Source organism: Buteo buteo, chromosome 19 (assembly GCF_964188355.1).
Source record: "Buteo buteo chromosome 19, bButBut1.hap1.1, whole genome shotgun sequence".
In the NCBI taxonomy this organism is placed as follows: Eukaryota; Metazoa; Chordata; class Aves; order Accipitriformes; family Accipitridae; genus Buteo; species Buteo buteo.
In genome coordinates, this window is record NC_134189.1 from 12,479,760 (window position 1) to 12,923,943 (window position 444,184).

Consider the following 444,184-nt stretch of genomic DNA (forward strand, 5'->3'; position numbering starts at 1 on the left):
CAAATGTTTGCTCTTTCTGCTGTAAATCCTCCATTCCAGTAGGTTAATTATGTATCAGTATTCCTTTACAAAGTGATTGGAATACTCCTTAAGGTAGTAAGCAAAGGAAAAATAAATATATGTTATTTTTCAGTCCACCATCCCATGCTTAGTTTTAAGTGAATTTCATGTCTTGAAAAGCGTCAGGTTGATGGCCCAGGCACAAGCATTCTCCTTTCATCTACAAACACTTACTCCAGCAGCAGAACAAAAGCCTTCTCCATACTGATCCCTGACAGTACATCTTCAAACCGAAGACTTCAAATGGCAGGGCCTCTAAGTCCTTGATCTGTCTGGCAGCCTCTGTAACAAAGGGGCAAATTTGTGATGGTGCTTTTTATGATATGCTTCTCTAGCAGGAACTCGACTGGGAGTCTCAAATTGTCTCAAAGATCAGTGCTGTCTAATATTATTATTCACTGGTGTTCTAAAAATAGTTCTGATTAGATTATAATAGATAGAAACCCACAGAAATGGCTTAGAATGCTAACAGTTTATTTTGGAATAAACAGATTTTTTTTCCTAGTGAAATCTATCATTATAGTAGAAAAAAATTACTCCCAAAGGAAAATATTTTTATTTTTTTATATGCCCATTAACTAATATGAAGTGTGGTTTGTTTTGTTTTGTTATATTTTTTACAAAAAAGCCTGGACTGTGGAAGCCAAGAAATACGATAACAAAAGCATTTCTCACAAACATCACCAGTCTTGTAGAAATGCTGACCATGATACCTGATTATATCAGGCATCTGTGACTGCCCATCATGTAGGAGTTACAAGGTCACCGTGACCTAAACAGGCAAAGGAGAATCATAGTCTTTCCCAGTATATAATCCATAGCAAATGCAAAATGTATTGGGGATTATGAGTTAGCATGATAAGGTAACCTTCTTGCTTATAGATGCCTGAAACAGGACTTCCAAAATCCACTATTTATAACTATCAAACTGCATCCTGACTCACTTCTTTTCCTCTCTTTATAGTAGAATTACTGTTTCAGGAGCAGTTCTTCCTTGAAAACTGGCTTAGAAATTTTTCCTGTCAGACAGCACCAGCCATCTGAATTAAAACAGCATCCTTAGAAACTGGTATTTTATGCTGGTCACCTGCAGACAGAGGCTCTGAGGCTTCATTACCTCTTCCCTGATTTGAAACATCACAACCAGATGTTTTCCCTCATCACTGAGGGCTGCTGGCAGCATGCATCCCTCAGTCAGGAAGGACAAAAGGGAGGGAAGAAAGTGGAATAACTCTACAGGCAGCTTGGATGGAGTGATGCTGATAGAGGAAAGTTCCTGCTCTTTACCATCACAGGACAGTCTTGCCTCCTGCCAGCTTATGATAATGAACACCACAGGCACTCGCCTGAAAGCGTCTCAATTTAAGCTTTTTTCCCCATAATGAATCAAAGGAAAGCAACAATTCAACCCATCAAATAGGAAAAATCCCTGTCATGCTTCTGCCCAGGCAGAACTGACTGTCGGATACCCTAGGGGAAGGGCTGCCTTTGTGTTGGACTGTTGGACAGGTGTCTGTGTCCATCCCCTACCAAAGCATTGCATCTACTCCTCCTTATTTGCATGTCTCATCTGGGACCCATGCCCTTGGGCAAATTCCCAGCACCTGTGCATTTTTCATTACAGAGCTGGACCAGCTGCTTCTGCCGCCTTCTCAGAGGGCCAGCATGCCCAGCTATGAGCAGCAGCAGGGGGAGAAGGACAGTGTGTCCTTCTGCCAGCCCCTACCTGAAAAAGAAAGTTTCGATTTACCTTTCAATAGCCCTAAAGTAGACATGAAGGGGGACTTCGTACCCAGAGGGAGATGGTGCTACCAGCAGCACTGGGAGATGGAGGAGCATCTTTGTTGGTATGGGCAGCCTGCTGTGTGCTGTCTCGTGTGTGGAGCGGGGTGTGACAACAATTAGCTTTTTTTTTGGAAGCAATGGGGAGGAAAAGAGGAATTCTATTCACATCACAAGATTTTATTCTGAGGTTTTTTTTGTCCCTGCCTAAATGTATCTGTCTATATGAGGTGCTCCTGTATTCTAGCATAACAGAGATCCAATGGATAATAAAAAGAATTAAAAAATTGAACTGCAGAAAAGGAATGTAAGGAAAGAAAATAGAGCACAACTAAAAAAACAAATCATATTTTACACTTACAAATTTCCTCTCAGACTAAATGCTAGCCAGAAGTACTTTCAAGGAATAAGCAGAAGGAAAAGAAATTAATTGCTACAACCCACAAGCACACACCATGTTGTACTTTAAAGGTGAATAAAGACTGGCCAACAGCACAGGGACAACCTAATTTTCTAAGGAAACTATACAGTAGTGATACCTTTGGTTTTGAAAATGCCTTTTCAGAGTTCTCTGCCCAGTGACCTGTGTGGATTTACTTCAGAGGGTTACACAAGCCTGAAAGCCTCTTGAGCTTTGGACTATCTGTACCACAGTTCTGAAAACTTCTGATTGTTTCAAAGATCCATTTGTTCAAAATTTTTTATACACTTTAACTGTTTTCTACCTGTATAAAATTTCTACTCTCTCCTCAGTTCTTTTAGAACAACTTAGGAGCAACTCCAAAGAAGTCAGTGGTGCTTGTTGTAAAACCTGCCTCACTGAAACACTGGAGTTTTTTTAAAAAAATATTTTTCCAGCAGCATCGGCATTTCCTCCTCCTCCCCAAACCACCTCACCTTTTTCCACTCATCTATTCTTCTGACTATTATTTTAAGTACACCAATAACAATATTGATGTAAGTTCAGTCCAGAGTGCTTAAAATAATAGAAAACCGCAGGCAAACCCTTTGGCTTCTTTTTTGTACTCAATGTGGAACTGTTAGCACAAAAGGTGATAGCTGACAATGAGCAACCCTATCGTGAAGGATGCTGGAACACTAAGCTGTTTTTGCGGGCTAATGCAAAGTATAAGGAAGTTAATGGATGGCTTTATAGTTTGGGGTCCAAGATGATGGACTGGTATCAGGTTTTAAGAGGATAATAGGCTAATTGTTCTGAACAGATAACAGCAATTTGCAGCTGGATGCGTATAAGGCGGTATTCATTCTAGAATGTTTCTACATGCAGTGAAGCAATTTTTTTACTCTTTAGAAACCTTTTTACCAATGAATTTAATACAAGAGAAGATTAATAATTTTGGAAGGTCTGGATTCCTTAACTGGGATATCCTACCTTCACACCTGACAGCAAATTTATGTTCTGATTGGAAAAGTAGTTATACTCAAAATGGTTGCAGGATGTACTGTGGAGTGTTGTATGCTGCCTACGTTACCTGCAGAATTACCAGAAAAGGCAAATACAAATATAATCAGAATGGCATGACAATGAGAAAAAACCCCACACAACACGACAAAAAGAACAAAACTATTCTCAGTGACATATCCGCAGTCCAACTGATCTCTGTGTGGATTGCATAGATCTAGTGCACAAGAGTGATGTTTGCCTCAAAAGTTCTAAAATAAAAGCGGAAGGGAATAGCTGATGACTAATAGGGAAGTTCAAGGGAAAGACCCCTCTTATAATAAGAAGCATCTGTGGTCGTTATACTTGGAAAACATAGAATGACCGAAAATGAAAGTAATTTGATAACTTTATGGAGAGAAGAAGCTCAGATGTTTAAGTCATCACTGAAGCTGAAATGGCAAGCCTGAGCCCTGGCACTAGCTGCTGCCTGTGCTACACTGCAGACAGCCAAAAGGGGAGCTCCAGCTGCAAGCCCAAGAGGCCAAGATAACAATCGTTTGGAAACATTTGTGCCAAGAAGTGTGGCTCCATTACTGCTCTCCCACTAATGCAAATGATAATAGAATCAGAAAGATGCAGGTCTGGAAGGGCCCTCAGTAGGTCCTTTAATCTGTTTCCTGCCCGAAGGCAGAATGAACTGTACTTATGCTATTTCTGGTAAGTGTGTGTCTAACCTGTTCTTAAAGGGCTCCGCTGACGAGGCTTTGCAGGCTCAGAGGAGAGGGCAGGTGGTGATGACACCCAAGGTGGGATGGCAGGATGGAAAGGCAGACAGAGGTGGAGAACCAGTTAACCGGGAGGAGCTGGTTGCAAGAGCAAGGGAATGTGATAAAAAGAAGCAAAAAAGTGAAAAATCTCAGCCATAACGTCTACAGGAAAAATCCAAAGAAAGTGGGGCATAGGATACAAAAGCCAGAGCAAGGTGGTTTGTCAGGAATTAGTTGAGGAAAACTGGAGTTCACGCAGGAGGAAGCTAGGCAAGAGAAGGAGGACTTGTATAGCAGGAAAGGTGGACTAGTGCTGGATTCCCTGCACATTTTGTTATTTGATTTTTTTAAACCATTATTCTTCTTGTTGCTTACCCAATGATCCTATGAACATTCATGCAATTGTTACCTTGAAGTCTGTGTAGAAACCCAGAGCACACTTTATGAATTGTTGTAATCTGGAGGTGGTTGTTGTAACTGGTAGGTCCACGAGTAAGGGTCTCATGATCAGCAGTTAAGTGTTTCTGTATAAAGGCAAGAGCACATTACAGTCAAGTGTGAAAGCTTAGCTAGTGACATGAAGTTCTTTCCTGGACATCTGCCAAATAATGCTGCCACTGAGAGGCTGCTAGACCATTAGGGAGAACTTATTTCTAAGATAACCATTTTGATATATACATTTTTACAAGCAATTTGTGTCTACTGAAAACAGTAGACCCGTACCAGATGAGGAGAGGAATGTAAGAGAAAGAAGGAGAAAATGGAGGCTGAGCACTTCACCTGATATAAATTAGCTTGCTCCTGTACTAGCTGACTTGACAACACCCATGGAGGGTTGGAGACAAATCGCAGAAGGGCATCCTCAGGACTTTGTTTAGATACTGATCACCTCTGTGATTCCAACGTGGTTCCGCCAGTTGGGCTTATCATATGGGAGTGAAGGCACAGGTGTCATTCTAAAGCTTGGGTTAAATAGGGTGTCCAGTCAGACTGTGGTGATGATCCCTTCTGGCCTTCAAGTTCATGTATCCTAGAAGCGTCCACAACCAGTTGGTAATCCTGTTCTCAGCCTATACCTGAAATGGAAATTTCCTCAGAACAGTGCTACTTCAAACACTCGCATCTCACCTAACCAGTGCATAGGTGGCTCTGAAGAGCTGTATGGCCTTTCTTAGAACAGGAGGCAGATGGAAATCAGGAAGAAATTAAAAATCCCTAAAAGGAGCTTGAGTTATAGCACACAGTATGCAGCTATTCATTATCACCAGACATATTGTCTTGACACTGATTGCACACAGGGATGAAAATCCGTACAAGATGGGGTAAATTAAACAGGGTTTTACTTAGTAATATGCTTTTCAAACACACATCTTGGCAGAAACAGAGAAGCTGCATTTTAGAGAAACCCCCTCTGTCTGTCTCATAGGGACTGCATCATTAATCTAACTGTGCAGGAGTATGTATTAAAGGTGCCCCAGGTGAGACAGTCATGACAGAAGCTTGATAATAACGCTTATCTTACTTCTAAGTAAAGAACAGTACTATACTACATCAGCAGCTCTGGGCCAAATCCCAGCTTCTTTGATGGTCAGATGATGTAATGGCTCAAGCCTGGAATGACGCTGAGGAACAATAAGCAAGAAAGGATGCTCTGGAGTATCGCTGTGCTGGGCCTTGCTGCCCCACACGCAAGAGCTTTCCTATAAAAAAGCTGTGCTCTGCATAGACAGCATAATAATGGTTGCTTTGTGGGGGTCAGGTTATGCTATAGAAAGCCACCCTCTGGCTCAAGTGTCGGGTGTTGAATACATTATACGAGTGCAGCAGAATTACGTGATTGCTCAGGAGAACATCCCTGAAGTAACAGAAAGCTTTAAGAGTGAGGCAGGATCTCTAACAGCTCTGATGATAGAAGTATTGCTTTCCTGCCTCTTCTCCATGCAATGGTGAAATGTCACAGCACACTGGCCAGCAGGCAGCTACACCAGCACAGTTCAAGACCTTCTGGCCCTTTCTTTCCTAGAAAGTTTTAAATTAGCCAGCTGAAGAGTATAATGCCTGGACTCTCATGAACTCAACCTAGCATGAAAACAGACAAAAGTGGTCATTCTGGCCACCACAAACAAGGGCAATATCTGTTTGCATAGCAGCCAGGGTGAACCTGCAGTCCCTGCTGATGAAACCCTGCCTGGATTCCACCCACGTGACTTCACTTGTGAGACGAGTAATGGTTGCATATATTGCTCCGAGGCCAAGTTTGAGGCAAGAGATTCCTCCTCTGTCTCCAGTGTTATTTTGGTATATTTTATTTGGCCCAGAATTCGGAAAAACAAGAGGGAGGTTTTCCGTAGGGAGTGGAATGAGGAGGCAGGAAGGGCTACCATATTTCTCCAGACGGAAACTCCTACAGCGTTAGAGTCCAGCACTGCTGCAAGTGTCAACAGATCAAATGTGATACAGAAGGCCCTCTGCCAACTCTTTGCTACTGCAGCAGCAAACTGGGAGGAAAGCAGAAACTAATATCCAGTACCACTGAGCGAGGTTCAGTCTCTGCTGCAGAGGGATGGAGCAGGAAGAAACTAGTAACCACCTTCTCCTTTCCATGCGGTACGACATGGGCTGGTCCAGGGCCCCCAGCAAGACGGGGCTGACCCGGAGAGGCTCAGAGCCAGGGTGTTCAGGCCATCTGCTGAGTCAGATACGGTGGCAGCGGCCTCTGTAGTAGGATCTTAATATGTGGGGTCATTGTCCCAGTTGCTGTCTCCCAAGGGAGACCCTGAAAATTAAGTTGCCTCCAGAGCACTGCACTGCAAACTGTGCCCCTCGATGCCAGCAGGTGTGATTCAGACCAATAACTGCTGAGGGCAACAGATTGAGCAGTAATTAGCTGCTGTTAGTCATCCTCTTCCCAGGTACAAGTGGTATAGCATTTGATTATTTCAACACAGTTGGATGTGGGAGGGAAGGTAGGCCTGGAAACATTTTCCTGACAGCATACTTCTCAGCTCTTTTAAAACACCTCTCATGTTGACACTCAGCACAGCATTTCAAATAAAATGCTATTTCCTCTTGTAGAGCAGCGAGGAAAAAATGCTGTCACAGGTTTTATAACAAACATCGGGTAAGCAGTAATCATGCCCATTGTGCAATCTGGGATTCAGGTAGGAAAACAGTCCATAGATGACTGAGAGAGAGGTACTGGGTGTCTCAACGATCTGAATAAGAGGTGAACTGCTTGAGGACCACAGAGAAGGGACAGGGTTGAATGAGTTAGTGGGACAACTTTATGCTGGTAAGTGTGAAGAACAAAAAGGCATAGTTTTTAGACTGGAAGCTAAAAATTGACACTGCTGGAGGAAATGTGGGTTACTTGTTCTCAGCTAAGCTCTTCTTGTTCCTTTCTCAAGACATCATGAAAATATGCAGTGGTCTGCCTTCCGCAATCTTCTGTCCTTCTGACAGAAAGCTCATCAACCATGTAGTGTCAGTAGTGACGTTTATTTGTTCTATGAAAACCACATTCTATAAATAGAAAAAATACAAAACCTTTTGTAAAGGTTTCACTAAACTTTTTTTTTTTCCCACCTGCTGCCTCAGTATTTCATCCTCCTCCTGAATTCACAATGCCCCAGAAATTTGAGAGCTGCCTTTCTCCTACTTTCTTTTGGGCAGACATGTTTGAACTTCCTACTCATCTCTTGCTGCAGCACCCGGAACACTGTATCTCTCTCTGAAGGGCTTTGTGTTGGTCCTCTCAAAATCCTGGATGTACATAAGCCCCTTTGGAGGGAAGCATTTAGGGATATGGGACATCTACAGATCCTGAGCAAGTATAATGTTCTCAAAATCCCCAGAGTAAATTTCTGAGTGGTAACAGAGGAATTAACAAGGAGAGTTCCCATATATAATTTTTGGCTTACTTTGGGAGGGCTTAATGAAACTGAAGCAGAAAGTAGTTAGGATTATGTTAGGATTCTAGCATTCCCAATATCATGTGTCCAGACTAAGAGCGTCCTCTGCACAAGGAGAGCCTGCATTGTGTACTACAGGTTTAGATGAATACTGTCTGTCTATGAACAGCTTTTTTAAGGCAAAATTTTTCATTCTCATCAAGCAAACTTGAAAGAAAAAGGAATCAAGACAGTAAGCTAAATATGCACTCTGAAATTGCTTAGTCCAACATTTAGAGCATGTTGCTGTCAGCTTGCATTTTTAAAAACTCTGAACCAGCCAGCTGAGTTAGCTGAGCTGCTAACAAGCAGGTCAGAAACCACACCACAGTGGTGGTTACTTCTCTCTCCTGTACAAAGATCTCAACAGCATTGATAAAATGATATGAACAGCTTAATATCCTGGCATTGTGTACAGGTGTTACCAGTTTTACAGGCACTAAAGAGGGTGTATGTCTTGGTTTTGAAACAGGAGGGGTGGATGACCAAGAAAGTGTCCATATTCAGGGTGTGAAAATTAAGACATGTAAACCAATGTGTTGGGTTTTTTTTTTTCTCAACCAAATAATTCCAACTATACCATTTACTGACAATGATGAACTCACTAGTCTTAGTATCAGGGTGACGGACTCTGTTTATAGCAGTTTGCACAAGAAATGAGTTTCATGTTCTAATGTGTCTCTCATCTTACATGTTTTAACTCAGTAGATTCTGAGTGCTTTTTTGGGATCGTCACTGAAACAATGTCAAGTAATGCAGTATAATCTCTGTCTTATTGGGAGATTATTCCACATTCAAATATATTCAAACTTTTCCATTTTTTCATTCCACAATTCACCCTAGTAGTTCTAATGTTACTTTCCTATATTACATTAACCCTTTCTGGGGTTTAATGCTTTAAATATTTATAGACTGTTACAATGCCCAAATAATGACATTTCTAGTCCTCAATAATAACTGTATGGTAATAATACCTAGTTTTTAACAGAACTTCAGGCCCTTTAAGGATGTAAATAATGGCTTCATAATAAAGAAATCATCACAGCATTGTAATTGTCCTCCTTTTTGTTGGTTCTATGTTGCAATTGACTGTCAATACATGATCTATCATGTGCTATGTTACATATCCAGTGCAGTGAGGGGACACAAAAGATTCAGATTCAAGGAATAACCATAATTTGTCTGATGTGTCTGATAACATATATGATGTTTGAATTTTAGGCAAAGAAACAAAGCATCAGCTAGGATTTTTTTAGAGTTAGGAAGAAAGCTCGTGCAGATGCTGAGCACAGAATTTACACAAACTCAGACATTTGTGTTATTTGTGCCTCATGGTATCTTGGGCTGCGGCCAAAAGTGTAAGCTGCTCAGAGATTGGTTCCCCTGAGATTATATATTCCCTGTAATGCAAGATGTTTTTAAAAAGTAATTTACTCATTGTGATGTTAGAAGTCCTAATGAGTGGATCTATATTTCCTTCTGGGTCTTTTCTGCTTGAAAATCCTGGCAAACCTTGTAATGAATGTTGTGTAATCTCTGTCACTTGACTGTGGATCTAATTTTAGGTACTGATATTTGATTTGGGGATTTTTAGTACTTTAGGAGAGACCAGAATGATTTGCATTTCCATGACCTGCATTGTTTTGATTCTTAACTGCTGTACCTGTAATAACATAATCACTGAGTCTGCTCCTTCAGACACTTACTGCTGTGTGCAATGTAAAATGTCAATAGGACTGTTCATAGGACTAAGTACTGTTTGGCAGCTGAAATGTTTGCAGATTTCGGTCCTGACAATGCACATTTGTGTGCCTGTCTCCAGCCACAGTGGAGAGGCTACTGGTGGGGGTACAAGGTGCGGGGAGTAAACAGCTCATGGTTCAGGTTGCAGGCACCAGGAGAAGTTAAGAACTGCATCCCCAAAAGGGTGGAGCAAACTACAGGAAATGAGTTTCATTCATCAAAAATTTTTAATAATTTATCCTTTATACTGATGTTGCTGTAGAAAATATCTGTCTACTTAATCTTTGTGTAGCTGAAAGTTTTGAAGCCATGGCCGTATCTAAACATAACTGCTTCCCGAGGCTTTGTCCTACCTACCTAAGGCAGTTGAGGAGTTGTCTGAGCAGAAAGACATCGCTCCTACTATACTTCATAGTCTGGTCTTTAGTGTGATGTTGCTTGTGTCCCCACAAGACAACATCTTTGCTTTCCAGCTGTCTGTGGCAGTTAATAGTTTGTGGAGGGACGTATAAGAAGGGGAAGTTGTTTTCAAAGAACAAGAATACGAAACAGAAATATTTTAAGAGACTGATGTTTCAGGACTGAAACAGCAGAATCACTGTGTTGGAATTGGGCAAGCTGTTTCTCAGAGAAAGACATTAAAATAGAGGTGTCTCATATATATATATATTTGAAATACTTCTAAAAACATTTTTGTCACATCTCAAGGACAATTGAACTACTAATTTCCATTCTGCTTTATTTGAGGCTACTTGATGAGTCCTTGTGTACCTCATTAGTTTTGAGAGGCTGGTGTTTTGTGATGGAGTTATTCATCAACAATTTCTGACAGTCCTATCAGGGTTGTCCGCATTTAGGTAGCATCACATGGATGCAAAGGAAACTGAGACCTTGTCTAGTTTCTATCAGTTTTCAAATACGCTTGGATCTCCCATCCCTTCTCACCTGGAGCTTTAAGACACTCATCAGCCTCCTGAGATCTCTGATAAACATGAAGTAGATTCCCTGGAGTGTTTCACTTAAGATCAAGCGCAGCAAAAGATCCAGCGCTATCTGCGAGGCAGCTACAGCTCCCTGATCCTCTGCCCAGCCTTGTACATGGATTTGAGTGACATGAGAGCTGCTCTGACCTGTGTCATCTGGCAGTGGTCCCCAAGAGCTTGTTTACGCTGGATATTTTTTCATTAGATTGTAATTACACCACTGAAACTACATGAGTGTAATAGCTTTGCACCTGTGTAGCAGAGGTCATCCAGGTAAGGAGGTTTAAGTCACTTTTAATACCAGTGTGCTTATATCATCAATAAACACTTTCACTACTAACAAACCACTATGGTAGGCCATGCATCAGCTGCGAATTGCCACAATGCGTTGGTTACATTTCAACTTTGTGCCTTTGCTCCTGGTCCCCACAGACTGCAAGAGGAGCCAGCTGAGTCCGCAAGCGGAGAGCTCTTTAACGTGCACAGCGTGCCAATCACTCCTCGCGCTAAGTATTTTGCAAGGAGAGAAGAGATCTGAGGAAGTTACTCCAGATTTATATTGCTCCCTTCAGCCAAATGATCACATGCTCCTTTTTTCTTCAGGACTCCTGCCTTATCAAGGGCTCGATTCTGCAAGGTGTTGAGCCCCACCATGAGGGGCTGAGTGCTCTCACTTTCCCTGCCATCAGTGGCCATGGAGAGCACTCATTATCCTTCAGGAATGCTCAAAAACACCTTTCAGAAATGACAAGCACCTTCCAGTACTGGAGCCAGGATAAACAACACAGGGACAGACTAATGCTTTGCATTTGGATCAGACTCTGCTTTTGAAGGACATAAGGAAGTTCTTCATGCTGGACTATAAGCCTGCTCCTGTTTTGACTGAAGTGAGTAGTATTTTATTGTTGTACTTTGATGTAGAGAGGAGCAGAACTGGACCTGCTGTGAGAGTGACTGATTTTCATCAGCTTGTGAGCAGTGAACAGCAAGCAGGGCAAGTTGACTGCTGCACAGCATCACTAACAGATTCAGTCGCAAACTGTCTTTTTTCACACTTCCCTCTACCCACCTTCATCAAACAGCTCCTCTTGATTAAAGCAGTGTCCCTGCTTTTGTGCTTGCTTTAGAAGTGTTATGACACTGCTGTGAAGCGCAGAATTCCCTAAAGCCTTAGAGAGAAAAAAGATAAATGAGGCATCCTGAGCAATGACTAAAGACACAGAAAAAGGAAGAATGCAATGCTGATTTCAGCAAATATCCGTGCTTCCACAACACTTAGTCACTGTTAGACTACTTCACAAACTTTTGTAAAGAAACGTGGCAAGAATAGCCATGAAGATGACATAAAGAATGAAGTGAACAGTGATTTTCCTCTGTCCCCAATAGGAGTGACATTGAATTTGGCCACAGCACCTGCCATTATGGCTTGATATAGTTTGAAATAGTGCATGAACAATAACTAAGTCTCATCTCTGATAAAATTCAGTGTTTGAGTTATTTTAAATGTCCTTTTCTCACATTCCTGTTTGACTTTATCTGAATGGATTATGTTTGGAGAATGTAAATAGATAAACAGATGTGCTAATAATAAATACAATAGTTGATTAGATACAAAAAACCAGGGAGCCAGCAGCATAGCCTACAATGAGCTCTAGGCTAAAAATGGTTACTAATATAACTGAAAATAGTACTTTGGTCATTAAAAAACACAGGTAACAAACCAGTGATATATCTTTCTACTGGTTCTCTCACTGGCTTACTTTCATGTAGCTAGAATATGTTTGTTAATGTAGCTCAAGAGAATGGTGAAAGAAGGGAAAGAAAAAGAGTTATGCTTTTTATTCAAGTAGCTAGGATGGGGGTGGATGGGTGGGTGAAAGGGAAATGTAGGTTTCAATCTGATGAAGAAGCACATGCTATGCTCCAGTTTTATGGTGCAGGGTTGTTGAGATTTTCTCAAGCAATAAATAAGAAATGTCACATAAATTCATCATCTCTGGATTCAGTCCTTCTTATACAGTCTGGCTGCCTCTTTCACTAGTCCTTTAGTTAGAGTTCATACTTTGCTCAGGTGTCCTGGCCATAGTGTGGACCTGTCCTCCTGCAGAACTAGCAGACTCTGTAAACCAGGAGAGCACAAAGAGGGATGTTTAGTTTTGAGCCCTGTAAGACTTGTAGTTCTTGCTCTTTTTCAATTCCCATGGTCCCTGCTTGTGGAAAGACTACCCACGTTCAGAGGTTTTGGCAGGACTCACCGTCCAACATCATCTGATGGATCACCTACTACAGAGTCTGAAGACTTAAACTGCCCATAGATCCTAGAGATGGTTACAATGATTTCATAATTGACCTGACTTCCAGAGCTACTTGCAAGTACAAAACCTCACTAAAGATAAAAGAATAAAAGAAATGTAAGGTTTTAGAAGAAGTTTGTAATTAAATTTGATTTGCTGGGGGGAAAACTAAAGCAAAACAGAATATCTGGAAAGTTAAATACTCTCATTTCTCAAGCATGCAGTCTTGAAACACTTTGTTTCACTAACTTCCAGCATTAAGAAACAAAAACGAACACTGTGGCAGAAGCCTAGATTCGAGAAATGTCAAGGAAAAAGAAGAAACTGTGGTAGAAAAATTTGGATTGTCACTTGTTATATGGCACTGTAGCTGCAGCCTGGTAATGTGCAATAAAACTGAGACAAACAGTTTGCTTTGAAAAGCACTTAGGTTATGGAATAAAATCACATGCATCAAAATTATGGCATAGCCTTCCGTATTGCATAATGTATTGCATAAGAGAAAATAGAGAATAGCTGTTTCACATTAATACTTTGTCACATGGGCAGGTCATGAATGCCAACAGTGAATGAAATTTCACTGGAGAAAGCAAAACAGAAAAAAAGTTTCTGATTCCGTCAACTTCAAAATCACACTTCATTCAGAGTAATTTTTTAAACTATTACTGTTCCAAGCAAGATGACTGAAACTAAAAGAGGCTTGACAGAAGGAGGATATTTTTACTATGTCAAGTGGCAGCCCTTTGGATTTAATCAAAAGATCGTTTAAGTCTCTTTGCCTGTAATTTCTCAGATATAGTCAGGCTCCTTATTTCTGTGGATCTTTCTTACAGCAATGGGTGAAAGAAATATTTTTAATTGGCTGAGGAACTCTGGCACCAAAACTATTTTAATTACTTGTTTCTAAACATAGAATACATATAGAATTTACTTTAATGCTTTATTAAATCTTTCTGCAATACTGAAATTTTCCATTTAGCCTAAACACAGTTTGACAGATTAAAAGAAATAAAATTGAAGGGAAAGCAAGCCCACACTCTTTATTAAATTCATCTTTTTTTAGAATGACAAAATTAAAACAACACCCACATAAAATATAATTGCCAATATCATTCCACTTCATTTTTCAGAGCCAAAGAAGACAAAATCCATCATTCCCACCTCCAGGTCAGCTGCTCAGTTGTTTTTTTTTTCCACCGGGGTAACTGCTAAACCTATCTCTGCCCAGAAGAGGAGCCAGTGAGAAGAGCTGGGTGTTAGGGACCTCGCACTGAACACGCTGGACTCAGACTAACCTTCTTAAATTTCAAGTATACTAAGGAATGTGCTGGATCAGACACTGGGGAGGTGCTTTTTTACATAATTACCACAATTTTTTTAGTAGAAGACTGCCTCAGGCCCCTTGTGGCTATACACTGCTGGGCTGCAGGTCTCTTTTGCAAGGCTTTTACTTAATTAACTAAAGGAAAATATATTTAAGAACAATGGGTGAAAGGCACTTGAGTAAGAGAGGGGCTACACCTGAGGTCTCATTTAAACTACATGTGTAGGCCACAGGGCGGTGGTTCCCCAGCTGCAGCCCATCTACCTTTTGCAGCAGATCATACCGTACGTGGCTGGGCACGGACCTTGGAGCTGCTTGCCAAAGACTACTGATGATGCAAGTGGAATTCACCTAACAGCTCTGTAGGCTTACGCCACAAGGAATGATTTATCCCTGTATTATTTTAGGTGTAAGCTCATGAAGTTACATTAGGCATCAAGCTGGAGCAAGGTTTGCTATCTACTCCTACTTATCCCATCCAAAGGGTCAGTAAAAATGCAGTGGGCAGTGGAGCAAAGCAGATCTCTGCTTTAATGTAGCTCCAGAAGGCAACAACAGTGGTGAAGATGGAGTGGCACAGACCAGGGTAGGTAATAGGGTGTTGGTTGCCAGCCCTTGCTGGAGCCCTGCTATTGTGTCCTACTACTCTTAACAGTATAAAGCTAGCATGGATACGCCTGCTGATACTACAAATGAATCTTTGCTCTGGTGGCTAGAGAGATGCACAAATACCTGTAGTCAAGCATTGAGTGAAGCTGAACCACGCTTGGTATTGGAGGAGATGTTGATGGTCAATGGCTGGTGCCGCTGGTCCTGGCAGTGCAGTGGGGATGTGGCAGGTTGAATTATGAGTTAATCAGTTTTGATCCCGTCACTCTTTGCTGCTAATCAAAATACTCTGTTCAGCTCAGTGTTGTTTTGGAGAGTGTCTACTCTTGTGCCAATGCAGTTCAAGTGGCACACTAACAAATATACTAACTAAATTAACTTTTTCAGTGAAGGCAAGCTCTAGAGCGTTTAAGCCACGCAGAGGCCTTTACTGATATGTCGTACAACGAAGTGTGTTTTGTCCTTTTTGTGAAGAATGTATCATTATCTTGTTTGTCGTTACAAAGAGAAGTAGTATGGAAAGATGTATAGAAAATAACAGTATTCCAATTAGTGTGTGGTATTAGATTTTATATGTGAGGAATACAAGTATGTGAGAATTGCTCGGGTTGGTATTTTGTGGCTGGGGACCATGGAGGTGTGAAAGGCCCATTTGTGTTACGTTGTGCAGAGGGAGTTAAGGCCTCACATCAGCAACACACAACTTCCTCTAAACTGCTAGTTTAAAAGTAACTTTTAAAAAAAGTATTTGAAATGCCAGTGTGTTTGCTGGGAACGTGTTATCTGCCCAGGGAAATTTCCTAACTTATTTTTTTTTCTCAACAAAACTTTTGATTTGTAGTTGCCTGAAAGGCAATGGTACCAAATCGTTTGCTCCTCCTTCAGTACGTTCCTGCTGACTTCAAGAGACTGGTCTCACAAGAAGGAAAGTGCCTGGCTTTAGTTTATTAATACGAAAGAGGAACATGGTATAAATAAACTAGATGACTCGTGTATGCCAATGCTTTGTTAACCTGAAAGTTCCTGATTTGTGTCACTGTTGGCATGGGCTGTCACTGCTCCTCTGGCGGCTGTACAGCCTTGATTCAACTGCACCAGCTGCACTCATGACTGAAATGGCCATAGGGTAACGATCATTTTCAGGGCAAAGGCTGCAAATCCTGTTTCTTTTAAATAATGTAGAGCACTCATCTACATGGCAGTTATTTGTGTTTTAGGTTGCCTGGCCAATTAATGTCTCTTCAGGTGACCTAAACTGAGGAAAAACCCAAACCCTCCCTCGTCCGAACAGTACTCATCTATACGGAGTTACCGTTGCCCACAGTTTTAAATAAATTTAAAGGCTGTTTGAAAACACGAAGCTAAATATTTAATATATTAAATAGGTGTAACAGAGGACTTGAAGAAACAAGCAACGGCAGCAGACTCGGCGCCTCTCGAACCTCCTGCGGCCCAGCCCGCCCCGGCCGGCGGCTCCCGCCCAGGCCGCCCTGAGGGCCGGGCGGGCGGAGGAGGGGGCGGCAGCGCGCCCCGCCGCCGCCCCGCTTTAGGAAGAGCAGGAGTTGGGGTGCAGCCTCGCTCCCCCGCACCACATCGGTTCCCCCGGCGCTACCGGGCACGCCGAGAGCCTCCTTCCTTCCTTCCTTCCCCGGTGGGAAGCCACAGGCTGCTGCCCCCGGCCAAGCGCCCGTCCGCCGGCGGAAACTACAACTCCCGTGATGCTCCGCGGGCGGCGCGGTGCACGACGGGAGCTGCCACCTCTCCGAAGCTGGGCGGGGGAGGGGGTGGGGGGAGAAGGCGAGCCGCTTCCCCAGCGCGGGCGTGCGCGCGTGCGCGCGCAGGGCGGGCGCGGAAGGGGGTGTGGCCGCGGCGCTGGCCCTCCCCCCTCCCCCCTCCTCCTGTGTGTCGGTTTCGGGCTCCCGTCGCCATTTAGCGCGGAGACGTCCCCGGGGCGGCCGCGGCGGCTCCCGCTCCCTCCTCCCCGCCGCGGCGCGGGGCGCCACCCGGACTCGGCTCACCTGTGGCGGTGGCGGGCGGCCCCCGGTGAGGAGAGGCTGCGAGCCGCGGGCGGGGGGCAGGAGGAGGGTTTCCGGCTCCGTGCGAGGCGGCGGCGGCGGCGGCGGCGGCCGCGGCCGCTGTTGGAGAGGAGCGCGGCCCGGCCCGGCCGCGCGCGGGCGGTGGCTGCCTGCCGGGAGGTGGAGGCCGCGGCCGCCATGGGCGCCCCTGTGAGGCGGGGCTGAGCCCCCGGGCCCCTTTTCCTTGCCCCCTCAGCGGGGTGAGAGCGCTGGGCCTGCCCAGGCCTCCGCCGCCCGGTGCGAGTGACTGAGCGCGGCAGTTTCCTCCGCGGCCGGCGTGCGGGGCCTGCCCCCCTCGCCCTACCTCGCCTCCCGGCCCCTTCCCTCCCCGTCGGCCCTCGCTCCGGGGGGCACCCGGACCTGCCCCGCTTTCTCTCCATCGCCGGGGAATAATTGCAGCGCGCTCCCCTCGCCTTAAAGCAGCCGGGCGAGGCACCGGCTTCTCCCCAGTCGGGGGCCTGCCTCGGGGCGCTTCCCTCCCCGGCCGGGCCCGGTGCTCGGGTTTTTCCGCCCCTCGCCGTCCCCATCCCCGCGCCCCGTCTCCGCTCCTGGTGCTCCATGTCGGCCCCGCTGCCCGGCTCCTTGCTGCAGGATGGATGCAGACACTGACCGGGGACCCACCCCGCCGGCCCAGCCTCCCCAGCAGCCGCCTCCCAGCTCCGCCGTAAGGAGCCCTTGGGACCCTCCTCTGTTGCAGCTGCAACGGCAGCCGCGGACAGGCGCGCTCCCCGCTCAGTGACCGGCCCCTTCCCTCGCCTCCCCCCCACCCCCCGCCGTCGCCGCCTCGCCCTAGCAGCGCTCCCCCGGGGCATGATGTCGGGGGGCGCCGCAGACAGCGGCACCCCGGCCCCTCGCTTCTTGGCTCCCCCGCCGCCGCCGCCCAAGAACGGTTCCAGCTCGGACAGCTCCATCGGGGGGAAGCTGGGAGCCGCCGCCGACCACGGAGCCTCCGGGACCGGTGGAGCAGGCGGCGGAGCAGGGAGCGGAGGCCGTAGCGAGGAGTACCGGCGCCGCCGCCACACCATGGACAAGGACAGCCGAGGGGCGGCAGCCACAGAGCACCGCTTCTTCCGCCGTAGCGTGATCTGCGACTCCAACGCTACGGCCTTGGAGCTACCCAGTCTGCAGCCCGCAGCGCCCTCGGCCCCTGTCTCGGGAGGCAGCGCCGCTCCGCTGGTCTCTCCTCCCGAGTGTGTCAGCCGGACCTCTTGCATCGCTGTCAGCGCCGCCCAGGCTCCCTCGCTGCTGCAGCAGCCGCCGCCGCCTGCCCCGCTTCCCCTCGAAGGACAGTCTGCTCAGGAGCCCCCTGCCGCGAAGGATGCCGCCCCGCTGCTGCCCAAGGAGGAGGAGGACGAGACAACCGCGCTACCCCCCACCAGTGCCGCTGGCAGCGCGTCAACTGCCAGCCGGGAATTTGAGGAGCGGAGAACACAGCAGGAGGACATCGAAGAGCTTGAGACGAAGGCAGTGGGCATCTCCCCGGATGGCCGCTTCCTGAAGTTTGACATCGAGATTGGAAGAGGCTCTTTCAAAACTGTGTATAAAGGACTGGATACGGATACCACTGTGGAAGTCGCCTGGTGCGAGCTGCAGGTAAAGTAAATAAATAAAAATGGTGAATTACCAAAGCATAGTCACTCCCCCAGGTGCTAGGCTGTTGTGCCTGAAGGAGGTAAAATCCATCAACTCGAGGTCTGCTTTTTTCAGGCAGGGAACTGCAGACCTTACCTGAGGCACTCCTTTGGAAGAAAGGTGCAGCCTTTCCGTGGAGTCACTTTGCCTTTTAATTCTTTTAAATACTCTGCTCTCTGAAGAATTTTTTAGCTTTATCATCAGGAAATGTACTACAGTTCTGTTTCTTGTAGCGTCTTGCATTTTACACCTCCAAAAGGTAGCTTGGAGGATTGTAAGAATACTTGCACACAGCTTCAGGGAGGCTGAGGGAAAATGTGTAAGTGAATGTCAACTTGAACTAGCCTTAATTTTTTAAAATACGTTTATGTGTTTTTCTTAGAAAAAAATACTGAAATTCATAGACATTTCATATGTTTGTGGCAGTGGATTCTTGTAGGAGATAACTAAAATATACATGAAGTTATGCAGTGCATCACATCATTTAGTTTTTTGCAAAGCTGTTTTTGTCATTCTAAGTTGTAGGGTTCACATTTGACACAGGCACAAGTAAAGGAAGAAAGTAATTGTCTCCTTTCTGAAGCTTCAAAAAAACCCCCTGAAGTTTAACCTTTCCAAATGACTGGTGGATTAAACTGGACTAAGACACTACTCTTCTCCCAGGTTTCTAGCCTGAGCAGCACCAGAGTTTTGTAGAAGCCCAGTCTAATGATGGCAAGAACACCCGTAGTTCCACACAAGTCGGAGCTTGTATAACCGAGGCGCAGGTTGCTGTGCAACAACATTAAAAGAAGTGGGAAGAGATTGGAGTACCAGGAACAAATACCTGGTGTACTAGTTTGTTTTCAAAGCCTCAGCGTGAAATTAAAAGGGTAGTGCTTGTTTTTTAGTGTTGGGTTTTGGTGCAATTCGTAGAGGGGTTCATGTAGTATGGCTTTATTATTGTGTGTGTTCCCATCCAATTTCAGGCAGACAAAAGAGCATTGGGTCAACATCCCAGAAGTCTTTGTGGGGTTTTTAAGCAGTTAGCTGCTCACAAATGACTGATTGCAGTAACTGCACCAAAACTTTCTTTCCCTCAAAAAGAAATTTTACATCTATTCCAGTCAAACTGAGAGAATTTATTAAGAGATTTGTTGATTTGTATTCATATTTGGTTTTGGATGATTGCTCAAGCATTCTACCAGTATCTTGGTTCATTATGTTAGTGCCATTATTCAGTGTTTACTGACTGTGGAAGTAAGCTTCCTATTTTCTTTGTGACCCTTAAGCATGACCCGTTCCTCTGTGCTAGCTATGTACTTGCTGTGGTGGTCTTTTGAGCATTAATTTTAAATTAAAAAAGTGAAATGATCTAGTATTGGGCTCTGCTTAAGCTTCTTATGTGCAGTTTGAACTGAGAGGAGATTAATAATCCACAAAATTATATGACTTTTATTTGAAATTTTAATCTTTGTGATTTTGGAGTTACTTGACTTTTAACCCCTGAAGTATGTTTTAATCTTCACACTTTACTTACTGATCAGAAACTAATGTTAGCTTGGCATTAGACACTTTTCGCTAACGTTGCCTCTGATGAAGTGTCTTAATCGTCATCAGTACCATGTGGACAAACTGTCTAAAGCAGCACCTTCTTTGAATTAATTTAATAAAGAAGCTTATTTATAAAGGGCATGTTTCTGAGCTTTCAATGATTGAAGAGTTGAATGAGTAGTATTTAAAATGACATATTGCAAAGAGCATGAATGAAAATATTTCTAAGGGGGAAATATTTGATGTTTTGCTTGGAGGCTAGCTACATTACATGAGTGCCTTGTGGGTTAAATTATTCTGAAGGCTGTAGTTTTCTTCTCATAAGGAGACTGTGTACAAAATGACAAGTTTGAAACAACAATATAAATTTTATAGTTGTTAAAAGTATTTGCTAAAGGAACTAGACTCTACAGCTAGTAGAATATTTTAAGATTAAGTCCTGTTTTATTGTTTGTGTCTAGAAATAAAAGGAGGAACTTGGTATTTATTGGTATCATGGCTACATCCTCTTCTTTCTCTAGGAAAATATAATTGTTGACAGGTTAGTGGTATTCGTTACGCATGATTTGTATCAAAATACTATCTGGATGCACAAAGATGGACTGAAATGTAGATGTCATTGGTTTTCCAGAATGCCATGGTTTGAGGATTGGTGAACCTTCAAAGCATAATTATTTTATTAGGGAAACATGAATGATTTTCTTCCATGCTATATTACATTAACCATGACTAAGGGATGGTTACTTTTAACTGTCTTGAAATAATGTTCCTTAGCAATAGCAGAGCTTTTCTTCTCTGTATTCATGTTAGCAAGCATAGGTATCCTAGGTGTCCCACCTCTCTAGAGTCTTCTAAACAGTGCTACTGTAGTGCTGCTGGAATGAGGCTGCTTAGCATGATTACGCAAAGTTGTTCCTCTCATGGCTTGTCCGGAGTTGATAAAGGTGTATCACAGTTCGTCATTGCAAATTGTGTAATAGAATGGGGCGAGAACAGTTCATACTTTTGCAGAGTCTTCGGGTGTATGTTCTTTTAAGGCTTTTCTAGCATACCTAGAATGCTTCAGTTTCTTTAAAATCTCTGCTGTTTGGAAGAAAGCTTTTTTTGCCGGCTGCTTTCAGCTCAGTTAAACTACAGTGTTTCAATATTGGAGCAAATTCTGTAGTAGGAATCTTGTGGATCAAGACCATCACAGAAGACTTTGTGATGATCTCTGGCAGAATGACTTTTTAATGTTGAATAAGGCAACTATACCTAATTTTTATATATATGCTCTGTAGTGATAAAGTGTAAAATCCGAGAATATCAGCATGCTTCCTTTCAAAGGGAGTTTGGATGCTGCTTATCACATGCAGCTTGGGTTCCTAAGTTGCTGATGATACTATGGAGAATATTGCTCCATATCCTTAAGAAGGCTCTTGAACTGCCTTGTAATGCCCCTTATGCTTGATATACTGAACTGTGGAGGAAATAGAAGGAGAAAGAGCTGAAATTCTGTGGATGACCTAATGGTGTTCTTAGTATCTCCAGCAAGGGAGGTCCTGGCCAAGACTCTAGTTTTCTTGATCTGTGGAAGATGGGAAGATTTGATTTGAAGGAATTGAGTGTTTCAAGGTTGCTTATAGATGTGTAACAAAATCCTAACAAAAGTGTGACTGATGGACTATCCTAGTTTACTTTGTGGCCTGTCTATATGAAGCAAATTGTAACTTAACGTAGTTTAAATATTGGATGCAGGTATTTAAATGTGAAATATTTGCCCTGCTGTCAGCATAGTGGGGCTGTGAATAGCTCAGCAGCAACTGCTTGGGGCCAGTGCTCAGCTTCAATAACTGCAAGAAAATTGTTAGTGTAGTGTTAGTCTTCAAATACTTTTATTCCCATTGCATATATATTCATCTCGACTCTAGTTACTCTGAGTCAAGTGTGCCTCCTACTGTTGTCATTAGCACATCTCATAAATCGAGTGCAGTAGTAGTTAGGGTTACTGCTTTAATGGTTTTAAATAGGTCTAAGTTGGCAAAAGTGGTTACTGTTGCTGCTTTCTATTTTAATTTAAAAGAGCTTCCTGTACAATCATGTTACTGCTTAGTCTTTTTAAATTATATTTCTGAGCAGTGAGGCTTTTGTCACCGCTGTAGAGTTCAGGTAACATTGTGGCTAAAATGTGATGCCTTTTCCTGTTGCATTAAGTTTATCTATGTGAAGTAATGTTCTTATGCCGAAGGTAGCAAGAATCACATAGTTGACTGTAGAAGCCAAATCTCAGGGATAACGTGTCATCCTCAGAGTCCCTGTTTCAGTTTGAGTTGGTTTTAAATCAAGACTGCCATTTAATTTCTGCTTTACAGAACAATACAGGCTGGTGCAGTCACTTGTTGGACTGCAAAATCTTGTATCTAGAATTATTGCTGTGGGTTCTGTCATTCAAATTAGTAACTTTTCAAATATGAAACTGTGCTTGATGATATGGAGGTCACTTGGGCTCTTTTTTGAACTGTGTGTTTGTCAGGCATTTGAAGACTTATCTTCTTTCATTTGGACAGTGTCTTCTCTTAAAGGAAGCATGATTTAGAAACTCATTGGAAAGATATTTGCATTAGTTGAAAACGCATTCCTGGTAAACTGCATGCATTGGAGAACAGCACTGCTTGTCTGGTACATGCTGCATCACTCCTGTCCTTTGTATTTCTTTGACAGAAAGGGTAGGTTGGTCAGTCAGCAGTTACAGTTCATGAACGCATCTTCTTGCTGATACGTCACTTTGCCATTCTTACTCTGGCTTCAGTGCAATGTTAGGCAGGTTATTGTGCTTAACATGTGAGCTGCTGAAGGGGAAAAAGAGGTTATGGGCAGCCTGTAAGCGAACTAGAGTTTCTGGGGATAAGGAATGAGTTTGAGAGGTGAAAGTTGTGCAAGAAGAGTATGTTGTACTCATTACTACTTTGAGGGGAAGCTGAATGTGAATTTGGTTACCTTTAGTTATAAATCATCTGAGTAATAAATTAACGTAGGTTACATGTGTACAATTCTGTTGCAGACTGTTAACTATAGGCCAAGTGTCTATAGTATATAGACTATACTCCAACTTAGAAATGGATTTTTCTTTACATAGGCAGTAGCAATGAAAAAACAGTTGAGAACAAACATAATGCTGTAACCAAATGTGAACCATGAGGTTCTGTAGTGCACGCTGGTAAAAATAATGCAACTGATCGTCACTTTATTACAGGAAGTAGTGAAGTGCTAAATAATATTTCCATATGTCAGAATTTTTCTGAGTGTAACAATGTATAGAAGTTAACTTAAAACTCACAGTACAGGAAGTTGCTTGGATATGCTGTATATTTTCACTTTTAGTGACACTTCAGATTTAACTATACCTATCTCTATCTTGTAGACTTAAAGCTATATTTAATACTGATTTTTAGGTCAGCAGACAACAATGGAATGTAGTTTCTATACTCGAGTATAGAGTCCACTGCAGGCTCACCATGATAAGTAACAGCTTACTGAAGTCAAAGTATAATCCTTAAAACTCTCTTTGCTTTCTGGACTGACTGAGCTGGGAACGTTTCAGAAACTGCATGTTCAAGTCTGACAACCAAAAAAGGTCTTGTATCACATAACTGTGGCATCCTGTAGTCTTTTTTTTTAAAGCTGGTTGCATATTGCTCACTGGGAGGCCTGACTGCAAAGGTGCTAGCTCTGATGTACAATTGTATAGCTACATTAAAGCAAAATGGAAAACCAGATGAAAACCTTTGTGCAGTGAGAGGAAGCTGAGGAGTGTGGACCTGGAATGCATGTCAAGTGCTTTTGGAAAAATGATTACATCCTGCTAGTTCTGGAGGAATAGTCAACATCTTGAAACAAACATACATTCTTTGAAAGCTCTAACTGTGGTTTAATCCTGAATATTTAAGATATGCTTTATAAAACTTTTACTGAAAGATCAAGCTCAAGTCTGATGCAGTATGGTGACTCCCATGCCTACCCTGTACTTCACATCAGTGTTTAAAATACTCCACTAGTCTGTGAGCATAACTATATGTGGCTACAGCCACTGTAACAGCAGCAGTGTGCCTCCTGTTCATGACTTCTTCTGGGTCAGATGCATAATTGTCACAAATGTAGATTAATAAAGCCATGTGACAATATCTGTGAACATCATTCTATCCTTATTCGCTCTATTCCTGTTCTCAGCTCTACAAATTCCAAAATACTGTAAGCAAAAAGCTGTAAAGCTGTAAGTGTGTAATTGGTTTATAGAACTTTGAGGTTACACTGCATTTCCAGGTGTCTTCAAGTGTGCACACATAGGGCGCTTGAAATTCTGTGCAGTGAAGTCTAAATTTTCTGTTGGTTTTCCATGTCATAGGGTAGAACAAGTTACTGGTACTCCCTGGCTTCAAATCTCTTATGTGAAAATTGCTCCTTTGGCTAAGGAACAAAAACCAGCCATATTCCTGTTTGTGCTGTAATTGATACAATTGACAACTTGATAAATGACATGGGAAAGGAGCCAGACTAATTACCTGCAGAAGTATAAACAGTGGTCAGGTTCTCTCAGACTTTACAAAGGTGACCCTGAAAGAGAGAAGGGAGCTTTAAAGTACATTCTGGAGCTGCAGCTGTTAGGCGACCTCTACTTAGGAAAATAATCTTACCTCAAAGGGATATCACTTTTGGAGATAGCTGTGGTTCAATTTGTAACTGGCCGGTTATGAGGCAATAAATATAATCGGATAAGTACATTCTGAAAATGCAGCATTTCTTATGGAAATAAACAGGTTCTTATTTGTCAGTTTGGGTGGTTTGAGAGCTGCAGAATTAAATCTCTTAAATGAGATTTGTTTTGGGCTGTTGTGGTTTAAAATAAAAACACTTAGCTTCATAGCTAAACTTTTGAGGGCTAAGGAAAAGTATCAGGACTATAATCTTTCTTTGAAAGGGGAGAAAAACCCCACCTGATAAAACTCCATGGAGACATCCTGTATAAAGTCGTTTGAGAGCTGTCTAGCAGAGTAATAAATAAAACAAGCAGTAATAGATCCGTGGTAGTCTCCATGGATGCAGTGCATGGGGCAGTGTAGATTCAGTACCTGTTGGTTAGCATTATGCCTCAGGATCACATGTTCTTTTCCTTATTTTGTTGTCTTTTTGTTTGTTTGTATCGTACTAGCAGCTTGTTAAACAGCACAGCTCCTACCATCACCAGGTACTTCATACTGCATGTGACAGTTGTGCTAAGCAGTGGCAGCCTTGATGCTTCCTGTCACACCTCTCTTCAGAAACACTAATTTCCTGTGAAGATTAGCAACCTTTCTTTTGAGATCGCTAGTTGGTTCTTCCAAATAATGGTTGAGTTGAAAGAAAAGTTCAGTATTTCTCTGTTTCAATCTTTAAGTTCACATTTTCAAGCATGTCTTAGTCTACATAATTGCTGTAACATTTGGGCTATAAGAAAAATAATAAGTATCATGCAAGTTTGCAGTGCTTCTGCAGCTGGGCATAGGACTTTCTGTTGGCAGAGCATGTGTGGTTTGTGTTTTTTTTCTTTTTTTTTTTAAATAGCAGATGGTAGAAAGTTACTGGTTTTGACTCTTAAAACTTTGGATAATGATTCCATGGTTTTAACTTGATCATGACATGCGTATACCATGTCTGGAAAAATACTCTTCCAGTATACTTGAAACAATTCCTGTTCTAAATAGCAGGATTTGTAGTGCTGCTTGAAAATCGATTTCTCAGAGTAATTGAAGGCTTTTATCTAACATGAGCCATCTGAAGATCTTTTCAAGTACGGTGTTAAAATTCTTGTCCTAACGAATGAGACTCAAATTTTATACTGGCTTCATAAGTATTTTTGTGGAAGCTGCTTACAGTCCTCAGGACTTTCTTGTAGCTGATTTTGAGAATCATTTGGGCTAAATACTGAACCTTAAACAGTGTTAGAATGTATCTGGTCAAGATTCTACAGATGTCCTTCTTTCTACCTTATTTCCAGCTTCCTCAGCATATTTAGAAATTGTCCTACCAGCGCTTTTCAATGCGTGGTTTTGGTTGTCCTCATTACTCCCCTTGGGAGAGCTGGGGGAATTGAAGAAGTGACTAGGATTGAATCTGTGGCTTACCTGAAGTCATCTTTGAGAGGGGGAGCTTGCTCCCTACTTGTCTTATGGGCATAACCTGCAGAATACTCCTTAACTCCATGCTGCAAAGGATAAACTTTGTGTTAATAATGTCCTGTGCTATGTGATGCTATCCCCTTAACCCAAAAGGAGATCCTTCCAACAAGGAGATCACCGCAGATGTTGCCAAATCTTTTTTTCTAATAAGCCAGAGTAAAACTGGGATACGATAAAGTGACCAGAAGAATTCAGATTCAGTTCTCAAACATACTTCTGAACTTTATCCCAGTTATCTTTTTCACCTGGTGATGACAGGTGCATTCCACATACCCGGATTATTCTAAAGCGCTTCCAGATTTGCCTGGGTAATTCCATGCAGCACTGTGTGTTACTTTGCCTGGATCACAAGGAATTTAAAATGCTCTCGGTTTTCAGCAAAGGAAACTGCAACCTGCTAAAAATTGGACTGGTGTTGGTATTTTTTTTTGTCTTCCATAAGCTATTTAAGTATTAATATATATCTAAAGCAATACACAGTTTTTATAAGGATAAGTTATTTTAAATTACTCAGAGGGACAAACTTGCTAGTTTAGATTTATCATTTTAGGTCAACGCAGAATCTTTGGGAATGCTACCTATATACTTAGAATCTAGAAATCCTCCAAAAAGTATGTTTATACTTGATGGCCATGTACCTTGTAACTAAAATATCTGTGAGCTTTTAAGTGATGTGTCAATGACACTGGAATGAATGCCTTGCTCAGGGCTGTGTGTTTTAGTGTAGGGGATGCTGTTTCTTTTTGTACTTGGCATGCCTGAGAACATGATTCTGAAATCATGTGGTTCATCTATTGGCAATAGTCTGGGTACTGATTCTCTGGTGTATCTGTTCTCAGGACAGGATCACTATGGTGCTTTTCAAGTCTTCTAATTTCGCAAGTGGTTACTAGGACTCCTAGTACATTACCAGTAAGATTAAAACAAAGAGGAAGCTTTGGCAGCTCTGATAACTTGTGATGCGGATTTTATGTTTTGAGCCGTAGTCCAGAATGGTTCTGATCCTATCGCCTCTGTTAATAAGCAGTCGTTGACAGAAACTTTTAATAGCTATCCACTGAACTGCTATTTTTCTGCTGTGGGATAGCAGATGGTGTGGAAAATAAGCTTTATTAGACCCCTTATATGAGGGAGAAGCTTTGTTGTTTCTGTTTAGCTGTTCTGGATCATCTTTTTTCATCTGGATGGTTGAATATAGTGGGTTCTGATAGCAGATTTGGGGTTAGCAACAGAAAGCAAAAAGCTACAAATGGAAAAACTCATTTAAGTGATAGAGATTTTATTACCAACACTTCGAAGGATTTGAAAAGGATAGGAATACTGATCTCTTTGGGTTCAATCTGAAACAACTGTAGGAATGCTGAGCTAAATGGAAGGTAGAACTAAGCAGATACCAACAATTATATGCATTTTATTTGGCCAATTAATATCGTCTCATGATAGCTTAAGACTATCCAACTGATGGTGTTAACCAGTTTTCCTTTGACATTTTCCTCTCTTAGAGTAACCCTGTGACTTTTTTTTTGCTTTGCTGACCGTTGCTGGCAAGTTTATGACCCCAATCTGAATGTATTTTGACTGCTTCTATCCTGGCAAAGACTAATGACATACAAACAATAACCCACAAATATTGCTATTAAAAGCTTCAGCAATCCAGGCTGATTATCTTAAGGATCTGCAAATCTGTATACACTTACATAATATGCATCTGTTAATGGCAATTTCTGAACTGTTAGCAGGTTTTGCTTAAATGTTGCAAAATGTTACCATGTCTGTTTACAAATCTGCTTCTTTTAAGTGAGGCTTTTATTCTTACAGATATTTTCCAACATAAAACTATTTTTGGTTTGTCTCTATTCAGCTGCTTACAGTATGGTTTCATTTGGGAAATGTGTTTCTGTATAAAAATGCAAGATACTGACTTAATGTGCTCTGTTTTGCTGTAGCTGGTTTGAACTCAAGAATCTTTGAGTCTTTCCTAAAGAAAAAATATAAGTGAGACTAAACTTGAATTGGAGAGTTCTTGGGAAGCAGTCCATTCGGACAAGTACCCTACAGTAAGAAATACTGTCTGAGAAGCAATTGAAATTTTTTTTTTTATATTGCCCTCTCTGGATATAGACAAGTAAAGATTGACAGTATGTAGAATGGCCTTTGAGGGCATGATAGTTATTTGCATTTAACATGATTTGGGGCTTAGTGAGTTGTTAGGTTTGCCAGGAACAGTGTGCTGAAAATGGAGAAACTGCAGGAATGTCTGATACAAAAATAAGACTTAAAGTTTAGTTTTAGCATGTTTTTTCTGTGGTTTGCTCTACTTCCTTTACATGCAGCTTGAGCTTTTTTCTGCAGACAAGCGGCTCAAAAGCAGAATGCATTTCAGGTTATCTGTACCTGGGGGGAAGAAAAAAATTACACGGGGCACTTGAATTGGAATTTTTTTGCCTCTTGATGGCAACTGTGAGCCAGTTCAGGTGGTGCTATGATTTCTTTTGCTGATCTCATTATACAAGCCTGAACGTATCTGAGAGGTTCAGTATTTACCCTCAGGAACAACAACAAAAAAAGTGTGAAGAGGTTCTAGGTTGCTGCTGAAGACTTAAATGCTGTAGTACATTAATAGATTGTGCGTGGTCTATACCTGAAGATCTATCATAAAAAGCTGTCTTTAATACTCAAGCTTCCTGTAGGAAAACATGCATATGTTTCCTGTGGACTCCCTTTGGTTTTGTAGACTGCCAGCTTGAACGTTCAGTGCTTTTCAGTGGTTGTGGCAACAAAAAAAAAATTGTGAGAAATCTGAGGAGGAAGAACAAGGAATTTTGGCCTTTCAAGTTGTAGTCATCTCGTGTTTGCAGCAAGTGAAAAGATCCCAGAGAATTCTGGTTCAAGTTGCATTTGTGCTTGAAGTAAGTTTCATGTACAGAACAAATATAAGTAGTTAACATCCTGTTGTTTAGGGACTGCATTTTTTTCTGTCTATGTAGGAGGACAAATCTTTCCAGTTGCTTTAGACTGTAATGCAACTATTTAAGAATGGTCCTATAGTTTGTAATTTGTCCCTTCTATTTGGGTGTTAGTAATGAAAACATTTTGTCCAAATGAGTTTCTTGATTTATTCAGGTAGTATGCCTGTAAAGCAAAACTTGCTACAGTCAGGTTAGACTATATATAGCTTAATATCTTATACTGTTCACTTCCTTTTTTGACAGACTGGTGATTTTTCTTATAGTTGGTGTCTCTAGAGTTTCCAAGGTGTTTGCATAGATGCATCAAATGGGATATAGGGCTTGTTGTGGAAGGGTTAAAAAAAAAAAAAAAAAGGCCAGCACACTAATACAGCACAAACTACAGTGTATCAGTGCAACTGAACATGACTGAATGCATATGGTAACACTGTGAATAGGAAAAATAGCCAGTTGTCTTGTCTATATCTTGGGACTATTGTTCAGAACAAGTGGTTTTTTTCCTCCCATCCAGTATGAAATCTTCTCAAATTTGGGTGAATCCCAGAAAACTAAGCAGAATTGAAGTTTGATTCATTGCTGTTGGAGACTCTTAAATCTGTTGTCATTACTGTTGACTTGAGTGGTTTCTTCTAAGGAACTTTGAGACTTGAAAAGGCATCTACCAGACAAAGGTGAGGAATAGCAAAAAACTTGTTTCTTAGGATGTACGTGACATGAATTTTAAAGCTTTAGGACCAGGCAGGTTTAAAACAATGAACTGATTCTGAAAATTCCCATTGCTATGAGTGGCTAGTTCATGAAAGTATCATTAATATAATACTTGTACTGAAGTTTGTGGATTTCTTCACTGCTTTTTGCCAAAATACCTCCCTTTGTATTCTTCGTTTAGTAATATCTTATTGAATAAGCTACCTACTGTTGACATGCCTCAGTTTTTTACAGACTTGTGGATTAAATATTTGTGTAATTTACGTGAACATGTAAAGTAATTTTACGTATGTATTCAGACTTTGAGCTGTATAAGGGCAGCAGCCAGTAATGATGAACATTTTGTTGCTATTCGTTCTGGGGTTTTTAGTATTTTGTAGTAGATTGTGAGCTTGCACATTTAATCTCTAAGGTAAAACTTTGTGACCATAATTTAGGTGTTTGATAGAGGTTTTTTTGGAACTGGAAAGACATCGATCCCAAACCAGCATCTGTGGCCTAGTTAGTGGTAGATGACTAGCTGTTCCAGAAGGTTTTCTGGATCTGTTTTCTAAGATATATATAGATGAAAAGCTGTCAGGTGTTGAGTTGAACAAGAGTGAGAACAACTTTGCAGAGTATTGCTGTCCCAAGTGTAGAGATGTTGGGAAAATTCCTGATGTACCTGTGCTATAAATGGTTTCTGCTTGATAAACGCATACTGTAAAATCCTGTTATTCCTTGGCATCTAGGAGAAAGCATCCTTAGATTCTAAACCATGTTAAGTGATAGGGTTTTGAATTGGAGGTTGCTGATAAACTGATTCAGAAGAATCCGCAAGAACTCTAGTAGTCCTTTTTTCACATATGAAAACTAACACTAGTGCAAACAGTAATTATTGCAAATGGCGAAGCAAAGAAATGGTTCAGTTTTGTGAAGAAAGCTTAGGTAGCTTTAGATTAGGTCAGGCTAACCAAAGGAAGTGAGCCAGGATCTGCTGTGCTAAAGCAGCTAGCTGTACTTTCAACATCAGCAAAATAATTCCCAAAATTCTTTTTGTGGTAGCCTCTGTTATTTACTATTATTGCAAATTGCTGGTTGGTGTTCTGAATTGTTTAACTGAAGGTTTGTTTCACTACAGTTCTTCAGTGGTTTAACCTCTGTCAGAAAACAGTTGTGGCTTCTAATGTGGCAGCTTATAAGATAATACTGAATTTCTAAAGTATGCTTGTATTGTGTGATTTTACTGTTGTATCGCATCCAAGACTATGTGTTGCTCAACTTCTGATCTTGATAACTTTTTGCAACAAACCACGTGGTTTGGGTAAACTTGTAAAATTTGAAGGAGAGCAACTACTTTATCTAAAATCACTGATAAATACCAGGTAATGACGCAACTGATAGGCATGTTAACTAAGTTGGTGTGGATGAGTGCAGTTAAAAAGCAGCAGGCTGTAAGCGTAGTGATGTTTTAAGTATATTTCACTTAAGAGGATTATGAAATCTGAGGAAGTTGGCATTGGAATTTAGAATGGAAAGAATGAGTTGGTTGATGATGTAGAAAACTATTTTCCACTTTCCCTTTGACTTCTGTCCTTATCTTCTCTGGCAATAATATGCAGGGAAATGGTATCTTTTGTTTTTCTTGTTCCTGTGTGGGAATGGTCATTGTTCTTGCTTCTTACCTGTTCCGGAAGTATTCTCATTCCTACCCCCCCAACAAAACACTGTATCAGTCATTGCCAATGTTGGGGGTTTTTTGCTTTATTTTCTAACTTTGGCCTTCCTGAATCCTCCTGTGGTTCCTGTATAAGCCATCTGGCAAAGCAAGGATTCCTTCCCCCACCCCTCCCCGCCGGCCTCTTTGCATTCTGGAACGAAGCAGAATTTGTATCTGTGTCTGTGTTCGGCTACCCTGTGTAAAAGAATAATGAGCATGCCTAAAACCTGCATCTAAATTTTGACTCCTGGAGCTGCCTTCTTCCAAACTTAGATTTTCCAGCTGGTAAATCAATCTTATCCATGGAAATGTGCTTACGGTTCTCTTGGGGAATTTGCCTTATATTCTTGCCTTCTCCCTTCCCCCTTCTCAAGCCAAATCTCTTTCCAGGAAGGGAAAAAAATCCGTGGACTAGATTGAGCTTCAGCTGAATAGGGTGTCTCATTTCAGATACACTTTCTGCTGCTTCTCAAATGACCAAAACATAAGTGACAGCTGAGTTGTCTGTTTGTTGTGGGTCAAGGGCAGTCCAACTCAGCAGTTTCCCTTTCCTCTTCCCTGAGTTTTGTTTGGAAGCACTAGTGATTTGCCATTCTCTATAGTCATCGTCTTGTCCTGAAGACCAGATGGAAATACGTCAGTTGTTTCATGTATAAATACTCAGTCCAACAGCTGTGAGTTTATCAGGAGTCACTGGGATCACAAGTTGGTGACCAAATTGTTAGTTTAGAGGGCCTTAAGCATTACTCTAACTTGAAATAAAGCTGTACTATGAAACTGTTGGAAACAGTCTAAGACTCACTGAAAGAAGGAGGAATAAAGTTGAACCACTTGAAAGCAAATTCCTTTTTCAGGTGAAGTTAAAATTATTTTTCTAGAGTATTGCAGAAGTCCTCTTATACTGATGATAATGTTTCAGCCACTGATGCTGGATTTTACTGATGCTGTTCCTAAAGTAGCTAAAAGGATTGCTCTGAAATCTTCTAATTGTCTCTTTTCCTTTTGTAGTTTTATTAGGTAAGAACATTTATCCAGACAATTAGGCAGTGGTCTTTTGGCCAGTTGATAATCCTCAGTCTGTGTTTCAATATGGATTTCTAGCAAAAAAGCTGAGATACCTGATGTGATCCTAGCTAACAATGAATCAAATGTAATGAGATTCATAATAAATCTACTTGACAGTGATAATTAAGGGGGTTAACTTGACTTTGCAGGTTGCAGAGGGCTTTTGCTGCCATCCATGTGCAAATAAGCCTTGATTTATTCCAGTAATAATGAGAAAGGGGGGGTGGAAGTCTGCCAGTGGCCATTGGCTATTTGGTTGCAAAATGCGATGTGTTGCATGGGCTGCTGAGCATAATGTGAAACAAAGTGCCATAAAAAAAACTTGAGTGCTAAGTACATGACTGAAAAAACACTTTAATGGGAGAATGGGCATGGTCATTAACTTAAAATAGCTTCTCTGCAGAAAACTATCGTAAAGCAAGATTGTAGTTCATGACTAGTGAAGACAGCGGTGTATGGGAGAAACTGAATTGGAAATAAAACAAAAATTTGCAATACCTACAGACTTATGCTTAAAAAAATAATCCCAAACCACAGGGAAATTGGCCATGTGTTAGTTGAACCACCTGCTTCTCAAACCTTGAGAGGAGTTGTGCCTGTTCCTCTAAAAAGCTTTCTAGTTCGAAGGTGTACATGAGGTATTTTAAACATCTGTGGTTAACAATTCTAGACAATGGAACAATAAATGCAATTGACCACACTGTTAGCTCCTAGTTTCTGTAGGCCTCAAAAAAACCCACCCCCCCCCCCAACCCCCCCCCCAACCGACCCCCCAAAACCCAAACCAAACAACCCCAAACCTCAAAATAAAACCCCCAGACATTGTCTGGTTGAGTTGCTTTGTCTGCATAGATCTCACTTTTGCTTCCAGGTACGTTGTGTTTCAGAAATGGTTTTCTTCTGGCTTGCAGAATTCACTAATGGAGTGCCTGTATGACAGAAGCCCTTGCAACCAATATGAAAGAGGTGATTCTAGTGGGAGTTAGGGAGGCTGAAGCTGTTCTGGAGTCCTTTAATGAGGATTTTGTGGCCTTTGAATTGCATGTGTCCTTCAGGGAAGAGTTCTGTTGTGTTTGAATCCATGCAGTTGGTCTAGATAATGGGAACTGAGAGCATGCTTTTCATTGATGTATTGATGGTGTTTATGGATATATATTTTTTAAAAAGTTAGCAACTTCCTTGCTTGAGAATCATGATGGACTTCAGTTCTCCCTGTGCTCTGACTTACTATAAAATGTGTTGTCTGGGATAAGTCATATTCTGAGAAATATTGGTGGTTTTTCTGCTGTATATTGGTGTGTGATCTCTTGCTTTGGTGTCAAAGCACTAGGAAGTCTTTCATCTGGAACCTCATCTGAATCGCCATTTTCTAGTTTAGTGTCAGGTTTACGGTTTGAGGGTCTGGGAGTCATGAGTGTGTGCTCTTGGAAATAGCAAGTATAGCTGTTAGCCTGGCTGTCTTTGTGGGTTTTGAACAGTCTGTTAGACATGGTAGGATAACAAAATATCTTGAGCCTTGAATGACAACTTCTGTCAAGCAGAGATCAAGAGTTGTGGTGCTATGCACTTTATCACATCTTGGGACACATTAATTAAAGATAAGAGGGGTTGACTGTATTATTGGGGAAACTGAGCTGAATTAATTTGCCTTTTTATCAGTTTAGTTTCACTTTTTTGTAAGCATCCGTGGCTATTACTTTTGGTTTTTAGTTCTTCCTGAATGGTGGAAATGCAGAGGCTATTTGTGTCTAGCCACATGCCCACATTACCCCAGAGTATCTAATAGGACTATGACTGGTGATGGTATAATTTGGAGACTCCAAATAATAGCACATTTTTGTTTGGTTGTTTTTTTCCTGTTCCTCTTGAAATACTTACCGTGATTTTTTTTTTTTCTTAAGTGTCCCTACATGATTCCTGCTGTAGTGTCTATGGAAAAAAAGTTTGATTGGATGAGGAGTCTTCGTTTCATCTGTCTTGTATCTTGGCTTCTAATTCAATGTCTGACCAGCACTAACGATATTGTATAAGCTAACTATAGGGACCCAGATGGTTATTGCATGACAAGTATGCCACTTTCCCTGAAAAAAGTGGTACAGAAGAAACTTAAGAACAGAAGGTGGCTTACCGGTAGACTTGAGTGGCACTTCAGCTCCTTTCCATAGTTGTTACTGATGTGGGGCAATATTAGGTTATTGTGCCTTATAGGTTGTGGATGTCAGGTGTGGTTTTCTTTGATCCTGAGGGTCAAGAAGTGTATTGTCTAGTCTCCTATCTTGCTGTTTCTTCTTACCTTCTCCAAAGGAGTGAACTTTTCTGAAATCCATACTGGATTACTTGTGGATCTAATTTGGATATTGCAGCTGTGGAGCTTTGGATAGAAAACACCTTCTGAAGTTACTAAACAGTAGTTTAAAGGACTGAGCTTTATGTGTTATGTTTGGAGTGGTGCTGCAGAAAACACAACCTGTAGAGCATTAATAGTTTTCTGATTTTATTCAGAAAAGGATCTTGTCATGAAATGGAGTGGTTTGGACTGCTTAAGGAATCACCTTCAAGGGTATCGGCAAAAAAATATTGAATGGTAATTTATAGAAATGCGCGACTTCACAGAATTCGATGGCAAGGTTCACTCTATTACTTAATACATGGATGAAATGTACAAAGGAAAATTAAGTTAGAGTCAAACTAAAACTATGAAACTGATGATGCAAAAGGTTAAGAGAGAAACATACAGAGGAAAATAGGGTTAGAATTGATTTAACATGATTGGTACAGAGATCGGGAAGGTAAAAAGGTAGGGGAGACCCTCCCATTGAGTCATGAGGTTCAGAGAAGACCCCCTTGCTTTCTAAACTCCTATCGGAGTCTAGGTGCGGCTGGACCAACTCCTAGTCCCAGACTTGGTCAGCGGTTTATATCTAAATCGTGAGTATAATAGCGGCCTGAGATTCATTCACAGTTCAGTGAAGTTCACAACAGTAACTTATGTATAGATTTGAAAAGCAGTATTTGTAATATTCTTGCTATAGAATATTCAGGTTAGTACACACACATGCACAAAGGCACTAAGAGAGAGAGAGAGAGATAGATATATATATAAAAGCAAGTAAAAGAGGTATACCTGTTAAAAATTCCCCTCGAGTTCAGTGAAAATATTCACATTGAATGCTTTGGCATCTTTCTTAGTGGGTGAAGGGTTGAGCCTCAAGGAATGAAGAGTATCAGCCCAAGTCTTGTTGGCTTTTGGCGACGGACCTCCAATCTTCGCAAACTGAAGATTTTGTGAGCTTTGAGAGGTGTCCAACTCAGAGGGGGATGCTTGTCGCAGCCCGCTGTGTCCAAGAGAGCTCAAAGGGTCTCAGTACTGCTGTTTATAGGTTTGTGAGATGTTTGGCTTTACTCATCAGCAAGTTACTGGGATTTCAGTAGCACTGGTACTGTTTCACATGAGTTATGATTCAGATAAGGAAGGCTCCAAGGCTGTTGGAGAATGAGTTAAGATTCAGATATGGGATGCTCCAAGGCTGTCAGGAGAAGACTGAGATGTGTCCCAAGGTTGTCAGGAAATGACTAATTATCCCTACTCCTGTCCCCAGCCTCAGCCAGGCAACAGGAGTCCTTGGTATGGTCAGTGCAGGTCTCTGTCTTAGCCATGCAAGAATATCTGGCATGGTCAAGGGATGCTTAACTGTCCAACTCATTACACTCATGCTAAGGCCTAGCAAGACTTCCTGAGTTTGTAGATCAGCCGAGAGAGGGGGAAGAGCTGCACCACCACAGATCTGCAAATGGAGCAATAGTTGCTGTTAGCTCTTTTCAGTAACTCTATTCTAAAAGCATTAGAGGAGTATGCTCTTGTGCCGAGTAAGTAAAAATCCAAGCATTATAGTAGCAGTGAGATGAAGTTGCAAAAGAGAAGTTGTTTTGGGGACTTACTTGGGTGAAGTGACATGAAGAGACATCTTGCTTACTTTTGCAGCCCCTCTGGGTGTTGCTGGCAAAAATCCTACCCCAACAACTTAATATTTGAACATTCAGTGCACGATTTGGTAACAATGCTTAAAGTGATGGTTAAAATTATCATTAAGCTGTATATAACTGAATGTTTTTTTCATTACCGTCCATCAGTTGGCATAACGTGCAAGCTGATACCTGTTTTGCTTCTTCCGAAAGTGTGGAAATTCACGTATTTGTCTTTCATGTTCTTGATGGGCTGGATTCCTTCAGTAGAACTGCTGACCTTAATCTAAGGGACAACATGTATCTCTTTCCATAGGAGCTCTATCCTTGTCAGTCACTGGCAATACTCTTAAAATAAATTTTGTCTAATGCCATGAAACCTTTTGGTTTTAACCTGGACTGTAGTGAAATGAAAAGAGTCTGTGTGTCAGAGTCCAGAACTGAGAAATCGGTTGTATATATTGTTGTAATACTCTGAGTAAGTGTAGCGCAGGTGATGCATGTGCTTAACGTGAACGTACATCAGGTGTTTTTTCCTCTTGGCAGCATGAATACAGTTCACTCATCCAGTGTTGAGATGTGGTTTCCTGAACTCAGTTACTGTACTTTTTGGACTGCACAGTCAATCAAGCAGATTGAGATCAACTTTATAGCATAAGTATGTAACTTTCCTGGAGTTTGCATCTGTAATGGTCTGCAATTTTGCAAGTTGATAATGCTTATATTTACATAGTGGTCATCTACTTCTTAAATTCTTTACCAGGACACATGGGACTAATACATTAGGTAGCAGCACTTAAGTTTGATTCCTGTCATAAGATCCTGCTTTCAGTGGGTGTGTACCTTAACCAGCTGGGCTGCAAGTTTTCAAGCCAAGTGTCTGTCTTGAGCTTAATTTTTTAAGAAGCTTTGGCCAGGATGGTACAGATGCTTCAGAGAAAAGCACTTGCTTTGTTGCATCCATTGGCGCCTTAAGCTTTTGTACTTCAGAGTTGTGAAGCAGGGACCTAAAAGCAGTGTTGAGACAGGTAGGTTGTCTTTAGGCTGAGGAAGTATTTCCAAGTAAATAGTTTTCAGATAACAAAGCTTTAAAATAAGTGACACTTTCCAGATTAGACTTACTTGGAAACTATCTTTTTTAAACTCTAAAGACTTGATCCATGTTCTAGCCTGCCAGTAGTCCGTGTTAGCATCCATATGATGCCATATGAAGCAGTTTGTTCAACTTACAATGTGTGTTGGCTTTATGTTTTAGAAATGTATAATTACTTTTTGTACAGCAAGTCAAACCTTCAGGATGGGAAATGCAAGATAAAAAGCTATACAGTCAGTTCCCTTGTTTATGTTGCAACTGTTTAAGCTAATAAAGTTTAATATCCTCAGAAATGGCTTGCTTTATCAGGACATAAGTTTCTCTGGAGGAATATGAATTGAAGTTTTCAAGTAGAAAATCTTTTGTGGAACAGCAGCCTCTATTTTTACAGGAGCAGCAGACTTTACAGCTATCAACCTCAGTGTTCAGATGGTGGAGAACTAGCTTTGATACAATCAGTATGTTGTAGTTGGTCTGATGCAAACATCTATGAAGATATACTGCTCAAATGGCTTTAGTTATAGTAAATTCAGATCTTGCAAAGTGAATTTTTTCATTATTTTAAAGGCAAATGCCTTTGCCAAAATCCATCTGCTTTCACACAAGCTTTGAGGGGAAAAATGATACACATAGAATGGAATATATATATATATTTCTTTTTTTACTAGATTTGGCAATTATCTATACTTTCCTGTCTAATGTATTTTAAAATACAGGAGTTTGTATGTTTACAGTTTGGCCTTTTAAATACCTTTTGGATTTTTCACATCAAATTGGATTCTTGATGTTCAGGGTTTAAGTGAAATAGGGTCACCAGCGAACACTGTTGCTACACAGACTGCAGAGTTAAAGAAATGTTTGTGGTGTGGGTTGGGTTTTTTTGGTTTGTTCTTTTTTGTTGTTTTTTTTTTTTTTTTTTTTTTTAGTTATAGTAGTCATGATTGTGCAGGGGGAGGGGAAAAATAAAAGTCCAAAGAAATGTATGTAAATGAAACAAGTGCAAAAAATCTAAACAGTCTAAACATAGCTATAATCAGAGTAGTACTTGACTACTTTTACTTTTGTTCTAGTGTTTAGTATCTAGCATGCTGTATGGGAATTCCTTTTTAATTAGCTCAGAGCCAGGTCTGAGGTACATCTAATGTTGTTTGCCCCTCCTGGGAAATGGAAACTTGAAAGCACTTTGGAAGGAAGGGTTGGCAGGAGTTTATAATAGGAAAAGGCAGTTATCCCTTGGATTACATGGAAATTGTTCCCTCTGATTTTCAAAATGAAATTCTGGGTACTTGTAGCCATAGTCTTTTCTGTGGTCTTAAGATTTCACTATGTTCTTAAGACGCCATCCAATTTCACTGTCTGTCTTTGGAAAGAACATGAATTTTAGAGAAGAGGATCCTATTTCTACGAAGCTGATCACTGCCAATAGGTCTCTTGTGAAGTCCTTTATTTAGACACAAGCATACTGAAGTTGGTTGAGATAAGAAGAGTTAATAGTGGCAGAAATTTCAGTTTCCACCTTACAGCCATATATGCGTGACTAATTCTGAAATCGAGTCGTTTGGACTGAGTCAGCAATTTAGTACGTTGAAAGTGCTCAGGCTATCTCGGTTTGGTTTGTAATTGAGCATTAATTTGTTCTGCAGATGTAGAGCCAAACTGATTGGTTATGTGAACCTTCAACAGAAGGTGACTAAGTATGGACCAGGTCTATCTGAGAAAGCATACTTTGAAATAGGAAATTACAAGAAAGTTTCTGTAAGATTCTACATGTGTTAGAAGCGTAGGAAAGATTAAAATAGCATCAAAAAACTAGCAGCCTCTGTAGCCAAAGTGCTCAGGGCAAGAGCAAGTGGGGGGGAACTGCAGTTCTTTGTTTGCAATGCAGTCTGGATTTTATTACTTGCAAAGTGAAATCACAAGGGGGAATGTCTGTTTCTGATGGACAGATATGTTGCAACTCATTCTGAAGAAGTTTGTTAATAAATTTTTCAGTCTAACAGCTTTGAAGATGCGACTGTAACTCTGAGACTGATTCATCTGTCCAGCTCCTGCTTATTGGACAGCCTGTTTGTCTCGTCCCTCTTTCAGAACTGCAGGCTGTTAAGCATTGATGCTGGTGCAGTTAATCATAAAGTTTGAGTATTAAAACTTGCTACCCTGTACTCTAATATTATTGCTGGCTACTGAAGCCTATTTCCAATTTTTCTGAGGTGCTGCAGCAGCAGTTTCTTATGCTTGGCCCTCATTTTTGGTAACAATTAGAAAATGAGGAGTGGATAAAGTACTTATCTTCCCTCTCTGCCTTTTTTGTAATAATTCAATTTTGTGGCCAAAACTAAGAAACTTGAAATTCTAAGCACAAAACCCTGTGGTGGTAACAAGAAAACTGTCTAAAGATTTATCTCCTGTTTTGAGGATTTAAAACTATCTAATGACACTTCCACCTTTTGATCCCCTAGCAAAAGAGGTCTTAGAATTGGACTCCCAAGAGACCATTTCACACAGCTGTCCATTGAAAGTACTGAGGTCTCTGTTTGGATCATAGCCATCCTGTGGAAAAATTATTTTTTATTGTAGTGGTAGGGTTTTAAGGATCAAAAATTACAAAGCTACCTGAAACTCTTCAGAAGAAATTGGTGAGGTTCTCATCAATATCTCTATAGATACTAAACATTCAAACATTAGAATTTTGATGGGAGAGTTTATCTTGGCACTTGGATTGTTTCTGAGTTAATTGAAGAAAATGTGGGAGTGGCAACAGAGGATGGGCAAAGGAACTGGTTCTCAGGTGCTTCCAGACTGCTGCTTATATGGACTTCGTCCTGCTTCTACTCACATCCTGTTGCCTGGTAGTTGCACAGAAGGCTCTTATTCTGAAAACAAATATGGCTGCTCTATGAGATATCTGTCCAAAGACCTGTCTGGGTCCTGTCTCTGCCTGGTGAAAAAGGGGTCTTGTGCAGCCTTGGTTGTCTGAAGAGTGGGGAAAGATAATTCTTGACTGACTTTTCTAGCAAGAGTAAGCCTGTGTACCTGTTAAAGTAGTAGTAACTAGTAGATTTGAGACTAAAACCAGGTACGAGTGTCTATTACCTTTATGATACTGTGTTTACCTTAATTAAAATTGTTTTACTGGGATGTTGTTTGGGGTTGTGTTTAGGAATTCAGTTTAAACAGAAATACAGAATGTCTCAAACCTACTTACCCACTCTTAACTCCGCAGAAATGTAGTTTTTGCCACTGAAGCAAGGGATGTAGTACCAGAACACTTGTGCAGCTTTTCTGACAAACCACTTTCATATGAATTCCAGTTTCCATGGCTTCTTGTGTATGCAGACTTGCTGAACATGTAAGAGTGTGTTTCAAACTGAGCCACGGTGCTAAAAATGCTTTCAGATAACTTTTTGGCTAAGGAAACTTTTTCAATGTTAAATGTGATTAATAATTTTGGTATATGATGCACAGAACATGGGATATTTTGCTGTATGGAAAGAGTATTTGAATCTTTTAAACTTTTTTTTTGGATGATGCTCTTTAGTTCACAACTAAAATTAATTTTAAACTGCAGGTAGAGTTCTTCAGTGTGACAAAGTAGGTAAATTGAAAACAAGGAAGCCTGTTCACAGGTCGTGATGACCCATTTAAGGTAGGCCCTTTGGATCATGACATCCTCAGGCATTACAGTTTGTCTTCAAGAAATTCCTTCACTGTTCCTGTTCAAACAATTGAAATAAAGTGGCACCAGACCAAGGACAGACAACTACGTGACTGAAGCACAATGTAATGAGAAAGACTTTTTGGATAAGCTGTAACAGTTTGAATAGTTGATTCATAGTAGGTTGTGGTGAGTATCTGAGGTCTTCTAGGTCATGGTTGGTCTTCTGGCAGTGCAAAATATTCCCAGTAGTATTCTTCAGAAAACAAACTTACTTTAATACAGAATAGCCTTGCCAATGACAGTACTACCATATGTAGTCCCCAGATTCCAAGAAGAAAATCCTGAATATTCATCTTAAGCTTCCTCTAGCACTTTTTCCTATCTGTCTGCTTTGAATCACCTTGGAGATTACTCTGTTGATAATCTTTCATCTCAGCTGTTTTACAACACTAAATTTTAGTTGTCAAAGCCTTTTCTTGCAGGTCAATCCAACACTTAAGGGTTTGGGGTTTTTTTTCAGCTTCTATAAAGATAGTACTTTTATGTCCAAAGTGTGCATATTACTACCTTGATTTACCATACAGCAAAACATTTGCTGTTTTTATGTATTGTATCCTGTGTTGCTTTAGGTAATAGGAGCTGACTGGTCCCTTCATCTGCATTTCAATTACACTGTGTTTTCTCTTACATTTTAACTCATTTTAAAATTATTTAGGGTTGAACTGTAAAGACAATTTTGCTTCTGGATGCAGAGTATGCTTCATCATACCAGTATTCTTAGTTGTTCATCCTACCACTTGCCTACTGTTAAATATTTGTTTTCTTTCTCCTGACTCAACTATGCTCAATTTCCTTGCTCTGTGAAAGATAATGTGCATATTTCTAAATTTACATATTAGTGGTACATTTGATACTGTCTGAAATGTTTCTGACTTTGTGAGTAACTTTTTAGATATACATCTTGTATGGTGTTTGCCAAGGAAGATGTACATAGTGTGTTGTAAACATAGGTGTCTCGAATGTATGTGGTTATCATTAAGGAAGTCTACATTCAAGGGATGCAAGAACCTGATTTCGTAAGTCAACCTGTCAGGTAAGCATGGAAAAATTATTACTGTTTCCCTTTATGAGAAGCCTGAGATGAAGATGGGCATTCTGGTAGATCACAGGAAGACTGCATCATTGATGCAGTGAGGCTTAAAAAAGGTCAAGTGCTCTTCCATTGTGTTTTAGGACTTTCATGTTTGTAAAATGCTAGTACTAATACTAGTATTTATGCAAGGTATTCTTGAGACCTCATCTAGAACGCAAAATTTGGTCACCCCCTAAAAATCACTGTTTATGGAACTCTTTAGTCTTTCCCTACAGGAGATCCCTTTTTGATTTTGTCTGTCTTGCAAGAACATGCAGAACACCTGGCAATTATTTGAGGGGTTTATTATGAATCCCTAAAAGATCACTGAGTGAGAGATATGCCTCTGAATGAGAGATGTCTGGCATAGAGTTCTCTAGTGATTATTGTAAGGATTTTCTGCCAGTACTTGGCCTACACTTCTTATGTCATCCTGTTATAACTGATAGTAATCCACAATTTTGTAAATTAAATGAAGTAGTTTTTTCAGATGTGTTTGCAGAAAAAGAAGCAAAGCTGGAAAGGGTAACTCCTCTAGTGTAATCAGGCTGCATATGCAATATGTGTACCAATGTTGTATGTAAACTTGAAACTAACGTGTACTATAGGCTGATGCGAGTTCATTTTGCAACTGGAGGAGTGCAGGGGGTAACCTTGCAGGGACTGCTGCTTAAATAATTGTGTAGGCAATTTGAGTTTATTGGCTCTAGGCTTTATGCTGGGATTTTTGCAAGGGAACTAGTCAGAGGCACAGGAATATTACTAGTTATTGTGTACCTCCTACTTTGATCATTATTAGTAAATATTTGGAGTCATCTTGACACTTCTGCATGGTTTCCAACCAGCATATCGATGCAACTTTTCAGCATACTGAAAAGTGGATATAGCTAACTCTTCCCCTTTGCCAGTAGCTTTGTGAAGTATATAGGATGAAGAATTGTGATATGATTTTGATTCTTTAAATTGATTTGCCTTTTATCAGAATTGGTTAAGGGTTCACCTTAATGTTCTAGACACCTTAAGGTACCTACTCATAAAAGGACTCTTAGAGTCATACAGAAATATGTGAGACAAAAAGAGCTACCGTTGTTCTTTTGATGCAATGAGTTAATAAATCTATAAGGTAACCAGAATGTATTGTGGAGGAGGCTTTTTTCCTGCAGTATTGTCATCTCCTGAATGGAGAATTGGATTTTCATAGTAAAATTAAACTGAGATGATTGGATGTACCTTTTCCCTCTCGCTGACAAAGCAATCAATTCAGTACAAAATGAGAATTGACATGAGCTTCAAAACTTTTAATGAGACATCTGAGCCAAGTGATGAGATGGTCCAGCTGGTTAATAGCTCATCAAGAATTCAGTTCAGCTAACACTTCAATTCTGTAATAAGCTGTATGTAATAAACATAAGCCTTATTGTGAACTGGTATCAGAAAGCAAACTTATCCATTTGTCTTCCATGGATCAAATAGCAATTTTAAAGTGAAAATAAATAGATGAGCTCTGTGTTCTAATACTGATTATTTTTGTACAGCCCAGCATTTTTATTACTCTCCCTTATGTTCAGCCTCTCAGGATGCATAAATCGAATAAAACTTTTAGCCATCTTTTTTTCCAGACTTCTGTGTAAGGAAACAGAAATGCTGCTTAAAGCAACCCTAGAATAGAAATGACTGAAGCCTAAACAGTTGCTTGCCATTCTTAGGCCAGATTCCTGAGGACATGAGAGATTCCAGAGGAGGTCATGTCTAAGCTGTAGGTTTCTTATCTACTGTTTAAAATTTTTCTCTTACTGGTTGTGTGGAGAGCAAAGAAAAATATATAATTGATTTGATAAAGTATGAGTATAGTTCTTAATTTACTCTGAAACTGCTATGTAGTTTTCATGGCTGTATGCCGAAGACTGCAAGTTTCCCAAAGGAAGTTGTGGTATTAGGCAATGTACTGATTAGTCTTAGTCATTGTTTTCTTCGGAAGTGGAATTTGGTTCAGTTCTTCAGTTTGGCCTACTTGCGTTGCCTATGAATATTTGTGCTGATGTGAGAGAGTGGGGAGAGGAGCAGTAGTACAGGCTTGTATTAATGTGTATATTCACCCACAGCCCAGCTCTGGAAGACAAGCTAGTAATCCAGTAGAGACTCAGGTGGTACAATTTTGCTGATGTTTGATTTTCATGGGAAAAGTGAGGTGCTTTACTGCCAGGTATGTCATATTCCTGCTTCTTAAAATTTAAGTGAAAAAACTAAAAATCTATACTGGCTGAATTCTTTGGAAGCCTGTCAACAGACAGACTTTTTTAGCCCTTTTGGAGGCGTACAGGTTCTCTTCTCTTTCATTATCTTTTCAAGAGGGACTTGAGGTGCAGCTGGCTGCCCCAGTCTTTAAGCAGCATGCTTGCATCTGTCTGTCTCTGGTAAGTACTGGGCATGAGCCTTCTATCTAGTATTGCGCAGGGTATTGAAGTGCATTAGTGTAGCAGTGTAGTCATCTTTGGCATTGCTGAAAATAAAAATTCCCGCAGTGCTACTGTGACAAAAGATAAACTTTGTTATTGGGAGTTGTACTTTAAGATTTCTTGTTACCTTACATAAAGAAGAAACTTCCTGATCTACTGTTGTCCTGCAGAGAAACAAAAGTGTTTTTCTGCTGTTGTGTTCATGATGCACATTGTATTTGCATGCCCCTTACACTTCTGATCCCACTTCTGCCATTTCTTCAGTGTGAGGAAGTGAGGCAGAATGGCTTTGTATCTCACCAAGTTAGTGAGCTCATCTTTGATGCAGTGTTCCCAACTTCCTTTTTTTTTTTTTTTAATAAAAGTATCTTTGGTTTTGTGTGTTCTAGCTATTCCTTACTGCCTGCTTCCTGTAAGCAATAACAATATTAGCAGTAGGCTTGTTCTGAATGATCTTGTGAATTATGGGATACTGGAAACTTCAGGATTTAGCCAACTTTCTTTTTTCTAGCTGAAGACCTGAAAGGACTGTGTAATTGTAACTAGTTACAGGTCAGTTGTGTTTAGTGATGCTAGAACTTGGTGCAAGCAAGCACAAACTTCAGTTCTGATGCCTTTTCTGTTAATCAGGAGACTCTCACTGAGGATGTCTCTTCAAGCATAAGTCTATGACATTGCTGCCACCAGGTGTCTTAGATGCTGCTACTACTACTGCTGGCACAGGTGCTACTGCATATTTAAAAGTGGGAAGTGACCACATCAGAGGAATATAATTATTGGTTGTGTTCTCCCCCCTTCCCCTGTGGTGATGAATCATAGCTTCATCAAAAGTGACAAAACAATTGCAGGATAAAATGGGGAGCGGTGCTAGTATCCTTCAGTCACATAAAGCGGGTTTAGTTGCAGATACTCCCCCTTCATTGTTAAGACAAAGTTGTATTTCTTATTTTCTGAAGCTTACTTGAGTATCGATTGTTTCAGGGTATGTATAATTGACTTATTCAGACAAAATCCTGACTGATGAAGGCTTCTGTCTGTTACCCTTCCGTCTAATCATTGAGAGTTTCATTTGCCTCCTGTTCCTCCTCCTCCCATCAGTTTACCCAAATATCATCTTTGTCAATATATGTGTAATTTGTTTCTTTAATTCTAACCTTTGAGCAGCAGCAATAAACTTGCATACATTTGCTGTATCACTTATCTATATCGATAGAGAAGGAGAAGTAATAGGAGTAAGAGAAAGGACAAGAAGCAATTTTATTTTTTGGTGTGTTTTTAACAGCCTAACTGCATCTTCTGATGAATTTTGTGCTATGCTACTATTGTTGTGCACTGAAATGCCAGAAATGAAAATACAGAAGAGAATGTACAGGTAGATGCTTTTCACTGTGAAACTGTACAACTAATGTGAGTAATCCCTCAACTTTTCACTTAAGTTGACTACTTCTGTACTTTCCTGAAAATTAAAGCATTTTTAATATCTTGTGTAAGAGGAAGCCCACAAAAAAATACGCACCCTGAATCAGGAACTTTAAAAAGCATAATAAATAACTGTTTTAAGCCTAGTCTTTTCCATTGTGTTAGATATGTATACTTTAGTGTTATCTGTTTCAAGGTTGTTTGCATACTCCATGAAGACTGTCTGTAGCTTATATAAAATTGATTCTTCTTGTGGACACTTGCCAAGCAGCAATGTGAAATTGTGGTTTCAGTAAGTAGGTTTTAACTTGGCATTGTGTTTCATTCCATTACCCATCCTCAGGAACTTTTGTCTTCCATCTTCAAACTAAGATGAGGAGGAAAGGGGCTGATCCTTGACCAATTTTCATATTTGTTGCTATACAAGGATGCATTTTGAACAGTCTCTTCCCCCTCCCTTCCTTTTTACTCTGTCTAGTGTTTAACACTGGGAAGTCTGAAGTGGTTTATGTGTTGACATGGATAGATGCAGTTCTTATGCACTCAGACTTGCATTTCTAGGTACCAACTGTGTAATGCTGGATGATTTTTAAGCTCAGTGGATTCTTTGTCGGTATTTTGTTAATCTAGCTCAATGGTCACTGTGCTCTTTTTTTCCTCTTAACTGCTAAATTTTTTCAGGATGAGAACACTGCAGCCCACAAAGCCTCAGTTCCATTAACAGTGTTGAATATCAGAGCGCAGTCTTGCTAGCTTCTCCTCTGATGACCCCTCATTAACCTTGCCTAAAAGGCTTGCAAAGCCTTTCTCATATGCTGCAGAAATGCACACAGAAGAACATTTGTCTCTTCTGTATACTACTTCTTCCTCTGAATAATAGGCTGGGAGCAGCAGTGTCTTCCCCTCAAATTTTCAGACATTTGGAAAGCTTGATGAAATGCTACTTGATGTAACCTCAGCACAGATAGATAATTTACTTTGGTTGTGATTCAGACTACCTATAATTCAGCAGCACTTTGAAGTCTTGTCATGGCTGTACATTTTCAGATCACACCACTTGAAGACAGTTCATTTCTACTAGTTTTTCTAGTGTGCTTTCTAGTGCATTTCTTTGGATAAAAGCTATATAATGTTGCTCTAGTGTAGTTCAAAAAAACCAAACAATGACCCACTAACTATCCCTGCAATATAGCTATGTAGAATTTATGGATCTAGTGGTAGGACATGCAGAAATCTAGTAAACCTGTCTGTAGTATGTAAAATGTCCAGTCTTTCTCTGTTTCCTCTTTACTGGTTATCTTCCTAATTTTGTGGAAGAGGTAACAGCTCTCTAAGTTGTGTAACAGCTCATGCATTGAGCTCTTTTTTTTTTTTGTGTGTGTGTGTAAAATGATCCAGTTTAAAGTTGACCTCTATCACCTGGGAGTCTGCTTATTTGTAGAAGAGGGAGACTGTGGGAAGATTTCTGAGTCAGGTTTGTTTGATTGTGTATAAAGTTTCCCTGACACTTTGGCTATGTTAATTATACTTGATATTAAGAAACAGAAAATCACCTTTGAGGATGTATGGCATGGGTTAGCAGAACTAGTTCCTTCAGTGTAGGCTTTTCTCTTGTTATCCACTTGCTTGGTATCCTGTAGCATGTGTTTGAGAGTGAAGTGCAGTGTGTCTCTTCTGCATAACTGTGTCCATTTAATGCCAGCTGAGTTTTCCTAGAATTTAGCTCAGGCCATTTGGTATTGGTTAGTAAAAATGGACAGAGGAGGCGAGACCCTTAATTGAGCTCGGTCTGAATGAAGATCAGACTCAAATGGCCTGAGCAGAGTATGATGCTTTGCTAAGGCGTCTCTCCTGCTTCAGGTGTCTGAACTAGGCTCTGCAACTGCTTGTGGTAGTGTGATGTGCTTTGCAGATGTGTGGTTTCTTGTCACGACGTTAATAGGACAGAACTCAGGAGGACTGTGGGAAGTTAGAAAGAAAAATGTATGAGAAATTACTCAGTAGACTCAATGGCTATGTGAACAACCTAGTTGAAATTTAAGATTATTTTAGGTGCCAGAAATGTATTTTCTTTCCTCATTAAGGCTGCTGAATAGATATTAAGCCTTGGCTGAAAAAAATCACCAAAGGAATATAGGCATTTTTTGCTGATGAGCTTTTTTTTTTTGTGGCTTGGTACAATAGCTAATCTTGGGGGCGGGGGGTTGTTTTGGTTTTGGGATGGGTTTCTTTGCATTTATATAAGGCACCTAGGTACAGGGATTGAAAGAGGGTTGTAACAGTTCTGTGTGTAATTCGTACTCCTGTAAATGAACTCCATTAGTGAAAGAGTAAGCCTCTACCTGGTTTATCATGAATGACCAGGATCCCTGTTTTACATTGAATAATGTAAACACCTCCGATAGGTCTTTCCTGACCAAAAGAAATCAGAGGGGAAGTACACAGATAAATGGAAGCGACCAAGAAAAGCTTATTGAATTGTTCTGAGCTGAACAATTGTTTCACTTGCTGCCTGTCTCTGTTCAGGCTCCTGGCACTGCAGAACTACAGGTCACGTGCTGGAAGGCCTTGCTGTTTGTCCTGGCTTGTCAAAACAATTTAGTGTAGGTGGAAAGGAATGAATGAAATGAACGGAGTGGGCTTGATGCATCTGTTTCAGTTTGTTCGACGGGCAGCCAGTGATTGGGATGTGACACTTAAGTCCTCTAGGGAAGCTATCAGTTCAGGAAGAACAATGCTGGCCATTTTATAGGATAGTTAAATCCATTTTAGGAAGCAAGCTTTCCTACAGTTTAACAGCTTTGTATATTTTCAAATATTTGGGCTGTATCTGCTCAGCATGTGCTGCTAACTGAGATACAAGAATGTGATTTGCAAACTTCTAGACTTAGGACTCTGTCTTGTCTGCCTAAGGTTGCTTCATTATGGTAAAAAAAAGACTGGGGGAGGAGACAGGGTGTCCATTTTTTAATTTTATTAGTAGCAATTCCAAAACAAATTGGTCTTTGAAGGATAGGATATCAAGCTGTATATTATTAACTGTTCTTAAAGTGGTGGCTTCTTTATAAAATTATTCAAGTTTTCCAGGTTTACAAAAAAGCATCTTATGTGTCTTTCTATTTTGTTTAGTTTCTGGCTGTTTGATTTACAAATATAAAATAAAAATCAAAGAAAACATTAAACTTGTTTAACCAATCTTATACTTTGTGATACTGGAATGTTAAGTTACGAAATCTCTATTTTTGCTTCCAGATGAAAACAGCAAATAAATGCTGAAATGATCCATCTATATACCTATTTAGACTGTGAGTTACAGGAAAAAGGCTGCAGGGGATAGAACTGCTTATTTGATTCACCCTCGAGATAATTTAATCAAATGGAGTGCATATTTTGAATGATAGGCCACAAACTCTTTGCTACCTCTTTAGAGGTGGAGATGGAGCCTGAGGGTCTTACATTCCTGCAGACTCCTGCTCAAAAGGCCACTGTGGAATCTCAGTATTGCCCCAAGTAGCTGCATTGTTGGGAAGACACATCTGGGGTTTTGAGTCTCTTGGGGTATATACTTATAACTGAGGATTTTGAAAGCTGCCCCCTTCCCAAATTCTTGAAAAATGCTCTTATAAATTCTCATGAAGTGATGATGACTTCTTTCTCTCTGCTACAGCTCTGCTGTACAGCAACTTTCTGTGTGGATTTCATGTGTTATGAAGATGTTCTCATTCCCCTGCCTTTCCCCAAGTATTCATACCTAATGTGGCTGGTAGCACCATTTCTCAGTCTCCCAAATTACATAGGGTGCTCTATTTTCTTGCTTATCTCAATATTGTAGTAGCTGCAGCTGCTTAAATTGCATCTTTGTACAAGAAAGAGCATGAAGTTGTCACATTTGCCCATACTAACAGCTCAAAGGATGCCAAAATATATTATTTGGGATGGGCTTTGTTCTAGTTCATCTCTATGCAGTCTGGGAGATCTTACTGTCTAACATGTTTTAAGGTTCTGGTGTATGGAATACTGAAGTTTTGAAAGTGTACTTGTCACTTTTAAATCACATGTTACCTTGTAGGCTAACTCTTTGCACGTTGCATTAGAATGTAGTTTGTACAAGTATAACCAGTCATTGTGTATACAGATTCACTTTCCTGGTATAATTGTACATGAGATCTAATATTTTCCTAAATGGTAGGGTTGTAGGTTTTTTTTTTTAAAATTATATTCACCCTTTTCTATTACCTAGCATTAGTGTTCTTTTAGGGAAAGAATATAAAAAAAACTTACAGATGAGTGTATGGGTTGTGTATCCAAGAAAATGAAGGTAGTTAAAGGTAGCATGCATCGCTAGTCTTAGGAAACAAGTGGCCTCTCTGTCTTTATCTTACAGCTCTGTTTAATGTTCACTTTTGCTGCTGCAGTATGCTACTGAAGGGTGTGATGTTTCCTTGGTTGCAAAAACGTAGCTGTCTTCTCTGGGTGAAATTTGTTGGCCTGTGTTTGTGTCCAAACTTGTCCCACATCATTAGGGCACTGTGACTTTCAAAGAAGTGTTGAATTACTTAGTATATTGTCACTGTCTTGGTGTTTTGTTTTGTTTTTTTTTAACGGCAGCATTGAAGTGTTGAGTGTCCTTTTTAAACGTCACAGATATGTTTGCAGGAACACCATGCTACCATTGATGTGACCAGAAAGAGAAATGAGTCAAAATACGCATGCATGGCCGTTAAGAGTCTGTTCATTGATAAGAGTGATTAGCACTTGTTAGTTTCTATTTGGGGCTGGTAGGCTGGTAGGGAAAACAGAGTAAGGCCCTTAAGGGAGATTAGGTTTACACAGATTAAGATGAGACCTTAATGTCAAGTATAGTCTAAAACTGGTTAGTAATGTTTGTGGTGGATAACTTGTTAGAATGCACAAAATAAAGGGAATTTAATCCAAATGTGTAGCTAAAATCTAGGTTTTGGACAAAAATGAATGTAGGTGTTTATATTATGTAGCTAAATTTAGAAGTGGTATAAAAGTAGTTGTTGCAGCCTTGTTTTTATAACGACCATATATAATAATTGGATTTACAGCTATACACTAGTTTTAAAATGTGTATTGTATGGATCAAATGCAGAGGCTGAGAAGGCTCTGCTTTATTTTTACTCTAAGAATGATTATATTATTGTGATTTTTTTCTATTGCTTGAAGCATTGAGTGTTTCTTAGAAGCATGTATGTATGGTCTGTTGACTGATGTACCTATTGCAGCTCACTGCTGTTCTGCATCACAGCTGTTTGTAGCAGTCAAGATTAACTGGTTTTGAACAGAACTTGTGCTGCCATTTTTATTGTAATGGAAAGAAAGCGATTAGATGGGTAAGACAGCTCAAATGGAAGTATTACTTCCATATTTAAAAAAAAAAAACAACCAACCACCTAAAGAGACATGAATGCTTAATGTTTGCAGAGTGTTTCTGCAGACATGTTATATTGAATTTTGTTTGTGCAAGTATGCTTATGAAGGAGTGAGAAGAGGTGGTAGTGCTAATTTCTGCAGAGTGAAATAGCTGCAGGGTTGAATGCTTTTGATGTCTATAGACTAAATTTGCGAGGATTAAGAATTTAGTATCTTCCTAAGAACTGTAAAAGTATGTGTGTGATTGACATTCGTAGGCACTGGTAATATAGTGATCCCTGAGGTAATTTCAAACCTGTTTTCAAACTTTCAGACTTTTACACTTCTGATAATTGGAGCTTCATCTGGAAATGAAGTTTGTCCATGCCCAAAGATACTCTGTGAACCTCTTAGAAAGGTTTAATGATATAAGTGAATATAGGGTTGTTTAGATACCAGCATGGCTGAATGGTGTTGAGAAAACACATTACCTGTAAACAAATGAAGAGGAATTACTGCCTGGAGGACAGTAGGGAGGTTGTGAGCAGTATAAGTAAACCCTGCATGTTTTTACTACCTCCTTTTAATTGAAAAGGAAATACAAAATTAAGTGACTTAAAATTATTATTCAGATTTCACAAAGAGGTCACTGGTTATTCCTAAATAAATGTCAGAAACAATGATTCTAAAATTCTGGGCTTTAAGTATATCCTGATTTTTTTTTTTTTAAATACAAATTGCATATGGATCCAATTTATGTCAGTTGATCAATCTGACTTGTGTACCAGTGCATTGGTAATGCATTGGTAAGCTGAGAACACTGAGTGGCACAAAGAGGCTGTTTTCTCTTGAGATGTGCAGCTTATTCTGGTAATAGTTGCTCAGAGTCTTGACGATGTCTGATAGCCAGTTGTTGGTAGATAATACAACAGTATTGTCCAAGAATGCTTTTTCATGATCTGTTTCTGGCCAAAAGCTTGCTGTCTCTAGTGTGAGTTATGTTTTTATTTTCCTTGATGCTAGATTACAGGAAACTTGCTCAATCATGAGGTCATGCTTTTAATCAAAGAAAATCCAACTCACTGACTTGTTCTACAGTTACAAGTACATACTATATGTTAGAGAGGTTTGATGCTCTACCCCTATACAAAGGGTTAATCCCATCTGTTACCAGTGGTCTGGATGTTATACACATAGGAATAACTAAAGATTTTTATGTACAACATGAGGGATGCTTTAAATGATCCAATTTAGTCTACTCTTGAACACTTAAATATTTGAAGACATTATATCTCCCTTCCACCTCAGGTCAGGCAATGACTGAATTTATTAGAGAAGGGGAGGAGGAAACAGGAAGAGGAGATAATCTACAGACTTAAAATTTTTACCTCTGAGAGCAATCAGATTGTAAGGAAAAATATATGATAAAAAAGACTGTAATAGAATGTCTTCTAAATAGAGTATTTAAGGGTAATTGCAAACCAAATGGTGTTTAAGGCTGATGATTCTTAGTTGTTCTCTGACTGTACCCAACTGTTTTTCAAGTTGCTGCTTCTCTGAGTAAGAAATAAAGCAAAGTGTTCTGATGTACCTTTTCTTTTTCATTAGGATCGGAAGCTGTCCAAGTCAGAGCGACAAAGATTTAAAGAGGAAGCTGGGATGCTGAAAGGGCTTCAGCATCCCAATATTGTCAGGTTCTATGATTCCTGGGAGTCTACAGTCAAAGGAAAAAAGTGTATTGTTCTTGTGACGGAACTCATGACATCTGGAACATTGAAAACGTAAGTAAATTAAGGCATGTCAAAGCATATAAGAATCATTAACACAAAATCAGAGGACTAGAAATAGATCATATTTCAGAATAGATAAGAACAGAGCCCTTTGCTGAGGGCTAACCTTCTGTAGGGAAATTCTTGTTTAAGAGGAGTCTTACTAGCACTGCAAGGTAGGTATGGTAGAACATCCTTTAAGTTGGCAAGGTTGTCAGATTCTTCCTTGTGATGTCCTAGTAAGCACATGCATAAAACTTTCAGATTTTCAGGGCTCAGGAAGACAATGCCCTATTTTCACTTCTCAGAATTTTTCATTTTCCTCTCCAGCTGCTTTCCATTTAGCATGAGCTGGTTTGCAAAGTTCAAAGCACAAATGAATTCACCTCTTGTGGGAGGTTTTGGGCGTTACTACAGCACAAATAATATGTAAAAATAAAAAAAACCTCTACCACCTACTTGTTTAGCTGAAACTTCACAAAGTAGTACCTAACAAAAATCTGAAAGTATGCAGATGCCTGCAATTTCAACTTGTGAAGTAGTTGAGTGAAACGAGGTCTATTTTTTAAGCCAGAGTTAAAAGTAGACACCGGCAGATCAGACTGCTGCGAGGGCCCTCTAGTGGTGTGCGGAACCTGCGGGGAGTTACACTGAAATCACGGTTTTGCCTTGCACAGTAGAAACTTGCAGAGCTGTGAGCCTGTTCCTGAGCATCCAGTCGCCGTTAATCTACTGGAAATAGAACTGCCAGCCTTTGAAATTCAGGGATTGTGGGTCTTTGTCTTAATTCAGTGCCCATTTAAGTCTTGGAGAGTCATTCAAATCCTAAATGTGTAAGCAGGCTGTAGGAGCTGGAAACAATTTGCAATCTGTTTGGTTAAATAGCCTGTGAACGTCCTCTGTTTTTACGATGCTTATTGATAGCCACAAATGGACATACTTAAAGAAGGAAAAAATGGCTCTTTTGGAGTCTGGACTGCAATTACAGGGAAATATTTGTCTCTTGAAATAGTACAGGAGGGCTAAAGGTACTGTTTTAGCCCTATGTCTAGGGAAGACTTTTCTGAGGTTGTTTAAGGTATTTCAGATAAAATAATAGATCTGTTGTTTCATGTTCTCTTTTTAAGAGCAGTATTAAAGTAAAGGTTTTACAGTTCTGTACAGATACCTTGGAATAAAGTTACCTAATTTTATGCTAGAGTATGTAGTGTTAGATTTAACTTCTTTCTCCCTTTCTTATGCTCCCCCCCCCCCCCCCATTTTAATATTTGGATTGGCTTGTTATGTGGTGGCATAAGCAAGATGATAAAGTAATAATAGACAACTATAAAATAGCGTGTTGGTAGGAGAAATACCCCAGATTTGCTGGCTATAGGATTATTTTGTACTCTGAAGTATGAAGGTCTTTTTATTTTATCCAGAAAGAACTGATAGGTTCTTTAATTGAGAATCTTTTAAACTGTAGACTTCTGTGTAGGTTTTTTCCCCACTATTGTATAGATTGTGTTATAATTGTGATGTAGTTTATTCTTACCCGCTTTACTTGCGACTTGACAGGTAAACTCTATGGGAAATTTCTGATGTGCCAAATTTAATATCGTTAAATAGTTCATGTGCCTGTGTCATATTCCTAGATTTAGACTGCACACTTGTGTTTGCTTATGATATTTGGCTGACTATTACTTCCATATCTTTTTTCAGTATGTTTATATTATCTCCATTTATGCAAGTGTTACCTTCCTTGTTTTGAGACTTGGGACATAGACATTGTTGTCACTTGATGTAAAAAAAGTGAACAGAAGAAAAGTGTGGTGATATCTTAAAGTTCTTCCTCATGTTTTTTCATATTTGTATACATTTAGATATATATGAACATAAAAATAATGTTGAAATATTGTGGACTTAGTCTTTTCAAATGCTGTCTAGGCAAACTGCTAATTTTGCACAAAGAAAAGTCCCTGAACTTCTGCACACCAATGGAAAAGTTTTACAACTCAATTGTTGTAAAGAATTAAACTGCTTTCTGATATTGTATGCTATCATGGAATTAAAATATTGGAACAAAAAAATGAAGTTGTGTATTTTAAATCTTAATTATACTATTAATGAAAACAGCAATTTTTAATCTGACCTAGGTCTCAGCCACTAGTTTTGTCTAAGGCTGTTGTAGTATGTATTCCTGATCCACTTCAAATGAATGTGTCAGCTATCTGGTAAGACACATAACCTTCATAAGTACCTCTGCTAACTTAGTAGGGTTTCTATAGCTCCTCGAGCTGAGATGCTATAGGTCAGCAGCCTTCCTGCTTAAAAAAACCAAACAACAAACCCAACCTTGAGACAGAAAGCCAAACTCTAGTTCCTGTTTCTCTCTGTTCATTGAAGCTAACTGTTAAGATAGCCTCGTGTGCAAAGGTCAAATATATGTCTTTTTTAAAATTGACTACTACCCTGTAAAATAGATAAGAACGATGTTGATTTAAGCAGGAACAAGTTCAGTGGAGGGCCACCAAGATGGTCAGGTGCTGGAGTACCCGCTCTGTGAGGAGGGGCTGAGGGAACTGGACTTGGGCATCCTGAAGAAGAGGATCTTTGGTGGAGACCTAACAGCAGCCTTCCAGGGCATATGAGGGAGTCAGTCAGGCTCTTTGCAGTGGTGTATGGTGGGAGAGTTAGAGACAACAGGCATAAATTGAAACCAAAGAGGTTCTGACTGATGTAAGAAGAAGCTATTTCAGCAGTGATAGTCAGGCAGTGGAGCAGGTTACCTCAAGATGTTGTGCAGGCTCCATCCTTGGAGATACTAAAAGCCTGGCTGGATACAGCCCAGAGTAACCATGTCTGACTTCATGGCTGACCCTACCTTGAGCAGAAACTTAGACTAGAAACCTCCTGAGGTCTCTTCAAGCCTGAGTTATCCTATGATACGAGGAAAATTGAAAACATACTAGCTAGTAGGGTTGTCTGTGTATTTTTATGTATTTATATATGCTTCCATTTTAAAATGGTTTCTGCCTTAAGTGCTATGTGACTTAGTTCATGACAGTGTTACGGGAAAAATGACAGCAACATTGCAGGATGCTGGGTGGTGGTTGGACCCAGGTCCTTTAACAGTGAGAAGCTGGCAGTAGACTAGCATATTTGAAACCAAGAATGTAATTAGGGATTCCAGATGCTGAACTGAAGTGCCCCTACCATGTGATCTTTGGAACAGGCTCAAGAGAGATGAATGAGGGTTGTGTCAATAGCAAGAATTCAAGTGGTAGCTGATGTGATTCAGAACCTCCTTCGGTTTGTCTCCTTTGTTGGCTTGGCTTTTTCACTGCCTGTCTTTACATTTTGTTTTGAGACTTGATTTCCTTCTGGAACTGGGTCCCGATTGCTTTTACAGATCTGTTTTCACAGCAGGATTATTGCTAGCAACTTGATTTTTCCAGATCTTCTTTTGAACTGCAGAAATTAAAGTAAAAGGGATTAATATACTGCATTTTTATGTTGGCATTGATTCAAGTGATTTCATCAAGACTCTTTCTCCTGATTAAGTGGATATGCAGAAGAGACTGAATACTACCACGGAGTAATTGAACAAGACTTGGTTTTATTTTATTATTTTAGTTGCTAGACTCCGTGCTGGTTGTAGAATTTACTACCAGTATTGCAGTAGTGTGAAACTGGTCTTTATCTGAGACTTTAACTGAGTAACATTAGTTGAATAAGAATAAAGTCCTTGCTCTACACAGCATGCTAGTTCCTTTCTCTAATTGTATTTCAGCCCATGCTTTTTCAAAAGGAAGAAAACAACAACTGTTTACTTCAAATTGTTTTACCCAAAGAGAGATTGTGAGAATAGACTGCTGGAAAACATGAGAATACACTGCTGTAAAGCACTTGAATACTGTCATAAGTTATTCACTTTGTGGCATCTCTAATCTGTTGAAGTTAAGGAGTAGAAGACCACCATAGTCTTAGGCCACAAGCATTGGAGAGTATTTTTGGGATGAAATTTGACTCTTCTGACATGAGATTTTAAAAAGCAGCAATGTTAGAACAATTAAGGTTGGGTCACATTCTACCTGCAAAGGGATACTGACTTCAAGTATGAACTCTTCCTTGTCAATTATTTAGCAGACCCTTTTTAAAGATTTCCCAGCCCTGTCCGTATCTATCCATAGTTCTGAAGTAGTGAGTAGTGCCAGTCAGGTTTAGGTGATCAAACCCTGTCCTGCACCAAGGAAGGGGTCTTTAAGAATTTCTAATTTGCTTGAGAACTCAACAAGTAAATTTGAAGCAGATTTGAAGTGTAACCTGGAAACCTTGACCAGAGTGCTTGGACTAATATTGTAACTAAGGTATAACAACTTCAGAGGTCTTGCATAGTTTGCAACAGCTCTGCACTTAGTTGGTTGTTATTAGTGTTTTGGCTCCAGTGCCCCACCTTCCCCCCACCCAGTTATATTTAATCAAGGAAAATGTTTTAACTGTTTAAGCAGTTTCAGGATAAAAGGGAAGAAAAAACCCTCATAAATGAATAGATAAAGAATTGTTATAAAGCATAAGCCTTTAACTCTTTGTCAAGGAAGCAGTTTCTTGAAACTTAGCAAGCCAACTCTCTAATTACCATAGGTAATTACCATAGGGTGACTTTGTATGCAAAAGAATTATTAGCTATAGATCAAGCATTTCATGTTTATCTTTCAGCATTATAGTCCCCTGGCTAGAAGAAAGGGGGTAGGTTTTAGGATTTTAGGAGGGGGTATTATCTTTAGCTTCTCTGAAGTCTTGAAATGCCCGGGTAGATTTTTAAAATAGAAGGTGAAGTTGAAATTTGTGCATCTCTAATTACTGTTTTTTTTGGGTGTTTTTTTTTTTTTTTTTTTACTTCAGAACAGCAAATGATACAGCATAATCTACTACTTGTTAGCAGAACCTGTTTAACCTACTGTTACTTTTTTCATTAGGTATTTGAAAAGATTTAAAGTGATGAAAATTAAAGTACTACGAAGCTGGTGCCGTCAGATACTGAAAGGCTTACAATTTCTACACACGCGCACTCCTCCCATTATTCACAGAGACTTAAAATGTGACAACATCTTCATTACTGGCCCCACTGGATCAGTCAAGATTGGAGACCTTGGTCTGGCAACCCTGAAAAGAGCTTCTTTTGCCAAAAGTGTGATAGGTAAGCCTCTCCTGTTTTGGAGACTGGTGAGCCAGTCTACCTATTCGGAAACTTGAGTCTTTTAAGAGCTTTCCTTAAAAATATGGTTTCAAAGGTACATTGTCAAAGCCTGAAAATGCATCAGCTTTCTTTCTTGGCTGTTGAGGTCATTCTGTGTTCCTGATGAGATTACATGTTGAAATTTTGGTTGTGCTTTTGATACCTGTATATTATCATTAAGCATTTTGGAATATAGATTCATTGCCCTGCCCAACAGTTTAGTGCAACATTGTTGATAAAACCACTCTTGACTACGTATAAATCTCAGCTTTAATATGATGCTTCTTCATGAACTGTACAAGTGCATTTTGGTGACCAAACAACATTTTAATATTTAGTGTAGCATTAATTATACAGCCAATTTTTTTTGATTGTCACCAGGGGTTAATATTAAATCTCTTATACTTTGTGAGTAATCAGAAACTAAGGTATATCAAAGAAAGTCAATATATTTATATTATGTCACAGTCAGACTGTGAAATAATGCCTTACTTGGGGAGTCTATAGAATGTGGATTCATGTAAGTTAGGAGGATACGTTGGGGAAGTATTGCCTTATATTGGCTCTGTTCTTGTGTATCCACTAATAACCTTTTTCAGAAATTGATTTGATGAAACTAGTATAGTCTTTCTTGTGAATTTGTGAAAGAACTGGTTTTATCAGCTTTGTTTTTACAGTTGGGTAAATAGGCTGCAGGGAATGAAGTTGCTCTCACTCTCAGTATTTAGAGCTTGCTAAAATGCAGTATTACTCAACAGTCCTATACTAGATTCCTAGATGGGATCAATGGTGTATACCTGTAAACTGTCTTGCAAGCTGTCGCTGAAATATTTCCTGCTTCTTAACCAGGTCAAAGTATTAATAGGAAAGAAAATTATACAATGTCAAAAAGAAATTATTTTCTTAAGCATAAGAAAATAAACATTAATAAGCATTTCATAAGCATTATTTTCTTAAGTCTTATCCTCAAATTTATCATTGGAAAATGATCACTTCATATCTAGCTATCTGTTAACGGTTAACTTTTGGATAAACGACTGCAATCACATTCTCTTGTTTTGGTTTAGTGTGGTGAAAACAAGCAACGTGGCTATAGAATGATCTGTAAACTGTCTCGAATCTGGTGTCTGCAGGAAATAATTCTGTGCTTAAATTTACAAAAAGCAAACTTGCATCTCTGGCTTAAAGTAAATCTGATCATACAATGCAGTCCCTTGGCTTACAGAGGGGACACCGTGATGCTTCACTGGGCAATAATTTTCTGCACACTATTTAAATGGGACTTGTTGAATCTCACGCTCTATGCCTGTAACTCAATCTCTCTGTATTTCTGAGTATTTTTGACTGTAGGATGTCCCTCACTAATGCCTGTATCTGCAGTAGGCCTATAAATATACTGCAGGTGGGAAGGTAAGTATATGAAGAAAAGGGCTCTGGTGAGTGGCCTTTGCAGAAAATTACTTTTTATCCTTTTTTCATGAAGATTTATATTTGTAACAACAGAGTTTTTCATTGCAAGGCCTTTCCCGAACCATTCTACTTCAAAAAGTAGACAGAGAGCACCAGGTCAGAGACTAGCTGTGGGCTCTTACCAGTACTACTTCTTTTGCAGCAGAGGGCAGTCAGGTAATTTTTGAAACAAGTTTTAATGTGCCTCCTTTCTTACAGGGAGAAAAGGTAAGTGTCTTAACTCTCCTTAGTATTTGGTTTGTAGCCTATGGCTAGTCTACAGTTTTCCCCTCTTCTTATCCCCTTCCCTCCGTTTGACTCCAGCCTGATCCAGTCTGTTTTGATACTTATATTAACTAACACGCATAAACCAGGAATTGCATCAGTCCTTTCATGCCATTCTTACTCCATAAGGCCTTGCAATGGAAGACTCACGAAATATGTTGATGCAACAGAGTGACTGAGGGTTTCCTCCCTCTTCTTTTTGCCTCCACTTTCTCTTGTCTCACAGGTCTGCCCATCTGCTTCCTCCTGCGGTGAGTAACGCCAGCAGCCTCTGCTCGCTTTGAGACATTTAGAGTCTGAATCGTTCTTTTAATTTAAGGTACCCCAGAGTTCATGGCCCCCGAGATGTATGAGGAGAAATATGATGAATCCGTTGATGTATATGCTTTTGGGATGTGTATGCTAGAGATGGCTACGTCTGAGTATCCTTATTCCGAGTGCCAAAATGCTGCGCAGATCTACCGTCGAGTGACCAGTGTAAGTCCCTCCCCACTACTGATTCTGAAGCTACTACTATTAACAGTAAAGGAGTACAGCTGGGTAGCATGGTATTGTGCAAGTGTGTGTGGAAAAAGAGAAGCTGACAAGAGGTTTTTAGGGTATGTGCGGAAAGGTATAGGATGGTTCAACTTGTCAGTCAGAAGCCTGTAAAATATGTGAATGGAAAGAAAATTTCGCATGTGTTCATACTTTTCCTTCAGTATATAAGAAAGTATTCCATAGGGTTTAAAAAAAAAATCAAAACGAAGCAACAAAACACATTAGAATAATAACAGATTATTTTCTAAGCCACTGGGGGGTTGGTGGAAATATTTCAGTCTCGAAGATTAGCTGATAACTTTGTTCTCTGAATGAAGCTGGATCACAAATTCGGAGCACTTTGGCTTAGCTGCCTGCCAAGGCAAATCATAAATTGTTACCTAGAGTGAATGTAATAGTTCCAAATGGCCCTTAGCTACTGTGTGTCAGGTGCACTTCTTACCATTATGCAGTAGAAATACTCGATAAATGGCAGCAAGGTATTCCACCCTGAAAAGTGCTGGTAAGTGTAGTGGTGGTGATGGAGGCATTGTGAGTGAAACCAAATAAGGCTGAGAAGGCAAGCAAGAGATTTGAGTTTGCCCATCTGACTAGACTAAGTGGAACCTACAGACCTTGAATGTAGGAAGCAGAACTGTAGTGCTAGAAATGTTCAGAATGGTTGTGGCTAGATTTACTTTGTGATCGCTAAAACAGTGTTGTGAAGACTATACCAGTGCAGTAGAACAAACCGCACATGTTCAACCCTGTGATCTAAGCATTCAGAAAGAATAGAGAGGTGGCCACGGGGGGAAGTAAAAACTTGCATTGGATTTTTCAGAATACCTGTGCAGATGTGCAAAGGGTGGAAAGAAAACTTACCTCTTTTTCCGATCTGTAGACAAATTAATTCCTCTTAATCTTTTTGTGCATATTATCTTGGAGAAGTTGAGGATTTAATAAACAATTTACTTAGCTTTGGAAAAATAAAATGCTCTCTTATTCCTGATGTCTCACACTATAAAAGGCAGGTATAATTATTGACTTACAAATGTGGAAGGAAGGGTCCTCATGTCAGATGTAATGAATTCTGAAGGAAGGCTTGGTGAAATAAAAGACTATCCCTTGTTGGAAGGGGAATATTGGAGAGGCACAGGACGAGGAAGAAGGAAGGGATAAATGGCCGTTTGGGGTTTTTTGAACAGATGTTAGAGTAAGTTTTTATAGAGATATAGGCAGAGTCTTTTTTTTTTTTTTTTTTTTTTTTTTTTGCATGTTGGTGGACTTATCTGTAATTTTCTAAATAGAGGAAAAACAAGGGTAAACTCTAGCCTTTACTCTGCTTACAGCATAATCTGATCTGCAAGCTGTTTGGATCAGTGAAAGAAAACTAAGTATCTTACCAAAACAGTCTTAGTGGTGCCTTTTGGTATGCTTATGTATGTGTCTTGGCTAGAGCAAAAGGAGCATAATTTGGATGGGCACTTTTTCTCAGAACAGACACTTGATGTAACTGCCCTGCCCATTCCTTAAAAAGTGCTAGGAACAGGGCTGTGGTATGAATCAGCTTTTGAGACAGTCTCAGGCTTGGAAATCCCCAGGTCTTAGAGAGCTGTCTTTTCCCTGGTCTGTGAAGTACTTAGGAAAGCCTTGTATAGGGGCTTGTAGCAGACGCACTTATCTAGAGACTTAGGAAGGTTCAATTTACCGCTTGTTTATTGTGCTTGAAGCTTTTTCTCCCCATTGTTTTTGGCTGACTGTTGAACTTCTAAGTGGATGAGAAACACTGGTAATTTTTTGGTTTGTCCAACACTACCACCTACTCTGCTGCTGATGGTTCACAGATTGAATTTAATTGTTGAACTTTTTTTCCTGCTGTTTCATCTACTGCTTGAGAGCTCTAAAATGTACTTTGACATGGAATCAAGGAAATCTTGTTTTCTTTCAGAAGGAGCAGAGGACAGGAAGGTAAATAAAATGAAGTGTACATTATCTGCTTCTAGGCAGAAAATGAAAGGCTGTGTGCTTCGGTATATTTCGGTTTGTTTATTTCATTGTAATTGCAAAGCAAGGGTTTTTTTTTAAAAAAAACAAAAACCAAAACAAAAAACCCAAAAAAACCTAACCAAAACAACCACAAACAAAACTTGAATAACTTTTAAGGAAGACTTTCAATGAAGAAAAGGCAGTATTAACTGGAAATAAAACACAAACCTGTCTTAATGGAGAATTCAGTGCTTCTTCTATAATGTGGAAAGCAGAACCGTGTTATGAAAGTGAAATAAAATACTCTTTGTATTTTTACCACTCTGTGAAAGCTCTGTGAACCAATGTGATAGAGCCATACGGTTTTCTGCCCTTGTCCTTTGCTTCTTGTTAAAGAAAATAAGATATTCTTTCATTTCAAAAGAGACTTCAGAAGTTTAGACAATGTTTGCAGTTGTGGGCGAGGGGTGAACCAGTTGAGAAATTCAGTACTTAAAAGGACAGTGCATGAACCATCAATAGCAGAGTCAGAAAGCTTCCTGTGTAGGTGACTCCAACAGTACTTACCAACACATTTCCTTCTAATGTATGTTGGAAGGCGAACGGGGTTTGTGGAAGATGTTTAACATTTCCATTTCAACCTCTTGCTTTGCTACTTTCCTAGGCATGTTTAGGAATATTTTGAGGTAGCAGCTGTATTCCTGCTGTGCCTTAAATGAAAGGATTATTTTATCTAGATGCATACACAGAGCCAGAAAGACAATAATACTGGTCTGCTATTGACAGTCATGAAAGATCATGCCATGCGGGAGCTTAAAAACCACTGAAACCCCAAAGGCAATAAGATCAAAATGTGTAGCCACTCAGTGCAGGTGATACATATTTAAATTAATTGATTTCCCTCACCCCCTTTGCAGTAACTATTAGAGTTGCCCCATTAGCTTAAATCCGTACTATTGCTTAGGACAGAAGCCTTTAAAAGGTATCCTAATGCCCAGGGTGTCTTTTCAGGACCACACTTGGTATTACCAGCTAACATTATTTTCTCCCATTTTGGCTGTGCATTGGTCTCTCTTAGGTTGGCCTTCACCTGCCCTGCGTTTTGACCTTACACATTTTGTCTAGCTGATGCCCTGATGCTGCAGCGTTGGGTTGGGGCATTTGCCAGGATTGCTCAGAGTACTCTGTTATGTGTTCTACCTCTTCTGTTTAGGGTCTTCCCTCATGGTTGGAAGCAGTTTTCCGATTAAATGATACAGTTAGGTAAGCAAAGATCTAGATATCCGATCTAAAGGCTGAATTTCTTCCTAGAGATGAGACATTTTTTGGCCCAGGCAGTTATTGTTGCTTCACCTCTTGGATGATAGCACTGCTGCATGAGTCTGCTGTTTGCAAGATGCTTGTCTATATTGTCTACATTATCTCACTGGGAAGTTCCTGTTTTTCCTTAAAGCAGTGCTGGGGTAAAGTTCCCAAATTTTCTCTGATCCAAGAAATAGAAGTGCAATTAAATTGGTTTTCTGGCTCACTTCAACTAGAAGAATACTTCTTTCAATAGAATAATCTGGGTAAATGTCTGACTTAAAAAAACAATGATCTACAATTTGTAGGGCTCAAGGTGTTATGCTGAACTTTGTTTTCTGGTTTTGGTGAGGAAGTCAGCAGGAGTTTGACACAGAGTATTGACCTCTGTTTGTACTTGCATCCTCTAGCATACTCAGTCCAGACCCTTTCACTAGCAGTTTCTTCAGAAAGGAAAATTGGGATCTGCATGTCTTGTCACTCAAGCATAAAGGAACCTACCCTTCCACTTTGTTTTCTTTAAATCATAATGTTGCAATTTTGTCTCAAAACCCCCTGTTTTCTTCATTGACGCTATCCTTTGTTCTTTGGAAATGGTTCAAAATAAATTAGCAGTTAGCGCTTAAAGGAATTGAAACTCCTGGGATTTTTACCTTTTTGGGGGGTGGGTGGGTGTGGGGAAATTGTGGGGAAATGAGGCTTAAGTAGCATGTCTCTTCAGCTGGGACTGAATGTATCCAGTGGGCACTTATTGCTGCCTACTTGGCCTAGGAAAAAAAATCTAAGCCTGTAATTAATTGAAAATAAGCTGCACTATTAAGGTAATCTTGCCTGCTCCTGTGACTTATTTTTTTTGTCCTTTGCCTTCTTGTGCAGACACAACTGTCTGTGAGATATACTACTAGATTAAGGAATGGGTCGCCTCTTTTTCTTTTTTTTTCAATTTTGTTCCATAGCAAAGCAGTGCAGACAGATCCAATACAAAATGTAATCAAGATACTTAATTCTGCTACATACTCACTTGCACAAAAAAGGAGTGTAAGATCTTGATAAAATTCAGGAAGGTTTCCCTGTCTGACTTCATTCCTCTCTGGAGACTGGTATTCTATTTTTGACCTGTTCCATGCATATTTCAATTAAACACTTTGTTACAGTAGATATTTGAAGTGGGCTACATGTGCATTTAAATGAAAACAGAGATATTTATAGAACAGACATCTTAAGTATGATTTCTTAATTTAGTCTGTTTGTGAAGCAATGCAGTGAAGGTATAACTAACAGCAATAGTTTCAGCTGCTTTGTCTCGGCCTCAGGTTAGACGGATGTAACCCATGCAGTTGCCTCAAAAGCTAGCTTTTTTTTTTCTTGCTCATGTTGCACTTACCACTCACAGATGTAGTATAGACCTTGATTACTTCTACACTGTATTTCTTTCAAGCTTTCTTTTTGCAGCACAGAGATTATTTTTATGAGCATGTAAAGGTACTGATTACTCAATCTCTATTACTTGGATGTCCCAAGTCTTAAATTTTCTAGGTGATTGACTAGTCCCAAGACTAGTAAAAGACAATTAATGAGTTTATTACGCAGATTTGTCTCATTCTTGCGTATCTACTACTAACATAAAAATCCAAACATTGTCATTGCAAAAAAGTTAACACCACCCTCAGTTTCAAATGTACTAATCAGCTGAGTAGGAGCAGAAAACTCCCTTTTCTCTTTTGCCCCCTCCCATCATATAAACTTACCTTTTAAGTTCTCCTGATGGACTTGTGCTCTATACTTAATTTTCTCCACGCTTACTTTGACAAAGTGAAGTTTTGCACTTGTCCTTGCTTTCACCGAACGTCCAATCTCTTCTCTGTAAACAAATGTCTGCCTTCTGAGCTGGCCTTGAGATGAGAAGGAAATAAAAAAAAAAAAATACTGCATTTTGACTTAAAAAAAAAAAAGTTGTTGTATTGAAATGTTCCACAGAGTGGGCACATTTTTCTTCTCTGTTCTACAGAGCTTAAAAAAAGGCCCAAGGGAACAAGGTACATAATGAGTAACCTGACCAGGCAGTGTCTAACTGGTTTAAAAATCCTTAATATCCCTAACTGGTGGGAACTGAAGCTCACTGGTTTTAGTGAAGGTCATTCTCTTGGCTGGAAATGAGTCAGTTACAAAGTGCTGCAGTTTGATCAATTGAGTGAAATTAATCTCTTAAAAGTTAGGCATCATAATTCTCTAGACTAGTCAACTACTTCATTTTCACTAGAGGTGCAATGGGCAAAGTATCCCAGCTCTTTCTTATTTCTTCTTCCTGAGGGGTCCTAGGCAGCAAAAATAAATGTTTAACCCTTAGACTTATGATTAATTTTACTTGCAGTGCTTAATGAATGTTGATGAATGTCCTCTTTTGCTTTCTGGAAGCAATGTGTGACTTTTTTTAGGCATACATAAAACTCGGTTTCTTTACCTTGAATAACTTGGTTTCTTGGCCTGGTTCAGGTAGATACAGACACACTCCTCCTATCAAGTTTTAAAGTGGAAAAAACATTGGAAAAAAATCAATGGAAAAGTAGGGGGAGGTAACCTTCAAACAGAGCAAGTAGTCTTCTGTTAAAGTAGATACTGAAAGGCCATAAACCTTCAACCAAGCACAGGAAATAGATTAATTGTAAGAAAGGGCAAACTCTTCTAACTGTATTTGTTGAAAGAAGAAACTTCAGGTACTTAAGTATCAAATGGAAAAAAATTGCACATCAGATGCAATTCCTCTGCATCACACTGAATGGACTAAATATTACTTAAGCTTCTATCATGTGCATCTTGTAGCTGTTCAACTCAGTTGCAAGCATTTTGCTGGAACGTCTTTAAGAGTGAAGAATCTTCCTGGGTGGAGGTTCAGTCACTGACTCATGAATTCAGAAATATATAGACTTAAAAATGGAAGATAGGAATTCAAGGTTTTGAAGCATTAATATCTTAAGAAGCTTTACGTGTTAGATTAGAAGTCCTGTTTAAGAAATTACATTGATCTAAGTAAAGAAAAGCAGGGATCAGCTTAAACACTGAGATAAAACATGCTATATGGTTTGCACAGCCAGGACAGATGATATCTGAAGTTGGAAGGAAAAAGGCTCATTCAACTGAATTCCTTTCTAAAAGTAGCTCACTTCTACAAGTTGATCTTAGAGGCATTTGTACTATTCAGCATCAAAAGCTTCTAGATTACAGCTAAAACTGTTTTGTCAATATTGGTGTTGTAAAACAAACTTGGTTTGAAGTGAAAGGAGGTATTTCTTATTTATCTTACTGCTGAGTCTGGAATGTGTCTGTTAGCAATTTTGAATTGGATATGATTTCAAAATGATTAGGAATTAAAAGGAGGGGAGGGGTGTGAGCTTCAGTTGAGTTACATAAAATCGAGATCTAATGTATTTTTAAAATCTGAAATTCTAAAATTTGGTTGTATTGCAGTTTCCGAATGTGTTTTTTAGAAACCTAAGTAAGTTCACAGAATAGTGAGTAAACAATGTATGTTTAAAAATTAAAAAAGTTCATTATCTGTTAAGGATCAGGCCTCTTAAAACTGTGATACCAAATCTATTTAGCTCTTACATTAACTGAGTTTAATTTAACTTAACAAGAGATGGGAAGGTGGCTCTTCTTAGGAACAGGGAGGTGGTGAGTGTTTTTAAAATGCCTGGCTTTGCAGCATGATGAGAACCATTAATGAATCACTGAAGTGTTACTGTGGGGAGACCAATAGCTCAATGTTATTTGTCAGTATAGCGCTGCTAGTCAAAAATACTGACACTAAGAATGCATGGATTACAATTTCTTGTCCTGCCAACTGTACTGGTATAGTTGCACAGGGGTAGGAATGGGGTAAGTCCGGGAAAGTTTTAGTCTTGTGGAAGCTCACAGGGGTCTTGAGCAACAATAAGTTATTTTGAGATTATTACGTGATTCATAAGCCAGAACTCCACCAGAATTTTACATAAACCCTTTATAGTTACCTCCTGGTTACTCAGAGCTATTGCCAGAGTAGCCAGTGATGTGGGGTACGTATGCCTGTTTGAATGCTTTTGCTTGTTCCTGTATTAAAAGAGTGGAAGTCACCAAAGTTGAATGTGATTTTGCAGATACAGTTTACTCCCAAAAATAGAGACACACAACATGCTAAAATGTATATATAAGAAACTCTGTTGCTTATTGTGCATAATGTTTCTATGCTAAAGAGAAAAAAGGCTGTTCCTTCTCTGTCCAGTATAAGTATTTAGAAGCTTCCTAACACTATGAGCTTGTGACTCTGTTTTAAGGTAAACCTCTTTGAGATATATTTCTACCTTACCATTACCACTATCATAAAGTTCTCTGCATAGCAGGGATACTTTTTAAGACCACCCTCTGAAACTGTTGAATCTTTTGGTACACAAATAGATGTCCTTCGCTCCTATTAGAATAGGTCATAAAATAAGAGACGATGACTTTTGGTGCATTGTCTGAATTGTGCACTATTTTTGGTGTTTGCAACATTATCCTAGGCCTTTTAGTAGGTATCTTCTTCGAAGGGCTTGTTCTGGTACCAAATGTGTTTTGTGGCCTGTGTTGGATCATTCTTTTAAATTCAGTTCAAAGTCTCCTGGAACTAATCTGTGGCTTTTACATTACTGTTGCTGTACTTGAATTTAAAAATGAGTACTAGATGATGTTTTTCTATTGGAATGGTAGCTGATTAAAGCAGAGAATGCAACTAATATAATTTGATTTTTCAAAAATGTATTTTCCATACTGAAAATAGAAGAAAGACACTTTTAGTATTGTGTCACTGTGGCATTTCTAAATTTATAGCACTGAAATGTGTGTCTAGGCACGTCTGTATTTTTTTGAAAGCCATTTCTAAGCTGAAGTCCCAGTAAAGCAAAGGGTCATTCAGCTAGCTCAAAATGTTCACCACTGCATATTCTTGTTTGGATGATAAAGGCAACATCCCTGCTTCCAAATGTGAGGTTAAAGAACTGTGCACGATAGATTAAACTGATCTTACCTTTACACTCTTGTGCAAAATAAAAACTGAAAAGTTAGCGCCCAGTCTACTTGTCCAATCAGACTTTACTGTTTCAGAAGAACTTCTGTCCTCATACTGTGTGTTTCTAAACAAGGCCCTTTTCACTGTTATATGCACCAATATCCTAATTGTTTGCCAGCGATACACTAAGGAACTGTGTCCTGCCTTGTAGTTATAAAATCTCCTGTTCTAGAGTTTGAGTAATTTCTTCTATTCATTAGAATTGCTGCAGTTTCCATAGGTGCTATGATTAATTAATCTACTTTTTAACTAAAACCATCTGCTTAGCTAGTCATAAGGGCTTCAGATTCTTAGGACTTTTGAAATAGGTTGATATTTTTATTTACCTGGAGGTGCTGAAGTACTTAAAAAGCCTTGTGTGCTGGGCTAGATAATTAGTCAGTGGGGTAGTTGTAAGGCGTGGTGTATACTCAGCAGTAGCGCATAGCATAAGTTGCACTTCAGTATTATCACAAATACAGTAGTTTTTTGCTTTGTTACAGCCTTTTACTTGAGAGTGCTGGAAAGGATCGCAGCCAACGATTTCTAGGAAGAGTTATGACTAGTTCTTGTTCAACCTTAACTGTGTGGAAACAAAGCAACAGAACTGTAGCCTACTATATTGATCTTGTAAGGCTTTTAATGCTGTAAATTCTCTGGCTCTAATAAGTAAAAATACAGTATGGAAACACTGGCAAAGAAGTTGGTTAAGCAGGCAATGTAGTGTCCTGTGGCTCCTGGGCTTGGATATCAGTTGTAGAATACAGATGTGGAGCTGATAGTGAGCAGTGATGGCTAGTCAAATAAGGAGTCTGTTTTATTCTTTTCACCAAAGATTATCTCATACAAATGACTAGCTGCTTCTTTTAAGCAACCTCACAAACTAGGAATAAGCAGTTAGTATGGGTGTGTCAATCAAAATACAAATATACTTTGTGTGCAACAACTTTAATCATGTGTGTTTGGGAATTTTTTTTTTTTTTACTGTTGTGACTGGCCTCTTATTTTTTATTAATGCCTCAGAAATTGTTTGAGAGTAGGTGGTAAATTGAGGAGGAAAAGAGTTTCTAAATTGTGGCCAGTCATGTTGCAGCAAGCAGGCCTGTATAAATACTATAGTGCCTCTATTGTCTTTACAATGTGTTTGTGAAGTCTGGGCATACATGGTTATCTGTTGCAAGTCATGAAGACAGCTGGTCTGGAGAAATTTAAGAAATATGGGACTTAGATTACTTACCTTCATCGCAGAGGGTGAAGACCAACTGGTTAAGCTATTTCAGTGACATAGAGCTCTCGAATAGCTGAGATATGAATCTTTATCTGGATGATGGCAGATCAGTCAAGCTCAAAATGTGCAATCATTTTTGATCATAAGAGAACTAGGCCTGTTCTAGTCTAAATAGTGCCTCATGAGCTAACTAGCTTATTGGAAGCTTTCATCTGCTCCTACTGCTTGTATTGCAGTAATGCTATTTACTCTGTTAGAATACTGATCTGGTGCAGAGCTTATTCTGCAGGATCTACTGATTTAATTCTTGGCAGAATTATCAATTGTCCAGAATTAATTGCTATGAAAATACTGAAATCAGAGAAGCTAAATTTTCACTTCTGTTAAATGCATTCCATTGTTTTAAAATTTTTCCCCTGCGGTCTCAATTACTCTACCTTGCTTTTTAACAAGAACAATAAAATCTATCTTCTGTAGGCAACCCATATCTCTTTTGAACTAAGTAGATCTTAAGCTGAAGTCTTCCTTTTCACAGTAGGTATTCGATTGGACTGGGATGAGAGCTATCACATAGTTTTAGGTGTACCGTGTGTGAAATAGGGAAAGAACTAAATCTGAAAGTTTGTTTCTAGAACAGACAACAGGATTAAGATGAAGGATTAGAGGAAAAGGTGGTGAAATGGTTAAACATGTTGGTTTTGAGGGCTGGGTAAGTAACTAATAGCAGGTGGTGAAATTTAGAAGATCATGGGGTAAACCAATTTAAATGCCATATATACCATTGCCTGGAGGCTTCTTTGAGACTATGGGGAGAGAGGTAGGATCATTGGCTTGTTTTCCACTGGAATCATATGCTCTGTCTAAATTCCTGGAATTAATGGTTTGTGGCAGCTTGGGACTGGCTCAAACTAGAATGGTAATAACTTAGCAAAAAGAAAATATAGAGACTTTAATTACTTTGTTTGTGTGATTTGACTTTGCTGCTGATTCTATTAGCCTCTGCAACATTAGAACATTTTGTTTGAGATTAATCAGTTACGGTAGAATTCCTTTTAAGCTTTGTAGTTATAGCACCTTTGAAAAGAGCCAAGCAAGAATTGTGGTTAGACTGGGACAGGTAGACTGTGTTTATTAAAAGCTGAAACATTTAATGTTCTTTGCAGGTCATGCAGTGTACCCCAGAAAAGTGTAGCCTTAATTAGGCATGCAAAATGTTTGATTTTTATTCCAGTGGAGTAGAGTTGCTTTGACTGCAGAGTGTCTGTTTGGTTTGAGTTCAACTGTAACAACAAAAAAATTTATAAGCAATGGGAAGCAAAATTCCAACATGCTGTATTCATGATACCAGTAAGCACTGTTAAAACGGAGATGATAATCAACAGCTTTAGCAGTTGATTTTTGGGAGGTTATAAAAATGTCTAGCTAAGCAGTTGGAAAGCCAATCAACATAGCAGGATCTTCAATGATCCCTTTTCCCTTGACCCCTCTAAAATTCCACAGCAGCTGGTGGAGAGAGTTTCTAAAATGCTCAGTAAAGGATGAAAAAGTGTTGGTTTTGCAACATTGTCATTGTATAGTATAACAACAACACTGGTATAATTGTGGTATACTTGAGGAACTAAGTATGCTATTTTGGGGTGAAAAGTGATCTTGATAATGTGAAGTTGAATTTTATCACAGTTTATCATCACTAGATGGTCAAAATCCATTTGCTCACTTCACACTTCAAAATAGTGCACGCGATCTTTCTTAGCATTGCTTCTCGTGTCCTTCCAAAAAAACTCCAAAAGCCCTGAAGCTGTGGACAACTCATTAGTAAACAAATTTTACAATGGCTGTTTGAAACTAGATACTGGGGGGGGGGGAGATGTCAGACTTAAGGTTTAGGTTTGGACTCTAGCAAGAGTTATTACAAAATATAACTCTGTGGATTATTTGTGTGCATGTGCCGTAAAACAAGCAACAGTGCGCTTTCTGACTTTGTCCAACGGTTCAAAAATCACCCTCAAATCCTTATTCCCTTACATTAAGCACCCAGTAAAAGGAAAGCAGACTCTGTTGCCAATGGTAGCAGAATGCGATTGTCAGGAAGGAGGGAGGTGGAATATATTATATTGTCCTAGTGCTGACTTGTGTTTTGTTAGGATTAAATTGTAGTCAGCTGTATATATACTTCTGTAGCTTCATGGAAAGAAGAGGAGAAAGAGCAGCTGCCTTCATCCCCCCTGTACAAAACTAGTGCCAGCAACCCTGGGTCAGAACAATATGCTGACTGACCTGTTCCCCTCTGTTTAACAGTGTCCTTCTGCAACAGCAGGAATGAACTGGGTGATGATCCTACATGCAGCCTTAAACTATTGCAGAAAACCTGGGTGGAGAATAGGCAGAGCAGCCAAGGGGGGGGGCGGGGACATGCAGGAAGTAAAGGATCCCTGCGCTGCCTCTTCTTCCTCCTCCTTACAGCTAGCTGGGCAGGCAGAAAAGGACATGCTTACCTCTTGCTTACATTGATTCTTTCTATTCAGCATTTGAGTGGCAAAAGCAGATACTAAGCTCAAATCTCTGCAGCCTCATGTACTGGACTTCGAAAAGTACAAGAGGTGTCAAACAGAAAACAATGCTCCCTTTGAACTTTGATGTCTGCTTTCCTTCCGCTGTGCGTTAAGTCCACTGCCTAGTGGATTCCCATCGGAAACTAGCACCTAACTAACTCTTTGGTGTGTGCGGCTCTCTCTTCCTGATGGATTTGACAAAAAGAGAGCTCTGTTCCGTGTTTGTAATTGTTAATTCCCACTGCTGCTGCTCTCACAAGGATTGTGCTAAAGAGGTAAGTAAGAATTTCAGCTCTGTAAAGTGTGTGTGTAGTCACAGGAAAGGATTTTGGGGGCAAATCAGAATTCTTGACAAATCTGCTGAACTGCTTTACGTTTGCATAGCTTGGGTCTTCAGCTTTTAAACTTGACTGTACTTTTTTTCCCTGTAAATTTTAAATGTAGATTAAAATCCTGAACAGCAAGGCTGGAACGCTTATTGCTTCTGCTATTTTCTACCTGTGTTGTTATTCCAAATTTAACTTTTTTTAAATTTAGGACTGCTGCGGGTATGTAACACTTCCTCTGTCTTCGTTTTGGTTTGGTGTGAAAGTTATACAGCACTGATTGTATCTTCTCTTACGAAGTAAATGATATTTTCAGTATCTCTTGCATTAGAACAAGATGCTAAACCACTGACCCAGTAATGTAGTGATCTAACTAATGCAAAATACTATATGTTTCTATGCAAAAATTGTGAAGAGGAATTCTGAGTAGCTTATACTTTGGTGTTTAAAGTATCTTGAAAATCCAGTGGTTTTAAGAGTACCTAACTTGCCTTTAATGGACCAAATAACTATATAAATGTGGATGTTGAATTTTGGAACACACTCTTTTTGCCTGATTAAAATCTGATAAAATCACAAACTTTACCACATCTAAGATAAGTGAAACATGCAATCTCTCCGCATGCCTAACATGAAGACTGTAAGTATTTAGTTTTGCTTCAGTTGCGCTTTGTGCTACCTACATATATGCCTATATTTTAGAGGTGCTCTCAAAACGTAAGTGTTCAGTGGGTTTTATTTTAAGCTGACGCTTCTTTCAAAAGAAGCAGTTCTGCCCTTTTTAGCTATTGCACTATCACTTTCCTTGTGTAAGCCTGAGAGTGCAGCAGTGTAGGGAACCAGGCTGGGGAGCTTCATCTCACTAGAAACCGCTGCAGGCTTTTTTGTTTGGATTTGTTTCAAGTCTGATAAACACTGATCTGGTTCATTATGCATCTGTATAAGTGTGTGTGCTGGCAAAAGGGAGGAAATGACATGGGTGTAGGAATGGGAGATGGCAAATAGGAGGCTGTTGCTTTCAGCAGCACTGCCAGTTTATGCTATTTTAGATAGTAGCTTGAGAAAATGTTGATGACTTCCATGAATGCCTGTTATACCTATCTGCACTTTTTTTTTTTCCTCTGCAAGAGCTCTTCCTTCTATTTCTTTAGCAAACTCAGAAAAAATGCTAGGGGGATTTGGGTGTTTAGTTCTTATTAAACTGCCACTGGGGAATAGGACTAGTAGATTAAAAGATTTGAGTTGTCCTGTGATTCTTCTAAGGAGTTTGGGGACCAGGAGAGGCATATAAGAACGTGACCGTCTTGCAATATATGTGGTGAAACCCAGGAAATGCTGAATGGCTTAGTATGTACTTGAGTGCCTTTGGGTTGAGGAACTAATGAATGTATGCTTGGCTGCACAGCTCGTGCTTTTAGGGACACATCAAGGTTATGTCTTTGCAGGGCCTGGCCTCCCTTTGGTTTCTCTGTGATGGCAGATTAAGGTCTATAGGCAGCTCTGGGTAGAAAAGGGTTCACTGATTTATTGATTTTTATCATTCATAGTATCTTCTGCCTTGTTACATAAAATAGTTTGACACTTCTGTAGTGCTTAGAGGAGGAAAAAAAAAAGTTTTTAAAAGCTGACAGTAGTTAAGTGACCTGAGCTTCAGTGCAAGGGGTGTTTGGCCAGCACTGTATACTAGGCTTAGGCAACCTTTCTCATGGACTGTGGAACAAACTGAGAAATAGGTAGCTGCTTCAACACAGAATCCTCTGTTGGTTTTAGGCTCTAGTGTGAGGTTCTCCCAGATTTTCTGAGGAGCAGTTAGGAACATAGAAGCTATGCTGGAGGAGGCTCGCAGGAGCTTCTCTTTTTAACTGAACTCTTGGTTTGAAATTCACAAAATGGTGTATTGTAAAATGGCCCTCATGGAAGGGCCTGAAGATTTTTGATAGGTATTTTAATCTCTTTCAGGGTAGAGAAACACAGTGTAGCAGACTGATTCACTGATTTTAGCTTTACCTTTTCAGGCTTCGTGCAGGAGCAGAGCATGTGGTAAAATAGTTAACAAGAAAACTCATGCTCTGGCTTTGTTATGTTAATATGTTAAGTTGTTTTACCTTAGCTTTAGTTTTTCTGAAATGAGATTGTCACAGATCTGACACCTTCCTTCTGCTGCCACGGTGTAAATGAACATACGTGCAGGCTGCTGCTATGTCTGGGCTTGCAGCTATTTAGGAGACTTAGATGTGTTAAACTTTTGCAAATTTAGATACAAATATGTACAATAAGCAGTTTAATTCTAACTATTGCATAGGTTATGTATGTATGTGTATATAGGAGAGCATTTAATTATGTACAGAAACATCTATCTCTACATATATGAACCTGATGTCCTGCGACCATGTTAAGCTTGGTCATAGTTAAAAGGTGGGTGTCTCTGACTAGCCTGCTATATGAGCAGAGACACATGTAAACAGGTACTTGATGCCAGTAGTAAACACTAGAACTAGTTTTATAAATCCCTATGGGAGCGTAGGTCTCTGCTCCTGCTAGGAAGCTGATATGACCTGGTTACAATATTAAACTTACCCATCCAAACTTCAGTCTGGTGTCTTATCAGCTGAGGCATTGATCTCCAAAAGTCTTAATGTTCAGTGAAGCTTTAAAAAGCATTAAGCTAATGTTCAGTGACAGACTGTGTTTTGGGGCTTATTCTAGTCACAATATACTCTTCAGTTCTGTGAATGTCAATTACTAGAATTTCATAAGAGCAAATTTTAGACCAAAGAAATAAATAACCAGAATGCTGTTGTAACAAGTTTTTATAAACTGAAAAACTGTCTTTCTATAGTTTTTGTTTGTTTGTTTTCTTTTTGGTTTTGGGGTTGTTTTTTCCTTTGAAAAATTCCAGATCCAACAACTTTGTAAAACATAGTAACAAATAGCACTGTTGTCCACTGAAAGACTGGACTCTTGTGCTTCTCCCAGTTTTGTGTTTGCATCTGTTAAAGTTGATGTTGACCGTGCCCTCTCCTGGAAGAGTGCAGTAGAGAATATTTTAGGTAGTGAACATAAGTCAATAATATACTGCCATGTCTGGCCAAGGGGGAAAAAAAAAAAGTATCTCAATGTAGATGAGAATCATTATCGTAAGTCTCCTATGTTCAGTTAAATGAAGGTCTGTATTTGCAAAGGCTCTGGTTCAGAGTCTTGAACCTTTCTGTTTCAAGACTTGTTTGGGGCTGATGATAGAGGAAGGGGGAAGGGTCATGTCTTGATGTCCCCATTGGGTGAGCAGCAGTATCATATAGGATATTGGGAGAAGTACTCACTGGTTAGGACATGTATTATGATGCTTATACTACTACTTCATTTATGTCTTTATTTCAGATTCTATAGTTTTCACTTTTTGTTTAGTTGTGATTTACTAGTGACACAGGGTCAGATGTATCAAGTGTATGATTTCAGGATTGTTCTGCTTGAAAACATGGACTCTTCATATGACAGAACTTGAACAGGATGTATTCATCCTCTCTTAGTCTGCTGTCTTACATACAGAGTTTGCAGCTAAAAGCTGAATAAAGTAAAATTGAATGCCAGATTTTGCTGTTGTAGACAATTGTCCCCGACATAGAGCTTCTGGCCATGATTAAGTGATGAAGTTTGGTGCTCTGCCTGCAATGTTTTGCAGAATTCCCAGATGGTCATATCTCATGGCTTATTTGCTTTACTGATTTGAGTAGCTGATCATACTTAGATTTTGTTTTTCTCTTCCTGTAATGGCTTTAACATGTATTGGAGAAAGAATTGCTGTGTGTTGTTGAAGGTCTGTATTGCTAAGCTCATTTTCCTCAACTTGCAACAGCAGTGATGCAGGAGTGTGGTTTGAGTATAGTAGATCTTCTGGGGAGAGCTAAGATACAGGGAAGTCTTTTTTTTTTTTTTTTTTTTTTTAAATTTCCTCTCTTTTTTTTCTCTTTTTTTTTTAATTTTTATTTTTTAAAAAAACCCCAAACATTGGACAAGTTACTTAATGATCCAGTCAGATCATTCTGGGCTAATGTTTTTCCTGTAAAATCAATCTATGCCAAAATTACTTCATATAAAGGCATGTTGGAGACATTTTGGGAAGCACCAGCATCCTTTGAAGACTGTTAAATTAACCATGTGGGTTTGTGCACTAGTGTTACGTAGGAAACGTTTCCTTCCATTCTCAGTCCAGTCTGCATACTTGCCTCTAACCAGCATAACTTCCATGGAAACTAGACAGTTCTCCTATCTTAACTGAGAACCTAAATGCCAAAACCTTCTGTTATGGAAGTGTAGCTGAGAAATAGTGGGGGGAAAAAATGCTTGCAAAAGTCACTGACAAACAGATGAACAATAAGATTGGGGTCAGATTTCTCTATAATTTGCACTAGTGGGGAATTCAGGCCAGTTATCTATTGAGTAAAAATAGTTGGTCTGTAAACACAATCAAAACTTATATCAAATGGGCTTTCCAGTTTCTCTGTTGTTACTTGTATGTTCCAGGGTGTCAAGCCAGCCAGCTTTGATAAAGTAGCAATCCCTGAAGTGAAGGAGATTATTGAGGGATGCATTCGGCAAAACAAAGGCGAAAGGTAAGTACTGTCTTTTCACATAGAGATATTACTTGCTGTCTGAGTCTCTTTGCTGTCTGAGTCTCTTATCTGTGATGATACCAGATCCAGTTAGTTCCTGGGGTCTTCTGTGTTCTGATGAGAGTTGGGAAGCCAGTATTACTTCTGCAGCTTCTATTCTCTGGTAGATTCTTATTCAGTGACTGCTTTAGAGAAGTAACAGTGTCAAGAAAAGGGCAAATGCTATAGTAACCATCCATGTGCGTTTATTCAGAAATTCTACTGTTTTATTAAAAACTTTGACCTAGTCAGCAAAATAGTGGAGGACATCCTTCCGGGTTCCCAGGTATTTGCATTGTTTGGTTGGTTTGTTATTCTGTAATCCTTTGTTTTTCCTGTCCCCTTGATTTTGTCAGCATTTTATGGCTGATTATTTTCAGGGCTCTTATTTTTTAAATTCTTGCTGTTCATTTTGATCCACATTTTCTGCAAGATGACTTCTACTTGAAGTGACTAACTTATACCATTACAGGAAATCTGTAACTGCTCTGATGGCTTATTTGTGGGGTTTGTTTTGTTTTCTGCTTTTACATAGTTGTTGCTTACTGAATGTCTGATTTGAGAGTGCTTCAGCCTTTGCCCCTCCTCTAGCCTCCTGCTATTCTGTTCAGAGCTAGTTTTGTCAGTTTATGGATATTTATTCATCCCCTTCTATTAACTCGAAGTTTTATATCTGATGGCATTGCTATGTATTTTTAATCCCTGTTCTTTTTCTTAGTTTTAAACAATTTCCTATTTTTTCCTTATTGTAAGTTAGTTCTGTGGCTGCACATCACTTATTTCTTGCCATTTAGTTTAAGCAGTTAACTTTTAGACTACTACTGTTAACGCTGTGTGTGTATGAACATAGATCTTTTTTGTACCTTCAGGACAAAGCTTCTAATTGTGTCAAACAGAATGGAAGTTGAAGTGGTTCAAAATAGTATAAAATATGAAAGGAATAACGTGGTGCTTATCTAGTGCTGAATTTACTAGATGAGGCTCTTGATAAGATCTTGAAATAGACTGAAAGACATACTTGTTACTGTACTGATTTGAGGACTAAGGGTTGTGTGTTGGATCTTAATGTTCAGTAAAACCAAACTGTTTCTTCAAGGTTTCTTTTTATTTTAGTTAATGTATATCCTCTTCAGTTGGCTTAAATCTGTTGGTACTTCCGTTGACCAATGTGTGATTTTTTTTTTGTTTTGTTTTGTTTTTGTACATCTGTATTATTGCATTTTGTTTCTCCACCATGCTTTTAAATAGAAATTTGAATGATGGGCTGTCACATAATTCATGGGAGAAGAGTGAAATGTAGAGAATAAATGTGGGGGATCATCAGGCAAGTATATTCCTTAATATTTTATGAAAACCTAGTAACTGTATGTGCTTTCTACATTCTTCCCCAATATACTAGATATGCTATTAAGGACCTTTTGAATCATGCTTTCTTCCAAGAAGAGACTGGAGTACGGGTAGAACTAGCAGAGGAAGATGATGGAGAAAAAATTGCCATTAAACTCTGGCTGCGAATTGAAGACATCAAAAAACTCAAGGGCAAATATAAAGATAATGAGGCAATAGAGTTTTCCTTTGACTTGGAGAGAGATGTCCCAGAGGATGTGGCACAGGAAATGGTAAGTGTTGGTGGTCTTATAAAGCATTGGAAGTACTGGTGTTCTTTGACAGTGAAATGTAGTCTGTCGGCCTCTGCCTTTGCTGTTGTTACTGTCTAGAAATAAAACAGCTTCAGAAGTCTGTGAATGAGAAGTTAGTGCCAGAGAGTGGTAGCTTATATTGTAGCACTACAACAGTGGCTGTCTATGACAGTCTGAATTCTGTGAATATATCCTCCTTCAGGTGGAATCTGGCTATGTCTGTGAAGGGGATCACAAGACAATGGCGAAAGCTATCAAGGACAGGGTATCTTTGATAAAGCGAAAGCGAGAGCAGCGTCAGTTGGTGCGAGAAGAACAGGAGAAGAAGCTTCAGGAAGAAGGTAGTCAGAAGCAGCAGCTGGAGCAACAGCAACCATCAAGTGCTTCCCATGCAGGGTCAAAGCATCCCCTATCTGTCACTGGTACTGCTCCTGTCCCCACTACTTCAGCATCGGTTTCTACACAAGTGGAGCCTGAAGAACCAGAAGCTGATCAACACCAACAACTGCAGTTCCAGCAACCCAGTATATCTATTCTTTGTAAGTGTGTTGGTTTATTTAGGAACTCTTACACTTACACAGTTCCCCCCCTTAAGAGCCTTAAACTTTTGGTGGGTATAGCAGTAAATATCTTACGATGTTGCTGTCTGCTATTGCTGTCTGCTGAAGAACATTGGCCCACTAGAAAGCACAGCAAAGTAAGATGCGTTCCTGTGCTTTAGCTGAGCCAAGTCTTGGCACAATTCACAGTCCAGTGTCAGCACAAAGTCATTTTACTTTGTTTGAAGTTAATACACCAAATGAACCTGGGCACCTGAAGCATGAACACATGTCCTAGTTTTTGCTGCCTTCCTATAGGGACAGTATATTCTGGCCCTGCAGAAGGCTGTATACTCTTGCACTAGTGTGCAGTTAGAGCTATTAGAAACACTTATTTGAATCCCTGTTAACTTACACTTAAGGTGGAAATGAGATTAATGTACAAGCAGTTCTGCTCATAATTTGCTTTCTGAAAAAAAGGTTTCATTTTCTGTTTTACGTACTATACATGAAAAGAAGAATTAATACTCCTAACTTTTCCTCTTCTGCCATCCCAACGTTCGAATCAGTATTTGAATAATGATGGTAGATGAGAACTTCCATATTAGAATGGTGAAGTTAGAAAGCAAATTACTGTCTGCTCTGTAGTTGATAGGGATTTTAAATTCACTACTGTGCCTACATCAGGTGCATCTGCCAGCCAGCACAACAGACCTGTTTTATATATCTGTGTAAAATTAAATAAAAATAATAATTAAAACCCCCTGAAAGATCATTCATAACAATGTGGAATTTAAGTTTCTATTTCTGGTCTAGCCTTTTATAGGAAGCATAGTTTACTATTAAGTATCTTCATAAAGAGCTCCTGAAATTACTGATTTCTTCAGAGGTTAGGGGAAGACATATTGGTAAGGATGCTGTATTGAGGAAGAAAAAAAATGTATTTTTAAACTAGCTTAAATATTACAAAACGTAATATGCTAAGGTCCATGTAACATGTCACAAACATCAATCTAATATTTGATTGATTATAGTATCTTTGAAGTTATGAATCCACACTGCAGTTCTTGAAACACAGATTTTTATCTTTAACTTCTGCAGCTGATGGGACAGTTGACAGTGGCCAGGGGTCATCTGTTTATACTGAATCATGTGTGAGCAGTCAACAGACTGTGTCGTATGGTTCCCAGCATGACCAGTCAGTCTCAACACCTGCAGTACAGGGATATGGAGCTTCAGTTGGCCAAGTCCAGTCACAGCAGCATGGAGGATATCAGCCACCTGCAGCGGTAAGCCAGAATTTACAGTATGGCAAATGCATGGAATTACTTGATTTTGTATTTCTCTGGAAAGGTGAGAGAAAAGTCTGCCAGGCAATCTTCCATGTATGTTTTGTTTTGCATGTGATACAGATCCAACATGGGAGTAGTTAATGGGCTGTTTTTGCGAGGTGACTGAGTCTGGGGGGGGACTAAAATATGCAAGGGCATATTTGTCTTTAAAGCTTTTATTTTATATCTTGAGTGCACTTAAGCAGAATGATGGGTTAGGTTTTTTTTATGGATGGAAGTAACATCCTCAGAACAAGACTATATTATGGAAGTAAGCATTTAATCTCACTCAGGAAGGTGGTGTATGTATGTATATATGAAGTTACTAGGGATCAAGCTGTTGGTTTGATTTGAAGAAGGGATTAGAATAATTTGAGCTACTGTATAAGTATGAAATTGCTGTGTGTGTTCTGTGAGGCTTTGATTACAGATTCTGCAGGTAAGATTTTTTTAACTGTTATAGAATGCTGCATGTGAGAACTCCAGACTGAAAAGACCCCACACCCTTGTTCCCAATTTTATTTCTAGCTTGTGTTGATTTGCTCATCAGTTGCCATGCGTATTCCTTTTCCCTGGAAAGTCTGCACTGGGCACAAATACTTTTCCTACTATGTTCATTTGTGTTGCCCTTTTATTTTGTATGTTTTTTTCCTTGGTATGTTTTTAGATCCGAGTATGAGAGTATGCAGAAATCTATTCTAACTCTGGAGTAGAACTCTGCTACTGTTAATATTGTCTTCAGTGGTTCCCTTGTCGCTTGTTTTTTACACAAATAAAAATCTGAGCCTGAGGCAGAGACATTATGGTATAATGTAGTAATACCATAAGGGAGAAGATGTGACACTTAAGACCAAGGGTCCTCACTTTTTTTGGTGCCTGTGGATGTAGGCTTTTATTACAGAATGTTGGTGTTACTAGCTTTTTGGAAAACATGCTGGTTTCACTCACAAGCAAAGCGTCTCCATCTTTTTCAAAGACACTTAACCCAAAGCATGTGGTACTGCTAGTCCTTGATCAAATGAGTTTTTAATCCCTCTAAATAAGCTCTTGTTCTGGGTAAGCCATATTTTGATGTGTGGGCATGTATTGGACCAGAAGCCATTTCACTGTCTTGGGATGGCTAGCTTCCACGTTGAAAGACGATAATCTTTTGAGAGGTGACGGGAGAACAAGCATATGATAGAGGTATAGTTAAGCTGCTTAGTTCACTGCTAAAATGTGCTCATGCTCTAGGATGATGACAGTGGTACCAGAAGGTTGACAGAGTGGAGTAGAACAGAATGGCAAGTCAAAATGATACTGGCAACTGGAGAAATGGCCTTAAGAAGAAATAGAATGCAGTTTAATCAGGGCAAGAGCAAAGTTCATGCTTAAACAGGAATTATCACCTACACAAGTACAGGATGAACAACAACTGACTAGGCAGCAATTCTGCCAAAAAAAAAAAAAAAAGTCAGGGATTACATTGGACCACAGGCTGGACATGGTCAAAAACATCATGCTGTTGTGAAAAAGGCAGACTTTATATGCAATAGTTCTGCTCTTGGCCATTAGTAAGTCTGTCCCGGACACCCTGCTTGAGTGAATTTGAGGGTGAATTGGGAGAGAATTCAGAGGAGAGTGACACCCCCCCCCCCCCCCCCACCCCCACCCCCCACCCCCGAAATAAAGAAAACAAGGTTTATGTGGGAAGACTGAAATGGTTAAGCTGAGCCTATGAAAGACAAGCTTGAAGAGAGAGAAAGCTGTAAAGGCTGCTGTAAAATAGGAGGAGGCTAATCAGACCACAGCATTGTTGTCAGATAGAATAAGAAATAATATGCCTAAATTGCAGCATGGAATTACTGTTTGGGAAGGTTTTTTTTCTTTCTAACCAACAAGGACAGTTAAGTACTGCAGTCCCCATCACTGGAGATGTTTCTGAACAGTTTAGATTAGAGTCAGGCATAACATATATAAGTAGTCCTGCCTTGGAACTGATGAAGATTTTGGGTGAAATATTTATTTAACCCTTTGAGTTCCCTTATGCCTCTCCCATTTTTTTGAGCAGTCTGACATCAAAATCAGATCTCCACTGGATATCTTGAGGTTTTTTTCCCTGGAGGTCTGTATTTGATTTCAGTTATTTTAAGAAACTGTGGATTACATCCTTAAGAGGCATATACCATTAAGAGAAGGAAAACTTGCAGTTGAAGGCTGCATCTTTTAAACATCATCTTTCCATTCACTTAAAAAAAACCCCACAACAAAACACAACACACCAAAAAAGCAATAACAAAAAAAACCCAACCAAAAATGCCCCACCCCAAAACCTAATTCTGATTCTTCCAGTTTGGTTGGATTTTGACCTATGGCCTTCTGGATTGAGGCAAGATTACAAAATCCTGATGCTTTTATTGGCCCAGCATCTGGAAAATGCTTGTCTAAGACTGATTTTACTGAATTTTCCGCACATTAAACCAACTTTTTTCTACAACTCATGTTGTAGAATGTGTAATGTTTAAATTTTTGTGGTAATATTTTAGTTAATAAAGAGCCAGCTGTATACAGTTAGTCCACTTAATTCAGGCAGGGAGGTGCCCAAGCAGAGAGACTGGGTGAGGTGATATGTGTAAACACACATCCACTCACTAAACTAAGAATGAATGTTTGAAAGCTCATCAGTATCTTTTTAGTTTTTTTTAATTTGTCAGACTACCAGATGCTGAGAGTACACACAGTATGAGCTGCATCAGTGGCCTCAGAGAAAATACTCTCTCCTGTCTGTTCTGCCCTCCACATGCTTCTTGTAAGGGTATTAGGGAACTTCCCACACTGCTCAGTAACCTAAGGCAAACTTGGGTCCTCAGAGGTGCTCATAACCTGTTCCCAGTGTGTGTTGGCATTCATTCAACACTCTCATATCTTCTTGCTCGCATATTAGTCAGTATTGGGCCTCTCATTGTATGTCTGCATTTCTTTTCTACCTCATTATAGTTTTTGCTGGTTTTGTTATTCATTTTTTTTTTAAGTGTTCAATTCTTAACTTTTGTTTTCCTCCTTTAGCCTCAACGTGGTCGTAGCATGTCAGTTTGTGTCCCCCACCTTCCTGCTCTTCCCTCTATGTCCTGCATCCCTCTCAGTGCTCCTTGCACCCCACCACCAGCGTTGTCTGCACCTCTTTCTCCTTTCTACCTTCGGACTGTCCCTGAAGAAACCTTTGCAGAAAAGCTTTCTAAAGCCCTGGAAAGTGTCCTGCCCATGCACTCTGCCTCTCCACGCAAGCATCGACGCTCCAGCCTGCCCTCCCTCTCTGTCAGTCCTGTATGTGTTACCATTTGCCTCCTGGCACAGTAAGATAAGTTATCATTAAATACATCCTGGGCTTTGGGCATTTTTAAAATGAGAAAATGAGAAATGAAGAGTTGATTCCTTATACTGTGCTGCTGGAATGTTGATTTTTTTTTTAATTTATTTTTTTGGGGGAAGCAGTACACTTAAACATTATCAAACAGTAGCTGACCTTTTTTTTTTTTTTTTTGTATTATAGTATAGTATAAATGTAAATTACCCAGTTGTACCACAGAAGGTAAGGGGAAGACTAGTCCTTATCCCCTTAAGTCAGAAAACCAGCTTTTTATTTTCCAACTTCTAAGCAAGTATTGAATGTTAATTAAGCTCCACACAAAACAACCAGCTTTTAAAGCTTGGTTGCTGTGGCTAGTTATTCTAAAAGCTGTGGCTAGCTGTGCTAGTGATACTAGAAATTCAGAGTATGAATACTTTTGAGGATTTTTCTGTAGGTTTTAATCGAAAATGCCACTTCAGCTGTTTTTTGATGGGAAGAAGCCATGGTTTTGTGTTTCTCAAAGTCAGATGCAAGATAGCTTGCAAGACAGGAGGTAGTGTCTTTTCAGTTTTGGGCTTCAATTTACACAAAATAAACCTTGAGAAACATTTCTTTATAAATTAAGTGGAACCAGTTTTCAGAACATAGGGAGAGTTCTTCATCCTGTAGGACCTTCTTGTTAGTATTGGTCAATATGGAAATTTGCTGCTGCTTTTCTGGAAAAAAGGGGTTGGGGAGAAAGAACAATGTGGAAACAGCAACTTGAAAAAGTCATAAATGCCATCTGTCTTTAAAGACAGTATATTTGCTATTGACTCTTGCAATTTTTTTTTTTCCTTTAGGGTAGATAATACATTCTCTCTCTGCATACTGTGGGCAGAGATGAAAGTATGCAGAATTACTAAATTGTTTGGTATTCTTACATAGAACTCTCTTTAGTGAAATTTTACCTATAAATCTTAAATAAGGTGAGCCTCATGTGAAGTAGTACATCAGATGGAGTGGAATTGCCTGAGGCCTCTGCTGTTACTAAACCTGTGAATGTTTTATTGTCCAGGCAAGAGTTAGTTTCTTTCAGTGAGTGCTAATTTTCCATGTGAAAAGGTATGATCAAAAGTGATCAAAGGGATTAAGAGAGATGATCAACTTTGGCAGAATCCAGAGGCTCTGCAGTTTTATCATACTTTTTTTTTTTTCCAGCTGTGGGCTGGAATGGTTCTGTTTTGTCTCAAAAGGTTTCTCTTTAGCTCTTTGGATAGCATACAGGACGCTAGCACTGTGGTTTTTGTGTTGGATAATACTAAGATTTAACGTCATTTTATCTTCTAAGTGCAAACTAGAGGCTCTGCATTGTTGCTGCTATCAAGTTCTGAATTTTCGTATTCCCCATATGGCAGTAACCTCAGGGGTTTGATTGGATTTCAAGCCCAGATCACAGTGGATAGCCCATGACAATAAACCTCATTCCATTGTCAGGAGCAAAACTGTTTTCTTCTTGTGAATTATTGGAATTGGACTGGAAAAGCAGCTCTAACACAAGCAAATGTTTCCATTTGTAGCTATGCCTGCCATGGATGTATTTAATGGATATTTACAACTCACCTAAATTTCCTAAGTAATGTATGTTTTTGACCATGAATTGAGTAGTCATTCTATAAAGTTACTTCACAGAACTGCCTAGTGAACTGTGCATGTTGATGTGCTTTCACTTTTAATGTATGAATTACTTGTCTTGTTCATGTCAATACAGCCTCAGCATCCGCGTGGGGGAACACCAACGTTCCCAGATTCCCAGATATTTTTCCCAACCGTTCATGAACGGCCGGTGTCTTTCTCGCCACCACCTGTCTGCCCGCCGAAGGTGGCAGTTGCTCAGCGGCGCAAGAGCACTTCATTTTTGGAAGCCCAAACTTGCCACTTCCAGCCATTGCTGAAGACTGGCCAGAGTTTAGTTCCACCTGGTGGTAGTCCCACCAATTGGACACCAGAGGCATTCGTTATGCTGGGCACAGCAGCTCAGAGAGTCGCTGGAGAGCCTCTGCATGTGCAAGTTAATCCCGTGTTTGAGCCAGCTCCTGTCCACAGTGACTATAGATCTGGACCAACACCTCCAGAGGATGCTCACTACAGAATGCATCCAGAAGCTGTATATTTGGTGGGCATGCACTATCCATCACAGGTATCGGAGCAGTATGATCAAGTAGCTTATAACTCTCATGCGACTGAACAACATTTGAAGCAGGTCTCTGAGTCAAACCATGGGCAAGGTGGTCCTCCACAAAGCTCTGTGTTCGACTTTCAATTGGGGCAAACATACCTGGCAAGACATGTTCAGAACCTGAGGCTGGATTCTGGGATGGGTCCCCTTTCTCCATTATCCAGTGTTTCAGCTCCTCTGAGTGCAGATCCTGCTCAGATGACATTCCACCAGGTATTTGTTCCACACTCTGCCCCGGCTGTGCTCTCTCACAGTAGTGATGGCAGAGCGAGCTGTGTCTTTGAATTCCATGTACACACACCGACTTCTGCTTCAGCAGAAGGGGCAGTTTTACCCCAGCGGGTCTACAGAAGTCGCCGGGGCTCTATGGAGACCAGTCAAGAGGAATCCACTCAAGGCATAGGGTCGCACGGTCGGCTTCAGCCTGTGACAGAGGAGCAGTGTAACTATCTTGGTCCTGAGTTAGCAGGTCCCAGAGGGGGCTCTGCCAGGCGGAGCTGGCTGGAAGGAAGCCCGGAATACTCCAGTGATTCCTCACAGCTGACTTCCTCTGACACTGGCGATTTCCAGTCTCCTCCTCCTACAGGGGGGTCATCTTCTGCTTTTGGTTCAGACTTCTCATTGCCCATTGTTCAGCTGCCTCAGAAGGTATTGCAAGAGTCGCAGCTCTTCATCTGCTTCCCCCAGGGAGCCTCGACTCAGCAGGCCTTGTCCACCTCGCTTTCATCAGGACCACCTGCACTCTATCCTCAGGTTACAGGAGCAAACCCTTCCAGAATTTCTCTGCTTTTTATAAGTCATACCTTGCACTTAAAGGGGAGCCTTGCTCTTAGACTTGCTCCAAGTGGTTCTAAGTGTTAGCATTCATGGCGGTGTCTTTCCACCAAGTCAGTAGTATATTAGGATCTCTTTAACAAACCAGGTTGCGATGAAATAATGAGGCATTGGCAACCATTTGGTCTGTGTTCAGCTTCAACTGAAATATTGGTAGGGCTTTTGCGTTAAGGGTAACAAATGGTCAGTGTACCTCCTGGGACTAGTTGTTCTTTTGGCAAGAGATAGCTGGAGTACCAAATTGGCTTTTAAACAATGGATTTAATGAAATGTATCTTCTCCACAGTTTGAATCAGCAGCGATAGTAAAACTTGCTTCGTATTTTTGTTGCTGCTCCTTAGCCATTTAATGAGAATGTGTTATTTGAAGTTGAACTTCTGTATGAATAATGTTTTATTAGACAACAAGGTTAATTTGGTGACTATCCAAACTGCAAGAGCTCTTTCTAGGCTCAGGGGGGAGAAAGTGAGAAGAGAGGAATGCAAGGAGCTATATTATGTATGTGTACATGGATTTGGAAGTGTACTTGCAGGATCATTAAAGAAACTAAACAATCTCAGTAGTAAATTAGTGGCACAAACAACTGTTGCTAATAGGTATTGCTTCCTTATAAGCCTGGAATATGGTGTCCTTTTAAAAAGCAAAATTTGAGGCCTGAAGCTTAGTTTGGAGGTACATATTTTATCAGCACATATAGTATTTGCACTTGCAATAGTCAGTAACGCATTTGTACGCTGTGATTGTGAGGTGTATATGTATATACATTGTGCCTGCACTTGTAGTCTGAAACTTCTCATAATTTTTTTGTGAAAAGAGAGGATTTACTTTAAGTAGACTTCTCTCTTACTCCTTCTGTTCTTGGAATTAGGGGTTGTCTGATACTTTAGTTATTGGAGTATTAGCAATTTTGGGATTTGTGTGACAGAACTGGAGGACAGTCTTTGCTTTTTGTGGTGAGATCAAGAACTAAGTATTTAAGGCTTTCTATATGGGATAATGAAGGTCTTTTATTAAACCTGAAACAACTTTAATCACTAGTCTAATAGATAGCAATTTCTGTGCTGTAGTTGAGAAATTGTGGAGTGAAGCTGCTATACAAGAAGTTTGAAAACTGTGGGCATTGTTTCTCCATAAACCACCTTTGTTAAACTTCAGGAATTGAATTCTGATGGGTGTAAAATACATCTGGAAAACACAGTAAGGGATCATGATTATTTTACAGAATGTAAGTTCTGGGTTCTTTTATCTAATTCATTAAAAGAACAGAATTTGAAGCACAAACTGAGTCAATGTGAACAGATATTACAGCAGTGGGATATAGCAGGTGTTTAGATCCTAGCCAATAAGGGCTTCAAGCTTCTAAAACAGCAAAGAAAAAAATGGTTCTTTTCATTGGCAGTCTGCTTTCTCCAAAGTTTCTATAATTAAAAAAGTATGTAATTTTAATAAACCTGTTCCTTATAAGGTTTTGCAAGCTGAATGATCACAGCGTTAAGGAATTTTAGTAGGTATTTCTGATACGATACATATGCACCAGATATGTTTCTTACAAAGGCAGTTCACCAAAGTGGTGCAGGCTCAGGGAACTCATTTGGAGGTCTTTGTCTAGTTGTCTCCCAGGAGCTCATAAAGAAATATAACTGTCAGAAAAACAATAATGAAAACCCTGGGATCTGATAAAAAAATGTCAGCCACAAAAATAATAATGAAAATCCATTCCATTTTCCTCTACATCTTCCACATTCATTTCTATGCCACTCATCCATTTTTTTCGTTGCTTATTCAAAAATTCTGTCTTAGCTAGAACATGAACCCCCATATTCTTCAATATTCAATTTTTGGTAGACTTTGAATGGTAGCGAGTCTGGAAATTTCTAGCTTGTATTTTGACATGCCTCTCAAAGGGAACTCAAGACATGTATGTGTACCGAGTACTTTGTTATTGGTCTAGAATTCTGTATATCTTTGATTTTTTTTAACAGTTTTATTTCCTTCTAGCCTCCTTCTATGCCCCCACCTAACTGTGTTTAGAACACATGTAAAGGTAAAAATTAATGCATCTATTTCCAGTTATCATACCAAGGCATCCTGCTCTTAAAGCATCATCGGTGGAAGAAGCAGATGGTAGGCTGATCTGTCTCATGTTGAGGGGCATGTGGGTTGCAAAGACTTTCTGTATTGGTTGTTTTGGAAGACTTAAAATGGAGTTTGGTATCTTCCAGATTGCTCTGCTTTGTTCTGGTTGTCGTAATGGAATTTGGCCAAAAGGACTGCTTGTCCAAAATGACAGCTAGAAACCTATTCTAACCAGATCATTCCAGGCAGAAAAGATTTTTAACTGCCTGCTGCAGAAACCACAGGGGTTTTTTAAGCTGATTCTCTGTCTTTTTTTTCCTCCTCCAGACACAAGTGCAAGGCCAGTCAGCCTCAAGCAGTGCATCAGTGCCATCCCAGCCCACCCAACACACTCAGCAGGTAAGATCACAGTTCGTAAGTCCAGGAGTAAAATACTTCTAGTATAGGATTCTGATGACTCTTTAAGACCAATTGACTACTTCGGTTCCCCCTTCAACCCATGGTTTTGGACAAAAACGAAGGAATCCTCTGGTTCACACCAAATTTAACGTGCTATGAGATTAATCTCATTGACTTTCTGAAAATTATTTTTAGAATCATGTTAATGCTTGTTTTCATGTGTCTGTCCTTCCCAACTTTCACCTGAGCTTACAGTGGTGGCCCCATTCAAGGGAAGGCGTATCAGGATTTGCAAGTCTAGACAGGCAGACTTCATTCTCATGATTTCTTCTAACTGGAAATACTATCTTCTGCGACATTCTCTTCTCTTAACTGCCTTTTCTTCCTTCATAGAATCTTCATTCTTGTTTTCACAGGTGAAATGATTCTGTTGCAAGATTTGGGGCTGATAATGGAGTTGTATTAGTAATGCTAATAAGTAATTGCTAAAGCTTATTGACTCAGCATATTCAGAAGAACCACTGATGTCACTTATGAAGGAGTAAAAAGTAGAATTTAAATAGGATATGCTTTAAAAACTTCTGTTGGGGGAAAAAATAGCTTCTGCCTCTTTTCCCTACTACAGAATGCACAGCAGCCAGCCTCTTCCCAACAGCCTGGACAATACCAGCTGCAGCAGTCGTCAGTTTCTGCTGGCGCCACTCCCACACAAACTGTCTCTCAAACTCAAACTTCACAGATTATGCCAATGCCTCAGGCAGCAGCTGGGACACAGGTAAACAAAATTCTTCTTTCTAGCAGAAGATACTTTTCTTCTTCACAGCTGGCAAATTCAACATGCTGCTACTTTCACTTTTGTCATCTTTTCTAATGGTTCCAAAACATTCATCCAGATAATAGTATTCTTAGTGTACTACAACTACTAATTTTGTTGGAAAGTATGTTGGAAACCCTTTCTTTCACATGTGGCCATCGTGAGTAATTTGAGGGAGGGATAGCACTTCCATGTACAAACATCATTAAATTGTCAAAAATATAATGAGGCATATTGATGAATGGTACACTATGAATGGATTTTCAGGAACTTGTCATTTCTCTGCTTCCCATACAACGTCTATCTTCTGCACCATTATGTGGGTAAAACATGTTCACTTATTTAGGTAGTGAACCATAAGGACTGCCTTCTCCACTCTGTCATCTTTCTTATTCAGCTCTTCTCCTTTACTCCCTGGTCAAGAAGCTTCTGTTACTGAGTATTACTTCATTTTGGCTCATATCTCTATCTTGAACATGTGAGCCTTGATTTTGTTTTTAAAATTGTTGTTTTGTTGCTTGTTCATCTAAACTGCCTTTCCAGTTGCATCGTTCGCTGGCTTTAATTGACATATCCCCTGCCATTCTCTGAATGCTGGCACAGTGGCTTTTCGTTCTCCGTTGCTGTAGTCCCCATATCCAAAGCTGGCAGATTTGTTGAGAGATTTGCACTTCTTTCCTGTAAGAAGGCAGGCTTGGCTCTGGGGACAGAGTTGAGGGGAATTGGATTCTGTTTATGCACAAGTCAGTGCTTCAGGGTGTTTGAATGTTGCTCTTTCACCCTCTGTGGGTGTCTGTCTCAAGAGCCTGTTGAGTTCTTCAGGGGAAGTGTTGCGAAGTGAGGACCTTTTGGAACTCCAGCCAACTTCCCAGCCACTCTGCCAACTGTGCTCCCTACCCACTTTAACAGAGTGCTGTAACTTGAATAATTCTTTCTTTGACTAATGTGTAAAAACTCTGCTTTCTGCAACCCTGCTTTAAAAAAAAAATCTATCTCTATTTTCTTTACCTCCCCAGCTTCCTGTTTCCCAACCAGTGTCGATCATCCAAGGCGAGCCTCAATTACCTGTTGCAGCACCTTCTCTCCCTCAGCCTTCAGTTGCCCCATCAGTCCCCATTGGCTCTCATTTTCTACCCATGGGACAGCCCTTGCCAACTTCCATGGTTCCCCAGTTCTCAGTCTCTCAGTTGCCTGTAGCAGCTCCTCATGTGTCAGTGGCTCAGCCAGGTTTCCAGTCACTGCCCATTTCAATGGCAGCTGGCATGAATCAGCCATTGCTCACGCTGGCAACGTCTGCTGCGGCAACCGCTGTCCCTGTAGGATCAAGTGTTGTCCCTAGCCAGCTTCCTGCACTGATGCAGCCTGTGGCTCAGTTGCCCAGCCAGGTTCTCCCGCAGCTCCTACAGCCGGCTGTCCAGTCCGTGGGATTGCCGGTCAGCATTGGACAAGCTGCTGAAGCTTCACTTCCTGCTGGAGATGCTCTTTACCAGGTATTGTTGCAAGCCAGCAGAGCTCTTCTCCACATTTTTACCTGTTCCTCTAAGGTACCAGATCTGAACGGTGTACCCTGGCCAACTGACTTCTCATAAGAGAGCCATTAAGCCACCAAGATGAATTCTGTTGTGTGGTAAAGGACCATTTTAAGGAGGGGAAAAAAACCCACCCTAACCACTCCTTGGACACCCTGGCGTTTTGAGCTTTTCAGATTTGGCAATGGAATTTATCTAAAATGACAGAATCATAGTGCAGGACTTTTATTTGTCCAGTGTTTCAATCACTGTGTGAAAGAGAACAGCTATATATACAAGAGGTCTGTCAACTTGGGGGTGGGGGAAATTGTAATTTTTAAAATGAGATGCGTGTTGGAAAGAAAATCAATGGCAAGATATTCAGTAATGTCAGTATTTCATTCCAAGTCTGGGAAGGGGAGCGGGGGGGATGACAGACATGGATTTTCTAGAAATACATCAGACGGCATGGATCTTGTATGTCACGTAAGTACCTGATGCTAGTCATGAAATGCTAGTCATGAAATGCTAGACTGGGCACAGACTGCTTCAGCTACTTTGTGTGATGACTGTAAAAATGGCAATCTGAATAGTGACAAAAATAGTGACTGAGCATATGATTGTTCTTCTATAACAAAAATTGTATAGATGTAGAAATTCTGTACTGGGATTATAAGGATGCTGTAGAACAGAAACAGTGTGTAGGAATGTTCCTTGGTTCCTGGGTCAGCTCATCACAAGAGGACAGGAAGAACACAGGAGTGTTTTTGCTATTAGTCTCAAGAATCAGCAGCAGTTGCATAACATCATCTGAGCAGTAGCTGTTCAGCCTGAAAATTGTTCAAACTCAGTTCAAGTCTCAGGCCTTAAAATACTAAGCCAAATAGGCAACTACGGGAGTTGGGAGATGAAGATTGTTTTGCCTAAGACTTGGGACTTTGAGTGGGAATTTGCTTGTTCAAGCATGCTGACTTGCAAGTTGAGCTTTGGCTATGTGAGCGGTTTGCTCTGTTTCTCTGGGAAGATTTTGGGAATGCCTGAACAAGTACAGAAGGTTGGAACATGCCCCTGAAATGGATATTTTTTTTTTTTCTCATTACCTAATTAGCTCTGACATTCACTGACTTGATTCCCTTATTTCTGTTACAGGGCTTCCCATCTCGGCTGCCACCTCAGTACCCAGGGGACTCGAATGTTGCATCTTCCTCTGCTGTGGCCTCTGTTAGCATTCCTTCTGCTGTGCTGTCCCCTCCCTTACCCACAGATGCAATGGCTCAGCCAGGCTATCTTGCTCCTGTTGTGCAGCCGTATGTGGAGCAGAACATTTTAGTTCCCATGGGCAGCCTAGGAGGACAGGTTCAAGTGCCCCAGCCTACAGTGAGTTTAGCACAACAGGCCTCATCTGCCTCCTCGCAGCAAGCAGCGTTGGAGGTAAATATGTTGAATATAATGTAACAATACATTTAGGGTGTTTGAATTATGCAACAATGTATGTGTGTGGGGAACTAATCCCTTCCATGCTTGTCTTCAGTCTGAAATTAATATTTCAAATGACCTTTTTCTTACAGCAGAATGTCATGCCAATGTGGGGACCTTGTTGCCACTGGCTGTTCTGTTGGGAAGTGAGTGTGCATCCTGCAGGCAAAAACCTGTTAACACTTCACTTCTTGCTAGTAACTGTAGAATATTTTTGCCATATCAAAGACAAACTGCAACCGATAGCCTTTGAGAATCTCTTGTTATGCCTGTTCTCTGCAGCGTCGTTCTTGCTAGGGAGAATTTGAATTGTCTGTGTGCTGCATTGGCTTGCCTTTTTTGCACATTCTGTTATAAAGACTGTGGCTGCATGGCAAACTGTAGTGACACATAGCAGTAGAAAGGATGGCTGATTTCCTCTCCCTACCCCTCCCCAGGTGACGGGGAGTGCTTTTAGCTTTACAACTGATTTGGGAGGAAACATTGAAGACTACTGGGTTACTTGAAAAGGAATGGTGTTCTTTGTGGGGGTTCTTGATGTAGGTTTCTATCCATAGGGTTCTCAGGGAGTCTCGCAGACTGCTCCTTCAGAGACCCTTCCAGCAACACAGCCTGCTCAGTCTACCCCTTTGGCTTCCTCTATGGATAGGTAAGCATTGTTTTCTTTTCACCAAACTGAATTTCAATTTCATGTGTTAATTATTCTTCCTTGGATGATCTTTAGGTATCTTTTTTCACCAGGGATTTTTTTTTTTCACTGAGTGTTCTTGGGGATGTGAGGAAATAAACTTCCTGGAGGAAAAATAGGCTTATGAGAGGTGGAGTAAGTTTTGATTTACAGCAGGGTTTGGAGGGAGTAAGTGATTTAACTTCTAATCCTTTTTTGTCGTGTCAAATGGATCATAAGGGATGTTTTTCTGTCCTTTTGGCACTTAAACAGAACTCAAACTCCAAATAGCTTAAAAACATATTCAGAAGATAAATTCGTACAACTCAGCTTGCAAGAGATATGTAACTAAATAATTACTATTAGAATTGCTATTCAAGCAACCTTAAGTGTTGACAGGACTCTTCCCCCCTACTCTGTGATTAACAGACATCTACTGCTATGCAGAAAAGAATACCACCTGGCAGGGTAAACTGTATTGTTGCAGTTATGGAGTCCATGGATACTAATGTGAAGTTGCTTTTTTTTTTTTTAGTGCACATTCTGATGTTGCTTCAGGATTGAGTGATGGCAATGAGAATGTTCCAGCTTCTAGCGGAAGGCACGAAGGGAGGACTACTAAACGTCATATGCGGAGATCTGTCCGCAGTCGCTCTCGCCATGAGAAGACTGCTAGGCCGAAACTGAGAATTCTAAATGTGAGTATTTTTTATTTTAGTGACAGTTTGGTAGTGATGATGCCTTTTTTGAGCTTCAAAAAGTTTCTTTTCCTTTGAGGAATGTGTGTGTTCTGTGGTCTTGTTCTGTGCCCCCCTGTCCTGCCCAAAGCCTACAAGCTATCTTCTGCTTCTGGACTCAGCATTCAAAACATCATCTATTAAGAGCTTTTTGGAGCATTAGATATGGCAAAATTGACTTGCTTAGCCACCAGTGATCCCACAGCCTATTGCAGAATATTTGATGATATCCTCAGAAAAGATGATGCTGTATATGGCACCATTTATTAGGCTGGAAGGAGAGAATGTATTTATATTAGACCAGTACTGTTGGTTTGTCTCCATGAGCTTTAAAGCAAAAGTCTTAGATGCTCATGCTTTTGGTTTTGAACTATTGTTTTCTTTGCTTTAGGTTTCAAATAAAGGTGATCGGGTAGTGGAATGCCAGCTAGAGACACACAATCGGAAAATGGTTACTTTCAAATTTGATTTGGATGGTGACAATCCTGAGGAAATAGCTTCAATTATGGTAAGATATGTTTGAGAGATGAAGAATGGAATCCAGTCTTAATCACAGTAGTAATATAAGCAGTCTTATTTTCTCATTTGTGTTTCAGAATTGTTCTTCCATGTAGCATGGCATGTGCTCACCTTACTGGTATGCAAGCACAACTAGAAACTCTGGGCACAGTCGTATACCAAATTGGCAATTAATATTGCATGTTCAGTTCACGTGAAAATTTGTGTCAGCTTTTACCTTAGAATTGTGGTTTTATCAAGTAAACCTGCTTATGGTTTTTTGCAGTCTAGTTTTTTGAAACACTGCAAACAACTTTCTGAAAGGGCCAGGTTAAACATATTCTGTTTGCTTTTCTAAGAGCAAACAGTGCTAGATCTTTAAAATTTAAACTTCAGCTTTGAGTCTTTTGTTGTTGTTCTCAACTGAAATGTACGTTACATTAGATAGGAGGAACTGCAGTAAGATAAGGCTGCTAATTCTAAATTTCACTGTGCTTAGCAAAGATTGAGGTGACAGTCTGATGAAGAAGCGAGATTGAATGTTGTTTCACAGCAAAGAATAAACCAGGGCAAATACTTCTGTGCTGGGGATAATTTTTAGAAACAATTCTTTTTCTCTGAGGCATTGCCATCTTTATCTTGTGCATAGGAACAGTAACACCAAGAGTAAATTATGGTTATTCAGTACATTGTTTTGAAATAATTTGTGGAAAATTATTGTTGCTTTGTTCTCTTTACAGGTGCAAAATGAGTTTATTTTAGCAACCGAGAGAGACTCATTCGTAGAACAGGTACGAGAGATCATTGAGAAAGCAGATGAAATGCTAAGTGAGGATGTAAGTGTGGAGCCAGAAGGTGATCAGGGTTTGGAGAGTATGCGGACAAAAGATGATGGCTTCTTTCCAGGATCGCAGGTATGTAAAGGATAGATTGCCTTAGCTATTTGTATTTTCCATTTTGGGTGGTATGGTTTTATGAGTAGAGCCAGCTAGAAATGGAAACTTCCTTTCTTGAGAAATACCAAGCTTAATAATTAAATGAGAAGACAAACAGAGAAAGCTTTGTATCAGCGAGAGCCTGAAATTCATTTAGAAAGCTAAAAAACATAGACTTCTTGCTTTTTGACATGTTCTAACGCTTCTGAAACTGCTGAATCTCCTAACAGTCCACTAAACAGACAATCTTAAATGCTGAGGCTTCTTGGATTTGAGGTTATTATGAGGTAGGACACTAAAACTGCCAGCCCCATGCTCTCACTAAACACAGAGCGCCTGGACTCAGGCCCTCTACCCAGTGAGCTACTAAGATATTGGATGGCTCAGTTAGGAACCACAGGTTTTGAAACTGGTTGCTGGGAATAAAAACATGACAATTCCTGAATCTCTGCCTTATTTCCACCCAGAACTAGTTTGAAACATCCATTTATCTGTGGAATGTTTAAGGAAATCAGTTGGACTTCCTATTAACAAAAGAGTGTTTAGATCCATTTGTTATATTGACAGTCACTAAGCTGAGGAGCTGTAAAAGCACTGTAGCTGACATTTATGTGGGCAGAATTCCACTAGTTTGATAATGGTGCTTGGGTCCAAGGTACTGCTTACCTTAAATGCCCACATTTCAGTAAGCTAGCATTTTAAGAACTATCTTGTGGGTTTCTGTTTCAGAATAGAACTTTAAATTTTATCTTACTTTACAGAAATTAGAGTTCAAACAGCCAGATCCTACATCTTCCATGCCACAAAGAATAGGTAAGTCTTTTGTGATTTTTTTCGGCAGTTACCTTTTTCTGTTTCAGCGGATGGGTGCAGCCAAGTTTTTATTTTGTATGATGGAGTGCACATTCCATATTGCAGGTTATGTATTTAGTTACAGCTATGTATCACTAAACATCTAACTTCTTTCTGTTTAGGGGTTCCTCCTAGCTCCTTTACCCAGGTTGTCCATTCTGCAGGAAGACGGTTTATTGTCAGCCCTGTCCCTGAGAGTCGGTTAAAAGAACAGGGCTTTTTCACATCTGCTGTTCCTGGAGGAAAAGAAACTCCGGATATGGGTAAGTTATCTAAACTCTTAAAATCTGATGGCTAAGGCATGTTCATCAAAACTCCAAAGTTAGTTAACTAAACTGTTCCTAAAGACCTCTTAAAGTACTTGGGGAAGTAAGGAACTGTCTGCGCCGGTAAGAAGTGATTATAATTTGGGTGATACTATGCAGGATTCACAGGATAAAAAATGGTGATGGGCTGTCTGCAAGACTCTGAAACCTTAATTCTGTATTTTAATGTAAGCCTGGATTTGTAAGTTTTTATTATGCTGAGAGGTAAATGTGGTCTTAGTCTAGCAATAGACAATAATACTGTGATGAACTTTTCCAGGTGGACTCACATTTTTCTGTTCTTCCAGTTGCTGCATCTCCACTGCATGGTCCTGGAATGAATCTCTCCCACTCGGCATCATCACTGAGCTTGCAGCAAGCTTTCTCTGAGATGGGGCATGCTCAAATGACAGAAGGACCTAGTACAGCTCCTCCAGTGTTCAACCAAACAATACCCCCATTTCCACCTGCACTTTCTACCATGGCGGGCAGCGGTGCACCTCCTGTGTCTGTGGCTGCTTCTTCAATATCTGTTCCCTCCAGCACAGGTGTTTCTCTTCCAGGATCTGTTACTTTGCCTGCAGAAAGTGCAACTGTTGGAGTTGCACCAAGTGCAAGTGTGCCAAGCTCTGTTTCTCCACCTCCAGCCTCACAACCTGGACAGCAATCGACAGGTGTCGCTTCCAGTGTGAGCACCCCTGCTTCTTTCTCCTTACCTACCACATCCCAGCCTGCTCAGCCAGTAACTGGAGACATTGCCCCCAGTATCAGCACACCATCGTCTTTGGCACTGCCATCTACCCAGGTTCCTGGTGTCACTGGTCTTGGTGTTGTTGCACCAGCTGTGACATCTCAGTCTACTCCTCAGATTGTAAGTAGTATGGCAGCACCACAGACATCTGTTGCTCTGTCTCTGGCTCAGAATGTGGCTTTGCAGCTTCCTCAGCTTAGTAGCAGTGGCTCTGTCTCCAGTCTGGCAGAAACAACAGTTGTAAGTGCTCCACAGTCGCTACCTGAGAGTGGGCAGTCTATGGATAAATCACAGCTCTGCAATGCAGCTGGCTTATCTCTTCCAATCTCTGCACCTTTATCATCCTCAGTAGCAACAAGTGTATGTGGTTCAGTCACTCAGCCAGTGATACATCCCTTACTTGTCCCATCAGGAATTACATCAACACCTGTCCTACCCCAGATTCCAGGTGCAACACCCATGTTGCCCCAGGTTCCCTTACCTGGTGTCTTACCACAACCAGTCACTAACTTGCCTGCAGTACAGCAAACTTTGATACACAGCCAGCCTCAACCAGCTCCATTACCCAATCAGCCTCATATTCACTGTCTGGAAGCTGATGCTGATGCTCAGTCTAAAGCTCCTGGTATCGATGATATAAAGACCCTGGAAGAAAAGCTACGGTCTCTCTTCAGTGAACATGGTAACGTGGGAACAGTGCATCCATCAGTATCTCTGGAGACATCATTGGTAATGGAAACTACAGTTATTCCTGGGATACCAACCACTGTCGTTGCACCAACGAAACCCCTGACATCCATTAGCACTTGTATACCTCCAAGCAGTTTGCCTCTTGGATCAACCGGCTTGCCAGTACTGACGCCAGTTGCTACTCCTGGGCAAGTGATCACCCCAGTCAGCTATATTTCGGCATCGAGCAGCATTGCAACAGCAGTAGTGAAACCAGGGACCTCTCCTTCAAAGCCCCCTCTTAGCAGGGTACCGGTAAGAAATGCAACATTTGTGTGAATATTGAAATATTGTAGGAAACAGCCTTCTTGAGCAGAATCCCTTTTATAAAGCAAAATATTTATTCAGGCAGAGGTGTCTTCATTTAATATAATACTGAAGGTTTTATACTCTGATTGTTTTTATTTATCCCAAGAGGTGTTTTATTTTGTTCGTATTGGGAAAAAAAAGTCCAGTTCTATATTGTGCCTCTGAGAGAGCTCTCTAGTGTTGTTGTTAATTTTTCCTACTCCTAAACTACAGCGTGAAGCAACTGTAGTTTCGTTTTTTGTGGGTTTTGTTGTTGTTGTTTTTTCAAATAGAATTTGGAAGGCTTGCTTTGAAAAGCTTTTTATCTTGTACATGATCACTATAATGAGAAAGGGTGGTTGTATGTTTCACAAAGTAGTCAGGATAGCTTAGCTTTTCTTCTTATCATTAGCCAGTTCCTCGAAGGCAAGGGTGATCCTGACTGAAAGTTTTTTTGTTTTGCTTTTTTTTGTTTTTAAAAGTCCTCTGCTGCTTATGTGGTGCCTGGATGCTCTTTTCCTTCCAAATGTTAGATTTGTGAAAGCAGAATTTTGAGAAGTTTAAAAGATATCTTGATATCCAAACCCAAACTTTTTTGTTTACTGAATCGTGCTCTTGAAACAAACACTCTTTCATAATGGTCATGACTTCTAGTAACCACTTGAGATGTGTTGTGGATGTTGTTACCTGCTCACTAACCAGATGTATCAATATGTGAAATTAGACCACCTATTTTCTTACAGATGGCTCCCCATCTTGGGAGACAGTGCATTTCAATATTTTAAACTATTGGTAGCCCTTTCCTTTTCAAAGTTAAATGGAAATAGGTTGAAGAAACTTTCAGGTGTTTAACAAACCAAAAACCTTAATACTCACTTCTTTTTGTTTCTGTAACATTCTTTTCCACTCATCAACGCTTTGTGTTGGTCTTCTTTATCCAGCCTTGCTATTAACCAGTTTCAGGCCACTCGAATTGAGCTAATGTGCTTAGCATCTCCATTCATTAGTAGTCTTTCCCTTGTACTCTTTGTAGTCAAAGTAGAAAATTTCCACAATGGAGGAGCGGGAATATGTGCAAAGGAAGTTGGAAGGAAATCTAGACACAAAGGCATTCATTTATATTGGAATGAAGTTGAGAATTAGAAGAGAAAGATTAGAAAATGATAAAAACTGGTATTGATTCAGGAGCAGTTAGAAACCTGCTAACTGCAAACTTGTAATTACAAAGGCTTAGGTTTAAATGTAATAAATGTTTGGGGGTTTTGATTGTCAGTTGTGGAAAATCTACCTCCTCTCTGAAGTTCTCACTTATCGATTAGTTTGTTTTTTTTCAAAGCTTCATTTTAGTTTCACTTTCTATGTTGGTTTTGAGCTTTAAGGAGCTTATTGCTTCAGTTTTCTGGGGTTTACTAAACTCTGTATTTTATTTTGTTTATGGCCAACCTGTTAACCTAGACAGTTAAATGTGTTTTGACTTGTCTTATGTATTTATTTAAAGTATGTATTGCCTGTTATTTATAAACTAAATGATTAACTTACCACAGCTTAAAAATTCATCACGCCTCAGAACAGGTAATGTCCATGTGTATGTTCCTAGTGCACAAAAAAGCTGAGGTAATGCAACTTGGTGTATTTCCTGCTGAAACTTTTTTGGAAGGATAGATAACTATGGAGTGTATCTGCACTGGGCAGTTACTACTGCAATTTGAACCATTAGTTAAGCTGTGGTAACATGACTGCAAGCTAGAACTGGTTCTGCTTGTTGAGGACTGGAGTAGACTTTGGGCCAATTACCCATATCCAGCAGCGCTCACTGTTGTACAAGGGAAGCCAGCTGACCAATGCTATAACTCATAAGGCTATCATGTGTTTCTCAAACTTCAAAGTCACGGTCAAGCCTCAAGATTACAGTTGAGAATAAGAATTGCAAATTGTGTAATGGATCACTTAATTTTCCCATTTCCCTAACAATGGAAATAACTAACTGGAATGTGCTGTCTGACCTGGCAGGGAGGCTTTGATGCCTCCTCCTAACCTTTCCAGTCTCTCTAACCTCTTCCACATAACCTGGGTGACTTCCCCCTACCCAGTTGCATGGCCTGGTCATCTTCTGTGGGTCATCAACACCCTTCAGGATCAAAAAAAGTGATGGATCAAGAGATTGGTGTGAGAGGTCTAGAAATCTGCTTCTCAACAAGTGCAGACATCCTCAGGCATGACAGTTCCTGTTCTCAAGTCCTGTTGCTTGGAACAATTTGTCAGAAGCATGAAGCTTGCTGTTGTTAATGGGCAGTTAACATAGATCTGTTGTAAGGACATTGAGTGCATTCTTGGACCCTTCTTGGAAACTTAATTGCTTTTTGAAATAATTATTGTAGCATTTCTTGCAGACTTGAAAATAATAACCCCAAGATGCTTTGTTTCTGGATGCAGCAGCTTGTTTAAACTGGACATTGTGGCTGCTTAAAGATAATCTGGATTAAAAAATAAAACAAAAGCAAACAAACAACTTCCCCCAGCTTTGTTGCAAAAATCCCTAAAGACTCTATGCTAACTCTCCAAGAAGTAGGTCTCTACAGAAAAAAATGCTGAGGCTTCTGTTGTATGACATGACTGACGGTAGCTTGGTATCTGATCCTTCTGTTGTTCCGTGTCTGATGGACTCGCGTTTCCTCTTCATTATCCATAGGTGCTACCAGTAGGTTCTGAACTTCCGGCTGGCACTCCATCCAGTGAGCCGCTGCCACCTTTTCCAGGACCTTCACTAACTCAGGTGCTACACAACTTGACAGATTTTATCTGCTGCTTTTCCTTTCAAAGAGCATGTTTTGATTAAACTCTCTATTGCATGTTATTAATGCCTTTTGTTTTTCTTTTCTTTTGACTGAGTAACCCCTTTTGTTTAACTGTAGCAGTAGCCAGAGTCACTTCAGCACTGGATATGTAGCTTGCCCTTCAGGATGCAGTACTCAGTGTCTGAAGTACAGGAACAATTAATCAGGCTTTGGGTTTTTTAGTGTGTTAACCTGAACTTTAGAGGGTTTTTAAAAACATAACACAGGTGAATGTGCATAAAACTTGAAACTGTTTTCTTCTTGAAAAGCGTATAGTAGCAAAATAATAGCTCTTTAGGGAAACAATATATACTGCAATTAAGTGTTAATGAAAATGCAAAATTGCTGGTGTTGTGAATTTCTGTTCTGGTTTTTTTGCGGCTTTTACTACACTCTGATTTCACTAGGCTTTCAGATTTCCAAAAGGTATTTGAAGCTCCTGATCATAAACATGAGTTGAAATGTAACAGTGGCTTCCCTTGCTTGGATTCTGTCCTTGTATGCAATAGTTAGCTTGGATATTTTGTATGTAAATTGGACAGGTGATCAGCTCAAGACCATGAAGAATAAATAGGTCTTCATGTCTGTCTAAAAAATAGACATGAGCCCCTTGCCCCGTAATTGAAAGAACTGTATTAAGACAAAACTGTTTCATGGATCTTCTACATGCTGTGTAATGAGATGTAACATGGGAACACTACACTTCAATATGCAGAGAAAAGCTGAAAAAATAACTGAACAAAACCCATGAGACCATGAGATAGAGTTGTGCTGCTTTTGAAAGAAGTTCGTGAATAAACACAAAGATGACTTTGTATAGAATTGTATTAAAGTACACTTGGCACAGAATTATCACCCCAATTTTATATTCAAACCTGTAAAGAAGATATGATTCAGGTGAATACATAGTGGTGCCTGCTTAAGGGTCAGAGTGCTTTTGTCTCAAATCTAGTGTTTTCCAGTGTACATGTGCTTCCTACAGTATTAACCTCTTCTACCTGTGGCTTAAGTCTGTAGTGAATAGTCTTAGAATATGTGTCCAAAAGCTTCACTTGAATTGGAGTCTGTCCTTTTATAGAAAGGAATTATTCACTTAAGTCTTAACTGTAATTTTAAAGTAATTCCCATAAAATAGCTGCAGTGTGAAAACTTGTACAATACTTATTAGCATTATGGACTGATTTTTTTTTTAATGCAGACTGAGCTAACCTTGATCAAGTCTTCCCCATAACACTCTGGTAACATTCTCCCTCTCATCTCTTGCAATGGCAGTCTTGAATTCAAGTTTTACTTGTGGAAGGGAATTTAAAATAAACTTTAGAAGTAATTTTAGTTCTATGCAAGATGTTCCTTTTTTGGGATTTACAATAGCTTGATGAGAAAACTTGGATCTGAAAGGATTTAAGCTGACTCGTACAAAAGAATAGTGTTAGAAAATTGCAAATTTAAACTGTGCTAAGGCAACTTTGGTTAATGAGCTGTCATGGCTCATGTTCTACAGCTAAAACTATAAAAACTGTATCACATGTATTAGGGTACTAATCTTCAAAGATACTATTGGAATAGTATTTCCATTTCTTTCTTTTACATGTGAGAACTATAGTATTGCCTGGTTCTGAAGACATGAGGAGAGTTGAGCAGCAGGGCATATTAGCTGCTTTCGTGTAGTTTTATGTTGGTTATGACATTAATAGTCCCTTTTTAACTTTCCAGCTTTTTTCCTCCAGTGCTCTCTATGCAGAAGCTCTGTCTTGATTCAGCAGTTTCTCTTATTCTCCCAGTAGATGTCATAATTTTGTGATCTGTTAAGAATCTCTCTTAGGCGGTCTAAGATTTACGTAGAGTATGTCCTGGAGGTTAGGATGGAAACAGTCTAGTGGACCTAAGTTACAGTGTGCTGAAAGTTGACATCTCATCCTGTCTATTGCTACTCTACCACCTTCTTGGTCTTCATCTGATGGAGCAAATGCAAATCAGTGACCTTAATCAAGGAGTCCTTGCAGGTGGCCTCTGTGTCCAGGACTACTTCTTGGTTGTCTCTTCTTTTTAATTAAAGCATGTTTAAATCTTTTGTAAGCAATGAGAATCAGTCCACTACTTGGAAAGTATTATTCAGTGTGAAAAGGCAGAAACTTGTGCTTTCTCTGTAAGAAAACTATGAAAGTGAATGTATGGCTCTTGAAACCTGTCATGAAAGGAGTGCTGCCGTATTTAGTTTTATGCAGTTTCTTTCTAGCAGGCTGAATGAGGACCATATTGCTGCCCTGTGTGTAATCAGGAAATGCGTATCTTCTGCCTCCAAACTGAGCAAGAAGCTGAATGACTTATGTAGAGCTATAAGATGATAGTGTTAGCAAGCAACACATTTTTTTCCTCCAGCTTCTAGAGGCAGAAGCTGGTTTATGCCTTTCAATCAGTTCTTTCTGAAGCATGGTTTTGCTGAAGAAGAGACAGCAATTTGGTGATAATTCTTATCTGTGTTCTTACCGTGAGCAAGGGTAGCAAATGGATCTAGAGGCAGGTGGTTAAAATCAGTCATGCTAAATTCATAGTCCTTTCTATGGTCATTGCTCGGAACTGGGTATATTAGTAATATTTTCCCCCAAACTCAAAGCCTTTGTAGCCACTTATGTGACTCAAGCCACTGTACCACTGCAAAAGGCTTATTCCTGTTTGTCATAGGTATTTCTGGCAGGATTTGTCATATGGAAGAGGCACAACTATAGGTCCCTTGCTTCTTCTCCTTTGCAAACAGCTTACCTAATTTTACTTCTCATTTGAACTCTAAAGCCTGTCTAGGAGTGAGACAAAATTGGAGGAGACCAGCTGGATCAAATCTAATTGACTGTTGAGAGCATTTGCTGCTATCACATAATATTATCTGGAAAATTACTGGCTTGTCTTTAAGTAGATAGGCTTTCCTTCCTTACTGCTTCTGTCAGTAGCTCATTACACAACTTTTTTTTTTTCTTTTTTTTTTTTTCTTTTCTTTCCTTAATACCAGACTCCTAATTTGTGGACAAAGTACATGTCATCTCAAGACCAGTTTTGGACAGTTTGTTCCTTAGTCTTAAATACCTGTTCTGTTTATTCCCTAATTGCTTTTTAAAGTGTATTTAGAGTAATTTTTCAAGCTTCATTTTTGTACCTGTGTTCCATAAGGAAATCTTTATTTCCTGATCATTCTGATGTTTCAGCTCTTTGACTACTTGAAGCAAATATCTTCTTGTGAGCATAAGTGATGAGAATTATATAGTATTTCAGGTGAAGTGTTCTCTTTATTTTACAGTATTATGGAATTAAATTAGCTCACTTCTCTGCTAAGCATTTGGATTTCTGAATGGAGTCAGAAGTCTGCATCTTCTTGTGCTTTTTTTTTTTTTTTGATGGAATTGATACAGGGTTTATTGTTCTTAGATTTTTTTTTTTTTTTTTGGTTGTGTTTTGAAATCCACAATTCAGGAAGACTGTCATCCTGGCAACCTGTTTGAAAGCATCTTTATGCTATTGTGTACCTCTAACTTTCAGTTTTTGAAAGTGGAAGGTAATGATTTTATGTTGCTGTGACCTCAGCTTCGGTTCTAAAAACAGATCTAGCTTTTTAATATGAAAGACATGGAAAGATTAGTGATGCTGAAGTTTGAATGGAAATTTCTACTCCATAGGGTCAGAATTCTAACTTAGTGATATCTGCCAACACTTTCTTCTTTCTTATGCATCTTATGGATATGGCCCTAATTATTAATTTTGAGTGAATCCAAACTTTTCTTATCTTTAAGATATTTTTAGGTATTCTTCTTCTCTTCCCCTCACCAATTCAGTTGGCCAAGTTTGAAAAATATCTTGAATGCCTGCTCAAACAGCTGAAATCTAAGTAATAAGAGAGATTCTGCCTTTCTCCCTTCCTCCTCTTCAAGTCAATCCATCCAGATAGCTTCTTTGAGGGAACTTGTAAGTGTGTGGTTGGGTTTTTTTGTTTTGTTTTGTTTTGTTTTTTAATTTAAATTTGTGTTATCCTCACTCGTGCTTTATCCATGCTTGCTTTTGAAATTATGGCATCTTTTTGATTTTTTTTTTCTTCTCTTTGACTTACTTTCTTCAAGATTTTAGATATTCCATAATACAAATTATCTCTGTTATCCAACCAAAAAATTTAGAACTTGGAGTCTTGCAGCATATTTACTCAGTTCTTAAAAGCAGGAATGCAAATTTTATGCTAACTTTAGGAAAACCAGAAGTTCCAGTTAATGCTTCTTTTCTGTTTTTTACCAAATATGTTGCTTAAATTGCTTCCAGTCTTACTATGCTATACATGTTAAATGTAAACATGTAGGAAGGGAACATGGTAGAAATATCAAAGCTGTACTGACTGCTTTAAATTTTAGTATTAAATATGGCTGTTTCTCAAATGTGATGTATTTCTCCTGAACTGGGACAGCTGTTTACTCTTTCCTTTCTCAGTCCCAACAGCCACTGGAAGATCTGGATGCTAAGCTGAGAAGAACCCTTAGTCCAGAGACTGTTCCAGTGACATCTGCTCCTGCCTGTGTACGTTTGCAATGTTGGCAGTTTAGTAGTCTTGAAAAACTGCAGTGTTTTCTCAAGGTCATGCTCTTAGGTCACTGCTTTTAATATCCCTACACCAGTCTTTAGACTTTTAAAAATAAAAATGAAGAGTCATCTTCCAGTTCGTGGGACTGAGTCAACCAAAACAGGAAAAATCTGTATGTTACAATAGATTACGTATTTCCTGAGACTGGTTTTGGTATTAGTTCTTAATCCAGCTTTTCTAGTGATGTCATTACTGTCACCAAACCAGAAGGAAAAGTGGCTATGGAATAAGGGGGAAGAGCACTAACCAAGCAGTATGTGATATGTCACTCTTAATTTGGGAGGGATGTTTAAAGTAGGGACCTGAAATTTTAGAAGACTATAATACTAAACTTTGTTACAGAATGAAGATAATAATTGACATTGTGATCTCCAAGTGGCTACTTATGCATTACTTTTGCGGAGCAGAAATGGGTGTTCTGCTGACAGCCTCATGGTTGTAAGGCATGCAAAATGTCTTGCTGATACTGCTTGCTTTGGAGGTTAAAAACTCTGCATTTGTCTTGTCGTGGGTCATACTTTGACCCTAGTGGACATAAAAGATTGTGTGGTATGCAGTATGGTGGATTTGTTGACATTCAATGAAATTGCTGATTCTTTTAATTTAATTTTATTTTGTTTTCCCCCTTGAACCTGTAGTCTGTGCCCTCAGTAGCATCTACAACGGTTACCGGGCTGGTGTCTACTGCAACACAGTCTCTGAAGGATGGTAAGACAGCCTTGATTATTTTAGATGGTTTCTCAGTATGGAGATATAATCCAAAATTGAACAGACTAGTAACTTAGAAGGATAGAGCCTTTTTCAGTAAGTCATACAATGACAACTTCTTAAGGATCGTATTAGTTTTTAGTAACTAGACTGAAAATTTCCACTGTAGCCCACGAGAGGGGAATGATGTATATGCATATTATAGTCGCTCATTTAAGATTTAAAGCTGTCCAAAATACTAAATTAAGACTTGCAAAGAATCTCCAGTATGCTGCTAAGGTACAGCTTCAGGATTTGAAGGAACTGTTTTCTGTCACGTGTTATGTTCTCAGCAACAACAGTAAGACTTCTTATCTTGCATCATCGTGTTGTGTTCAATGTGTAGGATACCTCTCCCTTACCTAAGAGTGTTTCCTTTCTATATAAATAGAGAAATGAAGGTTAAACTACCAAAAATTTAAGAAAGGTAGTAGGAAAACCAGACTCCCTTCTGGCTGCTTTAGAGCAACTGAAGGTTGACTGGATGATCAACAATTGAAGTCTGAATGATCAATGACTTTCAATTCTAAACTGAGTTTAATTGTTGGGGGCGGGGTGGGGGGGACCCAACAGCTTGCAAAATAGTTGAGAGTTTCCTGTCAGTATTCTCCTAATTGTTTTAATTTTAAAAATCTTCTTTTTTAAAAAAACTGTTGATGTGGTACTAAAATTATTTCTGAACTATCTAGTAAACATTATTTAACTTGCCTGTGCCTCTGAAGTTCAATGACAAACCTTCAAAAGCTAATAAAACCAGTAGGAAAATAAAATATTCCCATTTTGGTACGTTGGTAGTGAACTATACTGTAGAACTCATTTGTCTGCTAGAAACTGAGTTGGGTTTTGCCTGCTGAAGGTTTGAAGGTAAAATTAAACAAACTAGGAAGTTGCTTAATAAGCACAGCAAGCTGTCCAATAGAACTGATTTAAAACCAGAATGTTATTTCTCAGCTTTGTAACCTTATACTGCCAGTGCATACAGCAACAAAATTAGGAGCTGACACCTCAGAATCCAGCTCTGAAAGCTTCAGATAGACTGCTTTGAGTAAATGTGGTTTATAGCATTTCTTCAGCTTACCATTTTTATATTAATAAATTGTCCCCAGCATTTGTGAAAGTTAGGTAGTCATTGTGGGTATTGAATTAAAATAAGCTTTTTCTTACATAAATTCCAGTTCTGTTTTTTATTCTTTGGCTATTTCACATCCTTGTTTGAATCAGTGTGCTTTTTTTACTGCTATCTAAAAGTGCACTTTTGGCAAGTATACTGTGCAGGGAAACTTTATAGAAAAATACTTGCAGTTTGATGTTCTATATGGTAAAATTGAAAAAAAAGAGGTCAGGCTCCATGAATCCAAAAGCCTGTTAGGACTTAACTGACAGTTGAGTTTGAAGTAGATAAAAAGAAATGGTTGGAGTTCAAATAATATATTGCTCATTTTCTCCTTAATACCATTCTCCTTTTCCTTAGCTTCAGCATCCTGTGGTGGAGAGAGCAGTGCTACAGCTACCACAGCAGGAGCAGGTGTTCTTAAAATGGGACGGTTTCAGGTAGGAGATGTTAAACTGATTTGGTTGTTGGTACAGGATCTTGGAGCAGTTCCTGTGTAGTGCCTGCTCAGTGTGCCTCATGGTGGGCTTTTCTTTCTGGAGAAAATGTCCATGTTGAGCTTGTGAATGCAGTGCTTTGTGCAGATGGTGTTTTCATTCAGGGCAGAGATTGCACTAGATTATGTAGGTCTAGAGTTGTGAATACAGCATTTCATCATGTCAGGCCTTAGCTGTGTAACTGTTGGCCTTGGTCTTTAGTGTTAGCTGCATTTTAGCTAACAATGCTGGGATGTTCGCTGTATTATGTCCTGTTTGTGAAGGAATTCCCCTCTGAATTTGCTATGTTTCTTGGAGTGAATCCTCCAGATTGCTTAGAAGTACTATTTTGTGTGGCAGTGTCTTACTTGGAGGGATGCAGTAGCTTGCTTTGTGGCATACCAAGGAAACAAGTTATTTTCCCTCTCTCACATGCATCTTACTGTTCAGGTAAATAAAAGGATCATGTTAAGGAAGAACTAAGAAAGTCTGCATGATTGCATTTCTATTCTAGGTATCCGTGGCAGTGGATGACGTGCTAAAAGAGGGTGACAAACCTGAAACTAAGCCGGTGCAATTTGAAACCACCTCCACTGATTCTTCATCTCTTTCTGGCAGTAGCCCAGAGAGTACACTGGTAAAGCAGGCTGGCAGTCGGAAAAGCGAGGCTGTCGCTGACTCTTCCTTGGATGTGGTAGATGGCATTCCTCAGACAGTTCCTGTGCTGCAATTACCAGTAGATGTTGGTCAGCCTACTAAGGTTGGGCGCTTTCAGGTGACAACAACAACGGATCAAGTGGGGCGCTTTTCGGTGTTAAAGACTCAGGATGAGGTCAGCTGTGCAGAGAAGGAGCCAATGACTCTTCCTCTCTCTGTGGGCTTGGAACAAGTTGCTTCTTCAGCTGCAGCTCCGAAGAAAGAGTTGGAGTCAAGGCAGTCCCCACACATGAACGGTCCGTCCTCTGAACCGGAGGCCGCTTTCTTAAGCGGGTTGGCTAAGGATTTGGATGACGGCTCAGGGAGCCCAGACTCCCTCCAGCCCCTGGGGTCGAAGATCAGCCTCCCTGTTCAGAGCCTTAGCAACTCATTCAACTCTTCTTACATGAGCAGTGACAATGAGTCAGATATTGAAGATGAAGACTTGAAATTGGAACTCCGTCGGTTACGAGAGAAGTAAGGCTTTTTTCCTTGTGTGGTCACGTATGAAATATATGTAATAGGATTAATATGAATTCTAGCTATACTTTACTTTTCACAAAGAACAGAAGTGAACTTCTTTACGAGCCTCAACCTTTGCTAAGTATCAGGACACTTTGTCAGTGTTTATGTGGGAAGTAAGATTCTTTAGTGGGAAAGTAGTATACAGTTATAACAAAAAAGGTATATACATGTTTGCTGTACTGAATTTTCTAACCTGTAACCTTGTTGTATGTGTTTATATGTAGATTGATTGCTGCACTGTGGATAAGACTGCAGATATGTAGAAGCTTTTGCGTATCACTGAAATTTAGTAGTTAGTGGGAAAAGTGGTGTCTCATTTGAAAATGACACACAGCTCTGCATTTCTAATCGTTTTCCTTTTCCTGAAGAATCCTTGTTGGCTTAGAAAAAAATTTAGAAGTCAAGGAATGTGACCTACTAATTTATTTATGCTGGAAGTTGAAGTTTTTTTAGGGCAGCTGGCAATTTTAAATCTTTTGTATGCAACCCCTCTGAAAAAAACCTAAGGTAATACAAATGTAGAAGTCTCCAAGGCCATATGTCTCAGAAAATGAGTAATCTAGCTATTCCTGTAGCATTTTAATGCTGAATGATTTGATCTTCTGCAGTAGGTGTATGTTCCTGTTTGTACTTCCATTTATCCTGGTTTTATGATTACAACACTGGGGCCTTTGTGTTGGAATTCTAGCAAGGGTTAGAGCACAGTGGAAAATGGCAAGTGTTCTGCCATCTGCATTCAGTGGTTATTTGTGGAAAAGATTTATTTCCACCTTTCTTAAACGTTAATGAGAGTTTGACCGAAGAAGCTGGTCAAGCTTGACTGGAGGGGAGGGTTTGTATGCATGCATGTATATACATATAACTTTTGTAAGTCATACTCTTTGGTAACTTGTTAGGCACCTTAAAGAGATCCAGGAGCTGCAGAGTCGCCAGAAACAGGAGATTGAGTCACTATACATGAAATTGGGAAAGGCCCCACCTGCAGTAATTATTCCCCCAGCTGCACCCCTTTCAGGAAGGAGGAGACGACCTACTAAAGGAAAAGGCAGCAAGTCCAGTCGTAGCAGCTCCCAGGGAAACAAAAGCCCTCAACTATCAGGTAAGACTTTATTCAATTTTCTGAGTAGATAAAACACACAAGGTACTATCTCTGATTCTTAGATTTATGTCTGTCTCTCTGTCCTGTCTTTTGGAGGGGGGTATGTGTGTCCCAGTTCCTCCACAGCCTGGATTACTAGATCATTTTTGAAATTGCTTTTGCTATTTGGTAGTCTTGCTTGTGACTTCTGCAATCCACTGAAAGATACGCTTACATTGTTCTGTAAGAGCAGTTCTAAAGTTGTGATTTGTATTTTTTAGAGGTTACTCATAGGGCTCTGACTAGGAAGAAAAGTGTAAATTTACAGTATGGGGGAAAACTTTTATTTTATTTATTCATTTATTTATTTTTAAGATAAACTGCTCTTGTTGCCACCTGAAACTGATTTTGCGGAATGGGGCTGGTCTCTATAGTCATCTTCAGAGATATTTTTTCTCTACTTTAGTAGCAATTAAGCATGGTATTACTAGTGTCCTTACACTTCAGAAACTCAGTCACTGTTGATGGATGTTAAAGTAGTGATTTTTTTTTAATGGAGTTGAAATTTTTTTGTACTTACAAACTGAGAAACAGTTTCAATTGTCAAGGCTTCCTTTCTTACTAAAACCGTTCTTAGAATAAACAGGACTCAGAAAAATAGTTCTGTTTACTGTTTGAATGACATAGATGTCAGATGCTTGCTGGCTAATCGTAGATGTCTCTCAAATCCTGTAGCATTGAGTAAACCACACTGGAGGGCCAGCACTGCGAGCAGAAATATTTGTTACTGCTTCCTGCACATTCACTTCGGTAGTTCCCTGTCATGCCACAGTTTCTGTATCCAGTCACCCTGGCTGCTCATTTCTGTTTTGTTATATGATAGGGGAGCTATGTGTGAGCATGTGACAGTGAGCTAGCACAGAGTTGCCTTCAAACTTAAGTAAATAAGAATTTTTCTAGTCTTACTGCTTTCTCAGAAACTGGAATAGTTCCCTCCCTCTGCCTCCCCCTCTCTTGCCTGGGTTGTCATGCTTGACCAGAAGGTATCTGTGCCCCCCCCCCCCCCCCCCCCGCCCAGCACTTCTTCCTGTATCACTAGCATAATAGCTCAGCTGATCATTTGAGTGACTTCACTCCCTAGTAAATGTTCCAGTCAAATTTTACTCAGTTTTTAATCCTGTCCCTTGGGAACAACTACAGAAGCTTTGAAAATGATGTGGGGTAACTGAAATGTTGAACGACTTTTTGCCTTCCTTCTTCCTCTAGGCAATCTGTCAGCTCAAAGTGCACCATCAGTCTTGCCCCCACAGCAGACTCTTCATCCTCCTGGTAGTGTGCCAGAGACTGGGCAGAACCATTTGTTACAGCCCCTCAAACCTTCACCTTCTAGCGAAAATCTCTACTCTGCCTTTACCAGTGATGGTGCCCTTTCGGTACCAAGCCTTTCGGCACCGGGCCAAGGTAAGACTTGAAATGGAATTGGTGTCGAGCCTTGCACCTTTGTTACTGGTGAACGATCAACTGGATGACACTCTATTTTTAATACATAGCATAAAGTAGATTGGTAGTCTCCAACCTATGCATGGAGGCTGATAAGGGTGTTTTTTGCAACTAGATATCTACCTTCTCACACAGGTGAAGTGTGAGGTTGTTGAAGTAATGAATATATAGCGCATGGCCCTGTCTGCTGTAATGAAAGCACCAAAGAGAATATAAAAGTGTGCAGTATGGTGGTGGCAAGCAATGTTCTGCTGACCTGGGGGAAAGGTATTGGCCAAAAGGCTGAGGAGACAGATGAGAATGGGGGGTTGGAAATGCGAAGTGACACTAAGGAAGGGGCAGAGCAGCTTTGATGTTAACAGATAATTGAAATGATAGGAAATTTCTGAAGACTTCAGTTCTTTTAGACTTCCGAACTGCTTTGGCTGTTTCTGTCAATGGAATTTTTAATGATAAATGGTAAAAAAGGCTCATGTTCCTCAATTGTGAGTTAAAGCATTATCCTGGGAGGAAGAGTTAGGGTAGCAGGGTGGAATGGTAGGAACAATGAATTGTTCATTTACTCAAGTCACTCAAGTTGTGGATTGCTTGTTATCAAATAATTTCTCAGACACAGCTCTGATCTATTTGAGAGGGAGGGCTTTTTTGCTGGCCAGTCATTACGGGGATGATAGCTTTATTCCTTTACTTCTCTGAACTTATCTGTTCCAGTTTTTTTTCCCCTTGAACATCTTTTTGAAAAGCTTTGCCATAGACTGATTGAATACATCAATTCTAACGCATGTTTTTGCTGAAATTGGAGAAGTACAGACAGAAAATGGAAACAGACTTTTTGGAAGAATTTTCTCTAGGGTTTTTTTTAATGAACTGTTTCAAGTGTTTTGGAGCTACTTGAATCATCTCCCTGTATCTAGAGTTGTGCAGTACCATTTTATAATTGGATACTTTTGCCAGGATTTGGCTTTCCTGTAGATTGCAACCTTATTGTCAGGTTATGTACTGGAGAGTAACACTGCAAACTTGGCCTAATGTCTGGAGGTGTTGGAGGGAGTTTTTTCACTCTGTATATTGTCTACATACTCTTTGGTCCACACTTTGAGGCTTATTCTTGTGTGCCATGTTAATGCATTTCACCCTTCCAACCTCAAGTTGCTAACATCTTGTAGTGGTGTTCTGTCTCTTCTCTCCTTTCTCTGTTATTCCCGTTTTTGTTTTCTCACAGGCTGTGCGAAGTTTAACTGTGCATCTGAGAGAGTGACGTTCAAGCCTGGTGGCAGGAGGACCCGATTTCTGAGTACGCCCTGCTTGGCTCTTTGTGTGTAACACCTTTACTCCTTCCTTGTCTGTTTTTTGTTTTGTCTTTTTGGTTTTATTCTGCTGCTTGGATCTGTTTCATGCAGCCCATTCTCATCTGCCACCTTGTATTCCCTCCCATCCCATGGCTCAGCTGAGCTGCTCTTAGCACACCTTTAGAAGTTTGGGTTCTCGTGTTAGGTATTCTCTGCTGTTAAACTCATAATAACAAGCACTCATTTTCTCTAAGCTTTTGGTGGAAACTTTCAGGACAGTTCAGTGAAATGACAGAAACTGGGGAGAGTTAGCAAGTTGTGGGTGCATGGGCTTTTTGGCTTTTTTTTTTGGCCTGCCTTAGTAATTATGCTTCAGTGTATGTTAGCTGACATCAGACTTGGAGGGGAGGTAGTCTTTATAGTGGAACAGTGCAGAAGACTTCTTTTCCAAATTATTCCTATGTTGGACACTACTGTAACTGATGGGGATGTGTTTTTGCATGTTCTCAGCAGTAGTGCTGATTACAGTGCAGAGTATTGATGCCACCTGTAGACAGTTAATAATGACTTATGTTCATTAGCAGATGGATAGCTAAAGATTGAAGAGTTGAGGGGTTTAAAAATACTTAGAGAATATTTTCAGGCAAACTCAAAAGATCCTTACCTACTAATGGGCCCAGGTTTAGAAGTTTTTATTGTGAATTGGAGATACGCTAAATGTGCAACAAATAGCAGTAAAGGTGGGTAAATAGACATCTTCAGACATCCTGTCAACCTTCATGAGTTACCTTGCAGCTCTTTTCAAAATCCTTTCGTTTGTACTTGCGTTAGGCCAGACTTACAAGAGAGCCTCAAACTTCTGATGTGATTGAAGTAACGATACGCTTGAGCCGAGGCTGCTAATGTGATGCTTTTTATTGGGAGTGCTGCAACATCTCCCATGCTGCTTCTGCAGGATGGGCTGTTTAAATGTCCAACATTTGTTTCCCACCCTCTGGAATGACTTGATATGAGAAAGCTTGAAGTGCTGTAAAGAGACCTTCAGTCGCTGCACTGCATGACAGTACCATGCATCTGTAGCATCTGTCTTGCTACAGTTGGCAGTAGCATAGCTGAGCCAGAGAGTTTTGTGCAGGAACTGGGCCTGGCCTTCTGCAGAGACAGCTGCAATGCAACCAGCTCCATCCTTTGAGAAAGGGAGTGAGTAAGAGCGAGGGGAAATTTTTTCGTGGCTGTTCAGTTTTGCAATGATACCTCTATCCCACTTCATTGGATTTGGGGATAGATATAATGGTATTTAATTTCTCAAATTGAGCAGCTTTAAAAGTTTTTCCTAGGTATATTAATGGGCAGCTGTGCACTAACTGACATCTGCAATGTCAAGATTTATGGCTTCTTTCTTGGAAGAAGTTAAATTCCTTCCAAAGCTAACTTTAAAAAATCATCTTTAGTCTGCCCTGTACTGTTTTGGGCTAGGGAATATAAAGAACAGCCACATGAGAGTATCATTTACTTACAAGGCCTTGGCTTGCTGCAAATTGACCATCATCTGTCTATAAGACTACTTTGGCATGTATATCTCTTGCTTATGGGACTGGTGCTAAGGGAAACAGATTCCTTTTGAAAAGTGTGTTGTAGCTGTCCTGTAAAAGCAGGTAATACTTGGCATGGCACAGCTTGGCCTGGCACTTGGCTTATTGCAGGTTGCTTGCTTCCTGGAGTCTTGTCCTTGAAACGCTATTGCAGATTGTGGTGGAGAGTGACAACTGGAGAAGATGCTGGGTTAGAATCAGCGGTGTTGAGGAAACAGTGCAGTGATTGATGCTTTTAACTGTGCAGCTGGAGAAACAGAGTGGTACAGCTTAGCAGGGAATGTCTGAACTATTCCATAGATCTGAGAAAATAGGGTGACAAACTAAAAGCACTTGACCTATCAAATAAATCTTTCTTATGTTGTAAACCAGTCGAACTTTGATAGTTGTAAAATGCTTCCTACGTCCTGACAAAAATGGAAGATGTACTTGTTTTTCTTTTGTGATAACAGCCAGTTGTGATGGTAATGTCTCCTTACATTCTTCACTATGGTTTGGGAATTCTGAAGAATAAATGTAGGAGGCTGGACCTTTTCCATATCTGAAAGTACAACTGATTAAATTGTCAGACCAGTCTTTGGGTTTTTCCTAGAATGTCCCAGTAGTGACTACAAGAGCCCTGCTGTGCCATGTCCTCTGTTTCTCACCAAGCTTTTTGTACTGTTTGCTGATACTAAACATTTCTCACTGTTTCTCTTATCTTTAACAAATTACTCTCTCTTTGTGCTTCAGGGAAGATGGTGAAAAAAGTCTGTCCTTGCAACCAGCTCTGTAGTAATTATCTTATTTCTGTTATCTCCGATTCCTGATTGTAAAGCTATTCATCAGCTTTTTCTGGTCACTGAAGCCTTACCTCCCTGACTCTGTCTCCAGCACAGCATCTGTCTGTCTATGTTATGCCCTCTAATGTGTACTCTGTTGTTAGTATATTGAATTGTCTGGCTATTACTCTTGCAGACAAGTGGAGGCAGGCAGAACCTCACCTTCACTGTGGAACTCTTTGCTCGTCGCTAACGAGAGCGAATTGAGCATCAGGGTCAGTTGCTCACTGTAATGTGCTAGAGTGGTACCTTTGAGCAGCTGGTTTGTTTACAGATCTGATGGGGCTTACCATGTCAGTGATGGATCCAATTGCAGACACTCCTTCAACATTTTAAAAGAGTAAGAGTAAGCCATCAGATATCTCCAGTGTGTCTCCCAAAGCAAGAGATGTTTAGAAAAGCCTGTGTGTGCTCATGGCATTTAAGACTGTTTTAAAGGTGTCTTTTGACTGCTGGTTTATGGGGGGAAAAATAAAAGGGCAGAATGAAGGCATTATAGGTAGCGGGCTGGAGAGAGAGAAGCCTGTTTCACTTCAGATCCTTCATGTCAGAGCAGAACTGGGGACGGCTGCTGTGACCGAGCAGGAATGTGGGGGGTTGTTTCCATTGGATGCTACAAGTTGAAGCACTTCCTTTTCAGACTCTTCTGGATGGCAGTTTCTGTAGGCGATGACTACATCAGAGCTAAAATGTGAAACTCCTGAGAAGTAATTTTTTAAATTGTCATTATGTGGGAGCTTTAGCAATTGTGTAGCTCACCTATAATGGTGTAGGCTGGTCTGTCTGTGACCTGAGATAGGAGCTCCCTAAAAAAATCACTTTTGGAGACAAAGCTCTTTCTACCTCCCATATTTCCCACCCTGAACCAATCCTGTCCTTTTCAAAACACTTAAACTTTCCTAAACGATCTTTCACATCTTCAGCTGAATGCTCTATAGTATATACCTTGATTAATTCTCCCCTTTTCATGGCCTGAGGAAGCTCTCCAGCATAGGTCCATGATCCAGTGTGCTTACTGATTAAGGTGGAAATGTAAAATATCAAAAGCAGATACTGGCCATCATGAAGAAGATGAGAGCAAGTGTGTCAATCCCTGCATGAACCCTCATGGTGGAATGTGATTATTACTGGTTTTGGCAGCTCCGCCCCCAGTACCTCTTTCTTGCTTTTGCCTCATTTGTCTTTAATTTCACCTTTCACATCATTGCTCTTATTAAATAATTGTATTCTGAGCCCTTTCCACATGATGTATGCTTAAGGTACTTGTTATTTTGACTGTAGATTTTCCTTGCCACCTTACAGTGTGTTCCTATTACTCTTCATCTGTGCTGCAGCTGCACTCCCTGGTCAGGGAACCTTATTCTTTCCTTTTCGTGTGTACTGTTGCATGCATCTGCCTGCCTGTAACAACTTCTGCCCCACCTGTGGCCACCCAGACTGGGAGCCACTTCCATGCTTGAGCTGGAGCTGGTGGAAGGGATACATATCCTTTCCTCCTCAGCACTACTAGAGGCAGTAACACTTTGCTTATTTGTCCTGCATAGTAAGTACGTCACCTTCCTAATTCACTCCTCAATATGAAACATTCCTGCAGGGGTTGGAGCCAGTTCTTTGATGCGGTGGTTGCAAGGAATGTGGCCGATAGCCAGGGAAAGTGGAACAGATGAAGTAGCTGTCAGGCAAGAGACAACGACTCAGTCATTTGGCCTTTGCAATAGAGAGATGATTTTCATTACTGGAACTTTTGATGCTCATTTTAATCAGTTTTTCTTCAGAAATGTCTGCCATAGACTCTGATTTTCTTGGATTTCCCAGTTGCAGTTTTCAGAGTGAGCAAGTAGAAATGTTTGAGGGACTTTGAGAACCAAGTAGGTAAGGATGTGTCCTTGCAAGGAGTGCTGGGTTTAGCACTGCAGTGTCCAGATACTGATTTTGTTGTTTGGTTTTGTACTAAACGGATTTGAAAAACCTAGATTCATTCTGCCTTTACTGTGTCCTTCAGAAAAAGTTTGCCCCAGTGGTTAACTGTCGCTTCCACAACTGTAAATGAGGATACTTTGCAATACTGCTGGGAATTTAGGCTACTTGATAATATACACTTTCTTGGATTCCTGTTCTGAGGTCTGCCTTTGAGAAACCTAAATTCAAGTGCAGTTGCTTGTTTATAAGTCTGAGTGGGATAGTGAGGCTATCCAAAGCAAAGCTAGATTTATTTTTTTCTACAGAATAATGTTCAGCAAGCTTTCTAGCAGAACCGAAACCTGGTATTTATGTGAAGGGGTTTTTGTGTTCTTGCAATCAACCCAGTGAATAGAAAAACTTGTCAAAGCACATCTGAGGAACTACTCTCATTTCTGCCTTCTTTAAGCTGTATTAGTTGTCTGCATCTGAAATGCTTGTTCTTCTGACATAGGAAATCTGAACATAATGGCAAAAAAATGCTTTCAGAGGCAAAAAGCAAAATTTAATGCAGTGCAGACTTCCCCTGCTGATCCTGGCTGTTTGGTGGATGAAGACAGTCCCATCTGGTTATCCTCAAGACCATAAGTATGGCAGCTATTGGAAACAACAGTTGCTGTTTCTCACTGTGGCTTTTTTGTGTAATCTGGGTGAATTTTTCTCTTCATTTTACAAAGTGGAGATAATTTGCTACAGAGCAGCTGGCGATGCTGATTGTACTGCTCCTTATTCAGCATCCAGTGTTGTCCTCCAAGGTGGAATTGACTTGTGCCAATAGTGGTTGCTGCTAATTAAAAGGCATAGGATGAGAATGACATGACTGTACTTGTCATTCAGTGCTGAAATCTAATCTCCTTTTTCCTCTACAAAGACCTGTAGGCTGCTACCATTCCCCTCTTAAGATGACTACTTGCAGCACTTCTTGAAAAGTAAACATATCTATGAAATACTCTTAATCTGAGAAAATGCCTGTAGGATTCCTTGTAGTTCCCACTTCAGTGTGTCCTGGAATTGAAACTTAAAATTAATCTGCATGGCATTTAAACTGGCGCTCTATTGATGTACCGTTACCACAATTATTAAATTTACTAGAGAAAGATGATCTTTAACCTAAGTTTTGATTCCTGTTTTTTGTATTTCTAGGGACCAGCAGCACTAACACAGTCGGGGCTACAGTGAGCAGCCAAGCACCCCAGTCTCAGCCTACTGCTATTGCCTCAAGCCGGAAAGGGACTTTCACAGATGACCTGCACAAGCTGGTAGATAACTGGGCCCGAGATGCCATGAACCTGTCTGGCAAGAAAGTTGGCAAAGGACATAGCAACTATGAGGTGAGATGTAATCCATGAACATTTATGGTAAGAAACTGTCAGTGTTGTTGCTAATCTCATCAGGGTGTCAAACACAGAGTACAGTTGCCACATAGCTTGGACAACTGCTCCAGAAAACTGTTAGCTATATCTTTTACGTCCAGGATTGTATTGCCTGCTATGGAAGGGAAGGGGATAACTAAAGAGAAGGGCCATGACATGTTCTTCTAAGCATCTGTTGGGAACGGCTTGTGGACCAAGGGGTGAGCCTGTGGTTTTTAAGCACAGTTGTGTAACTGTTCTTGGGGGTTGGGTTTTCTTTCAGGGTCCTGGAATGGCAAGAAAATTCTCGGCACCAGGTCAGCTCTGTATCTCTATGACATCTTCCCTGGGTGCTACGCCCATCTCTGCAGCATCAGCTACCTCTTTAGGTCCCTTCACAAAGGCTATGTGCCCTCCGCAGCAGTACGGTTATCCAGCAGCGTCTTTTGCTGCTCCGTGGAGTGGGACGGGTGGTCCAGCACAGCCACCGCTCGGCCAGTTCCAGCCCGTAGGTGCCGCATCTTTGCAAAGCTTCAACATCAGCAATTTGCAAAAATCGATCAGCAACCCTCCAGGCTCCAACCTGCGGACCACTTAGCCGTGTTCAGAGACCATGCTGGCTAGACCTTGGGACAGGACATGGGGAGGGAGATGGGGCCCTGTATCAACTACTAGTGCTGCAATGAACTGGTAGCTTGCCAGACTGGGAATGAATTTCTCTTTTCCAACCATTGCTGTCAACTCTCTGTAAAGGGAGTTTCCCCGCACACTTTCAAGGGGGAGGAGGATGATCAGCATCCTTATGATGGGACAGTGCTTTTGACCAAGGGGTTCTGCTCTTGCATGGAACAAGAGCTGTGAAGAGAAGTCATAGGGTCAGATAATGCAGTCTTGCTGTAAAATTTCTAGTTTGAGGCTGAATCCACACGTGTTGAGGTGGGAGAGCTGAATCCTAGCATGAGGCTTTAGCACGCTTCTCATCTCTCCCTGAAGAACCAAGACCAGGAGAAAAGCTGTCCAAATCCCCCTCCTCTCCCTCTCCCCAGTCAATCGTATCTGGCTCCAAAATGATGGGGCACACGAATGGACTTGCAGTGCAGCCCGTGCTTGATAGGTCATTACTGCTTTAAGTAAGATATTAACAGCTTTGACTGCAGCATTAGAGCAATTTAAATTGTTTAAAAATTTTTAAAAGTTCCCTGCGGACATGTACTTACCATCAGTTTTGATGTGGAAACACTGTGATATATAAATGTTGTTGGACAACAGTAGTTTAAAAATGAGTGGAATATAGAGGGTTAAAAAAGTTAAAAAGAAAAAAATGGGAAAAAAAGCTAGCTATATCCTTATACTTATTGGAGACACTTTAACTTTTTCCTTTGTATTTTCATTGTATTAGATAAATAAATGTGAATGTAAAATTGTATAAATTAATGTACTTGAATACTTGTCTGTTCTCCCAGTATGCTTGCTGGATATTTTAGTGCCTTGGACTTCTATTGCTTCTGCAGTTAGCATCGTCTTCCCAGCAGACCCCCAGGTGGACAGAGGGCAAGTTCAGAGAAGGATGGATTATTTGTACCTAGTGACTGGGACATTGGAGTTTATTTAGTGATACCGTTACTGTTTAGAGTAGGTGTACGGAGGGGGAAGTCATTGAGGCAGCGGGTTGGAACAGCGTTCTGTGTGTTGGGGAAACTTGTCCAGGCGGGCAGATCTGAAGTTGCTAGTGTGACAGGGGCCAGGTGGGGGTGGGACGGAGGGTTGTGGGTGAAGCTAAAACGAGACTAACCAATATTGTCTACGGAGGTGGGAGGTCTGGATCAGAAACGGAGAGAGGATGGGGAGAACGTGTATCTTTGGGAAAGGCCCAACTTAAGATGCAGTTTGACTCCACCTGCAAAGTGGTAAAGATGTTTGGTCAGGATGTGACTTGAGGGAGAGGTGCCATTGCTCGTTGGCATGGGCTTGTCTGCTGGGATTGCTTTTCTTACCTTTTTTTTGGTAAAACCCATTTAAGCCAGGAATAGACTGTCCTGGTGCAACGTCCATTGCCGGCAATGGATGTACTTGAAACAGCCGGCATCAAGAAGTTTCCTCTGTCTTACTTGGAGGATTTACGATTTTGTTCGCTCTAACAAATTTCAAGCTGGTACCAGGACTGTAACTATTTGTCACCTCTTAGTAACTGTACTGTACCTTCTGCTTTGGTCATTCTCCCTTCTCATATTTAGAAAATACTGGTTTCCTCCTCAAAGTAAAAATAATACCAGCCAGTATTTATGTAGTGCTGCAAAAAGCTGTGAAGGATGAGGGCACTGCTTCCTGGTACTTGGGAGTAGCTAACGGGTGTCCTGGAGGGTGGCGCATCACGGAGATGTTACTTGCCTGAATTTTTTTCTAGGAGCGCTGTTCCCCCAGGGAGTCTTAATAGGGAGTTTTTCTGTCTGCGGATGTTCTCACTCTTTTATTTTTACAGAGAAATGCGCAAGATCCGTTCCTTTCCTGTCATTTTTTTTTTTACAGCAGTTTTGGCAGCAAGGGGAGGTACGGGCTGGAAATGAACGCCTGAGGGCGAAAGGTAGTGGCGAGGTGGCTGGGCTCGAGTCCCTGAGATTTGGGGGTTTATTCTTTGTAACTGAAGTGCAGACTAGAGCTACAGAATGAGGGAGGCGGCTTATGGTGTGCGTGTGGTGGAAGAGGGGGGAGAAAGCAGGGGTCCCGGCGGCTGAAGTGAAACTGGGAACCTCTGCTCTTCCCTCTGAATGGACGCAGAGAAGTTTCCTGAACACGCCCAGTGCGAGGGGAGAGGTGTGCTCTGGAAACAGCAGTGACAAACCTGAGGCAGTCATGAAACAAGGGGAATATTCATGGCAGGGGAACCAATCGGCTGGATGCAGCACGTGGTTATTTGATTTTGATCTAATACGTTTGAGGTCATTTCTTCACTTAATGTTATGCAAGAACTGGTTTTATTTACCATTGATTTCTGCCCCCCCCTCCCCCCCTGCCTCCTGTGGATGAATAACTGAAGTCTAGAGGAATAAACTAATGCTACTGAACTGTTAAATTATTTTGTTTAATATTACACTTTGAGTATCTTTTTCCACATAAAATCTGTTTCTGAATTACAACCGTTTTCTTTACATTATTTAACAATGTACACTGTAAAAAAATAAAAATAAAAAAAATAAAATGAATTGAAACTTTGGGCTTCCCTGGCCGTAGTTAGTTGTATGTTTTGCACTAAACCCAGGCACTGCGCTTCTTGTATGATTGCGCTTTGTGCTGCAATTTGTTACCTCTGTAGAATATTTAATGAAGTCATTCGAATAAACCAAACCTGCTTTTGTTGAGCTGTGGGTTTTCTTGTCGAACAGCAGGTTCCAACCTCTCCGTCCTCTTCCTGGAGTGATTTAACTGTTACCCAGTTTATAATTTTATCACAGGAAAGTACAAGAAACCCATTTTAATGAGACCCCTAACTTCTCAAAAGCAGCGATCAATAATGAGCCTTTGGCCTTTCAGTAGAATACTCTGAAACAAGGTACTATAGAGAATAACTCATAGAATGGATCCTCTTTATGAGAGGAGGGGCCTAAGGGAATGGGAGGGAGCAGGGGCGAAGGGTGATGTATAAGCAGTGCGATTACTTTTATGGCTGAGACTGTCAAGAAGTTACCGAATAGCAGAGAAACACGCTCGGCTATGACAGTCGGCAACTTGGCGGCTCTCCCTGTTTGAAATACAGGTGGAGCTTCACCAGCAGTGGTTCTGCGCTGCCTTTTGGCAGCGAAGCTAGAGCAGGGTGTGCTGCAAGGGCTGGGGAAGCCCCTGTCCCAGGCACAGAAGAGTCTGACCTCCTCGTTTTCTGTTGGGTCCCTCGCCCTCCTCTCTGGGGTGGAACGGAGCAGGGATGGGCACCTGCAGTGCTGGGGAGAAGAAACTTTTTAGTGTAGCTCTGTAATAGGAATTCCATCCCCAAATTTGCGACCATACTGATAGAGTAGAAGAGTGGGACTACTTTACAGGGTCATTCTCAGACAACTGTGGACTTGCAGGAATTATTTGGTATTTCTAAACACTAATTGCTGCTGCATTTCTTTCCATTTTAAGAACAGCTTCTGTTATGAGTCATGCTGCGCAAGGCCTTGAAGGAAAAAAAAGCTCCACGTGTAAGTTTTACTGCCCTTTTCAAAGGGACCAATCCCAAGAGGCATATTGTGGCGATTTCTCTTGGACGAGGCATGGCTATGTTTGCACTGTTTCCAGAGAGTCAAGAAAGCTGATGCAGTTGTGTTTATATGAGACTTCTTTGTTGTAAAAGTTTAGAGCGGCTTTGAATACAGTAATTCTGAATGTCTGCACATTCCCTTCCTAACAGGTATCCGATTTCAACAGTGAGTGCATGACTCAAACATGTGGTATGTATTTCTTCCCTGAGCCGTTCTGAACGCAGCACTGAATTGGAGAGAAACTAGTATGGTGAAATGTGAAACTACAGTTAATTATAATTTGTCCTATCTTTCCATACTGAAGTCAATCCTTGTTCTTTGTCCTGGTGAGGAGGTAGGTGGATAGTAGAGGATCTTTTAAGGAAAAAAGGACCAATTAAGTGGTGAAGGTAAAGTATGAGGAACATGAATAAAGGCTGAATACTTCAAATGAAATGTATTTACATTTAGACAGCTTTAGGAGACTTGACCTGATAGAGCAGTGATGGCCAAGCACAGGAACAAGGTCCTGTTTCAAGTCTGACATTCATTTCAGGGTTGCACCAATAAAGAGTTTGTGTAAATGTTCCTGGTTGAGCTCTAACTTCCAGTCCTGCAGTATCATCCTCCTTGTCTCCAGCACTGCACTTCTGAAGAATACTACTGTTACCCAGTTTGAAATACTGCTTAAAAATCCTTCCATTGACCTTCTTACGGGAAGGAACAGCTGTTGCTTTGCTCTAACCTTTAAAACCCACTTGAAGTTTTCTGTATCCCATGCCAAAGCAAATACAAGGTTGTACAAACATGGTGGTAGTCTCTTTAGCATTCTATTTGTAACTAGTCAGAATGTGTTCACTTCTTCGAGCTTGTTAAACAGGAAACAAGTTGTAAGAGTTTGAAGAGTATAGAGGCACAAACAGCTACAAGTGTGGTTTGTTGTTCAAATGTCATGTTTATTTTTATATTGAAAAGGGTTGAAAGCTTATTTAAAAACAAAAGTTCAGCTCCCATTCATTTTACAAAGAGTCCAAGCAAATACTGTCTGAGATGCTACATGCAGCTCTGGCAGCAGTCCCAGTGCACTCCTGCCCCCGTGCTGCCCTCCTGGGCAGGCACGGCTCAATCTGCTGCTGCTGCTGCTGCTGCACGGGAACCTGACACAGCTAAGGAACAAGCTGAGGAGCAGCAATGGGCTCTGACCCTGTTTGTGCAGCCACGGGGCAAACGGCTGGGCTGCACATCAGGGGCAGATGCTGCCACAGCTTCACACCCTCAGCCTCACCAAATGGGTGACCACAGCTTGGGGGCTTTGTCACCTGACCATAACCCACCCTCTCCCCATTTTACTGAAAATCTCTTTTCTCTGTGCTGAAATGCAACACTGAGGGAGAAAAAAGCTATGAATTGCATCTCATTTCAAAAATTCATTCTGTTACCATTTCAGGCAAGTTACGTCTAGTGTCAGCTTGTGATAAAGCCACAAGTCTAGTGCTGCAGAAGCACAAATCATTGTTTTTCTTACAGAAAAAGGCATCTAAAACATGCAATAACCTAAAAGTACATTAAGTTCTTGGTGGCTGTATTAAACTCCTCTGTGTTGCTTCACCATAATATACAGGAAAATCCATTAATGCATTAGACTTCCTCACATAATTTGAATAGCCAACTGCAGTCTTCTGATGTAATCCGGTATGGGGGTAATGATACCACCAGGTGTCTTACGTAGGTTCTAGTCTCCTTTTTTTCAAGCTTTGACTTCTCCTGTGGGGGTTATGCTCTGCCAAACAGGGAGATACATAGTGAGAAATGGAAGTTTCTTAAAGCTTTTTTCTGCTTCTAAAAGTGCTCCTCAATTCTTTTTCTAGCTCTTCCTCGATAGGACAGTTGGGATGGAAAAACCAGATAGTTTTCCTAGCCCACTATCACAGCATCTGCAGCCAGGTCCAAGAAAAGAAGAAAAGTTTCTCCCACTCCAATTTACTAACCTAACAGTGCTGCTTTTACAGCTGAGAGCCATTGTTAAGATAGAACTCAGTCATTTTTTCGGTAGCACGTACCTGGGGTATGCTGGTTGGCACAGCTGCTGGTGCTCATGATTGTAGCAGATGGCTGCAGTGATGCAGTGGTAATGTGGTAATTCGTTCTGTGAGGTGTCCTGCTACGAGTAGTCATTTGATGACTTCCACGGGGTGTTTCAGGTGTCTGCTGTCCAGCTGATGGGTCTGCCATTTTATGGCCCATTATCATAAGATCAGTGGTCTCCAAGGAAATGTCCCAAAGTTCAGGATCATCTAGAAGGAATGAAAAGGTGATCAAACCAAAGATGACATTATTGTACTACAGGAATGACAGTAACTCCAGCACCAGCCCACTCTTTTCCTACGAGTGGTGGCCACTGTGAAAGTTAAACTGTAAAGCATCTTTTATGCCAGTGCACAGCAGGGAAATAGTACTACCCCTTGTGCTGTGGAGTTAAGCAATGTCCAGGCACTGTGGTGTAAATGTGACCCAAATAGCCACGGTTATGTTAAGAAAAGACACCCACTACCCCACCCCCTGCCAAATGTTCTGTTTCTATTCCTTCAGGAAAAGGGTTTACTTCATAGGTGTAACAACTCCACTGAAAAGCCTAAGTGTGAAACCCCTCATAGTGATGGACATAATTTCCCTGCCACTCAAGCAAAGTTTGTGTTGTTAAGATCAGACTCGTACTCACACTTGCATTATTGCAACTTCTTCAGAACTTTTACCTTTGTACTACTCTGAAGAGTTGATTTAAATGCTAGTGATTTAACACTCTTACTCATCACTTTTTGGCTGACCTGTAAAGAACTCCTCTTCCATTGCTAGCTCCTGTTGTATTGCTGCTGGAGTGCTGTGCTTTACAGGAGCATCGGATGTTGCTGGATGGAGGTAACGTAAGAAGAGATTAATACTAGAAATACAGAAGAACCCTTTTGTTCCTTAACAGAGCATAAGTCTGCAATGATAAGCAGCAGCTGCCACCAGGTACCCTGTTTTTTCCTAGAGCTGGTTATGTTTTGGTAGCAGTATGTGGAATGGTAAGATTCTGTACCTGATGATGGCTGACAAAAGCAACTGCACTACTTCAAAATGGTTGTTAGCCTGTGTACCCCATCCCCAAGTTCCTGCTCACCACACAGCTGTCCAGACTTCCCCATGAGTAAAGAGCAACATATTAGTAGCTAATGCAATGTCTATTTGCCTGCAACCACCTCAGTGAAGTGCTGCAGCCTCAGCTTGGGTGCAGCATGTTAATGGTACTGCTAAGAGCCACTGTGCTGCATGAAGCTTTAGGGTGGTTGGAAAGTTGCAGTTTTAATGATTCAGTTTCAGAGCTGACATTCCTGCCACTTTAAGAACATAGAGGGGGGAAAAGGTATGATAATACTCCTTCCTTTGGCCTCAAAAGTGTGTTGATAGTACAGTACAAAAGCAAATGAAACTGGTCAGGCTCCTGTATTGCGGGTAACACATGCCTCCCAGTAGCTAAAACTACTAACGCTAAAAGCGTTAAAACTGTCAATTTTTAATGCCAAGTCTTACCCTGTTTGCTGCTAGGAGTAACTACTGGAACCTGATGCTTTTTCTCCATCTGTTCCCGGAACTGCTGCTGTAGCTGCTTTTGTCGCAACTTCCGCTGGTAAGTGGCATCGCACTCAATAGCTAAGGAGTCTGTATTTCTGCCCCTCCCCCCAAATAAGCACAAAGTTAAACAGGATTTCAGCAATTACATTTTATGAAGAAAAAAAATGCATAAAGAAATAACAGCAAGGAAAATGCACCAAACGAGCATTTTATGGAATCTTCCAAATTGGGCTGTCTGTGTGTTTTAAAAGGTACAGTAACTTCTAATATAGCTTATGGAACAAATTTATAATAGCAGTCTCACCTGGAACTATTTGGCTGTTTCTGATCTACTGTCACTTCAGCAGCCTCTGTCTGACCAGGCTTACAATTAGATGCCATATCACAATGTTGTCTCCCTCCTGTGTTCTGCCTTTCCAAACAGCTATTGTATCTTGCTTTCTCTATTTCAGGCTCATAGTCCTGTCTTTTAGCTTTGACCAAATCTAACTCAGGGGGCATCTAGTAAAGGAAAACAGGAAAAGAGTCAGAAATTTCCTTCATCAAGTTAATGAAACATGCACAGGCTTTTTCTATACAGTACTGTTGAAAAATCTTTGTTCGTTTGCCCTAAGTGGAATAGCAATTTAGAAAACTGAAATGCATTTTCAGTTAGTTAATCATTGAATTCATGTGACTTTTTGTTAGTTTAATAGTTCAGTGCTTCAGGGCAGATAGCCCATGTCTTCCCGTAATGTGCTCTCTGCAAATGAGAACAGATGCAGGTGATCGATGCAGAATTCTGCAGCTTCTCAGTCTCACAGTTTTGGCAGTTCCATTTTCACGCTTGTATTAAAGCATGGCAAACCTTTACTCAGTTCTGCAATCATGAGGTCACTGAGGAAGGTACACCATTCTCTTTTTATTAAAGATGGGATGGTTTGGCTCTCTCATTTTACAAATTTGTGGTAATGCCACTAATAGGCAACGACCCTGGCAAAGCAGAGATCTGTGCCATCATTACTTGGCGAGGTGTCACTTTGGATCTGCTCCTACAGTCTAAGTTAGCTAGATAGAACCACCTCGTAGCTCTAGGCTGGCTAGCAGAGTTTGGTAGATCCTAGCAGGATGAAGGCAAGTTTACAATGAAACTCTGTGGATCAGTACTTGTAAAAGCCTTACTTTTTCCTCCATCAGCAAGGTAGGTTACTGCCTAGAAGCCTACTGCCCCCAACTGGTACAGATCAGGAACTAACAAGATTAAAGTTCGTTTCTGAGGTGCAAAATCCAGCCAGGACAACTTTAATACTGTGAAGACTGCTGTGTTAACATCACAGCATACTTATAAATCGTGACAGCTCTGAAACAACAGGGTTACAGTGTGGTTGTCACTGATGAAGATGTACGTCAAAATTTATTGTCTCTCTCTGGACCAAAGACCTCCAAAAGAGGCATTTCTCCATGGTGTTGGTTACCTCAGAAGGTTCACAGAGGGTAAAGCAACAGCACCTCTTCTCTTGCAAACTGAAACCTAAGGAGGTAAGGAGTCTGAAAAGCAAAGCAAGATGTAACGTGCCTTCTTATTGTTTGGGAAGGATAAGAACCATACTTATGGCAAGGAAAATAAGTGAAGTGTTCAGGTACATATCAGTTGTACGTGCTAATTCTTCATACGTTCAAGAGCCACAGTTTGCCAGTAGTATCACATCAGGTATTTAAAACAAATGAATTGGAGTGTAGATCTTCCTAATGTTATTTCTCATCCTCCAGCAGCCAAGTCCAGAACATCCTGCTCGCATAATTCCGTTGCAAAATTCAGGTACCAACACATTATTGAAGTAAAGCAGAAGACATTTGCAGGGCCATTTGTACACTCCTCATGCAGCAAAACACAACAGTGTTACCTGTTTTGCTGTTCTGGGGTAAAACTTTGAAGCAACTGGCAACAGCTAGAAGTTGTCCAGTCTAAAAAGGTTCGTTCATCCTTTCTATCATAGATGCATCTAGTAGTTTGCAGTGTTCTTTTGGGAAGGATCCAAATTGGTTCACTGAAAGTTGAAACCACCTTTAGAAATTACCTTTGCTTGAGACCTCAGTATAAAAACACTGGTACAGAATAATTACTTGTTAACTATTCTAACAAGAACAATGAGAGGTGAAATACAGGTACACTGTAAATTTTGTTACAAGGACCATGCTGAGTATATTTTCTGTCTAGCTGTGATGTGCATTAGGGCCTAGTAGAGTTTGAATACTAGTTAGTAAAAGGACAAAGCAACTATCAATGCATGTATTGATATTGCTACTGTATGGATTTTGCTTAAAACTAAGTGAAAGTTCCAACTACAGCAAGCAGCTTTGGTATGTGACCCACCTGGTATTGTTTCTAGGATATCCTGGGTTATACATATTAAAAACTTTATTTGAAGGAGGAAGGCTTTCTCACAGAAGAACTTCCTATTTTCTGCCAGAGCTCCCTAAAGTCTAAACGTTCCTTTTTCTTGCTGCCCACTAGCTAACATATAGGCTGTCCACTTGAGAGACTTCAGCACTAAACGAAATAGCCCCAATTTTGTAGGAATGCACGGAGAAGCTGTACCTGATTTAGGGTAGGTTATGCAGATAATAGATATGCTGTCTGCCTACTCCTCTGCCCTGGCCGCAGCCTCTAGTTTTATGACTTAATACAGCAATTTCCCATCCTTTTTTTTTTTTTTTTTTTTTAATTCCTGAAAAAATCCAGTAATGAAAGGAATATGACAAGTAAGTTTGGTTTTTAAAATTCATAACAGTAAACTGGATTGTGCAACCACTGACAATGAGAACAAACTGAGAGATGTGTTCTGGTTTTTGCCTTATACAGGGCAAAAACATACAGTAAAGAAACACGCACACGGCCTTGACAGATTCTATTCTCCCAAGGACTTCCATTTCATTTATGTAAGGAATATATACCTTGAAACTGGTATCATTGCTGATACACATTTAAAGCAGAAGTGGCTATATGAGAGCAATGAACTGAGTTGCTGCAACTGACAGCGTAAACAGCCTTAAGAACTGCAGCACATGGAGAAAATGGCACCTAGAAAGAGCTAGTTTAAACAGTTCAGTATTTCCTGTGGTAACATTTAACCTGCTATGAACATAGATGTATGCATTACTGGCACTGAACAGAGAGACTTAGACAACATGGCCATATCCTTGGGTAGGATACTATGGTTTCTTCACCATAGTAATCTTGCCTCCTGCAAATAGTCAAAATTTAGAGTAGTTGTGGTAAAATGTCAGGGAAGAACTCTGTAACAAACAGTTCACACAAACTAGCAGGCAAAGGCCATTGGTCTCACAGCTGGCAACATTCAGGGATGAGATGCATTGATATTATTATTCGTAATCTTTTTAATATGAAGGACCAGGAGCCGCAGACATCTTGCAGTCCCTGCTCTAACAGCCCATGTACTGCACCTGACGTGGAAGCTTATTCACGGCTCGTAGGTAGTCTTTGTCTAAGATGCAGTTCCCAAGAGCATTCCCAAAGCACCTGAGAAACAAGAGAGCTCACTGTGACTGAAAATAACACTTAATTCTCACTTAACTTCTGAAAATATACAAGTACTGATCTTTACTTACTTGAGTGCTCGCTTCAGTCCATCTGTTACTGCCTCCTTTCTTGCCTTTTCTAGGGACAAGGCCTTAGACTTTAGGCCTTCACTGACTCCATACCCCACATCTTCATGGTATGACCCATCCTGCAGTAAAATTTAAAAAATACTAAGTATAAGGGAACTTCTGCACATACAGCATTTCTTTTTAGATGCTGTGCTTTCCTAAGCCTGATTACTCACTCTTAGCTGGTTGTTCTATAGCAAGGTCAATGTTTTGGACATCACTATGTTCTCTGGTGTAGTAGAGTACTCAAGAACCACAGTCTGACCTGTGCCTGAACTTTCATTCACAGCTTTAGACAATTGCTCAACTACAGACAGAGCAAACAAAAAAATCCACTTACCTTAAGCTGAACTTTCACAAATGCACAGACCCCCACATAGAACCTGCCATTGTTGAGGTCAACAAAATCTGGGGGAGGGAAAAGTAACATCCTAAATAATACAAAAGACTTCTGATCTACATTTAGATCTTATTTTGTCCTTTGAGGGCATTCATAAACCTGTAGCATACTTGCTGAATGTGCCCAAGATACTGTATCATCTTCTATAAAATGGAGCATGACTTACAAAATAATAACTGTAGTTTGAGAATGCTGACTTGCATATATCCTCTGGGCATGTTACGTGATACTTTCTAGTTATTAGTGGCTAGACCTGCCAAACACTCACACCCTGCTACTACATGTATAAACTTAGAAAGAAGGAAGAGTTGTAAATGTTACTTCTCATTCAGCTACATATCCCAAATGTTCAAAACATAACAATTTTTTCAGCTGGAAGGAAAGATTTAAAGTATCAATTTATAAAAACAGCAATGGAAAAGAAACTGTTGTCTACAGAAGTAATTTCTTTCCTATTATATAGTATAAGTCTCCAGTTTGTGAAATTTTGTACAAGGTTTTCTCCCAGACAAGACTGCCTGAAGAGCTTAACAGGTTGCAATACAACTCTCAGTCCAGAATCTCTATCTAGCTTATTTTACACCAAAAGCAATGCTGTATGATATACATAGGGCACTCTAGTTAGCAGTCTTGCAAGTCCGATACAAACATGACATATGTCTGAGATGAAATGCTTTGAAGTTCAAGTAACTGTACTCTGGGATCCAAAAGTTCTTCTGTACTCATCTGGTCTATTTGTTTAATTGTTCTGTAAACCTGCTGGAGGTGCAAGCCCTTTTTCTACCCAGGAATTTTAAACCAAACATAACAGAATCCTCTGTCTCTGAATTTCTAAGGAATGACTTGTTATGGTATTATTTGAAAAAGATAGAAGTTTGAAGGATGTCAGTCCTTTCTTGACTAAAAGGGGGAAAAAAAAAGTGGTACGGAATAGATGGTAAGCAATGAATTAACTTGTTTTATGTCTAGAATCTACCAGCCTGAGGTAAGAAAAGATTTCTGAAGGCAGGGTGGGGTGAAAGGATGTACATTTAAGCAGATTTGTTGAGCTACTTCAACAATCAGTCTTCAGTCTAAGCATAGCAGATCTGCAAACACAGACAATACTCCTCTGGTAGAAACTATTTCAGCTATCAAGATGGAAGAAGCTTAAGCTTTGAGATCACCTGAATACCATTTTCTAGAAGAATAACTTTTTCTAAAGCTTTCTACTGTAAAAAACCTCAGAACCAGCTATCGGGTAGCAGAGGAATCTGCAGAAAAAGATGGGTCCCTAAAGATTAGGAGAATATTAACTAAGAATATAAAAATTACAGGTGAGTATGAAAGTTGTCTCAGGGCTGCTGGGTGTTAAATAGTTTAATTGTAATTACTCTTGACTAAGTGTTCCCATAGAAATCAGAAAACTTGATTAGAATAGCTCAAGAATAATCATAAACACACTTAGAATAATGACTATGATATACTCCAGTGCAAGATCTAAAAAGAAAACAGAAGCTCCATTATTATTCAATTTCTCTCATTCTTACCAACTGCTAAGACACCTGGAAATTCCACATGCCTCTCCCCAGGTTCTTTGAAGTGATCAGGTTCTAGGATAGATACCCTGGTCCTTATCTGAGAGACTTTTCCTTCAGGACCTCACAGTGAAACAAAAGGAAAGACTACCCTCAAGAGATACTTACCAACGTTCTGCTGAGTGACTGAATGAGCCCAGCCATTGAAGCCAAACATCTCATTGGCCAGACTGATTACCCTGTGACCCTCAATGTAACAGACCTGAAAAGAAAAGCATATATATATATATTTATATAAAAAAATATATAAAAATACATACACATGTGCACACATCTATACATGCTTTATTTTAAAGAGGGATTACACACATCATCTTACACTGGGGAAACCTAGCTAAGTTCAAGGTTCAGATAACGTGAATAAAAGGATGATAGTGCAGCTTTAGGTTTGCCTTCTTCCAGCACCTATGATGGGGGGTTAATATGACAACTAATATGACTTAATCAATGGAAGGCAGAGCTAGCGGGCACTAAAGAGGGCAGCCAATGTTATGTAATGCTTCATATAGTCCAGTTCTGCGAAAAAATAAGAAAAACATCTCAATGTTCCACAAATAGATAAATATTGCCTTGTAAAAGAGGAAGCACTGAAAAGTTAAGTCTTTTTTTAAAGTGTAAAAGGAGCCTGTGGCTCAGTAAAAGCCACAGTTTATGCTATGCTGACTTTGCTTCCATATCTGCATATTAAACTACTAGTGGGAAATTAAATTCCAAAAAAATCAGGATTATTGTAATTTTTTTTACGCTAGTATTCCTGGAGAAAACTGAGTTGAAACTTCTATGCATGTTTGTTCATACCTTTTGTCCTCCTCCAGCTTGCCGACTGCTGATATATTCTGGACCCAGTCTCTGACGAAGAGCATGCTGGATAGCTTGATATTCACTTGCTGTGTATTGATACTTGACAAAAACAAGGTAAGACAAATCTTCTCACTCTCCCTATTTAGCTCCATCTCTTCTCCTAATATCACTATTTTACCTCATTTTTCCACGTACAGTCCTTCCAAAAGGTGTATGATCCATTTTTAGAATCAGGATATAACAGATGAGGAAAGACCTCAGTGTGTGTGTGTGCATTACATTTGTGCATTATATTCTTTTTTTCTCTTACTCTTAAAGTATATGTATACAAGCATTAATTATTGAGCTGTAGCAATTATTTTTTATTTCTCAGAACCATTGCTTTTGCATTAGAAAAACTGAGATAAGCCAGGCCTATTAGTATCCTATTGAAATCTTAATGTAGTCATAATCCTAGTCAAGGTTGCCAGAACACACATACAAGCTTATATTTTACTTCTCAAAAATAAAACATAGTATCACTGTGACCAACAAGAAAAGTGTATGTAAAAACTTCAACAAAACCAAAGTTTAACTTTACCACCATATGCCATTAGGGCAGGGAGGACAGCCGCTCAGGCAAGCAGTCAAAATAGGAATTTCTTGAGGAGTGTTCAGCAAATTCCCCTCATGCAGGGAAGGTCCTTTGGATAACTCCAACATCACTGGTATCATTGGATAACACCAGCATCACTGAAAGCCTAAAGTGTTGTAACTTTTGCTCTCTGTCTTAGTAGAAACACAATTTACAATTTGTAAAGGCTAGAGAAGCCTAAATGCACGTTTAAGAATTCAAGCACTAAAAAGCTTGTGTTGCTATGCTCTGATGTGGGACAGAACGGAGATCTTGCCACCTAAATCATAAGTATTGCATATGCGTGTATTGGCTGCCCTATCATTCAGCAGAACCCAGAATTCAATAGAGTGTGTGCCATGTAAGTTCCAACGCCTGCCAAACTTCTCCAATTTGTATTTGGTTCTATTTAAACTTAAAGGAATAACTTTGTCTCTTTCTGACACTAGAATGCAAGCCTGTAACCAAAAGGCATAAGGAAAAAGGGAGAGTGCACATGCCTATGCCATATTCAGGAACTATGTAAAAATGCCTATCATGGAGAAGAGAATTCACCACCAAAAGGTCTGTTCAGTCCAGATATGGTTTTCTTTTTTCCAAATTATTTTAACTTTTTTTTAAATTATTTTTTAATAGCTGAAAGTAGTTGACTTTTCTGAACCGGTACTGAGAATGTGTGCAAGCATGATCCAGGCCATCTGGGAATAAGAGAGAATAAAATGAGCCCTATTTTTAAGGAACAAAATTAAAAACCTTTTGTGAAGAATCCAGAGCAATTTATTGTAACTCCAGGTATGCCAAGGCTATCTTGGAGGAAAACACAACGTACAATTAGGTATAGCATAGCTAGGGTAATGGATATGACTCCAACCTTACTGTATCCAACTTTAAAATGAGTAAATACACAGAGCAGATTTCCAGAAGCGTAAGCATAAAACTGCTGGTTTCCTCTCAGGCAAAAGGAACTGACCTGTCCGAAGCAAGCAACCGAATTGCTAGTGCTGGAACTATTGCTGCTGATGTAGCTTTCACTGTCTTTCCCTTGACTTTCAGGCATCCCTAAAGATAAGAGGAAAATATAAACACTGAAAATAACAGAACAGTCTGTATGAAGACATGCCAAAAAGCTGTTGAAGTCCATTGCCCAGTGAGTGTAACATTATTCTGTAATAGAGGGTTTGGACATTACAGTAGTATTATATTTCTCACTCCGTGGAACTGCTGCAGCCCCAGTTGGAAATTTGTTTTCTGATGTTGTTTCAGAACAGTCAAAACTTTTCTTCTTAAATATGTTATACTACGTAGGCAGAAATGGCTAGTTTCATCCTAGAAGCAGAGGCACTGTTCTGGTCTTCCATCCATAAAACCAGTAAGGGTGAGCCTAAATTAAATTACATGACAACAGTGAAACAATTATTTTGTTTAACAAACAAATAAATTATTCTTGCTAGAAAAAAAAAAAATTCAACAGCATCTGGATTGTGCATAAGACCAGAGACTAGAACAAAAAATGAATAATGTCTCGAGCCCTTATTCTGAATATTACACTGGTAACAAATGATATTCCCCCCCCCTTGCTTTAGGTAAATGTTGATGCATTGTACCATTCTAGGTAAGGAAAAACAAAATAATTCCCTCTTTCAGATTCTTCAGTACTGTCTTTCAATATCCATTAATACTGAGACTCTGACAAAAAGCAGAGGCAACTTTTTAAAATTTTACTCATCTATACCCTGACTTGTCAGTCTTTATTTTAGATTATTATTTCGACTGTAATCATACTGTCTTGTGTTATGATGGTATCATATAAACTATGCAGAGTTGAAAAACATACAGAACCTGTAAGAATTTTAATAAGTTGTACCAATAATTCAGTAGATGGCACCCTTTTCCAAGCCAGTAAGTATCCAACAACTACCCAGTAGTGCATTACCATTCCACCCTGCTGCTGGAAAAGTGTCTTGCTGAGACCTTATACAACAGGCGTGCAAAGGAGGTGCAGCAGCACTTCTATGTAAGCCCATAGAGGCAATCTGTTATTGTATTGGCACAAATACTGAGTACAACTGGTAGTCTATCACTAAGACTTTTGTATGCAACACAAATATAAGACAAATCAATATACATACAAGACAGCTGGACATGTCAAAACAGTTTGAGAAAGTCTAAAATCCTCAGTAGATACCATTATTTGACAGTCAGTCAGAACCTGGGTAGTATTATGCTTTGCTAATATACTCCAGGTTCAGCACTTTTTAAAACAAGTTGTTTTTCTAGTCCCTAAACAAGGAAGCCAAAGTTTACTGAGAACTTGTGAAGCAATTTTCAGAAAAAGGATACTAGTCGTTTCCTTGGCAAATACAAGCACTGGTAATTATACCAGGTGAAGCTAAAATTCTCCTTAATTTTGGTTGGCTATAATTATTCATCTTTGGCCCAAAAGTTGTATAATTGTACAGTGTTTAAACATTTGAATGTGTTTCAATCAAAAGTTAGCTGCAATTTGTGGTAAATACATTTGGTTTTGGAAGAGAACAAATAGAAATTAATATTACCAGGAGAAACACTTGTGATTTAAGCAGGCTATTTCCCCTGTTAAACAAAGAGTTCATTGCATTGTGAGGGAGACAATTAAAAAAATAGTATGCGTGGGGAGTGGCAGAGGGAATCAAAGTTTGAATGATACTCTTCTTTTTTCTCTCCAATCTAAGCAGCCTAAATCAGATCTTAATCATTATAAACCCCTTGGGAAAAAACAATGAACGAAATGTGTGCATTTGCCTACATAACCCTATTACCAGTTTGCCACAAATCTTTCTGCACAGTAGGTGGGTGGCATTTTGAAGCAAAATTGCTTTAACTGAAACCAGTATTAAGTCCTTTAATTTTTTATATGGTGTGCACCATTATCAGTCTAAATTCTCTAAAGAGATACAGCTTTAATGAATCTCTGAATAAGATACGGGAATTGATTCTGAATGAGAATGAGGAAGTACAGAATTCTGCTGAAAACAGCTTCACATCATATGGTTTTAATCCAACAGATCAGATGCTGCTAGAGAATACTAGCAATATACTTCTTTGCAATAAACAGTTTAAAAAATGTGAGTGGCTTGTATTCAAATTATGTATTATTCTACAGAAGGAGACAGATGATGCCAGTTTAGTTGCAGGCTTTGCCTGTAGGAACAGTTTGCTTAAGCTGTGAGCCTTGTTTAAACCAAACATTCTATTAGAGCAATGCGGTGGTGGGGTTTTTTTCAGTCAGTGAAGTGCAGCACAGCAAAGCCCTATGTCTCAAAGCAATTGTCAGAGCGTTTCAAAGTGACAGAACTTCAATTTCAAAATTATTAGAGTAGAAGTTTGGAAGAGAGAAAAGTTAATTCTGCAAATGGAGTTATAAATCTACCCCAATACCAGAGCCAGGAGCTAGGGAAGGCAAGGCACTTCCATTCCTCTGCAGAATATTGTTTCCTCACTCCCTACCCCCTCCCCACAACGTTTTTATCTGCATGAAACATTGATACCGAAGTAGGTAATGAGCTATTGACTAGAGTACAAAAGAGCCTCAAACACCCACCAGGGCCAGGACAGTGCTAGGAGACTGCCCGACTCATAAACCAGTGTTAAAAAAGCGCTGTATTTTCAAACCACCATTAAATAATAAAAATTAAAGTTCAAATATACTTGCTCTGCATGCAGGATGATAGAAGCAGTTTATCATCAGCTTAAAGACGCCTAGGAATTATAATTTATTACCTCTGTGACTGTGACCATTATTTATTATTTACAGGGAATTATTGTCAGTTTAGCTGGTAATGTTCTCAGAAAGTTTTATCACTGAGAAAAAGCACACACAAGACTACAGGTGTCATACTGTGCTCCAAAACATTACCTTGATAACCTAGAACAGGCAAAGAATCTGAACAGCTTTTAATACTAACATATTTTTATCTTGTTTTTTTAAAAAAGTCAATAATACAAAAGCTTAAAATTTGAACAAATTAGGTACACAATCAGAAAAATTGCTGTTCTGGGAAACTGGGTATGAAATACTAATTTTCAACAGCACTCTAGAAGCAGGTATTTATTTGTATGGTGGTACTGAACTGAGCAGCTGCTGAAAAAAATCTGGGAGTGTACACAAATTTCCCAAGTAGGAAATAAACCCATCCTCTAGAATAGATAATCCTGAATTTAGTCTGTTCAAGTACAACTACTACTGTGGGTTACGGCAGCAACACCTTCAACTTTCATGATAGTGTGCACGTAACTTCTAATTTTCTAAATGAACACATCCTCACACACCTGTCTACGCTACTGACCATTACTCCAAAAAGAAATTTTGGTCCTTTCTCCTGTCAGTTTCCCTCTGTCTTGACAAACTCTGTTTCTGTGCCTTAATCCTGTGCTAGGAGTGTCAATTCCCAGTTCTCTTCACATGTAAGGTAGAAGCAGGCAGTTTTGCATCACTTTAAAATAGTTTGCATACCATGAATTGAAGTACTACAACTTGTGAAACCCTCAGCTAGAACATGGCTGTTTCAAGAAATTAATTGTGGCATCACACAATCTGTAAGATACAACTTTAACACACTGTGCACTTTTATAGAGCTTTTTATTCAACCTCATCCTTCTCTATATGGTAAGTTTCCTTCACACTGAAGCTTTAGTTTGCTGAGCAAAAATCTTTAACATTCTTTCAATAAATGCAATTCTACTGAGCCCACCAAGAGCAAACAGCTATGCACGTAGCCAGTGAGTGATTTAGCAAGCACTAAAGATAATGCCACATATTTAACCTAAGGTTCGTATTGCTCTAACACAAAAAACTTTAAAAATTGTGTATTTCTGTGGAATAGAATTCCACACTCTCTTCTGAAAATTCCAAACTGTAAGTTGATTAACCTGTTATGCAAAGGTTGCTTTACCAACACTGAGCTGAGGTATATATCTTTTAGGTGTAAGATGTTCCTAATCAAAACAGGCCTGTGCTATACCAGTTTAGAGTGGAAAACAGATTATGTAACTGCTGTGGGAAAACTGCATACAATGTAACTCTTCAGTTTTTACTTCTGATAATATCTCTAGGCAAACAACCTTGATGCCTTGAGAAAAGTGAGGTAATCTTCTGTTAACTTCAATGGAAGAAAAAGATATTCAGTGTTTTATAGGTTAAACAACGAAATGCACAGGGAAGTCATGAGACTGGATGTCTATTGTAGAATAAAGGTGGTCTCTGATGCTTGCCAATCCCATATCAGAATGGATGGATTCAGGCCACATTCTGCAGTAAAACTACCCCAAGCAAGAGAATAAAAAGGTATAATGTAGAAAGTTTGAGCTATCCGCAGTAGTTTAAATATATTTGTTTTCAAGGCATATAAATACCAGTATATACCAATTTCTCCTCAGTTACAGCACGTTTCAGATTTGACATACCTTCAAACAGTCCCACTTATTTCTGTGGAATCTATGTATGTAGCTCCAAACCCAAAATTTAACTCTTAGATTTATCAGGCAGTACTATGTTTACTTTTGGTATGTCTAGGATGATGATACCCTCCTGGCACAAAGCAGAGAACACTAATTCTGGTTACACTTTTTACTGATTAACATTTTAATGAGTATAATGTAATATTCTTTCTTCCTTATCTTTATACAATCTTTTCCAACCTAAATGATTCTATGATTCTGGAGACCAGACCTGACAGAAATATTACTCAAATATTGTAAATTATTTATGTGGGTACTTCTTTCTAAAAGCCTGTCAGATTGATTTATAACCACATCATTTATATATAAGCCACTTTAGTCATAGCAAGGAAAAGAGAGCAGGCTTTTTAACTCAAGAGTAATGGTTTGGGACTTAAAGGGAAAAGCAGCCTGTCCAACTGTAACTGTAGAAAGCCTATAGTTTTGCCAAATGCAATTACTAGACGAGGAATTAATCCAGGCTGGAATCTAAAACATCTGAACTCTGTAAGAGCTGTGGGAGATCTGTCAAACTGCAGATCATAATAAACATTGCGATTACAGGCACAGATGACACTTCTGGCAGCAAGGCCATATTAAGCTGACAGGCTAATTAAGTTACCCTGAAAAATCTCAACCTCTCTATTTTTCCCCAGGTTGACACTGTTTATTTTTAAATGGAAAATCATTTACATTTGAAATTGACAAAATACTTCAGGTATGGGCAAGCCTATATCTATTTTCATCCTTCTGCTTTCTTAGCAATGTAAAGTATCCCTTTTGGGGGATACTTTAGGCTTGACAGAAGGGCTTGTATATTATAGCATGCACTTACCTGCACTATATTATTCTTCAGAAAGTAATTTGAAATGGATTCTGTGCTTCTACAGTTGAAAAGGAAGTTCAGGTTATTGGGACCTCAATATATGTCAGCTATCATAATTGTGAGAGGTCTGAATTACCGTATTTTTTGCAACAAGATATTCATTTAAATAGTGATCAATATGTCAATAACTGGGTCGTTCCTTGTGTAGTCTTACAGATCTATCCAATTTACTATAACCTCTCACTTCAGCGTCCCCTGGGAATAACGGCTAAGGCAGTCAATGTTGGTTTTGGCTACTTACACCTCGAAATCACAAAAAATCGAACTAGAAAGACTCCTGAGCAGGTCATTTGCTCTATCTGCCTGGATGAAGGCAGGGCTTGGTTGCAGCAGGCTGGAAGTCTTCTAAGTTAGAAGCAGCCTTTATCAGGGAAACCGAGTTTGCCCACGGTAAGAGTGCCTAGGCAGCAGCGGGGCTGAGCGTACCAGCTTTAGCGTTGCCTTTGAGGGAAACCCACGTTTTTTACCCGAGGAGAGTCGCGCTGCCTCCCGCGGCCCCAGCCCCTTCGCGCTCGTTCAGGCGGGGCTCCCAACGGCGACTCGCCGCAGCTCCGCGGCCAAGGGGACCTCGAGCCTCGCCGCCGACAGGCTGGGGGACCGGACCGGACGGGACCGGCAGGAGCCCCGCCGCCGTCCCGGCGAGCCCCGCCTGGGGAGGCGCCGCCAACGGCTTCCCCGGGCGCGCGGGCCCCTGAGGAAGCACCCGCCCGCCGCGCGCCCTTCGCCCACCATGGGGTGGGCCTGTCCGCGGGAGGGGCCGGCTCTGCGCCCGGCCGCGGCCCCGCCGCCACCAGGGGAGGGGAAAGGAGAGGAGAGGAGCGTTTCCCGCCCAGCCGGCCCCGCGGCGGTGGGCCGCAGTACCTGGGCCGAGGGGGGGGGGGGGTGGTCTCCGTCCTCCAGCGGCGGTTCGCAGTTCCCGCCCGGGGAGGAGGAGGCGAAAGGCGGGAGGGAGACGGCCGGAGCGGCCGCTACGGCGCGGGAGAGGAGTCAAAACGCCTACGGCCGCGCTAGGCGGTGACGCAGCGCCGGGGCTGCCGAAGGCCACGCCCGCGCTGGCGGAGACGGGGGCGGGGCCCGGAGCAGCCCGCCCCCGGGGTGGGGGAAGAGGGAAACCCGGCTCGCGAGCGCGCGCCCTGGGCGCGCGGCCGTCGAAAGGCGGGGCTGCAGGGCGCTCGCGTTTCGGCGGCGGGAGTAGGGGCGGGGCTTGTGCGTCTCGCGCCGGGGGGCGCGGGAGGGAGGGAGGGAGGGAGCGGCGGAGCTCGCGCGCGAGGGGCGGAGGAGGCGGAGAGCGGCGGGCGCGTGAGCCGACCTCCCCGGGGGCGCCGCCGCCGCCCGCTCCCGCCGCCGCGCACCCCCCTCCCCGCGGGCTGACAGGCAGGTGAGGGGGCCTCGCTGGGTTGCGGGGGGTCGGGGGGCGGTTAACGCTTCTTACCGGCCGCTGGGGGGAGCCAGGGGCGGGGCGGGGCCTGCGGGAGCCGGTAGCTGCGGGCGGTCGCCGGGCTGGGCAGGGGCTGCGGCGGCGGCGGGGCAGGGGGTAGGCGGCGGCGGGGCCTGTCGCCGGGGAGGTGCCGCTCAGGTGGGTCCGGGTCCGGCGGCGGCTCCCCCGAGGGCTGCGTGGCCTGTCGGTCGGCCGGCCGGAGAGAGGGGGCGCCCGGGCGCGGCCGGGGGGAGGCGGCCGGGGAGAGGGGGGTGCGGGGCCTCGCCCCTGCCGGGCCCCGCGCACGCTGTCACCGCCCGGGGGCTGGGCGGCGGCGGCCCGGCCCCGGCCCCGGCCCCGGCCCCGGCTCCGGCCGGCCCGCGGGGACGGCCACATCACCCTGCCCGCCGGCGGCAGGCGAGCGGGCCCGCGTCCTGCCGGGCATTGCTGGTGGTGGTGGAGGTGGTGGTGGTGGTGCGGGGCGGGCTGCTGTGCGCCGGGTGGGGTCTGGTTTTGCCTCGTACAGTAAGTCCGTCGTGCTCTTCCCATGCGCGTTCCGAATCGTGTTTTTCCGCCCCTATTTTCTCAGTCCGTCCTTGGGAAGCGCACGCTTTTGTTGTCTTAAGTCGCATCATCTGAGGTAATGGTGACCGGTGTCTTCTACCTAGACCTTGCGGCGTTGGTGCATTTTTTATTTTTTCCCCTGTGAGTGCTGAACAGTCGCGTTTCATTTATTTTTATTACATCCACTACAAAGTAAGCGCCAGCTGACACGATGCTTTGTTTCTGAATCTGCTGCCATCCCTAAGCATGTGTCAGGAATTGCTGTCTTTTCCACATCTGTCTCGTTTGTAACGTGGACTACAAATCTTAGTTATGTAGGATACGATTTATTTTATATGGAATGTTGCATGCATGCTGGAAGTTCACATTATGGTTCATGCTGACATCCTGTGAAATGGTTTAAAATTAAACCCCAGTGGAAATGGGAGAGATTAGGAGATATGAAGAAAAGACTTAAAGAGACACCTCTGGAGGTGGTGGTGAGGGAAAGCAGTACGGAAGCCAAGAGAGTGAAAGCAAATGGGTAGAAATAGAATTGGTTTGAAGAACAATGTATGTTTAACACTTTATCCAAGCTCATTTGGGGGGCACGTTCATGACCGCAGGATGGTTGTTGCTGGATAATATGTTACCTCAAATCCAACAGGTTGTAACCAAAAAAAGTTGTCTGGTTTGACTGAAAGGTTGTCATTTTTAAGCAACTCAGCTAGGAGCGGTAACCTCCGCCAGCTGCCTGCCCTCCTTTTTTCCCAGAGGTTACTGCATCTATAGCAGTAGGTGGCTGAACATACAACTCCTGAGCTACTGTGATCCACAGCCTGTATTTTGTGTTGAAAACTGCAGCAGCTCAGATGTGTGCCCCAATTCAGGGTCACTTATGAGTCAGCACCCTTACAGCCATATCAAATAAGATGGAAAGAGAAAAATCACTACTGTGCCCGTGCTAGTATGAGCAGAGTTGGTAGTACATTAACTTATTTTTTTCAGTAATGAAATATTTGGACTAAACCAGTAGTTATTAAATAACTGAGGCAGCTGTACTGAATGTAGTTCAATTCCAGAGGCATAGTTCAGAACTTTATCCCAGAACAGCAGTTCCCTGAATAGTCAAGTATTTGACTTTACTATATCATCCAGAAATTTGGAATTGTCTGAATCTACTAAGCTGCAAGAGGGGCTGCAGCTAGAAAAAGCTTGGGATCTGCTGGGTAAAACATGAGTTTGTCATAATGTTTGATATAACTTGAACTTTCTCCATGTTTTCTGGGAAACCAATTTAGCTGTAATCAAACCACTGTAAGGATGTTAGCAGGTTTTCTTCAGTTTAGGTTTCTGTTATTTGGGCTGTATTAAAGCATCGTGTTTTTCATAAGTCTTAGCATTGTTTCTTTGATCCTGTCACAAGCTTTTATGAGATTCTGTTTGCATAACTTTTCATCTCTAACATCTGGCTAATGGCCTGACTGGCAAAAAAGCAGGTTTGGTATTTACATGGCCTGTACCTTTTTATTGAATTGCAAATCTTGGTCATGAAAGAAAGGTAGGATTTTTTTTTTCTGAATCTGCCACTTTCTCAGTTTCTGGTAGCGGTTATCTGTGTTGCTGTATGAATAGAAGTACTTCACCATGCTATTGTAACCAGTGTGCGAGTTCTTTGCTAGTATTCCTTATTTTGTGAAGCAGGATACTCTTCCATTGTTACCCCTCCTCCCCTCACCCTTCACTGTTTTCAAGCCGATTCCCCCCAAAGCCTCTCTTGTGTGAGAGGTTTGTTACAACACTTACCTGGCGAAGCCACTTGAAAATTGTAGTATGTTTAGAAGGTCTGGCTTGTTTTATGCAAGTGTGGTACGCTCAGAAATGTATGGTACCCTCAGAAATGTATGGATGGATGCATGCATGCATGCAGCTTTTTAAATAATCAGACCGATTGCTAGAATTAAGAAACAATAATATGTCTTCTTGAACCTTGCTGGCTACTCTGCTGTAAGAACACTCTGGGTGATGAGGATGCTATGAATTAGTCCCTGTTTAAGCCAAGAGTTTAACTGTGGCATGCAGTGGGCTGCCTTATGGCAGTGGTAGAGCATGAGATCCTAGAAAATCCAATGCTGATTTAGAAAAAGTGATGTTTTCTAGTATGTGGGTTGTGTCAATATCGTTAATGTAATTTTGTTGTCAGGGCGAGATTATGATGGAAATCCTGTAGAAGGAGCGTGCTTTGCTTCACATAGTGATGTTGCCCATGGTGACTTTAGGCTGGCTGTCTACATGGATTCAGTAGTGCTTCTAGGTACTTCTGGGCTTTTGAAATATCTTTACCACTTTTAGCATTGTGTTTCCACTGTTGGGAGGTTGGTTGCGTGCCACCTGGGGGGAAAAGAGAAACAACTGTGCATACAAACACGGTATTTACTGACTGTATACTCTAAAAATCAGACTATAAACTCTTTAGCCATGCAATGACAGAAAATTAATGTCCACAGGTCTTCAGTCCCCTAAGCAATTAGAAGAAATGAGAGTTATTTTAATCAGTTCATCACTAGGAAGTTTATGTGCATGTTCTGACTCCTGTTGCTTTTTGTGTTTTGGGCTTTTTGAAAAAGGAAAAAGACACATGATAATTTTTCCTGTGTATTTCCTACCTGCTTTAAATTTAGAGACTTCTAGTCAGCTCCCATTCATTGCACAAAACAAATCCTGTTGCACCTTCCTAGCCTGCCTACACATGTCAGTGTTAAGAACGTAGGACAGGGAGGGACCACATGGGTCATTGGGTCCAATCCCAGTAAATCCAGGCAGGAACCAGGAATTGACAAAGGTCCACAGTATATCTGCACCATGTGCTAATCACCTTGTAACAAATTCAATGCTGCCAGTGAAATACTTAAAGCTATCAGAGAGAATCGGCACTGGAACAGTATCCAAAACTTCTGCCATACCTGGGAAGCCTTTAAGTGTGATGTCCAAACAGTGTTAAGAAATATGTGCCCCAGTCTCTGGAGGAAGACAGAAAAATTTCTGTTCGTACACAGCAACCTGACAAAGGGAAAGAACTTGCTTGTGCATCCAGAGTTAGTGACCATCTTAACTCTTAGTATACTGTGAGCAGAACCATTTTAGTCTAGCAAGTGAGATGAGGTAAGGCCTTAAGAAATATCAGTAGCACCTCGTGTTCTCCCTTTCATTGAGGCTGGCCTCCACAGCTTTAGGAAAAAATCCTTATGAGCAAATGGTGTATCACAAAGTTTATAAATATGAGTTAATAAAGATTTAGCTGAAATACATGCATTTTTATAATAGTGAGCCTTTTTGGTTTTGTGGTGGTGTGTTCTGGGAAAGATGTAAAGGAATGAAGCTGTGGTGATGGAAGTATACCCTTTATGCTGATATCAAGAATTATGGGAGTTATAAGAAACAAAACCTGATGTCAGTTAAAACTGCTTTTGCAAAGAAGCTGCTATAGAGTAGAGCATGTTCTGTCATCTTCTGCGTTCCTTGTGGAGTAAGTAGATCTCATGAAAGGAAATGTATACTTGTGGGAGACAAATTAACTAGGAAGCTGATGAATATTTCTGCCTCTTGTTTAGAGACTCACAGGTAGTGTATTCTGGATGGGATATCTTGTAGGAATGGGAGAGAAGAATGGGAAACAGAATGGTATCTAAAAATGACAAATAATCAAGATGTTTCCATGTTCTGTGGTGATTTGAAGTGTATGCGTACCATTTATGTTCACCTTTCAAATTTAAAAAGTGTGTAACTGGAGTGTCAATTTATGTTTAGAAACAAAACACTGCTTTGACAAATAACTGCTGTTTTTTTCCTCAAAATGTTAGGGTCAGGGTTGATGGCCTACCTTTTACAATATGTAGTTTTCAATATGTCGGTCACCTAAAGATTATCAGGGATTTTTGAGATATTTTTCTGGGAAGATTTCTCTGTGTGTGGCGGGAGAAAGTATCAGTTCCTGTCTTCTCATGTTAAGTGAAACAGAACAAGGACACTGTTGCTTTCGGTGAACTTGCAGATGGTGAATTTACTTTAACACCACCCCCCCCTCTCCCAAACCTACCTTTAAAAAGGATTGGACATAAATAGATGTTGGTGTTTGGCCTCTATTCATGCACTATCTAGGAATGAGGATCAATTATAATATTAACAGTTCTCTTTTTGTATTTTTTCCATCTTAATTTCATTCATCCCTTTTGCTTTCTTGCTGTCAAGGCCATGAGGATTAGAATATTTTGATATGGATAAACAACCCTGAATTCTGTGGGTTCAATGCCTTGTGTTCAGCACTGGCTGGCTTGCAAACAGTTTCCAAAATAAACTTTCTTCTGTTGTTTTCTTGTGTAGTAGTCATTAATTTAACATGAAAAGTAGCGAGCTTTCTTACTTTCCAGAACTAGTCAAATCTAAAATCTACGTTATTGTCCTAAGATAGATACTTCACATTTTTTATGTAAAGTAGTATAGCAACCTTAGCTTTTGTAATTGTGGTGTGCACCAGAAAGTATCAGGAATTCAGTTTTTTTTGTCTTCCTCTTGGTTGACACACCTCTAAGTTGTGAATCCTGTCTGTTCTCTCATCATACCCATTATTTGAATTGCAGGGTAAAGATATTTGTCAGGGTTTTACTGGAATATAAGCTTTTCCTGTTTTGGAATGCTATCTTTCTCTTTTTTCCTTGCTCCATCCTGGAGTCCGGGTCCCATTGTATAATCTAGTTGTTCTTATTTGTGATTAACTATTAAGGTATTAATTATGAAAATGTGAACAATTGCTACCTCTGTTAGTGAAGTCTAATGTGTCTGCTACACTGCTTTATCAGATTAAGACAGCTCTTGTAAAGACTGACTTTCTGTTGCTATTATAGAACTGACATTCAAAGCTTTCCTTGTGCAGACAGGGATTGGTGCTACAAGAAAGTTCAGTCTTCTGGGAGCTGGGTGTGTGGCTTCCATTATGCTGATGGGAGGTACTAGAGGGGTCAGTGTGCTGCAAGATGTGCTTGCCTGCGTATTTTGTGATCAGACTGCCCCATTCCTGACTATCAGGCAGTGACGCTATTAAGGAGTTGACTCCGTAAATGTTGCTGTCTGTCAGCCGGTGTCAGTCTCAAACAGCAACTGCAAAAAAGAAATTCAGAGGAAATGTTACTTGCTGAAGGCTGCAGAAGTTACTCCAAAACTCTTTTTGTTTTAACAAACATAAGCAGGGATTTTCCTGTATTTCTGCAGTATTTTTTTCTGTATTTGGTTTGCTTACTTACGTAGAAGTAGTTACTGTGGTATTAGCATTTGTCCTGGAGTAGGGGGACATAGAAAAGGCATCATATATTTATATGACAGAGAGATCCTCCAGAGGTTAGCAAAACTTTGTGTTAATGAACCTTCCATTTTCTGTCAGCTGTAGCCAGGAATGTCTGCTTTCTGAGCCATTGGTTCACGTGAAATACTAGATATAGGGGCTGAGTGTGACAGCATTGTTGAACGCATCTCATTTTATTGGATTCTTTATCCTAAAGTTGATGTTAATGTTATCCCTCCAGAATTTCTTACATTTCTACTATGCCTGAATACAACTCTTATTGAAAACCACCAGATCTTTTGACAAGTGTACCTATTCCTGCTCTCTCTCACTTTATAATTGCCTTACAAGTAAATCTGCCTGAAGTCATGCAGATTGCATTTTACTATTCTTTCAGCATGTTAAATTCTGATACAGGAGTTACCAGCTTACATGCTGCTTTGAATTACCATTTTCATTTATGTATGGTTCTGGATATTGCTATACTTCTTGGAGTGGTAGCTGCTTTGCTGTTTTGAAGGAGGCTTGATTTTCCATTCCTTTTCACTGGCTATGACTAGGTTGTTGTAACGAAACAGATTCATTTTAGTTGCCAAAAGTTGCACTGTAGTACATTTAAATGTTTACTGTCAGATTATAAACTTTTTTCACAGTTCATTGTGTCTAAGTGTTTTTGGACAGTTACCAGTGATCTTAGAAGACATTTTTCTTAGCTGACACTTCAGGCAGGATGTACTGTTATCTATTTTATCATTTCCATAAAGAAAATATGTTCATAAGTGTCATTTTTTTCAAACCTTTTTCTACAGTATTGTGTAATTCTCATCTATTCCTTTTTATGCTTCTGATAGTCCTTCTTTCAAGCTTTTTTATAATTGCTAGATAGCATTTTCAACTAATACTAAAGCATTTTGATTGTACGTCTCTACTTGCAAAGCTGCTATGCTAATCTAGATATCTGTGAAATTTTTACTTTGGCTGACGTTAATTTTGGCGGATTTTTTTTTATTTGGCTTGCAGATAAGATGGTCTTTTGAAGTTTTTGTTCTCTTAGTGAACAAGACAGTTTTGTTAGTTTTGTTTCATAAATGTAAAGATATGCAAGCTACCTTGAGGAAAAATGGTTTAGCACTGGCTTTAGTGGTTTTGTTTTTTTTAAACACTTGCAGTTCATAGTCTCTTTCTTTGTAATCTTAGGTAAGGGTTCCTGTGTTGGCAGAAAGGACCAAAGGTTTTTTGAAACCTATAGGAGAGTTTGCAAAGGAAAAGTGGTCAATACATTCACGTCACAGTTGGACAGTGTTCCTTGTGGTTACCACCATCCTTGTAAGGCTAAGGGATGATTTGTGACTAAGTTTAGGGTCACAGTAGAAGAAGAAAAAAGTAACAGTGCTGCATGTTGGCCTCATGGAGATAAGAGATTGTATTTCTGAGATTCCTGGTAAAATGCTAGTGTGGGTCAGAATATTGAATAACTTTTTTGGTTATGTTGCTATCTGAAAGAAATCCTGTGTGTAATTTTGCTTGGACTCCTGGACAGAAACTAGAACTCTTTATTCTTCCTGACTAATTGGTATTGTGAATGAGAAAAGATGTTTCTGTCACTGCCTTCACTTTGTTGTTTTCAGATGAAAGATATATTTCCTAGTGTGAATTGTCTTAATATCTACTTCTGCTTGTGGATTCCTAATAGCAACAAAGTGAAATGGCTGGCGATAAATGCTACTAGAAAAAAAATTGGGGGAAAAAAAAAAAGGTCAAGATTTATCTTGTAACATGGTTGGTTTGGTGTTTGTTTTTTTTTTCTTGAACCATGACAAATCTCTGTGTCAGTGAAAATACTGAAACTGGCTTCATGGTTGGAAGGGTGTATTTAGTTAATATTTGGAATATTCACAATTTTAAAGTCTAACAATGGTGTAATTAAAGTCCTCATTTCAAGAGAAATACTACAGGGTTATGTTTGCTTGTTTCCAAAGGCTTTTTCTTTTCTTAGTCTGCTGGTTTTGTTTGGCTTTGCTTTTGAAAAGTGAGTGCAGTGTAATGTGTGGCAGTGATAGCAGTGATGTTGGAGTTGTTCTCACTGAGTTTCACGTGTGCCTGCTCTGGGAATCCTTTCTCTAACCCTAATCAACAGCTAGTTCTAGCAGTTGACTTTCATACCTTGAATTATTTGATTTTTTTTCTGGAGTAACAGAGGGGATAGTGCCTACCTGTGAAACAAAGCTTAGAGCCGAATTAGCACAGGACTGGTGTTTCCACTTCAGGTGGAGGAGGGCTAACCTGCCTGCCAGGTATATTAGAAGACGGCTACTGCACAGCACCTGCTGTGGTACCAGCTCCTTTCAGCTGCCTAGGAAGCTACTTTTCTGTTGAGGATATCAGTGACTTTCATTCTTTGAAAAGCTATTAATAGTTTAACAAAACATTAGCTAAAACAAGGAGAGAGCAATTCCATGAATTTAAATGACGCTTTTTCCATTTTGGGGGTGATTAACTCGTTAGAAATTATCTAAAATCTTTTGTGCACTTCTCGTACGTTGTTAAGCACTTTGCTAGGTGATACTTCGGCATGCAACAGTAATATACTTCTAGCAACATTAAACTTAATGTTTTTGGGGAAAGTGCGTTAACTAAATCGCACAGTGTAAAACATCTAATCTTTTGGTTCAAGTTAAATTCATTTAAAGCTCTTAAGTGAATGAGTGTTTGCACTGATTTACTGTGGTGAGTTTCTAGCAAATGAATTAAGTGCTGTGATTTGGATTAATTTTCAAGAGAATCCTCGTGAATGCAAGCTTTCATTGAATGTACTTTATGTAGTGTCTAAGAAATCGTATCTGGCGTGTTTTGAGTGTTCAAGTGGTGTCATAGCAGCATTTTTAGCATTTTGATATCTCAAACAGTGAGATTAGTCTGAAATAGCTTTTCTATTTGGAAGCAGTGTTTTTCTTCCAGATCTGGGGCACAGTGTCTTGCTTATTGAAGCAACTCCAGTGGAACACTGTAGACTTTGTTACATAGTTTATATTTCTGTACTGTTTTGCATAAGGATATGTAGCTGAAATAGAAGAAATGTCTTATCTGTGACTTGTATTAAAAAAATAAATAAATCTGTAGGTGGTGTTTTGGTAGCTAACTTCAATTATTAATGCTGCTGGCTATCTTTCCTTGGCCTATTTTCCTTTACATATGTTTTTTAAAATAGTCTGCAGCAATAATGTTGCTAGCTTTGGTTGCCATTTAAAAAAAAGAGAAGGTGAGAGCGAGCACTTGAACTTCTTGAGGACTGCTCACAAAACAGTATCAGCTTCCATGAGCTTTGTAAAATTATGCTATGGTATCTTCTATGAAATAGTGTGAAAATGAAAAAAATGCTAGCTTAGTCTAATCTTGTTTTCCATTTAAAACTTGGGGTTAAACTAAACATTTTAAAATTATTTCTCATTGTATCTTTTCCTATACTAACTTGTTTCTGAAAGGAAAAACATTGTAACTTTTCATAGGGCTTTTACTTTTTTCTTTGTAGCCTTTTCCAGTATTTTATGCAATATTATGTTTTGGTCTCTTCCCCTTCACCCACTTTTACTATTTCTACAATTTCTTTTGTAAATGTATTCCTCTCTTAAGCCTAATCTTTCATCTGCTTGCCCAATTATTATCTCACAAACATGCCATCGAGTTTGGAAAAATTGATTCCTAATATCTGGCAAACCTAACTTCTGAGCAAAAGGTGAAGGTAGATGAAAGCTGGTGTGAAAGGAAAGATGTTGGGATATGTAAGATGCTGCTGCTCTTTGGACACTATCTGGTATTCTTTCATCTAATGGGGAGAGGTCAGACAAGGAATGTTTCAGTGTTCTAGTTTTGATTTCATTTGAGCCCAACAGTGACTTGAAATAGTTTACAGTGGAATAATTAGGGGAAAAAAAGTGAGAACTGTAGAGTGGGAGTAGTTCTACAGTGCAGTAGTTCAGTCACAAGAGTGGATTTCATCCCTGTTTCTTGCTCCTCTACTAGATCTTGACTGCTAACAGTGGTCTCAGCCCAGTCCCCCTGTACTAAAGAGTTACCTGCTAGCACTTGTAGAACGGCATGATGTTATAGTGCAAAAATAAGGAATTTTATTGCATATGCTACCAGAGTTCTTGTTTAAAGAAAAGTAGAGGGGAGGAGGAACTGCAACATGATGATGTCATACTGTTCTGTGTGTTAAGAGGTCCCTGCTGTTGGAATGGTATTAGTTAATGGAATTTATCTGAGCTGGTTAATGAGAAGTGTATTTTGATTGAAATCTTTGCTTAACCTGAACAAAGATTTAAGTCACATTTAGGACTGAACCCCAGTTTGAGAGAAAATAAGAGACTGCAACCAGTTTTCAGTGCAGGTGTGATTCTCTTGTTCCTCTTAATTTTGTTGGTCCCATTACTGTGTGATTGCTGTACTTTTGGAGTTGTATCTATACTTGCTTAAGCTTTGTGGCCAGTAATGATTTCATGATTCTTCTTAGTTTTGCTTCTGACTTCTGAGTTTGAAGGAGGGCTGACTGCAACACTAAAGGGACCTGCTAGTTGATATCATGATCGGAATCATTTCAGTCCATCCTACTACCTTCCCATTTGCAGGATTATTTTCACAGCAACAGGGTTTAGAAACTGTGTCCTATGGAAGTTAGCATTGCTTGAAGGAAAAAAATACTACTGAATGGGCTTTAAATTTTGTTAGTCTCTCTTACTCAGAAAGGTAACAGGTAAAGAATTAGGGCCAGTTAGAAATAGGAAAAAAAGTTAGACGATTTTTGTAGAGTTCAGGTCATGACCAACAAAATTATGGCTTGAAAATTAACGGGTCCTTTTTTTCCTTTCTCTCTTTACTGTGATAATATAACAACAGAAAAGCAAGAATAGAAGTTCCTTTTTAAGTTTAAATACTGGGGTTTAAATAAAAGATTGCTTTTTTGTGAGTGGGAATTGAAAAGATGCTGGAGAAGTAGAAAGGTAGTAGAATACACTTTCCTGAGGGACAAAGTATTTGGTGATAAACTAGGTATTTAGTATGTTACTTTTATCAATACAGATTTTAATATGTTATTCTTATTGATACAGATACGGTCCTGAACATCATGAGCACATGACTTCAAAGATGGACAACTGGATCTGTTACAAGTTGTGATTGGCCTTAAGCTGACTTACAACCGTTGAAGAACTTAACACGATTTCTCTCATTCCTGATTTATGCCTATCTAATTGCCTCACACCACCAGCTTAATCATGTATGGAAGTGCTCGGTCAGTTGGTAAGGTTGAGCCAAGCAACCAGAGTCCAGGGCGTTCACCAAGGCTGCCACGGTCACCACGCTTGGGCCATCGTCGAACCAACAGTACAGGAGGCAGTTCTGGGAGTAGTACTGGGGGTGGCAGTGGGAAAACCCTTTCTATGGAAAATATTCAGTCCTTAAATGCTGCCTATGCTACGTCTGGCCCTATGTATCTAAGCGACCATGAGAACGTGGGTGCAGACACCCCAAAAAGCACCATGACTTTGGGCCGATCTGGGGGGCGGCTGCCTTATGGAGTTAGGATGACTGCAATGGGTAGCAGCCCTAACATTGCCAGTAGTGGAGTTGCCAGTGATACTATTGCATTTGGAGAGCACCATCTCCCTCCGGTGAGCATGGCATCCACTGTGCCTCACTCACTGCGCCAGGCCAGGGATAACACGATAATGGATCTGCAGACACAACTCAAAGAAGTATTAAGGGAAAACGATCTGCTTCGTAAGGATGTGGAGGTGAAGGAAAGCAAGCTGAGTTCGTCCATGAACAGTATCAAGACCTTCTGGAGTCCTGAGCTAAAAAAGGAGAGAGCTCTGAGGAAAGATGAAGCTTCAAAAATCACCATTTGGAAGGAACAATACAGAGTTTTGCAAGAAGAAAACCAGGTTTGTCATCTAATGTCACTGTTGTGTTAGTGCAGTAGCTTGATTAAAAGAGTTAAATAAACTTGCATGTCACGTTTAAGCAGCTAAATTATATTGGTGCTTTTCCCAGGTAATTGCTATGAATAAGATGTATTTTCAACTTGCAAGCCTCTTTTTAAATGTCTCTAGTCAGACTTGTAAGCCACCTCTTGAATGCTCATTCTCCTTGCGTGTGTCATGTTTCTTTCTCCTAGGACTGATGCTAACCACTCAGTTTCTTTTTGGAAGTGTTTTACCCTGCTCATAATTAATATTTCTATAGCACTTACCTCTTGAAGCTTTCTCTGAGATGCAGAATGTACTAACTGCTGACCCCAAATACAACTGAACTGTTGCTGAATGTTGACGGATTGCCAGTAAAACAAAGTTCATGTTACATTGGTCTTATTTTAGAGCTCCACTTAAAACCTCCAGACCTGCAGTTTTCACAAACAGATATAAATTGTCTTCTTGGCTACGTTTTAAGTAACACTGTTTAATACCTGCTCATCTATTCTTTTGTCATAAGCTGTGCATATCTTGTTATGCAACTATTATAAAGCACCCTACAGTTTTTTTGTAGTGGTCTGGCTAGTTAGAGAATAGGCAGAAGAAGAGAGAATCTTGGGTGTCTAGTTCTTTTGTCTTGTCCCTCTTAAAAGCATCCCTAAATTAGAATAAAACTGAGAGGTTGATTAAAATTGAGGTCTCTTTGTAGTCAGCTCTACTTATTAAAAGCTTTTTTAAAATTTTCCCACCTAGACCTTCTTGCTAGCTTAATTCTGAAGTAGCTACTTGTCTTTGAGTTAGCGTCCTCCTGTTTCGTTGTTTGTGGCCAAATGCGAGTTGGGCATCTCTCTGGACTCTCCGGTAAGAAACCTCACCACTATTATGGAAAACAAGCCCAGTGTCCAGCTCTAAAAGTTACCTGGAATGTAAGTCAGCTTTCACCATGACAAAATTACTTCCCCTGTTGAGTTTTTTAAATATCCAGGGAAGTTAAATGAAATAGTTTCCATAATTCAAGCATAATCATGTTCTTGAAGCTCTTAAAGTGTACTTGCTATTTTAGGCAGCGCTTTTTTTTAAGATTTGCTTTAGAAGGTGGAGGGGAGAGGAAAACTGCTGGAGGAAAAAAATAGTGCTGGTAGTACTTGACATGTTATACTCTGCTTTCAGGTGACCTGTCTTAAATAGTAGATTCCTTTTGCTTAGTCATAATGTGCTACACTGAAGTGGTCTGTGATTTTCTTTTTGCTTTTTAAAGAACTGAGTTGAAGAAAGTAAGTTGCTTTTCCTGAGGCAGTATGAAATAATTTAATGAACTTGTCATGTGTTTTTATAGCTGTATTCTTACCAAAAGGTAAATATCACAACATGGGATTTGTTAATGTGTGCAACATTTTGTATTCATTTTCATATGTCTTCTTGGAGTGAAGAAAACCTAAAGTTAAATAATTTTTACTACAAAATAGGATTTCCTTAGAAGGAGTAATCCAGTGAAAATTTTAGTTATAGTGGTACGGTACCAGAATAATGAATACATGGAATACCATTCACTCAACTTTCTGATGCTCTTTGTATTTCAGCTGCAGGTAAGTATTTTAATTCTCAAATTCTTTTAATTTTTAAGTTCTGTTCTGTTAATATTCTGAAGAGAATATCTTGGACTTCTTCTGAAATCAGTTTTGACATTTGAGGATGCTGTGGAAATCTTGCAAGAAAAATGCAATGAATGTATGGTTTAGAATGGATTAAGCAGTTACTAAATATGTATAGATTGGAGAACAGTGATTCCTCTATTTCACACTTTTTTTTCCCCTCGTCTTTCCTTTATCCCCTAATTAAACATTTACAGATATTTCCAGGCCACTGTTCTCTAGGCAATCACCATAATTACTACCACACTGGTAGAATTGTATAACTTTGGTCCAAAAAAAGAAGGGTGCAATTTAAAAGTAAAAGGGTATTATTGCAATGAGCTGTAAAAATGAAGAATGCTAATTAATAGATTATAGTTAGCTAACAGTGTGTCCTAATTAAACTCCGAATTCATTATGTCTTCTATAGCCTTTTGGAGTTGGTCACTTCAGCCCTTTATAAGGAAGATCAGTTTAATAGGATTTACTGTAATTAAACGGACTTCTCTGTTTAGACACTGAACAAGGGATTTCTCTGATCTGTTGGGGGACCGGAAAAATCTCTTCGTTATCCCTCCACCCTCCCCATAAAATGAGTTCCAGTATAATTGCAGGAACTGTTGTTTTAGACCTCAATACAAGTATTTCAGCGCATCACTTTTAATAAAGACTTCTCACATGTGCAGAACTTGTGCTTTATTTTAAGTTTAGCTAGAGCCAAATGCATTGTTAAAAATTGACTCAACTCATGGAGCCAAGATGCTGGCTGACTCATGCCATTATCTGATAGTCATCTCAATCTCTTTGCTGTGGTCTTGGCTCTTTATTCTTCTACAGGCACTTGATTGTCCCTGATTGTATTTTTTTTATTGCTGTTCTTGTCACCTCAACTTTGAATGATTGGATTTCCTCTTAGTTTTGGAAGTTGTTAAAAAATATGTGAAAACATGAGCTCTGTTTGATTGTTACCTCAGCCTCCTGTGAAAAATGCACTGGTGTCTTTCGGTTTCCTTTCCCATTTCTTGGGAACATGTGCAAATAAATCATAATTATTGATGTATTACTTACTGATTTCCAGGTGATCTTCTGGATTCAATAAAGATCAGAGAATGAATAGGGAGATTAAAGAGTGTGCTACCTGTCCTGAAGCAGTCACATCTCTTTTTATTTAGTTGCCTTCTTATGACAACAGGTAGCAGGGATATATTGGATATAATACCGACAGTGGTTGACAGTGGTTTAGTCTTGTCAGTTGTGGTGTTTTCAGTAGTTGTGGTGCAGCACAGCTGTATTTATCAGCTACTCTGAGCAAATACTACAGCTGTGGAATGTAGCATATGCTGAACTTTATTTTCATCCTTAGTTACTGATACTGAAGAGCCAGAAAATCCTTTCTTTTCATAAATGGTGAATGTCATTGTCATCTCATTTTGAAGAGCTCAAAACTAAACATGGAAAGTACTCCTGTAGTTAACATAGGTTCCTGGAAAAATACAAGTTTTCAGTGCAATTTGGATTAGTTAATGAATTATACTTTGCAAGAAGCCAGAAGGAGAGTGCAAATGGTTTCTCAAAGGTTAACAAACATATGCATATCCAAGGAGGAACTGATGGAGCCAATAAACAGGAGCTTGTTTTTGGCATGGTATCTCTCTCCTCAGCATGCTTTAGTAGGAACTGTATTTTTCTGAGTTGAAAAATAAATTTTTTTTAGTGTGTGTGGTTTAAAGTTTCCCTGGAAACCTCTTCATCAGAAGAGGGAAGGAAAGACAGTGAGTATTTTTTGCACTTCAATAGAAATAATTTCCCTAAAAACTGCACCATGGTGGACTATGTGGAACTCAAGAACAAAGGAACTCCTGTCAGTTGAAACTTGCTTATAACAAGGTAATTGTCCCTTAAAATAAGTAGTGCAATGCAAATTTGATGTCTAATGCCCTGCATTGAAATTTCCCACATTTGACTGATCTACGTTTAAGATCTGATTTATGTTTCAGCTGAAGTAATGTGGTACTGCTGAAAACATCTTTTTACTTTGATGTATTTCTGTGGTCTTTTTGTGGTTAGAGGCCTTGGATGTCTGAGTGAGAGAGTTTAAACAAGGAAATATTTCTGAAAGGAATTTCACCTTGCTTGGGGTAAGCACTTGAAGAACATTCTATTTTATTGTGATAGAGAAGTATGTTGGGTGTACTCCAGCATTTCATCAGCGTTCTTCTCCAGAGTCAGAAGTACTTTCCATTTCATAGTAGTATGGAATGAGCATCTCACTTTTTAAAACATAGTTGTCCATGTGTTAGCCTCTTAAATGCATTGGGTGCTGCTGTTGTGAGACTGGCTGAGCTTCTAATGAATACATTCTTCCTCTGAAAATCAGATTAATTCTTACTTCTCCATTGATTTAATTTTTGTTTTTTTATTTTTTTATATATATCTATAAAAGTTTTTATTTGTCTTAGTACTGTGTCATTCTAATACTAGCACCATTCCTGAGTTGCTTAGTAGTTGATAGAAAGCTAAACTTTCTCCCATTATGGTTGTTTAATTGTGCAATATGCAGTTCCACAGTCATTGCTTAAAGGCATTATCTGTATCCCACAGCATTACACTTAAATAATTCTTTCAATGGCAGATGTCTGTTGGCTCTCTAGAATGCTGCCAGCTTTAAGGTTCCCTCTGTCTTTCCCCAGTTGCAGCATGAAATTATGACTTACTTGTCTTTTAGAATAACTCAAAACTATCTCCTTGAGTGCTTGATAACTGAGGCATTTATCAAGTTGCCGCACTTTGTAGTGACTTTAAAAATTGTCATGTAATTGCCCAAGAGACAGGCCTTCTGTGTTCTGTCTTTCTGCAATTCTGTAAGGAAATAAAATTAGACTTTTTGTGCTTATCTAGGTTCCCCAATGCTCCTTTTCTCCCTTGTTTCCTATTGAGGTAGAATCTAATACCTTGAATTGCTTTGAACTGTAGCATAGTCTGAACAGCTGGTCTCTACTTGATCCATTAAACGTACAAGGGGAATACTACCAACTTAAAAGCAGCTCGTAATAAAATGGGTGACGTCAGTGGTACTGTTGAACTTAGTCGTTTAACTGTGCTTTTTGCTATTGAGCTGGGGGAGGGATTACTTTAAATTCTGCAGAACTTGATATAGCAGACTCTTTCTGCTATAATTCTTTGTCTGCTACGTATGGAGGCTATTCAGACATACACTCCTAACTAGGGTTGCAGTGGATTATTCCACCATTCAGTATTTATATTTCTGACAAGTCTTGTCTGTGTTACTGTATTTCTCTAGAAGCCATTGTCTCTTTCGGCATTATCATAATTCTGGTGTTTGAGTTGCTAACTTTTTCCCTTAAGTGTTCTTACTTTATAAAGTACAAACTAGGTAGCTTGAAACTGTAGGGCTCTGGTTTGGAACAGGCTTCCTTTTAGTCACTCAGTGAACAGTTAAACAATAATAGATGACAGCAATAGCACAGAGGTACTCCTACATTATGGTTCATTTAGCAGCAGCTTTGTACTGATATTACAGCTTTCTAATGCCAAATCCAGTATTCTCATGTGTCTGTCTTACTCTATGCAGTACTGATTTCAGTAGAAAGGAGAGGAACACTTTTGATGGAACTGCCAGTCCATGGCAAAAGGATTGAAGTTGTACTAATAATATGTATGCCAGTCTTTGTGTATGCTTCCAAGGCCAAAAACTGAAATAGAACTTTTTTTTTAACTCTCTTCAATTTGGTGATATTAGGAAGCCTCATAGACTTGAAGATGATATAGCAGAGTTGGCTGCCATAACTAAACTGTTAGGTGAAAAAAAAATTTTTTCTTTCAGCAATGTAGGTGTCTAAGATCCTGTTAACAGTCTGTATAACACTTAAGACATTAGTAAGACAGAGAAACTTTTGTATTTAGGATAAATATATATATATGTGTGTATATTCTGAGATAAGAGCTAGAGACCAAAAGAGTTTAGAGGAGACATTTCTGTACTCTGAAAGTGATTACTGTGTTGGGTAACTTACCAAGAGCAGTCATGCCAGCTATCTGAATTAGTAATTGGAGAAAGAAACGTTGTGAAATGCCACTTCAGCATCAGCTGGCAGGGAAAAAGAGAATAAACTTGGTAGTGCTCTAGATATTCCAGTGTACAACTCCCTTGAATTCATTTTACGTATATACACTTGTGTTTAGTGAACACAATAAAATACCAGTGTTTTCAGTAATGGTGATTTGTGGTCATTTGAGCTCCTCGACAGAAAATCAGATTACAATGGTTTGTCAGCAGGTAAGCGTAGCTATTTGGGATTACGCTATGGTTTTTTTCCTGCATGGGTAATGCTTTGTTGTTTTTCTGTATAATTTTTGGCATAATCTGATGAACAGAGGAAAGAATGCCTGCATCTACTGAATGTAGCAGATAATAATTGTATGTCCATTTCTTTATCTGAAGATAACAATTACTAGACCTTGAAAAGAAAGTCTTTTCAGCAAAACTTAGTTTCATAACCCACAAGGTCTACATAAGTATATTTTAGCATAGTATTTGCAGATTTATATTGGGCCCTCTCAGAAAGACCAGAGTCACCTTTTGTAGTGGAAAAAATACAAGGACAAAGTGTAGTTAGTTTCCTTCTCTGTCGATACCAGTTGTTATATCTAAGTGATTTGCTTAGTGCTTGCAGTAGTAGTACCTTGGACTGTGAAGCAGAAATGGGGTTTTTGGTTATATTAGAAGCTTTGAGAAGCAGGTAGCAATGATCAGTTTTTGTAAAGCTCCATTCTAACTTAGAGATCATAGTAAATCACCAAAGTAACTCTTGATGTAGTGATCATTCTTTTTACTGTTGAAATGCTTTGTAACTCAATCATACCCAGTTGTGTTGTGTTTTGTACAGTCACTTTTGTTTCCAAAGAATATTAAATAGTCTGTTTTCCTTTATTTATTCTGAGGGAACTGTACTATTTTTTTTTCTACTCATAACCTTGGGCTATACACCAAAAACTTCTGTACTGATTGCAAGAAATTGGGGCATACCAATATACATCATATTTTGCAATTGCAGAGTCAGTATTTACATTTAAACCATAAAGAAGAGAAAGAATCCATGGAAGGATTCATTATCAACATTTAGATCAGTATTTGAAGAGATCTCATGATAATTTGAATTTTTGTTAGTTGACCTCCATTAAGAAAGTTGTCTTATGGATTCACCCTAGGAAGAGACTAGATTCTTGATAACAAGCCCCCCCCCCAAAAAAAACCCAAAACAAAACCCAACCAAAACAACCAACCAACCAAAAAAAAAAATAAAAATCCAAACTCCCAAAAGCATAAAATCATCGTCTTATTGCATGTGTGTGTGTTCACTGATATGAGCATGATCAGATGCCAAAATACTGGCATAGAACACCATTAAGAGTGCTTCTAGTGATCGTTGCATTAGAAATTGGAGGAGTTAAACTTATGTATAACAGTTACAGGAATAAATAACATGTGACTGGCTGCTTCAGTTTAATTTTAGCAACTTCAGTTGCTAAGTATGTAATGTACTATCATTGGTAAACCTAAGATTTTGATGGCTGTTTCATTTAAAGTGTTTATTCATCTATATAGAAGCTTTTAAATTTTTTTATTTATGCACTACTACTTTTTCCTATTGTTATTTAAATGACACAAGTGTGTGCGCAGTGGGCTGCTTTTGCCCTTCCCTTGGTAGGGGCTACTGGTCCAGGATGCCTTTGCAACAGAAAAATGTTTTAGTCCTTGCTGCTCTATGCTGCCTGCAGTTCCTGTATGGATTGTTTTTAAAATCTAATGATTGTTGTCACTATTTTGGAAAATAAATACTTTAAGCCAACAAGGGTGAGCAATTGTTTGGAGGCAGTTAGATTCCTCCAGAATTTGACTCCACAACTTCAAAAGGAATTATGTAGTTTCCTAACAATCTTGGGCAGTTCATTGCAAGCACACAAAATAAGACCAGGTCATAGGGGTGATGGCTTTTCTAATCTCGTGCATAACACAGTCACAATACACTTTTTATTGAGGAAGGGGAAAGGGATGGAGGTCAACTGTCCATAAAAAGATCTTTTTCAATGCTCTGCAAATATAACAGAGAGGTGGAGAATAAACTCTTTACTTTTTTTAAAAGCACTTTGTTTAATGCCTGTTGCTGTATGATATCTGCATTGTTACTGGATTCTGTAGTGTGTTGCTATGCATTTCTGTTTCTGCAGTGGTACCCTTTCCTGCTTCTTCCCTTCTTTTCCTCCCCTTCACATCTCTGCTCTAATGGGCTGGGGAGAGAAACAGGGAGACAGCCTGGGTTTGGAAAAACAAGCAAGTAATAAATGGTAGTCCCAAATTAACAAAGCCTCACTGGTATCTGTATCAAAGCTAAGTATGGTTGCATTTTTTCCTAGCCAATACATACTACATCATCATCATGTTCTTACGAGCAGCACTGTCAAGGAGTAGGCACTTCACTAAATACTCTTTTGCTGTCTAAACGTTTCACAGATGCAGGCCTTATACGTGAGAGAAAGTATGCTTGACATTAAGTTTATGGATTTTTCATCCTTCTTGTCAGATGATCAGGTACCAGCTACCTTGTGTTGTTAAATTTTGAGAACAAATGGCCTTCTAATTATGTGTTGATGTGGATTCTGAAGAATACAGGGCCATGCATTTCTTCTGATACTTTCTGTCACTTGTTTCTGAGATTAAAACAAGTCAGCACATGAACTACCACCATTCAGAGATGAAAATCTTTTTTCTTCAGGTACTTTGTACAGGACCTGATTCTTCCATAGTTGTTGATTGCTCCTGGCATTAAAAAAAAAAGATATGCAAATCCTTCCTTTTTTAATGCAGTGTGGTGAGGCTTACATACCTTTTTCCTTTACAGGAGTCAGGAAATTGTTTAAGTAATGGTCTGGTTTTTAGTGGAATCATGTTTCAGATGACAAATACTTATTTCTGACTGAGGGGAGCGAAAAGCTTTCTGAACATATGTTTGTGTTGTAGCATGTTGTCTTTGAGGACCTGTAAGTGCAAGAATGCTCATCTCAGGCTTAACCTATTAGTAGACTTGAGTCATTTTGGACCAGGAAGAAGTCCTGACACTGAAGACAGTGGTGTGTCCTACAGTAGGCCTCCTGTCTTGCTGTGAGAAAACAAAGCTTTTCTTTTTTTTTTTTTTTTTCTATTGGCATAATTTATTGGACTTTCCACATTTTAAGTCGATATCAGGTCTCAGATGAACAGAAACAAACTGTGAAGCAACAAAAGTAACTTGAGATAACTAGAGCTTTCCTCAGTACAGAGGAAAGATACCTACGCAGCCTATTCCAGCATCTGATCTCACAGCTGTAAGCCTCCACGAGGCTTATTCTTATGGCTATGTCTCTTTTGAGAGATGGAAGCATTTAATACTAAACATTTGATTTGCTAAAGGATTCAGGGCATCATACCAAAGCTCTTAAGCTCTTACTAGAAATGTTACAAATGTCGAAAGCAACACATCTCAGAAACAGCAACCTGCTTGAAAAGTAAAGCTTTACTGTAGAAGATGCTAATCCTCCATAGTCAGTGCATGCCTTGGATCTGATATAAAGAAGCAGTGGATTGATGAGAAAGTATGACCACTCTTAAAAGACAATGTCTCCTACAACCTAGGCTCCTTTCAGTGGAGCTAGATGTTATGATTGAAGGTTTCTGTATCATGTCTATGCCAGCATACTACAAAATGAAATTACTTTTTCTGCTTTTCAGGAACTTGGAAGGTGCATCTTATGCACACAGATGGGAAGCAACTGTGAGGTTTTTCTCTTCCACATAAGAAAAAAGTGGTCTTAGTTGCACTGTAGACTTAAAAAGAATGAAGGAGTGTGGAGGATAAGATTTGCTCCTATCTCTTTTTAGGTTAGGGTTTGTTTCATGGAAGTCTTGTGGGACACAGGTGTTTACCTGATCCACAAGAGATCCTTCAGTTCACAGTAAGACTTAATTATTGGTCTGGATTTTGCATCAACTAAAAATCTACATAAGAAGTTCCTGAAAGTGGTTTTGGCTTCTATGGCAGGAGGTTTCAGTATTTCTTTGCTGGATGAGAGAAGTACATCCATGGAGAGGACAGCAAAAGCTTTAGGCTGATGATTAGTGCTAATGGGTAAAACAATGAATCCCAGAATAATCCTAGAAAAAGGAAATGGGCAGAAAGAACAAGCACAGTAAAGGCTTTTAATTAGATTGTTAGGAAATGCTGTGCCCTGCACTGAAGACTTAGGAAGTAACTGCCTTATTTCCCTTGATTGGACAAATGTGGGGAGTCAGATTGTTCAATGATTCATTATTCATCTCTGTTCAGTTTAGGAGTACAAATGATAGTGTTCTGTTTACTAGGTAGAGCATAGTTAAACACCAGAATTTCAGTGTTTTTCTGATTCTCCTGCTCAGTAATCCTGATGAGGAAGGAAAACAACAACTTTGGGAGAGGGCACAGGTAAAAATCTAGATAATTCTTTGATCTGACCAAGGAATCTTTGTGTGGTTTACATTAGCATAACAAATACATGTACTTTTCTGAAATCTTCCTTTTGCGTGGGTATATATTAAAATTAACAGATGTAGTTGCCTGTGGAGGTTAATGGTTTATCTAGAGTAATTGTACAAAAGGATACAACCATGGATGTGCTTTTTTTTGAGGGTTGAGTGTCGTGGTTTATTTCCCAGTCTTCATCAGCCTGTATATCAGCTGAGTAAAGCCAAATTATTCTGTCTATGGAAGCTTTGATTTGGAGGACAATTTTTAAAGCTTTCTCTTTCAGCCAGTATCTGATGGGTGAGGTTTGGCCATATGGTTATGAGTCTGTTAATGTGTAACCATTTTAATAGATCTGTGAGCCTAGTTACTCAAAGGAGGGACCTTTCTAAGGAAGTATAGGTATACTTTCATATGAGAAAGTAAATAGCGTTCTATGTATGTGCAGTCAACAGCATTTTTTTAATGGGTGAAGAAAAATTTAAAACTCAACCATTTTGTGATCCTCTTTGCAGAGGGTGTTCAGGCCTTCTGATCACTTCACCATGTCTGGCAGGTTCCAAAGAATGGAATTATCTGCAGTAAGTTATTTGGGGGGGGGGGAGAGGGGGGTGCAACCTGAAGAAACACCTTGCAATAAAGGGAGTTCATCCAAACTTTTCTTAACACTGAATTAATTTTGGTTTGAACTAGCAGATGGGTTTGACAGTAAGAAAAGTTTTAATAAGTATGCTTGGGCCATGATTCATGGGAAGCTCTGTGCACACACTGACCAAACAGTTGCGGTAAGTGGGGGTATTACCGTGTGTGCTCAGGTTATGAATTGTAATACTTTTTGCAGTTGTGTAACATGCTAGTGAGATCCTACTAGTAGTTCCACAATTAATCCTTTATAAGCCATTTTACTTGGAAGTAGTATACCTTCTAACTACTATTACAAAACCCATCTTACTTTTTTTGAACTTTTTTTGTTTTAAGTCACTAAATATGTTTACAATTTGACTTTAAAATTGGACTTGTCACTTAACATGTAACAGCTGAACAGATTTGGTCATACTGCTGTTACGTTCTTTCTCTCCCATCCTTGTAGAAGTCAGATGCAAAATCCAACATTTGCCATTTGAAGAAGGTTCCAAGTTACCGTTTCTATCCAGGAAAAGCTTTTACTTTTTTTGCTAAGGCTGGGAATGCATTCAAGACCAGCCTTCTAAAACTGCATGCTGTGTTTTCTCAAAGCAGAATCAATTTAGTGTGTACTTATTCAGAAATTATTCCTCTCCTTCTTTCCATTTGGCTGAATCAGCTCAAATCTGTATGCCTTTAAGAAGTCTGAGATCTGTCTCTTTTTTTTGACTGTGTGAGAATTGTCATTCATTCATATTTAGCGTCACTTTTTTCTTATTTAACTGTTTATAGTGTTTCATGTCAGACTTCTTTAATCTGAAAGACTGGGAACTTGTGGAAGAAATCATTAATTCACTTTCTTTTATGCTTAATACAGTTAATGTTTTTTTGTGAACTGCTGCATGCTAGATGGTCTTTGAAGACTGATCTGGAAAAAGCAGATCTGTGCTTCACAGGTTGAACTTGTTAGCAGGTTATTTGGTGCAGTAAGACCTGATTATAGATAGTAGTTGATGCTGGGACCCCTTCATATATGCTGTATATAATTTGGCTGTTTAACTCTTGACTAGATTTATTCTGGTGTATTGAACCAAGCATTTCCCTGCACGTGTGGTTTTATGCTATCCAAAGGAGTGATACTTGATTCACATCTTTATTTCTCTGTTAGGGTTTGGGGTGTGTTTGGTGTGCACCTGGAGCAGAGCTTCTGTTTTAGTTTCCGCTGATTTCTATCTGGTTCACACACACCAAAACTGTTTTGTGAAACCAACCAACACATGACAAATAGGAACTATCTGAGGATCTTCCAAACAGTGCTACTGCTGCAAAATAGAAGGCTGTTGGCTATGTAGTCATGTTTGTACAGCTTCTAATGCTTGAGCCTCTGAAGGAGTTTAAATACTGATTAATTAAACATTTCAACACTCAGGAAGGTACGTGTTATTTCTGTCAATGCATGTGCATTGTAAAATGTTTCCAAGCCAGTAAATTGGATTAGAGACAATGTGATTATTCAAAATCATGCAGTTAGTTGTTGCTGTAGTTTGAGATATTGGAGAATTTTTGTCCTGTGTGTTAACGCTTAGAAAGCAAAATCACCTCCTACTTCAGAAAGTAATTGGATATATTAAGTGCTGTGAGGTCTTCAGACATGTATTCATGAGAGCTCTATAGTATGCTTAGGTTAGGCTTGCAGTAAGATATCACTTATTTTTGCCACCTTTTCTTGAATTGTTGAGCTTCAGCTGCCCTGCACAGTTCACATATATTTCTCTGTGTTTAAACAACTCTGTCAGTTAATTTTATTAACCATCTGTGGGTAAAGGTACTAATTTTAGTAATGTACCAATAACAAGAAGGGTCAATATGCCATATAGGCTTATATGTAACTGAAATGATGAGATGAGGTTTTTCTGCTGAGCACTTTAATTTTCTGGACTTCTAATCTGTTCAATTAGAAGTTCATGAATAGCAGACTTTACTACAAAAATGCAGAAGTAATATTTTTTCCATGAAAATGGGTCATTTTAACTCAATTTTTCTATACTGTCACTGCTGTTTCATTTTAAGAGGGAATATACTATATTTTTCCTAATTTTTTTTTAATTCTCATTGGATGGACACTATTTGTGTCCCTAATTTTCCATTCAGTTAGGCTTCTTTTGTTGTTCTTTTAAGCTATGAAAATAATTGGTTTCTACTTTTTTTTATTCATATTTATGTATACTGCAAACAGAAATTATTTACTTGCAAAACTTTTTACCATGTGAATGATTTCTTATAAATCTTCACATTTTTGGAATGATGGGAGGCCTGGTAAAAATCCCACCTTTTAATTTATGGAAGTCACCCTCTTGGTTGAATTGGGCGACAGATATGCACACAGTAGAGTAACTAGTAAGGTCTTTTGTAATTAAAAAGTCAGAACATGACTACTTGAATTTGGTGGCTTATGATCTCTATTAATCCTAAAGTAACTGGTTGAGGTTCTGTCAGGTGTAACTGATACTTTGCATCCCTTGTATAGTACATCATAAACCTGAATTACAAGTAATGAGTGACACTGTGTTAGTACTTCATCAAGTTACAAAACTGCTATTACTGGCATAAACAGATTCAGTTTCCAGGAGGAAACTTCTTCCCTTTTAACTTGTTTTAGCATGTTCTGAATTAAGATTTGAGTTGTTTTCCGAACTTTTGTCTATCATATCAGGTTTTTTGTCATTAAAGGGTGCTATTAAACAGTACAACATTAAATCAAGAGAATAAGAACTTACATAAAACATGAAGTATAAGGCATTAGAAATGTATTGTTATTCGAAGTAAATGATTGTTAATTATTAACGGTACCCTCATATGCAATACCTAAGTTGGTACTAAAATGGATGTTTTTTCATCCCAGAGTCTTTTATCTCTTAATTTGTGTTCTTTCGGGCTCGTTTCCTCTTTCTTAAGCACAGTTCCTTTCTTTTCTCCCTTCAGTTGTTGGGCTGGCTGTAGGGAGATGAGTAGCATAATTGTTCTTCTGTCACTTTCAAGGCTGGAATCACTTAAATTGCACAAGTTCAGTTTTGTGCAACAGGTTATGCCCTAAGGCACACACACATATGTATCCAAGTAACTCATTTACATGGCTAACATGGAAACAAGAAGGGCCCTGTTTTTCATGGAGTTCTTATAATATCTCATGTTCAAAGCACAGTTTATGTTGCCTTGATAGCTGGAAATGATTTGTGCATCTTCTGAATGGCCAACAGTCAGGTCAACAGCAGAGTGTAGACATCATAAATTGTAGGGAAACGTTTAACCAATTTGACAACACCTGACAGAAGCTCTCTGGAAAAAAACATAAAGCTGTTGTCTTAACTGTATTTTTCCACTAATATCGGTTTTCTGCTTGTTGATGCATCTTTAATTTCTGCAATAGAATTCTAGATCCGTTGGGCAGTATCAGTAGTTACTATCACTATGGGTTTTTTTCCCCTCTAACACCCATCAGTCTCTGCACAAAATGAGGCACAGTTGGTATTGTAATAACATGAGCACATATTCAGCATATGGTGGATAAAGCAGAATCAATTCAGTATGAATCCACCAAAATATTAGGAAGCCCTGAATTTTGCACATAATTTTAATGTAGTTCTTGGATGGAATTTGCTTTAAAAATGCTTTATTTCCACTATCATTAGTTTTGCGTAATTTGTCATTGTTGTCCCCTTTTGCTGGTACTAGTTTTAGTGAGTCGAGTGAATTCTTTGGGTGAACTGGGTGTCAGTGAACACTGGTTACAGAGGATTTGGCAAAAAGGCTGATTTTCACATGACTTTGTTCCTTAAACAGCAGTGCTGAGGGAAATAAGATTAAAATATATAACCTTAGAACTGTAAAGATATTTTTATTACTGTAAAACATGTTTTGTAATGAACTCTAGAATGCAATCAGTCTTGCTTATGCTGACACTCATGAATCATTTATTTCCTGCTCAAAATGTCTATTTGCAGAACAGAGTTTGGACAGAAGTAGTAAATGAGGATTGAATTTTACTTCCAATTTTATAAACTCACTAAAAATATGCTTCAGTTTTTGAAGATTCCCATTCTTGGGCAAGTATTAAGGAAAGGAATAAAGAAGGTTTTTTTCAACTCCTGCCTGTGGAACTCAGGGATTTCTTCAAGAACTTTTAATGTGAAATGTAGAGTAGTGTTGATCCCCTAGACAGATTACTCAATTTCTTCAGCCTTTCCACTTGGCTTCCCACATTCTCCCACAGAATGCAAATAGAGAGATAACATATCTGAACAAAATGTTGCATCTTCCTGTGCTATGCCAATCTGCTCAGGTACTTGAGAAGATCTCCCAGGCCTCTGTGATCAGAGGCAGGATTCAAGGAGAAGAACTACCAACGGTAAACTGAATGAGAGTTGAGTCAGGGATTACTTGAAAGAACTTGATCCATATGAGACCACAGGATGAATCTGAGGGTGCTGAGATTGCTGTTTGATGCTACTGGAAGGCTTATTTCTATCATCTTTAAAAGACTAAAGAAATTGGGGAGGGGTCTCAATAAACTGTGGAAAGGCAAATGTTGCACAGTCTTCAAAACAGGCCAAAGAACGAGCCGTGAAGCTGGTGCTCCTCCCTTCAGTCCCCAGAGATATTGTGGAGTGAGTCCTTTTGGAACACATTTCTGTGCATGTCAATGACAAGACAATGATTGGGCACAGTCAGCATGGATTTATCAAGGATAAACCATGCCTGATCTCATTGCCTTCTGTGGTAAAATGTCTGGATTTGTGGATGAGGAAGGAGCAGTGGATATAATTTACCTTGCCTTTAGTAAGGCTTTCCTCACTGTCTCCTACAGTATTCTTGTCATTCTAGTTAGAATGCTATGGTCTAAGTGGATGGGTAAAAATCTGGTTACATGATCAGGCTTAGAGGGTAGTGATTAATGGGTTGATTGCTACCCAATTGCCTGTACAAGTTGTGTCCTGTTTGACATCTTTATCAATGACCTGGATTGAGGTGACATGGTCCACATTCATTCAGATGGCAGATGATACCAAACTAAGGGGACCAGTTGATATGCTCAAGGGCAGAGCTGCCATGCAGAGGGACCTAGTCTGCAGGAATGAGCAGGCAGGAAGCTTATGAGATTCAAAAAGGATGAATGGGAATAAAGAGCCCTTTGGAAAGGTAGAGGCTAGGGTCTGACTGTTTGGGGAGCTGCTCTGCAGAAAAGGATTTGGGAGTCCTGGTGGACAGTGAGTTGAACATGAGCCAGGGGTGCACCCTGGCAGTGGAGAAGTTTATTGTGAAGTGATTGTCTCCTTCAGCTTGGCACTTGTTAAACCATATGTAGAATACTCTACCCAGCTTTTGGCTGCCCAATACAAAAAAGACATCGATAGGCAAGCAAGTTCCTTGGAGGGTTACAAAAGTGGTTAGTGGGCTGAAGCACAGGGCCTGTGAGAAGAGGCTGAGGGAATGGGCCTTATTTAGCTTGGAGAAGAGGAGGCTTTGGGGGGACCTAATATCAGCCTTCCCATGCTATTAGGCAGTTACTGAGAAAAGGAACCAGGCTCTTTGCATGCGGCATGGTGGGAGGATGAGAAATAATGGATATAAATAGAAATTAGAGGTTTTGATTGAATGTAAGAAAAACCTTGGAGATTTTCAAGATCTGACTGTATAAAGTCCTGAGCAAGTTGGTTTAATCTCATAGATGACTGTGCCTTGAGTAGGAGATTAAACTAGATGACCTCCTGCTGTCCTTTTCAACCTGAATTATTCTATCATAGTTCTGTTTTGAAACACTGCTTGGCATAATGTTATGGTTGCTTAGGTTTCTAGCCTAAATCATGACCTAAGTTTTCCAGTTGTCTAAGCCTTGATAGTACCCCAAGATCTTTGTTCTTCCATTAGTGACTGGGCTTCCCATGTATGTTTAGATGCAAAAACACTGCGTAATATACAGTAGTACCGAGTGGACTTTCAGACAACCAAAGCATTGTACCCGAAAACTATATTGAGTACATTGGCAGTGCCGAAACTGGAACCTGTCTGCTTTTATTTCCAGTATTACTGATGTGTTCTTGCTAGATGTACCAGTGCTGAGAGAGTATCAGCTGCCCAGGCTTATGCTCTCTGCATGTCAGTGACTAGGCTGTTCTCTTCTGGCCTGACAGTCAATGACATCTATACTCACTTTGTCTGTTAAAACCAAAGTGAAAGAGTGTCAGGTATGGCAGTTGCTGTTGTACCATTGCTAGCACTATGTTCACTTTCTTCATCAAGCAATGCAGGCTTTCCAGGGTGGTGTCATAGTCCAGACGCATTAGATCCAGATTGACTTCAAGGCTTATGGTTGACAGTATTCCCACAAATCCAAGGTTATTTGTAAAAGTATAACTTATCTTTCCAAATCCTGGTTTCCGCACATAGATCTTTTTGATTCGTTTTGTCTCCCACGTTTTCACTAGCTTTGATTCTATGGCAGATTTATTTTTAAATGTTGATTAGTTTCTTTACTATATGTGTTTTTCTTAAATTCTTTATAATTTTAATGTTAACACCTGTGTACAAACTTTTTGTATTTCAAAGCACTGAACTAATGCCCATGACTATCATTTATTTTTAAATATGTTTCTGAGGGAGAAAGTTATTATATTACAGATGGTAATGGTACATTTGAAATATTAATCAACATGTAGGCATTTCTGTATGAGAGTTTGTGGTGAGCCTTATGTTGTCACTTGATCTTGTTTTAACTTCAAGAAGAGTCTTGAAGTTAACTTCAAGAAGAGTCTTGGTCTGCATGACAGCTCTGTAGTTGCTCTGCCTTTGGCTCACTGTTCAATTTCACTTCAGGTCAGACCATCTTCATGTTAGCTTTTTCAGTAGTCTTGCCATCCAGGTTTCCTGAGGGTTTTCTCTAGTCTTACAGTTTAATTTTTCAGAGTATAGTTAGCCATTTTATTTTGATCTACACTTTGTAGTTCTTCATGCACTATCTGTTTAATCAATTTATAAAATGCATGCCTATGACCAGATTTCAAAAGTTAAAGACCTGATTTTTTTAAACTTTTTTATATTGGATATAAGTCTTACATGCTAAAACACCCAATTACATCTCATTAAAAACCAAAATTTTAACTCAGGTTTTTTATTTTATAGTAAACTGATTTAGCTGAGTTATCACTACATTCTTTCTAACTGTTAGAAAATAAATATTTCTCAGTGCCCTTGAATGCACACAATATGTCCAAATTGAGAGCTTGTCCAATGCCACAGTCAATAGCCTTTAGACTTACTCTTGTCTAAATGATCTAATTTTCCCACTTATTTTCAGCAAATTTTATTTACTACTTTCTAATTTCACAGGCTTCCCATTCTAGTATTTGCCATCTTCATCATGTTTTGCTGTCTCTGGGCAGCATGGAAGGTATGAACTGGGTTTAACTTGTAGCAAATGGGATAAACCACACTGAGTCTGACTTGCCTTTAAGTTCTAATCAGTTGCCATGTAAACCCAGTACACCTATATATATCTGAGAGAGAGTGCTGTCATTGACTTCTGAGTATTCAAGTTTATTACAGAAGACTTACGCATTAATAGGTTATTACAGCTTTCAGCAGTCTCCCATTACTTTCCAGATAATTAAAGTACTCATGCTATCATAAACACTTTCAAAGTTTGTAAGGTAAATATGCAGCAAGCAATCTGATTTTTTTGCATCTTTCACCACTAATTTGGAATCCCCACTGATTCAGTTTCCTTATGACAGTCTTGTAAGATGTTAGTTTGCATAAGTACCTTGCAAATATTATACCTTTCCTGATTTTATGTTGTGAAGGATCTTTATTTGGTCACTTGACCTTCATTTATTTACATGGATATCTTCAGCTTCCCAAATCTAGCATTCAGCTGGATCTGGAAATCCTGGTGTTGATCAGGAACTGCTGTCCTGATAATATTTTTTTTTTCCCCTCCTGTCTTATTTTCAGGCTTTAAAGGCATTTGGTGCCATCTTTTAACTTCCTTTGTAAGTCTGACTCCCAAACTTTGTCTTTGGGGTGTGTCAGGACATTCTTTTATGTTTATTTTCTATTAAGTATGTTTATATGTGTGTGTATATGCATATCTGTATATATAAAAACATACATTTATTTTAAATACTTCAAATCTGTTTAGCATGTCTGTTAAATCAGTTGTATGTTTTCATCGCTATCTGGCTTATTCATTTTGGATTTTCCCCTTTGTAGTTCCTCTGTGTGTTGGTGAAATTGGTTTGTAGGTATGTGGTTTCAGTTCCTATACTCGGCTTCTTCCGACAAGTTTTGTTATTCTTTCTTGCATGTCTGAATTCCCTGTGTGTTCATAATCTTTAATTTGTTCAAGTGATAGCTCACTTTTGTGTTGTTGATACTCATGTACTATTAGCACTCGGGTACAGAGTGTTACAATTGCACCCCGCAGCCTGTATGTTGCCCATACCTGTCTGCACCTGCTTAAATAGTTATGTCTCTGAGATACTCTCAACAGTTCAGCTTAGTGAATCTGTTCAGAGAGCCTACTTTCTCCCTTCCCTTCAGTACTGAGATCATACTGGTTTTTGACACTAAGGAACTTTGCTTGTTTCTGCCGAGAATTTAACTTTTCATGCCAGAAATTCTAATGGTAGAAGTGCTTGGTTTTCTAAGATTTTTGTATTAAAGTAGCAGGTTTTATGTATCCAGGAGGTACAATTCCTTCTTTCTTTCCCGCCCCGCACTCTCCCCCCCCCCTTTTTTTTTGTTTTCCTTCCAGTTATAATCCCTGTTTGGGAAAGAGGCTTTTGTTTCAAGAAATTAGACCATTTTTGTAAAGAATTTGCTCAATAGAGAGAGTGTATTTGTAAGTATTTGAAGCTACTGTGTAGTTTCAGACCCTTCAGTTGTCCACCCCCAGGGACCTTTCTCAAGAGATGAGATGGGATTTGAAAGGTTGTTTGTTTTTCTCAGCCATTGCTTGAGAAATTAAAACTTCTTCCTCCACAACTTTTCTAAGGGAAGGGGTATTTATGGTGTTTTCAAATACTGGAAAGAAAATCCAAGATAGATTTCTGTCCTCATTTTAAGAGGATTGACTACCTCTCACTTGCATTTCAAGTTCATAATGATAATATTGGCACTAATAGTACAGTCCCTGCAATTGAAGAATTAGTTCATCTCTCTCAGCTTGCAGGATGTTTATTTCTGCATGATGATCAAAGTTATGCTAAGACAGGATCTGCAGTTATTCGTTGTTCAAGATTACCACTTACCAATTCAAAGTGTTTTCTCCCAGCCACTCTGTAACAAACAAATATCTTTACTGGGATTGCTGAGTTGCCAACCTGTCTTTGAAGGGGATGATACCCTTAATGGGATGACTTCCTAAAAGGCAAACTGCTGATTTTATTCTGCCTTCTGTGTAACTTTGCTATTGTTTTATTCTCCAGGGCCTCACAATTAAAAGTCAGTGACATAGGATGAGTAATCTTCTGCATATCATTTGTGCTTGACTACTACTGTATGTAGACCTATTTGATGGTAGACATAAACACCACTGCCACCATGTTTTATGTCAACAAATAAAGTGTAGAATCCCAGTCTCCCCTGTGGAGGGAGAATCAATATTGGAACTAGTGCTTCTGACATTATATTTAAAAGTCAGATGTCTACCTGCCAAGACTTCTGATGTCTTATTTGCCAAGTCTTATCTGATGTGTATTGTTGTACAAGAAAGGGTCAGTGCCACATGAAAGACACTGGTGGATGTTTTGATATTGATACTTATTTAATCGGTGTGAATGTGTGTGGGCTATCATTCAAAGCAGAAGAGGGATTCACTCATGTCTAAGTAGATGATGTGTATGTAGGCATTAGCTTCCCTTTGATCTTGGTTTGAGACTTTAAAATTCTGAGGTTTGGAATTGGGGAGTATATAGTATGTTGTCCCCTATACCACTTTCTAAATAATCTGTATCTTACTTGCATACCTGAATTCTATCCAACTGTATCCTATCTTGCCATCACCTTTTTTACACTTTGAAATGAATGAGGGGGATAACTGGAACTGTCTGGTAACTGGAAAAAGGCAAATACCATGCCCATCTTCAAGGTGGGCAAGAAAGAGGAGACAGGGAACTATGGGTCAGTTAGCTTCTTGTGGAAGCCACGTACAAGCATGTGAAGGACAAGGCGGCAACTGGGAGCATCTTGCATAGTTTTACCAAGGGCAAATCATGCCTGACCAACCTGATGACCTTCTATGATGAGATGACTGGCCTAGTGGATGAAGGGACTTCAGTGGATGTTTACTTGAACTTTAGTGAGGCCTTTGACATGGTCTTCCATAGTATCCTTATTGTCAAATTGGCAAAATATGCACCAGATAAGTGCACTTGTATGGCTGGACTGCCAGGCTCAAAGGGTGGTCAGCAGCAGCACAAAATCTAACTGATGTCTAGTTACTAGCAGCGTTCTTCATGGGCCATACTTGGGTCAGTATTGTTCAATGTCTGTATTAATGACCTGGATAATAGGATGGAGTGCACTTTCAGCACGTTTGCAGATATCACATTGTGGGCAGCAGCTGATATGCCAAAGGGCAGGACAGCTATTTGCAGGAACCTCAACAGGCTGGAAAAATGGGATGACGGGAACCTCACAAAGTCCTGCACATGGAATAGGAAAACCCCCTCCACTCAGGCTGGGGTTTACTGGCTACAAAGCAGCTTTCCAGTAAGGGACCTATGGGTCCTGGTGCGCACCAAAGAGAACATGCATCAGCAGTGTGTGAGAGACTGAAAGAGTTAATGTCTCAAACATTGTGGTGGGGCCAGTTCTGCTTAAAGACACATCCTGCACAGCAAGGAACCAAGGTGAAAAGCCCATCAGCTCAGACATCAGCAACAGGAGGGGGAGAGCGTGCTGGAGGGTGCACAGCTCCCTGTTCTGATATTCTGATACAAAGATCAAACAATGGCCAGGTCTGCAGGGAAGGAGAAGTTACTCCACAAATGACCCCCAAGCCCAAAGGCTCACAAACTGCTCATTAGCCTGATGAGTTTGGGTGCCCGCCCAAAGGAGGGGCAAGGATGATAAAAGGACACAAACTGAAGCCCCAGGTGCACAAGCCCACCGGGACTGGACCCCTCAGCTGACTGAACCAACGCCGGATCCAGGACCAGTGAAATCTTTCTCTCTTCCTTTTTCTCTCTCTGTCTTCTCTCTTTTCTTTTCCTTTTCCACAATCCCTACACCTCATCCCTTTAAGACATAGAACTGTTGACCAAGTCTGGGACTAAGAGTGGATCCAGCTGCCCCTGGGCCCTTCTCTGAGGAGGAGTCTAGAAAGCAAGGGGGTCTGCTCTGAACCTCGTGACTCAACGGGAGGGATCTCCTTTTTCCCTGAATCGATGTATATGGTTACCACGGGTTACCTGGTTTACTGAGGTAGTCTTATGCCAATTCCTGTTGTGAGAAACCCTGCCGCCTACTACCACACCTCGCCAGTTCAGTTTGCTTCCGTCATGAATAAAATCTTTAACTGATTGTTTGGTGTCGTTTTACCTTAATTTAGCCCAAGGGAATTTCGAATTAAACACAACTCCCTGGTCTGTCCAGTCTGGGTCATGACACAGTGTGCCCTTGTGGTGAAGAAGGCCAACTGTATTATGTTCTGCATTAGCAAGAGTATAGTCAGCTGATTAAGGGGAGCAATCATATCTTCTGTTTAGCACCTGAGACCACATCTAGAATACTATATTGAGTTTTTGGCTTTGCAGTACAAGCTAGATACTGATGTTGTGGAGTGAGTCTAGCAGGTAGCCAAAATGATTAGGGGACAGGAGCATAAGGCATATGAGGAGAGGCTGAAAGAACTAGTTTTGCTTAGTCTGGAGAAAATAAGGCTCAGGGCATCTTGCTGTGGTCCTCAGCTACCTAATTGGAAGGTGTGAAGAAGAGGGAGGTGGACTTCTCAGAGGTGTGCAGTAGAAGAGAAGGGGCAATGATCAAAAGTTGCAACAAGGGGAGGTCATTCTTATTAGGCACAAGGAACAACATTTTCTCCATTAGAGTAATTAAACACTCTAAGAGGTTTACCAGCATCTCCAATTCTGGAGATGTTCAGAGCTTGATCATGTAAGCTGCTGAGCAAACTGATTTTGTTGCCCCTACTTCGAGCAGGACATTGGATTAGATAAATTCCAGGTGTCCCTTCCAGCTGGTGCTGTTCTATGATTCTCCATACCTGTACTTGCAAAATATGTGTGTGTGCTTTCTAGATATAATCCAGTAAGTCCTGACTTCCAGTTTTAGTGATGTATGCATACCCACAGTGTGCCTGGACATAAAGACCAATTCTGTCAAAAGAAACTAGTGGTAAACAGTATTTTACTTTGACTTTACGTAAAAGTTGAATTCATCCTTACATTCCTAGTACTCTGTGTAGATGTTTAACAAGCGACACTTCAGTTTGCTGGAGGTTTGCTCTTGTGTAGTTATGGCTTTTTATTTCACAAACCATAAACCTATTAAAGAAAATTTAGAAACGAGGTACTTATGTTTATGTCACTGGTTGAAGCCTGTGCCGAACTGGTGGAAATGTAAAGCTGCCCAATTACTGTTCATTATTTATACTAACTGGTCAGGTTAGACTAGTGAACAGATTTAGTTCACTAGTGGACAGGTGTCTTGAATGAGTTTTGGAGATGTTTGTCATAGCACTTTTCCACATGTGTATCTTTTCTGTGCAGCTTATGGTCTGCATTTACTGGGAAGGAATTAGAATTTAAATGTTCAGGCCCCTGGAGTCATGTCTCAGGGAAATAAAGATTTCTTACTAAGTGAGTACAAGCACGCCTGGTTATCTGGTATTCAGTTTCCCTGCTGAAGAATATCTCATCTTTAGTGGCGACACTTTTGGTAATAACACAATTTTAAGGGTAGTAAGTTTCGCACTGTGTGAAAGTTGGGTCAAATATAACAATGTCACTGCTGCGTTTTACCACTATAATGTTATAATGTCCCTGTGGTGGGTTGGCCCTGGCTAGCAGCCAGGCACCCACACAGCTGCTTCCTCTGTCCCTGCCCCAGTGGGATGGGGAGCAAATAGGGAGAACAGGGGTGAGAAATCTCCAGGGTTGAAATAAAGACAAGGAAATCACTAACCACTTACTGTCATGGGTAAAGCAGACTCGACTTGGGGAATTTAACTTAATTTATTGCAAATTAACATAAATATTTAATTACTGGGAAACAAAAAAAGGCAAACATTAAAACACTCGGGGAAAATCATCCCTCCTCCTTTCCCAGGCTCAGCTTCGCTCCAGACACCTCTCCTCCCCCTTTGTTACAACCATGGGTTACGCTCAGTCCCTTCAGCGAGGCAAATGGTGGTGCAGGGGGTTGGAGTCAGGGTGTAGCACTCTTTCTGCTGCTCCTTGTTCTTCTCTTCCTTTGCTGCGGTGCAGGTCCTTCCCAGGGTGCTATCCCTTTGGCAGTGTACTTGCTCCCGTGTGGAGCACCTTCTCTTCATTCTCCTTCTCTTCTTCCTCTGACCTTGTTATTCTCTCATTCCCTCTGTTGTTCCCTCCTTTTCTGGTGTTTTCTGTCCTTTCTTAAATATGTTTTCACTAAAGCACCCCACACATGGTGGAAGGGTTCAGCTGTGTCCTGCAGTGGATCTGTTGTGGAGCTGCTGGAGCTGGGTGTCTGGTGCGGGGCAGCCCCTGGCTTCCTCCCATAGAGAGCCCTGCAGCGCCCCACTGCCAACACCTCGGCATCTGCACCCAATACAGTTATAACTGGAATTTCATGTATTTCTCATTAGTTGTTAATATTCTGAAAATGTGGAAAAAGGAGTGCTGGGCTAAATACTACTACTAACTGATGATGAGTACTTTACTGTTAGAAGCTAATGTTGCCTTCTGCTTTCTTGCAATTCCATGTAAGACTGGACTGTTTCCTCAGTCTAACACGTTTTTGATGAACTACTTAGTGGCTGAACTTGTACAGATTCTGTTTCTAAAAAGCTTTTGATGCTTTTTATCTGCGTGACTCAGGCTACATAGGAGTGATTTCATTGCAAACAATATTGTCAGGATGAAATCATGGACTAAGGTGATATGATCAAGGAAATGTGAAAAGGCAGAATTTGAAACTGTATAAAGAATAATGAATTAGTCTCATAATAGAATAGAATAATGAAAAGCAGCCCAATACCTCCCTGCCCTGGAAAATAAACTAATAATTAATGTAATTGTTATCAATGAATGTAATGGAAATAATTTTTAAAAATAAATACATTAAAATAAGATGGAATTAAGTCATGTTAAGCCTGATCTGGATTTCTGTGTACCTTTCATGTTCATGCTTAATGAAGCCTTTGTTGCGTTAGTAAGGAACTGATTAATTGGTTTCTGATTTAACAAAAAATATTCTTCTATTTTTTGTGCTAATGTCTTCTTTAGTTGATTTTAGTATAATGGCTGTATCCCAACAACTGAAATGCATTTAACCACTGTCATCATTAGTCTTTTTCTTCTAATATGCTGTTAACCATTTAGATGATTCATTATGAACTTTAAAGAAAAAAACAATGAGTTAGATAATCAGGCTAGCAGATAGAATCTGTGTACTAGAGTTATTTTATCTTGGAAATTCTTGCTTTCTTATTACTTATGTAGCTTATTATTCTTAAAATTCTATTGTGAGTTATGCTGATAATAGATAGAAATGGTTATATGTAGGTTAAAAACTTGACCCATTTTATCTTTATTTTGTGTATTTTGTGTTCAGGTAGATATTGCTGTTACTGATTGTCATGAAAGAATTTGGGTAAATTTCAGGTGTCATCTTGTGACAATGTGTACCACAGTTGTTATTTCACCTGATCTGGTATTTTTTTGTAATATACTAGCTAATAATTTTTACATGACGCTTGTTAATTCTTGTATTAAAAAAATGAATGAATAGCTGTTCTTTATTCACCTTCTCCATGCTACTTGTGCTTTTATTGAGCCCATAGAGAAACAGGAAAACATTTGAGAAGCAGTCGCAGAATCTTGTTGATAAATTAATGGTAACCACAAGTAAAACATTTACTTTGTGAGCAGTTAATTGATCAGTCTGTAACTGGGCATAATTAAACATTTTCTAGGGGATAGCACATCTGTACTGAGAAACTGCTCTACAGTATTTTGTGATCTAGATGTTATACTCTAGAGTAATAGTGACTTTATTGTTGTTACATTCATTTTTGACAGTTTGTCAGTGTAAATAAAATCTTACATGTTATATTTAGCTAGGTTGGGCAGCTTCCTGGTTTGAATTCGGAGACGTCTGAAATTTTAAAAGAAAAAAAAAATTCCTTGGTAGAAATTGACCATTCTGAAAATAAACAGTATACTACTGAATATTGCTTTGGATCTTTAAAATTATATTGCAAGGAGAAAGCCTTATTTAGCAAATAATTTTCAGGTATTATTTTAAGTCTCAAATGTACAGAGAACTTAGTTCCTTCTTTAATCTCCTCAGAGGCATATATGAGCTCTTAAAAAATAACAGTGATATCTTATTTACTAAATATTTCACAGCATTCAAGATACTAATTAAAAATTTAAGGCTAAAAGTATATTCTCTGCTCTATTATATTTGGAATATTATTCAGATACCTCTAAGGACGTCAATCAGAGGCAACTTTGCGGATATACATTTCCCTTTGTCTAGCTCCTGCTGACTTATTAATTCTGTATTTCTTTAGCCTTAGGTATGAGTTTTGCTGTTCAAGACTTTAAAATTAAAGCTCTTCTATGTTAGGTTTATCAGCAATGAAAAATGCCTGACCTGTGTGTCTCAACTTATTGTATAAGGACATCAAACTTGAAGAGGTAAACTATTGTGGCAATTTATACTCAAAGTGGCAGAAAAAGTAAATGTGTGAGCTTTGAATGCCATTAAGTGTTTACCAGCTAATTCACAAAGCAACAGTAAAATTTCAATGACTACATAATCAGAGCAGAGGCTTTTCTAAGGATATTTGTTCATTGCAGTCTAGAAAATGGATTGATCTGTTGGCCTGATGCTGGTATTTGATTGAAAAGGAGTGCTGCTTTCAGCAATTGCCTCTGTAATTATGTTCCATTGCTGTCAAATAATGCTGCACGCTGAAGCTCTATTTGAATTTTTAGCAGACACCCTTTTACCTTTATGAATATCTTTCTGTGGGAGGAACTCACAGTGGTAGAGTGGTAGAATGTAAGTTTTCATAACAACTTAATCAAAGTGTGTTCCACAGATATGGATGAGTCAGAGTGCTCTTCGGGTCTTGGTAAATGCAAGTACCCAGTGAAAATGGACTAATGCACACCACTATGTCTTACTGGTGTTTCAGGGCCCTAACTGTCTTATTTTCATTTCTGAGTGTTCATACCATTACTTTTAACTGTTAAATATGACTGAGTGACCTAAAAGTTAATGTTTCTTTCATGTCACCCTTGCTCTACCAACTTGGTAGAAAATTAGAGAAAGAGAGACATGCTTATGAACAGCAGTAATTAGCAAAAACCAGCAACAATTTAACAATTACTGGACATGTAGGTAATTATAACTGTTTATACTGAGGATTAGATTTTACATGCTAGATACAGCTTTATGAATTATACAGATTTCAGAATATCCATGTAAATTTTAAATAAATACATAATCTCATTACTGATGTGGCACTTCAATTCCTATTACAGAACTAAGTGTTAAACAAAATGTACAAGCTTTTCAGCTGTAACCTTCTTTCTTTGGTAAGTTAGAAATAAACTGACCGCATGTTAAAGAGTAGCTGCTGATGGGCAAGTTATCAAAAGCTTTCCTTCCTATCCTGACTTGTGTGTGTCTAACCTGCTTAGACAACAGAAGCGAAATAGAGATATATGTTGAGTTGTATGGCTTTTGAATGAGGTCTTTAGGGCATGTGGTCTCCCCTGAGTTTGTGTAATTTGGCTGTGAATCGCATTTTTAATTAATGAACAAATTAAATTTTGTTCCACTCTTTAATGTACAGGCATTTTCCTAGTTTACCACTAAGTGGTAGTCTGAGTGGTAGGCTTTTTAGCTGGCACCTGCAATCCCAGGCAGCCTCAGTAACTGTATGTTTCAGATCTGTATGCAAAGAAGCTGATAACACCAAGTTGGGAGGGAGGGTCGATCTGCGCGAGGGTAGAAAGTCTCTACAGAGGGATCTGGACAGGCTGGATCGACGGGCCGAGGCCAATTGTATGAAGTTCAACAAGGCCAAGTGCCGGGTCCTGCACTTGGGTCACAGCAACCCCATGCAGCGCTACAGGCTTGGGGAAGAGTGGCTGGAAAGCTGCCCGGCGGAAAAGGACCTGGGGGTGCTGGTCGACACCCGGCTGAATATGAGCCAGCAGTGTGCCCAGGTGGCCAAGAAGGCCAACGGCATCCTGGCCTGTATCAGCAATAGTGTGGCCAGCAGGAGCAGGGGGGTGCTTGCCCCCTGTACTGGGCACTGGTGAGGCTGCACCTCGAGTCCTGTGTTCAGTTTTGGGCCCCTCACTACAGGAAAGACATTGAGGGGCTGGAGCGTGTCCAAAGCTGGTGAAGGGTCTAGAGCGCAAGTCTTAGAGGAGCAGCTGAGGGAACTGGGGCTGTTTAGCCTGGAGAAAAGGAGGCTGAGGGGAGACCTGATCGCTCCCTACAGCTCCCTGAAAGGAGGTTGGAGCGAAGTGGGTGCTGGTCTCTCTTCCCAAGTAACAAGTGATAGGATGAGGGCAAATTGCCTCAAGTTGTGCCAGGGGAGGTTTAGATTGGACATTAGGAAGAATTTCTTCGCTGAAAGGGTTGTCAAGCACTGGAACAGGCTGCCCAGGGAAGTGGTTGAGTCGCCGTCCCTGGAGGTATTCAAAAAACGCATAGACAAGGCACTTCAGAACATGGTATAGTGGGCATAGTGGTGTTGGGTTGATGGTTGGACTCGAAGATCTTGAAAGTCTTTTCCAACCTAAATGGTTCTATGCCCTTTTTTGTGTTTTGTAGGTGGGGAGTATGCAGCTGCTGAAATTCAGGCACTAGCTTGCTGGGTTTAGAATTGAAGCTATGAGGTTGTTCTTAAAACATAAAAATACTAATACTAAAAAAATCACATCATCCAAGTACTTAATCTCACAGAATCAGCTTGACTCAAAAATACTGCAGGCAGTAATTCTAAGTTAGTGTTTATAAGCAAATGAGTCCCGGCAAAGTCCTCTTGTCATTTCTGTTCGTGGAAAAAATGGAATATTTCTTGAACTGCTATTTCCTTTGCATAAGCTGTGGAAGAAATAAAGCTTCATGCCTCATGGATGAGGTTAGGAGAAATTAAGGTTTTCAGTTTCTGTCTCGGCTTAGAAAAAATGCCTGAGGTATACCTGCCTAACAGAAGCACTGGAAATTTAACATGCGTTGGAACATCATTTTCTTAGAAATAAAATTTCTCCAACAACATTGTTAATCTGCATATTTTATTTTTTATTCATGTATATATATGAATTTTGTTCTTATATATGTGTGTGAGAAATGGATGAAGAGCTAAAGAACTTTTAGAAGGGATATATAGGAAAAGCAATAGATTGTGTAAAAAGACTAAGGAAGCAGTAACAAATGCCTTATCTACATGGCATTACTCATAGCCATCACTGCTATGAATGTGCATTCACTGGATAGATCAGCTTCCTTGGGTACAAAGTGTCTCAGAAGAAATGTTCTGAACTTTTAAAAAGCAGTGTTCTTCTTCAGGGTCACAGTGATGGTGGGAGACAGACCCTTCTCAGGATGAAACAGTATTTTGTATGTGTTTTTAATTGCTTATTGCTTACTAATTAACTTCTTCCTGATGGAATTTATGCAGAGAGAATATTCACCTTTGATTACTAAGCAGCTGCCTTGAGACCAGTTTCATTCCATTCGCACTCTTAGTTTGAGCTGCCAGATTTTTTAAAAAATTAGTGGTATGAAGTATGCAGTCCTCAGTAGCTGCTGTAAATAGCTGTGTAGAGCCTGGCCTGCTAGATTTCATTTAAGTTAGTCTACTGTGCCACAGTACAAACTCAGCTGGTTTACTTGCTGTATGAAAACATTTCTTGAAAAGCAGTTTGGGAGGAGAGAGAGGGAGCGGCAAGGTCTTAGGTGCATTATATTAATCTGATGACAAGAAGCCTAAGTTAGTTGAAGGAAAGCAAAGATCTTTTCTGATTTCTTGTAAAATTATTTGACTCTCGGTATTGAAGCTTCTATAACTTTCATTTTGTACTGCCTTGTTTATGGGTGCATACATTCCTACAAATCCCAACATTGCTTGCTGATCATTATTCTAGTAAACTAATGATTTTTATTTTTTTCTTTTCCTTTCAGCTCTTGCCTGTTAGGTTGGTCAAACCTGTCTTTTGCAAAGCTGGTTACTGTTTTCCATTGCATAGAAGTTGACCAGTATTCCGAACAGATAAAGAGAAAAAGAGATGAAGTTGCCTGAGGGGGTGCAGAACCCTTTCCAAAAGTAGGAGATGGTGCCTTGAAAGATGTGGTGCTATTGATCTTTGGTGAAAAGTGCAGTATTGTTGTGGTCTAGAAAGCATAAATCTTTATTAACTGATTTTTTTTTTCTGGTATTTTTACTTGGATACTGCTGTTGCTACGATTTTATGAACATTGTTACATGTAGTATCTTTGCTCCTTTTTCTTGCGTTGGTTTAATTTTAATCAAGATAAATTGTGAAAAACACTGAGGTAGAAAAGTGAGTGCATCTGAATACTTGGTATTCTAATGTTTTGCTGCTTTCATACTCTTTATGATCTGTGAGAATTCTTGCTTTTTTAAGATGGAGGCAGTTCTGCTATGTTATAGGCTTTTGTAATACAGATCTTTTTGTCTATCTTTGCACAGATGCCATACAAGTTATTTTCTATTTAAACGAACTAAAAGGAAAATTGTATTGGCATATGTCAAAGCTTGAAATAGGTATGAAGTTGCTAACTCACAGGTTATGGCACAAGAATAAATATTTGAGAGGAGCTGACCTGATCTAGAGTTGCTACTAGCCATGCTTTAAGTGGGAGTTTGGACTAGGTTCCGATCAAATTTTTTATGAATCTATAAAGTATAAGAGAAATAGGTAGTGCATCTCTCAAGCACATAGCTGACATGGTATCTTTAGTGGCACGGGGCTGAGCAACAGCTTGCATTGCATAGACTTTGGTTTTATGCCTTTTAGCTAGTTTTAAGTAATTCTTTATCTCTGCTTTCCTTTCATGTGTCTGTCTCATTTCCTGAAGCTGACATATTTTAAATGGCATCCATTATGCCCTTGCCCAGCAGGAGTGCCAAAGACTTATGTTTTCTTGGAGGACCAGATCCCTGAGGAAATGTTTGGTTTACAAAAGTTGCAAGTCTAATGCCTTTCAAGGAAAGGAGGAGAGACTACTTAATTATTTGCTGGACACATCCATCAGCTTTGGCATTGAATCAGAGTGATCTTGAATGTTTGAGATCTACATAAACATTCAACTCTAATTTCTCCTCCAACCCATAGGCAATGAGTCTAGCATGAAGTTAGTCCTTTTGCAGTCTCTCCATATGGTCTTGTTCCCAAGACTTGCACACTTCCAGGGCATCAAGAAAAGATCCCTTCCATCTTGAAAGGCTTCAGCTCCATTTATGGCTGCTACAGCAGAAGGATGATAGAAAGTACAAAGCTGCCACTTTTGCCAAATAGTGGCTTCTCATTGCACGGGCGCTGCCTTCCATTTCTAGCTTGTCCTCTGCTCTGGAGCACTGGGGTGTTCCTTTCACAAAAGACAGATATTTCACCTGAGTCTCTCATTATCTTTTTTTACATCTTTTCTTCCAGTCATCTTGAATGAAGTGATACAGGTGTTGTGCAGGTAGAAAATGACTGCCTGGTTGTAGGCCTCTACAAAGAGCTGAAGCTTCTCCGGTTCTGTTCTCGATGCTTTGGGTAGTGAGCTTGATGCTTCAGCCACCAGTCTTAGACAAGTCTGATATCTCTTCCTGTATACGAGCAAGCCCAAGAGGTGGATCAGAGAATATTACTCTGTCTGTGGCAGTTTTTCCTACCTGAGTTGATGACCTTATAAAATGATAAAGACCATTTTTCTTGTATGTCCTGGACATGGGGGATGCCTGTATGCTCTATCATGTCTGTTTAGAGTACTTGATGGATCTGTTGTAGCAGGTGATCAGTAGACTCCAGTTACATCAAAATCTGTACAGAAACCTGCCTTCTGCTCCCTCTATAGTGCTCTGACCTATTCTGCACATTTTCTTTAAATTGTGTGCTTTACCAGACAGTGCTGAAACTGGCTTTTTCCCTGTGGAATATTCTTGCTTCCATATGGCCTTGAGTGGATCAGTGTGTTTAAATCTTGACATGGAACCAAACCTTCTTTTTTCACATCTGTCCTTGAATTATTTTGTTGCAGTGGTGAAATTAAAGGGGGTTTACTAGGTTTATGAGTCTTACCAGTATGGATCATAAGAGATGTGATGTGTAAGTGGCGGAGGGGAAACCCTCTCTTCTAGGATTATCCTGTGTAGGATTGTAAAACATATGAAGCTCTTCAGACCTGTTTATACTTACTTTCAGTGGATCAACTCAAAGCCTTCCTGGATGATACCCCTGCTGAGAAAGCTCTTCATAAATAAGCCCAAGCTGAAGGCTTGCTCCTGTGAAGCAGTTTTAGATGGGGCAGATACCGCTATGCAGCCCAACCTTGTCTCCTACTTTAGCCTCTTAAATATTGGGCAGACACCGCAGTTTATGTAAATGTCATTTTTTGATGGTCTTTATATGCAGGCTACCAGTGACAACTCAGTCACTTGCTCAGTTTGCATTCTGTCATTGGCCTGTTTTGAGTGTTCATTGAGAAGCATATGACTCATTTTGCCTCAATCTCTGTCCTCCTTCAGTAGTCACTTTTGGTTAGTCATGTTTCTGGCTGAAATGCCTTTGTCTTGGATTCCTGTCTGCTGGATACTGAGAGTCATGCATATAACATCCTGCTTCTTTCTCACCCTCCCTTTTAATGGACCCCTTCTATCAGTCTACAGAAGTACCATACAGTCAAAATCACATTGTACGTCCTGTGAAACAAATACTACTTCTTACTGGTGTCAAAGAAACAGTCAATTTAACCTCCTGCCAGGTCAGGTCATATTACTTGGGACTTTTGGTCTGCTAAAGATGCTTATCTTGCATAAATATTCTCAAGGTACAAGGAGTTTGGAAAACATGCTATGGGTTTCTCTCTGTCATAAGGCATCAATTGCAGGTGATGACTTAACATGACTAAAACAGTTTCAGTAAATAAAGAGAATTCAAATTCCTCCTTCTGTAATACTTCGAGGTTCACTAGTTCCTGACATATCTATAATTGGAGCTAGTGGTTGGCAGTCTGCTTGTGGGGAACACTGGCTATCCTAGTTGTATGATAAGACATTGTAGGTAATATGTCACGACTGAGGCATTCAGAATGCTGTTACTGGGTGGGTTTTTTTGTTTTTCCATTTGGCATTTGGGGAGGACCTGAGATCAGCTTTTTTGAGATCCAGGAGAATAATGTTAATTCTTCTGTTCCACAGCAAGTCTATTTCCAGGGTTGTCTGGAGTTTCTCTGTTCTGTGGGGCTGACCACCTAACATGTCTATCTTCTGCAGGCCCCTAGGGCGTTGCAGAAGGTAATGCAGATTGTGTCTGATGTGATTTCAGCTGGATTGGCATGACTGAGGTACTCACAGATTTGGAACCTTTGTCTCTTCGTGCAGATGTCTTGACTATTGATTTTATGAACAGCTTTCCTGTTCAGGAACTTGGAGTGCAGGAAATATGGCCAAAGGTAGAACATCTGCATCTCATAGTGTGTTTAGGCAAGATTATAGTAGGATTGTCTCAGAATTCCAGAGAGGCTCCTTCTTCCTTCTTTATGAATGATAGGAAAGCATACATATGTTAGTGGTAACATGAAGTGGTAAGGTTTTCTTTGGGTTTCTGGGCCAGTCTGTTGTTATTCAGAAAGTCCTTCTCTGTATGATTTTAAAGTCGATCTAAAGAACATTAGCCTGTTATCTTCATCCAGATTCTTTTAACAGCCCTTTTAGGACTTCGGTTTTCTTTCATTCCTGTGTAAAAGTGTGCTTTCACAGTCTTTCTGACCAGCTCTCAGGAAATTTCAGTGCCTATTTAGGTAGGTTCTTCAGTGCTGTGCTGCGTGCTGGAGAGCCTTCATTGTTATCACTGCTCGTTGGAAGATTTTTCTTCCAGCCCTCTACCTTGTCCATGCATGTTCTGTGAGAGTAGTTGTCATTTGGATGCTCGAAGCAATGTGCTAAGGCCTGAACACAACTTCAATTCCTACACAAAATAGTGTTCTGTTTACCAGTTTGTTACAGCCCTAAAGTGAGGAATGATCTGTAACTAAGCTACCTCTAAGACACACTTTGAAAATGCTTTGTTAAAAGTAAATAAATGTATGGATAAATATGAAATAACACCATTATAAGTGGCTTATGAAATGGCAAAGTACAGAATTAGAAGAGAAGTCTTCTTAACCTGTTTATGCCAAAACTGAATCTCAAAGTTCTTCCACCCCACATCTCCTTTGCCAAGACACCCAGCTGGTACATTGAAGGCCTACCTCTTCGTGAGATGTGCTTCACTGGGTAGTTTGTGCCTGCATACGTGATGCTTCTGTTTGTATGCACTAAGGAGAAATTCATCTTGGTGTAGCATTAGTTTTTATAATTGATTGCCTTGTTGAAGTCTTTTGTGCTGTCCAGACAGATTGAAATTTTCCCTTTGATGATTCTTTACTTCAGAAATTTATTTAGAACTTCTAAAGAAGTTCTACTGCTCTAACTAAAATAAGCAGCATTCATTTTCCTGAGGATCTAAGTGTTCCTTTTTAGACCAGATGTTGTGTCTTGTTTTGGATTGGTTGATCAACTGATTGACTCAGTAAGAGGTACTCCTCCCTACATGTATTTTGGAGATTTAGCACCTGGTAAATGTCTCCATGCCCTGAACTTTTTTTTTTTTTTTTTTTTAAATTTGAGCTATTCATTAGCAAATGTATTTGATACAAATATCTAAATCGTGCTAAATGAATGTAGCTGATTACTGATCTTGATTACCATCCAGATGGATTTCAGCTATGAAATATCAGTAGACTTGGAGTAAATAAATAACCTTTGATATTTTTCTAAAGAAGTCATCATCTTGTGCTAGTAATTGGTGGATACCACAAGTCAGTGACACAAACCCACAGTGGATCATGAAACAAGTATTAACAATAGACCAACTATTTGAGGTTATGGTCTTCCTCTCTTTATCTGTCTACAGGAGTGGATATCTTAATAGCTGTTATCTCAGCAGGCAGGACTGTAGAAATTCAGGTACTTGAGAACTAATCCTCTTTTCTGCACTGCCTCCTTCCTTCAGTATACAGTTGAACTTTGTACATATCTGAAGCCTGTAGCCCATGTGGTTTGAGTTGCATTTTTTGTGGAGGATTGTCCTTTGCCTGTTTTCAAAATATCCCATTCATCCTTACTAGAGACAGCATTACACAGGCTACCTCCTAATGAACTACATCAAGTTATATATACATAAGATGGCCTTTTTGAAAACATGCCTTTTCTTTTTGGTTGTTGTTTCCCTGATGGGAAGATTCTGTGTTTGACAGTTTCTCCTCAGAGTCTGTTCTTCTGGGTCACTAAGATGTGTTGTAACAGAGCAGAAGGGGAAATTTCTAGTCTGAGGACAAGCTCTCTCTGTAGCATTTCAGAGAAATTATCCTTTGGGAGACCCACAGAGCTGCAAGTGGACTTCCATTCATACATTTGTTAAGCATGACACTAATCGAAGTGTCCAGCCAACAGAAAAGCTTTTAACTATCCACAGTCTTTGGGTTCTCTGATAATCCATTCGATATGCAGGTACTGCATGCAGTCCTCTGTAGTGTGATGACACATATGGATAATCCTTTAAAGAAAACAGGAACATTATGAATGGAGATTATTTGAAAGGTTCAGCCTGTATTTATGTTCACCTCCTCTACGACTTATGTACTTCTACGGAGCCCTTATCTTATTTTTACAGTATCTCTTTAAAATAGGATATCCATGTGGTTGAGGAAAAAGTAGTGGCTGGGAGGAGTGTGGAGGTCCTTCATAAAACAAGTGGTGGAAATGGAGGGATTGGGCATGTACTTATGAGGTTCTGTTAGGGTTAACAGTCTCTGCCTTGAGTACTTTAGACTGTGCTTCAGTACAAAAAAAATTGCTAATAGTGATTAGTCATCTCTTAAACTTTACATGCAGAGCTGTGTTGGCAAGGAGCATAAGAAAGTTCCCACTAGTAGAAGGTGTAGCTATTAAATAAAAATTTTAGTTTTAATACAGTTTTCCTGGCAAGCAGTGGCAGGGTATTTCAGCCTTTACCTCTTCCCTGACAAAACAGAATCAGGTAGAGGAATTTTGCACTTATTGTGTCTTTATACTCATCAGACACTCCATTGGGGGTTCAGCTTTGAGAATTATGATGTTTCTTCTCTTAAACTATGTATAGGCAGTTTTCTTGGATCATTCTCCTGTAAATAGATGGAAACATATGATCTGGCTGTCTCTGTTCTTACTGACCACATTGTGTAGTTAGTAGATTCATTGTAAGTAAAAGAGGGGTTACTGAAGTCTCCTATGCAAGAGTGTTAGGGACTGAAGCTGGAGAGATTTCTTCAGGGAAGCTTCTACACAAGCCAGAATTGGGAAGTCCAGAGCGAGGCTAACATTTCTTGTTGATTTTCCAGTATAGTCAAGATCCTTGGAAAAAAAGGTAAGTTGGAAATACTATTTTAATCCTTTCTGGACCTACGTAGGAACTTCTTTCAGTACTTCCCATAAGAGAATGCTTCTGTTCTCTAAGGAGCTTTATCTATGGTTTCTAGAGTTGATTTCGATACTGAAATCAAGAAACTGCTTCTAAACCTTTGGCTTTTTCTCTGCTTTTTTATTCCTTTGAGTTACAGCCAGTCTTGCCACTGAGGAGTACTGCTTATACATGGACAATGTGCTTATATTACAAATGCTTCTAAAATATATGATGAGGCTGAAACATATGTATGTAGGACTTTGTTTCTTAAGGTTTTGTAGGTATTTTGGTAGGTAGGAACTGAGGATATTGAAATACCTTTTCTCATTTAAGACAACTGTTTCCAAAGCTTCACATTTTTGTCGAATGCATCTTTTAAATTTTTTAATTTATTTGAACTTTTTTACTAAATCATTCTTTGCCAATGTATTTTTTTTCTACACTAATTTTAGAAAATTGCTTTATTTTTAAGTTATTTCTAGTTTTATTAGTATCTTGGGAAAGGAAATGCTTTCTTCATAAATTTTAGTGTTGCCTTCTGAACTCTGCTACGGAAGTGAATAAATGAATTCATTGGATCAATGGAGTAATTGGTTCAGCTTTGGATTCATTACTTAGCTGTTATCTATTCATTTTACATAATTAAATCAACCATCTGTTGGTTGTGAGTGAGTTGAGGTTCTTCTGTTACTGTTTCGTAAGAAATAAAGGGAACTTTTCCATCAGACTAATTTTGGATAATTGTATTTTTTGTCTCCTAAAATCACTTACCAAGAATACTTGTTTTTTCATTTAAGACACTGTAGCAGCATAGCTGTTTATTTTTAGTGACTTACTGTTCATGATATATTCCTATCACTGAAAATATCTTTAGAGTAGACAAACAATTGAAAGTTGAAACTTCTCATTGAAAACAAATGCAGTTGGTTAAGACAAGTGTTTATCTTTTGAACTATGGTCCCTAATACAGCTTTTGCAGTGGGGAAGGGGAGGAATAAGAGAATACATATATATCTTAGTCTTTTTGAAGATTTGAATCATGTTTTCAATTTATTTTAGTAGTGTTAGAATGTAGCCAAAGCTTTTCTTTGGGTTGAACTGCTTTTATGTAATAGAGGCAAGATATGGTATATCACCTTTATTACCTGGCTGTGGATGTTGGATGTGTGAAACTGAGAGTGTAAGCAAGGCTGCTGAAGAAGTGGTGCACACAGAAGCCTGCATCACGGGAAATCTTGGCCTGAGTGAAGTTGCTGGTGAGTCACTGCCAGTGCTAGCAGTTGAGAAGCACAGGAAGGTTATTGTATCATGCCACTGCCTGGTGTCAACAGTGAGTCATGGATACTTCTGCTGCAAGGAGAATGATGCAAATAGATTTTGAGGGTTAAATTCTTCCTCAAAATAAATTATCAGATGTTCCAGTAAGGCTATTGGGCTATCTTCTGGGAAAATGAAGGTATGTTTAGCGTCTAGGTGCCATTATGCCTAAGTGTTACTTCATTATTATATCGGTAATACACAGATTTGTTTGAAAGACATTTTCTATTTTTCAGAAGAGAACATGGAAAGAAACCTCATCTTAGCAACAGCCTTGTTGCTGTTGCCTTACTTTAAAGTAGATGCTAGATACTGTCACAGAGTTGTACTACTCATGTCTGTGTTACCGTAGTACAGCTTTTTTTGTGGTACAACAAAATATTCTGATAATCTGTATGACAATACCTTCTGCTTTTTTGAGGGAAAAAAATTCTCCAAGGAGAGGCTGATTATCACAGCAAGGCTTGTTGAGAAATAAAACATCTTGCTAGATGTAGCCAAGAGAAGAGCAAACAAACTTTTGGACTCAAACCTTCTTTTTTATGGGAGGAAAAGGGACAGAAGCAACTTTCAAGTTGAGAACAAACTGAGAAATTTTGTGCTGAGTAATGCTACTCAGTTTCAGTAGAAAAAAATCTGGCTGGTAGCTGTAGATAAGGGAGGGAGAATGCTATGGAGGGAGTTCATTACAGTAACTAGCTCTTGTGAGATAGAATTGTCTGTGGGATAGTGAGGAGATAGCTGTGGGCTGTCTGACATGGGAAAAAATATAATATGTAGTAAACCAATACTGAATTCTAAAAATCATAGACTAGATAAAATTTTGTTTTTAAAGTATATAATTGTAGCGTTCGCTACATATCAAGGTGCCACGATTAGACCACTGGTCGGCCCGGACCAGGGAAAGAGACAGATAACACACACAGTGTGAGCGCCAACTTCCGCCTTTTATTGCGCAGTTAATTCCTTTTATACTAACAAGGGTAGGCGGGATTACAGGTACGTCATAAGGCTGCGACTAACCCTCTAACTTTCCGTGACATCGCGAGATCTTCCGAATGCCGAACCCTACATATAATCAAGATCAATTCACCGTATTTGCTATTTGCTTCTATATAGTTTCAAACATTTAATACAAAATCAGCAAAGCCTAAAGAAGGACTAGTGTGCTGAAAGCTGTTTTTTGTTTATCAGCTGGTAGAGTTATCACCTCTCCATACAAATCTTGTGCTCAGACCTTTAGACCTTGAAGAACAGTAATGGTTTCATGAAAGCTTTTATTCATTCATTATTTATTGCCTCAATCCTTTTCTGCTTTAACAGTTTGATTCACTATTTACATTGTGGTTGTTTTTAAGGGTTAGTGTTGTATTATTCTGGTTGTTATACCAGAACATACATCAAAATGACAGTTGCTGCCTGAAGGATTGATAATCTAGGTTTGAGGAAAGGAATGGTAGGAAAGGGATATGATCATGATTTTTGACTAATAGAAATGTGATTGCATCATTTGCTTAGCTATTCTCCAAAGCTTTTTTAAAAAATTATTTTATTTTAATCTTGACTAAAGAAAGGTTACATTTTTATGGTTTTAGTCCTCTATTATATATTCCATACTACTGACAATAGCTGTGGTTTGAGTTTATAAATCACTCTTTGGTAGTTCAAGTAGTGGTTTTTTTACAAGCTTTTTTCCACCTGTCTAATCTAATAACTGGCTATTTTTTCAGCTGCTATCACTTAAATTAAAACTGTTAAATTGCCACTGATTTTTTTTTTCTTCAACTGTTTGTGGTAGGTTAATCAAGAGAAGCTGCTCTGTCCTCTCCTTGAAAAACTAATCAAATAATGGGGGTTTATTTTTAGAGTAGTATATCATGTTATCAGGTATCCTTTTACATTTATTGAATGTATCAGGATTTTTAATGAGGTTTTTCACAGAAAACAAAATTAGAATTAAAAAAATGAACACATTACTAACTGTGACCGAAATAAAATCAACCCCAAAACCATGCCTGCAATGGAATGCTGAACTTTAAAAGTGGCTTTTATTTTGTGATGTAGGGATGCAGAAGAGTTAAAAAGAATGATATGACTGATTGATATGATATGGTTGAAATTTAAAGTACAGACATAAGAGGTGTTCTTTTGTGAAAATCGGATAAATTGAAATAATTGTTAGAAAAAGATAAAATTGTAGAAATCTTTTGTGTGCATAGCTAGAAACAGAGACGGATTTGGGGGCATGGTGGATTTCTGCTTTCCATTTGTTGGACTAGTGTGTAGTTCCTGCTTTTCTGAGAATGAGATTCTGGGGATTTTATCGTAGACACCAAAGTGAAATTTTCCAGGTTCAGCCCTGCCTCCTCTACAATGTTAACCCCACTATTCTGGAAACTGATGAGAGAAATGTGCTTTCTGAGGAATGATTTTCCAGCCAGACTTACTGCTTCCCTCTCTGTAATAGGTAGGGACTGACTGGAAGATAATCCTAAAGCTATATAGATTAGCTTTTTGCCTTCTTGTCAGTTGGAGTTTGTCACTGATGCTAGCTATTATGTATGGAGTTATCAGTTTAGGAAGATATTCTGAATTTTTTTTGTTTGGGGATACAGATGTAAACAGCAATCAATTAGTCTGTGGCAGAACAAGGTGACAAATAGATGTCTGCTTTCAGTAGCAAACCGCACAAAGCAAATCAAAGGTGGTTCTCTAATATGTTGTTCTCCAAGAAGAGTGTGTTTGTAAAGAGAAGTTTCTAAAAAGAAAAAAAACAAACCCCAGTTTTCCCCCAGCACCAATACTAACAGCCCTGAAAGCTTAGGTACATATCTGTTCCGTGCTCATTAGTCAGAAATAGCTATTGGAAATTCAACATATGGACTCCACCTGCATTAATGGGACTAGGAGGAAAGCTGAGGTTTGTCCTCCTAGGTTAGGACAGGTTTGTCCTAGCAGGTTAGCTTAGGTGGCTTGGGGGTCTGATCAGAGGGGAGAAACACATATGAATCTTCAGGAATTTGGGGCACTTCATCTTGGTCCTGAGCTTGTAAATTGTCTGCGGACAATCTCCATATCAAAAGTATCTCAAAGCAGTGTTACCAACAGACTGTTTTAATGACGAGTAAAACACACATTAATGTTAGGTGAAATCTAAAAGGAGTGCAAGGATTATGAACTTCAGGATTGTGGGGTGGTTTCTTAGTAATGTGTTCAGGGTTTCTGTGTTGATTAGGTGTTGTATTGGGTTTGTGTGGCAAGGTTTTGGTAGCGAGAGGGTTACAGGGGTGGCTTCTGTGAGAAGCTGCTGGAAGCTTCCCCTGTGTCCAACAGAGCCAATGCCAGCCGGCTCTAAGACGGACCTGCCACCATCCAAGGCCGAGCCCATCAGCGGCAGTGGTAGTGCCTCTGGGAGAACAGATTTAAGAAGGGAAAAAAGTTGCAGGGGACACAGAAACAGCAGCCAGAGAACAGAGTGAGAACATGTAAGAGAAACTGTCCCCCTGCAACCCAGGGAGGTCCACGGTGGAGCAGATATCCACCTGCAGTCCGGGCAGGACCCCACGCCAGAGCAGGGGGATGCCCGAAGGAGGCTGTGACCCTGTGGGAAGCCCACGCTGGAGTAGGCTCCTGGCAGGACCCATGGAGAGAGGAGCCCACGCCGGAGCAGGTTTTCTGGCAGGACTTGTGACCCCGTGGGGGACCCACGCCAGAGCAGTGCACTCCCAAAGGACTGCACCCTGTGGAAGGGACCCACACTGGAGCAGTTCTTGAAGAACTGCAGCCCGTGGGAAGGACCCATGTTGGAGAAGTTTGTGGGGGACTGTCTCCTGTGGGAGGGACTCCACACTGGAGCAGGGGAAGAGTGTGAGAAATCTTGCCCCTGAAGAGGATGAAGCGGCAGAGACAATCTGTGATGAACTGACTGTAAACCCCCATTCCCTGTCCCTCTGCGCCACTGGGCGGGGGGGGTAGGTAGAGAATCTGGGAGTGAAGCTGTGCCCGGGTAGAAGGGAGGGGTGGAGGGGGGGTGTTTTGAGATTTGGTTTTATTTCTCATTACCCTACTCGGGTTGATTGGCAATAAATTAATTTTCCCCAAGTTGAGTCTGGTTTTGCCCATGACGGTAATTGGTTGAGTGATCTCTCCCTGTCCTTATCTCGACCCATGAGCCCTTTGTTATATTTTCTCTCCCCTGTCCAGCTGAGGCGGGGGCAGGGGGGAGTGATAGAATGGCTTTGGTGGGCATCTGGCATCCAGCCAGGGTTAACCCACCACAGGTGTACAAGTCTTCTGTCTAGTAAAGCTCATCTAGACCTCAGTTTGAGTGGAAAAAGAGCCAAACTCTGCTGCATTTAACTTTTATTGAACTTTTGATCTGTTTTCTGACTAATAAGTACTGTCTGCAAAAGCTACAAGAAAGTGGTGTGGGCAGGGGGGGGCATATGGGGTTATTTCCCAGGGAAAGCACAGCAAGTTGTTCTGAAGTGTGCCTTAAACTTTGCATTTAAATAAGTATCACCATTGGCCCTTCAGTCCTTGCACTGTGATGGATTAGAAAGAGGGAGTCCCTTCCCTAATTCTTTCTAGGTCCCAGAATATACAGAACAGATGAAGAGGGACTTCAGAAGCCACCTTGTTCTGTTTCTCTGAAATAAAATGCATACTAGACAAATGAGTTTTCAAGATTTTCCATGCTACAAGCCCTCTTCAATTTTTTTAGTTCTGAATTAACAGACTCTCTGAGATTAATATCTGTATTCAGACACTTGTGCCATGCTTAAGCTCTTGCTAGAGTTGGTGGATTGAAGCCTCAAATGCACAACAGGGAATTCCATTCTCCTTTCTGTCTTGACAGTTGTTCATACAGATGTTTCAACAGATTAAGATGCTTTTCTGAATAATTTTTAAATGCAGAGCACTTGGTTACAAGATGATTTGCATAAATGCACTTGAACCAGAACCAGAAGACTGTATTCTACAGCATTTCTATCCATTTTATCTCTATTTTTGCAGATCTTGAACAGTTATGTATTCTCAGTCTGGTATATAAAGAAGCAAGGGAGTTCAGTCATTGCTCTGCAAGAAGCCTAACAGCATGACATACTGCTTGAATGACCATGTAGTAATGATTCATGAGTAAGTAGTTCCTGAAAAGATTTATTAAGAGCAAGTATTCATTCAGGGAGAGATTTACCCTAAATGATTTTACCAGCACAGTCTATACCAACTGTCCATTTTGATCTATGGGCAATGCAAGACTATTCTCTATTAGATAGTTTTATATTTATTACAATGAACTCAGATCTCCTTTATGTGCTTCTATCTATTCCCTTGATCCGTAGAGTGATGTGCAAGGTTAGACAGGACAGTATTAAAGCTTTTCACTGACAAAAGTTGTTCTAGCTGTCAGTCCTGTTGCAGATACCCATTTTAGCTTGTCTGATTCACATGCTGATCAGATGCATTTCTGATGCATACTGAGAACCCAACTTACCGCATCTGATGGCTTGAGTGTTGGATGACTGAGCACTGCTGCCAGAGGGAATTGCCTCTTGCTTTGAAAATTCTCATACCTAGCAGAAAGATGTCTGCAGGGAAGAACCGCTCTTCTGAATGGAAAAACTTTTCTGTTTAGGTATCTTCGTCACATTCTAGGATCCAGTAAAGGTTTTCGTAATGAAAATCCTTGACTTTGTACTTCCAAAGCAGCATGTAAGCCTAGCATCTATCACTATCATGGTACATCTAGCAGAAATTTGAATGCCTCCTACTCAGGTAGGTTGTGCTAGGCCTCATCATTTCCAGAGCTAACCAAGTTCCTCTTCATGCTTTTCTGTCACTTATCTCTTGAACATCCTCAAGGGGGTATTGTGTTGCCTCTTAAAGGTCACAGAATGCTCCTTTAGAAATTAGTGTAATGTGCTGTGTTCTGCTTTGCTGTCAAAGGTGCTGCTGTCATTTCCACATGAGAGTAAGTGCCAGAACATTTTGATGAGATTTTTTTTTTTTAATATGTTCTTTCACAGGGACAGTGTTTACTGCAGCCATATTCTAAATTTATCCTGAAATTCCAGTAACGCGTTTGAACTGCCTGTCTTCCCAAAACTATACTCAGCATAAGAGACTTGATGTATCCAGAAAAAAAAAACATTTTCAAGTCTGTTCCTTTGTGAGTGTTGCCAATGCTTCGTGGCAGAGAGCTGAGAAGATAACGTGTCATGTCAAAAAGCCACAGGTTGAAAAGGCTTAGTTAAGTCTCACTGATGGTTGGTGCAATTGTAAATTTTGTTAAAAATGAATTTCTGTTTTCTTCCTCCTTGCATTTCAAAGAAAATGAGAAAAGTTATGAAGATGGAAGGGATGCATATCTTCCATTTGGCAAGAACTTGACTTGCTTGTGAGAACTTCAAGCCCTAATTTTGCAAGATAGACTTAAAATGATTGCTGCCATTGTGGCTGAGTGCTGTGCACTGATAACTGTAAAAAAGCCCATACTTCTCTACTTCAAGAAGGGACAAGGAATGAGTTTTGGGTTTGGTTTGGTTTGGTTTTTTGTTTTTTTTTTTCCTCTGTATGTAGCAGTGCACGAATTGTACTCATCTACAGTAGCTGATGATGTACCTGGATCCTACTGTTGTTTCGGCTATCATTTTAGGCCTTTTGGATTTTGGACCAATTGAGTATGAAAGTCTGCAGTTGTTCCTTATTGTGGCTTAAAACAAGAAAACCACATGCAAATGCTTTTCCAGGAAACTTGTTTTACTTTCCCTGAAGAATTGATATGACAAATGTGAGCAGATGCAATGCTTACAGTTATGTATGGGATAGAATAGCAGTTAGGAAGGCATATTGGAGAGACTATGAACAAGTAAAGCAAGAATTGAAAGTATTACCATAACATAGCCAAATTGGTCTCATCTTATTGTGAAACAGTGGGTGAGGTGTTGGGCATACAGGGCCTCTGTACTCTGTAGTGATGTCCCTAAGACGACTTTTGCCTTGCAAGGTTACCATCTAATCAGCACAAGGAAAACTATAAACAGGCTGGCAAAGCCTCATTCTACACATGGTCTGTGCCGTTGAGAGGCAGGAGCTAGTTTTTGCTGATAGTTATCTCCCTATCTCGGTTGAACATTGTGCAAAGACTCCATTGGCAAGAACTTCCCATGTGTCACAGTACAGCCATATGTTGCTTATGAGATCCTGAATGTCATGTGTTCTATTATTTGACAGGATCAAGTCCTTCATGCAGTCTTCTCACATTTATGGCCATATCTGGTTATCTGAGGCTCTTCTTGCTCAAGAAAATATCTTTAAAAAGCCAACAAACAAAACCCCAGTAAATGTCAGTCTTTTCAGATTGCTCGTGAGCCACTGTCCAGGTTTAATAGTTCAGTCTGATAGGGCTAGCAAGTATTTAGTTTCTTCACCTGAGCAGCCGAATATTGGGCTCTTGATATCTTATCTGGACAGTAACTCAATTTCTGGAGGCACAAATTTGGAAAGAACACTTACTGCTGTGGTCATCAATCCATAGTCTTCAAGCATCGGGTAGCTCATGAGATCTTCTGCTGTTGCTTGCAGGTGAAGGATGCCACTATGCTGCGTTCCACATTGACAGGAGGAACAAAGTATTGTATTGCTGTGGGCAAGCAGAAGTTGAAAAGCTCACTGTTTTGTATTAAACCCAATTCTTTTACATATTACCAATTTAAGTATCACAGCCTACCTCGTAATTGTTTCTTCAGTCCTCAACAGTCCCAAGCTTCAAGTATTCAAAAAGCTTTAAAGATCAGGCCTACTTCATATTTTATACTGTTACATGAGAGGTGTAGGATTCAGATGCAGTTATTCAGAATACTTTGGTCAGAATATTCTTGTGGGACCTATGCATGTGTGTATTGAGATTTATACTGTAATCTCTCCAAACCAACTAGTATAGAAGAAGGTATAAATTTGGGGGCTGGAGGGTAGGGGGCTGGCAAGGGAAGGGTGATGTGAATAAAGTAAACAGCTTTCTTGTGCATCAATTTTTTTCATGTAGTAATCTTTCATTATAAATCATTAGCTATTTTTCCTTTTTAGAGCATAGTGTTGGTGTACGCTCACATCTTGGAAAATACTGAACACAAGATCAAAGGTTGTGTAGCAGAGCACCTTTTATCTTGGATTGATTCTTTGCATCAGCTAATGGAAAGATATATTTGCTGACCTCCCTAATAAAGGTGACTAATAAGAATCTGTTTTTGCAGAAGAGGTCCTAATCTATTAACAGAATGAGTCATGTTTTATATAGATGCTATTAATTTGAAAATATTAGACATTGTAGATGTTAGACATGTAAATGTTAAAATTCTCCTTCCCTTAGTACCATAATCATTTCTAATTATTTTTATGGAAAGAGAGGTTCACAAAAGCTGAATTTGGCACTTAAGCACCTATTCCACGGATGCGACGTTTAGAAGTAATGTATACCATGGATGAAATTGGGTGTGTTGTATACACATGCAAAATGGTGTATGATAGAATTCTACAAGTTCTATCATGGCTAGCCTGAATATAGATCAGTCTAGTGTTTGTGTGTTGGCTTTTTTTTTTTTTTTCCCCCCCAGAATTCACTTACATGAGGATCCATTTTATCAACACATTTTGTGACAAAAGAAGTTTGTGCTTGCCAGACAGGGGAGACAGAAACTGTAAAGAATTAAGGACTCCTGTTTCTTTAGCAGCATAAGAACAAATAATCAAAGCTCATGTTTGTATACAAATAAAACATGGTATTTAAGTAGTATAATGCTAACCCAATTTGGACAGCCTAGCAGGAAATAGAGGTTAAAATCGGTATGGAAATTGTCAATTCCGATGAGAAATTCTAAAAATTTGCCCTAATCCCAAAATGCCTGTTCTCAAGAAAGATTAGGGGCACTTGAAAGAATCCAGTTTCTTCACTCCAGGATCATAGCATGCTGATACTCAGAGCATGTGAAATGTAGATACTGGGAAGATTTGCATGAGAAGAAGCTTCTGAGGCACACTAAACTAATGTAGATGTACCTTTGGAAATTTAAACACATGGTAGCTGGGACTAACTGGTATGACTTTAGAAATAATTTTTCTTTGAATTCTGTTGCCTACTAGACCATTTCTGATATCTGCCACAGAGCTCAAACTCTCTTAGGAAGCCAGAGAACTGTCAGAATTATATTCATAGTTCAAAACCTGACAGGTAAACTGATGTTTTTCAGAAGTTTACTAGGTTTGCCTATGCTTAATCAGAATTTTTATTTATGTCACATAGGTATGTGCATAAATTTCTTCAGAGTAAGTTATGCTTTTACTGTGCGTCAGGTATTCTATAGAAACTGCCCATATACATGCTTTATCTATTGAAAATAGAAATAGCTTACCTTTTTTCTTTGTAAGATAAGCTGCTTCATATTTACCATAGGTTAAATCTTTCACATGGGCCTTTACCACTGAATAACTGGTGTACTGCATGTATTCTGTTTTACCTTGCAGCCTTTTTAATGGATGTACCTGTACACTTAGTGCGAGGTGATTGCATTGCAGTTTTGGTTCTTCTGTGGCTACAGGTTTATTAGGTTGTTTCTGATCTGCTTACGTTAGGAGTTTAAATTCATTCCTGTTGGTTTGCTTGTGGTTTTTTGGTGTTTTTTTTTTTGTACAGACAGGGGTGAAGGAGTTAGGCTGTTGCACACTGCCCCCTTAAACCAAATGAGTCATTTTGTGCGAGTCTAGTTCAGCTGACAAATGTATTACTGACAACTTAAGCTCTTTATCTATAGCATTTTTTTACCATCTTGCCCTTCTGCTGTCTCAGAGATAATACAATGTATGGTTGTCTTTAAAATACAAGTCTCTTTCTTTGACTCTCACAAATTAAATCCTATTAAAATCATAGCTGTAACTTGTATCTAAGCTAAACATTATAAAAATCACCTATTCGTTTCCATTTAAATAAGGGGTTTGAAGCCTCTGATCCATCTTACAGGGAATATGTAGCATTTCTGGAATCAGCAAGTTCTGTTTCATTACAGCCCTGCTGGACACCTGACATTAGCCCTTTTTTCAGTTTATTTGCGTGGGCTGCAGCTGAATGTCAGCAGGGACTCCCTCAGACAGCCAGGCCTTTGCTTCTGCGGTGCATTCAGCAGAATCTATTTCCCAGAAATGCCGCCAAAACATTAACTCTTTGAGAATGGGAGAGAATGATTTCCCATAGTGACCAAATCCTATTCTGGCATTTGGCATGTGATCTCTTTTGAGCTGAATGTGGTTCATTCTCTTAAAAATGTTTGAAATGCTTTCATTGTAAAGAACATGAGAAGAATCGTCATAATACAAAAGTTTGTGATTGTGCATGTGGATTTGCTGGCAACAAAAGCATCTTTAAATTCTGCCATTTTCTGGTGATGTACATTTGAGGGTAGACCTTACTGAATTGTTCTTCTGAAGTAAAATACATCGTAATTATTGTATCTTTTCTTCCGAAGTAGTAGTATAGTAGTCATGATGATCTAAAGACGAAAGTAAGGCGGTGTTTGTAGGTTCTACAAGTACATCTATTTCAGACCTGGAAGGGCTTCTGTAGCTGAAAGCTTGTCTCTTTTTCCCAGCTGTAAAAATAGTTGGCTGAATAAGAGATTAGCTGTAAACTGGCATCTTTAGACACCTAGTTTTTGGTCAATTAACAAATTACATCTGTCTCTTTTATTTTTTCTTTGTCCCGGTGTTGGATCCTGAAAAACAAATACAGAAATATGTGATATGTAATAAAAAATGCAAACCTGTGCTATGTCTTTCCAAGCACTTACTGTTTTCTGCATGAAGAACATCTTGATCACTGAGCAGATTTGCAGAAAACTGCCAAATACATGTACATCATAAAGCTGTCATTCAGTACAGGATGTACTGGCCTTGTGGGTTAACAGTAGAAGTAATCAGGAAGTTTTCAGTAGCTAAGTTTGTCAATAATATTTTTATAAGAAACTTTTATTGCATATGTTGATTTCAGCAAAACTTTTGTTAGGAAAAAATTTCTTCCCTGCGGAGTGGAATTTCTAATTAAAAATTAGAGAAAAGTGAGATGAGATCAACCCCTGAGGAGGAAATAGACTTGGTCAGGGATGCTCACTAGAGTGTGGGAGATGTTAAGGGGTCTCTTGGCTAATTCAGACAAACACCTTGAGCCAAGATTCATCTTCTCTTTATGACACTGGGATGTGAGAGATGTAGGTTTAAATTCTGAAGTCAGTCATTCAGATATTTGCATAAAGCAGAATCTCTCTCAGTCCCTTCTGTAAGAACATCTTGTTAGAGATCCACCCAAGAACAGCTTATTGCGTACTGACTAGAGCCTCATTTGGGATGTATGAAGATGATGAGTAAGAGTTTGAACCTTTATCTCCCAGGCTGAAGCTTTTCTAACACACTACTAAGTATTCTAGTAGGACCTCTCTTTTTCTCCCCATCCTTTCCATCACCCTATATTCTCTTGCTCACGAATATGAGAGTCTTCAGTGTTTTCCCAGTGTAAAAGAATTTTAAGTCCTTGAGTTTTGCAGAATGTAATAATGCTTCCTGCCTCGTGACACGTTTCTGTGACACAGTGTCATATAATTGCATGTTATGTTTTCCCTTGTTGGTGGGAAAGAGTAGGTTCTTCTCTTCCTTTTTGCTGATTGTTGGCAGGCATCTCTTGAACTTACTGAATTTTTCTTGATATTCCAAAAATTACAGTAACTTCCCTGGTTAACCTACTTAGAATTTAAATCCAGGAGATTAAGGAGAACTTAACTACAGAAGTGTTCAGTGCCTAGGTGCCTCACCTGTGTTGCGGAAACCACAGTTTTAATATAAGCATTTAGACTTTTTGAATATAGCATGGGATGAGTTATGTATCTGATTGTAGTAATTACAAAGACAGTGTCTGCAGTGTGAATAGTCTAAACCAGGCAACCAAAATGGACAAAAGCGTATTGGAATCTTAAACACTGTAGCTTGGTAGGTCAAGCTCTGTCTTGCAAAGATGAGTGTGGAAATCCTTTCTTTAAAAAGCATGTCACAATTTAATCCTTTCTTTCAAAATCATACTAGTAGCAATGGCTGCCTCCTTTTGATCTAAAATGTAGGGTTAGAATACAGGTCTCGGCTGTAGAGTATCAATTAAATTTCTTTTTCTGTCTGAGTATGTTACAATACACATCCCCCACTTCCTTTGGAATGGTAAGGTGATAAACATTTAAGTTAATTGGAAGTATTGCTATTCAGGTCTTTCTGTTCTTATGTTTTCTACCAATTAGAATAAGAAGCTGTGCTCTCTTTAGTATTTTCTGTCAGGCCTACTGAATCTTTAAATATTTCATGCACAATGGAAAAGCTTCAACAGGGAGAGATGAAAAGAGCTGCCTGCAGCAAGGTTCTCAAACTCACCAGTATAGCAATAGGTACGTTGCATTATCCTGAGAGTGCAACAACAGGACTGCTTTGTGAACCAAATATAAGGAACTTCTATATCATTGGCTGTGGTCATACCGTAGGTTGGAAACTCATCTAACCAATCTGCCAAGGTGTGGGAAATGTGAATTTGAATCCTGTTAGTTGAAGGCGAAGATTAAATCATGTTCTGCTACTTACAGATGTAAATTTTGTGCTGCTGGATGAAAGGCAAACTCTGTCCCTGTGTAGAGCCTGGTTAACAAACTTTTAAGTTTCTCCATGGAAGTAATATAAGCAGAAGAACACCTGGTAAGAGGTTTCGTTTGCACCTTGCCCTTTTAGGATTTACACTTGAGGTGGGCCTGAAGGGGCTTAGCTCTGTCGAGAGAAAAGTACATTGGGCATAACCAACAAGAGACTTACTAGAGAACTGTGCTCACAAAAGTATCTTTGTGATTTGCAGGTGTAGTTATAATTTGTAGTGGGGCTTAAAGACCAATTTTCATTACTTGAAAAAACAGGGAATCCTCAAGGTCTGAAATAAGAGCAATAAGCTTCAAGCAAACTACAGCTTCAATGTAATTGCTTTGACTTTAATTGTTACCTTTATTAAACTATTTAAGAAAAGCATGATTGGTACTTACTCAGCACAGTATGACATAACCAGGCTCAGTGGTGTTAAAAGTATTTTTACTTTTTTATTTCTAGATAAGACAATTTCAGCAGTATTTTTCAAGTTTGATTGAGGTCTCTAGTCAGGTCGTAGAAATAGAATTAAGCATCAGTGGATACTAATGCGTGAACTTTGAAAATATTTTGCCTTTTTGGGATAGTCACTGATTTAAAAGTGAAGTCTGAGAAATAGATGAGAAGCTAGTAAGACTTGCCTGCTCCTTCAGGGGGAAAAAGATGTTTTCTTTGAAATTATGTAGAAGACGAGCTATGTCAACTGAAAAAGTAGTTTATTTATGATGCCAATTAATAAAGGGTATTATACCATTATTCTGAAAATCATAAAAAATTTTTGGAAAGCAGAGAAAAGAACCCATTTTGCATACGTCTTGCATGTTGGCAAGGAGTGGGTGTCAAAAGCATAGAATAATTTTCTATGGCATATTTTCCAGTTACCTTGCACATAATGAAGTTTATTCTCAGCTGAGCAATTCAGAAACAGTGACAGTAATTCGTAAGCTTGGTGCTAACCCTTCCTCTTGCCCCACCTCTTCATTTTTCCTGGGAAACTGAATTCAACGCAGCTGCTGACCATTCATGTCAAGTGTTCCAAACTTTGGTCCTTACTTAACATACTGATGGATACCAATAAATACTGTTTGTCACTGGTATTAATTTTTTTTCATATCATGTTACTGAATCATATAATAGATTTTGGTTCATTGACCCTAAAGTTGCATGGAGGCTTTTCCAACTTTGGGGGAGATAATTTCTGTGGGTCTGAGACACAGTTTTTGCATATGTAACCTGAAATGAGATTTCACAGCAGATCAAATGGTAAAAATGTGGGAGTTTGGTTGTGGTGATTTAGTCCATTGATGTTTATAAATACCCCAAGTTTGAGTCTGAGACAACACTGAATAGAGGAAGTAATTTCATTTAGTAGATATGTGGTTGTTCAGAAGCAGCTCTTTTCTTGCCTGGGAGAAAGGAAATGCTGAAGTGGCGGTATGTGGAGAGGCAGGTGGAAGCATGTGGGAATTTGTTCATTAGCTGGAGGAACAACACACAGCTGGGCTGTGGATAAGTAGGGCTTCTCACATACAAATGGAATTAACTCGTGTGTGGAATTGTGAAGTTCTATCCAGTAAGGTTATTTTTAAAGTTTAACGAAATTTAAGGATATTCTCTCACTACTGCTGTTGTAGTCCTACTGACTTTATTGGTATAGGTACAGATGAAGCAAACCTTTTCATGAATGCAGTGGGTTTTCTTTTACAGCTTGAGCAACATACATTAATTGAACAGACATAGTAGTTTCGATTGCCTATGTGAATGCTGGCATGTGTGGTAGTGCCTCAGTTTTAAGGCTTGGAGGTTGTCTGACATTCTCATTTTGACTGTGGTTTGGAGAAATGACAATAAATGAAAATTGAAATCTATAATTAAAAAAAAAGTGATTTCTAAAAATATTTTTGAAATCCATATTGATTCCCCTGAGATATTTCTTTTCTTCTCTTATACAGAGACATGGACTGTTCCTTTTAGTGGTAGTGTGTTCTTTGGTAAGCTGATTGTGAAACAGTACCTTTAGTTTCGAAAAGCTCTTCTTAGGCCAGAACACAAAAGGAGGGGAAGTACTCAGTCTAAAGTACTGACCTTTGTAAAGAAAATGGGTTTGGACTGCCTTTATGCACCTTTCTATACAACCAAACTAACCGTTGATGTTTCTAAAACAGGTTAAAGGTAGGTAACTGTGCTGCCAATACTATCTTCTGTCTGTTGTCTTTTTATAGAATCACAGGATGGTTGAGGTTGGAAGGGACCACTGGAGGTCAGCTGGTCCAAGCTCCCTGCTCAAGCAGGGCTACCTAGAGCCAGTTGCCCAGGAACATTTCCAGACAGGAAAGGAAATGACAGGATAAAATATCCTTTTATTTCAGGGAAAAGACAGTTCTCCAAGGAATTTTACATAAGAATTGTGATAAATATATTCTTGAAGTAATATTTAAACCCAGATCTTTTTACATTTCCTCTTTTCACAAATATTTGAGTAAAATGAAGTACTTGGATTTATGTCAAACATATTAATTTGGTACCGTCTTTACAGTATAGACCTTAACAGTGTGTCTCCTGCATCAAGCTTGATAATAGATTATAACTAATACTAACTAGTAATTTAGTCCTAGTGAATACTGGAAGTAGCTATGTTGCAGACACTGAGTTTTGTAATATAAAGGTAGACCCCAGGGATCAGTCCATCTGACTTGTTCACATTCAGACCAAATTGTAAGCATGTCTGCCACTCTTAAGGGAGTAGAGATGTATCACTCGATGTTTATCTTATCCTAGGTAATTAGATCTTTTTTCAGTGTGTTAGTACTTCTCTGTTATTGTCTTAATATTTCTGTCTTGCAGAGAAGAAAACGAATGTTTATCTAAATATGAAGTGAGGATTTTTTGCTAGGCAAACTGTGCTTCTCCTATATTATCCCACTATATTAACCTACTGTATTCAGAGTCCTTGAGATAGCATTTATTGTCTTGCACAGCCATAAATTACTGCTGATCATTTGATTGACTTCACATTCCTCTTTGTAAGGTGGTAATTTCTGTTCTGTACTGAAATCGTCATGCATAAAATTGTATGATGTGACCCTTCTCTGCAGTCAGCATGTATCCAGTTTTCTATAGTTGTAGTTCTTCCTGATATGCTGAAGTTTCTTCTCTAAGTCAACTGGGAAATCTGTGCTACGTGCAGTGATAGTACTGAAGACCTTGGGAGCCTTCATGGCTGATTACATTTTATTAGATGGTATGTAAATTCTAATAGTCATGTGTCTCTCTGCTTTGTCAAGATAGTAATTCTATTTATTCTAGGACTTCTTATGCAGAATTCTTCTATAGGGTATTTCTATATGGAAAAAAAATATTTTAAGCTTTCAGCTTACTGTCAAATGCCTACTGACATTTTCCCATTTGAAATAGAGGCTCACTCAAGTTGGTGGAAGTGGGAGAGTCACCTGAGTAAGAGGTTTGTAGTGTTAAGCAACCTCTACCAGGCATAGAAGGAGGGATGTGAAATTTCTGTAGTATAACTCAGTTCCACCTCAATTCTGCTTTCAGAAAACAATGTTTGTCTGTCTGTGTTGCAGTTTCCTCTTGGTTGGTAGTTCAGGAGGACTGACATGGCTCATACTGTTCTCTTTATTTCTCCAGTGGAGGGAATTCTCTGATTTTCTTTATTTATTCTTTTAGCATATGCAGATGACTATCCAGGCTCTCCAAGATGAGCTTCGGATCCAGAGGGACCTGAACCAGCTGTTCCAGCAGGACAGCAACACTAGAACCAGTGAGCCCTTTGTGGCAGAGCTGACAGAGGAAAACTTCCAACGACTTCATGCAGAGCACGAACGCCAGGCCAAGGAACTCTTCCTGCTACGTAAAACCTTAGAAGAGATGGAACTGCGTATTGAGACACAGAAACAGACCTTAAATGCACGTGATGAGTCCATCAAAAAGCTGCTGGAGATGCTGCAGAGTAAAGGTCTGTCAGCAAAAGCCACTGAGGAAGATCATGAGCGAACAAGACGGTTGGCTGAGGCAGAGATGCATGTGCACCACTTGGAGAGCCTTCTCGAACAGAAGGAAAAAGAAAACAACATGCTGAGAGAGGTAAGTGACAAAGCTCTGCGTTCATCTCCAATCTTAAGCTCTTCTTTGTCTCCTCTCCATTTCACAGCTGTGAGGAAAGAATCTTCCATCCTCTATATAACCTGTATTTTACATTGTAGACTTGACAGAATTTGTCTCCTTTTTAAAACTTCTTTGTGGCTTCCTTGCATGTGCTTTCTGGGGTTTTCTGCTTTAGGCCCCACTTTCCCCATAGTCTCCATATGAAGCTCTGGAGGTGAGTTGTCACACAGGCTGTAAAATTCATTCTTCCGTTCTATTTTAGTTTGAAAGAAAGTAGCTACCTGTATTTAGGAGAGAGCTGAGAGAAATCTTTGCAGGAGTAATGGATGATTGCTCTACAGTTTCCATGGAAACAGTCGTCTTGCTGTGAAGGGTATTTGATAAAACTATTAGCTGCCCTGGATGCACAGCCAAAAAAAAGATTACTTAAAGGGACACTGCTGCACACATAGTAACCCCTTCCCCCCATCCCTCTGAAAACAGAAAAGAAAAACTGTTGTTACATCTGTATTGCACCTTAGAGGAGTACAATGACAGGCATTCTTCACTATTGATCATCCTAAACTAATGATAATAAAATGCGGGCTTCATATAAGTATCTTAGAAAAATAAAGGAAAATGAGTTGTTGTGTAGCCAGTGTCATTAAATTTCTTGCTATCAGTTAAATGCATTTTGCTCTTGTCAACCAGCCTCCTAAAGTATTCTAATATTAACTTCTTAAAGACTAGTAATTCAGCATGTGTTGTGTACATATACAGGTATGTATGTATATGCATGTATTCACTAATGATAAGATTTTCTGTAAAGGTTATTTTACACGTACCTGTAGATTGAATGCATTAATTGATAGCTATACATGTGTGTGTAATATGTGTGTGTGAATCTAATGACCTGTTTTGGGTCTTGTATGTCTACTTTGTGGTTCAGCATTTTTTTGAAAGCCTGATGGATATACAAAATTTAAGCCCCCTCTCTAAGAAGCCAGGGAAGCAAGGTCTGGCACAGAGGTTTTTGAGATGAGTGTTTGCAGCAAATAAATACTTCTTAATACCTCTTATTCATATGTTTTCCATGGCCTGACCCATTGTACTTGTGCTCTTTCAAGCATTTATATAAGAAAGCTAGAGCCCATTGCATTTCTGAGCCAGATTTAGGCCAGATTTATTTTTTTAGAGCAGTAATCTCTTGAGTATCTGGAGTGAAGATAATATGATTCCAGAGTTTCTACACTACAGTTTTTCCTTTATTTAGCAACCAATGATAATTCTGTTCCAATTCTTGTATCTATTTCAGGAAGAGCCCCAAATGGCTTCCATTTGTTTCTGCTTTAAGTCCAGCAACACAAATGAAAAGCTGGCAGGAGCTGTGTAATTTTTTAGGAATGCGGTTACGTTTTGTTTCTGCTACTGATGAGTAGATGTTGAAAGATAAGAATTCTTGCTTCATTCACACATATCTGGAAATCATCAATCATTTAAATCCTAGCCTTTATGGTAAAAGGTTTCCTGGGGAAGGTAGAGATGACTTACTGACTTTGACAGTGCAAATGCTGTTTATCTAACTCTTAAAACTAATTACTCCTGATGCACACCCAGCTCTAATACATTGAGAAGGGTAAGCTGGGTATACTGTAATTTGTAGCTGAAACTATTGATACGGTGTTGGATCCAGCCTCGAAGCTGAGCACCCTAGTAGCCTTGGAAACACGGTGCCATGTGCAGAGATGCCAAATCATCTCCTTATGGAACTGGGTCACATCAGAAAGGGTTTTGTTAGTGTGTTGTCCTTGAGCTCTGAGCTAGACTGAGCTAACTGAACTCAGGCTTGTCTGCATGAAACTCAGGTCTCATGCTTGGGGCTCCAGAAAGGTGGAGAAAATCAGGGGATGTTGCTGAACTGTAGCTGACTGCATCTGACTTCCTGAGCACCAAGTTGCTCTGCTCTGCAGGATCTGGTTCAGAGTTGCTATCACTGTTCCACACTTGGAAGCTGGCTCTGTGCAGAACCTCTTAGGTTTATCTGCATCACCCTCCTCAGCTAATCTTCTATTATGTGTTTATCTATATTTCCATAGTCTTAGGTTGTTTTAGCCCTTTGCTACCCCAGATACTAACTATGGAATTTTTGAGCTGCCTTGAAGAAATCAATCTACTTGCTTGATGATTCTATGTCTAGCATTCCCAGTATCTGGAAAGGCATGCTAAACTCTTCTTTAAATACTGCTGTTAAGGGAAGCATTAGTAACTCAAAGGGATTTGCATGTGCATAGAAGGTTAGCATTTATACTTCATGTTCTAACACATTCGAAAAGCTGAGAAAAACTTTAATAGCAGTGTTGACCATCCACTCAGAACTAAAGCAAGTTCTGAGATGTCAGAATCCACTAGTACTGTTTCTGATTTTACAAGTGTGTTAGACTCCTGGTAAAAATCTCTGCTGGGAATAACAATAAAGAGCTGCATCTTGAAGCAAAGAGGTTTCCCTCCATTTTTCAACTTTGAAGCCTACATGTAATTGAAGCATGATGTTGAGATTCAAGGTCATCAGATGGTTTTTCAGACAGACAGTGCAGGTGCAGCGGCCAGCAGTCTGACCTTGAAAATTAAATGTGAATTCTTTGATTTCTTCAGCTGTGGCAATTACTGCGATTGTACTAAAGATTGCACTAATTTCCTAGGGAAAAGAAATTCTTAGAAAGTCTGGACTTGCAGTTCTGATAAGATCATAATGAAGGAATAGCTGTACTGGTTCAGGTCATTCACATAATGGCCATATGCAGACACCCAGGAAAGGGTAAGAACAAAGCAAACATGATACTTCTCTGTAATGCTGTGCAGCATCTTCCCAGCTATTTACAGATGAGGGTTTTCTTGAACTTTTTGTGACTTGTCAGTTTAGTATCCTCCATGGATCTGCCATCTGAGTACATGGTCAGTGTCTTCTTGAGCGCGTGTAAACTTTTGCAGCTGTAGCATCATTTGGCAAGTGGTTCTTCAGGCCTACTCTCTGTTGCAGGAAGAACCTGCCTCATTTCTTCTGGGTTTGAACCTGTCTCCCAGTAGCTTCATTGACAGCCTCTTGCTCTTGCACTGGAAGACACAGTGAATGGGTGATAGCTACCAAAACTGTGTGCCACTCACAATTTTAGATTTGTCATATCCCTTCCAAGTTCTGTCTTTTTCCAGGCTGGAAAGTCCAATGCTACTTAATTGTACTTCATACAGAAGATACTGCATATCTTTGATTGTCTCCCTGAGCACTGTCTCAGTCTCCCGTATCCAGGTTTTGAAATGGATTCTTCTGCAGATAGTGAGAGGTATCTCTGTAAGCAATTTGATTCTCTTGGGCTTTTCCCAAATGTTATGAATTCTGGGGAACTCAAACAATCTTTCCATACAAGTTCATAGGAAAGATCCTGTATCCCGCATAGGATGTATTTGGCAACTCACTGATACAGAGGACAGTCTCTCATTAATATAAAATTAATGAAAAATTAAATGTCTCATTGAACATCTGAACACAGACATGGATCTGGATGCTCTGACTTCTGCAGATGACTGTGGCTGTCTCACATTCCTCTACCCTAGAAAACAAACCTAAGCTTCATAGCTTATAAAAAGATGGCTGCTATTTTGAATACCCCTTCTTAAGTCTTAGTGAAAATTATTCATATTATTGTTGGTATTCTAGACTTAACTTTCAGAAACAAGATTATTATCATACCAGCAAGAAATACTTGATGAAATCCAGCAGCTGGACTGCAGCTTCCAGAATAGCTCCCAAGTTACGTTAACTGCCACCTCTTTGTTCCAGACTCACCTGTTGTAGAATTATCAGTGATGGCAGTGACAGTAGCTCTAAAGATAACGAAGCTTGCTGTGCTCTTTTTGACAACCTCCTTGCTTTTGCTACCCCCCCACCCCAAATGCCAGATGCACTGAATAGAAACATGTTTTTTCTCAGCTACACAGAGTAATAGATACACCAAATATCGATGCAACCTATGGCAGAATATGATGTGATTGTATCTACATTTGGTGTTCTAGACACTTTGAGTACTTTGGGCAAACTATGATTTCTAAGGACAGTCCAACATCATTACACCAACTTGGTTAAACCTTTCTCTTTTGAATTGTTTATTGCTCTCTGTCTCTAGGAATGTGTATCTGAAGAAAGAACTGAAATCATATACTTCTGGCGTCACAGTCAGTAAAGAGGTAACTTCTTGAGAGTTTTTAGAGAAAAAGGTTTAGGCCAAATTTCTCATCTGCCTAGAAGAAAGGATAAAACCAAAACTATCCATATTAGTTCTACCCAGGGGGGAACAAAAAGAAACTGCTCATTGTGTATTATTGTCAGATATTTGCCAAATAACTTAAGCAGTGTGGTCCCATTTTCTTACTCCTTCACAAGGGATATCAGCACAGACTTTACAACAGTAGTTAATCTGATGACCTGTTTGTCTCTGGGTTGCTATCTGCAAGCCAAATACATCTCTGTTCACAGCGGTACTATGGCATATACTATTTGGAGTCTCCATGATATACTGACATATCACTGCATTTCTCCTACTCAGGTAGGGATATCCTTTGATGTCTCAAATCATAACTAAGGAGGATGTATGAGGAGAAATTCCCAAAAGTATTCTATTCTTTTCATTGGCCAGTGTGCTTATTGGTATCTACCCAATATATCTGTGAAGCCATCAATCCCATCATGCCTTGTATAACATATGTTCAGAGTCCTGATAATATACATCGCCCTAACTATTGACTTTTCCTGAATAGGTGCAGTAGAAGTCATGCACGGTGCTAGTCCTTCCTTCATAAGTTTTACCACATATTTATAAAGAAGGATATGTAAGTCCTGCAAGTGACTTGTGATGGGCTGTATGTGGCTGTTGTCAGTACTTTCAGCAAGAGGCCAAAACCAAGTCTCCCTTTAAGTCAAACTGTGATGTTGTAGCCATAGCATTCTCCTGGGAAAAGAGAGTGGTTGGCTCGAACTTTAAGGCTAAGCAGGTACTGAATGTGGAGTGAGGTGTTCATTGAAATATCAGTGTAATAGAATGGCAACATAGTTCATCATAAAGAATGAAACAGTCATTTGATTTGATAGACAAAAATTAGACAGTTATTCCCTGAACTGTGAATCCAGGTCTGGGACAGATGGCTGACTACAGCCCTTTACTCGGAAACAGAAAGGTGCCTCTTTATGTAGAAGGTTTCTTCAGGAGTCAGTTCTAGGTTCAAGGTTTGCATGTTACTGTGGTGTGCAACAAGGAAAACAACAGTAGCTTTGCACTTTGTGACATGAAAAACTGTGTTTGGTAGTAAATTACAGGTTTGATTTTATTTTTATTTTTTTTTAAATAATTGGGCCCATTCAAACAAGGTGGATTTTTAATACAACTGAGTGCAAAACTGAATTAAGGAGTTAGGGATATAGTGCTTAACAAATAAAGGGTAGGTTTGTATGTAAAGCAGTCACTGAAATGAGTCATTCATAAGGGCACTCATTTACAATGAACTTAAGGAAAGAGGCTATGGCAGAAAAAGCTATTATTTCTTTTCATTTTCAGTGTTTGTTGGAATGGCAACTGCACAAAGTCCTGTTTGTGAACTGTACTACAGTTATCTAGTATGGCCTTATTACAAGAACTGATGCCTGTTTGTAGCTATTTTGAATTGAACAGTACTCACTTTATTCTAGGAAGTAACACCAATTTTCTGCAAGCACTTTATTACGTCTCCACTTAGGGTAGATGTCTGACAAAGCAGCGAGCAGGCACATTAGGCTATAACATAAGTATACTTGACTTAGCTTTAGATTATCAAACTTGATAATGTGATGTTTAAAGAGCAGCAGCAAGGAGCTTAGTGAGAAAGGATGGATGTGCTATGTAGACATACCATTGGAGCACTGCTGAACAATGCCCAGTGAAGAGAAAGGTTGTTTGCCTTATCTAAGCAGACTTTAATTAACTGTGACAAGTTTTGCAAAGAACTTCTTTTTCCATGTGTGTGTTAAAATTCTTACCCTTTTCTGCTCCAGGCATAGAGAAGGATTTAGAAATTTTAATTGGAGCAATTAGAGTTATCTCAAAGAACACTTTTGTCCTATTTTAAGATTTTGCAACATAAATAAGACACACTTTTAGAGTGAATTTTTGGTTTGCTGAAGTAGATAGATTGATTCAGTAACTGGAACTCTTACTACCATCATACTAGGGGACATCTTTCTGATGAATTAAAAAAAATTAAGTTTTTGCTTTTTCTGCTGCTGCTTCATTCTTTCGACCTTTCAGAAGAGGATAGCAGGGAGAAGTGATTTAAATCAAGATAATTTAAATAGTTGTGTCTTTATTAGAAACACTCGAACTGTCTAGTAGTACTTTTAAAACATGTAGAGCTTTTGTAGAACAAAATTTGAGAAATTGGGCTATTGCAACTTGAGAGCATGCATAATTTATTCTTTATACATTTTGCTTTTTTTAATGCCATTGCAGTTTGGAATGTCTTATGTGTCACTTTAAAAAAGAATGACAGTAAGGCCTGAATTACATGTTGGAGAATGAAACCAAATATTTTTTAGTTAACTAAAACTATCCAGTCCACTGAATGATGCAAAGATCCTGCACAGAACATCATATTTGATCATGTAAAGACATGGGTAGGCCAGTTAAGATAAAAAAAGTCAGAATTACAGCTGTGGTTTTAATTGCACATGATATTTTTTTGTCAATTTTTTAAAAAAGAAATTAATGTATGAAAGAGCATATTTTCCTTATTCTCTATGTGTTATGTGCTGTCTGATTATGTAGGTTCTGCAGGAAATGGAAGGCATGTCCTTTTTTGCTTTGGAAAGTGCTTGTCTTGTGGTGCTACAGAAAGAGAAGTTGCTGTATTTTTAAGCATACAGCCTACTCCACTATAAAAATGTCATTGGTTAAAAGTGCACCTTCCCATTTTTTCCAAATACCATGCAAAATCAGAGGCAGGAGTGACAAAGAGAATAACAATGAATGGTATGGCCAGGTTATGAAGGAAGAAAAGGGTCTGATTACATTCCTTCCTTCACTATTATGCACATGTGTGTAATTTATTAATATTTTAAAGACATAGTGCTGATACTGCTCAGTATTGAGGACTCCTTCAATTCTAAACTATATTCTCTAATTTTGAATTATTTTGGCATTTCTTGGTCAAGAAAAAACCACAGAATTTGTCATTCTTTATGGTGTATTAAAATCACTTGATCACAGCTATTCTTTACATATTCAATGTTCTTAGTATGTCTGATGAGCTGTTCTATGTAATTATGCATTATGCTGACCAGAAAAATTACAGTGTTGTTTCTCATAGGGGTACTGTGCTACCTTGCAGACCTACTTGGCAGATGTAAGGTACTATGATGCACACTTTTTGTTTCTATCTATTTTGAAGTAGAATTTTTTTTTTAAAGGAAAATAGCTATTCTTAATTAAAAATTGGTAGTGATGAAGTACCACCCCCAACTCTGGTTAAGGTGGCTACACTGTCTAAAACTTCTGACTATTTTTAACCTTCAGTTTCCAGTTATTGAATCAGTGCTTTTTGGACAGAACAACCCATTTTGAATTTTTGTTGCCTGTGAAGGTACTTTAAAGTTGTGATCAATTTGCACAATAATTTTTGTTTTGATATTTTTTCTAAAGAAAAATTATGCTCCTGCAGTCATTGTTTTGAACTCCCTTCAATATAGCAATATTATTTTTAAATTGTAGACACACAAAGTGGACACGGTATACCTGTAGTACTATTGCCAAACGGGTGATAAGGTGTCCCTCCACTTAAAGCTTTCCTTGTTTATGTGAAAGAATTGTAGAAACTCTACTAGCTTGTGATAATGGGGTATTAAACGTGAAACTTTGAACAGAAATTGCATAATAGAGCATTCTTCAATATTCTTGGCAATGTCGTGCTGATACATGGTGGCTAGAAGTTCCCACTGGCTAAACTGGAATACAGTGTGTATTTTTAATAGTAATAATAATCAACAGTGAAAAGCATTGCTTGTTGCACAAAACTTGGGAACAAGTAGCTTCTTCTCCCTTTCTGTTATATTTTTTTAAAAGAAAGGAATCATTGAACATATAAAAACATTAAAAACATAGAACATATATATAAGAGCCATCCCTTGTTATAATAATTTAAGTTGCATTCAAAGGTAAGAAGGTGTCGAAGTTTACTAGTCTGTTATGGAACAGTATCAGTTACATGTGAAAGTCCTTTCTGTATAAAAGTAGAACAAAGGAATAAGGCTTTATTACTTTATCAGAATGGATAACTTGCAAAGAATGAAGGATTAGTTTTGTGTTTTTCTGATCCTGATATCTGCATGTGGCCCTATGCTTTTAATTATTGTGCAAAGTCTTGTCTTGAAGATGAAAATATTTTCATTCATCTGTGGTGGTGTGTGTCCACAACAGATTCTGAATACATCAGAGATGGTATATTAATATTTCTCTATTCTGCCACTGAAAGATAAGTATGTAACCTGTATATCACAATTAAGGATACCTGTGCACAAACTTCCTTCGGCAGCCACACTTAAACCTGTTCTAGGGAGGTTCGGCCTGCCTGTGGCCCTGTTCTCAGGCTCTTTAGAATTGTAGGCATGTTGCCAAAATTAAGTCTTTACTATGTAATCGAGAGGTGCGAGGTGTTGTTTTTCAGCAGGTCATGTCATCCAAGTCACAGTGGAATTACTCAAGATGATAGAAGTAAGACATTTCTTTTGCTGAAGTACAAAAGCATCACTTCAGACAGTGTGATGCAACAAGTGTTCTCAAATACCACCTCACTTTATGTGCCACACATGGGTTTACAAAAAGCACAGTGTGTGTCTTACCCTCTTGCTTCCTCTCAGCCTGGGAATCTCAGGAAAAGACTTGAGAATTCTCAGAAGGGGCTGGAGGATGTGAGGCATGTATAAGCCTCTTGAGAGGGATAGTCAGAAGTCACATTTCTTTCTTATTCAGATGTTTGTGTACTTGCACAATGGATCACTCCAAGCAGTGCTGCTCACTTCAGCCAAATAGATACAGGCCTGCTCTTCCAGAGCAATAAAGGATCTGGATGCCTCTCCAGAAATACACTGTTTGGTGAATGCACGAATGCCGTCCCTAGCGTCCACTCTGCAAACTTCAGTTACGGAGATTTTTCAGGAGGAAGCCATTCTTATCACTTGAGTTGTACAAAAGCATCCTTTGAAAATTTCTGAAGGCTTCAGTCTGGCTACATTCATACCTGCTAAGACATTGAAAAGGTGTCTGTAATAACATTGTGCCAGTGACAAGACAGAAACTCGCACTATCCAGAGCTCATGAGAAGGACTGACAGCTACAATATCTTGGAATTATGGTGCAATTCTTGACTGAAACACATTAGGGCTGTCTGAGGTGGAAACAGGGAAAATATACCACAGCTACCTTAAGGAAGGCAGCCGAGATTATTCCCTATGGAGGAAGACCAAGGACACTGAAGAACAGGGTTTTTTTATGACAGGTCCTGGTACCTGGACAGGTACTGAGAAACAGGTGGAGGGTGTTGGATCTGCTCCCAGTGATATTTCTAAATGCTTAGGCTGGTCTTGAGTGTTAGAAGCTCATCATAACTTATTCTTATTAAAGCAATATGTAGCGCTATGATTTTTGTCTCTGATCCTTGATTGAGGGTAGTAAGATAAGCTCTGAGTTTCTTATGGGCAGAGTATGTGGCAGACTGTCCTATGCTTAGTTGAAATTACATTGTTAAAGCAAACTCAGCCTCATGATGAGCTTCTCCACTAAGCAGGTATAGCAGCATAACCTAATGAATCTCTAAAATATTACCTCTGAAGAGGTGGCAACTTGAATAGTAAGTGGTGGAGACAGACTAGAAAAGTAGTTTCATTGATGTGTCTCAAGAAAAATGCTGAGGATGGAGTAGGTAATAAAAGTGACATGACAATGTTGGTCCAGCTTGTACTGATGATACCCTGTATGCTGACAGCTTCTTTTTTCTTCTTTTGAGTGTGGGCACAGGAAACAGTAGAAGAAAATTCAGTTGGTTGGGCTGACTGCTGTTTGCTTCAAAAAAGCTTACAGCTCTACTAAGGAGATGATCCCAGAGATAATGCCTGCAGTCTTCAGATCACCCTATGATCAACCCCCCCGAAAAAGCATCTCAATGTAGTATGTTCCCCTCCTTAGATTTAACATCAGCATATTAAAGATAAAGTGGCTGCCTCACTTGATTTAAAACCTGTTGAATAGGTAGAAGCTGTATCTGTTTAACTGTAGACAAAAAGAAGCATGCTCCTAACCCTGTAGGCAGATGGAAAAGTGGAAGAGTGCTAGAGACTAACAGTGTGGAGGGCTGGTTATGAGAAATTACTGATTATGCTGTGTGTCGGACATCAGTTGAGAAAAATAGCAGAGAGGAATGCATACTCCCCTTTCTTCGGGCATGTACGTTACAGGCTGATAGAGGACATCTTGGGCCAGAAGAAAAGTCTGGCTAGACTGTTTAGATTTGAGTAAATCCATTATGTGAATGCAGGTACAGCTAAGTAGAAGAGTAATAATGGTATTGCTCCACTTTGGTGTCAGTTGATACATGACCAGAGGCTCTCAAGTTATCTGTTGACTATGGGAGAAACAAATACATGTAGAGGGGGTTTCTGGTTTATTTTTTTCAAGAGGTTTGGTTTTTGGTTTGGTTTTGTTTGGTTTTGGTTTTCCAGAAAATATCCCCCTACACTGTGAACATACTTGTAAAAAGAGCTTCTAAGGAAATACACAAGTACAGTATTTAAAGACAGACAAACCTTCTACTGGATTTTCTTATTATTACCATTCACAGACATCAATTTATGCAAATGGCCTTGTGCCAAATTTACGCAAAATTCTTCTTGTGGCCCTTGTCATATCACTGCACATTTCTATCTTACTTACTTCACAGCTATGTAAAAACACTTAACAATCTTACAAGTCTCATTCAAATAATTAATCGCATGGAGCCAGTTGCATGTATGACTACCATACAAAATGTCTCTTCACCATGTCAATAGAAAATACAAGTTTGTGGATGGCTTTTTGGATTCGTCTTTTAGGTGTTTGATGGGAGTGGGTGGCTAAGCTGTGTGTGTGTGCACATATACAATTTGTTGTTAGATTAACTGATACCACAGTTCATACTCTATGGGCACCAAAGTATTTTTATGTCATATAATATTAACATTCTAACAGTATTCACATTCCTACATTTAACAGTGTGTGGTATAAGGACAATACTATTCTAACACAAATAATGAAAAAGTGGAATAGATACTATATTGTTTCTCCTGTATTCCCACTTGTTGGTTTGAAACCAACAACGTTATATGGTAGAACAAGTTGTTTCAGCTTTCTATCATTTTATTGCTTAGCAAGCAGTTTGAAGCATGCTCGTTCTGTGAATTCTTGTCAACAGAAATACCACGTGGACTTTTGTGTCCTCCTGTCTGTGTACTCTGAGCTTCTAGAGCAATGTGCTATCCAGTCATATACTTCCAGCTACGTTCAAGGCCCAGTGGAGAAAGATTTTCATGATGCATAATTAAATGTTGCTACTCTGGGGTAAATAAGTTGGAAAAAGAGAGTTATCAACACAGCTGCACCCTACAGCTTGTTGAAACAGAAACCACAGCATTATTGTTTTCAGTAAGCATCTCGTCAAATTATGTGGATGTCTTCCATGAGAAACTAGTAATAGTTTAGATTAGTTTAGCAGGCAGGTGATGGGGGGTTTTACTAGACTCAGCTGTCAATTCAACAGTTGATTTTGAGTAAGTAGGTAGTCGAAGATGCAGTTGCTGTTGTGCCTTTTTAACTGAGGCTGTGATTCTGTTGAATGAACTTTCACCTACCCTTTCTTTGATATGAGAAATGATAAAACAAAATGTATGAACTGGTAACATCAGAAAGCAGCATTGAATTATGCTATGTATTAGAAAGAGAAGCTTACAGTAATTTTGTTTGTATTTGGTAAGTGGGAAAAAATGCTATTAGGATAACTCTTGCTTTCTTTTCTGCTGGTACAGGAGATCCATCGTCGATTTGAAAATGCTCCTGACACAGCCAAGACAAAGGCTCTGCAAACTGTTATTGAGATGAAGGTAAATGATTGCATACAGGGAGCCGTAGGGTTTGTTCTCTGGAACATGGGTATTCATATGAGAGGTGACTCTACCAAATACTATATACTTCTGTCAGTCTTCTAAATTAAAATAACTGTATTTATTTTATTGTCTATTATTATTTTATTTTTTATTATTGATCAGTGAATAGACAGAGCCGCCTCATGATACGGTAGAAACCTGCTTTCTGTCTGCCTGTAGCAGCATATATGGATTCCTTTCAGTTAATCGAGAGTCCATTGTATTACAAGGATGGGAATGATGGATTAGTAGGTTTTTATGATGATGTGGGTTATTTTCTTTTTATAGTATCAACATTTGAAATACTGCTTTGCATTCTGCATGTCAACAAAGTTAGCAATTTGCAAATTCAAAACCCACTTAAAGAACGGGTTATATAGCTAGGAAGATGTCTGTATGTCATTGTAAACCTAACTTTTCTTGATGAATTTGTGATTGAATTCTTAAACCATTAACTCAAGTATCTAATGGAACAATGGCAATTTGCCAAAAGCTCAGGAGCCACAAGTAGAGTGTGTGGTTTACACAGCTCTGTGCAATCATATTTCCTATTGTATTGGGCCATAAAGTACATCAGACAGGGTTTGGATAAATGCAGTTAAAAAATTGGAAACTCTCTTCGCAAACTATTGTCTTCCGTTTTTGTATTCCCCTTTTCTCCCTCTTTCTTTATCTGTGCCTTTTTCTTTTATTTTCCTTCTTCCTTTCTCTTTCAATTCTTTCTATTCCATCTCAATATTTTCCATAGTAATTTCCCATCTTTCTACTCTGGAGCCTTTCATTTACTGTCTTCCTTTTATTAGTCATCTTTGTGGTCCATAGTAATGAAAACTAATTGGACATCTGGTAACAATAAGCCATCTTCACTATCAAAAGAGAAACACCAGCATTTCTGGGAAATCATGTGAGTGCTAAAACAAAATACTGTTGTAAATGACAACATATCACTTCACCTTACTATCTCTCTAATTTTTTGTTGCAAAAGTCCACTTTACTGACTTTAACTTAAGCATCAAAAATTAAGCAGGAGATCTGACTAGATCTTCATAATGGTCCTTTAGAAAAATCTTCTCATGAATGAAAACCTACATGTGAAAATCTTTCATGCTTTTTTTTCACCTGTGCTTTGATTATCAGACACAAAAAAATTATGACGGATTGGCCTATGAAAGAACGGAAGATAGTTTCAAATCCTACCTGTATTTCAGGAAAGACAAAATATTTTAGAGAAATGAAATAGAAAAAATACACCACTTCAAGAGATTACAATTCATAAATACATATCCATGTTCATGAGTATGTATGAAGCTATGTGTGCTATATGAATCTGTTCTTGCTGTTCCTAACACATGAAACTTCTAAAGAAACAGTAAACCAAGTACACTGAAAACCTCTGATTGTCCTGTAAAACTGTGAGGATAATGGTAGAGTGACTTCTTTATTTTTGCAGATGCATATTTTTTAAGAATGGAAATGTTTTATATGTTGTATATGTGAGGCAGAATACTTGAAGGATCCTCTACTGCTTTATCCACTCAAAACTAGATTGTCCTCTCAAAACTAGATTGTTGCAGCTTTTCCTTGCTTATGGTGCTTTTTTATGTTCTCCGTTTGTGACCCCACTTAAATTACTAGTACCAACTCCCCATTTTTTTGCCATTCTTGCAGTCACATTTTGCTATTCATTCAATTAGAATTAAATTTCTCTGTTTTATGCTGGCTTTGCATTACAAGGCAACCTTTTTTCATGTTCCTTTATTTATTCATCATATACTGTGTCCCTGCACCTAGCCATATTTTCTTTCAGTACTAAACTTGCTTTCCTTGAAAGGTATAAAAAAATTGGAAAATGAGTACTTGAGCACTCAGCCAGATGCTATGTAAAGAGATGTTAACTGATTTCTGTAGGAACTTCAGGAGTAAATTTCAAGGGCAGGTACATGTCCAACAAATTATTTCCTTTTTTTTTTACTCCAGTGGTATGTTAACAAATAATCTAATTTTGTATCTTTATCTGTCTCTTCTAATCATTTTCAGGATTCAAAAATTTCTTCCATGGAGCGTGGCCTCCGGGATTTGGAGGAGGAGATTCAGATGTTGAAGTCAAATGGAGCTCTAAGCACAGAGGAACGTGAAGAGGAAATGAAGCAAATGGAGGTGTACCGTAGTCATTCCAAATTCATGAAAAATAAGGTATTGAGAAAACAAATTACAGTAGTAAGATAAACAGCTTAGCGAACAGATGAGAGAAATTTTCATCCTTCAGTAAGGAGTTACGGTCTGGGTTCCCATTCAAGTGCTGGCAAACAGAATTTATTTGTATTCTGCCATGAAGCCACTGGAATAACTTAAAAATACTTAAGAGAATTTTAAATTCAAATTTGAAAATATTATAATGGTGGTTCAGTAAGGTCAATGGCCAAAATTCTGCTTTTACTGTCACACTTGACTTTATTTCAGAAGGATTTTGTTTTTATCCTTAGACCATTGATAATCCATTACAGTTTTAGGTTATATTTGGTCTAGACTATTTTCAAATGTAGTCTGTTGAAAAAAGAGTCTTTCTTTTTGCAACTGTTGTGCTGTAACCAGTAGCTCTTTTTATTATGTAAAGGCTGAAAAGAGCATGAACTGTCACTGTAATGGCCTTCCATTACACTTTCCTTCAAGTCAGAGTGAGAGTAGATTGTACAACACTGGTGGTGCCAACATTAATTTATTCTGTGGGGAATACAGGACAAATACAGCAGTGAGATATGTTGATCCTCAGGTATAAAGATGGACACTGAGTACTGAATTGTCTATAGCCAAAAAGTCAATTAATTCCTTGTTTCTCCCAAAAAAGTGTTTCTCAGTCTTTTAGTGGGCCCTAACATTTTCTAATAAAGATTCAGGCCACCTTGTACACTAAATTTAAGTATCTTGTGAGCAGTCCTGCTTTTATTAGTTAGCTTTTGCATACTCCCCGCAAGCAGTATACAAATCCCTGGAACAGAGGTTGAAAATTACTCTACTAGGTTGTCATGGTCTAACCTGGCAGGCAGCTAAACACCACACAGCCGCTCACTCACTCCCCTCCAGAGTAACCTACTGCATTTGTCCTGCTTGAAATTATTTGTTGAAAAAAGAATGCTGGAGAAGGTTTCTTGGAGAGTGTTACTTGCCCTAAAGTAGAAACATGTAATAAGCATGTGTTTCTTCCACTTCCCTCATGCCAGCTCACTGGTTGACCTCAAGATAACCACATCTGTTCTTTTATACTTTTGCCCTTTATCCCACTGAGTTGCTTCTAGGAACTGAAGGATACCCCCTTCAAATTAAGAATGGAGAGACGATTTTAGGACATCTTCCTTACATCCTTTCATCTTTCCTTCTTCCCTTGTTAACAACTCCTCGATTTCCCCTTCTCCTCTACCTCTGTGCACCTATAGATCCGTTCAGCTACTCAGTTTCTGGATCTCTTTGTCTGTTGTGTCTGCTCGTTTATTTTCCTGCAGAAAATCTGCTCCTTTTTGATAACTATTCACTCATGACTCATAGCCAGCTCCAATCTCAATATCTTGCTGTCCTCCTTGTTTTGTAATTACACAATGTTTGGTTTTTTTCAGTATTGTATTGTATAGTCATCTGTGGCTGTATCTTGACAATTAACTTTATTTCTTTAAACTGAAAAATGTCCCTTTTCCTGTCCTAATTTCCTCATGAATTCCAGTTTCAAAACCATTGGGTGAAGTGCCCCATACTTGACATATATGAACATAACCATAACTATACATCTTTGTTTCATAGTCAAATTCTTATCTGACATTAAACTTTTGAGAAGACTTAATGAAGAATGGAAGAGAAAATGAGTGACCAGTTTTGATCTTTCTGTTCAGTTCTTTGTCACTTTTAGTTACTTGGATTGAAACAGGCTAACTAGAAGCTGACAAATGATAAATATTTAAAAGCATAACAATGTCGTGACAGGTAGAGCAACTGAAGGAAGAGCTAAGTGCCAAAGAGGCTCAAGGGGAGGACCTGAAAAAAAGAGTGGCTGGTCTCCAGGCCGAGGTCTCTGCAGTAAGATTTATCTTTTGTGTGCAGTGGCCATTCACTGGGGCTTGCTAGCTCTCCGGCTTTCGGGATAGCTTTTCTTCTCTTACCTTCCTTATGACTTGATATAACAGTAGAACTAACAGCCTGCTCAGCCTTGTAGCTGCCTTTTTGTTCACATGGTTTTCATGTCCATAACATCACTCTTTAACTGAACATCTGTATTTGTTTTGTTACTGTTTTTTAATGGTATGATCTGTTTTAACAGTAACTTATTCTTCTCTATTGAAGCAGATTTTCAAAAGTATTCAGCACCCATTTTGGGGCCAGACTTTGAAGGAGATTTTCTTTCCCTAGTAGAACAAAAATAATTTGAAAACATGTGCTGAAACCTCTTAACATTATTTCACAAAAAATAACAAAAGCTGGATGCTGAACGCTTTTTAAAACTGATTAATTTTAGCAGCATGAATGCAGGTTATTCCTTTGCTGTGAAATTAGTGCATTTGCTGAGTGATCATAGTGTCTCACTGAGAAGAGAGATGTGAGCACTTAATGCTGTCTTAACTTCTCTTGCAACTGGGAATGGTATGTGGTGCATTCTTCCTGAAGAGCTTTAGCACATTGGCAGTGTGGGCTTACAGCTCTGAAATGGGGTTTTCTAGAGAGAATGATCTTAGGGTGCTACTTGGGAATTTTAATGTAATGAAATGTGTTTGTGTTTAGATGAGAGCATTTCACCCAAACACAAGTGTTTAGGATAAACATCTCTTCTGACATGACCCCCAGAAAGAATTAATCTTTTCAATGAAAGACTAAACTGATTTGAGAAAGTTTTACTATAAATCAGGCTACCTACTAGTTGAAAAAGTTTGAGTCATCTGAAATTTTTATGGGGGCTTTTTTGATTACATAACTAGCAGTAAACAGTTGATCTCTTCCCAGCTGTTCCGCTGTGCCTAGCAGTATTGTGCAACTGGTTGTATTGGCCGGTAGCTGACAGCAGAAATAGCACTGCTAACATCCATATTTTTGTATCTAGTTTAAATATGTGGTGAAATAATTCTGTGGACATACTTGCTTTTAGTGAAAATATGAGAGAAACAACCTAGTATTTTTTAATTAAGTGAACAATAAACTATTGAATACTTCTATAAGTTAAATTCTTCTTATACTCCTTCCCATTATTACATTTTAAAAAATTAGTTTGTGTGAGGTTTTTTTAAGATACATGTCCTCCTTATTCCAAACCCTTTCTTCCTTATCTCCTCATGTACGCTGTTTCACACTGCAACACTGGAGTCCTTGATGATACGCCTTTGATGCTATTTTAATACTCTTCAGTAAAGAGTTTTCTTTCTTTAAGTGCCCATTCTTGAAACAGTGTTGTCAAGATAAAACCACATTTACCCAAGCTTTTCCTCTGTTATTTCTACTAGTATGTGCATTTAGTCTAATTAAAAATAAAAATTAAAAAACTATAAATTATAGCTTATTTCAATTTAATTTTGTTCTTGACACATTCCCAAAAATGGAGGATGACCTGGACAATTTTTTTAGTTTGTGATGTCCTTCAATTTCTGTTTTGAAGCATTGGACAACATACTTCTGGGATTGAGGGATTTGGGGTTTTTAATGTCCCAAAAAAATTGTTCAAGTTAAAAAAGGGAAAACTGTTTAGAGATATGTCCACTTCTGCTGTATAATATGTAAAACTAAATTTTGCTATTTTATTCTGTGAGATGTATCAGAGACAAACCAGAAGGTTGTTTATAAACTTGGACATAAGTCTACATTTAGACTTCCCTGTCGTCTTCAATAAAAAAAAAGTTTTTCTTCAGATTTACATCAAAATTTTCCTGGGTGATAATTGCACTTAGAATGAGATTTCATCTCATTTCAATGCTTTACTTTTAACATTTCTAACTGTTTGCCTTTTAAAATGATAATCCAACCTACATTTGTTAAAATAAATTGGCATTTCTGTACTGATATAATTCACTAAATTAAATCTAGGAAATTGCTCTCAACAAAGTGCAATTCCACAAATAGTTTTCATGTTGTTTTGATGTATATTTTCATCTGCTTTAAGAAGCTTTCATAAATTAAAAGGTATTTCTTAGAAGATTGAAATGCTGGTTTTGTAAATAGTGGGAAAAGTAAAGGTGTTTTTACGTACTCTGTGAGCGTGAAGCTGGATTGATAGATGGAGAGATGGACGGAAACTCGCTGGTTTGACATTTCAAAGCAAACAACATGCTTCTGAAAGAGACCAGTAGGTATATGATCTTTTCTGATATTGTAAGGTAAGGGTACTTTCTCATTACAGTTCTGCTTCATCTTCATTAAAAACTTATCCCTGCTAAGTAACTGGTTTTGGTCAGTCCTTTGAAAGATGACTAAGAATAGACTGACTCTGTTAAAAAGAACCTTTCTTGAAAAATTGATGCTATTGCTCACCCCCCCACCTTTTTCCTTGTATCTTTTGCTCATGACACAAATTTTTGCTGGCCTTCCATTCAAGATAACTGAAGGCTTCACAATTCTGTGGGTTAAGTGTAGAGTATTGTACTGTTTGTTGGTAGTTATGTGAATTTATAGTTATTTTTGTAAGGAAGCTATAGATTATTTTTTCCTTTGCCCGTCTTTTCTTTCTTTTTCAGATTGGTCAGGTGAAACAGGAGCTGTCACGCAAAGACACTGAGTTGCTGGCCTTGCAGACTAAGCTGGAGACCCTCACAAATCAGTTCTCTGACAGCAAGCAGCATATTGAAGTTCTGAAAGAGTCTCTTACAGCTAAAGAGCAAAGAGCTGCCATCCTGCAGACAGAGGTGAAATAGGCAATTCTGTACTTACTGACTTTTCATAGAGAAAGAGATTAAAAGCATTCTTTCTTTTCTTCTTGCTTAGGTTATACAATCCCATAGCCATTCAATATTGCTTGTTGTGAGCACATTGTATCTTTGATTATATGTTTGATTCTCTAGGCCAGGGGGCAAATGTGTGTGTATAAGTGCACGCATATTCCTGTGGATGAATACACACTTGTATGACATTCTCCACTAACATCCAGTCACTAATACTATTTTTCCTAGGCACAGATAAATTGGTAGTTGCAATGCCTGAGCTGGGGGGATTTATTTTCAATGACGTTGTAGCTGAAAGAGAGCAGAGAAAGGAAGAGCATTCCAGTAGTGTACAACTCACTGAGGCTTCACTACTACTGTCAGCATGTACAGGCGTTCTTGTCTGTAAGCCTGTGCTTACACCTGAAATATAGACTTTCATGTTTTATAATGCATATTCCAAGATAAAGGAAAAATACTTCCAAAACTGTGTTTTGATAATTAATGCTTAATAAATTCCCATATTATGCAAGACACAAGTGTATACCTGAACACCAAATGGATAATAAATATAGCATAAATTTATTACTTCTGGACATTCTTACAGAACAAGCATGAAATGTGTGAAGACAGCATTTCAATCCCCTGGCTCGGAAGATTGTAGTGTTAGTAGAAGTCCAAAAGATGGCGGTCATGCATCAAAAAATATTTGTGTTATTACAGCTAAAACAGCAAAAAGTTAAAGGAGCTGTGAAATAGGCATGCAGAAAATTTGTGGGTAACACTGGTAGAAAGATTCCATATTACAAAAGTGTAAGAGAATTTACTTGAACTTTTTACTCTCGTGTAGCTTTCCCTTAGCCATGTTCAGTGAATCTATGGATGCACATGGCCTTGTCCACATGCAGAAATCAAGTTACATAAAATAAATATCTTTTATTGTTCTAAGATGGCTTTTCTGATTATTTTCAGATTTATGTAGAAGTTGAAATTGCATTAGTTGGTATAACTGTGAAAGTGTGGTAGTTTACAATCATAAATTTCTTGTTAAATTTGTTCATTCTTTTTTGCTACTCAGAAATGTACCCTAGATTTGTACATGTTTATTTTAAAAAATATTTACATTTCAAAATATAATTGGAAGTAGATATTAGGTAAATAAACATTTTAAAATGTAAATTCCAGGCTTTGATCCATTACAGTGATTGAAAAGAATATAGATATATTAAATCACTGTGCAGTATTGTGACAAACCTACAAAGCTAGAAACACATTTCTCTTCTTACTTTGGAATAAGAAAAAGCAGTACTTTTCTGCCGATGAGAGATGAAGTTCTTGAAAGAATGTATTTGTTAACAAGTTAAAAGACTTCAGTAGATGGTCATAATTTCAGCTGTTATGGTAGCTAAACATTCAAATAAAACATACAGAATGTAAACAAAATACTTAAAACCAAAAAGACTTGGTTATATACCAGTGATAGATACTCTTGATAGTTATTCAGCACATTTTGATTTGATTTTAGCTGAAAGCCAAAGTAGTTTTTTAATACAGAAAATTATTCTACTCTCGAACTTGTAATATTACTAAATAATCATTGAGAATATTTGTTCTTCCCTGGGTTCTTCCAAATGTGAGGCTTATGGAGCACCACAATACAAAACCACATTGGATTCTTCCTCCAAAATGTGCAAACTCTTTTTTACTAATAAAAAGTGGCTGAAAGGCAGGGGGTGCTGGAGAAGAGAGAGAGACAGAGATTTTCTACTTACTGCTTTTAGGTTATTCACGTAGTTTGCTTCCAGATATTGTAAGTGAAATGTAACAACTACGGTAACAGTGAAAGATGATTTTCTGTCTGTCTTTCAGTAAGGAGTTGCTGTGGAGCTAAAACATTAACGATACTGTTTTAGAATGCTGTTTGTATGATAGTTCTAATGGATTCAATACAGTCTAGCATGTTCTCCACAGTAAGATGTAGCAATCTGGTATGGCTCTAACACAGAGAGTTGTTGACTGTCAGGTGATTCCATTATATCAGAGTAGATATTTAGAGTGATCCATTTACGTTCCTGAGAATTTTTATGTAATTCCAAGAAGAGATTTATACTTTTTGAGATAGTCACTTCTTTTTCATACTTGCTGTTGTTTTTGACAGAAAGATCATAAATCATCATATACAGTTACTGTTCTTCTGCTTTCACAAGTGATCCTCTCAAGTATAAGATTGAAACACATTGATAAAATACAGCATTGAGATGTTTGTTGTTGCATCTTGTGATGTATTTGGGTTTTTTTAAGGAAAAGGTATCTTTCTATACAAGAATTTTCACTGGGAATAGGATAGGAATGTGAGATCCCACCTGGCCTCACTCGTTGACAGCACTGGTCAATGTTAAAACATAACTAGCTTCTCTCAAGACACCTAGAGAGAGTTGTGAGGAGGAAGAGAGGTACGTTTTCTATTGTATATTGGCAGACATCTTCATAGGGGATTGGTATTTTAAAGTCATATTTAAATAAACATTTTGAGAGAAAAGAGCATACCTTCATAAGCCTCTGCCTTTCTGTCTTCTGTTAAAGAGGACTGCAGGTAGGTGGGGAAAAGATGTTGGTATAGTATCTCAAAAATGGATTTGTCACCTGCCACGCTAGAACTGCAAAGAACAGTGAGCTGTTTGTGGGGTGTTTATCTTGAGGGCTATTTGGTGGAGAGGATATTATGGTTAATTTTTCAATTTGTGAAGGAACCTTTAAAAATAGCTCTAAAAATGTACAAACTCTTTGTAAACAAAACAAAAAATAAGTCAATATTTATTTTGGAATTAAGACCTCATCCATATAAAGTTTGTGTTTTGCCCAATGACCTTTTCAGCTTAGGTCAGTGCCAGAAGGTATGTGGCTTCAGTGGGAGGTTAAATTAATCAGTGAGAACATTCCCCTTCATTTTTGCATGCTGCCCAAGCTGGCATGGTTCTGTAATTGGTCTGTTGTTCTATATGGTAAATTCAGTTTAATATTCAGTAGAAAAATTAATCCAGTCCTCCGGAAGTATTTTATTTGCTCTAAATGTCTCAGTAAAACATGAAATTCTCTAAGGGTCTGTCTTTATTTGGTCTTATACTGGCATTTTGAAACTATAATAAGTAGACTGTCCTGAATAAGAGATAGTTAGGGAATGGATCATGTTTAGTGAGGAATGTGCAAACAGGAGCTGGGTGTCTCTAACAAGACTTGTTAGCACCAGCTACATGAAGACCTATGCTGACACCTGCAAACATTAAGCTCAGCTCACAGGAGTGAGTTCACCATGTTTGTGTATTTAATACCTTGTGCTAGAGATGGTGGAAGAGCAGTTGAACTGATTTCTGACCTGAGCAGGCCCTGGAATCAGTACATCTGACCTGCACTGAGTTTATAACCCCTAGCAAAAACCAAACAGGCTCTGCACAAAGCCAGGTGTGTGTGCCTCTGCCCTATGGCATGGTCATGTAATGTAAGTTGCCCAGATAACTGGGTGTTGTATGTTCATAAAGAATTCACTCTCAATTTTCTACAGACCATACTGTAAGTCCTATTGACTCAAGCTCCTGAGTCAGTTCTGAAACTCACTGTGGACTTGTGAGCACTTTAGTGATTTCCATAAACTACAAGTTGGGTATATTCTGAAAGCTAATATTTTAAAAAAGGCTTAAGAATAAATTTAAATTAAATATTATGTCATTTATTGTGTTTATTCTGGTAGTCATTGGAGCTACTAATGTACTAGTTTTTCTTAGAAATTTGGAATTGTACATGCTTAATGTGTGGCTATACATATTAGGAACAGAGTTATAGAGTATTATTTACTGCTACTGGAAAATTCTATGAAGACAGATCAATGGTTCCCAACACAGTTTTTCATACATCATTCTTACAGTGAAGAAATTTAAGTCTTCTGTATGGTACCCCACTGAAGAGAGGTACCTGTTGTACCTGTACCTAGGAAGGCTATTGTGTTGAAGGTGGCAACAAATGTGCTTATTTTGCTAATGCTTTGTGGGAAATTGGATGGTATGTGCAGGTCAAGTTAGCAAGCCCATTGTTATACGAAGGACTAGCAGTTGCCTGAGCTGTACTGTAATATTTTACTTGCCATGCATAATTAAAGACATGGCAGTCTATTACTGTGAAAGCAGTTAGGTTAACCCAGGGTTAAGACAACATCATCCAAGACACAGAAGTCAGGAGAAGGAGCGTCAGCACCTCAGTAGCTGTTTGCCTAGTCGTTTCCATGTGCAGAGAAAATCTTAAGATGACTTTGTTGAAGTTGGCATCACCTGACTCCCACAGACCTCAATTCTTGTCACTGTGGGAGGATGCCATACATAAACTGAGCTGACATGAATAAACAAGTGCAGTGTTCTGCCAGGAATACTGCTAAGGTGATGATTGTGTGTCCTGCCAGCCTTTGAAAATACTCTTGAAAGTGTTTTCTGTGGTTTCCTAGGCAGACACCTCACACAAATAAAACCAGGAATGCAGTTTACCCCAAACCATAAGCTAATACAGAGTTCAAAGAGAATAATCAATCAGAAAATGGAAGGCATTCTGTGGATAAACTTCTGTTTGCAGATGTTCTCTTTTCACTTAATACTGTGCTGTAGGCATCTAGCCTGTCTCAAATGTTTTGCAACACAACTGTTGAGAGTATGTGGATTTTCTTGTGAGGGAGAGTTTCAGTTTCCCTTCAAGAATTAATAAAAGTGACTCTTAGCTTTAATACTAGAGGTATCCAGAGAAGAACATACCTAATCGAGCTATAAAACTGCGTGGTTTTAAAAAGAAGACAAAGCCTTATCCACCTGCTAAACTTTCATTACAAACACTAGCAATCCTATAAATCATATTTGGGCAGTACCTGGTCCTCTAATATCACTGCAGAATATACTCTGTGCCCCACTTGCTGGGTGAGAGGTCAGGAATGTGATTTTAATAACGTATGTGTAAGTGAGAAGGGTCCAGACATAGAGGTGGCAGTGGGATTGCAGTGCTGATGGGGAGAGCAGGGCAGTTCTTTTCCCCACTGACAAGTGCTTATTGCTCTGCGTAAAAGGAATCGGACAAAACAGCAAAGGATTTTATGGGTGTAACATACGGTAAATGTAGAGCCTTAGAGGCAACTTTTCCATTAGCAAATCGAAATAAAGTGGAATTAGAATAACACATTAAAACTAAATGTTGCTCAAAATACCATAAGCATGATGACTACCTAAATTCTTTCCCTAGCTGGAGTTGTCCCAGTCACCTTTTCACTTCATGCCTCTGCTAGCCTATGTTGTGCAGAAGGACCAAGAAGTTCATTGATCACCCTGTTTACCCTGTGTGACTGATGTCCTGTAATGGATTCAGCTAACAGGAACCAAATCTGATACTGTCAAATAAGATTAGCAGCCAAGCTGGCAGATTTGAGCTCTCTCTGAATGCCGAGGGGATAGGGGTCAGTGGGTTTCTTTTGGTCTCTTGAGCAGGTTGATGGTGTTGGATTTCGTATTCCACAATGGTCTTTGAGATTAGTCTGTGCTCTGTGGTGACCTTATTCTTCTCATCAAATTTATATTCAGATAGCTCTGATTCCTTCTCCCATTTCTTTTGTCTTGTGAGCTCTGTGTTTCATTTGTGTAGGGGAAATGCAGAAGGAAAAGCAAAAGCTTCTCAACATGCAGTTTTGAAGTTTGAGGATGCCATAGAATTCCCAGAGTGTGTTTCTAAATTTATTGAGGCCATGGGACCTCTAAGTATGTTTATGTGTCCAAATTGCACCCATGATATGCTGTACTGTGTCATTTGTTTCATTTTATCTTTAATATAAAACTGCATGTGGCTGAAAACGCATGTTACGTTTAAACTATTACATTGCTATTTAAGCCAAAATATTCTTGGCCATCCTAAGGTAACCTTCTTTCATGTTTTGATCTGCAGTGGCTGTAAAGACCTCTGCTTTTATCACCTCCAGGCTCAGCTAATACTCTGATTAAAACCTAGACAATAAAGTGACTGTTTGGTACTAAGAGTCAATGTTTAAATCTCTGAACATTAGTAATGTTTCAAATGAAGGGATCAGTTTTGCTATGTATGAGAGAACTTCTCAATAACACATTGTGTTGGCTTCTACTTTGAGGAAGCATATTCCAGACTTGCATCTTATAAGACTGAGTTATGTCAGAAGTATGACTTGAGATTTTCCAAGAAGCATTAACTTCATATAATTTGGGAATAAAACATTTGATTATTTTTACTGTTGGGTCTCTTACCACTTGTGATAACTGTTTCATCACAAGCTTATGTATATTGAAGTCTTAAAGTAAGGGATGTTAGTTTTCTGAATCTATTTGTAATTTGACAGCACTCACTCCCTTGTGGAAGCGTAGTTTAACTTTTCTAAAATTTCTCTCCTTCAGTGCTAAATAAACACTGTTTCTGCACATCTGAATCTAGGTGGATGCGTTACGATTACGTCTAGAAGAGAAGGAGACTATGCTAAATAAGAAGACAAAGCAGATTCAGGAGATGGCAGAGGAGAAGGGCACTCAAGCAGGAGAGATCCATGACCTCAAGGACATGTTAGAGGTGAAGGAACGCAAAGTTAATGTTCTTCAGAAGAAGGTAAGGTTGTAGAGTTCTAAGTCAGATACACATCTCTGATGCATCTTGATTTCCAAGTCTGTCAAAAAGTCTGAACTAGAATTTACATCTTGGAGATTAATGATTGAGTCCATTCGTAAAATGGGAAGGTGGTGAATGATGAATTTCAGTTTGAAGTTTTGAAGAAAAAAATAGAATTCAAAGCAGAGGTTGTTGCCTTCCAGTGGTTGCATGTGCTGCTTCTGCTTCTGTTTCACTATTGACAATGACTGAAGTATTTGTAGGAGGCCACATCATCTGAAAAACCAATCCTTTCACACCCACCACCTTAACAAAGCCACGCTGATTGAAGCACAGGGCACTGGGTGACTATGACTTCAGTATGTGACTAAGTGAATGTGGGGTTGTATCAGTAGAAGCAATTAGGATGATTCCTCTGTAACTTACTGAGAAAAGTTCAGGAAGAACTTTGTATAACTTTCATTAGAAATGCTGTTTTATTGTACTTAATATTTCTTGGGAACTGCTAGAATAGGATAATCAGGGTTCAGACTATCCTGCATATCTTTCTGGATAAGAAAATGTAAACCTTATCAGTGAAATGGGGGAGGTCTGGATAAGAAAAAGTAGACCCTGTCAGAGAAATTAGAGAGGTTTCCCAAAGGGCATTGAGTCCTAGGGCAATGAATGTCATTATGGATGATCGTGTGCAAATTGCACACAATACATCCCAAATTGCTGCTACACATGGTAAAAAGAGACATATGTGTATATTGCAATAAATTTTAATTTACAGAATATTGTTTCCTCTGTATCTTTAGAGAAGCTGCTCTTGGAGCTTGTATTCAATTTATTAGGCTGTGAATGCATTGGGTTGGTTTTTTTTTTCCTAGACCTCTGAGCAATTCTGTGCAATTCTTGTGATTTTAATAGTTCAGAATACTGATTAATTTCTGATGCCTGGCCAATACCTTTTCTTCTAGTATATAGCTATGAATCATGAGGGTTTAGGTCATGTTCAGTTCTGTTACAGCAAACGTCATGCAGGAATGGAAGTTCAGGCATGGAGTTTAGCCATAAATAAGTCATTAATAATTCTAGAACAGAGCCCTAATTCCCAGTCTCATTTTTTGACTGTTCATCTTTTTAGAAACACTTAGAGATTTCTAATTTTTGAGCTGTGCTTTCTGTTTGTTTTCAAAATTGGTTGTGCACACTCCAAACGTTGATTGAGATTGCAGCTGAATGTTTAACCAAGAAGTGGGGAATCTGACATTTGCGTAAAGTTAAATGTCAGTGAGGTTGTTTTACTTCCATTTACTCTTACACTGTTTTTTCACATTTTCTTTTTTGCTCTGTTTAACTCTTTAGGATGATCTTTCATTGGTTCATTTATGGGCAGTGCTAAAGGTTCTCTTTTTACTCATTTTTTATATTTGTTTTCTTGAGACCACTCTAATCCATATTAAAACGGTTTCATCTTGTCTCTTCATGTGGCTAGCCTATTTTTTGAGGTTTGCTGCTGCTTTCAAGTAAAAGTACCTCGTCACTTCAGATTGGAAAGTAAGGTCCCAGGCTTTTAGACGTAAAGTTTTTGAGGTCTTGTTCTCCTAGATAGCTTAACAGAGGATAACACTACCATAATAAATTGCAATTTGAGTTGTTTTGTAAACCTATCTCTGAGCTTCTTAAACAAGAAAATATATAACCTATCTGTAGAAAAATATCTATTTCCTGCTGCTAACTAGAATCACATGTAGAGATTTGAATTTGCTTCAGCCTTGAAGTTGTTGGAACCATTTCCTTTAACATGAACGTTTAAATTTTGAGTTTTTTAAATCCAAAGATTATTTTTTCAGTTTCTATAACTAGCAAATCTAAAATATTTTTATGGAGAATCCAGCTGACAGTACTTTTATCTGAGATTTGTGGTGTAATGTGGAATTTCTTTTTACTTTTTTGTATAGCCTAGGATAAATGAGCACAAATTCGGTCCTTTAAAGTTTTAGGATTGATGTCTTTAACTGAATTTTTTAATTGTTTCTCTAGACCTGGAATCTAAGACTAGGTTAGGATTTTCTATAGATTGAGCTTTGCGTTTTCTTGTTCTCTTAGCATTTTTCCACAGAAAAGCAGAGCTTGAGAAAATAGCTAAGGAAGGACAGGTCTGATTTTCTCTATATACTGTGGAAGTCATGAAAACTTGCATAAAATCTGGTTTGGGTGCTAGAGAAAATGATGAAGTCTCATTTTTATCTGATATATATGCCTGTTCTTTTTTAACTGTACAGATAGCTATTTCTGCCTTCTGCCTTGAAGTTTAGAAGCCTGTAGCTCCTCTCATGTAAATTTTTTCTCTTAAAGCTTGTGAACTGTGCTTTACTTTTTCTTTTTTGCATTTCTAGAATGCACCTTCTTATGAAAGTGCACAGCCTGTTTTCTGCTTTTTCCAAGTACTGTCTTTCAGACCTTCCAGGACAGTTCAGAATTTAATTGTCATTTAAAAAAAAAGTGCAGCCTTCAAACTTTTGCCTTCATGCACAGTAGTCTTTTTATTCCTCTGATTATAAACTGGTATGTTCAGAAAGACCCAGGTTCTAATCTGTGTATTCTAATTGAAGATCTGGATGCTACAGTTTAAAGTATCTTCAGAGGTCATAGATAGTATATATAGATAGATAGATAGATAGATTTTTATTTTTTTTTAAACTTGCTTAGTTATCTGATATTAAATGCTTGGTTTAAGTTTATCAACATGATTTAAGTGGTATTTGGGCATTTTATTTGAATACAGTGAAAGACTATGAAAGACGTGGTATGAAAAAAGCTTTTCCTCTGGTATAGCATTAAGAAATATTTTTCTACAGATATTTGGAAGCAGCAGCAGAATTTAACTGCTGCTCGCAGTTGTGAGGAGGTACAGGGTACAGTTGTTGGGCATGTTGAAGGAATTTAACCAAATTAAGAATTGGATTAGTAGATACTATTCAATCAGTTTTTACCAAGTACTCTTCCCTCAGCATATACTCAGATTTGAGGATATTTTTGAAGTGGGTACTCTAACAAACTGAATTTTGAACGCTAATTTTTTTTTAATGTTAGGTAAAAAGAAAATTTGTAACAAAAGCTAAAATCATAAAGATGTTGAAAAGAATTCACTGAAAAATCATTAACTTGCATAACTTACCCATTTAGGAGAAGTTGTTTACTTTTATTTTGTAAGTAAAAAGTAGAGAAGAGAGAGATTGTCTTGATTAGTAATATAGCTATAACCAAATGATATATGGATATGCTGGGCATTTGGACTTCTGTTCATAATTTTTTTTTTATTTTTGTGACTGTTTTAGATGTGTAATCACTTATTCTGGTGACACTGACAATAAATTGTTTGGTGTGGTGCCCAAAACTGTGCTATACTAAATTTCTGCACTTTCTGTTGTTGAAACAAAAACTATTTAAAATGCACCCTTTACTGTTGGGTCTCTGTTTGGATACATTGATGCAGGCCACAGCATAGTTTGTTTTATGAACTATTAATATCATTGTTGTATTCATTAAAGGTGGTGAACTAGAAAGTATACTTTCTGGTCATTCTAAAATCCAGGTGAAGAAACTCATGAAAGTTTATTGGCCGATTCGAGATCGAATAAAAGACACAGAAGAAGATTATGAGCAACAAAGATCTGAAAAATTAACATGACAATTGGCATCACTACTGATATCCAGTAGGTACCAAAATACGTTTTCCAGGTGCTGAGGAAACCACAAGCTTCGCATTTTAAATTCTGGAATCCTTCTAGTTCTAAGCTCCTACAGGAATGCTGCTTGGTAGCACCTTTATTTGAGACAATAGAAATAAGGCAAATGCTAGAGATTTGGAGACTACAGAAATGAGTTTTAGCTTTATGTCTGAAAATTTGATGCAAAAACTGTTTTCTAGATAGAGCTTCAGGACTTTTTTTTTCTCATTTCATTGAAAATAAATCTTGCATAAAATCTCATTTTAAGTTGTTAGAACTCCAGGCAAGGCTGAGAAAGTCAGAAAATAAAACAGGGACCATGCTGGGCAAATTTGAAACCAGAACCTGAAAAACATTAAATTATGCTTCATTATTCTCTTTGCCACATCTGTCTCTCTGTGCTGGTAGACCAGGATGAAAAGGAATAGAAAAAAAAAAAAAAATCAATACTTTGCAATCAAAGCATTTTAGAGAAATAACATTTGGGACAAAAGATAAGTAACAGTTACCCTGAAAGAAATAAAAAAGCAGTGAATTGATCACCCTTGCTTTGGGGGAGGTCGTATTTTGTCTTGTGGAGGGGGGGTTAACACTCCGTTCATTGTGAAATGCAGCTGCAGGCAAATAAAATGCAATTTTTAGTGTCTGAACATAGCAGTGTTTTTTGGCAGCTCCCCATGCACATGTGGTAATTGACCTGTGATAAAGTAAAGGAAGAACAGAGGTGTTGGTTGGGGTTTTTGTTGGTTTTTTTTTGTTTTGTTGGTTGTTTTTCTGTGTGGCTGTGCTGACTTCGTTTAGCTAGTATTCAGGAAGACTCCAAATGCAATTTTCCTGCTCTTTTGGATAAGCAGCACTGCCTTTCTCCAGAGGAAATAAATACCCCCTGCTTTTCAAAAAGGTTAGAAATCAAAATAAATATCTTATGCTTAATGATAAGAAATACTGTATGGCAGGAGAGAGGGACTGCAAATGGAATTTATAACTTAGTTGTTTAAAATCAGTAGTGATCATAGTTACTACAAGAACAGTGTTGGTTTAGTATTCATAACTTTTAAAGTTCAGTGTTTGTACTTTAAAGATTATTTTCTTTCCGTTCCCTCATATGTGAAGTAGATTGACCTCCTCAGGCAGCTCTTCTGCTCCAACCTTTAAAAGACGAGAGAGCACAGAGAAGGAACTGTATTTTCAAACATTTAATTCAGTTTATGGTAGTTTTCATCTTCCCTGGTGTGACCTTGAACTTACCTACCAGATGAATGAATATATGGGTTTTTAAGAATTAAAAAATGTGGGATGGACTTTTAGATATCCCTTTGAGACTCTCTATGATGACATTTAGTGCTTAAAAATCCTACAGTATTTACACTGTAGGCGATGGCCCGTTCAAACCTGCAGCATGTGTCTGAGTCTCTGTTTGTGCAAACTATACAGAAAAGAACAAAGAAAGACTGTCCCAACAAAGATGGTCCATGTATACATTTACAAAGTGGGTGAGCATGTGCTGCCTTAAGACTGGATAATTTTTTGCCTCTGTAATATACCTGTGGGCAAGCTTATTCTCTGCTTTTTATGTGCTCAATCATGAACATTTAAGGAGGAGCACCATACAGTGCTCTAGGTTCATATTAGTTTGCTCATCAGCCCACCTTCTGCAGTGAGGTAGAAGGAAGATATGCTGGGCTTTCTGCTGAGCTAGGACTGATGAAATAGCTACTTTTCTTCAGGAACTGTGTTGCTTAACAAGCAGTGCAAATACAAGAATATTTCTGTAAATAACTCTCTCTCTCTCAGAAAAAGCCCTACTTCTGCTCCTTTTACTCCAGGTCTCAAGGCAGGCCACTGAACTGGTTCCAGATCCAGTTCAGAGATTTCAAAGACCACAAAAAAGACCTAACATCCCCAGGCTTGTGCCAGCTTCTTTATTAAAACTGACAGACGTGACCTCAAAGATGTGTCCTGGAGGGTCATGGGGGACTTGTCCTTCTGTGTCCCTGGAGGGATATCAGACCTCTTCTGCTGCTGCTTTTCCTTTCATTCAAGCCTTTGTGTTATAGGCTTGCTAACTACCACTGAACATAACAACAAAGTTGAAATTTGTGGCTTTTAGAAATTTCCAGAAGCTGTTCTGTCTAATTTGTTACTCTGTGTCTCCAAGATGCTACAGACCCTTCTCTTTTCAGGATTATCCTCTCAGAATTGCTTTATCATGTGAGATGGGATTTTTAGATAGAGGTATTATCTTCAGTTAGAGTAATAACAGGAAAAATTAGACAAGCTTTTAATCCTTCATCTCTATCAAAATACCACTAGATAAAATCTTGTGGTAGCAATGAAAGTGCCAAAGAAGACTGGAGAGGCTTCATTATGTGAGTTCAAATTCAACATAATTGTCCTGGGAGATTTTTTTCATTTCTGCCATTCAGGATGGAGACTAGTTGTTTAATTGCCACATAGGAAATGATGACACAACACAGAATTTATTTTCATTTTACAGTGAGCCATGACCACTTTGAAAATCGGATCCTTACCCTTCCGTTTTGACTTTCCACTTCTCTGAGAATCCATTGAGACTTCTTAGAGCAATTGCAGCCCAGCTCAGATGGCATGGTGTGTCTTTTTTTTCTTCTGTGAATGTAGAGCTAATAAGACACTAGTAGGGCAGGGGAATACCTCAGTTTCTTCATGCCATTTTTCAGCTCCTTGCAGTTTAGTTTTAAAGGTGACTGATTACCATACAGATCTTAGAGTTTATTACAGCAGCTTCAGGTTCAGTGTCAGTAAGATCCCTTCCCTCTCAGGAGAGGGTTTAGCTCATGAGATTTGATCTTTTTTGATTCTTCCTGAGCCACGTAACAACATACATCTTTCTGATTTGCAATATGGGTCCTAAAAGGTCCACAAGCTTAGCTTTGGACAGTATTTTCAATGGCAGATAGTCCATAGTTTACAGGTGCTGGTAGAGGTGACAGTGTGTTCTCCAGGGACTGACCCAAGGAATATACTTTTGATCTTCTTGCCTAATCCAGATCAGTCATGGCAGATGCACTGTAGCTTGAAGCACACTCCAGTGTTCTCATTTTAAGGGCTTTTGTTTTCCAAAGGTACACACATTTCACGACTCTAAGTTGGGTGCTGTTATGGCTCTCACCAGTAAGTTCATAGCCTATAGTAACAGGTATCTTGTTTAGGTTATAATAAACAGTACATGATCACTTGGATTAATTGGTGAAGTTCCCTTTTGTCTGTTGGATACTTCATACTTGGTTATTGAAAACAATAAAATGCCTCCTGGGCATTCTTGGCACTACAGTGAAGAGTTTGAATCACTTTATGTCATTAAACCAGAAGTCAGAGACTTAGTACAGTTGTCCTAAGCACAGACTTCTACTGCTGAAGAACATTGTAAGATGCATTGAACATCAATAGATGAAGCATGAGACTTTTTCTATTCCTAAGAGTCTTTGGTCAGTGCATTTATAGTTTTATGGCAAATTGTCTTCATAGAATCTGGTAATGGTTGAGGTTGGAAGAGATCTCTGGAGGTCATCTTGTCCAATGCCCCTGCTCAAGCAGGGCTACCCAGAGTCAGTTGCCTAGGACTATGTCCAGACAGCTTTTGAATAGGGTTGCATAAGAATCACTTTCATTAAACTTCAGAGCACTGAAATCTGTGAGTGAATTTACTCATAGGTGCCTAACATGCACTTGAAGATTGGTTAGTAAATTACGTGGGACATGGAAACTAGTGGAGAAGGCATAAGTTAAATTTGAAAAAATGCTTTTACACAAAAGACAGTAATTTTTAGTGCACAGTCATGGCTGCCAGTGCAACACCTATATTAGAGGAACCTACTGCATTCAGAATAAATTTTTATGCCTGCCTATATTATAAATCAGAATTTGTAAATGGAGAATATGTGGCTTTATTTTCAGATAACCCCCTCTTTTGCTTGAAGCATTTTGTGATACCACAATAAAAATAAAAACATCTGGATCATATGTAGCATGTGAACCTATATTCCCAGATGTATAGTAATATTCTTTTAAAAAAATCAAATGTTGTTTTGATGTGTGCAAAAGATAGCGAGCCAATTTCTTATTTTGAGATCTAATAATGTAAGGAACATTCTCTCAATTCATATTGATATTATTAAAGAATCTTGCCTGTTGCCTTTAGTAACTAAAATACTTGATTTTTATTTTTTTTCTCCTGAAGAAATGATATCCACTCCTCCTTTTAGATAAGTAGGCTCAAACGAAGAAGGAAAATGGGACTGTGAGGTTAACAGTGTTAGTTGCTTCTGTAGTTCAGCTATTGTAGCTGGCTAATGTAGGTTTTTAAAGTAATACACATTGCTGTAATAGTGTCACATAAGATTGATAGCAATTGTGAAGTTACAAGAAAACTCCACTGGAGCTTCTGGTATTATCTGTGCTCCGGTGTTCCAGAAAACTGAAACCACAATTCAGCAAATCTGTCATATATGGAAGGAATGTTTTGTTTTTTGTTTTTTGGTTTTTTTAGTATCCCTCAAAGAGGGGCAGTCATTTCAATATTATGTCCTTCTTGTGCCTTGAGATAACCTCTTGATTGGCAAGACGGAACATTACTCATAGGTAGCGGGACTGACAAATTCTGGCTTCTTGAAGGGATCTGGGAAAACAGCCAACTGTGGGGCCTCTAGGCTTCATTATAAATTAAACGTGTAGTTTTTCTGGCAAGATAAAGCTAATAAGCTTTGTTGGTGTATTCACTGTCATACTAGACAAATACAAAGTTCCCCATGATTGAAGAGGCAGGAAAAGCAAGGGCGTATGCCATTTTTGAGGTTGCTTACATCAGTCTTCCTCACATGGCTTTTCATTGCTCTCTGGGTTGCAAAACTTCACAATTTCCAACGCTTTGGTCACCAGGCGTTTTCTGCCCCCAGGGGGATTGTCTGAGCTGTGTCTGGAACAGACATTAGTGATTGTCTTAGTCTACTAAGGGATCTTCACTAGAACAAGGAAGGAGTAATTTTCAGTTTAAATCAATAATTTCCTGGATTCAGGAGTGAATTTTGAATCCAATAGGCTGGACAGTCTTCTAGGCTGAGTCTCTGCATGATATTTATACAGTCATTAGGAATGTCATAAGGCACGATTATATGAATAGCTTTCAAGCCTGTGATTTCACTTATCCAAAGGATAAGAGAACTGGTCAGTATGGAGTAGTGTCACCAGGAGAAACTAAGATGACCTTGTCCCAGAATAGCATGGGTTTGATAATTAGGATGCTCCTCTGCATGATGAAGGGCTTCCATCCTTCCGGCAAAGATGGGTGGAGGACAGTTTTAAACACAGAACTTCCAGATAAAGAGGACCACTCTCTGTCCCTTCCAGCCTTTATTTTCAGTAGAGATTGGAGCATTGATTTTCCTAAAGCAGTCTGTGGAAATGGGAAAGAATATAACCAAATGATTGTACTAATTTAATATATTGGGTTCTTAAATTCTTTTTTTTTTCTTTTTTTGAGTCCAGACCATGAAAGAATTTTAAATAAAAGTTTGATATTTTGTCACCTATCACTGTGTTCTGAAGTAATTCTGTAAGAGCATTGATAGCTAAATAGTGAAGAATACACACACACTCACTCTCTCTCTCTTGTGTTTAGTATTTACAGTATGACTTCCTAATCCCTTCCTATTCATCATGCCATATGCTTTCCAGGAGAGTGAGATGAGACAATCACAGTTGACTGGGCATGTTTTACACTGGGATTAGAAGCATCCTTCCTTTCCTGAGCTCTCCCCTCTGGTTTAGGGCAGATTTACCTTACAGTATTTCTTTGATCATTTTAAAAAAATCAGTGATTTGGACAAAGTAATTCAGTGTCTGAATCCAAATCTCATTTAAAATCTTTGTTCAAGTTGTACAGCCTTCTGCTTGAGTGATCCTAAATGATAATGTAAATGGAGTCTAGTTTGCTGTGAGGATTTCCTTTATAGTCAACATTAAATCCTGTGTTCCCATCCTATCCATTGGTCTACCTCAATGTTTGGTCTTTTCTGCTCCCTGATTTCCATTCTTGGTTATCTCAGTGCTGTGATGAGTTAAGCCTTTCCTTTCTTTATGTGTTTTTCTCGTCATCCTTTTTTCTATAGTGAGAGTGTGATATGTAGCACTGTACTGTGTATGTATCTAAGCAGGGATGTGTCAGTAGTTATAGTATCCTCACTCTGTGTAGAACCAAAATCAAAATCTAAAGCAAGTCAGGAATTCCTGAGTATATGAGATCAAGTTGCCATAGAATGAAAAGTGTTTGTTTCATAATAATAATCAATTAAACATTGTACTTGTTTATCCAAGTAAAGAAGATTAATTCATAATGTAGTAAGTTTTTCACTTGATAGTTTTTAAAAGTTATATTATATAACCTTGTGAGCTTGAGCTATTCTAAAAGCAATGTCATAACTTCTTAGCTATATTCTGCTTCTTACAAAACAGAGTATCAGATCTAAGGTAACATTTACTTGTTCCAATTTTTTCCCCTGTTTTGTTAGCCTTCCACAATGAAGTAGTTTTGGTTTTCCTTATTTTGAACATTTGGGAACCGTTAGTATGAAAATATTCCAAAGTACAGTATTTGTATTTTTTCTGTAATGAACTTTCCTAAATCAAATCTGTGCACATTTAATGGCAAAGTCTTTTCTGGGATTTTGAACGGGAGTGAGCAAATATCCCCAAAATAGTGGGGTTTTTTAATCCATTTGTATTTGGTAGGTCTTAGGACTAAAACTGTAGAAAGCAAAGTCACAGAGATTGCTTCATAATGTCAGAACACAGCTGAAAGTAGAATTAGCATGATGTTATTCTGCATGATTAGGCCAGGATTTCAACAAAATGGATGTTATCCATGATTAGACTATGAAATAAATTACCAGATGATTTCAGTTATAGTTCTCAGTATAAGTGACATTTTAACATATATGAAATAAATGACTAATATATAAACTTAATGTTTCCTTGAAGAGGAGAAGCAGAGTCTAAATGAATTTGTTTTGCTATTTATGATAGCAATGTTCTGTTTTGAATTACTTGGATGAATGAAAGTATTGCACTCAAGTTGAAACCAACAAATTGTCTTAATGAACAACCCAGGTTGAAATCTTGTTGGTGGTGGGTGATGGATACATTCTCTTACCTGATGAATACCAGCAAAATTAAGGGGTCACTCACTGAAGTTTTAAGATAAACCAGTGATAGAGATGTTTTTATGGATTATGTAACTAACCATATGGACTTAGCCAACTGGCTCACATATTGCCAAAACAAATCTCTTATGACCAGCTTTTGTAATTTGTTATTTAATTGCATTTTACATAAAGTATTGTCCATTCATATTAAAACCTGTATGCTTTAAGATATAACCAGTATCTGTGGGTTGGAAAGAGTGCCTCCCCCTGCATCCCTCACTTCCAAACCCTCTCTTGTATTGGCCACTGTCCATGATAGGATTTTACAATTCAAAGACTCTGCTTTTGACTAGGTTAGGCTATTGATATTATTGAACCTCCTCAGAATGAAGCAATTTCTTAACTAAATTTAACTGTTTTGCAGCTGTTTAAGGATGTGAGTCATTGCTAATGTGTAATTTTTTCTAGGCAAATGCTTTGGAACTGAGACAATGCTTAAGAACGTATACATTGGCTCCCCTGAAAATGTGAATTTCAGGTCATTTACCAACTCAAAAATCAGTCTTCACTCTTGTGGTCCTAATTTTTTTTTTTTCTGACTTGAATTATGCTGGAGTCTCCTTAGAAGCTTGTAAGGAAAATGCCTCTCGGTATCAGTTTTCAGAAATAGCAAACTTTAGCGATAGGATTGTGTTAGAAGGTTTGAAGGAAATTCAAGCTATTTACTACCATGACAGAAGGATTGCAAACATTGATAGTAATATTCTCAGAATATGATTTGAAACATCTGGTTTAAATACTGTTTGTTATAGGGAATATGACAGTACAGAAAAAATTCTTTACTATTTGGAAGATACTATAATTACAATTCAGTTTATGGTGACTGTTCCTGTTAGTTCTACTTTGCAGTGATCTGTCAGCAAACTGGTGCTACCAGGGGATGATTAGGTATGCAAAAGAAAGGAGGACAAAAGGAAACAAAGGAATGGAAATAAATGTCCTTAGAGATTATTTATGTAAACATAGATGAACTATTTTCCTGGCCGATATAAATCTAATTGCAAAGCACCTTTGTATGAAAAAGCACTGGAAAGAGAATAGTATTTTGGGTCAGTGTCAATCGTTTGTTGCTTCTTCACCAATGGTACAAAATAATTAACTGTCTATACAAGTTAAGTCAATTTTTGTTGTAGCAGCACTTCTTCCTGCATACTAGTCTTTTCTCAAGTCAACCTTATTGTGTAAGTGTGTGTACAAAGTTAGGTCAAGAATAAAGCATCAGTTGCATTAGGTGTCCTGCAATTCCTAGATTATTTTTTTAAGCTTTGTTTTCTCTGTGTGCAAGTTTCTTTCTTTTAAAGCAGTAGCAATGTGCCTGTTTGTGGCCCATACATTTATTTGACAAGTAAGGTTTTATTTTAAGTAGAAGTAACAAAAATAATTTCTTTGTGCTTTCTAAGCTGCATAGCAACAAAATGCTTTATTTGTAAAACTAAACACTGTAGAACTTCATGCTAATTTCAAAGGACTTCTGCAGATTGCAGATGGTGAGAGTAAAAATGACAAAAAGATTTTTATCTTCTGGAAAAGCAAGCAACTTCTTTTTTTTTTAATGGGAGCTGTTCTGAATTTTAACTGGACCTGAGTAGCAGTAGATAAGGATGACTGTGTAAGATGTACCACTATGCTGGATTTTCCCCATCTCAAATTCTCTTTTGTCCTGTCCTTCTCCATGCTCTCCCCACCTCCCCTAGCCTTGTTCTCTTTCTTAAGCCAACTGTATGTTCCTCGGTAGCCCATGGCCCCTGGAGGAATCTCCTGGTGTAAGATTCTCCATACCTGTTCAAGGGGTTACAGAATCCCACTATGTTAAGTTCAGCAACATCAGGGCATTTCCAAAGTGCACAATGATATTCCAGTGTGATGTTGCAAAGATGGTAATGTTCCAGATAAGCACTGAAGTAGAGCAGCAGTAAAAAGAAGAAAACTTTCTTGGGAGGCAAAATAAAAATTAATCCTGTCTTCACTGGGTAGCAAAATTAATGTAAACTGAACAAATGTTTACCACTTAGCAGTCTGCCATCTCTACACTAAAGTATTAAATGGTACTCCCGAATTTAAAGTTCTTTAAGAAGAGAGACGAGAGACCACGACTGGTATCTTGCATTTCATAGTGTCTTTAGTTTACTTTATGCTTAACAATCTTTACAAAATTAACTGATATGCAAACTACTTGAAGGTGGTTTTTAGTGTGATGATTCAAGAATAAGAATCTGTGAATATAACTTGACAACAATTTAAGCATATTTCTATCAATTGGTTGGATCATAAAGTAAAAAGAGCATACTGAATGCAGCTGAACTTTGGAAGGAACTCTGACTTGTGTTTGCCAAAATGTTACTGAAAAAAGGGAAATTGTTTTGATCTATCCTGAACTTCAAAACAACTTAAAAATCTCACCCTCACAACAAGCTTCAGCATTCATTCAGCTTCAGAACATTGTTGCTAGTCATGGGAATTTAACCATTAAAATTAATAGCAAGAACATTACTTTCAGTCTGATTCAATACAGTAATATGAATGATATTCACTCATGTGACAGACCTTATTTCACTGAGGACTTTAAAAACAACACCTTATATTGGAGGTTCAAATGGAGCCAACACAAATACAAAAGATCAATTTTTGCTTCCATCCATGCAGTGGTGAACTATACTTCCCCTCTCCCAGGAATTTGTTAATGCTAAACTAGATGTAGATGTTTGCAATTCATGCGGGACTGTTGTAGTGGTACTTTTGCAAGATCTGCAATAGAAAGACAGTTATAATGATGAGGTTTTCAGTGTGACATTTATAAAAATGGAGCTTAATCTTATAAAACTGACTGTTAGTATCTGCTTATAGGCTTTCATTATGGTCTCCAAAAAATGATTTTCAGAAACACAGTAATATTTACAAATCCAGTAGTATAGCTTTCTCGAGCAGTCTCTGAGAGCTTAAGGTGATGTCTCATTAATACGTTTTAGGAACAAAATTTCTTTAATTCAAATCCATCTCAATTTTCTAGAGTAAACATCTTACCCCTTCTTCTGAAGCAACAAATTTTTTATTATATCAGATACAACAATGTGATCATGTCTATTGCAACTGTTATGTTCTCATCCTGATTTTGATGCAAGTCCACCTTTCTCAGCCTCTCAAATACTGTGGGATTCTAGCAAAATCAAGAATGTCTGCAGGCTTTCAAATTTTTATCACGATTTTTTATTTATAGTATTCTTACATTGAAGGGAGTGGCATGTCTCCAATTTGACAGAGTTCTGTCATCACATACCTGCTTACTCACCCACGCTCTCCTTCCACCATAGCTGGTTTTGTCCTCACGTTAATATTCCTGACACGGAGAGAATCACCTCTGCCTATGATTGGTGAGAATCCGTCATCTTCTTATAGTCACTGACCCTGGAGCTGACATGATCCATAGTGTCTTTACAAAACCAAGGAAGAACTGTTTGGAAAGCTCACAGCTTATGTGAAGTTTTTGTCTATTTGGATGGCTATGCCATAGGAATAGAACAGAAAACCTTCTGTATATTCAGTGTATATTATGATGAAGATGTCATGTTACCGATCAAAACAATCTCTGTGGAGCTGCACTGGGGAAGTGCAGAGTATAAGCAAAGGCATTTTCACCTCTTTATAGAAAAAAGTACAGTGAAAGATTTGTCTGCAAGTAATATAGATAGTTACCACATATTGGAGATACACACAAACAGTGGAATATGCAATTAACTTTCTCAAGTTGAAAAATATTTTGAATTTAAAATAGACATTTTGCATTTTTAAAATATTTCCAAACATTATTGGATCTTCATATTTCTAAAAGGATTATTTCACTTCTCTGTTATTGTGTCAGAATGAACTAAAGTTAAAGGGCTTTTACCACTTTGAATTTTTTTCTTTTACCACTTCATTCCTTTTACAAGTCAAACAGAGTAGCAAGAAGAAAATTGAAAGTGGGAAATGAAACATAAATGCAGTTAATTCTGTTAAACCCAGGTGATGAAAAAAGTTATCATTACATAGTGTCAATCTTTGATTAAAAATAAATATGTTGAAGGAGGAAAAAAGCATTGTTTTCCAATAACAGGGTGGAGGGGAAAAAAGAGATGGAAGGACCAGTTCACAAACTCCCTTAATTTGTTCTAATTAGGAAGTCACTGGTACAATAGAAATTGTTTTCCAAGTGTTCAATTTCCACTTACCCTAGGGATGATGATGGTTCTACAGAAGGATTTCTTGGTTGAAGCATGATACTAAGGATTTACTAATAACCTCTTGTCTAGAGGAATTTGGGAATCTAGTGGCCTAGATGGGTATTACTCTCATTTAAATCTTTGGGCTGTTTTTAATTTGCATTTTCTTGGGTATTTCAGTGAGATTGGGATTTGCAAAAAGTAGAATGCTTCTTTGCCTTTGGAACAGAATGCCAGAGGAAAATTCTCTTGCCTCTGCTCTTGTGCTTCAGGGCTGGAAGGCAAAATAATTAGTTCTACACAACTAGGACTAAATCACCTAGGTTGATACATGATAGTGCCTGACAACGGGTACTGTTGGAAAAAAATATTTCAGTAAATCATTATTGATGAGGAAACTGGTATGCAGAGCAGATGATTCCAGTGTATGTACGTGTACCTTTGCAGTAAGCTTAGTGTTGCTAAGTTATCCACAGATTGCTGTCTTTACCCTACAAATTAAGTATAAATGACAAAAATAAAGATTATTAATAATCTAATAATAGTATATATTTTTTATTTTTCCTTTTTAGAAAGATGGTACAGTAATACATACATATTCCTTAGGTTTGTAGAACATTTCAGAGGAGATTTGTCATCTTCTGAATATTTCAAGACTAAACAGTGCTGGTTCAATCCTTGTCCCTTTATGCTTTCCAGAGGGCTTGGAGATTCCATTATGATTTATTTCATCTTTTGTTGAGGAGAAAAGAAAGACCCTGTTTGGTTATCTGTTTTATTTTGATCAGTTATTTGAGAATTTGTTCAGAATTACTTTTTGTTGTTGTTGTTTGGGTAGGAAAAAGGGATAGTAAAACAAATATCACATATTATGTATTCTTTTTTAAAAGGATTTCAAACTACTTGCAAGGACATAAGAGCAAAATTCTTCATTAATTAACTATATGGGCAAAGTGAAGGCTATTCTTTGCTTTCTTCAGATTATATCATTTTGGAGAACGTATAGTTTAGTTATTATTTGTTACAGTAGTGCAGGCTTGGGAGAAAAATGGAATAAAGGCAATTTTTTTATTGTTGATTGTGATTTCATAAGGAAATTTTGCATCTATTATTATACAAATGTTTCAGTTTTACCACATTGTGCCAGTTCCAGTTTTCTGTAGGTTAAGGGTCGCATCCTTCTTTGGGGACTATCAGTGATCTGACCCTGCAAAAGGCACAGTTGTACGTAGAGTGGGTTTTTTAGGTAGTGTCTAGATACTAGTATGACTTAGAACATTTCAGTGTACATGCTGTTCCCCGGACGATAACAAAAAACACTTTTCAGTCTGGAGTAATGAATGGTATGCATGTAGACTGGAGAGTATTCATGTAGACTGAAAGAATAGACAGGTTCACACTTTCTACACATTACATTATTATTTTTTTATATAATGGAGAGTGCAGTTGCAATGGGAAGATGCAGCAGTCATATAGTACTGTTGTACAGCTGTCGTCTTACTCTGGTCACAGTAAACAGTGTTACTGAAACATGAAAATGCATGCTGTGCTTGTGTAAATGCTTGTGCTGCCTTGGCAAGCATCCTAATATATGCTGAAGCTGAATTATTTAGCTGTCTCTTGTGTGTGGTTTGCTCACAGCAGAAAGTCACTGCACTATCCCCTCTTCAGCCAGTTGGAGCCTTTGCGAGAATGTTTTGCCTCCAGAAGTAAACACGAGTCTAAGAATAGCTCAGCCTTCTTTGTAGTATATTTTCATGGTTGGCTGTCTAAACAGCCAGCCTGTCTAGACAGCTGACGACACTGAAAGCTCGTAAGGTCAAAAGCAGCCACGTAGGCTACTCCTTGGGGATGTTACCTCTTTGGTAGCTGTACATGTGGGTGCTAGGAGAACTTTTCAGTCGGAACTAGGAGGGTTCTTTTGGAAGCTCCATGGGCTACAAGCATATGCTAATAAGGCATTAAATAATAGATACGAGTGTATGAAGAAGGATTTTTCAGTTCTTACAGTTATTTGTAACTCACGTGATATGTCACCAATTATGGCTTTTTGGTGCTCTTTAAAATCTGTTTTGTAGCATCAATTGTGTTGTGCCCATATTTAGATTAGATACGAGTGTATGAAGAAGGATTTTTCAGTTCTTACAGTTATTTGTAACTCACGTGATATGTCACCAATTATGGCTTTTTGGTGCTCTTTAAAATCTGTTTTGTAGCGTCATTTGTGTTGTGCCCAAATTTAGATTTTACACATAACTTGGAGGCCTAATACTTTTTTCTAATAGAAATTAATGACAAAGATAAATCAAAACTGATTTGTCTATTCTTTAAACAACAATACAAACACTTAACATAGTTCTTCTGCTGTCAGTAATACATAGATTGTGTACCAAGCTGGATCGTAAGTTTACATGGGCTTGAATAAGAGAAACAAAGAAAACTGGTGTGAAAAATCTTACACCAGAAGACTCTTTCTGAGACCCTGGGGTACAGAGGAACATTAGCAAGGGTTTCCTTGAAGTAGGTTGTTCTTCCTCCTAGCTTCCACTTGTAACACATCTACCATTATTTGTAACTAGATGTTCAGCCCTCCTGCAAAATCTTTTACATTTATCATTACGGATCTAGACCATTTTCTAAACCTACATTCCAGATGTCATTTTAATAGAGATAGCAAAGTAGTAGTGGATGTGCCGAAATAGCCATTTGCTCTGTAATCACAGCAGCTCAGTTTTTGCAGGGTTGAAGAGTAAAACCTGGGGATAGTTGCTGTATTTCCACTAACTGAGGAGCTGCTAACTGCTGTTGGACAGGTGAAGCAAAAAGGCTAGCTAATGCTTTCATTTAGTTTACTAAATAACTGGACTAGATAGCCTTTGGGGTTGTCTGGTTACATTATTTCTTACAAATGTCTTTGGAAGAATATCTTGTTACAAGTGTTTTGGAGATAGGCACCTTACACGCCACGTGTCATTCAGCAGTTTATGATATACGTTTGCTGATGCAAGAAGAACTTGTCAGCAACAAAACCAAAAAGGAAGCAACTCAGAAATCTGTATCCAGTTTAATCCTTTGCTGATAAATTTGTTTTCAATGGGTAACCATAATGTTAACGTGTCTGTTTTTTGTGATGTGTATGTATGTATAAAATGGGTTTAGCATTAGGTCTTCTCAGTCTGTCAAAAGATATATGTGGAACTCATGAATTGATCAAATTCTACACCCGCAGAAAAGAAGACTGATGTAGTTTCTATCCAGGGAATGGCGCTTTGTGTTAGTCCATCATATAGCAAATGACCATGAGATGAAAAAGCAACATGCCAGTACAGTAAAGAATATGATGGTACCAAAGGAAATACTTAAAATAATACTTCTTCACAATTTCTCTAGTTATCAAGTGCCTTTTTTGGTTTACATGTGCTGTAGTGTTTTTCTCAGCCTTTTTCCTTTCATACTGTTAATACATTGATCATCCTTCAGTCACACAGTACCCAACGTCCTCGGAAATTAGGAATAATACCCTTTCTTTATGGTGTTCTTGTAAATATTATTTAGACTTTCTTGCTTTGAATGCTTTCCTGATTATCGGAAAGGTTACCGATCCCTTGTTAATATTGGATGGTTTTGGTTGCATGGCTTGATGTTTTGATGTAGGATTATAGGAACTAGGCCCTTGCCTACTTCCTTTGCTTTAAGAATACTTTTAAGCGCTTAATAGGCTCCTAAGATGGTTTTGGATGGTTTTGCTTGCTGTTGTCTTAAAGTCTCCTCCTCCTGTTTAAGATTGAAAACCTTCAAGAACAGCTAAGAGACAAGGAGAAGCAAATGAGCAGCTTAAAGGATCGCGTGAAATCCTTGCAGGCCGACACCACAAACACCGACACTGCCTTGACCACGCTGGAAGAAGCGCTTGCAGAAAAAGTGAGTGGGGAAGCCTAAGCCCCTTCCTTCGAAAGGCCCTTCTGCCCACACCCCCTCCAAAGCCGGCTTTGCTCCCGGGGCCCCGTGTGCCCGCCGCTCCCTCGCCGCGCCCCGCCGGCCTCCTCCGCCCCCGAGGGCCGCGGCGAGCGCGGTTGCCGCCGCGGCGCGTCCCTCGCTAGAGGGCGCTGCAGGACGCGCGGAGCGGCGCCGGGCGGGGCCGCGCTCCCCGGCAGCCGGCGGCGGGTCGGCTGCGGTGCCGCGGGCGAGGCTGGGGCCGGGCCGCCGGCCGCTCCCCGGTCGTTGGGCGCTTGCCGTCGTTTCGTGGGGAGGACGCTGCCGTTCTCGCCTCGCCCTCGCGTTGCGGGCCGCGTCTTTGGTGCGGTTGTGGGGTGCCTCCCCTTACAGCTCTGGGTTCTGCTGCTTCTTGACCTTTTTTTCCTTTTCCTTTTCCTTTCTCTTCTTCTTTTTCTTTCTCTTTTTCTTTTTCTTTTCCTTTCCTTTCCTTTTTTTTTTAACTCTGGCTAATATTTTATCTTCTTTGCTCACCTCTGGGTTCTGCTGCTTCTTGACCTTTTTTTCCTTTTCCTTTCTCTTTTTCTTTTTCTTTCTCTTTTTCTTTTCCTTTCCTTTCCTTTTTTTTTTTTTTAACTCTGGCTAATATTTTATCTTCTTTGCTCAGCTATTTTAATAACAAATCTGTTTTCAAAGTTTTGCTGTGTGAAATGGAGTTTTAGTTCCCAATACTGAATCAAAACAACTAGTTATCCTGATAACTAACTTTTTTTTTATGCTTGCCCAATTCTTGGGAGATAGATGACTGAGGGAACAGCCTTGTCTATTCTGTTTTGGTGGGGCAACTTTTTGGAATTCTTTTCTTGTTGATTCCCAGGGAACCGGGGTTACGGCTCCTTTAGTCTGTCAGGTTCTATAAAGGTAAAGCTGTGGTAAAGCTTTGCCTGAGGTTGGGGAATTCACTTGCATACCTTCAACTTCTAAGATAACCAAAGCTCCATTGATACCTGGTGTACCAAAAAGTTGTTTTGTTGCCTTTTCTTACTGTATATCGATCCTGGTGTCACATATGCACTACAGCCCTTCCTCTCTGAAGCACCACAGACTTAACTCTACAGTTTGGAAAAATAAGATTTAAATAAGTAAGGAAGCAATATGTAATGTATCTTGGTCTAGGTTAATTTTTTATTATCAGAACCAGGTAAATTGTGTTGTGTTGTAACAGTACTGTGAATTTTCAGAGATACGGAATGCCTGGTATTTCTTAGCAATGAATCTGTAGATTTCCCAAGTTTCCTCCTTCTTGAGGGTCCATTTTACAGCTGTAAAGAAAAGAAAATGGCAATACCCTACACTTCTCCTCCTCCTCATCTACAGTGTGTAAGAAGCATTGTGATAAGAAGTCTCAGAAGTTGAACTGACTAAGAGGGATTTTCTTCACAGAGTGCTTTCTTTTGTCAGGAAAGGACCATTGAGCGCCTAAAGGAGCAACGTGACAGAGATGAACGAGAAAAACAGGAAGAGATCGACAACTACAAAAAAGACATTAAGGACCTGAAAGAGAAAGTCAGCATTTTACAAGGAGATCTCACAGAGAAAGAGGTTGACCAGCCGAATGAATCAGTTGTGTTAGAATTGTTTCTTGCATATGTATGTGTTATATTTGAGGTGAAGAAAATTGTTCCTTTATAGTAATGGTCCTTAAACAAGTTTCCCTAGTAAAGTATATTGTCTGAGAATTTTTCAAAGCATAAATATTTCAGAACCACCTTTTCATGGATAGCACTCAAGTCCCCTTATTTGCAGCAGTTAATCGTATTAGTAGTGAATGACTGATGGTCAATGATAGCATTTACTGGAGCTATGCTTATAAACAGCTGAAGGCACAGAACAAGCTTGTTCCTGTCTAAATACAGGGAGGAAAGGACAGAGGTTGATCAAAGTTGTGGGTGCCAAAAGCATGCACATAATGTTTATTCCTTTATGCAAATAATACAGCTAGTTCCTTTGACTCTGAAGAGTCCCTTTTGATAATTGAGTTGGTTGTTGGTAATGAGCCCATTGGTTAGACAAATTAACCTAATTATATTAGAGAAAGATAAACGTTCTCTGTTCCTGTCTTGGAATTGTAACATTCAAGTCTACTTACAGTCTTTTTTCAAAACTCTTTTTTCAAAACTATCAAAGTAAAACAATACAAAAAATATGCACCAGGAAGGGCTAAGATTTCGTCTACATGGAAGTCACCATTTGACAGGAAAAAAACCCACAAAATTTATTCAGAAAACAAGAAGTTGAGATGTCTTCTGGAGATAGGTAGCATGAATCAGTTTCACCCCATAGCAGCTGTATATAGAAAAGCTTTGAATGCTCTCAGTTTTAGATACAGTGGCCCAATCTACTAACCAGATATGATTTTTAAATACAATTTTATTTAAAACCAATTTTTCTTAAGTGTGACTGTCACTGAAGCACAAGTTCCAGTTTACAGAATGTCCCATCTTTAAAAATGATTTAAAAATTATTTTGTTTTATTTTGATCCTGAAAACCTGAATTAAATCAAGCTGTCTTAAGTCAGTGACATGAACATCCTGACAAAATACCTTGTTCTAAGTTGGGTCCTGAAGATAGTGTGAAGGGATAGGAAGAAAATAAGACAAAAAAGAAACTAGCTATTGCACATAAGGAGTATTTCCTTGATAGTTATTTTACATCTTTTATTTTAGTCATCCTTACTGGATCTGAAGGAACATGCTTCATCCTTAGCTTCATCAGGACTGAAGAAAGATTCAAGACTCAAGACACTGGAAATTGCACTGGAACAGAAAAAGGAAGAATGTTTGAAGATGGAAACTCAATTGAAGAAGGTAAGTTTACTTCATATCTATATATGTGGTGTAAACATTCATATGTTAGACAAATTGGCTGTGTCTACACAGAAAACTTCGGGTTCTGTGAATTGCTTTTCAGCAAGAACTGTGAAATTGTGTCCATGCAAACTATATTATAAGCTAAGCCCATCAGAAAGTAACATTCAGACACTGGTGATAATTTTGGACTTCATTTACTTGCAGTAACAGTGCTGTTGGCTTTTTTTTTTTTTTAAGAGGTACTGAGAATTAGAGACTTAGTCTGCTTCAGAACGGTTCATAGCAGTAATTGTGCCATTAAACTGGTGTAACAGCTAAAAAATTAATGGCTAAACATTTCACATATCAATTACCAATGCTTGTAGGTGTTAATGTGATAAATTCAGATGCATGATTGGCCCCGCCCATAGGAATGCATAAAAACAAATGAAAAGAATGTATCACCAGTGAAGTGTGTGATCTTTTGTTTTAATCTTATTGCCAGTCACAGCTGATAGGTTGGTAGGAGTTTGCTGTTCAGAAGAATAATACCCTATTACAAGCAAGCTAATTTATTTGAACAGAATCTTTTGGTTATGTTTGCATTGCAAGCTTTCTTTATTTTAGCTGTGAGCAGCATAAATACTGCACTGTTTAGAGGATCGTTGATTTAACTTTCTGATTTTGAAAGAGCAGGTGATGAAGAAGCACAAAACATACTAACATAAATAGTGATAACACTTCTATTTATAAAATTAGAACAAGACAAAAGGCAACATGATTTTTAAAAGAAATTTAAGTCTTGGGTTGTGGAGTTCTAGCTGTTTCTTTACATCTAGCCAGGAAAAGAAGGAATGCCTCTGCTGTAGTTTGGAAATCTGTCCTAGTTCCTAGAATGTGAGATCAAATTTTGAGTCATCAGTTAAGATCTTTTAGGATTTCTGTTGCATGGGTTCAAGGTGGGTGTTAATGCACCTGAGAACTCTCTGTAAGTGAAACTCTATATACACATATCTAGACCCATGTTTGCCCTTCTTTTTAATTTTATTATACAAAATAAACAGTTCTCTTATTCAGCATCAACAAAGCAAAATAGCAAGAAAAGATAATGTGCACATTTAATTGGTCTCACAGGCTGTTTTCAATCTACTGTACAGTGGGTGAATATTTCAGAAGTCCTGAAGGACTCTTTCCTTTTAATTCTCTGTCATGAATTGCAGTTTTACCCTTTATCAGTGTGTTACATATAATGAGGAATATATTGTAGCTAAGATTTGCCAGAGGTTGTTATAGCAATTGGATGATAGTATTAGTTTGTGGGTAGACAGCTGCAGTGGAGAACATTGTTACAAGTACTTTAAGAAAAAAAAAAAGTACTAACCGGGAGAGCACATAAAAATAGCTAGGTTATGAAAAACCAGTTGTGGAAATTCAATTAATTAGGGAAAGCATCTGTTTATTTAACATTTGTAAATGTGTTGCTTTTCACTGCTTCCCTTGAGATCGTTTTCCTTACTATAAGCAGTGAGTATATCAGTAGTGTAAGTGGGTGTGGAGGTTGACCAAAATCTGGTGAAACACTGCTGGCTAAAAGACAAACATGCAGTTAATTTGCACTGCAATGACAGTGCTTCACTGCAATTGTTTTAGGCCTACCTCTGCTCCTTCCATTTTAGAGAGGATTGTGCTTAATAGCTGGTATCCAGGAACATCACTTAAGGACACTGAGCCAGTTCATAAGATCATATATTTTTATAATCTAATCTCTTTTTTTCAGGAAATAATTAAGACAGTGGATTATCCACCTGTGGTCCTTTTCCTGGGGGTTAAAATGGGATAATAGCTCAAATGTAAAGAGCGCTATTAATTGTACAGGACAGCTATGGGACAAATAACTGTATTTTCAATTTGGTTCTGAGAAAAAGAATGAATATACATTTATTGTATTGTACACACAAATAGATTCACATCTTCCCATCCAAAGAAGCTACCTAAATCATTCAGTCAGTATGGTTTCAGTTCTACAAGCAAAGAAAATCTATAGCCTATCATTACCTATGAGCAGTATAAAGCCCTTCCACAATACGCTGGATATCTGCTCCTCTGCTTCAGGCGTTACTGCTTACTAAGGGCATTTGGACAATTGTTTCCTGTGCAGAGACCCTAAAGGAGTCTCTCAGGTTCTACTGAGACAAAGTCATCAATACCTTGTTCCTTTTTTAAATACTGTGTCATGTTGGGCTACTGCATTCTTATTCAAGGGAAAATTCAAATTCAAGGGAAAGATTTTTTTGGTGATAAGAAGTCAGTCCACAATGGCTTTCTATAAAGGAATTGGAGCTCTAGGACCCAGGTATGCTTTCATGTAATTAACCATGCATTTGCTTTCCTCAAGCTGTACGAAAGAGCCCACTTCTACCACTGATTCTCCTTGCTTTCTAGAACCAAGTTATGGTTACTCATAGTTACTCAAGAAAATATAGTTAGCAACTGCTTGAATATGTTTTATATTTAAGAATAAGTTTAGATATTTCTTTAATAACCTTTTTTCCAGCTGTTTTTAATTTTGCCAATGTGTTTTTGTCACTTGCAGAAAAGTAGAAAAATGTATTTTTAAAAGGCTTTCTCTCTTTAAATGCGTTGCAGATATTTATTCAGACAGTTTGACATTCTCAAGGTGGATTAGTTCCTTGTCATCCTTAAAACAATTATGATAGATAATCCAGCTCCAATTTAAAGCTTCTAAAAACTATTTTACACATCTGCATTGTTAACCATTGCAAATAGCTGTCACAATTAACCTAAAAACTAATGGCTACATAAGAGCATTCAGTTTAGAACCAAATTAGAGGTTTATTATGTTGAGTTTTATTACATTATGTCAGTGCTGTTTTGCATAAGACACATGCAGGAAGGACTTTCTTGTGTAGCTCTTAACAGCAAGTGGCAAAAAGCTTTTTCTTTTAGGTTGTTTCCCTTACAGTTTGACCAGAGATGTGTCTAACATCAATCTTGTTTCCCTTGCCTCTTATTTCCACTGAACAGTTTGAGTACTTTCCGTTAAATCTATTAGCCTTAGAAGTTGAGAAGCTGACAGAAGAGACTGAATTGGAGTACTGTTAAGCCATTAGATAAAAAAGATTTGGGCAGTCCTTGGAAAAAACTCTTGCTAATCTCTAAACAGTGGGCCTTTGAGAAATCATGAACAGTGCAAACTTCCACTTTTTCTGTAAAAGGTATTTAACTTTACACTAAACTGAAATATTATTAACCAAGTGGAGTGCAGGGGTGCTGAAAAGTTGCTGGTATTATTTTTCTTTCCATCTAAGCAATCTCCAGTGTCTGACTCAAGGTGTCCACTTCTCATTGTTACTACTCCTCTTCTTACTAATGACTGTTTTACATTGATCCCTGTCTTAGCAAATAAAACTGCAGTGTTTTTCAGATTCGGGATTGGGTTTTTTTAATAATGATACTATGGTTATGCAAATCTCTGAGCTTAATGTTCTAATCATTCTACTGTCATTGCTTCTGTGCTCAGTTGTCAGCCTGCTGCCAGCAGGAGATACTGTGGGAGATTCTGAATGCTGAAAGCAACCCATAAATCCCTGTTCTGTTTACATGGCATGGTGTCCTGCGTTAAACAGTCTCCTTTTTGCTGAGATGGAATCATTAGAGGGAAATCGCACGCAGGGGGTTCTCTCCCTGTTTTGCTGTGAAGTGGTTTTATGCTGTGTGGCTTTTATTTGTTTATTTGTTTGGTTTTTTCCCTTAGGAAACACTTTTTTCAAACTTCTGCTTTAATGTAATAGCTTTATAGTGAAAAAGTTTTCTTCTAGTTGTTTTTCTTCAGGATACTCTTTTCCTAGCTTTTTCTGTCTTGTCTTTCCCAGCCAATATGCTTTGTTTCATTTTGTTTTTCTAATCTGGGAGAGACCAACTAGTATTAGAACTTGTTCCAGCAAAGATGAGTGGATTTTTGTCTGTCTGCATTTCCAGTGCATAGTTTTTCTCCCTATAGATGTTTTCCTTATTTGAAAGGGATCAAGGTTAGAGAAAAGAAAGAGTCCAAAACCATATGTTAACAAACTGCCCCTTGGTGCAGTTCTAGGAACTTTTCATCAGTGAATGTTAGCAGTGATTCCCTGCCAGGAAAATACCTCGAGATTCAACAGGCTCACTCAGAGGATGTTTTTTTTTTCTGCTGTGGTGTTCTTCCTTCAAGTTCAGGAGGATAGTATCTTTCAAAAGACAGGAAAAAATGACTGAATGAAGTGTTGACCCAAATTCTATGTTTCCCAAGATTTAGCTCGGCTAGTCTAATACAGGGTCTGATGCTTTTTATTTTTGTGAACATGGATTTCCTGCCGCAACTGGAAATATTACTGATAATATTGGTAGATGAGAGAGAAATAGTCTTTTTTATTCTCTGCTGATGATTTGGTTTTGCAAAGAAGGGCTGATAAATGATGTATTCAGTATAGAAACTCAGAAAAAAAGAGGCTACCAGGAAAATCAGGATGTCTTGTAAAAATAAAAGTAAAAACCCAGCAATTGTGTTCATTGGTCAGATAGTGTCAGTTACTGAATTAGTTTTCTAAACCATTTAGCTGTCTTGCAATTGATATAAGTGAAGCACTAGAAATTAAAGTCCTGCTCAACCTGTAAAACTGTCATCTGTAAACCCAAACACAGGACTACATTAAGTATTTGAGGACTGGACAAAACTATTAAACTGAGAAATCAAGATCAAGTTTGGAACTTGCACGAGGGTAACTCTCCATGTTTCTCATGTTTCAAATGCTGGTAGTAATGCATGTTAAAACCACAAATTAAGATTCTGTTGTCTTAGTAAATTAATGTCACAGCTATTATTTTAAATTCTTTTCTTGTTGCATCTTTTCTTTTTCTCTCCCACACTGTTCCTATCCCCGATTTTTCCCATCTTTTCCTATCTTCTTTCTCCCTTTAGCACCCTGAAGTTTTATTGAGTCAGCCATCCAAGCCAGTAAGTGTCCTGGCAAACTGAGAGGCTATTGCCAACCCCATTTAATTTTCTGTGTTGCATGTGTATTCACCTGTGCTTTTATATCTGGGCCAACACACAGTATGTTGGTGAATTGCTTTAGTAGTGCTTATGGATAGTATGGATACAAACAAAATGCTATAGTATGTCTAACCAGTCATGCTCAAAAAAGCCTTCTAAGATGCTTTTACAGTTTGGCTGTGTTGGTCTAACTTTGTTTTTGTTTGGACAGCTTAATATTGTGCCAATGTTTTTGTTTCCCTTTGTTGCTTGCTTGAAGTGTCCTGTGTCTTTTCTTTCATCTCCATTGTCCGTGCATTTTCAGAGCTAGAATGTAGAATTTCTATGGAAATCAAGCTTCCTGAGTGAAAGTATTCTGTAACACCATGTACAGCAGCGCATTAGAAATAATAATTAAGTTATGGCAAGTAAAAGATTGCTTAAAAACTTGTGTAACCATTAAGCTCACTGGTACTGTCAGTTTAATTTTAGATCCTATTACCAGTCTTCTGTTTGATGTCAAAGAGCACTCCTTTCAAGGAGCGTTTGTATAATAATATCTTGACACCGTAAATTATGTAATCCAAGGTGGTTTTCATCAGAGATTTCTCTTGTGACTGTGTGCATAAAAAAATCGTGTTACAAAACTTTCAGGGGGCTGATACCTATGTTACTCTTGTCAATGTTCAGGGTAAATGTAGCTGTCTAGCCTGACAATCATTGTCTGATGGTCAGAGAATTGCTGGTGCTTTTAATAGTTAAGTTTTTGTCCCATCGCATATTAGAAATTATTTTAATAGAGCAGATAATACAATGCATTTATGGGACTAGATTTGTGAAAAGAGTTGTGGGGTGCGATAGGGAAAAGCGTTCTGTTAGGACTATCAGAAATAACAACAAATAGTCAACTAGGGCATAAAAACTCTTACACTGCATTTTGAGTTATTTATTGTATGTAAAAACAGTCATTAATAAATATTCTAAGGTATTTGGTGCATAAAGATCAGGAAAAAATAACATAATTTTCTTACAGAATATAAGATTAGTGGATATGGCATTTGAAGGATTTCATTATTTAGTATTTCATGACAGAGAATATTTTTTTCCCCAAAGGTTTTGTGTGTTCAGGTATGAATAGCAGACTCAAGACTTTTCTGGTACATTGATACCTTCCCCCACTTTAAAATAATTTGCCAGCCTCCTAACCTCTAGATTGGACTGGTACAGTCCATAACTAAACTTGTTTAATGCATCCTATTAAATAGATTCTTTTATCAATTGTTTATGGTTTTGCAAAACCTTTTAAATCTCTTTGCTGAAGTTTCTTACATTGTTTGATTCAGTCTGAGATTTTGTCTGGTTTTGTGTCTTTTTGAAAGAAACTCTCAGCCACTGTTTTCAGGGAAAAATATAGACATATGTTGGTTTTAATCTTTTTTTAACACTAGTAATTTTTTATTAAAAGATTTGGTCCTTGTACCAGATATTTTTGATGCCCCTGTTTAAATCCATCTAAATTGGTTAAAGGTTAAATGCATTGTCTATTTGTACATGCTCAGTAGAAAGATAGATTTAGCAATGAAACTTCCCAAAGGTTCCACCTGAAGTGGTTATACCCCAACCTGAAGAGGGAGGAAGACCTTCCCATTGTCTCTCTGTATTGCCACAGCCTCTTCTAGGTCTGGTCGTTAGAGCAGGCAGCAGCAATACTAAGTAGACTATTCACCAAATACCGTGCTGGTTCCAAGCAGCTGCTTAATACAAATACAGCAGGAGCAAGAATCAGCATCTCGGTGTGCAGAATGGGTCAGGACAAATAATCTGTTGGGTATGGAAGCCAGTACTGAAAGTTAACCACTGGGAGGAGAAAAACAGGTTGGATTTTGCTGGGGGTATGAGTGGCTCGGATTACCAGGAAAATTGTACTGAACCTGGGACTCGGGGAAGACATGGTATGAGGAGGGGGTTGCATATGCGCAGAAGACATGGGACTGCAGGTACTGTTGGATAGAACTAACTGTGAAAAAAAATATCCCCCAAACCTGAAAAAAAAGTGGCAGGAAAAGGATGAGGAGAACTGGTAGATTAGTGGAATCTGCCTGAATAAAAGGAGTGGCATTTGAATCTGTCTAAATAATGTTGATAGAAGGTTGGGGAGACGAGATATAGTTTTATGACAATGTCAGCATCATCTCATGCAGTGGAAGGTTGGAGGGGTTTTCTCCCTGATTTTCTTATACCTAAAAAATTAAACTTACCTACTCTACCCCTCCCAGAATCCTTGTTAAGGTAACATTCATTTTGAAAAATAAAATATCCAAAAGCTAGGAAATGGCCAATGCAACATTGTGTGGCCTTTCTTGGTTTTTGTTGTGAGCTAGTTGTTATAACATTTTATAACTAGATTACTGTCTGCAGACTCTTGCAGTCTTCAATATTGCTTGACAAATGCTCCAAGAATGAGCCAGGGATATATAAGGAAGATGATAATCATCTAGAGAAATCAGATGATAAAATATTTTTTTTTAAATAGTAGGAAAGCATTGAGTGAATAAGGCAGGATATTTTTGCATCTCCATTTTTCACCTGCACAACAGGTATAATAATGCATCCTCATTTCCCATTGGTGGTGTTATGAAGTGGTTAGTTACCATTTGCCAAGAAATAGCCTACAGTCATGATTAGCATGATAGAAAGAAAATCAGAAAAATACTCTTTTTTCAGTGTCATTTTGTAATTTAGAGTAAACGAGGCATAGAGCCATACACTGAATATCAAAAAACAAGTACTGAGTATCTGATCATTACTTTAGTAAATCCTTTCTGTGCATTGAATGAAGCTCTGTTTCTGTAAAATAGTAGATTCTGGTCAGCTGAATAAAGCCTGGTTCAGAGGAAGCATGGGTAGGGGGGGTTGAAGGATGCTCGCAAAGGCAGCCGTCACCTCGGCATTTCCCCCATCTTTGTACACTTTTTGTGTTGGTGTACATCCAAAGAGAGCAAATTGTTAATGTTTAATAACAACTATAGGAACTCACATCTTTCTGAAGAGACCACTTTTTTTCAGTAATGGCTTCTCTCAAGGCATCTTACTCTTATTTAGGCTTTCAGCTGCCTTTATGAAATTATTCCAACCAAATATTTGCTTATTCAGTGACAAAAAATTACAGTCATGTTAACAGAAACTAACCATTTAATAGATTTTGTCAATAAGAAGATAACAAACAACTCTTTGTGACAGATTCAATTTTTCTGGTACATAGTATATCAGAGAATTCACTGAGCCTTTTACTTCCAGTATAGCCTTTTTGAAAAGTTCTGTTACCGTACATGGTGTTTAGAGCATTGGAACTAAAAGAGGAACAAGTCTGGTTGTTTTTCAAATTTATAATTTTGTTGAAACTAATAAAGACACAATATAAGGCAGCACACATGTTTTATCATTTGAATCCCTGCTTTCAGGATAGGGAAAATAAGGAAAAAGGTTATATGTGTTTGTCTTTTGCAGCAAATAGTCATATATTTTTGTATTTGTGTGTACATTTACTATTTTTAAGAGATGTGAGGCATACTTGGAGGTAGGAGGGTGGATTAAAATGGGATTTCATATTCTTGGGAACTTCTACTTTGTGGCCAAAAGTTCTTGGCAACATTTGTATGTGAAATGTTAAACTGAATTTACTGTCTCAATTCATAGGTAAAAGTAGAAAGTGTTTGCTGTGAATTATTCGCTGTTTGATTTAGTTAATCTTTTAGGAATATTGATTTAGAATCTTAGTCATAATGTTTGGAATTTTTATTTACATTTTAGAACTTTTAAATTAGATCTGTGCTATTGTTTTCTTCCCTGCCTCGGGCATGCTTTAAGCTGCATAAGATTACCTTTTCTCTTAGTAAAGAGTTTTTTGGCATGAGAAATATCAGCTTAGAAAACTCTTTTTAATGCGTTTTGTCTTCCTCTCCTCTCCATCTGTAAATAGTGGTTATTTCTGTGAAACATTGGTCATCTTTATTTTAGTTGTAGAAGTTGCCTTTGTCATCTGATTTTCTGTGAAAGCAATAGAAGTTATAGTACATTTATTTGAGGAACAATCACTCTTTCTTTTATTCTCTAGGTACCTGAAGCACTCACCCCATCACTTACCACATTCCAGATGGGAAATGATGGCTAAGAGCAGAAAAGCAGAAAGCTGTTAAACCACCTCTTAGTTTATAGTCCCCCTTAAGAACTTTGAGAGCATATCCAGAGTAGTAAGCTTAAACTGCTCTTGGTCCTGAACCAGTTAGAATTTGAAATTGAATGCACGCTAGCAAAGATTAATACTGATCAGATGAGCTGTGCGAAAAAACACGGCTTGAGAAGATGCTGCTTTCTAGCTAAAATGTGACTGTGTTTCTTATGCAGATCAATGCAGAACTAAACATGCAAGTTTGTGCTCTTGAAAGTAGCTTAAATAGACCTATTTGAGTCCACACTGGAACAGACATGGAGAGCTAATGACAGGGTCAGTAGTAACACTTAAGAGGTTTAAAATAGTCTGTAATCAGTTAAACTCAATGGTCTATGTAGACATACCTTATTTCTCATTTGTCAGAGGAGAAATGCAATGTTCCCTTCACCCTAAGCAAGCTGCTTTTTTAATTTACTTAATTTTTATCATACTTTTATACATTTTCACATTTGTTTGTAACTATATTAAGAGGTTGCAGGTTTAGGAATACTATCTCAGGCAGAGCTAAGAGTTGAACCTATCAAAATGTGCTTCTTATAGTCTCTTAATACAGCAGAAACTGTCTTAGTGCATTTGTCACCTTATGTTTCGATTCTGTTTCGAAAATGAAATTACTGCCTTATTTTGGAAATTTTGTACACCTTTGGTGAGTGGGGGAAGTTGTATGTGGTTTTTTGACTATGAGTATAGGAATTCATTATTTGTGTTTAACTTTCTTTTCGATTTAAAAAAAAAAAAAACAACCAACAAACCACTGCTGAATTATTTTGCACAATGTTGCATTGGGAAGGTAGCCAATTTCATCTGTTCCAGATCTTGATGTGAGTTTGTGGGAAACCTCTAAATGCATTGGTTTTCTCTCCTATACAATAAATGAATCCGGTAGGATTTTAGATATGGTCATGCAGCACGTATTTTGTACACAACCCACTAAATGGACCAAAGTCACTCAGTTAGTAATTCACAACTCAGGAAGTGGTCTCCAGTTTACACCATATCACATAACGTTCTCTTTGTGTTAGGTGAAAGTATCCATGCTTATGTGCGTTATATACAAATAACATGTGTTACATGTCTTAACTAATAATTTATGTTGTGTAAATAGCCCTTTCATTCTATAAGAACCAGACACACTGACTTGTTGGCTAATTTTCTAAAAAAGAAAATTGATTTCCTTTTCTCAGTAGTGTCTCTTGGGTTGTTGTGGAGATGCTTTTATTAGCACAGAGTAATATAAATCAGGACGGTCCTGACAGTAGAATTGCATTAGGTCTTATAACTTACTTTGAATTAGAGAGTTTAGTAATCCAGGCTAGCAGCCTAACTTTGGTTTAGCTTTTTTTAAAGAAGTTTCTTGATTATCTGATTATGTATTTTGGATGACTTTAAAGAGCCTGGAGGAGTATTTGTTAAAACAAACAATTTTAGATGTTGGAAACATATCTGAATCCAACGCAGAAGAATTCAGGTTCTGTGTCTGGTGAAAACCAGACTTAACTCTATACATAGTGTCTCTTAGGAGAATATCGATGCCCCCCCATGGATTTATAGATGTCCCCTGAAAACAGTATTCCCAGGTCCTGCAAAACAGTATGTGGGAAGGAAGGATGGCATTTTGTTTGAAGTTTAGGTATAGTTGAAAAGGAAATGAAATCAAGTATTTCAGATTTCCTGCAGGCTGGAAATCCCAATAAGGCATTTCAGGAACACCCACCACCACTCTCCTTCCAAAGCAAAGTATGTTCCCTGATGCTTGTAGCTGTTCGTGGCACCGACGTGCTTGTCAGTCTCATCACTGCAATGTCCTCCTGGAGTCTGCATCATCTTGGCAACATATTAATTAGACTTCTACTTGCTGTAGAGAGCCCTTTCCAAGGGTATGTAATTCGAAGTGCTATTGGGCAGTAAGGAACCTGGAAGCATTGGCAGCCCTAACTCCAAAAGGCTTCTCAAAAGCTTCCAGGCTCACCGGGGATGCACTCAGAGCTGAGTCTCAGAAGCTCAGGAGCAGGATTTTCAGACTTACAGCTCAGTGACAGAGGAGTGGTGGGGTTTGAGTTGAAAGTCACTTGGAAGTAGGGAGCATTTTAAGTCTTTCTAAATGCATTGCCTCAGGAAAGGGTTCTGTTCTTCCAGGGTCTATGGTTGTCAGGCACTCCTGCTGAGATCTGCCTGGGAGACCTGGGGATTGCCAGGCATTTTTTTCTAGGATAAAATACTGTGCAGGTTATCCAGCTTTCTGGAATCTCTGCTTTAAAAAAAAACAAAACAAAAACAGTTTAGCATCAACCCTCAGGCAGGACCTGCAGGGCCAAGGCCTTGGAACATGATGTGTTCCAGTATTTGGGAAACCAAGATCCGTCCCAAGGTCATAGTCCCAGTAAAGACAGGCATCAAGATGTTCTTCAGTCCTAGAATATTCTGCTCCGAGATTCTCTTGGGTTTCACTAGAATGTGGCCTTGGCTTTAACAGAGCTAATTAAAACCAAGAGACTTCAAGGCAAAAATGTTGGGGTCAATGAGCGGATATTTTCCTCCAGTCTTATTTTACTGAATAACTAAACAGATTTAGCCAAGTGTATTTTTGCTGTTTGGTTCTTTGGAAGCAGCAGCTTCTAACCCCGAGTTTCATGCTGCTGCAGTTCTGTCCAATTGCCTTTAAAATCAACAGAGTCCTGTACTATTGGGTTTAGACTTACTGAGCTTTGGAGCAGAATATTGGCAGCTTGTAAAACAACTTTCCGCAGCTTGTACACATGGGGGGAAAAAGTCTGTAGTCTTATCTTCTGGTTTAGGTTTGTTTCAGAGAAGAGAAAGGCCCTGAGTTTGCAGGCAGTCTTGGTCAGCAAAATAACTCCACCAAACCTGCTATTCACTGACGCAAATTTGAGCAATTCTGAAATACCTTTAATTGATATCAAATAGCAGTTCAAGATCCAAGAGCAGAGGGGCAGGGGGAGAATGAAAAGATAATACTTAGTCTGCTGGTTTAAATTACAGCATAAATACTGCCTCTTCTTTGTCTCTAATATGCTTGGGAACTGTTGTATTAATTTTACAAAAAAACCAGTGATTTTTATAACAAACCGAGCCATTTTAAAAAAAAAACAAACCCCAAACCAACACCTTCTTTGTTAGAGTCATTTATCCTCAGTCCTCTGATGTTTTTGTCCCCATAGCCTGAAAAATCGTATTTCCTAGATAACTAAGCAAAAATAATTTCAGTAGGTAGCCATACTCATGTTAGTCCTAGTCTGTACAGCTCAGATAACTAGCAAGGATTTCAGTACATCAGCACCATCTGTGCAAATCTGACACTTTGCATACTGACCTAGTTATTGAAGGCTATTAACCTGTGATTTGTTTTTCTAGATTATCTAGGTTAAAAATACCTTGGATAACTAATTCTACACTGTTTCAGAAGCATATTTTAGGAATTTTTATACCCACTCACACTTACTTTTCTTTTTCTTTCCTTTCAAAGAAGTTTAACTTTTTTTGTATTTTTACTTCTTTCTTCTATTGATTGTTTCAGACCAAAAAAATCACCTAAATTTTTTTAGACTGAATTAAAAATATTAAATTTGTTTCTAAATTTTTCTTTTCCTAGAAAGTATTTTCCCATACTTAAAAGTAGCATATGCACTGTATATTTATTTCTGTGTAGTAATTAATATTGCCGTTTTGAAATAGATATCTAGATAGTGTTTTGCCGTTGTCATAGTATCTGTAAAATACATACATGTGAATGAAGTGGTTTTTTCTTGAACCTTTTTCTTACAGGCTCATGAGGCAACACTGGAGGCTAGGGCCAGCCCAGAGCTGAGTGATCGTATGCAGCAGCTGGAAAGGGAGGTAACACGGTATCGGGAAGAATCTAGCAAGGCTCAAGCTGAAGTGGATCGTCTTCTGGAAATCTTGAAAGAGATGGAAAATGAGAAGAATGATAAGGATAAAAAGATAGCAGAACTGGAGAGGTGAGAATGGTATAAAGTTACTAGAGGAGCAAAAGAGCTGGTTAAAGTTAGAGATAACAGTCCATTTTTCTTGCCTTAACCTTAGAGTGCCTGTTTTGGGAAAGTCTGTTTATTCTGCCTTCATTCCTATATTTTGGTAGATTGTAAGCAAAAAGGTGTCTTACTGTGTGCTTTCATTACCTGGCTGCTCAAAAACAGGGCTGATACAGATAGAACTAGAAGGGTAGATAGAGCTGTAGGGGAACGGAGATGGTAGGAGAAGTTGCTGATGCTGTGGTGTGTTTGGAGAACAATTTGTTCTTTTGATTTAATAAATTCCTCAGGCATGGTTGTCCAAAAAACAAATAAGAAAAATGACTTTTAAGAGCTTGTGATACTAGTTACTCAGGTACTTCTGACAAGTGGCATTGAAAGTCTTTGTGCTGGTAGGGACACAGGTAATCTTTGGCTTATGTGAAGCCAAATGAACAGTTTTGCTTTTGTCTAAATGAAATGTGATTCAGCACTTTTCAGCATTTTTGATCTTTCTGTTGGAGCCAGGATGCTCAAATATTTTTTTCTAGACTTCAATGTCCCAAACAAAAATTATAATTTATTATGATTCCATGACATTTGTATCACAAGTATAAATAGTAGATCTTGGGAAAGACCTGAAACAGATTCTGTTTTCTGTCACTTTCTTACCTTACAGTGGGCCAAGAGAGAAGTTCCTAAGCAGTAATACCTGTTTGGGTTTTTTTGTTTACTTCACCATTTGCAGTGAAGAATCCCTAACTTGGAACAGCAAAATGGAAATTTTATTATTCCCATTTTCCTTGTGCCAGAATAGTCTTTCTAATTCTATCTTATGACTATTTAACTGCTCTGCATTTAGTGTCAGGAAGATTAGGGCAATTAAGTAGAGGACATTTCAGGTTCTACATGATGGCAATGGTTATTGTTCATTGACTTGATGATAGGCAAATTATGAACCCCTCTGAATGATTTGAAAAACTTTTCTAAGAAGTCCATTCTTGTTTGCTTGAAAGTGACAGAGCTCTGAAACAGTTCAACTTGTCATCTGGGTTTCTTCTTTCTTTGTGACTGTAGGCGGCATCGTGATAGTTTTCTTTAAGTTGTTGTTTTATTTAACCAAAATTCTCTACACCTGTGATGTAAGCTTGAACACCCAAAAGTGAGGATATGTCCTTTTTACCCATCTTCCCTTTTTTTCTAAGTGATATAACTTTCAGCCCATTGATACATGATGTATTCAGCAGAACATTCAGACAATAGGTTGATAGAATAGATACATTAAGTATAGACATGAAAAAGCTAAATAGCAGTTACAAGTCATGTTTGTCCGTGTTATTTTTTTCAGTCCCTTAGAGGCACCCATCTCAGGCATGAAGTTTACCACATCACCATCTTAGGGCATGCAAGTTGACTAGGGATCAGGGTATAAGCATCAAACGTCTATTAGAAGTAAGGTATGGGAAAGAAATATGTTCATAGTGCCTTAATCTTTTCTGTGTACAGAAATAATTGCTGTTTAGGAAAAGCAAGTCAGAAATATTCATTCCTCAGCCTGATTGCTAGAGAAGATTGGAATGGAAGGAGGAGAATTTTCTTATGCACGCTTTTAATTCAAGTCTGATTTTTTTTATTACATTAGCATTCAGAAACTCTAATCAAGATTGGGACTTGTGGTGTCAAACCCATAAACACATATAAATGGCCTATAGTCAAAAGAGTTTATAGTCTATAATGCAAAAATAACAAAGAGGAGAAATGAAGATGCTCCTCCATCTCTTTTACAGATAAAAGCATTGGCACCCAGTCTTCAAAGAGTTAGAAAGGAACTTTGTCTTTGAAAAGATGCAGTTCCAGAAATCTGCAAAGCAATTATTGTTTTTCATGTTACTGTGGTAGATTCTTGTTGTTTCAGTCACAGGCCAAACTCTTACTATATCAATGAAAGCATAAAACCCCCAAATGACTGGACATCATTCTATAACAATTTGGTGAATACTTTGACTACTCAATATTATCCGTTCCTTCTTACCACCTAATCTTCACTCTTATAAAAAAATAGAGCGGTGGTCTTCTTTTTTTCACTTGTCATCTTTTCTACCAGTACTGAGATAACATAGAATATGTCTTCTTTTATTTCTAGTAATTAGAATAAGTATTTCAGTTATGTCAAAGAAAAGACTACTTTTGTTATTATGTGATCGCCAGCAGCTCTGTAAATCAAGGGGGAAAAAAATATCTAAGAATATTCATGTTCTCTAACCACTGTAAGTGGAAATGGAAAAGGTCGTCAAGATCTAGAGACCTAAGGTGCATACTGTTAGTGTGGTGAATTAGCAAAGTATCAACATCTGAAATTATTTTTCGTGGAACTGTAATATAATCACAGCACTGGAGAAAAAGGTAGAAGGTTTCAGATACTGTGTAGTGAGGTTTTAACTAGTAATTTCTCTTTTTCTGAATAATTGTTGAAATTGCTGTTTGGCCTTAGTTGTTTTCAGCTGCTCACCCAAACCCCTATTCCCTGGAAGCTTGCTTTCTCCTTGTGAGTTTTTACACAAAGCAGAGATTTTAACATGCCTATTAAATGTATAGGTTGGTCCTGGTTTTATCTACCATGCTTGTTTATAAAGTATTCTTTCATGGCTGAAGTGATATATCCAGGCACACTACATGGATATTTTAGAGCTAGAGTCTTGGTTTCCTGAAAAGAATAGATAATTTTGCCTTGTAAAAGTCCTTCCTAAACTGTGGTCCATGCAGAGCGAGATAGAAATTATCTTGACTTCTAATGCTTCTACAGCTGTTCAAATTGTTCTGCACAAAGAAGAACCCTAGTGCTTGCAGAAGCATTTGTCAGCAAGCAAAAAAGTGAATATTTCTGTGCCTATCAGGAACTGTTATTATTCCATGTAGAGCAAGATGAGAAGAAATAAGTCATATTCAGAAAATAACTGTACTAAGAAAAATGGGATTTTTCAAAAGAGAGAGTCTCTCCCTGGAGTTTTCCCTTACTAGTTATATGTGACAACTAGACCATACGTCGTCAGGAGAAGAGAAATAGTAACACGGTTTCATCCATAGAAGAGAAGAAATGAGTCACCTATTAGGGAGGTATGTATAGGGGAACAGAGAAGGAGAAAAGGTAGGAGGAGAGGAAGATGAAATGGAAAGCAGAAAACTGTTTCAATGATGGCAAAGCTGCCTTCAGCTCAAATTAAAATAAAGAGGGAAATGCTTCCACTCTTGAGTAACGGGTGCAATTACTGGGTGGGAGGTGTTGTTTTTCAGCTGTGAATGGGTGGAAAGATATCAAAAAATAATGTGTTAAATATGGTGCATGCTATGCAAAAGTTTGAAAAGTACTCTGGAGTCAACATGAGATTGAAAGCACAACCTCATTAATTTATATTCTCTGTGGGCAGGATTTTGCTTTTTCTCATGGGAAGGCGGGCCATAAGTTCACATTTCTTCCATGGGTGAACAGCCCTATAAGTTTTGTTTCTGTCCCCGAATTGTGGTGTTGTAGAGGGTTTTGTAGCTGTCTGGTTATTCGCTTTCTTTATAACTAACTGTTTGCTTTTTGTATTGCCATTCCATAATCTCCTGTCTCTCTGTAACTTTTCATTTTGTGTTTTGTTTCCTTCCTTGCTTTTTCTTTCCGTTTATACTGTCACGTCCTGGTTCCACGAGTTGTTTTGTTTTGTACGTGCGGGGGTTTTTTTGACTATGCCTTTTCTCAGAAAGCACGCCTCCCGCAAATTGCACCCTCCCTACCAGGTGTCGGTCCCTGCACCGCAACACGTAGGGGGGTTTGTGTGGGACTTCCTGGGAAAGTGAGTGCTCTATAAGGCTTCTGTTTCCTACGGGGTGGAATGTCACCGCTGGCTGCCCGGCTGCTGCTGCTGCTGCTGTTTGGGTCTGCTGCAATTATGCTTTTTTTCTTAGGTCAAACAGGAACTAGTTATGTCAAGTACAAGCTCTAACAGTTTCTGCGTTCAACTCGTGTCACAGTGGTTATGACCACAGTCCAAAGGAGGTTTGCTGCTATTCTCCCTGATTTAAACTCGACAGAAGCTGTTGCTTTTTATTCTAATTCTCTTGCTGGGTTTTATCTTTCGTTCTAATTTCCGCTATCAATTTTGCCTGAACCAGCTAAAACTCAAGTGGTCTAAAATATGTCATTGATAGAGGTCAGTATTGACTTATTCTTGAGTTTTATTGTGTTTGTTACCCTGTAATAAGAAAAAGAAAAAAAGAAGAGAAAAGAAAGAAAAATAATGCTAATCATCTGGGACATGGCCATCACAGCCTTCAGATGTGTAGTTTACACACAGAGGCATTTGTGTGCATATATTCTGCAACTAAGAACTGACTTTGTACTTGAGAGGTGGCAGTAAATATATATGTATATGTTGCTTCAGAAGTAAGCACTGAGTGAATATATATAGAAGTCCTGGTTCCAGTTACAGACTTGAAATTTATTTTAATTTGGCATGCTCGCTATATATCATAGGTAGTCCTTGTAAGGACGTAAGGCACTATCATTTTTTTTCTGATGGGAACTTGACTTTGATTTGGGAACAAAGGAGGATAGTACTCAGCTTTGGAATGCCAGCAGTCCCCTTAAGGATAGCTGGAAATGATGGCTATTTTAAGAGAGAGATTTTGGGGCGTTTTCTAAAAAGAATTTAAGGATGCCCTGTTCAAGAAGAAACTTTCAAATATTTGATGTGGAGCAGCCAAAAGGTATACTCCTCATCTTATATATTTCTTCTCAACAGTAAATAAAAATAAAAGTTTAAAAAACATGGGGTGATCTCAAAGGAGTGCTGACAAATGCAGACAGTAGAAGTATCTTACTCTGTATATCTTTAAGACAGTGATATGTTCGTGTAGTGGTCTGTGAAGGATAGATGGAGAGAGAAATTAACTGCATGTTCCATCAACTTTATGGTTTCCTAGAATAGTGTAAAGGAAACTGTACTATGCCCTAAGCTTAAGTCAACAATTTGAAGTTGAAATACATATTTTCATACCACTACTTGTATCTTACAATAACTGTCTTTGGTTTTCAAGTTGGTTGTTTCTGTGAATTTTTAAATAATTTTTTTAGAGAATTCCTAAACAAGAACCACATCAGGGCATATAAGTAATTTAAAGTAAAAGGGTCATTGTCATCTTAAAGAACAAAAGGTTTTTTGTAAAGTCATTATCATCACCATTAAAGTTAACCTTGAGAGATGGTATGACTATAATTCTGTGTTATCATAACTCATTAAAGTCGTCCAAAAATAAATTGAACTCTGATTCAGGCATAGGAAGAACTGAAATAATTAAATATTACTTTAAAATATTTTAATCCATTTTGGTACATAAATCATAAAAGCAAATTGAATATATTTATCTCATGGTATTATTACAAGGCAGAATTTGTTGTTGTGTTTCTCATCCACTTCCCTTAAAAGTCCATAGCTTAAGTGAATATAAAGATTCTAAGTTTAATCACTCAAAACTTAGGACATCCCAAAATGAAGATTGCCATGTAATTTTAATTCACCTCTTATGTAAGCCTATGTATCACAGTAAAGTGATACTGTCTTTAACCATATAAACAAATTTTTTCCACAAGAATACTGCCTTTGGTGTGTGAAGGACATAGCTGAAATTGTCCCCAGAAAATCCTGGGTGAGGCTGACACCTGCCATGGAAAATTTCAGCACAATTTGTTAATATTTGGCAAGCAACTGAGAACAAGGTTTTGTAATGGAAAGAAGTGGTCAGGCCTGTAGTTAGTCCAGCTCCACCTCTGAGCACACAGATTTTCAGAATTTCCAAGCTGGGAATGAAGAAGTCATTTCTTTCTTCTCAGTCTTGCTTTTTCTTCATACAAAATGAACATTACACCTGAAGTCCCACATCACGTTTGACAGAGGAAAAAAAGAATATATTTTCTATCAACATAACTGCTCTAAACAGATAAGAATGTAAGATGGAGGCACCTTTACTTCACAGGTATTTAACTTCAGACATTTGAAAGCATGCCGATTTTCAGAAGGCAAGTGTCTGCCCTCTGAAAGTCAACCTTTGTTGAAGTGTCTTAAGATCAACACTCAAACTCACTAATTGCTTTTGAAACCTACTTCTAAGAAAAGAAAAGAGAGAGAAAGACACTGCCAGTAATTGCAGATCCATCTGTAGAAAGCACCAGATAAAAAAGCCATCATAGTGCTTTTATGGTGACTTCTCAATCCATCCTCACCTTTTTCATATAATGGAATATCCTTTTTCCATTTGTTCTTTATTTCACTGTCTTTTATTTCCCATTCTCTCCCTTTTCCTGTGTTTTGGGAGAAACTGAAACTTTGTGATATTGCAGAAACAGCTGTTCTAAAAAACAAGGTTAAAGAACCTCAGTTCCAGCCCTTGACATGGTGAGAGGTCAGGGCTGGTGCAGGCCTTGGCTGAAGGAGCCTGCTGTGCTATCCCATCGTTGAACCACCTAAGCCTGGGTATTTGCCCTAGTATTGTTTCCATGTTCAGGCAGGCAGGACTGACACTATCAAACAGCGATTCATCTCTACAGAACTGAGTACAGACCGTCTCCTTTTGTTAAATTCAGCAGTGGGCTGAAAGCTTGGTTTGTCTACTAATCCAAGACTAAGGATCTAATATTGGATCCTCCAAGAATGACGCTACACTAGAGAAATATTTATGAGTAATGAGAAGCACCGATTGTGAACTTTTTTGAAGGCTTCTTTTCCTGCCAAATTTCCTGTAGTGTTAAAGTCCTGTTTGTTTTTATTATTAAATCAAGGTAGTTATCAAGCATTCCCTCTCATGCCTAAGTTTATTATCTGTAATTAATATAGGACTTGTCAGCTGATGATTTGTACTCTGCCTGCATTGTGGCAATGATGGGTTTTATTTAGTAAATATCTCCTAATCCAACTGCTAGATCAGTAGAGTGTAAGAGCTATGATATAGTTAAAATAATTATAAAACCAGAGGAGAAAGAACATCATCTAAATAATGAGCCTAGTTTGCGTATCAGGGTTGCATTGGTACCTGCCTTGACTACATCTCTTCAAAGCTGTTTTGTGGCTTTGTTTCAGTCAACATCTTTGAGCAATATGAGGATATCCATACTCACAAACTAAACTCCTTACATTGTCTTGGAATACAGAAAGAACAAAAGGAAAATCCAATAATCGCCAGTAGGCCAGTGAAACTGCAACATTAGTGCTCCATGGCCATGGTCATGTTTGTGCTCTCAGATCCGTGCATGCATGTGCACAGGGATGCACACACAAATCTCTCTCTCTCCTCTCTCCATCTCCTCCCATGCCTCTAAATATCAACTAAAAAGAAAGGAAAAGACCAGCCATCATTCTTTTTATCAAGAAAAGGTGTCAAAAGTGGTAAACATGAATAGCCTTTCTGCTTTGACTGACACAAGGAAGATCAAGTGCATATTATTCTCTGTCAGACTGCTTTGAAGGAACAACAAAGTAGTAAATATACACAATCACTCACTGTCAAACAAGTGAAATTCAAAGGTTGACTAGAAATCATTACACAAAATTTTTCCTAAGTACATCTGAGACTAATGTAACAGACTCATTCCACTCCCTGTAATATACAAGCATGTGGAAACAACTATAGCTGGAATAATCAACAGCTTTTTAAATATATATATATTTCTTAATTAAAATACTAAAGTGTTCCCATGTCACCAACTTTTTTGATCTGCACCCAGCAATCAGATTTAAGTCAGCAATATTTTAAAATTAATGAGATGCCATTTTAAAAGAAAATGGATTTCTGCGAGACTACCATTTGGTGTTAACAATTGTATTGTCTCCCTGTGTGACTGTTGCATCGAAGTAGACAGTTAATGGGGCTGGGCAGAAATGCTGCTACTGGATCTTGTAAGGAATGCTGCAAGTGTGTGTTCTTGGTTGAAGGGAAATAGCGCAAACTAAAAACTATTATTTTGCTCTGTAATGAGCATGTCTCGGTATGTATCTGATCCTGCTTGCTTGGGGCTGCTTCCTGGGGCAGATGCTTGCTCGCTGTTCTGCTCAATTTCACTGATGTAGCCCTGTGTGCTGAGGCTTCACCTCCAGTCTGTAGCAGATCTCCATTGACTTCCTAATAGCTGGCAATTTCAGGTGTCTGCCTTGTTTTCAGTTTGAGTGATAGCACAGTTCCAGATTTTTTCTAATTTTAATGTGCTTTTGGACATCTTCCTCATTTTTGTGTGGATAAATGTTATGATTATTCTAAAAATCCACATTTTTAAAAAATATTTTGAAACCCTGTAAAAAAAAGATCAAAAAAAGGGGAAGAATTTATTCCATAACAAAATGAAGATGTAGCAGTAATTTTCCATTCAAATCCTGTGCAGCTGGCTAAGTAATACTTCTATAGCATACAGAAAATTGCAAGTGACCTCAGCATAGCATTTCAGGTACTGTTTTGCCTTCATCTTGTGCCAGCAAAGGATGCTACCTTTAATAGCAGTTGAAAGAACAGTATGGTTTATTGAAATTCTACAGAGCTATTCTGAATTCTAGCCTGTACTTTTTTTCACTGTTAATTTGAAGAAACAATATCACAACATCATTAAAATAGAACCAGGAATTACAAAGGGTCCTGAAACACAAAATGAGAAGTCTTAAACTTTCATAATCTAAATTCAGTAACAGTCATTAAAAAGTCAAGCTTTTTTCCCCCCTACCTTATTTATTCCCATATCTAACCAACTTTTTTGTTCCCTTTTGTTAAATTGTTTGACCAGTCATAGGTCTGCAGCTCAGCTTAGAGAGTGTACTCTTGGATTTCAGTCAGAATTGTTAGTTACAAGCTTTTCTATATGAATTAACTGAGACTTTTGGAACATTATAACTTCAAGATCCAAAACTGAGATGTGGTATTTGGCATTTTGCAAGTCTCATCTTTCCCAAAATCCCCAAATAACACAGCCTTTACAACAGCTGTCCTTGAAGAACTTGATTTGAAGAATGTTAGTTTAAAAGCCAAGGAAAAGTATCTTTACACTAGTTTATCTGTTACAGACCAACAATACACTTCTCAGCTGTACCTCACCCTGAAACCCCTGCTTATACAAATTCAGTATCCTACATTGTTGTTTGTAAAATTTATGCCAGAAATAAAGACTTCATTTACATGGTTCCATATACCAAGAGTAATAAAGCATATAGTATTTAGCCTATCCTATAGAAATATTTTTCTCCAGACCATATCCTGCCTTTTTAGAGTGAAATTTTGCCATGAGAGAAGTACAATGTGTTGTAGAAGCCAAATTGCCACTTTGGACAGAAGAACATTTACTTTTTCTCTCTTCTATTGACTGAAAAAGAATGAAGTTTAAAATCAGATGAAAAAGATCTGTATTTATGGCTCCTTGTTGACTTACCTTGCTGTTATCAGTGAAATTGACAGCAGATGCCTATGAAAAGGTATTGGAGATATTTGGGGGAAAAAACAAAAAAAGCAATAATGAACCTATGGGACCTCATGTTATACAGGGAACTCCAGCATTTTGTCTTGGTCAGTGCTGCTGTTGAATGATGTTGGAGAGAACTGTCAAAAATATGCCTGTTTGGTCATTATTGTTTTTAGATTGCACCTTATATGGGAGAATTAAGACAGCAACACTGCAGGAAGAAGAGGCAGATGCTTTTTTTGTTTGTCTTTGGAAGGGTGGCTTCAATGTCAAAATTAAGAAAGATGAACTTTTAGTTTTGACTGGTCTTCAGGTCTTAAAGACTTTACTCCATCATTGGGGTTTTTCTCCGTTCTATTTATTCCCTTTTGACAACTCTGGGTCATCTGCAGGAAAAGTGAAAAAAAAATGTGTCTTGCTCCTGGAGGGAAAATAAGTCCCTGGAAGATGGCATAAAGGAACACATTAGGGCTCATCTCAGACAATCAAACTCCACATTTTCAAAATGTTAGTTAGAATTCTGGAAGAAGGATACTTGCTAGTGATGTGATGTAAATCCAGAGTTTGCTACAGTTGGCTTATTTCCCTTTTCCAAGAACTGTTACGTATTGGAGACTATTTTCTCTACAGAAAGTTGCCTCTAAGTGAAATGGTGTAATCTAATGTAAAGGTCTGTTTTTCTTTTTTTTTTTTTTTTTTAATTAGATGTCTATAAAACATGCAGCTCTGTGTTTGTGAAGGATTGTGTGTCTGTGTGTCATTACCTGATTTAGATCTGCTTGTTTTGTCCTGTATTCTTGATCTGCCTTATCTCTGGACACTGTTTTCACAAACTCTAACTCTTTTTCTTTCGCATCTCCTTCCTGGATTTGCTGCTTCCTTCAGCCTCACCTCAAGGTCAGTATTCACTTTTAATAAGGCTGTTTACAAGACTATTGTCTATTCAGCTAAAATTGAGATCTCACAGAAGATTGCACATCAAATGACATGATCTACAAAATAAAAGATCAGAGATTTGGTTAAGTCTGTGTAGGAGGATGGGTTGGATAAGGTGCACATTTAGAAGAAACTTGTACTTGAAGGAAAGAATTTATATCAAACTGCTGTAAATCAATGTTGTAGTGCACTGGGAAGAAGGGGGAAGTCCTACCAATGAACCCTTTCAAGGAAAAAAACTACAGGAACAGGAAGCTGAAGCAAGACAGTTTTAATATTACTGGTTTTATCTGTTACTTCAAGAAGAAAAAAGATTGAACATTAGCCATATTCTTTGATACACGCTGTTGAGTGCAAAACTAGTTCTTTTAAAATACTAGTCATACATCCTCTAACTGTTGGATTTTTATCATTGCGTCTGTGTCTGAAACCTTGCAGTGATATTGCAGAACTAGTTTTGGTGCAGTTTGAGTGTTTTGTGCTGTCAGAAAGAACCAAGGACAGAGTGTTAAAGGTAAGTAAATTAGCAAGAGGATAAATTTGTTGAAAGCACAAAGTGATAAACTACTGAAAAAACCCTGCCAAGAGACAGCACGTTTTGAAGTCTTTCAGCCATGGATCTGGGTTTTTTTTGTATTTTGAAAGCAGTTGCTAAACATAGATTTGGGGATTTCAGTAGAGTAGCTAGGAGTAAATGTCTATGGCCTGTGCAATACAAGTCAGAGTACGTTATCTAATGACCCCCAGTTGCCTTTGATAGGCTCTGAAACCATTTTGGATTCTAGTCTTTGCTGATAAAGTCTGTTTGGTAGAAAGTGTCCATGACTCCTGATGAAGGAATGATTATAAATGTTTCAGGCAGTGTCTTTGGCCAGTAAGCCACTACTTAATGACTAAAGTTCTGAGTTATCGACCAGCATCCAACTTTTCTATTCTTAATTAACACTGTGAAAAATGTGGTGGCATGTGGAATCCCACGATGCTGCGATGCTGCTGATGCCTTTAAATTGTGTCAGTGTTCTGACCTTGGTTTGGCACAGACGTTGCACTTGTGGCCTTGGCTATGTATTTTCCTTCCTCCCACAAACTGGATAAAGATTGGAAGTTAATCATGTTGTTGTCCATCAATACCTTCTGTATTCAGTGTGTCATACTGGCATACTTGTAATTGCTGGGGAGAGGAGGGCTGTCCTTGAATGACCCTCTTTCTTCAGATCCCAAAGAACAGAACTGCCAGGAAGTGTTTCTGCCCTGTGAGCATTCTCCTCTGAAATACACATAGTGTCTGGCATGAACAGAACTGCTGGGGAGACTGTATTTGCTGGTCGCCACCATGAGTGGAGTTTGATGTGCTTTGTCTGGCAGATTAAGTCCTAAACGTTATAGAATCCATCTGTCAAAGATACTTCTGCTTCAATCCATATGGCTATAGGTTTTTATCAATACTTGCACCTATGCTGGAATTTGTGATGAACAAGAGGGGGGACTATTTCTAGGTTGTGGTTTGGATGTGTTTTTTCTGAGACCTGGCATGATTTCTCTTTCCCCAAACAATGTAACCATAACTTTTATTTCTCTCATTTAAAGTGTATTGTAAAATTTGGCTAGAGAAGTTACAGTTGTGGTTTGAGGTGGCCAAGTGTTAGGATCTTTGAAATGTTTTCTGATAAGATGTTAAAGAGACTTTCCATTCTGTCCTCATAGCTTCTTAGTGGGTTTATTGATTTTTTTTTTTTTAACTTTTTCTATTTTTTAAAATTGATTGCTATGATGGCTAGTTGCTGAGGTTTTCATATATTTGTTAAAATAAATCAAGAGTGTAAGGGAATAGGTGGAATAAGTGCTCTTGGAACTACAAAATCCCTGCTGGCCAGAAACACAATGAAAAGATTCTCCTAAGGACAAGCAGGAAAGTTACAGGGGTTGCAGTACCACTCATTTTCTTTCCTATGCATTTCAGTGTTTGCCTGATTACTGTTAACTGAGACATATGAAGAAATAGCTGTTCTGTGAAGTTATATTCTACATTGAAAGCTACTATGGGAGCCATAACTTTATTTTTCTCTTAATTGTGTAAAGCAGTTATTTTTTTCAGACATCAAAGAAAATGTGTCTCCTGGAAAATAACTGAATATGTGAAAAAAATGTGTTAGGTATGCCTGTCTTCTAGAAACAGGAAGAAATACTCTGAATTATATCTGTTCTCATCAAGAACAGCTTTGCTTACTGTAATCAGTGCAAAACCTCTGAATTTTCCGATCTGTCTATTAAGCTTTCATCATCTCTCTCCTTTTGATAAACTCAGTGAATCAGAACATAGTAGCATAATCTGCATCACTGTTGCTGTTATGACATGTACTGGCTGCTCAGTAGTCTTAAGAGCCTGGAGTGGATGTCATACTGATTCATAGTAAATGAAATAATCTTGGAAGGCGTGGGGATTAAAGCAATTTTCCATAAGGAGTTTTTGCTAAGTATCTGTTGATGACAGCTTTGAATAAAGAACTATCCAATGCTGAGTTCAAGAGTAACAAGCCAAATAACACTATTCTGGTGTCATTACCTGCAGCAGTGGAAAAAAAATAGAAAAATACCATGAAGTCATATGCTACAGTTCTTTTAAGTGGTTCTTATGTATACATGTCACAAAAGTTGAGATGGAAAAAAGATAACGAGACTGACAAAACCAGGTGCTGATGTGAGCAACTGCATACTTTCAAGGAAAGAATGAGCTATATTGACAAAGCAAAAGGAATATTTCTAGCTTCAAATTGGATAACAAACAGCTTAACTGCTTCAATTTTTTCTTTTTTTTGCATCCTGTCTGCTGAATAACATTGAACATGTTATTTATCAACAATTTATCTTTGTAGCATAGCACTGGAATAGAAAAATAGCTGGAAAGTAGGACAGGAGGCCTCCCGCAGGCAGCTTGTCTTTCGGTGTCCTGCTTTCTACTATCAGGTTTTCTAATAGTCTACATCACATGGTTAATTGTACTGTCTGTCATCTTTGAAGCAAGTAATCCGGATCTTAAGAGAAAGAAGTTTTCTCGATTTTTTGCTATACCAAAGAGAGTATGATGCAATAGGAAGTAATAAAAAAAACACTGTAAACCTTATTTCCACATAGCAAAGTGGCTTGGTGATTAGATGAGTGCAGGCTGGTGGCATGAATCCAGATAAAAGTCTGCTATGAGTGTCCATGTAAAATTAAATGTCAGCGTAGCAACTCAAGTGTAGCCTTATAAAATCAAAGTAAAAACAAAAAAGTAAATCTGAGGGGATTATTTCAGTCAATTTTCCAGAGTCCTAAATTTACGTTAAATGGAACATGTCTAACTACCAAAGAAATATTTAAAACATATCATCCTTCTGTAAGAAAATTACAGATAATATTGAATAGAAAGTTAACCAAATACAGGAAACTCAGGATACTATTCAGTAATTGTTAAAAAAAAAAAAAAGCAGAGTACTTAGTTACAGGCGTATAGTCTATGGTGCATGTGAGTTTTCATTGTGATGGAAATAACTTTATACACTGCATTATATACCATATCTCCAGGAAGCTGTGTATCTGAGCACTGAGAAAGCGCCTTGGCAGTCAGGAGAAATTTCACTGGAAGCATGGCTGGCTCTTTAGGTTTTTTTACCTTCAGAAGACTCAGGTCTTGATTCTGCCACCATGCTGGTCATTAACCACATCAGGAAATGATAAAAATTTAAAGCATGTCAAGTCAGCAATGGTTAGTTTTAGCTCAGCAGAGCCAGATACATCGTGTTCAAAGAAGTTTCCATTTAAATTTCTGTGGTCATCTCTAAAAGATAGCAACCTCTAAGAGTTTTTGTCTATTTAAGATATGTTTCCTTTAATTCTACTTAGAGCAAAAATGGCTTTATGGAATTTTTTACACTAAGAAGTAGTCTGCTTGTAAGAGTTGTCTGTTCCTTGTGAGTAAGGAGAAGTAAGGCATCTTAGAGATGATAGAGGGGAAAGGAAGAAATGAAGGCATCAGACTTTTTGGCTATGAGGGTTGGGTGGTAATGAGTAGGGCACAAAATAGAACTCTGGTGTTCTTTAAAACAGGTCACCAGCATAGTTTTTTGAGTTTGCTTTAGGTATAGTGATTATCAGAGCTTTCTTCCTCTGTTTGAAGTGAAATCTGTAGCTTTTCTGTCAAAGCTCCTCTTTTCTTGCCCCATTTAACTGCATCTTAAAGCAAAATTATTCACAGTGGTACATCATCTCAGAATTCTCACTTTTCTGCAGTCTCACATGATCAGATTTTTTTCCTATTACCTGCTGAAATTAATTTAATTACATGAAACACTGATGAGTTGGTTTTCTTTTTGTATTATTGCTCTGTTTTCAGTACATGTATCCACAAAGTGTGCAGCTTTCCTATGGGGATTCGAAATGAGGTAGCATTAGAAAGACAAGTGACTGGTTATGGCACCAGGGAGGATGTTTGTATGTCAACAGTATGCTGTGAATTTTGAAGAGCTCCAAGTCAAGTGCTCTGAGAGATTAGAGGAATCCTTCACAATTTGCTTTTTTCAGATGTAACTAAAAAGATGGCTTTTTACCATAAGTTTGAAACATCAAAATACGACATTATTTCTAGAAGACATTTTAAAACATGTCTTTATGTTCATATATCCCAAAGTTAACAAATTACCTAGCACATCATCATCACAAGATTAAGTGAAATTATCATTCAAACTTCATGCAACATTAAACATTTTGACTAACCCATATGTGTCACATCACATTTAGTCAAAGGAATAAAATCTGAAGGTTATTTTTTCTTCTTTAATGGCTAACTTCTGTGCAAAAATTTATCTCCCCAAATAGCTAGATTTTTATTTCTATTAAATAAAAGCCAGGTAAGTATATGAACAGACAGTGAATTTATGTGTCTATGGTAAAATAGTCTTGGTGCAAATGTTTCCAAAATCGACAGTACTAAAAGCTTCAACAGACCCTGGATTCAGCAATAATACGGTAGTTACAGAGAACTCAGCTGGGCAGGAGACCTTTTTAAAAGGTTCCTGAAAAGAATGAGGAGCTCAGTAGCTTCTTTTCCTCCTTTTTTACTGATAAGGACTCCTTTCAGATCCCTGAGCATAGTGGCAGAGTCGTGGGAGTGAAGCATTACCCACAGAAGTGGAAGATGAAGTTACAGACCATTTAAAGAAATTAGAAATCTGCAGGTTGATGGAATCAGATCAGATACATACAAGGCTGCTGAGGGAGCCAGCTGATGTAACAGCGAGGACTCCTTCAATCATCTTCAAAAGCTCATGGCTGTCAGGACAAATTCCTCATGACTGACAAACATCACACCCATCTTCAAGAAGGTTGAGAAGGAGGATTCAGGGAATTGCAGGCCAGTCAGTATAACTTCATGCCCTGGGAAGTTTTTGAAGCAGATCCTCCTGAAAACCATCTCCAAGCACCTGAAGGATGAGAAGGTGATAGGGAACAACAGCCAGTATGGATTTACAAGGGCAAATCATGCCTGACCAATCTTCTTTCAGTGATGAGATGACTGGCTCAGAGGGGAATCAGCACTGTTTAATGTCTTTTAAATGATGTGATGATGAAACATAATACACCTTCAAAAATTTCACGGATGATAGCAAGCTGAGGGGAGTGGTTATGGGGAGTATATGCTAGAGGGCAGGGCTCCTATTTAGGGTGACCTTGACAGAGTGGAGAAATGAACTGGCAGAAACCTTATGAAGTGTTATGCTACTGTGAAGAAAGCCAAATGCATACTGGGCTGTATTAGCAGAAGCACAGCTAGCAGGTCAAGAGAAGTGGTGTTTCCCTCTGCTTGGCACTTGTGAGGCTGCACCTGGAATACTATGTCTAGTTTGGGGCTTTCAGGTACAAGAAAGACATTAGGATAATGGAGTGAGTCCAGCAGGCAGGCCGATGAGATGACTAAGTGCTTCAGCACATGACATACGAAGGAGGGGCAGAGACAACTGGGTATGTTCAAGCCTAGGAAGAGGAGCCTCGTGGGAGATCATGCTGTGGTCTTTCAGCTGTCTAATGGAAAGGTCCAGAGAAGACAGAGCCAGACTCTTCTCAGCGGTGTGCAGTAAAAGCTTGAGAGGCAACAGACACGTCTCAGCTGCCTTGTTGAACAGCATTTTTCTGCTGTGAGAGTTTCAGCTGGCTAGGAAGTTACACCTCATGTGTTTAGTGTGCACCTGTGACTAAATTGAAATGTTACCTTTGGTCTTGTGTTCCTTGTGAAGATCCAGTTCCATTTTTGACCTGCACACAAGGTGATTCACTGCCTCAGATGAGGGCATCAGAACCCTTGTACTTCAGATGTGCCTTTCGGTACTTTACTCATCAGCTAAGGGCATTTCTTATTACCACTGCTAACTAGCTAATATGTTTCATTCTAATTCCTGTGAAACCAGCTTTCCTAACTGGCCTGTACATCATCTCTGCAAATGATTTCTCATCTTTTGGATGAAAAATATGCTAGATAAGCGTAGATATTTATTGCAGTCACACAGTTTATAGATTCAATGCACACTGCTATTGCTATCACTCAATTAATTTGAAATCAGTCTTAATCACATTACTGTAAAATGAAAATAAAATCGCTTATCCATAAAATCCCAAGTAGGCTATTACAGATATTGCAAGATAAAAACATGCCTAACATTCTCACGCTAAGATTAAATTGGTAAACTCTTCCCCCCCCCCATTTTCCTTTCTGTTCTATGGCTGTCTTCCATTTCATTGTCCTGACAGGGTCGTGTAGTCAAGTATTCACTCCCGCATAACATGTTCTTCATTTGCAAACAATGGAAGGCCCCTTTCATGCTGGAGTATGTCAGCTTTTCTAGCCAGTCGTCTTCTTGAAGTACCCCAGGTAATTCAGATAGATTTAATCATGCTCTCAGAAACTTCATTTCTGTCTTATCCAGCAGATAGGCCATTCTTCTTAATTAAAAGAAATGGTTTTTCACTTCCTTGGAGAATAAAATATTTCCAGTTGTCACTTTCTGCTCATGACTGACTAAGCTCTAAGGGGAAAAGTGCCACCTATCCCTTTAGTGACTCAGCATACTCAGTTCAAAGTAAAGTGGTTTTACATGGAAAGTTATTGTGTATCTGTTTACAATATTGAACAGATTTGATAGAAATTGGGACCAAGCATGAGGGTAGTTTTGGAGTGACAGTGAGGTTGGAGTGATACAGTTCCAGCGTTCTTTCAAGCATTCTGGAATGAACTTGATCATTACAAGTAGCCTATCTTCTTTTTTAAAAAACAAGAGTGAGAAAGAAATAGAAATTTGAGTTGCAAAATACTCTCTATAGATAGACCAGAAGAGCCTCATTTGATCCTAGAAATTACAACTGCCACCAACTGGCAGTTGCCAGGCCGGTGTGCTCAGTGCCAGCCTTGACAAAAGATCGCAGAAGGTGCCAATCCAACAGAAAATTGAGGCTGCTTTCCTACTAGTTCCTACTCCCCTGTGTTGCTCAGCTCCCTCCTAGCATGTAAACTTGTGACTTCTCAAAGCCATGGATTTACTGTAGCTTACCAGATGGTAGCTCTGAAAAGTATATGTTGTCTTCCTTAGCTTTCAGCATCAGTCCAACTTTTAGCTTTATCAGTCCCACTGGCACTAATAGCACTGACCGGATTGTTTCCGTTCTGAATGCCAGCAAAACTCAGGTTGTCTGCAAACTTCCCCTTGTATTTTTAATGTCTTGAGTTGATCACGCCATGCTTGATGGAAGTCCCACATGCTGGAAACTAAAAGAGAGGTGACATAATGCAACTTTACCCTGCAAGTATGTGCAAGGGTAAAAAATCTTACCCGTGCAGGCTTCAGTGGGGATGCAGTATCTTTGAAAATACATTCTTTCGAGGTCACCTCGTGTCATACATTTTCTCTTTTACCAATATCGTGTTCCGTGTTGTTTGTTTCTTTCTCTAGGCCTGCCTTGCTCTGCAATAACCTGCATTATATGCTCACTCAGTTCCTTTAGTCCGCAATGTTTAAAAAAAAAAAAAAAAAGTATGTTCTGTTTAATTTTTGAATTTTCAGCTAGTAGGATTCTTGGTTTTGCTGGATATGCCTGAATTCCTCACATAATCGTACCAAATAAATAATAGCATTAATGTTGTTAACTTGAAACCAACTACTGGATGGATATACACGTTCACTTCACTTTTCAGTGTGTAATTTTTCACTTTACATAGATAATACCAGCAGAATATGTTAGGAGTATGTCACAGTTTAGAACTAAATCTTTTTTTTTTTTATTGTTACTAACTTCTTCTTGCAATATATATAGTGGATATAAGAGCAAACACTTTTTCAGTTGACATGTTAACATATTTTAAAGGGTTGATATGTCATTAATCAACATAAGGTGTCTTTTCTTTTAGCATTGCTTGCTAAATAGAGATAATTTAATTAACAAACTTTGTGATCACTGAAGGTATCAGTAAGAGTATATTTCAGATGTCTGAAACGTAGGGCATCTTGTCATCAGATTTTTTTTTTCTGTACTTGTTCAGAATATATTAAAAAATAATGTATTTCTTTAAAACACTAATGGGCATACTTACAAGTTCTGTCACAGATCCACTTACTGTGAAATGGTAGAAAACCCTCCTCAAATGAGTAAGCCAGTAACCTTGTCCATGCACATTACCAAGGCTATTACAGAAACCTCCGATGAAGAGATACTCATAAATGTTGCTTGCAACACTCACTGAGTTCTCCAGAAAGCCAGTGGCATTTGCTCAACTTGCAAAGTATTCCTATCTGTATTTTGGAATCCTACAGCTGACAGACTGAGAAGACAATATTACAGCTGTACCAGAGAAGGAGGAACTAAGCCATCTGCGCTATTTAGATAGGCTGGTCAGCCCTGTATGTGGTATATTTATTACAAATAATGCTGCTGTCCCCCATTTTCCAGGCAGTCAAAAGTCTGTAACAAATCATCTCAGTAGGCACTCATTAACCTGTGTGAGCTGTCAAAGCCAGTGCTACAGAATGTATTTCATAAGAGGAGATACCTCTTAATAAATCTGTTTGCTAAGCACCCAAAAGAAATATGCCAAACATGCCATTCTGAGAGACATTGTGGTTTGCATTCATTACCAGAAATTGGTCTCACCCAGTGGATACCAAAATAGAACTGTATACTTCTCATCTCAGAGTCTCATGATAATGAAGACGCTGTAGCAAGGTACAGTTTGATAAGCGTGATAGCATTGCTTTTCAATCAGCCCCATCCTTTTGCATACTTTTCCTGGTATAGTCTCTGGGAATGGCCAACCTTGGATCAGATTTGGTACAGCTTCTTTATAGCTAACAGGGTAAACACTTTTCCATTCACGTCTATAGAGAGAATCTGTTTGAAAGATTCTTCTTGAAAACAGGTTTGTTTTTAAGGATATAAGCTGAGTAATATAAGATTTTTATTTGGGCGCCTCAGCGACATAAAATCATCAGGCTTTTAGCCCTGAAATGGACCGGTTTACGTTTTTTTTCAGAATGGTCCTCCTAGCATCACTGTCCTCACATCCTTTTCTTAGAGCAAGACTCTGAATGTTCTCATGGATGTTTTCCTTTTATATCAGAAATTTTCTTCCACTGAGTTGGTACATTCACTGTGCTTCCTTTTGTGTCCTTAGCAACTGATCAGTTTAATACCTTTTGCTGAAGACTGGATTTTCAGTAGTTGTCAGCTTGAAAGCATAAGACGTACCTTGATTCTTTAATATATACTATTTCAAAATGACAGGATAATATTCAACTGTTATCCCAAATTTCTGCAAATTTTTAGAAGAGGACTCTTCTCTCTTGATAGTTCGGTATATGCTGCAAGGCAAACATAAGCTACTCCAGCATAGTTCTTAAATGCTTTGCTTTTAACATTTTCTTCTCCTTACATTATATTTAATTTTTGGTTTTGTTTCAATGCCTGGTTTTTACATTTGATTTTTCTTTTAATTATTGATTGTATCAGGTATTATTCTGGGAGGAATGAAAAGATGGCATACCCATATGAAAGAAAACAACTGCTGTATTGTGATTTGTTTTCTTTTCTGGCCAGTGGGACTGCAGTTAAGAGACATGTGTGATCTTAGATCACAAAAATACCCTCTCGAAACCTCAATAAAATGCCATTCATAAGGAAGATTTTATTGCTGTTTAGAAAATACTTTTTTCAGCCAAATGGTGAAGGTCTCCTGAGCAGAGAGTTACTGGCTGCGTGTGATCTGTTCACAGGGCGGTTGGCTTGTGCACTGGAGTTAAAGGTAAAAAGAACAGCACCTTTGGGACTTCCTCCCACACTGTTAGGGCCAAATTCAACTAACCCAGCGTGTTGCAGGGAGAAGGAACCCACATTGAGGCCTAATCAGCCATTTTATAAATGTCATTTTTGGCTTTGCATCTGTTTGCTCAATTAACAAAAGCAGAAGAAAAAATACAACAGAACAAACTTCAGAACTACTGAATGCTTTTATTAAGGTCCTTAAAGCATTAGTATTTTTCTTAACAAAGGAACACCCATATCATTATCTTGCAGATTTATTTCAGAGTTCACCTTGAGTTTGTATTTTTAATGCTCTTGGCTTCAATAAAAACTAAAGGTTGCAATGTTTTAAGGTTAAAGGTTTCTTTTCTAGTTCAACTGTTGTCAGCTTTCAAAAATAATTATAGAACTTGACATATAATTAACTTGATATTTAATCTCTGAAGCCTGATTTTGAATTTGACATGAGTTATGAAATTATGGTAATGTATTCATTACTTTCATCACAAAACTTGCTTCCTAGGAAATGGATGCTGAGAATGTAAATAGTTGGGAAGCTGCACATTAGTTTTATGAGGGTTTTTTTGGCTGCACATGAGTGGGGCAAATAGGTGTAGTGGATTATATCTACAAAAGTAGAATTCTAGATTAGTGAAAACATGAGGTGCTGTAGATGTATACCTGAAGTTTTTAGAGTGTCTTGGTTTTAGTATGTTGTATCTGGCCATGTCTGAAAGCAAACCTTTGGTTTGCTTAATTTGATATGGACTTGTTGCACTAAAACTAAGACACTTCTGTTAATTTCTGCTGTTAATCCCTCAATTTTAGCCAGTTGGTTAAGGCTCCTTTTTCTTTTATTCCTCTTTTTTTTGTGAATACCGAGACAACAGCATTTGACTTCACCATTGTTTGTGTGTAATTGGGCTACTGCCTCAAGACTGGAGAGTAGCCTAATTTATCCTAGTTTTGTTCAATCAAGGGATTGAAGGAAAAGGTAAGTATTTTCCCTGAAATAAATTAGTTTGGTATTGCTTAGTGCATGCATTTGAGACATGCGCTTCTCATCTTTAGTTAGGTTTCTCTTTCTGTTAAAGTATTTATTATGTACCTTTCTATAAATTCACTGACTGTTGATGCTGCATCATTTCACTCTATCATGAGGAAAATTGTTTCCATAAATGTGTGTTCCCTGCTGATGGCTGAGAAATAATATTTCACAGGAGAAGCACCAGTAGCATTCAGGTTTAGTGACTGTGGTTTTGATTATATTTCTTGGTCTTCTGCTAGACAGAATCAGAGAGATTAATGTGAGAAGAGGAAAACTTCAAAAAATTGTATTAACCTATAATTACGTATTGTATGGCCAAATGTGGGAGGTTGTTGTGTTTGACAGTTGATGCATTTCACATCAGACAAGCTTGGACTCAAGTCTGAAGGACTTTATTTACTCCTGAAGAATTAATGTTTAAAGGTACGTGTTAGTGCAGTTATCTGTAGTGCAGGCTGATGATAGCTGTTTCTGGTTAGGACTTGCTAATATCCTCTCATGAAACATGCCATGTAGCATTAATGACTTGTGCCACCTCACTACTTGAAATACGTTATCTATAAACTTCATGTATTGCTAACAGATCAGGAGATGGGGTTTCTTTCTGAGGTGTTTCTAAATGATAGGAGGGTTTGGGTTACGTATTTATCATGTTGAGTTTCTAGATTCATGTGCCCTGTGCTCCCCTTTCTCATATCTTCCCATCAGCTGTTTCTGGAAGAAAATCTTAATGTTGTTTTAGCTAGAGTGAGAAATGTGCTGGCCAATATGCTGACTGCATCAGGAAGTGTGCATTGATATCATGCAGATAATTCTTAATGCTGAGGAAAGACAATGACCAGTCTGGAGTTGAGATCTGCTTCTAGTCTTTGACATCCACAGCTCTTGATTCAGACACTGTTAGGCTCTGGTTCATAAAATCCGGGGCAAGCTGGTTTCCCATAGCCTTTCTAGTCTTCATCCCTTGCCCCCTCCAGTGCTGATCTGAACACACACTTTGTTTTCAAAAATCAAATTTTCCTAGCTTCAGGAAATGAAGTCCACCCTGCCCATCTCTTAAAGCCACTGTGGGACTTCTTAGCTCACATACAGCAGACCAGTTAAATTTTCAGGGTCTGTTAATATTTTCATTGGCATATGTTACCTTGTCATATAAATGGCACAGAACAGCGAGGAACAGTGTAACAAAGCGATGAGAGATTGTGGGAGGAGAGGCTCACAAGCAGAAGAGGTAACAGTGCTAGAATTTGCCAGCTGTGCATCTGAACAATAGCAACTCATTGAAAGTATGTTGATTGGTCTTTTAGTTTGGTTGCAGTGTGCAACAGAGGCGGTGATATTAAACGAAGCTGTTTGAAAAGCGTAATGAAATTATTGTTTCTTTTACTTTGTAATTTAATGCACCATTTTTTGACCTTAGTATAATGTTGAAGAATAGTGACAAGCTACTTAAGAAGCTGAGATTGCTATGGACAGCCCAACAAAGCAAAGGAAGAAGGCCAGATAATGCTTACTGTTAAAAAAAATAAAAATCCAGCCATACTAAATTCCATGAAGATCTTCAGCAGTGTGTAACTCCCCTGATCCTAATTTTTCAATGCGTAAGATAGGGAACTTTGTTCAACTTTTGGCAACTTTCCTTTGACTGTCAATCAGACACCCAGCTGTGGTGATGGGACTGTGTGATGTGGTCAGTCCTGTTTCCTTCATCACTTATTTAGCTTCCTTTCATCACTTTCTTTCCTGAGGTTAAGCAATTAGGCTTTCCAAATGCTGCCATTATTCTCTGTGGTTTGGTGATCAACCACTGGTAAGGTGAAGTGAGTTTTGAGCAACTAAAAGCTAAAGCAAAACCTTTCAGAACAGGGGTTTTTCTTATTTTCAAAACAAAGTAGCATTTTGGGGAAGACTTTCTTCTTGGCTTTCTTCTGTTACACTTCTCAGAATGTAAATGTTTTTCTTTGTGTACCAAAACTACAAAAAAACAAAACAAAACCCAACAACTATGTCACTATGTTTATGATCTTTTAAATTCATAAGTTAAGGTTAAGGATATGGCCAGCTAAAATATTTGGTGGGGCAGACCTTAAAAACAAAGAAGTGATGAAGGAAATGGTGGGTGTAAAGTAGTGAGTTGGACACTTTCCTGTGAGTTTTAAATCAGTCCAACTCGGATCATTAGCATCCCATTATGTTGATGTTGTTGATTTTTTTTCAGTAAAAATTTCCTTTTTTTCTCAACCACCTAATCATTGAACAAGACTGCTAATAAAGGTCTGGACAACTTAGCTGATTGTTTCCTGCCTTCCTGTTTTGCGCTCTGACCTAAATTGCTGTAGTATTATAGTCTTTCAGATGGCTTCTCCATTTCATTCCACAAGTGAATAAACATAGTCCTCTGTGTCTCTTAGGACTACGAAGTGCTTTGAGGTCTTATGCAATGATATCAACTTCCTCAAGGAGGGCAGCAGAGGAGGAGGTGCTGATCTCTCTCTGGAGACTGGGGATAGGACACAAGGAGATGGAGTGAAGCTGCGTCAAGGGAGGTTCAGGCTGGACTTTAGGAAAAGGTTCTTTACTGAGAGGGTGGTTGGTCACTGGAACAGGCTCCCCAGGGAAGTGGTCATGGCACCAAGCCTGCCAGAGTTCAAGGAGCATCTGGACAATGCTGTTAGTCCTATGGTTTAGTTTTAGGTAGTTCTGCAAAGAGCAGGGAGTTGGACTTGATGATCCTTATGGGTCCCTTCCAACTTGAGATATTCTATGATTCTGTATTATATATTGTAGAATCGAATATTTCATAATAAAAGGTACATTGGCAATTTTAAACTAAATAATATATTACTTCATTGCATACAGTTTTCTTTGCAGGTTTCTTCGATAATGTTGACTATTGCATCAGTTGATCTTACGTTGAGCAGCAAAGTGTACTTTAAAGCAAATTAAGTTCATCTGTCCATCAGGTTTAGTAGCTGCAGCAACAGTGGACTGTCCTGTGGGTGGTGGTAATGCTACGTCAATGAAGGCTTGAACTAAACAATCTTTCTGACATGGCTGACTGACACATAGAAATATTTTCTGAGTACCTAAGTCAGATGAATAAAACAGGCTGTTTCTATAACTGTACCCAAGGTCTGTATATTTTTCTCCTAGTGTGTGTATTCATGAGGTGAAGTATAGTACGTGTGCATGCATTTTATATTGAAGGTAAGCTTCTGTGGTGGTTTAAAAGCATTGTACATGTATACTTATACTTGGATTATTATAAAAACACTGTTGTGTGTTAGGCACATAACTGTGAAGGAAAAATATATTAAAAGGTAATTATACAATTTAAATTAACTTATGCATATTTTCAGTTAACATTTTATCACCTTTTATTTTACAAGAAGAACATCTGAAATTATGCCAAAAAAGATAACCAGATGGGGATAATAGCTTACGTTACATTAACATGTAGCATGAAAATCCATATGACGAAAGAATTAACAGCTATATATGCTGATGTGCATTACAGTAAAAGATAATGAGGTTAGTATTAAAATGCAAAAAATATTCACATTAGTACAAAAAAATTATATATTTCATAAAAGCCTTAATAAAGAATAGGACCTATAAAGCAATTAATCTTATTAGGGAGGAAAACTCTTCCAAAGGACTCACAGGTAACAAAGTGACTTTCCACTTTTCAGGAATGCTTGATGGTCCACTGGTTTTCTATTGCTTATATTCGTCTTCCTGTTTTAAAATTATTTTAGAATGTGAAATCTTGTAATTTGAAAGTCTTTATTGCTTATTGTGATTATTTTAATTTCTTCCCCATGAGGTTCAGCTATACCTCACCACTGGAATTCAAGAATTTCATAGAGAAGTTGGAAGGTGTGGGGTTTTTAAGTGATGCAGCTTTGTTTCATTAAAAAAAGGATAAAGTCATAGAAGTGAATAGTTATTTTCAGTGTCCAGATTGAGAAATCTTATGGGTTTTTTCAGCAGGCATATGGCTTAAATTGGGCACCCAAAATCAAAGGATGTGAAATGATTAATTCTGAAAATCTTGGCCCATCTTTAGTTAAAGGACTTTGGGGTTTATTTTTTTAAATTGAAAGCCTGATTTTGATTCTACTTCCTTTTTGCTGATGTATTCTATTGTAACAGCACTTGGCATGACATATTGTGAAATGGAGAAAAATTCTAAGCAATGGAAAAGATTTTTCACTTTTGAGTACCAAATTTTTTAGAAGCCATACCTCAAAAATAGTAATTATCTGAAAATTGCTATTAAAAAAACACAAAAGAAATTGTTATTTCCAAAATGAGTGGGATTCTTCACTGTAATTCAACATATTAAACATTTTCATTAGAATTTTCTTCTTTTATATGTGACTAGAACATTTCTTTTTTTATTCGATTTGAGAGTGACTTTTAAGAATAAACATCTGAGATGAGGTAAATTTGCTTTTGTTAGTTTGTTATTGTTTCTCTTGGTTCCGGTGATATCCTTCTTTAAAGCATTATCTCATTGTATGTGAACTGGGTCTCCAATTTTTGTTAGAATCACCAGCATTTCTTCTCTCTCTAGTCCCATTTTAAAAAGATGTTTCAGTAGGAATATGTACTTGCAGTAATATTTTATGCTCTGTATCTCTCAAATTCATGTGCTTTTTATTTTATGATGAGAATTCCACATGCACATTGCAAATTGCTGTTTACTCAGTTGCTGTACATGCTAACACTCATGCTTTCTAGAAAACACTCACAAATCTCTAAGCTGTTGCCATCATTGTAATTCATTCATTTTCTTTTTGCTATCTTTAATCTTGTGCAGTTTTTTCAGTTTTAATAAATACACTCTTACAGATGAAGGATTTCTTTAAAACTTTACTGTCCCTTTGACGGGTTATGTGCTATATATATGTGTAATTGCATTCAAAAGAGTTAAAGAACATTAAGTTTACAAAATGAAGCTCTCAAACTGAGGGAATTCCAGAGCTCTGTTTCCTTCTGCAGTCCTAATGAGCTTCCTTGTGCACATATATTAGGACAAATCTTCATTTTCCTCTTGACTGTCTTCTCATAGAATGTACCACCAGTTGCAGTGTGCTCGCTTAAGACGCATACTTTCTGTATTTTATTTTATTGTTCCAGTTCAGTGTGTGGTCCAATTCTGCACATTGTTCAGTGGTGGTGTGAAGATGAAATTTTTCTATAACGATCATCAGTAGTGTTTCAGTGTTCAAAATAGCAACAGAACTGTCCTATTGAGCAGTGAATTGGGTGATTCCTATTAATCAAGCTTCTGAGGTCTGTTGATATTAAAAATGTGTGTGTGTGTATTTAAATATTTTTTAGATATTGTTTTTGTATATAAAAACACAATTCTGACTTTGGCTTTGAAGACAAAGTTATCTGACAGAGAAGAAAGAGGATTTTTTACAGTATCACAGGATGGATTCTTTACAGTTTCACAGAACTTTCACAGTACAAATGTTCAAGGGCTCTGGGCTTGTATATTCTAAACCTGTTACACAACTGTCTGCGTGAAGTATTGTAAAAATGAGAATTATCATTTGGTACCATGGGCATTGAGATAAGATGAGATGTGTTTTCATGCATCAAATGACTACAAGACTTTTAGATTTATAGATTTCAAGTTTCATGTGACCTTCTCAGTTTATATAATTAAGCAGTTGAGGAAATTTTAGGTAATGCTATAGATGCCTGTATCATTTGAAAGGTTTATTGCCCAACTTTTGTTGCTTTTTGACATCAAAGATATAGAGCGATAGTTGTATCCTGCACATGAATTCATGTTTCCAAACAGTATGACAGTTATGAGGATTGATCTGAGTATTACAAGCACAGGTAATTTCATTCCATCCTTTGAACTGCTTTAAGGAAAGCTTGAGTTTGTCTCAAAATATCTACCTAATATATTAGGAAGACATTAATTTTTGTTCAGGCTTGAGAAGGTGGATGTCAATAGTATACATCCTCATAATCACTCCTTTCTTGGAAATACATAACTTTGAAAATGTTTTGGACCACATGGGAGATTATCTACTTCAGACATATTTTGAGGAGGGTTGTGGCTTTATTAATATTGTTGTCTCTTATCTAACAACTAGATTACAGTAACACAGACCAGTTCCCCAACAGGTGAATCTAGGTTTGCAAGTTTATAAAAAATAATTAATTCCCCTAATTTTAATTTAGAAGTTGAATGAGAATTCTCATATGGAATTGAATGTGTTGGGCTGACATATTTTCATTTTCTGTGTTGACTTAGCTGTACTTTTTGTGTTTATTTTATTGGACAGATAGAACTGTGTATTGTACAAGCTGAGTTGGTGCCAACATAATATTTCCAATAAGTCATTTAATCACTGAACAAGTCTGCTTTCAAACTGGGCAATGCGCCCATTGCCAGTGTGCAGTGTGCTGGGTTAGAATAACGTAACAATTATACTGGTTGTGTTTAAAAAGCATCCTGACTCAAATCAGCTGTAACTGTTGAACAAGGTAGTTAAGTATGCCAATAATTTTTTAACATCATCAGAAAAGGACTTTCCTTTTTTGCTTTGGTCTCTAGAGGCCATCAGCACTTTTTCACACTAGTAGAAGTTTGTTTAGCACCAAGGAAAATTTGCTGTCTTTGCAATTTTCCCAGATCCATTTGGCTTATATTGCAAAAAACAGAGCTCAGTGTTGAACCTATGTTTTTTTGGAAGAACTCAAAGCACTGACTAGCTATATGCCACATAATTTGAACATATATATCACAAAGAGATATGTTCTTGATCATACTTTTGTTATGAGTTCTGAAGAAAATATTAGAGGAGGGTTGTTTGTGATCTGTTCTAAAAGTATTTCTGAAATACAGAAGAAACATTCTACCCTCTCTGTGTGGATAACATACCAGATATGAAGCTAGTATATCATTCTGCTTTCTAAACAGTAAATTAAAGAGCCGTCTCTACTACTTGCATGATGTTTTGGGGAAATCTTGCAACCAAAGAATCTGTCTTTTATTCCAAAATCCAAACTCCAGATATAATTATGGAGAAAAGGGCTGAGGAAGCAAAGCTAGCCTGTTTTGTTTTGATTGGACTAAAAGTTTAGACTTAAGTTCTCTGTGGTCAGGAGGCTGAGATTAAAGGGTCTGTAATTAGATTCAATACTCCTTGTGTCTTAATGCCCAGAAAGGCCAAACTCTGTCTGCAGGCAATAGTAGTTGCCAGGATCATCAAAAATAATTCATAGATGCAAGTGAAAAGGAAGTTATGCACACTTTCTGAAATAGTTTGTTCTTACTTGCTCTGTCTTGTTTCTGTAGAAAGAAAGGATAGGAAATCCCTAAAAATATCTACTAAACAAGTAGAACTTGAGGTTGAAAAGACATAGTTTTACCTCTGGAAACAGATTGCCTAGATCTTATAGGTAGTCCTCTATATTCAAGTCATGTTTCATTAGTTTTTCCTTTTGATCCTATTTTCCTTACATTAGATATAGTGGTACCCAAATCAAAACAGGCTATTAGATGTCTGTGTTTTTTGTGTACATGTGTGTAGGAGCAGAGAAGAGATTTCTGCCACATAGTCACAGGAGGGCAAGTGCATCTTTTGATTAATAGTTTATACCAAATAATAATGGGGGGGGGGGCATCAGAAATTTCCACATTTAAGTTAATAGTAATGGCCAAAATGAAGTGTTCTTTTGGCTGAATTAACAGTTGAGGGTAACGCTTGAGAATGATTTTGGTGTTGGTGACCTTCTGCAAATGAAGTGGTGGTACTTGAGGGTTCCACTCTTCCCCAGTACAGCTGCCCAGCACTGGGGCTGATGGGAAGTGTGCTCTGGACTGCGCTTTGAGTGCTCTTCTCTTTTACAGGCAAGTTAAAGATCAAAATAAGAAAGTAGCAAATCTGAAGCACAAAGAGCAAGTGGAGAAAAAGAAGAGTGCACAGATGCTGGAGGAGGCCAGGAGACGAGAGGATAATCTTAATGACAGCTCCCAACAGCTTCAGGTAACATGGGAATTGAATTAAAGCAATTTGGCCAATCAGCCAGGCTTAGCTACCTCGCTCTTCGCTGTACCTCCTGATCCATTTTCATAGCTGTTACCTAAGAATTTTGTTACTGATTTTTTTAAAAGGACACATCTCTCCCAGAGCACTTCAAAGAAAGCAGCCTCTCTCAGTTGCTTTCCTAGCTTACTCCATTTTCGTAAAAGTGAAAAATAGTTTTAACTGTCAATTCAGCTATGAAGTGCATTATTGAAATAATTTTATCATTTCGGTATTGAGCTTGGTGTGGCATTTCTTTCTTCACTGCTCTTCTAACAGCCTTTTTCTTTAGCTGTTCTGTGTATTTTCCTAGCTGGTTTTACCTTATACTGGTGCCTTTTCTTCAGTAAATGAAAGATAACCAAGTAAGTATTCTTATAGTAAATTGGAATTATTGTGGGATAACTGGAGGACCACGTTTTCTGTGTTTACTCATCTTTGTTTGGCAGTGAAACCCTACTCTACCTTATGAATTCTTGGTATGCTTACTAGTCAGTTTTCTTTACTTCTGAAATGGTAACATGCTGCTGCCCTACAGAATTATCTGGTTACCTCAAATCTGCCTAGGCATATGAAAGTCACCGGGTATGAAAGCCAGTCAAATATTTCTCAGGGTGCTATATGTTGATATTAGCTGTAGATGGTTTATCAAATGGTAAGTTTTCAAGTGCTGTCATAAAAATGTTAAACTGTTGCCATGAAATAAAGCAAAGATACCATGATGCTAAGTGAGGAGATAATAGCTATTTGCCTGTGTTTTCTTTAATTTGCAAAAATAACTTTCCTTTTGGTGAGTGAAAATAAACATGGAAACAGTAATCTACCCTTGAAGTCTTTTAAAATTATTTTTTAAATCTTTAGAGAGCAAGCCTTCTCGTAGGTGTTTTCCTTTGTTATCCTAGGTTAAATCCTGTTTCTTGTTACCAGCTACATATCTTAATACATCTACAATGAAGACACAGAATAAATTCTAATAGTTCACTAGCAAAGATAAATCCCCTCGTTAATTTAAACAGATACTTCTTTACTCTGTTTTGTTGAATTCCAAGGGGATGGTTTCAACTCTTTAAGAACTTTTGAAAGAACCACAGAAACATGTGTCCATGTGGAATGCTCTCAGATGCACCATTTTGTGGTTTTCCCCCTCAATTCTAGACCTATTTATGCAGGGCACTGAAATAGTTAAGTTCCAAGTGTATGAAAATGATTTCATAACTGCAGAGTTTTATAAAAGGCGGGGATGTGGGATTTCTACATCTGCTAATGGGTTTTGTGGCTGTAATGCTATGGCAATCCACAAGGCTCTCGTTATGTGGCAGCTTAAGTTTAAATAACACAATCCTCCTTGTATTAGTGAAATGTCTTTAAAAATTCCTGAAACTAATGTGATATTTGGTTAGATTTCTAATCTGCATTTGAGTAAATCTATACTTTAAGTTTGAAAAGGTAAGTGGTACTTGACATTTGCCTTGCAGTTATGTTCATGGTGTATTTATCGAATGACACCAATCCACAAGACCATCATTTTGTTTTTATGTAGCACTTGCAGATTTTAAAAGGTATGGCTTTCTTTTCTGGCTTTTTGCCCCACAATTATTCTTTTTCTTTTCACATTTCTTTCTTTTACACAAACAGAAGGCATTGGAAAAAGCCTGAGATTTGTTTTCTCTCAACTATTGCACTCTCTCTTTTTTTTAAGAAACAGTAAGTTATGTAATGTGTTTGTACAACTACACATAGCAATGGACAGCCAGTGATATTCTGGTTACTGATAACTTTAAGTCATGTTAAAACTATTTAACACCAATTTCTAATACTTCAAAGAGATTCTACAGCTTTGGTGGCAGCAGTGAGGCAGCTTTTGCTCAGAAATTATGTGGCAAAAAATGGTGTTGCTTTGTATCAGAGTTCTTTAGGAATGTATAGCTGTCCTTGCAATGTCCTATCCAATTCTTTACTTACAAAGTGTTTTAGCAGTAGAGGGGTCACAGGTATAAAACTATGAATAGCATAGTTAACATAATTTTACTCTAAATATTTCCTCTTTTTTAATTTCAAAGTAACCAACTTACATCTAGGAGCAAGAAACAAATAAGCAATTGTCTCTTTTGAGGAAGCCAAGTTGTTTGATATTTTTCTGTTTTTCTCCAGCGTTACTCTGTTGTAGGTTGGTGGTCTAATAGGGAAGCTAAAATAGGGAACGAAAATGTCAAAGTGTATAATTTTGTTATCTTTACCTTTTTACATTCAGGTTTTCCAGTTAGAGATGTCTATACAGTAGTACATACTTTTTTCCACTTTGCTTATGTTGTGTTTTATTCTGCACTGGTGTCTGTTGCTTTCTATATAATTATATGCAAGTATTTCTGAGATTAAAAATAGACATTATTAAATGCATGTAAGAATTTAAGCTTAAAGTGGGATATGATAGTCAACATTGAAATGTGTAAGTTGTCATAGTATTAATATTACTTGATTTTCCCTAGTGCCTTTCCTGCTTTTGTGAACCTAATTGTCCTGTTTGGGTGGGCTCGATTTTAGAGAGTCTTTTCCCATATTCAACACAAGGCTGAAGGGAATGCTTTCATTCACAGATGAAAAAGGTCTGTATGCTCTAATGAAAATATCAGGCTAAGGTAAAATATGGAGTGTTTAATGACAAGTGACAGGTTCAATAAAAACTCTTTCCTTTAGAAGAGCCCTCTGCTTATAGCCTCTCTCTCTCAAGGACTGCAACATTTTGGTTTCCTGGAAGTAAAATTTACCTCGGACCACATTTCAATTTGTTAGTTATGGAGACCTGTCTTCTCCATAGGCTCTAAAGGGCACTGCCTTCTAATCGATTAAAAAAAAAATTAAACCTGGGAGGAATGTAGATTTTTTTTCTTACTTTTTTTTTTTTTTTTTTAATGCAACCATTGTTGGCTTTGGGGTCAGGACACACAAGCACCAATTTTAGATAATTTTGGTCTTGGCGGTTTTGGCTGGAATTAATAATACGACATTATGAAATGCTTAAAAATACATGATCTGCATGTTCTTTGGTTGACCGTCTGCAATCCAGTCAAATAAACACGCTCCCAAGCACATACTCCACTCCTCCTTTCTCTGTCCCTAACAGGCATGTGGTTTCTTTCTTCCTGAGGCCAGTAACAAAATGTTCGTTTATTCAGAGAGCTCTGATGATGGAAATTTGGTATTTTGGGGAGTGGGGGAAGAATGAAAACCATAATGTCTCAATTCTAGTGAGATGGATAAATGGCTTTCCAAATTTGTCTTTTCCTCCTGGGTTCCCTTAAACCACAACTCTCCAGAGATCTGAGAGGTTAACGAGTGTCTGGTCTATAAGCAGGATAAAAAAACAAGCTGTCAGGCCAGAGTAGAAAATTTTTGCTTCAAGTAACTAAAGCTTGGCTATTGTGAAAAGGAATTGATATGCTGTCTTGTCCTAGAAAGGTAACATTTACTGAAATTTCATGATATTTGAATGGCTACTTAGAACTGACATCTGGAAGGTAGTATGCATATTTTGTTGTTCTATCACTCGAGCATCTGCCGGATTTTTTAGGAGGAATTTTCAGACTATCTTGTGGCATGAAGTCATGTACTATTGGATCTGTATTGCAGCAGCTGTCCATCAATCTCTAATTGCTGCGGACAAACTATATGTCCGGAAGCTGTGTAAAATATATTTGAATGCTTTAATGAACAACTATAAAACCAAGTAAATTTATTAATTTTGCTCTTCTTTTTCCACACCCAAGTTTAGATAATTTAATGTATAATTCCTAATCCATGAATTATATGTGCAAGTATATGTCATTTGTTCCTTGTGATTATATAATTCTGTTATCATATTGAGCATTAAATAGGAAAAATATCCTTCTCATGGAAAGAACTGAATTTTCAGTCTAAACAAATGTGCAATTTTTTGTTCAATAATGCTTTTATTTGGATCCAGACAAAGCTTGATGAAATGGATAGATAGCCAAATACCTTTTCATCAAATGAATCTTCTAAATCATTAAATGTCAACCTTGATGCCCCAAGCCTGTCAGTGTTTAAGAATTCTTTGGACAATGCCCTTAACAACATGCTTTAACTTTCTGTCAGCCCTGAATTGGTGAGGCAGTTGGACTAGATGATCATTGGGGGTCCCTTCCAACTGAAACAGTCTATTCTCATTAACTATTTGTTATGAAGCATCATAACATGTACACCCAGTCAATATTAAGATTCAAAAATCTGAAAACCCAAGTGAAGCTCAGGACATCTGGTCTTAAATTACTGAAGAATTTCCTCTTGACATGCTATGATTGGTTCTTGAGAGTAGGGTGGCTGAAGTTTTTTCATCTGATCTGTTGATGGTAATACCATGCCATGATGAAAATAATGGTTTGTCATCTTTCTGCTGTTAGTAAAGAGAGATCGTGCTTCCCTAATTAATCTATGAACTTGCTTTTGGACAGTGTGTACAAAGCTTCTGAAGAAATGGTTAGATTTAATGAAAAGCTTTCCAAACTTAAAAGTTCAAGATTTCCTTCATAACTTTCTAGGCATCATCAGCTTTGAAGCAAATTGATTATGCTAGTTAAATGGTGTTACATGTTTTCCTGGGATAAGTGAATTTCAAGTGCTGAGTTCCTGGCTAATTCCTCTTCCGTATAGACTACTACCATATCAGATTCCAGCTTGCCTGCCAGCTGAGTGGAGTGTACTTTCTTTATCCCTTGGATAGCACAGCTCAACATGGTAAAGCCCATGAAACTGTCAGCTACTTCATTTCAGCCTGGTAGAAATCTGTTCTTCAATGCCATCTTGCATCTGCAGGACTTATTCCAGAGAACGGTCTGACATACCAGACTTGTATTTTCTCATTGAGCTCAGATCCATCTTTGGGAATTATTCAGATCAAAATGTTCTTTTTCTCTCCCTTCCTCTCCCAGTACTTTTTAGACAGTAATTCTATTAGGGAGAAGTTTGGGCCTCTCTGTCCCTGGATAATCCTCTGTGCTGCCCAGCCTTGTAGGTGTTAGTGTTCCTTGGGCCATTAGCACCTACACAGATGGCTACAATTTCACTAAATGGTATATTCAGTTCTAGGTCATCCTCCTGTCCTTTAGGATAGAACTCATGACCTAAAGCACTGAAAGGATATGAATTCACTTTGCAATTCAGTTTTTAAGAAATTTGTTAGCATTTTTTTGAAGGAATAAGGTTTTTTTGTCAGTCACCATAAAGGTTGAAAATTAATATTGTTACATGTTCTTGATAATTAAGCTAGATGTGATTCTGAATTCAGAGATGATGTGCATCAGTTTCGTACTGTCTGTCTCCCAGTATTCCATAGGACTTTTGCTAATGAAAATGCAGCAGGTATGAACAAATACAGGCTCTAAACAGTCATATCTCCTAAAAAACCTAAATGGAATAAATGCATGCAAATTATTCCTCCTATTTTATTTGGGCTAAACACAATGGTAGCCAGTAGGTACTTTTGGGATCAACTGACCCTCCAACCCTTTCTCTGAGAGATTCTGTGACAGCTGACTATGCACTAGAAAACAGGATATACATACATAGTAGAAACTTTAACAGCTTTTACAATATGTTACAAAAAATATGGTGTTCCACAAATGTTGCATTCTATACTTACATGGAGGGTTGTGATTTTCAGCACAGTGTGTGCAGTTACTGTAGACACAAGCAAATATTTAGCCCTGGCAGATGCTTTGAGAAAAATTAGCTCTTGTTCTTATCATGTCATAACTCTCCCTGTAAAGAGAGCTTTTCCTGACTTTCCTGGATGTCTGGGAGAATGTCCTGGTTTCAGCTGGAATAAAGTTAATTTTCTTCTTAGTAGCTGGTATAGTGCTGTGTTTTGGATTCAGGATGAAGATAATATCGGTAACATACTGATGTTTTAGTAGTTGCTGAGCAGGGCTTACACTAAGTCAAGGACTTCTCAGCTTCTCATACTGCCCAGCCAGCAGAGGCTGGGAGTGCACAAGGAACTGGGAGGGGACACAGCCAGGACAGCTGACCCAAACGAGCCAAAAGGGTATTCCATATCATATTACATCATGCCCAGTATATAAACTGGGGGGGAGTTGGCTGGGGGGGCACTGTGGCTCGGGGATTGGCTGGGCATCGGTCAGTGGGTGGTGAGCAATTGTATTGTGCAGCACTTGTTTTGCATATTCTATTATTATTATTTTTATTTATTTGTTTGGTTTTTGTTTTCCCTTCCTGTTCTGTCCTATAAAACTGTCTTTATCTTAACCTACGAGTTTTACTTCCCCCCCATTCTCTCCCTCATCCACTGGGGATGAGTGAGCGAGCGGCTGCATGCTACTTAATTGCCAGCTAGGATTAAACCACTACAGAGAAGTTCCAAAAATGATGACCTTTTAGCTAGGCTTTTTCTGACTTATAGTGAGGGAAAGTTTCTCTGGGGGTGGGGGTGGGGTGTAATTTGAATTTTAGCCTTTTTGGGGGGAATTAAAAATTCATAATTAAGCATTCCTGGATAAATCTACTTTTATAACATAGACTATGGATGATGAATAGACAGCCTCACTTCATATTTTGTTATATCTGTGCCAATATAATAGTTATGGACAATACTCAGGTATTCTTTATTCATAATGCTCTCTAATGGAAAAAAGACTTAGGCATTTTCGCAGTGTTAATACCTTAATTTTTATCATCTAACATCACAGAAACAGTACTGGAAAGAAATGGTAGTTCATTGGACAGTGGAGGAATACTGCACAGTACCAAAAATCAGTGCATAATATGAAATAGCAATATAATGAAATCATGTTTTCATGTAAAAATTACACTGTTGGATTTCCATTTCAGCAAGACAGTAGTGCACATAAAAATGAGCTTCTAGCTAAAAAGGAAGCTTTCTTCCCTTTTCTGTATTGAAGTCATAAAGTACAACTTTATTGTGAGGAAGGGTGTAAAGACTTGCTAACAGATAGCCAGAAAGTAAACATGACAAGGTAGGAAAAATAACTTGACAAACAAGAAGGAATAAAATCAAGCCCTGCAGCATCTTATCAGATGAGGTCCTGTTCTTAGGAATATTAGCCCTTTTCATCTCTTATCGTTTCACATGTGGATCTGATGGACTTTGCAAGACAATAATTCCCGATTTACTTAGAGGAAGCTGATCAAGACAAGCTTTCGTACACATTAAGCGTTAAGAGTATTTACCTGGGTCTCTTTCTAATACCAGTTTTCCCGATTTTCCATACAGTAATCTGATACCTGTTTCTCCAAACAGCTGCATACAGACAGAGTATATACTAGTATGGGTGACCATTAAAAAAGTGTAAATTTACCTCTCCCATTTCTTAATTTTCTTGAATTTGTGAGATTTTGGTGTTTTAACATTCTTACAATGTGAGCTGTGAGCCGTGAGCAAAATGTGAGGACAGCCCTATCTCCCATTTTAGTAAAGCCATTTTTTCTGATGAAAGTTTACAAGGTCTGACTAACTTCATTGTTGCTCATGTGTACAGTGTTGCATGTTGAAGCAACAACAAAAATAATGGATTTTTGAACATGAAAAGGATTTGTCTCAGTTTTCTCTGTTGCTATATGTTCAGTTGTGTTACTAAAGAAGGAAGATGCAGGTTTTTCCTCCATCTAAAATATCATGTACATTTCTGATTATCAGAATAAATGTATGACCTTGGTCTTAGAGTTGATATGGCAGTTCTTATAGAGACAGAATCTGTCATTCTACATAATGGATGTTTATGACATTTAATACATTGTTGAGGAATTACCTTCTCCTGTGTCTGACCAGAAGAGAGCACTCCTTACAGAATACTTGTTACCATAACATGTACAGAAACTAAGCTTGAAGAGACTTGACATTTGGAATGGATAAGCATATCCCTGGATAGACACTTAGCCATCTGCTCTATTTGTTTTCACTTTATGGTGTAGTTTACCATACACTTACTATGTTCAGGTTAGATGTATTCACTGCCTTCACATCTTTATTAAAGATGAACCATTTGACTCTGTCTTCTTATATAATGTAAAAATGCTCACAGTTTTGAACAGACAGCTGGAAAAATTTCGTGAAAGTCGCTATTTACAACTAGCATTAGGCAGTCTCCCAATTATCCCAGTATTTCCTTAACTGCAAATTGAGATTTGTAGTGAGAGAAAGCCATTATATGGCTTGAGAGTTTTTAATAGAGGAAAAAGGACTCCCTACATCCTAATGTTTCTCTGTGATCCATCAGGAATATTATTCTCCAGACACACTTTCACCCAGTCTTTTCTGCAGAAACATTAGGTGTCAGTGGAAGATGAAACCTGCTATTTGTACTCTCTTGCCTGTTTGGCAAAGAGCAGGGTTGGTACCCTTTATGATATGCCAGAAACTAAGTACAGTGAAGCTGAATGTGTGCCAACAACCTTAACCACTAGATGTTTTTTGCATGTATTTTTTTTTTCCAAGATTAGTATCTGAGTTCAAACTCCTTTCCTAAAAACTGTCAGAGAGATTAATGTAACTGTTGACAACATGGTGTGGTTCCTGTGAGAAGGTCTCTCCTGAGAGTAGAAAGCATTGAGGGCCAGATTTAAGCAAAACAATAGGACTACATTCAAGGGGAAGAACAGCTCTCTTTTCATTTTGGTGTATTATTTCATGAGCCTGAGAAATGGCAATAAATTTGCATTTTTTCCCTCTTCTGATTTTCTCTCTCTCTCTCTTTCAGAAGCTTTTTTTTTTACTTGCTGTGTTGAAAATGGTTTCTAAGACATCTCTCCCCAAGAATAAAAATGCCCAATTGCTGTGGCTCATTTCATAGTCTCATTGTTTAATAAAATTGCTATTTTGTCTTATTCTTTTTCTGCTTAATAGAAAAGGAAAGGGGATGGGGTGATGACGGGGACCTAAAGACAGACAGAATTCAGAATTTTATGTAAAAAAAACCCAACAAAACCAACATGTTCTATACCTGTGGCAACAAATGCTTCAGTATTTCCTTTAAAACATTTCCTCTGATTCATTTCAAGTAGCAATAAACCTAATTCACCTCATTCTAATTCAGTAGTATTCCTTAATCTTGCTTACTAAGCTGCCCAAATTGCTCTCACCCTTAAACTACTTCCCCCCCTCGCCGAAACAAGCCTATTCTGTCTTTAATTAGCACTTTTCCTATTATATTTTTCTCTTTGGCTAAAATTTACACACTCTTAGAATATATCAGAACAACTACTCTTACTGTGATGTGCAAGTATTAGCTGGGATTGAGGCTTAGGCTGCAAATCATGTATTCATAACTGACAGGAGGTTGTAAAATACTAAAAGTCAGTACCAGTGCTTTCAGCTGTTTATTTTTGTTTGAGGTACACTCAGATCTGAATGCAGGGCTAAAATTCATCAACAGGTTCTGTTTAGGACATTGTGTTGGTTTTGTTGCTGGTGTTTGAATTCTACCTAAGTCTTGATATCTTTGAAGTCAGATGGTTTTCCAAAGCAGGGCATGAAAAGCAAGGGCATAAAAGCTAAAGGAATTTAGTGTCTCAACAACAGTTATCTATGCCTTCCTAGGGCACAGCTATCTTCTCCATGCCAGTCACCACCCATGTACTTTTCTCTTCCTCCTTTTGAAGAACCATTGAGGATTCTTAAACTGTAAATATTTTTTGCGTTATAAATGCATATGTCTATGTCCCGGTGCTATGGAACAATTATTGGTTTATGCTGAGGTAATGTATCTGGTTAAAAATGGCAAATTTAATATTTTCTGTAAATGAGACTAACTTTCTCTAAATTTCTGAATTACATTTATGACTTATTCAGGATATTTAAATGAAAGATAACATATATAGCTCCACAAGTATCTCATAACTCTAACTTATGGATAAAATAGCAGATGAAATTCAGTATGAGTACCTATTAATATATGTCAGGAGAAACAATCTTAAATATATGTACACAATGATGGGTTCTGATCTAGCTATATTAGCATGACAACAATCTTGGAATTAGAATAAACATTTGCATGAATATATTATTGGTTAGCAGAACTATTAAAAAAACCAATGCTGAGAAATATTAAATGACAAAACAGAAAATACTACTATTCCCCTGTATGTATCAGCACTGCATTCACTTCTTAAATAATGTGCAATGATGTGGGCCATCCACAACAGAAAGGATATGGCAAAAGTAGAAAAGGTAAAGTGAAGGAAAAAGATAGTAAACATAAGGATGGGCTCCTGTTCAAACAGATATTAAATAAATTTAAACACTTGGACATGGAAAAGAAGTGAGTGAAGACAAGAGCTGGGGAGTACTTTTTCCAGCTTTGCAGGCTGAGAACAATAGATGATAATTTTGGAATATTTAGGGCTAAAGAAAAACAATAACTATTTTTCTCTTTCCTCTGAACTAGTTCAGGCTTTTATAGAAACAATTGGAATTTCATACAAAGTGAGAATCTCTCAGAACGTGAAAAGTTTCCACTTTCTCATCATTTTTGGTTTTTATGCCAGTGAATTTAAGTGGTAATTTTTATGAATGTTGTGGTGCTATGTTACAAGTTTAAATGCTGCTATCAGTATAACACTGAAAATAAACCAACAAAAAGCTTTTCTTTTCAAATACTTCATTTCAGTATTTTTAAACTCATTATTTTCTGATTATGTTATTATTTAAATGTCCAATTTTTACTTTTTCTTTTCAGTATTCTGTTCTTATCAATTATATCTAATAGGTTTCATTTTCCATATGAATTGACTGCTGCTGCACATCTAAGTCATTCCATTCTTCCTGATTCTTTCTTGCTGAAGTTTTTTTAAGTTTCTGTTACTGTATCCAAGTGATAAATATGTTTATTTCCTGTCTTCAGATGTACCCTTAGCCTTAGATACAGTGATAAAGCTGACCTATGCATTTACTGGTAAGGGTATTGAGAGCAGAAACCAGTTTTTAATACTTTAAGCAAAACATTTCCCTAAATTAGTATGTGTATTTTTGGCTAGTAGCTGAATCCAGGTTGTACTAAGACAGATCTTTTCCTTGAAATTAACTTCACTTGATGCATCTGGCTTCCAGAGGGATTGTGGGTGGGTTGGGGTGTTCCCAGGTGGTGTGAGAAACGGTGATAATTTAATTCTGACATGAAATTGTTTTGTTGATCTCTAGTTTGAAGTTGGGGAGATAAGAGAACATCTGCATGTACTGAAAGTAATGACGCTGGGGATTTTTTACATAAAGTAAAATGAATAGTGTTAGCAATAGCATCTCACTACTCTGTTAGTCCTATCCTGGAACTGATGGCTGCTTTAAAGGAAGCAGTTCCTAGCACAAATACATTAGCTACTCTACTATGATGAAAATCAAGACAGAGGCATCAGAGGCCGAAATGAATGTATGAGACCAGAGGTGATTGCAGGAATTCCCTTCGAAATTGAGAGGGTGGGAGAAATTCAATGGCATCAACTGCTGAGTAAACATTTCCTCAGTGGTCATGTATCACTAGTGATTTTTGCCATATGTTCAGCAATGAAAAAGAGGAAAGACAAGAGAAGTGAACTTTATAGCTGGCTGTCCATGTGTGCCACTTCTGCTGCTCTTTTTTGCTGAATGATTGAAAATGAGCAAAGAAAGGTAGGTGTTACAACTACTGTGATGTATTAGTACAATGATGATGACAGGACTGACACTGGCAAGGAGAGTTCAGAGGAATAGGTCTGTATCGAGGGAATAACGTATGGGTTCAAGCTTCATATTAATAGTGCAGTTAGTTAAAACTGCCACTGTTTCTTGCTGTAATCCCATATCAATTTAGGAGTCTTGAATCATAGTATTGATTTATGTGTGAAGAAGAAATCTTTTTACAGTAGCATTTCCCCAGTTAGCCTCTCAAAAAACAAACACCACCACCCACTCCCCGCCCCGCCGTCCCCCCCCCCAAAAAACCCCACACAAACCTCCATACAATTACAGATACCTCTTGCTTTTGCTCACTTCAGAACATTTTCACAGCTGTATTGTCAGCCTTGGGTCTGATTCCAGTAGTCGGTGCAGTTGACCCACTGTGGTTAGATGGAAGCATAGTCCCTGTAAGTTTTAAAAAACACAGATGTGGTAATCTGCAACAGCTGAAGCAAAATGTTAAAGCTGTTGGCACCCTGCGTGAGCTGCTAAATGGTAAACCTGGTTGTTACTATTGGCAAGGTATTTAGTCTGTCTAGGTTGTTGCTAATGAAGTGCCTATACAAAACCAACATACCTAACTGATTGCTGTGTTGGGAGTGCCAAGCTTAATGTAACAGGAAAGATGCGTCAAAAACATGGCAGCTATCGGGAAGAGACGTTGCCAGTTTCTTATAGGAATAATCAGTTCTGCCTTTCCCTTTTAGGCCTGTGTAACGGTGTCTATAACTGTCCTTTTCTTGTCGTTCCTCTCCATTCTTCTTCAAGAAATGTGTAAATAATCTAGATTGCAATGGAATTCCTCTTTAGTAGCAGAGAAGGATACTGGAATTACAGAGCTTTACATTGGACATAATTCAACTAGTATTGATTAGGATCCTTTCTTATCATTACTGCAAGCTCATTGTATTTCAGATGGCTCCTGATGTTGAACAAAACTGCTATATATTTTGGAAACACTTTGAAAGTAACACACCGGAGTGGTAACACATAAAATATCTTGGAAGAAAAAAAATATGAATGGCTGGAGTTGTTCACACATTTTTGTAGACATAATGTTGAGAAACATTACACAATAGGTACAATGTATACAAGTGTATACAAAACATTTGTAGCAATTTTCAGGTGATAATAGCAATATGCACAAGTTTTGTTAAGGACTTTATATGTGTTCAAGAATAATGTCATTGTATAGCATTGCTATTTTGTCTGTATTTTTTTGCCGCTTTTTTGTGACCTGTATGTTTAAGAACAGAAACGAGTTCACATAACTTCGGATGGATGAATTAGCTCTCTATTTATTTTCTTAGCATGTAGAGAAGAGTTGTTTGGTTTTTTTTAATAGATGCTTACCACTTCAGTAAGCTTCTATATAAGTAATCTTGATACCAACATGTTTCCCATATTTTACAGACATATTTACTATCTGGGTGGGGTTTTTTCTTTCTTCCTTAATAAGATAGGTAGCCATGAGGACTTTGTGCAGGGTAGAGCAGCTGCCTGCCTCTTTTTATTCTTTGTATTTTATTAGCTTCTGTCATTGAGCACATTTTATGATTTTCTTTCAAGTGATTGTCTATATGTATAACTTTTAAAGTGTGCATCCTTCTGGTGTACACAAGAGCAGATATTTTTGTCAGCGGCATCATTTATAGTCCTGCACCACTCTTGGGTGTTGTCCTACACTGCAGCAATGATACTCAAGAGACAATGCAGTCCAAACACCACTCCATTTTCTACCTTTCTATTTCAAATTGGCCATTTCTTATAAACTATTGGGTTCCTTACGGGTTTTTTTTCACTGTGCTAATTTAATTGCACGGGTTCAATTATATTTATCATGTTTGGAAATAATTTTTATCCATTTTTTCTTTTCACTATAAATACATTTTTGTTCTTTCTGCAGCTGATGATCCACAAGTGCATGCGTATTCTGGATGTACACGTCTTCTCTTTTTCCATAGTGGTACTCTTAGGAGAATGTACTCATCACCTTCTGCTGTCCCTTGTGTTTTCAGTGTGGCATATGCAGTGCTGTGGCCAGCTTTGTTGCACTTCCCTCTCAGCCCCTAGTGGAGTGAAATTCTTCTATTGCAGTTTTTCTCCTTTTATCTCCTGTAGTTATTTTTCTGCATTTATGCAACTTGTCAGGCTTGAATTCCCATCCATGTGTCTTATTTGGCAGATACCATTTTCCAGATGTTGACATACATTGTCCTAATGAGATAGTCATCGTGCATCTCAGGTCTGATCTCTCCAAAGATGAGGAAACACTGGTCAAGGAGCTCCTGCTTGGCAGTTTCTGTCTCTTCAGCTCTCAGATTGTTCCTTTCATTCAGGAACTCATGATAATTACATATGCTGTTGCTGTACTTACAGAAAAGCCCTCTTCAGCTCACTCTGTGAGAAACAGGGACTCCATATAAACTTAATATTTGGATATACTCAGCTTCTGCCTAGACAGACAGAGGTTTCCCCATCACAGGTAACCCCCGATACGTCAGTTCTTTTACCAATTGAGGACATCAAGACAGCTGTATGCAACATTGACGATACTAGCATTAGCATTTGTAGTTATTCTATAAACTCCACTGTTTGTTCATGCCCAGCAATATATATAGTAGCAACTGTTTGCATGGTAGTCTGCCTCTCAGTTACTTTATTTTTATTTTCAGAATCTTCAATATTGGATCCATGTTTATTTGTGGTTCATGCTACATCTTGGTACCAAGCTGTACACTACCCTAAAGATATTTCCTTCTTCAGGAGTTTATGAAGTCTTCTTTTATTCCACTCTTCAAGACAGCATGCTTTTTTTTTTTTTTTTATTGCCATGTTCTTCAGCAAATGGTAATGAATACAGAGAGAGAGAAATAATTCACCATGGACATCTCCTGCTTTGGATGAGTTGAACAGCAACCCCAAACACTCTTTTTGAGCTAGATTCTATGGTAACTACCATTCAGGTTATGTACCATGGCATTCTGGCCTTCAGCATTTACCCAATGTGTATTCTTGAAAACCTATTAAGTCAAAGCATTGTCTCATCGGTGTAAGAGGTATTTCTCTATTTATGAGTGACAATTTTGTATGCTTTTCTTGTTCAGAGACTTCAAGTAGTTGATCAGCATGTGGAACCAAATGAAGGAGATCCACCATTCTCACCTGAGCTTTAAGGGCCTATGATTTTTTTGTTTCTGAAATCAAACGAAACTGTAATACCATCTTCTGGTACCGCCACATTCAATATTCCCTTAAAGTTTCAGAACCTTCTTAAAAAGGTCTGCAGGTTTTGACAAGTATTTTTCAGAGAAAAGCAGTGATTAATTAACAAATCAATTCATTTAAGTAGTACTTGAGGCAGCTGACAGTCCTGAGTTCCCAGGTTCCACTTACCTAGTGGAAAGTCAGTTCACAAAGGAGGATTTTTCTTTCTAGGAAGGGTTTTATTCAATCTAGAATGGACTGAGATCATTATCATTAGGTTCTTTATCTAAGTTATGGCTACTCAAGGAAATATGTGATAAGAAAGAGCAATAGTTCACAGGAATAAGTGCTTGTAATGGTGTAATGATTTCACTGCTTAAGAAATAATTGATTCCTAGTTCAAAACAGTTTCAGTACTGTGTTCTTCCCTTTTGGTCTATGAAAGCACACAGGTAAAAATGTGCTATTGCATTCATTACAGGGTTATATGAAAATTATTTTTCCCTACGTAGGTGATTGACTAGTCCTAGAAAATATTTTTAACAGTTCAAAGAAGCATTTCATTGCCTTCTCAAACTGTTAACTAATATTTCCCAAGAGTTAACTAGAGAAATTCACCTTAATTCCCATTCAAAGAGTGAAATGAGGCCATAAAGACCTTTGTGAGTCTAGTTCAAGACACAGTTATGAAGAATTTTGCCAGGATACCTCAAATTTAACTGAACCTAAATGCCTAGTGAAAACATATATCCTATTTCATGCAGTTTCATAAAAGTTCGTGGCAGATTACACATCACATGAATGCAGGATAGATTAAATTGATACATCCTCTTTACATGCATCCCTTGGACATCCTACCACTTCCTTCCTGCAGTGAAAGAAAAAGTCCAGAAATGTGTGTCAGTCGCACCTCCTTTTACTTTCAGAATTTCAGACAGGCATGTATTGGAATGAGTTTTGCATACGAATCAGCTACAGGGTCATAGTATAGGTAGCAAAAATTTTTGTTGTGCCTGAACTCTTGGCATTCCCGCAGTGTCGAATGGGTTTTTCATTTTCTTTGTGCTGCCACCAGTGAGCATAAAGGCAGAGCTATCTCCTCTATCCCAGTTTAATTCCATCTCTGCCATGGAATCTCGTGCATAAGGGTCTCAGGAGGAGAGGGAGGGAGGGTCACGGAGATATTTGGGTAGGTAATACATCTTGAAGAATCCAGTTACTGTACAGGTAAGTAATTTTTTTTTTCTCTTTCTGAATAGTCATCTGTCTAAGCTTCATGAAAGGAGACTTGCCATTGTTTATCATTCTGCAATTTTATCAAAATACAGGAAGATAGATTTGCCCTCAGGGTCACATTCTAATGTATGTATGAAGCAACTCAAGTTGTACTCTAGTCCACTGCTTCAGAGGATCAGTCACTGCAAGAAAAAAAGTTATAACTGTAGTTATAATTAACAGAAGTTTTCCTCCAGAGTTTAATGCTTATCACAATAAAGACAGGATACTTCATGTAACTAAAAAGAGGAAAGCAGCAGCAGCACAGTTTGAAGGTCAGCATGAGCCTGTCATGTTTCAGAGTTTAGAGGCAAACAATTGGAAAAACATGCTGGTATGTTAAAAGGCAAATGCTGGTTCACTTTTATTTACTTTTTCTCTATTAGTATGTTTTGTTTGAAATAGCAGCTAATAAATAATAATTCAAATGCTAATCAATTAAATCAAAGAGCTAGAAGCAAAATAATTATTTAAAAGTGTTTTGAGACTGTTCTGCACTAGTGGAGGTGCTATCTGGCTAAGCAACAAACTGCTACTCCTGCCAGGCATAAGTATGGTTTTGTAAAATGGTTACACACATTGTGACACCGTTATAAGAGTAAACTTGCACATCTTTTAACTAGTTTTGTCTGAGACAGAAAGTGAAAACTTGTAACTAACCTCTCCTTACTGGATAGCTTATTAGTATTAAACTAAAGTTAAAAAATGATCATTTCTAGGCAGTTGGTTGTAAGTCAACCCTGGATTTTTTTAACTTGTAACCCTCTAGCATATATGTAAAAGTTTGCATATTGTTTTAGGAAAAGTAATTATATATGAGTATAGATTTTTCAAGTGCAAATAATGTGACACTGTCTTGATCAGTTTTGGTACCACCAATTGCTCTTCTTCCTGTCCCTCAAGAGTTCATCTGTCTGAATAGAGCACTATGTGGTGTCAAGGTTAATACGGTGTTGAGTTCACCTCTTACATGTTTGCCTGGGATGAAGAGTGGACATACCTTATGTGTTAGAATGTTTTATTCTGCATTCTTATTTTAAAGCGGTTTCCGTTTTACATGCAGCCATACAAATGAACCATTCCCACTTCTTTTGTTTGAAATGGAGAGCTGCACTTCTACACTTCCTTGGCTGTCCATGAGTAATAGATTGAGAAGTACAGTCGATATTTATTGTGTAATGCAGATAGGCAAGTAAATATTTTTCATGTCTGGCACAGTTAATATTCTGTGCTGAGTTTTTTGTAAACTTGTTATTCATCTTTTTGATGAGTCTTCGGTTAGGCTAATCATAACCATAAAGTAGTTTTGGAAGATATTATCAGTGTTTCAGAAAGATTCAAAAAGTATGAAAACATGTTCTGCAACTCCCTATTTTTGAAGCGCAGATCTCTCCATTTGTTTCTTTAGAAATCAGCGATTACTTGCCCTGTGAGTCGACTTTGGAAAGTAACCATCAGCAGAAAGCTCCTCTTCCTGCAAAGCCTGACAAATACTGTTGCCTCTGCTAGTGGTTGAATACTAGCCTTTCTCTACACAAGGGCAGTGGTGCCAGTGGTCTTGCACTGGTCTAATACAAAGCTTTCCATTTCTGCTGGAACACTCTTATTGAAAGTGGCAGTTGTGAGACTGCCAGAAATGGTGTTCATATAACAAGTATCCTTGGTGATGTATCCCAAGTCCTAGAAAGCAGGAATTAAGGATAAAGCAAGGTTCATTCTTTAAACTCCAATGACTAATTTTTGCATTTATGAAGGTTGCAAGGTCAAAATTTTTTCCAAGTCGGTCATCTTTTTCCTTATTCTTTATATGGTGTGAAACACTTTCAGAAAAACAGTGGAAAATTTTAGTCCTAATACGAAAGGACACAAGACGAAAGGGTAAATCCAACAAAAAGCAAAATGCTAAAAACAAAGGGAAACATTTTTCATTCTTTCACTACTGCTGAGATGGCTAAAAAGCCCATGTGGTAAATTAAATGTGCGTTAATATCTCGTCTGAACCCTATCATCTAAACCAATCTGCAAGACAAGAAATGCAGAAATCTTCCATCAAGTTGCTCATGTCTGATGGATTTGTTAAGCAGCCATGGTCCAAGACGTTCATATATACCTGTCAGGACAGCCTACTTTGCAGTCTTTTGTCCAAGCTGCTACAGAGGAAGCAGGAGATACACATTTATTTTCCTAGTAATACTGAAGTCAGGAGGGTCTCCTTCACAAAGAACAATACCATTGATTTTGTGTATAATTTTTCTAAGTTATACTGTTTGTGTGAACCAGTAAAACGGTATATTTTCTGAGGAGCAATACGGTTTTCTTCAATGGTCTTTGAATATATGTGGGACATCTGAATTTGCAACTTTGAAGATGCTCTTAATTGAAGAATAAATTTTAAGGGAGTCTTGGTACTTGAATGTCTGAGATTCAGACAGCCCAGATGAACCCTTCATAATTCCTGGGGAGTTTTTGATGAAAAACTTCCTTAAAAACTTAATCTGAACAATGGAAAACTCTGTTGGGTTCATGTTTGCTTTTCTTCCCCTTAACCTGGAAATGCCAAATTCCAAACTGCAGCACTGTGTTTCCCTTCTTACCACGCCTGCTGATGAATGTGTGAGGAAATGGGCAGTGCTGAATGCCCGCTACCTTCCCACCAATTCTGGCTTCTATGCTTCTTTGGAACTGCTTACTAATCTTTATTTACCAACAACCCTTGCTTATCTGTGCTGTATAATCTGACAGGACTGTGGTATGTCCAACATGGAGGGCAAGCACTCTTGCTTTGAGATCCTGCTTTGCTAGCTTTCTCCTTCTCTATACTGTAATCTTCCTCCTACTCTTGCATCACTTCATCTTTCTTTCCTTTGTGTGAAGATAATTTCCCTGCAGTTGCACCTTGGGAGGGAGAAACACGTTTTGGTTGGCATAAAACTTGGTTGATGAAAAGGCTGTGGTTCCAAACAAGTCATCTTCACCTAGTCTCCCGTCATTTTCCAGGACAATCTACGTAAAAAGGATGATCGGATTGAAGAATTGGAAGAGGCACTCAGAGAAAGTGTTCAGATAACTGCAGAGCGGGAAATGGTGCTAGCACAAGAGGAGTCAGCCAGGATCAATGCTGAGAAACAGGTCTGCAATCTTATAAAGTCACTGGTAGTCCTCTTAGGAAAGTAACCAGAGAGTAAAGTACTATTTTCCCTGCTTTACTGTGATCGCAGCTGGGTTTGCTTGATGATGCTGTATCTCTGTTCCAACATTAGGTAACAGAACTCATAAAGTCTGCAAAGCCTTCATGATAAGTTGTATTTCATAGGTAAGATTTACTTGAAATTAAAAAGAAATATAAGGTATCCTGAGCTTTAAAATACTATTTTAAGTAGTAACTCTTCTGATCTGTCTTGCCTGTCAAAGCTATCTTCCTATGAGTTAAGCACACTTAGGTTTACCATGTTGTTCATTGCATGTATTTAAAGATGATTTTTATTAGCATAGTTGTGTTTATGGACCACAGTCTCATTGCACTTGCAAAACAACTGGATAGAGACAAATCCCTTGGTTTAAGCCAAGCATACATACAGAAACAAGTGTAAACTTTTATGTGTGAATTGATTCTGTGCCACTGACGAGATATTCTAAAGAATCATATATATGCCTGATTTTAACTCATGTAAGTAATCATCAAGAAAACATACCATAAGTAGTGAATAAAATTCCATGAGATTTTGATAAAGCTTTTGAAGCAGAAGCTGAACCTGGCATTCTTGCTTTTTGTGAGCCTCTTCAGTGTTTTTCACTGTTCCTTACTTGACTGTAATTAGCGAACAGGAGCATTTGGTCAGTTGCATTGCAATGGAGTGATTTCCTTCTCTTTGTTATTTAAATTAAAAAAGTTCTGACTGAGTGCACTTTAAAACATTTTAAGAGGTTTTTTTCAACATGTATTCTTATATCACATACTTAAATGAAAAAGAAGATATTAATATCTTAGTAATAATCCAAGTTTTCAGGAAGAAAGCAACTCTTTGTCTTTAGGCTAGAGTCAAGATCAGCTGTTTGCTGATAGATGTATTGAGGATAATTCTGGTTGCTGTACCCTAAGGTCCTAGACAATGTTATGGAATTCACTTTCAAGAATGCCTTCTTGTAGCCTTTAAAAAAATTGCATGAAATAGAAATGTTAACTAGGTAGTGAATACCACATCAAAGACTAGATCTCCTTGAAAGGAAAATATATATCTCATAAAGGAGCAGGTTCTGTGCTGAGATGCAAAAGTAAACAAAATAGTATGTGATTTGATGCCTAGGATGTCATAATGTTTTAATTTCTTTGTTACAAGACAAAGCGACCATTTTTATATTCCTTGGGCACCTAGAAGCCTGTAGAACTCACCCTTTTGTGATGTCTGTGCTCAAAACACAGAATGAGATGCATAAGGCTTAGTGAATTTTTTGAGAGAAGGTTTTGAAGAAGGTAGAGTGTGTTGATTTTGTAGGGGCTAGAAGTATCTGAAGTTAGGGAATTAAGCATAAACATGAACAGTTATGAATTTTATGCATGCATAATGTAAGCTTGTATTAGAGGATGACCACGGGTCATCTTAGTATTGAAAGGTGGGTGGAGTACAGTTTGCAAAGGAGGAGTAGCTTATATATGATTCACTAGCAAAGAGGCACGCTAGTAGCATTAACTTGATCAAAGCTACAGACTACTGCACAAATGGGCACAGCCTGCGCAAGAAGGACTTTTGCCATAGATCCAGACACAGAAGAAATCCTACCAAAGAACTTCAGTTATATAGATGCAGTCAGAAAAGTCTTACAGATAGTCCATAAAAGAAATTCTGCAAGTTTTTAAAAATAATCTTTTAAAGGAGGCTTGAGTCAAAGATACTATCAAGATTGAAAAAAATATGAAAGTTCTGTCCTAGTGAAAAGAAGTTCAGTCACAGGATGGAAAGGAAGTCTCTTTTTCAGCATGTTGAGCATGAGCTCCTCATAGATGTCTCTCCACTGTGAGCTGTTAGCAGCAGGTTTATTATGGAGAGGAGAAGAGGTAAGTCTGGATTAGTAAAATAGGGAACTGTTGTCATAGAAGTGAAGTTTTATTTATACAAGAATAAGGAAAGAGAGTAGTGCTTTGGGAATATGCACAAATTTCAGGTTTGGCAGTAAGGAGGCTTTTCAAAAGAATTCACCAGCACAGCCTGATGAGAGGCATACAATGAGATCAGATGGTCAGAGCTTGGTAAAAAAGGGAAATAGCTGGTGAACAGAGAGTTGGAATTGGGCGTACAATCTGAAAGATGAGGCAAGGCACGGAAATGTGCAGTCTGAGGGTCAATAAGCCATACGGATCAGTGAGAGAGATTGAGAGGAGAGGAAGAGAGCTGAGACAAGTAAGATTTGTGGGAAAAGATTAGTGGAATATGGTGGGCAACAGCATCATGAAAAAGAAATTAATTTGGATGTAGTATTGTGTACAGAAGTGTGGAGGGGAAAGAAGGATGGATTAGAAAGCAGCAGGATCCAAAGAGCGAAAAGTCAACGTTCTATACTGTCACTGCTTGACAGCAGTGTCTTACTCCAACAAAAGAACTAAACTGCTGGCTCTGACCAATTACAGTTTTTAAAATATGACCAACAAGACAGCACGGAGGAAAAGAGCTGGAGTGTCTTGTTCCAGTCAGCACTGGGAGAGCTGCTGTGCCCCACTTTGTCCAATAGGATTTTGGTTTGGTATCAATTAAATACAGTCAAGGAATAGAGTGATGGCAAGTAGCTGTTTTTCCAAGGTGAGGAGAAGACTTTCCTTCAAACGTTTTTCAGTTCATATTCTTTCAATTGCTTTAAAAGAATCCCTCTTTGTTTTATTATGTTTTGTGGAGGTTCTTTGTAGAATTGTGAAAGACACCCTTAGATAGCTTTAGAGTTTTAAAATCCAAGGCTCTGTTTTCTATATATTATTAATGGCAAATCCTGTGATTTTTACAAACAATAATAGGTTAGGATCATTCTTAGATCAAGCATGAGTGATATGTGTGATTTTTAAAATGTTAATGTTGTCCAAGCTGATTGCAATTTGCTTTTAATTGCATGCTTTTTCTTTCCTCTCTTCTGTTTATCTTGTTTTCTACCATTCTGCCACTTCACTGCCTGTCTGAAGCTGTTTAATGAATCAGTGCATGAGGTCAACCATTTTGGCTTTAAATGGTTTAAGGTATGAGGACATCTCATTTGTGTGTACCTCTGCCCCAATATTTAATGTTGGTTTTGTAGCCCTGTGTTGTGTAATCCCACCCTCCATCATCTCTTGAAGTGTGGTTTCCTGCTATTTTACAGGCTTCAGATTTGAATTACAGTGTCCATGAAGCTACTTAGGATTTCATTGTTCTCAGATACCCATTTCAGACTAAAGTCTTGCTCTCTTTAATCCAGTGTTTGAAAGTATCCTGACAGTGTGTATTAACTGTGGCAGTGGATAACTGTGTTAATACACAATCTATACATGGCAAGATGTCTCCAGCTGACTAAAGCTTTCTGTTTATTTCAGGATCTTAGACCGGTTCTTTCTTTCATCTATCACAAAAATAAAATCAGGCATTTCCTGCTGGGAGCAGTGCACCCATTGAATAGGGCATAGTTTTATTAACCTTATTGTTCTGTATAACAGAAATCCTGCCATACAGAAAGCAGATGAGGGAGTCTTACGTAGATAATAAAGACTTGAAAGTTCTTCAAGTTCTTTCTTTCTAACATATTCACCTGGTTATGTTGGTGCACTTGCTGAATCCTGTATGTAAATATTATTGTAAATTCCTAACAGCTGTGGGGTTATGTACTACTGTGGCTGATCCCACTAGTTCAGCCCTCTAGGTGGAAGGTCAGAAGGTGTATGGAGACTTCTTTTTAAGTACTCACCATAAGGCCGAAGGTAGGATTTCTCGGTTAAACACTGTAAAGTTCTTTCTATTAGAGATGGCAAAAACAAATGTGGATCCAGGCACTTTTTCTGAATTAACCAAATCTGAGTTTACTTTAGTAAAGCTATCATTACGTTCCTCAGGAAAAAAAAAGAATTAAATACAAGGTTTTCTCTGCTCAAAAATACAGTGGTCATTTTACTTGCCTAGGAAAAACTGCTGGAGGTCTTCTTTGACAAAAGGCCCTGTCTTGCTCACAAATGTTCTTTCACTGTCGTGGTGCATCTTACCATCCCTTCTCCTGCAGTGGGAAGCAGGAGGTTATCTTCTGTATCAACTTAGTCATAATCAGCACCATTCCCAGGACAATGCTGGAAATGTTTTTCGATCTTCATGAAAGAATTGTGGAATAAAGTGAAACAGAAGTCCAGTTTCTGTGATTCGGTGTCAATCGATAATTAGTGTCAGGTCCTTGGTTCAAGGAGCACAATATTAGAATTGCATTTTAAGCCTTCATTTTTGGAGGACATAGTTCACAAATGTGTACTGACCTAAGATACTTACACCCTCCCTCTCTTAGCTCACTTTGATCCCCATACTTCAGTGCACATCCCTTCCATTTTCCCAGCCTGGGTCTTTGTGGGGCCATGTTGTGAAATGGAGCAGTGACCTAATTCATGATAAGAATTACCGTATTTTTTGAAGGAATTTTTTCATGTGAACCAATTCACTGATCTGGTTGATGGATCCCCATGCAGAACTTGAGGCATATCTGAGGAAGCATTGAACTGTGGGGGCAGGACTGAGAAGTGGAGGCACAAATTGCTTAGTATTATTACTAAAAATATTTTTACCAGAAAGTGTTATTGTGGCCTTTACGATAGGCTACTATTTCTATGAGTGAGATTGTGTGCTGCCTGACCGCAATATATGTTTCTCTATCTTATTTTATTTCCCTCAAATTTGAAAAGCAGTAGGTTTTAGAAACGTAAATAGTATTTCTGCTGATAGTAGTGCAGCTCTGTTCTCTCATGAATATCAACTCCTGCTTAAATGCACTCTCCATATAGTATTAGCTAACATCTAACTCCTTGGCATAAAATGTTATGGCAAATAAACACATGAAATACTGGCCATTACCTGTTCATTCTTTCCTTCCTTAATTAGTTACTTAAACTGAAATTTCTGACGTAGCAGTCTGGTCTTGACACCTTCCATCAACTGTTATTTGAAGTTATGGTTCTCAGTGGGAAATTTTAAATGAGGTTAAGTATATAGACCTATAAATAGCTATATCTGTGTTCATACACTGTATCTTTTTATCATACACAGGGCAGGTTTCTCTGTTTTGCTTTTTGAGAAAAAGTAAAAGACTGAATATTGTAATAGTAATGTGTTGTTTAAATGTATTTTCTTATGCTAATTCCTTTCTCACACTGTCTCTGGAATGTATTTCAGCAGGGTTTAATATTCTTTCAGGTACATATTACATGGAAAATATGTTGATAACAAGACTCCTTATATTCTTTATCACATATGCCTACTTCAAAATTCATATCTGTTTATTAAAGAAAAATAAATATGAAATAGGTTAATAACTCAACCAAAACCTCCTTCACAGTTCTCTCATTTTTCCCCATCTCCTGTTCACCAGGATTTCCCTATTGTCAGTACAAGGTCTGCAGAGATTTGAATGTAGAGTACAGCCTCCAAGAGCCTTTTCTCTCTTACCCGTAAGTTACTGTACAGAAATTTTAGCCAGGTTTTGAATGATACCTCTCATTTGCACTTCCATCAGACCACCATTCTGGTCCTGTTTTGACTTTCTAGCATATATTACTTAGACTACATTTTCCTGTAAGAATGGAAACTACATTTACAACAGAATTACTATATATTGGACCCTATCCTATCAAGTCCCTTCTGAAAATGCAATATAAATTAAAACCTTTTTGCTGACCGGTCTGTTACAGAAATGGATCTAAAATATTTTCTAAAATATGTTGAGTGTTGGAATTATTTCACAGCACAAATTCCGACACATCAAGTTACTTCCTACAGGTCCCTGTAAATGGAAAATATAAAGTGGAATTTCTCATGAACCACTTACCTATAGGTGTTTTCAGAGCACCATAGAAATGTCAGAATTCTGACTGCTGTATTACAGATGCTGGACAGTTTGCTTTTAATTAATGTTTTTGTCTCTTCTTCTGTATCTCCTAATGAGAAGTTAGATAAACCAAGTGATTGGAAATCAAAGCAGTAATCCAAGGTACGGTTTGGGGGTGAAGGTGCTGGAACCTCAGTGCTTCCCACTGATTTTTCTAAGCAGTTTACATTCTCTTTGGCTGAACTTCTCTTGATTATTTTCTGCAAAGCTCCTTTCTATAAAAGTCTGCCAAACTCATTTTTGGTTTTGAGTGTATGTATATATGTACATGTATGAAGTCAATTGTGTATTCATAGTAAGTAAAAAATCTGTGCTAAAAACTTTAATTTCTTTTACCGATACGAATTTTTAAGAGCTTTTTAAGTCAGTTGTCAGTACAGTACTGAAGTACAGTATTGCCATTGTTTCTCAAGAGATGTATTTTTTTCATTCTTTTGTCTGATTCTTTTCCTTTGGTTAGAGAAAGCATTTTGGCTAGGTAAACTTGATTGTGCACTGTGCTCTTGTCAGTGAATATGTTTGTAGTAATTTTTAGAAGCACTGCTTCTTCCTAAAGTTACTACTTCTCCCCAGGTATTTAAATGGATTACATAGCCTCTTCCTTTAAAAATACACAGATTTGTACTGAGTTACACTCCTTACCTGGGAAGAGTGATGTGGTATATAATTCCTTCTGTATTCAATAATGTACCTTTTAAGAGGTGTAACAGAGTGGAATTTTTATTCTTTTCTGTCTTAGATGTGTTCAGCTGTGCCAAGTTAGGGCCTTGGGAATTTTTTTTTTTGCCTCCAGTAGAGAAGAATGAATAGGAAAAAAAATTATGAATAGAAAATCATGCCCAAAGACTTTGAGACAGAGATCTTTTTCTAACATTATAGGGGGGAAAAGCTTCTAAATCTTTTAGAATCATAGAATCATTTAGGTTGGAAAAGACATTTAAGATCATCAAGTCCAACTGTTAACCTAGCACTGCCAAGTCCACGACTAAACCACATCCCTAAGCACCACATCTACACATCTTTTAAATACCTCCAGGGATGGTGACTTTGTTTGTGTTTAATTTGTTGCACTCATTTAAGGTTGCAAAGTGGTCAGAATTTGATGACTTTTAGGAGAATTGGGGACACTGAAAGGATAATTAACCTCTGTTCAAAATATACATTGAGCATTTCTCCATATAAGTCACCTCTTCATTTAATGAAATGAGAAATACTGATGGAAATTGTTATATAGAAATATGGTGCAAATGCTTATTTTGAGATAATTTTATCTGGATTTTTATCCCTTTTTATTGTTTAATGGATAAATACTGATTTCACATTATGCCTTTTATTATAGTCAAGTATTCCAGACAAAGCTCTATCTTGGCATCTCTCTACCTGTTATATTATTTTGTCAAGTACCTACCTCTAGACAGTATTTTATTTGTTGTGGCTTAAGAGAAAATCAAAGTCTTGCAGATTTGGTTACATTAATGCTTACTTGGAATTGGAATGACCAAAGCAAATACTTGTGTTAATATTTGTTTAAAGCTAATCCTGTGCTTTTTTCATTTGGAATTTCTTTTCCATTTTCCAGTTGGATTCTTTAACTGTGATGTTTGACGCAAGTGTGATGCAACAATATGTAGATTAGAGAATTAGGAAAGTTCATTAGACTTGTACATTAGTTTCATAAATTTAAAAATGTATACTCTTTTTCTGACATAATCGTTTTTTCCCCAAAAGTCCATGAAGTGCAAGAAAAGAAATTGTATTCCTTTCCAGACCATTTGAAAAACAGAAGAGTGATAAACTTGTGGCTCATTAAATTGAGGATGCCTCTTCTTAATGAAACATCTCCTACTGAACAAAAGCTTCCAGACTTTGCTGTACTGCTGTTTACCATCAGATTCCTTCAAACCCTTCACTGAATTTGAGCCTGAGTTCAGCTGGCTCAGTACAGTGGGATTACTTTTTAGTTATTGTGGTTAGGTTCTGCTGTTTGCTTTCTGTTAACTACAATGCTAAAGATTTGCTTCCACAAGTTAGTAGAGGTGGAAACCTTCCTGAGCTTGCCAGTGAGACTGTAATTCTTCAGTTAGCCACGTGTTCAACCTTCATGGGGCAATGCATGTGCTTTCACATAATAACTGTGCTTTCATGTATTTATCTTCATGATCCTTAATGTCTTTTGGGAAAAGAGTGTTAAAGTTGTATGTGGAATTAGCATACCATTTTTTCACTACTTGTAGTGAGTTAATACATCATCCCAGAATTTTTCTCTTTGGAAAATCAATCTATGCTATATAAATTGACAACCTATGCTATGCTGTGTAGCACAGCATTAAATATTTACTTTGAATACTATTCAGTTAGGTCTAAACTGTCTGCCATGGTGACATATCCTAGTTAACCTGAAACTGTCTGAAGTGCAGCAAAATGGAAATCAGCATGGTCTACAGAAGGCTTGTAAAAAACCTGCTGAAATCCTTGGGCAATTAGCCTGAGCTGAAAGGCTTCCTTTGGCCCAATTGCTACTGCTACCTTAGCAGCAATCACAGAGTAGATGTACCCTAAGAAAGGTCAAGTTGTTTTGAAGATGTCCATGTTTAGAGTTGTGGCTGGAGTATCATGATTTAACCGTAGTTCTAGTTTGTTTGGATATAACAAATTGTGCTAAATGAGTATGTGCAAAACTGTGCAGAATGTGCTAAATGTGCTATATTCTAGTCTCTCTGCCTCTGTAGAGATTTTTAAAAGGTGATCAAAATCCAGATTTTTGCAAGATTGTTATCCCTAGTGATTGCTGCTGTATTCCCAGGGGGCTGGAGAGATTCACTGCTAGCCACAGAAGATAAACACAGGACAGTTTCCTAAGACTATAGATCCATTTAAAGTCAAACAGGACAGCTTCCTTTGGTATGGTTGCAAGGGTTAAAAAGCATAATGAGAATATTTCATTGGATAATAGCTCCACCTGAGGGAAATGCAAAAATAAAATTGTAACTTGCTATAGTCTTCAGATACCAGAGACTACAACAGGTTTCTGTCCTCAATAGAAATCAGAATTCAGTTTTTCACTTATTTTTTCCAGGCCTGACTCAAATATTTTGTGTGTGTTAAGCAGAGACAATTATAGCTTCCTTCTCAACAACTCTTGTCCCAGCAGTAGACCGTTGCTTATTTATATGGCTTATGGCCCTCATTTAGGAGCTACAACTGTCAAAGCTACCTCCAAACATCTTAACAGGACACAGCTGTGACTTATTCAGTCCTGAAGTCTGGTGGCTCAGGAGTTTTCCCTTTTCCAAACATCTGTGAATTTTGATTCCTCCTCCTTCATACAAGAGCTCAGTGCTCTCAGAGTGTGAGCAAAAAGCACTCTTGATTGATACTCAAGTAACGTACTCCTTGACAAAGACTCCTAGATTTCTATTTCTGTGGGTTCTGCAGGAGTAACATGGTAATGTCAGATATCTGATCAGTCTAATATTAGTGCTTTTCATTGCCTAGAGCCATCAGTCGAGACAGTAAAGAGCAATACAGAGCATTAACTCCTCTTCATTATCAGATGGGTTTTTTATAATTTTATAATATTTTTTATAACTTCATTATAAAATCCTATATTCCATGAGACACCAACTCATGGAAACAAGAGACATCAGCTGTCTAAGTATCTCACTTTCACAGTGATAAGAAAATTTGCTTTCAACTACAGTATCCTGCAGCTTTTCAGACCATAGTCTTTTGTTCCCTCTCTGTATCGTTCTCCTCTCCCTCTTCCCAATTAATCATGTAAGAATGGGACAGTGGCACCAGTTCTGTCAAGCCACCAAAACACTGTATTTTATCAGGGATGCTGAATGTACAAAATCCTAACAACCTAAAAAACAAAGGCACAAAGGCTTAAGAAAGTTGCGCACTAGTGTGGAGAAACACAAAGTTCATCCCTAAAATTACTGCTGTATATTACAGATGATCAGAAGAGCCTGCCATTTCTCTGGAGAACTGATAATCCACCAGCCATTTTCACAGCTTTGACACTAACTCCCCTCTTTATTGTGAACTAAACAGAACTCCTCTGTGTGCAGTTTGCCAAAGTCCTCTAATACTATACACAGTTGACCTTGGTAAAGGAGGTGCTGTAAATCTTGCATCCTCTTTGAGATGGAGGTAAATGTGATGTATAGAGACATCTTAATTGTTGCACGATATTCTGCTGTGTTTATTTCCGAGTGTCTTTAGATGGGATCTTCAACTAAGGAGTTCCAGCTTGTGAAGAAAAAAAACAGCTTTTCACTTGTCTGCATAGGAGCTTATGGCAATGTTCATTAACAGTGACCACAGAACAATTGAAGCAGTTATATAGGGTGATATGTATAGTGTAGGGAGGAACACTCTCTTTAGGTGAACAGATGTTTACCTTAGTGTACCTTTATAGTGCCTACAATTACAGAATAAAAATGACAGTAAAGGATCTTAACCCCTTAGGTATCTGCTTCAAAAGGATTGATGGTGGTCACGTTGTCATAGTAGAGAAGCCAGTAGCCGTGATGCATTCCTCAGTCCACCTACAGGCATATGCATACTCATGCACTGGTGGTGAATAAGAGGGGCTTGAATTGGAGCCAGAGGTCCAGCCTGTGTGGTGGGGCAGAGCCATTCTGCTTTATATCCTTCTGCTGTCAGCGTGGCAGAGCTTTCAGCTGTTCTCCTAGTTGAGGCCTGTCCTTACCTTACAAACCAGAAATTACATTTTAACTTTATTGACGGCAGGGGGGGATTTTTCTTGTTACTGCTTACTTATTTGTCTGATTTTACTCTGATATTTTTAGCTCTCAAAAAGCTATGCCTAACAGCTTTCCCAATATCTGCAAGAATTTGAAAGTTGTTCCCTTAATTCAGAATAGCCAGTAATTTAGTTAAGTGTCTTGGATATAGTCTTTAGGAGTACCTAAAGCCACCCTACTGCTTTAACGAAAATGGGGCTATGATGAAACCATAATTCATTTCCCTCTTATTTTGTGTAAAGGTTTATTAGCTCGTGATTTAAGCAAACCATCTGGTCCTGCTGGCAATCCAAGTTATGTCAGACTCAATGCTTTCTCCCTGTAATATGTTACTTGAGGCAGTTAAATTACATACTTAAGTCCCAAGTCTGGCCTGTGCTTTTTCCATGTCCTAACATCTGTTCTGGGAAATTTTTCTGGGATCCAAACAAGTTTGCATGGAGCCAGAACTGTTGTCTTTGTCTTTCTTTTCATGTCTATTTCTTTTCCTTCTCTCTGTCTTGCAGTCTAATCAGTTCAACTAAGTAAAAGATAATGCAGAAATTAGCAGTCCCTTTATCATTTCACTAATGTACACAGTGAAATGAACAATAGCTTAAAAACTCAAGAGCTGTAGAAAAGTAGGAGACTGTCCTCTGAGAAAGTAAGTGACACTTAGAGAAATGTTAATTATTTTTTTTAGTCCTTGTAGTGTTCTTACTACTGACTTGTAATTGCAAGACTTTTTGTTTTGCTGGCCTAATTAATTTTGGGCAAAAGTACAGACTTCTAGTACGCTTTGTCTTGTAATGCTGATTTCTTGTTTATACAGGAAGGGTCTATCTTTAGAAAGCCAATAATTTTAAATACACAAGTTAGCCTGCTGAGGTGGTTTTGAAAATAAGATCTCTAGTGATTGATTTATACAATGATGATGGAAAATGACTTGTTTATGTTGGTATTTGTATCTGTATTCTCTAAAATTTCATCATTTGGTATTCTGCCTGGAACTTTTGGGACACAATAATGAATATAAACAACTATCCCATAGCCCACTGTGTCTGTATGTGTATTGAAAGAAATATAATTTCTTTCCTTCAATCAGGAACATAAAAATGTGTCTGTCTTCAGGCATGTAATTAAACATTAAGCTGTAAGTTTCCTATGTATTGCTGCACCTGAAGTACTGTGTCTCCACTTTAGGAGTAGGGTTCTTAGTGTAGTAGTCAAGTCCCTTTGTCATGCCCTTTGAGACTTTTAATTATGGACTGATGTGCAGTCTTTTGTGCTTGATCAAAAGAAAAAAAAAAGGATGAGGAAGGAAAAATAACAAGACCAACAGATACCTTGGACCATCTGGATGATTAAAACTTTAGCTGAATCAGTGAAAAACCTCATGAAGTTCAACAAGACCAAGTGTAAGGCCCTGCACTGGGTTCAAGGCAATACCCAATATCAGTACAGACTGGGGTTTGAATGGATTGAGAGCAGTCTTGTGGAGAATGACTTGGGGATACTTGGGGATGAAAAATCAGACATAAGCTGCCAATGTGTGCTTGCAGTCCAGAAAGCCAACCATGTCCTGGGCTGCATAAAAAGCATGGCCAGCAGGTCAAGGGAGGTGATTCTCCCCCTCTACTCTGCTCTGGTGAGACCCCACCTGGAGTACTGCATCCAGCTCTGGGGCCCCCAACATAAGAAGGACATGGACCTGTTGGAGCAAGTCCAGAGGAGGGCCACAAAGATGATCAGAGGGCTGGAGCACTTCTCTTATGAGGAAAGGCTGAGAATTGAGTTGTTCAGCCTGAAGAGACTTTATTGCAACCTTTCAATATATAAAGGGACTTGCAAGAAAGACAGACTTTTTACCAAGGCCTGTAGTGACAAGACATGGGGCAAAGGTTTTAAACTGAAAGAGGGGTAAGTTTGGACTGGACATAAGGAAGAAATTCTTTACGATGAGTGTGGTGAGACACTGGAACAGGTTGCCCTAAGAAGTTGTGGATGCCCCATCCCTGGAAGTGTTCAAGGTCAGGTTGGATGGGGCTTTGAGCAACCTGGTCTAGTGGAAGGTGTCCCTCCCCATGGCAGGAGAGTTGGGCTAGGTGATACTGAAAGGTCCTTTCCGACACAAAACATTCTATGAAAAAATGAATAATAGAGAGAAATGCAGTCTCTCTTCTGCAAAGATTGTTAATCTACACATTATTTATATAGTGTACCACTGATTTGCTATCCTTAATAAATACTATTGAAGCCAGTCATATACATTTGAACTATGGATGCATTCATATCCTGTCACTTGAGACTGGAAAATTTTCCTTTGCAGTGTCTGTGGAGGGTGTTCTTTAGCCTTTTCCTTATTCTTTATGTGCACATATTGTATAAACGTGGATTGCACGGGTCACCATTTCAGAATAGATCCTCTGCCCCTGTAAGTGTTTTTTCAAGAGCATAGCATCTTGCCTTTTTTTTTTTTTTTTTTTTTGCCATATTGATGACTCCATTGCCCCTTTATATTTGCACGGTACCACTGTAGTGAAATACATCATGTTACCAGCATTCATCACGCATTTGTTGCTTGGATGATGACCCAGAATTGCTGTGCTTCTCTGAGAACGTGTAAGCAGAAAATTAAGCTCCAGAACTATCTTCCAGAGAGGGCTATGGAGGCCTTTTTTAATTTTCTGTCCAATAGAAAAGTTCTCTTCGGGTGAGATCCTTAATCACTGAGGAAGAAGTTCACAATGGGAAGAAAAGGTAGCTGCCACTAGATTGTAATTTAAACACACTGAAGCATTTGGGGATCCTGAGGCTTCTTTAGTTAGTCTGTCTGTCTGGATTGACCTTAGGTATTAGAGTCTTTGGGCGCTCATTTTAAGAGGCAACCAATACCAACCACATCAGTTGATGTAGCCTTCTTCCTGGCCTGAAATGTCTACTGTGTTTCAGAAATTTTCAGTAATGCATTAGTTGTCCTCACATAAGAGGTGGGAATTTGAGCTTGCCTATCCTGATCATCAGTGATCTTTCCAGGAGCTAGTACAGAGGTTCATTAAGATGCCCAGCCTCATTAATATTTTGCATATCCAGTCCCTTTCTCAATTTTACTGCCTTTTTACTGACTTTGGGGGGAACTTGACCAAGCTCTTTGGAAGTTCCTGGCTTCACATTACCCAATGGCCACAAAAGCTTGCTGGAAACACCACATACTTGGAGATAATGTGGCAACTGTATGTCTATGCAACAGCCTGTTTTCAGATTCACAGTTGAGTTAGAGGTGCCTGAAATTAGAGTTTGTGGGAGCAAGGAGGTTAAGATGGTAGATAGGCTCCTGAAAAGGGCTTCATTCTTTTGGTATTACATCATTTCTTCTATTTCTTTACAGGCTGCCGCTGACATGGTAGATAAACTTCTCCTGTTATATTGCCTTTTCTTTCCACCATGCTTTCTAAGGAGATGTACTACTATGTAAAAAATTTGTCCTGTGTTGACATTTCCCTTTGCTGCTGCTGTGAATCCCATACTGATCTAATTGACATAGTTTGTCCTCTTTCACATAGTTTGTTCAGTTTCTCAGGAACTCTCTCCTCTAATGGAAACTTCACTCAGCTTCCTGTTCTTCCCTAAAGATAAGCTGTCACCTGGTCAGGTCACTTAAGGCCTAAAAACAGTGAAAAAAATAGTCTCCATTTAAGTTCTCTGCAGATCCATCCTGCTCAGAATACACTAAGACCTTTCAGGCCTGTATACAGAGAACTGGGTCATGGGTAAGTCATAGATAGTCAAAGATATACTCTGCTTTATATACTATCATCTGAGCAGAGAGAAAAGAGAAGCAAGAGTACACTGTTTACACCTTCTGAAATGGAAACTTTCTAGTTATAACTGACAGGGCACAAGCTTACCTGCAGTTAAATTGAAAATGTCAACAGCATGTCTCTGAAAATGCCTCAGCGTGCCGAGAACTCTGGTTCTTGGCAAATATTTTTTCTTTATTATATAATTAGCTGCTCTTGGGGGGAAAAAAAATCAAGGGTGGATTTGAAGTTTTTTGTATAGGCTAAATTAGATGTGCTTTGCAAGCAGTTTGCTTCCAATGAATATTCCTGGATTGCTGCTCACAGGACTGCTTACTGGGACATATACAGACAGCCCTGCACTAAGATGCATAAGCGGCAAAATAAAATGTTGTTTTATAGAATTTTAACTGAAATGGTCCCATGGAGTATCTGTAACTTGATGAATCTGAACAGTGAAATCTTTATTGTGAATACAGTGATCATTGCTGTAGTGAGTTTTGTCTTTAGTAAATCACGTGACAAGTGGTACTTGCTGGAGAGGATGGAAGGTAACAACAGTTCCGTAAACTAAGTTGTTGGCACAGTTTAAAAGCCAGTTGTGTTCCAGCCATTCCTAGTACATTATTAGATCAATCTTCTGTTAACCTGCAAAAGTACAGAATATAACCTTAAAATTAGAAGAATTAGCAAACAGAGCAATGAGAAAAAGGTTAAGTACCTGCCATAACCACTACTACAAAGTACTCTTGCAGAGTTAGATCTTGCCACCTGGCACTAGGAGCCTTGGCCTAGATATCGGCCTCTAGCCTGGTTGTGTCTTTTTCACAGCACAGAGTTGTTATGCTACAGATCTGCATCAAGCAGACCAGTCCTTCAGTGTTAGCATCACAAATCTTGATGATGGGAAAGGAATGAAGGATGTCAGAAATCTTCCAAACCTGATTATGGAAAAGGTGTTGCTTCAAAGATTGTTTTATCTTGGCAGCTGACAGATTGACACAAGCCATTTTGATTGTTGCAGTTGGCTGGGGCCTTATTTGTTTGAGGTTGTTTTCTGTTATAAGCAGAAGGTTTTGGAGTTGGCATGCCTCTTTTCTCCTCAGTTTAAAGGAAAGCGTTTATTATGTCAGTAATTCTGGTCCGCCCAAAGGAAGTAGAAGCTGATATACTAGAAGCTGATATACTAGCACACCTTCACTTCCTCAGCATGTTACTATTCTTCTCTTTCAAGGCATCAGTTTCCATCCTAGTAGTATTTTTGCTATTCATCGTTTCTGCAGTTTTTCTTTCCACTCTTTACTGATATATTTCTCTATTTCATTTTATGGAGTTTTCACTTTGTTTTAAAAATTGGCAGACTTTCTGATCTTGTTTTGCACAGTAAACACTAGTAAGAGAGAAAAAGTTTGGTCATTACATGCATTCTAGCCAGTTTGGACTATGTGTCACCGAAATTCTCCTTCGGTCTGTTGACTACTGGATGAATTCTTGGCTGTACGTTTTTAATAGTTTTTGATAATTGCATATATTTTAATTTTTTCTTAATTTGCTGGGCATAAGAAGAATGTTTGTTGTCAGCTGCATTTGAGTGGTAGTAGATAGGCTTTCTGCAGTAAACGCTGCATGATGTCTATGCTTGATTTTTATAAATGTGCTAATTCTGAATTGCAATGTTTCTTGCTCTATCACTGATTGAGGATGAAAACCAATCTCGTTATCCGTGTTTGTCCTGAGTCATTAGCTCTGCCTTTAGGAGTATGGGATTTGTTAAAGCAAGGGGTGATATGTTCCATACCTTCCATCCTCCAGCGCCTATATAGTGAGTGATGTGACCAACTGTCTTTGTAAAAACATGTAAGTAGAAATTGAGCTTAATATAATTTCAGTAATTCACTTCCAGGATGGAGCACAAGTTGGTTGTTATGCAGGGATATAAATGCAATGGAGTGCTGTATTGTCATGCTAAATTTATACAAATGTTTGATTATGTGCAACAGTAGCATCTGAGTTTCTCCTATTTGAAGCACATTATAAAATTGTTTATGAACAGTTGGTTGTGATAGAAAGAGAAAATCTATATGGAAGAAGTCAGTGAAAGTAATGTGTGCTATCAAGCATTATTATAAAATTATTAAAAGAACATCCAGAGGTTTTTGTACGTTACATGTAGCTATACTTGAGCATTTATTGTGGTTTTGCATGTTAATTAGTGATGAATTTTAGCTGAGACAGAACCTGCTCCAAGTGCAAAATAAAATATGACTATATTCATCTGTGTAATATCTATGCTAGAATTTAGTCTTGTTAATTCTGAACCTTTCCCATTTGCCGAAGATATGAGCATTGTTCTGCTGTAGTCTGCTATCAGCAACTTTTTAAATGTCTTTTATGGTGCTAAATCACAAAACATGCCTGTAAGCATTGTTAAACAGATACTTTGAGGAGAATTGCCTTATAGCTTGTTCTTCATGGGAACCCAGTCCTCTCCCTGTTTCAGAAACATTACCTTTGTTCTTAAAGTGCATATGTAGTTTCTCTTTAGGCATCATTTACAGAGATGGTTTTTTTATCCTTTTGGTATATTATTGATGTATTCCATTTAATACCTAGCATTTTTGTGGGATGATTTTAATATATACAGGCCATCCTTTTATCCTCGTGGTACATTTTCTAAAATAGAAATACTGAAGAGTTGAAGATTTGTAATTTGGTATTGTAATGGTAACATTCCAGTGACCAGACTATGTTAATTCACAGACTGTAATGTTGCTTCAGTCAAGTGTAGATGTACTGTCCACAGCACTAGATGATGCTTCCAGTCTACAGAAGTGTTATGCAGTGTACACGCACTGGTTACCTTTGTGTTCCAACTTAGCTGTGACATTTAGTAAGTTCCAGCTGATCACATTACACTGTTTTTCTCTCCTCCTGTCCTCCCCAAAAATGTTTCAGGTAGAAGAGTTGATGATGGCCATGGAGAAGGTTAAGCAAGAGCTGGAGTCAATGAAAGCAAAATTGTCCTCTACACAACAGTCTTTGGCTGAGAAGGAAACTCATTTGACCAACCTACGAGCTGAGAGAAGGAAACATTTGGAGGAAGTCTTGGAAATGAAGTAAGTGTTCCTTTTCATTGTCTGTAGGCATGTTTTACTGATATCTCTGAATTCTCCTCTGATCCCTGGTGTTCTAAAGACAGCCATTGAATGAATATGTCTCTGTAGATAGCAGCTATCTATGTAATCAGTCAAGCCTTCAGAAGTGACTTCTGACCAGGGATTACCTACATGACTTTCACACTTTTGTTAGAGCTGAAAAACATTTCTTCCTTCTGATTGTTTGCAGTAGACTGCTGTTATTTGCACAATAGCATCTTCAAAGATCCTAAACAGTTATTGGGACTCAATTATTTTGTGTGTCTTATGAATGTGCCATCTTGCTTTGAGTAGCCTATAATCTACTTTAAGGTAAGATGCAAGTCAATGTAACAAATGACAAAAAAAAAAGAGGGAAGAGCTAAACATAAAATGTCAGGTGGTTGTAATGCTAAAATCAGACTGCAGATGTCTGGTCTGCTAAAGTATTTTTCAAACTCATGGATGATTCATAAGCACTGGAACAGAGTTTGAAGTTCTCTATCAGTCAGGCTTCTCTCATCATCTTTACATAAGGAGGTTTGAATAAAACCAAGCTTTGAGGAGGTGGGGAGAAGTGAGGAATTAGACTTCTAAGGCTTAAATACTTCCTAATTTCTGACCGTGCATTATAGATAAATAGTTATCCTTAGTTTAGGGAGACATGAATCCATTTAGTGCAATGATGGATAGTGGTGCCAGCAGTTCATTAGAAACACTTTCAGTTGTTTAGCCAGCCCTGAAGAGAAGGAACATTTTTATTGGCAGGACCAGCAGTAGTTCCTCCACTGTGGTTTTGTGAGCCATTATTTATTTATTTAACTTTTCTACGCTAGTCTCTTTCCTTTTTTTTTTTTTTTTTTAATGAAAGGATAGAAAAACAGCTGTTACAAAATGGAAAGAGAGGTGGCTTAGATCTTGAAATTCTAACTTAGGAGGACTGTATAAAGTGGATCAAGCCTCCCCAGCTTCATATTCAGCTACAACACTCTGATCTAGACCTGGCATAAGGACATTGGAAGAGAGCAGTATTTAAAAGCCACACTTTTTATTTTTAATAAAAAATTTTATTGAGCTATAAATTTGACTGCCTTGAGAGTTGGTGTATTGGGGGATGGGAAGAATAGCTCTTAAGGTGATGTGGGAATCCAAAGCAACTGGAGATATATCCCATATCCAATCACTTGGCAGTACTTTCTTCTGCCAAACTGCTCTGCCAAACCTTCTCATTAAAATGTACACGTAGTGTACAGTATATCCTGAAATGTATTTGGAATTGTGTAGGTCTACAGCCTTTAATATAACTACTCACTTCTTCTAAATGATGACCTCTCTTAGCTGAGTAAGTTATTGTTGGAAACTTGTTGTACTGAAATGTAGTATCAGGAACTGCATAAACTGGTAGATCCATTGTACCTCAGAAGGAAGAAGAATGCTGGAGAGAATGGTAATGCTGTCAGCACATGGAGAGAAACATGGAAAAAACATCACGTTTGTATAGTTAACTCGCTGAGCATGTTTTAGTCATAGCTGGTCTGTCTTAAAGTTCTACAAAGCTGCCAAAAGCATCCAAACTTCAAAAAGCCACCCTCACCATGAGGCTCTGTTGCAAACAAGTCTCTACTGAGGACTCACAGTCAATTAAATATCTCATATTTATATACAGAAACTCCAGTATATTCTTCATTGCCCTACTTTCCCAGCCTATGCCTTTTATGAAAAGCACTCTTGTCATCTGTTTTCTAGTTTCTCAAAGAGTTTCTAGTGTTGTTAAAACGTTTCCTACTATTTCAACTCAAAAATAACTGTAATTGAATGAGTGCTCAATTTTGTGAAGCAGCTAGCTGGTTTTGGTATTCTTAATGGAAAACAATAGCTGTTGTACAGAGCTGTTTGAAGACACAGTAAAGCAATATTGTTTCCCAAGTATTAGGGCATGCTTCACTAGGAAAAGTTTGAGGTGATCAAAAGCAGCACTGATTAAATTTGAGATTTGATAGAGGTGCAAGTTTAACAGCCTGGGCCCTGCAGTCAGCTAATGGGGCAGGGGAGCATACAAGAAAAATAGCTTATGAAATGCTGCTTTAGGAGATTCTAGATATGGACTGAAAGAAAGTGTTAAAGCAACAAGAGGACTCCAGAAAGTTACCTCTGGGTTTTAATAGGAAGTTGTTAGCTATTATGTATGGGAAAATATATATTTAAAATACTGTTTCTTAGAGTAGAACTTGTGTTTACTACTGACTCTGTAACCCTGAGAAGATCATTTCACACTCCTTAGGGAATACTGTTGTACTAGAATAGCTCAAGTGTGAATTATTCCAAGGAAGAAATTTCGCTCCTTAAAGAAATACTACATATTTTGAAGCCCTCTTCCTTTAAGTCTAATATTTTCATATTCTTTTTTAAAAAACTTAGTTGTAAATAATTATGAGAGAGGTAGATAATGGTGTCTCTATTTATATCACCAAACCTGATCTACCGTAAAAAATTACTAGTGAACTGCTAGGATTTTTGTTTTGTTATGTTTTCTTTTAGAAGTTCTAATGTTTCCATCATTCACAGCAAATCTTTTAAATTAGGCAGGAATAAAGTGCTGTCTACAGAGAAATCTCTGTTCTTTGTCCCATAAAAACCTGCTTAGGCTGAGCTGAGTTATAAACTGTTGAAAATCACCAGTTTTCCTTTCCTTTTTTTTTCTCCTGGTGTTGTCAGCAAATTTTGGCAGTGTGTGAAAATAACCGAGCACAAACAGTCTAATCTGGGGCCGAGCTCATGCAGTTGCCAAAACTGTAGCAGCGGACACTGCACTTACAGGGAAGGGGAACAGACACTGTGTCTGCATGTAAAGAAGAGATTTTTTTTATTATTTTTTTTTTTCTTGACAAGGCAGGCCTTTTGTTATGGTCAGAAGGACCAGAAGGTTCTTCCTCGTCATCTGCTTTGGGGTTGAAAAGTCCCAGTTGGAGCATTTCTCAATCTGTTCTTTCAGACCTGGAAAACTGTCCAACAGCCCTTTCCTGAATTATGCCTTCTCCTGCTAATTGCGATTGCTGCCAGCCCTATAATTCAAGGGATGCAGACTTACATAATGTAGTTGGCGCTTCAGAGTTGAATCCTTCATCCTGCTGGCACACAACAGAAAGATTATTACTTGTCCAAGAATAATTTACTATCCTCTTTCTTCTTCAAAAATAACCAAGGGTATTACAGACTAATGAATTGTTAAAATAGAACATAATTTATATTTCAGAATCAAGCTGTCAAAGAATGTCTTTTGATTTCTTATGTGACTTTACATGAGTGGTCTTTTGAATATTTATCACAGTAGTCTCTAATTACATGAATACATCCTGCAGATAGTGTTTCATTTGATACAGAGTGTAGGAAGTGATCAGAGATGAACCAGGCCTGTGTAGCTTAATGAACCTGTTTATTGTATTCCTTCCTTATTTCATCTCAGAGTTGGAAGGCCTGTTGAGAGCTATGTGAGGGCTACTATGAAAAATAAGATGCCAGCCTAGGCGGTGCTATGCAGGAAGACTGTTCATCCTTATCTCTGCTAAAGTTTTCCTGCATGATGTGCAAGTCACTTAAAAATATTTGGTAGATGGTTGATAAGTCCATGTGTTCATTTTCTGGCTATCAGATAAGAAAAATACAAACGCATGCACACAAACACTCACAACTGAAAATTAAGTCAGTGGAAGCTGAGGTTTATCTTCTGAAAAGTTCATCCTCTCAGCAATAAAGCAATATTGTCTGGAGGTATGAGTATGAGGTTGAAATTGAAAGTAGTCCAAAAGAAACTGATTAATTGGCACATAGTTTATTTGCCAGAAAAGTAATTTCAGTTGATCCAAAATGAGGTGTGAAGTAATTTCAAACGCAGCAAACAGTTTAACCAAACGAAAATATTTCGGGTTATGTGCACCCGTGGTGAACAGAACCAGGGAAAAAAAAAATATCAATGTCCATCCAATGATAACTTGTCAGCTCATCAGAAATTGTCTTCCTGGAAATTAAAGAATTTTTTTTTTTTTTGGTGATTAGAGAAATTATGGTTTATGCCTATAGGAGGAGAAGTGATTCCTAGTTGCCGAAGTATGTATATGTTCTACGTGTATAAACAGTTGTCTCTATAGTTTGAAGTCGCTTCATATTTGTTGTCAGTGCTACAAAGCATTAATACGTTAACCTTGCATCTGCAAGGTATGGCTTTCTAGGCCCAACACAAACTCTTCATCATCTTGAACTGGACTATAAGGTCTATGGGCCACTTGGTATATCAGGCCATCATGTGATTGCAGCAATGGTACCAAAGCACCTCCTATAATTACTTTGTGTGAAATTAAATAAGCTAAAATCCCACAGGGGGCACTCCATGTCTGTAGGATTTACTGTCTAGGGCAAAGCTGAACATATGCATCTGTATCAGTCCCTTTTTTTCTTCTATAAGCTCAGATATTTTTTTTCTTTAAAATGTCTTTTTCGGGGCACGCAGTGAAAATGAACCCAACAATATCCTGTTACCATTGTTTTGTCCTTTATAACTGTCAAGCATAAAATATGTAATTATATATGTTTATTTTAATTATATATGGTCACCCAGTTAGATTTTGACATTTAAGTTGCAAAAAGTTCAGTGCAGTAGTCTGAAATGTGAAAAATTATCCATTTCTAATTACTGAACAATACAGACATTATGTTTAAATACTTGGAAATAAACTGACCTTGGAACTATTTTTAATCTCCAAGTGAATCACACAGACTCCGATAGGAAGGCTGAAATACAGCACGTAGATATATTGTGTGTCTTTTAAGGCTAAAGTTTATTGAAAGGCCAGAATTTTTTTTTCTTTTTTAACTGCGCAGTTCTCCTCACTGTAATGAAACATTAGGCTGTTCCTAAATGTAATTGTAGATCTGGGTTACCTTCAAGTTTGGTGGCTTCTGCTATTATTTTTTTAATTCAGGTGAAAGCTTGAGAGAAAACATAATCTCTTTTGCACGTTTTTTCTCTTGGCAATTAAGGAATGAAGCCTGTTATCCTTTCTGTCCTCCTACGTTGTCGATGAGCCTTTGAGCGCTCTGAGACACTCAGTGTTGTGGCAGCACTAGAGACAGCCTGCCGCTTCGTTTTCAGTGCAACGGCTACTAGATGTCCTGAGTCATGGAAATAAGCAGAAAAGCTTAAGCCACTTACGGGCAGCAGTACAAAACTGGTCGGTCAAATGATTCACCTAGGTGAGAGAGCTATTAAACTCGAATCTCAAAGTTTCACGGGAAGATAAACTGCCAAGCAAAGAAGTGATCCTTTAGCAAAGCTACATAAATAAGGTGCCCCATATGAGCACACACAGAATTAGATTGTTGTGGTTTACTCTGTTTCTTTAAGTATTGGGAAGTTATGTTTATCTTTTGTAACTGGCTTGTTTTTACTCTTCACCTGCCTTGAAAACTTTTTCTTGTGTGGCTTTTTCAGATACTAAAATCTTGGCATGGTATGTCACAGTCCTGTTCTGTCTTGTCATAAAACCTCCGTATCTCATTTTATCTTTAATTCTATGGTCCCCGAGAAGAGTCTTGCAGAGAGAAAGTACTATACTATCTTAATGAGCCATGACAGGCCTGGAAGCAAGACCAACTGCTGAAAAGTGCACCAGGTTGTGTTAAAGGGGTTTGTTCCACTTGGTAATTTCTAAGACTATTAATGTTGTAGGGACGAGTTGGGAAAAGGAGGTCCAGTCATTAACTTGCTGAGAATTTAGCTACACTGTACTTTTGTTTCCGTTCCTTTCCATGGGAGATTATTTTTTCTTCTGGATATGTTTTCCGGGGACTGGGTTTAGTTTAAGTGATCCCTTCAGTAGTTCTTGGAACATAGTTTTCTAGATGGCGAAAGGAAGTTAGACCACTTTTAAGTGAAAATGTGAAAAACATAGCATACAGCTTCACTGTTAAGAACACACAGGTTTTGTTATGTTTTTCTTTTCTATTAATAGATTACAGCATTCTTACAGAAATTGCTGTGAAAGATCTCATCAGTAGAGATCTTGGCATATATATACAGAGTACTAAAATGTATAAATTTTTTAGGCTTGCACAATCCTAGCACTAGTGTATGAATACCCTTCTTGTCTTTTCTCAGGTTGCTGGTTCATTATTGCAAACACACTTAGCAGGTGCAGCACAAGATAATTTCTTGGAAGTCATTACTGCCCCCATGTACTTCCTGCCCAAAGGGTGTTGCTTTGGGAAAAAATTGTTTTTACCATAACCTGCATGCAGATCATCTTATATAAAAGAATTACAAGAATTGTGCTTTTTTTCTAGAAATAATTACTCAGCTAACCCAATATTAAACTGGTAGAGGAATGGAGAGAGTGATGGTTTTATTTCGGCTAACGTATAGAACAGATTGCTTGTAAGATAGCTTTAAGGGTACCAATATACCGCCTTCTGCTAGCTAATTCTGTATGCCTTTTCCAGTACAAAACACTGTTCTTCTACTATATTGTAACATACTCTTTGTATAATTAAATACATTCAGAAGTTCTGTCAGAACTAAAGGGTTATCTGTTCAAGAGAATCTGTGTAATTTCCCCATGGGTGTGTGAATCCTCCACTCCACTTATTTCTAGAACAACACTGACAAAAATAGATTTCCAGGTTTTCGGCATGCCTTTTTTATTGTTTCTATATATTTCTATACATGACAAACACAAATATGACTGTGATTTTTGTTTTAAAATATGCAGGAGTGTTTTCGCTCAGGATTGGTAGCAATAGTACATTTCCTATGCTAGCTGTTTCAGCTGCATCAGTGATTCCTGTCGCCATCCCTAATCCAGCTATAAGATTCTGGGGCTTCCAGGGGTGTTACTGAGCTAAACCAAATCAGGCACTTTTTACTTTCTGTTAAAGTCAAAAGAACCGTGAGTTCCTTAGGGTGCTTTTTCCTCTTTTATAAACGTGCACTGTAAATAGTGATGCATATAAATCAACTCTGTGAGCACTACATATTTCATTAAATACAGTCAAGTTGTGGGTTAATAGAAGTTCCAAGTGAAAATATTATGGTATCTCATTGCATATATTGTAGATTTAATGTAGTGTGAACAATAGTAGCTTTGAGCCATTGTAAATCCCATCCGGACATCGTCAATGTAGTTCAAAATACAAGGAGGGAAATCTCAAAGGTTAGATGTGCTCATATGGCCACTGTGCATATGCAAGTCATTCTTTTACTGTTTTTAAAATCACATTGTAGCTTTGCGGGGAGTAGGTAAGGCAAAGTCTAACTTCAGACTGTTTTCTGGTGTTGAACAGAAATTCCTTTTTGAAAGTCAGGTCAATTTGCTTTAATTACAGAAATAACCTCTGAAGCAAGTAATTGCTTCCCTACAGTCCTGGAGGACAACAAGTAGGAGTTGTGTAAGAAAAATTGGAGAAATGAGTCAAGTCGTTGGCAGTCCCTACAGTCTTTGTCTTTATACTGTATGGGAATGTTCAATGTATCTTTTTGGTTTCCTCCCTTCCCAAACAATACTTTTGAGTTCTTTTAGGCAAAATGAAAAGCACCATTTGCAAGTCTATGGAATTTCTGAGAAAACTCCACAGTGAGAGGATTTGGGAGTTGTTGGGTTGTCTGGTGGTATGTTGTTGGGTTGTCTGGTGGTATGTTGTTGGGTTGTCTGGTGGTATGTTGTTGGGTTGTCTGGTGGTATGTTGTGTGCAGAGCAAGTGACTACATGTAACAGGAGTTAAAAACATGAAAATTGACCAGAACTGTTCATTTAGAAATCCTGAAAGATGACACTAAGCACTGTAAAAGTGTCTTTCTTGAAGGTCTTTAAGTGTCTTTCTTTTTAATAGCAATGCTGTCATTGCTATTGAGTCACTTGTCCCCAGTCCAATATCCAGTGTTATAGTTTAGGCAGATTGCAGGATAGAGAACTATCTTTCCTGGTACTAGGAACTAGTATGTATAGGATTGTAGGGAGGACTGAAACATTATTTGACTCAGTGACATATTTGGTGTTCCCTAAAGCCCTTTTTACAGCCTTTCCTCAACCACTGAATAGATACGGCTATAGCTTTCTGTAAACCCATAGTTCTTTTTCAGTCTGCTAGCATTTTACAGCTTTAAAGTTGATGTCAGGAAAACATTGAAAACTAAAGGATCACACTAGTTTATTTCCACTAGGTAATCTAGGAATCAAGCTTTGCGTATGAGGTTAAATTAAATGATGTAACTGGTATTTTCTGTACAATCTTAAGAATCAACTAGCTTGATCATTTAGTTTAATTTCATGAATAAAGATTTAAGGCCACTGATACTGTTGTGAAAAGACGACTACTGCAAGTAGCTTTGAGCAGCCAAGGATTTCATGAGCCTACCTTCAATTACAAGAAAGTTATTGGAGTAAATGATCAAAAATATTATTTGGAAATGCTTAGAAAATAGTAAAGTGTTAAGTAACAGAGAACCTAAATTTGTTGAGACTAAATCATGACAAATGAACCAGGTGTCCCCATGTGCCAAGTCATAGCTTTGGTAATACAGTAGAGGTGGTATGTTTTGATATCGGGAGGATTTCTGTCATTGTTTTATAGAACTGTCTCATCAACAAAGTAGGGATTATATACCTGATTAAACTACTATAAAATGAATAAGCAGGTAGCTGGAAAAGAATAGTTAGTAGTTCATTGTCAAAATGGAAACCTGTGTTACGAGGTCTCTCCCAAGTCTGCCACTGTTCAGAATGTCCATTAATGAAGCGGCTGACAAGCCAAGGGATATGTATTGCCAAAATGCCATGGTGGGTGTTCAGATATTTTGGAGAACAAGATGAGGATTCAAAGTGATCTCAATAAGGTGAAGAGGGGTTCTAGGGAAGCCGTAGATTACTGTTCCCTGGAGGTTTTTACAGACAAATTACACCAACATATCACAAATAGCTTAAATATAGTTGAACGTGCTTTCGGGGTAGACTAGATGAACTTGAGGATAGAGAGGGTGTTATCTTGCAGGTTTTCGTGATTCTTCAGCACAGGTCATATACTTCCCTTAATGAATGTCTGTAAGAACCAAAAATGTATCTTGTAAAAATATATGTATCATATGTATTAGCTTGTTCTACACATTATGTGGGCTCGGTTCTCTCTGTTAATACTGACTTTGGCTAGCAGATTCAATTTCTAAAAAGAAATTTTACTCTTGTAGGTAAACAATTTTGAGTATTCTTCATGCAAAGGAAACTTTTTTTTTTTTAATTGAAAGAATTAAACATCATTCAATTTGTTGGTTCAAGGTAGCTGCAAAATTCTTGCTGCCTTTCAAGGCCTCAGTAGGCAGGAAATCTGAAACGGTTAGGTCTGGTTGGGTTATAAAGAATGCCAAGGATATAATCTGATATTTGGAAAAGCCTTTATGACCTCAGCTAGCCACATTTTCTTCAAAAATATTAATAATGCAACTATTAATAAGAGCACTTTGCAGTTTAGTTCTTTTCATTGACACATCTTACATGTCAAAGTCTTCCTTTTTATAAAAACAGAGAAATACTATCATTGTTCCTCAAAGGAGCAAACTGAAAACAAAAACATGAAGTGACTTGTTCACCCATGGCCACAGAACTTTAGTGATGTCAGGAATTAAAATCTGAAGATACTAGGTTTGTAGGGGTTTAAATATCTCAGTGTTTGAGACACAGATGTTTAATAGGAAATATTGTGCATATAAGATACATACTTCTTCATTTTTTTTCTTTCTTCTAGCATGGTCTCATACAGATGCTTTCTACATCCTCATTCTTCCTTTATGATATGTCTATACCTAAAATTGAGTATGTTTATCTTGCCACTTTAGTGCTGTAATTGGAGAGAAGCAATCTGTTCTCTTTTGCTAAACTGATCTTTGGATTTGTCTCACTTGCTAGATTCGCATTGTTAGTGAGGGCTTTGGTTTGGAGTTTGAAAAACTAGATTAATTTAGCCAGGAGATGTTAATTTAAAACAAAAACAAATACATTTTTGCCTTGCCTTGAAAAATATGAAGCTGGCTTTGGACTATAATTTCATAGGTTTTGTGACAAATGAGGCATGAAACAAATTGGCAAACCCACAGTGTCCAAAGTACAGTGGTACAGTGTGCTCTCTAATTCCCAGCCCTAAAGATCTCAGCAAAGGTCGCAAATTAAACAAAGTCAGAATTAATCAACTCTGCAATCAAAATATAATTATTAAGGCTTTCGTTTACTACAAAGAAGGTGTTGTGAAAGAGGCACTGGAGCAAGTTCTTTTGTGCAGTAAGGGAAGATCAACAGCAAGGTGTCTAACAGAAAAATGAAACCCTGCAGGTGAAGCTGCCTTTGGAGCCAAAAGAAACCAGCACATATGCAGAAATGCAAGTAAACTGTTGGAGAATGGAGAAGGTGTTTGGTGCTGAGCTGCAGAGTGTGTCAATGTCGCATTTGGCCCAAACAGAAGAAGCCTGTGTACCAGAGTCATGCACTGTAGTCATGCGCAGCCCCTTCAAGCAGCCTCTCACCAAGGCTTCACTCCAGTGGTCTCAGCTGCTGTAGCTTTTGCCTCCTTTACAACATGGAGTATGGGAGTAGCACTTACTCCGTGTGGGAAGTTTAAAAGTACAGTCAGGGATGCCTAGAGACACCGTAGCTGGCAAACCCTTTCTTTATACATTTTGTGCCCTCATTTTGGGGTGACAGAGTGCTCCAGATGCCTTTGTGATCTGTATGAATACATGTCCATTGTCTCAAGTACATTATTTATACAAATACTGAATTTCTTGTTGCATATTATGGACAAATATGCTCTCAATGCAACTTAAATACAACTAAGTGTAAGAAATTCTTCTTTTGTTACCTGCTTCTGAAGCAGAACTTGAAGACCTTTAATGAAAATAGTTTTAGAGGGACAGAAATTACACGGGGCAACTCTCTGGTTTTCATCTCAGTGGTATGAATAACATCAAAGCTTTATTCCCATACATGGGAGATGCATTATCTTTTAATAGATATCTGTTCTGGTTTCATTTTCTGTTTTACTAACTGATAAAATAGCAATGTGGAACTAATATGTAAATAGTGTAGTAAGTTATGCTTTATTCGCACTAGTGAGTCCTAATAATGAAATACATGGGGTTTAGTGTACACCTACCTTAGCCCAATTGCTGTTACACTTTTTCCGGGTGCAGAAGCTCACATGTGTGCAATGTGCATGCACCACCTGTGTTTTGTTTGACCTGCCTAGGGTATGAGTGATTTTTATTTTATAAATAAGTACAGTTAATTTTCTGTAGATTCTGATAAGCTCTGTAAGTTTCTTTGCAGATGAGTGATTTAATGATAACAATGTATTTGCAAGGTAGGAATACTTGTTTAAGAACTATCAAGTTATAGTATGAGGCATGGAATAAAACCCTCAACTCTTCTTTTAGAGTTGCTCTATCCTGTTCCCACTGCCAAGTCATTTTTGAAGCAGTTGTACATGAATCAGCAGACCATCAGCAGGAAATGCCTGCTTGGAAAAGATGGAAAATTTGACTCCTCATGACCAACCGTCACAGATTTTCAGTTACACTTTCATCCCCATTCTATATACTGATATGGCTGGTCTGGAGCATGCATTGTGAAGTCCAAAATCTACCTTTTCAGTTGCTTTATTCCCAAGGAAACCCTACAAGTCTTAGAAAAAGTCTTTTAAAATATTAACTGAAGGAACACACCAAAAAAAAGTCACATTCCTCTTTGCAATTCATGTGCTGCACATTTTTCTAGTTTATGTCTTAACTATGTGTTTTGATTTGAGGTAAGAGTTAGGATAGTCTAGTGGAAGTATTTCATTACCTTCTCAGCTCTTCCAGCTGAACTTGGTGGCAGTCTGCTGGGACTTCAAAATACACACCTACACCTTTAATGAACAAGAGGAGTTTGCTCATCAAATTGGGATACAATAACTTGTCTCCACATGACCTTAAAAAACTTCTAGGAATAGATTTTTATTTTTCTTTAAATTATTCAGCCTTCTATAGTTTCAATTTATGCTGTGGTATTCAGTTCTCATTATGATACTTCACATTATATAGCACTTTCCATCTGTGAATGTTAAAGCAGTTGCAAATGCCATGTTAATTCTCAAAATACTCCTCTGAAAAAAACCCAAGTATTTATCTTATTTAAGGATAAGGAAAACTCACCACAGATAAATTTAAATGGCATGAAAAAATCATCTGGGTTGCTTGTAGCAGAGTGACCTCCAGACAAAGCTCAAGTTGTTTAACTGTATCTTGCACTCCAATCACTCCAATATAAGATTTCATTTGCTAGGAAATGAGATTTTTTTTTTTTCCATACATACAGTTTATATTCCATTGCAAATGAATAAAGGACAGTTATTAAAGTATTGTTTAAAGGGCAATATTAAAATTAGTTTTCTTGTTCATGCTAGAAAATTGTTTTGAATAGGACAGAGACCGGGAGATACACAGCTAGGTTCTTTCCCATCTTTTGTGTTCCTCAAGTCTTCACTTTCTCCTCTTTGTTTGGTTGGCCTTCAGAACCTTGTTCTCTGCCTACCAGTGACCATCTCTGATTTATGTTTGACTCCAAGAAACGTTTTCAAGACTTCTACCATTCTACACACAAGATATACGTTGGATGAGAAAGGAGCTCATTCCTAGCTCTGAGACACCTGTTCATGGCTTAATTGTTGGTTCTAAGGAGAACAGCACTGCATTGTCTGAACCTAGGAGTCTGTTGCCATTTCAGGTGCACTAGCTTATCCCACTGGATCTCCAAGTGCCTTTTCAGAAAGGCATGGATCTTCCATATATTGTGTCACATTGCTGGCCTCTTGTCTCTTGTATCCTAGCACACCTGATGTCACATTAGATACCGTTATTTGGTCAATGAAATCCCAGAGCAGGCACGAAGAACAACTGACTCTTCCCAATTCCCATCAGCATCAGTTAGAGAGATAAGACTGCAGTCTGGTCAGACAGCTTCTCAGCACTAACAGAGGTCGCCTGAAGTGATGCCGAATGTGTTAATAACCCCAAAAGTGGCATCATAAACATATTCTATGCTGCGAGACCTCATTGTTTTAGTTGAACTTCTATCACGTCTTTTGGCCCCTCTAAAGAGTCATGTTCTCAGTCAAGGTCCTCTGCTGCTTATTCAGGAACGCAGTGCTTCCCAGGCTCATTGGGATTAGGAGTCATTGTTCTCGTGACGTTTCAGGTCACATTCTTTCCTAAAAGCTTTGAAACGGTTAGTTCCAAAACACTCACAGTCAAGCCACTTCACACCATAGGCTAGTCATAATCACTGAGGCTGAAAGGGTCTTTTAATAAGGTGTTTCTTTTTTATATTGTGGAAGAATAATTTATTCCTAAAATATTGCTAGTAGCTGACTCTTAACTTTCACCTTCTACTTTGCAGATGCTACAGTGTATTTGATAGCTTGTTCCATGACTGAACTGCATTACTTAAAAAAAAAATAAATAAATTACTCTATGTAATTTAAGTACGTTATTATTTAACAAAGAACTAACAGTAGATATTTCAATGTCATTCTAACTTTTTTTTTCTGGTTTTGCTAGATAATTTTGCTGTCCTTGATTATCTTTTGAGTGAAAACACACAGAATTATAACAGGCACATGCACAAATATTTTCCCACTCTATCTCACAGTTAGAATAAACTCATCTATGTTTTTTGTCTTTTTGACTGTTACTGTAGTCATACTTAAGAAAAACCTAGGTTTGAATGAGTTTTCCTGTAGTTACTAAGCTTTGTAGTTGTCCTTAAAGGTGTTTGGGAGTTCTGGTTTCATTGGCCAACTGCCGAAACAGTCTTTCTCCTGCTCACACAAGGCTGGTTGTTCCATTATTCCAGAACCACCTTCTAATCCTGCAAATTTTGGCCAGTGTTAGCTAAGGAGCAAAATTATGAATTTTAACAAATGATATGTGGAAAGCCATTTTTGTGAATGAAGATGTGCACTAAATTAATTGCATTAGTGAATAAAACTAACAGAGATTTAGCTTAAAATTTGAGTGCATGGCTTATAATGGAGAAATTAAAATGCTAAGAGAAGGGCACGGTTTTCTTATGAAAGATGCAGGGACAGGATGGTCTTTATACTGTTTAATCAATAATATTTGTAGAAGTGGTGAAATTAATTACTTTTTTTTTTTTTAAAGCTTTGTTTTCCACATCATGCTTATCAACCTCTCCTGGGTTCAGGAAACTGGTTTCAGTTAGGCCTTTAGGTAAAGAGGAGGTATTGTTTACATGATACAGGGCAAGATGCTAACTGACTCTTGCGTTTCTCTTCTTTATTATCTAGCTCCTTACAACAGGATTTTATGTACATGTAGAAAAGGTACAAAAGAGAGAAGCTCTGATCACACAAGTAAGACTGCTGAGGTTAAAAAGCAACCTGATTGAGAGAAGGATGATTAAGCTGTGTCAATGCTCCTAATAATTCATGCCATGTGCTGATCTATATTCAGAGCCACCACTTTGGAATTTTCCCAGGACTTAGACTTTGGTTTTACAAATACACTATCATTTTGTTACTACTCTTTGAATTTTTTCCTTTTTGTCTTTTCTTTTTTGTAAACAAGATGCTCCAGAATGGCAAGACTGAAATATAGTCATTCTATATGGCATTCATAAATTTTTCTAGGTGTGCAATTTTACCTTAGCCAAGTCACTTTATAAAGTTTCTAAGCTCTAAACGGAATATACAGCTACTTTTTCTCCTATAAGTTTCTCATAACTCAGTGAAGGTTTTCTTTAAGCCTTTAAGTATGTAAAACTATTTGAGATGCCAGAGGACTGTAATACTGTTTCTTTATTCATGTCTTCTGCAGCAGGTCAAGGAAAACAAAATCATACAGAGAATCTTAAAGAAAAAAATTCTTTCTCTCTGAATATTGTAATTAGCCATGTTCTCCACACAGTTGTTTAGGCCTTGTTGAAATACATGAATATGAAAATAAAGAGAAGAGTTCCTCTTGATGTTGTGATTCAGGAAAATCCCCTTTAAGAAGCATTTTAAACTTCACATGCAATTTCTGATTCTACCTTATTGTATGAATGAAGCTGTGCTCTGCAGCATACAAGCAAAGACTGAAAATACGTTCTCAGGAACATGAGGAGTTGTGTTCCAACTGCACAGCAGGCTGAGGTACTGACCCATCTGGTCCTGCACCCCGCTCCCAGTTCCTCCTTTACACTGGATCTGGCACTCACGAAACTCCACTGAACTAATTCAGCATACTAACCTAGCAATAAAATGTTCACATTTTTCTGGAGTTAGTTTTCTGCTGGCTTGGTGCACTGAAATGGCAATCCATTAAGTCTCAGACAACACAAGGCAAGGTTTGAAACTTACGTCTTGTGTCCTGGGAAAGAAAAGACTATGACGGCAAGCTGTTAGATTGCCTTGAACTGCAACTCCAGTTGCAAAACCAAAAGCTGCCTTTGCGTGGAGTAAATGCCTTGTGGTCTTCATTCATAGCTTGTGTAATGGGATGAGATCCTTGTGGTGAGGTCTTAATGTTTAATAATCTTCTGCTGCTTCATAATCCCTTCCTCCACTGCTTTCTCCTCTTCGATAGAAGGTCTGTCCTACTCTGGACCTGATGGGCCTGCTGCCTTTGGCCAGCTGCCTCCCTTATCAGCAGAGCATTGGAGATGGAGTGGTGTTTTCTGTTACGGGTCTGAGCTGCGACAGTTCGGTCCCTCCGTCATTCCGCGTCTGTCAGTCATTCCTTGTTCTGAGTTGAGTGCGTTGATTAGACTGATTAAAGTAGGTGTCTGGATTGAGAGGGTTAAAGAGCATCCATCTGTTCTGGATTTACTGCTGCTTCAGTGGAGGCGGGAAGGCCAGGAATTAGTGAGTGGCTTAGTCCTTTCTCACTGCTGGCAGCTGACAGGAGCACTGATGAGGTGATAATGAACTAAAAAGTCTGCCCTGTTGGCTGGGTGGGAAAGGGACCCAGACAGTGGGCAAGTCTCACCCCTGTTCTTGCCAAGATTTTCACGTTTTAATAGAATCCATCTAAAGCAAAATTAACAGGTATACTTTCCTGGACGAATTTCAGTAATGTAACCTATCACTGGCAGATACAAAAGAAATATGTATCGTGTTGCTTGCAGCATGGCAGCTCTGTAGGGTTCAGGCACCAGGCAGCCCAATCAAATAGGAGCAATGGCAGAAACAAGAATGTTTATCAAATGCAAAATAAAATGTAACTTCTTTTAAAGTACCATCTGAAGTTCTGCAGAGGATAACTCTTCCATTTTAGTTCTGACTTTTGGCGGCACTTCGTAACATTTCTTGACCCTAACAATTAATCCTTAAAGTATTCAAATCAGGATTTGCAGATGCATCGTAAAGGCATTGTTTTGTCTTTTGCCTGTATTGCTTTAGGTGCTACAAAGTGTTATTTTTCTTACTTTAAACCTCCATCTTTCATCAAAATGTATTCCAGATTCCCTGTAACCTCACAATATTTTACGTTTGACACAAGTCCAGCTAATGCCAAGCATAAGTGTTCGTTATATGTATATGCTAACACAGTAGGGATATACTAGCATATCAAGGTGTAAGAAGCACTTTAAGCAAGTCGGATAGCTGAGAAATACAAGGTAGGCACTCAATGGGCTTCTTAAATTAACATATAGTGTTCTTCTCAACTTACTTGTTGCTGACAGACTTAATAAAGGTTCAAGATTTTACAGGCCTTTAATTTGTACAGATTCTACAGAGAGTATGAATATGAAATCTCTTAGTAAGAGTTTGTCTTTTTCTTAGAAAACAATGCTAAGAGTTTTGCAAGCTGGGTTGGAAACTGTTTATTCTGTAGTCAAAGTGTTTGGAAGGCAACTTTATTCATAGAGGGTAAACCTCTCTGACCTTTGTGCAGAACTCTGAGGGAGCTGCGTACAGGGAAGATCATGACCCCAGAGTCTCCGGTGGCTGTTGATTGAAACCTTGTGTTTCAAGAAATAAATGTTTAAGAACACTTCCTTGTAAGACCTGGGCTACATACACAGACTTTTTTTATAGCATTTTAACTATAGCATAGTCTAATCAACGCTTTAATCAATGGTAAAAGGTGTTTCTTCACCTACCACCCTTCTGGTCCAAACAGAAAGGGCTAAATCAGCACAGTCGTTAGTATAACCCTTAGACTGAATGCAATTTTGTCATTATAAATATGACTTAAATTGATATAGCTTCTTTTCCTAAGCCCATAGGCCCATACTGTCTCTGCGTAAGTATGTCTATGTGACTGTAACAATGTCTGCATTCATGGGGTGGCATATGTCAATTGCAGTGATACATTTTGTAGGTACAAACCAGTCCCAAGAGGAAAAATAAGTAACTTCAACCTTGAGAAAAGACAACAACTCATAATGGGTGGGATTGGATGTGAGGGATGTTGGGAAACATGTAAAGACCTTTTAAAAACCTCATTTGCTTGTTTAATTGTTAGCAGTCAGATTGAAGCAAATATTTTCATACAATGTATTTGATGTCTTTATATGCCCCTCCATTCACAGGAAGAAATTCAGGAATTTCAGAAATTCTTACTTCATTAGCCTTGTTCACATAGACCTTTAGCAATGTTAGGAAAACATGGGGATGCAAATAGTCCTGCTTATACAGTCAGAGCAACTAACCACTTTTGGATTAGATCTGTCCTTTCTTAATTGGTGAACTATTCTGCTTTATTAGCTGTACCAGTGCACAACATACGGTATGCAGTCAGGGCTCTTAACTTTCATCGCTACCCAAAGAATGCCTCTTTTCACAGTGCCTCATTTGTAACATGAATGTCATGATTCAGAAGAGGAAGGAATTATTTTTAACCTGATATATTTGGAAGAGGTAGCAAGGAGTTAGCATCATGGACTGTTATTTATGACTAGCAGAAACCAGTCCCTTTCATGCATGTTATAGTTGTTGTTCATAGTTTTCAAATTAATTATGTTAATATATCTGTTTTCTCATTCTTTTATTTTGGAGGGGTAGGATATTTGTTCTAAAGCTACCCCATTTAGGGTAAAATGAGATGTGGTTGATAACTGCCCACTAATGAATCTCAGAAAGTAGTCTATCCACTTGTAACTCTTTCTCAAGAGTCTCCCTCAAATAAAGCCAGCAGTGGTGTTGAGTAAAGTTGCTAATAATCTTCTAGCCATACTATCTTTAAATGTTCCTTTTCTTCTAATGGAATGCATGGAAGGTTATCAAGTGGCATTCTTGCATCTGTCACAGCAATGGGCTTTTTTGTTTGTTTTGATCAGATCAGTATTGTCAAAATTTCTCCCAAAATAATTTAGAGCAACAGGTTCAAACCTGCTTGTCTGAACAGAATTAAAATTTTCTCATCTGTTCTGTAATTACATAATAAGGACATACTACTGCTGTTTTATTTTGTATTATGACCATTCACTCATTTGTGATATGTGCCTATTATTCATGCCTAAAATATAAACCATTTTGATACAGAGAACACAAAAGACATTTTTTCCATAGAAAAACAGCTATTCATGTACACTTCAGAATGATACTGATGTCCTCTTCATCACGTTATCTTTATGAGTCTTGTCTTCTCCCTCCTCTCTCTTTGTACAATGTCTGTGAGGAAGCAGACTCTGGAAACAGGAGCCACTGCATAAAAAATCAAGTCATCTCCAGATTTCTTCTATGCGAGACTTGGGCATAAAGGCAATCCGCTTTATCTTCTATTTAATGTCTCTTTCAGTTTTCAATATTTCGTGGGTTTATAGCCTCCAGTTAAGGTCTTCTAATTCTTGGGAGAATTAGGAGAGCTATATATTATAACAAAAAATTAAGTAGAAAAAACAGATCTTGATTAGAAGTATTTCTTAGTGCTCTAGGTAGCAACATATATTGATGAATGTCACCAGACTTTCACAGCCAATTCATAGTTAGCTTCCCATATTTTTTCTCTCAAGGAAAGCAGAGTGCACTGTTTTTAAACTTGATGATGGGTTAGAAAATACTGAGTAATTATCTGCCCAGAAATCATTTTTCATTCACTCCATTTTGGTTTTTTCTTCCCCCCCTTTCTCTTTTTTGATTATATTGACGAGTCAGGGTGTGTCAAAGTTGGCTGATCCTGCCCAGTAACCATGCTAATCTGCTCTAGTTTCTTACTGCTGTTTAATGAATGTTTCTCTCCTTCTGGAAGATCGTCCTCAGAAACCAAGGTGGCTGCTTGTCCTCAGGAAGCATGTGAATAGTGTGAGAGCATGTTTCATAGCATTGTGTAGAGCTAAAGAGAAGCACTTTAGCCTAGGAAGCATTTCCTTTTGAGTAACGCTGTACAGAAACTTCTTTGGCTTCTTCCAGGGCTTTATTGACATTGCTGCCATTGTGATTAAGTTTCTTGGTATCGCTGATTATAGTGATGGCATAGAGCCAAAATCACTGTTGCTTTTGGCTGAGTAGGAAGAAAGACAGCATGAAAATGTTTTTGGCAAAAAAAAAAAATGGAGTACTTGTTAAGACTGAGAAGTTGATTGTTCTATCTTTCTATCATATTAGAAATTAAGCTAAGGTTTTAACACCGTAATTTTTAGTATATTTCATGGAAGAGGTGCTGGGTGAGGCAGCATTTAAAGAATAACATTTCCTTGCTGAATACATAGAGTGGGTAAAAAATAAACTGACTGAGTGCACTTCCCTGCTGTGGTTCATTGCTTCTTGGGACTTTCATTTTGAAGAGCAGGTGCCCCTGATCTTTCCTGCTGGCACAGCTGCATCTTGCTTGATCCAACGCAGTTTTCTTTCTGTGCCAGGGTGCATGCTGACAGTTCTTTCGTTTCTTCACATTTCATGATACCTATGACTGCAATCGGCCTCTTTTTATAAAAGCTGATCTTTTCCTCCTCCAGCCTGAAAAGTTAAGCCACTCCACTTCTGAGCCCTGATTCATAGCTAGAACTTTACCTACAGCTTTAAAAGCCACCTCTGGAATGTGAATGTGCTTCCAATGAGACTTTACTTTCTCGTGTTAAAAGTAAGTCTCTAAGCTAGTGTTTGAACATAAAAATATGTCTATGGTGGGTTAACTTTGGCTAAGGGCCAAACTCCCACCCAGCTGCTTGGTCTGTCCCCCTCCTCAACACAACAGAGGGAGAAAATAGGATGAGAAGGTTCACATGTCATGATAAAGACAGGGAGATTGCATATTGGTTCTGTCACAGGCAAAACAAACTTGGTTTGGGGAAAATTAATTTATTGCCAATTAAAATAGATTTGGGTAGTGAGAAACAAACAATAAAACAACACCTTTCCTCCCCCATTTCCTATGCTCAACTTCACTCAGTCACTCCGGACTCTTCTACTCAACCCTCTGAGCGATGCAGTGAGGGATGGGATGGGGTATGGTCAGTACATAGTTTCTCTCTGCCGCTCCTTCCCTCTCACCCATTTCCTTTGCTCCAGCGTGGGCTCTTCCCATGCAGCTACAGTCCTTCAGGAAAAAATCTGCTCCAGCGTGGGCTCTCAGGACTGCAGTGGATATCTGCTCCAGCATGGGCTGTCCACAGGCTGCAGCAGATGTGTGCTTCGGCACCTGGAGCACCTCTTCCCCCTTCTCCTTCTCTGACCTTGGTGTTCCCGCTGCTGTTTCTCACTCTCTTACCACTACCCCGCACCGCTTTCTCTGCCTGTGTGGCCCGTTTTGCCCTTTCTAAAATATATTTTCCCAGAGGTGCCACCAGCTTGGCCGAGGCGCTCAGCTGTGCCCTGCAGTGGGTCTGTTGGAGCCACCGGGAACCAGCTGTGTCCAGCACAGGGCAGCCCCAGTCTCTTCTCACAGAGGCTCCTGCATTCCCCCTGCTGCCAACACCTCACCATGGACACCCAATAGAGTGTCAAATGATTTTTAAAATTTTATGTATAGGGGAAGTTATGACAGTATAACAATGCTTACTAATGCAGTACTGTGCCACTTGCTGAGTGAAACAGAATATTTTCTTCATGGGAAGAAGGAATTTATTTATCATGTTGGGCTTTAACTCTTGCACAGATATAGACAAGGCTGCTTATACAGAACAGGGCTACGGTGGGGAGGCTGTACTACTCTGCTAGGTGGAGGACTGAGGTGAAGGTCAGCATTGCCTGTTTTCAGCTCAGATAATCTTTCTTGTGGGATGACTACCTTTCTTTGCAATAGAATTGGGCTTTACTCAGTGAAACTAGAGATTGGTTTAAAACATGTAAAAGCACTTCTTTATGCAGCAGGTAGTGAGGCTTTGTGGCCACAGACTGCTGTAGAGACAGTGTCAGCAGGATCAAACACGGCTTAGACAGATTCATGGACAATAGGTCCATAAGTGGATATTAGAATGAGATTAGACAGGGATGTGTTCTATAAAATCCTTAATACTGTAATTCTCAATATTGGCAGAATATGTTATAGATTATACTAGAACTGAAAAAGTGCAACCAAGAGAAAAGTATGACAGTGAGGTCTGGAAGATTGCAATTACAAAAAGTATTCTGGAGAACACAGGGATTTCAAAAGGTTGTATGAAAAAAATAAAATCATCGTATGCATTTCTCTTTTTGGTACCCAGATTAACTAATGCCAATACAAAGAATGCCCAGAAGATCTAAAGAGGAATATAGCAAATGGGAAGAGAACCAGAGATACAGGCAATGAGGGAAGATTAGTCTGTTTAAGGAGCAGGAACTGAATATTAGTCAGAACAATAGTTTTAGACTGCAAAAGAAAAGTTTGTGTCACGTAATGTGAAGTTAACAAATAGAAAGAGAGGAAGTTCATGGGAAAGCTGGAGTAGATCCCCGTAGGTACTAAAATTAAGGAGACAACACTGAGACTAAATAAATTTGGAATCAGTGGCATGGTGCAGGGAAGATGCTGAGGAAATCATGGGGGTTTTGCCTGAAAAGACAAGCAGCAGAATGTTTCTCTGATAGGTCGGTGTGGTATAACACTAAAAATGTGCGGAGCTTTTTGTCACACAGCTTTAATCCTATTTCTCTTAAGAATGCCTCTTTCTACAATGCTCCTGTATATTATCAATTGCCAAAGTGGCTCAGACCTAAGTGGTTAGTTAGAGTTGAGATCTCTTCAATTACCCTGTTCGTTAGTAAAAACAGCAAGACTTGATGGGAGGAAGCAGATTTGGAGTTTCTTCAGAAGTGCCTACAAATAGCTTTTAAGCAGTTTGATCACATAGTGATTCTTTTTAACCTAAAAATTAAGTTTGCTTTAGGTTTCCCTATAATGGAAATATCTATCCGATTCCCTTTTGCTACAATTGCAATCACTGTTTTCATTCCTCCTTATTGTAACTTTATCTTGCTTTACCTCAGATTTTTCCATTAATTTCAGGAAATAAGAGCCTGACATGGTAATGCTTGTGAGTGAAGCCTGGTCCTTGGCATCCTGATGTTTGAACTTTATGGATTAGAATTGTTGACTCACAGCAATCAGGTTCACTCTTGTTGTGTCTGACAGGGAACAGAGGGGACTAAGCCAAAACCAGAGCCCCCAGAGTAAGGGCAATAGTCCTGTCTTTTCCAAAGTGAATGGTTTCCCTTCTAAACAGACTCTGGAAAGAAGCTTAGTAATTCCTTAGGGAGGCAAGTTATAAAACTTGAGATGCAGATATTTAAATCCTATGAGCCAGTCAGCAGTAGTGGAATTGGCCATCGGAACTTGTAAAAATCTCAACCAATCTCTTTTATTGTCTTGTGGCTGCAGCAATGAGACATCTCAGCTTTTGCAGGGTGAACTTTCCCCACTATATCCCGTTTGCTGCTGTTTATGTGTATACAAAAAGAAATGTGAGTTGTATCTATAAGAAACATCTTTAGGGTAGGAACAGTTATAACAGAGGTCCTTTCATCTGCTGAAGTGTAAGCACATGAGAATTTATATCCATGGTACTAGAAGGGCTATAGAATTGACTGGACCCCAATCCTGGATTTATTCAATTTTAGTACTTAAAATTCATGGTGCTGCAGGCAGTATTTCAGATTCTTGTATACAATATTTTGAGCTGTGTAATTTTCACTGGAGGTTGTCGAACATATGGGGGAATTGCCATTTGCATGCCAGTTAAGAGTTCTGGAGTTTTTGGGAGGTATTCCCTTTCCGCTGGCATATGAATCTGGATTTATTCAGGGAACTTCATAAGAAAAATTATCCTACCTGCTGTTCCCCTTGTTATGTATGATGCTACCACAACTTGCAATATAATGTGACTAACTAGAAATATCCTTCCTAATCATAAGCTGAAACTCAGAGAGAGTAGTTCTGAATGGTAAACCTCTCCATCTTGTGCATCAAGCCTCAGAAAATCTTTTCCTATTCCAGCTATGGGCACTAGTCTGGTTCTAGTTAGAATTCTGGTGTCTTAGACAGCAGACCGATGTCATTTCTGGAAGTCTTCTGATAGCCATAGTGGGTTGAAGAGGAAATTGTACTGCACTTAAAAGTGATTATATGGTATGGTTGTCTGTGATGGCAAGGGGTTGAACTTGGTGAACTTACTAAAATAGGAATAGGCAGAAAAATCGATGTGGGTGGCAGCCATTTAGATGATAAGACATTAATTCAGTCATTCCTGTGTTCCTCCTTTTTATGCACTAACGTGTGATTTAGACAAAGGATATCCGTGGAGAGCCACAGGAAGTGTCTGTTATTTATTTCTTTTGAGACACATAAAAATCATGGATACTATAGCTTCTTAGCATGTAATATAAGGTTTTGATCTGATTAACATTTTGTCTGCATTATATAAATGTATTTGATGCTGGAACATTGCTATGTTAAAGCTATAGTCCTCAGGTCCTTTGCCAGTTCAGGAATCAGATGTAGACTTTCAATTTCAGTCATACTGGTGATATCATTGATTATGCAAATGATGCTGCGCTGGTAACTTTGGTTGATTTTGGAGCTTTATATAGAAGGAGACAGAATAATAAATTTTCATTAGTGTGGTTGCCCCTTGATTCAAAGAGAGAAATGTTTGCATGCAAGTTAGCTGGAAGAAAAGCAAATTCTAGAATGGAAATCAGCATGTTAGACTATTGCTCTTCAAAACTTGCTAGAATCTATCTAATACAATTCTGTATTTATAACTGGATCCTTTTTTTCTATTGAGTTGCATTTGCAGTACAGAATCTCCTATCCTGTTACAGATACGTTCTTTGGCATTTATAAAGTCCACTACAGTGGCTGATAACTTGACTACTCCTCAGGTGTTCCATCTTTTCAGTGGCATTGGCTCCAACTTTTGTTGGTGCTTGGTTTGCTATACCATAGCAGCTCAGACTCACCTATGTGGTATTTCAGAGGCCATTCATGATCCTTCTGGAGCTGGGTGGAAGAGTTTTCATTATGCATTTTTGGTCACTATGGTTTGAAGCAAAGTGGGGAAGTTGAAGGCTTAATCCTTAAGAATTAGTCAATAAAACAATGTTTAATCTAGAAAATAACCCTGAGGAACAGAATCTTTCCAGTGGCAATTCCTTATATCTGGTGCATTTATTTTCAGAGTGCAGAGGACTGACTTTCAAATTTCACCTTTGGTTGGATGTGTAAAGGACACTTTGCAGAGCCCACCTGTGCTTTTACCATTCTTAAATGCAAAACTGTCTTCTACACTTTCTTAAAGAGGACATTCTGTTTACCTGGTATGCGCTTGTTTAACAAGTGCACCATCAAAAGAATAAAAAAATAAAATGCCATTTAAAATAGCTTAATATGAAGTGAGGAACCTTGTTGAGTATTGCCAGTAAAGATCCCCAGTTTTGTATTTCCTTCTGCATAAGAAATGAAAAATCATCCTAGAATACATTATATAGCCTGGTTACTCCAGTAGCTGTCCTACAGTGTGGGTTTGAACTTTTGGAGATTGAAAATTTCACAGTTCCTGGGCAGTGTTATAAAAAACAGATTGCTGTAGATAAGGTGGTCACTACTGTATCCTTCCTCTGTCATCATTCAGTTCTCACTTATATGCTGTAAAAGAAGTTGATGCAGTCAGTTATATGCAAATGCCTGTTTTAGATGTGTATCCTCAGGAGCACTTCTGGGCTGTGGATCCCTTTTACAGATAGATTCTCCCATGGCAATAGTTTCAATTCCTAAAACTAGGAATGAAACAAATTCTCTCTCTTGTTGATTAGTGTTCCTCTGTTTTGTTGCCTGGCATTAATTCCACTATGAGGCGCGTGACTTTCCTCATTAGCTGTGAAGGCAACCTGTGCATGTAATTCTGGGTGGCAAACTCTACTTGTGGAGCAAGTGCCTGGTTTGATGCAATGCTGAGAGTGATAACATAAATAAATGCCTTTTTAAGTGGGCCAGAGAGCTTGCTGAAGGCCTTTGGCATGATGTCTGCTTCACAGGTGCATTCCCAGAGTGCTGTATAATGACCGTTAGCTTGAAAAAAATCTAGTAATAATATTAGCTTAATATTTCTCAAGGTGTTAAATATTATTAGTTAATCAGTATTAAATCTCAGAAATTGTTAAATCAGTCCATTGCATTATTAGAATTTTTATTAAAATTACTGCAATGCCTAAGCATTGTTACCAATTCAATATTTTTTCTAAATAATCATAAAATGATATTACTTATTGCCTGTACTATTTGAGCTACCCTTGTAATTATTGTCATGCCCTCTGTAGTCTTTAGATATATCAACTATTGCTAAAATAAGGAGGTGCACTCTGGTAGGAACACATGCTGCACTGGATTTAACAAGGTGTTTGTTTTTAATTAAAACTTTTAATGTACATTTTGAGACTTCACAATTAACCTTTGTCAAATGTAATAATTGAAGACATTTCTAGTTTGACAAAAACAAAAAGATCTTAAATGCTTGCAGAGGGTTTTTTTGTAAAAATCCTTATATGAAACTGCCTGGGAAATGAGGAAGGGCAGAGCCCCACTTTGCCACGTTTCAGCCTGGAGTGAATTTTGATGGCAAAATTCCAAACCCCTAAAACCCTGGGACTTCAAGTAAGCGTTGACATTGATGTAACCTGAGCAGTACAAATGAAGTTGCTTTAATACTGTGGATGTTCAGGAGCACTGATTAACTGATGGAAAATACAGAAGTGCAGATAATGTACAGGAAGAGCCATTATGAATTTGCTTCACCAAGTCCTTCCTAGAGGGGTTTGTAAGGGGCTGCTATGGTTGTCAATGACTTACATCTGCATTGCCTTTCTTAACCATGCTCTAGAGGTAGGAAGTTGTAAGTCACAGCCTAAACGCACAACTAATGCCTTCTGCCACTTTAAGGGTCTGTGAAGAGTTTCTTTAATTGCAAAAGATGGCTGAAGCCTCGCTCTGTTATATGCTCCTAATTTCCTTCCTTTTTCCCTTGTGCCAACTCTGCCTGCTATCCCCCTTTCCCAGCCCTGACATTTCTGTGTGCGGCTTCATGCAAGAAGTGTTTTTTATAGAGTTCACATACTCAGGTGTCTGGGACCTGCACAGGCTCAGCCTGTGTACAAATCCAGTAGATGATCTCATGATGTGGTTTGAATAGGCTCTGTGTGGTCAGCGCTGCTGCCAGCACCTGAGGGAACCGGGTCTGTCTTTCCACATTACCAACACAGAGCGGGCTGGATTTGAAATAGGCTTGCTGTGAAGATGAAGGTTCTCAAAGCTCTTGTGCACAGGAGAAGCCTCAGAAACTCGCCAAGAGAGAGACCTTTTGGCGCTGGGTGCAGGGTGTACTGAAAGGGGGCCATCTCTGCGACACGGGAATCGTTCTGCTCTATGAACAACTATGCTCAAGGGGCAGCTGAGCCAGTTTCTGTACTGATAACACCTCTCTGTTTGGTTCTTGAACTGATTCATATTTCTTACGGTGGGAATTGGACATTATTGGTAATAACTCCTTCCTACTGCCTGCTTTTCTTCCCTTCCAAGGACAGGAATTCTCCTTTAACTGAGAAATTAAACGCTCTCTGGAGTGTTTTAATGAAATCAAAGTTTTGTCTCCGAGTCATCAATTTTACTCTGTCTCTCAGCCATCATCCTTATACTCCTCCCCAGAAAACCCCAAACTAATCAACTTAGCATTGGGCATTCTGAAATGTTTGCTAAGAAAACAGCTCTGTTTTGACAGACAGCGATTATAGCACTTGGGCTATAGGCAGACTTTACAGCTCTTTTGGGGATCTCTTATGAATAGTCACCATGAGGCCAGCACAGCCCTGTGCAAACAAGCTTTGTAACCAAATTGCACTGAAAAAACCCCTTCTTCTCTACCCACACCCTCCCCTCCCAAAATTACTGAGTAGCATGGACGTTCTTCCTTTACCTGTTCTGCATCTGAAAAAATTCTCAGACTCTCTAAGAAAATGCTGTTTAGAATTAGGGAGAGTTACCGTCTTATTCAGATGTGCTTGTTTCAAGTCCCATATATGTGTGGGTGGGTGTCATACACGCTCATTTTACGTTGTTGGATTTGAATTTGTTTTTTCATGATTATGAGAACTCTGCAGAATGTATGCGGGCTTGGAGTGATTCAACTGCATGGAAAATTGAGGAGAGGATGTCAATTAATATAAACACAGCTTTTGACCGTGTCCTTTGGGGAGGCAAATTGTCTGATCTTGTTTCTCATGGTTAAATTGCTCATTGGTCATAAATTGCATTTTTTTTGAGAGGAAGCAATGCACTGTCTGAGGTCATGCAGTCCTCTGCTACCCATTCAAGTCTGTCTTGGAGAACCTTCTCAGCTGCCATTTTTTATTTCCACTGCTTTGGTTTATGCCTACGTCACTCCTTGCTCTGAAAGGGTTTAACAGAAACTAAAATTTCTCCTGTGGGTAGCATTCTTTCACTCTTTTCAGTAGTCTCTACTAGAGGAAAAGGAAAAGAAAATGTCTACAATTAGGTAGCTAACTCGAGACATCAAAAAATGGTAAAATGCTAATTTAAACAAAATAATATTGACTAGCCATATTAGTGAAAAACTGCCATAAACTTTAATGTTGCAAAGCTGTTACAGTGTGATAGCCTTCTTGTTCTAAAACATTCTTTTTCCCAGAGAGTCTTTGAGGCCATTACTTTCAGCAGTATTTTCTATAGGCTGGAATAGGTTATATTTAGTGTGTGTACTTTATTTCTGTTTCGAGAGCAGACTCCCTGCTCTATTTTTAAATGAACTACTTCAAAATCTTTTGCAGTGAGGTGTACAAGACTGAAAACGTAAATGACTGACTTTTCTGTGAAGAAGGTGTCTGTTCCAGTCAGGTTGTTATTGCTTTCCTCCCCTCAGAGTGACCTCTGCTATGAACATGCACTGGCCTCTGTCAGCATCTTGACGGGGAAGAGGGGCTTTCATACATCTCTGAACACACTGTTCCCTTTGCAGCCAGACGAAAAGGCGCTGATCTCTCTGAGGAGTGCAGCGACGGCTCTGGAGCCACATGAAAGTTAGCGGTGTTAATCCCCTTGCTATGGCTTGTGGTAGACTTTGGTTACCACGCTACGCCATGGGTAACGCTTTCATAGGACATGCTCGTCTGGAGGGGAGGAGAAAAAAGTTCCCTTGGTATTTGCTGTAACCTAAAAAAATTACTTGGAAAAGCTAGAGAGTTTGGCACATTAGTGGGCTTTTCATGGCATCTCTGGCATGTTTGCTATTGTTGCACAAATGAGCTCTCAGGTCTAAACACCACAAAAGGATGTCTTGATTGACACAGATGTGATACCGTTACATTTGAATAGAAGATTATATAGAGTACTGCCATCAAGTGGAGAGGACAGAGGAGATCGTTCTCATTTCTACCATTTATTCTACTTAGTTACCAGTATCTTCCCTTTGTCCCTGTCACACCAGTAACTAAAAAAGCAAGACGTGTGGCGGGGGGGAGGGGGAAATAGCTTATATTTCCTTTTGCTTGTCTACTTTGTTTTGCATTGAAATCATGTTAATAATAAAACATTACCTGTCAGAGTTTTTGAAAATAAGATTTGGGACTACAAATTCTAGATAAAACCTAAAAATCAAAACTTGCTTTTTCACTCCACCCTTGAAGCCATTCTGTATGTCACAGTTAAGCACTTTGCTGCAAATGATTAGCTAAAAAATTCTTAGGGATCTGCCGGTGCTAATTTCTGTATCTGAAGATGGTTGTGCTAAGCAGCTTAAGGTGCTTTCCTGCCATAGTCCCTGAACGTATTACTATCATGCATAAATAAGCTTTTAAAGATGAAATGTTATAGAGGTCCTTTTGTCAAACCTATATATGTTCATTTAATAAAAGACTAAGACAGCATAAAGCATCCCCACAAGGAGATAGGGTTATGATTACATTTCTCAACCTCTGTAAATTTCACTTTGCAACCTTAAAATGTTGTTTTATTAAGTATGAATCTAGGTGTATTTTTGAATAGATAGATGGAATGCTGAAAGTTTTTCAGGAATGTTTAATGAATATTTAAAGCCGTTTAGAAGGCACAGGGAATCCTGTCCCTTAATACAGCTCTTACTATATGAAGTCAATGGGAATTTTGTCTTTGGTTTCAGAGAGAACACCATCCATGTTTGCTGTGGTTATGAAATGATCACTTTCTTCTTAATGCTAGCATTCAAATTATTAAAAACCTGTTCAGTTATAAAAATCTGCTGTTTTCTGTTGGTAGTAAAATAGCCAGCGTAATTAGAATTACTGGAAAAACAAAGTCAAGGAAGATCTATTCTTTTTTTTTCTTCATTTCATTAAGCCATTTGAGGTATTTGCACTATACCTAAAATATTATTTTACTGGTTTGTGACATCCTATATTATTGATTTGGCTCACACAGGAATTGAACAGAAATGTTTTTGCGTCTCTTCTTAGAAGGGTACTGTGGCATTCCATATCTCTTTTTTTTCAATATAAGAAACTGCTGAAGATGTTACACATGTGTTGGGGGTGGCACGCCAAGATTTCTGGTATCTAACAACACTAAGAGAAGTTGGCTGAAGGGAATTTTGGCTCCTTGAAAGTTTAATAAATATTGGAATTCTGGTGAAATTCTAGAAGTTATGGAAATGCTAAAGTTCTGGAAGTGTTGCAGAAGAGCAGGCAGGGTGAATAACTTGCTATGAATTGATTAACTGTTACAATTTGTGAGCAAAGTAATAATAAGCTGATAAAAGATTCTGATAATGTGAAGAATTAAAGAATAAGCTTTTAATTAATACCAGTCAACTTGATTTGTGTAAGATGTGTAATGTCAAAAAAATGTGATGTGGTTCCTTGATTATCTCCAAAGTTTGGTTAAAAAAAAATTAGCTTGTTTAATAGAAATAACTTTTTGCATTAAATATAATTAGACTTCTGTAAACAACCAATTCCCAACATTATGTATTAACGCTGTATAGACAATATGCTTAAAGTGAGCATTATCTGTCAGCATTTACCAATTACAATTAAAACTGAACAGTGGTATTTATATTTGAGCTTCACAGATTTTGGTACTAGGCTTGATGCTAATAATCATTTTATCAGTGAGCTGGAAGTAAGTGTAAAATGACGGTCAATGGAACCTGCAGGTGATAAAGAAAATGGCATAGTGTTACCTAGTGCTGAGAACAGACATGTAGGGCAATTTAAATTGCTTCTTAATGTGAACTCATTTACACAAAGTGCATCTGAACATTAGGCATGTAAATTAGAACAATATGGAGTCTACTGTACACTGTTTTGAAAGAATCACTTGGAAAAGTCCTAGCGGTGTTACGGAAAAAAGCAGTGTGACATTGGCAGCAGAAGGACTTCCACTACATAAAAGTAGGATTAATGAGTACAAATAGAATGAGGATTTCACTTCTATTTTATAGGATAGTTGATACAGTTGTCAAAATACTCTGTATAGTTCTAATATCTAGAAAATGAAATAATGGTGATATTAAAACACTGTTTATTCCAGGAGAGACAGTCAAAACATGGATCATTATCCAGAAACTGAGGACAGGAAAGTTAGGATTAGAAAGACATAGGACTTTCAGACAGTGAAAATTATTAACCACCAGGACAAACTCACAAGGATATGAGCCAGTTCCTCATGGCTTTCAGTCACAAGTGGATGTCCTTTTCCTACTCCCCGCAGAGTAAGTTATTGGCTTCAGTGGGAGCAACTGGATACGATGTATTTGTTCTGTACAGGAAATCAGAATGGATAAAATCAATGAATAAGCCTTGATTCTGTTTACTGTAAGCTCTGAAACAATCCACCAAAGTGAAGGAGATCCTTTAAGTAGGATAAAACAAAATAAAATAAGCAGGTGAAAGTAGTTTTCCACACAACTGTTTTTGCTTGTAGGAAAAGTAATCATGAAACAAATAGCTTCAGGAGGGTTCAGCCTTGGACAATCTGATGTGTTTAGCATTACTTACATCTGTTTTATCAATCCTTCTCTTTTCCTCTTTCCTTATCTAGATTTTTTTTTCACTTTGACGAGTTCAAAGTGTTTGATGAATTCTCCCCTAAATGTCCCCCAAACTTCCCCTCCTCTATGACTTTCTCTTATGTCCTTGCCCTCTGAAAGTCTTTCAGGTGTGTCTCAGTATATGTCAGCTTCTTATTCCCTAGCTATGTTTTTCATGAAATAGCTTCCCATGGACATGTTACCTTGTTATGTCTATAGTTTTAAGATTTGAAAGAACTTTGAGGAGTGAAAATAATCAGGATCTCTTCCACTATTTGCAGGGTGATTGTACAGAATGTCAGCAAAGCCATGAGAAAGTCTTGCCTTTTGTCAATAAATGCTCAAAGGGAAGCTTCCTTCTCTTTTCTTATTCATTCTCCTCATTGTTGAATGATGCATACTGAAAAAATATACCTGAGTGAAACTCATTCCAGTGATCCATTATGGATCTGAAGGAGGCAAAGCAAGTTTTTCTTCTGTCCCATTTTGTGTGAACATGGGAAGCCTCTATTTGAAGAGTGTCCTGTTGCTTTCAAGGAGAACAGCAGAAGTGCAGTCATGGCAGGTTGCTCCTCTACAGCCCAGACAGTTTATGTGATTTAAGAGTTTAGAGATAAGGTTCCCCAGAATATTTAGAGCAGAAAATACCAACTGCTTTGTTCCATGGCTTAAAATGGGGTTTTGGTTGTTCTTTCTCCTGAAAATGTTACCTGTGGTGTAAAAGCAACATTACTCTTAGCTGAGAGTGAGAGTTGTCAGGAGTCGAACAATACTGTCATCTCTGTCACCACCTTAGTTTCTTTCCAGATGCTGAACCCAAAACTCAGATCACAGTCTTTGATCACAGTGGGAACATCCATACTACAACCTAAAGTGCATGGCAGGTTCTTCAGCTTGGGGAAAAAAAAAAAAACCTCTCGGTGAAGGATCTGCTCGCAAACGGAGAAACCAATGAGTTACTTTTCAATTCCTTTGTTGCCTTAACAAATTTTCACCGTGCAGAAGACACCTAAAAGCTAAAATGGAATGAAAGATAACAGATGGAGAATATTTATTTCTTGGGTGGGGAGCTATGGCTGAAGAACAGGATTATATCAGTACATTGACTCCATGGTCTCGTCACCACAGTAATCTGTCGCAGAAGGAGGCAGTTTCTAAAGGTGGTATTTAGCGTTAAAGGCAGCAGGCCTCGGGCAGTGCAGGCCAGCCAGGAGAGGCAGCGGTGGGGCTGAGACCTATTGTTTCTGTAAGTGGTTCAGGGCTGTCCAGGTGTCCTGATTTAAAGGCTGCTCCTTGAGACAGGAAATTGTATCTTGTTCTGAGGTTTACTGTAATAAAGTACATAGTCCTGGGGGAATGTGCTGCTGGGCCCATGAATCACTTTATGGGCTGGCTGCTCTGACCTCAGCCCTGTGATTTATTCACGCCATACCGCAGCAGGAATGGCAAAAATGCAACCGGCGCATGGTCTTCCCAGCCTCCCCCCCCTCCAACCCAGATGGGCCTGTAACTGGGAGGCTGCCATAAATCCATAAATGCAGGTTTGCGCAGAGCTGGCAGTTTAGCTTGTCTTGCCCAAGAGCTCTCTGCTGTGTGTGTCTGTTGGGGATTTGGTGGTAGGGGAATCCTCTTGCTTTTCAGGTGTTTCCTTCATAGCTTTGTGGCCCTGTAGCTCCTTGAGTTTCTTGCGTGAAGGAGTGAAAAATCTCGGTGCAATCGTGGTACCCTTAGCAAAAATAAGGCAGCTAGAAGTGTGCAAGATTTTGGTAATCCCCTTTTTCCTTTAAGCTAACAATAAATAAAAAAAGGAGACTGACTGTTTTCAGCTCAGGATGTCACTGTTTTCCAGATGTTACCAGATGTACTCATACAATCCTTCTCTTAAGTAAATAGTAGTATTTGCATTTACAGAGGTAATTAAATGATGTGCTTTTGGTCAAACCACAAGTGACAGGCATGAAGAGTAGATCCTGACTCTCAGCTCCACTAAGCCATGTTTCTCTTTCAATTGACTATGTTTGTTTACGTGTTTTGCAGTTAGCAGATGTTATTTTTTAAAATCTAACACTTTTCTTTGTTGGTGGTCTTCCCATCTCAATTTATAAAAGATTTATTCTGCATGAAGCATCCTTATATTTTTCTGTAAATTCATTGGTCCATACACTTCAGAAAATGCTCAGAATTTTTGTTGATGTTGTGTAAAATACTTATTTCTTAAGGATAGTTTCAGGATTAAAAGTTGCCCAATTCATTCCTGTTCACCCTGCCTCGCAGTTATTTTCTGCCCCTGTCCCCTGTGAATCTCCATACAATTCTCCACTGTATATTCTTGCCATGAATTTGTCTGTTTTAATCTAATAATTTTCAATAGTTTAGACATTATATGGAACTGACAGAAAGACCCATTTTTCTTCTAATAGTTTGTAAATAATACTGTTAGAATGAAGAAGCTGTAACCCGTAAAGCCATCCTCTTCTTTGCAGCACACTTGAATTTCTGCCTTGACCTTCTCATCCCGAAGTCAGCCTTGGAAAATATGCACAATTTTTCCATAAAGTAGATAAAATTTAAACATCTTGAAATTTAGCAAGAAATTAACCTTTCCACAAGTCTCAGTACCTAAGTAGATGCCAAATTATACTTCTTAGCAATGGTACAACAAATTAAAGGGCAAATATATCAAACCAAGCACGAGGTTACCTACAGGAAGGTATGGGAACTTCCATTTGTCTATAGTGTAGACAGGTTTTCATGAGAGCCAGTATCTCTGTGTGATACAAGCTGCTTTACATTTCTTTCTTCTATTTCATATCCTTGAAATTGGAGTTTTTTACTTTTTCTAAGATACTGGAGTTATATCTGTAAATTTACATGTGATAATGTTTCCCCAATGAGGGCACTTTTCATGGGAGTTTCATTTAAACTACAGGATAAACACAGCTTCAAATTTGTTCAATGGAAAAGGTGTTGGTACCTGGAATTTGCTAAAATGAGGTTTTTCCAATTCCCTCACATATTAATTACTTGCTCTCTCACTTTCAATACATTGCTTAAGTTTCATGTATTTGTGTCTCATTACAAAACCTAGACAATAATGACTTAATTTGAGATTTTTGAGCTTCATTAGTTTGTTTATGAAAACTCTTTAAATTTGTACATGAAAAAAGGCTTTGCATAACAGAATGTATCATTATGTTTAGCAGGGATCTGATGATGAAGGGTTGTCAAGGGTCTGTTTCCACGGGTTAGATCAGGCTTAACAGTGCTTGTTCTAGAGCAGAGTATGCATGCTCAGTCTCCTAAACTGTTTTTACAGCATGCAGCTCCAGTTTCTTCTCATTCTTCCCATGAAGAACAGGGACTGGATAGAGATAAAAACAGAAAAGAAAATGGTAGGATGCTCCCTACTTACTGTGGAATACCAGTTGCTTTAAGCACCTGGAAAGTTGTTTATCTTCAGAGCTCATCAGAACATACTGTAGTGCCAATTCAAACAAATCTTCTGCACTAAGAGACTGCAAGAAGCTACACCTAATTTCAGACCCAGATCTGAAGAAAGAAATTAAATTAAACCTCTCAGGCAGGCCCCTTCTTCTGCAATAATGGAACTACATATATCCAAATTTTATCCATAGTTCCTGGCACCTGCTCCATTCCTGTCCTCCACCCTTTCAACAACTTCTGTTTGCCTAGAAACACTTTTTTGGCACTGCTTAAGCAGCGGTCATTGAAGATACAAGGAGCAGGAGGCAAAGTGATGCCTTAGTGCTGAATGAAACTGCTTATATCCTCTTTTTCCCCTGATGCTGCTATTCCTGGCCTTATCCAGACATTTGATGTTTCTTGTGCTCCCTTTTCAATCCATCTCCTGGGCAGCAGCAGCAACCAGAAAAGACTGAAATCCAGGTCGTGAGCATTAAGATGAGGATGGAACAGATGTCAGCATTAGCGCTGCTGCTGTTACTACCGCCAAACGCTAAGACATCCTTTGCAGAGTTAATGTAAGCAGTCCAATATACTGTGTCTGACCTTAGAGGAAATATACCTTTTTAGAAACCAGACAAGGTGGTTCTGGAAAAGAGGATTGGACTATTGTAGAAAATAATCCTCAGAGAAGTGGGAGGAGGGAGTTAGGTGAGACACATCCAGGTTGGTAGTCAGATAGACAGTAAATAATGAAAGCAAACTGTAACTCCAGCAAGAGAATTTGTTGAAATGCAGTGGAAAATTGAGATGTTTGTAAAAGAACAACAAAATTAAGTAGCTCTACACATCTGGTACGTAACATGAAACCAGATGTCACAGGGATAATGGCAATTAATGGGAAATAGAATAATAGTCACAGCTGGAATGTGGGTACAAGTTGTTCAGGAAAGCTGGAAATGAAAGTACAGGTGGCGTATATTAATGATACTGGAGATTCTGAGGAAATAGAAAAGTGATAGCATGAATGAAATAGCATTACTTTGAGTCAAATAACCTAAGGACCATAAAAGGATTTATACAAAGAGAGTGGATGGTAGCCTGCTATGGCTTTTAGGTGTAGAGTTGTGGTAGATGTAAATAACAATCGAGAAATGTGTTTTTATGGGAGACATCTATTTATTGGTTACAAATCAGAGAAACTGCTGAACTTCTTAACTCAATATTTACTAGATCACCAAGAAGTAATGTTGATTTAAGACTTCAGGATTGTAATAAGTGTTGATACTAGAGAAAAAATCATCACCAAAACCAACTGTAGTGACCACGAATTGAGTACACTTATATTTAAATTAAAAAACTGTGCTAAACAAGTAAAGTTTTCAATTTCAAACTAGTAAACTGAAAAATTAAAAATATTAGGTAGCAAGTAAATTGGACAGAAGGACTCAGAGATTCGAGTGAGAGGAAGCAGGGAATTTATTTAAATCAATAGTCCAAAACTACGACATCTTTGCATCCCAAACAAAGAGGAAAAAGTATAAGGAAGAGTTACAAACCTAACTGGTTGTGTATCTGCATCCAAAAGGAAATTAGCAGCAGCCTTAAAAATCGATTGAGAGAGAGATGTTTCTGGGAGGCAGAAATTACAGGAATAAAGTGAGAACTATGAAAACTCACGCTGAATTTCCAAAGGAAATCAAAGCAAATAATAAAACATTCTATAGCCACAGATATAAAAAGATCAGGAAAAAAGTGGAACCGCAGTGCACTGAGGACATGGCTAGGACTAGTGACGGTATGCATATGGTCCCAAAATCAAATTAATTCCTTTGCCTTGGTTTCCAGTGAGCAGACAGATAAAATATCAAGAAAGGAAGGTGTGATGACCTATCAGAATGGGTATGTCAAGCATGGAAACAAGACAGATGCAGAAAGAAGTGAGATGCATGATACTGACCAGAAATACTTGATTCGAGTCTAAAGGTTGGATAGTTTTCTTAAAACAGCTATGTTATAAATCATGACTTGGGTTTTTCACATGATCAGAAACCACGCTAAGACTGCAGTATTGCTATCATTGTTTGACTGATACAGCTGAAATTTCTTTCTACCATCTTTCACCTGCGGTCTGATTCACAAAGACATAATTAAAGAACAGTTATGTTCCCTTTAGTAATTGTGGTTGTTTGAAGTGTTATATCAATGTGAATTCCATGATTCACTTTCCATTCTGATGTTTTGGCAGCACTGGCTTTGGCAACTAAGGGTTTGACACTGTCACAGCATCTTGAAGAGCTGCAGTTCCTCTAGGGATAAGGAACCTGTGGTCAGATATAGGTTCCTCCTGTTTATTCTGGGCTAGGTTTTAACTGGATTGCCAGGCTGCAGGGATACACAGTCACTGATGCTGACACCAGGGAGGGGGCAGGAACCTGAAAATGGGAGGGCAGAACCATCTCTTTCAGCAAGAGCCCTGTCTTGTGTCAGCTTAAGCCAGTTTTGAAACCACATGCTAAACTAAAGCTCAACCTGTACTTGGCTATGTCACAGGAAACGAAACTAGAGCTGCTTTTCTTATAAGGTCATTTTTTAAATTCTGGTGGATGTATTCTGGTGGCCTGTATTGCCTGGATGAAAATTATACCTTAAGTTTGTGCTCTATTTGCACTGCTGTTAAACTGCAGATGAAGACAGACAGCACATGTTTCAGGACTTCCTTCTCAGAAAAGCCAGCTCTGTGGAACTCGAGAGCCTTATGAGTACGTCTGTCTCTCACCCAGCTTCTGCACTGAAGGCTGGTGAAACAAGGGTAGCTGTGTTAAAAAAAATACTACCCTTTATAGGGGCAAATCTCCCATAACATCAGGTGCCAGGATTGAAGGTTCCTTCTAAAAAGTGCCATCTTCAAGAACTCCCAGTCTTCACAGGCAAGTAGGTAAGGCTCATGTACTATCAGTTAACAGCTGTGGTGTGCAACAGCCACTTTTTCACTGGAGGAATTAATCAATAAAAATAGCTCAGGAAATTAGCAGTGGGTTGGAATGTCCCTCTGCAAAAGCTTTAGATTTTTTTCTGGACATGCTGGCAGACACAGTCTAGAGCTGTACTGCAATTCTGAGTGCTCAAACCTCAGACACAAGCAGGACTAGGAACTGCAAATCTTTGCCTCAAGTGCCAAGGTGGTAAAAGATGGAAAGCTTAAGTAAAAGAAAGGCTAAAATATTGATGGGAAAGGTAATATAAAATATTTATAGGATTACTTGTGACTATATCAAATATGTTCAGGGAAAGGACTTTGAAAAGCATTGCTTATCAATCCCAGTAAAGAATGAGGCTTCTGTGGTCCTAGACATTTAGGATGTTAGAGGAAAAGTGTATAGGAAAGTCTAAATATGTTATCAGTGTCTTTTTTTTTTTTTTTTTTTTTTTAAACAAGGACAGCAGAAATAGTAATGATTCCTGTGTCTAAAATTAACATTGTTTATTATCACACCATTCATACAGTGGAAAATTAAAGGGGCATCTCTTTTGTGACCACACCACTCTTTTCACAAGCAATTTATATTTTTATCTCTTGTTCTCCAGTTGTGGTCACTTGTATGTAATGACATTGAAAAGAACAGTAAAAAGGTGTAAATTCAAGAGGCTTCAATTTGCTGATGACAAGCAACTTTTTCTTTTCTTCTCACTTGGTTTGCTTAAATCTGCAATTCCTTTTTTGGGAGCTGTGAGGGTGTAGATCAGGGGTGAGAAAGACTGCTGACGTGCCATCCAGACAAGGCAAAGGTAACTTGCTGATTCAGGAAACAAGTACAGGAATGGAAGGAATGGTATTATCCCTTTAGACTGAGGGTGTAAGGCTGCATTTGGGAAATTTGCAGCCTGAGGTTTGATGATTCCCACATGTAATTAAAAAAGCAGGTGGCACATATTGCCAAGTTACATTTTTTTCCCACCTTCTTGCAGCAAGAGGTTGCTACTGTTTCTCTTGGATAAATGTTTTGCTCACTTTGGGATACTTTGTGCTTTTCATATAGCTGTATCTTAAATACTGCAGAAAGTGTAGCTGGTGCAGAATTTGGCAACTAGTGTATTAAGTAAGGTACTGGTCTGTTAGCATTTTGAAATGGTGTTCTCTGGTATGACTGCCAGTATTTTTCAAGATTACTTTTAAGAACTAAATTCTGATACCCAGAGCTCTGCGAGGACTGCCTCCTCCCTGCGAGTACTGCAGGTTCAGTAACCACACTGCCAGGATGGTGGCTGTTAATTGCCAGGCTCTCAGGGTGTGAAACTGGAATTTACTCTCCACATGGTTCAGAGAAGTCAAAGTTTCTTAATTTTAGGAAGATGTTCTATAACCAGCAAAAAAAAGCAGAAAAAAAATGTTGAGTTTGGAACTACTAATGTAGATGTGTTGATGCAGTTTGTGATGAAAAGGGTGACGTTAGCACCAGGAGAACTGTCCTATTGGATCAGCTGTTTGGTGTATTGTATTACTAATTACTTTTTAAGAGTTTATCAAATGTGACCCACCCAAACAGTGTCATTCTACCAAACCCATAAAATTACTACATACTGTGTCCTAACACCTTTATGTTCTGAGCTGTCACCTAAGTGTCTGTCTAGCTCTCATAATACTGCAATACTTTATACGAATCTCTTTGCCTACTAGTTCTTTATGTTGTTGTCACTTCATGGGAGGGGTTTTTTAAATTCATATGCAAATAATACAGTTCTGTAATGATGATTTGCCATGGTAAGTCTTACAAATGCCTGTGACAGAAAAGCATTAAAAGCTTGAGCAGCATTTTCTGTAGGCTTTGAGTAAATGCAGTGGACAAAAATCAGACAACTGAAGCAAGTACTGCACAGGCAGCAGCTCTTTCCTTCTGTGGCGACTGATGCCCTTACCACTGGAGTGAGTAAACAGTTTATGGAACAGCAGAACCTTTCCCATTTGAAGCCTTGTGTATTAAAGGCATAACAGCCATAATTTCAGTTTATCTTAATATGCCAGGTTGAAAACTCTGGCAGGTCAGTCATCCCTCGTGAAAGAGCAACAGTCTCTGTTGAAGGAACTGACTGGATTGCTATGAGCTTGTAGCTACCTGAGCTCTGCGAATTTGTCAGACCCTTAAGTGTTGTGGTTTAATGCCAGTTGGAAGGAAAACAGGTATGATCCCTATAATGAAACTAGGCGTGATGGAATTATCCCAGTTCCTCAGTGACATTAAAATCAGAAGTGCTGCTGATCTCAATATTGCTTTTAGATTATCTCATTCACACTTTCAGAAATCTCATAATTGAAATGAAATTATATCAAACAATCTATAACACTTCTATGTCAAATTTGTGTTCTTTCTGACATATGTAAACGTATTCTTTTAATGAATATGTATAGTTGTTATGTTTTAAAACATCATTAATTCAGCACTGTTTGCAGCCTGTTATTCTTTCTAATTATACAGCTGATAAATATTCCAGCGTTATGACCCTGAGAACTATGCTGCAAAGTACGAAACTGCTTTTTAAAATTCACTTTCTGTTATGTTTTACTGAAAGGATTCCTCTCCTTTACTAGGAAGAAGCTGTGAAGGAATTACAAAGTCTCCTGAAACCAAGTCCTGTAGAGAACCATTTAAAGACATCTTGATTCTATTAGTATTTGTAAGCCAGAGGACAAGCTTGGCTACTCTGGTAGTTAAAACATTTTTAGTGTTGTGGATGAACCTTTTTTATTACTACTTATTGGACTTATCCTGCTACCGCTTATTATCCAGGAATAGAGCATATTAGTCCTCCAGTGCTGAAGGTTTCTGAGTAGTTAGAAAGTCTTACGTCCCCATTTGCAAAAATATGCTGTGGTTCACCAAAGAGGAAAAAGAGAAATAAGACTGGTGTCTACAGTGGTCCAGGGAGACGTGTTACCGTTTTGACTACACTGGACCCTAGGGTGATTTAGTGCTAATGGGACTGGGAAACTGAATCTGTATGAGCTGTAGTTCCTTATTTTCTAGGTTCATTCAAATACTTGGTCACTCAAACTACCAAACCAGTTATTTATCCTCACCCAAGCCTATACAAGAAATCTCATCTACGCTGTGTATGTCTTTTTCTAGGGCCTCTGTAAGCATGTGTATGAGATGGTAGCACCTGCCATTTTTACTAAAGTCACTGCAGCTGAAGTATTCTCTTAAGAAAAATATTGTTCAGCCTCTAAAGTTAAATGCTGTACAATTCTTCAAGGCATTTCTTCTCTGCTACAGAAAGATTTAGAAAATGCTGCTTTGCTGGATGCCTTTTATTTCTACAGCTTGTAGTATTAGTAGTATGTAGTAGTATAATAGTACATTGTTCTGATTTTTAAGCTTTCATTCAAAAAAAAGACTGTTTCTGTGGTTGAGGGATGTTCTTCAAGCTTTGCCTCGATTCAAGGCCTGTACTGAAAACCAAGCTGCAATTTAAACTGTTGCCATCTTGCCCAGCTATATTCTCAAAATCAAACATTTCCATTCAAGGTCTGAAGGAGATGGGCCTTTGCACACTATTCTTTGTTGTGTTTTCACAAAAGTATTAGGATGGCCAGTAAATTCAGTAAATGTCTCCTTTCAGCAGAGCCAACAGTGACACCTGCACTTCTCCCATATGAAACAGTACACATTTAGCTTGCAGAATTCAAAAATGCAGCTACAATGCATGTATCACATCTTTTCTTACTTTGGTTCAAACTTCATCTTGTTTCAGTTCCAGAAAACAGTCAGAAAGCCACAATGCCTTTCACCCCACTTCTTGGCCCGCACCCATCTCACACATGATGTAGCACTGAAGTTTTTGGCCAGTAGGATGTTTATTTCTAAGGTGTGGTAACAAAGAGTATTCAGCAAAAAATTAGTGGACTGCTATCCATATCTTGTTGTCCTGGTCCTGGAGTTTTCACTTAAGAAGTAGAGATGGGCAACAAAGGATTTGATTGCAGAAGGTATGGTTTATGTGCTATTTGAGGCACCTCCAATTTCCATACCAGTGTAATGGCTATATAGATACTGTTACAGAGATATTCTTGGCTCTGGTCCTGAATCATTAGCGAGGATTGTGGGTTTACTATTAAAAGAGTAAGTGTTTCTTTAGAATCAAAACAGATTACTCTAAAGAAAGTGAAAATGACCAGAGCTCCAAGCCAGCCTGTCTTTCCCAGGATACCAATAGCTAGAAAAAAGCAGAGGTCATGGATCATATTCTGTCACTTCACTCTATTGATATTTTTCATGTTTCAGGCAGACATCCAAAATGGAATACTTTTCCATAAAGCAAAAGTAACAGAAAAGAAGTGGCAATAATAATGCACCCATTATCGGTCGTTCCCACAGCTACAATCTTGACACCACAACAGGGAATCTGATGTGCACCTTTTCCTTTCTTCTACTCTTTGCCCCCATTAAGTCATCAGAATATTTGTATTTCTTCATAGCATAAATGCATTTAGGGTATCTTTCAGTTATCCTAAAGTGTCTAAAAAAATTGCCTAACTTTGTGGTATCATGTCTTGAAAGACAAGGAATAATTTAAGGCGCTAGTTTTTCTAGATATGATCTAGGCAGGATCCAAGTACTCTCTAAACTGGATCTGTCAGATTTTTGGTATGCTGGTAGTCCACTTAGAGCATGTGTAGTCTCTTAGTGTGTACGAGAAACACCTGTATAAATCCAGACCTAAATTCCCCCCACGGAAAGTCCATTGTGTAAGTCCATTCTGCTGTCAGATGGTGAACAGTTTTGTGTGTTGAAACACACATTTTCCTCTTGAAATATATAGTTCTTTCACATTTTTTGATACAGGATATATGGCTTCAGTTGAGATCCTGATAATAGCAAACTTCCATATATGGGTAGCTTCAGCAAAACTCTAGCAATCGTTGGAGTGACTGAGGGGATGAGCAGAGATCACATCTTAGCAGTAGGTTTCTCACCTTTCAAGTGAGAGCAGTATGGTAGTTCTTCCAGCTGTAAAAAATAACAAGAGCTTTTTAAATGTGGTGTCTCACCCATACAACTACCGTCTTCTCAGATCTGTCAGCAGGACTGCATGTGTAGTCGCTTCCTGGTCCCATTCTATTAAAATAATGCATTGAGGGTTTTTTTTAAGGGGCAAAACAGTATTGTTGAGACTTTTTAGAGCAAAGTCAAGAAGCAAATAAAAACACAGTTGTTCTTACAGATTGGAGAAGGGATTACTAAGTATCCAGGACAGTAAGTTCTTTGTCCAGCTCACCTGCAGCCAATGCAAGCTATCTGATTACATCCTACATATTTAGCTGTGCATCTCCCTGCACCCTTGATCGAAGCACTGAAGTAACTGATGAAGCTATTTCACTCTCTGTCCTCAGAAACCTTACAATATTAAATACATCTTTTCATGCTCACCAAGGTCATAAAATTTGTAAAGTTTTCAGCATTTTAACAGATAAAAATTTTGGTACTCCAGTAGTACCAGTCCTTTCCCATTTCAAGCCTTCTGTTTAAAAGTCCAGTATGTTGGATACATATGTTTGAAACATCAATATTAAATTTAAGCATTGTCCATTTTTCCTGTTCTTCTCAAATTTTCTTAGTCGTGTTCATTCACATGGAGCTCAATGAGTACTTTTTGGAGCAAGTATTTTTGTTTTAGCCACAACTACAAATTCCTAACTAAGATTAAGTTAAGTTGTTTAAAAAGAAGATACAGGAGGAAAAAGAGAAAGCTATTTTACTACAAATAAAGTCTGCTCAAGGAGTGGTAAGAGGTGAATTAGAAAAAGAAGATTTAGTGTCACTGCTACCCTCAACACTTTGCCAGTGTGATCCTAAGTCACCAGATTGTGCTGGGTCTTTTTTAAAAAAGATCTTGACAACAAACAGAAAGATATAATAGTATAATTAAAGGAAATCTTAATAGTTTTGATCAAGCTTTTACAAATTCTCTTACACCTTTAATAAAAGACTAAGTGTTAGGGCAATGTTATTAGCATAATAATTGCTATTGACATGATTAGCAGAATAGTTTTAACACATTTGATTATTTTTTAAAAATCATTCTCTGAAATTAGCAATATTAATAATCTTTTCTTTATAAACTAGAGCAGGTAGAAATTTGGATTATTTGGGAATTTGGAATTTTTACTACTTTATTTAACTGCAGTTGCAACTGAATTTTTAGATGAAAGGTAGGTAGGAAATCTGTAGTATTCGGAGCTTGTTTTTCATCATCACTCCTTCATGATGCCATCTTTCACACCACCACAAATGCTTAGGACCTCATTTTATTCCTTCTTTGTGAGGTGATGAGAGGTGGGACAAGCCACCCTATTGGGCAATAAAGCCAAAGTTTTCTTTTATGTCCTGTTGCACATCCTGATTTGACCACACCAGCTAAAGGTGAGAATTAAGGTCAAAGGACAGAAATAGTTGTTTTCCCTATCATAGAGCGATCCTTTGAGTTCATTTGAGAACTACCGTTTTATGATCAGGGCTATTGTCTTTGTCTCCTCTCTTCCCAGTATCTATAAAATGTTTCTGAACTCTATTTGTAAGAGTTTTTTGGTATTGGGAAAGAGTATGGCAAGGTTGTGTTTCTATATCTAGTTATTACAGTGCTTGAGCCTCAAGATCTTGCTACAGGATATTCTTGCTTACACCATTTCTGTGAGGCTATAAAGGGTTTGTGATGAGGGCAGGCCTACCTTTGTCTTAATTACCCAGGACATGCATCCAACAAGCTCATTATGTTGGTTGCTCACAAGAAAAGTCAAAGAATAGCTCAAGTATCCTTGAAGGCATCTATTTCAACATCTGTCATGTAGCACAAAAGTGTCTGTGTCTTCATTTCCTTCTGGGAATACACTGTATTGTTCAAGTGATTTCAATAAACTTGTCACATGCCACCTTCCTTCTAAAATAGCTGCATGAATAGGCAGTATAACCTTATATAATTTAACACAGAAGTCTTATAATTAGTCCAGTATTTGTGTATACTCAAAATCTGTTCTGGAAATGTTTAGAACATTATAAACAATGAAAATGTTCAGCCAAAGTGATAATAAATGGTAGTTATTAAAAACTAAGAAGCTGAGTGCAGAATAACAACAAATTATTATGTATTTTTCTTATCCTATAAGCAACAATTTGGTATCAGCACAGTCATTTAGGGGGAGGCAGATGGGTCTTGACTTTCTGCTCTACCAGTGGACATATAACCATGACAAACATATTTATTGCTTCTCTTAAGAGTTGCACACTGCTACAGCATTTATGGTATGTTTAACTCTTTATAGAGGCTTCCTCTAAGTTTTGCAGAATAATAATGTATTTATATGTTTTTTTCAGACAAGAAGCCCTTCTTGCTGCCATTAGTGAAAAAGATGCCAATATTGCTCTGCTAGAACTTTCATCCTCTAAGAAGAAGACCCAAGATGAAGTGGCTGCACTGAAACGAGAGAAAGACCGTCTTGTGCAACAGCTTAAGCAGCAGGTGAGTAGAGGAGAGCTAGGAAAGAAACTGATTAATAATCTGATGTGAGATTATTATCTTGATTTATGGAACTAATAATGTATTATTCTGTCATATGTTGGGATAGAAAGTACCTAAATAATGATTTCAAACTAGCTACCAGTCATGAAGCCTGTAAAATATGGTGGGGAAAAAAGAAGTCTCAGTGTTGAGGTAAGTTTCTTTGTGTCACTGCCTGAGAAGCAAATGTGTGATAGAATGTATAGGAAACTGTGAATGAAAAGGACATTGGTTATTATCTTCTACAGGCACAAATAACCACAGCTTCAGGGAAATGTAGTGATGCTTCTCTTGGTGGTCTGTATTTGCCTTGTTGGGGAAGAAGCGTACATGGAAGAAAATTCTCCTTGCTGTAAAGCTCAAATATGAATGTGTTACACCATACAGTCTCTACTGTGATTTCTAATCTGCGACAAGAGCACCATATGGGAATGCCAGCTACTAGAGTGCAATTTGGGAGGTCTCATACTTGTGAGGTGATTGGTCCTTTCCTATTTCTGGCCTCTCCCATTTCCAAGATCTTTTCCTGTTGGCATAACAATCAGAAAAAGTGTGTTTCTATTCAAGCATTTAATATTGTGTTTCAGTATTGAATGCAATGTGAAAAATACATTGCTAATAAAACACAGAGGAAGCAAAAGACATCCCTGGCAATAAGAGATTTAGGATCTGAAAAATATGTGTAGATTTTTCACTTCAGCACTTCTGGTGGGTTTTTCTGAGTTATTCCCTTGCCACATTCCCTGTAATAGCACATATGCTGCTGCCAATCCAGAATCAACTTCTTCAGTGCCACCGCTTCCATGTTCATAAAGTTTTATGTGCAACTTTTCATCTGTCAACCAGATGATTTCTGTTGCTGTCAAAGACAGTAAGACAAAACCAGGTCTGCTTTCTGACAAGGGATTTCTCTGCTTCTTCCTTAGGAAACACAAGTAGATTATTGGCCATGTATTTTTAAGGTAACAATTATTTAAGGTTTAATTTAAGAACAGTAGTTTTGTTATACCAGCTTCAAAACAAGCAAGAAGTATAGTTTACAGTCTTGTATTATTTACTTTCAAGCAACAGTTGTAATTACTTTCTGTTGTCAGCCAGATGACCTCCTACTAGAACAGGATTCAGAAGTAATCACAGCATGTAAAGTATTTCTTTTCTTCATGTAACTGTCTGTAGGTCTTAGCAGCCTTAATATACGTTACCACTCATTCCATGAGAAATTGGAACTTTATTGTCAGTTCTTGTTGTCCTGAGTTTAAATTCTAGCCCTTGCCCTTCCATTTCCTTCTGATTATCTCTTGTGGGTAGATGGAATGATCTTTAGTGTTTTGTGGTGGGTTTTCTCCTGCTGAAAATTTGTGTATATTTCATTTATGTATTAAGGTTTTGATTATCATATTATTGTAATGACTTAGGTTTCAGTTAGGTGATTTTTTTAACATTTTTGTAGTTCATATCATTATTTTTCAGTGCTGATAAGTCTTACAATATCATATACTGTTTCTAAAAAGGCATGGCCATTTCCCTTAAGGATGCCCATTCTAGGTGCTTTTCTGTATAGGTGTGGGATACTTAATTTCGCAGATAAAATACAATTGCAAAGGACATTAATTTGAAATTGTTCTTGCTATGAAGTGAGACCAATTCTGAGCTGATTTTGGAGCAATAGTCCTTTTTCAAAAAATTCATTGGAATATCCAAATGCCTTTGAAGTTTCTGGTTCCAAAATTCCAAAACTGCCATTAGCTGTAAAGACTCATAGGTGTTTAAGATTGTCATCTTAAAAAAAAAAATGAAGAAAGCAGAAAGCAATCTCCTCAACACATCTATGCTATGAGTAGTATAAATACAAGCTAAATATAAGTAGTATAAGTATAAAATCACAGGTAATGGGGCTGCAAGGTATTCTCCAGTGCATCCCCAATCCCCAAGGCAGAATATATGTTTATATATAAACAATCTAAACTATATTTAAACCATACCTGAGAAATACTTATTTGACCTAATAGAGATTTGACACATCCTCCTTAAAATCTATCCTACATCTTAAGGATGTATCATCTTTTATCCTTTTTTGTGTGCAGCTTTCAACACATTGAAAGAAAAGTTCCTCAAAGTTACTTATCATGGGGCAGTAATACTCACCACCTCTGTAAGTTGCAGGGGATCTGAAATCGCATTTATTTTTTTCAGTACCAAGAGTTTGGGTGTGTAATTTTTCTGCATCAGTTCAAATCATACTAACTTTGACAGCTCCAGAAATAGGAGATGGGTCAGAAGAGAAGGCTATGAGATTTTACGGGATCCTCGTTACTTATATAGTCAAAGGGAATCTCATTTTTCCACATGCTTTGCAAATAATCTGTGTACTTGGCCCTTGTGGTCCTCTTCAGCTTTTACAGGTCACTAGCCTGATATTTACCAACAAAACAACTGTGCTGCTTCATCAATTTAAGCTTTGTCTGCATGGACCCTTTTCTACATCTTGAAACAAGGGTCCATCTGTGTTTGCCAGCTCCATAGGACCATTTCAGGAACTTCTGAAGAGTTTAGCTGTAATTCCTAAATTTACAGTAGAAATTGTGAATGAAACATCTTTCAGACTTGCAGATGTATTGAACACAGCTGTTCAAGAAAAGCAAGGGATGCCAGTTAATCAAGATCTTCTGGAAGACTTTGAAAAGTAGTTCTGGAGCCTAAAAAGTTTATTCAACCCCTCAGATTCAGAGCTGGGATCCTGACCTCAGCAATTCCTTCCTTCTGCCTTTAACATTGTTTCAGAACTGGTTTGCTCCATGATAAGTATTTGGTATTTCAGTCCATCCCATTTCTAGGAAATGCTTAGACTTTGTGGTGGGAAAGCAGCTCTTTCAGTTGGTTGGCATGCACGGTTGACTAAACATGACGTTTCCATGTACGTAGGATGCAAATAGAAATGCTGAGCAATATCAGGAGGGGGTGGTTTGTGTGAAGTTATGCATGCTGTGGTAGGTAGCGTAGGCCTGATTGCTGGATCTCACTGTGAACTGGAAGGAGCCTCTGACAGAGGTAACACTTTAGGAAAGCGGTTTTCTGACTACACTGCAATAGTGAGTGTGAATGGATCCAAGTGTGTATGATAAGATTCAGATTATGCCTTTTCGTTGTTCGTGCTGGTTATCATTGAGTTGCTACAATAGCAACCACTGTTAGCAGACTGACTTACTGTTAATTGGCCTTTCTCAGAGTGTAGAAAGATACAACTCTCTCCCAAAACAAGAACTCATTCTACTGATGAGCCTCAATTTACTACTTAAAAAATTCCAGCTTCTTCAGCCCTGCAATTTTAGATTAATTTTATTTATTTGAAAATATTGGTGAAGACACATAGATTCATCAAGGAAAGGTTATACAGATTCTGGAGGACTATGTGATTATTCCTTGCTTTAACTCTCCTTTCTCCCTTCCCAACACTGTCCCATTCCTGGTCGCTCGCACAGGAAGGGTATTACTGTGAAAGAGAGGGAAGGAATCCTGCCAAAGACATTTTGGTTCTTTAATTTCTTTAACTATGTGTATTAAAGTTTAGATGAAGAGAGGCATTTCGGAAAGAGGATATGGCATCAATGTTGTTTTAATTTAGAGTTTCTAGGCTCTGAATTGCAGGAATGTGCCTCAATATAGAGACAATTTCCTAATGAGGCACTCGGCATTGACCAGGCCTTCCAGTAAATGGAGCTGCCTGTTTCATATGGGTTGTCAGTTTGTATGAGGGATTTCCTCTATCATCGGAAAGGCAGGCCAATTGCAGGGTGAGGGTCACCAAGCTAATGTGGTCCCAATTTACTTCCTCCTGGAGTACTTTGTCTCCGTGAGTCGTTCATGGAGAAGCAGTGGTTGGGAGGCTGCTTCACCAGAGGGGGCCGGGGCTGATGCAAGAGAACAGAGCTGAAGGTTGTCTAACACGGTCCAGATGTAGCGTGGCGAGCGCCAGCCAGCGTGCTTGGCTTATACGCCATGCAGAAGCCCCCGCGATGTGTGTCACGCTGGAACTGACGGAGACCCAAGGAGCTTTGGCCTGGTTTGTGGCAGCACATACACCTCTCATCTCTTAGAAAGTAGCCTGTTTGCCATTTATTCCTCTCCTTGTCAAGCTAAGATTCAACTGTCGGGGTACATTTATTATAACAGGGTGAAGTGCTCCTCTGCAGCTTTGAGTTATAAACGGAAGGCGTATCTGAATGGGCTGAGGTTTTCCTGTCTGTGGGCTTTGAGTCTTAAACGCTTGGGGTTTTCGACTAGGAGCTGTTTGGAGCAAAGATTGTCATTTTCTGTGTTTGTACAGTGTCTAGCACAGTGGGGGCCCGACTTGACCAACATCTCTAGGCACTACTGTGCTATAAATGTTAAGTAATAGTGGTGAAATTTTTAGGAGGCTCTGAACTGTGTCGGTGTCTGTTTTCTTAGAGCTTGGAGTATTATTCAATTGAATTGTTTGTGAATCGCTGTATTCGCTTGTATAATTATATAATGTTTCATAATTATTCCCAATTCTTTTAAGTATACTGTAGCAAAAGCTACCAGGAACTAGCTTGATTCAGTGTTATTGATGACAGGATCTCAAAATTTTCATTTGAAGTGGTGTGACTCCAGGTTAGTTTAATACTGGATACAGTTTTATTACGCTGCCTTTTCCTAAATAAAAGTAATTTTCAGATCAGTTCCTCAGTCTTTTAAGAACATGCCGAGTTTTGATCCTATACTTCAGCATGCTCACAGAACCACCCAGCTTAAGTTTAAGCTTTCTCCACGTATTTCATAAAAAAATTATTTTCTTCTATCACACAGATTGTTAATGACAAATACTGAATAGTACTGGGGTCAGGACAGAACTCCATGTAACCCACTTGATTTATTCAGTTATACCTGTAATCTATTCTTAAAGACTATTAGTGAAGGAGACCTTCAGTCTTGGGAAGTCTTTTCTATGGTTCATCTGTCTTTATCATTATAATGTCATTCTGCATCTGTAATGTCCCTTACTGCAATTTAAGCTCATTACTACTTTTTCTGTCTGTTAAGGGCATAGAAAAAAAAGACTATTTCTTTGCACTTTTTAGCAGCCATTCTCATTTAACAGAGATATCTCCTCTGTGTTATTCTCTAAACCGGGCAGTCTCAGTTCTTCCAGTTTTCATGTGTCTTGTTTTCTAGATATCGTAACATTCCAGTTGTTCTTTCTTAGATTTTATTTGATCTTTTTCTTCCTCCAAGTGTGGTATCCAAAACTAGACAAAGCTCAAAATAAGGCCTTTCCTTAGCTGAACTTATTCATGAGTGCGTCATGTGAGACAGTGTCAGAAACCTTAATGGAGTCTTCCAAAACCTCACCAGTTCCCACAGGTTCCCAAAAATAGCCATTAATAGCTTTCATTATAGTAGATAAACACTTTCCTAGTATAGTATAATCAGAGCTAGAAAATTTTAAGGCATCTGGATTTTTTTGAGTACCATCTCATTTGTTCTTTTCCTTTTCTGACCTAAGATTTTATTCTCAGAGTATTGAAATAGATTTCGTTAGTGACCTGAGTACAGTGTTTAGTGAAGACTGATACAGAAAAGGCATGAGTACTTTGAGCTTCCTGGCTCTATTTTATGATGGCTTTCACTTTTGGCTGAGTAGAAGATCAACATTTGTCTTCAGCTTCCTTTCATTCTAGTGTATGTTTCTAATGTCTCCTTTTTCTCCCTTAGTACTTCCATTTCATATGGTCCCTTACCTTTTCTGTTCTTGCCGTATACACTCTTGCTGTTTGCTTATACTTAACTTAGTGAAAAGAGCTCCTTTCTATTTTAGTGAAGGAAGACAAGAAACCTCATGCTATTGAAAGTATGGGTTATGTAGTCAGGTTGCTTGCCATTCAGAGGAATCTTTAATACCTGTTGTTCCCTTCTACTTCTATATCCTCATCATGATCATTCCTTCCTCTGTGGGCCAGCATGAATTTGAGGGGCTGTTATTTATCATTCCTATAAATTGAGAGGAATTCTTTGGCGATCACTAGTAGTATTAATATTTAGCATTTATGCAATTTTTAATATCTTTTTTATCTAGCCTTGCAAGTCCCAAAGCTGTTTTCTCTGTGCTACTTTGTGCTTCTTCCCTGCAATGATTTTGGCTGGCTTTCCTTATGAGGCCAAGGTACTGCAAAGATTTGTTTCTCAAGTAAATGTGGTACATGGGATCATGAGGAAAAGGAAATAATTTTAGATTCCAGAATAGCTTCTCCCCCCAAAAATGCTCTTTTTCCACTGTTACTTGTTTCCCTGGAAACCCTGCACACTGACACCTGACACTCTTCTGCTGTGAACTTTTCCAAAGTGAAGTTCCACTGGTTGGAGTCATTTCTCCTTGTAACAGGAGAACATAAAACAGGTCAAAGGAGACTGACAGGCAGGCATTTTCCCCGTACTGCCATAGAGCTGTATCAGCATGACCACACTTCTGGCAGTTTTTATTACCACCCTGCCTGATGAAATAATACAGATTCTGTGAGGCATGCAGTTAGTCTTTGCTTTGCCTTAACTGCCCTGATTTGAAACCATGTCTGATGAGAGTGATTACCCTATTAGCGAATTAATTTCTTCTTCAGGTGACGTGGATACAATCACTGCAGGTAATTGCTGAATGTAGTGTTGTTTCTATGACAGAACTACCGTTGTTTTCTGAGAGCGTCTGCGAGGTCCCTGTGGCGTGACGGTGCCCATTGGAGTTTAATGAGTGGAGGTACCTCTCTAACCACTGTCAGAAAGGGACTTGGAAGTCTAGGAAGATGTATTTAAGTTGTCTGAGTGTGGTGGTGGTCGTGGCTTCTTTATAGCTGAGAAAACAAAGTAAAAGTTAATGTTTGAAACTAGTGATGAGATTCAGGGTACTTGGATCCATCTTTGTTTATTGATCTCTTCACCGCAGTACCCACATATTTGCACTAGCAAGAGTGGAAATAGATGCAAAAGTGGGGAAAAGAAACTTATGTGACAAGAAAGTTAAGAACAGACAGACAAATTTGAAGGGGACTTGCATGTCAGAGGTTCCTGCATGTATTGGGCAGAACAGAAGGTGCTCTGTGAATTCTGGTATCCTCTGAATGCCAGGTTAACCTATTCAAAACAGCAACAGACAGATTAATGTACTTTGCCAGGAAATTTTCAAGGAATAGTGAAGCATTTTGAGAACTATTGTCACTTGTAGTGGACTTGTTACCTAAATGGTGCAGTCGCAGCCTCATTTACACACTGCGTGGTATGTAGAGTTAGTCTAAAGTCACCTTTTTTCAGGTTCTTGTACCACCACTATCTGTAGGGTCAAATGCAGCTTTACAAAATTTGAATCTACTGGCTTTAATATACGAAGGTGCCAAAATATGTAGTTTTTATAGTATATTCTTAACTGTACTGACAGTGTAGCTGGCATACATGTGAGCAGGCAGAGGTGGGGGAAATCACTCTGTACACTTCCTATCCAGGAAGCTATTGGAGTGGAAACAGAAGAAACTTCTGGCTGAAGTGAATATATATCCACTAATTGGCTCTCATCAGGCATTGCCAGCTGTCAAATTTAAGCATCGTGGCTTTTGTCGAAGGCCTGTAATCCACCCAGATTATCAATCACAGCACTGCTTATTTTGCCAGGCTTTGCTCCTCAGTAATTGTTTCTGTCAAGGGGGGGGATCTCTGCCAGGAGCAGACCCCAGCATCCTGACAGCAGCCGAGCAGACACAGAAAGCGAGGCTTTGTCATGCCCTTGAACACCGCTTCCTGAAGCACAGCACAAGAAGCCCTCGCAGATTAAAAGAAAGCACCTTCTCCCTGCCATGTGCTCCAGACTTTTTTCCCATCATTTTTAATCATCGGTTACCACAGTAACAGCACTCAGTGCAGCATCAGCGGTCTTTCCTGGGGCAGTATTTCACCTTCCTGTGGTATTACTTACACTCTCGTTCCCGTCTCCCTCCTCCTTTTACCTTTACCCTCTGCTTCTTGTATTACTAAATAATAATGTATGTTCAAGTGAGCTCCTTACTGTCGCTGGCCTCACGATGCCGGAGAAGGGAGCTGCCTGTTGGCCCCACTGTAAATAGCCACGTCTGCTTTCTGTTTGTGCCTTTGCTCACGTCTCAGCCAGTAATTTCTAGACCATTGCAATGGCAGCTTTGTAGGTTTGCTTGAAGGAGAAGGTTCTTTGCCTCACTGAGGGATAGAGCTTTAAGGTTCATAAAAGTACTCTGGAACTTGGATGACAATATAGTACTTGCTACCCTTTCTTTCTAGACTTTTGTATCGTTTAAAAAAATACTCTATGGACTAATATTTCCCAAGTTCAATCTCAGTTTTCAAAAACCTGTATCAGTCTATTAGAAATATTCCTCCGTTTATTGATTAAGATTTTCATATTATATTTTTACAGCTTTTTAATTCACTAAAATTTTGCACAAATAAATGTAAATTAATTGGATAGTTGCTGACAGCATCTACTACCACACTTACAGTATCTCTCATTCAAGGATTATGAACTACACTAAGTTATTTAAGCAGCATCGTCCCTGACTAGAAAACCAGGACTGCTGGGCATGTCTAGGTTAGCAGTTGAGACACCCTGTATCCATTTCTGTAAGTGAGAACCAACCTGCTGGTGTTTGATATGAGTTAAAATTGTTAAGCCTACGCTGGGACGACCAGGCTTGTTAGTGGTATTGAAGAGTTAAGAACACTGGGTGAGCTTGGTTTCTCCAGAAGACTGCACTTAGGAAATCTCATTTTGGGCCTAAAAAATAATAATTTCTTGGTCTGTGACTAGTATTTCTGGACATTAGTACAGCTTAAATATAGTCACTGTCATTTCACATCACAGTTGTATCGTATGGTGTTTTTCTGTATTTACCATGGCACAAACCACTCATCTGATAGGCACTGGTTTTCAGTCAAATGAAGAGAATATATTAGAACAGGTTTTTTTAATACATACATCCAACAGAGCATTTATGTATTTATTTCTATGAGAACAGAAATGTTGAGAACAGTTACCCTCCCTCAGTTTCTAACAGTCTTTGTGTTAGCTGATGAGTTCATGAGACAGATGCAAAAGCTCAGAAGGAGAGGTTTAGAAAAGGTCAAGATTGCCAGTAGTTGTTCATTCAAGGAATAAAATTATGGGTGCATCTTCTTTTGCTTAATTTCTGCAGTTTGTGGGGTAGTTGGGAAGGACCTGTACACAACTACTCCCTGTTTGTTGTCCAGCAGCAGGATGTGCCTCAGGGGTAAAATATTTGAGATTTTCCGACAATCGGTTCTTGTGGCTGGATTGGTTTGGCATCACTCTTTTGGTATTTGAATTGATGATGTTTGAAGGCTGACCGGAAAATACAGTGAGTTTGTGATTACATTTAAATCTTGTCATTTAAACACATTGTTTAGGAAACGCTGAAGTTTTGGTGACAGAGAGGATTCCGCTTAAACATGTAAATAATTTGATGAGATAAACCTGTGATTGTATTTTTTGTGAAAAAACAGGAACTTCACACCAAAATTTCAGATACAGGAAGATTTTGAATGACTTGTTTGAACTCAGTAAAAATACTGTTATTTTCCAAGATGAGTGTGTAACCATCCTTACTGATATTTCATTGATTGGATACAGCTTTTTCTATACTAAATTATTGCTGTTTGTTTGGGCTGCTTTACCTGGCACTGGCAATTGTCTAGAAAACACACGTGTCCCTTTACCTCATCTCCATTCAAAATGTGCTAAGTTGGTACATTATGCTTATCTGCTCCTACATTTACTGGCGTTATTTCCCAGGGAACACACAACACACTGAACAGTTTCACACTAAAGCTATAAAGTAAGACTTTATTTGTGGTTACTTCTCTTTGGAGGAAAAGCCGAACGAACCTGTGACTTTAACGACTATCTTATGTAAAAAGCAATTCACATATTGATAGTCGGTAGAAAGGTAGTAGCAGAAAGCTGAAAAGCATTTTACCAGCTTTAATATTGGTTTTAATTTGTGTAAGATCTGTAACTGGTGAGGTGATAGGTGATGCGAGGTGTGTTCCAAAAACGTGTAAGGAGAAGGTGAAGTCAGAGATATGAGGTGACTGATTGGTTTCATAAACTAAGTATGTAGAATGTTTCAGGTAGATTACAGGTTAACAGTTGTATGACTTAATATGTCAGTGATATGTTCTTTACTTGAAGGAGGAATGATGGAAAGAATTGTGCACCTAAAAATATGTAAAGAAAATTAATGATCTATAAGATAGAATATATGGCATGTTTGGGATTTTACTGTGTTATTTTGGGAGTAATGTAATAAATCAGTGCTTTTTTTGCTTGAGAAAAGAAAAATACATAGTCTGCAATAGAGAATTTTAATCCCCACCATCTTAAAAATGGATAATGGAAAAATGTTAGTCTCAACTGTACAGAATGAACTTCAGCTTCTGTAAATAGTGGGCTGTTGATGAACAGTGGTCTCGGGTATTTTAGAGCCTATGCACCGAAATACCTCTCAGTCTACAGATTTTTTTTCTCATCCACTGTATTAAGCTCCTTAAAATTCTGAAAATAATTTCCCTTTTTGAAACAATCTGATTGAGCCTAGTCCAGTACACCATATCTCAGGCTAATGAATAGGTAATGCAGGGGAAAATAGAAGTTTCATGTTGCATTTGGAAATCTAAGATATATGCTGTCAGTTAGGACTAGTTTCTTGATACTAACCCATCACTAATTTACATACCAAGTTGTGGAAATTGATAGGATAGTGTATCAGGTTTATCAAAAGGAGACATAGATTTATGAAATTAGGCATCAGTTACTTATGATAGCTTCTGCAAATGGACGGGTGATGATGGCTGCAGATTCCCCTCAGTTCTGTTAAATTCATGGTGTTATGTTGTAAAGAATGCAAGTCTTAAAAAAAATTACTGTTCATGTTTTGGTGCTGAATAAATTATGCACTTTACTCCTTAATAAGTACATGCTGTTTTCTACACTCCTTTTCTAAGATGAAAAAATATTCACAACCAAAAACAAGGTGTGTAGTTTTTCCCTAGAGGTAAGTTTTTGCCACTTGACATTTGTGAATGTGTGTAGGGAGGGGATGGAGATTTTTCTGCTGGCTGCTAACTTGGAAAGCCATGAGGAGTCTGGTAACAGCTGCCAACTCCAAAAGATAAAGATGAGAAAGTTGATATTGATGGAAATCCTGCTTCCAGTCCCTCCCTTGAATGGGGATATGCAGATGATGCTGTCAAATACAAAGTATTGATTTTGGCAGATCATCTTTAGGGCAGTTGTGTTCCGCTGTCTCTGAGCAGACCTGTATTGAACACAAAATAAAGGAACGGTTTCTGCCTGCCCTTCTTTGCCTTAAATGTGGTACCAAAGGTTTGAGCCTTTTCAGTACCAAGAAATACTTTTAGGGAATAGTCCAAGATTGTGCATAAAGACATAATAAGTCTCAAACTCAGTCATCAAAAGATGGCTCTCTGATTTTACTTGGCATAATCAAACATTTACCATGTGGATATAAGATCCATTTGCTGGTCAAGCACCCTCAGTTTCAAGTATGAGGAAATTTACCTCTGCAATAACATGTTGCACAATTTTAGATTGTCAATAGTATAGGTGAATGTTAGTCTCTCAACTTCCATAAAGCGTTACTCTCTAAATATATATTAAACTCTGATCACAGTACTGGTGCCCGGGGGAAGTAATGGTCTTTTATCTTGAATACAGCCCTGGTTAAGGGGTAGACATTTTATTAGGGTTTTTGTTCTCTTTGAGCACAACTTTACAGTCACAGAACTTAGTCCTTTCTTCTCTTTCTTTCTGTTTACCACCAATTCCTGTCTGTCTTTGTGTGAATACAAATATTTCCTGTAGTTGAGTAAACAAGAAATAAATGGAGCTCTCGCAGATGACTCCAGCCAAGTTGTTCTTAGGGTCTGAACAACCCAGATATCTCTTGTTTTTACAGTGGATTTCTATTTGGGGGCAGGGGCGGGCGGGGGGAACACTTAACTTTTTTAAACATTCAATTTCACTGTTGTACCACACTTAATCCTTTTAGTAGTTTAAGAAATGACTCTTCTCACTTTTTCACATTAACCTGAAATGTAACTGTAATTTCTGATACCAAGCCAGTGTGCCCTCCATCTCCAAAACACTAGTAGCTATAACCTTGGCTTCGCCTCCTTTATTACAGCTAGCAACCCAAACTTCTGCCAACTGCTGACATTAATGGTGTTGAAAAAATAATAAAAGCAATATAGTGATCCTTAAGAACACACACATACATAAGTTGTTTAAAACTTGAAAGACTGCATGGGTTTATTTGCTCTGTGGAAGTAATAAGTACTATACCTCCTCATTCTAGGGTTTTTTTCTCTTTTTTTTTAAGAGGAAATATATTTATTTATACATGCAGATCTTCATTTTGTGCACCTTTCAAGTCTCTTCCATATCTCATAGAGAGACAGGCAAGATATCAGTATGTTCTTCTGGATGGGAAAAAGAAGGATTCACAGATTTGGTGGGAAGGATCCACAGACTGGGAAGTGCAGACTAAGACTAGTTCCTTATTGTCCATCTCTATCCTTTTCATCACTATCAGATGAGGAAAAGATTTCTTGATGTCTCTTCCTCCTCTCTTCCCACCTTTCCTGATTACCAAAACTAGCTAGTCCTTCTCCATTGTCAGCCAGCAATCTGTTTTATGATAAAAAGAGGGCTTAAAAAATATGAAGGCTTCCTTGTTTCCTCTGAAGTCTTCTAGTTGCAAATAAATCAGTTGAGGTTGCCCCTGTCTTCCTATTCATTCATCTCTACTTCTTCCTCTGCTTTGTCAGGGCTCTTTAACATGTGGCATCACCTATCTAAGTTTAATGACTTTGCAGTAAATGGATTGTTAAGGAAAAAAAATACTGGAGGTGTGACTGACTGTTTTTTCATCTTGTTCCACAAACCTTTTTCTTTTGGTGCTTCTATAGCAGAGACGGAATTTTCTAAGATTTTTTTCTAAGCTTTACAGTGTGCTTTATGGTGCCCATTGGGTGGGCCTCTACTCATATGTAATGGCGTAATATAATGTAAATCACAGAAGGACAACAGATTAGGAATAGAGCAGGCAATGACGGGAGTACTGTCTGAAATGCAGACACCTTAGAGAAATTCATCTGACCAAACTGGCACATCTCTACACATTGCGTGCCATGAATTTTGTAGAAAGGAAGAGAACTTCTTTCCTTGGTAAGAATAATTTTGGCACAAATACAGTAGAAAACCTGAATGTTTCTTCAGTCTTTCCAGCTAGTACTGTTATCTAAGTTTTGATGCAGACTTAATAGGAAAAAATCAACTTCTGCAGGAAGAAAAAGAAAGAAAAAAAGCGTTGGTTTATTGTGATTCTCCTTGCTTGTGTACTGTGTGCAAGAGCAGGGCAAATGGACAGGAATCATCTGTCCAACTCTATACTGCACATGTGCTGCTGTCTGCTCGGGCAGTAATCCTGCCTCTGTGGACCAAACACAGGGACAGTGTGGATGGACAGGAATCCTGTGTCTGCAGACCACACGCACTGATGGTGTGGAGAGACAGGAATGTAACGTCTGTGTGTTTGTATGGACCTTATGAGGCAGGGCTCTTCTACGTGGATGTCAATCCTAATAATTGGCCATACAGAGAAAATTCTTAGCTTTAATTTAGTTTGGGGTAGCAAAGCTCTGTTGGTTGTCAAAGGAAATGCCCTTTCAACTCTTCCCTCCAGCAGTTACCGCGGAGGATTTTGCCTAGATTCAAAGATGAAAGTGAGGCAGAAAAAGAACAATATTGGTTTTCTTTTTCTTTTATATGCAACAGCTTTTAAAATTAATTTCAGAAGAAGCATAAATAGTCTTCTGGGTTGTTTCTTTTTTTTTTTTTTAAAGTTGCTATCAACACTGTTTATATCATGTAGACACAGACACATTTGTGTATACACCCAGAGCTGGGTTCTGGGCAGTTACAGACAGCCTGTGTTGAGATGATACTGAGCAGCTCACATCACTTTAGCATCTAGGAATTTGTATCTGTACATAACTACTTTTTTTGCCAAGAACAGCATGTATAGAGAGGGGCTGCTATTAACAACTCTTTGAAGCTGCAGGCAAATGCAATTGAAGTGGTGAGTCATATAACAATAAAAATATGTAAGGCTAAAAGAGCTGTGGTAAAAACACTGGTATATAACTTCCAGAAATAAAAATACCTGGATAAAGGAATGCTTTTACTATATTTATTTTAAAGACACCGTCAGAATAGACAAGGATTTGAAAACTTCCAAATTACATCAGCTAGGAAAGGTGTATGTAGATATACATGAGCAGATGGCTTACAAATTATTTTGTTGAAGCAGGGGATCACGACTAGGTTTTAAGATTTTACAGTAGGATGCATCTTGTATATAAATTCCTAGATGAGATTTTGCCATTCAGTTTTCATAGGTATTACTGGACTGAGAAACTTTCTGATTTCAAACTAGGAGGAAAACTTAAGAGACAAAAGCAGAGTGACTAAGGCAGTTGTGTTATACAGGCAGCTTTGTGAAGTTGAGCATATGCAAGTGGATTTATTTTGGAAGGGAGAACCAAATAGAATAACAAAGGAAAGAGGAACAGAGTAAGGTAGATGAGAGTAAGATGAGCAGGGTGTAGAGTGAAGCTGAAGTGAAAAGGGAAAAGGAGAAATTTCAAGTAAATAGTTGTAACAAAACAGGAGTCCCATCAACTATGTCAAACAAAGCTTGTTCTATTTTTGATAGAAGTACTTGCCTGATCTATATGATATGATGTAGGTAATATACGGGGTTTGCCTTCAGATATTTATAGATTTTGTAAGACTAACCTTATTTCTGGTGCTTAATGTTGGTGCTTAAATTGCACAAGTTTAAAGTAATCACAGGATCGTTACAGTGTTGGAATGTATTTCCAGCCTTAGCATAACCTGAGATATCTTTTACATTTTGCTTTGTAAAATACATGTATCACCAACCTATCAAAGATTTTAGGGAGTTTTTATGCTCCAAAGTACATTTCAGCTTGTTTTTCTCACTGCTTTTTTGTCTTTGTTTTTTCTCTCAATTGATAAAATATAAGATGAAATTTTTAGCTTGGACCCACAAACACACTGTGAGCAAGGGGAGAAGTACAACCAGGAGTTTGCAACAGTTTGAATAATGAGGGCCATGACAAATACTGGTATTTCCTTTCACGTTATTACAGAAGTAGCATTTCACTTTTTTGTTCAAGTGAGTGATCCTTAGTGGTATGTATCAAAATAGGCTAAAGAGGCAGACACATGAACTAAACATGAGACGATGGCTGCTGTTCACTTGACAATTTGTAGCAATTCAGCCTCCCATTGTCCCAAGATCTTAAAGGCATGAAGCCCAATATCAGAAAACTCCACTTCTATGCAACATTTAATGCAAGGATATATTGAGAGACTACATCCAAACTCTTACAACTTGAACAAAACATGCTAGTTTGGACCAGCTTTTATTGTAAAGTCCTCACAAGAAGAGTTTAAATGAGAGGGCTATCCATCTGCTCAGCTGAGCTGTAGTTCCCACCAAGTAACTTTTCAATTTATTGACCATTTTCAACCAAATTTGACAGAGGGAAAGAAGTCTCAAAGATTGTGTAACTTATAGGAACTTAATTAACATCCACAGCTGGGTAGAGGCAAAAAAAGCCCGAAGTGGTGCTCCCACACAGGGAAAGGCAAGAAGAATTGAGCTGTAATATATTTTGTTTGGCTGTAGCATACGCATATGGCTGGCCATTCAGAACATACATACTTTCACACTGGTCCCAGCTGACTCTCGCCTGGAGACACCATGGGGGAGGCAGGCTGGAGAAAGAGATTATTATAGGGTTGAAGGCCATGCCTAGAAGATGTAGAATACAAATCCAAAGCACGCAGATTTCATTAGCCAACATAAAATGAGTAATAAAGTGGACTCCTATGCTTTTCAAGGGTAGCCATGCTGTCTGCAAAAGAAATCAGTTCTTAACTGATGAAAGAAGTAATGAAGATGCCACAATAGATGGAGAGTGGATGTAGCAGCGTGATTTAGCAAAAAAACAGTTGCTGTTGAGCTAATTTAAATAAATTAGTCTTTTCTGCTTTCAGGGCATGTGGCAGCAAAGGATATGGATCTTATATTCTCTGGCAGGAAATTCTGCAGTAAGGCCCTTCTCTGCTGTGGTGTGGAATTGAGATCAGACTTGCCCTAACAAACTGCACCATAGGGCAGGCTCATAATACGAAAACTACTTACCTGCTTACTTTAATCCTGGAGTGTAGAGGTTTTATATGCTCACTACTGGAAGATGAATATAAACAGTTCTCTTATTTCATCTTAAGAATTAGAACAGCAGCTCATTTTGCCTGCTGTTGCTGTCTTCAGATCAATTACAGTAAATAATTCTTTTGGTTTTGTATAGTGTGAGGGATCCAGGATTCTCTAAGGCTGTTGTCACAGGATACCATTTGTCCTTTTGATCTTGCGTGGAAGGTTTTTTTGATGCATAGGCCACCCAGTCAGTATAAATTAGGTTTACAATATGGTGGTAAACGTTCTCAGAGTCCAGCCCTTGCTCAGACATCTTTGAGATACAGGAAAACACACCTTACTGAGCTTTCTTGACGAAGACCCTTACATGTGGTGGGAAAGATGCCAAAGAACTAACATAGCTGGTTTGCTTCTGGGTAGTTAGCCATGAGAGAAGGAAGGATTTTTTTAATTTTTTTTTTTTTTTTTTTAATCTTTTAAATCCGGGACTGGGCAGATTCTAGTTCTTGTGAAAGAAATAAGAGAAAGGCAGTTCTATTACCACTGATCAGTCAGTGTTGAACACAGCTTGATGTGTCTCTAAAGAGAGTACAAGAGAGCTAAAGGAAGACATGCTATAATGTTCATGTGGTATAACACAATAAGGAATCCCAAACACAACATCTGATTAGGGTTGTCTTTTGTGTCACTAGTTTTCTCTATATAGGATTCAGAGCAATAGATTTTATCTAAACAATCTGCCTCCTTTAGTTTAGTTCAGAGGTTTTTTTAATATGAATTCTCCAGAATTAAGTTTCTCTGTAATTATCACATGTGAGGAGATGAACAGAAAAATGAAATCATTAAAGATAGAAATTAAGTGGGCTGATAAGTCTTTTACTTTATAATGTAACATTGTTATAACATTGCCAACAGTCAATGCAGAAGGCGGTATCTTGGGTAGAATCTGTGTTAAATCCTGCAGGCTGTGACAAACCCGAGCAGCTGTGTGCTGCACGTGCTCTTTGTTGGGCTCACAGAAACACAGGCTCCAGGATGTACAGAACTGTAGTAACTGGAACAGTTTTCATACCTATGCAGCTGAACATTGTGTGTGTTTGCTGCTAATAGAGGAATCTCAGTTGCTAATCTTAAACATAGCCAAAAGGAAAGCCAAACCTAACTAATGGTGTGTCTTTTAAACTTTACAAACAAATCCAACAACTCAGCATGTACCATCTCTTGACAAATTTGAAAAATGTCTCCCGGATCATTAAATATCATGAATAGGAAGGGGGCATAGGGTAAAATACTTGAAACAATCTTTCAGAGACCCTGTGCTCAAGGTAGGTATACACTCAAGGTAGGCGTATTTTCAAAGTAGGTATAGATATACTCCAGGTAGTTATGCAGGGCATCACATTCTAGTAACAGGCAAGGAGGGGTTATTCTCTCTGTGTTTCTGACAGCCAGACTCCAGCAGGGAGCTGGTTGGATATTTACAGGGACTATGGCTCACTGCATGTTTTCAGCAAATAGAAAAGGAATATCTGAAAGTCTTTGCAAGAACATAATTTTCAGAGATACTGAATTTGGCACACAACTTAGGAAAAAAAAATCACCTGAGTTTCTTCATTATATTTCTATGTTATTAGTGGTGAAAAGGTTTTTAAACTGTTGCATTTGCATGTGTGTGCTTCAGTGAAACATTCAACTCGGACTGAAATGGGATGGGATGACTCCTTTAACTGACTGACACACTGTCTCCACCACCTATCCATTTGTCACAAGTACAGTCATTATATTAATGTTTACTTAATGTGGGGCTTTTTAAACTCTACATTAAAGGATTAATAGAGCTTGTTTAGACTGGTTAGCAAAGCCAGAAATTACCCTGCTCAAATATTTTACAAAAAATGAGAAAGCAATCACTGATGTCATGGTTTCTGCTGTGTTGCACAGTGGAGAAACAGATTTGATGCAAACTCTTTAAATAAGTCACTGCAATGAGAGTATGAAGCAGACTACATTAATGTAGAGAATGCAGAGCTTATGAGCTAGTATCTGCTGTTTATTAGAGGTCCTGTTTAGAGATACAGAAATGTGCGATTCCTATGAATAAAATTTGGTTTCAAAAACTTGCCAGGGTAATGGTTACCAGAACACTAGCTATCCTGCAGAAATGCTTAAGAAAGGTATGTATTCTCATTATAACATCCAACAGTGCAAGCTTTCAAATAAAAACATTCTCTAAAATACATTATAAACAATGTCTGTAGTTAAATCTGTGGGTTTCAAATTTATATGTGAAATTCCACTATAAAGATCTTGTCAGACCTGGGCAGGACTCCTTTAGATTTTACCAGCTATATTCCAGAATATGTCTCTGACTTTCCCCTACACTTTGTGCATCAGCATCAGTTCTGTTTTTTCTCATGTAATAATTTAATTGTGATAAAATCTATTAATTTGGTCTTTAGGGTGAAGGTGTACAAACAAGCTACCACTGTAGCCTGGAGTGAACATAAAATAACTTACTCTTAGGAACCTACATATGAGAGTGTGCTTTGAAGCAGTACATCCATGGAGGAGGACCTTAGTGATTCTTAAACAAAATTCACCATGGCTACAGTTTTGGCAGCTAAAATATTACACATGTGCTGTTTGGAATGAAAGTTTTCAGGTGTTGGCTGTGTTAGAAATAGTCTACTCCATGGTAATTTCCTTGTTTACCCAAGCATTTAGTGATTATAGAATACAGGCAGAAATAAACTATATGATAACCAGAAAAAACATGGTGAAAATGTAGTGAAATCCCTGCAGGACCACAAAACAACAAAAGAAAAGAGAGCACATTTAAATGAAGTGCTGATGCTGACCATTCACGTTATGATTAAAACAAGTTTATCTCATATTTTCTCCTGGTGCTTTTTTCTTTAAATTTAGCTGCCTGCTGTAGCAGGGGATAGGGAAGAGGCCAGGGTTAAATAATGACAAGAAGCAAGAAGGGCATTAAGAATAAGTGTATCAGAGAGGCAGAAGGACAATTGCAGAAGTTCCAGGGGAAAAAAAAGGGAGGGTGGTCAAGATCTGATAGTACTGGAGTATAGTCTAATATACAACCGGAGGAAGTTGGGGCTTTTTTAGATACAATAGCCTTGCAAATGTCATGCTTTAGGCCTGCGGTTCACTGACTCTGGTCTGCAGACATCTTGTGGCAAGTTCTCCACAGTCATTCCTGGCTTTCAGTTAGGAGCTTGAGAGAGTGCGATGGCTCTTTAGTAATTTTGAGGATTGACACTGGTCTAAAGGGTTTGGGATTGTCCTTTTGCACGATGGTTGTTGGGAGATTAAAGAGCATTGTTAAGGGCTTTGACAAGGTGTGGGGTTTTGGTGGGGGGTGTGATTGGAGCACAAGGAATAAGGTTACAAAATCTGTTCTGTCAAAAAAAAACAAACAAAAAACTTTTGGAAAAAAATCAAGAAACCTATTGAGTTGTGGAGTTTTGTCCTGTTTTTTTCATTCTAGCATTTTATCTGCACATGCATGAAGGTACCTGTAAAGGCACATGGTATTTTTTCAGCAAAATTTGGATCTGACATCCGGTTCTTATCATCACTAGTTCTGCTTACAAGCTCTGGAGGTTTTAGACAAAAGCACTTCTGACACAGTCGATTTGTCTGCACTGCTCATTTATTTTCTCACAGGACACAGTGGTTAAACCACTTTGTTGTTCATACTTTTTACAGTGATGTAGAAATGTTTGCCCTAGGATCTGAGCCATAACCTCATAAGGTGGGAGCAGATTGTATAATAGCACCATGACAAAGCAGTTCAGGACTGCAGGATGTTGGAGTGGTTCCCCACAGTAAAGTAAACAGTTTGGTTTTAAATCATTGCAACAGTCATACGCTCTAGAAATTTCCATCCTTTTGAACATTTTTTTCTGGAGAGGAGCAATAGGAGAGAAACTGAGTTCATGTATTTCCAGTTATTTCAAAAATTTCCAATTAGAAGTTCATCAGTTAGTATTCCAGTCCTAAGCAGAAGCTTTTTATTTCCATGTTTGACATAAAGAGAATTAGAAAACTATTATATTATATATTATATTTGCACCACTGCTTGGAATGTTAATGTTGGAATATAATTTTTAGTGGCATCTATCAGGAAATAAACTGCTTTTCTTCCATCTCTTGATTTTTGTCTAATTCCAATGATAAATGTGTAAATTAGTTCCTGTAGTGAAATCACAATACTGATTTTGGTGTTTTCTTGCCATGACTTGTATATCACAAACATGCACTCTTAGATTAACAGCAGAAGCAGTGGTAGGTCAGGCTGGATTAAAGGGGGAGCATAGAAAATGTCCTTCTAGGTGAACTGATCCTGTATGATTGTCATCATTGGGATGCTGCAGAGATTGTTCTGGGTTAAAATGTTCAAATGGCAACCAAGTTGGTGAAGGGTCTAGAGCACAAGTCCTGTGAGGAATGGCTGAGGGAACTGGGGTTGTTTAGTCTGGAGAAAAGGAGACTGAGGAGAGACCTTATCGCTCTCTACAGCTCCCTGAAAGGAGGTTGTAGCGAGGTGGGTGCTGGTCTCTTCTGTCAGGTGGCTGGAGATAGGACAAGAGGAAATGGCCTCATGTTGTGCCAGGGGAGGTTTAGATTGGGTATTAGGAAAAAATTCTTTACTGAAAGGGTTGTCTGGTATTGGAACAGGCTGCCCAGGGAAGTGGTTGAGTCACCATCCCTGGAGATATTCCAAAAATGCGTAGACAGGCACTTCAGGACATGGTTTAGTGGGCATGGTTGACGGTTGGACTCGATGATCTTAAAGGTTTTTTCCAACCTAAATGATTCTATGATTCTATGGAGCTAAGCAGCTAAATCATATTTAGCAACTAGGAGGAATTTTGGAACTTAGCTCCCTCTTTTTTTGAAAACTCCAGCCTTGATAACTATAAAATTATCTGAAGATTAAAAGCCCAAATAACAAGAATTGCAACGTATTTTAGATTGCTAGAGCAGCTTGCTCAAGGTCTTGTCCAGTCGCATTTTCAGTATCTGCAAGGATGGAGATGCTGCAGCCTCTTGGCAGCCTGTTCTGGTGTTTGATCAGCCTCATTATGAAATTAATTTTCCTGATCTCTAACGAGAATGTTCTGTGTTCCGATTTACATCCGTCATCTCTGGTCCTGTCCACTTCTGGAAGAGTGTAGCTTCATCTTCTCTATTTCCTCCTATCAAGTAATTAAAGAAGCCTCCTCTTTCAGGCTAAACCAGGCCAATTCTCTCAGCCTCTTCTCCTACCTCTTGCCAAGTATTAATAGTAGGTTATTCTACATGAACTTAAGTGACAGAAGTAAGCAACCTCTTCAATTCCACTTCAAAATTTTCTTTGAGGGATACTGTGCTTTAACTGTTTAGATCTTTATATTCTTCTCTTCCTATATTACCACTAACATAGTTTTTTCATGCAATATCATGAAACATGCTGCCTCTCTCTGGGAAGAGCTACTTTTTCTCTCGGAAAAGATAATGTGCTGTACTAACATTCTGCTAAACTTCTGCTTTTTAATAGAATTCTTTCCACATACATGCTGAAAGTCATGTAAAAAGTTATTATTTATTATCAAAACCAAAAATTTCCAAAGAAATATGAAATCATTTAAAATCAATAGCTCTCATTGCAAATAAGAAATTGTAAAAGAGCCAACCTTAAATATAATAAAATAATAAATATGGAGAAAGCGCCTTTACAATAAACTGGTTGTTTAACTATTAATGTTGCATGTTTCAAGTAGTGATTTATGAATGATGAGTCAGACTTGGAATTCTAAACTTGTTTGACAAAACAGAGCAAACAATATAAAGGTTTTGTATGATTAAATAGCTTATTGCTTAAGCTCAATTTACTATTAGCTTTTGTTAAATTAATCCAAAATAAAATCAAATCCAGATTCAAATCCTGGACCTTCTCTATAATGATCTGAGTACAGTCAAGTAGAATCTGCGTTCTCTAGCCTCGAGATGCTCATTAAAATTAGAGTTTCCAGTGAGAAACCATGCAGTTATGAAGGGATTGAATCAACAGCTGGCATTTTTACAGTAAGTCTTGAGCCTTCATTTAAGACATTTAATTTTAGTGCATCTCTGATGATTTAATATGTCTAGCTGTACATAATTTACTGTGCATCATATCTAAGATAGGTCTGGCTAGCCTTTTTATTTTTTTGGAATACAAAGATTTCACAAAGCTCAAAATGGGTCTTTGTCTACTTTATGAGCTGGGAGGAGAAATGCCATCACTCCATTTTGGGTCCGCTCCAGGTGTGAGTGCCCCAGGACAGTGGACTCAGATAAGTCAAAGTGAAGCAGCTGATGCAGGGACAGCAGTTCACTTTGCGAGACCCTAGACCCAGCTCTTTCGTGGTCCCCTCTAGGCTACTCCAAGAGTGTCCTTTCTGCCTGAATGGTCTTTGTAAGCCCTTCTGGGGAGGCAGGACATTTTGCCCAGGTGGATTTCTTTCCTTGTTGGGGTGTGTGGGGGGGTGTGTGTAGGTGCTTGGGGACCTCATTTCAGGCTAGTATGTTAAAAGGGCTTTATCTCACTAACACTGTCCTTTGCAGACACAGTTGTGTAGTATATTTTAATGTTTGTTGCAATTGCTTACCTAGACTAGTAATGTTAAGGTAAGGTATTCCATTTATTCTTACACAATTTATTTTATGTTTTGTGTTTTTAAAAATTATATATCCTCTGGAACTTGAAATTTCCTGAGAAGTTGAAGAAAAACTAAGAATCTTGTTTCATATTTTGTTAATTCCTTGCTTGACTGTGCTTAGTTTTTAATTTTATACATCTTTATCATGTCACCTTTTCTTCCCAAAGACTTACTTATTAACTTCTTAATTTCATCACAGGAAGGCTTTTCTATAATTCACATTTTTCTGACCAGTCTCAGAATTTTCCTACTCTTTGGTGTATCAGTTGAAAACTGATTTGCATATTGAAACTGGATGGACTTCTTAAGTAATAACCTATTTTCAGCTTTTTTACACTTTTTTTAAAACTGATTTCTTTTTTGTCTTTTTTTTTAACTGACTTAGGGAAATCTAACTGATGTTTTCATTGAATTGTTCTCCAAAATGGTGTTTGAACTGTAATCTCAAGGGTCCATAGGAAGAATTTAGTTTCTTTGTACACACATGTACAGCACAAGTTTTAGTAGGTACAAGTCAGGTGAGCCACTTAATTGCAAAACTACTTTAGCCTCCAAGTGAAGTGGTTGGAATGTGTGTGTCAGTTTTTACCAGTTCTCTACAGTAATACCTACTAATGTTTTATGCATGTGTCTTATTTTTTTCCATGTATGGATTTGCGAATATACAGGATAGCATAAATACCCTATTCCCTTGAGTCCCTATGATCACCTTGGAAGGTAGACTGAGATTCTTCTTTTTTTTTTTTTTTTTAATAGACTCAAAACCGTATGAAGCTGATGGCTGACAACTATGAGGATGACCACCTCAAATCCTCATCCCATTCCAACCAAACCAACCACAAGCCCTCCCCTGACCAGGTAATGTGTCTCTCTTTTTTGCCTTGAAAGTAATTTTTACAATGCGGGCTGATTATTTTGAGTCGTATGTAATTTTCCCTGACATGTTTGCAGTACCTTGGAACAAAAATAGCATTCCAGTGTGCAGTTATAAACCAGAAATGGATGTTGCTGTTGTGTCGACTTCATTGAAAACTCTAGAAATGTGAACAAACAGTTCCTGGTACCAAGCTGTTATTAAGTGGGTGGAGAAGAGGGGGCAGACAATGAAAGGGAAGAAAGAAACATTACTCTCTTAAAATGCAAGACTGGAGTCCTGTCTGGCATATTCAGATTTTAGTAACTCAGGTTTACTGCTTGAGTGTGTGGAGTGTCCGGACTGTTTCTTGTCTCCAGTAGCAGGAAATCATGCTCCAGGATCAGCTTTCTGATCTATGGATTGCATACGAGCAGTTCCCTTCATTTCCCATGAGGAAATTCCGGCCTCTGTGCCAAATGAGCACAGACTGCTCCCTCACAAACTCAATGGACCGTAAACTGAAGGAAAATCAATTTACAATCTCCAAGGCAGTGAGGAGCCTCCTGTGTCATTTACAAAGCACAGCCAAGTGCTTGATAACTATCAGAGAGATCACCTATCCCTTGGGTAGCATGGAAAATGCCAAGATAATTGCATATCCCATGTTGTAATCACATCCATTCCAGTTTAATTAATATATTAGTGATCATTAATCACTGCCTTGACAAAGTGAAGGAATGTTTGGCGCTCCTCTTTGCCCTCTGGCTCATCTAGGAATTGTTGAGATCTGAAGGAAGGCATCTCACTCTGGACCTTTAAGCACCAACCTAGTGATATGCAGAAACTATGAGTAAGGTACAAGAGGAAAATGGCAAAAAACAATTACATATTCACCCTGCAAAATGTTGGTCTTACCTTCTTCAGGAAAGTGCAGTTGTTAATACTGCAAATTAAATGACTCTCCTAATCTTAATTTGGAAGGAATGTTAGAATATCTGTTGTTTTTACACTGCAAGTCTATAGAGAAATGAAGCCATTTCTAGACTGTAACTGTAGTACATGCTTGCAAATGAATGCAGCGTAGCATTCATGGATGAAATGAAAAGATAAAATGTAAAGAAAAGATAAAATTTAAAAATTTAAGGAAATTCTTGTAAAGACCTTGCAGGGGAGGGCAATAGGGAGGAGGGTGTGGGAGGAGGGTCTGATTGCACTTTCCCTTTGAGTAGGGGCATTTTAAAAGCTGACAAAGCCTACAAGAGAGCAAAGCAAGCTGTACTTAAAGGTGGCTCAGAGTATTGCCTAAGGAATTAAACACTTTGTACTACTATTTGTACTTACATATGTGCTTTAAGTACTAACCAACTCTTTATTTCATTCCATGCTGCTCTGGGGCTTTTCTCCCATTGCCACCTCTGCACCACTAGGATGAGGAGGAGGGTATTTGGGCATAACCAGTCAGATGCTCTTAGTTCAGCCATTTTGTTCAGAACGGTGAGAATCAACTTTTCTTGCCAATAGAAAAGTTTCCAACGGTCACTCTCGCATCTCGCTCGCTGTGCTTTGTGAAACCTGGTTGTGCTCCTTCCCCCTTGCTTGCATAGTCTCTGCATGAAGGTGTTTCTTGTGTGTTTATGTGTAGTTTGTGATTTTCTTCTTCTAATCATCATGTCATTGTTTCATGATCTTGTGGGGAGAACTTTCCAGGGCATGTAATTGAGTTTCTATGCAAAGCAAACTCTTAATGCGTACGAGAGAACAGGAAATGTCTCTCATATCATTTGTCATTGACTTCATGGAGGAAATGTTTTCAGTCAGATTCTTTTTCAAAGCAGTTTGCACTGTAGCCAAATCTATGTATGCTTTTTCGATTCTGGTTAGTAAAGAATTTGTTCAGAGATAATGTTCCTCCTGAAGATAAAGTTCCTCCTGAAGGTTTTAAGCATGTTGAGATCTGCTGCCGAGATTGCTGCCGTGCACGCCGACCTGACTAGTCACAGCTATTTATCAGCTCAGAACAGATGATCCTTGATATGCACTAGGAATATAAATTTTCTGTAAATTTGAAGGCAAAGAGGAATATCCCCTTAACCTTTCCCTCTCCCTTCCATCTCCCTCAGTCTCTCAAAACAATGGGGGAGAAATTGGTAGCTATTTGTCATTTAAAGTACATTTTGTCTTTCTATGTCTGCGTCCACAATTTTCTCTTTTCTGCCATCAAATTGTCTCCACAACAACCCCCATTTCCAGAAGAGAAGGCAGTACACAGGACAGAGCCCTTCTCTTCATGCCTGTTCTCTAGCAAAGAAGAAAATATCCTTTACTGACCAGGAGCCTTGATAGAGAGCTACAGAAGTCAAATATCGATTATTAGGCTTCAGTACATAGGATTCATTTATGCCTTGTAGTATCAATTTTAAAGCAGAATAAATTTATTTGAAGTACAAGTATTTTAGAAGATTGAGATGCAGTGACAGTTTTTTAAAAATGTATATGAAACTTTTTCTTTCTTCACTTATCCTTTTAAGAAAAAATATTTCACATGAGTTCCCTGGCAGTTTTTCTCAGAATTTGATTTTTCCATATCAATTATTTGAAAGAAAACTCTTCTGAAAAATTCTGTGGAAATTTGGGACCCTCACATTTCTGAAAATTATTACTTTATATTAGATTTGTAAAACATTCATGAAAGAATAAGCTACCCTCTCATTATTTGCACTTGCTCAGTTAACTGCAGACTTACATGTCTCTCTGAGATCTGATCTCTGTATAGATCAGATCCTTCTTTTCAAGTCAACTATCTGAAAAATTTAATCCAACTGTGGCAGTGTCAAACTTGAATTTCATGCCTTGGGGTTTGAACTGAGAAAATATCTTTACTGGAAAAATTGATAAAGTGCTTCATTAATTTACACCTGCTGTTGATTTCACATTCTTTTTGAATCACCGCTCTTGCAATGGTTGTGTGTTAGAATGTGATATTAAAAGTTTTGGAGATAATGCTTGTAAAGATCTGCTGAAGCACAGCAATTAAACAGGAAAGATCAGGTAAGTAAATGATGAAAAGGAAGAAAATACTCACTATGAAGGTAGGAATAATTCTGATTTTCATTCTAGAGCAAACATAGAGGTTGTGTAGAAAACACTGATAGCAAGATCTTTCTCTTTTCCTCTCCTATCTGCTGATACATTTATGAACGCAACTGTGCTGAGAGTATGGTTTCTCTTAGTTTACCAAATTAATGGGTGGTTCACATTAAATACAGCATATCTCTCTACTTTGTACTTGAGGCATTTTCCACAGGAAAGCATATTACAGAATATCCTAGTCAAAACAATGAGGCAGCCAGCATCCTTGCCTTACATGCATCTCCTCTGAGAAACGCGTCAGCCTCGAGATTGTCTTGCATACATCACCAGGGAAAGTATAAAGGTGATTGATGCTTCTCAAGCTAGTTACTCCCAACAAAGTACATGTTTTTACCATGATATTCCATATACATTCAAAAAAAAAGTCCTTATTCTCTTTGTAAAAGGAAGGATGTTGTAAGTCACAGAGCTCCTAACCTGCATGTGTTAAATTAAATGTATGTATTACAATGATAAAAATGTGACTAATAGCATAGGACTTGGTGATAACTTTGGTTTTTGAAGTTCCTTTAGGTCTGAGGGTGTATTCATCTCTGGTCAATACTGAAGATAAAATGGAGACCGTCAAAATATTTACAATAGCAAGCGACATTATTTTATTTTTTGTTTCGGTGTTTAGGCCTTTTCCCCTCCAGCATTCTGGAATTGACTGAATTTATTATTTAATTATGCCAGTTCTGTACATGACAGCATGATCAGATATAGCTCCCCTGAAATGGGGCACTGTTTCTAAACATATGCACCCTTCCTGTAGTTTCAGAAAATGGTAGTTTACAGTTCAATGTAAATACTATCTTTCATCCAAAAATGGCCTTTCCTAGCCTTTTTCTCAAGGCTCGTTGCCTTGCTGTCTGAATTTCTTATGACTCCTTTTATTCCCCCAATGAAGCTCTATCCTCCTCTATACCCAAGCATATTCCAATGTGTTTTCTCATGAGGATGCCCCTTCATCTTTCTCAAATGCTAAAATGGTCTGGCCAATGGCTTAATTAGTTATTATTCACTTTTATAAAAAATAATATGAATTTACACTTTATGATATCTAATACACATCAAAGGATATGTGCGTGTATCTTCTTGTAAATATGTATCAGGTACATGCTATGTGGGGGAAAGAAGCAGCAAAGCTTCCATACGTGAACTTCCCAAGCTGCTCAATTCATCTAGTTTTCTTGAGAAGCACAGCCGTGCTACCTACAATGTGAGAAAGTGTGCGTGCGGTTCAGAAAGCTGCTTGTGTCACCTCTGCCCATCAGAAATGAGGAGGACTGCTTTTGTTGAATGGGTGTAGTGGGCACGGGATCACAAAAAACTTGGAAGGGTGAAAGACAATCAAATTAAAGGACACAGGGAAAAGCAAGAACAGAATAAAAGTACTAAGGGCAAGAACAGAGGAAGAGCAAAATTGAAACTCTGAGAACCAAGAGACTTATCCTAGTATGTAATTTATACATATTGTATGTGCATTTTTAAGTATGCATGCTGTTGTAGAGCATTTTTCTTCCCATCTTCCATGGCTCTGGCTTGCAGCAGGAGTTGGAGCCTACTAGATGCTGTCACTATACAAGCTTTTTGAACTCATTCTGTGGAAGCATTTTCTACTAATGGTTGCCAACAAATCCTGAAGTCATGGATACGTCTGCTAAGGAGAAAAACATTTGGGTTTGCTGTGTTTGAATTCCAGGAACAAAATCTGAAAATTAATTTTATGCTTATTAGAGTAACAGTGGAATGGTCAAAGAGCTAGCGTTGAACTGGAGTGCATAAAAATGGGGATCCCTCAAGATGATGAAAATATTGGCAAGTTCCTATTACAGTAAAAATATTGCAAGGCAAAAAGCCTCTTATTTGTGACATTTTTCTTTAATGTCTAAACTTGAGTTTGACAAATTTTAACACAGAAGCAGTAAGTATTGTGAGTTGACTGCTGAAGACACTAGCATAATTTAATACATCTCTTAAGATTTCAGAGGTGATGTCTGTGGTGGAAACAGGGGGTAAGTCATAACAGGAAAATATTTGAATCATTTTTAAGAACTGAAAAACAATCAATTCAAGTAAATTTCCTAGACTTCTTGTCAAAATCAGTATAAATTATAATTTGCAACATCACCAGATTACAAGTATGCATTGTGTACCAAAGGCTACCTTTTTAATGTTGTTATTTGACTTTGCCAAGAGTTTTTCTGTAGACGAAAGCTACTAAAACCTAACAACTTAAATAGAGGGAAAGTCATCAATATGAAGAATGTCTAATGAATTCAGTTTGAATTTTTTAACTATAGTTTCTAATCAAGAGCTTATAATATTCTAAAGGATATCTTTGATGAATATAGTGTTTCCAAAACCAGTGTCATTCTAAATAGCCATTTCTGATTATTAAAGGGTAATGGAGTTTGAATGACATTTCTGTATTACATTTATTAAGACAGAGGTATTAAACATGATTACAGTAAGAATAATAGAAACAGTTAAATCTCACAGAGAAGTTGATACTAGGAGACATAGGCAAAAACAAACTGAATGCTCAAGGTTGTAAGCCATGTGTTTCTAACTTGTATCTGCGGAGCAATTTTGTCTCACCCCTAGGAATGCCCAGGATGAGCATTCACAATTTCCTTTTTGTTGTGGAGGGGTTATTTATTATTCCATTTTAGAGCTAAAAGGAAATGCACAACGAATGAGCACCTAGTCAGCCAGCATACATAGCTATTCAAACAGATTTAGAGGAAAGTGGCAGAAGTAGGTGCAAGGCAACAGTGAAGAACTGTGACTATTACGATGGTAGACTAAGAGGGATAGAAATAATGACATTGAAGGCAGGACATCTCAGGACTTAATTTAACCTTTGCCACAGCTGTCAAACCCCATGAAGTTTTCACTGAGATCAGAACTAAAAGTGTCTATACTTTGGGAAGTTTGAGAAGAATATTGATTTTTTTTCTACATTATTCAGTGCTTGGGTTAATATACTGATTTCTTTTAGCAAAGTAAATATCTTACTTGTGGTGAGTTCCATTTCCAAATGATTACACAGGCATTCCTTCACTGCATAAATGTGATCTTTCTCTCCACAAGACAGATTTTATGCTTGCAGCAGGTAGAGAGCTGATCATCCTACTGTCACACTTTTTTTAGGTTCTTAGTATTGTCACTTATTACACTGTGACCTCATAAGCCTTTTAAATAAATTTATTTTCAATATGGTTTTTTTAATTGTTAGATCATGCAGAATGGTCAAAACCACGAAGCCTTCGTGCCTGACTCGTATTACAAAGTAATTTACTGGACACAGTACTAGACCACGATTCAGAAGATAAATTCTTTCCTGGCATCGTCTCCAACCACTTACTTGTTCTCTTTCTCCCTGTCTCAAATTCTTTAATTGTAAAATGAGCTGAAGTTTTTGTAAAGTGGAAGTTCTGCTTGGGAAAAGTGCTATATAAGTGCTAGGTAATATTATTACACAATATTCTAAAATAGTGTTGTTACAGTGATATGATTTTGAATTTGTTCCCAAAATTGTTAGATTTGTATTTGACTCAATTTATTAATACTTCTCATTTTTCCTTCCAAGATCCTATTTCTTCCCAAAAAAGGGAAAATAACCCGCATGTTAAACATTTCAAGGAGCTGCTACTCCAGCATGCTGAACAAAGCTCTTTAGACCACTGCTTCTTCTTTTTCATTGTCATCTTTTGTCCTCTGAAGGGTCATTTCTTCCACTCTCTAAAAATCTACAAACTAATTGTGTAGTATATAATAATCTATTATAATATGTCTGTTACAGTTCTTCATTCATATGTTTAAAAACACTGTGAAAAAATGAGTTTTATGCTTGCCTGAGAGACATACCCTGTGCAAAATTTGAAGGCAGCTACATGAAATAATTTTACTTTACTTAAAAATTGTCACTTGGCCTGACTGAGAGATAAGATGCCAGATTTGTTTTGTCATATCGGTGTCAGCCAGGGCTCCTCACTCCTACTTTCCAGAAGGACAACCCTTTAGTAAGAACCCTAATGTGATGCACTCAAATAGGGTGATGTAACTAATTAATCATTACGAGGACAGCACTTTGAATACAATTGTCCTGGTTAATCACAGGACCTGCTTTCCATCCCTGCTTTTCTAAAGCCCTGCTTGTGTGGGCATCATGGTTAATTATGAAACTGAAAAACTCCTGTGCTGTCAAGTTCGAGCAAGGAGACACAAAGAGTTCATGGACTGACAATTTCTGCTCTGAGGAAGCACAATTCAAAATCCTGGTTTAGCTATCATATAATTATCTATTCTTTTCAAGCCTTTTCAAGCTTTGCCTTTTTTCAGAGAATAACCTTTTGTCCTTTGGCTGTAGTAACTCTGAATAATGGAGAGCCTTTTGTAGTGACCTTCTCACTTCAGTGTAAGTAACAATCCTGTTATGGTGAACAACTTAAGTAATGCTTAATATTTTGTTTTATGATTAATCTTCTACCATTCCAATTTGGAAACCATGCCTTTCTACCTTCTCTCTTATTCTATACCCATACTGGCCTGTGATCTTTTACCCAGTAAGTACTGTTATACTGGGATGGGCCAGCCTAGAGAAGAATATGCTGTCTTTAAAATGATGTCAACTTCTGCTTTTGGTCCTTTCCCTATTCCTGGGAACAGTTCTTTTGCTAGCAAACTCTATTATTTTGTTATCTTAGTAACTATTTTATGTTTGAAGAATATATTCTCTGTCCAAGAATGTTACATCTATGAGCACAAAAGAACTGATCTTGATACACTGCTCGTCTTCCTTCTGATCCCAGAATGATAAGACTTAAGATTTCCAGATGGAATTTTGTAATCTGCAGCTCTGGGATGAATTAAGCACTCACAACAGAGGTGTAACTGGATTGTATCACTGTCTTCCTATTATTCTTACAGATCAAAGAAGAGCACAAGTAGATACTTATGTTCTAAAACATCCAAAACAGATGGCTGGTTTCTTTTTGTAGAGATTTGTGCTTTTCAGCAAAACAATTGCAAAAAGGCCATCATTCATTTCTCCCAAATGAGATTATTCCAGGTCTGTGTCTTATTTTCTTTTTTGTTTTGCAGCTGAATATGATCTTCTACTAGTGGCTTGGTCTTTGCAGCAAGTAGGAATTCTGTACTCAAACATTTTTGTTTCTGGCCACTTCCAGGAGGGTTGTTGCTTACCACTTGTGTGACAGTCTGTACTATTTCCCAATTACTCTGCCATTTAGATTTCTTATAGCACTCATCCACACCCCAGAACGCAATCATGCAAGGCCAGAAGCTTCTGCAAACTATGAGTATGCTGTTGGTGACATAAAGGAGAGGGGAGCTGAGCCCTGGCACTCATAGACAGCATAGAGACAGAAGAGGAATAGCTGCAGCCAGGCTGGGGGTGTTGCTGCCAGCACCTTTTAGTTGTCACTCAGGAGGAAGGAAACTGAGGGAGAGGAGACATGAACAGTATTAGAGTAGAGAAAGAATCAAACCCAAAGCTGCTTTCCAACAGATTAACTATGAAAATAAGCTCAAGAGAAATATGAATAAAATAAAAACTGGTAAGGGCATGTAGCCAACCTAGACGCTATATTTTCCTGGCTGGTAAAGTTCATAATTACTGATGGAGATGTCAAGATTTACAGTTCCAGCTCATAGTAAGCTCACTGCAGGCAGTCCAACTACATCTGATTGTTTAATGCAACATATAGATAAGAATTACTATATGTATATCTGTATAAATAGCTGTATTTATTAATAGGATTTTGCATTTGAAGGTAGAGCAAACAACTCTAAAAAGAACTACTAAGGATGGATAAACCAGGCAGTTGGTGGCTTCATGTGGCTTTGCTTTGAAAGTGTCGTGTAGCAGGTAGAGAGCTGGAACAGCAGAATGAAGACCCAGTGTTAGAGAAGGACGAGACGAAGATTCCTATCACCTGTGGACAGGGAGGTTATAGTTCATCTGAACAGGAAAAGCACTGATTGTGTTCTCTGGTAGACTACTTAAGAAATACCTTCTGTTTTCCATTAGCAATGGAACAGACAGCAGAGAGACAGAAAAATGCAGCCACTGATACATAAGCATTCCCATGGACACACTCTCCCAGTGTATGTGCTGCAATGTTCTGCTTTCAAACAAAAGTGTGTTAGCCACTGTTTCTTTTTATCCCTTGTAACAGGAAGAAGCAATAGACAAAATATAGTACAGCAAGGAATGTGTGTGCTTTCTTGTTCACTGTTATGTAGATAACAAGTGCTAGAAAGCCTGAATGGATTAAAAATATAAGCAGGTTGTTCTTACTTATTCTCAAGCTGCTATGTGCTTGTAGAGAAGGAATCAGCATAAAATCTAATGGATTCTGTGAAATCAAAACTTGCCTAATTACACCTACGAAAGTTTGATCAGGAGGATGCTATTTAAATCCACAGTGTCATCTACAAGCTGCAAACAGTTGTTAAACTATTTTCACTTGCTGTCGGAATACTTTTTTTCCTTGATATTCTAATGGTCAATATCATAAGTCTGACTGCCCAATTTCACAGCTTTCTATAATTTAATTTATTATTCAAAAATTTTAACCTGATAACTAACACAGCTTATAGGAATGAAATTCTCAAATGAAGGAGATTTTAATATATTGAAGTGGAAGATTTTAGGTTCTCTGTAGATCTCACCCTATTTTGGTGATCCTGTTTTGCTCCAGAACTAAGCTGCTGGGTTCCCAAGAAATCTTGAAGACAAAAGAAAACTTAGACAAATAAAACAGCATTTCAATTTGTATCTTCTGATCTCATCTTGTAATTAAGGCACAGATTTCTTTCCTCTGCCTCAGCTAGGAAAGAGGCATATGGACTGTTACAGAAGAAAGAGGTGCAATGTGTGCCCGGTGCAGTTAGTTATATTTAGGGGTGAGGGTTTGGGCAAACGCTCTTGCTTTTGAAAGTAAGGGATTGACAAAACGGGTAAAATTGAAGCTGTACGTAGACACCCCCTTCAGCTGTGCTAAGGTACCTTATTCCTGAATGTTCATATCCACCTGTGGTCCAATTACAATCTTCTCACAGTCCCGCCAGTGTATTTCAGTTCTGATCTACAGTAGTCCCTGCTATTCCACACACGGTTCCCCACAAGCTTTTGCTGCACAGCCCGTAAGCAAAATGGGCTGCCAGTGTCATGAAAAAGCACTTCTGGATTTGTTATGTAGAAAAATATTTTTTAACTACTTGCTCATTTTCAGTGCTTTAGGAATCCTACCAACCCACTGCAATTTTTTGCTTCACCTACGTTATGTGGAAAAGATTTTATTTAAACAGAGGGAACTAATGACAAAACTACTTTCCCTGTTTTGTGTTTTCTCTGTTCTTTTTTTCTGCTCTGGATTTTTCCCAAGGTGAAGAGGGTGAACTCTGGAAATCATTAATCCATGGGATTTGCTCATGGTGTATAAAAATTTCAAAAAGAATTTGCTATATAAAAATGATTTCCTAATTGATTCTGTCAGAAATTAACTAAGACAGCTCTGTCAAAATAGCCAGAATCTCTTTCAACTCCTCACGCGTGTTGTTTTGTTTTATTTTGGTTTATGAGGAGGAAATGATGAAGGTTAGATTTAAATCCATTTTTTTGTCTTTAAAACAAATCTAAAGAAAATTGAGCCTGTCCCTGAGCTTTTGTGTTGTGGTCTTCTGAAGAAACCAAGTATCTCTGTGCAGCAGTGAACTGAGCTGAACTGAACTGAGGTCAGGCTGTGTCTTTTTGAGAACTTTCTTCTGTTTCCATTTAAAATAATGAAGGGAAGACATCAGTGATAAATCGTGCTGAATTTGGGAGAGCTTTGCACTTTCTGAGCCAAATTCATGCCTCATAAAACTCCATTGCATTCAATGGTTACAAGATGATTGTAGTTGAACCCTTGCATTTGTTGCCAAACAAACACAAATGATCTGAGCAAGAAGGCATAATTCAATTTGCCATGCAAATACTTCCAGACTATATCGTTTGGTATCTTATTTTATTTCCATATCTCCCAATATAGGATATTTTGCTATATAGGCAAAATTTTCTTGTCTGGTAGTATCTATAATAAAACCCAGGTACAGGGAGGCATCTGAGGACCCACTGTGCTCCACTCCATCTTTTGTTAGATTTGTCAGGTCCTCCTTGGAATAATTTCTTTTTAACAAACATATATATTTACTCAGACTTTGAGCCCATCTTCTCCTGTGTAATGGTAGTTTGGGAAGGAGGTTTTGTTGGATAGCATAGTTGCCTCTGAGTGTAACAAGGCTGAAAATAATTTCCCATGCTCACATGAAAAATGTGATTGATAGGAGATAAAGGGCTACCTCTGTTTAACTTGTTTTCCAAACGTATTTGTTATGTCCAGTCTGAAGTTTTGAGAGGGGTCTTGGGTGGTGTTTGGGGGTTTTGGTTGGTTTCTTTTCAGAATTCCTTATCTTTTTCTGCCTTTGCAGGCTCTACAAAGAACACTCAAGGTCCATAGACCAGGCTAGCAAGCTAGAGCATTTCTCAAATTAGTTAATTCCTTGGAAACATTCAGATTCATTCCATCTATGCTTTTTTGTAACACTTTTGATACAAAAACAGTGACATTTTGACCTCATGTTATTTACTTTGACCCCGAGATTACTTGTCAATTCTATTTTATTTTCTTCTTGATATAGCTGTTTTTCCAGGGATTTTTCTCAAATATTTAAAGATTTATGCATAAGTTGAGAAAAATCTACTGAATTATTTGGTTGCGAAATGAATACCACTTATCTGCATTACTCTGCCTTTTAGCATTCTGTAGTGAATATATATAAATGCAGCATACGTGCAAGCAGGGTAGTCAAACTAATAGGGGAGTATGACAGCAGTCATGCCAGTGCCAAGTGTACGTATGGCGCTATGTATTGGCATTGCTGTTTCAAGAAGATGCTGTTTTCTCCTGTTTTTTTTTTTTTGCTTGCTCAGAGAAATCATAGGCATATATCTGTAAAAAAAAGATTACTGCTGTCAGTCCACAATCAACATGCATGTTGATGCATGATTCTGATGAGTAAGGCAAGGTGTGTAAGGAGATAACTTTTACAAGATCAACTGATGTAGCTGGAAAAACAGACAAGCTTTTAGGGGTGCATATAAGACTTTCTTCAAAATGGGAGCTGCAGATTTATTGCTAAGTAGAAATTTAGATTGTATTCTCTGAAATTAACTAAGTAAAGTTAATTACTTGGTTCTGCAAAAGAAAAGTGGTTGCTTCCTTCAGAGAAGAAGGGAGTGTTAGCAGGGAGAAAGGTGACCAGGTCATTAGCCCTTCTGCCTGGAGAACTCAGAATTTAAAGCTGGTGGTTGTGGTGAATGAGTCCTATTACACATTGATTAAAGCCATACTTTATTCGACAGACATCTATGGATAGTCAATATCGCATTTGTCTCGAATTGACACTGCTGCACTTATACCACCCATTCACTGGTTTTCTTTTTCATATAACCACCTACGTGTTTTTGCATATTTACATCAGACCCTGGTCAGACAAACTTTTAGATACCACAGTCTCTGTATGGGAGGTGTATTCATGTTTCACAGTAAAAGTGACCAAACATTAAGATAGGTCTCTCCAGCCACATTCAGTTACAACTACCTTTTCTTATCTGTGCAGCATATATATCCGTATTTAAATGCAGACTCTTATCATAAAAGAACTTTTAAATACAGTTGTTCATATTTCAGCTGACCATTGTACAGTAGCAGCAGGACTACCACTAAAGAAGCAGTAATAATTTCATTCTAAAGCATTTTTTTTGCCAATGACTTGCAAAACTACAATTAGATTCACATTTGTCATGCTCAAAGATAAAAAAAAATCTGCGAAATCTCAGAAAACCTGAACGTGTTGTTTCCAAGTTGAATTTGTTTTGAAATATGTTCCCAAATGTCTTTATCAGTTGGTAGAGATGGTTTGGGTTTGTATCAGAGATTTGTCAGGCATTTCATGTTTCCGCTTCAGAGTTGTAGTGATTGCCTTTTTTAGTGAAACACGTTGTCAAACTTAGCTGGCCATTAAGAATATTCCGAACTTGAGGGTACATTAAGCAGGCTTCATTCCATGCATTGATGAGGATGGCCTAGACCTATCAGGGCAATTAATGAATCAGGGCTGCTTTAGAAGATATTCCTGGGTTTGGTCTGTTTACCCGTTCTTTTCCTAGAAAGCTCTATAGCTCTGAGCTGATCATGAGAACACGATGTGGTTTATGAATCCAGCACTGCCCTGCCTTTCCACTTAGCAAATGCTCTTACACCCTCTTGAGATAAGGCAGTGGCAGCTCTGCTGTGTGGGAAGCACAGTGCCTCTTGCTAAGTGGCTAGTTCAAATTAGATATGGCAGGAACGCAGATATAAGGGCATTTCCTACTTGACTGGCAGGGTTTAATGGATCCCAAGTGAGAGGAATGATTGCTCTGTGAACAGCTTTGGGAGGGCTGCTAGTTAAGAACTTTCACACGCCTCATTTGGCCTGTTTCCAGCTTGAGGTAAGGGGGAAGGGTACAGGAGGAATGTGCTCCGAAAGGGGACTTGTCCGTGAGTAATCAAATTTGTCTGTTGTATGAAAATCTTCCATTGCTACTTGCTACACGGCTTTGCTTTCTCTTTATCAGTGAAGGTTTCTGTTCACAAAGAAGAGCGGTGAAGGTTGGCAAGTCGATTTCTTTTCAGACTGAAATCTGCACATCTGATAGATGTTCAATAGACTGCAGTATCTGAAAAGAATACAAGGCAGCTACTACATTGATTGGACAGCTAGTTATTAGACATTGACTACTTAATTTTCACATTTTTATAAAACAGCAGTATTTTAAGATGTGATCGATATTGCATCACTCTACCCTCTGTGGGCAAACCAAATAGTAAGAAAGGTGGGAAAGACATCAGTTAAATTAGAAGCATCAGGTTTTTTTCACTTGCACAGGCAGTACACTTTTAGATCATAATCTAGGTAACCCACATTACAAGAGATTGGGGTAAATAGCGCAAATTCAGCAAACAACAAAAGCTGATGGATATAATTGGCTAAATACTGTTGTGCTTGGTGATGGAAGTGAAATGTAACTGTGTCGATGCTACTAAAATATCCTTTCCTATTCTGTCCTGCTGCAGTTTGCTGTTGTGATACATCAAACCATTATTCTTATATGTGTGTTTATATCTGTGAACAGATGTTGCCCCAAGGCTGCACATAGCAGTAGGGTCTTTAATAAAGCACAGGAGCTCATTCTCTCTGCAGGTTTCTTGTCTGTCTCCTCTGCCACGGCTGCCGTGTCGCTGTGGCTTTTCGTAGCTGCTGCCACCCTGATGTTCTGGCATAGGCTGCTGAGTGCAGCTACGCTCTGCAGGACAAGGAGCCTGCCATTAGTTACTGCTTAGCCATGGCTCTCAGATCCTCTCACTCTACAGAAATTAATCCATGTAGAACAGTGTTAGAAGCAAAATAAGTGAGCCCTGACAGCCTTATTAAAAGGGGTCAAAGCCAGAGTCTTTGTTGAAAGTAGTGCCAGCACCCTGTTCCTGTTGACTCGGAGATTATCTCACTCCTTATTCATTAGCAGGGTCAGAGGTGTCCTATTGAAAAGATATCCCTGGCCTGCTCACAAACAGCAGGTGCAGCCCCTGCCTGGGAACACACAGACAAGTTGCCAGTATCGTGGCAAGGCTTTTTAGCTCTCCTAGCTGGTGCACATCAGTGCCTGTAGCTTCAGCATCTCATTTTATGGAGTGGAGGCACTAAGCCCAGTTCTTCTTTGGTTTTTCGTCAGCTGCAAACCTTAGAGTTTTGTATTACTGCAGTTTTGAATATATGCCCACAAACACCTAGAACAATATGAAGCCGTATTCTTGTGGGAGGGCATTTGAGGCATTCCCTGTATGTAGCTATGCACTTGAGCTCTATATTTTAGTAAAACAAATGAAAAATAGCTCTTCAAATACTTTTTATGGGAACTGGATGACTCCGGTTTGGATTGCATTGAGGAACAACGATTAGATTCAGATTGGGTAAAGTATAATGAAATAAAATTGAAGTCCTTTGCTTTTAGTTTTTTAGTCTATTGTATAGAGTCCATCTTGCATAATAAATGAAAGTCATTGCCTTTTCAAAACTATAGAAACTATATCTTAACTATAGAAAAGATCATAGAAAACTAGATCTTAACTTTCTGGTTAAGACGGATCTCTATCCAGTTTCTACAGCAGAGAGACGTTCATCTTAGAAACAAACATCTTGGCATCATTTGAAACTTTTCTCTATAGAACATGTTTATTGCATACTTGACTTACACTGAAATGTTTGGCCAAACAATTTAAAATCTACATTGTCATTGCCTTAGTTGTGGACAGACACCTTTTATCAGAAAAACTAATTTTCCTTAAAGCAGGGAGCTGATATAGTTGACTGAAGCACTGCTGGATAATCAGTAGAGTTAATGCTTTCCATTTAATACTGTTTCATTTTTCACCCATATTGTCATTATTTCCTATATTAATCAGACAGCTATCATCACCACATCCCCGTCCCCCAGTGTACTTGGTTTTGTTCTGCTTCACCTGGATGGTTGCTGGGTTATGGCATAGGAGTACTGGGGGGGAGAGGGTGTTCACGTTTCTTCCAGTATGAAGCTGAACAAGGTTCTAACTTAGAGGTTAATCTTTGCCTTCACCACTGTTTGGGTCTCAGGCTGTTCCTCACTGTCTCTGTTCTCCTATTTCAGATAATTCAGCCCCTCTTAGAACTTGATCAGAATCGCAGCAAGTTGAAGTTGTACATTGGACATCTGACAGCCCTCTGCCATGACCGTGACCCCCTGATTCTGCGTGGACTCACCCCACCTGCTTCCTACCACCTGGATGATGACCGGGCAGCTTGGGAGAAAGAGCTGCAGAAGATGACCCAGGAGCAGGTGAGTTTGTGGTCTGAAGCTCTGAAAAAGGGCCTAAACTGTTCATGTAGGTCTTACTGATGTCCCACACCAAAACGTTGGGAAACCATTCTGTAAGTGGTGAAAACAGGTAGCAAAGATCCACTCTTCAGCTGATAGGAGGAGTCAGTGATTTTTTGCATCATTGCTGTTTAATATTTATGGAATTTCATCTGTTCTTTTATCTGTATTTGAGGCCACACATCTACACACTCAGGGGAAATCAAACTGCAAGATACCACTTTTGCCATGTTTTACTCATTAACAAATTTTAGCTGCCCTTTATAACTTAATGTAGTCATAGGGTTCTTAAATCTTTTTTTAATTATACTAGTCATTTATATTTTAATTGGCACAGTTTTATGAGTCACTTTATGTAAATGTATACAATGTCCTTACTTTCTGTTACAGTATGTTCTGCCAATAATTTTTTTCTGCTTACCATCTTACCTGGATACCTAAATTGAGATTTGGACCCCATGTGCTGGATGCAATACACCCATGCTTATGCACACACGCAGAGTGATTTCAGAAGTCTTAACAGTGTATTTCCAGGAGTTTTGGAATACAGAATCGAAAGGGTTTAATAACAGCTTGTCTGATAAAGTGTCTACAGAGACTGTCAATCTAGCTATAATTCAACTACTGAAATAATCTTCCTTTCTCCCAGCTCTGGTGATGTCTTGCCTTTCTTAATCCCTTCACTGGCAGTTTTTATCTCTTGTTTTCATGCTATAATTCATCATTCCCTATAACCCTTTTTTCTCATTCCTTCCTATTTCTCTTTTCAACTTCTTAATTTTACTCCTATATTACAGAATGCTTTTTTTTTTTAGTTAAACTAATATAAAGAACTTGTACCATAAATAAATGTGACTAATTCTGTCTTTTTGACCCTGACTTTGGATTATAATGCCAATTCTTTCACTAAATTACTCATTTTCATATGTCTATACCAAAGTCTGTCCAGTATGCACACAAACTAGTGTAAGGCCTGTGTAGTTAAAAGAGGATTTGCAGGTCAGTGAACACTATCTTGAGCCCATCCTGAACACTTCAGCTCTGGTTTTCTTCTTTTGTGATGTTTAAGCTCATTTCCTTGCACTTTCAACTCAAGGCTGAATTTTGATCCAAAACTTGGAGAGCAGCTCAGCAGCCAAATTACAGGAAGCCAACAGAAGCATGTCTAACAATTCAGAAAGAATAGCAGACCTCTGGAGATAAATATGCCTGTAACAGGGCCTAGATGGTACAGGACAGTTGTTCTGTCTTCGTACTTGGCTTCATGTATTTATTTGATTCAGCGTGTGCTGTCTGCCTCACTCGATATCTACACCTGCCTCTATAGGCTTGACACATTCCTTTTTCCCGCAGACCCTGCTAGCCCCTACGCGCCCAGAGTCAGCCTTTCATTTACCTCTTGGGTTCTGTAATCGCTGATACAGGATTAAAAGTTTTTCAGTATAACGCATGCCATCCTCATATATTAAAGAGGTATGGCTCCTATGTTATAGATCAAAACATGAAGCATACCATTTTGAACCACCTTGTCTGTCAGATTGGGATGAAGCGTCGGATGACAAAACCTGTAGCACGTACGGGAGGCATCTCTGAAACCAAAAGTAAAGGCTGGATGTGGGCAAAGTTTGGATACCCCTGAAGTAAACTGACTAGTCTGTTATAGATATAGCTGTGATGGTCTTTGAATATAATCAGGATCTGTGGGGATAGATGATATCTTCTATTTGATCAAGAGAATATAGGTAAAGAAAATAGAAAAGGCTTTCTTGGTGAGGCCGCACCTCGAGTCCTGTGTTCAGTTTTGGGCCCCTCACTACAGGAAAGACATGGAGGTGCTGGAGCATCTCCAGAGAAGGGCAACCAAGTTGGTGAGGGGTCTGGAGCACAAGTCTTATGCGGAGCAGCTGACGGAGCTGGGGCTGTTTAGCCTGGAGAAGAGGAGGCTGAGGGGAGACCTGATCGCTCTCTACAGCTCCCTGAAAGGAGGTGGGAGCGAGGTGGGTGTTGGCCTCTTCTGTCAAGTGGCTGGAGATAGGACAAGAGGAAATGGCCTCAAGCTGAGGCAAGGGAGATTTAGGTTAGATATTAGGAAAAATTTTTTTACTGAGAGGGTTGTCAGATGTTGGAATAGGCTGCCCAGGGAAGTGGTTGAGTCACCATCCCTGGAGGTATTCAAAAAGCATGTAGATGGGGTACTTCAGGACATGGTTTAGTGGGCATGGTTGATGGTTGGACTCGATGATCTTGAAGGTCTTTTCCAACCTAAATGATTCTATGATTCTATGATTCTCTGGCAAGTTCTTCTGAATAGACAATCGGTCCAAAACAGCATCTGCTTTTTCCAGTTCTGTGTACTGGTCTAATAAAAGATAGTATTTCTCATTCAAACTTTGCTAGTTCATTAGCAACATTTATGGGTTATACAGTAAAGAAAGCATTTAAGTATAAATTGTGAGAAAAAGAGCTAAGTTGTCCTGGAGAAGAGAAAAAAATGTATTTTTCTATCCTCTCCCATTATTGTCTTAATTCTGCATTGCTATTGCCACAGTTGTTTAAAGTTACTACTCCATTTGTGATTCCCATGAGTAACTAACATCTGCTAAAATAAAATGTAGCACACTCTTCTGCTTTCCCATACTCAATTAGATTGTGTTTAACAAGCTTCAGTTGAAAAATACAAACTAATGATATATTTCAATTTACAAAGCACATTTTTCATTTAAGTGAGAGCTTTTCTGTTTCTAACTGCAGAATTTCCTTTGTGTTTGAAGTATTCCCATGGGGGGTGGGAATCAATTCTCCAGATTCGCAGAAGCCCATCACAGAATACCCATTTTGCATCTTTGGAATTTTAATGAGTTTTGTAAATTACTTCAAATCCAGTGCATTAAATTCATTCCTGTCCCTTCTAATATGATCTTCTGTAGATAATGCTTCACAAGCCTCAGTGGGAAAAAATTAATCCTCTTGAATGTTAAGAAGTGCTAACATGATTAGGGAGGACATGTTTAACTGAACACCAATAATATTTAAGAATGATGCCAATGTATCTCCTTCTCACCAATGAGATTACTTACTTTGTTTGGGATTTTTTTTAATAAATAGTTGAGAATTCATTTTCATACTGCTGCTTTTGGAACTGTGATTTCCCACTGCAGCAACTATTATTGGCGAAGGTTGGTCTTGCTGTGTTTCATCGTAGCCAATATAACCTGTAGGTGTCTCATACCTGCTGGGGAGGCTCAGATACAAAGAGTAGGAGTTTTCTGTGACTTCTTCTGTTAGGTAAAACTAGTATATGAAGTAGATGTGAGCTTTTCACTCTTCCAGCAGATCCACAGTGACCCACAGAAACTATTGTACAAGTTGTTGTCGGAAAAGCTTCTGCCAGCATCAACACCATGGTTCTAAGGGGAATTTGTTGCCACATAAATAATTTTGTGGACTCTCAAAGTTTGATAATTAGTACCTCTCATGTAGAATAGTTTCTTTATGTTACCATTAAGTTCAGCTATATTCCTTAGTGACTTCAATTGATTTTAATCAAAATATGGGACCAAACTGCTATATCATTCTTTGTTGGCATTTTATCAAAGATATTTTGTAAAGCTGACTTACTGTAGAAAAATTTTGGTCCATTTGTAATGAAGGCCTGAAGCCAATACTTTATGAGTATATGGTATCTCAAAACCTAATCTAAACTAGTATACTAGACTAAGTTGTGGATAATAAAGAATCTACGGTGCTTTGAACCATGTCATTAAGTTATTCATGTGGTGGAAAATATTCCTTTGAGTCAGTTCTGACCTAACGCCCCCAAAGAAGTTAACCAGCACTGTTTCTGGAACTGTCCTCTTTCAACCGGTTCATGTCCTGTTCAACTTTTCTTATTAAAAAACTGAAGTTACCAGAAGGAAGGAAGAATGTTCCAAGTCTCGACACTGAGAAATAAAAAATCCATTCATTCATTATATATAATTGCATTATCCTAGCAATTTCTATTAAATACAGTATCCTCTTTCACTTTGTCCTAAACGTATCATTATGTTAATATTCTTGGGCTTTGTAGAACTACTGCTACGTTTCACATTTCAGATGGTTGCCTTTCAGTGAGGGATTTTATTCCTATATGAAGGGAAATGACATTAAGAACATAATGATATGGTCCACATTTTTATTTATAGTTTGGTTTTTGTTTTTCTCTTATCTTTACAAAAGGAAAGAATGGAGTAGAAACAGGAACTTGCTGAAAATCATCATTTAAGTATGTTCGTGGTGGTGTGCTGCGCCATGGTTGGAAGGCAGCAGTGCAAGAAAGTAAAACAAGACAACCAAAGAGAGCAACCAGATATTAGTAGTAGGCAGCAGTGTTTGTTCCATCAATAGCTTAAGCACTATTATAAATGTTTCTTACAGCTTCAAATCCAGCTCTAAAATGTGTGGAACTTCGTATTATGGAAAGCTTCTTATTTTCAATAGGTCCTACAGTGACAGTCATTCTGAAAAAATATTTCTTCCAACAGAAGAAGACCTATCTGATTAAAATAAGTTCCTTAACCCTAGGAGGAGGAGGAGAAGGCGTTTTGCTCCCTGGGTCCCTGCCATCAGTGGCTTTTTCCAGCCATGTCCGACACATCCTGGCTTCGTCCAGGCTGCTGAGGGTCCTGCCTATTCCTGCTGGTCCCCAGGCACCATTTTTTTGCCGCACAATCGACCTGTTCCTCTTTCCCCAGAGGTGTTTTCGGCAGCATTTGCGTTGTGACCTGGGCATCAACAGCAGCCTTTAATACCTGGGCAGACGTGTTTCCATGAGATACTCTCTCAGAAAACAGCTTCTATGGGAGCTTGTCTCACCCCACTACTAACATGGTGTTGCACCTATGGCTGCTTCAGCTGTGAGTTACAGAGAGAGGCGCTTTTGAAAAATCTTTATGGTCATAGAAGAGCCTTTTTAGTGAAGAAAGGTTGTCTTCCCTCTCCCTGTGTACCAGCTTCAGCCAAAGCACAGACCATCTAGGGACTCTGCTTACTAATCCTCTCCCAGGAAATCAGGAATGTCTTTTCTGCTCAGCTGCTCAAAGCAGAGGAAGGAAAAAGGTGATAATGTTGCTTCACTGTATCAGTCACAACCTGCTGTATCAGCTAAATAGTCATGGCTTGGTTCCAAGGAGCATAATTTACATTGAACATAATTCACATTTCACTCTCAGCAAAGTTAATGTTAAGCTTTTCATACAAAATTACACCAGACTGCATGTATGTAGCTTTCAAATTCCATTTTAAAATTGCATATATGCTTGCTGAATTTTGAAAGTATTAAACACACATTTTGATTTGTTACACAAATAATATTGTAAGTGGGATAAACTTTACTCTAAATTACAAATAGCTATTTTAAAACATGCTGTGTATTTCTTTGTTCAGATTCCGCTTGCTTTCTTTCTTCTGTATCATCTATGAGAAATTAGTCAACTTACTTAGTTTCTGTAAAGAAATTACTCTGCTGTGTTTTGCATTTAGTCATTCTAAATTACTCTGTTACTTCAGAGTTTACCCTGTCTTTCTTCTCTGACTGCTCTTCCATTAGCTTGTTATCTTCCCCACCTGATTTATGTCATTTATTTTTAATTTGTAATCTTATGGGAATGCATAATGTACTTTAAAGTTAAACAGCCCACTTCTGGTCTCTGTTAGAAATTAGAAGTAATAATTGCAACAATTTATATCCTTCTTTGTGTGCAAGTGTATTTCTTGACTCTAGTTGAGAAAGTAATGGATATAGGAACTCTCTAAAATTATTACATTTTATAGCATTTTAAGCCTCTATATTAAATTAATATTTTGGGTGAGGATGAGAACTTGGGATCAGTGTCATGGTTCTTAAATACTTGTTGAAGTCACAAACATTATCCAGAAGTTGACCATATCCATAATGGCATAACATTACCCATTTTTATTTGCACATGGAATTGCTAATTTTAATTGAAATACATACTAACAATCAGTAACATTAACTATTCCTAACTTGAAACGAGATACAAAGGGAAAAACATTGCTTTCAGGACATGGTCAAGTGTTTTGTGCGTGTGTGGTGTGTCTAAAATTTACTGTGCTCCCATTTCAAGCAGTTCCTACAAGCAGATGGTGTACCAACCTGAGCTATTGCCTTATTTTTTTGAGGGCAGCTCACCTCTCTGTATGTTTTGCTATTAGTAACAAGTTCTGTTACCCTGTGCTTTGCTCCGACACTGTGGTCCTTGTGGAAGCTTTTTGCAGCATCTCCTGGTAGGAGCTACTACTGTGGATTGTGCTGGGCTGTGCAGGGGGAGCTGGGCCTGCCTGCGTGGGCATCCTTCCTGGAGAAAAGGAACCACCTGCAGGAGCAGCTCGGTCCTCTCTTGGCTTGTTGGGCTCACTGGGTTGTACAGACCAAAATACTCCATGGAAATTTGTTTCTTGTAATACCTATCAGAGCTAATAGGATTCTCCATGACTTTGTAATAAACGAAATGAACTTCCTCTTAAAGAGGAAATAAATAACGTGGAAGGAATAGAAGGGGCTCCAGTTCTGATCCTGAAATAACTGGATGTGTAGAACTTCATCATTTCATTTAAGTACTTCCTGCTTTGTCCTTTCTTCTCTTTTTTTTTGCGCTGTGCACGTACAAAACCGTAACTGCCCATTAAACCTCCGTCCTAACAGTATAAAAGTTTTTCCAAAACTCATCAGCTAGGACCTATAGGAGAGGTGTTTAAGATTTGCCTTGTAGACAGGTGAATTTTCCCTGTGATTATGACTATCAGGTACTGCCTTGACTAAACAGGCAGAGCCCCTGTGGGGACGCAGAGGCCTCATTCATCAGCAGAGAAAGCAAGGGGCGAGGTACAAGCCCAGCACGAAGAGTGCATCACAGAGTAATTCTGGTAGTGTCTAGCAATCCAGCTTCACGAGAGTAAACTGACACCTCAGGTAATGCATTGCAGCTGAAATTAGGAGAAGTAGCCACCTAACTCTTTTTCACAGTCCCTTTAATGTGCAGAATTGCGAGTTGTTAGGGATTAGGGTTGTAGGGTTTGCCTACATTACGCATGCTTAGGTCAGCAGGGCCTGGCCCTAGCAGATAGCTCTGTGGTACAGGTAATAATTATCGTTTGTCCTGCTTACACACAGAATAACAACTTCCTGTACACTATAGCAGCTTTAATTTTAAGTGTATAACGTACCCCAGAATTTACACAAACAGAAAATTGTCCTCAGACTGTGAAATGATTGCTGCTGGTGGTGGAGGATGGACATATTACCTGCAACTGCAGGATTTGCAGGAAAATTCTCCAGTCAAATGCAAAGTATAACTTACAGGCATTTATTTAATTCCTTCTGACCATTTATACAATTCTGAGTTTCATTCATTACCAAGGAAATAATAATAATATGTCTGCTATTCACAAAGCTTAGAGATTGTCAGGAATGCAGGATGAATCCCATATGCAAAGTTATTTCAAATATATGGTGCAAGATCCCTCAACAAATTTTTTCAGGGTTTTTTTGTCAAAATTGGTTGTAAAATCTATTCAAATGTATTTAAATATATTTGAAACATTTTTAAAGTTTACATGATTTTAAAAGACAAGACAGAATGTTTAATTTGAAATCTTACTTTAATTTTTAACTGCATATGTTTTAAATGTTTTGAAAAGGTAACATAAAAACAAAATTTCCAGGTAGAGCAAAAATATTTAAGGGTCTGTGTAACAAATTTCTTTTTCTTTTTTTCTTTTTTTAAACTTTGGCAGACTGGGATTTCCATATTCCTAACCCTTTCTTGTGGCCCTTTTATAGGTCTGTAGTTGAGAAATAAAGGTTTGTATGCAATTGGCTCTCACTACTTCAAACATACATATTTACAGTGGTTGATCTGGGAAGATGCAAAAGCTCTTGACCATTTGCCTGAGATACAGTGTAGTTTAACTTATTTTGAGACAAAACAAAGGTTAAGATTAAATCACTTGAATTTCTTTTTGATGCTTATTTCTGTTACTTTAAGCTTTAAACATATTTTTTGGACTAACCATAGCCTGATCCAGAAATACCTAAACTTTGGAGAAACATGATTCCAGATTCCGGTATTGTAGCCTTATAGAAGTCCTGCAGTTAATTTGGGGTTTGTGCTGCCCTAGAAGAACCTCATATTCTGTATTGAGGTTTACTGTCCATAGCTTGAGATACTACTTTATTTTTGTTTGCCTTTTTTCATCAGTTTTTTTGTGGAATTGTTAGTGAGAGGAAAATAACACTTTGGGGAATAAGCCTCCTCCATAAAAATAAATTTTAAAGGATCTTAGCTTAATGTTGCCTTGTTTACGTTATGGGATAAGCAAAGGCCGCAAAGGCCACAAAAGCTCTACGGAGCAGCACCACAATTCACTTAGGGTGCATATAAAACCATAGCATCCTATTTCTTAACTATGACATTATCTTCCCTCTGAATGTCAATTAATCTTTAAATAAATTCTGGAATATCTTGGACCAGAGAAGCACAATGCAAGCTAAATTCATGGCGAATTGTTTGGGATTTTTTTCACTGATGGAGTTTAACTATAAATGGAAAAGTATTCCTGTCATGACTTGCTTTAAACCCAGGAAGGAAGGCAGCAGTGGTGAAAAGTGTCTGAATCTGTTCCAGATTATCTGCAAACTTCCATTCCCCTGAGATGCTGAAGGTCCTTTCTGTTCTTCTCTCCAAAGATAAAGTATAAATACTATGAAGCACTTCTGGGGTCCTTGCTATCCTTTTCTTTCTGAGCTGTCTATTTTTACTTGTCATCAACTAGGCAAACATATCTGGCTTTGCCTTCTCTTCTTTGACCATTTCTATGAAGAAAGTGTATGAATCTCCTCATATCCTCAGCTGGAAATGCCAACAAAAAAGGACTGTTAACACTCCTTTATTTTCATAGAAAAATGGCATGGGGAAGATAACACCATTTCCGTTTGCATTCGCAAGAAGAAAATCTAGGAAACCAGGAGCAGAATTGATAGTAATACTTTTAGAGAAACTTCCCTAAAATTTGGACTGCCAAACATCTAGGTGAATCAAGTTATACCGTGGAGAACTGGATGTTCCCCATTAAGGAGCTTGTCTGAATGAGGAGTGACGTATGCTGCTCACAGCTGTTTCTGAAAGGAATGACGTAAACGGGGATGACATACACGATACAGAAATGCTGCAACCAGCCACATAGTCAATTAAGATGTCTTTGTTTAAGTAGAAATCACATTATTAAACCTAGATGTTCTGAAGCTAGCAAACTCAACGCATGGCTATCATTGCTACTTTTTTCAAAGATGTTTCATCACAGACATCTGCCAGCCAGCTGTGTAGACTTTCTGTCTGCACTAATTTGCAAAGTATTATGCTGGCCTTAGCATTCAGAGCCGTCTCCTTTCGGGCTCTTGATGGTCAAAAAACTTATTTCTTGGAAATATTTTCTTCATCTGGTGAAGTTGGTTACTTTTGTTTGGTCGCATTTAATTTCTTTTAGCTTTGGCATGGGCTTATTTTGTTGGGCTTACCTTGATTTTATAAGGAATCTTATGAATACACAAAAGCTGACCCGTGCAGCAAGAAACTGAGACATCACTGACTTAGCAGTACTGCCCCGCTGAAGACAAGATCCTGCAGGATTCTCCCTCGTCCACCAACCTCCTTTCAGCTTTGAAGGTTAATCTCTCTGAGGTGCTTTTATATTTGACTGTTTAATGGCGTTGTCCTTTCCCGAAGCTTCAGCGGGCGGATTTGGCCGGGATGCCCGGCGGAGGGAGGCTGGCTGGGCAGTGGTGGTGCAGGATGGCCGGAGCCGGCCCTGCTTTCCCTGCTAACACTGCCCTCTCCTGGCTCTCCTCCTGCGGACCGAGAGCCGGGCCCCTTGCAGGAGCCAGCTAAAGGAAAGGGAATTACATCGTTGGCTTCTTCTCCCGTTACTTGCTGTCTCTCCCGACCTCCACGACCTCCCACCCTTGCGACAAATGGCACCGTGAAATCTTTGCGCCGGCCCGAGAAGCCACGGCGGCCCCGTCTCAGAGTTCAACGTTCAAGCCAGTGCCGTGAATTTACCGGCGGTTCGGTGGTTCGCAGGCTGCTGTGACTGCGGTCGCCGGGGTTTCGCTAGGCTGAGCAACCTGAGACTCGGAGGTAGTCCCTGGAACCCAGTCTGCCGGCTTTTAATATTCAGCACTGCTCCTAGCTGGCTGTGCTGACCCTTTCAATCCTGCTCGCTGACTGGACCTCTCCTAGGCTTACCCATCCATTGCAACTTTCTGACTAATAACTCTGCCAGGCTGTTAGAACCAGGCTAATCGCCGATCCACAGTGTGCTGGTTTTGAGCCATTATGGGTTACTGCTGAATTCCCCCCCTTCTCCCCCGAGAGCCCTTACAGAGCGCAGAGTGCTCCCCTCCCTCTCGTTTTCCCCACTTCCCCGGCTCATGTCACTCCGCAGAGCAGGATCAGGTTGCTTTTGCATTGTGATTCTTGGCATGAGCCCCTTTCGGATTCGTATAGCTGTTCTGTGAGTACAGCAGCCAGTAGGAACAAAGCACATAAGAACACATTAAACTAACATTCAGCATGCAAAGCCCAAATAATTTACTATATGCTACCCTGCCTAGTAAAGGGAATAGTGTAGCAGGCTTACCCTTTTAATTTCCTTTCTCACTTTTGTCTATAGAAGTCTATACTGTAACTTCCTTAAAAAGCATTTATATTTATCCTATAGTCATTCTTAGGCTGTTTGTTTTTATGCAGTATTCCTTGCAGTAACAATCTCCTGTGCTTTGCTTGATACCATCGCTAAACAGAGACGTACTGTTGGATCTGATTAGAATTTTAACTGTAGAAATATAACCTTTCCCACTGCATTGTGCTCTTACAGTGGTAAAATGATCCCTGTTGTCCTGCTGCCTGATAGTTCTCTTTTTTTAAAAACCTACAACGAGCAGTGTTACAGAAGTACAAAATATAGATCAAAAAATGTGTATACTGATGACCAGCTATCCCTTCAGGGATGAAAAATGCCAATTTGCCATTCTTTCCATGTCATATATTAACACAGTAGAGTTCCAATTAAAATTTTAATCACTTAGGAGTAAGAAATATTACAGGACTGACACATAACATTAGAAAAAAAACCAAATGTAAAAGAGGGTTCAAATATAGATAATCTAGTTGTTACAGCTGCTCAGAATGACAAAGAACTTTGGATGCAGAAGTTTGCAATAAACTTCAGAAGCCATCTAAGTGTATGTACCTCCTACAAATATGCTTGTCGTATTCATAGAGAATATACTTTATTAGAAGAAAATCATGGCACTGAAAAAACAGAAGAGTTTTTTGGATGTATACTATATGAAAGAGCTATCTGCTTGAAAGCTTATCCAGTCTATCTGTATCATCCAGTCTAGTAAGAGACACTGCTTCTCCTTGTCCTGTCAGATCCTTAGACCACTGTGAGTACAGTAATCCCTAAAATGCTTGCACAAATTACAGCCTTACTTGGGATTCTGCACAGTTCACAGGCTAGCATGGGCTTTATCAATTGCTGGGCAGATAAAACAGGTTACTGAAGGCAGATGTTTCCTGCTCTTCATTAAGACTCTGTGGGCCCCTAATTCTCGCAATGGCATTAGGCTCGGAGCTGAAAACTATGTTTGCGTATACTCCAATATATTGTGTGGTGTGGTTTTTAATACCGCTTGTTGGAAAAACAGTTTATAGACTGTAGACAGAGTAAATGAGATAAAGTTTTGAAGTTCCATATCCCATTCTGAGCTGATTATAGTAATCTGAACAGTGAATGATTCAACAGGAAATGCAGTTAGTAAACAAAAATCATTTATGTTCCACCACAATTGCGTATAGTCATCTTATGACAGAGTTAGGAAACACAATCTCTGAGAATTATTAATTTCACAGAAAAATTAGAATTCTGGTTAGCTCTGAGTGTATTATGTATAAATATGTAACATTCCTATTGTTTTCATATAGGAAACAATTCTGAAGTAATGACCTATGAAACATACTGTTGTTCATGAATAAAAGTCAAACTATTTAAAAAATATGCTAGTAAAATGCTGTGTTGCTTCTGGAATACAGTTGCTTTCAGAAAAACATTCTACAGCAGAAGTTTTTCTGATATATCATAGAACAATTTATTGAGGACTAGTTAAGCCAGTTAGTTTTCCCATGTGGACATGGCCTTAACTGGGAAGGTTATAAGCCTGGTCTTGTAGAATGAAAAAGTGAAATGAAGAGCAGGGAGAGCATCCAATTTTTAGTGAGGGAGTCACCAAGGGAAGATGCTGATCCTGGAAGTGCCCAGAACGTTACATCTCTGCTAGCTCCCTTTCTAAAAGTGTTGGTTTAGCTTAGAGTTGAGCCTGCTGGGCAGGTGTTGTTATACAGCAAACACGTTTAATAGCAGAGAATAACCATGCCTCTGTGTGTTTCTTGCAGCTTCATGACGAGTTAGAAAAGGGCGAGAAGGAAAGCGCAGAGCTGCAGGAGTTTGCCAATGCCATCTTACAGCAGATAGCGGATCACTGCCCTGACATCCTGGAGCAAGTCGTCAATGCACTCGAGGAGTCGTCATGACCTCAGCCACTAGCCCCACTGGAGCAGCACACCAGTGGCAAAGCCCAGTCAGTCCAAGGAGCCATGAGAATGGAGAGGAATGTGAAAGACAGAAAATGGAATAGAAACTTCTGGTGCACCTTTTACAAAGAAAACAAAAGCAAAAAAAAAAACTCTAAAAACTACGTGCTCTACATGCTCTCTAGGTTCTTCCAGTCTATGATTAATCAGTCATGTTTGCATTCATCTTCTCACTGCCTTTCTACTTTAGAATTCGATTCCCCATTGACTTTGTTGATGGTGACTTTTGGATACAGCTAAGCAGAGCTCTTCCAAGTCTACTGAGCAAAGAAGAGGGGATCCACTGAATACAAGCAGCTCTAGTTCTCCATGAGGTTGCAGAAGGATAGACTTTGCCTTTCATTCATTTATTGCTTCTTTCTTTTTTCTTTCTTTCTTTCTCTTTCTTTCCTTTTTTTTCTTTTTTTTTTCATAAAAGCTGAAAGCCTGAATTTTACAGTGCTAAAACCAAACCTGAGTGTGCTCTGATTATGGCTCATGACTGGCCAGCATCAGCTAGCTAGCTCAGGTCTTGCTGCCTGTCAATGTTTCTTACATTCTTAAATAACAGAGAGAGGAAAGGAAAGTTTCCCTATTTGTTCCTGTTAGTCATTTCATCTAGCAGCTGGGAAACAAGGTAGGCATACTGGTACTTTCTGTTTACTTAACTTTGATTTTTGTTGTTCACTGATCTGACTCTGAAGTGCTGAGTGGGGCATTTTTTCAGGTAACTGTTTTCATCTGTTGATTTCTTGGGTTTTTTAGCTGAGGTTTCTCATCATAGGTCTGTTCTAAGTCCTGATTTTATAGAGAGCTCTCTCCCTTCAAGCAGGTGTGGTCAACAGGTCAGCTCCCAATTTTAACTCGTATTGTTTGTCCATTGCCAATTTTTCAGGCCATAGCTTTGCGAACACTAGCTGCCATCAGAATAGTCTTAGGTGTTTTGTAAATGCAAAAATTGTGTCATTTAGGTTGAAAGTATAATTTTAAAGCTAAGTTAGGTAAATCGGTAACATAGTTCTTACTATAATTATAATTTAATTTATTTTGGTTTAGCTTAGGTTGACGAGGAATGAGTTTGAGTTCAGAGCAATAACCCATTCTTATAAAGAGGAGTATCTCTGCTGGAGTTGGCACCCAGCTGAGTAGATAGGTATAAAATCACAGCTTTAGTTAAACCAGTGCAATTCTTATATGTATATGAGAGGCCTTAGTCTGGTTCCCATCCATCTTTGACACTTGTTAAAGCCCCTGCTGATAGGTAATATGACCTGAAACAGCAGGTCAGTTTGTCATTGTGGTAGCAAGTCAGAATCCTATTTTATGAGTAGGACTTGGGTGTTCTTTCTTGGACTATGCATTAATGGGGAGACACGTTTTTTCCTAGCTACCAGTGGTTATGTGTGTCTGGGGGCATCTGCAGGACAGAACCCTTTAACACGTTCCCATGTGCTCCTTAAAGGAGTTGTTCCCCTTTAGCTTTCTCATATTACTTAAGAAAATGAGGGGAGGATGAAAGGAGACCAAATATCAACACAGCAGTGGAAGAAATCTTGGTTTTCTAGTCACTAGCTAATTATGAATCCTCTCAGTAAACCTCCCATTCAGAGCCTGCAGTTTAATTCCATATGACTGACTACATTTTGAGCTTAATCACTAAACTGTTATGCTAAGGAAAATGTTCCAAGCCCTTTCAGGAAAACTTCATTTCTTAGGTCTTTCAAATCCACAGCACAGCTCCCCTGTAGGTCTTTCACACCTTATTTTTATCTTTAGAATAAAGACCAATTTCTTCCAATAGAAAGGAGATCAGCAAAAGTTTGAGTAAGAGAAGATGTATCCTGTCTTTTTTTCAAACAAGCACTGAAAATTGGGCAAAACTGAAACCTTATATACATGTAGACTCTATTGAAAACTAACTGATTTAAAATAAATCACATCCTAATTCATTCTGTTGTAATGATTCAGCAGAAGGAACTGGATCCATAACCGTGGTGTCCACTAGGAAGAAATATGTAAGTCTCCAAACAAGAGGTGATTCACACCTTTTCCATGTTTTGAACTGCCAGTGCTTCACAAATCAAAACTGTGTCTGAAGCTTTTTTTGTCACGGATGAGGAGTGTAATGGGAACCTGAATGCGTGCAATGGGGGAACACCGGAAGGCATGTAGACAGTGACTGTACATACCACTGAGCCGTGCCTCATCCCAGAACCACCCCTTTGGTCCCATTATTTGAGTCAGCACGTTTCGATAGGAGTTGTTGTTTTGAAATCTTTCCTCTTGCTTTTTCTTCGTCACCCCTAATTACTCACTCAAGGAATTTAATGCCGCCTGTAAAAGCATCAGAGCCATCAGCCTAACATCATCGTGCCACCGCCACCACTCTTGACTATCTCATTAACTTATATGGTCAAATCTCCAGCTGCCCTGGTTCCCTGCTGTAAAACAATCCCTCCTCTGTGAGAAGCTGTGGAATTTCCCTTATCGATGGTTCAAATGACTCCTGCTTGTAAACCTCTTACTGAGATGTCCCTTGATAGCATTTCTGCTGCAGACAGGGACAGGGGGAGGGGATGGGAATGAGGGGTGGTCACTTTGGGCTGTCATTTCAATTCCCTTGGTTTCCTGCATTGCCCACACATCACAGGACAGTGCTAGTTCTTCTGCATCTTTAACTTAGCCTGTGGCTGCATTTCTAGCATTGAAAGTGCCCAAGCCAAAGGCACTGTGCTGTCCTGACAGCATCTGCAGGATCCATGCATCAGCAGCCAGGTGAATCTCACTGTTTACACATCTCCCTGCCTCTTCCCTGGGAGGATTTGTCAAGCCTGGCTAGTTTTCATGCTGGCCATTTGGTCTTTTATCTCCCAGCCACACACCTGCTGTTCCTCCCATCTGGATTGTTGGGCCTTTGCAATTTTTCTCGTTAACCGCTGTTATCTTCTAGGTCTTCTAGGCTTCCCATCTTAAACATTGATCTTAGACCTCAGTAAAGTGCTTTCAGGGAGAGAGCAGATCTCATTTAGGAACAGACTTGATCCGACTTGATCTCCATTGAACTATTTCAGGTAATCTCTCTGATCCTGTGTTGACAGAGATCTTGTCATGGTGAATAGCTTGAGGAACTATGTGGTTTGGGAGGTACTGCCGCCCACGATTTAATGCTGAATGTGACCAGTGAAAGCTTTTTCTTTTTGCTCGTATGGAGTGCCACACCATTTGGCCTTAGGGCAACAAAGGGATTTTGTTACCATAATCCATCATGAAATTGCATATCGGGCACATGGCAGAAGGGCCATGTGTGCACATGCTGCAATGCTCATCCAGTTGCCCAATCCACCACTGCTCTTTTAAAATCTTATACCCAAGTGGCAGCAGCCAGGCAGATGTAGACAGTTTCCTAGCACAGCGATCCTGCAACGCAGCAGCTCTAGGAAATCAGGGGCCCTTCCCAGGGAGCCTGGGGAAACTTACTTATTCTTCTCCTGTTGAACGAAGTTCTGTTTGCTACGGGAGCTGTGAAAGTTTTAATTGCTTTAATATTACTTTTTTTCTTGCAAGCTGTCATTTGTAGAGAAACTAAGAGATGTAAGGACTTAAGGAGCTGTCTGTAGAAAATTAAATAGGTCATTTTACTTGGGTTTGGGCTAAAAAAATCACTCAAGCCTGAAGCCCAAGTACAGTGTAAAAGCTGACACCCCGACCATGCTTGTTCATGGTATCCACGAGTCCAAGTACATATTTTCCTCTGAATCCAGCCTCATGTAAAACACTAAAAGGACATTGCAACACTAGAATTGAAGAGTGAGGATGTGAGCACTGTTTGCAATTGGAAAAAGAATTGCCTGGTGTGCTCCCAAACGAAGCTCTAAGCTTCTAGCGTTCTCTCTCTTGTTTTGAATGCCTTTAACCAGTTTTCCCTCTAGAAAATGCCCCTTTGGAGTATCCGATTTTTGCCAAGCCTGAGGGAGAGAAGGTGAAGGTCTGATGTGATGCACAAAACTGTGTGCCGTTTCTGGTTGCACGGCTGGAATATCCCTTCTCTAGCAAATTTTCTGGTACTTTGGGGCTCTCAGTATTTTGCACAAGGGAGCATTAATGTCATAAATCTTGTAGACATAACCCTGTTTTTTGAACAAAAGGGCACCTCTCTTCATTTGCCCTGTAATTCCTACCTATTCTGCTGCTGGTGCTCAATTTGTTGGGAAATTTCTACATCTGATACAGGTTGACAGGGTTGAGTCCCCACTCCTGTACTAATTGCCGATCGTTGCCACTGAAGGGGTCTTTACAGAGGATGTAGAGAGTCACACACTGATACCATTTTAAAGCAAAAATTTCACTACATAAGTAATGCATATATTCCTCAAATGACTCCGATGAAATGCAAAAGAGAAATAGTACAATCAAGGCATCTGATACTTAAAGGAAGCCTCTACTCGGCTCAGCACTCACACTGAAAGAGGGAACCGGAGAGGATGCAGAAGGCTGTGGATAACTAACACTGCCCCAGCGAAGTCGGCGGGGTGGGAGGGTTGGGCACGGGGCATCGTGGGGCATCGCGCCTGGCAAGGCCAACTCTGCTAACCCCTCTTGTCAGCGTGGTGAGGAAAAGGAGTGTCGGGGGGGCAGGGGTTAAACAAAATAATGTTTTTAATTGTTTTTTCCACATAAATGGAAGGAACCTTATGCAACAGCAGATCCTTCTGAACAAAATGGCTGTGTCCGCTGACTATTTTTAAAAAAAAAAAAAGAAAAACTGTTTCAAAACTTTTTAGTGTCAAAAGCATAAACACAGAAATCCTGACTTTTTCCAGTGTGTGTGGTGAGTGCTGTAACCCTGTCATCAGTATCTCTCCTGACTTTTTCAGGGGTGTTCTTTCCTGTTTTGTTTTCTGCTTGTCGATATTGTCTGTGTGGTCCTAAGGCTGGGGCAGTTACCAACAATGTGTGTCTGTTGTCGGATTAAAAAAAGATAGTAGTAGAACTGAAAAAGATGTGTTTTAAAAAATATATAAAAATAAATTTCATCAAAAGGAATTCAAGTACAGAAGCAACAAAGCCATGACTCCTCCTCTCGGGATTGTACGGAAAAGGATTTGTGGGCTTATAATTATAACCAGTTGCCTTTCACAGGCTTTTGAGGTCCAAGGCAGCTTGGCCTCTTAGGAAATGTTACAAACCCTGTATAAATTCCTGCTTTCCCAGGTTTATACTGTACACGTGTAATACAGAAATGGGCAGAATGAAACAGTATTTTGGAAATCAATCTTTTCCGGTAATGGTTATCAACACCATGTGTCCCTTAAGATAGGAACCACTGGTGTAAATGGGCCAAATGCTTTGGCCAAATTTTCCCTGTCTTCTCAATTGCACCTGTCAATACCAGGGACATGTGCAAGCGCAGATCGGCTGGTGCAGGTAGTCGTGTGTAGGTCCATTATCAAAGTTGGATTTCTTTGCAGCTGGTATTGGTCACATAGCCGCAGTGGGCTATGGTACAGCAAAGGACTAGCAGCCGCCTTCTGCTGCGGTTGCGTCAAAGACTTGCACTGCTTAAAAGGAACAACGTGAGGCTAAACTGGCACGTAACGTAAACAAAAAAAACCAGATTGCTTTACCTATGAGACTAGGTAAAGAATTTCATTAAATGAGTATATTTTTTGTATCAAACTTACTGTAGGCTGTTTGTCCCCGTTTTGCACTTCTAGTTTGGATCTTGAAAATCCAAGTCAATCAGTTTTGCTTTTAAGTAGATATTTCCACTTTAGGTTCTCAGTGCTTTGGTGGCGTTTTTTGTTCAAAACATTGTTTTTCTATTTGGAAACTGGCAAAAAAATGGATCTATCAGTCACGTGTACTCTTTATTTGTTATAAAATGTGGTTATCTAAAAGCCAAATTTGAAGCCAAATTTTATGAGTAGACTTTGTTTCTTTAATCTACCCCATCTTCGCAGCTCTCTGTGGACATGGCCAAGTCTCTGTCCTCCCCGCCTGCCCAGGGACAGCTACGTTTGGCCCTTACTGACAAGCTCATTACAGTATATCTGGGGAGGCTTTAGTGGCAAATGTTAAGATGCTGAAGGAGGATGACTCAAACGGGACCATGAGCAGGGGAATAATTTCTGTGCTAGCCCAACATGCTTCTCCAAGCCCACTAAAACAGTATATTGCCGTTTCCCTCCAAGACAGTAAATGAGGAGAGCCGCACACCAGGTTCACAAATCGTTTGTGGGGTTAAAAAAAAAAATCTGTGGGAAGCTCCATCCACTCCACAGACACGGATCCCTCATTTGCTTTGGAAGAGACGTGTTGCACTTTAGCAGAGGCGGAGACAGGCTTTGGGGATGGGATCTAGTGTACTTGAATTCCTTTTTTGAAATAACAGCAGCGGGAGACATTGATGTCTGTGATGCAAGTGCGCACGCTGCCTTCAACTTGTATGTGTTTTATTGCTGGAGTCATGTTACTGACAGGATAATGAAATTGCAAAGAAAATGTGTTATATTCAACTTTGCCTTGATAATATAAACACTTTGTTCATTTTTTTTCTTCTTTTTTTATTCACAGACTAAGTTCATCAGGAAATTATAAAATTATTTAAAAATTCTGTGCCGTGTCTTCATTTCAGTGAATTTCTCTGTGTCTTGCTCAGTGTCCTCTCCTGCGTGCCCAGGATCGGAGGGCAGGTAGGAGGGCCGAGAGGCTGCGTGGCAGTTCCCGGAGACCAGGCTTGAGGTCCCATTTGTTGCCCACCCGCACCACTGGAACGACCCCACCGGGGGTCTCGGCTGCACCACGTGCCTGGCGGTGCTGATGGGCATAGGTGGGGCTGCCTACAAGGTGAAGGGGAGGGACTGGCGGTCACAGGCATGTCCCACTTACCCCAGGACAGGTCAGGTAAGTGGAGATATAGCAACTGCGTTTACAGTCAGCTGTTTCCTTTGCCTCTCTCATGCCTGTTTTCCAAGTAAACGTGACTTAAACGATCAGTGTCAGGATCACATCTTGCAGACTAATGCACCTGGAAGGCCTTGCTGTGCAAAGGCCGGCGAGACCGTCCTGCAGCGCGTGTTCGTGGTGAGACCCAGCCACGGGTCCCGTCCCCACGGGAGCGGAGGAGAGTCACCGCTTCGTGACACAGGACGAGCCACGGCCCCCTGCCACGCCGGGGGGAATGGGCGCTACCCGGCCTCCGGGCCCCAGCCGCATTTTGAGGACACGGGGAATTGCCTGAGTAATGTCACTATAAAAATCTCATTTTTCTGGCGTTTTTAACTGTTCTAAAGGGAATAGCATTGCAACACGGGGTCCCACTGGTAGAACAATGTCCATGTTAAACACACTTCACCAGATTCTCCACAGCTATCCTGAAGCCCTGGCAGAGCAGACCTCCCCAAGTCAGGACGCTTCCTAACCAGTTTCTCTCTCAAAGCCTCTCCGTTTCTTTCTCATTTTGTTTATCTGTGCAGCCGATTTTTCTCTGGGCTTTCTTGCTGGCCTTGTCACTTCTGCTTGCTGTAGATTTATCATTTCAAGGGGCTCTTAAGATCCCGACTCGCTGTTTCCGTACGAGTGACTTCATGTGTGACAGGAACAGGCATCCTGATCTCAGTGCCTGGACATTCCCCTCCCTCTGCTAATTGGGTTTCAATCACTTGGGCTTCAATCAGACACGTAAAGCAGCGTGTGGAAAAAGGATATGCGGGGATTAAGGGTCTCGTGAGCTTTGAAAGGACGAGTCCATCGACCTTTTGGTTCCCAGTCTGTTTTATGTTCGCTTGAGCGTCTTTGGCTGAGAAGGGGATTCGTGATTCCCGTCAGGCCAGGGTGTGCCTGACTTGTGCAGCGCAGTCCAGATCAGCTGAATGAAACCACATGCCACATAAATTTAACCGATTACTGTACAACGGGGTATCCGTCAGTCTGAAAGCGGTACAAATGCCATTTCTGAATGGCTTGTCCTTTCAAAAGAGGAGGACGAGTGAAAGGCAAGAGTCGCAGCCACCGCCAGTGGGAGAGCACATCTGCAGGGAGAGCAGC

At 38.7% G+C, this 444,184-nt stretch overlaps 3 protein-coding genes across 13 annotated transcripts; 2 read left to right on the forward strand and 1 right to left on the reverse strand.

The window, feature by feature from the left end:
• The first annotated feature begins 16,848 nt into the window (after positions 1–16,848).
• WNK1 (WNK lysine deficient protein kinase 1) lies at positions 16,849–123,962 on the forward strand. 7 transcript variants are annotated; one of them, XM_075051087.1, is made up of 31 exons: positions 16,849–18,585; positions 53,495–53,667; positions 58,614–58,834; positions 60,927–61,084; positions 78,101–78,189; positions 79,628–79,847; positions 80,071–80,407; positions 81,509–81,696; positions 86,817–87,245; positions 90,522–90,593; positions 91,219–91,368; positions 92,424–92,897; positions 94,065–94,346; positions 94,949–95,040; positions 95,594–95,756; positions 96,187–96,303; positions 97,034–97,207; positions 97,990–98,041; positions 98,203–98,343; positions 98,694–100,120; positions 102,843–102,926; positions 107,449–107,535; positions 108,238–108,307; positions 109,818–109,897; positions 110,448–111,106; positions 112,051–112,253; positions 113,499–113,693; positions 114,955–115,026; positions 117,346–117,387; positions 120,537–120,724; positions 121,029–123,962. In XM_075051087.1, the coding sequence occupies exons 1-31, from the start codon at positions 17,803–17,805 to the stop codon at positions 121,341–121,343; spliced, it is 7,737 nt and encodes a 2,578-aa protein (XP_074907188.1). In that variant the 5' UTR covers positions 16,849–17,802; the 3' UTR covers positions 121,344–123,962. The 7 variants fall into 7 exon arrangements, with proteins under 7 accessions (XP_074907188.1, XP_074907189.1, XP_074907190.1 ...); XM_075051088.1 differs by lacking the exon at positions 117,346–117,387; XM_075051090.1 differs by lacking the exon at positions 86,817–87,245 and having other exon boundaries at positions 16,851–18,585; positions 114,955–115,047.
• Positions 123,963–126,662: 2,700 nt separating this feature from the next.
• On the reverse strand, positions 126,663–142,998 carry RAD52 (RAD52 homolog, DNA repair protein). 4 transcript variants are annotated; one of them, XM_075051108.1, is made up of 12 exons: positions 142,833–142,998; positions 136,581–136,669; positions 134,995–135,096; positions 134,305–134,398; positions 132,560–132,627; positions 132,181–132,299; positions 132,016–132,091; positions 128,876–129,072; positions 128,530–128,672; positions 127,785–127,865; positions 127,020–127,253; positions 126,663–126,739 (listed from the first exon to the last, which is right to left on the reverse strand). In XM_075051108.1, the coding sequence occupies exons 2-12, from the start codon at positions 136,665–136,667 to the stop codon at positions 126,681–126,683; spliced, it is 1,260 nt and encodes a 419-aa protein (XP_074907209.1). In that variant the 5' UTR covers positions 136,668–136,669; positions 142,833–142,998; the 3' UTR covers positions 126,663–126,680. The 4 variants fall into 4 exon arrangements, with proteins under 4 accessions (XP_074907209.1, XP_074907208.1, XP_074907207.1 ...); XM_075051107.1 differs by lacking the exon at positions 142,833–142,998 and adding an exon at positions 142,213–142,367 and having other exon boundaries at positions 128,530–128,666; XM_075051106.1 differs by lacking the exon at positions 142,833–142,998 and having other exon boundaries at positions 128,530–128,666; positions 136,581–136,751.
• A 237-nt stretch (positions 142,999–143,235) lies between these two features.
• ERC1 (ELKS/RAB6-interacting/CAST family member 1) lies at positions 143,236–442,751 on the forward strand. Of its 2 annotated transcripts, none has more exons than XM_075051104.1 (19): positions 143,236–143,349; positions 154,372–155,205; positions 209,710–210,126; positions 222,254–222,328; positions 224,408–224,563; positions 226,340–226,423; positions 229,069–229,236; positions 235,729–235,896; positions 254,833–254,970; positions 256,444–256,584; positions 257,710–257,850; positions 270,873–271,066; positions 300,740–300,875; positions 320,095–320,226; positions 337,694–337,854; positions 383,165–383,309; positions 407,191–407,292; positions 423,222–423,410; positions 435,962–442,751. In XM_075051104.1, the coding sequence occupies exons 2-19, from the start codon at positions 154,537–154,539 to the stop codon at positions 436,097–436,099; spliced, it is 3,354 nt and encodes a 1,117-aa protein (XP_074907205.1). In that variant the 5' UTR covers positions 143,236–143,349; positions 154,372–154,536; the 3' UTR covers positions 436,100–442,751. The 2 variants fall into 2 exon arrangements, with proteins under 2 accessions (XP_074907205.1, XP_074907206.1); XM_075051105.1 differs by lacking the exon at positions 143,236–143,349 and adding an exon at positions 143,530–143,547.
• Positions 442,752–444,184: the final 1,433 nt, after the last annotated feature.

Excerpts from the sequence above, each read along its gene's own strand:
- WNK1 (XM_075051087.1), top strand. The coding sequence starts at position 17,803 with ATGATGTCGGGGGGCGCCGCAGACAGCGGCACCCCGGCCCCTCGCTTC. Across the intron at positions 81,697-86,816 it reads GATATCAGCCACCTGCAGCG|CCTCAGCATCCGCGTGGGGG; the intron begins GTAAGCCAGAAT and ends ATGTCAATACAG. Across the intron at positions 87,246-90,521 it reads GCATGCACTATCCATCACAG|ACACAAGTGCAAGGCCAGTC; the intron begins GTATCGGAGCAG and ends TTCCTCCTCCAG.
- RAD52 (XM_075051106.1), bottom strand. The coding sequence starts at position 136,751 with ATGGACTTCAACAGCTTTTTGGCATGTCTTCATACAGACTGTTCTGTT. Across the intron at positions 127,866-128,529 it reads TACTCCTAGCAGCAAACAGG|CAACATCCGATGCTCCTGTA; the intron begins GTAAGACTTGGC and ends ACCTCCATCCAG. Across the intron at positions 127,254-127,784 it reads GGAAGAGGAGTTCTTTACAG|ATGATCCTGAACTTTGGGAC; the intron begins GTCAGCCAAAAA and ends CATTCCTTCTAG.
- ERC1 (XM_075051104.1), top strand. The coding sequence starts at position 154,537 with ATGTATGGAAGTGCTCGGTCAGTTGGTAAGGTTGAGCCAAGCAACCAG. Across the intron at positions 222,329-224,407 it reads AAACTGTTATTGAGATGAAG|GATTCAAAAATTTCTTCCAT; the intron begins GTAAATGATTGC and ends AATCATTTTCAG. Across the intron at positions 254,971-256,443 it reads AAGAAGCGCTTGCAGAAAAA|GAAAGGACCATTGAGCGCCT; the intron begins GTGAGTGGGGAA and ends TTCTTTTGTCAG.